We start from the raw sequence: 576716 nt of genomic DNA, 5'->3' as shown, positions 1-576716 counted from the left end.
GGAAGGAGAGGGGGACAGTAACTGCAGCCGGGCCGGCCCTTCTCCCCAGCCGCCTGCCCAGCCCCGTACCAGGGATGGTGGTGGTGGTCCAGGCACTGGATGTAGTGTCAATGCTACAGCAAGATGCACTGCGTGAGGACCTAACGACAGCACATGGAGACTTGCTGCTGAGTTGAACTCATTTCTGGAACAACACTTTTCTTACCTGTATAAAAAGCCCCATGCACAAAATTCCCCTCCACCCTCAGATCACAAGCAGCCTGAGTTGCCTGCGGCCACCCGGCATGGTAACCCACGGCACGGTAACCCATGGGCCAGTCACCCAGGGCACAGTAACCACAGCACCGTAACCCCTGCCTCCCTCCAACAGCAGCACCGGGCAGAACGCGGGCAGGACGGGAGCCAGAGGCAGCCTCGGGCTGGCAGCCAGCGCGGCGCGGTGGCACGGCTGCCCAACAGCATCCCCCGCGGTGGGATGCCGCTGCGAAGCACCCGGCCCGCAGCAGGGCTGAGCCGCGTGAAATTGCGATGAACAAGGGAAGCAGCGAATGGGCTCCACGGCATGCGCTTTTTAATTTTATAGTGACTAATGAGTTGGCCACTGACTGGGGAAAAGCCATCGTGTCCATGGATCGGGCCGCTCTGCCGGCAAACCCCAAGAAGTACAAATGTCGGGGATCTGTGAGAATCAGTCTGTTCCACGAGCGCTGGAGGTAATGGAGGGGGTTTCCTGCGACTGACTTTTATCTGAATTACACAAAGATTTTCTGCCCTTCCCACCTACACCTAAAACTTTCCCACAGTCTCCCGGCAGTGACCTGCCACAGTCGGCAGAAGCCAGTCGATGCACTCAAAGCCCTTAATGCAAACTTTTTGCCTGTTCTAACTCTAAATTCCTTTTTCTGCCCAAATGCCTACTTATATGAAACTTTAAGGAACTTAATTATCCTTGAGACTTCTACCTCTCTGTGAAATCTGGTTTAAATCAGTAAAGAAAAGAGTTCAAAGTTATTGGGCAGGACAGGCAGACAGACAAGCATACAGGGATCACAGGAACCTTGTTTTCATAGGAAACTAGATTAAAAAAATCCCACAGCAGTTACCAGCCCTTTCGGTGGCACCCCCCCGTCCCCGGTCTCGCGCAGGGCGATGCTCGGGGCAGGGGGGCCGTGGAGCAGGCACGGCAGTCCGGGTTTATGCTCTTCGTAAAAGGGGAGGGAGACGGGAACAAAACCTGGCCAGGGCTTGCTTGGGCAGTGACGGTGTGGCAGCAGCGGCTCTGCAGCCTGTCTGCTTTTCCCAGCTGGATGCAGATTCATGACATCCCTGCTTTCTTTGGCATGCAAACCTGTACCTAATTTCTTCTGAAAAGGGCCCTGAGGAAGTCAGCAGATGTTATTATTAAAGCATTGAGTATCAGCAGCTCCTGAGATATTGTCAGTCCGTTAATGAGCTGATCAAACTGGGGAAAGCAAGGGGTTTCCCAACTTCTTATTAAGGAAAATAAGACCTCCAAGGTTAAAAGACTTCTTTTAAACTGCACCAGGTTTATAGGTTGCAAAATGTTCTTTAATCAGTTTATTCTTAGAAGGCCCTAACTGTCCAGGCACAGGAGTGGGCATTATCTTAAATGGTCCCCATAAGGAAACATAGCAGCTCTAGCTTGGAAGTGTTTGCTGGCATTTTTGCTTACTAAGTAGTCTTCTTAACAAGCCAGCTCCGTGCAGTTTCTGTAATTCTTTTGTGAATACTTTGTGCATCGCTGCCAGCAGCTCTGTCCCAAGACTCCTGCTGATTAGTGAATTATTATGTTTTGCTGTTTGAAAGTTAAACCGGTTTTCCTATCAATATATTTGTATTCTCAGTTTGGCAAACCTTAAATCTCAGCTCTTTCCCAAGGCTGCAGGAGACACAAGATGCACAAGTGAGCAAGAAATGACCCTGAATCCACAGCCTCCCTGCACCTTTCCTGTGCACTGCCTCACTCTGAGCCTATTTCTGTATCTGGGGATGCACTAGATACTATTCTCCTAAAAGCAATGGCTAATGGGGAACCCACTTTGTTGGTTTTTTTCTTAATCCCATACTATATGGAAGTTTCCTTGGGGTTTTTCAGCTGCAGGGATGTTTAGAATTTGCTCAACAGTGCTAATGAGATTAGAGTAAATTGGTAACAGCTAAAAGTTTAGGAAAACCATTTATTATTTCTATAGTTCAGCAGAGGAGCATGACACACCTTAATGGTGCCTTACCACTAATACCACAGGAGGCAGGTCCAAGAGCAGACTAGGATAAGCTGAGACAAACCCTTGTCTTGGGGAGCTTCATTACATCCAAAATGCAATTAGGCAAACAGCTACAGAGGAATGATCAGAAAAAGAGGATACAGAGAAGGCTCCTTTTAATCCTCTCCATCTGCTCCGTGGTGCAAGTATGAAAGAAAACAAAAAGGCAAGTCTCCACCGACGTGCTCTGTGTTCAGCAGTCCCGATCTGCCCTCGCCACGGGGGAACTCGTCTCTGCGCAGAGGGCGGGCAGCCTGCCCCGTGCCCGCAGGAGAGACTCCGTGCTCCAGATGCTCATCAACACTTCCTTCTTGCTATGGGTCACTGAGCTTCACATCCATGTCTTGATTTATTTTAGCACAGACGTATTTATACCATCTGATAAGCAGTGACTGCTATAAATATGTCTGTGCACTCCCTTTTGCTATGCACCAGTGAGGAAGGGGCATGTTGTGATAAATTGACCCTGAAATATAGTGTATGTACATGATTTTAAAGACAGAAAGGATTGGGTCAGTTTGGTGTCTCTCTGTTGTGGTTCAATTAGATATTTTTAAAGGCGTCTGCTGAACTGTGGCTTCCAGGGAACGTTTCTGACATTACCTATATTTTTAATCCTAACGTGTGTCACTTGGCGAAACTTTATGGACGCTAATAAACAAACAGGCCCTGAACTATGTCTTGGCATCAAAGCAGCACTATTCTTTTCCTGCTTTCCCAGTCCTCTGCACCTTCCCCGGTGCTGCCAGCGAAGGCAGGAATCTTTTTTGGCATCCCCTGCTCCCCGCGCCTCAGCGCAGGCTGAGCCGCCCACGTGCAGCGATGGCGGGCTTCGCAGCAGGCAGCGTCGTGGCGGCAGCGCCGCTCCTGCCCGTCCGGACTCAGCCTGCCCCGTGACGGGGACTTGACCCGAGAGGTGCAAGCAAACCGCACCGGAGCCCCCGTGCTGGCGGCGTCCCGGGCTGTGGCCTCAGCCAGTCTCCTCCCGGCTGCAGGCAGCAGGGGCAGGAGGACCAGCCCTGGCAGAAGCCCCCGCGCAAGGCACCCCAGCTCGGCCGGCAGACCCGCTCCTCTGCCCGGGAAGGGGAGAAGCCGGGTCAGCACTCGCCCTAGGGACCCGCTGCTTCCTCAGCAGGGAGAGCAGCGTCCTGCGGGCAACAAAGACCAGCGTCCACCAGCATTCCTCCATCCCCTGCTCTGAGACCTTCAAGTAACCCACAGACAGCCTTCCTAACCAAGAACATCACACACGTGTTTGTGGTCAGCAAGTGCCCTTTCTCTATCCTGGGTCATTTCTGATGGCTTCAAATGATAATGTGTAACAGAGAAATAATAAACCTGAGAAAAGTCAGTAGGAAAACAACCCCAACAATCTAGAGCTGGGCCTGCTTATGGAGGAGGACGAAGGGCACTGACACACAACGTGCCCAGGAGCCCCACTGAAGCCAGCGTGACCACACGCAGAGAGAGGGAACCAGGTGCAAGCCTGCAAAGCCAGGCTCTGACCGACAACAAAAGGAGGGACCTGAGACGGAGCTCTGCTCTGCAGGAAGGCTCTCTCCCGTTATCTCTTCCAGGTGTGGAGCTAATTAGCAGCCATTTGCAGGCTGGCTGCAGTAGAGTTGCTGCTGGCTGTATCTTCTTCCAAACTGTGAGTATCAGCTCTATTTTTTCATCTTTCAGAGGAAGTTTATAATTAGGCTGGAATTCTTCAGGAAGAGGCAAAGGCTGTGCTGGTTTGGGTTTGATTGTTTTGTTAAATCTCAAGAAAAACTGTTCTTTGTTAAAGAATGTGTGTTGGCTTCTGGAGAAATGGCTGAAGACCTTTCCTCTTTCTGCTATCCAGAGTCTTGTGCACTTCTAAACTTGAATTTCTTTTCTGTTTAAGTATTTAAAGCTTGTCCTTCCTTTTGGTTTCATAAAACTTGAACCGGACTGCAGACATGGTGTGTACTGTGGGAGCAGAAGCCAGGTCAGCTCTGGCTGTACGGGCCTTGGCTGCATGGACACCCGCAGTGTGTGCAGCCAGCAACTGTGTAGCCCAGGATGGTTTGTCAAACAAGTGTTAGGAGGAGGAGGCTGGTTTCCTGAGGAATTTTGGATGGTTGTTTGTACAGGGCAGAGCAAGAAACCTTGGTAGGTGAATTAGGCAAGGTAAAGTGAGCTTTACTGCTTCATGTGTTTGAGAAGTCGGCTGCCTTTTCCCTGCTACACAATTGTTTGTTTGGCTCATGCTTGAATTGCATTTGAGTAGTGATGCTTCTGGGTGTCTGTGGCCAAATCATTTAACTCTTCAGATGTGTATTTTCATTTTATTTTTTAAAATGTCTTGCAACTTCAGCAGTGTTCCTCCTATATTTTATCTGGGTGAAAGAGCCACACCTGGCTCTTTAAATAACGAGAAGCCAGATGAGCTGTGTGTATATGTATTTATGAGTAGCACAAGGTAGCCATTTCTATGTTGTGCTGTGCCAAACAACCTGAGGAAGGTGGTTCTTCATGTAGCCTGTCATTATACCATGAAACGTGCTACCATGGGCTGTGATCAGAGCTGGGAGGGAAGGAGTTCACTGAGGGCTGCTAGACACTGAAACCACCCGTGCCTTGGGAAACCCTTGGCCATGCAGTGTCAGAGGAGCATCCACAGGATGCACTGCTCTGCTTTGGGCACTTGCTCCTGGCCAGTGTCAGCGAGTCTTGGTTGGACAACACTTGCTTTGACCTCTTGTGGTTGCTTTTGTGGTTTCCATTAGCTGGTCACAACTTTTAGGTGGAAAGCTTTCCTGCAAACTTTGCATCACTAAAGATGCAGAGCCGGAGAGAGAAGCAGGAATATTGGTACTGCTGTGAGTACAGAAATGTCCTCCCCGTGCGTGGCTGGAGGACAGACCTGGAAACACGGTGATGCCGTCTTCCTGCCTTGGTGCTGCCCGTGCCAGGGATGCATGGTTAGAGCTGTCCATGCGGAGGCGAGAGCATCCTCGGGGCGGAAGGGGAGAGCGGGCGATGCCGCCGGAGCTGGACACGTCTGCCGGGGGCACCAGGGCAGGTGCTGCCGTGCTGGCCTGGGTTTCTGTGCCCCTTAAAATGGTGCAGTGGTGAAGGCTCCAGACATGAATTCATGATGAGGTGGTTTTTCTGCCAAAAATAAACCTGAAAGCATTAAGAGGGCAATTCTGCACTCTTCCGGTAAAACACACCACCCCATGTGTGGTTGATGGTTGCGTGTATGTTGGTTAGGTCACCAAAACCTTAGAAAACATGAAAGCACTTCATGTAACCAAAAAAGATGCTAGATACAGGCCTATTTCTGTATCCACAGAACTATTTTGGAAGAAGTAATTTTATGATTTAAAAGAAAATACATATGTATCAAGATACAGATTACTTTTTTCTTATCACAACACCAAAAGGAAACTAGTGCAACTTTTGGCAAATTAGAAACAGGCTTGAGTATTAGACCTTACATTGAAGGTACTCGGGTATTAATCCATTAAAGTAATCAAAAGAGCTTAAATAAGAATCTGAAGGCTGCAATATATATGTCAATGAACAAGCTGTAAAACTTCCTGAAAAGGTGATTTCAAAGCCATATTGCCCAAGCTTGGCAAATTGCATATTTAATTATTTTGTCAGTCCCTCTTTCTACTCTAATCTTTTGGTGAAATACCTTTAGACATATGAAATCAGTTAAGATAATTAGGGTATGATGGAATTAGGTGTTACTTGATTTTTAAGAAAGATACCATCCTCTGCCTTGGTATAAAATGTGTGCAGACCCCAAAAGCTAGACTGTATTGTAATGTTTTCTTTTCTATAAAGATCAAAGGTCTCCAGTCCCTTTCAAGATGTTTGCAGAATTTGTTTCCTAATTATCCCACATTTACTTATTTGTGTGCTGGGACATCAGAGTTAACTCTTTGATTGTAAAGATGAGATGGGACCTTCATCCAGATGACTGCAGGCCAGCAAAAGCCTTACATCTCTAAATTGTTTTTTCGATTACCTGGCTTCTCTAATTCTAAGGTTCTGGCGCAGTTTAAGGCATGGCAGATGAGGTGTTGTGTTTGCTTTATTTTAATACCCCAGTCCTCTACAGCAAAGATTTGTTTTTCCTCAGTAAGAGTTTACACCTTCATTAATATCCTTTACAAGTTTACATACTCTTCGTAAGCAATAGTAAACTATTTAGTCTTTGATTTGTCTGGGAGTTGGAACTGTTTTCGCCAAACCTTTATGATCTTTCCATGATGTGGTGCCTGAGTTTCTTCAGGAGAAATTTCTATAAAAGTTTTGAAATTAGAATTTTTTGGCTCACTTCATTGACTTTATTTTCCCCCCATCTAGAGAGATATAAAAGACTGACAGGACACACCAGAAATGTGAAAACAGGCTGTAAGGTTTGCAGTTTCAGTTGTGAAGTTACAAAAATAAAGTTGATTAGAATAGCATGAAATCTATAAAATAAAGTAAAACGTTTATAGGGGAAGTCTAATATGAAACATTTTTAAACAATGTGTTTTATTTACTTTTTATACATTTCCTTTCTCATATTCTTTTGAACTTTTTTGAATCTTCTCATATGTTTCCTAATTACATTTGCCTCTACGACTCCTGTCTCTCTTTTTCCCGTAGTACTGCGGGGGCTGATTGTTTTTCTTGGTTTGTTTTTTGGTTGTTGTTTTTTTTCTTTGAAAAATCGAGATGCTACGTCAAGCTCTTCCGAGGGAATATTTGAAACGGCAGCCACCGGGATTCAGGAATCGCCGCTCTCGGGGCAGCCACGCGAGGCGCAGGGCTGAGAGCTGCGACGGGCAAAGCCTGGGACCTGGCAGCGCCTATAAATCCTCTCTCTTTGAAGATGATCGTGCCTACTATTTGACCCCTTCAAAAAGCAGCTCGGTCAGAGCCGCAGGAAACGCGAGTTGCTGCTCTCGCCCGTCCCGCGTGGCGCGGCTGCCACCGGCCCCTCCGCCCCGCGCGGAGCCGCGCCGGGGGTTTGCGGAGCGGCCGGGGGTTTGCGGAGCGGCCGGGGGTTTGCGGAGCGGCCGGGGGTTTGCGGAGGGGCCGGGGGTTTGCGGAGCGGCCGGCGGGGCCGGGCCCCCGGGCTGTGTCGCGGCGCCTCGGCAGCCGCTCGCAGGTGCCGGCTGCCCGCTCCGCGCAGGACGGGGCCTCCGCGCAGGACGGGGCCTCCGCGCAGGACGGGGCCTCCGCGCAGGACGGGGTCCGGCGGCCCCTGCCGCAGGCGCGCACGGTGCCTGCTGGGGCTGTGCCCGTGGGGAGCGCGGTCCCTGGCGCGGTGCAGCCTGGCGGTGCCTCCAGGAGCTGCTCGGGTGGAAGGAAATGCCCGTGTGGCTGTTTCGGGGGAGAAAAGCTGCTCAGATGCTGCCCACTGACAAGCATAAGCTTTTGTCCTTTTATCATTAAGTCCTACTGGCCTATTTGTGGTTCAGTGCACCACGCTGTACCTCAGCACAGGACACGGCTCAAGCTGAGCAGGGCTCGCTCAAAGCCTGAGAGGAAGAGGAGGGCTGTGAGCTCCGCTGCTCGCCATGCCATCCTCCAGCTCCTGTCCGAGGGGGACAGGGGTCCCCGTCCGTGTCACTGTCTCTCGTTGTGCCCGGACCAAGCGCCCGCTGAGCACGACCGTGGTCCTGGGAGTCGTTCTCGCCTCTCTCCCATCCAGGCTGGGGACGGCAGGGTCCCCCCCAGCCCCCCTGCTCCACCATGCAGCCCCCACCACCCATCCTCTCCCAGGACAGGCTGGGACCACTGGCACAGGGATGTACATCTCGGCTGCCCTTTCCCCAGCCCTGTCACCGACACTGGTGGGTTTTCCTGGCTAAAAGCCCCAAAAAGCTGGCTCTTGCTGGCTGTCCCCACTTGGCCTGGCTGAGGCTGAGAGATGGGGCAGCACTGGCCCGGGTGGGATGGGAGCAGCACCCTGCATCTGTCAGGGTGTGGAGGGAGCAGCCCTCGTGCCCATCAGCACCTCACGCTCCTTCCCATGGCCCCATCCCCAGCATCACCCGCTGCAGGAGACCCCCAAAGCCTCTCGGCATCCCTGCAGCGTCCCCCGTCTGCTCTCCCCCAAGACCCCCTGTGTGCCGGGACCTCCTCCTGCCTCCGCAGCCCGGTGCAATATTTTCTAATGAGCCCTCATAGATGCCGTGCGTATAATTCATCAGCCTTCTTGGGCATGTGGTGTTCCGCAGGGGTCAGAGCCGAGGGCCTGGCTCTGGCAGAGCCCTCTGTGTGTGCACAGCCCCTTCAGGCTTAATGGGGCTGCGTACGAGTGACTTATGTGTTTAAATGCTTTCCTGATTTTTCACTGCTATTTATTTCTTTGCCATCTTAGCTCAGGTGTGAGGTTACTTATTGTTTCTTTTTTCTCTGCCTTTTAAATTCAGGGAGATTTTCTTACTTATTCACCGTTTCAGTCTTTGCTCTTAAATTTTTTTTTTTGGCTCGGTTCTTTTTTTTTCCTGCTATTTATTATTTATTCACATAGGACTCCAAATTTGTCTCTTTCACTCACTTTGATAGGAATAGTTTTCTTACAACTCAGTAATGAGTAAATTTACCTTTTTCCTCCCCAAGAAGTCAGGATTCATTTTGGTATATTTGTTTGTTGTTATTCTTAACTTCAATAACATCACAGCTGAGTTTTTACAATATGTACCCAGTTCAGGAAGGTGTCAGTGAAAAGTAAATATTTTTTTTTATTTAAGCACACACCTAAAATACTTCTCAGATTCTTACAGACTTCTGCCGAGCTTAACTTCAATCATTAATAAATATTTCAGGTGATGCTTTGGACTATGAAGCGTAATGTCCTTCTGTCTGGGCAAGTCAAAACATTTAAGTTCTTAATCCTGCATATAGTTACAGTTTGCAAAAATGCCCAAATTTGAAACAAAAAAGCATCTTAGGTGCTTTAGTGTTAGTCCTGTTAAAGGTCAAAAGGCTCTCCTACACACTTGCTAGTTAAAATAAAGTTTAACTAAACTTGCATTTTTAAGCATCACAGGAGCTTTTGAAAAAGCTTGCCCTATGTTTCACCGAGGGGTGCGTCGAGTGACTGTATCACTGCCCTTAGCAAGCTGCGCCTGGTACCCTGTGGTGAATGAAGCCCAGGCAGCTTCAGACCAAGGCATTTGATCCAATCTCGTCTCTAAGATTTCTAATCTGAGCTACTTGAGATCTCCAGAATCATTTATTTGGCTTCTAGCTGCAATTTTGCCTTGCTATCCCCTCACTGGGAAATAGTATTAGAAAGGGAAAAAAAAAAAGCCGGGGGGGAGAGGAAGGAAATATGCAGAGGTTTTACTGAAGAACTTGTGTAAGTTCTGGACTTTGTAACTAAACTTAGAAATTCCTCAAAGATACAAACTCTGTAGTATTGCCTCAAACGGTGACACAGAACACTAACTCCCTGGTTTTCTGTGAATGTCGCCTTTAGACGTGCCTGCCGCGTTCCCCTAGGGTAGGAGGGGGAGCGATTCTTTGCTCACGGGTATTGCAAGTGTCCCGACAGAACATGGAGAATTGGCAAAGCAATTGCTTGAACAACAAAGAGCTTCAGCGTACGTACGCCACGCTGCTGCTAGATGGGGATTCTCTTGAAACACAGAGTTTTCATTCCTGTTAATTACTGTGATGAGCAAAATAGCCCTCTTCAATAAGCGTCCATGGAAACCCATAGATACATCTGTGTTCAAACAGCTTTTAAAAAATAATCTCTCAAAATTAAACACTTAAGGCAAAGCTATCCTCATAGAAATATCTAAAAGTATGTTATTACTGGTAAGAATTACGTTAAACTTTCTTTATACTTAATTCTAAACAGATTAATAAAATATATTGATTCCATGAAGAGTCTTACACAGATAACTTCCGACAAAAGAAAGGAAAATCTGCCATGCATTATTTTCCCTATTCTTTAGAGTGTGTTTAATTTATTGTAATTTATGCTGCAATTTTAGCCAAAGCAGCAATAAATATATTTGAATATATATTAAATTCACCTAGCATTTATTTGTTAAGCTGGTTAAACACAACTGTAAAAATCCAAGCATTTACCTTGCTGTGCTTAGAGGCAGCAGACGCCCTAGAAGGTGAGGCTCGGAGATGTGGCTATGTGCAGCCAAGAAGCAGCCCGTGGAGGATTAGGGTGTGTGAAGTCTCCCTTCAGACAGGTGCACAAACACTTCCCCCTTTTAGGTGCTACCTGCTCTTTACTGGACGTTTATTACAAGTCAATGCAATTTCACAAAGCACCTGCATGCAATAAAAACCTATTACATGTGTGAGGCCTTAAGGAAATTAACGGTTCCTCCCTAGGGATGCATATTTTGTTAAGATGTTTATTACAGATGAAGTGGTCCTGGGGTAAAACATTAACAAGTTGTAGAGTGATAAAAGGAATTTTATCATTTCTCAGTGACATAAATAGGAAGAAACCTTTAACTAAATCTATAAAATTCCTGTTTCCTAATGAATTTGCTTTAACTATTTATTAACTGGATGAACTTGTTCAGGCCATGATTTGTTTTTCTTCTTCCTCGCCCCCTCCTCTTCCCCCCTGCCCCCCCAAAAACCCAAGCAGAAGCAGTCCAGGGTATTGTCTGTTAGCTGATGTGAGCTCTGGTACCCAGAAAAGAAACTTCATCTCAACATCAGTTTTTAAAAAAATCATTAATTTTCCCTTGCGAGTTTAAGGCAGAGCCATAAAACTCAGCTTGCTCTTGTAATACTGGTTTTAGAATTAAATACAACCTTAAAGTTCTGTATTATTATAATAATGCTAACTCATAGCACTTAAATTACATGTTATATTTTAGGGTTCAGTCCAGCAATTTATTTTTGGTTACTATTATGAATGCAAATTCTTTTTTTAACACCATATTAACCAAGTTTGCTGTGCACCATTATTAGAGATGAAAGCATAGAATACTGGCTTTGGACTAAGAATGCTCAATCTAATTGAATTATATGAATGTAGTTAAATGTCTACTTCAGAAAGGCTATATTCACTTTCAAGATTAGTTACTCCAAGAGTTAATGGGCTATTTAAACAACATAGTCCAAGAGCCAAACACAGGTGGGCTGTGTTAATAACTTTATTTAAACCGTTTTTTCCCCTTTTGAGAGGCACAAGCCATCCATTAATGCATTCATTAGAGTTTATGGCATAGTTCTGCTTTTCTCCTAATGACACTATCCAGACTCAAACTTGCTCAGCTAATTTAGCCCAGCTGCCCTTTGCCTCTCAGCAACAGGTCTCTTGTTCTTCGGTCATACATGCTGAAGTGTCATGATGATTAGTTTTTGGTCATTGCTGCTCTTTGCAATATTGTTTTGTGTATTCTCTGCATCAGAATTTACTTTTCCTTCAGATTTTTTGCTGAAAAGTTTCCATGCAGCAGCCACTGGAAAGGGCATGGCAGCACAGAGGCATCACCATGCTTGCTGCAGCCCTTGCATTCCAATGTGATTGAACATACTGGTTTATTACTTTACTCTGACCAAACAAGCTCACAGGTTTTAATATCCAGCTCTGCTGAAGGTATTTGTGGCAGTTCCTCGCAACTGCAGCATCTAAGCTTTGCCTTGACTTTTCAGTTTTAAATCCGATCCAAAAATGCCTTTTACTGATGTCATTACAGTTGTAAAATACATAACTGAGGACAGAAGTGCCTGTTTCTTCCAGTAGCTACAATGGAGGTAACCTGTATGTGTTTAGTAATGAATTCCCCAGGTACTAATGAACATCACAATGAATAAGAATGACCAATGTGTCACTCAGATATTAACAGCCAGCCTGGATTAGGCTCTGCACCGTCAGCTGCTGACATTTGCAGGGTTTATTTTGGAATATTTTATCAGTTTGGGTTTGCATGTCTGATGTTCCTGGGAGTTCTGTGTTAGCTGTTGGCTTCCACTCTGAAATACCACCTCTGCCGTGTACAAACAGTGAGAGTTGTCTTGACCATTATGAGATGCCAGACCAGCCCCGGTCCTGCTCAGGGCGGATCACAGTGCCACTGAACTCAAAAGACCACAGGGATGATTACTAACAGAGGTATTTGCAGGGAATAACAGCTTAGAACATTTCTGTACCTAGAGATAAGTTAAGTAACATAACTTTAGTGGGAGTCCAGTATGCTGCAGATAGGACATGTGTTTCTGCTTTCTCCTGTATCAACTGTATGAATAATTTCTACTGATTCCCACTGCAGAATCTCTGCACTTGCAAACCATAATGGTAAGGCATATCCTTTTATTAATCTGTAAAGTGGCATGTGTGCTTCTGACACCGTATAAATAATACTAATTATATATGTTGCCTATTAGATCACTTCGTGCAGTACCTGGTCCTGAGTGCAGCTGCTGGGTGGGTTCTGCCGGTCACTGCTGCGCTTTGCAGGTTCCGCTTGGCACCTGCAGCTGGGGCTGCGTGGGCTGGGACGCGCTGGAGGTGAACGCTGGCTGGATAGACATCTTGTTAGCCCACTCTGGCTGGATAGACATCTTGTTAGCCCACCGCCTGAGAGGCGTTAAGCTTCCTTAAGGTTCATCTGTGTCAGTGTGTATCGTTTCCCTGTGTCACAGGCAGCACACAGCTCCTTCCCAAAACAGAAGTGTCCTTGGGCTATGCAATAGTCTCCAAAGAGGAAGAGGGACAGCTTCATATACCTCGGTGACGCTGTGCTGGGCTCGGGTCTGAGCTGCCCTGGGTTGGGCAGGGCTTCACAGGATGGCAGCCACCCAAAAGGAGAAAGACTGTGAACGGGACTGGTGCCCCAAACTGGCCCAGTGCACAGACAGTCCTGGGACATGTGCGAGGTGTTTTCTAGGACCAATGCACAAGGGAAGGATGCTAACACTTGTGCTTTGGTGGATGAGGAGAGGAGGAGACTGTCCATATCTGACTTTGTTCCTGATAGCTAAAGCTAAAGGCCAATGTGGAAGAGCAGAGACCAGAGAAACATGTGCCAGGTCCCCTTGAGTCCTCTGTTTAGTGCTCGCCAACCTCTGTCCTTCTGTTGTTGCACCAAATAGCTCTTCTGAGACAGGTGAGGGCCTGAATGCCAAGCATCTCCTGCCATGAGGAAGTTTAAATAGCTGGTGGAAGGAGGCCTGCACAGAGCAGGGGAGGGCAGGAAACGTGGCATCAAAGAATATCATGAACCTCAAGAGCTGCATGCTGGTGCTCCCATCTGTGTCCACCCATTTCCAGGAAGCCTCATGCCCAGGGGTCAAGGTCTTGCCAGCTGTGCTAAAGGCAGAATGAGTGGCAGGGTATTCTATTTTTCTCATTCCTTTGACCATCCCAAGAGAGACGGAAATATTTTCACTTGTGGTGAGATGTGATCTGGGGCCAAGACCCTGCAGTGAGTCAGGGTGCTAAGGCAGGTAAGTAACCCAGCACAACGTGCTTCCCAAGAAGAGCTGCTTGGGTGGAGGCTCCATAGCCCAGCTGTTTGTGGGAGCTGAATGCTTCAGCCAGTCCTACCGTGTGGCAAAGCACGGCAGACCTCGCTCGCTCGCAGGGGCGTTTCTGCTCTGTGCCGCTGGCAGAGCGTGAGCTCCTGCACAGGGCATCCATCCCTACTGACCCCAGCGGGCCAGGACCCCCGTGCTGCTCGGGGCATCGATGGACCTCCTGCATCCAGCCAGTTATCCAGCGCTGACCACAGCTGGGCCATCGTGGAACCCGTGAGAGCCTAAAGCCCTCCTGTAAATTGTGTGCTGATTCCCAACGCGATAGAGGGTGACGCTCTGTGTGACAACGCACATCTTGGAGCTCATTAGAGGGCTGCTTCTGGGGCTGCGAAAGCAATGAAGGGAGGAGAGAGGTGAGATTTGAACGTGCATAAATCTCTTACGCGCGGCTCATATCACAACCTGTAAACCTGCTAGGGAAGGCTCAAATGAATTGAGCTTTTTCCATACATCTTTATTTTGGGTGGTCTTAGTTTTGTCTTTGATTTACCACGATTTTTACTCTTTATTCTGGAGAATTATTTTGTGCTGCTCATAACTCATTCACCATCCCTTTTCACCCTCTGCCCTGGGGCCCCGTCTGCCCGGAGGAATGCCCGCACGAGCGGCAGGTGTGTCAAGGGAAAGATCTGGGTAAAGAAAGGGCAACTTCATTTTGCCTTTCCCTAGGAACTAAGGGCAGGGGCTGAAGTTTTCCTGCTGCGCTTTTATCATCGGTTCGTGCTGGTGGCCGGCCGATGCAGTCGTGCGGGGGGGGGGGTGTTCGTGGGGGACCCCGTCCCCACGCCCGGGAGCGGTGCCGCCCTCGGGGGCAGCGCGGGGCTGGTGCCGTCCTTGCCGGGCCCTGCTCTGCCCGGGCCCACGCGTGTCCCGGAGCGCGCCGCGGGCCCGCCGCAGCGGCCGCTAGGGGTCAGGGCGGGACGGCGGGAGGGGGCGCGGGAGCCGGGGCCGGGCAGCGCCGGGCCGGGCAGCGCTGGGCCGGGCCCGGCTCCCCTCGCCCAGCGGCCGCGGCGGGGAGGCCCGGGGGGGCCCCGGCAGCGGGGGCCGCAGCTCCTGCCGAGCCCGGGGGCCAGCCCGGGCCCGCTGCCGCAGGGGAGCGGCAGGAGCTGCCCCGGGACCCGGACCCCAGCTGTGAAGCCAGGAGAGGGCAAAGCCCCCGCGGGCGCGGGCGCTGCCGGCGCCCCGAGCTCTGACGGCCGAGAGCGGCAGCCCAGGACTGCGTGGAAACGCCGCCTGGCTCCGCCGGCGTTCGGCGAGGAAACGCCCTTTCGTTTCGCCGCGCTCGCCGAAGAGCGTGTCCCCTGCTAGGAGCGGGCTGGGCCACTGGCCCCCTGCCCCGGGTGGTCCCGCGGGACAGGCGCCCTGGGAAACGCGGCCGCAGCCGGGCAGAGCCCTGCAGCCGCGCTTCTCTGGCGGGGCAGGGGCCGCGCCGAAGCTGTCCCCGTGGCCCCTGCTGAGTGCAGGGCACCCCGGGCACGGTGAGAGCGGGTCCCCTGGTGATCCGGCCCCCGCGAGTTCTTCTACAACGTGCTCTCCGTAATTTCTGCTCGGCAGAAGTTTGAGGATGTTTTCCCCTTTCAGTACGTCGGTGTGAACTGCTTTATTACTCCAAGCAGCTTGTTTGGCATGGGGAGCAGGGAGTTGCGTTGCTGATGCTGCTGTGATGCAAACCAGCTGAAAGCAATTGGAGCACAAGTCAGGTTTTGTCACCCTGCCCAGTTAATGAGTTTGTCCATGTGCTGGGATCCCTATTTCTAGCGATGAGAGAGAGACTGTGTAATTTTGCTCTCTTTCAAAACTGCTGTGAGTTGTGCCAGAACAGATGACGCTGTCAGCTGGAGGATACAGGTGAGAGGCATGAAGTGACCAAGCCATAGTGGTCAAGCCCTTAATGACAGCCCAAGCAGTTGCTTCTAAAGCTGCCTTTACGATAGCAGTGCAAGTACTCTTCAAAATCAGAAATTGTTTTATAATTAGCACCAGGGACAGATGTTCAGCTTGAATCATTGCTTTATCGGGCAGCTCTCCCTGCAGCTGGAGAGGGCAAACGAATGTCCTGTGGGACCCACTAGCTGGGGCGGCCTTTCCAAGCTGTCTGTCTTCCACTGCACTGGGCTGTGAGCATCCCTCCTTGCCAGCCGCGTCTGTCCTGCAAAGTTTAACTGTAGTCCATTGTAACACTTGCCGAAAGAACTCTAGCAGGTCAGAACCGGAAATAAAAAATAAATACTGTGGCAGGGTTGCTTATTTTCTTCAGCTGCAAGGTAGTGTGGTCTAGAGCAGAGGCTGTTGGCACTGGAGGGTCTGTTCCTCGCTATGTTCTGTTTGTAAATGTTTGTTATCCCCAGATCAAAGAGTGTATGAGGTCAAAGCATTGTTTACTATTGCCATTATGCTATTTTATTATTTAGTGTATTTACTGGCACAGCTGAATGCACGTGCTGGAGAGCTGGCCTTGCTGGAGCGCTCGGCGGTAGGAGGGAGGTCACTGCCAGCAGACAGCACCTCTCTGCTGCCCAGTGCTCCGGCTTGCTGCTGGAGAAGGGGAGGGAACGAACACAGCATGAGGCTTGGTAGGCTCACAGGTGGATTTGTGCTTTTTTTTTTTAAATGTTTATGAATGAAATTCAGTGCTGCGCTTTGCTAGACTTTCTGCAGACAGTCATGTCCTCATATTAATCAATATTCCTGAGGTCAGACGTGCTGTCTGGTATGCTTGCCTGGCAGCGGGCCTGCCTGCTCCCCCTCGCTCACACTGCTGCTCTCCTGCCTGTTGGCTTCCAGGAGGGAACAGGCAAGTTCTCCAGTGCAGGACACCAGCATTCAATGACTCTAGGAGTCTGATGAGGTTTCCAGCAGTGAGAAATGAGCAGCCCCGCAAGGTCACCTTAGAAAGCACTCATCTGCTGTCCTGCTGCTCGAAGTTACCTGTTTCCTGAGCCTCTTGCTTACTTACAGCCAGGTACCACTCTCTCCACAGCAAGAAGAAGGGGGCTTTGGGGGTGCCCTGACCGCAGAGGTCTGTGGTAGCAAGGTGGAGTAGGAGGCAGAGAGGGAGCAGCAACCCCAGGGAATAGTGCAAGGTAGCTGAATGAACGTGATGCATTTCATGTCACTTCGCCTCCTCTGCAGAGCCTCTGTGTTACTAACCTTGTGCCTAAACCAACTGCGTTCTCCACGCAGCTGTTCGGAGCAGCAAGCCACATCCCTTTTTGCATCAGACACCTCTGTCTTCACCACAAAGTAGCGAGGAACGTCGCACTCTGAAGGGTGGAGGTGGAATCACGGAAGCCCCTGTGAAGTGAATCCAAGCAGCAGAACAGAGGAACAGTATTAAGGCTTTAAAGAAAGTGAACTCTGTCCCACTGCAGCCAGGAGCACGGAACTGAGCATTCGGGGCCGGGGCTCTGCTCCAGCTTTAGCCCCGCAAATGCAGAGACGTGCCCGCTGCTGGTACAGCAGCATCATACAGGGCTGTGCTGGAGCTCGCCCTGGCAGGGCACGGGACAGGGAACGGCGGGCAGGACTGGGATTCTCTTGCTTGTGGGCATTTATCTCAGCAGCAGATGTAAAGAGAATTTAGAGTGTACCACAGGAGCCCAAGGAGTCCTGTGGCAGCACTGTTTGAGGAAAAAGCATTGAATGGCAATTATAGATGATTATATATATATATTTTTTTTTTTTTAGCCTCTGTGCAAGAATTGCATGTTGCAGGCTGAGTATCATTATGAGGGATTACCAGTAATCCCTTTCCCTTTTTCATGGCTTCTTCATTTGATGACTTTTGGCAGACTTTTTATATAGGCATGTGAGTTCCCTATGTTTTCTGCAATACTCTAATCGTTAATTAATGCTCTCAGCAGCTTTGTATGCAAAATCTCACTCTGCAGAAAAGGGAGGTGGGTCCAACAGGCACCTACAATATATCTGGATGAATTGGAGCAGGATGTTGAAATTGTAACATCTTGTGACCCTAATGCTTTCATCTGCAGTAGCAGTGAAAGAGTTAATGCATTAGTTAAAGATTTTTAGTATGGGTCTGAACTGAGGCTGACAATCCATTATTCATAACTCCTCAGAAACCTGTAGCCTAATTCTTTTCTCTTTCTTTCATGATTTACAGAATATTACAACAACTGTAAGCACTTTGCAGTTGGATTTTTATTGCATACTCCAAAGTGAAGAATTATGATCCGGGATTCACAATGAGCAAATGTGTTCTGGTGTTTGTACATCCTTTTCATCTTCTCTGCCCCCATCTATAGCTTGCTCCTGCTCAGAGCAGGGAAATTCTGCCGCCTGTAGGAGCGAGCACTGCCGAAGCGGCTTCGCCGCTGTGCTTGTGAGAGGTGAAACACCACAGGCCCATCTGCAGCGGGAGGTGTTGCCCTCCACCCGGAGCAAGCCAGCCCTGGGCGTCCTTGCCCGTCCCAGCAAGCGGGCGGCTGGGCTCGTGGGACCTCTCAGCGGTGCTGGGACGAAGGGGAAGCGCTACAACGGGTCCAGCACAGGGTTTTTGCAGTTGTACCCATTTTGCCCGTGCACTGGAGCCTGAACACCAGATCAGCCCTGAGCAGTGGTGGATGTGGGCCTCGAGTGTGGCCAGCACTTGAGTTGTTTGAGGTAAAAGTCCTGTTCTCGCCGAGGCACAGGCCACTGGGAGGAACAAATTTTGGGACTGGTTGGAGATCAAAAAGTTCCCTCTCCTGCAGCAGCCTGCACTGGGACGTGCTGCCAGCGTTCTGCCCCGTGCCGGTGTCGGACAGAGCAGCTACTCGCTTCTGCTCTGGTCAGCTCCTTGAAAATAATTGACAAGAAAGTTACTGCGGTTACAATTCAGAAACCCCTTCCTCCAAGGGGGTTTGCAGGCACGCCTGAGGACTACTGTAGCAAACGTAGTTAAGGGGTGGTCCATCCTCCAAAAAGCATTTGGGTGCCTTTGCTGCAGCTCTCCTTGGCTCTGGAAGGACAACTGTAACGAGATAATTTTTCATTATGGACAAGAGACTTATGAGGTACAAACGAGTGTGCACAAGAAGATTAATAAATTACTCGGGATTAGCTTCAGTGATGGGTAGCTCTGCTGTGTGCAGGGTTAGCCTGGCAGGACAGCCAGGATCCTGTGCAGTGTTTGTCACAGATCAGAAACACTAGCCCTTTGACAGATGCCACGTAGATCTTCATTTCCAAATTCACCCATCTGAGAAACATCTGTGTGCTTAGGCTGGCAAATCTCAAGGAATGCTCTGCCAAGCACTCTGCTTCCACTTTTATAGCTCCGTAATCCTCGCTTGGGACTCCTCCTCTGAAAAGAACAGAAGTGTGTGCAGCTCTTCAGGAAAACTGCGTAGGTCCAGGAGAAGTCTGCGAGGAAAAGATTCATGGCATGATCAAAAAGCACCCAGGCCTTTTACAGACAGGGCTCAATAGGTGCTTTAAACAGTCATAAATAACAGCAAGGAGGAGGGGAGCAGATTAAAGAGCCAACTGCTGAAGTCTGCGCTGTGCTAGACTAGGCACAGCCACGACGTTTGCTTGCTGCTCTTGCACAGCAAGATGGCCCCGGCATCTCGGCAGGGTCGCGCACAAGCAGAAGCATTGCCCAGCACCGGATGACGATGCAGGCTGCATAGCCGTCCCTGTTAGTCATGCCAAATCACAGAGGGCTTCAGGGCTCGGCTTAAGCATCTGATGTTCAGAGACTGCGGGATTTTCCCTGGAAATCCACCACAAAGCGAGCTTCCTTGCAGAATTTTCAGTGGTTTGCTGATCCTGGGTATGACACAACTGCTTTGTAAACAGAGCTGTTAGTAAGTGTCTGGCCCCCCAATTGCTAGCCTGGCCTGCAAAAGTAAACGCTCACCTGCAGTACTGAAACCATGGGGAACTCCGTCTTATGTGTGTTAAATCCTGGGTCCAGCTAGCTCAGTTTGCTCAGCCCCGTTTGTGACGTCCCAAGGCAGAACATCCCACTGTCAGGACTTTTGGAGCTCTGAGGCTCTGCTGGTGGGATACACATGCCTGTAGCCTGCTACACCATCATCTGCACTGTTTGCAAATTGCTGTTTTATTATTATTGGGAAGAAATGTCCCTGCTTCTTTTGCTGATAAGTAGAGGGACAGGTAAGGGATGGGAGAAAATGGGAGCAAAGAAACAGTGTGGGAAAGTTACACTCGCTCAGTATGCAGCTTTGGTCTGTTCAGGATATCCCCAAGGAAGGTTCATGTGGATACAGCACAGATGCTTCGCTCATTGGTTTTGTATCAGTTTGATTCAGTTTTCTTCAGCAATGCCTATGCCACTGAGAGGTTAGACTCGGACCCCCTCCTGCTGGCAGGATGACCATACAGATACGCTCTCAAAAATTTCCTGGGGGCATTAAGTGTCTAACACTGCTTTGCTCTTAATCTGTTCCTATTTTATTTCTTCTCTACGTGCCTTCCCTTTGCTGTTACACTGCACCAAGGAACCCACTTCAGCTTTGTACAGCTTCCCTCTGCGTACGACCCTGGCCTGCCAGGCAGACTCCCTAGCTGAAATCTGGTTTTCCCTGCGGCTTGGCAGAGAGCAGCGTTCTCAGCAGCAAGCACGCACCTCGACGGTGCTGGGAGCCACCAGCCTGTCTCCGAGCTGGGCTTCTCCCATCAGGCGCGAATGCGCACCCATCCCGGCAAGCGCTGCTGCTGTGGCACTCGCTGCCTGCAGAGTCTGGGACAGCAATGCAGGGGGTTCAATTATTTCTGGCTGTGCCCAGTCTCAATAATATCGTAAATGATTCAAAAAGCTAAAAGCACAGTGAGTGCCACTGCGGGCAGCCAGCAGCATTCAGGGAAAGCCAGGAGTGGTGGCAGGAGGCTTTGTCCTGAGCACACGTGCTGGGAGCAACCTTGCGCCCTTGCAGGGGGAAGAGATGTAGATGGAGGGAGGGCTTGCTCCTCCACTGCTCAAGCTGTGAGAAAAGCACAGAGACAGGCAAACACGACGGAAAGGAAGAGGAGGGCCATAGCCAGACAGACCGAGCCGAGCTGCCTCCTGACTGTTCTGGTAATGGCATTCTCCATGCAGGAGGGATTTGGAGATCTCGGCGGCCGTTTCGTTAACCCTAGAAGCACCTGTCTGTGGAGGTACTGCAGCCCCTACTGATGTGAGGGGTCTGGGGAGAGCAGCGGTCTCTGAACGCAGCTGGGTGCGGCATCAAGGAGTACACCCCTCTGTAAAGCCTGCGCCTGCTGCGCTTTTCACACAAAACTGTGCTTCCAGGCAGGAAAGCACTTGATGGGCTGGTAAATCCTTTGCCAGAAACTCTTGTTTGTCTCAAAGTTGCAGGCAAGCGAGGGGAGCGGGGCCACGGGAGATGCAATCTGCGAGGCTCCGCGGGAGGGAGGCAGCAGCACAGAGCGCGCAGCGATGCAAGGTGCACGCAGCGGTCCCCAGCAGAGCGAGTGGGGACAGCCGCGTGGGGACAGCCGAGCGGGGACTGCTGTGGCACCTGCTGTGAGCTCTGCAGTGAGCTGCTTCGCTGTGAAAGGCTGGCCTAGGTCCGCGCTCCGGCCATTAGTGCCAAGGCAGTGACCCCCCTGCCTGCCCTGCCTGCTGCAGCGCTGGGGGGCTGGAGCAAGGCAGGGCTGCCTAACAGGAGGGGAGGGGGGGACAGCTGGATGTGCAGGGAACGGAGCTCCTTTTTCCAATGCAGGGGTGATTCCCTGTGCATCCCTCCTCATGTATAATGAAATGTAGTTGCACAAACAGAGAGAGAACTGAACCCACAAGACAAGCATTGAGTTAGCTTCAAGTTTCCATCGGTGCTTTTTGTTAGAAAGGTAATTATGCAGCTCTGCAGGACGCACAAATAAAGACAAACATGTCAGCAGAACAGCTCGCAGCAGCCTGGACGTGTGTAAGTAAACCGTGTGCGCATGAGGGGCACAGGTGGGAGATGGAGGCTTCGCTGTGCTTGTCAGGGGAGTTACTTATTTAAACGCAGGCATGTTTTCCAAGCTGCCTCTAATTTTGGCATGCAGCATTTTGGGACCCCAGAAGATCTTCTTGGACCCTAATTCCCAATGATGCTAGCAGCACCGCAGCCATTGTGCGAGAGCACCGAGACAGCTGTTGGACTGGGGGCGTTTGCTGTTTCCGAAGAGCAAGGGCAGCTCTCGACATCCACCGCTCCCCGCAGCCGAGGGTCTCCGGCCCTCGGAGCGGATGCTGACCCCGTGCCTGCCCAGCTCCTCTGGCCGCGGTGCAGCCCCTCCGGCAGCGTGCTGGCGCGGCCCCTGGGAGCTGCAGGGAAGAGCTGTGAGTGAAGGTGCAGGTATCGCTCGGCGTGTGCTCTAGAGCAGGTCTGTGATCGTTCCCCACGTCCCTACTTTTCTCCCTCCCCTTCGCGGCCTGTGGGTGAATTCCCTCAATACCAAGTCTCTTCCTGCGTCTTTTTGTGTGTGTGCCTCCACCCCTTTTGGAGTCAACGGCTCCTGTGCTGGTTATAAAACAAGGCCCATTTCCCCAGGGGATTTTGAATTTGGAGCAATTCTAGGAAGTCTCTGGATTTTTCCATACACAGTCTGCAGCAGTCACTAGGGGTTTTTTAATGCTTTTGTTTTATTTTGAGAGAAACCTTTGGAGAAGTATTAATAGCCTAGGGGCTGCCCCAATTTTTTCCATTTGTGCAGGCAAAAGAATATTGATGGGGAGGGGCAGAGACACCCACAGCACCCTCAGGGCTAAAGATCTTTCATAGGAAATTGTTGTTTTCAGTCAGATGAAAGCAGATCCCTTTCATTTTTTGTAAGTGCACGCAAGGGACAAAAAAAAAAAAAAAGCTCTGTTCAGGTGTGATAATATTATCCCCTTGGATTCAGGCTCTGTCTTGGTGGACCTTGCTCTCAACTAGTCTGAAAATGAGATGTTAAAAAATAGCAGAAGCATTTTGTTTTTAAAAAAGTGGCCCCTGAAAATGGGTCCCAGCAGGTTGGCGGCACAGCAAGGCTTTCAGCTGTCCCGGCAGGGAGAGGTGAGGACACAGCAGCAGGCTACGGTGGGGTCTGGCACCCCTGACCAAGAGCGGCTGCGTGGCTCCGGTTCGCCCGGTGCAGCCGGCCAGAGCTGCAGCCTGGCTGGGGCCACGGCCCTTCTCCCACCCTCCCGCCCTGGCAGCCTTTGGCCTGGGCTGCTTTGCCGCGGTACTGGGGAAACCTCATCTAATCCCCTGCCCACATCTGTGCATCTACTGTATGTTCTTTTTTTTCCCCTCCTGCCAACAAGGAAGGCAGTGTGTTTTCTTAACATTTGAGGGCATGATTTATAAACAACCATTAATTTGCCTTTTAACCTCTTTTTTCATTGTTTAAATTTCAAATTTTTTGGATGCAAACTCCTTAAATCAGTTCAATATGCTCTGAAGGGCTTTGCTAGAATTCGAGTTGAATTGCTTCCAAATGGAAACACTTACAACACAAAAAAAAGCACATCAGTGATTTTAATTGACTCTCCACTGTGCATGTACTCTTAAATAATTAAAGTGTTTCCAATACTTATGGATGCCTCGATTTGGCAGTGATTTGGGTATAGGCATAAGAAAAGGCAGAAAATAGAAGTATTATACCTAGGGCTTCACAAGGGATTCGCTCTGGATTTAATTGGGATTCCTGTAAAGCTATGCAGGACTCTGGCAATGAAACTGGAAACCAGGTGAGCTCTTGGTGAACCTGTGTGAGTTTTGGTATGACCTGAGTGGCTTTGAGGTTTTGGATGGAAACCAGGCAAAATTCACTGATTTCACCTGATCCTTCTTTTCAGTTTTGGGGTTTATTTTTAGCTTGATAGACAACCCCAAATCTGAGGGCTCTGGATTTCCCTGTTTGGGGGCCTTTTTGAATGAGGCAGCTTGAAAAGTGGTCACTTGAGGACTGGGCTATTCCTCTCTGGAGGACCTGCGATGTTCTCTGCTGGCTCGAGCTGCCCGGGGTTGGCTTCTGCACCAAGTCACGACAGGCTGCTGATGTATTTCTTAGCTGTCATGTGCGAGCTTAGCGCAAGCTTGAGCTCTGGTTGCAAACAAGAAAAAAGTCATCAAGAGCACGGAAAATTCACACCTAAACACTGTAAAACTGCAAGATTTGCTCTCATGAAGTTTTACTGAAGTGAATTCCTCTTAATCCACCTCATATAAAATTTCATAGGTGTGATTTTTACAGTTGCAATACTACTGGAATAAGAGAGACAAGGTTATCTTGTACAAAAGCTGCTTTCTCTTGCAATAAAGGTGCCCATCTAGCGCTATCTCGGCAGGACAGGCGTCTGCTCTCCTTGTCTGGGCTGGCCAGGCTGCTGCCCCTTCCTCTCCCTTCTGCAGAGGCACCTTCCCCTGCACCCTGCGCAGAAGGACCCTGCCCCAGGGCATGGGGGGCTCTGCTGCCGCCCCTGCCCTGCCCCCCGCCCCGCTGTCGGTGGAGCACCCTCCCCACGCACGCGCAGCTCGGCCGTGCCCACGGAGAGCTGGAGGGTGTCCGGGATGGGGAGGAGACCGCCCTGCTGCCGGAGCAAGATGGGGTGCAGCAGAGGAGGTTTGGGGGGCGGATGGCTCCCCTGCTGCTCCAGGGCACGGGAGGAGAGGGCAAACCCCACGTGCCAGCTGGGAAACACCCAGCGAGGGCTTCGTGTGCCAGCTCCCTGCTTCTACATCGGCTTTTCACCCTCTTTCCATCCCGTGACGTTGACAGGCGTGGGATTGCCATCCACTGCCGAGGACTTGGAGGACCACGCTGGTGCGTGTAGAGGGTGGCAGGGCCCAGACCCCTCGGGTCGTAGGCACGCGGACAGCGGGGGGTGCTCGGTAGCGGGGGGTGCTCTGTGCTTGGAATAGAACCACTCCAGGTGACTGTTCAGCCAAAAAGCCCCATCTAACCATTTGCCATAATAAACAAAGTTGTTGGGTTTTTTAAGAGCATCGTGTTACATTCAAGTAATTTTGTGCAGAAATATAAATTTTGTCATAGGGCTTTATTACTATAAAATTTGTATTAAGAATTGATCTCTCATTTTTAAAAAGTAGAAAACTTCATTTTTCCACTCTATTTTTACTTGTTTTCTTCTTTTTGAATTCTTAGTAGGGTAAGAGAAACTTAGAAAAAGGAAGTGGAAGGAGGACTCTGTCTCATTTCTTTCCTTTTTCCCTGAGGAAAACTGGGGGGGTGGGATAATTTTTCTCTTGTTTGCTTACTTTTAAAACTTAGAGAAATAGCAGCTACTCTTGCATCTATTTTCTCTTATTTAAGGCTATTTCACTAGAGTGGAAAGGGAGAACTGTAAAAGTGAGACTGGATGCATGAAAATGCAAAACGTAAATGACTGCAGCATTTTAAGCAATGCTAGCTGTTTATTTCACTTACAGTAATGTTTTGCTAAAATCTGAACGTTTGCATCGTAACTTTAATGTAATGATACAATGTTTTAGCAACAAAGGAAAAAAAACCCAACACTAGTCAACCAAAGTTTCAACAACTTGTACCTGGCACGCAGAGCTAGCAGACCAAATACACCAAACGCACTGGAATAAGACAGAACTGGAATACAGCGTTCGTCTTTAGTAATAAGAGTAGCTAAGCTTTCCTGGGGGTAGCCAGCCACAGGGCAAACGCTGCCTTCTGTGGAGGCTGTGAGTCCGGATGAGGCACGGGTTTGCCTTAACACAAGCGTTACTCATCCAGATCACTGCAGCATTCGGCAACAGCGAAAGCTCAAGCTAGATTGTCCAAATCATCTTTTCTGAGGATAAAACATATGAAAATGTAGAGGCTGAGGGTTTCTTCTCCTCTGCACGCTAAAAATTCATGTGTCCAATTTTAACATATGAAACTTCATAGGCTTAGCATCATTGTTCATGTTTGAACCCCAACTGAAATAGTTTCAAAACCTCCACTTTCTTATAAGACAGGATGGTTTCTACCGCCCCGGTCCCTCGGCTCGCAGGAGCTGCCCTGCTGCCGTTGGGGCTGCGGCGCGGCCCCGCTCGGGGCGGGAGGGCTGGGGAGAAGGTCCGTGTTCAGCTGCGCGTCCGTGCTGGCAAAACCGGGCGCTCGCAGCGAGCTGAGGAGGGTGGCGGCAGAGCGGGCCTGGGGGGAGCGTTCGGCCTCGCGTAAGGGCAGCCACGCAGCTACCGGAGCAAATGTGCAAAACTGCGCTTTCCTGGTAGCTTAAGCATTTCGGTTCCATACCAGCAGGATGTGAAATGCATCTTGCTTTTTTTCTGCTTGCGTTTATTAGATATTCCTCTGACCTTTCTTATTTTCCCCAAAGAAGGAAGCTGTGGTTTAGTAGTACAAACACTGCGAGCGTGCTAAAGAAATGCCAAAAACATTCAAAACACATGTATGATCCCGTGTTAGTTTAGGCTCAGTTTGAAACATGTCAGGATGCTGCTCAGGGCAGTATCTGGGCCTCGGTGGAATCTTCTCGAGTTTTGCCTCTGCACGCTCAGTTCAGAGGCAAAGTTCAGAGTTCCCACTCAACCCCAGCTGAAGGTGCTGGAGTTTGCCCAAACGATGTTGCCAATTCTGTGATAATTGGCCATGTTCTCGATGCCTCATTTACCCTATCATGAGAGCAGCTAGAGCTCTTTGATCAGAGTGGGGGCATCTCCTGTGATTGAGTAAAACGGGGGACAAAGGGGTCGAGGCCCCCGCGCCCCAGGCCAGGCGGCAAAGAGGGGGCTCCCAGGGTGCGGCTCCCGCTTCGAGGTCAGCAAGGCAGCGGCCGAGCCGCTGGAGCTGCTGCGGGTGTCCCCGGCTTCCTGGGGGCTCCCAGCCCGGGGCAAGGCGCTCCCGAGGCCGCGGGACGGGCAGGACCACCACGGGCGAGGAGCGGGCGGTGGGCCGCAGCCTGTGCTGCCCGCACAGCATCCCTGGAGGCAAAGCGTGAATCTGTCCCCGTGCTGAGATCAGGTGTGAGACCTCATGGGAAGGAGTTAGCCCTTCGGGTTACGCCTGACACTGAAAAACAGCATTGAAACTACAGCGTCCAGCCTGCTTTTTCATGGGCATAGCCAAAGGTTTTCAGTATTCACAGAGGCACTGAATTACTGATGTGAAGTAGATGATCTCTGAGGATCTGACTATGCTTGTATATTTAGATGAGGAAGCAAAAGTAGTCAGAAGTTATTTTTGGGATTTTTAAAATCTTAAGGTGTGAAAGTTATCCGCAGAGTTAAGTAGTTAGTAAGGAAATGTTCCTTTCAAGCTTCATCATGAGCAAATATAGTTCTAGGCTAGACTGCAGTTTGTTACTGACAACAACGACCATGTTAGTTTTTCCTGCGATAAGAGTGGAAGCCCGAATCAGTATTAGAAGGAACCCAATAGAAAAATTTCTCATGTATTATTCCTTCATTTAAAAAGGCTGCTTTTATTTTACAGTATCTGTTCCTTTGATTTTAAAAACCTCAGATGTGAAATCCAGATTCCAGGCCAAACTGCCTGTCTCAACTATTTAATATCACATTTTTTTCAATATGTTTCTAGTATGGATAAAATAAGCAAAGTTTGGCTTCTAAAGCGTGTTTACTACACAAAACCATACAATCCTCAATGGCATAGTCATTTCCCTCTCGTCTTATTGCAACGCATCTCACAGTCTGGGTTTAGCATCCCACAACTAGACTGTACGTTCAGATTTCAAACAGATTCTCCAATGCCATCAGAACCCAAATGACCAGGCAGCAGAGGGATTTGGCCCACCATGACAGGCTAAAACATTTCTTTCTTGGATACAAAATGTGTCTGTTGTTTTGACAGTGTGTAATATCCATTTCTAAAGTATGTGTTGTCCGCATAATGGCATGCATACTACACTGCATGAAACAGAGGCATCCTGTAGCTTCTTCCATTTCTTGCTAGAAAGGAGACAACAGTAGGCTAGCTATACCACAGCAAAATGTACACATGTGTATATTTTCCAGACTGAAATCCAAAACATCACCTGCTTCTGCAGCAATTAGCTCATTAGATTTCATGGCGCATCGGCACAAGTTGTTCAATCTTTTCATGTCCGCGAACCAAACAATCAGAAAAGCGTGCGGGCAGAGAAGCTCATCCTTTGGCATGCAAACTATGCACATGGGGGAAGATGCAGAGGAAAAAGAAAATAGCTGGAATTTCCAGTGGCTGTGAGTCATGCCACCCGGAGCATGTGTCACAGGATGAGCGGTCTAATGAAGGACACAGCACGCAGCCTCACTTTCTGGGGCTCAGACAGTAACCCCGTCCTCTTGCCCAAACATCGGCTGCACGTCATCATCTGAGGCTACATCATCAGGGCGTCCAAGGCAGAGAGAACTGGGGGGTTTGCTCCTCTTATTTCCTGTTGTTCCCTGTGACTTTGTGCATTTCCTCTCTCCCCAGCCTCAAGGTCAGATCCTAACGAGGTCTAGGGTGGCTAAAGGGCACAGTTCAGTCAGGTTGGGGCAGCATCAACCAAACCAGTTAAAGATGCTAACCTCTCTGCAGTCTGGCAAGGCAAAGTGCGGACAAATAAAGACAAGCTTTCTTTCAAGCCTCAGAAGGGGATCGCATCCGAAGCCTGAGAATGTCCTGCAGGCGCGTGCGTGGCAGGAGGCTGTGTTTTTGCAAGCCTCCCACCCCCGCCGGAGGGGTCCCGGTGGTCCTGCACTGTCCCGGGCAGGGTGGAAGGCAGCAGAGGGGCAGCCCAAAGCTTTTGCTTCCCGGCTGCCAGTCATGCCCTCGGTGATTTGCCTGTTCCCTGTTATGGCCCGCTGTACTAGTAGCTTTTTCCTACAACTTAATTGCCTTCATCCTTCCTCCTGTGCCCTGAGCTTCAAGAACAGAGGAACAGTCTGAATTTGGCCAGGAATTAATAGATACTAAAGCATCTCTGCTCTAGCTGTTGACGTGTTTCTGACCTGGAATAATTAGGAAATATCAAGCATCTTGGAAAGCAGTTGACTCCCATTAGATTTCCAGCCTGATCTCTGAGCCAAAGGAATCAGATAAGATGTGGTGATGCTGGGGAATGCTTATACAAACCAGACTCGCCCTTCTTGCATGCTGTATACATCAATGCGTTACAAGCACCAACCTTTCAGTAGACATCTCAGTAAGTAGCCTCCAATATATGAAATAATTAAATCCTCTTCATCTCCCTGTTAAATCCTTCCTGTGTTTTTCTCCTTTGTGCTAGTACCTCTCTTCCTGAGCTGTCTTCCTGACACTGGTAGAATTTTTGAGTGATTACAGTCCCTCGTGCACATGCGGTAGGACCGGCTGCACACGTGTGACCGTGTCCCCAAGTCATGGCCCTGCTCTGCCTTCGCATAGGTGCTGGCTAACTCTGGGCGAGGGGCCAAGAAGTGGCAGTACGAGCTGTGACCCCAGTAGTCCCTGGCTGCTGAAAGACCCCAGGACTGTGCACTGGGTGCTGTGTCTGTGCTCTGCGTGCTGTATTCGTGCGCTGTGTCAGCCCGTGAGGCTGTGGCAGTGGCAGGAGGCTGCTAAGCTGTTGCTGAGGTCATTTGCCAGGTTCTGGATAACGCTGGTGGCCAGCGCGCACCACAGATGCGCAGCTGCAAGAAGCCCCTTGCTTGGTTCTTGTTAGATGGTGGGACCCGTTACGCAGTCTTGGTACAAGGCTGGATACTCTGAGCAGGGTGGAGGTGGGTTACGGCTGAAGCACCCCGAGCTCGGGACAGTCTCCTCTTCCTTCCTCGCGTCTGTGCAGCCCAAGACGCAGAAGTGCAGAAGCAGGTTCGGTCTCTCCCCAGGTCAGCTGCAGTGTACCTGGAGGCAGCCCATCATGGTTCTCACACCTTTCAGGTCGTGACAAGAAATACAAGTGTTTTGAGGTTTCTCTCTCTGTCACACACATAGGACATTTGCGTCATGTAATTAATTGTCCCCACGATGCAAATATCCAAGAGGAAATAAATAGTTTTAAAGGTGCATAACGTCTGGGAAGCATGCGCTGTGCTCTGATCTCTGGGGAGCAGCTTGATTTCCTGAATGCATTTTGAACCTACCACTTCTGACAGATCTCGGTGTTTTTCCAAGCCATTTGCCCATCAGTTACAGAACCCACTTCAAGCCTGAAATAAGGTTACCAATGTTTTCTAGTATTTTTTTATTAACCACCTCCACCATCTTGTAATTTAAAGCACCTGTCCATTTAAATTTTCCTTCTGACCTACTAAATAACCCTGCATGATACATACAATGAAACTAATGGCTTTTGGATGATGTTGTTGAAAACTAGCTTATGAAAAGTGAGTTGAACGAACCACACTGCAGGAAATCCTTTTCATACCCCCTGGAAAACTGAGCTGGAACACCTTTCTGGTTCAACGTACAGGGCTGAATTCTTAAACAGTTATCACTCACTTTGCACTTGAAAAATAAGGACTGTCTTGTGATTTCTCAGCGTTGCTGGTGTCACTGTACAGCCCTTCCTGTGGCATTTTGTGAGAAATGCCAGAGGCTTTGCACGCCCAGGTGCATGGCAAAACCAAGAGCAGTTGCCCACTAAAGACAGAGCCGTGCAAAGAGGCTATCCGCTGCCTTCCGCTTCACTTACTCTTATTCTTACAAAAATAGAAAGCTTTGATTTTTTTCAAGGAGTAATGAGTAGATTTTCTTCCAGCTAGAGCAAAAGCAGCTCTGTGCTTTTACTCCAATTACTGCTTTAGTATCTGTAAATCCTTAAAACACGAGTTTGGCAAGTTCACGAGAAGGGTGCAGGCAGCGCGGGGCGCCGGGTGAAATGGCACGTTGTTGTGGTGCTCCGAGTATTTTCAAAGGAGGTTTCCAGGGGGCTCCTGAAGCTGGGAATGCCAGCGCCAGCGCAGACCATGGGGGAGGCATAATTGCAGACCCGTCCGGGAGCCTCCTCGGCGGGGCTGTGTGGAGAGTGCAGACCGGCCCGAGCGGCCGGCCAGGCGTGCTGCCTGCGCCTTGGGCAGAGGTGGCTCAGACCTGGCTCCCCAGGCAGGCAGGGGTGCCGGTGCTGGCCTCGGTGAGGCCTTCAGCTTCTCAAAGCGCTCTGCTGAATGGGGCGGCCGTGTCAGCCCCGGCCGTGAGCGATGGGGCTTTGCAGGCTCGTCCTCTTGCAGGTGTCGCTGCGCAGGGGAGCGAAGCCCTGGCAGTAGCCCTTCCCAGGAGCAGCTGGGCATTGCTGAGAGTCACGAGTGCTAACGCTGCTGCGGTGGCTCCCCCGGGTGCAGCGTGGCCCGGAGCTGCTGCGGGGGCAAGTGGTGACAGCCTCACCGGTGACCAGTTTACAGGGGCAGAGTTCCCGTACAGCTATGGACAGAGGGGAAAGCCCTTGCTTTCAGAACGAAGCGTGCAAATAAACCGCTACCGAGCCAGAGCGATGCAAGCTTTTCGCTGCTGTCAGGCAGCTGCCCTCCAGGCTCTCTTGCAGCTTCCCCGCAGCAGCAGCAGCGATCAGGTCTGAGCGCCCGAGTCAGCCGAACGTGCCTCCCTGGTGGGAGCCGCGGCAGGAGCTCCGGCGGTTGTCATTTGCTCAAGGCTGCTCAGACGCTGCAGAGAGTGCTGGCTCTGGTCAACGGGAGGCAAGTACAAGCACAAAAAGGGCCTCGTTTACAGAATGCTTTCTCTTCATTTTCTGTAATTGGACATCGCCTTTGTAACAGAGCGATGTAATGCCAGAAGTGGGTTTTTTGTAATGCCAGAAGTGGGGTTTTTGCAAAAGATTTTTTTAAACTAATTTCATTACGGAAAGTGTCAGTTCTGATTGGATTGTTATGATTTCCTTTAGAAAAAAGTTCTAAAACTTTTGATGTTGTTGCATTTGGATTTAAAATGTCTTTTTAACTTGTAATTTAGTGTGAGAAAAAATAACGGGTTTAAGTTGAAATTACCCTAATTAAGATTTTCTTCTTTTTTAATTGAAAAAAATGTTTTGACTGAATTCTAGCTGATTCTAAGTGCTATCCAGGACCTTTGCTATAAAACAGCCCAGACTAGATTAAGACTTTACAGGCGAGTCATACAGATCAGATGTAATCTGACTCTTTTATTTTATACACCTTTAGAGAAACTTTCACAGGGGGATTTTTTGTTTATTCATGTTTTTCATAGGGAAAGTTGGATATGGGGAGAAGTAGAGATTTGATTCTTCCGATCCTGAGGAGTTTTACTTGGACGGGGAACCACACTGTATGCATTTCATTTAATTGGCTGCACCACATTTCACTTAATTTTCTTATTTGGCCGCCTGTCTTTGCCGCCAGCCCCTCAGCAGCGCCGCATCGAGTGAGGGTGAGCGGGAGCGAGGGAACCCCGGCGCCTGGTCAGCGCGGGCGCGATGCCTTCCCTGCCTCCCTGCGCCGTGGGAGGGGAAGCAGGAATCCCCGCGGGGACGGGCGTTGTGTGGGTGCGTGAGGGTCAGCGTGGGGCAAACCCACCTCGCTGGGTGCGCCCGCCGAGAGCAGCGCAGTCAGGAGTGGAGCTGCCCCGGGGTGGCCGTACCTACTTGGGAGAGCACGCTGCTCGTCCCGCAGCGCCTGCTGCAAGAGGCACGGGAAAAGCTGCTATATTAACTCTGAGTTGTGATTTCGAGCCTTCGGCCCGCTTCTGCCAGCATGCCGAAAGGTGACCTGGTGTGCATCACCAGCAGCCCCAGGAGGGGCTAGGCATGCGGCCTCTCGCCCGCTCTACCGCTGTGTGCTACCAGCGGCCCCAGTGAGTTCCCAGCTAGCCAGCCTCGCATTGCTTTGGGAGTCAGGGGATGCCAGTGGCTGACTTCTCTGCCAAGTCTGTCCCACGGACTTGCAGAGACAGCGGCTGGGTAACGTATGTCTGCTGCCCGCCAACGAGCCCTGTAATAATTTTGTCCGTGCGGATACCAGATAGCATCCGTTACCCCTGGATTAGCCCTCTGCAAGCTCAGGGACGGTCCCTGGCACAGTGTCAGAGCCTCATGCCACTAGAAGGGCTGTGACAGCTGGGATGGAAAGATTAGCAGTCCTTCGAGATGAGGGAGGCCCTGGAGTCTGGGGTTTGGTTATATATTTGGAAGCTATTCTTAGTAACGGTGTAGGATAACACTATCCATAGTTAGTTACAGATTGAGGTTATGTGGTGCTCTGTGGTGTTGTCTGTGGATCATTAGTGACATCCACTTTTGAATTAAATGCAGCGTGAAATACAAATAAATAAGCCAGACATTAAGGTGACCATACACAGTGCACCATGCAGGAAAACAGCTGGAAAGAGAAAAGCCTGGAAGAAAAACAATAATCACGAAAGCACAGAGACTAGCCAAAATAGACACCCCAAACAAATTCTCACAAGCAAATTCTCACATTCAAGGAGAGCTCACAGGGCTGTAAGGAACACCCTGATCAATACTGGATAACGTTTGTGGGTTTTTTCCCTTTTTAAGCAAGGTCTTCAAATCTTTGAAGGTTCCAGCATCAGCCTTCGGGTGCGTCTCGGGCTCCCCAGCTAGCCGTACGTGCTGCCCTGCGGTGCGGTAAAGCAGACCCCGACACCCCGGAGCTCAGGGAACCGAGGACAGGATCAGGCACCCGCGGATGGGCACAGCATCTGCCAGGGCCTCGCACCACAGGAGGAAGGCAGGTTTCTGTGCTGTGGTCCCAACAGAAATCTGCTCGAGCTTGGCAGAGCATGTTGTGCTCAGACGATGCCCAGTGCCGGAGATGCCTGGCAGACGCCCACATCCACAATTGCTGCCACGAAAGCAGGGAGTTTCTGGTTTTTCATGGAAAGCCACCTCTCCTGATGGCCGGTCAGGCGTCGTTAGCTACATCCTGGCAAGGGCTTGCCACAGGCCTCTGAGATTTGTCATAGTGAGTAAGAAAAAGATAGTTCAAGAGTTAGGTAATGATGTGCGCTGAGAATTGGAGGCTGCAGAGATAAAAGGCAACTAGTAGCAAAGCAAAAAGACTGACACCACTTAAAAGGGCAGGAGAAGTAAAATGGCTAGACACATCATAGCCTTAATAGGAAACACATGAGAGATGTTGATCAGAGAATGCTGGCAAACAGATGAGGTCTCTGAAAAAAAGAAAAAAAAAGGAGGAAACAGAAAACAAGATGGAAAGATAAAATTTCAAAGCAAGCCCTAAATGGGTAGCAGTTCCAGCTAATAGGAAGACCTGTAGTGATTTTGCCAAGTAGTACACAGAGAAGCTGATGATCATTAACATCTTGATAAATTTATTATCAGACAATTCGGTCCTGTCAATGTCAATTCCTTCCAAGAGACTAGAGGTGGTTTTGTAATGTGAGTAAAAGTAAGTGAATCCCTAAAACAACCAATCCTCATTGTTTACATCTTCATATACTAAACATTCAGGAATTAGTAGTACGACAGGCACGAGAGCAACCACCACCAGAGTCGGGGCCCCCAGCCATATCGCCTTCCTTCGTCTTCTCCCGGCATCTCCTGTGTCCCACCACGGGATTGCCCACCGGCTCCTGGCACGGATGGGGAGTGACAGAGCGAGTGCCCGCTCTGCGCCACAGCTTCCTACTGCTGCACAGTTTCTAGGAAAAGCTCTTTTTAACATCCACCCTGTGAAAATGGAGAAAGGCGGAGAGGCTCCAGCAGCAGGTTCAGCAGCAGTGAGCTGGAGGCACATCTGTGGACCCCGGTACCGCTGTAGGGGGACGCTGGCAGGTTCCCGCTGGGGAGACACTAGATGTGTGTGCATGCCGCTGCTGGCAGGGGTTTATGCAGTGCAAAAGCTACATCTCCGCAGGCCCAGCTCAGCAGGGAGGGGAGCCTCTCTCCACACACAGAGCCACCGAGCCCGGTGGAGAGAGGAAAACTGAATTTCAACAGTCCTGTCTGCTCCTGCCACCACCTGGAGAGCCGCTTTTTGCATTTCCCCCATCACTTTCTGAAGGATTTGCAGGCTCTAAAACTATGCTGAAGTTGTTCACGGGGCAGGGAGTCACTAACTCGCAACTCACTGCCAGTAAGACACAAAAAAAGCACAGAAATGTCAATGAGAGCTGAAGGGCTGGCCGTTGGACAGGAGGCACGCCTGCTGCACTGTGCTCTGCACGCAGGATATGTCTCAGCAAAGGCAGCGCTCCGGGGAGCATTCACTCGTTTGCTTTATGGAGCTTGATATACCTTGATTTTTTTTAAAGTTAATTATTCATGCCTCACACCATGTTTTGCAGTGAGGCTCTGCCACATTCTAAAACTAAAAATAATCTTCTTACATTTTTAATCAGGCTTCGTTATGAATGGCAGATGCTTGAAACTGAAGTGAAAATCATCATCAGTTGTATTTATTGGCTAAATTCCTGCTACACTCAAAGCTTGAGAAAAATCAAACACATTTGACAGCTGGTAGAATGAAAGGAAAGGATAAATCTTACCCTGACAACGTACACCATATTTACCATGAGCTGTTAAACTCAAAGAAGCATCAGCCTTCACCCAGAATACCATTACTGCTGTAACGGGGCCCTTCAATTACCGTGCAGTTATCCAGGGGAGGAGAGGTTTGCTCTGCAGATGTTGGGGTGCACCCGCAGTCCTTATTTGCGCGGTGCCGCTCCGTCCAGGTGCTGGGGTGCGGGAGCACGGCAGTGCCTGCTGGGGCGGCAGGATGGATGGGGTCTGTGTCTCTCGGCCTCCGGCTCCCCGGCAGAGCTGCGGCAGCCGCTGGGTGCTCTGGAGCAGCGCTCCCGGGCTCACCCGCCCGTTCCCGAGCAAGGCTGGCGACCCTGTGCCGATGGCATGGAGGTGTTGGAGACATGGAGAGATCCTGAGCTTCTCATTAGCGTCTCATTTTGCAGCAAGCTACTCTTGTTGTCTGTAGATAAATGCCTAAGAAACATAACCGCTTAGAAGGCTTCAAGACCAGAGATGTGTTGCCATGCTTGCTCCAGCTCCCACATGTGCGAGACAGAAACCGCATGACGCTTCCCGGTTGCGGAGCGCGGGCTGCAGCGGCTGAGCCGCGTGGCAGGGACGGGAGGGCGAGGGCAGCCGGGGCCGTGCCCGCGACGGCTGCAGCCCAGCAGTGCCGGGGCAGGGGACGCTGCAGCGCCCGGTCGGGGGCAGCGTCCGACCCCTGCAGCCCTTCTGTAAACAAGGGGTGATCGATATCTCTTCAATCAGGGCAGCAAGATGATTTCCCAGTAATTTAAGTACAGAAAGATAAAGTTTCAGCTAACTTGTTAACCTGATTGGTGAGCACTAACTCCAGTGTCACATTTCATCCCCAAATAATTGGGGAATTATGATTTGCATTCATTCCCTCTTCACCTGCGGGTCAGAGGTCCGCTGCATGTCCTACAGCATTTGAACAGCTGTTTTGAGGTAACGGTAATGTGTCGCGTACTTCGGAGTCGCTTGGGTAGGTTACATCATAGAGAGTGAACTTAGCAGGGCGGCCCTTTCCATCCCACCTAGAGAGCGCGGTGTAGCCTCTGTGTTTATTTCTCATCACAACTAGTTATGTGACTCTATAAAACATTTGCTAACTTTCTGTTGATACACATTTTATGGGCTTGCATTGCTTGAAGACAGTCTGTCTGTGAAATACATTCCTAAAGAGAACACTGAATAAAAAAAATATGTCTGAAATAGAAATGCATGAGTTACAGAAAAATCCCATTTTACTACCAGAGGTTTGCAGATTATTATTTGGGTCTGTTTTCACTTGATTTCACGCTATGCAGATTTATTAGGTTACAATTAAATATTGGGGTAAAATAATTCTGCAAATTAATGATGTACTGTGTTTATAACACCATGCTCTGTATCTATAGCAATTAGTATGTTACAATTTAAGTATTATATTTAGCTTTCTACTGAATGTAATCAAACCCCAATTCCAGCACCTTTCACAAAATAAAATCTGTCTACAAAGGGCAATGGAAGTGGCTAACCTTATCTAATTCAAAAATGAACTACAACTTTACAGTAACAAGAAACAACCCCAGCTTTTCAAAGTAGGAAATATTTTATTTACCCAAGCTTTAGCACTTCTGAGCTTCAGCTGGGATTAGAAGACACAACGCCACTAAAAACCGAGGAAAGTGCATAACAAAAGAGCGTTATTTAGGTTTCGAGCACGTGAGAGGCAGCGTGCCCTGATAGATAGATACACGTGCTGCGGTGTGATCCGTGTTCAGAGGACGTTATGGCAAGGATGGGCTTTCGTCTTTGATTTCCCGCCTGCGTTGTCAGTCTCGGACCGTTTCACCCTGGCCCAGTCTCCTCCCCGCCTCCCTCCTGCACCCCCAGCCCGCTGACCCGTGGCGATACCCGAGGCCCTCTGCCATGAGCCGTTTGCCCGCCTGAGCTCCAGCTGACGCTGCAGCGAGATGGTTCCCGCGCACTGTGCTGCATCTGCTTGGCCTCAGCTCTCGCTGCCATCAGCACCTTTCAGTGCCAGCTAGGAAAATACTTCCCCCTCATTCCTGATGGTGTCAGGAGCCCTTTGCTTTGCAACAGCACGTTCAGCAAAGCAGGGAGGAGAGCTGGTCCGGCAACTTCCAGCTCTGACATTTAAGTTTATAGGTCAGCAAAGGAAATTGGTCTCTGTGTCCCTACCACGACCAGCAGCACTGAGCCCAGCAGCATCCTTCTTCCCACACTTGCTTTCCTCTGGCTTAGGCCCTTTGCATCTTTGTCTTATGAATTCCCCCACCAAATTAATTTTGATCCCCCACTTCCTTCCCTCCACACTTGCACGGTGCAGAGGGAGCGACCTCCCTTCTGCGCTGACTTGCCAGCCTGCTCTGTCAGCTCCCGCATCCGCAGGGAGGGACGGGGCTCCCAGACCGGGGGCTGGGCGGGTTGTGGAGCTGAGACAGGATGCGTTATTGACTGTTCACTTAAAACCACCAGGAGAAGTTATCCGAAAACTCTGGCAGCTTTCTGAAGCCAGCGGTTTTCCCGCATCTTTGTCTTCCATATACATCTATATATTTTTCCCATGTTACTCACTCGGTTTGCTTCTCAATCATATCTGAGCCTCTACAATTACTGACGTTTTGCCGGGGTTTCCTGCTCAGATGACTCTCTTTTCTTTGTGAGGGGCAGCATAGAAATCATTTTAAAGCCTGCATTTTAACTAAGCTTTTGCTTTTACTCCCTTTGGGATACCGGTGAAGAGCCACATGAGTTAGATTGACCCTAATTAAACGTCAGTATGGGCTAAGGTAGGCTTCCTCCTCATCCTGTAACTTCTCCTCAGAGGCAGTAACTTCATGCCTGACCCTTCCCTGTCCCTGCTGCTGCTTCCCCTCCAGACCCGCGCAGCCCGAGGCCGTAGCTGGGAGAGGCAGAGGAAGCTCTTTCTGGGCAGCGTGCGGAAAAGATGCTGCCCTGCTTGCTACTAAATGCTTTCACCGGGGACTTCATCAGCACTGTGGGTGCACAAACAAACAGCCTGTGCTGGAAACGGGCTTTTGCCAGATGAAGGGAGATTAGATTGGCAGAGAGAAAAACTGTGTTTTCAAACTCCAAAGCACATTTTGCCAATTATGAAACCGATTAAAGTCAGTCGCTAGGAAGCGTACCCCAGTGGGTTTGTGGTGTGCCCTCTGCCTGTGGAGCAGGCAGGGATGCGGAGCGGTGCCGAGCGTGGGTCCACGTGGGCTGGGTGGGCCTGGAGGAGCAGCATCCCCCTGCCAGTCTCCTTTTGTTTGCAGAGTGGCGCTTTACACAGAGCCATAGCGTAGACAATGTGTAAACTGTTGGGAAAGAAGAAAATGATTTTGGGTTGAGCGCTTTGTCTGAACTTTGTCCTTTTCTCAAGCAAAAGAAAATATTATTTCACCCTTTAAAGAGCCACACATAATAAGAGGCGAAATGTCAAGACCAATGTTGATATAAACCCCCAAGGAAAACAAACATCTATGTGGCTTCTCCTAAAGGTCTCACTTCCTCACCCCTCTCCCCTAGTTTAAACAGATTTAGTAACTGAGGAGGAAGGGGGGAGGGAGGGCTTCTCCTCTGGTCGCTGCTGAAGGTCCTCTGCACGGACCCAGTTCTGCAGCGTCCTCAGTGTAAGGGTCCAGCCCTGCATGTGGCACCTGGCATGATGCATGGCTGGGGTGGTAAAATCTCCGTCTCTCCTGAGAAAAGCCGGGTGCACGAGGCAGAGAGGGGAGCACGGAGTGGGACAAAGCCACGGACCCGTTTTACCACACGGCAGCGCGGACTCTGCAACAGGAGGTGTCCTCTGCTGCTCAGGGGACGAATGCTTACCAGCGTGCACCGCTTATACGGTGCGGCAAAATGTCCTCAAATGGTATGGGAGGCCTGCCTCATCAGAGCAGATGGGCACGCTGAAATCGTCGGACTGTTGCCTGTTTGGACCTGTTGGCTTTTTCAAAGTTATGTGGGGTTACAGCTGTTGGCAACTGGCACTGAGGAATAAAAATTTGCTTATGTATAGAGTCATCGTATTCTTGTATTATCTTTAGTAAGAGGTATGGTGAAGTCTGGGGCAACTTGGAAGGCGTGCTGCATGTTTACAGAGCAAGTCGCCCTTCTGCTCCCACCACGTATCTTCACGGTTCCTGTTGGTCTCATCTTTCCCCTTGGGCTCTGCACTCCTCAGCATCCTGATGCTGCAAAGGGCCTAGTTTTAAAGGACATTTGTTCCATTGATGGAGACAGGTTCGAGCTGTTCCAAAGCCATTGAGCAGTTAGCCTGAAATATAAAATTCCCAATGACAGTGCTGTTACCAGAAAGCACAGACACAGTAATTCCCAGCCACAGCAGCAATAACTGTCACATGGTGCCACACAAAGTACAGAAATTAATAATTAAAAGCCTTGAACAGGCTTTGGAAGAGCTGTGTTATTATGTGCATCAGAAACAGGATAAATCACAAGCAATTCAGAAGTATATTCCCAGGTTCACTCATAACCATCATGGTATTTGGAGTCCCTTTGGGAGCAATAAATGACAGAGAGTCCATATTATAAAAATAAACATGAACTTAAGTGGCAAGGATTCATTTAAACCAAAAGGGAAAAGACTTTACTACTTACACTATCAGTTTTACATAAGTAGAGCAAGTTTTACCTTGGAGTATGCACCCAGTGCTAGGATGAGGGGACCACAGTGGAGGGAAATGGTTGACAATGTCTGCTTCTCCTTGAAGCTGTTTGCCCCAGTAACAACTATGTTTTTTCTAACTAAATTCTGCAAAATATGAGTCCTCAAAGTGCTGTTCCGAAGTGAAAATGAAAGGCAAAATGCAGCTGTTTGTGATCCCACTGCACTTTTATTCAGCCTTTTCTTAAATGAGTGACTATGCCCCCCCATATGCAATATTGCGGTTTTACCATAGGTGTCGTGGGATTCACTATTGCCTTTAAAGCCCCAGCTCCAGGAGCCCTCGGGCTATGTGGGACTCCTAGTGCTTACTTTCAAATGTGAGATTCTGGCCCTTGTGCTCACAGCTAAGAGCTGCCACTGTGACTCGTGGTACTCTGAGAGCAGGAGGCAAACTCAACCATTGTTTATTGATCTTAATGGTTTTAAGCCGCCTGAGTGGATTTTAAGAGCCTGATTTTGAAGCTTTTTTCTGCATAAGGATTTCAGCATTTTGCCCTCAAATGCTTGTTCACGTTTAAATGACGACAGGCTTTTCCAATCTGACATTCCTTTACTTCCTTTGGTAAAATCAAGCTTAGAACATCCTGCAGCACAGACCAACAAAATAACGATAATCAAACGATACGACTAGACCAAATGCGAAATGCTATCACCCGTCCGAGCGGTTCACGCTGGGAGGGGGACACAGCTTGGCTCGGTGGTTAGATTCTCAGCAAAATGGAGGAGGGACTCAAAGAGCCAAGAGGCAGACAGAGTGCCAGCACTTGTTGAAGCAGACCTGCATCACAGCCCGGGAAGATTACCCAGAGGCTTGAGCTAACAAGCTTCTCCCTGGCAAACCACCGCGTGACTTCCACCCATCCCATTCAGTGGGAACTCTGCCTGGGTGAGGGCTACCAGGTTTGGCCTCGTAGACACTCTTTGCTATTTCTGCCCACAAACACTGCCTTTTCTCAGATCTTAACTGCATCTTGCCTCTGATGTCGGCTCCTCCTTACAGGCTCTGTTTCAATTAGCTCCCTAAATAAATACAATTCTGATGTGTGGTCTCATGGTGGGTTTTATTGAACTGGCTCCAAAACGCTTTTCACCAAGAAGCAGCAAACTTTCCTCTGGGTTATCGTACCCTGTAATTCACTTCACACTTCTGATGTAAAAACCCCGCGGGGTAAACATACACAAGCACTTGTCTTTCGCTTGATAGCAGTTTTTTTTCTAATCTCTTGAAGAATTAACCTTAAAATTATTATTGATGGAAGACAGAGCATGTGTGGTATGTGTAGCTCAGCTCTGCAGCTATGTGCAATCTGCTGTAATATCAGTAGATGGAGCTAAGTGAGAAAAGAAAGATTTGAGTGTTGGAGTGTTTCTCCCACGGTGCAGGTTTAGCTCTTGATTTGACCCGATTAGGAAAAAATCTCTCATTTAGTTCCTGATGCTTTGAAAGTAATATAGGGAATAGTTATGTGTAGCTCTGCCAGCACGATACCCAGTGGAACACAGTGACTTTTGGAAAAGTAAAGACTTGGAGGCAGTTTAGCCTGAGGGACGAAGTGCACAGGGGAAGGGAAAGAGGATAGTTGCGTTATTTTTCTGGGAAGTGAGAGATGAGGAGAGTAATCTGTGAGTGTGGCAATAGGGTTGTGAGCACTGAAATATTCATTCCTCTTCAGTGAGCCCTGGAAAGTTACTCAGCTGTGCATTAATTATCCTCAGCATCTCAGAGGATGCACTCTCGATGTGACAAGCCTGGGAAGCAGATTCCGAGAGTAGGTGCAGCATCAGTGCCATCATCCACTCTCACAGAGCTTCCCCGGAGAAGCTATCTTCTCGACAGCGCTAGCAGGAGGAACATGGAAGGTGAAACTCACTTTCTGTAGTGGGCTTGCACAAGCTTGCTATGGGGACCTCCAGTTTGAAGAAACTGAGGTTGATGAATGGTAATGCAGTGTTGTCTAACCGTGGACCGCACGACTCTCCAGGCTGTGGAGTGCAGGCAGTGTGCTCAGCAAACCCCTGTCGCAAAAGGCACGTGAATCTGGCAGCTCTTAATACTGCTTGCATCAGTAAAGATGCTCACATGTGAACTTATACTCCAAAGTCATCCATCATTTTTGCCATATTCTGTGATGTCTGATAACCTTTTCCAACCTCATGATGGTGATTTTATTTGACTATACCTTCTCAACAGCACTGTTGTTTTCACATATTGTCCATATGAAAACATCAGACAGGAATCCAGGAGGAGCCCCTGATAAAACTGTGCAAGGCTCAATGCAGAGAACACAAGGATTAAAAAGCAGGACAAGTATGACTGAGCTCCAGGCATCGTGAAGCCTTTTCTTTTGCTTCTTTCTGCTACAATATAGCAGTAGTAGTCTGTGAGGAGAAAGGATTATAAAATCCTACTAGACACAGACTACTAGAAAAACAGAGGAAATTTGCTTTCTGCACACTGAGTAAACTGTACATCAGTACCTTTACACCAAAATGAAAGGCTATATCCACACTGACAATCAGACTACTTCATTAAGAAAGATGTTGGAACGGTAACATTTTGCTCAAGGCGTATTCTAGAGTATGTGCTATTTTGCTTACACCAAACCATCTCCATGTTTGTGGAAAAAACCCTGTAGTTACCAGGAGAAATGGAAAACCTGTGGAAAAAACCTCAAGTGCTCACAGAAGCCCGTGTTTTCGGTGCGGGACAGTTGCTAAAGCAGTTGGTGGTTTCCCAGAGTTCTGCCGCTCGGGCCTCAGCGGCAGCTCGCTGGGGAGCAGTGCTGCTCCCCGCCAGCGCAGGCTGTCCTGCCTCGCTCCGCCTGACCCGTGCTGCCGGCTCAGCCGACCCCGGGGCGCAGGGGACCGGGGCAGGTGAGCGCCCGGGTGAGAGCTCAGCAAAGCCGATGGGAGCGTTGGCCCCACCGCCCCGATGGCCTTGTGCCAGGCGGGACTTGTCTCGGCCCTTGGTCCCGGGAGCAGGAGGATGGCTGAAGAGGGCGAGGGCAGAGGAGAGGACCATCAGCACCTACGTGCCTCCGAGCAACTCACAGCAGTTTGTTTCAGGTACTGCTATTGGAGCTGAAATAGTAAAGGACAAAGGAGATAGTATTGAACCCTCCCCGCAATTCAAAGAAACTGAGAATATGTCTTTGTTTAATGTCTTTAATTATATTTAGCTCTTGCTGAATGTTGCTCTATGCAGATGCTGTTTATTTTGGAAGTTGCTGCATTCTAGTGGTCAGCAAACACATCTCTGCACGTTTGCAAGTTCTCTTGAATGTCATATGGTGCAAGGTGATAAAGAAAGGCAAGATGTAATTTAGTACGGTTCTTTCTGTTTCTGTATTTGTTTTCTTTTCAGCATCTGATGTTTAAAACCTTACCAGGAATACTTTGCATGTAAAGAATACAGAAAGAAAAATAGCTTAACATTATTCCAAGCTTCCTCTGCTATGACCTGTCTTCCTCCCTTCCTGAGGCTGCACTGGGTGCGACAAGGCCAGCGTTGCTCTGCAGGTTGGAGGTTTGAGGGCAGAGGTTGGCAGGCATGTCTTAATTCTCACACTTTTACACCTTTAGTATATCACCAATGGTACCAACAGATCTAAAAGAGATGAATCAGGTGTTTTAAGGAGGTACAGAGAGTGCACCATCTATGCAGCTTAATGAGTTATTAAAGCAGCATTTGGGCGGATACTTTGGGCCCTTCTGTTTGCAGGCATTCTGGGGGAGGAGGAGTATGGCAGCGGGAGGATGCACATGTGCTCTCTCTTCATGGATTCCCTGGGAAGGGCCGAGGCCTCCGTGCAGGCGGCTGAGAAGGGCTGGCCATGCCTGGCTCTTCCTGGTGCCTCTTCTCTGTGTGCTGAGGTCGTTGCAGAGACAGAAATGAATAAGTAAGATCTTTTCATGCAAACAGGTAAAAATTCTGAAGATATTCTATTTCTCTAAAAGTATTCAGAAGGTGAATAAAAAGAGTAGAAGGGTGGTTTTAAAAAGCCCTCTCAAACTCCAGCCTTTTTTACAGCCCATTACTGCAAACAGATTATGCCTGTAGTGCTCAAATATAAGTCAGTCAATGCAACTGACAAACAAACCAATGCTTTACAGTTGTAATTATCCAAATGTTCTACACTTAGCATATAAATATTAAATCCTCATAAATAATGTTGTCAGGTCTATTTGATTTCAACTGTATTGTATTGTCGTTAAATGAAACAAACACTATATTTAAATTTATTCCCCTCGCAGTTCCATTGTTCAGCTTTATTTTGGTTTCTTTTAAAAGACAAAGAGAAAAGCACATCCATCCTATACAGCAGGCTACGGCCAAAATAAATGCACATCAAATAAGTTTATTTAAACAGACATGCTCATAAAATGTTAACAAGACACCAAATAATTACAGGAAAAGGCTAAAGTCCAACTCTGTATGGAGTCCAAAGGTCTGAGCTGTATTTAAGACAGAGATCAAATAAAATCTGCATTGACAGTATAACACCAAGTCTTCTATCATCAGTGATGCACCCATTTTTTCAAGGCCAATAAACTTTAATGTGCTAGTGGAGTTGTATCCAAATCACATAAAATGCCCTGCCATAGAACATGTAGAATAGACTAAAATGGGGTTTACAGCTCAAAATACTATCCTATTACATTTTTTTCTTCCCACTTCCATTTTGACACAGGGGCTAAGTTGCTTACTACATTATGGTGCTTTAAATGTTAGTGTTTCTACTACAGAGAGAAACACATCCTTATTATTTGCAAAGTAATTATCTTTGTTCACCTAAATCAGCCCACAGGTTATGCCGACCACTTTAGGTCCCACACAGGATTTCTCGGCAGGCAGCTGATGGACCATTTGCTCTCTTGATGTCACCGGTGAGGGTCCCCGTTACACGGGATGCCATCCCCAGTACAAGTAGGCAGAGGGCTGAGGTCTTGAGGAGTGGGTTACTGCAGGATTTAGGCTGCCTGTGCTGCCTTTCATCCCTGTGTGTGAGCATTGCTGGTTAGCAGCGCCGGTTCGCTCTGCTGTTTTCTTGCGCATAGGGTACCCTAACATAGCTTGGTGGAAGCTGAAGGTCCCAAGAGGTCTCTGGGCCACTTAAGGTCTCTGGGCCCTAAATAAATGGCTTATTCTCTCTTTATTTCCATTTCCTGCTCATGGAAAGGGTTAAACCACTCCCCCCTTAGCGGAGTCCCCTTCAGCTGTCCTCTCCTCTGGTCTGCCAGATGCGGGTGCCATGTGGAGCCTGGCAGAGCAGAGTGTGCTCTTACCAGGTGCAGGAAGGAGAGGGCCCTGGGTCTCCCTGCCTGCGGGTGCACAGGGACGTGAGGTGCCCAAGGCTGGAAGGGGACCGGGCGTCTCTCCTGCAGCCAGGAGTGCTCTGGCTCGCGCAGGCAGAGGCTGCCCCGTGAACGCAGGTGTTCACGCTGGCTCTGGCTCCGCGGTCGGGGGTGTCCGTCTGCTCTCGGTCTGTACTGAATCCGCGTGGGATGCTGGGTGGAGAGAAGTTTGGCTTTTCCCTGGGTACAGGCACATCCCAAGCAATGCTTTGGGATTAACCTCTGAGGTTAAGGGAGCTTTTTCTTCTTCTGGCTGCAAAGAAAAGCTTACAAATGTGACCAGAAGGTGCCCTCTGCTTTAGCCACTAGGAATAAAAATCAAGGATGGGTTAAGAGCCCATGCTTTTAAACTGCTTTTATGATATTTTTAAAGCTAAATGATGGATTTTGAACACCTTGGCTTAGCGATACTGACATCAACTGCCCTCCGTTGATTATGTTGTTGTTATTACTTGAATAGAGGACGCCAGTGTTCTCCTCTCCTCCTGCTGGAGACCTGCAGGTCTCGGTTCTGTCGTGCTAGAGAAGTGCGGTTACCGTTTTAATTTTCATTCCAAATTATGGATCCGACAGATATTATTTGCACGTAGTAGTGCCTGTAAATATTCTAGGTGTATTGGGGGGACCAGCATGTATATGTTGGCAGATGCTCCTTTTCAAGTATTTCACTGTAGTGAAACCAAGGCTGAAATTCAGCCTTTTTTTTTTAAGATGCCTATATAATTCTATATCATTTTAGAATATATAAACAAGATTTTAATTGTTTTCCCTGGGCACTGACAGGATTAGAACAGCAGTTTCAGAGGTGAAAGGCCTGTAATTAATACAGCATGCCAATCAAATCCCATCAGTGAAACACATTTCATTAATATTTGTTTTTTTACTGTTAAGCCACGTTATAAACATTTTAGCAGTCCACATCTGTCTCTCATAGAACAATTGTAATTGAAATTAAAATGCTATTTTTTCCAAGGTAATTATATTTTAGAAGCATACATTCTTGCTGGTGGACGTACGATGTTTTCAGCCGCGTATCTCAGAGTGCTGAAAACTCTGTTTAGCCACCAATAACAACTGCTTTGTACGCCTTTCACCTGCCAAAAGGAAACAAAACGTTACCCTGAAAATCCCTCTTCATCTTCACCGTGTTTCGCCCTTCCTGCATCCTGCTATCTGCCTCTTCCCAGCCTTTAAGTTCAGGCGGTTTCAGCCCGCCTTTGTCCTGCCCTCCCTGCCTCTCGCAGAGCCCAGTCCTCGGCAGGGGCTGGCCCACCCCTGCCCGGGGCAGGCGGGCGCCTTCCCTGCCAGGAGCGAGGGGGTCCCGGGGGCACCGTACCTGTCCTCAGGCCATGGATCCAGAGGCGCTTGGAACTGGCAGCAGTTGCCTGAGTGAGCAGCGGCTGCTCTGGCAACAGAGACGCTTCAGGGGCTCACAACAACACGTTAACCTTTTCTCCGTCGTCTTTGGCGAACTGGGCTCGAAAATTCCAAGTCTTACAGGCTTCACAACTGTCTTTTCCCATTTCAACAGCAGCATTTTAATACCTTATCAATAACTTATATTAGTATATCTTATTAATATCTTGTTTTAATATCGTATTCTGCTAATTAGCCACACTTTTTCTTAGCATCTTCGATTGCAACTCCTTCTTCCCGCACAAAGGCAGGGAAAAGAATGTCCGGCATAAAAGGTGTCAAAAACAAAATTTCAAAGGTGCTGCACGCTGTCCAGCGTATGGTGATAGCCCGAAAGCAGCTCACTGGGGTTTCGTGCTTTCCTTGCGTTCTGCTGTGAAATTCCTCCATGTGATAAGGGGAGTCTAAATGTGTATGACCCCTAATCCTATCACTTCACCAACTTTCACAGCTGAGGAAAACAGGACGTGAGAGCCCCTTTAACGTGCTGTATTGGCCTCCTGAGTAATCTTATAACCTGTCGTATAAAAACCGGTGTAACAACACATCGACGTGCTCGGTCTTCCCCCACTTTTATGAGCAATGGGCTTATTCCTTGACACTAGTAAAAATTAAGACCCAGGCGCTCGTGTGCTGTCGGTATTTAAGAATCTGAGCCTGGGTGTCTGTCCCAGCAGATCCCGGCTCCGCAGCCGGTGCGGGGCTGAGCCCGGTGCCGCGGGCAGGGGCAGCCCGCCGGGGCTGCCGGGGGGTCCCGCACCGCCGGGCCGGGGCTGCGGCGGGGTCCCGGGGCTGCGGCGGGAGGAGGCGCGGGGCCGGGGCGGGGGGGCTCCCTCGCCTCTCCTCCTTCTCCCCGCCGGGCCGAGCGCGGCTCCGGGCCGGGCTGAGGGGCCGAGCCGTGCCGGGTCCCGAGCGGGGGCCCTGGGAGGTGCGGTGCTCGCCCGCGGCGGCGGAGCTGAGCGGCTGCGCTGGCGTAAGAGCCCGCTGACTCTACTCGTACAGCCCAAATCAGAACTGTAAATGCGCTTATCGATTAGTTTGTATGACGGGCTTCTTGGGGTTGTGTGCGTGGGGGGGGGGTGTTTTTTAAATCGGGCTTAAACAACGCTACGGGTTGAACACGAGTTTAACTCTCGCTCTGTGTGGACAAGCGACTGAACAAACCAGAATTTATGCTGTGAAGCTCGCTGCTTCAAAAGATCATCAGCGGGGGGGGGGAGGTGGCATGCTATCCCCCAAGCTTTCGGGTGACCGAGACTGCAACCGAATGCATTCACGTCTGCAGGGATCCCATTGAAAATCAGGCTTTGAAGTTCTCCCTCCACTGTTCCAGTCATCTGCTTTATAGTCCCTTTTCACCCAGGTTGAGAGGGTGCTCCGAATCTGCGGTCACGGTGACTGGTTCGGTACGCGTTTATCGGGTAACCCGGCTGCTCTCGGGGAACACCTTCCCCTGTATTGTGCAAATACTGAACTTCAGAACTACCCCGGGAACCTGCACGGGAAGAGCAAAGCCGAGGCTTGGGCTGGAAGCGGCCGAACCAGCCCCAGCGCCCCGGGACTCTTCCCCCCCGTTCTCCACGTGCGGAGCCACCAGGCACCGACACGTGCGACAGCGGCGACATCGGGCCCCGCCACCCCGGCGACAGGGACCCAGACTCCTCATCCGACCGAAAATGCAAACGCTAAAATGGTCGGAGGAGCAAATCTGTGGGGCGGGAGGAGCGTCAGCTCGGCTCGTCTGTCACCGCCCGGACGGGGCTGCGGGGGAACGTGCTTCTTGCTGGTGATAACCTCCGAGCCCCGGGGCCGGGGGGTGTCGGTCAGAAAACACCTTTAGAAGGGACCCCTCTTCAGTCCGATGCCACAGCTGAGTTTACGTAAGCCTACGTCCCGAGATAACTAGAGATCGTAAGCTTTGCGCTTGCTGATAACGAGAGAAACAATACCGGTGGAAACGATACCGGTGTGCTTCCGTGCCTGCCGGCGTCCCGGGACGGGGCAGGACTGCAGGCAGGGCGGGCAGCGGAGGGGAGCACGGCGAGGGCAGCCGGTGCTGGGCGATCGCAGCCCCTCGCGTCTCGGAGACCGCCGAGGGCTGCGCCAGGTCTCGTCTTGCCAGCGCCCAGCGTGGCAGATAAAAACGCAGACACGCGGGAGAAAGAGAGAGGACACGAAAATGCTGCCAGAAGAGCCTGCAGCTTCGTGTGCATCTTCAGAGCGATCAGTTGGCATCAGGTGAGAACATGTCATGCTGGGGAATTACATCACGCAACCACTCCGCATGACAAGCTGCCAGGCATGTGTGCTCGGGAGCTGGGGAGCAGCAGCCTGTGAGCCAGCCGGGGCTGCAGCGGAGAGCGGCCGGAGCCGCTCCCGGGCCGGGCTCTCGGCGCGGCGGGAGCTCCGCGTCCCCCCGCCCGGGCGCTCCCGCCCTTGGACCTTCCCGGGGGCTGTGGAGCGTTATTCCGCTGCTGTGCGGCGCGCACGCTGCAGCGTTTTGCTTCCCCTTGCTGTACCGCGTATGCTTAGAGTCCCGAAGCAAATATTTCCACCCCTGCATTCCTTAATGACAGTGCAATAATCACTAATACAAACCAGAAAGGAGCGCTCAGCCCGGGCGGCCAGCAGCACTGGTGCTTTGCACGGCTTCTGATATTTCCCCATTTTACGTGATCGTTCCCTGTTTACCGAGGCGGTTCAGGAGAGCCACAGCAGAAAAGCCCAATCGGATAATGCAACACAGTTACCCACCGACTGCATTTTCTGCTGACTATGAGTATCTTCACGTAAAAAGCGATACGGTCTTGCAGGCAAAGCCCTCTCCTCTTTCTCTCCAAACTCTTTGCTTTCCGTGTCTCCCTTCCAGAAGCACCGGGCGGAGCAGCCGCGCCGGGGGCAGCGGGGCTCGGTCCGCCCCAGCACCGCGCCGGGGACGGACTCCAGCTCCCGGCGGCCCGCTGGGCCCGGGGCTCCGGGGGCTGCAGGGCAGCCCTGTCCGGGGAGAGGGCTCCGCGCCGGCGGCCCCCGCCCGCCGGACCCCTCGGGAGCGGGGCGCTCGCCCCCGCTGCGCCCCGGCCTCCTGCCAGGACGGGACCGGCCGGGGCCCGGGCTCCCGCGGGAGGGGATGCCCCGGGCGGGGGGCGAAGGCTCCGGCCCGGTCTCCCCGGGACGGCGGGGCAGGACGGGCGAGCCGGAGGCAGCGCCGGTCCGGAGGAGGCTGCCCCGGTGGAGGCTGCCGGCCGAAGCCCGCCCGCGGGCAGCGCGAAGGGCCCGCCGGCGGAGCGGTGTCTGCGCGGCCCCGGGGCAGGGCCGGCCGCTTTCCACGGGCCGGGCCGCGGCCCTGCCTGGCCCGCGCACGGGCACCGGCCCCACGCGGGGCTCTGGGCGTCGGGGCCGGCCCGGGAGGGGCGAAGCGTCCCGCGGCGGCGGGCTCGGCGGGTCGGGCTCCCGGCGGAGAGCTGGGCGCGGAGGGGCCGCTACCGCCGGCCGAGGCGGCCCGGGGAGCGCGGGATGCGCGGAACCGCGGGCGGCCGACGGAGCCGGTGTCGGCGGGGCCCGGAGCCGTCTTGCCCGCGCTCCGCCGGCCCCGGCGCCGCGGGGGAGGAAGGCGAGCGGCTGGAACGGCCGCGGTCCGCGCGTCCGTCGGCACGGCGGGGGGAAACGTTAGCCGTAACCGAGAGGCTGCCCAGCCCCAGGAGGAAACGATTTCTCGTTGTTGGAATTTGGGGATTTTTTTCCCTGAAAAACGAGTTTTATTTAGATGCCTCGATTAAACGTATCGAAATGATGCCGCAGCGCGTCGGAAAAGCGGAGGAGCCGCCAGCCCCCTCCCCTCCGAGGAGCGGGCCCCCTCCGACGGACACCCGCTCCCCGCCCGGCCAGCGGCCCCGCCGCCCTCGCCGGCCCCACAGACGCTCACGCGGCCGCCCCGGCGCGACGGGCCCCAGCGCCGCTCGGCACGGGCAGCCCGCCCGCACTGAGAGCCGGGGCTGCTGCTCGGGGGGCGGCGGGACCCGCAGTCCCCGGCGGCTGCCCCCGCGGGTGCCGGGATCCTGCCGGGCAGCCTGGCGCGGCCGTCCGCACCGGCGGAGCGGGCTCCCGGCGCGGTTGCCGGCGGGGCCCCGCAGCACCGCCCGCCCGGCGGCAGCGCCGGCGCCGAGCGCTCGCCGTGCCCGTGGGGCCGGGCCGGGCCGCTACCGCCGGTGCCTCCTGCCCGGCTGGCGAGGGCCGAGGGCCCGGCCCGGCCCCGCCGTCAGCGCTGGCCCGGTGCCCCCGCCTGGGCCGCCCCACGCACCTGCCAATTCGCGGGAGAAAAAGCGGAAGGTCCGGGTCGCCTCGTCCCTTCCCGTCCCTCCGACGCACCGCCCCGTTCACGCCTGTGCGGGAGAGGCGGCTCTCCGGAGCGGGTCTCTGCGGGAGCGCGTCCCGTCGGCAGGGACAGCCCTCGGGACGGGCAGCGCCGGCAGCGCCCGGCCCGGCTGGCTGGGGCTCCCGGCCTCCGCCCGCGCCCCCGGGGCACCTGCCGTGCCGTGCCGTGCCGAGCCGTGCCGTGCCGTGCCGCGGCGCGGGGGAGGCCACCGACGCGGTCCCGGCCTCCGCCGCGCCGGCCCAGCCCGCTCCTCGGCAGCGGCGGAGCGGTGGGGCACCCCCGGGAGCTCCTCGGGGGCCCCGAGGGACCGGGCGGGAGCGCGGGGCGCTGCGGGCCCGGCCGGGCAGCACGGGTGGGGAGCGTCGCCGCCCCCTCCCGCTGCCGGCCGGCGGGGCCGGTGCGGCGGCCGCGCAGATGAAAGGCTGCGCTCGCAGGCGCGCCCCGCGCCGGCAGGTCCCGTCCTCCCCCTCCCCCCCCGCGGGTGCACATGTCAGAGTTCACAGACCTGGCTGCTGCCTTTACAACACTGAGCTGTAAAAGAGCGGATATTAAACCCGTATAATGGATCCAACTCCAAGGAGAGGTTAAATTTCCCAGTGAAACGAAGGTATTTGCCCTGAACTGGGAAAAGACCCCCCCGCAGCCCCCCGGGCTGGGAAACGCGCGGAGCCGTCAGAGCCTGGCGGTAAACTCTGCCCCCAGCCCTGCACCTGGCACCGGCCGCCGCGGGGGGACATGTGCGCGCCACGCCGCTGCCAGCCGGGGGCTCGGCCCGCCCCGGCCGCCCCGTCGGGCCCCTGCCCGCGCCTGGCGCGCAGGGAGCCCCGGGAGGGCGAGCCGGGTTGGTGGGGGAGGCGAGCCGGTCGGCAGCGAGAGCGCTCCCGTTTGGTGCGATGCACCCGCCGCCGGGAGACCCGGCCCCGGAGTCTGGCACTGCTGCCCCTGGGCCGGGCGCGACGGTAGCGCGGCCCGTGCCCGGCCGCGGGGCCGGGGGAGGCGGGTGGAGGAGGGCCGGAGGGGCCGAGCCGGGCGACCGGGCAGCGGGAGACGCGGCGCCCGGTGCGCGCCGCCCGCGCAGCCCCCTCCGCGGGCGCGGCCCTCGCGCGTCGTGCCCGGCGCCGGGCGAGCCGCTGGCCCGCGGCGAGAGGGAGGACGGCGCGGAGCCGCGCCTGTGGCCGCAGGAGGGACCGGGCGGCGGAACGGCACCGCTCCGGGGCAGCGCGGCCCCGACGGGGCCCTGGTGCCGAGGCCCGTCCCGCGGCTCCCTCGGCCCTCGGGCGGGCGAGGGGTCCGACACCTCCGGAGTCCGAGACCTCCGGTCCCCGAGGCCGCGCGGCGAGGCGCTCCGCCGGCGGAGGGGGACGCGGAGCCCGAGTCTGTCTGCCGCGCTGCCCTCAAAAATCCACTTAGGAAAGATGAAGGCGCATGCAAATGCGTGGCGCCTCCTTGCTTGTGCCTTTAATCATGGTAAATTGACTCTAGTTCCTCCAGGCCCCCCGAAAATGCACACAGCGCGCACCGCACCGCAGCAGAGCTGGAACTCCCAGCGCGCCGCGCACTCACACACGCACCCGCCGCCTTCCCCGGGGCTTTCTGGCGCTGCTCGGAGCGGCTCGGCGCTCCGTGTGATCCAGCTTTCTCAGCAATTTTCCTACCCAAAAGCTGCCGTGAAGGGAACAGCGCGCAGAGATAGCATCAGGCTGCCTATATCAAAGAGACCCTGCTTAATTAAAATACCAGCTCGGTGTTCGCCGCCTTCCGCGCGGCGCGGCCTCCGACCGCGGTCTGCCGGCCCGCTCCCCCCGGGACGGCGCGGGCGTTCCCCGGCTCCCCGGGCGGGGGTCGGGCCCTTTGAAGGGCCGCGCCGGCACCGAGCGCGGCGGGCCCGGCGCGCAGACCCCGCCGGCTCCAGCCCACCCACCCACCTCGGTGGGCTCGCTGCGGTGCGGCCGGCGCCGGCCCGGGGCGCTGGTCCGGCCCCGGCGCGGCCCGGTCACCTGCTCCACGAGGCGGCCGGGCGAGCGGGGACCCTCCCCGGGGCCGGGGCGCAGCCGGTCCGGCGAACAGGCCGGTCGCGGGGGGCGGCTGCGAGGCGCGGGGAGGCTCCGCGTGGTTCACGGCAAGCGTTTGTTTGCGCTACTGAGCAAGGGCCCCATAATTTATTGTTATTGTTATTAGTAACTACACTTTGCAGCTCGCTTACATTTATCCTTCCGAGGGAGGGGGAGCGGGCCGAATCCGTCATCGCCGAGCGCACCCGGCGGCGGCTCTTCCCGGGCTGGGGCCGTTCCGCCGAGGCTCCCGGGCCGGCGGGGACGGGCGGTGTGACTGCCCCGCACGACGGCGCGGCCCGGCCCGCTTGGGCGCTGCAGCGGCGGCGGCCCGGGGCGGAGGGCCGGCGGCGGGGAGGCACCGCGCGGCGGGCGCCGCCGCCGGGGGCTCGGTGGGAGCCGCGGGCCGCAGGGCCGCTCTGGGCAGCGCCCGGTACGCGCGGGGAGCTCCGCGGGTCGCCGGCAGCGAGGCCGCCCGAGGGGCGCCCTCCGGTCTCCGTCCCGGTGGCTGCACCGGCGGCAGGCTCGGCCCCTGGCCGCCGCGCAGCCGGGCCGGTGCCCCCGCGCTGCCGCGGGCGGGTTCCCGGGCAGCGATGCTTCGGCGGCGGCCGCTGGCGGCGGCGAAGGCCGGGGCTCCGCGGGGCAGCGGGGCGCAGAGTCCGGCTGTGGGTGGAGAAAAACAGGACAACGTGAGCTGGTGCCCCCGTGGCTGCCCCGCCGCCGGGGCGCCGCAGACGGAGTCGGGGGCCGGCGGCCGCGCACGGCGAGGCGGGAGGCCGGCCCGCCCCGTCTAGGGGCGGGCAGCGCCGCCGACTCCCCGCGGGGCAGCACCCGGGACGGCCGGCCCCGCTCCCGCCCGCCCCGCGCCGCGGCGCCGGCCCCGGGCCGCCCGGCCCCGCGGGCGCTGCTCGCCCCGGCTGACCCCGGCCCGCTCCCGGCCCCGCTCCCGGCCCGGCCCCGCCGCGCCCGCGGGAGCCCCGGCCGTGCCGCCGCGCGCCGGCAGGGGGCAGGCTGCGCCCGAGGCCCCGCCGCACCGGGCAGCCGAGCCGGGGTCGGCCGGGCCGGGCCGGGCCGGGCCGGGCCGGGCCGGGCCGAGCCGGGGTCGGCCGAGCCGGGCCGGGTCGCGCCGGGCCGTGCGCGCTGCGCAGCCACCGCCTGCCCCGGGCGGGCTGCACCCCCGCACCCGCGCATCCGGCAGCGCACCCCGCGGGGCTGCCCGCACTGCGCGGCTGGACCGCACGCCCCGCACCAGCGCAGCAAACGCCGCACCCCGCGGGGTGCGGGCACGGCGCCCAGGGCAGCACCCCCGGCACCCCGCCGGGACGCGCCCGCCGCAGCCGGCGGAGCGGGCGGTGCACGTCGGTACCGCGGGGAGCCCGCGCTGCGCCCGGCGGGGCTGCCCGCACGCAGGCAGGCAGCCGGGCACGCACACGCGCGGGCAGAGACGGGGCTGCACACGCACGCAGGCAGCCGGGATGCACAGACACCCACGCACCCCGACGGGGCCGGCACGCTTACGCAGAGAAAGCGGGGCGCTCCTCCGCCCCCCCAGCAGGCTCTCGGGCGAGCACCGGGCCAGGCCGTCCCGTCCCGCACGCACCCGCAGACCCCGGAGGAGGGGGTCTCGCCGCGCACCCTCAGCCGAGCCCCCGGCGCGCCTAGCACACGCGTGAGCGTGCCGCGGGCCGGCCAGCCGGCCGAGGGGAAGGGACCGGGGCGCCTCGTCCCGACGGCGCGCCCCGCCGCCCGCCGCGCTGGATGGTGCGCGCAGCCCGGCGGGCTCAGCCCTCCGCGCCCTGTCCCGGTGCTTCGTCCTTCCCTGCTTCGCCTGGGAAACGCGGAACGGCGACCGGCTGCGCTTCTTGCTCGACTCTCAAAATGAAAACAAAACACCTCAAAACACAACGATTTGCCTTGCAAATAAATGGAGAAGGAGCAGCAAGCCGCGGGAGGGGGGGTGCGTTAGTCTTGGTTTGGTTTTCTTTCTGTGATGGTTTTGCGCGTGGGTGTTTTAATTGTATTTTGTTTTTCGTTAAAAGCACTATATAAACCGAATGTAACACCTCATCGAATTGTTCTCGGGTAAGAGGCAGGGATAATAATTATCCGGTGCAGTGTTCGTACACACACATGGCAAGAAGCAACAAATCTTTGGTGTGATATTTGTGAGTAAAAGCCCACGGACACAGATTGAATTATTGCTGCGGGTGCGAGCTTGGGAGCGTTCCCGCTCCGCTCTCCACCGTCCCGCCGCACGGCGTGGCTTTATTTTCTTTTTCCTTCTTTTTCAATGAGAAGTTACGAAAAGTACTGCGGGAAGAGGGGCTCTAATTTTCCTCCCAATTGTAGAAGAGAATTTGACGGAAGCCCTGTGTGATGGAGAACACCGAATCCTTACGCGAAAATAGGCAGGGAACATAAAAAATTCATGTAAACGAGAAGCTTTTTCTCCACTGATTGAACTCTGAAATCTAAGCAGCTTTTATCTTGATCTCAGAATTAAATAATCATATATTATTTTTTCAGCATTAGCTGCAAAGGTTTTTCAGATTTGTACTGTCCGGAACAAAAACCAAATAATCTCTATTACTGAAAACCCTTTCCAAAATATTTAACTAAAACATAATCACGAATTTTTGTCAGCGATGTTTCTGTACGAAAACGGCATAAAAAGAAGGCTTTATCTTAAGACCCAGAAAAAGAAGCATTAAGTAATTCAAGTTAACACTTGTCCTGCTTATTAAATATCAATATTTTGGGAGCATTACAAAATAAACTCCCTTCCTTCGGCAGGGTCACAGCATACCGCAGGTCACATTAAGAAACTCCGCACGGAATCCTTGCCGGATTTTTATTGCCTCGGGTTTAGGTTTTTAACGGTATCGGCGAAAAACTAAAACGAAAGGGAAGCCCGAGACGCGGGATTTCAGGCGCTCGCCCTCCGGCACGGGGAGGCCGGCGGGTACCGCTCCTCACCCGGTCGGTTCCTAAGCCGGAACGAAGGAGCGCGGAGCGTCCCAGCGCGGCTGGTTCCGCCGCGCCCCCGCCGCCGTACGCGCCCCGCGCACGCAGCCGGAGGGAGCCGGAGCCCCTCCGCGGCCCAACGCCCTCGCCGTGCCCGCGGCTCCGCGGCACCGGCGGCGAGCGCGGCTCGGCAAGCGGAGGCGGGCCGATCGCTCCCGGGCCGCCGCCGCCGCCGCGGAGGCTCCCGCAGCCCCCGGGGCCGCTGCCGGACGCTCCCCCGGGGCCGCTCCGCCCGCCGCTGCCCGCCGACCCCGCGGCCGGGCCCTCCCGCGGGCAGCCCCGCCGCGACGGTGCGGAGCCGCCCGGCAGCGAAGGGCGGGCGCGGTGCGAGCCCCGCGCCCCGTCCCGCGGCCCCGCCGGGGCCGGTCGCGCCGCCACCGCCCGCGGGACAGACCCGCGTCCCCGCCGGCGTCGGCTGCCCCGAGGGACGGTCCCGCCGCCACCTGCTCCGCGGCCCGGCGGGGGACGCGCGCTGCTACCTACCCCGGGCAGGGCCGGAGCCCGGAGCCGCCGTCGGGCGGGGAGCGGCGCGGGGAGCGGCACGGGGAGCGGAGCGGCCGGGGCCCCGCTCCGCCGCGGTCCTCGGCGGCCGCGCTCGCTCGCTCGCTCACTCGCTCGCTCGCTCTCCCCCCCGGCCCCGGCCCCGGGCCCGGGCCCGGGCCCGGCCCGCGGGGCGCGCCCCAGGCCCGCGCCGCCCGCGCCCGCCTTGCCGCTCGCCGCCCCGGGGTGCGCGGAGCCCGCCCGCCCCGCGCCCCGGGCGCCGCCGCGCTTCGGGGGCCGCGGGGGCCCGGCGGGGCCAGGGCACTATTTGACGTCGAGGAGACGGATCACCGCGGCGCAGCGATACGGCGCGCACCAATGGAGTTCAAATGTCAGCAAGTTTGAGGAGGGGTGAGGCGCCGGGGGGTGTGTTCCTCCGCCGCGGCCCCTGCTCTAAACGGCGCGGCTCCTCGGGACGCCGCATGGCACATGGGCTGCGGAGCGCCGGGGAAGCCCCGCCGCCCCGCCCGGCCCCGCCGCGCCGCTCCGCCCGGCCCGGCCCCGGGAGGGCCCTCCGCGGAGGGCGTGGGGCTCCGGCGCTGCCGGCGAGCAGGTGACACCGCGGGCTGCCCTGCGCCGTGTGCGCGGCATGTGCGCGCCCGTGTAGCGCGGGCTGCCCCCATGGGCAGCGGCGCCGGCTCTTTCCTCTGCCCCCCGTCTCTGGAAGTCCGGGCAGGAAACGCTCCTCATGTCTCCCAGATAAAAATAAAAGCGACTCCCTCCTCCCGGCCGCAGAGTGTCCCCGAGCTCGGCCAGACGCGGGGCTGAGCCGGCCCCGCCGCCCGGCAGCGCCTCTCCCCCCGCCGCCCCGGAGCGCCGGGCCGCGCCGCCGCCCGCCCCATGGATATCGCAACAGGTCCCGAGTCCTTGGAAAGGTGCTTTACGCGGGGCCAGTCGGACTGCTCCAAGATGCTGGACGGTATTAAAATGGAAGACCACCCTCTGCGCTCGGGTCCGGCCACCTTAGGAGTGCTGCTGGGTGAGTTGCCGCTCGCTTCTCGGCTGCGCCAAAAGCCGCCGCCGCGCTCCGCTCGGTGCCCGGGGCCGCGCTCCGGCGGGGCCCGGCCGCGCTGCTGCGGGCTGCGGCCGCCTGGCCCCGGGCTGCCGGCGGGCGCGGAACTTTCTCGCCGGCGTTTGCGGGGCGCGGGCTCGGCGGCCGCCGTCGAGCTCGGTGTCGCCGGGCTGCGGGGCCGGCCGGGCTTGCGGCTGCCCGCCGGCTGCCCCGGGGCCGGGGCCGGGGGAGCGGGGCCGGGAGCGGGGCGGGTCGGGGGAGCGGGGCCGGGAGCGGGGCCGGGGCAGGCTCTTCATGCCGCTGTCTGCCGTTCGCAGGGTCGGACTGCCAGCACCAGGCCGTCTGCGAGGGCTGCCAGCGGCCCATCTCGGACCGGTTTCTGATGCGGGTGAACGAGTCCTCCTGGCATGAGGAGTGCCTGCAGTGCGCGGCGTGTCAGCAAGCCCTCACCACCAGCTGCTACTTCCGGGACCGAAAGCTCTACTGCAAGCAGGACTACCAACAGTAAGAGCGCGGCGGGGCCCGGCGCGGTGCCGCCGCCGGCGGGGGAGCCCTGGCGGGGCGGCCCGGCCCGGCGGCGCGCTGCGGGCTCGGAGCGTGTTTCCGAGCGGGCCGCCGCCCGCAGCCGGGCGGAGCGGGGAAGCGCCGCGCCGGGGCCCGCGGCTGCGCGGGTGGCGGCCCCGGCGCCGGGCGGCGCGGCGGGCTGGAGACGGGCGGCAGCGGGCGGGACTGGAGGAACTTTGAGGCGCAGCGCCCGTCCCGAGCAGGGAGCTGCCCCCGCCCCGGGCTCCGCCGCGCTCGGACCCGCCGCGGTCCGGGACCCCGCGGCGCCGTCGGAGGGGGGCGGCGGCGGCGGGGCGGCTCGGCCCGGCTCTGCGCCGCCCGGCCCGGCCCGGCCCGCCGCGGCTGTCGCCGGCCGGGCAGCGCGGGCAGCGCCGCGCTCCGAGCCGCCCCGCGGGGCCCTTCTGCCCGGGGCGAGCCCCGTCCCGCCGCCGCCCGCAGCCCCGGAGCCGCGCCGGTAGCCCCGGGGAGCGGCCCGCGGCCAGCCCCGGCCGCGCCTGGGCGCTGGCCTGCCCGCGGAGCGGGGCGGCCGATGCGGGCTGCCCGGCGGCGGGGCCGGGGCGCCCGGCCGGGGCTCGGCGGGGCCGTCGGTGCGCGCCCGCGGGCCAGCCCGGCGGAGCGAGCCCGGGCGCGGGGCCGCCGCCGCCCCGCCGAGCCGCCGTCGGGCGCGGAGGCTTGCGCGGCCGGCCGCGGCGATGCCCGCGGGGCCCGGCCGCAGGGACTGGCGCCGGCCGTGCCTCCGCGGAGCCCGGCGCTGGCTCCGTCCCTCCCGGCCCGGGCGCTGCCCGCGCTTCATTTCGTGTAGGCTTTATCCCCAAATGTCAGGCTCTGTCGGGAGGCGACCCCCGCCGCGCCGCGTCCCCGCGCGGAGACAGAGCCCCTGCCCCGCGCCGTGCTTGTCCTCCCCTGCAGAAGCCCACTTCATGCTTGTCACCGAAATTGAGGATCCTTTTTGTGCCGGGAGGGGGGCGAACACGGGCACTTCAATCACTAGGACATAATATGGCACTGCTAGAAGTCTGGCAACAAACAAAGAACAACAACTATTGGTTTGCATCAACTTTTGTCAGGCATTCAGCAGGCTTCCAGAAAGGCCTGAAGTGGCTTAGTGGCAACAATGTGCATTTCATAGCTACAGCATGAAAATCCATCTCCATGGAAACTGGTAGTAAATGCTAACATGACATGCTGAGTATAAATATTGTTAGGGTTATAACTCTTGTATAAACGGCCCAGATAAATGTCCCCCTGTTTAGGAATTACAACAAAACATGTTATTTCGTACTGCAGCCCTCACCAGCACGCTACCAGAGAGCCTTCCACGGGCCCGGGCGCTTCACAGGAAAAGAACCCGGAGCTTGCCTCCCCTGGGCCGCCGCGATCCTGCCCTCGCAGGGGCCGGGGCTTCAGCTTTCTCTGTATTTTCTCATCCCCCGGCGTAGGGAGCAGATCCACGGACTTTGTCTTTTACTTCTACGCAGAATGAAACACCTCGTGGTAGCTGCAGTTGTAGATCAGTGAAACTTCTGCCTCTGTTGGTAGTACTACCTCAGATATTTTTGTTAATTAGGAAAGAATTTAGGATAGTCTTTAGGCTACCTAAAAAAGCATTATTCGGCAATGTAAATATTTACATTAATTACAAACAAATATACCCTCCGAGTCCCATCTTTAGTTTCCGTAAAATAAAGGATCACGCTTCGCGACTTAAAAAGCAAGACCGTGGACTATTGCTTTGTAAAAACAAAAACACTTTTCTGACGGAAAATAGAAATGTCACCGCTTCAGAACTTTCCGTATTATCGAAGGTGTCCAATTGTACAGGGGGGAAACGGGGTAAGCGGGCTGATGAGCAATAAAAAGATATCAACATGTTAGCCTTTGTTGAATCCCAGCACCTAGTGTGACATTACATGGCAACCTGCTGTGTGTGCCCCTAAGGACTGACAGCAGCAGCAGCTCATGGAAAGGGGAGGGGAGACACGGTAAATCAAAATTTGTTTTCTCTGAAATTTTATTAGCTCAAAAGAGCAAACATGTGAAACTACGCTGACGTTGTTTGTGCGCTTTCCCTGTCTGCTGCCTTTTAGACTCGGAGAAATACTCTTTTATGGTAGCTGAAGGATAAAAATAGCTGTTCATACGTGCAAGCCGTTCTCACGGGCTGTGCAACGCAGATGATCGGTTTTATCAGTAAGAGTGTGGAGGGAGGAGTGAAGCCATGAGCCAGTTGTGCAAGACATCTCCAGCGTGCCGCCACAGCCGTCGACCTGTGCTGTAACGTACCGGGGTGTAAAATGCCTGTGTGCTAAGTCAGCCTGCTTTGGAGTAGCGAGGTGGAACCGTATCAGTACAGAGGAAGACCGGTATCAGTAAAATCAGATGCTTTTTGTTATCCTGAGTCCTATTTACAGATCTCTGGGGGGAAAAAAAAAAAAAGAGGGAGAATAAAGATGACTTAAATATCTTAGTTACTGAAATTGGCTTTAAATAGATTTTTCTGTACATAGTAATGTAATTTAAAGGTCAGATTTCTCCAGAACTCCCAGGACTATAATCAAGTGCTGTGTGTATATCTTTGGAAAACTGGTGTCTCGTCTTTCTAATGAAAGCAAGCTTCTGATGGGTCAGATATCAGACCTTAAACCTTTCACTGGGTCAGGAATGATTACTGCCCATCCTTGGATGAGGGCATTTCACATTAGGAGGAAGGGTGAAAACATTTTTCTTTTTCTTTTTTTTTTTTTTTTTTTTTTAATAAAAATGTTGGCTGTTTGAAGGTACCCCTATGCTTGGAATGTTAGAATAAATCCTGGGGGAGATGGATTAGTGGCCCAAGCACAGTTTGAAGTAGTCAGAGGTGCCTGATAAGTGTAATTTATCACAAAAATATCACTGGTACATCAGTGGGACCCGTGGGACAAGCTATGCATGTATTTTAGACTCTTTCTAAACCAGAGATTCAACAATTTTTTGCACAAATACATCCTGATCTTTTTGTTTAAAGCCAAGCACTTATTTTGCTAAAATGTAAGACATGGGGGCCACAGGTACATTTGATTGCAAGGTTTTTAAGGGGGAAAAAAAAACCAACAAAGTAGTACAATGGCACCACGGAGGCTGGCTCTTGCAAGCCCAAGTCGCCAGAATCTCTTTGATTTTAATGAGAGCTTTGCCAAATTGCAGGATTGTTGCACGTTTGGAACCTTACGCTTATGCTTTTTTTCTGTAAAAGAAGTTTTCTTTCTCACAAACTGAAACCTTCAGAACGAGTGTTTATCAGAAATAGGGGGGTTGCAGTGGCTATATTCCGGTTCTTTGCTTAAATGAATTTATTTATTGTGCCACTCATAACAGTGCTTCCTGCTATAAAACATTAATAATTATAAATATTACATTTATTTCCCATTTGTATATTTTCATTTTTTTGTGATTGTGCTTTTTTTGGTTTGTTTTTATCTCACTACTCAGTGTTACGTAACCATTTGCCCTAGTTATTGCTGATAATAAAAAAAGATATGCTATGAAAAATAACTGTTTCAGGTTATGTATTTCATATATAAGAAATGCATATAATTTATAGAAAGATCCATATTCCTATTCTAGCTTTGGAAATAAAGGCTGTAAAAGAGGTCATTTATTCAAGGGATAGGATAGCCAACAATCACAGCTGGTATTTCATAATTTTTCATTAATGCATTCTAAGTTTTGCTTAGGGTGGGGAAGAGAAATATTTAGATTTTTGTTAGATTCTTCAAGATATGTCAGGCATTGTTTTAGCATCATTGTTGGATGCTGTTAAAAAAGACTTGCCGTTAAAGAAGTTAAAGAAGACATTTCTTGTTAAAGAAGACATTTCTGCTATGTCTTTATGCTGTTCTTCATCTTTGAGTCCTTCCTTGTCGGTGACTGGGCTTATTTTTTATGTACAATCAGCACGGAGCAGCGTGTACCTCGCAGGAAGGAAAGAAAATGCTGCAAAGCCTCGTTGCTGTAGGGAAATGTTACCCTCTCCAGATTCTGGAAATTCTTGCACACGAGTATAATCCCAAGGCTGACGTTTCCCAGTTCAGTTGCGTTTTACATTCAAAAAAAGACAAAAGCTTCCTATTAGTAAATGTCTCTTATTTTTGTGAATGTTATTTTTCTTCCAGAGAGAGCGAGCCCATGTCTGTCGTGAGTGCAGGCTGTGGAATGTAGGCAGGATCCGTGGTACAAGAGGTGACTTGAGCTCCCAGATTCTGCTACATGCAGAATGGCTAATAACTACTTGCTAACAGGAAGATTTTATTTGTTTTCAGTTTTACTTTTTTTTTTTTTTAACTGAGGAGCACCAGACGTATCGTTATGCTCATCAGTGCAATCGTTCATCATCTGAACTCGGCAAGATTGTGCTGAGCCGTGGGATCCCCCTCCGTTTCGTTTACCTCTCGTGTCAGACTGGCACTAGTCCTTGTGTGTGTGTCATTAGGAAATAGCATAAAAACTGATGGAAACTTAGAGATGAGGAGTAGCCTAAGCACATGCCCAGGACATGGAGTAATGATTAAAGTTATGTCATCCGCTAAAAATGCTTTTAAAGGTCGCTGAAATACTCTGGCATTTTTGCTGAAAATCCAACCAGCCCCGCGCTATCAGACACATCAGCCCAATTAAAAATTCTCGGTACGGTCAGGCTTTCGTAGCACCTCGAAACAATTCCAAAAGCGGGAGCGTTGAGGAAATGTGGCTGTTATTTCTGCCGGTGACGTCAGCAGAGTCGCTGCGATCGGGCAGAGCCCCCGCGGGTCCCCCCGCGTCAGCCGGAATTCATCGCTGCAGCACGTAGGGAGGCTGCGGGGCAGATAACGGCACGGGCATTGGAGCGGCACTGGCCCGGCGTGCTGGGCCAGCCACGAGCCCAGAGCTGGCTAGGAGTTAGGCTGAGTAAATACTAGTGGGGATCTGGAATGGAACGTGTGTTGAGAATTTGGGGAGACATTTTGGTTTTCTGCTACAATCGTGGTAACCTTAGTGGACAAAATAATTGCAACGGTGATAGGTAATTTGCACTAGTCTGCGGTAGAAAATGATAGGGAGAATCTTTTTGCAATGTAGGCAATATGCAGTTAGATTAATAAGAGGATAATTTGTAATGCTTCACTACTAACCTGAGAAAAAATAACCAATAAGTATGAAATACACTGCAAAAATCTCTTCACTGAAATACGTAACAAACGGGAACGTTTTGTATTCTGTTTAGAAATCACGTCTGTCATTTTCTGGCCTAAACTTTTGAACTAGTTCAAAGGCATACATCACACCCTTTCAACTATCAATAATATATTGTGATAAAATAGCTGGATTATAATGTCTCTTCTTAGGCTAATTATGTTATTAGTGTATTTCAATTGTAAAGATACACCCCTCTTGCTTGCCTCCGTTGCGGAGCAGCCTATAAAGCACGGTACATCTCAGAACGCCTGCTACTCTGGTGAACTTGAAAGGTGGGCGCGTATTTAGTAACAACTAGGGGCTGCTTAATGCAATCAGATAGCTGGGGAGAAATATTCAGGAGAAAAAGGAGTATGCTTTTCATAATGCAGCTGTGATTTTTATTTTTCATTCCAGACAAAATGTAAATTTATACTAAATCTGCTGCTTCTTGTTGTAACAGGAATTGATTTCATTTTATTTAGTATCTCCTTCTCCTGGAACGAACAGTTCAGCAGATATAGTAAGTTGTTGGACGAGAGCTTGAGTTCCCTACGTACTCGGTGTACAAGTCAGCGGGAGGTTTCCGTGCACAAGAAAAGCGGACGGGGCCTTCCCTGGGTGTAATGAAATCCACGCGGAAAGCCACCGCGCGGGCGGCCCTGCGCCGGGGAGCGAGGGGGGTGCGTTTGGGCGCACGGGCACGCGCGCGTACACCTCCTGCCCCGGCACACGTGCGCAGAGATGCCCACGGGCGTCTGCTGACGTGCTCAGTGGGGTAATTTGGGGGGAAAGAGAGGGATTCGTAAAACGCTTCATTTTTCTTATCGTTGCTAGGCTCAGAGCAGGCGAGTGTGTTTTACGTCTGCTTGGTTTGCACGATGCTCCTTGCGCTGTTCAGGACTTGTGGCGGTTTTGGAAGAATGTGGTGTGTAAATGTAAGAGTAATATTTTGTGATAATATTAGAAAGGGATTTCCTACTGCTTGGGCTGGCTTGGACCATGTCACGAGTTGCATAAAATGCAGATTCACAAAAGCTGTGAATTTTAAACCCCAGCAAGATGGAAAAAGACCGTTACAGTATCCCCTATAAAGGCTGTACTAGGTCAAACGACATACTTGCAGAGAAAAACAGGGATAAATGCTTCTCTTTGCCTACGTTTTTTTGCCCACATGATATGTCATGTTATTGCTCAAGTGAGGTAAGAAAGCAAGCAAGTAAATAAATAAAACTGTGAAGTGGATTGTACAGTAATCTCCAGTAAAGGTAAACAAACCGGGTATTGCTCTTGGATGGTTTAGTGTGGTAGAAAGGTTTTTTTGGCATGATTTGGGGATGATTGCGTTACTCACGAGGCAAAGATTGACTCATAATGAAATGCCGGTTTCTCGTTCGTTACAAAATATAAAAACTCCACATTTGTTCTGAAACAAAGAATAAGGTTAGTTAGTTATAAGTAACAATGTGACGTGAACCGTGACAGCTGAGTCTCTAGCAGCCAAATAATGAAATTAGAGGAGTTACTTTGGATTTAGATGGGTGCAATTAAGAACAGAAATTTCCTTTCCTGAAGTGAATTGGAATAAATTTATCAAGTGGGCAGGGAATGATTATCAAATATACACCTTGAGGACTATGTAATTGTGGTATGCTATATCTAAAGCTATGAATTAAAACAGACTTTTGTTTAATAAAACAGTATTAGAATATTTTTTAGAAAGCAGAGGTGTTTTCTGAGTTAAGATATTTTTAAAAATGTAACAGGGAGATAAGGTTATTTTGCAGCAGTGGGAGCTTTAACAGCACTGATAACATTTAGGGAAGGAGACAACACTTTTCTCCATTAGTAACTAAGTAAAAAAAATACGTCAACAACTTCATATCTAATTTAAAATAGATGTTGAAAGTAAAGCTAGACTTCTGAGTTCGAGAATAGAGAACGTAAGAGGGAAAAAAATGACAATACTTGTGAGGTAAAATGAGCTGACTTGTTTGTAAATGTAATGCTCTTTGGTGTTTATAACATGCATGCTAATATAGATCTAAATCTTGCTTGCCTTGTTCAGGCAAATTATTCACTGTTTCTAGATGCCTCTTTAAATCCAACATAAAATTGAGGCAGACCTTTGACTTTTTTTTTTCCTTTTTTTTCTTTTTTTTTTTTTAAATACTAAACTTACACTTACTTTATGTTCCTGGACTTGCTTTGGCTAGACTGGTATTCCTCAGATGAAACATTGTCTTACTCTTGTTTTACTTCTTGGTATGCCTGCAGTTGCTTTGAACGTATCTTGACAAACTTGTCCAATCGCTGTGACTGATGCAGTCACTGAGCCCAGAGCCAGCCCCTGGCATCAGCGGGTGCTATGAAAAGTAAGGGCAAGTTATTGCTGCGAGAGGGATGCGAGGAGTGGACCGGGACTTCTGTTCCCTGGACCTGAACAGACTGTTCTCAAAACAGCCATTTTGCAAAACAGGCTCTGGTTGTTACCAAACAAAGTACCGGTAACAAATGTTTTCTCCCTTTACATGACCGGTGCGTGCACAGAATATATGTGTTGCCGTTGCCCTTTATTAGATGCTAAATATACCTTCTATGTAGAAAGTACCATGTGTCGTATATTATGCAATTTTAATGCAGGTTATGTAGAAGCAAAACCCTTAAAATGAAGTATCTTGTATGCAACATTAAGTATCCGCTGTCTGGAGAAGGTGAAACGTTCAGATCAGTGTTACCAGAGGAACCCAGGATCTGTTACACCAACTTTTGCGACTGGGATGGGAATCTAGCCGCCCGGCTAAACCCACCTGCGTGCTGCTCATCGCGATGCTCATACAGAACTGGGGTATTTTACTCACCTTTCACAAACTATTTGCCCGTGGGCGACTGAACAAGTAGACATTTGTGAGATTGTATTACAGTAAAGGAATCGTTAATATGATTAATTCCAGTTTGTTGTTTTGTTGGTTTTGATATTTTACAGCTATCTTCTTTATAGATACAGCAGAACTGCTATGGCACAAATTGATTAAATGCCCTTAATAGCAACATAAACAAGGAATAACGCATTTCTTGGGAACTTTATAAGGGTTTATGCTCTGATGCTCCTGTAACAAGCCAATACATTTACAGGGAACACTGGTTGTGGAGGTCATTTGCTTTGCTTCCAAAATACAATATTTTTTTAAATATGCACAAAATCTTCCTTTGCAAATGTCGACATGAACTTGTGAACATGCAATTACTGTTGACTTCAATGAGAGCCATCCTCGCTCATCAAAGGATAGAATTTGGCTCTTGATTTTACTGCAATCAGTGTATTATTTATAATGTACAAGAGTGCACGTGCACTCTCCCAGTAAGAGCTAATGGAATTTATGTGCACATGCTGAGGACCAAATCCTCCTGGTAGCTGTTAGGAAGTTTACTTTCATGCGTTTGTTCCTTTGTGTAACCTGAATCACCATTCACTGATTACACAAACAAAACAAAACCAAAAAAAGAATAATAGTCTACATCAATAGGACTTTTTTGCAGTTGCTACTTTTATAATACGTTGCTGTCATGATAGGAAGCCAGCAAATTTGAATGTGAAGAAGAAATTATTAATATTGTTTTAAAGCATTTCTAATTGCAGCCAGTGGTTACTCGTTGTTCTGTCAGACTGATAGAAACGTCATTGCTTCCTACCGTACTTTCTCCGTACAAATTGGGCAGTGCTGCATTCCTTGGGTATTAGTGAGAAAGCACATTTGTTACAGAGTGTGGATGTGGACGGTGTGACCGGGGGTAGCGTTTGCTCTCCAGAGGTGGGCCTGGGCAGAGCGCTGGGCACCGCTGCCTGCCACAGCTGGAGCTGGGGTCACTGGGAGCTCCGCGGGACTGGACCCTTGGGCTGCAGCATGATACCTGCCAAAACTCATTAGTGAGAAAGGTTACAGTTCTCATTAACATCCCCTCCACAGAACAGTTGTTTTCAACCTGTGGGATCCTATCCTTTGACATAATCAGCTTGCCTACAGCTAGCATTTTTCTGTCACCTGATAGAGCTATTCCTGCAGCTTCCCAACGGAAGCAGCTTCTCTGGTTTCTCATTTTCTCTCTTATGTCACAACTTTAATCCATTTTTTTGGGGGGGGATGTGGGTGCGCTTGCTGCGGTTCCTTTTGCTAATGCATGTGAAATGAGACAAGTATTTAATTCCGTGTCGTACAAAGAGGTTTATTAGCAAATCACAATAAAGCACTGTAGGAAATCGTGAAACTAAGACAAAAAATGCAAACCAAAACACTGAAAGGACCGCAGAAGAGGTGAGCTACCTTCGGTTCGGGGCAGGCTTTGATACAATAAGGTCCAGCTGTGCGTGACAGTGTGGTAGCCCCAGCACTGTTCATAAATATTCAGGATCTTCTGCAGACATTTCTTTGTAGTTGATGATCTGTGCTAAGCCATCTCTAGTGCAGCAGCTCCTCAGCTATTTCCTCTAGTGGTGCTGTGCCCTCGGTTCTGTGGTAGATCTTGGCAGGGAGCAGGCCAGCCTGCCCAGCTCGTGAGCCTGGTCATGAGCTTTTCGGATGGGCAGGAGCTGCGGGAGAGGTGCCAGGCGCTGCAGGGAGCTGTGCGAAGGTGGTGAGCGGGGGGGAGCGAGGGATGACCCAGCTCCCAGGGTCCCGCTGCGGCAGCACGGGCTGGAGCTGGCCGGTCACTCAGCCCCATTTCCACCTCGGTTACTTCTTCCAGCAGCTGGGGATCTAGGTTACCTGGTCTGTCCTCCCTACCAGTTGAATGACGTGTTTGGGGTATTGGAGCTGTGCTGGGGCCGCTCGTGTGCTCACATGGGTCAAAAGCCACGGGCTGGCTCCTCCTGGCTGTGGCGGGAGAGCTGGGGTTCCCTGTGTGTGTGGGATGGGATCACGCGGGTTACCTGTTCAGGTGGGTCTGCCAGGGCATCGAGAGGTTTGCATTTCTGACTTTCAGGAGAGAAAGAGCTGATCCTTCCTCCTCCTCCCTCCACTATTAATCGTGGTTTGCAGACCGAGTATCCACTCCATGAAGGTTTGTATGTACATGCAGGCTTGAGTCAGTACCTAACTGTTATAATTTTAGAGAGCAATCTTCAGATTACCGGTGCGCGCAGCGGGCTGCGAGTGCTCGCGGAGGTTGGCAGCACATTCCTCCTGCAGCAATCACCAGCGCCGGGAACACTCCCTGTGCGGAGGGGCTGACGCTGCCAGTTCATGGGCCCCGTCGGGGACCTGAGCTGGCAAATCCCTGCTCCCAGGGCTCCCATGAGTAATGCCATTGAAGCCAATTGCCCTGGCATGCAGTGGCTTGCAGTGTCATGCAAGGTCAGTTTACTTACCTGACAGCAAGTGCCTAGAGAGAACTCAAGTGGAGCCACTCACTGAAGTTTTTGGGGATGGGGCCCTTCATAGGCAAACCCCACCCTAAATAGAAGTCGCAGTTTAACATTGTGAGTTGTCTTCTCAGTTGGATCTTGGTGTGGGCTTCATCTGACGACAAGAAAAGTTTCACATGTGGAGCATAACCCTACGGGTCAGCTCCCACTCACACTAGAGTCGATGAGGAAAGTGTGGTGGGGCCCTACATGAACGTTAGTACCAGCAGTGAGGCTTTAGAAATCCCTTTTCTTCATTAAGCATTCTGACAAAGGCAAGCATGTGCTCCTCACTCTGCTGGCGGCTCTGTGGTGCTCTGCAAGCCACTTGGCTTATGACTGCACTGGGGGAATGCAAATATTGTATTTCCAGTGCTTCCCAGTCACCTTCTGATCATTAATAATTAGAGTCCAGAGTGGGAAAGGAAGAGGGAAGAGAGAGAAAGAAAGGAACAGTGAGCAAGACCTACCTCTCTGCAGAGGTCCACGCAAAGCCAGTCTGCCCTAAGCCCCAGTGAACGAGTTTTGCATATTGTGTGGAGCTCTCTTGAAATCTTAAGAGAAAACGTTTTTCTGAAGTGATTCTATTGATACTAATTTTATTACATGTCAGTCTGGTTTTTATTACATGCAAACAATCACACAGACTCAGCATCTCTACTTTGTAACAGTGACAGAGGCGATGGAGAAAGGCTCAGTGAAATCCAGGGGACTGAAGCCGTACAGAGAAAGCCCCCAAGCCATCCTGCCAGTAGAATTTGCATTTGCACCTGGGAAGGGAGAGGTGCAGAGGCTCCAGGGTTGCTGTCAGCCCTGCAGGTGAGGGTGCAGACCCTGCTGCGGTGGGCACCAGGGAACCCGGTACCATCTCGCACTGCTGGGGCTCAGCGGCAGCTGCTGTCAGACGTCCCCAGCACGTGAGAGGACTGGAGTGACCCTGCGTGTGTCTGTGGAGCTCACGTTCGACGTCCTGTGCAGCCCGTCCGTCTGACGCTGTCCCAGCCCCGTGCGGTGAGGCGGCGGCTCTAAGCTCTGCCGCCGCCATAGTGCTCTTTTCCAGCTCTCCCCTTGTGGAAAGGAGAGGATGGGAGCATGGGTGGGAGCATGGGTGGCAGCACCCGCTCTGGCGTCGCTGCGGGCAGGTGTGTGCATCTGCTGGAGGCTCAGGTTGTGCTGCCTGCCGTTGGGTGGATCCTGCCCCGCGCCCGCAGGCTCCGGCTTGGCGAGGGTCTGCCCTGCGGTCGGAGGTGCGCAGCCAACGAGCGTGGGCTCCGGTGCCTTTGCCCACTGGTGCCGAGAGCTGGCTGGGAGGCCTTGCTGCAGTGCTGGTGCCTCTGCCTGCCTGGGGCTGGGGGAGGCAGCACCGACAGCCTCAGCTGCCTGGATTTTCCTAGCCTGGTTCTCCCTGAGGTCTAGGGAGGAAGAGCTCCCACGTTCTGGGCATCGCTTTGCCCCGGGGGCGATGCTGCTCTTCTAAGGATTCCCTTTCTTGTCAGCCAAACATGCCGAAGCTTTGCAATACCTGGATACTTTCTCACTTTTATTTATTTACACACACGTATGAGGAATTATTTACTTCATTACTTCATTTACCAACATTTTCCCAAGCTGCAAGGAAGCTGTCCACATGTTTTCCCTTTGCAGGTCATGAACGGGTGACAGTAACAGTGTTGTAGCCATGTGCTGTTTGTGCTTATTGCGGCATTTGCATGAGCGCTGCTGCGCGCAGCAGATATTACAATGTCCTGTGTGTGCCTTTTGGCTTGTGTATGTGTAAAAAGAAAAGCAAAGCTCTGTTTTTTTACAGCCGGGACACAGTGATGGGAGTACAAAACCCAGGTTATCGTTAAGAGCAATTTATGAAATGTTGCAAAAGTACAAACGGAATAAAACTATTTGAGGGAATAAATGGCATGTGAAACGTTGCAGTGATACTATCTCTACTTGGTATCATTGGTTTGAACCTGCCAGGCTTGGTGGTTGGAGCTGCAACAAACAAGTGATTCAGCTGATGGGAGTAGAAAGCGTTACAGCTACTTTGTTAATGGAGGCACAGGCGGAATCCCACTGCTGGGGGGATCCCCCCCTGCAGCCACGGCACCCTGGTCGCTCCTGGCTGTCGCAGCCCTGGCAGGAGTTGCCGTGGGAGAGCGTTGCACAGAGGAGGCAGTTTGTATTTCAGCGGCAGCTTCGCATCGTGTCCTGCGCCGGGGGCTGCGGGGGCACGCGTGGCCTTTGCGGGGTCCCTGACCTCCTGGGTGGGTGTCCCGAGCCGGAGGGAGCAGGCGGTGCTCTGAGGGTGTGTAGCTCCTGCTAGCTTGGTCCTTAGAGTCGGGCTGCCTCGGCCTCGCTACCCATGCCCGGGCCAGTTCCCCAGCACGGTTTTGTGGGTGTGGAATAAATTAGCCTCGATGGCGCCTGCATTAATTTCATGTGGGAGAATCCCCAGAGATTCCAGGGCAATTACAGGGAGAGCAGCCTTGCCCAGCACGGCATCCTCCCCATCCAGCCGCGGATCCCCGGGGAGGCGATGGGAGGACTCGGTGAAGCAGTGCCGGCACTCTGGCAGCGCCCGCTCCCTGCGGCTGCCCGCCTGCAGCATCCTGCGTGGCAGAGGCCAGAGCAGGGTGGTCCGTGGTCCCGTGAGCGACCATGCTCCACGGCTGGCCCCGGGCGATGGGACTGAGTGCTGGGCGGTAGCTGAGCTTGCTGTGCTGATCCGTGTCTTACAGAAAGGTTGGAAAACCAGCCCAAGGCAAGCAAGCTGTCTTCGTTTCATACATGTCCTATGAATGTTGGTTGTCTAGTGTAATTGAAGCCTGTTCCATTTGTGGCTTTTTTCTTACTTAAAAATTCAGCTCATATTTTGGCAGGGGTTTGTCTGAGTGCGTAGCGGATACATTCAATGACAAGAGCTATAACATTCAATTTGTTGGATGCCACAATTAAACCTCAGCTTTTTCACCCAGCCATCTGAAAGCCAATTGCGAGTTGTCACTCAAGCAAGAATACATACAAACAAGGGCAGTACATAGCCCCGGATCCTAACAACGTGATTTTCATCGCCTTACCAGTCTTTGGGGAGTCTTCAGCTTCCATCTGGAAGTACCTTCAACCCTTTCCAGCTACGGATCTTGAAATAGCTAGAACAGAGAGAAAACCAAAATTACATGGAGTTTATTGCCATTTCAGAAGGAAAAAAGTGTTTGAAAAAGTTTATTCAGGAAGCCAGGGGAAGTTAAGTGGGAGACATTTGCCATTTCATCAGTCTGTTGGTGATAGCCATTCATGTCATAAATGGCTTGTGTCATTTGATGCCAAAAATAACACAATTTCCCTCCCCAAAGGCCTATAGGGTTTTTTTGCAATAAATGTTTATTTGTTAATAATATACTTTAAACAGCCCAGTCTTGACCTCAAGTCTCCAAAAGAATCCATCTTCTCTCTGAAAAATCCTACAAAGTTTGTGTAATTTTTTCTGGGAAGGTGTAATTGATGGCGCAGTGAAGGGTAGTGTGTTTGCTTTAACTACTGCAGCTGCGTGGATTAACTGTTTATAAGGGCCTACTGTGCTTTGAATGGCTACTTTCTTAGATTTCAAGCTTTAGTTGACAGCACTTCCTAATGGTTTCTTGGATTTGCTTAAGTTCTATCAGTAAAAATAAATTTCTGCACCTAGCTCACCCATTGTTCTTTCCTCATTGCTGCTTTCAAAGCTTTTAAGCATTCATTTGTAGGAGCTTGGTTTCATTGATTAGCCTATGCAGTGCAACATTTCAGATGGAGGTGACCAGGACAGCTACCTGACAGAGCGGAGCGGGGGGCTGATCTTGTTCCACATCCCATGTTGATTTTGGAAAAAATGGAAGAGAAATTTGGGTGCATAGCAAATAACCTGTATGGAAGTATTTTTGACAGGCTTTCTCGGTTGAGTAATTGGAGTCTCTAGAGTCTAACACAGAGCTGGTAGGTATGAAATATGTGTGATTAAATATTTGAAAACGTAATAAAGGATTTTATAAATATGCATAATATAGAAACTGTTGTTTTGAGAGAAAACAGTAGGTCAGGTAGTTAATTTATAATATGTTGCACTGTTTTGAAATTGCCTTCCCAAAAGCTGGAGTTAGATTTCCACTGGCAAAGCGTTTGTGGAATGCCAGTGACACGTGGTCAGCAGCCCGGTAATGTAACAATTGTCTTTCACTAAATCACCAACTACTACTGATTTAACCAATGTTAAATCACATTTTTCAGCTGCTTTCGTTCTGCCATCAACCCCTCTGATCCTTCTCTCTTATGATTTTTCATGTGCACTTTTACTAAAAAAGCAAAGTATTAAGACATTTGTCAGAATTTTTTTGTTAGTCCTTAAATGAAAACATGGTTTTCTTGAAGAACTCTAGAGGACTTATTTTCTTTAAGATCATCTGAGTTATGGGAGAGAATTACACATTTAATTTCTCAAAGCATTTCAGCTTAAAGTGCTAGTTTGTTCTCAGTCAGACAGGCACTTGGATAAAATAAGGAACAGTATGTGTAAAATGAATGGAATTCATTTTTTCTTTAAACATTTCACATTTGTGGAGCTAAATTATTTGGGCAGTATGCACGCTCAGGTACTTTGTGTAAAACTGGTTTTGCTGGGACTCCGTGGCACTAAATGGCACCAGTCGTTTACTGAGAAAATGTTTGTAGTTTATTAATTGTGACAATTATATGATGCTTTAAAAATATATATTTTGAGAAGCATAGCTTCTAGCTTGGGCTGTGATCCTGCTCATGAATAAGGTGGTTAATTTTACTCAGTCTCTTCAGTAGCTATTTACAAGGTAAAGTTACGTGCACAACCAGGTGAAGAACTGGGGGGCCACAGGGTAACTAAACCGCATGGTGAACGCTCATTTACTTCCCGGAGGCATTTGCTGGGGCAATCTGGGCCACAGTAACCTGAGCAACTCTCCTCTCCTGTACTGGCAATGCCTTGGCTAATCTTTGTGTCCATTTTGGTTTTTGCAGGACAAACTTCTTGACCTTCAATTTAGCCTTTGGATCAGTCCTGTTAAAGCAAGATCACGTCCAAGCTCTCTTTCCCAAACTGAAAATATTTGGAAAATAGCTTTAAAATTTTGCATGGCTTCCTGCTACTCTGCTGCTTCTGGCACTCCTGGGGAGTTCGAGCCAGACCAAATAGCCCTGCCGCCGCTCAGTGGCAGCTGACCCCCCCCGGTTCCCCGGCTGCGGGCAGAGCTGCCTGCGGCCGCCCGGTGTGCAGAGAGAGCGACTGCCCAGCGGTACCGGCAGCGAGGGCAGCTCATCCTCTCTTTCCTGGCCTTGACATTTTTGAGTGCCGGACTGCAGGCGTGCACACGGAGCAGAGCAGCGCAGCGCACAGACGTGCACACGCAAGGGAGTGCCCCTGCCATACAGTGAACACGTGTAAAGCGACAGCGGGTGGCACAGTGGCCTCCTTTGTCTCAGAGTGATGGCTGGGGTGTCTTGGGAAGGTTGGGGGACCACGGATGAGGACGTGAGTCCTGTGTGTGCCCGGGGGCTGTGCTTGGTGTGGCCGGGGCAGGTGCATGGCGTGGGCTGCTCCCACCGCAGCCGCGCGGCCAGGCAGGTGTCTGGCTGCAGGCTCTCCAGGGACAGCGGTGTCGGAGCCACCTCCTCTGCACCAGGGTTCGGGGTCTTCTGATTGAGCAGAGTACCCTGTCCTTCTCCTCTCTCCCCAGAAGCGAGTACTGCGCAGACCTCGCGTGTGCCCTCAAGCCTTCCTCTCGAGCATGGGAGAGCTTCTGCTCCGACACCCTGGCCTGTGTGACACAGGCTGGATCCCGACCTGCTCCCGGCCAAGCCCGCAGCGTAGCGCGCAGGTCCCGGGTGCCGCGGCGGGCACGCAGGGGATGCAGACGCTGACGCTCCCGACTCGCCCCTCCGGGCTCCGGTGAAGTTTCTCCTGATTCATTCCCAGCAGTGTGCGGTGATTCATGCTGTCAGCATCAGCTGCCTGTTTGTGAAACCAAAAAGAAACAACCTGAAATTGGCTGAAACAGGCACGTTACTAAGGCTAGTACGGATTTGCTCCCCTAAGAGGATATTAAAAGTCTCCCTTTGTCTGTTGCACAGAGACTGAGCTTTGCCATTTTTTAGTCTTTTTGTCAGCTTACTTTGGTATTAAAGCAACTGACATAACATTTAACTTTATCCTTGTGCATGAGTACTCCTGCTAATTAATTCAGTAACTCTTTTGACCTTCTGTTTAAAAGATCTCAGCTGATGCTGTTTCTGCGCAGACACCGCCATCCTTCAGGATCCTTAGCCCTTCATTTATTATGAGCATGGCTATAGGGTAGATGGCTTGCATCTTTGTGCCGTTATGTTCTTGTAATAGCTATCGTTAACAAAGTTAAATGGACAAATGCACAAGAGAAAGAGGAGAAAAGCAAAGGAGCAATTAAATGTAACTTTTCATCATGAAAAGGATTTCACTGGTTTATCTTCTAATAAGATTATGTCACCGACACAAGTACCTAGGAGCCCTTGATTGACAGCCTCCTGTACTTTTATCAGGCAGTGTGACACTAAACCTCAGGGCCTTTTGTCCGATAGAGTGAGCTCACGGAAACTTGCCATCCTAATCCCCTTATTCATGTCAAGCACAGAAAAGAAGTCCTGATCAGATGGCACCTTACAACAGTGTCACCTCCACCCCCTCGTCGCTGGATGGACGTGGGACATCTCCTGCTTTGTTCGCTGTCTGCGCTTTGCTCTGTCAGAGCCGAGCTGCTGCCTGCAGCATTGCACAGCCCGCTCCCCATTCCTGGGAGCTGGGACCATTGCGTGGGTTCCACGTATCCTGTCTTGCACTGCCCTGCATGACGTGTGTGCTGTCCTGCTTCCATCCAGGGGAAGCTGTGTATGTGGTGCAGAAGAATCCCGGGGAGATGGTAGGAGGATTCACAGGCTAACTTTTTTGTTTGGATTTTCTTTTTATTTCTCTAAAGGAAGTAAGACCTTTAAAGGAAATATTTCCTTTTGCGTCGTGTATGTGAGACTGTGTAGTGAAATGTGTCACTAAGCTTCTTCAAACCTTGTGTCCAGAAAAAGGAGTAAGTGGAACTAAAAAACCCCTATCTTTTCAGAAGCATAGGATCAATGTGAAGTGCAAAATATTGTTGTTGCTCAGTGGTAATTGTTATTGGGTGTAATACTTCCCGAAGCTCAGAAGAGAGTTTTATGCCCTCCTCAAAGCGTGGGTACCTATAGAATTCGCTCCTAAGTGTCATAGAAGTCGGCAATTCATCCCAATCGCTGGTATTATAAGTTTCATAGCTCCGGCCCTTTCTTAGTTGTAGGAATTCCTTTGTGCGTATCCCTGTGGTAACCTATTTCAACTAGCGGTTCCCTGTGGTGCTTTATTTACTTGTCCAACTGTTTGGAAGTCTGTTAGTCTAAAGATCAGATGCTCTGAAACAAATCTTATTACTTTAACCAGCTCTGCAAATTCTTCTTTCTCTATTTTTATTGACTTCTCTTCAGCTAGAACTAATACACATGCAGCAGGTGGGCAAGTATGTCTCTCAAAGTTTAGCCTCTCAGATTTAACATGAGAAACTATAAATCTTTTTGTTTTCCTTGGAAAATGTGGGAAACCACAGGTATTTGAAGAGTTGCCTCCTCGGTGGATTTGTGAAGTTTATACTGGTTGCTGTAATTTTTAAAACAGAAGTCTGGGAAATTTTAAAAGAATGCTGCATTCTGGGGGATAGACTAATTATTTTTTTCTTGTGTTAAGTATTTTTTCAAGCTGTAATCAAAAGCAAGGGAATGGGAAAGTTTTAAGGTTTTTTTTCCTTTCATCCAGCCTGGCACTACTGGTAGAGATACTGCGTAAAACTTCCTTCAGCTAATCTGCTACAAGCTGGTTCAGTCAGCACTACTTACCAGTCCTAGTTTTAGAAGGCGTGTCCAGCTCCTCTGTATTTTTCATCTCTATGCACATTTTAAAAGTAATTTTAGATGTTAAAAGTCAGTGCTAATTAAATGTTTTAAGAAATTATCTTTCAGGAATTCCCCTTTCTCCTCCCCAGCCCCCCGCCCAGTCTCCTGGCGACCTTGTGCTCCCCAGTTTGAGCACACTTCTCATCTGCGGGAGACGTCTGCATCTCTCGTGGCACTTTTCCTCCAGCAGATATCAAAGTCCTTTGCAAAGCGACCTGCCCAGGGTTCCTGCAGGCTGGGGCCTGTCCCGGGCGCGCTCATCCCTGGGACACACCGTTGCTTCCCATGTCTTCTGAGGACCGGGCTGCACCGGGAGTCGGGATGGGGAAGTTCTCATGTCTGGGGTGTGCAGAGCAGTTCGCTGCTGCTTCGCCTGGATTTCTTTTTCCACCTTAAGCACCAGTGGCAGCCGTCGTACAGTGCAAACAAGGGAACGTACACGCTGCCTTATTTAAAAATAAACCAGCAAGCGAAGGGATGTACGAGGTAGCGTCTTTCCTTTAGCAGAGCACCTTTGCTTTAAACACACAGCTCTGCACGGATCTCAGAATCAGTCATCAGGTATCAGTTTGGCAGCAGTCTCTGCAGCAAGGACAGGACTGACGTAGCGAGCTGAAAACAGTTTTAAATATCCAGCTAATCGGTGAGGCTGGTGAAGGAGTCTACAAAATGTCTGTAAACTTTTACGGTCAGTTAACTAATAGGTGAATTGCGGCAGACAGTGTGATGTCAGGTTGCGCTTGGGGATAAGGTTCAGTAAAACTGTAAATGGCCGTCAAAACATCAGACTTCTCAAAGAAAGCCTCACTGAAATGCAAGAACAGGAGTATTTTAACACATTGGAAATGTTAAACGCAAACCAAAGCGACGTGGTACGAGGCTGCGTGTATTTCGGAAAAGGTGACTTCAGAAAGCAATCTGGGATCCCATTAATCTCATGGGTTTAATGTTGTGAAACTCCGGGGCTCTTCACCGCCGCAGGTGGTGCCTACGAGGCAGTAGCTCCGTTAGCAGCGGTGCCTCTGTAGGGTGTCCTGCGGTAACAACGAACAGGTCTGTTTCAGGAGGACGTAGGCAACGCAGCACGTTCTGCATCTTCCAGAGACAACCAGGCCTGTCCTCACAGTGTGCCCTGGAGCTTCATGCAACAGCTCCTCGGTCCTCTTGGCACGTCCCGCCCTGCTCTGAGCAAGAGGGTCAGTAAGCGGGGGAAACAACCATCCACCCACAGCGAGTCCGGGGTGCTGTTTCTGTGCTAGCAGCGCTTGATGCTAAAGCGGTCTCATTGAAAGAAAATAACTTTTGTTTGGACCAAAAAAAAAAGAAAAAACCTTTGGGGATTGAATTTCAGAGCCTCCCTGCCTTCCTCTCAGCCCCCTCCGAAGGCTGAAATGATTTGTGTGCAAGGGCCTGTGACCCAGGGAGGCATCGAACAGCAGAGAAGGGAAACATTTGGAGTTCAGAGGGACAGTGGGTCTTGATGACCAGCGTAAGACAATGCAGATGTTTCAGATCATGAGGGCTCTGATGATGACGAGAAAACGCCCCCAACAGCCTACAGGCTGGGTTCTTCTCTACAGCCCTTTTTTCTTTTCCTTGGTGTAGTGATGCCGCATCTCACAGGATTAAGTTTTTTAGGATTTATCGTGGAAGAATCTCTGTGCTTATTGTATTAGGTAGCTCTGAGAAGTAGGGTGGGATTTTAATTTCTCCCTGGGGAGTCTGTGACAAGCTCTGCCCCGTGCGTGCTGGAGGTGGCAGGGGGTACCCAGACCATCTGTGTGTGCTGCAAGCCCTGGCAGTGGCCCGTGGAGGAGGGCTGTCTGCAGAGGAGCAGAGCCAGAGGAGCAATAGTTTTTGGACAAGAGTCCAACAATAACTGCGTGTCCCATTGCCTTGTCTGATATAAACAGAGATTTCCTGGAAAGAGGACAGATTCTGGGACAAGGAAAGAAAAATACTGGCAGAGGGGAGAAGGAGGAGAAATCGTTCAGGATCGTCATTCAGCAGTAGGTCTGCCGAGTGCCTGTGAGACGGACCGCTCGCCGCAGCGGCTCTCTCTGCCTGCTGCCTGCCTGTTCATCTCGGGGTCCCTGCGCTCGGGAGGAGTGGAGAGAAACCGTGGGGCAGCACCAAACCCTGCGGATGGGAGCTCTGAGACCCAGCCCCGGTGCGCGGATTTGAACCCACGTTACAGCCAGGGCAAAGCATCTCTCAGCATCATGGCTGCCGGGCCAGAGAGTCGTATGAATTTTACACCTCGGCTCTGCTGTGAAAAAGTGTACCAGCATTATGTACATAACGTATATACGAGCAACAGGAAAACGGCGTAGGCTGCGGAGCCCAAGCTGGGGAAACAACCCCTGACTGTATCTGGTTTACAGCTTAATACACGAGAAACAGCAGACAGCAGTCCTGCTGCGCTTGCGTGCGTGCTGGGGTCTCTGGCAGAGGGATACCCTGTCCGTGCCCAGGCCCCAGTGCAGGGCTCTGGTCCCCGGCACCCTGGGGCCGTGCGGGGCTCAAGGACGGCTCCTGGCCACCGTCCCACGGGGGCCATGGCCTCAGCCCTAGGCGGGAAGCGCAGCAGGAAGATGCCCAGGAGACTGCCCTGCAGCACCCAGGCAGGCGCGGGCCCTGCAAGCAGCTCGCGCCCTCGCCGGCAGTTCCCACCGCGACTGGAAGCGGCGGTGGGCACCCTTGCCTGGGGGGACTCCCCGACGTCGTGGGGGAAAGCCCTGTCCCGCACTGCTGCCAGAGCAGGGTGAGCAGTGGGGCTGGGCATGGGCTCCCTTCACCAGGTCCACCGCAGCCACTGCCGCACCAGCAAATCCCGAATTACGTGTCGGCAGGGAGGAGAGAGGAGACGATTTAAATATTGTTTGCTTAAAAAAAAAAATATTGTCTGCTGGCCTGAGGGAGTGCAGAGGCCGTGCAAGGTCTTCCCGGCAGCTCTCTCGCTGGGAGGAGGAGGATGGCTCCCCGCGTCCGCCGCGTGCTGCCGGCGGGGGTGAAGAAGGGGCTGCAGCAGAGCTGGCCGGAGCTGCCTCCTGCTGCCGCCCTGGGCGCGAGGCCTGAGCGCCCAGTCCTGCCCAGCCCCTCACCGCGGCTCCGGGCGCCGGCTGCGGAGCGCCGCGAGCGCCAGGGAGAGGCTGCGGCGGCGGGTTTGCATCTTGGCACCTCTGCGAGGGGGACTCTGGCTGGAGCGATTCCCGCGGACGCTGCCAAACTGGAGCCTGGCAGAAGAGTGAGAATTTCCTAACTGTGACAAATGCCTGCCTGAAAAAATGTGTCTTTATTTACCAGTGGTGCGTTCAATTAGCCTACGTTTTGGAAAAGCTAGCTCGTCCCTCTGACAGTCTCCCCTGCGATTTGAACCACCTCTTCTCAGAAAAAGGCTAGAAAGTGTTTTGCTTTAAAAAGATTTAGGAACCCCATATTTCTGGTGCCCCACTTTGCAGTGCCCCAGCTTTGACTTTTTCTGATGCTAACTGACACGGGAATTTTCCTTCTTGGCTGTATATGCTACCGAGAGAGCCTCATAAGCGAAGCTTTTAATTGCCTTTTATATCTGATGGTAAGTTGCTGTTTTCTTATCGGGTATAGCTAAAAAAATGAAAACCAGAACACGGTCCCCTGAGAACCTCTATCACGAGAGGTTATAATTAAGAAACCACTTCCCTGATCTGCTGTGATCTTGAAAAAAGTGACTTTGTGATTTTGAAAAAAGCGACTACCACCTCGGCATGATTTCTCACCAGTGAGACCGATACGGCTTTGCCTTTTGATTCTGGCATTCAGAGTTGGGCTTATAATGGAAACTGAGCAGGGCCTTTATTATCAGTATGGTTGAGAGAGCATTATTTAGGGGCACAACTGAAGTGTTGTAAGCTTACACTGGAACATACACTTAAAATATTAAAGAGAAGTTTTCAATAACAATTGTGTTTAGAAACAAATGATCTTGGTTTTCCATTTCGGGGCTGTTCTATGTGAAGCCAAATGATCGCTGTTCCAGGGATACCGTCTTTCCGCAGCGTTGAGTTTGGGGTTTCAGACACAAGAGAAGCGAACTGCCTACTTTAAAATGGTGCTGAGCTAGCAACAATGCTTCTGAGTCCAAAACAGCTTCACAAAGTACCATCTCTGGTAATCAGCTGATTTTTTTAGGTCATATGTAAATTAAGAACACATCTGCTTTCCATATGTCCCACATACACAGCTTACATATGTTTTTGGATGTATTATCTTAATCATATTTATTGGCCAAAGCAAAAAAATTGAAGTTTAAAATATTTTTGGATTCATAATATTATAAAACCAACAACTATAAAGCAAATGAGTCATGTACTACACTCCAGTTATAGTGTACAATTACGATGTGTATTTAAGGCTATATTTCTTAGCTGGAGCAAAATCTATAGGCAACAATGCTATCTCTCCTGTATTTTTGTCTAACAGAGATCTAAAGAAAAATTAATTACACTTCTTTGACTGATTGTTATTCTGCTGAAGTATGGTTCTAATCCTTATTAACATTCTCTAAAGTCATGCATGAAATATGACTTTTGCACCACACTCTGTGGCATATGTTTTCTCTTTCCAGCGTATTTTTCAAACTATCTTCAACCCTCACTGCTGTTCATTATTTTAAGATAGGTTTAAAGTTTGCCACAGTCTCAAAACTGATCCAGTACAGAGCGTTGCAAGGGAAAAAAATGACACATCATTCTGCTCATGAACACAAATTGCTTCTGATTATTTAGCTTTGAATGTTCTCCTCATACTGTTTTTATTAAAAGCCCCAGTATATTTACTCTTGATAGTGTCTTCAATTAAGTTAAAAAGAGTCCCTTTTCTATAGCAGTATGTAAAGAAAATAGTTGTTACAACCGCAAAATTACCGAAAAAACCTGGTTCTAGTAAAGTACTACTTCAGTTCAACAACCACAGCACGAAGTTTGCTGTTTTCTTGTAAACTTTCCAACCATTAGATAAACAGCGTCTGTATCTTCGCATCGAAAGAAGCACCCTCACTTTGTTTAAGGACAGTCGTTTTCCTGCAGCTCTCTGCAAAATGTGTACTCCATTAATCCATTTATCAACACGGAAACCTTGTCCGTTCGGATTTAGAGTGACTCTTTTTGCCCGGTGGTGAGTAGGTCTTTGCTCCGGGAACAATTTCGGTAACAAATTGCTCAACGGCTTAGGCAGAGCGCTCTGGTTCTGTTCATTTGCCTCCTTGTGAGTGCAGTTAATTTAAGCTGTGACAAGGGGAAAGAAAGTTGTTACAAGTGGGATCCTGTGACTTCAGCACACATTGCACACAGCCAGGAATGTTTTCCTTTTCCTTTTATAAAATAGTGATTTAGGAAAATGGTCTAAGTTTAGCAGTTTCTGGAGCTTCTGCTCTGTTGGCTTCACAATAACTGATTTTTCTTTTGAAAACATTGTATTTTAGCGCTGTGATGTCACAGCCTAATATTGTACAAAGGCGTAACTGGACTAAACATGTCAGGAACATGTCAGTAACTTTCCATAAATTATTCAGTCTCTTTGGGAAAACCCCTAATTATGTGTTAACTCATTTTCTACTTCAGAGAAGTTTTGTCTTGAACTTCGGAGTCCAATTGCTGGGGAGCCTTTATTTCTTTTTTTGGGTTACTGTATTTCTGCTTAGAATTCTCTGTGCATGAGCTCTGACAGAGAGCTGCAAGGATCTGGCAGAAAAGGGATGCAGAAATCAAAGACTGGACCACAGCAAGGGAATCGGCTTTAAACTCCTTTAGAAAAAAATCCTGGAAGCACGCAGGATGCGAACGGCTCTGCAGAGCGGCGCTCCTTCCTCCGCTAAGAGCAACTGCCGTGCATCCCTGAGTGAATACTTTACATGCTTCAGGCTATAAAGCTGTTTGTGCTTTGAAGGCAATGGGGTACGGAGGAAAGGACTGTTTGAAACATGTCACTTTGAACTGTGTTGGAGGGTCCCAGGGAGCTGGCCACCTCCGTCCGCCCCTGTTCTCTCAGAGGTCTGGTTCCAGTCTGCGAGCCCTGGAGCCAGCCCCATAGTCTGGTCAGGTGGCCCCACTGTGAGATGTCAGGCTGATAAGTGAAAGTAGAGACATTCGAGTGAAGATCAAGAGTTTACTGCTTGAACTGCATCTCTTGCTATGTCTAACAGTTCAATATGGTAACAAAAGGGTTTTCCTGCCTGCAGAGACAGATGCTGCCTTTTCAAAATGTTGCTTTACATGTGAAGCCTCAGCATATGCAGTAATAAAGGCCATCCTGAAACTTCAATGGATTGCATCATGAGGAAATTCGGAGAGGAAGGAGCTTTAGGTGGATCTGCAGAATCTTTTATGAACTAATACCCCACGAAAAAAACGGGACTATCAAGTAGGGGTCAGTCACGGCTCAGGATCAGTGCCGTCCTGTGTTTTAGCTACGCTAGCATTCCTGCCAAGATGACCGGATAGGGGAGCGGGGGCTGGGACGCTGCTAAAACACCCAAATTGCAGTGTTGTGGAGAAACAAAAAAACCCCAAATCTCGATCCTACATTTTCTGCCTAAAGGGTGCATCATTCCTGTTAGCTGACAGGCAGAAGTTACGTAGGGGTAGGGTAATGCCACGTTCAGCCAGTTGCTGTACCAAGAAGTGGGAAATAACTGAATCTTCCTCTCGGAGCGAATCTGTGTGCAGCTTCTGTATTGCTGGGACTCAGCAGGCAGCTGTGAGCATACTTCTTCGGCCATTCTGCTGCAGTGCATCACCTTCGCTGCAGTTTTCTCCTCTTTCTCCTCACTGTCTCTGCTCTTCTAGACAAGTCAAAGACTTGCAGCTTAAGAAAGCAAGCGACCAGAGGCAGGGACGTTATCCCGGCTCCCTCCCTGAGGGACCTTAGGGCAGCACTCACCATGTCTTCTGAGCAGGGGAGGGTGAGAAACATTTCCCTTGACTTTTTATTTTAAAGCTGCTCTTTTCGATATGCTTTTGCATATCCGTTCTGAAATGGCCTGGCAATTAAGCTTTACTTGTCCACATGTTTGTGAGAAACAAAACAAACTAACTCTTGTTTATTCTTCAAAATGAATCTCACAACGTGCATTTAGAAATGCCACGATAGTTGGGAGCAGAAGATGTCCAAAGCAATGCGTGGATGCAGTGTGCTGTGACTTATGGTGGATAATAAACAGAGTACAAGTGCTGGGGTTAGAATAGAGAAAATGTCCAAAAAGAAGATATTGAGTAATTCTGATAAGGGAAAGAGGTTACAAAGAGGGATGTTTACTCTGATTACCCATAAGGAATAAATAGAGAACCCTCTGACCTGCAGAAAGGGTGCAATCAACAGATATGCTACTTGCTTTTAGTAATTTGCTCTGTGACAATTTTGAATGGAGGAAAGGCTGTAAATTTCTGTTTGTTTTAGTACTGACAGTAGGGAGCAGTACTAAGCTGGCTGCCAGCTAGAGTCACATGGGCTGGAATGAATTCATGCTTAAAAATGCAAGAATTTTTAAAAGAAAATATTTTGTGCCTGATATTTGAGTTCAGTTTGTCTTATGCTGGGATTTTGTAGGGGTTAGATTTGTAATTTCACATTTTTACAGCCAAAATTTTGTCTCACAGCAGTGTACATCTACAACCCTTTCACTGAAGCAGGGCAAAGCCAGTGTGAAGTATATGCAACTTTATCCAGCTCAGACCTTCCAGAAAAGGGCTGTCAGATGCGCGTGAACTCTCAAGCCCCCAATAAAGATTCTGTTATTAAGTATAAATACAGAGTAGCTTTTAATAGCTATAATTAAGGTGTGTGGTTGTTTTAAATGAATAGAAACTGGTTTTGTGTTTCCATTTCGAAGGCAGAGGATTTACTTGATTCACTTGAAGAACACAAAAGGTGTGAGCGGCTGCGAGGGCCGGAGCAGGGCAGGCGCTGTGCCAGCGGCGAGGCACGGTGCTCAGGAGGAAAAGACAGTGAGACAGGGCGTGTGGGGTGATGCCGCCCCACGACCTCTCCCAGCCTCAGGGGATTTGTGACTCGGGGACTTGCAGGGCAGGGAGCGAGTCTTTAGAAACTTCAGCCTGTAAAGTGTCAACTTTTAGGTATTTATTCTAAAGGTTGGATTCACATCCCTTTTTCCATCTCATTCTCGTGAAGAATGTGCATGCAGGCAATAGTCAGGGTACGTCTGTTGCTGATATAAATAATGCAAAGAAACTGAGTGGGGTGGGTTGACCCTGGTTGGGCGCCAGGTGCCCACCAAGCCGCTCCATCGCTCCCCTCCTCAGCTGGATGGGGCAGGGGGGAGAAAATAAGATGGAAAAAACCTCATCGGTCAAGATAAAGGCAGCTTAATAAAGCAAAAGCAAAGGCCGGGCACGGAAGCAAAGGAAAACAAAAGGTTTATTCTCTACTTCCCATCAGCAGGCGACGTCCAGCCACTTCCAGGGAAGCAGGGCTTCAGGACGCGTAGCGGTTGCTCCGGAAGACAAACGTTGTAATAACGAATGCCCCCCCTCCTCCTCCTTTCTCTTCGCTTTTATTGCTGAGCACATCATATGGTATGGAATATCCCTTTGGTCAGCTTGGGTCAGCTGTACTGGCTATGTCCCCTCCCAACCTCTTGCCCACCCCCAGACTGCTGGCCTTTCTGGGGGGGCGGTTTGGAGAGACAGCCTCGATGCCGTGGAGCACTGCTCAGCAGTAGCCGAAACTGGTGCGTTGTCAACACTCTTCTAGCTACCAATACACAGCACAGCACTGCAAGGGCTGCTAGGGGAAAAGTTAACTCCATCCCAGCTGGGCCCAATACACTGAGCTTGCATCCCCGGGTGTTATTTTGTTGCTCTAGCACAGGACCGAGGGGATGGGGTGGTTTCGGCGGTGGTGATGCCGCGGGGCAGTGTGGGCTGTGCTGGTGGCACGGCACTTACCAGCCCCAGGGCAGACCGTGGTCCCTGGTCCTTTTTCTGCAGACACCCAGAACACAGTGCGTTCTGGAGGAGGCGGGGAGGCTGGGGCAATAAGGCTTGGTATTCTGTCTGCTGCTTACGGCAGGGGAGAATCTAGCAGAGCGGCTACAGCGGAGCCTCTGGTGGAGGCGGATAGTTTGGCCGAATTCAACGCCAAGCCAAAGGGGCGAAGTCGGGCTCAGAGGCAGCGTGTTCTGCAGCGTACACGTGCAAGGTGAGGGGCTGCCTCCCCTCGTGCCCGGACCCGCTGCCCGCCGGCGTAGCGCTGCGCAGGCGCTGGGGCTGCCTGTCCTCTCCAGAGGCTCTGGCTCGCACCCAGCTGACTGCGCTCCAGAAAGGAGGTGCTCCTCCGCCCGGGCCCTGCGGGGCTCGACGCGGTAGGCATGCTGAGAGCACACCGCGCACGCTGACAAGATCAGGTTTCGCACAAAATGCAGCGGCAGCCAAAACCTTCTCTTAAAGCACTGCCAGAGGAGGAGCTGGTGGTGCTTCTCCCTCTCCCCCTTCCTGCAGCGGCCTGGAGCGCTCACGGGGAGCCCTGCGCCCTGCTCCTCTTGACAGCACCCTGGAAGCAGCAGTGGGCAGCCCTGGCTGGGGACTGGCACCTGCTGGCCTTGGCCGGGTGAGTGCCCTCGCTGCTTGCCTGCCCAGATCACACCATCCCCCGGACGCTCAGCTGGTGACTCCTTCTCGGTGCGGTGGAGCGGATCTGCAGGAGGGTAGAGATGGGACCTGCCCCAGACACCTTGTATCTCGCAGGTGAGGGTGTTCTCCAGGGTGGCGAAAGGTGTGAACCCCCTCAAGGGGAGGAGAGAGTTGAACTGACATCTCCCACTTCCTTAACCCACAAACTTGCAGCCCACAATCTCATTTTTGCAGCCTTCAGGTGAAGGCCTCTCCATAGTACCGTACAGTTGAGTCCTAATTACTTTTTGCATTGTTGTAGGATAACGTATGTTAATGTGTGTCCCCCAAAGGCAGCAGCAATGTCCTGTACAGCCTCAGCACCTGCAAGAACATCTTCATGCTCCACCAGCAGAGTTGCTCTGCGTGTTTTATTCTGGGCATCTCGGCCGCTTGCAGCAAGTGAGAGCGCAGAGAGAGCGCAAGCAGTCTGTTTCCACCGTTCTCTCCTCAGGTCTGTGGTGTAACTGTCAGCGCTTGGTGCAAAGGCAGCATCATCTTGGTAGAGGAAGCATTGATTTGCTGCATGTTGTGAGATGGCACATGCACACGCCCACATGCTCGGGCATGGATGCCTGCAGTGGAGAAGTAATAGTAGCACGGTGTAAAGCTCTTCCCTTCATGAGGGCTGAGGGCACGAGGCTGTGAGGAGGTGATTAGACAGGCTGGCCTTGTGCAAGCTGGGCGGGACTCTCCACTTGCATCAACGCTTGCACTGGGGCTGCTCCCACACGTGGGCTGATGGGATGTTGCTGCTGGTGCTTCGGTCCCAGGGGAAACAACTGGTGTGCACGTGTGAGCCTGCCAGGCTGATCCCTGCACAGTACCGAGCATGAAGGCATTCCTGAGGCTTCCTTGGGACAGGTTGAGTGTCAACCAGCCTCTGTCAGCATTTCCCAAGCTGTTTTACCCCCTGTCCCACTTCCAGGTGAACTTGACTCTTACGCCCCCACTTTTCTCAGCCTGGGCACAGTGCCGTGCTGACACGGCTGTTCCGGCTCCAGGAGCTAATCCAAAGCCCCTAAGCAGTCCTGCATCCTGTCAAGAGGGAGTGCCCACAGTTTGAAAGTATTGGCACGTGTGGAAAATATCGGTGCTGTGGCCTGCAGAGCTCCTGGAAGTTGTTACTCCTGCTGATGCACGCCAGCATCGCCGGCAGCCTGTTAGGAAAGGTCCTGGTGAGGTGACCGGGGGACAGCCATCGGCCTCGTTGTTTGAACGTGTGTGCCGGTGCCTGCGAGAGCAGCGAGCAGGACCCTGGCTGTGGGCACAGGAGTTGCGTCAGTTCAGCTATCAGTTCAGCCATATCTGTGCATCCACGCAGTCCAGCTGGTGCACCCCGTTACGTCCCTGGATGCTGCTCTCTCCAGCCCCTGCTCCAGCACTCACCGCTGCAGTGGCTGAGGCTCAGGGCACATGGAGCTCTAAGGTACATAGTTCTGTCATCCTCCTGCTTTTCGTAGTTAAATGTCTCAGTATTTAGAGTCTCCAGACCCAAACATCATCTAGCTATGTGTAAGCACTATGACTAACGCCTGTCACATGCTGTTTGCTCTCCCATGTCCTTCCCACAAGGAGAGGCATGGCTGCTCTGTGTCCTCTTTCGATGAGGATCTTGGGCTACCAGCTACACATTCAAAAGAGGCAAGGCTGGGAAAAGGTGTATGACGAGAAAAAGAGGGTTCGGTTGGTCCTTTTTTCTACAGGAGATCATGACATCGGTTCACTGAGAAAGTTCTTCTTCCCTCCCTCTCGTTCATTGACATCACCACTATCTTATTCATGTATGACGTGACCTGGCTACTCACTGTCTAGGAACAGACAACATCTGAGCACTGGGTTCCTCTGGACACAACACACACAAAGTTTTTAACTTAACTGGCCTCTTTTTTTCAAGCCATCAGTTGTATTCCATATACAGAGGCAACTAATAGCTGCACGTACCACGTGCAGAAGATGTCAGAGAAGGAGCTGGGCTTTGCAGGGACTTCAAGCAAGGGATCCAGCAGTGTATCATCACTGCATCTTGGAATCATCCTGGAGACAAAGAACTAAACCATTTTATTACTCCTCCCTGAGCCTCTGCTCCTTTTCTCCCAAGAGGCGCAGGTGAGGTCTGTAGCTCCTCGTTATTAGCTTCACATGCTGCCGAGCTCTCCAGAAGCTGGAAAATGGCGACCTGTCCTCTGGGGCGTTTCCTGGTTGATGTGCTGGGCTGCAGGACTAGAGTGGCTGTAGGCACAAGAGCAGGGCTGCTCTTCAGAGTGCCCCAGGCTTCTGGGCAGATGAATGCGCTCAACTCTAAGAGCACAGAGAAGTTATTTTTGTGATCAAGTTGCAAGCATTTCTTAGGGCCTGTGGGCTAGTAGTTGTTTGGCTACTGTGGTAACAAGGTGGATCGCCTGTCCAGACAGCAACAGGCATAGAGTGTCCTCCTTACCGCTGCGTGGGCAAAGGTCAGTTCCACGGCACGACCGAGGATACGGGCAGGACCAGAGAAGGAGAAGAGCCATGGGAAGGAGCTGAACTTCAGGCTGGTGTGCAGTGAAACCTCCCAGAACGAGTCTGTGGTGTTTCAGTACGGTTGCAGAGAAGGTACCTGTGAATTTCTTGGTGAATCCTTTAGTCTCTGGTGGTCTGTAAATAAGCATAAAATGCATGTTAGTTTTGGCTCAGGTTTCTATTCTCAGATGAATGAATTTGAATGAACTTGTCTTATCTGTGGAATCTCTCTTGGAACTGATGTTTGCAGAGAAGATAAATGTGCTGCTGCCTGCCTGCTTGTCCTGACTTAATCTGTGATGCACTGAGCAGTGTCCTGGGGGGATTAGGAGAAGTAGAAGAGAGCTTGGGATGTCAGGCTGCCAGGACCTGGTGATGTGACCTGTATCCGTTCCTCCATCAATGATAAGGCCGTGGATTGCATGTTAGCAGTAGAGCGTCATGGTTGCAATGTTTTCCAACATGTTTTTTTGTAGGGAGGCATTACATGTTGGTGTCCTGTTATCGCAGCATCCAAAAGAAGATATGTACTGGCAAAAAAATCATTCGCCGTTCGTGTGTAGGGCAGGCCAGCATACCTGTCTAGTACAGCACATACCACTAGGGAAGTCTGCCTTTAGATGGTTTTGTTTTTCAAGTTAGTTTTAGCAAATGTGGAACCAGCTTGAGGTTGACTGGACTGTCTTCCCAATTCCCTGCGCAAAGTTTTGTTTCCAAGAGCTTGTGAAAATCCTAAGTGAGAGCATGCTGTACACTGCAAATGTCAGTAAGTTACATTTGTAAAATGTAAACCACAAAGATCTTACTGAAACTGTCTCATAATAGGGGTCCTTAATGTATGGATTCAAACTTAGTATCAGTGTTCTTAGAAGGATGCAACATGAGCAACATGGTCTCAAAATTTCATTGTCCTATAAATGAAGTATTTTACCAGAGAATTGCTTAAGCATCTTTTAGACTAAGGATTCATTCAAGGTGGAAATAAAATGAACTGAAAATGACTGAGGGGTGAGCAATGAGCAGTCCCCATAGGCCAAATCTCAGTAGGAGAAAACACTTAAAGTTTCTTTAGTGCTGGCAGGTTCAAAAGTCAGGGCTGGTTTCAATTAGCCTGGGAGAGTCTCAGTGATAAACAATTCCTGTGGTCTTGAAGCAAAGGGGCTAGCTGCATGCAGCCGTTCTAACTACTTGAGCTGGCCCTATTCCCTCTGCTCTGGGAGTAACTGTCTCTTTGAATGAAGTATTTGTCATCATTTGTATATGAATTCTTCTGAGTTTTTGAGAGCAAGGAAAATACAAAGTTTTCTGGTTAAGGCATTTTTGGTCTGAAAATCCCCCAGGGTATCAGCTTAAAATATGCATGACGTTCATGCAATTTATTTTCTTTAAGGGGCTGGAAAATGTGAGTGTGTGCAGATGTGTTTGTGTGCACATGTGTGTGCGGCTGCGTGATCCCCCAAGTTCTGCCTGAAGGATAAGCCCATGGGAGTGCCTGCTCTGCAGTTGGGCAGCGCAGACCCGCAGGTGGAGGAGGGCTGCCGCTGCCTGTGACACACCGTCCCGCAGACGGGCTGGCCTCTTGATCGTACCCCGGGCTGGAAACCTTGTTCGCTTCTGCCCATGTTATTTCAAGAGAGGGGACAGGAATTTCAGGTCATTCCAGCTGTGTGTGTGGCATAGGAGCCTATTCAACGCTCCTGGAGCATCTCCACGTTTTGTGGTTGCGCGCCCTGACAAAGCCCATTGTTACAGTTCTTCTGGCAGACATGCTAAAGCATTGCAGTGCCGGGACGCATCGTTTCACTGGTGCTCACAGTTCGTAAACTGTTGAGAAAATACTTTTACGTCTTGTATGTGTTATATAGGGGTAAAGTGAGAAGCTGGGATTAGAAATATATACCTCTCATTCAAAAAGATCACATCCTCAGTGCGCGGTGCTACCTAGGCAAGGTAGTAAGGTGATAGTTCATCCGATCGGTGCCTTGAGCCTCACTCAGAACTCTTGCCAGTCACTTTTTTCCAGGCTTGCCAAGCCTATGGTGACTGGATGTGCCTTTGCACTTGGAATTTATTTTCAGGTGACCAGAACAGCCCTCTGAAAAAATAAAACTAAAATCAATCAACAATATTTCTGCATTCAAATAATCTTAAAATAAGCTCCTGGTACCCAACTCTGTGTCTACCCAACTCTCAGAAAGCATGAGGCTGAATATATTTTTCTGGAATCACTGTTACAGCATTTCAATTTTAAGAGCATTAAATAGTCAAATCCAGCAAAGAACAGAAATAATAGCCTGTAGTCTCTTGTTGGGTTTTTTTTTTTAGCATGTTTGGAGATAGCTGTTTTGCTTGTAGACTTGAAAAGTCTGAAGTCACACAAAATACTACTTCTTCATGATCCTGGATACCTCTATTCAGACTTATTTACAGTTAAAGATTTATGGTAACATGCTTAGGGATAGGTTGGAGGATTATGTATAATAATTACAGACCACCATATGCTCTTGGTCTGTAAAACTTTTATTTCTAGCCAAAACGCTAAGAAGCATAAGCTTGCCTTTTCCATTTGAAAAGGAGATGCTAGTATTTTCCCATAATACGGCCAGTACAGCAGAACCTATTCAAATGAATCTTGGTGAAAGAAAGCCATTTTTGACAAATACGATTTCTGTGCAACAAAACAAACTGCACAGGATAGTTCAATAAGCCCCCTTAAATCATGCACAGTACAAATCCTTTAGAGCAGGAGGATCTATTTTTATCATGAGAGTTTCCATAGCAAAAGCTGATTTAACTCCTTAGGGTGAAGTTCACGCCCGTGCATGTCTCTGTGAAAGATCAAACTCCCTTTAACACATGGATGAGGGACCTGCAGAAATCTTGCATTCGGAGTGGAGAGCAGATGTCCATACACAAACATCCAAACGTGCACTGAGAAACTTCTTTATAACTATGATATGGTTCCTTCACCAGCAGTGACGAGATTTCAGAAAACTGTGCTGAGCAAATGCTACGGTAGTTCAGCTGCGAGCAAAAAAAATCTTTCCCCTGGGGTTTTTGGAGCAGGAGGCCTTGCATGAGACAGCTTAGAAACTTTATTCTGGGTGGGGAAAAAATTACACAAATTTCACAGTTCAGGACAGTCTTTGAACTGCGTGAGGATGCAGTTGTCACAGGAGGAAAACATTTAACGGGCAGAAAACTCCGTGCTTTGCCGGTCAGTTGAGCATAGCCTTCTCTGCGCTAGGCAGCGCGAGCAGCGGACAGCCTCCGGTGAGCAGCGAGCATCTGGTGCCATTCACAGGTGCTGTGGTACAGACCTCTCGGGTATGCCACAGTCTGGCATCCCATAGCAGGCTGGACTGGCCCGACTTCCTCTAAAACGGCCTTTTCCTCTTCAGGAGAAGAAGTCCACGGCCACGGGACCCAGCTCTGTTCCCAGTCAGGCGTGTCCAATCTCCGTGTGCGCAGAGCAGCGTCCTGTGTACTTTCTGCTTTACAGCAATTTGCATTTCAGGAAGGCTTTCTGCGTAGCTGAGGACATGGTCTGTCTCCACGGCAATGAAGGTGATGCCACAGGTGCAACGTCGTGTTTTCCCGGCTGCAGCAGATGGGTTGGGAGAAAACAAGCTCATCAGGGTTAACTGAAAAGAGTCCTTGCAGCAAGCAGCTGTAAAAAATGGTTTAGCGTAGGACTTGTGTGCCATCCCCAATAAATGATGGATGTGTTGACCTGGGACTTGCGATACCCGAGTCTTGTTGCCAAATCCATCACAGACTTGGGCTGCGTGCAAGGGAGTGGCAGGATTATTTCACCGGCAGGTATGATTTACAGGGTGCAAACTGAAGCAATTAGGTTCACATGGGTGTAAACCAGCCAGGATTTGTCCTGCTCTGATCCATCACTGACTTTCCTCAGCGGGTACGGCTGGTAGCGAGCAGATTCGTGCGGGAGGGCAGCGCGACAGCCGCGGGGCTGCGGCCCCGGCCCGGCCCGGCTGAGGTGGGGGCGGACGGAGGCAGCGCCCGCGGCCTGGCCCTGCCGCTGCCGGCCCGGCTGCCGTGCGGGGCGGCCTGGGGGTGCGCTGGGCCGGGCCCGGAGCTGCGAGCCGGGCTGGGGCCCGGGGGGGGTTCCCGGAGCTCCGAGCCGGGCTCGGGCCCCGCGGCGGCCCGCGGCAGCCCCAGCCGAGCGGCGGGAGGCCCGGCGGCAGGGCCGGCTGGGGCGGCCCCGCAGCCCCTGGCTGGGGGTGGCTGAGCCGCTGGAGAGGGAGGTCAGTTTTTGAGGAGTTCTGGAGCAAATTCCTTCCCGGCAGAGCTGGAAGGATCTTCAGTGGTTATTCCAGGACTGGATTTTGCACGCTGCAATTTTTCCTATGAGCTGTAGCAGCCAAATAGATTCTTTGAATCACAACACAATTCCTTTTTTTTTTTTTTTTAAGTAAGCTTCTTGGTGAAGGCTTCCTGCAGCACTAACGTACGCACGTAAGGGTGAGCGGGGGCACTGTCACGGTACCTGAGTTTCTAGAGGATGATTGGTAAAAGAATCTGACCCAGAAAGTCTTGTTTCAGGTGTCGTATTCTCTCCTTCACAGTTTTAGCACACGTGCTGCCAATTCACACTAAAAAAATAGATACTTGGATTTAAAATATTTGCCTGAACTCAAAAACTTGAAAAATAAGAAAAAAGCTGTGTGGCTTTGTCAACAAATTCAGATCAAAGTTTGTTGTTGGATAAATACTATAGCAATATAGAAATTAAAAGATAATACCTCCACACTGATTCTTGCATCTCTCGCTGAAGTAGGGTTTGGTTCTAAACTTCTTTCATGTTGAACTTCTACTGAAGATTCTCCTTGGTCTGAAGGAATTCTTTGGGGAGTTCTGCTTAAAAACCCTAGAATACAAACTGTTTTTAAAAAGGAGTTGAGTTCCGTGATCTGTAATCAAGCAGAATTTCCACTGAATTCAGTGTAGGCTATATTCATTTTAAAATGCACAGAATTAATTCCAACTTCAGAAATTTGACTTGTCATGTGTAGATAAGAATTCAAAGCAGTATGCAAGCTCTGCTGTTAAAATGGCTCGGGGTGTCAGTGTTGAGTTGTTGAGAGTGTATAAATCATATGTATGTGTGATTCTCGGGCTAGTACCTGGGGATTTGCTTGATATGATTATACACGCTGCTCTGCTCACTTAGTTCATTTCACGTCTGCCTCAGGAGCGACCTCAGGAGGCGTTTACATTGATTATTTCCCTCACAACAGCCAACACAGTTCAAATAAAGCAGACTATGCATAATTAAAGGCATCATTGCTTTCTCACTCAAAATAGTAATGGGGCAGTGGATCTAATTTCCTGCTTAACACGGGAAGGCTGTGCTTATTAACTATTCCTATGATTATTGTTTACTAAACTCATTTGAATAATGGCCTTTTTTTTTTTTTCTTGGAAGACCCAAGCTGCTCTGCATATCCTGTAAGAGCATGACGGGGCAAACAGCTGATCTAGAGAGGAGTTATGCACAAGGTCTCAGACATCCGTGCAGGTTCTCAGCTGAAGATTTTATACTGCAGGCTTATATTGATGCTGTGCTGCAAGATACGCACCAATAAAACCTGCTGCATACAGAAGAGTCAAAAAGCAGTGTGTGCGTGGGGGGGAAGTTCCTATGTTAGAAGCACCCAGGGAGGCCATTCCGCACCTCACCTTTAGGAAGGCAAACAGGAAAGCTCGCTCTGGCACAGCTCGACTTGGTGCCCAGGATGTGCTGTGCCCTGTTGTTTCTCCTCACGAGTGCTGGTCTGCGAGGCCGTCGGCACGGAGCAAGGATAAGCCCGAGGAGCTGCTCCTTGTTGCAGGGGAGCACCCTGGGCACGCTGCATTGTGGGCACTGTGCTGTCAGCACGCCCCAACGCAATTACATTTGAGCTTGCTCATGTGGTGGACAGCTGTGGTTTTCTGACAATGCGGTGGTTAGTGTAGAAGACGCCCACTTTCAAAGCCAGCCTTGTATCTGTTTTTCCTGTGGGAGAAGTTTTTAGCACTGCCCCTAGACTCTGGCTTGCATGCTTCAGAGGGCTGTTGTGTTCTTATTTCATTAGCATAATAAAATCTGCACCTCCCAGTTCATTCCCCTGAGAACTGAAGCAAAAGAAAAAAAAAAAGCAGCTCATACACTGACAACACTTGTGCCACTGAAAGAGAAAGTTGGCTGATGAGGAATGGTTGAAGGATTGTGCTGATGGCATGGAGAAGCAGCTGATCCAGCCTGATGTCAGGCAGAAGCGTGTCGGCTGCGAGCCTTGATCCAGACACCGTGCCCTCGCAGCAGGAAACGATTACACCACGCAGGGTTCCTGCTCAGGCAAGACTTGCACGTGGTGTCAGGCCCTAAATTATCAGCTCTCCAGAAATAAATTTAGAAAGTTTTGTAAACTGGTCTTCTCATCATCTGGTGGAATTGCTAAGCCCAGGGATCCTTTGTTAAGCTAAAAATCCAGGGAAGTTTGGGGCTAAATTCTCTGTGAATTTAGCCGGAGGTGGTAGGCAGCAAGCTGAGCTTAGGGACTTGTACCGCAAAAATGTTCATGCAGGCATTGTCTCATCTTCAGCTCTTACTGATCCTTTCCAACGCTGCATCTTGTTGCTCTGAGGCTGGGCTGGTTTGCTTTTGCAGTGCTCACCCTGGTGGGGACACAAATAACAGAGTATCTTTATGGTGACTTGCACCTGCTCTCACACGTTTAAATTGTTCATATTTTGTGGGAAAGATAGACATCCACCCAAGCAATGTCTTACCTCTGATGAGTAGGGGAGCCTATAGCTCATAATCCTCGAGAAAAATCCGTCAAACCTCATTACTCTCAGTGAATGAGCACCGGCAGCTTTCCTGGTTCATACATCTCTACCAAAGTTAATAACATCTCCCATGAAACGAGGACACTGCCAGATGCTCGTTCCCCTCCTGTCTTGTGGCCAGTCCTACCACCCTTGTCCACCTAAGTCCACACCAGAGCTGGCGTGCTGCACCTCCCGGCGCTGTTGGAGGGCCAGGCCAGTGCCTCGGACGGGCCAGCCTGGTGCCTTCTCCTGCCTTTGCTCCGGAGAACGGTCCACCAGGCATCCCCCTGCCTCTGAACTGACCCTTGGGACACTTCCAAAGCGTTCCCAGGAGGGCCACCGAGGCTGACCTTCCCCAGCTGCATTCGCACCATGGGACGCACCGTGGCCAGGCTGCACCCCATCCCTGCGTGGGGCTGGGTGGCCCAGAGGGGCCAGGCTGGTGGCCCTGCTGCGGGCACCCCAGTGCCCAGACGTGTGTCGGCAGCCTCTGCCCTTAAGGCTCAGGGGTCGTTTTGTCCAGAGCCGAGTCCTCGAGGCGATCGCCTGGCTCTGGCACTGCTCCGGTGCGGTTTGTCAGCCTGCGCCGGGAGGTGTTCGGTCCTCAGCCCTCTGCAAGCACAGAGCAGGAATGGGCTCTGAGCTTCTCTGAATACAAATGAAATGGAACACTTTGTATAAATTGACCAAAAATAAAAAGCCCCATATCAGTTAGCCTCACATTTTTTCTTAACTTAAGCAAACTGAGTTAAAAGCTAGCGATTGTAAGAAACAACTGAACAAACCTCTGTGAAACAAGTCACAAACCCAGTTCACTCCATGGGCTGTTAAATATCTGACAAACTTCTGGTTAACTTTAGCAAAGACCAACGACAAGTGGGTTATTGCCATTGTAAATTGTATCTAACAGTTTAATAGTTGTAATACCTGGTATGTTCTCTTTAATAATATGTGTCTGGAGTGTTGCAGAACAGAGAAAGCATCTGGATCTATAGCAGCTGAAGTAGAAAGTTGTTTTTCTGTTTACAATATGACCGTCTGCTTATAATAATGTTCTTTAAGTGCGTGGTAAGTGTGCATCTTGTGTGTGCGTAGACTATATATTTAGTGTGCGAAAAAGGTATATTTTTGTGTCTGAAAGTTGAAATTCTAGTGGATTTTTTTAAGATTGGAAATGAGAAAACAAACACAGTGAGCAAACCCATGTTGTTTCAACTGGAAAAGGTCCTGCCTTTTCCAGTTGAAAAGATGACTGTCTGTGTTACGCTAAAGCGAGAGGCGAGGGCTGTCTGGCAGGGCTGTGTCACATCCACGCAGACCGGCCTTGGTGAATCCAAGCTGCAGCAGCCTGAAGGGTTTCCACTCCACAAATGCCCTGCAGAGAGGGCTCCGGTAACTTTAACTTTCCCAGGCTGCAAGTATGCCTATTTAGACTCTCTTAATTGAGTACTTTGTGTGCATGTATCAGTGTGTATAGCTGAGTGGAAAGGGGTTGTAGATAGGGCCATATCATTCCTGAATTTTGTTTAGAGACTCACCCTGACAGCTTCTTTTACAGGCAGGAAATATTAGCTGTAACTGATAGGTAATTGGGAGGTAATAAATGGGACTTTGCAGAGCTCTGTGTCATGGTTCTGCTGCTTCTCTGTGTGAGATCAGTTTTGGAATAGGTGGAAAGCATTCTGCTTGGCTTATTCTGATGAAAAGCAAAAGCCATGGGGTTTAAAGGGAGGGATGGTGCTTTTCAACACAGCCTGAGCAAGCCGGGGTGGACCTGCAGGACATGTCAGACAAGGCACTGAGGCAGATCAAAAAGAATCAGCTAAAAAATGAGCTATCGATGAAATAAACTAAAACTTATTTAATACCTACAGTATACTCCGCCTTAGATGTGGTTTTAGTTCAGCAATGCAGAGCCCAGCCCCAGCACGCAGCTTTCCTGCAGAAGACACCGCACTCGGGAGTTCAGCAGTGCCCGCTGATGTCCCGTGGGGAGGCGGCTCAGCCTGAGGTCCCCAAGTGTCCCTGCGTGCCCCTCACCTCGGGACAGCCTCAGGGCACGGCTCTCACCGCACTTCTTTGCGCTTCCCTCTCCAGGGTGGAGGGAGGAGGACTTGCTGCAGACCTTCCCCTTGTGAATCCCTTGGTTGTCGCAAATCCCCCTTCTACCCACCCCTATGCGTGGTGCAGAGCTGAGAGCAAAAACGTTAAAACGGGGCTGTTCTGAGACGGAAACAAAGTGAAATAATTTCTGTGTTGGGGTTGCTTTGCTTCCCTCCCTCCTTCATGTGCAGGTTTTCAAAAGTATCCTGCTTCCAAAATGCGGATCTCTGTTAGGATCAGGAGGACCAAACCTGTTCTCTCTCGCCTGTTGCCCGTACAAGAAGCTGGTTTGGGGCATGGTTCTGGGCAGGGTTTCCAGGGCTGGCAGAGTCCCGCGTGCAGGGTACGCTCCGTTACTGCAGAAGACGTTACTGCAGAAGACGTGGGCGCTGCGTAGGTGGCCCGGGACCGCAGCCCCCAGGCAGGCGTCTGTGCCCAGCAGCCCTGTGCAGGGCAGACCGGTACGGTCCTATAAAGAAAAAGTCAGAGCTGAGAGACCCTCTTAGTCCCTGAGAAACTGTGTTAGAGGCTTCCAGTAGTTGTCCTGTAAGTGAGATATTTGGGGAGCAGACGTGGCAACGGATGTTTTGGTGAAAACTGGAAACACTGGAGGATTTATCAAAGCAAGTTGCCTCCTTTAGCCCAACTTTATCCCAGCCAGCTGCCGGTGTTCAATCTCACCAGATTTCTTCCTCTTGCTTCAAAAGGGAATGGGCTAGAAGTATTTTTAATCACAAACAAATGTTTGAGAAATTTACGGGGCGGGGGAGAAAAGCCCCTGTGTCATCTCTCTTCCTGTGGATAGATAGGAGGGAGTCAGTGAGCCCCAGTTCCAGACTGGGATAACTTTTTTTCCGTTATTATATGCGAGCCACTTGACAATTAGACTCCAGTAAAGGGCCTGGATAGGTGGTTACATGAACGCTGACACCTGCACTTATGATTTAATGCAATTAATTCAAGCTAAAAATATTGTGATTGGAAAGGAGAAGAGGTCTGTGGCTGTCACCCTTTTGGCCTCTTTACAGGGATGGAGCTATGTCGACCGATTTTGCCAGGATACGCACAGGAGATGCAGCTCGCACAGGGGCTGCGGACCAGCGATGTGTTAGGTCAGTGGGATTGTCCACAGCCATTTCAGGCTGTTGTTCTTCTGTGTCCCCTCACCGGGAAAGGCTGATACACCTTTCTGAAGTGGTTCACGGCAGTACTGCACGCTTGCTTTGCTGTGGGCTGTTGGTTTTCTAGCTGGTAAGCTAGTTGTGGCATACTTTTCTCTTTTGATAGGGAGTATTTCTTCCAGCCCAGTGGGAAGCAGTACCTTGTTTTACTGATCATCAGATGTGGCTTGGGATCCTCTCACAGTGTTCACACAGTTGAGGTGCAGAGAGACCTCAGCTGACTTTTAAAAGCACATTTATTGGACAAAGTTTAAGATGTGTTCTGTCACTCAATCCTTGCGCTGCCTTTCACTATACAGAACTGACCAGAGTATGTTATTTGTCTAAAATTTTAGGACAAACAGTATCAGCAGTATCTAACCTCAGGGAACTGCTCATATAGAGTAAGATGTAGTTATTGAGTCTGTGATCTGCTCAGTCCTGAAATTATTCCTGGGATCAAACAAGTGGAATTGACTCATAATAATAAGGGTCCCAGTAGACCTAAATAGAAATTGGTTTTCTCAGATTCTTGGTTTGTGTTGGTGTTAAATACAATCACTGACACATCATTTGTGTCTGCAGATGTTGACACAGTACTTGTGAAGACCTGAAATGTGGGTAGTCTGCTGCTCTGTTTGCAGCCACGCTGCTTTGTGCTATCCTACTTCTCCAGCTCACAAAAGAAAAAATAACTGAGATTTGTCTTGTCTTGGGCTGACAGTATAGCCAAGTGATTGCCAGTCCAATTTGGCAGTTTTTAATCATTTTATCTCTGTTCTCTTCTCTCTGGGGAGACAGTCAGTGTTTAGCAGTCTGCTCAGAAAGACCTTGGGGCTAGTTTCAGCGGCAGTGGCTCAGAGCTCCGATTATTAGCTCTGCTCTTAGGAGCACACTGCGATCTTTCCCAAGGGAGTGGTGTGAAAAATTAACACAGGCTTAGAGCAGCAGTGCAGCAGCAAGCTATGTAACTGTAATTACTCCATTGATATTCCTCACACAATAACACTGTCATCAGTCATTTACATAAACTTTTTCTCCATGAAGAGGGAATGGCTGCTTATAACCCTATTGGGTGCTTCCAGAGCATGCATTATACATTTTATTTGTTCTAATTTCAGACTCAAGGCCTGTAGGAACAGCGAGAGGAAACGCGCAGTCTTTTCGTTGTTGTCGTTTTTTCTGTTGCAGCAGTAAGTGTGCCACTCTGCACGCACGATCGTGCAAGCAGGCTAAAATGTAACTTGACAGGATATTGGGAACCATTTCCAGGGTTTGAAACATTCAATGTAATTTGAAGAAATATGCCAGTATATTTGAAATATTTTAAACAGTTTGGTACCCAAACTCTGTCCCAAGTCTCAGTCTCTCACCCTTTCGGTCAGGCCAGGTCCACGAGCAGCAAGTATTGTTCTGCTTGTGGAACTCCTCCGGACGTACTGGCTTTTCTTAGATTTCTTTTTCTTCTACAAGCACATGGCATGGCTCTGTGCCCTCTGCCTGTACCAGGCTCTCCTGTGGCTCCATTTATCTCGCCGCGACCAGAAAGAATGGCTGCGTAAGCCGCAGACACGCTCTTCCTGGCAGCAGGTAATCCAAGAGAGTAACAAGAAATAAGTGGTCAATAAAACGCAAAATCAGCACCATTCTGCCGTCTGCCGGGGATGCTCGCTCCCTCTGTGTCCCTCTTACGGTGTAAAAGCCAGAGCTACCTAAAGCAAGCCGCCCTCCCCGCAGGCCAGAGCCACGTGGAGGTCAGCAGCCCGGGGCCCGAGCCAGCCGGCTCCTCCTGGCCGGTGCAGAGCCGCGCAGGGCACGGCGTGCTCTGCGGCTCCCTGCTCCCAGCTGCCGATGGGCGTTGGTCGCCTGGAGCCGCTCGACGGTCTCCGTTCTCAGGGTGGCAGGATCACGCATCGCTGCGTCACCCCACCCAGCAGAAGGAGGGAGAGAGAGGAGGCAGCGTAGTGCCCGGCGCCCTAGCAGAGCGCCTCGTTAGGGATGAGATGTCCCTATCCTCACAGAAGTGTTAAACTTTCGTAGATATTACACTTCCTCTAATTAAAGTCTTTGGAGCCAGATATTCCTGGGGCCAAGGCTAATAATGTATTCAGAAGAATAATAACCCTGTCTGAGCTGCAGCATGTTTATTGATGGCGCCGGTACCTGACGGCGCTGACCGCGTCCTGCCGCCGCTCGGTGCTGCGCAGGCCTGCAGGGCACAGCGTCCCATATTGCTGTCACAGTAAAAATTCTGAGCGCTGCAGCAGGACACATCTAGTGGGGGAAAAAAGGCGCATGATAGTCAAATTTCAGTTGCTGAATATTTAATGAAGCCTGCAGTGTTTATTTGGTTAGCCTGTCGATTTTTATCGTTCTGTCAATAGCTTCTCATATGTGGCACGGTGATGATCTTTAGCAGCCTGTCCCCTGGGAGCCAAAGCGCTAAATGCAATTATGGATTTTATACCGCAATGTGTTTGATATTTCCACTGATCTAATTTGCAGTCTGGTAGTTTATTGTTTGGCATTTTAATGGCGTTCAAATGCTATGGAAAATTTGATTTCTCTTTATAATTCAGCCTAACATCATTAATGCTGGTGGCCGAATGGCATGGATTTTAGAGGGCTAAATATATAGGAAAATCATTTTTTTAATATGGACCAAAACAATCAGAGTTTTAACTAAAAGGAAAACCATGTTCTATTTTTTTCACACTTCCTCTTTGTCACTTTTCATTAAACATTAAGATTACTTTGAGGAAATGGTAAAATAAATGCTAGGCCTTGCCAAACGAAATACAAATGCAATATGTCTTCTGATGGAGGCTTCACTGTAGAGCTCAAAGATCCTCAGGAGTCTTTTGAGAGAGAAACAGAATGAGAACCATCTATTAAAAAGTCTTATCGGGCTGTTTCTCTCTTCTGTTCCAGACCACTTTTGCCTGATAATTAATCCTCTGTATATTTTTTTTTTCCCTCTGATGTAGCTGGCAGAAGCCCTGAGCCAACCGCTTCATCAGATGCATCTATTTCACTAAAAAAACCCAACCCAAACCAAAACAAAACCCCAAACCCAAAAACAACAACAAAAAAACCCCAACCCCAAGCCACAGTTTGGTAGAAGTTCTTGAATTTTGGACTGGGGCCGTTGGCACAAAGAAGGGGCACACAGGGTTGCATGGGGCTGGGTGGCTTGGGGGAGTTAATCGTGGTGTTATTTTACACATCTACAACACTTTTATTGTGCAGTAACTCATGAGTTATGGGTCCTCTGCAATTGCAAAATAAATCCTTTAATTAACCACCTAGTCAGAAACAATTTAACCTCCTCAGTGTATCTCATAAACTACATTAGCCCCAGATTTATTTAGAATAGTGTTGTGCAAGCATGATCTATTTACATTAAGAAGTATATGCCCTTTGTTTTGTCGAGTGTACTGGGACAAGGAAACACAAATCTGTTTTATATGGTTTCATCCATGGCTTTTAATGATTTTACTGAGTGTTTCCCAAATAGAAGCAAATGCGCTTTTCCACTGAGTGTTACATGAAAGCAGGCAGGATGATAACTGTTTCACACATACAGGTAGCTTCATGTTTCTGTATTCATTGCTTCTTGTTAAGGACTATTTCACAGACAGCGGTGTTGGAGAGAAACCTTACTCTCCTCGTATGTCCAGTGAAGTCAAACTGTGCAGTGGCATGTTGACAAGCAACGATTCTCTTTCTCAAATGCTGAAGAGTTTGTTTCTGTCTTTCAACAGAGGTGTGAACACAAGGCCAGTCAGTGTAATAAATCTTACAGGCTGCCAGAAATAGAACGTGCTTTGTGGTTTATGAGTTTAAGAACATTAAAGAGGTTCAAGAGAGTTCCTCTTTTAATGTAACCAAGTAGAAAAGCCGACAAAAATAAGAAGTCATAAAGGAGGCTGAACGAGGTGCCAAAAGCACTAATGAATGGATATAGAACAATCAGGGTTGTGTTTCACAAAACGCTTCAGCAGTCGTGTTGGACTGATGGACCAGTTTGCTTTTTGGATGAGATTTGTACCGACCCGCAGATTCTCAGTGCCTCTCCACAGCGTGGTGGTATGGATGCTCCTACCGCTTGCACTGTACCTGGCAACAGCAACAGACATCAATTACATTTATAATTCATCCCAATTCTTTCCCCCAAATGTATTTTCCTTAAAAAAAAATATTTTTTCTGAACTTTTTAGGTGGCAAGAGCAATAGCGATCATGTAGAGGAGAAACTGTCAACTGCCACACTTCCTTCCATGGGGCCAAAGTCTTTCTCAGGGTCCTCGTTTTCTCCCGTACTGATACTCTGCGCCGTTGGGTCACGGCAACATTGGGCACTTGGTTTGCCAGTGCCACCAGAGTTGGTATGGAGGTCACCTGGAGTCAGGGAAATCCTCTGCCAGACCCTTCTGGAAAACCACTTTTCAGGAAGACCAGTCGAGGATCGGACAGGATTTCATCACCGGCAGCGATTATTCTTTGGGCATCTTCAGCCAATCCAAGGTGCAGGCGAGAGCAGCTGCCGGACCTCAGCGGGGTGTTGGGGATCGGGACTGCTGAGCACGCTGAGCTGCCCGGGGCTTGCTCTGCTGCAGCCCCCCGTGATGCGGTGCCTGGGGCTCGGCGGTGTGTTTGGTCTTGGTTCGTTATTCCTCTGTCTGAGCCGGTGCCCATCCTCCGTTTGGGCCCCAAAGTGACCCTTCTTACTTTAAGATCTGCCAGCCTGAGGCTCAGACAGAAGAATCACAGGCTCAACTGGGAGCCCATTTTCTTCCACAGGAGGGGCCAGAGTGGACTGGGACGGGAGCGATCAGTCCTGCCGCTGTGAAAAAATAAGCAAAGCATTTGGAGAATACTCAGCAATACACAGACTGTGCAGTGGCAACGCTCGCTGGAAATAGGCCAAAACATCACACAACTGTGTTATCTCCAGCAAATATATCCAAAAACCTGCTGTATTATTCAAGCTCTGGCCTATGGTGTTTTCATTTGATGTTTTTGTTTGTAGGAACGAAAGCTAACAGGCTGTCACAAAATTGTTGAGAAACCTAGTTAGCAGGAATTAAAAAAAAAAAAAAGCCACCAAGTTGTGGAGCGCGGCAGGCTAATGACACAGGGCCTGGCTCTCCAAGTGATCTGTTAGCAGATGATGGATGAATGTGCACCTCACTCGGCAGCGCCACCAGCCTTGCTCCATTCTTGAATATCTGTCAAGATGTTAAGTGGACGACTGCAATCAGCAGTGAAATAAGACCTGTGTAATCTGATGTTCCACTTAGAAAAGAAAACAAAATTCCTACCACCTAATATGAGACTACACCAGTCAACACACAAAGGCCTTTCAAGCAGGCTAGGTATCTGATAAAAATCTTTACACCTCATTATCATTTGTAATTTAGAGATATGGGTACAGCTGTATCTACAAACAGTGCATGATGACATTTCCAGGGATTTTTATCTGTGACTGTTTCCAGGGAACAGCTCTTCATTCATATGTGTACTTTTATATTGCTTTAATGTGTTCTTTTATTCAAACTTTATCTCACTGAGAAGGATAGGCTGCCTGTTAAAAATATCCCTTCAGTAAGAACTGACGTAGATTAGCAAAAAAGGCAGCTTTCTAGTTCTCTGCAATGGAAGTTCAGACTTGGTTAATTCCATTTAGTCAAGTTGTTTTCTAGAAGGTGACAAGAAATGGAGAATTTGCTGTCTTTAGGTGCAGAAAAGTTCTACCTCTTAGGGAGAAAAACAATATGAATGTTAAGTGAAGTGCAGTTTTGAGTAAATATCTAGGACAGGACAGCCCAGAAACAACACCAAGCTTTGTTGCGGTTTAATCTGAGCCTTCCTGATTGCTTTCACCCACATAGTTTGAATTACAGAGGATATTAACAGATGCAATTGAATGCACAGCAGTTTGCTGTGAGAAGGCAATCAGCTGTGTAAGCACCTTGGCTTCCTCAGCATTATAATAGAGGTTTGCAGGATGGATGTTGAGGCCGGAGAAAGTGCACCTAGAGGATTAACTCAATGCTTCAGCAGAAAACACTGTGAAGTAGAAATGTTCATACAGCTCAGTCCTGACCAGAACATACCCTTGATGACTTGATGGTGCCAGGCCAGCTTCCACGCTTGGTTACTCCTGTGCAGACTTTACGTGGGACACTGTGGAGGGGAAGCCCTCGACACGTGCAGGAGCGAGTCCCTGGGTGCACCCTCACCGTGTGGCAAGGGTTGGTGGTGCCCTGCCTGGAGCAACCAGGCTGCATCTCCTCTTTTGTGTCTGGGCTCCTTTCCAAGGGAGATCAGGGTGCAGAGAAGGATGCTTTATTTCCAGGTCTTATCCCAGAAAGCAGCTGGGAGACAGTCAAGGCACAGCCTTAGGGAGGCCGGGTGGAGCTCACCGTCCCATCGCGTGGGCACAGCTTCCGTGAGCAGTGCTCTCCTTTGTGCTCTCAGCATGGTGCTGGGTACCGTGCCTGGCGTTTTACACAGATCAGCAGTTCACTGATGCTGTGACATGGTTCCTCCTGCTCCTCTACTGCCCCAGAGCACGGACATTTCTCTGGTTCTCTGGGACGCACACAAATGGATACTCTTCTTTTTTGAGTGTATGTCTGGGGAAAACAGGCAGGAGTCACAGAAGTCCTGCTCTGCTCTCCTCCCAGCCTCCCCTCGGTCTGTATTCTGTGCTGTCGGACCCAAGCTTTGACCTTCTCCCACAGATGTTGCTCCACGTGAGCGCTGGGAGCCTCCGGGAGCAAGGAGGCATGGCTCTGGGAGGAGGTAGTGAATGGCTGGCACAAGGTCAGCGAGGAGTCTGGGAAACGGATCCAGACCTCCAGGTCATTCCTGTTTCCATGGCTCCCCATCAGTGGCAGGGGTAGCATCAGAATACATGTTATCCACAAAATTAGAGAGATACTTTTGTGCTAAGGGTGTCTCAGCATGGGTGTCAGGCAGGGCGGGCTCCTGGAGACCCCAGCAGTGTCTGCGTGATGGTGAAGTTCATGAAGTGACTGCCCACGCAGCAGCCACGTGGCTGCGACCGTTGCGTGCTCAGCAGAGAGGTCCTTCTCTCTCTTGCTGTAAATCCAAAGGGATGTATCCTGCGGTTACTAGGCAGGTCCCCCTGCAGCTGAAGTCAGTCTGAATTCAGCTACCACGGAGGGCACGGGACAGATCCCTTAGCAGCATGTGCAAAGGGTGCTGAGCACCTTGGTTGGGCTTTATTTTGGGGATTTGTTTTGAAAAACTACATGTAGTTTGATCTATGAGGTTTAATATAATTGAGAAATATTCGAGTGACAAATATATAACCATAATTTCTAATAATAGTAATGAAATTTTAAGTGGGAGAGAACTCCCTGTAATAGATGAGAGCTCTCCTTTTTTCAAGCTGTCTTTACAGCGTTTTGCTCCTTTACTCTGCCGATGTGAGCTGACTGTGATGTTAGGATTATAGTTGTAAATAAAAAGGAGAGATTGCAGAACATTTTATGGAATTCTTCCTTGCCAAAGACATTGATTCCAACCTGATTCAAATACTGGAAATCAAGCAGCAATAAAAATTATTATTACTGTTGTTACTGTTAGAAAAGTTACGTGATTCTAAAAGGCAAGATCTTAAGGAATAACGACGCCAACAGCCATGCAGTATTCCTCATCTCCCTTCAAGCTGCAGATACTCCCAAGTCCTCCTCCATGTCCCGTATGAAGAGGCTCAGCCAGGTGCAGTGCAGTTCCTATGCATCGACGTGACCCTTCGTGGTACGCCGTTCAGTGCCGTCCAGGTGCGTTGTGCGAATTGTATCATGTCACTTGCTACTCTCGAGTCTTGTGTTTTTAAAACGCCATGACTGATGTGGTCCGGTTTGTTTCTTGAAAGCCAAAAGTGCTGCTTATGGCATACAGGTGATGTATCATCTAGCCCTTTTGTAACGTTTTCTTTTTCCCTGTGTCCTAGCTTTTTTCTGAAAATGAATGTGACCAGCCTGTACAGCCCCTCTCACTGGGGACATGCCAATAACTTGCTGCTTTCCTTGTGTAACTGGGACAAGTAGAGATCTAACTTTAACTGAAAATAGTGATTGAAATACATATATTGTATTTGTTATACAAAAAGAGAGTTCTTGACCCCATATTCTATTTATTCTTATTTCTTATTTATTCTATTTATTATTATTATCTCTGTTATTATTATTTGTTCTATTTATTATTATCTCTGGACAATTTCACTGAGAAAAAGAATAGGCAGGAAGACTGTTTAAAGAGAAAAGGTAAGAAGGAAGAAAGAAGGAAAAGGATGAAGGGTTGGAGCAAGGAGAGAGTCCAGGTTAGATAGGCATAGGAATTGATTAATAAAGGCGTAGACTCTTTCTCAGGCACTGATGCAGCAGCTCGCTGAAAGGCTGGAGCAGGACTCCTGATGGGGCTGCGGTCCTGGCAAGGAGGATCAGTTCTGTTCCACTAGAGAGCTTCTGGTGGGTAGCCGCTGTTCTGTTGCTAGTCTCCCTGCCTAGCACGATGTTTAAAGCCTCAAATCCTTCAGCTTTCTGGGCTGAAAATAGCCTGTATGCCATTTCAGGCAACACAGTACAATGTACCATGAAACTGCTTAATGCTGTAGAAAATTGCTAATGCAACAAAACAGAGCCCCTTGAAAAATCAGCTAACGCTTCGCGATGTCTTCCTGGGTCCCTTTGGACTCCGTTCACAAGAGCATCACTTCCCACAGAACAGTTGCAGCTCAGAGGCGCTGCTTGGATGTCTGCTGTGGTTGCCTCCCCAGCCCCTCCCTGGTACTGGGTGGTTTTGCAGCAGGAAGGAATGCTAAAAAGCTTCTCTTGCAGTCACTCAACCAAATGCTGCATCGGGTATTGCAACTCTGCAGCAAAGCTCAGTCTAGTGTCCTGGTGAGGGGGAACCCAGAGGAAAAAGACTGAGGGATCTCCAATGTTGCTTTTGTTGGACCCTTGCCGGCTCCTCTGCAGGGGCTGCTGCTGCTGAGGGAGGAATGCACGGGGGTTGAGAGAGGGCCATCAACAGATGCTGGCATCAGCATGTTCTCTGTGCAGGCGTTATTTGGCCATTTAGTCGGTGCTAAGGGAGTCACCTGAGCTACAGCAAAGAGAAGAATCTGTAGCTGAAGCAGTAATACCCTTCATCTTATGGTAGATGGTGTAGTTTTATGTTGCATTAGCAAAAACACTGTCCTTTGGACTGGGCGCTGACCTGCAGTATCACGCTAACTGGGAGCCAGGCTCCAGTCATTAAGCAGTGAAGTACATGTTACGAAGCAAAAGGAAAGCCAGTTTCTACCACTCTTCCCATTATTTGTATTATGGCAGTTTCTGAGGGCCCTGTCTAGATCATGGTTAGGTGCTGTCCTGATGATAAAAGCTTAGGCATGGACCCTTAAACACCTGGTGGCTCCTGAGTCTCTCTGCTTTTAGTAAAATGCAGACAAAACCCCTCCATATATAAGGTCTCCCTGATTTAGGAGTGAGAAAGAATATGATAGTATGCACATCACATAGCTCATCAGGCCATAAAAATTAGGTTAACGAAGATTACTGAGTAAAGGAACTGTATATTTAAATGCAAAAAAAAAAAAAAAAAAAAGCATGGTCAGTATGTGCATGGATATGTTCCAGGCAAAAAATATAGGGACTCCTATAGGAAAAGACGATTACAGAATTTCATACTTTTTGGGAGAATAAAAGTTCATTGAGACATGTCAGCCTTTCTCAGGGGGACGGGAAAGTTAGAGCAGCAGAAACAACTGCTATGGTGATTCCATATATATTTTTATCTGTCTGATAAACTACCTAAGCAGGAATACCTGGGTGATCATAGATAACCTAGGGAAACAGAGATGAGGGAGAGGAGGTAAGATGCATGGCTGCAGTTCCCATTGCTGCTTTAGCTACAGAAGGAGCGTAAAAATACTCACGTTTGAAAGGAGCATAAAAATACTCAAAGCCAGCATGACATTACATGCATTTCTAGAGAAGTGTAAAGGGGCTCCACATCATTGAAAGTCAGGCAACATAAAAGGTGCTTGGGCCTTTCTGAAGGGAGGGGGGGAGCCTGTGGTTGTGTTGATAGACTTAAGCCCCTTCCAGCCTCTCTGCAGCTGGGTAAATCTCCCTAGGATTGGGCTGGCTAACAGAAATATTGGCATTCCTCAGTGCTGGGTGAGTGAGTACAACTGATTCATTTCTTTGCTCTGCAGAGTAATTCTAAGCAGCTTCTTTTTAACTGAAAGGATCAAAGTCCCCAAATGAGAATGTGGTGAACTTGATACTTCTCCACAAGCCCAATAGGCATGGACAATATACATTCTGTAACCGAAACCTTTTGGGGTTTGTGTAATACAATACCCTTTCTGTAACCCCCACCCTTTTCTCCATCCGCGTGACCCTGCTGCAGCTAAGGGACCGGACAGTAGAAAAACATGTCAAGCATGAAAAGCAGCAACTTGAGGGCAAACATGACCCCTCCACTGCTAGTTACTGAACTTCTGAAAGTACGTCAAGCAAGCAGAATCAGCTAAAAAGGGAGGCCAGGGACACCTCATGTTGTGCGAGATGGGAGGTTAGGTCTTTGCTCTTTAGAACTAAAGTGTTTTGTTTTAATCATGGGGAGAGCTGCTGGCTTGGCACTGTGTGAAATAGATTTAGAAATCCTGAGGAAGGAGGAATTTCTCAAAACAGTAAGGAAAACAAAAGTCAGCAACAGGGAAGAATTGGCCAGCATTTTTACAACAGGAAATGTGGAGGATACTGAAAAGAGAAAATTAATGACACTGGGAGTATGATCCTGTTAGCTGTTATTGTTGACACCTCATCATTTCCAGACTAAAATGCCAGCTAAGGCCATGTTTCACTTGACACTAACTCGGGTCATCTTTGCCTTGCCCAGAGAAAAAGGAACATCAAGCAGGAGATCGAAACTCTATAATAAAAACGGAGCACATCACGAGAAACTCCCCTGCGCTGGGAATCGGATCGGCAGCCGCAACATGGATGCTGCAAAAACTCTTTGTGTTGATTGCACCAAATATTTTGCTGCATTTTATTTTCTGAGGTAGAATAAATGTTCCATTTTGAGCAGTGGAAAATGCTAGCTATACCTATTTTAAACACAAGTGTAATGTTTTATAGCCCATAGAGGGATAATTACAAAGTACAAAATCACAGATTTTATAGCAGATTTTCCCAGGAGTGCAGTTAGGAAAACCGTATGTGTCATGTAGCCAATTTAGATAATGATTCTGATAAAGATAAACTGAATTGTTTATAATAAGTAATTGGGTCTGCAAAGGCCCAAATGACACAGACGAGTACACAAGCTTAGAGGCACAGGAACGGCAGCCCTGGATCATGTGCGTTAGCTCCTGCTTCCCAACTGCGATGCCTCTGCCCAGATTGTGTTTGGCTTGGATCTGATGCTGGGGCTGGTCTTTGCAATGCAGTTAACTTTCTCAGGAATAGCACAGATTAAAAACAGTTCAAAAGTTTTCCGTTGCTGAGATTCCAAGGTGGTGGCTCTTGCGAGGGTCTGTGCTGGGAGGAGCTGTGCTTAGGGGGGGCGAAGCAGCCGATTCCCGTTTGGCAGTTGAACTGGGAGAGACACCCAAAAGCCTGAAAACGGGAGGGAAAAGCCCCAGCTTCCTTGCTCCTTAGGAAGTCCTAGGGCTCGTTCAGAGCTGAACCATGAAGGATACTGGCCTGGTAAATATACAGCGGCACTTTACCACGGGCAGGAGATTACTTGTTGAGTAGATTATCTCTCTTGAGATAAGACAAAATCCTTCAGACTCGAGTGGAGTATCTTGCCTAGCCTATTAGTAGATGACAAGATGCAGTTTGGGCCCAGTAAGCCTCTATCAATCACAAGATGAAGTAAAGCCCTAATTATCATTTAATTGCTGCCTTCAGCTTGAGCTGCCCTTCTTCACAGCTTTCTGCATCCATTTGAGATTAGGTTGCACTAAAATGAGAACTGTAAAGGGCCTGGCAAAGGTGTGAAATTCCCTGGGTAACTGAATTAATGGCAGTGTGTTCCTGCTGCTGGGGGGTTTCTGTTCTCTATGAAGACAGAATGAGTGAGGGCAAAGGGACATAATGGGGAATTGGCAGCGATAGCTCTCAGCCATTTGTTCACAAAAAGAATGACATAGAACATGCTGGTTTGGCCAAACTCGAAGGGAACAAAGGAAATACCACTCACAAACATTTGATTTTACACTAATTTTGTGGAATTATGTTGTGAACTATTCTGTTGAATAAGAAAAAGTAGTAATACGTCCACATAGGCCTGTGCAGTTGAGTACGAACTGCAGAATATGAGCCTGGGTAACTGTAGTTTTGCTTTTCTACGTTATTCTTCTAGGGCATTTTGAAATTGATTGACATACAGGTTTGGGGTATTTGGGATTTGGTTTGGCTTAGTTTTTAAGTAAGGCTTGTTGATGATCTGTTTTCATATGCTCTGCATGGCAGGTGTGTTTTCTAAGTAAATTGCAGAAGCAAAACAGTGTTTCTCATGATGAAACTCTAACAGCAGCCCTGACACTGACATGCATCATTAAGACACTTGTCTACACTATGTAACTTTGCAACATCAAATCTAGTTTCAAAGATAATTACAGGCCATTAGTGTCTGACACATGGAGTTTAATAACAGAGTAAATATTGTGGTGATCTTTGGAAATGCATAAATAAATAGATAAATACACAAAATAGAGTTGTCTGGCTTTAAAAATGACCTCTTAAAACTGGTATTGCCTGAGAAACAGGCATAGTTGGAACTGGTCACTTAACCTCCTTAGATGAAAGACATAGTTCTATGAATCCATCATTTTACTAGTCTGCCTGGCAAGCAAATGCTACTCTTCCTAAACAGGTATTGCACAGGACATGTTTGCAGTGCCCTGTAACAAGGTGAGCCGTGCAAACTTAATACCTGGGAGCACAGGGCCAGCCCTTCCATGGTGGTTGGGTTTCAGGAGTTAAATATTAGGAAGTCTTATGAGTATTTCCAGAAAATAAGCATTAATGGCTTGACAGATTTTTAAAGCATACCTCTTTTCATTTAAAATAAAAAACCTGAGTGTTCCCAACAATGTAGCTGGAATTCCTTTGTCCTGACACTTCTTCATTTTAATTCCTTTAAAACCCTTCATAGTGACAGTGCTCAATGCCTTTTACACGCATTCGTTTATCCGCTTAACGTCAAGGAGTTGAGAGTCCTCCTTGTCCCTGCCTAAAGACTCCACTACTTGTACCCATGCGGTTCACAAGCCTATCCTTGGCGATCCCAAACCAGTTGCAGGTAGGGCAGATTTTTCACTTTAAGAGCCCGTGCTCAGAGATGAGCAGATTTCTTTGAAGCAGCAGTATCTGGATTGAAGGCCAGGAGCGTTGCTGGTCAGGCGGTCCAGGGAAGTCCCATGCCTTTGCTGATACCGAAGCAGCCCCGGAGGCTCTGGACAGCCCGTGGTGGGGCGGCGAGCCAGGAAACAGCGGTGCATCCCCTGAGATTATCCTTCACTTATGGCCTTGCTTCAGCAGATCAAATACTTCTCTTAGAACTGACTTCAGGCCACGAAATCTAAGGATTAGGAGACTTTTGTCAGGTAGATGAGCGTGCACATCGCAGCCCGTGCAGGACACCTCTGGGCACTGGGGTAGCCAGCTCTTAGAGCACATGGAGGTCAAATCTGCCTACCTGCAGAAGCTTTGAGACTAAAACTGCCGCTCTTGCATAGGGCCATTAAGTACAGTTTAACACATTAAGACAGGAGAAGGAAGACTTGCCTAGAAAGACATTTTTCTGTAGAAACAAAATAAACTTGGTGTTAGAAACAGAGCTGAAAGGATGTCTGAATCCTCTTTTTGGGGGGGGGGAATATTCATTTTATCTAGCCATTGTCAAAGTAACTGTAAAAGGCAAAGGATGGAACTGAAGCAATCGTTATCTGCCAGAGACTTTGCTACAGCTGTTTTTTTCTTTTCAAAATGTCCAGTTTAAGCTAACAGAGCTTGTTATGGCTGTCTTGCTGTATTTCTCAGATGCTTGAGAAAGTTTCCATGCTGAGACTTTGTATAGACAGATTTAAGCCAATAATAATTTTTGCAGCCCAGTTATAAATCGTATAAAATTAAGGTTCATAACAGAAGAGCTGCCGTTGCCTTATCCGTAACACTGCAGTGGTCTGTTAAGCCGTTCCTTTAGTCAAGGAATTACAGTAAACAACACCTTAGCTGCTACTGCTGTACAATACGTGCTTATAAATTATAACAATGCTCCTTCATCACATCCTACTGTAGGATCTACAGTGCTTGACAGCAGGATCAGGAAGAGCATAAGAGCAGGGCAGGCATGTAATGAAGTGAGTACAACATGGAATAATGTCTCCGTTTCAGTAAATATGTGGCCCAGGGACCTCCTGATCCAGGTGTCTTACCAATATATTTTAAGAGCGTGTTCTTCTCTCTTTTTACACTTGGCAAATCCAAGCAAAGTACCAGGAGTTTTCAGGGTGCTCCAATATCAAAACATAAAGTACTGTTCCTTCCAGTAGCATACTAATTGAGATGGTGTTGTCTTAGCAATGTCAAGCATAAACAGGACACTGGATGGCTCCAGTTTATTCAGTCCAGCGCTCCCTCTGCAGCCATCAGGGTTTTTAAGTGTCTTGTTGCATTGAGTTTGACTGCACCAAGCTGGTTTGTGGCTTGACAGAACATCCTTGGAAAGGGCAGTGATCTGAATGCTGTGTGCCGAGCACTGGAGAGACTCGCAAATTATGATCAAAGCAAGAAATAAGACTTATGTAGTGACTCTGGCAGGTAAAAATACCAGAATACTGATGATTATTTAACTTTTAATAGATCACACAAAATTCTGCTTGCTCCTGGGAAAGCAAAGATTGGTCAGCAGTTTTCAGACTGGGGCACGCAGTCTGCACAGGTCATGCAGGGAGTTTGTGTCCTCTGAGCCTCTACGTGCCCACAGTGTCACCACACAAAAGCAGGAATTTAGATCTCCCCAGTATGCTTTAAGGCCTCCCAGTACATCTCTGTTCTGCGGCAGAAAAGTTTTGCTGTAATGAATCAGAAGTATATTGCCTCAGCTTTCTAGTCTCGCATCCTCTGATGCCTGCAAGCTTTGAAAGCTGATGGCTTATTACCTCAGAGCATTCGCTGCGGGCACAGCACAACCCCTGTCGTGTCTTTGAGCTGCAGCTCGTGTTTAGCCCTTTTATCTCTCTCACCTTGCCTCAGACTTGGGGAAGCAGGGCTGTTGCCCTCAAAATCCTTCTCTGGGGAATCATTTTATCCACGCAGCAAAAGGCCCTTGGACAAGTGAGAAACCCTTGACCGAGCGAAGTCAAGCCTTCTCTGGGACGCATAGCAGAAGCTGTGAATCCAAGTGAAACACCCAAAGCTGCCCGTATGTACGCAGCTTCTCCTGCTCCCTGCCCTGTGGGACGAGCTGGTACAGGCATGCCCTCCGAGCAGGGCGAAGGCTCGACCTGCCTGCACGCAAGCGCAGCGGACGGGGTGGGCTGCTGCACGGTGGCTTGGCTCGCAGGGAAGCACCTTCCCTCCAGAGCAGGCAACCTGCGTGGCCCGCGGATGCTGGTACACCAGCTCGCTTTAAAGCATCAGGCTCGGCTGAACACTCATTGGGGTTTTCCTGATGCCATTTGACTTTCTGGAAGTTGCCTTCCACCCTGCCTTCCTTAGCTTTCCCCCTTGCAGACTTCACTGCCAAACGTGCCTCTGCCCGTGTGCCTGGTGGGCTGCGAGGGGCAGAACTCTTGTTTGCAGGGGCTGGTGCTCTGGAATTCTGTTCAGCTAGAGCTTTCTGTGGATAGGCGTAGATAGAGATCCACAAGTTATAAATAAGGGATTAGGAGTTTGCCCTTTTTGGACTAAGCTATTTTGCTAGACTTAGGAGTTGTGTAAGTTTTTGGTAGACAGACTGGATTGATATTTTAGGAATATTTAGGAGAATTTTAGGTCTGTTTAGGACTTCAGTTAAAAAAGGGATTTATTCTAGCTTTAGCTGCAGCATCTCAAGAACTTATATAACATGTTGTCTTTTTTAATGAACATAAACCATGTGGCATAGGTCCTCATTATTAATTCAGAAGATATTTCTCTTTCAAATGCCCGTTTTATTTTAATAACCAACACTCCTTGAAAGATCTTAACGTAGAATTTAAAAATAATCATAAAGGGAAAGTAAGAGAGAAGTTGTGAAAGAAGGCCATTCTACATGCTGGTACACGGGCGTTTCAGGGCCTAACGTAGCGGTGGGCGAACCTCCTGCAGTCTGATCGCCGGGAGATGCAGGGCTCTGCAGACCGCGGGGAGCTGATTCACCGCAGCCCAGGTACTGACGGTGCAAAGATGCATTTGAATCTGTTTAGGTGTGAAACAAAGGGTTTGGGTCTAGTGTGAAAACCAAAGAATAACAAACATGACTAGCTAATTGACTGACTTTTGGGGTAGGCTTTGTACTCATATATTCACTTTGCTAGCTCTGGTGGGGAAAATAGCACTTAGAAGAGCAAAATGTGGTTAGGAATGTAGATCTGTGTTTGTTTTGCAGCTACTATGATGTAAAACTGAAAAACATTTTTTATCTATCTATCCGTCCATCCCTTGTGCTATTTTTTCCACTCCAGCTCCTTGAATTTTTTTAATAATTGTTAATTTCTCAAGAATTCTGGTGGAAATTTTTCTTAACTCACAGAATTTTTTCATTTCATCAAAAGTAATTTCTTTCACTCAGAGCCTGATTTGCTTACAACAGCAACAATAATTTCTCATACTTTTCCTAAATAACAAAATAAATAGACCATAATGGTGAATGAGGAGTTTACATTTGCAATGGAAAGAATACATCTGCAGAGATGAGTTTCATTAAACTGTTAACTGAAACAGTGACTTTTAAAATTGATTCCGACTTTAGCCAGTGTAGTCAGTGCTCTCCTGAAGACTGTATTTATGAAGCATTCTTTGTTTAAGATAAGCAAAAAACATAAAAGGAGGCCTCCTCACTCTCTTTTGCTGTCTCTGGGTCAACATCTCAACCTCTTGATTAGATTTGGAACCTACTAATTAGATATAATTCATTACCTGCAAAAATGAGATCAGAAATCAAGAGCTGCTTTTCAGAATAAGGCGATCTTTCCCCTCATCCATCATGGCTATAAGTAACCAATTTAAAGTCAGACAAATGCATAACCAGCATTATTACCTTGTCATAACTAGTTAGGGAGAAAGACCTGGAATAAGCTGGCATTATAAATGGTTTTTATCACATTATTTTGCAGTTATTTGTCAGCCACTTTGCTTAAGATAAATGTAGAACAATAATCAGATTCTAAAACTGAACCGTGGACAAGATTTTGTTAATTGCAAAACCACTTCTGCAGACAGAACTCTCCGTAGTGGGGCACAGTTTATAAATTTCCTTATGGAGAAATAGTATTGAGCATATCTCCACGTTTGGACTTGAAGGTCTGATAGGCCAAAAAATAGGAAAGGGGGTTCCCTCCTTGGGAAACACTGTGAAGTCTCACAGCAGTCGGGCACTGCTCGTGTCCCAGCAGGACCGCCGAGCCAAGTGACCAGGGAGGAGTTCTTCAACTCTTGCTGGTTGTTAGCGTACTGATCTTAATGCAATATCCTCTGTAGTTCATGGAAAGGAGTCTTACAGCAAGATGGAAGAGATGCTCCTGCTGTGGGAGGCTTCTTGGAAGTGCAAACAGGTGCCTAAGGTTGGATTTTTGGTAATCACAAATGTCAGTGCTGTGCTTTCTCTGATAGAAAGAAGCACATGATTAAATCCTAATTGGAGCGAGATTTTATTGTGACAACAGCTTCAGAGAGTGACCGGTGTCCGCAGCTCTCGCCGCAGTACGTTTCTGCAGGACCACGTTCCCATCCTCCCTGCGGTGGAGGTGGTGGAGGGTGCGAGCCCAGGGAGCACTCCGGGAGCTGCGATGCCACCCTCTCCTGAGTAGCTGTGATTTTACCTATGACTTCAGTAAACCAGGATTTAAATTTGTGTTTTAAAGAGGCTGACTGAAGGGAATATAAGGGCGAGGTTCTAGCAATGTAAATCCCAAACAACTCTCTCAGCTCTACTTACATTTAGACAAGGAGTGACTTCAAATTTAAAATCCTGCTATGGAGAACAGGATCAGGCCATGAATTATGCAAATGTTTTAATGACCATTGGAAACCATTCTTAAAATTTGGAGACTTCAAATGTGGAGGAAGGTTTCTTCAAGCTTGCCAAGTGGGGCCAGACCACCCAAAGCGATGGGCCGTCTTTCCATGGGGTGAGATGGAGAGCTCGGGAGTGGGGAGCTTGCATTAAGGACTAGTGTTCCCCCTTGTTAGGGGGAAAAACGTCTTCACGCATCTTTTCTTCTGATAATAAAAATATTCTGTTTTGTATTCAATTGAAGTGTAAAAGGAACAGAATGACTACAGTGTGGTTGTGATGAAGGAGAACACCTATTCTGGTGCCTAAGGATGCAGTTACTCAACTATGCTGCAGTACTAAAACGCACACAGAAGTCACAAAGTCGGCAGATCTGATTAACTGTAAAGCCAGGTTTTTATTACGCTGCTTTCCCCCTGCCCCTCCCCGGTAGGTAAGGACAATAGCTTAATTTTGATCTCAGCTGCAGCTCAAGTAAGATTTCAGCAGAAGATATTTACTGCATTATTTATCTTATACAGCACTTTCACTGAAAAACAATTATGTGTTTTATGTACCATTAGCAGAGTGCCATGTAGGTGCATCTTACTACAGAAAAAAAAAACACCTTAAGGAATATTTACTGTCTGGGTTTCCTTTCAGTTTTCATAAAGCCACGTCTAATTGCAAGTGTTAATATAATTGCAACTTAAAGGAAAGTGTAGCAGGAATAGGGACACTTGCAAATGACAAGCCTTTAGAACTTGAATTATTCTTCCATCATCTCAAAGCTTAAGCCATCACTAGGCAAGATGTAGAGGGCTTATTTTCCTTTTTTTTTTTTTTTTTTTTTTTAATTTCAATGAAAATTTTGTGCCTTCTGTCAGCCCGTGAGTATCAGCTCACTAGTTATGCTGATTGAATCTGCAGTAGAGGTGACTGTCAACGTCCGGGCTGCCATCCTGCTGCAGCCTTTAGGAACACAACAAAAGCAGTGGTGATTCTAATCAGATCCTGCTCTGCGCAGTGTTGTGTTCCTGCTTCTGCCTGCAGTGCTGCTCAGCATACATTCGTGTTCCAAATAAATACATTATGAAAGGCAAAGAAATAGTTCCACCTGATTTTTGCATTCCAGGTTCACTTTAAAGGGCTGATCAAATAGCAGGCTTTAGACAAGTTTTCCTTTTTTTTTTCTGGTTAATGCAGTTTAGGTGGCTGTAGCATGAAAAGACTTGACAAACTGTTAGCATTAATGTACTGAGCATAATGAACACCAAGCATACAGCACATGGTGCTTGTCTGCTTATTGGTGAATTTAACTCACTTTAATTGCAGTGTTACTTACGTGATGGAGATGTAGCCCTCAGAGGGATCATTTGAGGGACAAATAATGTATTTGTGTAAAATTAAAAAAACCCAAACAACTAGCAGATAGTACTACTAGCTGTAGTAAATTATAGTTTAATAATTATTATCTAGATAGTACTTGGCTTAAGGTTAAAAAAGAGGCACTTCTGGAAAATAGGATAAAAGCTTGCCTGGAGCACAGCCATGGGGACTGTCTTTTGCAAGCTATACTGGTGGCGAGACATTCACTAGAGCACCTGGGAATAAATTGAGTCTGCTGGGAGGAGAAAGTATCTACCCTCGGGGCACGTCAGTGGAAATAGAAGGTGACAATGAGCCCAAGGCCTGCTTGGCCATATCACATGGGTCTCCTGATTCTATTGAAGGTATTGCACAGCAACCTGCCCTCTGAGCAAATCTGACACCTGGGAGGTTTTCTGTGCAAGTGGGAGGTGTAGGACCTTTACCCTCTAGCACAGAGCTGGTGCCGTAGGCGGTGGGACGCTGGTGGTGTTAGAACCTCCTTATGTCTGTCATTTGTACCCTGAACATTGAATATCTTCCTCATTATTCATCCTACCACACTAGAAACAGCTGGTCTTCAAGGGAAATTACCTAATGAATCAACAATAAGGCTATTGTGTAGGCGTGACATTTCTGATAATAAATTATTGCTTTCAGGAGGTTGACCACACTTGTCAGGGTTTTGTGAGTTACAAATTCAGCTGCCTTGTCTTATGCTGTTTTACATAACTGACAGTGTAAAACCTTGGCATTTGACTGTAAGTTATTCCCTCAACTTCTAGATCTAGACCATAAAATTTCTTTCTTCATTTGTTCAGAATAATCTTTGGGCATTTCCAACCCATACTTTGAAATGGTATTCATTTGTTTTGAATTTATTTTCTTTATTGTGTCATATCTATCTTGGAATTAAATATGAATTTAAATATTTTTTTTTACTAGAAATGTAAACAGGCTATAAATGTAAGGACTACATTTTTTATTTAACTTAGATAAATGATGTGTTTGCATATTTCTTGTATGCTTATACTTGAAGGAGTAGCTTTTCAGAAACCCATGGCATGGAGAAAGACCTACATATTCCCTTTCTAGCTTTCAAAAAATATCTGGATGTAACTAATTAATTTAAAAGTGCTTGGCCCGTATGAAATATGCTTCAAGGATTATTACTTTAAAGCACGCTTCTTTTTTCACATGTACGTGTTATTTGCCTTTTACTTTGTGTATACAGGCATGTGACTAGTTAGTGATTAAAAACAAAAGTCTTTGCTCCCTCTTAGCTGAATGCAAATGATACTGAAATTCAGTCAGTATCTGCAACAAATTGTATGCTTTATCTCTGTGGAATTCTGTGGAACCAGTTCTTTAGCTTTTAATACTGTAAGTCTTTTCATAAGTAGCCAACAACTAGAAAAGGACAGCACTTTCGTTTTCTGCCAGATTTCTCGGGGGCAAAATGCATACTTGCAAATATGAATGAAGGAGGCTAAGGTAAGTCAAGCTGGAAAGGAAGTCGGTATTCTTATGCAAGTAGTTGTGGAAGTTAAAAATGAGATCTAAGGCAGGGAATGCATGTTCTAGCAGGTATACTGGGTTTCAAGCACTCTCGGTGACCATTGTTACACTCGCTTCTTTTCACAGGTAGTTGGTATCTAATGTCTGGACAGTGCTGCTGCTTCTACCTCGAACAGAATATGCTCTTAATTTAATGCAGTAGGGCATTTTCAGGTGTTATATAAGGCTCACTCTCACTCAAGCACCAGTGTATTTTTTTTTTTTAAATAACAATTCAGATTTTCAACAGGAAGAAAACTAACCGAACCCCAGCGTGTCTAGGAAGTATCTTCGGACACTCTCGGGGAACTAGGAAACTGGCGTCGCTCCGTGTTACCAGGGCGCTCTGACCTGGCCTCGTGTCTGACATGGTGCCAGGGTCCCTCTGTCCAGGGTTTTCGAGGAAGGCCAGTTGTTAGTGGAGCCAAACTAATAATTGTTGCCCTCAACCCACCCCCCAAGCCCCCAAAACCAGAAAGTCCCCGGGGAACCTGTGAAGTAAAATGTCCTCCAGGAGGATTGCACAAAATCTTGAACACTCTTCAGAGCGGTGCCTGGAGGCAGGATCCTCTGCCTCTGGCAACACAAGCACAGCGGACGGCGTGCTGCCTTGGTCCCCTGCTGACCCCCGGCCCTGGAGGGGTTTCTGAATCCTGCCTTTTCAAGTCTTCCATAATTGTTGTTTCCTTTATACGTTGCACCCCATGTGAGGCGCTGCCGGGCACCCTGAGCACCGCTCCTCACCGGCTGTAAGGGCAGTCATAGGTACCAGTGTCAGCAGCCATGGCCTCCCCACGGAGGAATCCAAACCAGTGGAAAATCGACAGCCTCTGCCTTTACTTGACTGCCTCCTCGTTTTCCAGCGTGCATGAGGTGACCTCCCCTGTGGCTGCAGGGCCCGAGCTGCATGTCCTCTGGGGAAGGAGGGCCTGCAGCCCCAGCGCCGGTGGCTCTGCCGCCGGCCACCACAGACCTCAGGCACACCGAGGGGGATATGTTTTCACAGGGAAAATAGTCTTTTTTTTTTTTTTATAATCCTCAGCAGAGCGCTGGCCTCCTTGGCACAGTGCCCCTTGCCGGGGCCGGCGGGTGGCTGGCGGGAGACACAGCACCTTTCTCCTGGGCGCTGGCCTGACGCCAGCCGGTGCCCCCTGCCCGCCTCTCCCTCCCGCTGCCTGCGCGGCCCCGTGCGCGGCAGCACCGGCCGCCCCAGCCCTCGCCGGAGAGGTTCCCCGGGTGCCCCGCAGCCAGCGTGCCCCGCTGGGCGCTCCCTCCGGGAAGCGGCGTCCTGCCGGGCCCCGGCTGGAGCGAGCAGGAGACCTTGCCTGGCCACGGCCTCTGCCTGGCGCGGCTCTTCGCGCGGAGGATCGTGGCAGTGCGGGTCTGTGGCCTCAGAATTGGTCTTGCCCCCAGGAGCAGCGGTTTGCAAGCAGGCTCCCCAGTCATAAAACCTGTGATCAGTCCTGCCGGGCTGCTTGGTAAGCAAAGGCTAAGCGGTATAGAGAAAGCTGTGAGAGATTGTGACCTTTACACGTAATATCTTGGCATCAGTTAATTAATTGTGTATTTTAAATGTGCTGATGGTGATGAGTTAGTGGTGGACTAACTGGTTAATTGTGGACATGTTCTGTTTATAAAACAATACCTGTAACCAGGGCCGGGTACGCTGGGCAGCCAAAGGCGGACGCACGTTGGCAGGAGCAGCTCTGCGGCCCCAGCCTGTTGTCCTGCTATCGCTGTCCCTCGAGAGGGTCTTTCTCACCTCCTCTTGCCTTTGCTGCGCTGCCTTTCTCTTCTGTTCCCTCCTGCCCTGCAGGAGGACTCGTCTCCCGTCCCTTCTGGGGACGTTCCAGCTGCTCGTGGCACGCGGGGGCGGGTGCGTGGGGGTACCCCCGAGAGGCTGCGGCGGCCGCCCGCGCCTGCTGCCAGCAGCAGAGCAAAGCACCGTTTGGAGGGCCTGAGGACGTGGAGCTGTAACGGCCCGAGCGTGGCCCCCAGGAGTACTGAAAACAGCTCTAGCGTGCTCTCCAAATGGCTGCTTTGGTTTGGTTGAAGATCATCGCGGACTCATCGGGGCCCAGTGATTCACGTGAGCGCTGCTCAGTTACGATGCAGAGATGAGATGACTGAAAAAAGAAGTGGAAAAGGAATTTAAAAACACATAGCCAAAGACTGACCCTACACAATTTTTGAGTGGGACCATATTAGCCCAGAAAATTTAGCTGGATGTTAGTGATAATCTAAGTCCTCTGGAACCTTGAAATTTTTCTCTAAATTGATGTAATTTCTGGGGGTCCGTTACTGAAAGCAAGTGCCTGCTGTGCTCTTTCCTTTTTCAGATAATGGAAATTCAGCTGAAACAAACAAAGGTGTCGTAATGGTGTCAGATTTTCATTTAACTTTCCCCACCAGCCTTCTGATAAAGACACGTTGTATTCAGCAGCATACAGACATAACAGCAGTTCTGTCTCCAAAATCTGGCTTTCCAGGGTAAGGCCTGTTGAGTTTCCATGGCAATGGCCACAAATTCCTCCCCAGCTCTTCAAAGTGAAAGACATATTTGTTTTGCTCGCGCAACTTTGTAGCACAAAAGCTCTCTCTCTTTTTTCACGTAACACCTGCTAATCTGCACTTGGTCCCTTTGAAGCCTCCTGCTGATCAGAAATTCAAATACATTTTTGCATGCTAATCTTAGTGGTAATCTAGAGCTTGTGTCTTTCATGTTCTGTCTGTGAAAACAGTTTTCATTATAAATCACCAAAAATGTTGGCCCTGGTCGCTCTCCATGGGAGGATGAGCCGATAGGGAAATCACGCTGTTGACAGCTTGGATGTCGATTCTCTCAAGGTGCAGCGCAGCTTGGACGAAGCTATCAGATCAGGGCTTTTTAACTATCCATCCGCTCTTTGTGAAAAGAAGGAGAAAGGAGAGAGAGGGAAAAAGAGGGGGAAGGGCTTTCATTAGCTCCTGGTGAACACAGCCGTGCGCGCCTGCCCGGCCGCGCAGTGCGAGGGCTCACGAGGGGCCGAGCGGCGCTTGCAGCCTGGGCGCCGTCAGCTGTCATTTTACGCCCCGTTCCTGTGCGTGTTGGCTCAACAAAGGAGCAAGCGTGGGTGCAAAGCCAAGGAAATGAGCGTTTGCTGCAGTGCTTTTCTGGTCATCTGATGAATAACCACGCAGCCGCAGCACTGGATTCGCAGCCTGTGCTTTCCTCCACAGCCGGGGCTGCTGCATCCATGCTGCTGCGGTCCTGGGTGGACGTTGCACCAAACGTGGGTGTGGGTACCGTGCAGGGTCCCCCCTGCCCGTCAGGTGCAGGTGTGAGACCTGTGAGACGTGGCCGCCCACGCTGCCCTTCCTCCCCCCCGCAGAGCCCCTTTCCTGGGCGCTGGAGCAGGCACAGGGAACCCGCCTGGCCAGGGCAGTGGGTCCCGAAACTGCCAAGGGTCCTGATGCTGCCTGTGCCGTGGGGTGATTTGCCTGTCAGAGAGGCTGTGAAGGTCCGATGTCCTGTTGGCCTGTAGCTGGAGACGTAGCTGCCGTGCTTCATGGACGCTCAGCGGTATCTTTGTTTACATCAGTAGGAAAGGGTTCAAATGGTTTGCCCTCGGGGTACTGCTGTGTGTCCACGATCTATCCGTGTCTGCCAAAGCACACTGAAACGCCATGTCCCACGTATATTCCAGCCCCAAACCCGCTCTCAGTTCACTTCCCGGTGGCACTGTGTCCAGCGAGCGCCTGTGCTGGCAGTCCAGCGTTCAGCTGCCGACGTGCTCGCGGTCTGCGCTGTGTTGCTGCGGTGCTCCTTTGTGCTTCAGAGTTTTGAAACAGAAGGGTTTGAGTTTCACTGCAGCTTGGGCATAGGTAAACCTCTGTAGCGTGGTTATTTTAAATGAGCCGGTCATCACAGAGCTTTACCTTGTTTAAAATTACCAGGCTTTTTCCACTACTTAAAGGAAAAAGAAAGCTTCATGGTTAATTTCTTAACTAATAATTCAGTGAATATATACAATTTTCCTCTTGGAGGAGACAAACAGTTTACCCACTTTTACAAGGCATGCTACATGTTCGGTACTTGCTGAGTAGTGCGGGAAGCCATCCGGTCAAGCCGTCCCTCTCCCGAAGCCTGAGCAGTCTGCTGGAGCCGCACACGGAGCCCCTCCAACTGCAGAGCTGGATCAGGCGCCCCGGGAGCGCTCTGCGCGGTGCCGGGGATTTCTGTCTGTGAGCTGAGCCGTGCTGCTCTTCCTCCGTCCTCTGAACTTTATAAAATCTTAACTTTCAGAAAAATCTTCATTTATGAAAGCTCATAGTGCATTTCAGGGAGGAATGCATACTTGCCACTTCATACAGGATCACCAGCAAAATATCTGAAAGAGGTTTTTCTGTTCATTGTCTGCTGCATCTTGCTGCTATTCAGACTCTATTCTATTCAAATTCTCTTCCTTTCTTCAGGGAGAAGAGTCTGAGTGCACAAGGGGGCTATGGTTTCTGCAAGCAGATAATGTAACCATGTAATATAAACATGGCAATAATTTCCTTAGGCCCTGTGATCCGTCAGGCATGTTGAGAACAGTTGGCAAAGGTCTGGGGAAGTTCCCAGTGCTACACAGCAGCTACAGATAAGATGCCTTTCTGCCTTGCTCAGCTGCGGGATCCACACCCCCGGCACTGGAAAGGTCCATCCTGTCGTCTTTCCTGGCAGGGTAAACCTCTGCCTTTGAAGTCATATGCCCACAGCTTGCAGAGTTGACTAATACATCAACATCAGTAATTTACCAAAAGGGGGGTGGGGGGGAGTGAAAGAAAGCTGCAGCATAAATCTCAGTCTGGCTTTATTCTTTTACTTTAGGTTATATGTCTTTAAAGGAAAAATGCTGACAACGTGCTTGCTCACAAAAAGCCTTTTGAGCCAATGCCAAGAGTTTGCTCAAAACTGGTAAAAAGTCAGACCTGGGATCTGAGAGCAGCACAGAATTTTCCTCTACTTCCTTGCTTTACTTGAATTTTCCAGTAGCTGAGGAGATGTTCAGTATGCCTGCTGCCTTTTGCTTTAGGCGTGGGTCAGAGCGTGCTTTTGTCTTTTGAAACGGGTGGTCACTGGTGTCTGACTGGTGAGGATCCGCTGGAGTTTGTGTGTTTGCTTTCTCTGTATCTGTTACTCTTCAGTCTGGCGAGTGTGACTTTAAAACAATATTATTTGGACTGAAATAGTGCAGCCAGGCAACAAGGGGCCTTGTGCCTCTGGGAAGGGCTTTGCCCCTCTGCAGCGAGCAGCTTCATGAATGGTAACATCTGCAGACCAACATGCCTGCAAAGCTCCCCGTCCCCTCGCAGGCAGGGCCAGGTTCATGCCATAGTAACCAGTGCAACCAAAGCAACGGCCGCCTCACCTTAAACATCCTTCTACGTGGCAGAAATCTTTTGGTTTCTGTGCACTCTCATCTAATGATGGGATGTTGCTGCAGTAATACTGTTGGGCTTGTTTAGTGTTCAAGACATGAGGTCCTGGCGGCTAGCTCTGGGTCATCATCAAGCTTTCAAGCCTAATAAATCACAGGAGTAATTTTTTGATGAGGATTGTGCCTGGCTAAGGGGAGCTGACCCCATATGTTTTTCTCCTCCCTAGCAATCTTAGTGCCTCCTCTAATACACTGGACAAGCAGCTATTCATGATTTTGGTAGAGGTCCTCCTAAAAGGAAATGTAGTCCAGTAACTGTGTGTATTGGAGTGTCTTTCCACCTGAATGCTTGCCCAGAGGAGCACTGTTGGAAGGGTAGATGGAGGGACCGCTTCTGCGCCCTCCAGGGCCCCAGAAAATACATCGGTATCTCTGTGTTTGCACATGGTGACTGAAGCACCTGTGTTGTTGTACAAAGTAGGAACGGCAGCTTACTGACCTTTACAAACCTTTCCTAAGAGTGACCACCCTCCCCTTGAAGTGCAGAGAGCTCAGAGCCTTGAATTATTGAGGAGTTTAAGATGTGAATCCCAGGGAATCTCCTGCCAGAATCTCCTCCCTCCGTGAGCCAGGGGAGGCCCGACAGTAAATGCGCTGTGTTCTCAGAGATGCTCGTGTCCTGCTGCAGAACTGTATTCCTTGCTTTCTCCTGCATCAATTGCCCCTCCAGCTTCTGCTTCCAGCTACCTTACTTGTATCTAGAAGATGCAATGTATTCTTTTCCACTGAAGCTGATGGGTCCAGAGTCTCATGTCCAAATCTTGATGCTTGAATTTAAAAAACATGTAAAAAAAAATTATATTCCTAACCTTTTTTGTAATAAAAAGTTGATCTACATGGAATGACTGGATCCCCACAACTATAGTAGTGATAACAACATGCCTCTTACTGCTTCTTGTGCTGTATCATGCACTAGTGTTATAGCCATGCTCCCCAAGAGAATGCAGTAAAAGTTCTTCTTAAACCTCAGGGGCTTTTGTGATCTTCTCACTTGCTATTTATAGCTGATTAAGGTTCAATCATGTGATATAACGATAGTTCCCCCCTGCTATATTGATCCCAGTGGGAACGAAGGGCATTCAGCACTTCACATGATCAGACCCTTCACATCCGTGTCTCGCTGCTCATTACAGAATATGAGCGGTAAGACTGAGCGCTCCTAGATTTTCTTATTCAGACTCATTTCGAGCTCCGGCTCAGACTGGAGATTTGCTGAGTAAATAGTCTCAACAATAATCTCAGCCTGATTCCAACTAATTAAATCCTGTACAAACATCCCTCTCTGGGCCAATATAGCGAAAGACAACGAAAACACAGAAAACCAGACATAGCTTTCCTCCAGATTTTGCTCGGCCCTTTAATCCTGTATCTTTTGAAAGATAGTAACGTCCATAAGATGAGGGGTCAGCCTTCCTGCCCTCAGCATCAAGCAGTGGAATTTTTCAATAATGAACAGCTGGGTCACCAGCGACACAAAAGCTGCTGTAATATCCTGTAGGCTTACGGGGCACAACAGAAATCCCAAAGCAAATCATGATGTACACAGAAAGGGACCGTCCTTTTCTATTAAGGAGGCCACTTCAAACCAGTCTCGACACCACCTTTTCTCCAGCTTTTCGGAGGTGAGATTATCCCCTGCGTATATTTAATCACACATTGGGGGGTGGCTTTGATTGCCTTTTTAGAGTCAGAGAAGTTAGAGAACATAGTTTGAAGGCTCTTATTATCAGGGCTCCACCCGTGTGCTCTCAGCCAAGATGTGTTTACAAACAAGCGCTGAGATCGCGGAGAACAGTAATGCTGCACTGGGCCCAGGGCTGGGCTTTGCACCAGTTTGACAGAATTGGTTGTATGAACCCAGACTCTGAGTAAGTGTGGTGAGAGCTTGTGGGAGGGGGAGGCGGGGGGTGTTGCATTTGTGTTTTAATTTTTATGAAACCCCATGGAATTCATGGCCTTTTCCAGAGAAAGAAAGAGTTACCTTGTCGGGTTTTTCCTAAGTACCCAGTAAAGCAAAAGTAAACCAGGGTAACATGACCAAAAAATAAATACTATAAAAACTTTTTAATGTATCACAAAAGTCAGTCTGAGATGTATGCAAGATATGTTGGAGATTCCTGATTAAAAGCAGTTTGTGTCAAGGAAGTTACCACTTGCAACATGTAGAACATCTGACAGTGATTAAATGGAGCTAGCTATTAGATTTTCCTAAAGAAACAATAGTTAAACATATCTCCACAAGTATGAAACACTTTATGTACTGTATCTGGTACACCTCATTTAAATTGACTTAGATGGAACAGACACACTAAGTCTAACTAGTAGGTTATTAAGAATATAAACCTGGTGCCCAAGAATTTACAATCAGTTATATGGGAGGTATCCTGACTTTCCTCCTTTTCCCAGGGCTTTCATTTACTAAGCATATGCTGTAAAGATGTCACATTTACAGCAAGGGACATGTTTAGGATGTTTCTTACAAACAGTTTTAAGTTACATACCTGTAGCAAATGCATCTTGCTATGCTGTAACGTGCTGTATAGAAAGTCTGCCATGGGCTCAAGAAAATGTGTGTTAAAGGAAGAATGTACGTGTTGGGAAGAACACAGTCATAATTTTTTTTTTCAGTTTGCTTATTAGAGCTTGTGAATTTTTGATAGAAAAATGACATAAAATTGTTTTCTACAGGGTGACAAGCTTTTCAGCTCTGTTAAACCACTTAGAGGTTTGAGAAATATGGTTTAAATTAAGCATATCATACTTCTAATTCTGGTGGGTAACAAAAAGAAGAGCTTGGAGATTCATCCAGCCTGTAGTGTTTGGTAGTTGCAAATAAACTGTGTGCTGTAAGTAATAATAATTTTAAGAGTTCCCTAAGAAATACCTTTTTGTTTCTTTTGCTTTTGGATCGAGGCGTATTTAGATGGTTATTGCAGGGCTGTACTTGCACTTAGGTGCTCTAATTCATGTTTGTACATTGCAGGGGAGAAACAGGCAAGTCAGACGACTTTGAGTTCAGCATTTCAATCTGCCTTTAATTACGGATTTCCCTATTATTTTGTGAGATGAGTGGGCAGAATTGCTGAAGTCAACCGCTACAGTGCTGTAAGCCCAATCAAAATCACTGTTTCAGAGTATGGAAATCATATAAATAGTGTTCATACCTCTTTTCTGTATGTCACCTACATTGAAAGGCTTTTAAAAATAATTATGCTTCCATCAACAGCCGAAGGAGGTCTGCTTTCCAGGCTGGCTTTTAAAGCCCTAACCTATCTCACTCTCTCTATCTGTACAGGGTCAAGTCAGGAATTGCATTCAGCTCCTCCAGAGCAGAAGAATGCTGAGGGTCAGTGTTTAGTAGGTGGGAAATCATGTGAGCAGTCCTCTGGGGGGCTGAGAGCTAATTTATGGTTAAGTCCAAACTTCTCTAATTTGCATAATGCCAAGTCTAATAAAATATTCATGGCTAGCTTATATCACTTTCAGATAATTTAAGATAGACAAAAATGAAATTGGAAAATATTGCTTCAAAAATATGAGAGAAAAATTGAAGACAATGTCTTGAGCGCAGGAGATGTGTTTTGCTACTTTTATTTAATTATCCTTTTCAGATTTACAAAATTGTTTGCTGAGTTACTGCCAGGTAAAAGTCTGCCTTATGCACAAAACTGTCCAGAGTTTGGTCTTTTTAATGGGAATCACAAAACCACTGGAATTTCGTGGGCTGATGTGGGTCAGCTAGAGGATGGACTTAGAGGATGTGGCACGTATGCTTCATGGGGTGGCGGTAATGCTCATGCTATAAGAAATGACAGCTTTAAAGGTACTTGTTTTCTTGCAGTTGGATTCGGTTGAAATGATTAGGGCTTGAAGCTTTGCCAAGAGTTCGCTCTTAACCAAGAGATCGTTACTGCAATTAGGTGATAGTTTTGACCGATACATTCTGTGAAATGTCAAATACTGAAGCGTGCGTGGGAGCAAAAGAAACCACAGGGCTAAATGAGACTTCTGGGCTTGGAGTTCAGCTCCGTGTACATTTATCCTATTCTGTTTCTGCCATTTGGCAGCTGAAGACCAAAGTCGGCTTATATAATAAGCGAGAAAAACATCGGAGCCGTAACCCTGCTGTCTGTGTAACTGTCAGCGGGGCACAACTGCAGACCCGGGAGAAGCGAGGCTGCCCCTGGCAGGGGGAAGCCAGCGGGGCCGGCTCCTGCACAGCTGCTCCTCCAGCCCTTCCCTGGCTCCGAGCGCTGCTCTGGGACAGAAGGGCAGCAGTCCTGCTTCCTCAGCCTTGGCTTTCCCATCCTAACCCCTGGGTTCGACCAGTGCTGTCAGTCACGGCTATTACAAAAGTCCTCCTGGCTTGCTGGGCTTGGCACTGTACAGCACAGGGAAGCAGAAAGCTGCTGTCATGAAGAACTTAGAGTACGCACAGAAAAGCCGGGCAAAGGCAAGGAGCGTGCAGTGAACGAGAGGTAAACGCTGCGTCAGAGTCACAGTGCCTTACGGGGCGGAGCACAGCTAGAAAGGAAAACGAGAGGGGACGCAACGTGGGATGAGAAAGTATGATGTGGCAATAAGGAGTTAAAGGTTTTTTCTGGATAGAGTTAAACAGCAGAAACTCGACAAGTCACACCTTTACCCTTGTGCCTGCCTGGGGTGTGGCAGGTGATCCTTAAATAAAGGGCAGTAAAGAAACGTGACGTCTTCTGTGAGCAATTAATGAGAGAGGTGCAGGACCGGGATGATCCCTGCTCCCTAACAGCGGGCTCGCAGAGCAGCCTGCCCTGGTGAGCCCGCGGGCGCCGCTGCAGAATGGCCTGAGGCTTGGCAGGGTGCTGCGGGCCAGGGAGCTCCCTGCGGCGGGGGTTCTGTGCCGTGACCATCACGGGGCTCAGAAAGGGCATTGCAACCGAGATGTGCATACACGCGTAAATACCTCAAAGTTTATAGATCTGTGCAGTCTCCAGAAGTGCACAATGAAGCACACTATGGATGTGTATCTCTGAAACCTATATAGGTAGCGTAATATTGGATACAATACAAAGGTCTGTCTCTTGTTTCTCCTCCTGAACTGACCAAAATTTCACTTCCCTATTTATTCCTTATTAATATTTCTAGGCTGAGACCCTGCCCCTTCCTAATGTTGGAGTGTAAGTCACTGCTGTATAGGTGCTCTCTCTCCATGCAGTTTAACTTTAATGTCAGCTATCACCACCTCGGCAGGGCACTCTGAAAGGTTCTCCTGCAGTATCTCATCTGTGTTGGTGTTCTCTGACACAGAAAAACAGAACCTATCCCCTTCTTCCTTCTACCTCCCTCCCTTCAACAAATACAGTAAGGCATCATTTCTTTACAAACGAACAGAACAGCGGCACATCAAGTCTCTGCAGTCTCCCAGAGAGGCAAAACAGAAGAAAAACACACACTCACCTCCCACCAACCACCCACCCACCCAACCAAAAAAGCCCAAACCACTCCACACACACTTTTTTCCTCTGTTTTGTGATCTCCCCTTTCTTGGTGCAATGTAAACATAGCATGGCAGAAATGTACCAGTTTTCATGTACGTAGAGGCTGCACAGCTCGGCACTGGGGCCATCTCCCTGCTCCAGAGCACATATTTAATGTCAGGATGCAGAACACCATCAGCTGTGCGAGATTCACTTCTGCATCCCTGTGTTACTACAGAAACCACTCTAACTGCTTTGCATCTTTTTGCATTTATAGGTTAATCCTAGTCTTTTCTATAAGATGATTTAATAAAATCAGGAGCAGAGTCTTACCAAGAAAGGCTAGGGCTTTTGTTGAAAGTTACTGATGAGCTTTTACTAACTTTTCATGAACTGACAAGTGATAGAGACTTAAGGCAGATTGTTATCTGGTGTGCACCAGCTTTTGAGTGCAAATGCAGACTTGCACCGAGTTGCTTGCATCTTCATGATATCTGAATCAGGTGGTCCCCTTTATGTTTCTGCTAGTGTCATCCCAAGACTTCTCTGTATGTATGATTGCTGATGGGATCGTTGGTAGCTTTCATGATATTCTTCTCCTAAATTCAGTAACGATTGTCAATAAGGGCTCATTTGGAAAGGCGCCCTGTTAATCTGTTCATCCTGTACTTATTCACAAAGGGATGTGAACTTTTCTTAACCAACCCAGGAGTTCCTGTACAGGTGACTATTGCACACAATCTGGGTATTTCAACTTCTTTACAGAGCCTTGTGTTGGGAAAATGCTGATTTCTGCTCTGCTATTAACTACCAAACCTGCACAGTCTTTCTCCCAGTTCTGACAGAATTTGGAAATAGAAGTGCATGTATATTTTCCAAATGAGATTGCAACTCTCGTGGTTCAACAGGTCTGTCATCTCCCTTAGATATGTGTGTCAAAGAGTGTGGAAGAGTGGCTGATTGGGCTTGTTCTTAGCATTTTCATGCCAAATTATTTTGATTGTATCAATTTACTCATATGAAAGCTATGGATTTTATTAAAGCTCATAAATTTAGTCAATGGTAAAATTTAGTCATTTGCATTAGCAAACATAGGTTTTCATAGCATACAACTACGAGACAATGTCCTCCTGGCCAAAAGAATTTGCACCTTTTCAGAAAATGCAAATGTTCCTTGGAAATGCCTGTATTTTACTGTGAAATGTCCTCAAGATGAGCACAGGAGGTTCCCTCAACACGTTCAGGCATTCAAAGCGGGAAGCAATGCCATCAGTAGCTGCTCTGTCTTCAAGCAAAGTAAACGCTCAGGAATCCTTAAATCATCAGCCTCACTCATCCTCACGCAGATAATCTACAAGTTGCCAATAACTGTTTTCTTGTGTAGCCCCACCTCGGCTCCTCACCAGGTGACAACCGTCTCCTCCCATGTCCCTGTCTGATCTTCACTGCTTTTTGTGTCTGTCTATGCAGAGGTGGCTCATACACCAGGAATGCTGGGGCAATCCCCACCAGAAGTTTATAAGCCTTTCTCTGGGTTTTATCTCCCTCCCCTGTTGAGCACAGACGGTGCACGGGCCAGAACAGCAGATGTAGAAGATCACCACCCGCTCAGAGGCATTAAAGGTGCCACTGTCCAGATGAGGGGAGACCCAGTGGCAGTACACAGAGCTCTCACTGGAGAAGACAGCCAGCTCAAAGCCAGCCCTGACCTATCCGTTTCCTTGCTGCTGTCAAGTTTCATTTATTTATTGGTAAAAAAACACGAGCTAGAGTTTCTGCAGGTGTAGGATCTGTCTCACCTGCTAGCTGGACGCAGCAGTGCCCGATGGCTGCAGCAGGCACACGCCTGGAAACTGCTCTTCAAAGCCCCTCCAGACCCCTGGGAAATACGATTGTCCCCAAGTGGTGGGTGAAACAGGTTTTGTCACTGGCAGCCCACAGTGGTGGGTGGAATGGGAGTGAAGCAAAGCTGTGCGAGGACTTTTGGGCTCCCACAAGACTTCACAGGTGCTGTCTGGAAGTGATTAAAAAAGTGTGCTGTGAAGAAATAAATTCTGTGCCCATTTTTGAATATGTAGATTAGCATGGACAAGGCTGTGCAGTTTTTTAGTGAACCAGATGGGTGCAGGAAGGAGGGCGTGGTGAAAAATTGAAGTCTGTGGCACTGCTGTCCAATTTCTGATCTCGGTCTTTTGCAGATATGTTTTTCCCAATACCTGAACTCTTAAAAGACCATTAGGATCCAAACACTGTTTTTTTCATGTTATTGTTATTATTTGGGTTTGGCAACTTCTGAATGTGCTTCCAAGTTATTAGAGAGCCCTTTGCCTGGGTCAGCAGAGTTGGTTCTGGACTGACATTTTGATCTGTTGAGAGTCTAATTTTCAAACAAAAAACCCCATGTGTAGCCTTTTTTTTTTTTTTTTCTATTGAGCAACCAGTAAGTCCAGCTTTCTTATGAGACAAAGGATGGTGTGAGCTTTCAACAAGCAATGGTTGGATATTCTTTATCCAAAAGAAACTGTATTACACTTTGCCTGTATAAAACACACTCCCGCCAAGGAGACATTAAACAAAAGCACTCATTTGGGGAGGCGGAGGGGGAGGCTGAAGCTGCCAGCCACAATCAGATGACAGATATTCTTGTTAGGAAATAATACGTTTCTCTGATTTCCTGAGAGGTTGAATATAAAGCATAAAACAAGGGACAGTGATGAAATCCAGAAGAATTACCTCTGTGTATTCTGCTGGAAGAGAGTAAACAAGTACCTATATGCCACCCAGGTACAACAGGCACTGTTTGGACAGCTGCATTGCCCATTGAAAGGTGCTGCTTGATAGTGGCTTGGTGATAATAATGCTGGTTTCATATAAGGTTCATATAAAATTGTACATCTCTATAGAGATAGCAGTGTTAATAAACCCTACCCAGCAGAGAAGCTGGATTTTCTGATGCATACCAACTACTAATGTAAAACATGCCCCAGTGAGAATTCCTTGAAAAACTGCATTTACTGCTGCAATAATAGTAAAAGGTCACCTTGGATCACATTTGCAAAAGGTCAGACGCTGGTGGAGATAACAGCCTGTGCACACAGAGCAAAAGTTGGTAGGTTCGTCGTCGTTCCATCTGCAGCTGCAACTGAAAACCAATCAGGATTAGACATGGAAAAAAGTTTCTTCCATTTTGACTGACTCTGTGGTGGGAGAGGGATTATTTATATAGTAAGGTATGTCTCTGGGCCTGGTAAAAACTGTCAAAAAAGGCAGAAGTATTTTTAAATGCACCGTTGTGCTGAGCTCCTCTTGTATTTCTATGTTCTTGAGATGCATTGGGATGAATGCGTGTCTCCAAAATGGTTATGCTAGCACAGTTTCATAGAATAGCTTGTTTAATGTGACATGGCACAAGGTATGTAATGCAAAATGTATGCATGCATGCTTTCCAGCTTGACATCTGTGGTATAAATCTCATAGGCATAGGTAATTGTTATCCTCAGTCTGGTGGGAAGTTTTCGGCATTAAACGGTTGGAGTTCAGTTGTTTGCTGCAGTGGCTTCTGCATTCTCTAAAGTCAGTTCTGCGGGAGTTTGAGAAACGCCTCACTCACGAGTTGCTGCTCTCCTCTCCAGCCCCCCTGGAGCCCCACCAATAGCTGACAAACCTCAAGCACACAGATAAAGAAGTTTGTACTGAATACTGCCTCTCCAGCTGTTCTCAACCAGATGTGCTGAAAATGTTGCAAGCTTATTCTCAACATTGAGGCTTTTTGCTTTAAAGAAAATATATTCCTGGAGAGGTCCCCATAATTGAAATGGTCCCAGGAGGAATTAGCATTTCTGTGCACATAAGCTGTCTCTCCATCGGGCCCAGCACAGGCAGTGAGGAGAGGGGTTGTGGGACCGAGGATCCCGTCTAAGAAACTCTACGTCATCTTCACCATCTCGGAGTTCAGCCTCCCTAGTTCTTATATAAATTATCTGTGGTCTACTCCAGGGTAGTTCAGGGGAAGTTAATTCAGTTGCGATGGATTTACGTTGTTTTGAATGATGCTGCTGGCAATGTTTATTTGTGACAGGGCACGGTCCAGAGATGCCCAGTGAAGTTTGTAATGCTTGTCCCTGAGCAGTGGGTAAATGGAGGTCTTCACCTAATGAATTTTATATTCCGTTACAAGCAAAGTGCACCTTCTTTCTCCAAATGATCTGGTATCAGTTAAGAGACACAAGAAATGCCACTTATCTTTGAAAATGAAATGTTAGGACACGTCACAGGCTCCCAAATGCTTCACTGAAAGAAGGCAGCATATATTCGTGGCTAGCGTCTGCCCTTAAATGTGATCACATTCTCTGTCGGCCCCTAATTCCATCACTGTGACCCTCGCGGTATAAGGTGTAATATAAAGCAGCAACTGACAGTAGTTACTGCAGCTGCCGAAGACCTGACAGGGTTTTACTGAGTACACAGGAGCATTTGGTACCGTTTATTGCGAGTCTCTGAAGGATGCAGAGTGATCAGCGTTCTTGGAAATGAATGGTCTTTTCATGTTGTTGATTTCATTTCTGGGGATGGACACAGCGCTCCCGAAAGCGAGGGATTAATAGTCCTGGCTGGATGCGAGGGGAGCGCAGCCAGCACTTCACACTCCGAGGCTTGAATCAGACACTGAAAATAAAGTGTGGGACTCGGAAGGGGGTTTCCAAATATTTGACAGAGAACCACCAGTGAAACTCTGTGCTATTGCTATTTCTAGGCTGCCAGCGCTATCTAGTAAATTCTCCCGGAGAATGGCTGCTGTCCACGACATGGCTCCGGCACGGCTCTCTCTGAACCCCCTTGTTCTGCTCAAGATTTACCTTTGCCTCGGGGCAGTGTCACGTTGCTAAGCAGAGGAGAGTAGCCGTGTCTGCGGCATGCTTGGGGCACCCGCGCTGCTAGGCAGACACTTGAAACAAGCCTCGGGGGCTGAAATGCCGGCCGGGGCTGCTACCTCCGGCACCAGTTAATTTTTTTGTACAAAATGCAGCAGAGGCTCCAAGGAGGCATCGCCAAACAGCGAGCGCTGGCGTTAAGAGAGCCAGAGAGGGGCTCTTTGTCTGCGCACCAGGGCGAGCTGCGAGGGGGCCAGGCGCCTGAAGCAGAGGCCCCGGGGCTGGGAGGCTGCCGGTGAGGGCCGGGAGCCAGAGCGGCCCCCGGAGCTGCGGCCCCCGGAGCTGCGGCCCCCGGAGCTGCGGCCCCCGGAGCTGCGGCCCCCGGAGCTGCGGCCCCCGGAGCTGCGGCCCCCGGAGCTGCGGCCCCCGGAGCTGCGGCCCCCGGAGCTGCGGCCCCCGGAGCTGCGGCCCGGCCCAGGCCGCGGGCTCCGGCCGGCGCAGGGCGGCCCGGCCGCCAGCGCCAGCCCCGCGCTCCCCGCGCCCGCCGCCGCGCCGCTCTCCCCGGCTCCGCCCCGCCGCCGCCGGCGGGACCCGGCGGAGGGGCCGAGGCCGGGCCCAGGCCCGCGGGCGCTGCCCCCCGCGTGTCCGGCACGGAGCGCGGCCTCAGCGCCGCCGGGTCCCAGGGCCGCGCCGCGGCCCCGCGGCGTCCGTGCCTCACCTTGCGCTGGGGCGGCGGCGGGTGGCGGCGGGGACCGGCTTCACCGCCTCAGCCTCAGCCTCGCGCGGTGTCTAGAGGGAATATTGATGGACGTGGGCCTCGGAGTGACTAATTAGCATGCAGGACTGCTCCAAAGGGTTAACGCGGGATCTTTTTAATTGTCAAAAGAGTTTCAGGCTATTAGTGTTGGCATATTCTTCAATAATCTGTTTTATTTTTACCTGCTGGGAGCTTAATTAAAAAACAAAGAGGCTCAATTTAAAGCCCATTACTATGCTAATTTTGTAAGAACTGGGCGGTGATTAAGAAGCTTTAAAAAGAGGAGTTTAGTTTGCTCTAGGGAATGGGTTGGAGGCAGGTTTTATTTCGTTTCATTAGCTAGCTACAATTATTTATAAACTAAATGGAAATGATATTAAAGAGTAATGAAAAAAACAGCATCTATGTATTATTGAACAGCACAACTTTTTTTAATTTAGCATCGAAGTGTGCAGAGCCTTTATTACTGCAACTTGCAGTTAACGCAGCTAAATGCAGTTGTTAAATATAAGAGGCTTTTTAAACATGCCCATAAATACAGAGCTGTCTGGGTTGCTTTTCCTATAGATCACTAGAGTAAGTTTATAAAGATATCAATGTGACAATAAAGATGAACTACTGTCTCTTTTAAAAAAGATTTTATGAGGTTTTATGCAGGAAAATTTCTTAACAGAATACACTGTGAAGACTTAGTTTTTTATGCTGTGTATGTAACATTGTATAATCTGACAGCACCACAAACTTTCCACTGTCCTTTGCCTGTCACGCAAGCCCAAAATAATCCGCACAACTCCAGCAGCGTGAGGTGCACCTGGGAGGAGCGGCTGCATCGGATGGACGTTCAGAAGTGAACGCCAGGCAGGCACCAGCGCAGCAAGGGCTGGAGATGTTTCTGTGGATGCGGTCTGTGAAAGGCTGGGAGAGAGCAGTGGCGGCGGCAGGGAAGCCTGGCCCTTGGTTTGGCCCCGTGAGTGGGCAGTGGGAGGATGGTGCTGTGGGCACAGACGTGGCCAGGGACAGGGAGCGGCTGTGAGGTTGGCAAGAGCCCAGGAGAGGGTTCCAAGCCCAGGCGGCAATCTTGAACTGAATCCCCAAAACAAGGGTATCTGTTTGTGGTATCTGTGAGGATGTGGGCAGGGAGATGCGCCCGGTATCTGCCAGAGGAACTGGTAAAACTGGTGTGTATCTTCCCAGCCATGGGAGGAGGAGGAGGGGCTGAGCCTGTGCCTGGAGGAGCCACATCTCTGGTGGCACCAGGGCCTTCTACAGAAATAACACTTTCCTATAAAATATGTAGCTATTCCAGCTCGTGTGGCATAAACGAGATCTGGTTAGCCTGGCCCACCTAGTAGCTAAGTTAATTTAGCATTTGAATTCACGCTGAAACAGTCGCTCTGGTCTTCTAAAGCAGCATAAACTCTGCGACCCAATGACCGGCGCTGCCGTTCAGTGCTGAAACCCTTTGTGCTGCTGCTCATTTTGGGAAGGCTCTCTTGCTGTGCCGGGGATGGGGAGTGGGAGGAAGCCTGGACCAACTGTCGGACATCAGCGTCCACCAGGCAGAGGGTCCGATGAGGAGGAAGGGCGGCCGGAGGGCCAGCAGCTGATGCCAGCCCACCCTCGTGGGCTGTCCAGAGCAGCTGGCATTTAACCTCTGTAAGGGTCCGTGTCAGTGTGGCTGCAGCACGAAGCTCCAGGCACGCGTGGCCAAGCTTCCCCGGAGTGTCTTTGCTCCCATGACGAGGGAACATCTGCATCCATGCGTCTGGTCTTCAGAAAGCCTGTTCTCTCCAGCACGCCACAGAACAGGCGCTCTGCTTTCCTTCCACCTGCAGGAGACCAGCGGTGGGGCTTAGGACTGGCCTGGGGCCTCTGTATTTCTTGGCTCTGGGAGCCAAGTCTTGGCCGTGAGACTGGCATGTGTGCAGGTGTGGGCCGTGGGCTGGGTCTCTTACAACTGTGCAGGCTGCAAATGTTTACGTAGCTCCTGCAGGGAGGAGTCGCAGGAGCACTGGGAGGCTGCAGGCAGCCACACGAGACAAGCAGGGTTGCAAACAGAGCCACATCAGGGGCCTTGGAGAGTGTTGCAGGGATGCAGAAGTGAGGCACCAACTGCCTGAAGCGCCGTCTGCCCCAGCTATGCCCCGCCACGGTGCCAAGAGCGCAGAGCTGAGCAGCAGCCCTGCAACGGGTGTGCTGGGTTTGTCCGTGCTCCAGAGTTCCCCCAGGTTTGGAGTCCTGCAGGAGACCAACCCCCAGGGCTGTCCTCACCCTGCAGATCCCTCCCCAGGTGTCACCTCTGTCAGCGATGCTCTCTTATGCCCTTCCACAGCCTCACCTGCACATTTTTTCAGTCCTTTATTCCCTGCTGGAATGGGATGTGCTTCTCATACATGGTGCCTTGCTGAGGAGGTTGAGCCTGAAACGTGACACAGGTTTACAGATAGTTTCAGCAGTGGACTGGGGATGGTGTGGGAGAGAACTGTCTCTTTCTCCTTAAATGTTATAAAAAGGTCCTTTGGGAGTGTAAGAGGGAGTTTTCCATTATGGGGGCCTCAGGTTGGCCTCAGTATTTAATTCCACGTACATTGGAATTACCGAGCTGAGTCCTAGACAGCGACACGAGCTGTGCGAGGCTCACCCCAGGCTACCCTGAAGCCAGCGGCGGGGCTGCGGGCGCTGTGTCCCCTCTCCACGCGCTGGCTGTCACTGGCGAGTGCCAGTTCCCGCGTCCTGGGGAGCAGTGAATGCCTTTGCACTCTGCATTTCTGCGTGTTTTAGACCAGCATTTTTTGGGTAAATGCTACTGCTGTGAGGTTGTGTTAATATGTGGGGCCAGGAAGGTGGCTGTGCACCAGACGGGTATTGCTGTTGCTGCTGGGGATGGCGATCTGCAGGGTACGGCTGGGAGGATGCCTGGAGGCAGCAGCCACCTCAGCTGCTGCAGCCACGAGGTGGGGTCCCGCAGGAGCCTCCGTCCCCACGGCTCGCCCCGCGCCCAGGGCGTGGAGGAGGCCATGCCAGCACCTGAAGCTAGCCCCGGTGTCAGGCAGCACGATACCTCTTCACTGCCCCCTCCATTAGCCTATTTTATTTCTCTGTATCAGGGAATGGTGTGAACGGAGACAGTGTGAACTTCCTTATGGGGAATCTGTAAGAAGTGGGCTTTTTTTTCCCCACTTGTGTTGAACTTTGCAATTGAGAAATCAGGGGCCCATCGACAACGGAGCCATTTCACCTCTCAAACCACGACCATTTCTCTCTTAAATTTACATTTCTGGGGCCAGTATTTGTATGTTTTCTGTGTTGAGAACGTGTTTAGTGTAGGTACTGCTGTCCAAACAAAGACATTAAAGTGTCATGTGAACAAGCAGGGATATGTAAGAAACCCACACCATTTGTGCATTTATTTGCTTGAGACCTAATCTGACTCTTGATGACAGCAGTAACTGGACTAGCCCACTCCAGGAAACACGAAAGAGCTGGCACTTTCAGAGTGAACTGTATGACAAAAATAGGACTATTTTGCTTTCTTCAGATGACTATGAACCCCTTCCAAGTCCACATCCAAGAGCGACTGTTTTCCAAACAGAATCTGTGAATTGTCCTGAGGTTTGAGCTGTTTGCTGGTATGTATCTGATTACAGGAGGATTTATAACTGTAGAAACACATTTCATGACAGACCGATTGCTGTTGATTCTCAAACTTACTTTTAATTAAATTTTTGATCTTCTTGCCATTTCATCTTTAATTCTGTAACAACTTTATATTCTCACACCAAAATGGTTGGTGGGGCACCTCTAGCTTAAATAGTTGTTGCAGCCAGTAAAGTGGTTCCTGATGAAAGAAATAAGTTACCAGAAGGGTGAATACAAGAGTTAAAATTACTTAGAGTGCCCTACACATCTGTGACTCAAATATCTGTAGAAACCAGCAGGACTTCTGCTGTCAAAGTCTTCTGTGTGGATCCTGAGTTTGTCATGAGGTGCAGCATCCTGGAGCCATTTAGGCTCTGTCAAATCAAAGCTCGCCGTGTTGCTTCCACAGTCACGCTGGGGAGAAAAGCCTAACACCGCAAGTCTGCTGTTCCTGTGGGTAGCTCGGGGCTGAGCCTAGCCACAGAGCTGCCTCCTGAGATAAAGGTCATACAGCAGAATAGCCTAAAATCCGCTTTTGGTTCTAAAGGCAAACCGGGCTATCCAGGATCCCTGAGGTCTTAAATGTCCCTTGGCCTTCTTTTGACCCTGTATACACCTTACATTCTTCCTTTAATGATTGACACTCAGTGGGTATGTGCCTTCGGGCATACTGAAGTTGTAGCTACTTCTTCATCAAAGCAACTGTTTACAGCTGGTTTGAGTTGGATGCCAATAAACAGTATTCTTTTTGTCTCAAAATAAAAAGCAGCTTAAGTCCCTAATGATAAGGATTTTGTGCTTTGTAGAGGAAAAATTCAGCTAGGTTGGGACAGCCAGCCACTCAGCTTAGCAAGTCAGAGTACTTTATACTTCCAGCTAAACCGCTTTTATCTCCTCAAGTGAGCGGGCTATAGATTCTTATCATTGTGGCAGAAGTGATGAGGGTAACATCTTTAGTTGGAAATCATTGGCAACATGTGGAGAAAGCTTAAGATGTTGTCACACTTTAACTTGGTCGTAATCTGTTCAAAGGCACTTCATACTTTCTAACTGCGCCAGCAGGTAGTGAGAGAGAGTCAAAGACCATCAGGGTAAAATAGCTCATGCTTTTCTTTGGAGAGTTTATGACTTTCATAAAGCGGGTACAAAGAAACTGCAGCGGTAACTGTTATTGTCTAAATGAAGAGCTTATGTTCACCCAACCATATTTCATTAACTTGTACACCCAAGCTTCTACATTTCCTGCCTGCTTGGTGCAGTGCTAGAAGCAAATCTTGAATATTTTAATGCCTATTGTCAGTGAAATGAGAACAAGAGACATGTGCAGGTCAGCCGTGCCCCTTACGTGACCATCTGACGTGTCCCTCGCGGCCAGCACGTACAGGCGTGTGCTGGAGTGTCGCCTATGGCGTTCGCAAAACTTCTAGTGCAAGCTGTTTTGTGAATTGTGAGGTGTGTTGATGTGAGATACAAAAAAGGAATCGTTTTCCTTCCAACACCAATTTGAGACACAGCTAACAACACTTTAATGTCAAAGCTGGGGATTCTGTGAGGGAGTAGTAGAAAATAGGTTTAGGACCGAACTCTCAATGGAGCTAAGCCTTCCTAAAGTCTTCCTACCTGTGAATGAGGGCCCAATCCTGTTCCTGACGGTGTCCAAGGAGTTCTTCATTTTGCTTACTTGAAGGAAAAACTGACACAGCTTCTGTTCCTTTATTTATCTTTAGCAGATTATCTTAAGAACCTCAGAATTACTGGTGAGCAAACCATTCTATTTCAGCAAATATTCTGTAAAAAAAAAAAAAGTGCTTTGTCAACCTTGCAGAAAGGACAGTACAGTCAGAGCGGGATTTTTTTTCAGCCAGATATTCAACAAAGCACCTAATTTTTTGAAACATTTATGGAACCCTCAGGAATACCATGGGATATTTCTGTGCTTTTATAGAACAATTCCAAGCCGTACAAATTTTCTTGCCAAAAGAAAGGAATGCCGTACTGATATGATGTGGTGGGGATTTTGTACACTTTCTCTCTAACAGGCATCTCTATTTATTCTCTCTGTATGCGTGTGTGTGTGCATGTCTGTGTATAACATATATACACACACATAACCAAAAGTTAAGTAGTATTTTCCAGCTTTGACCTACTTACAAGTTTTCATTTAATTAAAAAAAAATTCTGAAAAAGTTAATAAAATGTTTAGACAAACCTTTCAGTCTTGTGAGCTTAAGGGAATAATCCTCTTTGCATGCCTAATAATGTTGTCGGTGTCTAATGGGATTTCATTTTCACACATGTGGAAGTGTCCTGTGTGATACACGTTTAACTGCTGGAATAACTTCAAACCTGTGCTAATGTTGCAGGCAAAAGGACGGTCTGGGCACGCTATAGGGCCTTGCTTATTGATCAGTCTTTTTGTCTGGGTTTAGAGAGTCTGGTTTACCAAAGCCTGAATACAAACACAGATGCTGATAGCTGTCTTTAGGACTCTATCAGAGTCCTAAAGACTTGGCCTTACAGAAGCTAGGAGATTTTGGTAGTTCCGTGCTCATCTAAAAATTCAGTTTATAGAGCAACTATAGTAATCGTCCATACTAGAATAACTAGGCTAGTCTGTTCATTAACTTAAAAAAGATGAATCAGATGTCTGTTCATTAACGTAAAAAAGATTAATCAGATGTTTGGAGTCTTCAAAAAAGCCTGTATTAAGAGAGCTATTTATTTTCCATCGTAATAGCAATAATAAGTAATTGACATGATGTTAATAAGAGTGACTCCACATTACAAGAATAAATTATCATTCCTAGACGTTGCAGGACACACCTTTAGTTGCCTGAGTTTTTGGGGTTTGGTGTTTTTTAGTGTTCCTTTTCCTTTTTCAGTGGTCCTTTTTACAGAGTTTGTCCCAAAGCTCTGTGCCTCTGATAAGACTCTTCTGTTTTATCAGAAGAACAAAGTTTGTGAAAGAATGACAGCAAAGAGAAACTATGTGAGATGATTGGGGGAAAAAAATTTCATCCATTAAAGGTCAGGCTAATAGAGCATGATTTAGAGCAGAATATAGTGGGGACTTTTGTAAGACAAACAGCAACTTTTCATGCTCAGATGGGGATTCTTGGGTTAAATTGCTATCTTTGAGTTCTGAACTTGGAAAGGTATTAAAGTGGAATTAAACCTTTACACAATCTGGCTCTTGTGTCATTCAGGATTTTTTTGGGTTCTGTTTAATTGTACATCACAGCGGGGTTCTGAGTGACTGGTGCTCTAAAGAAATGAGGGGTAGGGTTAAGTCTGCAGCCCACTGCTCTCTGCTAATCCTCCTTGTTCCTTGAAGAAGGATTTACTTTTGCTGCCAGCTTGTGAAAGACTTTCCTCCTCCCGAAGAGATTGTTGTGGCTTTCCTGGGGAGGTGTGGTTGCTATAGCAGGGAGTCACGCCTGGGTATTCTCTCAAACCCTACTGAGAATGGGCCAAAAAAGAGCCGAAGAAGAGTAAAACTGGGGATTAAAAAATGGAACAATGGGAGACAGGAAGATAGGAGTGGGAACAAATGGGAATTACAGCACCAAAAATAATGCAAAGTGACAAAAAGAGGAAATAGAAAAATAATAGCTGACAGTCGGACTGAAAAGAGAAACACTACAAAGAACAATTTATTTTCAACAGGCAAAGAAAATAAAAGGGCATCTGGGAAATAAGACACAGGCCTATGTTGAGGGCTTTTTTGGTTCTTACTGTATTGCAAACATATATGCACCAAGTATACAAAACTTTCTCCATACCCCCTTCTCAGTTCCACCTTTGCTACAATCTGTTTATTCAAAACAAAATCGTCTTGGGTTTTAAACTGTGTGTTTACTTACTTGCTGTTAAATGGTATTTCTAATTGTGTCTGTTCCTAGGGACTAAGAGTAGGGTAATTCTGGGCTTTTCATGTAAAATATTGACATGTAGATCAGTAACAGAAGAAAAGATCCAACTCTGCTCAAATTCTGTTCTTGAATGCTTTCCAAAGAAATAACTGCCTCCAGGAAAATGCCAGTGGGCACTTGGTTTTGCTGCTGCTTACTGGAGACAAATTCTTCAGCTCTTACCATGGCAATGCCCCTGACATAAGTACCTGGTCCTGCCTCTGCCTGGGTACCGTGCTCAGCGGCCGCGGGAGCGGAGGCTGCGCCTCCCTCCTCACCCCTCCACAGCTGCATCCTTACGTTGTGTTGACCGGCTCATCGCGTATCATAAAGAGCTTACCTTCGGGATTTTTAGATGCTGTATTTTCCTCTTTATGATACCATTGCCGTATCATAAAGAGCTTACCTTCAGGATTTTTAGATGCTGTATTTTGCTCCTGAAACCCTTTGCTCTACGAATAAATGCAGCCTAATTTTGCAAAGATCCAAACATTTTCATCTCCGTGAAAGAAGCAGAAATTTTAATTCAGCTTAAAGTTTGTCACATTACAAATAAAATTTAAAAAGAAGCCAGTCCTGTATCTAACAGCAAATCTCTCTGAATGCCTTTCCTGCACCCTACTGCTTTATATATAGGAGAGGCAGAGAGATGTAACAGATGAAACATTTTGTTTATGAAGTGTCTATGTTTTGTTTTATTTCACATGTTTTTGCAATATAGATAACAGATTACACCACAGAGCTTTCATTGCCTTGTGCTATAAAGATACTATAAAGCCTTTCTGGGTATTAATAATAGATTGTGTTGATGAGTTTGGAGAAGCTGGCAATAGACCCCCCACTGAAAAGACATTAACACCACAGGACTAAGGTATCTTTCCCTTGCAAATCAGTTGCTAAATTGGCTGTGCTGATGGGTTTGGGCACAAGCTCTCGTACAGCATCAGTGCAGCAGGCACAGGAAGTTATTTTGTTTTATACTGGCAAATAACGTTTCTTCCTCTTAATGTTCTTAGTTGAGAGGAAAGGCTCTATGTAAATTCTTTCCCTAAGTCATTCTTGCCAGCCAAGAAATAACTTAGAAATTACATTTGAATTGCTTTGACACATGATTATTTTTTTCTGTAAAAGTGAAGGCCGGGGCAGTGAATCACCAACAGTACAATTTCCCTGCTTATAGGGCCTTTAGGGTGAATTTTCATATAAAAATTATATTAGAAGAATTTCCCTGTGTTGTCGGTGATGTAAATTCAAAGGCAACTGTAAATTCAGTATGCCACTTAGTGAACAAGAAGGATAAGACGTCTCATCAGACTAGTGAATAGTCGGCACGCTGGAGACAGGCGGCCCTGGCACAGAGCTGGGCTATGAAATAAGGCCCCCTCTCCATGCAGAGCGCGAGCCCTTTCGCCCACTGGAGATCAGTGAGGTTGTACAGGTAGGAAATAAAGATGGATTTAGTTTAATATGTGTAAATAAGTGAATAAAAGTCCAAAGGAAGAAAAATGAAAAAAACATTGGTTTTCGGTAATGACCTAGCTCAGCAGAGTTGCAGCAGAAGTACAAACTCCCCAGCACGTACTGTGCTTTTATAGCACTTCAGTAAAATGTGAAGCAATACAAAAAGCACAACAGCAGAAGCTGGTTTAGCCTTTTTTAAACTCGTAGACAAAAATAACATTATTTCCCAAATGTTTGCACTGCCTAAAAATATAATTCTAACAAAATCATCCTATTTTGTTAATCCATTAGGCTTCTTAATTGCAGCCCTGGCTTTATCAATTCAATTGGCGCCCCTAACTTTTATAACAGTTTCTATTCTACAGAACAGATTAGGAGAAAATTGCAGCCATAATCTGTACAGTGCAATTGCCGTGCTATAAAGAGGAATGGGAGTAGCTGAGAAGAGCAATTGGATTCCCAAAGGTGGAGCACAGTAGAGCAATATCAGTGACTTTGTAAATGAAAAATTGTTTTAATTCCCTTCTAACAGCAATAATTCGATTCTTCATAAATTTTTCCATCAAAGTGTTGTAAGGAAAAATGCTATAAAATAGAACGGCATGGCAGTGATGGAAGTTGAACAAAGTGGTCAATTAAGGGATGAAAATTAAGCAAAGAGAAGAATCCATTCTGTCACATTCTGCTTGAAGCAAGAAACTCGTCTGCACTTTACATTTTGTGTTTTACTTTATAGTTAAGAAAGAGGTAACTTTTTAGGTCATTCAGGCCCCACTTGAGCAAGTTACGTTAGGATGGCTGCTTTGAGTTCTGCGTGTCTTTATGCATTTTAGTGAATCCATTCGTTGGGTCTTTTCCATTTGTCTCAGCATCATGGTTCCGACCCCGGAACTGCCAGTGCACAGAGCTTTGGTGTGGCCAGCGAATGCTGGGCCCGCCCGTGGAAGGGATTTTGAGATGCCTCAGGTGCAGGAGCTGGGGCTGGGTACCGGGTGGCTGGGGAGTCCTGTGCCCAGTGGCCTGAGGAGCTCTCAAGAAGGTGACGAGCAGTCGCCTGTCACCACGTGAGGGGGCGGCTGTCCCAGTCCGTTCCCCTGCCAAACACCCGCCCCATCAGAGCAGGTGGCAGCCGAGAGCTGTCTTGGCGTGTTGGGAGGGAGCTGGGAGCGGCTGGTCCACACGAAGGTCCCTCTGGATAGGCCCTCGCTGGTGGAGTGGCTGCGGGGATCCTGCGGGGTCCTGAGCTCTGCTCAAGAGGGGATGTCAGTTTGCTGTCCGCAGATAACTTTTTTCCTTTGTTGAAACTATGTAAAGAGAGAAAATTAATGCAGAGCAGGAGGCTTTTTGGCAGTTGTCATTGCTGCTGCAGTAGAGGCCAGTGATGGTGGTCCGGCTGGGACTGCCACGTGGCACAGAGGTGCACGCAGCGTTGCTGTCCCTGCCGCTAATAGGAAGCAGAGTTTGAAAATGAACCAAATCCTGCTCCTATTGAGGCAAATGGGACTTCTTCCTCTTATTCCAGTGGGAAGGAAATCAAACAAAGGGTAATATTTTTGTGGATATGGCTGTGACACAAGCCATCGTCTGGGTATGGCCATGCTGTGATGCTGCCTGGGGCCTGTCTTTGGTGGACAGAGCGGTTACGTGAGCTTGTGGCTCTGACAATGTCCATGGTCAAACTCCCACCAGCTTCAGAGCAAGATTTCACTTAGCATGGGATAACGTGTGGTCCCTATCGTTCTTTTATCCATTATGTTGCCTTTGCATGGCAGTACAGCACTTCTCATGAAAATACAGGTAAAATGTTCACAGGAGGAAAAAGTAACTCAGTACCCAGATATGCTACATTTTAACCTGTGAATCCAAATCCACATTGTGAAGTCCAGCTTTAAACGCAAGCTTTCACCCGTGGTTGATGTTCTTACTACAGCACCTGTGGACAGAGGGTTAATAAATATTTTCTTCAGTTCTCCCTGAAGAAGAAAAAGGTTTCTTTGTTTTAGTTTCTCTCTAAATATTACTTTTTTTTTCTAGAAACTTTTAATTTTGGGGCATGTTTTATTACTACTCGGTGAAAGGGAATTAGCTTTCTTTTACTGAAATTTCAGCTATGAAATTGGCTTTAATAAACTATGTAATTATTTTTTCTGCAGGGAAAATATTTAAAATGGATTGTTTCTTTTTTTAGGGTTTCTTTTTTTTCAGATAATAAAATTATAATATTTCTGTTTTGCTTTAGTGCATTTGAGATGTTTTGAATGTTCAGAATTCAGTGTAACCAAGCAACAGTTTTTCTTTTTTATAAGCACCCATGAGCTGTAAGACGCTACAAAAATGTTCAAGTCCTATGCTGGAAAAAACCCCCATGCACAGTGTTTTCCCCCTTCTATGTCATCTAAAGAAGACGGAAGTATCAAAATTTCTCCCAAAGAACAAGTAACAGATGTCATTCATTAGTAATTTAATTTCTTCTCTTAATAAAACTCAGTTGTGTGAAAAGCATAATATATTTTACTTCAGCTCTAGCATATTTCGTACTGTACGAGTGCCAAGCGAACTCCCAGCTGGCTATATAGGCACGGTAGGGACGCCATATAGAGGCTATTATCAGAAAGAAAAGTGCCAGAGCTAGAGACTATACCTACAATATTGACAGAAGCTTGTGACCGCCACCTTTGCATATTTATTAAATAAAGCAAAGCCAGGTATCTGCTATGGTTTCATGCGACACATAATGTCAGAATAACATAGAAACTAAAATGATTTAACGTCTCTGATAGGTAGACAGCAGCATCTGTCCTCTTGCATATATCAAACACGGCTTAATAACTTCCTATTTACTGCTTCATGGCAGAGGTCCAGTAAATAAACAACCTGACTGAATTAGTCTATTTTTATACCTCTGTCCTGTATAACAAACCTCTTGAACCACACTTAATATGAACAGCAAATTTCACACTGCACATGGAGATCTCTCAGCACAGATTAAATTAGTTATAATAAAACAATTAAAATCTATCTGCCCACAGACAGGAGGAAATGAAGGACCTGGGTGAGCAATAGAAAGGTAAAGGGTGGGTTGTCAGGACATCAGAAGAGTAAACAGCAGAACCGTGATTCTCAGGAGCATAGCAGGGTCAAACTTACTGCAAGATAACTACGCGAGAGATAATAAATCAGTAGTACGTATTAAACACCAGATGGTCGTGCCCATGCAGGAAGGCACCATGGATCATGTAACTGTGGTTGTTTCTAAGGATTACTGATTCAGCCTGACTTCACAGGGATATCCCAACAAATAAAATCTTTATGGCCTCTTCCGCTGGTGAACGTTTTCATCTACTGTTTAAAGACAGGACCACATGTCTTAGCGTTTTCATTGCCCCTAATATATATGCAAAATTAATTTAAGTTCACCCAGTTTTAGCTGGTGAAGATTTTTTGACTATCTAGTACTGTAAAGTTGCTCTGCAGCAATGATTGCAAACGCTCGGATGGACAGACAGGCCATTGTTCCAAGCTTTAGCTCAGCTGAATCCCCCAAGTGTTTCAGGCATAGAGGCAAACACACTTAAAAACTCCTAAACCTATTGAGTTGTCTTTCAAAATTGTCCAGGCAACAGAATTTATTTATAAAACTCTTGCAATCGTTGATTCAAAACAAGGTTTTCTTGTTCTGCTTTTCTCCTTTGTCCTCTTTGAACAATTTTCTTTGGAATGTTTTCGTTGTGCTTAGGAGTTGGAGATTTCCTGGGGCTTCTAATAAAGGCATTTGATTTCCACTCTCCACATACTTTAACAAGTCCAAGGATTTTGAGGTTTGACATTAACTTAAGAGAGCTGGAGATAATCAGCCATGGGGGTAAAAAGTTGGAGTTATGCAAATTATTTGTAAAATGTATAGAAAGCAAAAGAAAGATTTCTTTAAATGTGGTTGGTATGGGACAGAGTCTTTGTCTCAGCACAGAATATCTGCACGCTCCCCTTCAAATTTATGGCTTTGATTGAAACCTGTAAAGGGGTGATCTGTAAAGTATTCCTGCTATCCTACACTTCTCAACAGGTTTATTACCATTCGTTTATAAAATGAACAGTCTAATGAGCAGTGGTTTAGATCACAGATATCAAAGTCTGGTCATTTGTCAAGATTAGTTTCCTGTTGTGAGATTGCCTTGTGCAAAAAAAGTGCATAACCTTGGGTTACTCTCTGGAAGCTGAAAAAATACCTATAAACACTTTATAAGATAGATTTAATGAAGATTTTCTAATGTCAGTATTAAATCCAACAGAGTGCAGTATGCGTGTGTGTATTTGTGTGAGTGCACGTTATAATGCAAAGAGTACCCGAGTACGGAGTACGGAATTTTCGTATGTTGACAGCGGACAAATTAAAGATACGAAGTCCGTGCAGTATTGTCAGGCCAATTTAATGTTAATTGGAGTGAGTTAATACTACATTGATGACCATGTAATTCATTATAACCGAAAGGCTGCCTTTAGAAACATTGCTGTGAAAGCACCATCTTTGTGGCAATAGTCAATTGCCGATAAATAACGCAAAATATTTTCTATTTGTGTTAGACATCTTTTATTTTGAAGAAAAGGAAGAAAACCCCAAACACTCAGTAAAGCAGTCTGACAGCGAAGGTGCTACCCAGGTGCCCAATGCGCCCCATGGCACAAGGCGAAGCAGAAAGCGGATTCATTTTATGTCCCGGTTAGAAGAAGCGCGAAGGGGGCATATGCTTTCCTACTCAAGAGGATTTGTAAACCCTGCTACACTCGTGTTTTCGCTGTCTCCGGGCGGTGGCACAGCTCGTGGCCGCCGCAGGCAGCCCGGCCTTTCCCGTGGCCGTGGCCGGTCACCGCGGCGTCCGGCCCGCTCCTTTCGGGCCCCGGGCGCGCCCGCGCCGCCCGCTGCAGCTGCCCCCGGCGCCAGCCCCGGCCCAGGCAAAGGCTCCGGGGGGGGTGGGAAGCTGCCTGCCCGCTGCCTGCGGCTGCCCTCCGCCCCGGCCGGCGGGAGCGGGTGCTGCGGCGGCAGGAGCCGGGCGCGCTCTGCTGGGGCCGGCCCCTCCGCCAGTGTCCCCTTCGGCGGAGAAAGAAGCCCTTATGCTTCCTTCGGTGCTGCCGGAGCCCGGCTCCTGCCGTCTGCCTGCGAAGGGGCCGGCGGAGCAGGCACCCTGCGCTCGCTCCGTCTGCGGAAAACCGCCCTGCGCAGCCTTTCCCGGGACCCGCGCGCCTCCGGGCGGAGCCGCCCCCCCGCCCGGCGCCAGCCTCGGCAGCAGCGCGCCCGCGGTGCCGGGGCTCATCCCCGTTACCGCAGCGGCAGGGCGACGGCTCGCAGGCGAGACCGCCGGGCCGGCGGGGCGGGCTCGCCGCCCCTGCCTGCAGGCTCTTTCTTGGCGTTTCTCAGACCGGCAGCGCTGCCGTGAAACGCAGACGAAGCCCGGAGCCTGGAGGCTGCAGGCGCGGCACCAGCAGCCGCGTTTCCCGGCCCGGCCGGTCCGCCTGCGGCCGTCGGAGCTGGGCCCGTCCCATCCCCGCCGGCGGCAGCGACCGGACGCTCCGGAGCGCGCACGGGTCAGCTGTCACCGCCGTGCCCGCGACCCCGTGCCCGTTCGGGGAGCCGGATGCCTTCACGCCGCATCTGCTGATCTTCGGAGTCTTTAAGTGTGCTCCATCGTAGCAACAGTCTTCAGACAAAAGAGACAAGCTTAATTAAACGGAGTCAAATAGGTTTAAGCAGTTAAATAGAAACAACTTTTTAAAGTGCTTAAAATCCGTTTGCTCTTTTTTTCCCTTTGGGTTTACTCCTTTCAGATCTGTTACCGTGTATAGATAAAAATATTTCCTGCTTATGAATTTGCTAGCTAAAGCATTGTCATATTTTTGTGATGTTCACCAGTCAGAACCTAAAATCCTATTTCTCTCTTTCTGTTAAAGTTTGCGTCTAACAGAAGAAAAACCTTGCAGACAAACCCAATAGGCTGTATGAAATAAGATGGCCTGTTTACCAGCAGTGGCTGTGGGTCCTGCGTGGCATCAGTTTCCCTTTCATAGATTTAATTAAACGCGTACCCAAAAAAGAGCCACTCGGGCCACCCCGCGCGGCTGGTACAATGCGCAGCCGTTACCTCGTGGCTGTGGTTGTGCAAAGGTACGCACCCAGCCAGCAAGGTTAATAGTGTAGATCTCTCTTATTAGATCGAAAGATACAGATGGGGGAAACCCACAAGTTGTTGGGCGCTCAGCCTTTCTTTGGATGGCGTATGCAAATGTATTTACATTTTCTTTTTCCTCCTGCCCATTCTGTGACTCCATCGTTTTGCTGAGGAGCTAGTGACTGCCATTTTGCTGTACTTCTCAGCTCAGACAAAATGGAGGCTTTGGAGGAATCAGTAACTACTACAGCCTGTGCCTTCTAAAATTGAAGATAGTCGCCTTTTATAAAAAAGGGGATAATTTTGAGGGTGAAAAAAAATAAAATCAGCGTACCCCATCCTAAAAGGCGGAATCTCCTTTTTTCCTGCGAGCACATGGGTGCAGTTGTGTTAATTTCATTGCCGAAATGTAAATATTAATGCACCTTGCACTTTGATGTATTGCCATAAAAGACACTGAATTTCAAATCACCAAGCCCGCTGTCTGATACAGGGACGTAACTTAGCTATTCATCTTTATTTGAAGCAGCCCTCTTCCTAAAAGCTCACTTAGGGAGATTCCCAGTTGCCATTAGAAAAGCAAAATAAAATTAATCTAAATCATTCTAACTTTATCTTAGAAAATTAATGATGGATGAAAGAGGGGGTTTATAAAGGTTTAATAAGAACTAGTCTGGAATACAGTGTATATTCTAGAGCCTGTGATTATAGTGGTAATTTAGCAGATTGTATCACTGCCTATCTCTGCCAAAGGATGTTTCACACCATTTAAAATGCACAGTACTCCCTTCAGAGACAGGTTGTTCTGGAATAACTCAACATCCAAAGAAAAGCCGTGTTATTTTACTCCTCTCTTTATCAATTGCATGTGTGCGATTGCGTGTGTGTGTGTGTCGTCTTCTCCTCAGCAATAGCACTAAGTTTTCATGCTTGTTTCTGTGTTCATTTATCAGCCTCCTCAGAGACAGACAATACCAAAAATGGAAAGTCATGAAATCTATTCAGAATAGGGTTTACGTGCTGAAACCAGAGAGCCTGTATAAAACAAAGCGTGAATTGGCCCCTTCCTCTAAAAGGTGAATTAAAATACATTTGGTTTTGAACAAGTGATCCAAACTCTGAGAGCTCCTTTTTGTTTCTCTTTTTGAAGAGGAACAAAACAGTGAGATAAGGACAAGTCTTAGTGGCTTTTTTATCCAGCAAAGGTGATTTGGGGAATCTCTAGACCAAAGGGATTGAGATTTGAATAAATTGCATGCCTGTGATGTTTCCAAGACTAAGGATGCAAGTCTCCCAGTGTGCAGAAGCATGAGCCAAGCTGATCTGTAGTTAAATTAAAGAATTTGCTGTATTTAAATTCATGCAGCGTATGATCTGACATTCCCTTTGACTTCCCTGCCTCTCTTTCTTACAGGCTGTTTGCGGCTAAGTGCAGTGGCTGCATGGAAAAGATCGCCCCAACAGAATTCGTGATGAGAGCCCTGGAGTGCGTTTACCACTTAAGCTGCTTCTGCTGCTGCGTTTGCGAACGACAGCTGAGGAAAGGGGACGAATTTGTTCTTAAGGAAGGGCAGTTGCTCTGCAAAAGTGACTATGAAAAAGAGAAAGACTTGTTGAGCTCGGTCAGCCCAGACGACTCAGACTCAGGTGAGCTTTTCCCACACCTGCTCTGAGTGGAAAAGCCGCAAGGGTTTGTAGAGCTTTCTTATAGAAAAGTATATCCATTTACACATCCACTTATCTATATGCACATGCCACCCATGCAAATTAGCAGGCACAGCTGAAAAAAATCCCTCCTTGCAGTCTGTTTTCCCTAACTTGACTCCCTTCCTTAACTGGCTGCTTAGTAAAGGACAAAAAAATTATTGTTTTCATCAGGGTGTTTTTCTGTAAGATCACAAACTGTGAATTAGACTGACTTCAGTTACCTGCAGCCTCATTCAAAGTGTGCTGTTTTCCATAGGCATTCTTCCATCCACTTAACATATTTTTCAGGGGATCTTCTGCACACACACTTTCAGCACTGAGCTAGGAAAATGGGCAAAGTAGTAATACGATTTTCAAGAGTATTCTCTCTGCCAATCAAACAGTAACTTCAAGAAAAGCTACAACACAGAAGTACTGACAAGAATCTGAAAGAAACCAATACATGGGTTTGTGCTGCAGCAACAGCACGTGCAGTGCAGGAAGCCAGGGTGTCCACTCCCGTTACAGCAGGCAAGGGGGCTCACACAAAAAGAAAAACAAAAAGCAGTAACTTGAATGAGGAGTTTAGGGGAGTCTGTCCCTGGATGCTTTCAGGCCAGGTACAATGCTTGGCTCTCCTGACTTCCATCCAGACTTCTCCCTGCCAGTATGTCTTTTCTGTGCTACTAAGGCTCTAGTTTCTGATCATCTCTGTTGCCTGCCTGCTGTTTCGTGTCTGAGCCCCATTCTGGTGTCAACCTAGAAGATCATCTATGTGTTGTCCCAAGGATAGCTCCGCTACGGTTTGTACGCTGCATATAGTACAGAAGCGAGACTTGCAAACTTTGCCTGTTACAGATCTCCCAGGGTGTCCTTGAGGTCCTGTGCTGTTCCTGATGAATGCAAACTGTTTAGGATCAAGGGACAACAGGCTTGATATCTTACTAAAATGCACTACTACTAATCTGCAGTGTGACCTCTCTCTTCAGGGGGACCTGGCGTTTGAACAGTATGACTGCAAGAGTCTGCACCACTTGGCCTGGGAGTTAAGGCAGAAGGTCACCATACTGTGACCAGAGCCTTTGCCTTCTCCTGAAGAAGACAGTGAGGCCCTCACACCTGATAGCAGCTGATGGGTGTCTTCCCTGAGTTCTTCACAGTGATGGAGAGACAGATACTTCCTTTCTGCCACTCATTTCCTAGGGAAGGTTTTAAAAGAGAGTGAGCAAAAGCCACTTGCTGTCTGTCCAGGGCTGGAAACATAGTACTGCCCAGGACAAATAGTTCACACGCTGGATTTGGGTTCTCCAGTCCAAAACCCAGGGGACCTAGCAGTGGTTACAGTGAGGACTGGCTTTCAGGCTCACAGGCGGTTCCAGGAGAGACGGGCTGCCTCCTTCCTGTGCCATGTGCACTCAAGGAGACTGGAAACCTCCTGCTGCCAGTGTGCCCTGGCTGATCCCAAGACTAGAGACAGCATGTACACAAATTGCTGCCAGCCATCATAATTGTGCACTTGTTTCCCAAGAAAACGTCTAAGAAAATCAACAATTACCGTTCCATTAAGTGTACAAATGACATGAATGTTTGCCTCTGGTTTATGGGAAAATGCAATATTCCAATTCTGCTAGGAGCAGTAATTATCCTTAATCTCTAATCTGAGAGCCATATTCTCCACATTGCTGAAATGTATATTTTCACGTCAGGAATGCTGCAAGACAAAGGTCACTGCTGACTCAGCAGAACGTGTGGGACCGGGCCTTTCTTGGAGCAGCATGTTATTTATTGCCATACTGTATCTGCAGGACCTTGAGTGCTCTGCTCTGTAAATCTCATGTCGCAGGGTTCGGGCTCTTTGTGAATTTGCCCGAGGCATGCGAGCTTCCTTCTTGCCCTTCAGCGTGTCATTCTCTCATTGCCAACTTCAGCATCCTGCTCTCCACCTGTCTGTGTCCAGACAAAGCCCCTTAGAAAAGCTGCCTGTGCGGGGCCGTCCCCGCACTGCGGCGATGGCCACGAGGATCCTCCTCCCCTGCCTTCCCCACTCACCACGCGGGCACTGGTGGCTGCTGTTTGCAGCCGGCTGCGTTTCAGATCTGCTTTGGGCATGGGTGGGCTTTCCTTCAGGACCAGATTTTGTATTTGGTGATCAGCAGTAAGCTACCACAGCGGCACAAAACAACCTTGGTTTCAATTTCATTTCCCCTTGGCACAAGGGGTGGTTTCTTACTCCTGGAGATGCTTTTTTTTCCTCATTATTCTCTGTTAGCCAAACCCAAACCTGAAAAACAAGTTGACAAATTAAATGGGATGTTTTCTCTCCCATTGTCTAATACATTGAAAACACAGATCTCCCAGATGCCTGTGTGAGAGCAAATGATTTCATGTAGCCCTGGCTGAGAATGTGTCCTTCTCCAATCAAATATTTATCCACTGGACACAAAAGTAACTCTCCAATGAGCAATATTAATCCTCACAAACCTTTCCTTAGAAATGGCATGCTGGAAAGTTAATAATGTCATGGTTATTAAAATGACTGAACTTCTCTTTAATCATTAGGCAAAAGATGCTTATTAAAGTAAAAGGTGATTAGATTGCTAGGTGCATAATAATCAGACCCTAAAATGAATTAAAGTCTAATTTGTTAATTCCCCAAACATAATCTTTGAGTATATAAAAATTGCAGTGTGTTTCTTCATGTTGAAGTCCCTATAATAGTATATTGATTTCTGGAAGAAAAATCAGTAGTCTGGTGAAATAAAATATGCTGAGTTGAAAAGTTGTTTTTCACCAAAAAATTTGTACTTACTCTTCAACCTTTGCCACTGTGATTGAGATTTCCCGGTACAATATACTAACACACGTCATATCACCAGATTATTACCACCAGATTATATATCACCGAATATTCAGAATTTAACTATAGAAAATACAAATAATCTATTTGGTCTACACAAGCACATATATACTTGTATGTATTTAGCAAGAAAGAGACATTTTTGCACGCACGTATAGACACATTGACATACACAGAGAAAGGATACTGATGTTTTCTGTGGGATGCAGAAATGAGATGGCAAAGATGATATTTAATATTATCTCTAGAGCTTCAAAATATTCAGAACAGTAACTGGAATCTACACTATATTTAGCTAAACAGACTTTGAGATGTTTTTGTGATATTTGCATTTACACTGTTTTGCTGCCCTCGCGGTGCGGCAGTAGTACCTGTCTGCAGTTCACGCGTCAGGAGAAGATGCCGCTCTGCTGTGAAGGGAAAAGCATGTGTCAGTTGGTGTGGTTGCAGCAGGTCAGCACACAGCGGACCAAGCGATGCTGGAAGGGCACAAAGTCTCTCTCTCCCGATTCCTGGAAATATTGAAGCATATGCTGAATTTCCATCCCCTGATCAGTCCCATGCCCTCAATTAAAAGTTAAACACATTTTTATGCTTTTGTGGCATTTGATTTAGGAAGTGCACACAAATCTAAGACAGTCTCTTCCTGCCTGTAGTTACCTTAGGTATTCAAATAAACACGGGATAATAGTTGAACCTGTTGACTAGCTTGGCAGCTGAAGAGCAGTTCTCGAACACCCTGTTGTCTTGGTGGTACAAGTACAATTTTATATCCTGTTTATTTTTCACCAGTTAAAAGTGATGATGAAGACGGAGATGTTAAGCCCACCAAAGGACAAGTAACCCAAGGAAAAGGAAGTGACGATGGGAAGGACCCAAGAAGACCTAAACGACCAAGGACAATACTTACGACGCAGCAGAGACGAGCGTTCAAAGCATCCTTTGAAGTGTCTTCCAAGCCCTGTAGGAAGGTAGGTGCTTCATCAGGGACCTGAAGTCAGCACTGACACCAGGCCATGGGGGTGGCAGGGTCAGGCCACAGCTCCAGATAGCCCCCTGCCCCTTCCCGGACAGCAGCAGGTGCCTTGGAGTGAATACAGAAACCAGGCCAGCGTATGGCGATGCTCACCCAAGTAGCGTCTCAGCCTGGAGCGATCAGCAGCTTAGGACCAGCTCATTGTTATTTCTGGATATTCGCAGTAGGTAGAGCAGCTCCATGACTGATTCCTGCTGAACAAAAATATTTGGTTCTTATAAACCATGGAGTAGTCTTTGACTGCCAGAGCCCAGGTAAACAAGTGGCTTTTGCCCTTCTCCTTCCCACCACAGAGGGGGTCACTATCTAGTGAGACGGGTGCTCGGCTTTGGTCCCACTACTTGTCCTTCCAGTCTTGCTTTTCTATGAAACTTAACCTTGCTGTTGATCTTGTTTATAAGCAGCTAGGGAAAGATAGAACGTATTGCTTCACTGATGAAGCTGGTGAAAATCAAATCTTTGTGAAAAGCAACCCAGGTAACTGTTTCCTCCTAAGTTTGATTGGAAAAAAATGGAGTTGCATCCTGAAAGCTGTCATTTTTGCAAAAAGTGACATTCTCCTGCTGACGTACAAAGTGCGTCTTTTGGGACAGTGCAATGTGCCTTTTTGCCATTTTAAAGTATGAAATTGTACCTCGACAATATAAAAAGTGTTCACAGCCAAAGTTGTATCTTTTTGCACAGAACTGTTTTATGGGTAAAATAAAAATAATGAAATTACTTAGTGTCATTTTATGCAGCTCAGACTATTTGTTCAGTACTTATGAAACTGGTAGCAAAATGAAGGGCAGAACTTGAACTAACTATGCAAAAATACGAGTAATTTTTAAAAGTAATTCTCTATATGCAGTTTTTATTGCAAGTACAGACATATTCCGCCTAACATAACTGGTTAGTTTTTTAAAATATATAAAAAATTACATCATTAAACATTTCCTCCTGTAGGTCAGAGAAACACTAGCCGCTGAAACAGGACTCAGTGTGCGAGTAGTCCAAGTCTGGTTTCAAAACCAAAGAGCAAAGGTAGGTTGTTTGTCAAGTTCTCAAAAGTAAAACGCAAATTGTCCTCCAACACAGATTTCCCCCTCCCCCTAGACGTAGTACGTGCCACAGAGATCCCAGGGACTGAACTCTACAGATTGTGCATGTGCTGCTGTCTACATCCATACAAGAAAGGCAACTTTCAAACACAGACATTAAGTTCATGTGCTCAAAGCAACATGAGGTTGGGAGTAAATTGTGCATGCAAATATGAACTGGAAACTGAAATGCTTAAGCTTAGAAATGAAATTGAACCCACAGTGGTGTGTGCGTGAATATAAATGGTCTGTATTCATTGATTCGGTGTTTGCAGAGAGTTTTGTAAGGAAACAAAATTGTTGCATTCAGAGCAATGAGATTCTTCTGTTCTTCCTCTTTTATTCAGATGAAAAAACTAGCACGAAGGCATCAGCAGCAGCAGGAGCAACAAAACTCGCAGCGACTAGGGCAAGGTAGGGGATTTGTGATGAAGGCAAAGCAAGGGGAAAAGAATCTGCAAGGTTTCTTGAAGTGCCATTCCCACATAATGTCTTCAGTACAGCCATACAGGGCATGCACAAGACTGTGGATAATGTGTGCGGTCCTCGGTGGAAACACACAGAGGTGCTGTGTCTGAGTGCCCAGCCCAGGCTATCCCAGAGTTCTCCCATGGGGCCAGACCCTGGAGGTGCTTACACAGAAGCTGTTACCTCCTTTCTAGAAGAAGCGTGCAGTACAGAGGCACTTTCACTGGAGGAAATCTCCAGGAGGCCCACTCCTCCTAAAGAAAGGGGGACCATGCTCAGCTCGGCACCTGCAGGCTGCTTGCAAGGGCGTGCCTTGCCACAGCCAAGGCACAGGGAGCCCCTCCTGTGCCCCAGCAGCTGGGGCAGGAGCTGCCCAGAGGCACCAGGGCTTGCCCTCCTGCTCCGTGGATGCTCTTGAGTTCTCCAGCTCCCAAGACCTTGCAGCCTCAAATCCTTCTCTTTACGCAGAGCCAGAAAAACTGGTACCAACAGAAGTTAGAGAATAATAGGGCTATGCCACACACAGGACAGACTTTGGGAAGATACGGTCCAGCACCCAGGAGCTCCAGAAATTACCTAGTCAGAAATTACAAGTCTTTCAACTTACTGCTCAGGGTTGTACTCTCAGACAAAATTTGGAAGGCTCCTCTGAATGACAGGACACACCTAGCTGTGTTCACTCTGCGCTCGGGTTCAGTATTGCCACCGATGCTACTGTCTCCTGCCTCTTTGTTCCTAAGCAGTGACTGTGCCCTCCTGTTTGCTTTGCAGAAGTAATGTCCAACCGAATGGAAGGGATGATGACATCTTACACACCACTTGCACCACCACAGCAGCAGATTGTAGCAATGGATCAAAGCAGTTATGGCACAGACCCATTTCAGCAGGGTCTTACCCCTCCACAAATGCCAGGCGACCACATGAACCCTTATGGTAAGGCATGCATCATTCTGCCGCATCAGAAATAGCAGGGTTCGTATGCTAGTTCACACACCAAAGGTTCAGTAGAGTTACTTGCTTTTATAATGTATTTTCTGGGATTTGTACCAGGGACTTTGTACCAGTCAGTTTTGTGCGTATATTTTCATGTACACATAAGGGGGTAGAAGAGAGCTCATCCGAGGCTCTGGTCACCCTGCAGAACTATTTCACAGTATAATTCTGATAAATGATAAACCAAGCAACATCAGCTCTCCAGCTCCACTTTTTTAAACCACTATCCAAGATATTGAAAAATAAACAGTACCAAATTCTAGCTCCCTCACAAGTTTTTCCTTTTTCTTAGAAGCTTTGGGAAAAAAGTGCCTTGAAAAGTGGTCTAATAAAGAGAAGTAATCTATTCATTCCAAAATGAGTAAGCACCTCTCTAAGATCCCTCAGATTGGATGCATGGATTTGTTAAAGAACAGTTCTTGAGCTACTAAGAGGTGTGTCACCACAGGACATTTCTCCTGCACAATTTTATTCTCTGCCCAAAATCAAGATGATGGTTTGCTTTCATGATTTCCTGACCACATACCATCAAGTGGATAGGTACACCAAACGCATCACAAGCATTAAATGCCTAATAATTGATTCTGGACAATTGCAGTGTGGCATTTAAATAAAATATAAGAGGATTTCTCAGACTGTGATTATTGGCCTTGCTGTAGCCCACAAGGGCCTGTTACGTCAGACTCATTTCTGCTGACTGGGAGCACTTCGTTGTAGAGGTCCATGTGCACGTTACTTTCCTGAGCACGGCTTGCACAGGCCAACAAGAAATCTGTTTTGGGTCTGTGTTATTACTTTTCCCACTGAGACAAGTCCAGGTACACACCGGGCAATTTGGTGAATCCTGTAAGGAGCTGAGGACCTCTGAAGTGCCAATGAGCATTAGATGGCTTGTGATTTTGTTGCTAACAATTTGCTTGGCTTTCTAAGCAAAACTCCTTGAGAGGCAGGTTCTGTGCTCCAAAACCAGTGCAGGAGATAGCACAAGGCTGTTTCAAATGAGTGCATGAGGAACAAGAGCTGGACTAACACTTTCTTAGTGCTCACAGGACTTGAGCTAGAGCTCTTTCTGGTACCTTAAGAGTTGAAGTAAGCTGAAATCTTAGTTGCTAAGGGAAATAAAAAGTGCTGTTCCAAACCAGCCCAAAAAGAGTGGAGTTTTCTGAAATGAAAGCACGTTTACAACTGTTGCTCACTTGAGGCCAGGGAAGCTGAGTCTCCTCCTGGGTCCCATCGCATTCGTAGATCTGTCTTTTACCTCCTGTGTAAATGAAGACCATTACTGGTTATGGCTCTTAGACCGCTTTTCCCTGTCACGGGCACTTGGTGTCTGGTCCCACCTTCCTCGGTGGCGCCGGAGCGGCCATGAATGCCGGATCCCAGCCCATGGAGAGCCGGGGACCTGCTCCTCCCCGGCACCATTTGCTCCCGTCGTCAGCCAAGACTCTTTTGTGCTGCTGACTGAAGTATAAATTAAATCCTGGCAGATTTGAGTGGCACTGCTGCCAGTTGAACTCTGCAGATTGGTTGCTAGCCTTCCTCTTTGTAGGGCAGACCCTTAGAGCGAAATTATGTTAACATGTAAAAACAAAACCAGGAGCGCTCCCTTTTGCTGCAGTGCGCAACATAGGAGCATCCATGTGTACTGTGTCCTCCTCTGGCTGCACAGAATCCAGCTTAACATATACGTTTCATTTGCAGGAAACGACTCCATTTTTCATGATATCGACAGTGATACCTCTTTAACTAGCTTGAGCGACTGTTTTCTTGCCTCTTCCGAAGTTAACTCCATGCAGGCTAGAGTAGGAAACCCCATTGACAGGCTGTACTCTATGCAGAGCTCCTATTTCGCCTCATGAAAATAAAAGAAAACAAACAGCCGGCGTATATTTAGCCAGTGACTTTTTCCAGTGCAGACTCTACAGCCATATGTTGCCCAGCTCTTCCTTCACAGTGACTCCTGCTGCCTCTGGACTGCAAAGAGCATTTTTAGGAAGACTGTATCTGTGTGCATATATGTGTATGTATGTATATATATATTAACACCTACCTACATACATACATATATATAGAAACAAAACGCATCCACCAGTCCCATACCCTTGATTCCCAGCTTGCACCAGACCACGAGACAAGCACGGAAGGAACAGAAGACCCTGCTCGTCAGCAGCCTTTGGTTTGGTTTGGTTTGAGCTCATCGTTGTAAAGGAAATGGATTTTGCGGAAAGCTAGACCTTTTCCTCCTTTCTCTCTTCCTTTCTTTTGGATGTTTAAACTTTTTTTTTTAAAGCCACTGATACTGACATCAGTCGACCATATGACAAATAAATCAAAGAAACTGGAGATTCCTCCCTTTTCTTACTGCATGATTCATACTATGTTGTGGATAAATTGCCATTTGAACTGTGAGAAGTTAATGTAAATGTGACGTTCAACATTTGTTTCCTTTCTACACTTTTTCTACATAACCTAGATCTGCTCATTAGTTTATAGCCCTTATGCATATGATACTGAGGAAACTGGTTAACAGTAATATTTGTGGAGAAAGCCAGTGATTTCATAATAAGAAAGGTCTATGACCCTGGAGAGGAGATGCATGTTAGGGACAGAGGCATTTAGGTTAGTATTGATCTTAAATAATTAAAACTAAAGGTGCTTACAAGACAGAGTTTTATTTAATCTTTTTTGAAGTGTGAGAATAAAACATTTACATTTGTTTGTAAGTATTGCAGTGCCAAATTTCAAGTCTAGACCATGATTGTCAAACATGTGTTGTTCATTCTGTTCTATTTATTTATGTTTTGCATGAGGCATAAATGTGCTATGCTCCATTGTCCATCTGGAATAATTAAGCACTCCTTTAGTTAATTATCTCGCCTCAGCAAGAATCTATGATATACAGTTCTAGCCTGAACCATCAGAAGTCCTGAAACGTGCACCAACTGGGGAAAAGAGTATGAAAGAGATCACCGTGGGAGGTTTAGATATGTTGAGCTGGAGTCCAACCCAAGTCCTGCAGGTTTCACACTGACAGGACTCCTGTATTTACAGTAAATACTCCAACTAACCTATTAGTGCAAATGTAAGAAAACAAGTACACAAATTGAAGGGAATGTCCCAGCTGAAGTCTGAACGTCTCAGATGCTGAAGCTTGAGCGTATGTCATATAGGTTTTCGTAGGGCATAAAATATCATAAATAATAATAGTATAGTTATAAATATTGCCTGGTGATAATTATAATGTGGAGAGGCAGACAAGTACGGTCATGGCTCTTAGTGGAGAAAACTTCATGGGGAAAATTTGCCAGGGTAATATCAGTAATTATAGGGTGTGTTCAAAATAGAGCTCATGGGGAAAGACTGGCAGGATAGGCACTTTCTTAAATAAATACCTTTAATATATTGACCATAATAGCTGAAAACAAGTCCAAAGCGTTGGTTAATCTGACTCCTCCAGGCTGAGGACTGGTACTAGGCCAGCGCTGCAGAGTCTCCCGTGGGGCTCAGCACCTTCTGCAGGACCGCGGGGCTCTCGGGGACTCCCGTTGTGGCGGGGGCCAGCGCGGGCCCCCCACAGCCTCAGCACCCGGGGAGAGGGCAGCGCTGCCGAGTGCCGGGGGTACCATGGCTGCAGCGGAGGGGGTCCTGCTGGGGAGCCCCGTGGACAGCTGCCCACCCCTTCGCTGACGGAGAAAGGTCCTCCTCGTGTCCCGGAGGGGTGGATGGCAAGGATGAGATGATAGGTCCAAGGGAAAAAATAAGATCACATTCCTCCCCAGCGTGGAAATGTGGACCCAGCGTGTTAGAGGATTCTTGAGAAAGCAAAGTTTTACCTGCAAGATAAGCGTGTGCATTTTCACTCTGTGGAGGCCAGGAAAGCACTGGGGGAGAAGACGATGTGTGTGCAGTGCAGGAGAGCAAAGCGCAGACCCAAGGCAAACCCTTCCCGCTGCTGCGCGGTGGCAGACCCACCGTCTGCCGCACACACAGCCCTTCACAAGCGAAGGGACCGCTGTCTCTGCGAGGGTGCCGGCGTGATGCTCCGCTCCCTGCAGATTCCCATCTCCTCCCTCCGCGGTGGCAGCCCCAACTGCTGGCTGCCACGCCCAGGGAGATGGGTCCGTCACACCCATATGCTTTTGCTAGCGACCATTCTCTCACTTTCTGACAGGGATGTGGATTTTCAGTTGAAGGTTGTGAGCCTCTGGATATGTTTTGAAATTGGAAGAATTTTCTTTTCTTACCCATCCCCTTCAATTATTTTTCCCTTTCTTTGTGTATCAAAATAAATAACAATTTCCTTTCTCTCTGCATGATAGCAAACATCTATAAAGAACTCAGGTGATCCTCACTGTTTGCAGGGCAGAAGGCAAGCAGATTTCATATGGCACATTATAAACATTTGTCACCACCGATCTCAATGGATTCATCAAGTTTTCCTCCCCACCCTTCTGCTGTGCTACTTTAGAGTCATAGAAAAGCATCTTCAACATCTCAGACATACTGGGTTTATAGACTCTACACGTAGGCACAACCTTGCTTCATCCCTCATTACTGGCAGGATCAAAATGGCATTCTTAGTGTTTACAGGGACTTATATGAGAACTATAATGTGACCTACAGTTTGGAGAACTGCCTTGTCCCAACTCTACCTCTGCTTCTGGGCTGGATGTTGAAAAAACAATCCAATTCCAAGGAAATAATCAGATATCCCATTTTATAGCTGAAGTAACCATAATCTTTTGCTGATTTTTTGGATGACTGTTTGCCACTTTTTTTTTTTCCTTTTCATTGCCTGTACATACCATCTCCTCTTCCTTTGGTGTGTTGTATGATGATGCCTTAGCTGTTTGTTCCCCCATATTCTACCATCTCTGGTGCCACGTGCGCAACACAGTCAAGCCCTCTGGCATGCGTAACGTTTCCCATGCCACTGTGGGTTGCTGCTGGTCAAGGGAAGGAATGCATAGCCAATGATTTCCAGTGGACCCGTTATATCTGGCAAAGGCCAAAGTTCATTAAAGCAAAATAAATGTCACTTTTTTTTGTGGAATGAATTACCCTGCCGGAGTGTGATCATTGTGGTTTTAACCTGGGACCTGCAGTAAAAGATTATATAGCAACCTCTGACCTTTTTGATTTTTGCTTTACTCTTCTATTGTCAAGGGAATGTCACCGATCAGGTGAAAGTAAAATGTTTAATGGGCCGTACCACAGTAATATCTTCCACTGAGTCAAATTGATAAACTCTTGCCAAAAATTCTTAGCATCTGGCACTTCCACGGAAACCACAAACAATGATTGCACATATGGGAGCTTGAAGGCTAGAGGTCATGACAGCAGTTTATTACATGCACCTTACAGTGATCATTTTCCCTAGGAAATTAACCTCTCTCTAATATAAATGCATCAAGTGAGCTCTTCACCATGTTTCAATCATGTTGTTTTGGCTAAGCAAGGAATACATGTTAAGCTAAAGTGGTGACAAGATGCAATTAAGTAAAAGATGATTGATTAGGTTTCAGTGTTTGCTCAATAACGTTTAAAAAAGATGACTGTGAGATCAGAATGACTATGCTAGGTACTAGCTTCCTCAGAGGTCTTTATTGTGCAGTTACCAGATCTGTAACGGTGGCACATAGAGATTTCCCGGCATTCAGAAATGGTTATGGAGCAGTGTGGCCCTCGATCCTGCTGCTGGGCTCTCGGCTGGGCAGCAGCACGTTTCCATTGCACGGTTGACTGTCGAGGGGACGATTTCTACCATGCACTGCTGTTCTCAGCCCCCATTTACCACAGCACTATGGATTAAACCCCGTATCGTAAGCAGTTAGGGGCTGGTGGTAAATGTGTTTCACAGCCACGACATGGAAGACAATTATGTTGCTGTAAGTGAAGTGTGGTGGTTGCAATCACTAAGATTGAAACACCATCCTAGGCATTTTGATCTCCTTTCCTTCTTTAAACTCTGTCATCAAAAACATCCAGATCACTTGGCTTAGTTGCTGCTAACCGTGCCTGAGATGTGACTCACGTGAGTCTCATGATGGCTGCTGAGTGGATTTTTCAGACCCACGCTGCACAAGTTGGATGAGTATTACCAGGTCCTTGAAGGGGTCATTGCCGCTCTGTCAGCAGCAACTCAGCCACCTCGCTGCACCGTCATTGCATGGGGAAGGTCCTTCATGCCGGCAAACCTTCCAGGGATGATGTGAACCCACTTACCTCTTCCTACTGTGCTCAGGACTCTCTTCCAGTTTCCTTAAGGATCCGAAGTATGTCCCAAGCCACTGCCCCAGGGACCCGGCTCTGTGATGCTGCTAGGGATGCTGCAAGCTGAGGTTTGCGAGAGCACCTCCTTGAACCGTGTCATAATAATTTTGTTTGTCCCCAAAAGTCACTAGACTTTATTAAAAATTAACAGCAGAATCCAGCAGGAAGGGAAGGGTTCTTACAAGCCTGGAGCTTGGTCACAGCAGTGAAAGGAGAGAGGCTACTAAAGCACATCAAAGCCATGGGAGCTGGAGCCACAGTACCTAAAGTCTCAAGTGCTCAGGATAGTGCTTTACACAATCCCGTGCCCAAACTACGCCATGCGTTTCTGAACAGCAGACGGTCTCTGTGCATCTCCAACCCGTCCCCCTCACCCTGGTGGCACGGGGCAGCCGACCACCGCACCCACAGCAGCGTGGCCAGGGCTTCAGGCGTCTGTTCTCTCTGGTTAGGGAGGTACTGGGGCACTTGCTTACCTCTTGGCAGGTACCTGAACTCTTTTGGCTTTGGTGGGATTTAAGCATGGTCTTGCTCATTTGAGGCCTATCTGAATAAACTGACAACCGTTTGCCCTCCTCAAGGATGCAGCCCGGGTCCCCTTGGTTCTGCACACCCTGTTTCTGCTCAGCAGTGACTGTGAAGGGACTGCCAGATACTTTGCATTGGGAACTCTGTTTTTAAGTGAACACCCTATTTTTTAGCTGTGTATGGCTGTATTACTTGTATATTTATATATTCTGTATTTATGTTATCGAAATGTAGTATTTTGTAGCTGTCTGTTACAATTTGTTTAACTTGTAAAAAAATATGACTATGCTCTCTCATACTTAACCAGCTGCCTCTCACCGTAGATTCTCTGCTCCTTTCCCTCTGTGTTGGTAACAAACCACCATAATGTATGTAGATCGGATATTTTTTTTTTTAATTTAATTACTTGTCATTGTTAAATTATTTATTAGTGTTTTTAAATTTCATTTCACTGCATTTTTTTTTCCTGCCACCATTGCCTGGCAGCTAAGATACATGAGTTTCTCATACATTATGCTCCTTCCCATGTGCACGTGCGTGCACACACACACACACACACACACACAAAACAAAAACAGAAAAAGGAAAAAAAAAAGAGAGAGATTACACTTCAGTATATTTGTAAATAAAAACAACCTGTAAACAAAGCAGGATTTTCTTTCAGTGTGCAGTTCTTTCTTTGCTTTTGCAGACTGAAAGCACGTTCTCTGTATACTGGGGATGGCACCACTGTTCTCTCAGGCAGCAAAACCAGGGGACTGTGGCAGCTGAGCACTGCATTAATATTTTTAGTGGTGTGGAACAGTAGCCCAGGCTGCTCAGTGGGTGTCCTTCTTTCTTCCAAGGGGAGACATAGCAAGGGCCATGGCAGGGTCTCCCTTCACACCGTTCTTTGGCCTCTGCAGGTTGAGAGCTCCTCTGTAGGGATGGGAACACTTTTACACATCATCATGGCCCTCAGCCATTTTTGCATGGACTAGTTTAGGACAGGAGAAGTCTCTAGGAATTAAAGATGGTGCAACCGGACCAGCCACTCAGACGAAGCTCTGTCAGGACCAAGATGTGTGTGGGGCAGGACCTTCTTGTTCCTGGCAGTGCCAGGAAGGCTTACTCTGAAGCACATGGTTATGACTAGTCAACTGCAATAAGCCTGGTAGCATTTTGGGCATACTGGGGGTCATGACAAGCCTGGGTGCACCACTCCTCTGCCACTGGCCACAGGCACAGAAGAAACCAGGGAAATACCTGTTCATTACAGCAAGCAGCTTACACCATGAACACAGCAACTCACTGGCTCTCTGCTTCATCCATTATGTAGCAGAGGTCTGGAGGACGAGCAGTGTTTTGGATGGTGCATGAACTGCTTCAGGGGAAGACTTCAGTACTCATTGCTACCATCTGCTGTGGAGATGTCCAAGAGCCAGATAAGCTTGCGGAGGTAAGGGCTATTTGGTGCTCTGGGTGCAGCCTCCAGCATTCCTGCTGGTTGCCGGGGCCCAGCGGTCTGGCCAGGGAAGGCTGAGGGGCTGCACCCGCTGCGCCCGTGCCCTCAGCAGCCCCCGCTGGCGCAGCCAGAGGCGGGAGCCTCCCCCGGAGAGACACGGCCTGGTCCTGTCGGTCCAGTGTCGTCGTAAGGCAAGTTAGTCTCTGGTAATAGGCTCCCTTGAAAGTTTGCCATTAAAACTATTTTTAAGCTGAGAATTATGATTTCCAGCTAAAAGCGCTTTTTCACCTACAAAAAGCATATGCTTTGTTTTCCAGAGGAAAATTTCATTTTTTAAAATAGAAATAAAATGTCTCAAATGGAAAATTTCTGACCAAAACCTGCTAGGTTTTCAACAGACACTGTGAGAAAAGAACACTTTCTGAAAGAGATACTCTTTAAAGGGAAGCAAAGCAGAGCAAATGCAGGTGTGGAACGTGAACCAGCTCCAGAACTAGGCAGCCAGATAAGCTGGGCCAAGGTTTTTAGCCACTTTTTCTCTGCTTAAGTGACAGAGAAGTGGCCATGTGGTTATTATTTTATTATCTTAACCAATGCCATTTATCCTTAAGTGAAAAGCCGGTGGTATTGCTGACTTGGAGAAGCCGCACAAGAAGAGAGGCGCAGCGCTGCAGGGGAATGCGGAAAGCCCGACCGTCCACCTCGCTGCTGCCCGGCGCTCTGGGCCTCTCCTGAGCAGGGCCTGCTCCTCAGGCTGGCTGTGTGTGGGGACCGGGAGCCAACCCAAACAGCCTGCCTTGGCAGAGGAACTGTGCTGCTCTGCTGGTCCCCGCCACAGAGGGTTCATACTGGAAAACAGAGTGCTAGTATCCTCGGTGTTTGGGCTCAGAAAGTCCTCTCTGCTGCCAGTTGTTGCTGTACAGGCAGGACACAGGGACCAAGCTAGCATTACAGCCCTGTCCAAGGACCGCGTCCCTGCGGGTCCCCAGGACTCCCGGGCTGCCCCGCATGGTCAGCAGGTCTGTGCCGTCGGGGGGCTCGCCAGGACGGACGGCAGGAGCGCAGCCAGCAGCCCCAGAGAGTCAGCTCCGTTGTCCGGAGGCACATGTTGTATTTGCATGCCTCAGAAACTATCCTCTCCTCATGTGCTGCTGCACAGGTTCCTGCTGAAGCTGCACTTGGTATTTCCAGCGACTGAACCACAGCAGATCTGCCTGGAGTGAGAAGCGGGGCCCTACGCTGGAGCTGAGGTGGCTGGTCTGCCTGTCTGGCCAGGCGAGGGTTGCGGGCGGCAGACGCATGCTGCAGGCAGGCAGGCCAGCCCAGGCGCTTGCCGGGCACCGTGTGTAGGGCACAGACTGGCACAGACGGCTGTTGGGCCCTGGTGCAAGCCCGGAGCGTCTGCTGTGCCCAAACCACCACCAGCACTGCCCTGACATGGGCTGATGTGGTAGAAGCCCTGGCAAAACGGCGTGTGGCGGCTGTGGTGATTTTGGAGAGATCTAACAGGATCTTTTCCTGGGGCAAAATGCATGCAAGGGGAGCCGCATGCTGAAATAGATTAATGTGCATAGGTATTACCAATGGATTATAAAGTATTCGTCTACTAATGGCAAATTTGAGACCAATATAAAATGATAGATACATGCTGGTGTCTCTTGGGCCATGTAAACATGAACATGAACTTCAGCTGAGGTTTGATCTGTTCACATCTGATTACTCATTGCCATTCCCCAGGTCCAGAGACACTACATTTCTTTTCTATGCCTCAGGCATAAAGTCACAATTTCTATTTTTTATTAACAATCAAAACATACAGTTTTACAGCCAACATCATATCACCAAAAGGGGCAGCCCCGTTTCCACCTCCCCGCTGCCAGTCACAGCATTTCAGCACGTCCTTTGCAGCCCTTGTGCAGCAGCGTGAGTTCATCTGGCTTGAAAAACAGTCCATTGAGGACCAAAATGACAGCGTTTTCCCCTGGAACAGCTGCTTAATCTGACTTGCACTGTAAGCACAGGGCTGCAAGAATCAACGAGAGAAAGGGAAAGCATGGGGGAACTGGGCTGAAGGAACCCCAACCGCCCTTTCCCACGGCAATCCACAGTTTTACCAGTGGGGATGTGGTGCAGCCCGGGTGGAGGATCTCAAGAGAACCACCTGGTCTTTCCCACTGCAGTTTGCACAGCATGCGTGCAACATCACGCAGCGCACAATACATCAAGAGGTGGTAGCTCAATGACATAATAAAAATCGGTCATAAGTGTTTAAAACTTTTTTTTCCATTATTTAGTTCCTAAAGATATGCACATAACTGCTGAGCGTGAATCTCTCTGCTAAAACTCTCTCCAAGGTAAGGGAGGATACATAGCCCTGAGTTCGACCTGAAGGCCTGATCAATAAAGCATCTTTGCTCCCAGTCAGCACCTTCTTTCCCTTTTGCTTTCCAGGTTCAAATTGCATCATCCTGTCCCCCTCATGCTTGTTATTGGTGGAATGTCACCAAGGAAAAATGAATTGCCATTAGCAATTGGTTTCACCTAAGTCAGAGTTAGCTACTCAAATATTCATGCTCTGCGTGCATCTAATATTTATGAAGGAAGAATTACTGAGTTGCCCATAGCCATTTCTGAATCTCCCAAAAAAGATAGGTGAAAGGGATCAGCAAAAAAGAAAAAAAAAAAAGATGATTAATACATTTGGGGCTTGGTGTTCTGCATTGTTTGTGCTGTGTTTCTCTTTGGTGTCAGTGAGACAGAATGAAGACTGATTTATATGCCACAGCTGTAGCAAACAAAAGAAGAAGCGGCCAGGGAAATGGCTAGAGGTAAAAATGCCGGTGCAAAGGGCTAAAGGCCTGCACCTGGGTACTGCTTCCCATGCAGTCTACCCCCCTTGGAGCACCTTGTAAAATCAGATTATCTGCTGGACACGGGAGTTCAAACAGCCCTTCAAAAGATTTGTCTTAATAATTGCTGCCTTATCTTAACTTCTGTTTTTTTATCAGCCAAACTGCTGCTGGGAGGCAGATCCTGAGGATAAGGTGCTGTCACTCTTAATTATTATTACCTCTTATAATGAAAACACATTTGTTCATCCTTCTGTGCACTTGGAAATGGTGTAACTAATGAATATCTAGTGTTTTATCAATATTTTCAATAACATAAAAGAAACATTATGAGTATGGCCCCACTATATAAAATTATTGTACATTAAATGCTATTAAATAAATAGCATACTTGCTTCTCATTTATTTGTATTCAAATATAAACCAATTACTCAGTAAGAATGAAACACATTTTTACATTCTCAGAAAACCATTCTTTCCTGAAAACCAAATTTTGCAGTTAAGATGCTGTGGGGCTATTTTCCATCACAGAAGGAACATGGTAATTAGCACCAGAACCAGCAGGTACATTCTGAAATGAGAGAGATGATAGAGAATGCTATTTCTTTGTTTACTTATGATGGGAAAACAAAACAATTCTCTTTGAAAGCCCACTAATGAATTTGGCTTGTAGTATTTATCAAAGCAACAGCCACCATTTGCATTCTCAAACTGTTCTTTCTCATACTTGGAGAACTAAATATGAATTACTTGGATGAGTGAAAGCACACCGTCAGTTGTACCTGTGGAAGACCTTAAATTCAGAAATGATCTGCATGTACCCATCTCCTCGACTCACAGGTCCTCACTTGGGTCTGACAGTTCCCACCGGTGGTGGCTGGGGTTGGACTCGCTCGTCATTGCCAGCTCGTCGGTGCACTGCGCTGAGCCCCGGGTTTTGGCGTCACTGCCTCTGCAGATCACAGGCTCTTTGAGTATCACACGGTGAGCGAGACATGATATTGGACATGACCAGAGCTGCACCCCAAGCTACAGAGGAAAGAAAATAATACTGAGCAGAAAATTATGTAAAACACAACATGAATTAGAGCAATGCACATTTTACTGGCTCTTGATAGAGTATTTGCTCTTCTCTACCCTCTGGATTTACATTAACTGATAATCTTTTGACCTTTAGTTAATAAGAAGGGCATCGCATTCTCTCTTCTTTAGCCCAAAAGAGGAAACGGAGTGATATTTTTGTATGCCTTTGGGATGGTGTGTCCACAAGGAACTATGCAGGGGACTAACACAGCACCTGCTCGCTCAGAAACCTTCCTGCTCACCACTTGTGCCAGCTGGTCACCGATTAACTGGTAGCAAATACGAGAACCATTCCTAACAGCAGCAGATAATGAGGGTTTGATTAGACCCTGGCATAGTCAGATGATGTCCGAAGGAAAAAGGATTTTGGAAGACAGGCAGATAAAAGCAATGCTTTTATGACAAGCATTTAATAGCTGCCACCAAGAGTGACAGGCTGGAGCTGTGAGCAGAGCCCAGAAGCCTGGCTGCAGTGCTCAAACCACTCAAGTCCTCTGTCAGCGACATACAGATTTTTCTCATTGTCTTGTGCTTGTGTCCTTCCGCTTCCGAGAAAATCTTTCCATATGCTGCGATATTTTACTTCTAAAAAGGCTTATTCAGAATTCAAGTGGTTTTGTCAGAGTTGAGCCATTTTCCCATACAAATTACTGTAGAAAAGGGTAAGGCGCTGAAGGATTTCTTACAGCTTTCTACCTGAAATACTATTTCCTGCATACCAAATCAACCTCCTTTTGGAGTATCAGGACTATGACAGCCTCAACACGTTTCTTCCCAAAAATACTTTTAGCTCTTCTGCTGCTTCAGTTCAGTGTTCGAGACATTGTTTTGGGAACTGTGAAGAGGCAGAGGCGACAAAATGAAGTTGAGAAGCTAGGTGATGGTAGTGGCCGAAAGACAAGGAGTCACAAGGAAGATGACGGTGACCAGGACGATGGAGACCTACAGTTATTTTCCTCACGCAGTGAGGATGCCTTCTGGTCCTCTGAGACAGGCCTGAGGAGAGAGTGGCTTCAAGGACCTTGTGTCAGAAATGCCCATTAGCTTTGTGTGATTGCTGAAGAGACCGCGCACGGAGTCCGGTCACCCTTTCTCCATCCAGCGAGGCCTCGGTGGGGCGGCAGCCTCCCTTCAGGCTCCCAGCAGAGGCCCAGACCCGCCGGCAGCGGCTGCTCTGGACAACAGCAGGGGTGGAGGAGGGCCCGGGCAGCTGCCTGCGGGGCAGGCCCAGGGCAGGAGTTGCACCTTGCGCCGCTCGCGGGCCCGATGTGCTGCCTCCTCCCCTCAGGCGGTGGGGCCCGGGGCACCTGAAGGGCCCCGTGGGAGCCGGGGTGAGGATGAGGAGGGTGATGGAGAGAGGGCCTGCAGAGGAGCAGACTCTACACCGCATTGGTGTCCGCTTCTGTACGAGGCCTTCCGGGGAGTGCCTTGGGAAGAACGCCCCTCTGCCTTGTTACCCTGGCTCCAGTGCCCAGGGTTACTGACCCTTGTGGCCGTGAACTTCCCTAACCCAGCCCTGGGGACAGCGCTGCTCACCAGGTGGGACGGGGCCTTTCCCCAGGTACAGCGGGAAAGCGCACGCTGCTGCGCTGGCTCGGTGAGGACATGGGGCACAGCACTTAATGCTTTTCTAAGGAAGGTGTTTCACAACGCAGCAGTCTGTATTATTAAAATGAGGAACATGGGATATGAAATGCCTTTTCCTTCTAAACAGCCATTCTATAATTATCATGCCCTCTCCCCCCGAGGGAGCGTGTCTGTGGGTGTTGTGCAATGGTTATTAGCTGCACACCCACCGACAGCCAAGACACGCAGCTCTCTCCACCACACCTCCCTTGTTACCAACACTGCTTAATCAGGCTTGCTTAATTTTTTCCTTTGTTCAACTGGTAACAAGTAAACTGGTGTCCAGCAGAACACAATGAGTTACTCCTGGGCAGATTACCAGTGATCGGTCCCAGCTGGGGCATTCCCTCACACCTGTGTTGTCAGATTAACGTCGATAAGGAAGGAGCTGCTGATAAGCGTTGCACAGCAGTGCTCCCAGTGAACCGCGTGCATTCCCTTGATCTTTCTTTACACCTTAGCACTATGCGAAAACCTTTTGCTTTAGGACTGAGAGGAGGAACCAGGTAATTACACTGCTGGTGGCAATAGTCTTTCATGCAGGACACAGCAATGGAAACCTGCTGCTTACTGAAGCAGGCAAAATACATGTGACCAAAAAAAATTAATCACAAAGACCTGGATAACCTAGTCTCTTTTTTTCACTACTATAAAGAGGGAGAAGCCCCAAGATCTGTACACTGGGTAGAAAGAAACAAAAGTGTGTTTGAAGGCAGGTTGCTAATAGCCTGGCAGCTCCAGGGATGCGCCAGGGATGCCGCTTCACACTGTGACGCAGCCTGTATCTGAAACCATGACCCGAACAGGGCCATTTCTGCTTGGTTCTCTTGGCTCTCTGCATCGGCTGATTGAAGCGGAAAGCTGGAACCAATACCCCAGTTGTAGTTCATCTGCCTAACTTCCAGCGGCAAGTCAAAGAATGAGTCTCAACAGCTGTGCTTCACGAGCACTTCTTCCTTCGGTTTGCAGCTCTTCTCCTGAGAACACCAGGAAGCATAGCCTGTGTCTGTGTCCCAGTTCACTCCAGACATTTTTGTATGTGATGAGTTGTTGCAATTACATGTCCCATTCTTAAAAATAGTCCTTTTCTCACTGATACATCATTAGTTAGTGTGCAAATTGCTTAGAAAATGAAAATGCTAGGCAAGTATGAAATACGACCATTTTTAGAAGGACTGAAACAGCAGTGACCTTCCGTATGCCGCTGGTACGCTCTGCTGCTGCAGCTCTGACAGAAAGAGACCGCATCTGCAGCCAAGAACAGCCAGACACAGAGTAATTTTAAATTGCTGCAATGATGCAATCTGCAGCTCATAAGATTGCAACTTGGCACAGGGAGGACCAACTGCCTCAAGTTCCTGGTAAATCTGCATTTGAACCGCATTTCTGTGAGACTAATGCATTTTAATGCCATTTGTGGCAGAAATTGCCTGTGCCTCACTTTCTTAGTCTCTGAAACTTTCGCGAGGTCTTTCAAGCATGGAAGATTCCTGTAAGACAACTAGAACATGCATGAAAAAGAACAGGCTTTTGAAATCTAATCTTCTCCAGCTTAAAATAGAGGTAGTGCTAGGCTGTTGACAGTAGGTCTCTGAAGACTTTCAATATACTTTTTATTCCATGGCTCTGGCACCACATAGGAAATTAATTCAGCGACAATATTTTCATTAGATTATAACCCAAGTTCTCAATCTTAGGCACATTTGTATGCTTGTAATACATTCTAATTACTTGTAAAGAATAAGTCTGTGTGCTGGTTGGTTTATTGAATATATTAAATTAATGAATAAATAAATTTGTCTCCATGCTGGGAATGCCACTCGACGTCAAAGCTTGCCACAGAAAGAACCAGAAATGCACTCATTTGTGGTTTTGGTAAACGATACGATTTGTATTGTAGGTGGACTTTTCTGCCTCACAAGAGCGACGATTGAGAAAAGTACTTTTTTTCCCTAAATAACAGAAATCAACTGTGTGAAGAGCCTTTTTTCTTTTTGCTTTCTTTTTTATTCTTTTTTTTTTTTTTAATGATTGCTCATTATGAATTTAGTCATGAGAATTACTCTTTCTGTTTGAGCTCAGCACCTCACATGGTTTCTCTACGATGGAGCTCTCAGGACATTCACCCACTCTTCTACTTTCATGTATTTCTAAGTTATGCAGAGTAGGAAGGAAATAGCAGATACATTAATTAAAATGGTGATATTGGTGGAAAAAAGTGTCAGATTTTAGTTTCGTGTAGTTTCTGCCCATATTATGGGGTTTTCTGTTTATCTTGTCATATTTCAGTTAAAAAATATTATTTTTAGCCTAGAATAAAGTCATCAGAAGTGAGAATTTTTCTCAAAAGATGGGAAATTCACTATTTTTTTAAGAGATTAAAATTAAATTTCCATGGTAGAAGGGGCAAGTCTCTCCGTTCCCTCAAATGCAGAACTATCAGAGGCTCATCTTACCCCCTTCTTCATTGAGTTGTTCAGTAATGTGTTGCCTACAGAGTTTTCCTTTCATGGAATGATTTTCTTCTCTGGCCTATAAGAGAAAAAAGTGCAGGTCTTAGCATGCAAGGAAGCCGACCTGGTATTCTGGCACCAGCACCGTTCCCTGGAGCAGTAGCTCTGAGAACGCTTTGGTTTACAGGGAAATGCTCCTCGTTTCTCAGAACCATTGCATCCCCTTCAAGTGCCAAATTTTCTGATAAAGTGCCTTCCAAACTCCAAAGTGCTGCTGGTTCAGGATCCCTTCCTGACAGTGGGATCCCATGATATCAAGAACGACGACTTCAAAAGTGCTTACCAAGAACACAGGAAAGAGCACAAGGGACTTCACACAGGAAAGATCATTCCTATTGCCTCTCAAAGAAAATGTAAGCGAGGTTCACGAGGTAAAAGAAAACAGGCTTCTGGTGCTGGAAAGCTGTTATATCAGGCAAGGGGCTTGACGGTAAGACCAGGGCAAAGAAAGAATGAAAATTTCTCTTACAGCCTGTTGAAATAAGAATCAGTGGAACAAGACGATGTGGTTTTTTGTGTTGTTAGGGCTGCAATGCTTTGTTAGAGAACTGTTCACCCATGTGAAAATGCATAACCCTGTCAACCTGCCAAGTGAAACTTTGGGTGATCGGCTGCGTAAGTGCTGGTAGCACAGGATAAAGCTGCCTTTGGCTACTTTCAATTACACGCCCAATTCTTTTAAGACTTCTGAATATTTGGGAAAGGAGAATATGCAGAACTTGTTTGTTTACATCAGATTGTGCTGTGTTTTCAGGTTTCTCAACTGCTTTCAGAGCATGTGAGCACAGCCCTAGCCCTTCCCCTTCCACATACCTGGCAACTTTGTCAATACAGCAAATGAATCCTCTCCTGGAGAAAGGAGCCGTGTCAGGCTGATGTTGTGCAGGGTTTCGTCATTTCAACAAAGTGGGAACTGGAGCAGAGACAGGCATTAAACAGTGAATGCTTTGCAAAGCAAAGTGTCAGATACTGGTGCTGCAGCGATGATTCAGGCAGCCCCAGGGGACATTACTGATGTCTATGCTGGGCTGGGTTGGAGGAAAGTGTTGTAACCAAGGGCAGATCTTAGCCTTTCATCTTTCAGGTACTGCTGGAAGCATGGCCAAGCACTGCTGGGCTTGGGTGCTGGGCAGAACAGATGAGACGTGAACTCGGTTTCTCTCTGCCTCCGTTGTGACAAGACAGCCATCCCAGGGTTCGCAAGGCTCTCGGTTGTCCACTGGGCAGCAGTTCTCCTACTGTCGGGCTTGTCAGCAGCCTACGTACCCTGCAACCATCACTAGGGAGTTTTGGCAGGAAGCTCTAAACATCTCACCTTCTTCAGAACTCAAATATTTTTTTGTGGATCTGGATGCTTTCAGGATGGCCTGCCTGTGCAAGTAGCTTTTTTCCATGGGTGATTGCGAGTGAGGTCTTTTGGATGAGGAACTCATTGAAGTTGACAGCTTAGTTCCTTTGAATTACTGTACAGCTTTCTGTTCTGCACCAGGGTGGTGCTGAGCCTGCCCTAATTAGCCCAAATTACCATACCTACAAAAAGCACAAATTCATTCTCATGGTACCTTGCTTATCTCTACACAGAGCTACTGCAAAGACATGCCCCTGAGGGCATCACAGTAAATTTCTGGACCTCAATTCACATGTTCAAACTATTATTCAAACTTGCACACCAAACCTATCACAGCTTTCAGCAATTTTCAGCTTCCATTAAAGAACGCTGTTCCTTCCTCTTTTCTAATCTGCTCAAAACATGCAGCAGCATTCAGATGTTTGAAGGGGCACACTGAAGAGCCAGGCCATCAAAACCCACCTCCAGATGGCCAGGAATTAACAGTTCAGACTTGTGTGCCCTGTGACAAACCCGTCCAGATTCGCCAGTCCTTGCTTTTACCGGATACTGCTTTTCCTTACATTATTCTACTTACCCGCTCCAAAAGGAACCATTCCACAGGGGTAAGGAAGACTGTGCTGCTCCTACTAGTACTACTAATGAAGCAACACCTCAATTAGCTGTCAGATGATGGGAGTTTCTGAAAGCTGGAGCTGGTATCTGCAAGTCTGGAATATTTGTGTTTCTGTACCAAAAGCAACAATTACACCACAGGAAGAAAAACAAACCTCCACAGACTAAGTAGGTAAAAACGAGCAGGTTTAATCAAAGCAATGGAATAATATTTTATCAGTCATCATTATTTTGCTTTGCCAAACTTTACCTTATAACACTGGAGGAAAATGGATTTTTTTATTCTAGTGAGAAATCTGGCAGACTGGAATGAAAAGCTAACTTTCTGAAGGTTGGGAAAAAAGTCTTTCTTAAATAGTTAGTTTTGAACCCAATGCATATATGAATGACTAAAGCTTTTACTAGTGAAAATACAATGGTAACATTAATATGTTAATATAATTGAAAATTAAATAAAAAGCTTACCTGACATGACATTTCTATGTAATCATTATTTTATTATTTCTGAAATAAAATTAAGAATATCTGAATAAGTCCAGTTTTCCCCCAAAACTGCTCTTGCAAAACTATGGTGTGTTCCAGATACCTGTCCTGATTTTCCTGTCTCTTTTCTGCCTCGCAGCCATATAAAAAGCAGTCTTCTTCCTTCACTCTGAGGATTTCTTACACCTTATTTCCTCTAAAATAGAAGATATCCATCTCTTATTTTGCCAAATCAAAGTCTGACCTAGATCCTTATCTGGGGCAGAATGGAGGCTGGAGCTAGTGTATAGCTTCCCACTAAATAGTAAGAGGCAGCTTTTCCGTACCCATTTGGCTTTTCAGGACCCGCTGGTGACAGACTGATACCGCAACGGTGGGCTCTAACGCGATGCCCCGGTGGCATTTGTACCCGGGCTTTCCCTTGGCGCCAGGCGCGTGGAGCCGGGTGGTTCAGACAGTGACGGCCCAGTGCAGCGGGCGCTGAGCGCGGGGCGGGGGGCCACCCTCCCTGTGCCCTGCCCGGGCTTCTGCTCTGGGGAGTGGAAGCCAGCTCAGGACCAGGAGAGGAGCAGAGCGGAGTCACACAGCCCCAGGCAAACAGGACAGCACCCTAAAATGGGCCCTAAAAATAGGAGCTGTGAACAACCCCTCTAATACACTGCACAACAATCTGAGAATAACATGCAAGTATTTAGAGTGCCATTGTATTTCTATTAGGTATAGAAAGAATTAGAGAAAAATACCTTTAGTACATTCTCCTTCAGACTCTGTAAGGAGTTAAGTCCTGCAGCGACTTTCAGAGAAGTCATGTCTGCCCACTGCATGATGGGCTCCCATCAGAGAAGGCATTTACAGGCACTACAATTCAGGGAATAGCATTTATTTTCCGAATGGCTGCCAAAGAGCATAGATGGTTATTCCAATCAGATAGAAAGGGCAGGGAAATGTTTCATGAATTAAAAATATTCTTTTGTTGAAAAGAACTGTATATGTAAGGACGGTATGGGTGGCTAGGGGGAAAAGAATGAAAGCACCAGTTTAAAAAGAAAACAGCATGTTTTGTCTTTCTGAGCCTGGCATGGCTGTGACATGAACAATGTCTTATACATGTGAAAATCAAAAGGTGTTCGTGGCGTTTCTTTTCCAATTTTGCAGGAGAATCAAACAATCTTCCCCTCTATACTTGAGTCTTCACATCATTTACCTTTCAGACTTGTTATGGCTGCTAAGAGCATGAAAAATGAAACATGAAGGAAAGCACAAGGTTATGTTAAGTGATGAGTATCGTCACTGAGGTGTGCAGAGTTTACTAGCCCATCCCCTCTGACAGCAGCATGCTGAGAAGAACCTGGCTTTGAACAATGCAGAATACAGTTGGTTATGAATTGAGGATACACACTGCGATCAACGAAAAGATGAGTGAGATAAAATAGATGCACAGTGTATGCGCATGTTCATACAGTGTGGAACAGTTTTCCAGGTAAGGCATACTTGAAAAAAGTGCCCCGTGTGCTCCACCTGTAGGATATCACGAAACCAGCATTTCCACGGTTACGCAGCATATACGAGAAAATGCCTGTGGTGGAGGAAAGGCCGGCAGCATTAACATCAGAATCCTGTGTGTCCCTCTGGAAGAAAAACTTCCTACTATTTTTGTCAGATGCCCAAGTTACATGCTGTATGGCAAGAAGCTGTTGCTCACAGACTGGCATTGACATGGCAGATAACAACACAGCCACTGCTCTTGGCAGCATTTCAGAGCAAGATTTTCACAAGGATTAAGTGTTCTTCAACAATTTCTCCAATATATGAGGTACAAATATTCTTTTCTTCCCAATCAGACATGCAGGTCTTTCTTGTGCAAACACTGTGGCAAGCAAAAGGAAAATCTTGCCCTCCAGTTATGCAAAACGCCTTTGATGACGCTGTGGTCGAATCTATGGGTGCTGATGGAGGCCAGGGCTGCAGCCTTCTCTCCAGCACTTTGACCCTGCAAAAGTAAAAATCATTGGCACGTTCCTGTGCTTGCACAGCTTGGCTTTTGTGTGAGTTCATTCTCCAGGTAACTAGCTTGGAAGAATTCAGGGCAAGTCCTTTCCTTCCTGATGCAGGAATAAGAAAGAATATTTGTGGCAGCAAGCAGGCTCCGTCTCCAGCAAGCATGGCCCCTCCAGTCAAGACCCACTTACCGAAGTAACCACAGAGGAGCAATGGTGGGTGAATTTGTAGGGATGGTTTTGTTCAACATGGAAAACAGAATTTAGAGAGCCAAGCTGGTACTAGAGACACCACTGCTGGACTGAACTAGCTCACTTTCGCATGGTGACTTCTGGTATCACTCTCTTCAGCCTGTGAACATCCTTTGCCTTTCTTCAATGGCTCTTTCCCCTTCCCTCTCACACTGTTCTTTAGCTTTCCTTTCATGTGTCTCCTGGGAGAAGGGGGTATTACTGACCTGCTCTTCTGCTCACTTGCAGCCTACAGTTCAGCAGTTCTTGGCCTAACAGCTCTGTCATCCTTACTGATGCTGGCAAACTCAAATTAGGGCAAATGCTTTTTGCAGGTAATTTCAGACAGTAACTCTTGCCTCTTCTCCATATCATGAAGAAACCAAAGGGTTTGGACTTGGGTCCTCCCTCAGCATACCTGCACTCAAGAAGTAAATCTGTACCAGAGATCTTGTCCTTCTCTAAGGAACCAGCAGCCATAACTGAATGGGTCCCAGGCTCACAATCCATGTTGGTGATGCTCTGTCAGGAAACCAACTGACATTTCTTGCCTCTTTGTTAAAAAGGCTCATGTTGTCATCTGTGGTGACAAGTAAAGGAGATGGCAACTCCCAGACCAGCAGTCTAGTCTGGAACAGGAATTCACAAGTGTCATAATTTCTATAATTCCTACTTCCAAGTATGGTAGTGCTTAGTTTTTTGTCATTAACACCTCAATTTTGCATCAGACCTTTGTCCCTGGCTTGTGCGTCCAAGAATGTATATAAACATCACATATGCACTCCTTTCTATCAGAGATTTTTATGAATAGCTGCCATAATAAGCTGATATGAATCTCTAAATTTTTCTTGTAATTTGATTTCATGTTGATGTGGGTATCAAAGCTCTAACACATCAAAGCAAATACAGGTAAGCCTGGCTCTTGTTCAAACATCAGAAAACAGCATGTCTCCAGGATAACTCATCTTGGGGCATCAGGCTCATGCCTCAAAATGGATGTTCTGACTTGCTGTATGATCTGGCCATTAAGTTCTCAACATACTTAGCAACATCTGATGAAGTTGCTCATACTAGTACTGCAATGCTGTTGGTAAGAAAGCAGCCTTGGGCTTCTCTGTGCTGCTGGATGGAGTACCTCTGGCAAAGGGTGGCTTACAAAATCCCACCCTGATCAGACCGTATCTGAGCTATGTTCTTCACACAACTCCTCCGCTACTGCATTAGTTTTTGATCTCAGATCAGAAATGCAGGTGCATGTACCATGTAAGATGGTTGATTGTTGCTGTTCCAGGATCCGTTGTATTCACTATCAGTCAATCAATATGCATCTTGCCTTAGAAACTGCTGCCTGTGATGTCTCTAGAAATGCAGTTCTGATGAAAAAGGTTGTTGTTCAACCATATCAAGCACATCGTACCCATTTCAAACATCCTGTGTCACTCAGAGCCATGAATAAAATTTCGGTGTTTCCATGTACTCAGTTTCCATGAGTAAAACTGGGGGGGGGGGGGGAATGTCCATTTCTAAGTGTCCACATGGTTTGCACGAAGTTCCCACCTAAATATTTGTATTTTCTGCTGTGCTGCAGTGTTTGTGGTCTATTTTTTGGTGTAACCAAGTCTAGAAATGTTAGATTTATTCATTCTAAACAGGTACAGAAAGAAACTGGTGTAGAGACTAAACCTAATACACGCTAACCGCCCATCCTTTTCACGTACGCTAAGAACAAGATAACTCTCTCTACTATTAAAGTAGGTTATTTTCTGTTTCCTTCAAACTTTGGATCATTAAAATGTGATGCAGCTGAGGCCAAAGCATATAAAAATCTGAGAAGAGACTGGGTATTTGTGCAGATGTCAGGAATACTCTCAGCTGCAATTTGTGCAGTGAGCCCTTTTTGAAAACAAGTAAAATATTTGTTCATCTCCAGTCCTCCACTATCATAACTCTTAACGCGTTTCTTCCCAAAGTCTTGATGGATTACAGAACGTGTAGCAGTAAGGTAAACTGCTATACCTGCTAATGGCATAATTTTTGTTCTTGGATGGTGCCTGTGGAGCGCCCGCAGCCATGCTCGTGGGCTGACTCACCAGGCTGTGCTGATGCTCAGGAGTCCCACGTGCTTTGGAACGCACTCAGGACTTGCATCCTCCAGGCCAGAAGGAGGCTGGGCATGTCACACGCAAGAACACATTGTTCCAAGGAGCTGGCTGAGGTGATCCCTCGCTTCAACCCTTTGCCCTTCCCAGGTCAGGGATATACCTGACCCCTCATGATACCTCTGTTGCCATCTGGGAGCTTTGACTCCATCTCCTGTGTGTTACCATAGTGTCGTACTGCGACATCAAGAATGCTTTTTTTGTGTGTATTGTAATAGCATGTAGGAGTCTCTTGGCACTTTAAGGATACAATAGAAAGACTCACATTATATCGTTAGTGATTTAATCTGTGATGACTGCTCCTAGATGAACAATTCACATTAAAAATGACGTACCATGGGAAGTACCTGATTTTTCAAGAAGCATCGGGCTAGCATCTAAACTGCCATGTGGATATTCTCCCCCATCACTTGCATCTGCAAATATGACACTTTTTTATTCTGTCTCTTTGATTTGTTATCAGTTGTTTGCCTGCCTAGGTCACCTGTGGATATGTGTGTGTCAGCAGTGCCTGTGGCTCTGTGTGGACTGCAATGCCCTTTATGAAGCTGGGTATTAAATGAGTAGTTGGGCTGTGCCTTATTCCACTCAGCAGTGGCTCTGCTGCCAGCAGCACCTGAGCCCATGACACTGAGCCAGGTGGCTTCTCCAAAGCCTTACAAAGCTGAAGGGAAACGGTAGAGACAGTGGAGCATCCCTGAGGAAGTAAGAGCAATGGTCCCTATCCTGCAACGTTTCACATGGAGCTTAACAGGGCCGAACCCGTGAACTGCTGCTATTCTAAAGTGAAATTTTGTGTAAGAAAGACAAACAAGCTGGGAAGGCAGGGTGAAGATGTGTTGTCCTGCCACTTCAGCATGGACACAAAAAATTGATGCTGAGACAGTATCAGCATATGTGGTCTTTGATCTCTGTTGATGTATTATTGCACTTGAGAAAGATGGTGCTATTTCACATGCCACTGAGATAGTAAACAAGCAATTCAGTGGTTTAATAGAGTCTAAACTTCAAAAATGTTGACTACAAAATAAAAAGGTGCAGTAGCATGTATATAGTATATAGTTAAAATATCTATTTGAAATATTAATTTGCAAAAATCTCTCATTAAGATTCTATTTCGAGTGGTTTAATAACTTCCTATTAAAGAGCAATTTATTCTTTAATAACTTTCTATGAAGAAGTGTATATAATCCACTAGTAATAAACTGTTACCAGATGATGCCATAGACAGTAGTTGTAATTTCTCTTTCAAAAGTGTCTTTTGAATACAGTTTTAAGTTGCAATAAAAAACTATAAAGCACTGTGTTATAATCAATCACAGTGAATTTTTTATGCATGTATGGAATTCTAATAAAGAATGATACCATTGTATTAATTACATCCTGCTCTTGTGGGTGATCTCACTTGGAAGCTAAACAGGATAAAGAGCTCAAAAACACTTGCCATGTGCCTGGCAAACAAACAGGGGACAACACATAGGTAAGGAGCTGAGCCACGGGAACATCTTGCATCTGAAAAAATATAATGTTCCATTGAACCTGAAAAAAATGAAACTTCTAAATGTGGCACTTAGCAGAGCTTGCCGTGAAACCCAACACAATTTTTTTCTCCCATACGGAAAATATTTTCCTGTCTTCTAATACTTCATGGACTAACTCTTTCTTCCCTGGATTCTGGTGAAACTTTGAATGGCTTTCAGTCAGTTTTCAGCCCTAGTTATTTGTGAATTCAGTGCAAAGCTAGGGGAGAACTAACATTCAGACAATGAGAGACCGCACATTAAGAAGAGGTTGGTTCTTAAAATAAGTGCATGTTCAGTGCTTCAGTGAAAACTGAGATTACAGCCACAAACCCCATCTCGAAACCTCCCCTCTCTGGCCACTCTCAGAACTCTCAGAGCAGAACCATAAAAGAAACCCCCCATGGGAAAAAAATTGCCCGTGGCCTGACATGTTCCTTTTTCTGCTCTCAACCTGAGCATCCATGCAGTGTGAGCTGGCCAGGCACAGAGGCACAAGGCCTTCCTCTGGATCTAGTTACCCTCTGTACGTCAGGGATGCCACTGAATTTTTCAGTCTGTCCAGTCGGCCCAGTTACTAGTGGTTCATACTTTGGTTGCTATAGCAATGTTGTCTGTTATGATCAAAGTCTATAGGATTTTTAATGTAATCGCCATCCAAAAGCTGAAAGAAATGCTTTGGGAAGGATTAGTTGCGTTTCAGGGAATTTAATCAGAAACACAATTTTAACTGACATTCAGTAATATTTTGGCACCTAGATCCTAGAAGCCCTCTGGAAATCCTAGACCAGGCCACTGGGTGATCCACCATTTCAGGACTGTGCTCAGTAATTTTATCCTCAAACAATTTTAGTTAGGGACACTCCCAACATCTATCTCACAAATTACCTATGGAGTCACATCCCCTGCAGCACTGGTAGGATATTGTATCATGCATCTTTTTTAGCTTATGACTGGAAAAGATAAGATCTGAAAAGAATTTGGTGGTGAGGTAGGTGATGAAATTTTGCTGCTGTGTTTGAATACATCAGGCAAGAATTGTTTTGAGTCCTGAATATGTATTCAATTTCCACAGGCTTCTAGGTGAGCATCTTTCGCGGAGGGAGTACAAGCATTGATATGCAGATAGAACACAATAACTATCAATAATCCAATGACACCTGAAAAATCAGGAAATACATTATTCCAAACTAGTAAATGGACTAAGAGCCATTCATGTCTTTAACATTAGATGCCAGAAAATGTGATGTTGCTTGTGTTGTCTCAAGGTTTATTTGTGTGCATAGGTAAATACAACTTAAATGATCTCTTTAAAGATGCTTATCAGCCTCCGCTACTTTTTGCACTGAAGGAATGAAAACAGTTATTCAGCAGCAGGGAGAAGGGGGAAGGAGACCACTGCAGTTTTGACCTTTCTCCAGCTCCTTGGGTATGATCTGGAAGAGCGTACATTTGTATTTAACCCACAGCACTAGGCATTGTCTCTTCGGTGTTCAGTGCAGATGTGAACACAGACGGCTTCTTCGATTGATATGCAGAATAAATGGAATTTAGCCAGCACATATGATAAACTGTGGGAAAGGTAGCTAGGTGCTGGGATGCTCTTGGTAGCAGTATGCTTTATGGAAATGAGGATGCTGTGCGGTGATTTCCTATAAGGCCCAGCAGGTCAAAATGTGGGGAATCAGGTAACAAGGTTAGGTCCTAATGAGACAGGCATAGCTTGCACAGCTAGCTCTATCTCTTGCTGAGGCACAAGTGGGTAGAAAAATGGACGTGCTAGGATCTGCCTGCTGGCTCCCAAGCTGGGAGAAAGGTAACCACAAAAATACAGAAACAGTGGAAAAAATTATCCTGTACTTTTAATGCACCTACATCAAACACATTGGGGAAGCAAAGTTCCAACACCGGAAAATGGAGAGCACTATTTTCTGATCATCATTTTCTGATGGCTTGTCTGCTTGCAGCTGAGTCAGACCTGCCTGTTCACTCTTGCATGGAGAGCTACCTGCCAGAGGCCAGGAGGAACTGGCAGATTATCTTGACATCTTATACCGGGGCAGCCTGTTATCTGAACGTGGACCAGGGCTTTGCTTTGTGGAAAGGATCCTGCCTGAGGAAATCTTGCAGTGGGGCAGCACAGCTGCCATAACAGCTCCCCTCCCGTACCGGCCCCCGAAAGGAGTGTGGATTCAGGTCTCGTATCTGAAATGTTCCTTTCTCGTCCCTTTTATGTCACCACGCATCTATATTTCTAAGCAGGGGCATTATCCCTTCTTCCGTTTTACCTTTCAATAAAGCAAACCAAACAAAGAGGTATCAAGCCCCTGAACATCAATGGGGAGAATACACGCATATTCTTGGGCTGTCCAAACTATAGACCTGACAGCCCGAGATGCAGCAAACACAGCTTCCCTATTGTCCGGGCTACCCCAGCTGAGCTGAAAGGAATGGCCCAGGGGCGGGGGAGAGGAGCATCAGCTGTGGGCCTGATCCCAGCTGCATCCAACCAGCTTTGTTACAGGCAACAAAGAGCAGAAGAAAAGACTTTTGTCCTTTATTGCAAGAGCGACCAACCTCCGTCTCATTGGCAGGGGTGACGATTAACCGGAGAGGATTCATTTATTGTTTGGCACTCGAGATCTCCCAGCAGTAGTCCACTCCAGCGTGCTAAAATAATGGGCGGTGCCTTGTTTTTGTAAATGACTCAGTCTGGCTTTGTCTCTTTCTGTGCCAGACTGCACAGCCTGGAAGAGCTGGTTGGCAGTGGTGGAGAGATCTCACTGAGAGATGGCTATGGAAAAAAGATAGAGAAAATGTGTGAAAAAAATTGCCACGACAGGCTGAAGAGTGAAGCGAGGTCTCCTTCCAGTGAACCTGGAATAAGCAAACAGTGCTGGGTTGACAAGCGTTTCACGAGGGCTCCAGCACCCCATCTATAAAATCCCTTCTGGGAGGACAGGCAACATAGGCTACTTATGCTAGGACCTATAGCCTGGAGTGAGTTTTATGGAAGAACTCTTGACCCCTGCAAAAGGGCATAACATGAGAGCAAAAACAACACCACTGCAGCGGTCTGAGCACTTTCCTGTTAAGAGCAAGAACTTCCTACCAGCTCAGCTGGGGAAGAATGAATCCCATTCAGGGACAGAGGCTCGTACCATGGAGGCCTGCCACCAGACACCCCTTCCTGATGCTAATCCTATTCTTCTGCTGCGGATCAAGTAATTTTTGTGTGAGTATTTTTCCTTGGCTAAAGAAAAAAGATATTTAACCACAACAAACCTGCTGCCAGCAAATGTCAATCTTAGCTTCTTGGGTCTATATTATAAGCACCAGCTACCAGTTTCTGACTGTCATTTACTTTTTACTGCAGAGGTACCTCACACATTGACACAGATCTCCTGGCAGTGCCGGAGCTTTGCCATCCTCCTGAAAGCAAGCATGTGCAGTCCTCCAAGACATGAAAGAAACTTAATTAGGTTTAGTGCTAGAAGGCACCAACAGCAATGCTTTAAATATTCTCTTGCCACACTTGTTTGGGAGTGCAGGAAAATTCTCCTCCCAAAGAAATACTTTCATTATTTTGGAGAGTAGAGAAATACAGCCTTGTAAGATTTAAACCTTGCTTGGTTACCAGCCTGCCCCTACTCTGAACACCTAAAAAACCCTCCTCCACATTCAGGTGAAAAAAACCCTCCTCAATCATTCTAACAGAGGCTGGAGAGGGACAGCATCCTCATTTCATCCTGTTAAACCAGTGAAGAAAGGCAAGAGTGCCGTGCATCCTTATTAAGCAAAGCATTGAAATACGCTTTTAAAAATCTTTTTGCAACACTTCCAGCAAACCAAATGTTTTATGTTTTTTTATTCATTTTTCTTAAATTAAGTGGAGGCTAGTAAAAACTGTCTGACCCATGGCCTGGACCTGACCTTCCATAGCAGTAGACAACAGCCCCAAATGTGGATTTATTGCCCTGATATCAACCCCTCAGCTACCACCACCCACCACTGAGTCCCCATGCTCAGCTTCAGACAGCAACATAGGAGTTGGCAATTTCTGAGGTGCTTGACCTTGACCAGCACAGCCCAGCAGCTTCCACCATGGCTGTTCGAGTGGAAGGGGATGCTCCTGCGACGCAGGTTGGCACTGCGCAGGGGCAGGGAATCTGAGTGGCTCCAACTCATTGCAAGCTCCCACAATGACCTGCATCTGATCAGACACATGTCTGATCATTATCAGTTTGATTGAAGCACTGCTGAGAAGTGCAATCACTGTTGCTTATCCTTGAAAATGTCATTGTTTGTTCCATCATCCATTTCCTCCACAATTCTGCTTTGAATTTTTTCATGAAAATTTTTCATTTTTCAATAGCTCTTTGATCCCTAACCTCCTACTTAGTAGCTTATAGTTTGAAAATACTATACCGAAGCAAAACTCATCACGAAAAAATAAAAATACAGCCCTAATACTAAAATAGAAAAAAGATACCCTGACATTTTCACCGCTCTTGCACTGTTCAGTGATGCCAATAACTCAGAAACAGCAGAAAGCTGTGAGTTAATTTTGCTAAACAAGAAGAGGGCAAAAGTTATAAGACCTAATAATATAAACAATAATTTATCAGAAAAGAGTGTCATCTCCAAATTGCCATTTATGACTTAAAGCACCCATTTGCACATTGCAAATACTAAGACAGCCCACAGTCTGGAAGCCGCTATTGCTTGTCCTGCTGAAAAGAGCTTGTTACTGCCACACACTCTTTATAAGGCTCTCGCTGCTTCTGCCTGTTTCTGGTAATGATCTAGAAAAGATAAAGAGCAAGGTAGTTCCAGTCAGCTTAAATTAAGTTGCGAGCACTGAAAACAATGAGGACACCGAACAGAAGTAGGACCCAAGGGGTTAGGAGTAGAGCTTCTGGAAGCCTGTCCCTGTAAAAGGGCTCCCTTGTCTTTGTTGTCTTGTTGGGGGCACCCTGGGAGCTCAGCCCAGCCTGATGGTAGAGGAATGACTTGAAACAGCACTGACTGAAGAACAATTTAAATAAGCATACCACAATCATGGCAGAAAAGCAAGCAACGTGAGTCTGGGAAAGCTTCTACCACAAAAACCTGGTTATCACCTTCTGTTCTGGAGAAAAAAAGTTCTTTGCAGCTCAGTTTAATTCCCAGGGCTCTTGAATTTGAGTTTATTTTACAGAACTTTCTTTCTTGGCTTCTCTCCCTTCACCTTGTTACCGTTGGGCGGCTTTTCTTTTTGATAATGAAACTTCATCTTAGCCCAAAATTCCCTGTGAGATACTCCAGGATTTCTCTCTGTATTCCTATTTCTATTCCTCATTGCCTGTTGAACTTACTCTCTTGTATAGAGTGGGTGGAAGCAGCATTGACGGTAGAGACAGAAAAGTAGGAATGGGGAGGTGGGGGGGAGCAAGGAACAAAGTTTATTTTTGGAACAGTTCGGCTGATTACAGTCTCTATTCTGACCTTGCAAGCTCCAGGCAGCCAGGTCTCCTTTCAACACCTGCATGCCCTGGACAGCCCCTGATTTCAGTAAGATGCTTTTTGAGGGTGACAGCAAAAGAGAAAAAATTTAAAATGGGCTTTGAAAGAGGTGGCTGAGTGAATAGTAACTCTGATTCAGGGGTCCTGATGCTGTGTGACTTTTGGTAATTACCTCTTCTTCACCTCGTAGATGCACTTCAAATCAGCATTGTGATTAGAGGTTATGCTGTCCTCACACAAGAGTTGTTATTGTTAATTGGATTATTACATTCCAAATTTGCCATTGTTTCTGCAGTAGAGATTCCCATCTACATTAAGACTTGTTCACCTGGTAGCATTACTAAATTTAAGAAATCAGTGTTACTGTCTGTATTAGTTATACATTAATTGAAATAATGCATTAGAAAACCTTTCAGTTATCGGCTGAACAGAGTGGGAAATGGAGCCCAGGGGTAGCGCATCCCCATGCAATGCGTGACACGTAGCTGGCAGTGTGCTCCTCCGGCACTGAGCTGAGGTGGGCTTTGCGCACGTATTGGTCCCACTCCCACGAGTGGGTCTCAGTTTTCCTGGGCGCTCGCCCGCTGATGCCCATCCGCTGGCGATGGGAGGATGGTTCCCTTGCTCACCAGGCACGTCCCCGTGGCAGTCCATGCTCCTTCCTGTTGCCAAGAAAAACAGTGTTTCACCAGCTTTCTGAATTTTGTTTTATTTTTGCTCTGAGTGTCCTCAGCACACTCATTAGTTCGAGCCTTAGAATGAGCTGAGAATGAGTTACAGATGGGCACTGAGCGCAACAGAATGCTACTATTTGTTCAAGACTCTTGTCTTTCATGTCTCTCACCCGAAATGCAAAGCATAGCAAAAGCTGGCAAGAGAGAGCCAGTCTCCACTGCTCAATTAAAAAATAGAATTAAAAATACATTAATAGAATTAGATACAAATATTTGTATCTGATTTTTAGAAAACCAGTCTTGAAAGGGAAGATGGCAAGTGCAGAAACAAATCAACAGGCAGAGAGGCGAGGCTGGGTTTGCTGCTGTGTCAGCTGAGCAGCCAGCACACGCTGCAACATTAAACAGTCTGTCTCAATAACGTGTCCTTCTTGCTTTCCTCAGCCCAGCCCCTCAAATCCCTGCCGCACCATGCATCTCACAGTGATATCCAAAGGGAGTGGTGAATCGTGTCTCATTGTGCTTCAGCGCTACGAGGACCTGTGCCACCATGACCTGGATATCATCACCTCCCTCTAGAAACTTGATTCCTGGGTTCCAGCAGTGGCATGGCATTACCAGTGCTAGCAGCAGGGCACTCATACATGTGGATGCAGTGACATGACTGTGGGAGATGAAGGATTTCCCCCAGGAATCAGATAGCCGTCACAGTTGCCTTTCACTGATTAGGCATGGTGATAGTTTCTAGACATCACCAACAACATTGTGCATAACAGAGTCTGGAGGCCACAGCCCCCACAAAAGCCCTGGCACCACATGCAGCCCTCATGGCTAGTTGGGAAATCTGTCACCTGTCCCCTTAGCACAGTGTTACACACAGCGGCATAGTCCAGTGCAGTGCAGGCAGAGAGAAAGTCCTCTTCTAAGAAGAGAATGGAATGGAATGGAATGGAATGGAATGGAATGGAATAGGATAGAATAGAATAGAATAGAATAGAATAGAACTATTTCAGTTGGAAGGGACCTACAATGATCATCTGCTCCAACTGCCTGACCAAAAGTTAAAGCATGGTGTTCAGGGCATTGTCCAAATGCCTCAAACACTGCCAGGCTTGGGGCACCGACCACCTCTCCAGGAAGCCTGTTCCAGGGTTTGGCCACCCTCTGGGTAAAGAACTGCTTCCTCATGTCCAGTCTAAACCTCCCCTGGCGCAGCTTTGAGCCATTCCCAGGCGTCCTGTCCCTGGATGCCCAGGAGAAGAGCTCAGCACCTCCCTCTCCACGTCCCCTCCTCAGGAAGCTGCAGAGAGCAATGAGGTCGCCCCTCAGTGAAGTTTGGTACCTTCCTTTGGAACAGATAGCCAAAAAAATCATATAGGAAGTCAAAAGGAGAATTAAATGACATAACCTAGGATTCTATTGCAAGTGCAGTTTACAGCCTTGAGGCCTGGCATAAGTGAAATCACGTTTTTAACCAGGTATCATAGATGTTTTATGCATTTTCTCTGAAGCAAGGCAGGGGCAAACCAACACAGACACCTGTTACACGTCAGGAGGAGTAGAAAATGGTTGCTGTCTGTTCTCCTGCAGGAGTCAATCATTTTGTATATTTCTACTTTCAGTACCGATGCTTTCTTCCCTCTAAGCCTTGTGCTGTGACAAGACAAAACGAGAGTTTTGACCTAGTCCAGAAGGATGCTCTAAAAATAACAGTTGTGGATTCCATTGCCCATTCAAATATAAACGTTAGAGCATCCGTCGCTGTGACAGGCCTGAACGTTATACGCAGAGTCAGTGAACATAACTGTTACAAGAAGGCATCTCCTAGAGATGCTTCTTCTGACAGTCCAGTCATGTCCCAGTGTCTGAACTGGCATTTGAAGAATTCAAGGGGTTTTCTTCCTTCTGTAGCCACGTCTTGCTCACAAGGTCTCTTCTAAAGGTATTGGCAAGAATAATTTGTTGCTGTTATCAAAGGATGGACGTGACCAAATATTTTGCTACCCAACATATTTTTAACAGTTGATATCAGAATTTAAAGAACTGTAACCAAGACCAGAATCTGGGTGAAGCACATGAACTTGGGTAAATTCATGTGGCAGTCCTGTGTGTATAGAGTATGCAGTAAATAGACAGGATTCTGTTTCATGCAGCTGCAGACAGTAAAGTGTAGATAGCAGCCCAGCAAATAGATTTTGCAGCTTGTCTTTTCCATGACACTTTGTTAAATACATTATTGCTTCATCATCGCTTGTGGTTTATTTTGGCAAGCCCACACATTGCATTTCTCAAAGTCTTCTGTACCTTAATAAATCCAAGCACATTTGGAACAGAGAAGGGAAGAAACTAGATGCATTGTGCACAACTGGTAACAGTTTCCTGCCACGCCTGATTAATGAAGTAAAAACAAAACTCAGCTTCTGTTGGAAGAGGTCCCATCCAAGGTATAGGTTGTGTAAATTGCCCTTAAGGAAAAGAGGAAAAAGGACGCTTGCTCTGGGGAATTGTTGTGGGGTTTTTTTAACGTTTGTGTTTTGGTTTTTGTTTTTTGTTTGTTTTTTTTTTTTAACAAACAGTTTGATTTTACTATGAGGGAGGAGAGGAGGGAGTCCTGCCAAGCAGGACTGGGACACTGGTTCTGCTACTACATTTGCTGCCAGCACAACTCTTCTGCAAGCAGAAGTGAATATCCTAGTGCACGTCCTGTACATCCTTCTGTGCAGAGTCCATGGACTGCACAGGGTTCGCACTCATGTGGTGCAGTGGTACAAAGGATGGGTGGTAATACATGGTATTTAGAGATGGGGGAACTACCTCTTTACCAGTCTAAACATGACTCCAGACAGGAAAAAATCCCACCTCCTACCCCCTTTCATTTCATCATGCTTGGTTAAATGATGTCATGAAACCCAGGCACACAATTGTGCCCATTTACGTGCCAACCACTGCCTCTGCTCTACACATGTATTTCAAAGAAAAACAATTTGCATTAAAGTAGCCAATTCTCTGTTGTTCCCTTTTTTTTTAGAGCAGAGGAAAAAAACATTTTTATTTGTGCAGCAGGTTACTTTCCGTTCATTCTGGCAGATACTCCTTGCTACAATGCTCTTAAAATAGTACATTGGAAAACATTAAGTCTTGCAGTGTTAATGATAGCAATTGGCAACTGTGTCATTTGGCACAAGGTTGTCATCCTCTCTCATTAGTATCTGTAAATATTTCCTTGCCTACCAAGGCAGCTTCAATTTGCCACCACTATCAGAGCCAAAGACAGCCAGAAGAAATGGTACTTCCATGTACATTTGTGACTGTTCTTTTGAATCCAGTTATAAGATGCACTTGAAAATCCAAGAAATTAAGTGGCTTCCTATAGATTTCCTTTGCTATAGTCTGTCTTCTGTTCCTGTAGCTCTTAATTCTTAGCTGCTGAACTGTTTTAAGATGCTTGCAGAAATTGCTGCTGTGCTCACGGATGTGTAAGGTTTCTTCCTCCAGCTGTCATTCAGCAAGCAAACACTACGCCTGTATGTTCACCAGCACAGTTGTCCCATTTCAAGTACCACTCTGGACTGCACCTAAACCTTGAGAAACTTGTGAAGATGAATAGTTAGTGACACATACAAATGCTCTACCAGGTCTTTGCTTTATTATCTTTATAGGAAATGTATGGGAATTTGGAGTTTCCTAAAACTAGGTGCTAGATGCTTCCTGGACACTCCTAGAAGACACGCTCAGCTCACTGGCAGAGGAACCTGTCTTGGTGTTATAGGTGGGAAGGGGTTGCAAACTGTGTTCCAGAGGGGGAGACGTAGAACATGGAATGTTAGTATACCAATAATGAAAGAAAAGAAGGAAAGAAGAACGCTGCTTTGTTTCTAGCCATGATGGACATATAATAACCTTATGCTATTTCCATAGCACTCTGACAGATTTCCTTATTGCCCTTCTCATGGCACATTTCAGAATATAGCTGGAATCTGGCAGTATGAAGCAGGACAGTTAGAGACATTCCCACAGATTGTTTCAGCTTGGGAAGATACTGCTTTGTGATCTGGAAGTATCAGGAGCTGAACTGTGGCAGGGAGAACAGTGTTGTAGTTACATGCATAAAGTATAAAGTTTTATAAAGTCTTCAATGTATGTGCCTTGTCAGAATTTACAATAATTTAAGGTGCCTATTATTCCTCCAGGCATGGAACTCATAAATATTACTCAGTGCTATTTGTCATTGGCTTCTCTGTCATGCATAAAGTAAAATTAAATACTTATCTCTATATCGTTAACGTATTAAACATTAGGATTTATGGGGTTTGAGATCTTACTTGCTCTGAGAACATTAACTTCCTGATGAAAGATCTAAATGCAAATAGAAGGAACGCCAAAATACCCTGGAACGTAATTAAGGATACTGAGGTGCGAAGAAGCCCCAGGCATAGGAATGTGCAGTTTTCTTATTTCCACTTTCACGGTGGGCTAGTTTTCTTTATTCCACATTTCTATCCACTGCCCCAATGTGCCACCTTGTTTCTTTGTAACTAGTCATCAGGTGAAGAAAATGTAAGTGCATTCTTATATGGACTATCAGAGAAAAAGTGTTCCTGGTTTAAAACATATCCTTGCTATCTGTACTGGGAAACAGCAATTCAGCGGTGTCTAGAAGATTAAAAAAAATCATATATGACTCTTTCCATATGAAGAAAAATTCTCTTGGTAGCTTTACTTAATCTGTTGCTACTGTTGCTGCTCAGGGGTTCCTGCAAGCATGCATTGAACTTTTAAACAAATCTGTATTTCTGCAGCATGACAGAAATGCTTTCTGTGCTGTTGTATAGCTCTAACTAAATCTACATGCTATTTTGTCCAGCCAGTGCAGAATAATCACCAGGTACTATCTAAATTTTAAAACAATAATCAGGACAGTTTTGTTTCTTAAAAAATTGCCATTGTTATTGTGGTTTCAGTTTAATTTTTTTTCTCAGTGGTGACATATGCAAATAAAAAAAAAAACCAAACATGTTTTTTCCTGTTGATGAACCATGCTAGAAGGCACCGTAAGGACTCTGCAGTTTTCATTTGCTCTCGCAATCCATTTTCTGAGAATAAAGCCACCTAGCCAACAACCCTTTTAAAAATCCACTTTTGTTAAAGATTTTTCACGTCAAACTTGATTTCAGTATCAAAGGCTCCCCACCTAAACACACTTCTGTTGTTCCTTTCTTCCCTGTATGTGCTAGCATTTTCTGTAATGCACACATACATACAGGCAAACAAACACATTTGACTTTTGCAAGCATAGCCTTAAATGGTGCTGAAAGTCTTGCTATCTAAAACCCATAAGGAATTACTAAAAGTAATGTTTAACTTTTTCCATTTCTCCACTTTCCTGAATTTGATTAAGTTAATGGCTTTATGTAAGCATTGATTTTGATCCTATTATTTTAAGCAAGGGTGGGAGGGGGGTCAGACAATATTGTGCATATACATGATTTTATTCAGTGAATTAATCCTCTTGTGAGAACAAGGTCTGTAAAATGCATCTTGGTTTCCCATAGTGTCTGTCACTTTTCTGACAGAAGCCACAGGGTGAATTTAAGTCTACGCTATTGATGCTCACCAAAGCTGTCCCTGTATAGCATTGTGCAGTCATCTGCCCGAGGTTTTTACGGACCAGGACTAAGAGACTGGCCTCAGAAGGAGGCTATGCACATAATGGTGACAGAAAATGGCGTTTAACACAATGAAAGTGCCAATGTCCATCTTGAATAGCATGAGTGCAACATAATGCAGGTGTGACTAATTCTTAACTAGAGATTCGCAGACGGATGCTGCATTGTGTCATGTCCCAGGCTAACTTTAGGCATCAGGAGAGACATGTTTCTTGGATAAAGTTGAGGGTAGAGAACAGATCTGGCACTGCTCCCATGCTCTCACTGTAAGTAAACATTGCAGAAAACTAAAATTAGCTACGACACCCCCAGGCATGAGACCTGAGGATGCTAGCCTTCAGGGCAACCCAGGCAGATCCAGCTGGTGCCACTCCTTAGCCTCCACTCAAATCAGGTACTTTCTTCTGTAAATTTCTCCCTGAAGGCCCTATTTATGCAGCCAAAAAAACTTTGCACCCTGGTGATGCCTCTCTACACACATAAATTTGCTGCTTCACCACAGGAGGCCTTCACCGTCTCATAAGAGGTTTCAGGAGCAGGCTTTGTCATACCTTGCCTGCGTACGCCTGACAGCCCTGAAGCCACTCTTTTTGTCCTCTTTACAGTTGAGGCCAAGCTATGTCCCAACAGCAAAGTTGGTGGCCTATTCTAAAACATAGATTGAACTTATTGGCACTGTAACATCTTGTATCTCATCCCAAAGGACTAAGATAGGTATTTTTTTCAGAAGACATTTTCTACTCTACCTCGTTCTAGTTGATTTAAGTGTCCTCAGTGATGTACTCCGCCCTTTGCTTATGAGACTTTCTCACAGCCCAGCAGAGTTCACTGCCAGCCCAAGGTTTGCCATTATTCATTCCTTCCATCATTCCTGCTTTTACGATCCTAAGTAATTCCTCTCCCACTTATGTGTAGGCTGTAATGTCTCATCTCTGAGGCCAGCTAGCTTCTGCCACTTTTCTCATCTCCCTTGTGGCCCATTTTTATTACGTTTTGATTCTTGCTAATATTTGTAACTCTTTCCATTTGAGTACAATTAAATAATTGTATTAATCACTCTATGAAAAAAAATAAAGTTAATGAGTTCAACCTTCACATCATTGTTGAAAACCTGAGCTGATCCTCCCCACTGCTAATGAGAAGCAGAGAACAGTGGTGAAGGTACCACTGCCACTGTTCACCTACTGTACCGCTTTTTCTCATGCCATAAGGCTGTTTCCACTTCTGTTCATCTACATTTACTTGTCGGTATTGCATTCAGTCAGCACTAGGCCTCTTTAACTAAAACATGCCAGGTACCGGAGTCGCATCATGCCATTTGAACATCAGCTTCCTCCACGGCCCACATACACCACTCAGGAAAAGTGGGCAGACGCTGTCACTTGCTTTCTCTCAAAGCAGTTAGGAGGGAGGACTTCCATAATTTCATGGTAAGATAAATACCAAAATAGACTTGCTAGATCTGTGCAAAGCACTAGCAAAACTTTGTGCTGTCCTCCATGAGTGAGCAGCAACCAGCTATCACCCAGCATAAACCACTCTACAGATGGATACACTTCTCATTGTTTGTCTTGACAAAAGTACCTTTCACAGGGGTTACTACGTGGTGTTAGGAACAGGTCTATCAGACTGCCAGAGAGGCTCAAAAACTTTTCCCGTTTATGGATTTAAAGTATGCTAGCTCTGACTTCAAAATAGTGATTGTTCCCACATAGCTCATCTCTCTCAACTTTCTCCATTGCCATTGCGTTTGGGACAATCTCTTTAATCAACCCAGCCTCTGCACTGAGGTGCCTCCGGAGAGCGCTGTCCACGCGGGACGCCCAGACCATACTGTGCTGCCACTGCGAGCCCGACCTGTGACAGGAGTTTCCCAAGGCTGCATTGGCCTCCTTGTGATCAGCAAGATGCCTCTCTGAGAACCTCACTCTAATCTGCGGAGTTTATGCAGATCAATTTATTGACAAGTCAAATTGTCCTCCTGATCCCGGCTTTTGTTGTACGTGCATGTGATGAGGACTGATTTTTGAGTAAAACAGGACATATCTGGCAGCTGACTTCAGCTCTGGCTGGTCTCTGTCTTATTTTCTAGGTTTAGGGAAAACAGCCACCTTTTCTCTGGTGACTTGTGCTGTGCAAGTTATTATATATTAATAACTAAAAGAACAGTGGCATATTCAGATGACCAGAGTCACAGATTTTTTTGAAAACTAAAGAATTTTGAAAAATTGAAGAACCTTGAAAAATTAAAGAACCCGTTATTTGTTTGGAGATTACCTTATAAAATCCAAAAAGAGTACTAAAATGCCAGCAATGTGATTTTCAGTATACCAGTCTTCTCTTTTAAGGAGGTCTTTTCTCATTCCGTGCATTACAGATGTTTAATTGAAAGGTTACACACAGGGTCATCAACAAGGCTACAATGCCTCTAGCCTTACAATACACTTCACTTCAAAGGGATTGGCTGCATTCCTGAGCCTTGTACCAATAAGCACTAATAACACTGAAAAATGAAAACTGAAACAGATGTCTCCAATAGCATTGATTCTTATTAGCTGTTCACAGCTATTCTTACACCTCTAGGCATAACGAAGCAAAGCCTGCGTGCTGGGTGTGCGGCCGCAGAGGGCCTTGGTAATGCCGTTGGAATGCTCCCTTTTGCTGCTGCTCGCTGCATTCTTGACAGACTGTCTCCATTATAATCTTAAGAAAACTTCTTTAAAATGCCATTTAAAAATGCATCAAATATGTAAACTCTTACTTAATAAGGACAGGATTTGACAGTAACATGTATTTCTTAAAATTAACTGTGAAAAAAAGTCATCGAAAGACTGAACTGAAGTGCACATTTATCTGTGCCTTGCTGCAGATCCTAGATGTGTTATGACTACCCAGAAAGAGCTTAGGGCAGCTCTGTGGCAAGATAATGGAAGAATGGCAATCAATAGGTAAAAAAAAAGTGTTGTCCATACTACTATGCTGTAAATACCCCAAGCAGACAAGTAATAGACATCAATTCTTTGTGCAATCTATTCAGTGAACAAACGTGGAACTAATTTGGTATAACCCACAAGCGCCATGAGTATCTGTACCCTTGCACACAAAAACAAAGCCTAAAATACATACTTATTTGTGTTTGCAGAGCTTCCTTGTCTGCCTGGTTTTCTAACACATTTTGCTCTTGGACATCATCTTTCTACTTAGAAAGAAGGGCAGCCATGACACACATGTAACAACCTAGAGGGAACAGATTTTAACCTCATTTAACACATGGACAATGGAAGCTGCTCCTGCTGAAGAAGGAGATAATATTTTTATTCTGAATGTTGGTAGTGTGAGAACAACATTCGAAGTGGACCAGCAATCTGTGCGACAACAGGAAAGGGAGAGCTAATGCAGAGATGCTAAGAGAGGGATGATATGAGCAAAGCAGTGGGCTGTGCCAAGGTTCACAGTCCCCCTTGTGCACTCACACAGGAGCCAGGAATTTACACCTTTCCGTTGTTGGCAGAGTTCCGTATATTCGCCACTGAGTTTAAGTTTGAACATCTGGCATTGTAGTATACTGCATATTCAGGCCCAAGTGTCCACTTTCCATGCAGAAGAGGCAATACAAGGGAAGACTGTATATTGCTGTGGATCTCTTAGGAACTAGTTCCACTCTCAAAATGATCAGTGAAAAGATATTGCTTGATACTATATGAAGCATCCTCCCTTTCCTGCATCTCTCTTCCCTGAAGACCTCCACGTATCTCTGAAGACCATTTTATACCTTTGAAATATTAAGTCCGACTTAATGCTGCATCTGAAGGTAATCCTGAGAATCACCCTCAGCCCTCAAAGTAACAGAGCCAAACTGGAAAATAAAGGAAACGATGTCTGTCCTGTGCAACTGAGAATGAAAATGCAGTGCTGTGCTAAAAGAATCATCCATGTCACGTTCTAGATTCTGTAAAAATCATATGCGTTAGTCACACCATGGAAGAAAAGCAGAATTCTGGTGTGATATGCCTGTGGGAACTTTATCTGTGCTGAGAAGGTTTCCAGACAAGGTGGAGCTCCTGACTGTCCATCTTGGCCATTGCATCATCTTCAAGGTACGCCTCTGCTCACTGTCCAGTTCAGCACGTTAATTTAGGGCACTGATCAAACCCAGCAGCTCTTCTCCATGCATATTCTGACATTAGGGCATTCAGTGCAATCAGATCAAGATGCTGTGCTCTGCCAGTGATGGAGGCTTTTTCCATACCTGCGCTGTCTGACCACTCAGCAGTGCATTCTTCCCTCAGATGAAGAATGTTATCACACAGCATACCATGTAACCAGACCAATTGTAAAAGTCACTTCTGGAATATTAAGAATGGGTCTGTGATGCCTGCACAGGTCTGCAGGGATTGCTCAGCTTGCTTGAGGGGAGGAGCTCATGGCATTTATTGTACGCTGCACCACACAGAACACATAATTTGACTTTTCAGAGAATACCCCTGAAGGGAAACATCACTCAAATGGCAGAAAAGGGAGGGGACCTTTTCCATGGAGGTTGTGTACCAACGACAGGCTCAGATACATCAAAACGATCAAAAACACCGCTGCAAGAGTTTTCCTACTGCTCGATACTCACTGTTGTGAGGATAAAGGAAAAGGACATCCATCTGCAGCTACAAATACAGGTTTTGTTTTGGTAGATGTCCATAGAAATGTGATCTCATTGTTCTTGCAGGTTTTACCAGTGGCTTCCAGCTCCATACACAGAAACATTTCTGCCTCCCAAGTGAGTCCAAGTGAGAATTCACTGCTCAGAGATGTAGAAAAACAGCGTTCTGCCTGAGCTGGGGTCAAAAAGGAACTCCAGTATCTGGCATGGCCACCAGCTCCCCTCTGCTTCGGATCAGCTTAGTGCAGTTGTTAAGGACAATCCAACAGGCTGGAGCATGCTGAACACTACCAGCCAATTCTCTCTGTTTCCTTTTAGCTGCCAGTCCAAAATATTTTCTGTCAGTAAAGGCTATACAATGAGGTGGATCCAGATGCTTCATCCAGATGATGCATAAAATTCAGGAAATTCAAATACACATCTGGTTACTAAAAAAGCAGTAATAAAAGCAGAATTTCTTATTAATAAATAAAGAATCATTTTTCCTTGGTTAATATAAAGGTTGCTGGTGCAGGTAGCATCAAGATCCTTGATATTAGAGTGACCCACTCCCCACAGTACAGACTGAAATCCATAAGCCCCGGTCCTGCTATTGCTGCTTCCAAAGCAATGCCGTGATAAAACTTAAATCAGCAGAAGAGAGTGCCGTGTCAGCTGAACTGGCGAGGACGTTAGAGCTCTCGGCTGATTATCAAGAATGACAATAGAAATATTATCTTACATTTTGATAAAATCGATCCAGAGGAAAATGGCAGCAGCCTGTACCCACTAGTTAGTGAGACAAGAACCATGCCCCATTAACCCTGCTGTTAGCCCTGTCCCCCACTGCCGCAGTGATACCAGAAAGTCACACGGAGGTCTGGTGCTTCCTGAGCGCATCCCTCCATTTAACTTGACACTAACCATTTAACTGGGCAGCATAAAGTTGCGCTTGCGATCTGTGGAAACAGCAAGAGGTTGTAGCATTCAGGGCAGGCTGGTACACCCATACCCTGGACACTTCTGATGTAGAGGGCAAGGTGTAAGAGTTTGCCAATGCATTAAAAACAAGTTAGAAAGAGCCAGGCAGAAAGAGTGTTGCAGCACAAATGGACCTTTCCCTTTGGGGAGGAGGGAGGGGAGAGGCTGTCCCAGATGTAAGTCCCAGGTTGGAGGGCAATGTGTCCACCGCCCTGTCACTCCTCCCTGCAGAAAGTCCAGCTGGCCTCGCCGGGGGAATTGCTGCGCTCTGAGCTGTCTGAAATCAGCCAGCCTTGGTCCTCACTCAGCAGACAGCTACACCAGCAACCACCCACCCATGTGCAGCTTGCCTGCTGCTCAGAAATGTGGTGTAGTACATGTAAAATACACTGTGAACATAGTGGTGAATTCTGGCTTAGATCAACAGGCAGGAAAAGGCAGTGAATGCATTTTGAATACATACTGGATCAGCAGTATAGATGATTTTGATCAGACTGCTAAAATAATTACTACTGGAAACATACTCAAGTCAACTGCTTCATGGCTGTCTAGACATCTGAAGTACTGATAACTGAATGCTCTTCTGTTCGTGGCATGGAAAAGGTAGATAATGGCTGCACCTCTCTGAGCTGCCATGCTGCCGCTTCTTACCTGCACAATGCCACTCACAGTAAAATTACCACAGGAAGGAAAATACCATAAATCTTGCCTGCTGTTGAGCTCACCTACTTGCTGCCATTCTTGCATCTTGACAGTCCAGCCTGTTCATGGGTAGAAAAGCTTAAGATATGGGCCATAGCCAGGGAACAAAGCTCACTCAGACATAGCTAACATGGAAAAATAATGGATGCAAATTATGCTGGAAGCAGAAAGACTGTCAACAAACTTTCAGAGCTCCTGCTGGAGCTGATGGAGTACTTTAGTACTCAAGTAAAATAGAGAGGGATTTTAATGTTCTAAAGATTATTAGTGCCATAGAGACAAGTGTCTACAGACTGGTGAATGTAAACGGAGACTGGAGAAGGGTCTGTTTGCAGTCACACCTCCATAGAGGAATACACCCAGGAAGCAGCACAATCGGGGAGCATTTGTACAGGGATTTGCAAAAACCCAATAAAACAGGCTGGAGAGAAGCCTTGAAAGAGTGAGGAAATTGACCCTCTTTGATTCCACTGTCCTTAGAAAAAAAGAACTATGCACTAATTCTTAAAAAAGAAGATTGAATTTAAATATTTTCATTGACTCTGAATATTCCCTTTGAGTAGATGCGACCTGCACATTCCCAAATAGTGGCTCAGTGGGTCACAGTATGTTGAAGTTGCTTTCCACAGTGCTCACAAAGGTGGTCTGAACCAGATCTTTAATCTTTCAAGACTCAAACTTTTCTTCTTTCCAGCTATATTCCCCACTACCATTAAACTATTTAAATGTAACTCAGGAGAAGAGGTTCACAATTACACCATGACATTTGCAGTGGTTCTGCCACCTGTGTGTCAGACCCTTTCCCCCTCACCCCAAGGGACGTGATTATTTCCCTCTACTTAGCATTGGTGAGACAGCCTGGAGTCTGGAGTGCTGTGCCCCGTTTTGGGTTCCGCAGTACAAGAAACATAAACATACTGAAGCAAGTCCACTAAAGGGCCGGAAGATGATTAAGGGACTGGAGCATCCAACTTATGAGGAGAGGCTGAGAGAGCTGGGACTGTTTACCCTGAAAAGAGAAGTCTCAGGTGGATCTTATACACATTTGTATGAACACATGGGAAGGTGCAATTAAGATGGAGCCAGATTCTTCTCAGTGGCATCCAGTGAAAGGATAAGAGACAATGGGTTCAAATTGAAATACAGGAAATTCCATTTAAACGTAAGAAAACACTTTTATGGTGAGGCTGGCTGAGCACTGGAAGGGGCTGCCCAGAGAGGCTGCAGTCTCCATCCTTGGAGATAATAAAAACCCAGTTAGACACAGTCCTGGACAACCTGCTCTAGCTGGTCTTGCTTGAGCAGAGGGGTTGGACTGGATGATCTCCAGAGGTGCCTTCTAGCCTCAGTCCTGTGTGATTCTGTGATTCCTGCTATCACTTTCTGTATTTAGACAGTAAACCCTTTGGAGACAGAGCCAAAGAAGTACTGTGCAGGCTCTTTACCAGTTGACCATTAAGTATTCTCAGAATAAGTCTAAACCAAAAAAGGAAAACAGGCAATGCAATTAATAACAAAAGGAAGACCAGACAAGCAAAGCAAAAAAGTTAAAAACTCTTTCATAGAGCAGTCATCCATGTGGACATCATGGGCAAAGGTGTGAGATCTTCTGCTTCAAGGGAAATTCATATGTTACTCTGCTTTTCCCTTTTCTTCTGTCAGCTAATGCCAGAGTTATTCTAAAGGCTCTGTGGTGGTGAAAAGCACAGTAAAGGAAGAAACAAAGATGACTGCATCAACCATGGGAAGTTTCAGAGAACAGATATTGATTGGGTCCATTTGGATCCATTTGTAAGTAACAAGTGGAGTATCACTCAATTAATTGGATGGAGCTCAAGGTAGACGGACAGATTTAGGACTTAACTAGAAGTAAGAAAAGTTGCAATGACTTGTAAAGCATGTCTGTTGGTTCTTGGCTTCAGCCATCCCCACTTCTGTCTGTAAAATCCATTCCACAAGCTCTGTATTGGGTTATATCCCAAATGAGATTGTTTTACACACAACTATATTTAATTTGCAGTGAGGGGAACACCTTGGTTTGTTTTATGTCCACATGCCTGTTTAATTATGCTTCTTATTATTTAATGTCACTGCTGCAGAGGTAGCTTTTATGAGGCACAAAAGAAAATTTAATGAAAATTATTCACAAGCCCAACTTCTGACTAGTAAAACCAAGAGTTTAATGTAAGAGGCAAAGTCCCCATCTGGTACTTCTCTTTGAAAAGAACAGCTCACATGAAGGATTTATTGTGACATTACAATGCTTGATGTCAAATAATCTAGCCAGAGGAACAATATTGCCCTAAAGAGAGCCATCAGGCCCTGTGTGACATGGGTATTTGAAAGGATTAACTACACTTAAATCAATATGGGCAATGAAAACAGAAATAACCAATCTCTTAGCCGCTCAATTATTTAAGAGTGTCTTTAGTCCCCACAGAATGGAATTAAACGCTTGTTTAAGAGGACTGACAATTAAATCTATTTCTTTAATGTCAAGATAAGGACGTGGGATCCTTGACTGTGGTACGGCATGAAGGAGTGACATTTCACAGAGAGGAACACAGGGAAGGAGCCGTAGGGTCCTTGACTGGCAAAGGGCTTTCCCATGGGTGGATCTGGCCGCTCCGCGGCAGGCGCGGCTGTGTGCACTGTGCCCACACCTTCTGTGCCAGACGGCACCACACCTGCTTCCCCAGGTTGCCGGTGCTCCGCAGCTGCGGGCCCGTCGGGCTGTGGCTGCCAGCCTGCGCCCTGGGCGACTGTTGTGGCAGCGCCCGGGCTGGGGGGATGGCAGCAGGTCCTGTAGCCGCACCGGCCAGGATGGGACCAGCAGCAGCCAGCCACCCCCTCATCTCCAAACCCATCGGGCACACACGGTGAGGTCTTCATGAAAGACTGCATCCAGATACAGCTTTTTAGCTGTCCCTTTTCTTTCTTAGTGCTATGTTTTAAGAGCATAAAATGCAGGCTTTAAAATTCACAGAATACTAATAACTAAGTGTTATTTCAGGTGATAATGTAAATGTAAGATCATTTAATTGAAATGGGCTGACAATTTCCCAGTTATTTGAGTTTTTAAAAGTTTATCATCTGACATCCCAATATTTTTAAAATAAATTTTTTTTAAGATGTTTTACTAGAGCAACCACTCTGACCTTTCATGATGATACTATTTCTCCTGAGGTGTTTGTTCATCTCAAATGCAATGAAGAAATTCCTGGTGTGGAAAATTTTAATAAGAAGTTCTATTTTCAGATGATAAAAAGGAGGTAACAGAAGCAGGATGTATGCAAAGCATTGAATGTTTCATCCATCATACTGCAAATACCCTAGGCGACAGGAAAATATCAGATGCCTGCATGCCTTCAGTTAGAGTTCCTGGCCAGAAAAGCTGAAAGATGTTCTTAAATTAGAGACAACCCAATGCACTGAGAATTCATGAAAAAGCAGAAGTTCTAGTGGCAGTTGTCCATCATGAATTTCAGTTTTTCAAAGGCTTCTGTGAGTTGCAAGACAGTTAAAAAGTCTGATTCTTGATTTTTAGGCTACTTCACAACATGGCAAATGAATGCAGAAGCCCTTCTTCTCTGGTTTGTAACTAAAGTCAAAGTCATTCTCAATGTGCCGTACTGACTTCTTGCTGCTGTTGAGCTCCGAGTCACTATAGACAAGATCTTCTTCCTGGATCTTCCGTCCCTCTTTTGCATTTTATATCTGTCCATTGAAATATCACTGTGGTTCAATAGATTCGTTTCTTCCAGCTAGAAAAAAAGTGCAATCCAGAAAAGCCGATATTTTTCTAAGTATTTTTTTAAAACAATTTGTGAAAAAGTATTGCAGAAAATCATTACTCAGGATTTTGTCTTGACACTTATAAGCCTAATAGCTTGGAGGTATTGTTGATTAATGATTGCTAGTTCCTCTGATGTTCTTGTACTAACTTGTCCACATTTCAGAGTCATAGAGTAAGGTGCAAAAAAAAAAAAAAAAAAGACAATTGTCACTTTGTAACCAGAGAGTGCAGATTTTATGGCTTATATGTGCCCTGACAGCTTTGCATGCAATTCTCAACTTCAACACTCTTACTATTGATCAAATGGCTGGGATGCTGCTATGTTGAGCCTCACCCCCTGCACATGTCTGGTTTTGTGGTCACCCTGCTGGTTATTTTCATGCCATTATTTTGCTGATCATCACCAAATGATTTATTTCTTCATCTCCTGCATCAGTATTACACAGCTGTTCATTCTTCTTCAGAGCATTTAAATCGCTTTCTTTGCCCTTCTTGCCCTATTACCCCTTATACATTTCACAACAGTTTCACCGTTGCTTTGGCACACATCTTTCAGCCACGCATGAACCCATCTAAACTGCAGCTTTACTGATGTTGCCATCATTATTATCTACCCAGAAGAGCTGACAGTCTAGGTATAAGATGATTCACAACAGGTAAAGATCAGAAAGATCTGCAGAACATAAGGTAACAATGAGACGATGCTAGTCCACATGGTCAGATGTAGTCACAGCACATCTGCAGCCTAAGCACTGTCGATACTTTTATAGCTACAGACGCATACTTGACATAGTAGTCTGTGCCTGTAATTGCACATGTGCATGGGGAGAGTGTGCAAAGAGTTGCCCTGCAGACAGCTGGGCACGCTCCTCCAGCCGTGGGGAAGGTGCAGCGTTAGTACTTCACCAGATGAAGGGGGAAGCTCTTGTATGCCCACACCCAGCCTCAGGCCTGTTTTGCACTAGCAAGTGCAGGTGGCTGGGTGAGAGCTTCTGTGTCCCTTTTCCAATCCTTTGGAATGAAATTGTTAAACAAACGCCATTGTTTCACGGGCTGTTCTTTATCACATAATTTCAAGGTACTGATTTTCATGCTTGGTAAAATTTGCATTAAACTGTATATATGTTTATACAGGTTAGAGACAGAAAAGGCAGATTTTATGTGTTTGCAGATTTCAGAACTAAGGTAGAATTCCATAGGAGAGGAATTTTTTTTCCAGCATGGAATTAATTCTGTGAATCCAAATCTGGAGCATTCATTCCTCACCAGCTTACTTCTGCAGCACCTGAAGGATACAGATCTTGAATAATTGTGACACTGCTGGCATGCTGTTAGAGTCTGTGAAGCTGGGACCCAACTATTCCAGACAATAATCTTAGTGCAATAAGCAGGACTAAAAATCCAGGCATACCATCACTGAGCTGTCCACAATCATGGGGACTTAGAGGGGCTGGGTAGCACAAGCACAAGCCCTGTGGATAGTCAGCCTCTCTGTAGTGCTCCCATGCTATCTGCTGTACCCACATCTGTTGTTAGCAGAACTCTTGGGAACTGAAAACTACAAGGGAATCTCTCACTCCTTCCCCCATCTTTTATTCTGGCTTCAGCTGCTGATGGACTTGAAGGCTGGATTTCAGATACATTGACACTGTGCCACAGGCAAAGGGAGCTCTCTTTTTCTCATCATATTTTACTTTCCATCCTCTTTTACTCTACAAGAATTACTGTTACTGCACATTGCATGTAAACACTGTTCCAAACTGGTGGCTGCAACCTAGGAAATACTTGTTCAAAGCTGGTGCCAACCTCCTCTCCTTCCCCCTTTTAGACCTGAAAGCATTTTCTGATTCTCGTGGTAGAAAGATACAAGTCTCAGCAGGAGAGCTTCAGCTAAGCCACAGAGGAAGCATGCTGTTTGCTTTCAGGACTGACTTCTGTTGGCTTTGCCCCACTTGTTTTGACCCAGTCACCTGTGGCTGCTCTTTGACGGGGCTAGTTTATGCCTGCCTCTTGCCACTCAGTAAGTGGGAGAACTTGCCTCACTCAGACTGCGCTGTCACTTTTTTTTGCTTGACAGCGGACTGGTCTGACATCGTTCTTGTCACTCAAATGGTGTAGAGCACAGATCCCTTTAATCCATCTAACAAGAAGTTCTCTTGTCTTCTCTCATCACCAAAGCTAATTACGCAGCAAACCACAAGCGTGTGGTTTCATGCGGGGATATAAGGAAAGAAAAGACAATGTTTGCATGAGGGTATACAGGATACCATCAGACATAAAGTCTGTCACATTTTGCTTCCTTTCAGCCCATTTCTCACACCTGAGAAAAGCCAGGGCACAGTTTAACTCAAGCTCAAGAGTTAGATCCCCAGCTAGCCTCATCTCTCCTAATGTCAAACCCTTTGCTCTTTGCGGCAAGCTAATGCTGTAACTCCTGATACAGGCTTTCTTCCCCAGGCTTTGTTGCAAGCTGCAGCAAATTATACCCTTTGGCTCTGTGTCCACCTCATTCATGAAATGGCTCAAATCATGGACCACCCTTCAGAGGAACCACTGATGGTCACCTACAATCACAGCTGCAGACACTTCCCACTATGACCACTATGCCTGTGCCAACCTGAAGCTATGGTCTTCAGTTCTCCATGCCAGGTTTCTGCTCTTATTTTTAAAGTTTCACTAGAAGAGAGGTTCAGTCTTTTACAGATGAGAAAATAGGGATGTTTGCCCCATGTTAATTATTTTTACTGTTCTCTAGTGTCACAACACACCTGGAGCATTACACTTTAATCTACCTCTTTGCCCAATTGCTAACTGATGGATAGGAAAATAAAATTATGCAAGACAAGAATTCATCCAATGCTAGTGCTTGTTGCTTGTCTCGGTAATTGAAGATCTGTGTTAAATAAATGGAAGTAGAGTCAGCTGTGCTTAAGTAGGAAGACGAGGAATGAGCAAGAAGTAAAATAAGAAGTCTAATCTCCCTAATAGGAAGACCATTAACATTCACGGCATGGGGTGCACTGAGGGAATTTTAGAGTAACTCATTAGACTTCCCAGCCCAGGGAACAAGGGGTCGCAGCAGCCGGGAAGGAAGGAGCTGTTAGAACAGTAAGGCTATTCTCTTGTGAAGGAATCTGACTTGGACGGTATGTTTTGGAAGGAGTGTGCTGGATAGGCTTGAAATCAGCATTTTACTTTGTGACTAAACTCTTAGTATAAACTATTAGCATAAATATAACTAGATGCACAAGAGCATAGGATTTGAATACTGCCTCTAGCCTTCGCAGATATCTACTACAAAAGAAATCATTTCTGTCTATGAGTTACAGAAACGGAAAGGAAAGGATGTCAAAGAACAAGCTGTAAAATCTGAGTCTAGATCTAAGCTCTGTTTCAAAAAGTAGTAGGACCTTTCTGTCCCTGTATTCCTCTTAGTTTAGGAAGTCAATCAACTAATCACAATGGTATTAATACTTGCCCACTGTTCTCCTGTAAAGAAAATTCTGGACAGGACAACTATCAGCCATGGGAGTAATATGGGGTTGTTTTGTGGTTGGTTCAGACCAGGTTTTTAAATGCACAGTCAGCAATGGTCATGAGGCATGAATTGTGCTTTCAAACTGGTTTAACTGCTTGCCACTTGTGTACAGCAAAGCGGTGTTTAACAGGGAATGGAAAGGTATAACTTTCAAGAAGGTGAAGATTTAACATTTCTCTGCACTCATGAATGCCTGCACCTGGCACACTGCAATGCAACTGCTTCTCAGGTGGATGAGCAGAACCAGGTCCTGTACAGCACATAATCTTTAATGTACATTTTTGAATATCTAAAATGAAATGCTTCAGGCCTTTCTGCTTTGGTGAAGAATGCCTTTCCCTAGCTGGCAGGTATCACTGCTGGTGCTGCCTGCACGGGCAGGCAGGGCAGCCTGTCCCCATGTGGAGTCGCTGGTGCCCGGTCACCTGCGCTGGCGGGGAAGGGGAGCCCTGTGGCCGGAAGGCTCTCAGGGGGCTGAACATTCCTCCTGCAAACCTTCAATTCACCTGTTTCTAAGCTGTGCCCCTGCTCCTCCCCCTCGCCAGCGCACCCTTTAATCTTATTTATTAGGCAAAATGGTGGGGATAGGTTTAATCAGCGGAGAGGTGGGATGCTGATAGCCGCGGGGCTGCCCCAGCTGTGTGATGGAGTCTGCACCGCAGGGGGAGAGGATGGCTGATGAGCTTTTCAGCTTGAATCTCTGTAGGCTTCGTGTTCACGTGGGGAAGCCCATCTTAGATCTGAGAGATTGCTCAGCACAGGCCTGCTAGGCAGCTCTGCTGCTTACAAAATGCTTGTTACTTGATTAATTTGTTGGAACATAACATAGCCAGGAATACTTCAGAAATCTCCCCAGATGTCCCCCTCTGTGTCTCTTCTACATTAATGTGAACAAAATCGATGGAGTCTGAAGTAAGATGCTCTTTATAAATAAAAGATACAGCACGTCAAAGGCAGCAGTAACTTAGCACTTCCCAGTCTGTTTGAAAGCGGAGGCAGTTTTGAATGTAGCAAAGAAGCAAAGTGTGTTTGTGCATGTACCGTGAGAGAGAAAGAGAGAGGCATACTGGCCTATTTTACTTAAAAGTGGTGGAAAGCACATACAGTACCTGGCAACATACTCCTGAATGCATGTTGGGGGATGGGCAGGTTCAAACTAATTCTTATTAGTAGGAGCCAATAATTCTGCTTATTCCTATATAAAACACAGGGAGTAACTTGAAATTTGATCCTTTTTCAAAATGCACTTTAACTGTAATAAAGCAACATTTCTGAAGTAATGTTTCTTATGTCTGTCACTATGGCAACCTGCTAGGTGCCAGTATGACAGGAAACCTGCATTATGAGGCTGCATCCCAAGTGGTTGTATCAGAAGGCGAAGGCAGTATCATATATGCCAAAGAAACAAACACAGTTTAAAAGCTTCTTTTATTGTTTTAAGGCAGTTCACAAAGGTGTTGAGCAGGACTTTTCAGCAAACTCAGAAAACAAACTGAAGATTGTCAAACAGCTAACTCTAAAATTACCTTTCAGAAAGCCTTGCAGACTGTATTGCTTCCTCCAGCCATTTGTTACTGTGACACCGAAGTGACGGCTAGCATCTGTGCTTTCACAACCAATTCTAAGAATTGCTTCTTGCATGTTTGTTCATAAAACCAGTAAGAACTTCTTAATATTGAAATATTTAATATTAAATAGCAAATAAAGCAAAACACATTTTCAAGAGAGAATTTCTCAGACAAAAGGCTTTAGTGATGATCAGAGGCACAGAACTGAGAAATCACATTCTGCCTTTCTATTATATTTTTAAGGAAATACAGGAGAACGATTACATAGTCTCAAGACAGATGTTGGTAAACATTTGTGTAAGCAGCCCTGACTTGTTGGGAAAGCACCAGTTTCGTTTTGCCACTTCTGACCAAAAATATTTTTCTTAGAACATCTACATTGGAAAGTCTATTTCAAGTTGAGAAGGGGAAAGAAAAAATACTTTCAAAAGAAGTCCTTTTTTTGTGTGATCTTTGAGGATATTTACAAATTATTAAGTATTTTGCTTTTGTATTACAGAAATTAAAATCCATTAAGAAACAAGTTCAGGCATTTTGCTGGAAACAAATGTCCTGACCTGCAAATTAATGCCAGTTCTGTAGCCAGAGTTCTCAGAAGGATAAACATTTCTTGCATACTTATCGAGAAGGATCTGCCACTCATCCAGGGCCTGCTCCGGAGCCCACTGAAGCAGATAATAGTCTTTCCATTAACCCCCACAAGGTGAAGACCTGACCCATATGCAGCCAACTGTAAAGACTGGTCCTGCAGTCGCTAACGTCACTGCTAAAACTTTCATCACCTTCCACCAGGCTCAGGAGCAGAGCTGTACCACTTGGCATCCAGAAAGGTCCGGGTGTGAGCAGAATAGTACTCTGAGACCCTGACCCTGTGCCCTTTACTAAGCCAAGACTCCCACTCAGAGCCATTAATGAATAAGGTAGGCAAGATCTGATCTTCCCTGTAAAAATGCCTACCTCTTCCCAGAACAGCTGATGTTTGGAAATACGCTGATTTTTACTTTCCCACTGAGTAGCAAGGTTTTCACATAGCTGGGACACACCACTTCTTTCCCAGGTGGCTGAAAATGTCAAAGGTAAAAACCCAAACCAGTACACAACTGCGCTACAGTTACGGAGACAAGGAGTGTTCCATGTCTTTGGTGCAACATCAACCATACGTGGCTGTTTCTCTGCTTTCCCGGGACAGGAGCTGTTGTATAATAAACACATCATGGAAAAACAGCATGCAATAATGGTACCACAACAGAGGCTCTACACCTTCCGTGGCACAGATGGGTAAAAGAAAGCAGTACTGCTCCCAGATGAAAGCACATCATGTTTTTTTATTCCTTTTTACCCAAGAACAAGAGAATCACTTTGGATATGGTTTCTTTTTTCTAGTTGTTTGAATTCCACTGGACAAGGCTTCAAAAAACAGGGTATCACTTTATTATAAGGCCTCATTTAACATCATATCTACTTTGCAATTGGACAGTGAATGCAATATAAATCCAGAAGAATTGCATGTTCCTGGAAACTGCCTGTACTCAGGATCACCAAACAATTCAGGAACTAATGCCATGAGCATTATATTCTTTTCACCTCATCATAACACACAGCACATTAAGCAGGTATTTAATGTTTTCTCATTGGCTTGAACTCTGATCAAGAAACCTTCTGGGCTTTGCCTGAGTAAGGGGTTATCACAAAGCTCACACTCCTTAGCGGCACAAAACGTCATACTCTTTTAGCCGAGCAGTCGCTATCCACCCAATCACTCGCTCACTCCCCCCTGGTGGGATGGGAGAGAGAATTGGAAGAGTAAAAGTGAGAGAACTCGTGGGTTGAGATAAAGACAGTTTAATAGGGAAAGCAAAAGCCGCACACACAAGCAAAGCAAAGCAAGGAATTCCTTCACTACTTCCCATGGGCAGGCAGGTGTGCAGCCATCTCCAGGTAAGCAGGGCTCCATCACGCATAATGGTTACTTGGGAAGACAAACGCCATCGCTCCGAACGTCCCCCCCTTCCTTCTTCTTCCCCAGCTTTACATACTGAGCATGACGCCATATGGTATGGAATAGCCCTTTGGCCAGCGTGGGTCAGCTGTCCTGGCTGTGCCCCCTCCCAACTTCTTCTGCACCTGGCAGAGCATGGGAAGCTGAAAAGTCCTTGACTAGTGCAAACATTACTTAGCAACAACTGAAACATCGGTGTGGTATCAGCATTATTCTCATCCTAAATCCAAAACACAGCACTATACTAGCTACTAGGAAGAAAATTAACTCTATCTATCTCAGCCGAAACCAGGACACCATGCTAGGTACGGAAACAAGCTGCTTTCTGCAAAGCTATTTCCCCCAGTGCTCTGATCAGGTTTTTCCAGTAATTAGTGCATATGTAAGGCTCAAAAGATACAAAGAAGCAGCGAGGGGAAATCCAACATCACCATTTCTACAATGCTGATTGCAGCCAGCAATGTTTTCTGAAGGAAGTGTTAGATGAATTCAGGGAGTTCCAAGACGAATGAGGTGTTGGTTAGATTGGGAAATCCATTTGATCGGTTTTGATAGCAGCCTAAGCTACCGAAGTCTGAATACTCTTATTGGTTCAGATTAGAACAAGATGCCCAATTAAAACAACATTTTACGAAGTTTGTGTTTTCAGTTAGAAATGAAAGCGTCTTCATACCAGTTAGACAAATCTGTAACTATTAGATTCTCAGTTAGCTTTCGCATACAGGAGCCCATATGAACTCTGCCAGCTCATCTGAGCATCCCTGATGTGGCAGCCAGTAGGAAGGATATCGCAGTGACTCTCACTTTGCTTATCAAAGTAACAGGGGTGTGGCCCACGAGCGTGAGGCAGTGAAGATAAGAAGACAGGTTACTCAAGAACTGCCAGTGAAGCATGTAGCTCCCCTATAAACATCCTGTAAGAAGTAGAACATCCAGAAATTTCTAGGAGTTTACACACCACTACCATCTTTTCAGCAAAAGCGGTGCTGTACTACGGATATACAGGTGTATGGTCAGGGTAGTAATGAGGCAAAACACCTGGAAAAGGAACTCATGCCTGTCCCTTTTTGCTTGCAGGTAATTGACTTGGTAGCAATGCAGAAGGAAATTCCCCTGGAAAAAGAGACTTCTATCAATAAATTAATTTTAAAACCTATAAAGAGATACACAGAAAAAAAGAAAGGCAGAAAAGCTGTTGGGGACACCTTGCTCCTCCTGACACAGGGATGATACGGACTCTAATTCTGTACTGTACTTGTTGCATCTCAGTTTCTGAACTGATATTCCTGACGAGCCATGGTAGGTCCTTATTTCTTTTCTGTATCAATACTGTAAACCTGTAACACAAAATGGATCTGCTATATCTATCTTATTGATCTGGCCTCAAAAGCTTCTTTCCTGAAAACACTGCAACATAGAACTGTAATTTAATTATGCATGGTAGTCCTCAGTAATGTCAGAGACATGAGCACAGCATCTGATGATGATGATGATGATGACAGCATTATTAAATTGCTCAGGATAGACTTCTTAGATGATAAGTTTATAAAGATTTTGGACCTGGTCCTGTGAGACCACTAACCTTACTGAGGATCCTCACAAGATGGAGCTTAATATCCCAGACACACACCTTCAGTAGAGACTACAAACATATTGGAGGGCTCCTTTCCCACACTTAATGGAGGTTACTTTTCTTTCTGTGGTCATTAGACACCTGCATAGGTAACAGGATTGATCTCCCAACCCCAGCCACCGCAGGAAGCTGGAAAATGCTCCAGCGCAACACGACGCTTGAATTTCCACTCTACAAAAGGCTGGTATAGAGGTGGTACCTCCAACACGAGAGGCTCGATCCAAGATTGAATCCTCGTTTAACTTTCTTTTTTTAATCATCTCAGAAAAGTCTCCATTGATTTTTAATGACAGTTTTGGTCAGCTTAGACTCCTCCTCTTCCCAGGAAATTGTGTCTGCATAAGCCTGTTAGAGAACTTTAATCTTTCAGGTTTCGTATGCTCACTTCTAGCTTCCCCCACATATTCTTACATTCAGACTTCTTTTTTAAAACACAGAGGCATAAAAAATGCTGCACAACTATATACCTATGTGTAAGGAATAACTCAGTTAATTTGCCATGACTTATAAAAGGAGCAGAAATAAGTCCACATCTCCCGTAAGATATGGGAGACAAAGGCATCCTGCTTTTCTCATTCAAGCACTCATCAGAAGTTGGAAAAGAAACATTGAAAGTAGAAAATAAATCATATTTAAGATTAATACCTACATATTGTTTTGAGGTTGCAGTTACTTGGTTTATGGCTACAAGGAACTAACTAGCTCTATGAATGCAGGGGTTTCGGCTGGGCAATTTTCTCTCTGCCACCACTGACCCAAATGCACCAGGTACCCCTAAGCTTCGTTATCAGCCAGCGTTTGCTGCAGGGTTTGAAACGAGTGGGTAGTGGCAGTCCAGTTACCCAGAATAAGAGGCCATCTTGCAGGCTCGTGTAGCCCTTTGGATCACAAGCTTTCCTCCTGGTGGAAACAAAGTAAAAGTGGTTTTCTGGAAAAAAAACGCTTCCCTTGAGTTTCAGATGACCAACACCAGACCCAGTTCTAAGTCTTGTTCTGGCCTTTTCCCACAAATGAGGTTAAGCCTACTAGGTTTTATGCTCAGGAATGTTGATACACAGCAAATGTTGAAGTATTCTTTGCAGCATCTTTGGAAACCCAATTTTAAATTTCTACTGGGAGAACATTTGCAGCAATGTTGTTTGGAGAGCTTATTCCGATTTTCTGACAGGAGGATACTGTGCCTAACCAATGCATTTCACTGTGCTAGTGGAGAAGGGCAAGACAGTTGGTCAATTACATTTGAATGTTTTTAAAATTCACGGAAGAAAACAATAATATGGTTTCTAAAAAGTGGAATAAGGTCATAATTTGCTTGTGGGTATTCCACAAACAGGAAAGAGGCCAAATTCATTTAATAAATGATTCACCATGAATTACACACCCAATATAGACAAAGTTCATTCACACAGCCACGACCCAGCCTTGATGGTTTCAGCTGTTGCTTTCTCTGTGAAGTGGTATTTCATTAACAAAAATCAATGAGAAGATATTAGGTGCTTTCTTATTATCCCTATGACTACAGCAATACCATCTGCTTAGATCAAGGACCAGGAGGCAAGAAAGAAGGACCTCAAATGTAGGCTAGGAAATTTCAGTGCACAGAGGTGAGGCAGGGATGCAAATAAACTAAAAATCATTCTTATACTGAAATTGGGTCTAATAATAATAGTGGACAAATACTGTTGTTTAGCCAATACTACAGAATGGGTAACAAGCTTACTATAGAATTATTGGGACTATTAATGGATTACTTTGTCTCTGAGATGCTCAATAGAAGCTAACATATTATTAATGTTCCAGTTATAATAGCCACACTTTGTTTAAAAGCAGGTCATTTGAACCTCACTTTGCTGATCACTCTTTAAGCCCAGTTGTGGAATAAAACAGGTTGTCAGTAGGGTGAATTTGTGGTGTAAATTACTTTGGAAAGAGCACTGTGGAATAATTGAAACAGGAGGATATTAGCATCTGCGGACACAGAGCTTGGGGCTTGCCCAGAATTCTTGCACAACTGATGGACATTAACTTGCACAATTAAGGTACAAGATCAGTTCTTGAAGCATATCTGTGCTCTGGATTTATAGAGGATGCATTTTCATTAAAGATGGCTGAGTATTAAGATGAAGACAAAGACAGTGATGGTGAACAAAAAGAACTGTGTATTTATCAAAAGGTTTGGCATAAATATGGTGCTGGTAGAGGGTTTCAGCTGTTTTATGTCTCAGCAACAGTTTAAACAATAACATTCATATCACAGAATGGTGTAGATAATATCTGCAATAAAACTGGGTCTTTTATGTTCAGAAGCAGACAAAGCCAAGAAAGCACATTGATAAATGAAGCTGAACCTTTGTATTTCGTTGTGGTGGAGCTCCCTCTAGCTTATGGCATTAACCCTGTATCTGTAAATCATATTTGCTTAAACTCATCCCTCCATTTTCAGGGCAGAAAAGGCTTCCGATTCTATATTCTTGGAAGCAGTTATGACATTTATAATTCATCTGAAAAAAGAAAAAAAACCCTAAAACCCAGCTGCTAGTTGAATGACATTAACAGGTCTGATGATAGTAAATTTCATACTTCTAAAAAGAACAGTATAGGGAAAAAATTTCTGACATCTGGGGATGAGACTGTCATAAGCAGCACTTTCTGCCTCTTCCAGCTTTATTCTATTTTAATTTTATATATATATAAAACAGATATCTTCACTCACTTGGTTGAGAGAATTAGCCGTTCCAAAACGGCAATGAGCAAGTTAAGTAGATTCTGCAAGGTAAATTTATTTGCTAAATGAATAATACTGCATTAAATAAATTGGTCTGAATAATCCAAATTCCTCAAAAATTATCTAATCACCTTAGTTTATTGACAAGAACAAATCATAAAAAGTGATTAAGAAGTATTTTAGTCTGATTAAACATAGGAAAGTAATCACCATGACTTCTCTTGTTCGGAATAAGAATATTAATTTGATTTAGTTGCAGAATTCATACAGGTTCCCCTCTTTAGGATTCCCCTGCTTTTCAAGGCTGAATTAATGGTTGTAAATGCTAACTGTACCTTTAAAAAAAAGTAGAATGAGTGGTGCATTATGGAAACGTTGTTTTGCTGAAATGCTAATTTGAGGAGATTAAGAAGACATTTCTGAAGAACAATATCCAAAATCTGATGTGAAGCGTAAATAACTACTGAAATGATAAGCAGGCAGAGCTACAGGAGAAGAGTTAATTAAAAATCTCCAAGGCAACTTATATTCCTTTGTCACAAAATAAATGCTATGCTACTGATACTGTACCTGTAAACTGAAAAATCACCAGGTGCTGTAGCTAACCAGAGAATAGAAAAGGATTTACTTGTTAGCAATGTCCTAAATATTCTGCATTTTAAATGCATTTGGCCACATTTCTTCATAAATATTGCTCCCTGGGTTTTCTATTTAGTTTCACAAATACTTATCATAAGCTCCTTTGTACACTGAAAAATTAAGTTCACCCATGTTAAAATTAACAAAGAATCAGCTTATTACAGACTTTGAAGAATCTGATTCAATAGGAATGAATATTAAATTCAGATTGAAGACTGAGAGACAAAATAGGCGCTTTATATACCTTGTTTGAGAAACTAAAGCATAATGAAAAACGCAGCTGTAAAAATCTTTAGGGCTGAAACTGTGTCTTATATTATTGCTCTCCCCAGCCCCAATAAATTAATACATGAGATTTTTTATTTTTAGAAATTAAATACGCTATTTAGATGTTTTAGAATGCTGAGATTTTAGAAACTGAATGCTCTGAAATTGTCTAATCAGAATGCTAATTTATCTGCTAAACTACAGCATTAATAAAGAGATGAAATTGTACAAATACATTATCTGCTGAAGTTTACTCTTTATTAGCTAATGGAAAGTAATCCACCACAGAATCTGCTTTAATTCAAATTACATTTGAATGTGTCTTAAAGAGATGAGTGAAAAGAAAAAAAAAATATTTTGAAGGGAAGAATAGCATATTTAGTTCCATTGTTTTTCTTTTTAACTATTACTGCTCTTCTCAAAGTGTTTTTTGTTTGTAGAGTGTTTTAGAAAACACAAGTTTAATCAAATTCATCTTCTCAGAGCTTAAAATCTTCTCTGAATAAATGCAGTGTAATTTAAGATGAGTCATACAGGTAGAAGCACACAATCACAGCTGATTAGTGATGAAAAGTTAAAAGAAAGAAGGGTTATTTAAAAAGCATTTTTGCTGTACCATGCAGTGTGAGTGTTCCTGTTTGGAGTATCAGCATGACAAGAAACTGTGACAAAATCCCTTGATTTACCACCCTAATTTTATATTAAGAATTATTGCTCTTGAATGACTAGGTGTCAAAATTGCACATCCGGTTTCATAGGCTTTTTGAATTAATTTTCCCAGATGCATTCCCATTACATGCTGAAATCACCCTCTATCGTCTAAGTTTGCAGGGGGGCAGAGGGCAAGAGTTTGACACTTGTTATCCCTAATAATTTAGGGGGATTGTCTAATTTAGGAGCATTTAGTCTGCATTTGATCTAACAAGATTCTTGTCACCTTCTTGTTTTAAAATGCATCATACATCAAACTTAAAACTGAGTGCAGCTTACTATGAAGACCAGTAAATACAAATTACTTTGAAATGTGTATTAGACTTGAAAGTAAAATCTTAAGTGCAAATAGATTTGATAGTCGTGCACAGGAAGAATCCAGAGGCTCTTTTTATTAAACATGCTAATAATAGGACTTACGTTCCTTAAATCACACTCAATACAATTAGTATGGATTAGATTTATAGCAAATTCCTAACTGCTAGCCTTTTTTAATGATCTGTATTATAACTGAAATTGCTCTTATGATTTCAAGAATGAAAATTAGTTGTTGGAAGCCTTAAATTTTTTCATAAAATATAAATATCATCATACACTGAAGTACTTTAAAAAGTGAAAAGCAGAATACAGAAGTCCAACAAAGATAAGTGAAATTACACTATGGCAGTGCTATACAGTACAATACTCTGCTTCCATGAAAAGACCCTATTTTTGAATTATCACTGCAATAAGAATGCTTTGCAGTTGATCTGATTAGGCAAAAAAATGTATTTACTTTGCAGCCTATGTAGAGGCTTATATAAAAAAACTTTTTATACGCATGCTTACATTCAGCTTTAGTTAACTGTGAGCTAACAGTAATCAATACATCAGAAAATTAGAAAAAAACCCATGAAAACAACAGACAAAATGTTGCAGCTTAAAATCAAGTGACTTGGATTGAAACAATTTGGCACCATTCAAGTGTGTTTATTTTTTAAGGTTTTTTTCACTCAACATTTTCAGACTACGTACAACAATTTTTATTTTTTTCTTTAAAGACTTTATCTGTATTTACATGTGCAAGTGACTTTATATACAAAATGTAAGACACAGTTGTGAAAGTCTTTCCCAAATTTATATTTTAGAAGACAATTGTTCTTACACAAACTAATATTATCTGTTCTGTATGTTCATTATAAGGATTTATTTTTATTTTCAAAATTCTGTTAACACTAAACCTACAACTTTCTGCTTCTTGCCATGTATTTCATCACTAAAATTATGGTGTTCCTGTGGCTGAGAAACCTGTGGAGAAATGCTCATTTTCTCTTACTTGCTGTATTTCACTTACTTGCTACAATTATTTTGCAACTTCCACAGTGAATTTCTAAGCTATCCGTAACACTGAGATATTTACCCAAGAGATGACACAAATCAGGGCAAGATACAGCCTCTGAGGAAAGAAAGCATACACACATACATCCCATCAAGTGTATTACTCATACATCAAATCAAAGACACAGTAAACCTGCGTATAAACAAGAACGTGGAAACCCAAGGAGAAAAAAAAGAGAGAGAATGAACGGGCCAGCAGGAAAGGCAGTCCCACCGCTCCCCGGGCAGGGAGGGCTCTGGGACGGTTAACCACCAGTTCCTGCAGATCGTCTGCTGCAGACGGGGGCTTTGTAACTGAAGAAGATAACTAACACGAATTTTTCCTCAGCTCCCCAAATAACTTGCCTGACTATTGAGTTTTGAGGTGCTTGCCATAGGTAGATAAAAATGACCAGATCAGTGGGATCGGCAGTTGCTCCCTTCAGTGGCTCTCTGGCCATCACAGCCAGCACGGAGAAGCCCCCACCACTGTCCTGCAGAGAAGCCTCTTCCCAGCTCCCAGCAGACAGTCTGGCACATGGCCCGGGGGAGGTCTGCATCTCCTCTTGTGTTCTGCATGTCCTCGTTATCCACACACCTTTCAGATCTTCCTCTGACTCCTGAAATATCCTCAGCCCCAGGACCTTCTGGTGGCACTGAGTTCATGGGTTAATAATAGAGCTTTTTAAAAGGGTTCAATTTTACTCAAAGTTCTTGCCTTTAACTTCACTGAATCTGAACTTGCGCAAAAGGTAAAGGTATTTCTCTCTCCCACAGGCTAAACAGCCCCAGTGATCCCTGTCTCTTCTCCTGCCTCTGATCAATCCCGCTGCCCACCCCTGGCTCCCGGTATCGCCGCTCTGTCTGCTGACAGTCAGGATGAGGCTTCCTACAGGGCAAAGCACAGGCTTCTCTTTGCATCTACACAGACTTCACTCCTACACCTCACACGTGTATCTGGGAAAAGACAAGGCGAGAAGAATCATGCTGAATATTTAACTCTCTGCACTTCTCCATGAGCTTACCCACAGGGCAGATGCAGCGATCGTGCTACAGATCCCACCAGGACCCTGGAGCTGAGCCCAACAGGTAGAGCACTCCTGGCTGCAACAGCACCGGGGCAAATCCAGTGTTCCCTCCATCCCCCGCCCCACACACCTGAGAGCATTTCCCTTGTGATAGGGGAATTATCTTCTTTAAAATGGTGCTTCTTTTCAGGTTTTGTACAGCAATTTTTTTTAATGCAAACATTTAATGCCTGACACAGCTGGGATGTAAAAACTTAGCTCATTAGACTAATCCACTCTCTTGGTGAGTTTCTTCATGCTGGTTCATGGTACTTCTTTTATTTACAAGTTACCTTGCCAGCTGTAAATGAGATTCTCCAGAACAGGAGTTTCTCCAGAAGGAGGGTTAGAAACAGCAAACGATACTGTGGGCTGGTACAGCTGAGGAGCCTGCCTGTAACTCCACAGTGCGAAAGGCTCGGTGTAATGTTGCGCTGCTTGTGGATGGAGGAACTATTTGTGCTGCAGCCTGATTAGAAATATTGGCAGAAACTACTGAGCATTACCCAAGATGTGACTCGCAGGGAAACGCCTCCAGACAAGCACAGCGCCGCACAGCACGCTGCTGGCGAGGGTTTTTTGTGAGGCAAGGACCTGGCTGTTTAGTAAATCAGTTCAAGAGCCCCAACAGCTCTGTTGGGGAAATTTACTCTGGTTTTGAAACTGGAATTATCTGTATGCCACAGAGAGTAACAGTTCTTGGGCTTTTGCCTCAAATGTTTTGCTGTGTTCTTTGGAAGTGAGAAAACATTTAATCCTGGAAAAAGTTAACCCTTCTGGGTGCAACACATGTAAATGGGCAGGTTTTGCACAGGGAAAATTAGAGGTTTTCATCTTGTGGGGAATTAGAAAAAACTGCCCTGAAACAGAAAAACAGATTTGACACCTCAGTTTTTCAGGCATTCCCATTAACTGGATGAAAATCAGTGACTTGATCCATGCTGTTCTGTAAGAGCGATAATTTTATTTCTTGGGCTTCTCTAACTCTGGCATACAGTGGGAGTTAAATTGTTTGAACAACCAAAGCACTACCACGTTTTCTTTAAAACACATTTTTTAATACTTAAAAGCTAGAAAGGTCTATAGCAGATAGTTGCAAGAAGTATGAGGGGGAAATAGAGCCATAATGATACAGTGAGCAAAGGCCAGTGGCCAGAGATACTGGGATATTTTATTGACTGATTTCTGGGAAGCACTATTTGTGCATGTGTTTTCTGTTTGTATTTTGTGTGACCAATATGGTTCCTTTTTCTCATTCTAAATTTGCTCTTTTGAATTAGACATTCAGCTGCTGCATTTTAACATTCAACAGCATTTTGCAGGTTGGAATATTCAGAAGAGTATTCCTAAAAGGCAAGCATCAAAACCATATTCCATGCCTTAAATAAGAGACCCACTTTTCTGCTCACAAATTTTGACATCATCTACGTGCATCACTAACTTACCTTTTCTGTGAAAACACATTTTTATGCCATATGCAGGTGTCATACATTCAGCAAAACTAGCAGGACTGTTACAGATTACATAATTCGCATCACTCATGGATAATGCTTCTGGGACCTCCGGGGAATCTTTGCTCTTGGCTGGGCTCTCGCCCCACTTCGTTCTCAGCTGCTTTGCTCACTGAACTATCCTGTATATCAGTTATCCCAGCTGGCTAAGCACAAGTTAAATCCTGCCCCTTTACATACTCAGTGGCCCACCCCTCAGTATCTAAAAGCATGTTCAGTCAATTTGTCCGACTATAGTTTGTCACTTGGTTTATCCATAAAATTCAGGAAAGTCTGAGATGGTGACCAGCCCACAACGCAAGCAGTCAGGCACATCTGGGCCCAGCCCAGAACAGACGGACCAGAGAGAAGCTGTCAGGGTGAGCAGGGAAGGCAATCACAAAAGACTCCGTATTTTCACATGCATTTACATCCCAATCTTAACAGGTTGAAGCAGTAATAGGCAGGTCATACCTGAGCAACATACTTCTCTGCAAACATTTGCCTTCAGGCAAGCAGACCAATTTTTCTTGCATCCTCTGAAATGGGATCTGTTGCCACACAAAGCTGTACTCGAGTTTATGAGAAAGAGGCTTGGTTTAAAATAGAATTATTCACAGGCAAATGCAACTTTAGAAAAAAAATGGTTTACTACACAATTATTATAGGATGTAGGAAAAAGAGATGCAAGATACACTGACCTACCCAGACTGAAAATCCCAGCAGATGAAGGCCAACTCTTGAAGCCAGCCAGCGTAAAATGACTTGCTTCAACTGTTCTTTATTAACTCCCTTTGAGGGTAAAAAAGCATCTTTTTCCTAGTCAGCTAAGAGGCATTTAAAAAACGGATAAGCTAATGGAGGAACAAGACTGTCTTGTTAAAAAACAAATTGTGTCCACAGAAGGAGCTAATCTTATGTGGGGAATTTGAAGTGCACTACTTTATATGCATTAATATTCCAACATAGTTCAGCAAAAGGAAGAGGTAAAAATTGTCCTCAAACTTTGTGCGACAGCTCTTCTTTCCCAGAACATCAACAGGCTGCAGCAGGCTATTCCTTGCTGCCCCGCCAGTGCTGCCCCAAGCGTAGCCAGCTGACAGCAGGGAGAGCCCCTGGGGTACCGGCCCGTGGGACACAGAGCAGAGTCACGTCACAGCTGCACCCTCGCACCCTCTGTGAAAAGGCAACCTCAAAAGCAGAGGCTTACCTGTGACCTTTGAGGATTATGACGAGCTTAGCAACTGTAAACCGCTTCCCAGCAGTACGCCCTCAGTGATGCTCTGGATGGGTTAAAAGGCAGCGGCGGGTGAGTGGAAGCATCTTTCCTTTCATTCCATAAATTCATATGCAATCCTCTGTCCGTGGCTTAGGCACGGATGTGATAATTGCTTAACTGAAAGATTACTGCTGGGAGCAAGGTAAGGACTGTCATTTCCCTAATGCCACTGATTTTTTAAAAAGTTTATTAGCATGTGTAGTATCATCTCTTTGGGTTATTTTTCTTTTGTTATTAAATTCCACATAAGCTAACAACTGAAATGTAAATTAATTTATGCTGCAAATTTGGCTTTGGCTGTATTAGGCTGTTTTCTACTCAGTGACAGAGAGCACTGACGTTTTACTCAGTGAGCGAGTGACCTCTGGTAACGGGTGTGCTAAGCAGAGTCGCTGCTCCGTTTTAAGCAAACTGATGTCCTTATTGCTCTGTGTCAAAGTCTGCCGTGTGCTTAACTACAATGTGCCTAAGGTAACAAGGAGTCAGAGTTCTGCTGTGTTAGGTGCTGTATGTTATATCTTTTACAGTATAATATAAGTGAAGCGTGGGTTTAAGAAATCGAGTATTGGGAAACCAGTGAATGGAAAGTCTTTTTCCCACTGACAGGCAGATTAGCCCGAACAGACTAAAACAGTGTGATGGTGGGGCCAAGTGGAAGAGCAGGAAAATTGTCCCTTTGGAAAACGATGACTCTTAACAAGGGGCAAAAGGGAAAGCGCTCCAGTTTTCATACAGCTTTACTTTTCCTTAGGGAAATAATAACCATTCAGCTCTCTTCAGAGAAACACACGGGATTTTGTGAGGAGTTTTTTACATTCAGCAATCAGGACGCAAAGCGGCAGGGAGCCCGCTCCCGCAGGGGCGAGCCTGGCACCCCCCGGCCTCCGGCCTCTGCTTGGCAGAAGGAAGGGGCTGCCTCCCCGCTGCCAGCGCGGTGCCCAGCGAGCGCGGGCTGGGGCCCAGCACGGCTGCGCCCACGACCAGCGCCGCTTGCCAGCCTGAGCGCCGGAGGGAGGGGGCGGCTGCAAAGCATCCCGAGAACCAAAGCCAGCGCTTAATGCCCAGTCAGTGGTCCCGGGGGTGAGCGATGGAGAGGAGACACCCCGCGGGACTGCGGGGGCAAGCTGGGGCACCCCTGGTGCCCGGGCTGCCACCGCCGCTGGGACACCCTGGGGACAGGACTAACAGGCCCGCAGGACTGGGGCTTGGCTCAGCGCACCCCTCGGACCAACCTGAAAAATGTCCCAGGCAGGTGTCTCACTGCTGGCACAAGCGGGCTGGGGCACGCGCCGGCAGGTTCCTGGAGAGACCGTATCCCTGGAAGAAGCAGCAAGCGACAGAGTAAGCCATGCACGCTTGTGCGACATTTTTTGTTTGGCGTAGGTTAGTATGGTAGAGGTCTAAAGTCCTTGTGCATAGGTTCACATCAGCCACTGCCAAAATGCAGCCACAGCTCAGACGGCTTTTAGCAGCTCCTTACTAGCTGCAGCGTTACGGCAGATACCTCCCCTCTCTGCCGCTAAACTGGGTATTACCAACACCATATCTCTTAAACATCTGTCAGAAGGCCGAGCTTTTAAAAATAAACAATAACTTCTCAAAAATGTAATTAAAATTAATAATTTCTATTCAAAATTTTGTTTCAGATTTGTTTCAAATCTGGGTGAAAGTTTAATACTAGATGCAACCTAACCTGACCAATCAGGGCATTTTTCTGTTAAAAATATCCTTCAGTATAAAGTTCAAAATGACTGTATTGTTATTATAAATAATGTCATGTTTATTAATGTGTGAAATATGATATTAATAAATTTTGATATATCATTATTCAATAAGTTGCCAGCACATTCTGGATGAAATTTCCTAAAAAACCCAAACGAAGCCCAAGGTGAAAACACAGACACTGAGCTGGAAAGGTTAGGAAGTGGATTTAATCTCTCTTTTCCCTAGCAGTTCTGCTTAAGCAGGGTGATGAACAGGAAAAAGACCCTTTAAAGACTCCCATGACCTCTCTGTGCCTTACACATGGGAAAAGACAGCTGACCTGTGCTGGAAAGTGCTGTGGCTTTGCAGAAGGATGAGAATTCTTTGATACAACCTTAAAATCATACCTCAATGTTAATTTCTAAAGAATAAAGTCAAGAAGAATCAATATAAATTCAGAGACAGTTTAGTGTGACTGAAGCTAAGAGATACTCTGATGTGTGATTTAAAGAGCTCATAAAAAGCAGACAGCTGGCTTTAGAATCTATGGAAAGCAATAAAGCAGTTAAAAATTCTCCCAGTTGTAAGGCCTATAGATTTCCTTATCTTAAATTCTTTGGCTAAACCCCTGGAGCAAATTGCGGGGCGCATGATGGGAGTTTTGTCTTTCAGCCTGGGGGCTCCAGGGGCAGTTTCCCGGCCCCTCTCTCTGACCCCCCTCGGTGCACGGTGTCTCCACTATAGGGGAGCTTGTCTTGGCGGCAGTGTCTAGACATTCCCAGCTACTATCCTTCCTGACAGTCTCATGCCAGTGGTAATTTAAAAATTGTTTGGGATAGGCTGTGCCTCATAGACACAGGGAGCCAATAATAACCCCCAGCTCGGTGACCCTGGTCGGAGCATCAAAAAGACGGTACAGGCAACCTCAGTTCAGCACTGGGTCAGGAATCGTGACCTCCTCTGACCTTTCTTGTAGATTTAAAATTGTTTTGAGAAAGAGAAGAATAAAAAAAGATACAACTCCAGGCAGTTCTGAAAAGCACTCCAGCTTCCTGTACTGTACACATGCATATAAGTAACATGTTTAAACAGATGCAGCTCTGGCAGGCCTGAAAAATTAGGATTTAGATACTTTGTACATTTTTTTCTAATGGAGTGCACATTGTGTGTTTGTACTTTGAAAAATTTGAAGTGAGAAGACAGTGTATGAAAACATCATTTTCACTATATTTAATAGAAAAGACAAAAAAGAAGGGCAAGTAAGAATATTTTTTAAAAAATGGAGAATGGGCTAAGCAAAAAAAAAAAAAAAAAAAAAAAAAAAAAATCACCTTATGTGGATTTTTCAGATGTATTACAGAAAACATGGTCCGGTGGATCAGCTGCGTGTACCAGATGAAAAAAATTAACACTGAGATTACTAGACAAATTGCCTTGTAAGACTAAAATGCATACAATTGTAGGCTGGTTGGTTTTCAAAGGTTTCCTTTGTGTACACAGTATTTGCAGTCACAACCAATAAAACAAAATATACTAGCACTTTATTTGTGGTTTTGGTTTTGGAATTGCATAATGGTGACTAATATTTTCTCAAAACCTACTTTATAGTGTTTACTTAGCAGAATTTTCATGCACTGTACCTGGAAAGTATGAAATGTACTTTGTGTGCTTCCAAAGGTTGTGAAGGAACCTCAGGAAGAGGTTTACCAGTTTATGGAAAGAGAGCAGAGAGTGTTTCTCCTCTCTGGGTTTTTTATACAGGCTGGTACAGATCAGAAACACGTTAGCCAGGAGAGGGAAGGGAAGAGTAAAGTAACAGGAGCTCTCAAAGAAACATAAAAGTATAGAGCGGGCAGATGAACTGCAAGCTCCAGAAGAACTACATACAGATTTTACAGAGGCAAACTCAGTTTAACAAGACCAAGGACATCAATGCTGTTGCTGTTTACAAAAGAAAAACATATACATTCCTGTTACAGAAACAAGACTGTCAGCAAAGCTCAGCACTAACATGTCACGGTAGGGCCCTGGGCTCTGTGCCGTTCCCAGACATAGTAGCATGTTCCCAGCATTCCCACTAAGGAGGCAGCGTGATCAATTAGCTCCCGATCGCGTCCAAGCCATCAGCACTCTTCTCACTGGCTGTGCACAGCTCCATCCTAGAAAGACACAGGTAGCCTCTGTGAGCTGTTGGTCTTGAACTAAACACTCCTTGGACATATGTCAGGAGTTCTTGCTATGTCAAAGTTATTGCTTAAGACTCTCCTCAAACCCAGGCAGCTGTCTCTATACTTTGAGACAGCTGATTATATGCCATTTATATTCTAAAATTGTCTCCTAAAGCTTTAGAGATACACATTGATTCCATTTTTTGTATTGAAAGGTCTGTAACTTTCCTAATATAACCTGATCTAATCACGGGAGCACAGGAGGCAGAGGCCCTACAGTCGCATCTGTAATTTCCTAATCCAGTCCTGGCAAGACTAAGCTTTTGCAGCATATACCATTCTTAGAGGGCTATTCTTCACTGCATTCCTTTATTTAACTAGAGATAAGTTTGTCGGCGTTCTCACTGTGAGGAACTACTGGCCTAGAGTTTAAGCAAATTCTGTAAAAGCCAGCTCTTAGGTAAAATTCCTGAAGACTTCCTATTCCCATAGACCAGGACAAGAAAGGGGTTGCAAGGTCTGATGTCATCTCTGAGTGAGCTGAGACACGGTATTTGCCAGAAGCCATTCATATTGCAGATGCTCTATAATTTTTTTCTTCTCCAGCCTTCTCTGGCAGCAGCACTCGCTGTAGAAAAGCAACTGGAAGAAGCAGGCAATTCTGATAACCTTCCTTTCTTAGCACAAAACCTGCCATGGGCCTGGATCTGCTCAGCTCTTAACGATGCAGAACTCACCCAGCATAGACTTTTGGTATCTCTTTGTAATCAGTAATGGCAATTTAAAACAATAGCTGTATGGTTTTTTTCCACCCCGTTTGAAGTATCACAGCACTAGCCTGCTCTTTGATGCCAGAGTATGTGCTCACTAGGGTGTGCAATGTCAGTAAACTGATCCAAACATCACCACTCACAAGGACTGAATACAACAAAAAGCTCTGGTTCCCATGGATTCCTTGAAGCTGCAAATTATTAAAGATTACCTGAAATTACTGTTCTCTATGCACCCAGTTATAAAGTCATATTGCCTGTCTGAGACAAGTACCATAGGAACAGCGGTCCCCAGCACTTTTATTACAAAGGTGCTTTCCTTCCCTTGTGACCTGTAGATATTGCCATTCTTAAATGGGAGTAAGAGGAGAAAATAACAGAATTCTACAGGCTAAAGTGATCACTGAATCATGACAAGGAACTCGTAAAGGGCCTGTGTCAGGCTACAGTCCACATGATGGCCAGTGCTTCCCCAGAAAAGGAGCAAGAATCTGAAAACCATCAGTAAAAGGAGGAAAAACAGTCCTGAGTCATACGTCTCCAAATATGAGGCCGTAGCACTGTGTGCTAAACGGAGGTTGCAGGGGGCTGGGAAGCAATTATGACTAGCGTCTGCAAATGCCAGAAATGTGATTCAGTGTAATAGAGCCAAGCAGGCACTGGTGCGCCGGGCCCCTGGCTGAGAGGCACATTCCTGCGCAGGATTCATGAGCCTCACTCGTCCCCGAAGGTCGCACCCAGGCCTCTCTGGGTTCACATCTCCCGTATTATGCTGAAAGTTTCCCTCCATGGCTGCATCAGTAGATGACTGAAACAGGAATCCAATTAGTCTTTTGAGCAAACAAACAATAATAACAACAATAGGAGTAACAATAGGAGTTATGATGGCTCTGGTAACTACAGTGCTACTGGTGCTAGTATTTAGTTGCTGTAATTTTAATATAGTATTAGTAGTGTAAATAATTAAATCTGCCTGAGAACATCCAGCAGGAAACCCAGGCAACCAAAAGAAAATCACTTCTAAAACTTAACGTCAGATTGATTAACTTTTAAGGCTTGAATTTCTGCTTCCCATGGGGGCTGATATGGGAGAGAGAGAGGTTAGACCCAACTGGATGCTATTGTGTTTCTATGACAACGCAGTGTTTCAAGTAGCCTCTGCCATTACCTATGATTGGTAAAATCACTAGACAGTGTATAAAGCGGCCAAGAGAAGCAGCAGCCAATAAATGCAGAAAATCCTTAAATCAAAGAGACACAGAAATAAGAGATGGAAACAACCTGTTAGATCATCTTGCTCGTTCCCTGAGGCCCTGTGCAGTATTATTAACAGTCTCAAGAACCTTGAAAAATCCTAAAAATTCCATCCAAGACACTTGTAAAAACTTACTGAAGGGGAGAGCAATTTCTCAGGAAGTTATAAAAAAATCTTCCTAATCCGCCTTCAGTAAGTGCGTGCGCACGGTACTGAGTATGCTTAGGCATCATGTTTTCCAGCATTTGAGAAACAGGATGCATGGGAGAGGTTTCAGGGTATTACTTACCCTAACACAAGTACTTTTGCCAAAGATAAGACCTCCTTCAGTGTCACACATATTCCACTGAATTCCCCCCTCCCCACCCCGGAACAGCTTTCTGTACCCGGAAAGCAGAAGTATTTTGAAGATCCTGCAAGAGCCTTTGCTACTTTGCCTATTTAAGCTTGTAGGTTCCGGGTGTCACACTGATGAGCTGCAGAATAAATTTCAAATAGAAAGAAGACATTTTAGACAAGTATTTGTGTTACAGTTATAACTCCATGTCCGCTTTTTTAGTGAAAGGGAAGAGGGGGATTAGACTACCTCGAAACTTGTGAGTCATGTGCTTGTCCTTTGTTTAGCCAGGATGCAGCAGCACCTTCTCAAAGCAAATGAAAGCCATGTCTGATAGCTTCTGACTGCCTCAGAAGTACTGCTGGAGAGTACAGATACTATGTTAATCTATAAAAGGAAGCGTGAAGTGCACGGTATCAGTTTGAATCTTTAATTGGGTAAGGGCCACCTTACCCAAATGCAGGGGTGGGAAAAACCCCTGGGGTCTTGGCCTCCATTGAGCACACGTGAGCACACAAACAGAAATAAACATTAAATGTGGTTATCATGAAGCCCACAGTAACACATGTTCATCTCTGTCTGTATGTCACTCGTACTATATCCCAGGCCATCAGAATATAGCATACAAGATAGAGTCGGTTTCAGAGCCCAAACAATTTTATCTCACCCATAATGTGAAATAAAAGCCTAGAAGGTGGCTTCCCAGCATCTCAGAGAATTCAGTAACCGTAATTAATAGGTTGTTTCCACGCAAGACTGTATGTGTCTCGCAGGAGAGCCCCATAGCTGGACTAGTTTTACAAGGAGCCAAATGGGCCTGACGAAACAGAAATAGCCCACTTCATCGAGGGGATGCTTTCTCTGCTCAGAGGCAGCCCTCTCCTCTCCATCCCAGCCTACTTTCCTCCTGAGGACGGCTTTTGACATGCTCCCTCGGGGCCATGGTTTACACTTGATGAATGAGACCCCAAGGAAACATTAAAAGCTTGAGTAATTTTGGAGATTTTTGGTAAACCTGAGAGCTGGCTTTGATGTGTCACAATACTCCAAATCTCTCTTACAGTCATATGAAAAAATTCTATGTGAGACAGGCAAAATGTTCACAATCAACTGCATCGAACAAAGAAATACAAGTCATTTTAATTGCAGAAATTATCTGCTTTGACTTTCTGGGGCAAATATGAAAATCTGACAAGCTGTTTACATTGCCCACAATTTCTATGTACTTCAGCTTCTGTCTGCCATGTATTTGAAAAAGCCTCAATATATCCTTGGATTACTTCAAAAAAAATTAAAACAAAAAAGAGGTCAGGGCACTCTTCGAAAAAAGTCAACCAATTATTAAATAGTACAGAATAAGAACCAGATCAACATAGCCAGTGATTTCAAGCAGCCAGCAAGAAAAGAACTTCCTTGAATGTACCACAGAGAATTATGATAAGGATCCTGTCTGTATGAGAGATCAATGCACTGATGCCATGCCAGACTTTACTTCTGTCCTGTGACCCATCAGCTGCAAGAAGAGAGTCAGGAGAAGATTACTAATGGGAAATAAGGGGAAAAAGAATTAAAAAGAAAAAAAAAAAGAGGGGAAAACTACATCTGCATTTTTCCACTTGTTTTTTTACTCTTATTGCTTGTTCTAGTTCTGACTTTGCTGTGTTACCAAAAGGTAGTCACCAATTAACTAGGTTTAAGTAACATGCTGGTACTAACTTGGAGTTTTACAACAGTACACAGTGGTGGAGCTTGCTCTGCTAATTTTAGGTTTCTATATATGGAATTGCCTTGGTACACAGGAAGCCATAGGGAATGCCCACATCTTGCAAGTGCCAAAGTATTGCAGTGTGCTGGACCCTGCAAAAGCACACACATTCCACTCTCAATAAAACTTAAAAAAAATTCAAATGTGTCATTCAGGTGGTATAAGACTGGAGAAATTTACTTGGTTTTGTTCCCATTATTGCAAAGCATTTGAAGACTTGATGGTGGAAGCTTGTGCCCTTCTACCAAGAGTGATTTAGACCTACCAGGCCAAATACTGCTCTTACATAAAACTATGTCACTCCAGAGTAATTCGCTAAAGCCAATGGGGTTAAGAGATGTTTGCTCAGGTTAAGGGAAGATATGTCTCCTCCATAGGCATTATATGCTGTCTTCATGCAGAGCTATGACTGCAAGAGAGATTTCAGCAGCAGCACATACATATCCTAAAGGAGTGCTACTTTGTCTTGGCATTAGATTATTACTGTGCTACATAACACAGTTACCCAGGTAGCCACATTTCCTATGTCTATAGCTATGTATCTACAGTAATGGGTTAGGTGTCACAAAACATTTGAGAACAGGCTGAATATCGGCGACCTGAGGTAGAGGCAGGACTGTGTCTCCTGGCCACGCTCTCTGCCTCCCCCAGCCTCTCCCTGACTGCAGGAGCTCAGCGATGTGCCAGGGCAGCACAAGGCTCACTCCTTTTGCCAGCGCTCTGCACCTCCTGAGTCTCAGCTAGGCTGCCTGGCTGCATCTCATTCCTTCCCAGTCTGACCAGGGCTGGCAAGGAAGAGGCCACACGTCTCCACGCAGGAAGCTGCCAGGAGGACAGTTCTTCTGTAGCTGCTGATCCAAGCTATTACATCTATCAATAACTGGGCGAGCAGGAATAATGCTCAGCAGCTGACACAGAAGTGCTGGCATCTCTGCACATACTTTGTTTTCTTGAAACCATCTATTGATCACACCTGGCCCCTCAAGAAAAGAAAATATGACATTTCATCCCATATTTTTATTGCCATATTTTACCCCATCTGCTGTTCTCTCCAAGTTTGGGACCCTGATTATGTTCATGTTCAGGACTGACTCCTCTTCTGATAAAGAAATGTGGACTTTGAAGCTAGCCCAGGCTGGGATCACGTTACCAGGCCAGTTGCATTCCCAGTGGAAATGAATCTTCTTTTATTTACAGTTAAAAAATAAAAAAGTAGTATCATCTATTATCCCAAGGGCATTGTTTACATTAATTTAGCAACTGCTTCCAAGGAGCTACAGAGTTCAAGAGCATTGCTAAACAGTGAGAGCCCATCCTGGATTGAGTTACTGACAGAATTACAGCTGACACTAAGAACTGCTTGAAATGTCTTGAGGGGAACTGCAGACAATGGGCTGTATTATTTAGCAGAATAAAGGTGAAGTTACAGGGGATACTTGAGACCAAGAAAGGCAGAGTCAGTGAGTCTACCATAAGCATCAGCTGTGGTTATACTAACAGCTAGCAGGGATCCCAGATCAAGGAAAAGACGAGTTAAACTCGAAGTCAAGCAAGTCAATTTGCTGAAACTTCAGCGATTTTTATTCTTTCTTCTCCCAAGATGCAGCCACACGTTGGACCGTCAGACATGTTCTTTGCATACTGTTCTATCAATACCTTCCTTTCGCATAAATAAAGAAGTTTCCACTGCAGAGAATCTGCTCCACTCTGAAGCTGAGTATCTTTCCCCAAAGTCTGAGACTCTAGATAGCCTCAACAATCTTTACACCAGTCCTGCCAAAAGATAGCAGAGGGTACAAACTGATGGCCTCCTCTGGGAAATGGCAAAGCCTGCTATTAACACCATTCGAAAGAAAATGGTCAGTCTGCACAGCATTACTATACTAAACAGCATTTTGAAGACACCATTTTATCCTCAGGTAACAAGGGCTGAGTACTCTGAGATCAGACAGCATTGACACAGATTTTGCCAGAAGTTCATCGCAAGCTTCTTAGCAAGGTGCCAGCTCATCACCGCTCCCGCAAGCCTGACACGCTCCATCGTGGAGAAGTGCAGGGCTGCTGACACTTGTGCTGAGAAGAGTGGGGAACCCACTCTAAAGCCATCCTTCCATCTTCTAAGTTCATGTGCCACAGGCACATTCATTCCCCTTTTGAATTCAACATGCAATAAACAGTCAAACCAGCAAGAAAGTTTCTGGTGAGGGAACTCCAAACTACGTGGAAGTGAACTTCCATGCTCATATGCTACAAGTCTTTGCACCAGATTTCTTAACTCAATCTCTATGAGAAAGAAAATTTAAAAGCACCACAGAAGCTGTCTGACCACTCCCTGTTAAGCAGCATAGCTTGAATTTCAAATATTTATAATCATTAGTGCAAAAGATGGAAAAGCATTTGAGTTAGTCTTTAAAAAACACAATACTTCCATGGTATTTCACAGGCAGAAAATGAGAATAAATTTGTCAAAGAAATTATTTGCTGGGAATTATTCTCTAGAGTCCTCATATTAGCTAAAGAAACCAGGCACAAAATGCAAAAAAGAAATGAGAATGTTTAGTTCAGGTTCTGATACCAATGTTTATTTACCATGGGGATACTTTCTAATTCTCCCATTTCAGTGGATGTGGCGAAATTCCTTTCCAAGACAGGTGCGATATTTTCTTGACAAGTATCAAGTGGAGGTAGTAATATGTTATCAATACTGTTGAATGAATCTCCTGTCTGTAATTAGCTATTAAAGCATAAAAGTCTTGTGCTCTGCTAGTGGGAGAGGTTTATTGCATTGTGGGTAGGGACAGTGGTCAGATTTTTCCCATTTCACACATACGTGTAGCTCTCAGCTAGATATATCTGCACTTGGCCATTTTGTGGAGCACTATATGAAATTTAGTCAGATGAGTTTCTTTTACTGGCCCCATGTCAGGGCAGTTCTCAGCCTCTTAAGAAAATCTACAGAGAGCAGTAAAGCCCGATTGTCCAACCAAGCTCAGCAATTGTGTCAAAGCACTACCAGGGGGTTCAAAATAATTTTTCACTCAGTGTTTCTTATGAGTAGTTACTATCTACTTTAAAACTCTTCTTCTCCTTTACTGCATATATGCACCATTACTATTCTAGCACTGCTCAAGACTTCTGAGCAGAAGACAAGAATTACCTAAATGATAATTCTGTTGCTTACTCCAGCTGGGGCATGAGCTACAATTAGCAAGAGCTAGCAGCCTGTCAGGAGTAAGTACGTGTCCCACAGCACTTCTCAGCAGAAAGAGAGCGCAATAGCAGGTAACGCGATCCCATTACAAATTACTTCATTCTCTGCTTAACTGGCCTGATAAGGAAGCCTCAAAAAAGTCTCAAAATTGCAATTTTTTTCTTTTGCACAAAAGAGCATTTCCAAAAAATGCAGAGCTGGAGCTGCAGGTTGAATTCCAGAACTGCCAGAACCAAGTAGGAAGCTGTCTGCTGTGGCTAGATTATAGGCAGGCCTGTGTGTAAAAAGCTGTCTGTTCATACAGCTTTTTACAGTAAACCACAAAAGAATAAATTTGCACTAATAACCTTAAGGGTTCAATTTCCATCTGCATATGTCATGACACTTATAGCTAACGCTGCTAGTTTCTTTTAACTTCCTGGCCATAAACCTCTATCTGTAATAAAGCAAACCCCAGGCCAAATGGAGCAGGCTAAGGATAGATGGGTAAGACTGAAGGAACCTCCAAATCCATGCAGTCTGCTCCAAGCCTGACTTCCCACCTCACTGGAATGTCTCTGTTAACAGCAATTTCCATATTAAAGTCTTAGCTGAATGGTGACCTTCCCATATTCACAAGCATAAACTGTATTTGCTGCTCCTCTGTGCTGTGGCTTCAGCTACTTTAGCACTACCTCAGCCTCATCCATCGGATGAACAGATACCATGGTTTTCCATACAGATTTTGTGAATTTGCACTGTGGTGCCCGAAATTCAGGGGTTGGGCTCCAGCAGACGGGTACTGGTAAACACAAAATCTTCTATTTTGAACCTAATTTCTATGTGATTTTTAATCTGAAACTTCACAGTCCTGGTCCCCATCTTGTTCTGTACTATGTTCTTCATCTATGTAACTGTTGCAAGTATCCCAAAATACATGACAGGCCTTTGTAAGTAAAAGTGGCTCTGTCCCAGGGGTCTTGCTGTCAAGTAACCTTTACTGCCAGCCAGAAGCCACGCACCGGAGCAGCCCCTCTTAGGAATACACTGCGCTTGTGCTTTGTACAGGTGCTGGATCCTGGGCTGAGGCCCCTCCTGTTCAGTGGTACATGAGGGAGGCATGCTCCTGGTAGTCTTTTTCAGGAACCTCAGGTTGAATTTTATTTTCTTCTTGGAGGCCATGGAAAACATGGGCCAATTTTCTTCTGGTTCCTGCACAAAATACCGATAGGAGATAGCAATAGGGAGAGTATGCCCTGATGACACCTGACTGCAGCCTCTGGTGACGGAATTGGGCTGTGAACCTGCACCACCTGCTCTCCCTATTGCACGACCACGTAAGCATACGTGGCACAACTGACTACTGGCACAACTCCCCTGCCGGCCTCGCCTGCCAGCATCCATGAAGGGGCAAAAAGCTGCGCTTTCAGATACGTAGGCAACAGTCAGAAAGGCCATCCTCAGCCACAACAGCGGGGAAGAAGGTGTGATAATTGTCAGCAGCAACTAAACCATTACCCTCCTAACTGCTGGAAACCCAGCCTTTTGGGAGCTGGGAGCGGGACGATTCCCTTCAGAAACACTTCCTCTGTAGCTGCGCTTCAGCAGCAGCAGTGTTTCTCTTTGCAGATCACCACCCCTCCATTTGATTCCTCCCTGCCCTTCCTCTTCTCTCCTGCCTTTTCCTTCCCCACCTTCCCACAGCAGGACCCGGCTCTGACAGGACTCTGCAGGAAGGCAAGAAGGAATCCCTCCTGCCCTCCATGAGCAATGGGAGATCATTCCTCACGTATTTTATTCCATATTATTTTGACATTCTTAAGTTAAAACAAGATCACTTGGCACTTGGGCCAGCAGAGCAGCATCTCCCTTTGATCGCAGGTCGCTGCACAGCTCCTGCTGTGCTGCCTCGCAGTTTGTGCCCAGTAGCTGTGCTGGGAGCGTACCGAACACAGTGCAGACGGTCCTTTGCAGAAGTCACACACAGCAACGAAAATCAAAGAGAAACAACAACAACGACAAAATCTCTGAGCCACACAGAGTGAAAGGCTGCTGAGATTGACTTTATATTTCTGCAGCAAAACAAAGCAAAAGCCCCAGAATAATTTGCCTTGCCGAAAACCCTCAAATCTAATATTGCTGCCTTGCCCAGCCCAACACTGTCCAACTGTAATATTTTTACAGAGACTGACAAAACAGCAACTGGTGTGAACTCATACACATCATATCTGTTACAAAATTCTGATTTGTGTATGCCGATGAGTTTTCCCTCTACCTTCTAGTAATTCAAAGCAGTATTTGACATTTTTGTATGGAAATCATGTGCTGGACATTCAGCAAGATTCAGAATTGGGCAAAACATTTGGGAGAGCTGGCAAGCACCCTGCACTGCAGCCCAGGCAGGATGGGCAGTTGCTCTTCTGCAGAAACGCAGTTATCTCTACAGCACGAACTGCTGCGTGCAAGCTCGGGCCCAGCAGCCTGGGCCACCGGAGGGGCGAGAGTTTGGTCAAAGGCTCCCTCAGCCTTCCTGCCAGACCGCAGGGCAACACGAGCAGCGGGGGAAACACGCGCAAGACCTGAGCTGCCGTGGCTGCTGAAGCGTCTTGGAAAACACTCGGAGGCCCGTGATGGTGTAAAACCGTCACAGAGCTTGTGGCCTGACCCGGCCTGGAGTTCCCTGCCCAAAGGCACCTCCCTGAAACAGCCATTGACACTGAAGAGCAGCAGCCGCCAGCCTCCCGTGCCTCTCCTGGGTGCTGGGAGGCAGCAAGTCCTGCGCCGTCCATCGCAGCACGGCCAAGAGCCGCTGGAGCACACGACTCCTGTGCTGTCCCACCAGCCCACTCCAGTCCCGCTCTGGGAGGCCCCAGGTTTTTTTGGTAAAATGAGAAGGTATTTTACTCCCCCTGTTTATTTACACGCAATTATTTGACTAGGCCAACCCGCTGAGATCAATCTCTCATTTACTGGGATGACCTATCTATTCAGTGCATAGGTCTCATGGAAGAGAGCAGGGCTGGCCACTGCAAATCTATGCTGCTATTGTGGTGCAGACTACCCCCTACCATACCCGCAGAAAACCTTCCAGATTTAGCACACGTGTTCTGGCATGCCATCTGATCCAAATTAGAGTAGGCCTGTGCTGGGTTCCCTTGCTCAGCACTGAATTCCAGCTGCGGTAAGCCACTAACGCTGTTACACCTAGTCTCTAATTTGAATGCATTTTACATTTCAATATATTATGTCTGAACGTTAAAAATTTCCACAAGAGGTGGATTTTTTCCTACTCCATCAAGTCAACCTGCAGCGCAGTCAGCCTACAGAAAGCCAAGATTTGATATAAATTGTCTCCTCTCCTGCCAAGGCCTACAGAAGCAGAAGACACGCTGGAGGGGAGGGCGGCCGCAAACACAGGGCCCTTCTCTGCCAGCAGGAACACAAGCCCCTTCAATGATGCTTCTTAGAAAAACTTTTATTATAACAAGGCTTTTTGTCAAAAAGGCTATTCTAATGAACCTTAATTTTTCTGTCAAGGTTTTTCAACTCCAAGGATGAAAACTTCCACAGAAAAACTTTCATTTTAGAACTTTTTCAGGTTTGAACATTTTAAAAATTCCTTTTCAATGTTTTATAGAGCCCGCTTCATTTTTCTGTTATGTGCATTATTTTTTTTTTTACATATTTCATAGCATGTTAGTAGAAGTAATGTGCAACAAACTACCATCTGCGGCGCCTATAATGAGCCAATTTGGCAATCAACCTAATCTTGGAAAAAAAAGTTATTGTTTTAATTAGAAGTAAATAGCAACTGTCTTTAATGGCTTTAAAAATAATTAAAAGGTTCATCTACTTCATTATCACATCCTCAGAAACAATCAAACAAAAACAACAGGGGGAGACAGCGAGAACACCTGGGTGACATCTCAGAGAAGCTGGCCCAGGCCTGAGGCTTTGCGGGGCTTGATGGACACGCAGGAGACCGCGGACATCCCTGTCCCATTCAGACCAGTTTTCTGTAAAGATTCTGTAAAGTAGTATCTCTGGAGCTGGATCTCCGAGAGTCAGGCACTGATGTCACCTTTCTCCAACATGCCGAGGATGGCATTAAGATTACTTAACCAGGCAAAGGCTTCCTTGCCCCTTTCAAGGCATTTGTGGCCCACTGGACAGAGACTAGAATTCAAGTATTCTCGTGCCCTGGGAAGTTTTGTTTGCCATGGCCATGTAGCTTTCTCTCTTACCATCTTCCCTTCTGGACACTTACCTTTCAACAAGCCCATGCCTTTCAGTGCGGGTTCATTGGCGTTAGGCAGCCTTTGGGAAGTTTCCTGGCCCGCTGGCCGCAGCAGCTCCTCCCCGCTAGAGCTCTCTGTGCTATTTTGCCTCGCTACCCCCCAGCGCCGGCACCCCCAGGCACTCAGCAGGTCATTCCTGGGACCCGCAGGACCTAGGGACGTCGTGGGCAGAAACTCTTCTCGCTTCCTCCCCCTCCAACCCACCAAGACGTGGTTGTTCACAAGTCAAAGACTCTGCAACTTGTGCCAGCCCTTTGAATTGTGAAAAGGCTGAAAGCACTGAGGAAACACCTGGGTTGCCTGATTTACAGGTGCAACCTGATTGCCTATGTGACCTTAGAAACAGATTCCACACACCCGGTACCTACACTTGGTCTGACAGCCGCAGGTTAGATTTTAATAACCAAATACCCATGCACTGCTCCGTGGAAAGCTCTAGACACAAAGCCTAGGTAAGATACTCAGAGCTTAACTAGCACACACACACTGCCAAATTTATCTGCAGGCTGTACGGGAGGAGTGGCACCACCAGCATTCTCCTGTGCCTGCCTCTCCTCCCTGCCCAGGGCACACAGCTGGTATGGGCTCTGCAGTGCAGGTTAGCTTCTATATGAATAGCTCTACAAGGTGCCTACAGCACCAAATGAAATCAAGATGGAAAAGCAGTCTGCACAAGGTCAGCTTTTCACTCGGGCCAAAGAAATATTAACGAGGAAGAAAGGTTAAAAACAAGGTAAGTAACAGGAGAAATAAATGCCCATCTTCACAGAAGCTAAGGGCAATTTCAACTTACAAATTTCAGAACTTGTCTTGGATGACAATTAGGCTTAACAAAAGAAAACAATGAACTTCAAAGGAACACAAGCCAGATGTTAATTGCACTGTGCTTATCTAAAAGTAGTTTGTTTTCCTTTCAGCTGCCCCCTGTGCCCTCTTTTAGTAGAAAGCTGGTACTCCAGACAAGGGAAATGTCTGTTGAGTTGAATCTCTCCCTATCCACAGCAAGGAGCTCTGCCCTGGCTCCGGTTAGATCTGGAGCTGGACTGCTGAGAGTAACACTGACAGCAAACTCAGAGTCCTCCTGTCCCAGCACCTTTCTTGTCTCACTTGGCATCCGGGTGGATTCACATCCTCCCGTTAAAGACGTGCAGTAACAACGCAACTGCTTCTGTCTTTGGAGCGTGCTATTGCCCCAGAGAATGTTCCTGTTCACCTGCAGATGAAGTAACATGCAGCTAGCTATTTTGGAAAAGGTTCAAGAAAGAAAATCCTACACTAATGACTACAGCTTTTGTTTGGGGTTTGGTGTTTGGTTTTTTTTAATGTTTGACACAGCCTAAAAGTTCATCTCCAAATATGACATGCAAGAAAGGACGCAAGTGCAAACCACATTCCCAAGTGTTGTTTCCACCCTAGTCAGGGAACAAAGGGACAGTCTCACCAGGGTGCTGAGGTACAGCAGCCACTCACCATAGCATCAGCACAGCAAAGTTCCTGGGGCAAAAGCTGAGTTAGGATTCCCAGGAAACCCTGAAATAGAAGGAACAAGTGGCACACGGAAACATCAAATTTAGTTTTTGAAAGTTCAGAGGAGCTTGTTCAAAAATATCCCTGCAGACTTAGAGTCAGAGGTAGTATCAGCTACACACAGCTGATTACACAGCATGCATATTTTAGAGACAACATGATGCAGATTAGAAATGTGGCAGGTGTCAAGAAGTAGCAAAGGCCAGCTGCTTGCTAAGGGATGGGAGCCAAGCGTGACGGCATGGCTGGCAGAGACTTTTTTAGCCAGGGCCTGGTCCTGGGGTACCTGAGCAAGGTGGGCAGAGCAGGACAAGCCCAGCAATGCCAGCCGGTGTCAGCAAAGAGTATGCATCATCAGGCAAGCCTGTGGCGATGAGGCAGGCCCAGGGTCAAGCCACAAAGTCAATCCACAGGTCACGGTCAGGTCCAGTGAAGGTAACTAGCACCATAGACATACTTTCATCTGCATCTGCAAATTTCCTGGTGCAAGATACTTTCCGCATTACCTTAATTTTGGGAACCTAAAAAAAGGGAAAAAAGAAATCACACCCAAAATGAACAGGTTGTATTTTAAAAAATTAAACATAGGATAAATAAATAATAAAGAATAAGTAAAACACATGCTGATCACTGCCCACTCAGCCCTCACGCAACTCCAGTCAGGGTGAGGGTCAGGAGAATGGCTGGCATGCAGTGCACGTAAAATGCTGAGACTACGGCCAGATCCTGCAATGCTTGGAGGGACAAGTACAGGGATAAAAGCGATGGCACCTCAGAGAGAATACTTCTTCCTACTCCTCCTCACCCATGCCTGTAGGTACCGGCTTTGCCAGAGCTGGGGGGGCTGAAATGACTCATTTCCAGCATGAGGACTTTCCTGAGCGCTGTGGCTCGGCACAGTGCTGAGCCTGCTGTGTGTGTGCCTGGCCAGCCCGATGCAAACTCAGGCCGTCTTCCCAGTCCCTAGAGCAGCGTGCTGCCCACCACCCGCAGACGCACCAGGGGCACGTCCTCCCTCCCTGGGCAGCTCCTGCACAAAGCCCATGCAAAAGCCCCTGGTCTGCTGACTGAGAAGGGGTGAGGTGAGCACAGGAGCTGCCCATTCAGCCAGATACCTTCTCCAATAACCTGCTAAGTGGAGAAAGCACCAGTCTCCAATGCCAGCTTCTTTGAGTTTGCAGGTGATTGGATCTCTATTTCAAAAAGAAAATGACAGCTGTTTTGTTCTCTCACTCCAGCTGAATGCTGCAGCTTTATGCTCAGCAGACATGCAGGAGGGAAAGTAATTTCCCCTGAAAGCAAGGCCAGAAGAACTGCAGAAAATCTCTCTTACTAAGCAGCTTACTGGTTAAACCTGAGCAGAGTCTCCAGGGGAGTGAGGCCAGCACGGGGTGGGTAGTTCACTGAGGCAGGGAGAAGACGGTGGCAGCAGGAGCTGCTTCTGCTGGCACCGAGATGAGACTCACTGTGTCGGGATGGCAGGTGCTATAACGGCAATTGCCAGGACAGCGAGTGATGCAAGTGTAAGAAATAAGGGGATAGGACAAATATGAGGTTCTGGTTTCTGTAATTGCAGGTAAGCAAACTATAAAAATAATAGTAATTTTGAATGTTTCAAGAGATTGAATCAAAGAGGCAATATTTAAATCATAAAAATGTAACTGTTGAAATGTTACTTGAAAACAATAATGAAATCTCTGTGACCAGTAGCTTTTGTTGTATGTTTGCCAATTATTCACATTGATCTGCTAATAATAGGATATGGAATGCTTTTCATCATCAGAGAAGCTGTAGTTATTAGTCAACCTTGGGGTTGTTGGTTCAGTTCATTATTCTCAATTATGCTAACGGAAAAGCTGATGTGCAGAAATGAGGCTGTTGATTTTGCTGGGATTGCTGGAACCCAGGAGTACCAAGCACCTTCCCAGGTCTTTGCTCTGACCAGCTGCTCTTGCCGTGCTGGGCAGAATGTCCTGGATCCATGGACAGGAAACAGGGGGTGCTTGTTTTCTCAAAAAGGTAAAATAAGATCTAAACCAAGCCAGGCCCAAATATCTGGAACAGTACCCCTGCCCCACCTGCCGTTTTTCTAAGCTATACAGTGGAGTTTATCTAGGAAGCAGCGGAAACAAAAATAGCTAAGTCAGGGAACATTTGTTTCCTTAAAACCTTCCCTGGTTGCAGCCAAAATTCTTTCAACTGAGCCAGCTGTTCAGGTGCCCTGGTGGGACCGGGATTAAAGGAGTGATCAGGTGGTCGGCAGCTCTGAATTTCATTCCACTGCTGGTCACTAGCAAACGTTCAGTATTTGGCTTCTTTACCTCATCCCATGAGCTGAGCCTCAGAACAAAGCAAACAATGCCAGCTGTCTACAGATGATGCGCAAGAAGACATCACATTGAACTGTGTGGGTTGCTCGCAACTAGAGAGATTACATCATGAGCTTGATTTGGTCTACTGAATAATATCTGCATCCTGTCACCACTGGGCAAGGGGGCAGACAATAACAAAATGAAAACTGGTCAATAAGAAATAGAGGTAAAGACGTAATTTTATTGTGTGGTATTCCTATCAGCAGGTTACAAGGCAAGTCACTTAAAACAGGGCAGGTAAATTGGCAAACCCAAAATAATACAGACAAACACATAAGCTTAGGCAATGATGCAGAAGAGAGCATGCTTTGGGGTGTAAAATGACTCTCTGTGGGTCAGAGACACACCCTCCTGGATGTCGGGTTTGTGCACTTGGCATAAATTGCAGTGGGAAAGGTTAGGCGTAAGATATACACACTGGGCAAGTGCCCTGGTAAGCGCGATGGTAAACCTAACAGGGCAACACTTCTTCCAGGTCTGGCAGAGAGTGTCATAACTGAGCTCAAGTCAAGAAGCTACTCTTCTCTACCAACCATTTCAACAGCCAAAATCTCTTTCATTAAAAGTATATATATATTTCACTTATTCCCACATTAGAACTTAATCTTCCCCTACAGATTCTTTCTTAGAGCTGTTCCTATTTGCATAATTAAAATGATGAGGATAGTCGAGTCTTTTGTGTGCCTTTTTTTTTTTTTTTTTTAATAAAAGGCAGGGGCACCACCTAACGGTGAGTGAGAACTCTTGGCTTTTTCCTTCTGCAGTTGGTTAGCTATTATACCAACACCGACACTACAGATAGCAGAGACAAAATCAAACTGTTCAACTGAGTTTGAACTATCGATTACTAATCCTGAACGAGATTGATCAGGGTACCTTATATTACACTCAAACGCACAATCCCCACCCTCAGCCCCTGCACATAACTGATCTTAAGAAAGAAAATAAAGCAAAGAGGGTTTTATGCCAACTGTATGTTAAATTAAACTTAATTTCTTAGAAACTAAGTTATTCTAGTGCAGGAGGGAAAAAAAAAAGCCCTGACTATAGTCCAGGATTTGTAGTGGCATTCCAACCTCTCCCTGCTGAGCAATATTTCAACTGGAGACCTGCAAAGGGGACAGGCACAGGTCCTCTGGTAAGTCATATTAAAAAATTTAAATTAACTTCAAAGCGTGTGTTTACCTTGATAAATTATTTTTTCTCACGGGCTCCTAAGTTTAGCCCAAGGATTTTGCTTTCTGATGTCACAATGAAAAAAAAGAGGAAAAAAAAACAAATTAAAGGAAAAATTGCTCAGTTAGTGAAATCAGTGTGTCACTTCTCACTGCATAAAATTGAACTTTCTGCTTTCTAAGGCCGCTAGGAAATTAAAAATATACAGTCACCAGTCCTGAGGGCCCTACAGGTGTAGAGATTGCATGGGAGCGGCACTTTTGGGAACTCTAGTGTATTTAGGATTGCTGATTCCAGTTCACAGTGAGATTAAAGTACCTTCTAGATGAACATTCCTCACACTGATAAATTCAGCAGAGGAAAACCCTTAACAGCTCACTAGTTTCATTTCTGTACATGTAAAAGGTTGGGGGATGCGCAGGTAGCTAAAGCGTCTACCACCCAGGGAAAGGATCTGCCAGGAGAAGCCTTACTAGGGCAGCCTTGACTGTGCAAAAGGGGCACAGGAAAGGCAAATTCAGAAGGTTTATATCCTGCACTTATCATATATAGTCAGGAAAGGACCACAGCAGACTGCCTATCTAGGACAGCAGCCCTACTAAGCAAACGTTACAAAATTTGCACAGTCTGGGCAACAGCCACCCGCTTTCACTCACGGGGCTCACACAGGCAGTGTTGTGCTGAGCACAGAGCAGTGCTGTTATTTGTCCATGCTATAATCCTGTGATTGCAAAGTCCACTGTTAGCTCCACGGTGGGAGGAATGAGAAATTGAGGACAGGAGCAAAAAACTTAGAAGCATCCTTAGAAGTTGACCGAACAAAACAGCAAAGTTGTCGCTGGTTGGCCAAAGAAACGTGAACGCCCTACTTACCTCAAAGCCAGTACAAGCAAAACAGAAATGCAACATGTTTTCTAGAAAGAGAAAAAAAAAAAAAAATTGCTGCCAAAGCTGGTTTGTGAAATAAATCTTCTCTGCATAATAGCTGCCACCCACAACCCTAGCTTCTCAATGCCCACTTCATCGGATGCACGTGGAGAGAGGGAAAGGGGACCTAAACTCTGTATTATGCTGTCACCAGTGAAGACAGGCTGTGAAGTTGGACAAAGGCAATATTTTAAAAATAAATATTGGATTTATTATTTAAATAAAACTTAATTTGAAAAATACTTCTCAGTAAATCTGACAATTATTTAATATTTTTAATTCAACTGTAATAATGGTGTTTATATTATATCCTATGTTTTTTAGAATCTACTAAAGCTATATACTTGAAAAAAAAAAATCTCAACTATGTATGATAGCTGTGACAATTTTAATCAAATAATCAATCTGATGGAAGTTAGCAGAAGCCTCTTATACATGCTGTGCTTCCCTAAGATTGCAGGAATTGTTGGGTTAAAAAAATCATAATATTCTGTCCTAAATGCAGCTGCATTTCAAACTATGAATGAAACACGTGTGCATGCAAGTGTCTATGATATTTACATTTAGGTTAGGTGCAAACCCAGTCTGGAAGAGTGAGGGAACACAGGCGTTTCAAACTCAGACTGTGTAACAGCATCAGACATCGTTGAAGAGAGGGAAATATTAGCCATCAGCTCAGGTTTTGGTGGTCCATAACAGAGTACCTGTATTTGAAGTCACTGAGTATCAAAGGACAGCGTATGCCTATTACATTATGAGAGATCTTGCACATTAACTGTACAAATCTCAGAGTTAAAGAAAGAGCTTCACTTTACAAAATGCCTAAGGACAAAATGTGGAACTCTAACCCGAGCTGATTAATGGTCTGTAGAAGCCACAAGTTTAGAAGAAAAGTCATTGTTTTGTGTCTGTAAGCAATACCGTGGGGTCACGAGTTCCTGTTCCTTCCATCAGAACTGGTGTGGCACTGCAGAAATTTGTATTTCATCATTTTCCTCAATACATAGCCTACAACAGAATAAACCGATTTAAAAGCTTGCTTTTAGCAAGGTGCAGTCCTCACAAGTGTCAAAGCCCATTTACACCCACACAGAACGACATGTGGTTAAGTAGCTGTTACAGGTCAGGCAGGATCAGGCGGGCTCCTCTTGCCAAACGCTGTATGCATGCATAGTGAGCTCCTGTTCTTGCCCCAAGGAACTTTAAATTGGAAGTAAGCATCCAGACTCCGAAAAGTATCCTAACTGCTTTAGTATGGAAATCAAGCTTCCTGACATTTCATCCTTTTTCAAGGTAAACCTAATCCATTAGGGTGACCTCTCACAGGAAATGTTACCAAGTCCTGTGTTTCTCTGTACCTGACTTGTGTTAAGAAACTGGCACCTTCACTGTACCATCACGTAAGCAGCTAAGGGAGCTTCAGGAGCTAATCCAGTCTAACGCCATACGCTGCCTTGCCTCCCTGGGTAATGGCACCTGATTGCGTCTGTCACAAACCAGGAGACTGCTCTGTCTCTCAGGGCTGGGCTAGCACAGCAACCTGAGAAGCTCTGACAGTAGCTGCCTGTCATGGTTTCTCCTGTGAATAGAAAGCACTCTGTCCCAAACACTTCCAGTCCTTCTGCTTTTGTGGTTGGGCTTACTTGTAACATCCTGAGCAGCGTAGATCAAGAACTCCCTAGTCCTTATTATTGTTCGCAGTGTTAGCGATCTCCCTTGCAGATAGTGCACAGCGAGGATGAGAAGCAGGGGGAAGAGCATTTATTGTACTTTTCTGAAATCCAAATACCTGTAGATTATGTGTTCGGAGGACTTGCAAAACTATAACTGAGTAAGTATAATGCAGATCGATATTTAGCAGCAGAGTCTGTTTCAAACACAGAGAAAGTGTGGAGCAGGGAGAGACAGACACTCTAAAGAGCATGTTCTTCTAACTTATCTAGGAAGGAATTTATTCTGTGCACTCTTCCCTTCAGCTTTAGATGAACCACTGTTTTATAGCATGCTCATGGGAAATCCGGAGATTACTCCATTTTCTATGGAAGTTGCAAGGCACAATTCATTTCATACGGCTTTGCCAGCTTACTATACACAACTTTACAGGACAGTTTGTTCCACTTTGGAGTGCCTCTCTTTGGGAACTACAGGGAAACTTATACAACTAACCTAACTATTACATCAGTAAAATCACATGAAAAAAAGGGGGCCTTTAGGTTTTTGCATGAAAGGCTTTGGGTCACAGTTTAGAATTGGGGAACTTCGTTTCTTAATAGTTTCTCACAAGTACTCATCAAAACTTTGAAAAGAAATACCTCTTCTCCTTACGCTAACTGGGCAAGTCTAACTCTGGACAAACTTTCAACATGTGTAAATCTCACTAGTACAGCTGTGGTGGATTATTCACTTGTACCAAGATGCTTCTTACACAATAGCCTTTTGCCACCCATATGCCTAGACCTGCTTTAGCTTGTCATCTTTTCATAGACGTTACTCTGCAATTAACTTCTCCCTGTTGTGTGTGAGGTGTGGACAGCTTCTATCAGGATTGGTAACTCCTGCACAAATCTCTGTAAACATTTGTTCAGTTTCTAACAATTTCAGTGGCTCTCTGAAAAGCAATCGCCCCATCAACCTCATTTATTTAGCATGATGTGCCAAGGAAGTGCTTTCATTTTAACGTAGCCTGAAATTCATAACAAAACTTTAAATTTTCTTTTTCTATAAATATGGCACAGACTATTTCATCTATGAGTATTACACTGACAAAAACAGCTGGGAAGTTCCTGTTGCTTTCTTCTTTGGCTTCAGAGATCTACTTGTCAACCAAAAGTAAAAAAATGCTGTAACTACCTATTATTGCAGGAAGCAAGTGCTTCTGGAGTATAGAGCTAGTGCCACTGTTACTGCCACTAAGCGTATGCAATCAGCTTGTTTTCTCACAAAACCTCCTTGATAGCCAGGTTAAGATGATTACTGCCTGCTCTGACTGCTAGAAGTACGGTGTACCTCTACTAGCCTTTGAAAAATGCCTGGCTTTGCTTGTTATGTTTGCCAGACAGGGACCTAGCCTGATTTCAGCCTTAATAAAGCAGAGGTGTGGGCAGCTTGCTCTCTTTTTGGAAGAGGATGTAGGCACTCTTGACCTGATATGACCTTCACTTTAATGCTTTTTTATAGCTTTATATTGCAAAACCAGTTTGGACTTAATGAATTGTTTTTACTACCAACAGGGTGTAAAATCTGCATGTGACCTGCCTGCACTGCAGCAGCAGGCAATGCTCTTCACTGCTGCAATAGTCAACTCAAGTTAGGTCACAGCAGGTCAGCAAATAATCTCCAAAGCATTGAATAATTTAAAGGGTAATTCAGTGGTCAACGAATGTCAGACCTTTATAATTCCATAAATCATCTCTCCAAATGATCTGCAAATTGCATGAAACAATGAATTTTACAGTTTCCTCATTGACTGTCTGTCCTACATAAGTATGGATTTGAGGCAGGTAATTGTACATGTTCCAATTGTTCTGATGATTTATATGACAAGGAAGCCAAGCTGACTATTGTCACTTGCATCCAAAACAATGTGTCCTACCAAAAGATAATTCAGTAGGACACCATCTCATGAACACAGAGGCTCACAGAGTTTGGGGCTGCTGTGTCCTTAGGGTTCATTGGGAACACTTTGTACTAGACGAGCTTCATTTTTGTTTCTTGATTTGCTTTGAAAAAAATAAAAAAGTCTTACAAGCATTAAAATCATGAGCTGCATGAGTTCTATAGACTGTACAATGGGTTCTGTTAACTGCTCATTTAATTCTGAGCTGAATCTGAATTTTAAAAGTATTTTCATCTAAATACACTGTCATTATTTTGATTTCCTAATAAGTTTTTACTGAGCATGCCCAATGTTATGTAAAAGTTTCTTTTAAATAATCTTTATGTTGCTTCTTTAAACATCTGAAGTGATCATGTTCTTTTTCTGTGCTTTCTTCCAAGTAAATCAGTCTCCAATAAGTTACTGTGCAAAGGCAGGGATACTGGGATACAGACAATGAATGGGCAAACCCTGGAAAGAGAAACTCGGTGATACCATTTCCACCTCAAGCAGAGTGAGGTGCCAGCCTCAGTGTCTCCTGTGGCCCTAGGCTAAGCACATGCTATTTCAGTCTAACAGTTAACAACTCTGCTAGCCAGTTACATCTGAGCAAGGCAGACACGACATCCCTAGAGCAGAGTTTCCTTACCCCAGAAATGCCTACTATCTCACTGGGCAGCACAGAGTCACTTTATGGGTGATAAAGATCCTTTCTTCTGAGGCTCATTAATAGACTCCACAAAGCGTAGCAGACAGTTCTTGGTTCTTTTTTGTGGTGCTGATCTTATGTTCCCATTGCTATTACAGAACAATGAAATCTAGAGGAAACTAATATATCAATTTATTTAACCTAGAAAACTGATGAGCAGATTATCCAAGGTTACTGTACCTGCTTCAGAGATTAAACATCATTTGGAAGTCAAAGGGCAACTATTTATCGGCTGCAATGTATTTGATTCAGAGCCTTGAGCAGGGTTATATTTCTCATGGGTATTTTTGCTAATTTCAAAGGCTAGACTGACAGACAGTGTCTGAAAACAGAAGTATAGAGGGATGGATTTAAACAGAATGTTTTTCTTTCCAGAATCCAAAGTGGCCATATTTTTCAGTTGCTGGACTGAAAAATACTTCCACGTCTTTGAAGGATCAAGGGCTATCAAAACAGACAAAAGGAAGATCTGTGGTTTAGTGGCATCACAGTTCACATGGTTTGTATTTCTACTAAGCTCACTGTGCTGTTTCACAGACCATGTGGCTTGGGACTGCTTTCAGACACAAAACTATGCACGGAAGTACAGATTTAGATACAACCCAAGATACATCCACAGATATTTGGTGCTTCTGAACAATCTGTATTGAATCAGGCCTGCTTATATTAAAGTATTAAGTACATGTTGTCTTTAGAAATTTTCAAAGGCATCTTTGGGAAGTTGTTATGTGGAAAATTTAAGTAATAGCTTTAGACCAAAAGGACAGTGTGCCATCTGAACAAACAGAGTCTGCATAGTATGTTTTAGGGTGAAGGACTACTTCACTTGTAACTACCACAGCACTATTGCTGGATCTTATTATTCTAGCACATGCTGTAAACAAAACACATTTTTCAGTTTCTTCTTCATTAAAACAACAATTTTTGCATTCATTCAGAGCTCCGAATGCAGCGTTGAGGAAAAAACAATCTGAAAGAAAGGTCTGAGATAACTTTGGGAGTAGGAGAAAGTGGAGAGTAACTCTTGAATCCTGAGAGAGGACTGCAGTTTTTACCTGACAAATGATATGAGGTGAGTTGAAAGTCTCAGTTGATGTGTCATATAAATATTGTGGGTTAACCCTGGTAGGCAGCTCAGCCCCACACAACCATTCACTCACTCTCCTCCAGTGGGATGGGGAAGAGAAGAGAATTAGGAGGGTAAAAGTGCCCTTTATCTCAACTCATAGGTTGAGATGAAGACAGTTTAATAGGTAAAGCAAAAGCTGCACACGCAAGCAAAGCAAAACAAGGAATCCATTCACTCCTTCCCATGGGCAGGCAGGTGTTCAGCCATCTCCAGGAAAGCAGGGCTCGGTCATGCGTGCCGGTTCCTTGGAAAGACAAACACCATAATTCCAAACGTCTCCCCCTTCCTCCTTCTTCCCCCAACTTTTATTGCTGAGCACGATGTCATATGGTATGGGATACTCCTTGGTCAGTTGGGATCAGCTGTCCCAGCCGTGTCCCCTCCCAGCCCCCTGTGCCCCTCCAGCCCACTCGCTGGTGGGGTGGGGTGAGAGGCAGAAAAGGCCTTGACTCCGTGTAAGCACTGCTCAGCAGGAACTGAAACATCAATGTGTTATCAAGGCTGTTTTGGCCACAAATCCAAAACACAACACCATACCAGCTACTATGAAGAAAAGTAACTCTATCCCAGCCAAAACCAGTACAATAAAGTAGTTGTAAAATTTGTTGGACAATCATAGACAGTCATAGAGGATGCTAGGAGTAAACAGGGATTTCTAGGTGAAAATAGTAAGCAATTTGAAACTAAGCACCTCCTCCTTGAGAACCTGCAGTAAACGAGAAGATCCAGCTCTTAGCCTTGCAACACATACCTAAGATGGAAGCATTATGAAAGCTTTGGCTAGATTTGAGTCATTCTTCTAAGCAATAATAATCAGCACTGTGGGCACTGCTTGTAAATTAATGACTAGCTAAAAGAGTTGGCTTGGGACATGAATTGTAGCAAGTTATTAACTCTGTAAGTCCCTGAGCCAATGTCATGACTACTATGACCCTTTCAAGGTTTCCATTCTGTTTAGGAGTAAGTCTGCACAGCTCTCTTCTGCAGTCCCACCTGACAGCAAAGGCAAAGCTGATGGATGTGTGCATTACTGACACAGGCATCCTTCCCAGTTCATTCCTCCAGGTCATGCCCATTCCAAAAACTCTTTTGCACAATCTCTGACCTGATCCACTGCCAAAATCCTGGTCAGGGAGAGCTTGTGTCATTCTTCCTTACAATACTCATTACTTAGAGAGAAGTAACACTACAGCAGCGGGCCAAACAGAGTGTATAGCAATATAGTGCTCCAGCACTTCCATGTGTCTTTTTGTCTAGACTGTGAGCTCCTTGGAGCCCACATCCTCAGCAAAAGTGGAGGAGACAGGATTCAGGCACTTGAGTTACTAAGGTTTTAGCTCCATAGCTAAAAAAGTCTTCTTTGGTGTTTTTCAGTCTTTTGCAAATTTCAGAATTCCCAAATCTGGGTCACAAACAGTTTAAAAGGCAGAGAACTGAGTCTGGACTCCTTTTGTTTTGCACAAGAACTGCTAATGGCAAGTGCCTAGTCAAAGCCAAAGAGCCGATCTACGCCGATCCTGGTTCTGGGTGCTGGGGTGGAAGGTTTCTTCTTCCAAAGAGCTCTGATCACAGTTACAGAATTTAAGATGCATTGTAGGATGCTAGACCACACACTACTCAGGTTTGAGCTCCACCAGCATCACCCTAGATCTGCCCTCTGTTCTCCACAGTGGACTGCTAGCTGTCACAAGGGTGTGCCATGTACAGCCACACACCTGCAACCTGCACAATGTAAAGACAAAGCAACAGGGAATGGAATTTTTCAGTGTAACACACGGAACAGCACTCTTCAAGAAGCAGGCTGTTGTAGGGTTTCTTCACAGTACCTGCAGAGCGCCCGCTCCTTGTTTCCCTGACTACAGTGTCAGCCATCTCAAGAGAATCCCCTGCAACGCATTCTTACCAGCACTTCTGAAATGATGTGTCTGGAGAACTGCAAACTGGTTCAGATCACTCTAAAGCCCCCTTAGTGGTTAGTGCTGTGGGACATTAGTTCTGGATGACTAATTATTTGGTTTAAAAACAGGTCTTTTGTTTCTTGGGCTATAAAGACAACATGACCACTTTCTGTACTTTTGACCCCAGGGAAAGAAAAGCCACAGATAATAGAATTAAACCCTCATTTCACTTGAGATAATATTTGTGTAAGCTCCCTTAGTAAAATGTCATGTACACTGCCAAGTCTGCAGGTTATCACTTCCACAGTTTGAGTGTTTGGAGACAGGGCTTGGAAGTAGGGGGTATTTGGGGGAAAGCTCTGAGAATTATAAGAGCTGTAACCGTAGAACTTTTTTCCTACTCAGCCCAACATTTCCTTCAAGACTTGAGCTCAGACAAAATAACGGTTAGGATATTTTTTATTGGCCCAACACAGAAACATTATATAAGGTTTCAAGGCCACACGGATGATTTTCCCCCTTTTAGTAAGGCTCTCTGTAGACTTTGCAGGGAGAAGAATCAACACATTCAACTGTGACTCCAATTGTGCTCTTCTTTCAAGGGATTATTTTAAAATTCTAAGCACCATGAAGCAAGAGTGCAAGTCCTCCCCATCAGCACGCAGAGCTTTTTCCTTATAACTCTGAAATCACACCAACAATAATAAAGCTTCTTGGCCAAGGGTTAGTTTGAGACATGTCATTCCATTCCAGGAAAGAAATGAGCTCTCCCTCCCTTTTCCTGCTGCAGTCCTGTTGTGTTTGGATGCCCATGTGGTTTCAGGTAACCAAGATCAGACTCTTCCATAACTTGGGAGCCAATCCTTCCATTGCCTTCTCCCTTCCCCATCATGTTATCTTTCTTAAAACAGTATTGCTTTGGAAATTGCAGTACACATTCTGCAAAAAACACTAGTAAAGAGAGAATTTCAAACTCTCTTTGACATAGGTAGCACTCTGAGCAAGTTGGGCAATCTGGTAATGCAGAGCTTTTTAGGATGGTTTGACTTCTCCATAAGGAACTGGGAGTTAAGAAACTTAGCTTCCAAAAGTACAAGTCCATTCTTTAAATATTCATGATATCATTGGTACTTCTTAACTGCAGAACACAGCTCCAGCCCTTCCTGTGAAGGAATTGAAACTACCAGTTCTCTATTATGCCTGTCCTCTATCAAATCTGAACACACTTTTTTAAGAGTGCACATGTTCATTCAGTAAATATACCACAGTATAATGTCTTCCTTAATTCACAGCTCCCCACTGTTTCTGCTTTTTTTTTTATCTCCATGCAGGAATTACAGAGGCAAGCCACTGGACTGCTGTGTCTTCACATACAAAGCTGGCTTTTGTGGGTAGGCCAGAGAAGGCTGCTGGAGCCAGCAGAAGGAAAACAAGAGACAAAGAAAATATTAGCTCTGCTTTGTGCCATATGCTTTGGTGTCTTGTTACAGAATAGTCAGTCTACAGTGGAAATCAGAGTCCCCAAGCGATGCCACAACTGAGACATGACACAGTATGCAGGTGGTGTTTAGCTAGGGCATATGCATATATGGATCCTCTTTCATTCAGCATCCCCCTCACAGGTCGCTGTCTGCTTTGAGCAGCTCCAGAATGTTTGTTTGAAATACTTGTCCAAAAACACTGAGAAAGCTGAGCTGTAAATAAGCTCTGGGAACAAAATGGACAAGGGTGTGATGAAGAAAATTTGGAGAAAGGAATTAAAGCAACCTATATTGTTGTGACTAAGCTCCAGCATTCTGGGATTGGAGCAACATGAAAAATATTGGAAGTGGAAAGGTCCTGAAGTAATGCTGGTTGTGTCCTCTTGGAGTTTATTATGCTTCTGGCGGTGGCCAGTTCAGTATTACCGGCCAAGAAGCAATATGACCTCGCATACAGGAGACTGGCTTTGCTGCTCATGGCCAAGTCACAATCGGAAGCACAGCCCAACAGTGACCAGGAACTAAGTTTTATTCATTTCCACAGGAGACGGACACTTGTCAGTCGAGACAGGCAGAGCCCCAGCTCTTGGGCAGTGGCAGCTGGAGCCTTCACTTTCCTTTGGTCTAGAATGCTTGTGCTTCTAACCATCATGAGGACCATGTACTCCATTTCTGCAGTCACTTGGTGCATATATACATAAATATATAGATATATATACATACAAAGATGTTTCTGACATTATCTTGGGAATTTGGATAGAGGTTAACTGGAATTATAGGCTGTGCATCACTTCTATTACTCAAATTTAAACCTGGCACACAACTCAGCACTGCACCCCAAAAGTAATCACTAGATAGAAGAGTCTGTAATCTGGAAGGACAGATGTACAATAGACCGCTTTTAAGGACATAAGAAGGCTTCTGTGGTTACTTAGTGTATACTATGCTATAATAACAAGCAATACAATAATCTTTTACTAAAAAGGAAAAGACTGAGGATTGTTTGAACAGAAATCCTGAAAAAAACCCTATAAAACTTTCCACAGCAGTTTAAACAGATTATTTTAAAAATCATACTGTTAGTAAAGCCTTTAAAATTCCATGTGAGGAAGATTATTCAGCCAAAATCCCAGAGAGCAGTTGTAGATAATTTCTAGTTGTCTTACTGTTCAAGCAGAGTTCTTTCCAAGGATTTCCACTACTCCTCCTGTTTCCACCCTGCCAACAGAAAAATAAATGAACGATGGGTCTTCAGGTTTTGTTTATATTCCAGATACTTAATATTGAGCGATATGCAGGATCCAGAAAAAAGAAATCTTCCAAGTCTTCTTTTTCTGCCTTAAAAATGCTACAGAGGATACAAACACTATTTCTTCTCTTTTGCAGGTCACTTGAAATAGACAAGCTGCTTGTGATGCATTCCATGCTGGGACCAGCTATAAGCCATGCATCTGCTGAATTTAGGAATAAAGAGCTAGTCCATAAAACGTGGAATCAGAGGAGTGGCCTCAGGGGCATAATGGTGCATTACTTCAGTGAGATCAGAGTGTTTCACTAAAAGATATATATTGTTACAGGAAAAGGGCTTCCATGCTTTTTGATTCTGTCATTATTTATTGTTTGCATTGCTCGTTCTGCTATGCTAGATCACACAGCAGAGGTAACCTGAGAGAATGCTCTGCATCTTGCTCTGGAGCTCACATTATTTGCCACTGCAAAGGAAACTTTTGCTATTAGAGTAAGTTGTGTGCGAGAACACTTAAGCTGTTGCTCATGTAAGATCCTTGGGCCTCCCGATGAGTGTGAAAAATACTCAGTTTAGGAATAACCTTGCTCACAATAATATTTCCTCTGTGTCCTTTTCTCTTTTCCTTCTCACTAGAGAGACATTCATGTAAGCAAGGCCTCTGCAAGTAGCACTGTTGTTAACTATCCTAGAAAATCTCTTTTACAAAGAAGAGGATTTCAAACAGTTTTTCTCACTGTAGTTACAATGACCACAGTCTGTAATTAATTACTTATATCATTACTTTCCTAGCTGAAAAAATAATTTGAAGCAGGGGGTCTACCCAGAACTAGAAAGACTAAAGTGATTTATTTTTTAACAAGGACATTTACCAATGAAGATCACTATTTCTTCAGTGTCAGAAGTGCCACAAACACTTGCTTTGCATGGTTAAGATGACTATGATGACAGGAGATGGCAGCTGCAAGAGACAGTGAAAGATGGGGAATACCTGAACAAGTCAATACCTGAACAATTTATTGTAAAACAAATAAATTGTTTTACAATTTATTTAATTGTAAAACATCAGGGTAATCCTCTCCGTGGACAAAAAAGCCTGCCCTGCAGTGGGACTCTGCTGCTGTGGAGCTCTGTGGGAGGAGGACCTGGCCCTGAGGCTGTGCCCCCAGGGGGCTGCCAAGCAAGAGGCAAACCTGCTGGGCAGGCAAGGCACCAAGAGGATTGCACTGGTGTGCAAAAGTTCAAGACACACTTTTCAGAATACTTCCATACCTCAGTGATTTTCTCTGTTGCTCTTTCACATAACCACTCTTCGAAGTAGGACACCAGAATAAGGTACCCAGCCTCAGCTACAATGCCAAACACAAGGAAAATAAAAACTCTCCATTTCCACTCCAGATTCCACATTTAATATCTGCCATGTTGTGCATGCTTATGACATCCTGCTTTCCTGAACAAAACAGCAGACAGTACCAAACCAGATGACATACCTGAGGCTGTTCTGCCCGCATTGTGACCCTACCCACACAGATTGCAACAGCTGTGCCAGCATGGTCAGGGCTCCTTCTGTTCTGTCGTCCCCTGCCCAGCCACAGTCACTAGCAAATGCTCAGGAGAAATATATAGACCAGCCTTTGCCAGGATAAATTCCCATTTCACATCAACCCTCAATTATGGATTTCCATGTTTTCTCGTAATAAAAAAACCATCTCAAATAGTTGACAAATGTTTTTTGTAACCCAGGTGATCAGCACCAATAACAACTTTGTCTTTTGCCTCCTTATTGACTGAATCTTGTATCAGCTGATGCAGATCATTCCTGTGACTGTTGCCAGGTTGCCAGGCCTAGCTAATCCCACTGATTTATTACTTTCCCTGTTAGTATAGAGCTTACTAGCTTCTACCTTCAGGTACTTCCCTACAGAGCCTATTGTGGCTATTCAATCAGGGCTGGCTGCAGCCTTCTTGCTTTGCTTCCTGATAAGTTCACAGACAGGCATTGCTCCTTTCTACCTCTTTATTAAACCATTTGATGGAGGCAGACAGGAAGAAGAGAGAGGAAGGATAAGTAGGACACTGAGTGACCTTGCGATACAGACAACCTGATTTAACGTTAGTCCCAGACACAGTTCCAGCTCTCACCCTTTTTAATATCAACAAAGGGCAAATATCCATTCCATTCTGCTCAGGCCTTAACTACTAGAAGTCCCCAAGCCCTGGGAGGAACTACTAACCAGCTGACTGTTATCAGCCTTAATTATTTACTAGATACACCTGAAAACTGTGACATTTATAAAGCAAGAGCCAGTAACTGCTTCCCTTCCCTATGTGATTAGCTGTGGATAGATTTCCTAAGCTTTTTCTTCTGTAAGGTTTTCTCCGTAGTATAAGTTCATAAGCATATCACTCCTTAGGTTTGTCAGGTAAAAAAATATGGATTAGAAGCAGCTTGAGTTAATTATTAATTAAACCATCTCATGGGATTTATGCCCAGGAATAGAAATATGTCTCTTTAGATTCAGGTGTCAGTACACATTCCTGCAGCATGATTTGCAGCTTACTGCTAAGTGCCATTTGGTCTTTCACATGCTCTTTGAATTGGTATGGTACCTGCCCTTTCTGAAGCTGGCTCTGATAGTCAGGCTGGGCAATATGTTTTTGCTTAATAACTTCACACATACAAGCAGCCTTGTCCAAAAAGGCAGACCAGCACTGAGTGACAAGCAGGGATGGATTCCGCATGTTGGGGGGTGTCACTTTTACTAGGTAAATCAAGACCACATTTCCCTTCTTATCTTGAAAGCTATGGGAGGACAAATTACATTAGCATGGATCTCTGCTTTGGCTCCTGCCATGCTCCTGCAGAACAGCAGGCTGCAGTTTTACAAACCTTTGCCCTGATACGCTGTCAGTCAGCTATCGGAAAGGCTGTGGCAGGCTTGAACATGCTCAGCTACAACATGTTTGGGGTATTTTTTGTGGTTAAAATACAGAGGCAGTGGCTGCATGCCCACTGGGGAGCCAGCTGTGGATCCTACTGCTGGTAAGTGATCTCTGTTGGTTTCAGCTGGCCGATGACAGATAAGATCAGTCTCACCTGAAGCTGACATGACCAGAAGCACCATCAACACTAACTCTGCTCTACCTCTGCTATTTTTTGGCTCCTCAGAAAGTCCACTCATAGGTCAAGGGGGAATTTCTGAGTATGAATTCATAGCTTATCTCACTGCCCAGAGATGATTCTGGGAGTTGCAAACTATGCCAGAAAAAATTGGCAGAAAATATACAGAATAGGATTACTAGATAATAGCTAAACCTAATACACTGGTTTCTTTTGTCCCTTTTCAGTATACTGGCTGAATTCTCCCAATTTAAATGTTTCTATCAGGAGAAACCCTGCCATGTATTCCCTGTATTCTACCCTGTATTCCCATTCTACCTTGTATTCCAAGTCCTTAGAAGACAGAGGTGTCAGTACTGTTTGTTCCCAGACTTTTACAGAGATTAGATTGGACTCAGTTATGCCTCTTAAAGCCTGGCAAAGCTAGGATTGTCATTGAAAAAGAAGATGCCTTACTGAGATGGTGGTTCTGGAGGCACTGAGCTTGCGGAGACGGGCAGCAGTGGAAGTACGATCACCACTATCAGTACTGCATACCTGCAGCTGCTGCCCAGCACACAAGCGAGGTGGTGCGTACCTTCCACCTTCATTGGGTACAGTACTGAGTGCTGCCCGAAAAAGCAGCAGATAGGCAGGAGGATCTGCAGACTACGTAAAATGCCCAGTAGAGTGCATACTGGGTGGTTTTGTGCTATGGATCTCACTTGTAAAGATGATACTTTCTGTATAGAAAGACTTGTCACTATCACACAAGGTATCCTTTATTTCTTCTGAGCAGTTCTTGGCATCTACAAATGGAGTTTCTAGATAAGATGCCAAAATGAGCTTCGTCTCTGTAATCCCAGATCAAGTGAGGGCATCCAGAAGATTAACTTAGGAATTTTCTCTACAGGGCTGCTCCTGGAGAGACCCAAAACACACCGTGTAACTCTGGTTTGCTCTCTTCATTTAGGTCCCCCATTTTTATTGTGGGGCAGGCTGTGAGGAACAAGTAAAGAGGGTAAGTAAGTGACTTAGCACCACAGTACAAGTTCAGTCCGCTGTGCTGGACTGGCAGTAGCGTCTCTCTGTTTGATTGGTTGATTGGAAGATTGGTTGATCAAGGGCTCTCAGTGGTGCCAGATATGAAACCAAGCAAGGGCCCATTTGGTTTGGCATAGCCATGCTAGGCAGGAGCATCCATCTCAGACAGGGAGGCCACATGTGCATCCATAAAACACCAGTGACAATGGCACCGAGGACAGCTGGCACAGAGCCACCAGTGTCTGTACTATTCATCTCAGTCTGCAGAAGCACTGGCCACATGGAAAACGCATAGTGGGAATGGTTCCCAAATTGGGTTAACTTCCAAACCACGCCTGCGAATTGACTGGAGAACACTAGCTGGACGAAGTCAGAACTGGGCCAAGGACCACGCTAACAGTTCAGCGGTAGGTATGAATGAATTCCAGCACCCTGAAGTGTTCAAATACCAGCATAAATGTAGCCTGTATTGGCACTTTCCATCCCCTGTCGTTCTTTCCCCTGGGAAAGGGGGACTCGGCAGCATCCCCCCCGCAAGGCAGCCATGGGTGCCTCCTGCAAGCGTGCACTGCACTCCATCTGTGGCACAGCTCTCGGGCACAGCACAGCTGACGTAGCTGTGTCTAGTAATGTCTTCGATGAAGGATCTTTGCCTTCAGTGAGTATAAAAGATGAGTGTGATTTTTGGAGGCTGTGGGAGTGTCATGGGACAGAACTGTTTCAGACTAAAAATTATTATTGGAGACTGTATGTAGGGTTAGAGGTTAAACATGAGTTTGTATTTTATAAAACAGCTTCTCCTGCACTGACTCGTCAAATATTGACCTCAGGGTCCTATATTTCCCATATTAGATTGATGATCTCAAATATTCTGCTAAAATAAGATTTCAAAAGCTGGTTTAGGTGCCTGTGATGTCACCAGGAAAAATATGGAAAATCCTAACCCCAAGTCCTGGCTGAAATAGTAAACAGGATATGGTCTTTAAGTCTTTCTTTTAAGATGCATTTACCTTACATGCCTGCTGGATAAACAACATCTGAGAATTTATAGTGCATCAGGATTCTTTGTGTGTTTTTTGATAAAAGTTTGTGAGCCACATTGGAAGGTATTGGTTTTTCCTCCAAAAACAAATATGGATGCCTGAATATACCACTAGAGCTTTCACTGAGGCAATTCATTAATATTATGAGAAGAAAACAGGTTAGTCAATGGCTTCTTTAATACAAATGCCATATAAGAGGATATAAGACATAAAACCTGCATATATATGCTTGATATTAAGTTGGACACTCAGCAAACTAGTCAGAAAATGTAATTGCAGCAGGGTGAAATGCAGAAAAGCGGTCTGTACAGCCACAGCCTCATCACCCATGGGAACATATCATGTCTGCCAGCCCTAATCCACTCCAAAAATCAGTGCTGAAAAGGCCAAGTCCCTTCTGGGCTTTAAACAAAGAAATTAGATGCAGAAAGAGAACTACGTCCATTTTGCAAGGATGAGTACTGGGTCATGGGTCTTTATATTTTTTTGTAAAGAAAACGTTCCCGAGATGGTTATTCTCAGGAACAGCCAAAACAGACGTCCTTCTGACAATATAATTTGAAACTCCAGAAACATAGTTCAGGATCAATCCCCTGTTCACATACAATTTTTTATTTACTTTGGTTTTCAGGGGGGGGGGTGGGTTTGGTTTGGTTTTTTTTTTTCTGTTAAGTTTTTTTCTTAGCTCGAATTTTACAGCACTACAAGAAAAAAAATAACTCAGTATTGATCCTTTAAGGTTAAGAACTTGGTGCACTTAAATTATTCTAACCCAGAGAGTTTGAAATTTATAGTCCCTCTTGAACCTCCCTGCCTCACCAGCTTCCTTGGGAGGACCCTGCTGCAGGCTGCACGCCAACTGCAGTAAAATTTAAAGAGGTGAGAGAGAAACTTCCCAGAAAATATAAACATTTCATGGAAATGAAATAAGTCTTCCCTTATAGGAACTCACCTCAGCAAGCTTTAGATAAATGGAAAGGTATTCAGAATTGTAAGTGGATATAAAGTGTGGTGTTTTAGATACATTTGTTTATGAGCAATGCAGAAATGCGTATTGTCTTAAGACGGTGGAGTCAGACAGCAAAGGGCTGCCAGTCCCCCTCCCCTGTCCTGAGGTCAGCAGCGAGCAGGACGGCCCCGGCTGCGGCGTCGCTGGCTCTGCTTCATGCCTCGCTCCAGGACGGGCGGCAGCCGCACACACCTTCACCCCCCGGAACAAATCCCCGCTCACTGCAGCCACAGCGCTTGAACTCGTGACATCAATACACCCTGCGAGGGATCTGAAATATTCCCCGGAATATTCGGAGATGGGAAATGCAGAATAATAGCAACGAACAAGGCACTGGAAAGTACTCCCCTTCTGTGTCCGAGGTCTCTGGCTGACACAACGCAGAAGGCTCTCAGGGCTGCACAATAACAACAACTGTGGAGAGAAATAAAGTGTGAGCATTAGAAGGGCTGTAAATTCCTCAGCCCCGCTCGCTGGGCACCGGCTCCAGAGGCCTACTCCTCTTGCGGCTTTCCGTGACCCGCGTTTCCTCAGAAATCTCACCATGTCCGTGGAGGGTCTGGGAAGCTGCTGAGAAAATGACATGCTGGAAGCAAGAACGGGGATTTCAGAAGGGAACTTTTTGCGCAGGAAGATGCTGGATAATTCAGGTCCAGTGGTGGCTCAGAAATGTGAGGGGTTTGATGCACATCCAGAGCTGCTCTCTTTCTGAAGGTCTCTGACATGACCTTAGAAGAAACCTGCCAAACAGATCTAAACGTTGCTTTTCTGGCCATCCTTCTCACACAGCCAGTCATCCATTCGACTTAAGATCATGGGTGAATATAAGGTAGGTGTGTGCAGGCCCAGCCTCACGGGCTCGCTGCCCAGCGGCAGGGTGTTCGCTCACACCGCACTCTACCCTGATCAGCAGCTTTTCCTTGTAAATGGTTAACTGACCCCTAAGTGTACCCACAAGAAACCGGATGTTCCCTTTGTACGTGCACAGAAATCACAGATAAAATCATGCCTTTATCAGGCTTGTCACATTTAATAGGAAATATAGGAAGGGAAAGCTGATGCACAAGGTAAATAATGCGGTTTTACCAACGGTTCCCAAGTTTTAAAAACATTTAGCAAACTCTCTGCAGTCTAATCCTTCTAAGGTTTCCTGTGTCACTCAGTGAATTTTAACTCTATGCTACCGCTCCAGACATTGCTTAGGTGGATGTATTTCTGTGAGAATGAACATCAGCAAAAGCAGAGAAGTGATGCTGCACTCCAAAATGCCATCGAGTGTCACAGGACAGGTGCTCGGCACATTTCGACTGCATAAAGCAAGGTAATTGCTGCCCTTCAAGCACCAAACAGGGATATCAGCTAAGGAAGAAAGAAGGCAGAAGCTTCTGAAATGCAGATCAAGCCAATGAGCCATGCAGTTTGGAGACGCCTGCTACTGCGATTTTGGAAGTTTCTGTCTAGGAAGGCAGCATGGGAGAGTCTGTCTTTGAAATCAAGCTGGAAATTTTCTCCCTGTTTCTTCCACAGTTGGAAGAGCTCTAACTATTTTCCAGTAAACATACATACACATGCATACACCATGGCTGATTCCGTGGTAAAAGCACTGAACTGGGGAGACAACTGTGAGTTCTGCTGTGGGGCCAGTAGCAACCCCTCCATAGTACTGGGTTGATTACTTCAGGTGTCATTCAAATTCAAAAGAAATTGTCTGGATTTGGCCTTGATAGCAGCTGCCTTTGTCTCAAGCCCTTAATCTCTGTGATCCTTGGCTCCTGTTCAGTCAAGCAACACCAGCTGTACTCTCACTCCTTGTCTTACCTATTCAGCTGTGCACCTCAGGACAAGGGACTGCCTTTTCTTCCTGTGTCACAAATAGCCAAGGACCCCTTCATCTTGGTCAGGACCCCTGAATTCTGTTTTTATTATGATTGTCACTTGTGCATTATGAGAGCTGATTAGGCCATGAATCCCATGTTAACCATGTAAAATAAAAAGAAGCAAGAAGTCACAAAGCCTGGCATTTCCACACGTTGTAACTGACTGGAATGGTTTCTGAGGTTGGGTGTTCCTTCCCCAGTTGTTTCTACAGAAATGTAAAAACTCGATTCATTTAGAAACTTAAACCCATGCAATATTTGTGCATAGGAAATACATTCTGTGAGTATTCAACTCAGATTTTTTTCTAGAGGTTCTTTTTTTTTTCCTTTTTGAGTGTTTGTTTCTTACATACCAGCCAACCTCAGACAAGTCCTTGCTCAGCAATTGAAAGCTGGCTTCATGTTTACTGACATCACTAAAAGTTTTCAGAAAGTTCTTTTTAAAGGTGTTTTAAGAGACAATAAGCAGCAAGCTTGAAGAAAAAGTTGTCAAAACATACATATGGAATGGAGACAGTGTCACCCCACTCCTTCTGCATGAAATTTTGGGGAATGACCCTAGGGAGAAGCATCACAGGCCATAAATCTTCATTTTAATCTTTTAGCCAAAAGCCATATCTTTCTAGTCAGCTAATGGCATTTTGACAGGGTGTGCAGCTGAATTTCTGTAAAAGTGAAGTAAGGGATACTGCAGGAAGATTCAATTAGTTTAGGGGCAAAATTCTTCACACCAGTGCCTTTGAAATGGGAGCACTGGTGGTGTAAGTCTGCTCTCTCAGAAAAGCTTTATTGTCTACAATTTATTTTAGAAGTTTTATGAGTGAAGTTACAGATCAAACAAGGATGTCATTGCTTTAGCCAAAAGCAGACAGGGTATGGACAGAGCGGTTTGCAATGCCCCCATGTCTTCCCCATTCCTCGTACTTTAAAATTTAAACCTGCAGTCTCTTTGCAATCACAGCGCTGTCCCCAGCCTCCACTGGGGCTCTTTCACAGCCCTCCCATCAGTCCTCACCATACCATTAGCTTGCATCCCAGGCCGCCTCTGGTTCTGCCATTCCCCACACCCTGGACCACTACCTCCCAGTGGCGGCACAGCCCACGCACACAGGTCTCCAGAAGAGACAGGCATGTTACTTTCATGGCTTGAATAACCTGTGCCTGTGTTGGCAAAACCCAGCCTGAGACCTGTGTTGGATGTCTGACAGCCCTCCACCCCACTGGTGTGACCTTCCCTGGACAAAGGAGCTCTTCACCGCCAGGAGCGACAGAGAAGGGTGAGGACGCCAGTGCCGGCAGATGGGTACGTGGACTCCCAAACACATGGCTATCAGGGGTCTGTTAAAGAACAGCAGCCTCAGCGCCTGGGCTGCCCACAGATTCCTGGCCAGAGCAGCACTTTTCCCCACAGCCACAGTCAGCCTGGTCAAGTACACTATTTCTCTTGGCCTTTAGTCCATGCTTATGCTTGTGTTTGCTCATTTTCCTCACCTTTCTGCTAATGAGATGGAGTAACTGGTTACCTTTGTGGGCCTTGCTGTACCCCCAGAGGGGTTTCCTGCGAGCACAGAGGACTAGACATGTATGGGTTCTCAGGAACATGTTTTAGCATTTCTGAGAAGTCATCACTTACCAATTCTACTGCGAAGGCATAGGCAACCCCTGAGTGTGAGCAGTGCATGAGAGGGGAAAGAAGCCAGAGCTTGCTGTCACTGTTTAGTGTATCTGCAGTATCCTGAAGGCGTGCATGGAGGAGGCAGAGGGATAGCAGCAATGCTGCAGCTTCCCTCTTTTTTGTGACATATTTCATCCAGAAGAGAAAGAATTGCCTTGTAGGGAGCATAAATCAGGGGCTGCTTTCAGCTTTTAAAATACGATAAAGTTTGTATGAATATAATTATAGCCTCTGATGCAAATAAAACAAGATGTGACAGATACAGAAGGCTGCCACTACTAAGCTAATGCTATAAAACTTCAGTAAGTGACTAGCAGTTGGCAGGAAGTTCAAAGAAGAGTTTACTCTCCCCTGACATTGATATTGTGTCTACGATATCTCTTTTTAAAGCTTTTTGTTTCATTTTATATACTTTTTAAAACAATGATTAGTTAGGATTGCCCTGAGCTGCATCATTTAAGCCAAATTTGTTGATTCCAAAGTACCAAATAACTTTCTTCAGTCACCAAAAAGCAATGGTATGCTCTTTGTGATATTTGTTTCTTGACAGTGATGTTATATTTTCATACTATGAACATATATTCTATTTTCCAAATTCAGACTATTTGAGGTTATTATTTAACTTTTCTCTAAAGTCAGTCGTACTGCATCTCTCTGAAAGACTACTGCACTCTACGTGTCCCACAGACAAATACATGGAGTTTTTATACATACACACAAACATGTATGTTCACCCAGCAGCAATGAAGAGTTCAGTTCCTCCGCACCCCGAACAGCTTCTGGTGGCTACAGGGACCCTGAGACAAGAGGAGCTGTCCTGATCCTCCCTCAGTTTAGGATGTCCCCAGACCACTATCTTTAGAGTCTGAGAAGGTACACCTTGGGAAGAACTGCTATTTGCATGTTCTGGTCTTACGGTCTTCCCTCAACATCCACGACAGCCACTGTCAGAAACAGGACCACAAACTTTTGGTGTGATCCAGTATGGCTGGGCAGCCCAGTGGTCGATAGTGCTTGGCTTCTAGGCAACTGCTCTGACCAGTAGCCTTTATTTCTCTTCCATTAGCAAGAAAGGGTTTCACATGTCTTTTCATGAAAGAACTCATCTATAACAAGGCATTTCAGAATCTGCAGCTTTAAATTCCAAAGTGTCCTCCAGTTTGGTTTTTGGGTTTTTTTAATAGACTGCCTTCCTTATGTGTGTAGCAGAGAAGGGTTCAAATATGTGGGCAATGTTCTCTATAAGGTGTGCAGGTTTCATAAATAGATATAGTAGCATTATTTATATGCCAGGTAAAGCGGTTGGATCAGGTATACAATATCTAGAGGACTGTCCTGGCAGGAATTTGCAGGATTTAGGGATTCTGCTTCCCTCTCTGTTAGAAGTTACCCAACTGTTCCCCATTTGACTGCTCAGATACTCACCAAGTAATCAATCACCATGACTCCTTGCAAAGATAACGTTTTGAGCAAGAGTAAATTATAATGATGAAGTCTCCAAGGGAGTATTTAAGCAAACTATAATTACAAAAGGTTACTATCTATGACACTTTCAACTGCATATTCCTTATCACCAAGTCTCTTACAATTTGTAACCTTAATTTATAGCCTCCTGGGCTACATTTGTCTTATAAGTTGCCAAATTTCTCTGGTCTGGCCCCTAAAATGCTCAGAAATTAGGTTGCCTGATATACATTCTATGTTTTGTAAGGCCAGACGCTGTAAGGATCATGATCACCACTGCCATAGTAGTGGTTTAATAAGCAGGGATGCATAATTCACGTAGAGGTGTGCAGCCCTGGCTTGCATTGCTTTTACTTCAATAAAGATTTATGTTGTCGGCACACATTTTCCCCTTGCAAATAGAGCATGGTGCTGGCTGCACTGGTCTGCAGTAGTATCTCTGTGCCTCTCTGTGACAGCCTCCTCTCTGTGTATTAGGTGACCTTTACATCTCAGGGAAGTTACACACCAGTGTGCCATGCCATGTGATGCCATCTCGGAAAGGTTGCTTGTAAGCACAGCTATTCCCTGTCCACGCCATGCCATCTGCATGCTCAGAGCAACATAGAACAAAGCACCAGTTTTTGCTCCCTGAGTAGGGGAGTTCTTACTCTTCATCCTGGGACAAGGTGTTCTATGATGAGCTAATTCCAAAAAGAAACCTTCCTTTTGTCACCTGGATGCAGCAATTCCCCACGGCACTAAAGCAGATCTTTGCATACAGTGTCATGCACATACTTTAGCATCAGTTCTGCTCTAGCAAATTTCTCTGACCCATTAGAATGGGCCCTCAGAGCTACACAGACACAGAGAGCGCCTGCACAAAGCTATTCCCCCCACACCCCCCGAGGGGAATTAGCGTCTTGATGCCACTCAAAGCAAATGTCAGCTTTTGCGCTGCCAGACTAGGAAGGGGGTGGCTATAAATCTCTGATCAGAGACAGCTAGAACCAAAAACTGGAAGATCCTGCAGAAACCCATCCAGGCACCCACAGGCTTGAAGTTCCTGCTCCATTGCCTTTACTAGTGTTAACCCTAAAGCCAAACCCCAGAAGGCAGGTGTCTCATCTCAAGCTGCACAGCACAGTGGATGCAGGGAAGGGCAGGAAAAAACAGCTTGCCTGGGCCAACATGATGTTTTAAATCTCAGGTGTAATAGGAGCTGTATTGTTATTGTTTGTCTTCCTTAGGTCATTGCATCAAAAGCAAGGGGAACATTACCATGTGCAAAATGGGGTACACGACAAAAGAGATGGTCATACCAGCCCCTGCTGTTCTCCTTTATCTCTCACTATTGCAGGCCGTTTAGTCTTCACCTCCACTGCAATTGTGAGAGCTATCTAAATCATAGCTGCTTTCACTCTGAGCAATATGAGTTTCACCGAGTCATTTGCTGTTTTGAGCGTAAAGTTTTGCAAAATGCCTGTTTTTACAACTCCACTGAATAAGACTATCCAGTAACCTAATACCAGTCAGTGCCAATGAGCAGGCAGTCTTCAGCACTGCCTGCTAAACATCCCTCCCCAAGCCCCAGCACCTCTTCTGGTTTGTCTGACATCACAGATCTCCTGAAGGAATTAGAAACTGAGTCAAAGAGTGACAATGGCAGCAGAGAACAGCCTTGGGCAAAGGAAAACAAGAAGATTCAATGCACCTAGAGCATGACAGCGGGCAACAACTTGCCCCGTTGACGCTGCCACAGCAGCAGCTCTGGGCCAGTGCTAGGAAGGCCATGTAGCACCTGTGGTTCACATTGTTCAGTGAAACAATTAATGCAATCAATTACTTTCCAAGAATTTCTTGTCTAATGAATCACTGGGCCATTAACCTGAACAGTCATAATGTATATTCCCAATGTCAGTATTGCTTGAATAATCCCCACATGAATAATTAGAAGTGTATCACATGGAGGAATATGTAATGCATTACTGGATCCTAATAAGTACAATGACTCCCTAGCATACTGTCAGTGATTTAGAAAGGAGTCAGTGGATGGAAGACAAAGAGGAAGAGAGAGTGGCAAGATGTATGGGTAGCTGATGTTAACACCTTGCTATGACTTTAGAGAAGTTGTGTATCTCTTTAATGACATTAAGACTGAAGATGTGAAGCAGAGAAGGAAGGAAGTTATTTAAATTCAATGGTCAGATTGTTTCTAGATATGGGATTTAGTCCACCCTGTGTCTAGCCTACCAGTCTGACTTGCTTCCTATTTATTGTAGACCCTGGTGTCTACATAACCCATACTTCAGTCATGATACTCCATACTTATTTCTAGTTAGCCAGTTAGTTCCATCCTTGAAGCAACCCAAGCAGAGCTGGCTGAGTAATTCACACAAGGAATGCCCAACTCCAGCCAGCAATTATGCATGAGAAGAGGCAAATTTCCCTGCCTCTGTTGAGGACAGGCTTCTAACACTACCCCAAAAGCCTCCATCCACCTTTGTGCCACGCCATAAGGCACAGAACATTCATCCTCTATGCAATGTTTTAAAAACAATCTATCCCCCCACACCTTTCTGTAATACTGTAATACTATGGAAATTACAACTAAGTGTTTTGGGAGTATAGGGCATCCAGAGGAGACATGACCGACTTCTCCAGAGTATGGATGGGCATGCTCTTCCCAAAGGATGCTAGCCATGAACAACACAGAGATGAGCCAGTTGACATCATCTGGGCTGGATGCCAGGGTCCTCTTTCTGGCATGGCCCAGCAAATAGATAGAGAGATGGATGTAATATAGCTATAGACATAGCAGAGTGGTGCCTTAATCTGTCTCAGTTTCTCATCCTTATAAGCTATTAATTATGGCTATTAATATTTGTATAGGTCAATATTAGGGACCAAGCTAAACGCTGTTACAGTCTGTATCCCTACACAATAAGAGCTGGTAGGCACAGTAGGATAGAGATAGGGGCAGCATGGGAGAAGATATGTTTATTTGAAAGCTTATTTGAAAATGGGAAAATGTGGACAGTGACTTGCAAAACGGATTGACTGGAGATAGATTCCCACCTAATAGCAAGTGGGTTATGGCAGCAAGATGCTATAAACTGTGATGGACCATGGAGAGAAGTCAGGTAGCACACATTTGAGGCAGTGAAGAGAGCCAGTGGAAGGATGAATAGAGACCTCAGGTGAAAATTATCTTTGCAGTTTGGGCAGGGGGACAGGGAGAGGAAGTCTAGAGAAGCAGGCTGCAATATTGGAGCAGAAAATGATGACAATTTCAGTAAGAATTTTTAAATACTAAATCAAGTTGAAACTAATTCAAAAAACAAGTGAATTCCTGCTATCTTTCCAGGTACCTACAAGTCTGTCTGTTAAGGCAGCATCTTGTAGCTGCTTTTTTACAGTATAAGGTAAATCATTTTCCGTCATCCCATTTATATTAATTATGAGCCAGATGTAAAAAGTGCTGATCCCATGCCTGTCAAATTCACCAAACTATTCAGCAAACTCAGGGCTACAGCCTGTGTGCATCGAGAAAACAAACTCAATATTGGGGTACTGTTCTTGTCTTTCAAATGTTCTGTGAATTGTGCACACCTGCTTTGTTTTCAAATGGTGATAGCAAAGTTCATTGCTGCTGAATGTCGGTACACAGCTGGATAACCAGCAGCCTAGTGAAGATGCCTTATCCCACCTCCTTCTCTGTGCCCCCCCAATATTTACTTAATTTCAGATCAAATAAATCAATATGATGCTTGAGTCAAAGCTTTAGGGGAAGCACCTGGCTCTGATCCTCCTGGTCGTCTATATAAGCAGGATCTTAGGGGTTACTGTAGGTTGACATAAAGCTAAATCTCAGAGGAAGTTCCAGCCCTAAAGGGCCTTTACCAGAGTTCATAGGATGGGGAACTGATACTAGCTGAATGTCCAGGGCACATGAAAGGCTCTCCTATCAATGTTACCGGGGTGGGAAAAAAAAAAAGAAAAAAAGCCAAAAACAGGGAAAGAGAAAAAAATGACATTTGTCAGCTGCTGAACTTTCACCACCACGTCTAGAGGAAAAGACATGTCCTGCCCTGCTCCATCAGACTTGCTCTGCAGTCTCCTGACTGCTTCTCTCAAGATGATCAGAAATGTGGAGAGATGCTGCTCTGGAACAACGAACACAGCTTTTCCTTGGAGCAGAAGGCCGCGTCCGCACAGGGCCTGCGTGATGCCGCGCTGGCAGGGCCTCAAGAACTCCACGGGGGCCGGCGTTGCCAGCCTGGCGCTGGGCAGGGGCAGGCGGACGCTGTGGTGCCCCAGCACGGCACAGCAACAGGGGCCACGCAGGGGCTGGAGGGTCGGCGTGTCCATGGCACCGGGAGTCAGCTGTTACAAAATTAGGCCAAGCTGGCTCCTCATACAACCCCTTTGGTGGAAAAGCTCCCTTTACACACCTAAGACGGTGAGAAGACATAAATAATTCACTGTCCTGTATCTTTCTTACTGCAGAAAAGTTTTCAGGTAATACTGATGTTATAAGAACATAAAAACAGAGATATACATCCACCATCCACATTTTTTTCCTCATAAGGATGAAGAGTACATTAAGTGACCTTCCTTTCCAATAGGATAAGAAATCTAATGCCAGCTTAAGAAACTTAAAAGTTGTTAGCAGTTATATATTACTGGCAACATATTTTACACTAGGCAGCTATGAAAAAAAGTAATAAAAAATGCAATTAAATGTCTGAACTGTTGCTATTTTGGAAATTAAAACAACACACAGTATCCTTGCTGCAGCTTATATTACTTACTTATGACTTGTGCACAGTTATTTTCACCAGTTTAACCATGCTTCTTTTCCATAAAAGTCTGTTGTTAATAGGTCCTTTGGGAACCCTGAAAATAACAAGATCTGTAATAAAAAAATTAATAACACTGAGAGAAAACTCAAGTTAGAAAGGCTTTTTAGAGCACATTAAAGGTTCTATTTAAAAAAAAAAAAAAAGAATAAGAAATATTTGCAGAGAAACCCCCCAGTGCTCTGTAGCAGGTAAATCCAAACTACCATTGCCAGGAAGTAAAAGAAGGCAAGTCAAGTCTTCAAGAGAGTGTCATGACTTTACTAACGCACATGACTTCATGGTTATTGAGAATACTACTAGACTCTCTGATGTCGCGTTAAAGAATCTTGTTCTCTTGATAAAATAATACACAGTAATATGGGGTGCCAATTAACATCAGTCATGTTTACATTATTTCTAGATATAAATCCTTCCTATACATGAAAAAGTCTAAAGGTAGCACTGCCCAATTCACTAAGCAGAAGGTAGAAATCAGATTCATTGAAGGTTACAAATATTCCAGCCGGAGAGTGTAAGCTAAGGGAGAGAAGGAAAGAGAACTATACAAACAAAACACGTTACTGAATATTGCCAGTAGAATGCTGGTAGAATGCTGAATTCTGAACTTCTGTGGTTTCAAAAGATAATGGTTTGCTGTTCCCTGTTGCTCAGAATTTGTCATGTATTTGTCTAATTGGGACACTGATGGGGGGTTTGTATATAGCAGGACTACAAATAGTTCTAAAGATTTTCCTGTTTCCAATGGAAATGGTAAACTGTCCGATAAGGCAGAAAAGGCAGTGTTCAGCATATATTTCTATCCCAAATGTGAGAAAAATTCACCAAAAATGGTTATATTGATGGAAGGTGTTGAAAGAAATTTCATCAGAGTGAGTCTGAAGGTTACTAAAGAGCAATAATTAAAGTCAGATATTTTTAAATCAGCAAATCCAAATCATTTGCATCCAAGCATTCAAGAAGAAATAAGTAAAGATTGACATGAACTTTCAATGCTAATTCTTTCAAGAGGCCTTTGAACATTTGGAAATCTGGAAGAAAATTAATTTTTATTCAGAAAGAGTATATGAAGTAGTCCAAGGGTTTGTAAGCCAGTAAAATCAGTCTTCAGTTTCACGATTATTTTGACAATGGTTGAAAGGTAGACTTAGAATCAGTGCCAGCAAAGTTAAATTTATGAAGAATAGTTGTGACAGTAAATCCATCTTTTTTCCTTATGGATTGCTAAGATTGATACAAGTGCTGCTGAAAGAGGCAATAGCTACAATAGCTACAATAGCTGACGTTATAAGACAAAATTTTAATTTAGAAACCAAAAAAACCTGGAAACAAAAGATTATGCAACATGCAAAGTGGATTGAAAATGGCTAATGGATAATGTCAAAATGTGTTTGTTAATAGGAAATCATTGCTTAGTAGGCGTGGCTCTAGAAAGGAGCTGAAACTGTGTAAATTAAGGCTAAAATTAAGTCAGTGTTGGTTTTTGGACTGTTTTTTTTTTTCCTTTTACTGTGAGGAAAGCTAAGTAACTTATTGAGAGTTGTAGTGGACTTTCCCTAACAGCACTTTTTTTCTATAGAGATTATGTGTTCTTACTAAAATGAACCCTTCAGTTCCAATGTCATGACTTTCAGGAAGTCCCATGTCTTATGTTCTGTGGGGGGTTGGCGCAGTTGATTACCATGGTCCCCTACAGTCTTTATAAATCGGTGACCAAGACACATGATTCACCTGACCAGCAACGCTGCTAGCTGTGTTTCCTTTGCTCTGCAAAGGAAAGTGCACGGCAGTGCAAACAGCAAGGACATACTCAAACTTGTCGTTCATGTCACAAGAGTCCAAAACATTCACACAATGGTGGTGTCAAAATACTAGCTTCTGAGAATAAATCTGCACATTGCAGCTTCCCTGCCATGGAGTTTGCTTGAGAGGTTGCTCACATACTCTCACTTATGGTCCACCCTTGCTGCATCCTCACTTGTTCCAATATAATTGCCTGTGAGACTGCACTGTAAACTGAATCTTTGGAGTGACCTGGGATAAAAATAACTCTCTTCAAAAAACATGTATAAAACAAATCCTTTATCAGTAAATAGAGCTAAATTAAGATTGCAATTGAATTGGGTAATTCCAACTCAGGGGCTACCCAAAAGCTGCAGTGTTACTTCCACCCCTTTTATCCTGACACAAACTGCTCCTAGCACCGGAGTTAGCTAAGGAGTAGCAATCTAACAACTGCTGCATTTGGGAAAAGAGACAGAGGTGAACAGTCTTCTGTTTCACACTACTAACAAGCTTGGCTGGCATTTCTCTGGGAGACTGTGGTAGCTCTGGGATATTAACAATGACTTTCCCACACCCCATTAATGCTTCATTCATCTACCTCTTTGCTGCTGATTCTAACCTAAGATTTCTGGATCTTCCTGGGGGTGTGGCAGGGGTTGATGCAAGCAAGCTGAATTATTTTGGCTGGTAATAAAAATTCTAACATTTGTACAACATGTCTGGAACGATCACAAATCCTTATCTGCATAGTAGATGCAGGAGAAAATTGAGCGACCCTTGATGGGTCTTCTAGTGTTGGACTTCATGGCTATTCCTACTGCAGATATTGTTGCTGCCTTTCTCAGGACAGAAAATGTGAGCAGGATATGAGGCAGGAGCAAAGCTGGGAAGTGTCAGTCAGTAGGTCTCTCAGTATGCCCAGAGGAACCAGGGAGAGAATGAGATGCACTTAGAGAAGTGCTGGAAGCAAAATCCACTTCAGGAATAAATCAGTGGCCATTACAAAATGAATAATAGTCTAACTCCTTTCCCACCTCTCAAATGTTGTGGGAAACATGAGGCAGCTGTGGATGCATTACACATACTTCTTGTGTTTGAAGATTATGAGGATTTGTTACCACATCCTCCATTAGCCACTGAAGCTAACAGCACTGAAAGCGTACGGGGAAACCCCTGCTCTTGGTGGAGCGATGAAGGTGCAGCACCATAAAAAAACTCTCCTGTCTCATACAAGGGTGTGCAAGCCCTCTTCATCCAGCCATCCTAGGGGAAAGGATCCCTCAGACCCTTGAAAAACATGAAAAACCCACCGTACAAAGGATGGTGTAACCTGTTTGGAAATAGGTGATCTTCAGTGGCGGGGTGGCAAGAGGAGCACCTCAGGGCATGTGTCTCCTCTTCCCCAAAATGCCAAGTGCTCATCCTGTCTTTTTTTGAAGCCAGAAGCAAACCAAGGAAAACTCACATTCATGCTGGATCCTTTGGCTGCAGTCTGTGGTCAGGGCTGTTAAGCCTAGACAGACTCTATGTTTTATCCTTCCCTTTCTTTTTTCCTTTTTTTTTTCTTTTCAGTCCTAGACCTTGTTTTTAATCCAACATAACTACTCAAGTGATTAAAAATAATTACATGAACTGATCACACCCAAAAGAGGTCACCATCAGAAGCCAGTTTTGTTTATTCTTGCGTCATCCAGACTTTGCAATGTAAGACAGTAACGGAAGAGCACTTTTGTAAAAGCACAGGCAAACTCCTTGATGTGATGGAAACAACTCTGAAGACAAGTTGTAAAAGCCCAGATGTGTGAGAAGTCTTACTCTGCAGCCTTTTAAGCTGCAGACTTTGGTGTGAGATATATTTTAATAACTAAAACATCCTCTGCAAAGATGAACAAAGACTAATGGACTACGGCATACTATATTGCCATTAGAGCTGCTATTGTTATTATTCATTATCCCAGCACCCAAAATGTGTCAGGCAACAAACAAATGTGAAAGAAAGTATTAACATACAGTTTACCTGAGGGAGAAAATTTAAGGATTGCCATACTAATCCTGTTACGCAAGAAACTTTATATGATTTGAACTTTATGACAGTAGGCAATCGGAAGTACTTACTAAATACTAATTGCACATGAGGTGGCCAAAGATCTGGGTTTATAGTTTATAACCAAACATTGCTGGCAATGCTTATATAGTCCTGCAGCAGTTGCATCCAAGACCTAGATCTCCGAGAGCTGTTGTCAGCTGCTATGGACTCAGAGCAAAATGCTGGTACCGACAAAATCACAAGATTAAATGATCATGCATTATTGAAACTTTCTCTTGCTTGCTCTCTCTAAAGCACGTTTTGTGTAGCTGAGAACTACCTTGCTACACAGAGAAGCAAAATGGTTAACTAGTGAACTGACATCTGGTGCTCTGAAAGAGCCAAGAATGTTACTGCAGAGGTCACAAGGTGAGTTGCATAGTCCCCAAATAAAATGAATCAGGAGATTTCATGTACAGAGTATCACATTTCTGAGCATATTCTTGACATCTTATCATGTACACATCACCACTGTTATAAATGGGTCATAATAGCAGTTCCCTTTGAATGCGGTGCTTAAACATACGCTGTATGTTGCTGTATGTTGTATTCTTCCAACAAATTCCCTGGTTTTGAAGAGATCTGAAAGCCATACATTTTTAAAGCAATATGCTCAATATGAATGAATGAATCCCTGCAAGATGTGGACAATGACTAACCAATGGAGACAAAGACATTTATACAATTTCTCCCACCTTTTTATTTAATTCTTCTATTCATCTACACATCTACCTGGCAAAATTGGCAGCAAAACAGAAGCATTATCTATGGAAACTATTTTTGAAAATATGAGGATGTAAAAGGTTCTTTGAGCTCTTAATGGTGTTTAAACAGGAGAAATACACTCCATGTGCTGCAGAGCAAAACCAGCACGTTGCAGCAAGCCAAGAGAGAACAGACATGGCTTGGTGTGAAGGCCTTGGCTGAGAAACGCAGCTGCCAATGATGGTCACTGTCTGCCGCCCTTTGCCTGCCCTGTGCCTCCTCCCCATGCTCCGTGGGTGTCTCCGTCTGTCCGACAGCAATGGCTGTGCCCCCGTTAATACCCCAGTACTGGAGTAAAACCAGCAGTAATGCCATAAATGCAAGGTGAAACACCTTCGTTTTTTCTCACGGGGGAAATTTAAAGTAATATATTTGGGTTTGCATTTGCAATGCACTGAGTGCAGAGAGTCAGATGTGCTGGTTCTGCTGATATATATTAATTACCTAAACTGTGATAATGTAATCATGTGACTGAGCAGTTTGTCCTATTTAATGCAGGTGTATAAATACTAGGCTGTTTATAACCTAGCTGCTGGATACAGTCCTTGAATATCATCTAATCCCACCTTTCCTGTTGTGACTAATTGCTGTGCAGTCACAGCTGGCATTCATGAAGAAAAGACAAGAGTATAAAAACCCCTTTCTACACAGCTGATGAGGTGGCTGAAAAAACTTCCATTGTGTGGCAAGGAGGAAGAGAAGAGAGCACTCTTCTCTGGACAGAACAGTGAAAGCAAAGCCAAGACTTATAATGGAAGATTATATTTTTCATTATATCAGCTGATACAATGGGGTCAGACAAGCTTCTGGGTACACAGACCTTCTTAACGTCTGAAATAGCAGCATATGAGAGACAACAGAAGAGAGAAATTCAAATTGGAGAGGAGAGGCAAGGTGAGGCGAAACCTTTTCCTCCATATGATTCTGGCAGGCAGATGTTCCATATATCTCATCTGACTTCCCTCTCCAGTACCAGTTTCTTCCTAAACACTGCTCAGTGCTTGTGCTACCAGAAACAACAGTTTTTAGTATCTCTAAAGATGTGAAAGAAACTGTGGATGTTATTTCTTTCACTGTTTAAAATCTGCTAAGCACCTGCTAAGCATCCCGTGAATTCCACAGGTTGACCAGGGAGAAAAGCCTTTCCTGTCCTCAGCTGCATTTGTTCTTACACTATGAGAACGGGTAAATGTGAGAGCATGATTTTCTGTGGACTTTTTTGAATTCTCGTTATTTCATTCTCTCTTTTTCACATCTTCTCTCAACAAAACCAAGTTATTTACAGTAAAATTGAACCCTTTTTGTTGCGTGCCTCTGGACTCACTGATCTCTGTACTGTATCATTTTAAGAATGAGGAAGGAAGTGGACAGAGTAGCCCTAGAGCTTGGACCTGAGTAGTGCAATTATAACAGGTTTTAGTTTGTTTGCCTAATTTTTACTTACCACTTTTCTTTGACTAAGGGCTGCACTTTCTCTGCAGAATTTGCTCTCCCAAACCATCTGTTCTCCTTCTTGCCAGCAGCCAAAATGTTCTAACTCCTCTGTAAGTCTGAGGGCACTCAGGCATCCTACATCCACACTATCTGCACTTCCAGAGATTTTACTTTGCACTGACTCTGTAGGCTTACTCGAATGCCACTAGCACCTGGTGAGCACTCCAGGAGTGCAATCCTGCTCTGAACAACATCATCTCTCTGTTGTGCTTTTGCATGTATTTCCTTCACTGTAAGCCTTCTGCCACCAGCAGCAACAATGCCAAAGGCACCTTATCACCAAAGTGAAGTTGTATTTTCTTAAAAAGTATGGCAGTAGAATACTTCAAAGCCACATTTATTATGAAATTCCTACTTGATCCCAGATAGCGTCCCTTAGGAAGTTCATGTGTATTTGTTCCAAATTGTCTTTTTAGTTCAGTTGCTCTGTAACACTTTCTCTGGCAATCTGACAACATCTACCGACCAGCAGTGACACCACAAATCCGACAAGTTATTGATGGTTTTATGAGTTGTAGCTAAGAGACATCAATTCAGCTAAGGTGTAAATAGCCTTCATGAGCCTCATAAAGCCACCTGTAACATCTGCTCTGCTTAATGCAAAAGGCTGCGGGGAAGCATTGCAGTTCCAAGCCTCTGTCACAGAGACAGGACTGGGGTACTAGCCGGCAATGACTGCAATACGATAGATACTCATTTGCATATGCCAACGACTACCCTGAGTGCTGAATAAATGCTGGAAGACATGACAGGGCCATTTCAGTAGAATGCCAGGGATCAGTTTTAAATTGTAACATGACTACTTTTCAGGCTTACGATAAGGGAGACTAGCTAGAATTTTACTCTGTTAAACATAACCTTTCCTCCCTGTGATACCAACAATGAACCACTGAAGTTAAACTACACAGGGCAGCCTCCTTACAACAGGTCTGAGGCAAGAGTGACCAAGACTCCGCGTTTTGTGAGAAAGCAATGAGGATTACAGATCTGACTCTTTCACAGTGCATCCATTCACCACTGGCATAACCAATGTTTAGCAAAGCCTTTTTTTTTCAAGCTTAATAGCTCTTTCATTCTTGCAAAAACATTTCCAATTCAGTAACAGCCTATACAGAAAAAAATATGCTATATGGTTAAAACAAGAGCCATGCACGAAAAGCTATTTTTCCAGCTGCATTGTGGCAAAGTCCTGTTGGTCATATCTGTAGTTTTACCCAAGGTGAAACGATTGGTTAAGGAGGCTGGGTGCCTGTTTTTTCCACCACAGTACAGTCCATTTCCAATCCACTCTGTGCTAAGATCTGAGGGTGCAGATCCCTCCCAGTGTTTTGGGTTTGTACTGGTAGCTGGCTCTTCATCACCACTTTTTGAATATCTATTGTCAACACTGACAAATGTGCAAGTCTGCCTTCAAACAAGAACTGGAAATATTACTGGGATTATCTTGCATGTCAATGTCACCATCCAGTCACTTAACAATCACTCAAAGAAATGATATAAAATATCACTTTTTTACATAGATGAATAATAGAGTGTTTGTCAGTCACTTCTAGGCTGACTGAGCCCCTTTAACTCTCTGAAACTAGAGTCCTTTTTTTTTCTAAACCTCCCGAGAAAATGTTGACAAATCAGGCAATTTTCTGTAATTTCTCTGCGAGCTTCTGTCAGCATGAGAGGCAGTCAGAGCCCGCGCATTTCAGATAACACCACGGGGCAACCTTTGACATCCACCCCCTCGCTGCCTTTGGAGGCTCCTCTAAGTGCAACAGTTGTGTCTTTCAGGTTGCAGGATGCAGGCCCACAATTTGGGCTCTTGTTCGCTGAAGGCAGCCTTTGTTTCCCAGCTGACTAAGAAGCTCTTATAAAAGGGATAAGAAATGTAGCTAATAGCTTGAGAGTGGCCTAATCATCGGCTGCTATTACCCCTCCAATATTAGGGAGGATGACAGACCTATCAATAACAGAGCCCCAGGTGAGGTATGGGAGCTGATAAAGTGAACTTTGGCTTGATCTTTGCTCTGCAGAGCACAGCACTTATTTGAAAGAGAAGCCAGCATCTATTTTTTTCTTCATATTGTGCCAAAAATCATTCAGCTGAGCAGCTTTTGTTGTGTTTTTCTATCTTAAACCACAGTGATTTGACCAATTTCATTTATAAGCAGAGATGAAAACTTAAGAACTCTCCTACCAGACCACGTAAGCTGGAGATATGCACCTGTGTGCTGGTGTCCACTTACGAGATAGTAAAATGAGGCAAAATGAGAAAGCAGGTCTCCATGTGCTACTCGTCTTCATACGCACGTGAGTGCAGTCACTTACGTACACAGATCTGCACACACAACATACAAAAGCTAAAGATACAGCAAATGCATCATAATACCATCTTACGGTCATGACAAACTAAAACACAAGCAAAAGCTACAGACTAGTGCAACTAGATATACTCTTGCTTGAAAACAAGGTTTGGGCACACTGTACAAGAGTCTCTTTTAGTACCACATAATCTCAGAAGTTATTAGCCTGGACCCAGTCTCCATACACCCCAGTGGCCAGCACCACCTGTTTCAGAGCATGTGTAGGACCTCTGCATTAAGAGACAGGAGAGACATCATATCTTTCTCGAGCCATATTAAATCACATGCTACCCACTATTTAAAGGTATGTCTTCCACAAGCACCTTTATCAACAATATATATACAGCTCTTGTTAAAATCTGGATATGAAGAGCTTCCCATGTTGCTGAGCTCCATACCCCTGTGTGTGTTCCAGTCACGGTGAAGGTCTTCCTGTTCTGGTGTTACAAGACAAGAAAGCCACATCCCCATCCAGATTTTTGTCTCAGCTCCATGTTCTCATCCCATTCTTGGAAAGCACAGATCACATTGCTGGACTATCAGTAAGTAACCCTCAAAACCAGGTCTTACTAGTGCTCAGGGTACACTGCACCAAGGCTGGAAATGGGACCTCTACCCTGGCATCAGAGCGGAGAAAGTATGTTTCAGTGTACCTTTTCAGTGCTGCCTGGAGAAAGCACCTTTATTACGCTGGTTTTCCACTGACTGCTTTTCTCCTGGAGGCTGACAGTCAGTCAGGGACCTGCCCTCTGTTCCACCCACACGTAAAGGAGGTTATGAAGGGCTGTCAGCTTCACGAGCTCCATTTCCTTGGTAGGGGGAAAAGGAAGAACGTCTTTGCTTCTTCCACCCCAGGCTAGGAAAAGAGGGAGGAAATCTGATTTTAGTCCTGGCTGGGGCACCTCCCTAAGAGAGAGGGGGACTGGTAGCAGTGGGAGCGGGTGCTTAAGGTCCAGGGCTGATGAGAGGATAAGGGAACCAGGGCAGAGTGGTGGACGTGATGATTCTCCTGCCCCCAGTGCGTTCTCTGCCCCCAGTCTAGAGGGGAAATTAGGATAGGCCGTGGTCACCACAGGCTTAGTTCCAGCCCTGTGGAGATTGGTGGGAGTCCTTCCACTGGTTGCAGTGTGCCTGGGGTCTGGGGCTGTAAGGAACTGTTGCTCAAGTAGCTGGTTCTGGGACTAATTCACCCTTCGTCATGACACTGAGAAACCCAGGATGCAAACCGCAGAGTCCTTAGCAGGCAGCTGCATACTCCCATTATGTCACACTGAATTAAGCTTAGTATTTAAAAGAGATCATAGCTAAGCAGGTTTTCTTTATTGTCAAACTATGTTTAGTTTGGTTTGTTTAAAAAAAAAAAAGATTTCTCTTTAATCCTTTTCTTTTGAAATAAGGGAACGTTTAATATAGCCAAAGTGGATGCTGTTTTTAAATAGATCCAGTCTTTTGAGAATGGCTTTGTTTTCATCAGGTATTTAACTGGAGTTTTGTTACTAATGCTGGCCTTATAGTAGCTAAAGCCAATATAATACTTTCCCGAAATATTACTCAGAACTGCTTAGGCTAATATTTCCAAAGCCAGAATTCTTTAAAAAGCTAAGGGCACAATCTCAAATGGCTCAGAGCCACATACCACAAAGTCTGTTGCTAAAACTTTTTTTACTCTAGGCGAGTTCTGTGTTCTTAAACTATTGCGGCAATTCTTGCATCAACTTCTGCTATGGCAGCCTTTTCCTAAGCGTTCGTCATGGCAGTCTGAAAAGCATAAGAATTTATAATCCTAACACTCAAGAGAGGATACAGTGAACAGATTGGGATCTAAACCCAAGGAAATGTGAGCCCAGGAAGGAATAATCCCTTTGAATGCCAGCAGCATGCAAAGGTGAAGGAACCACCCCAGCTGCACTCAGGGGCCCTCTGCAATTTCCTGGCTCAGAAGATCAAGCAGTTCTCTGCAGAGACTGCTTCATCCAGCTACTGCTGCCTTGGTCCAGGAGCAAAGAGCAGTTTTGATCTGAAAGATGCAGCGGTTCCAGATGTTAAGTCCTGCTAGCAGCCGGGCCCTGTGCGCGGAGCGCCCCGACAGTCACAGCACTCGCTGGGCATGGGAGTCCCGTCTTGGCAGAGCTAGCCCCTGCCTCAGGTCCAGGCACCAGTGCCTCAGCAGGGTGCCAGGCACTGGCCGATGTTCAGCTGTAATCCAGGCTGAAACCCTGACAGGCCAGAAAGGCTCAATACGCGTGCCTGCAGCAACGCCTGCCGCACCACAGCAGCCGGGATGTCCCAGTCCCTTGATGCTGTCCTTGGGAATGGCAGTGGGCCTGCAGTCTTGCCGTGTACACGGCACAGCAATATGCAAACAAGGTCTGGGGAAGGGCACTGGTTTTCTAGAACCAAGGACGAGCAAGATGCTGACTGATTTGGCTGTGCTTTTCACAGGCAGTTCAATCAGCACGCATCCTGGCAGCTGCCACATCTCGTCCAGCCTAGGAAGTGCATTTGGAACATCCTCCTTTGTCTGCTAAACTCAGTCAGTTTTCTGTGGGTGAGGCAGGCTGGATGTTTCCATTGTGCTGCAGCAATGCCGTTAGTTATATTAACTACCCTCCACCCAGAAATGACAATCCAGCATATCTCCAAATTAGCCTTTTTATTGAAATCAATAAAGGAGAAAACACATGACACTAAACTATTTGGTGGCAGCTTTGTTATAAACTCATTACTGGATAAACAGCAATTGGACAGACCTTTAACCACTGTCATTGATTCCAGCACAGCAAGAGTGATCTATTGAGTTAATCAGTGAAGTTACTGCGGTTAGCAATGTCTGTACACTACCCTGCATAGGACTCAGACAGATGTCTAGAAAAACTCCCCACATACAGCATAGTTGTAGGCCAGGTACAAGTCTCACAAAAGCAAAAATTACACCACCACCACTCCCCAAACACACTGGTTTTAAAGGCAGTATTTCACATTCTAGAGAAACTAAAAAAAAAAAGCCTTTGCACAGCCCATAAGGTCCAGGAACACAGCGCACAGACATACAAAGCAGGCCCTGCATACTCCGCAGTCTGCGTGGTTCTGCAGAGATGTGCTTTTAAGAATCGAGAAGAAGTTTCAAAGGATACATTCATATAGGTGATTTTTGCAGGACTGACCCTTTCTGTCCCTCACTGCCAGTGCCATGCCAAAAGCTTCAGCCCCTTGAACACTGGTAATTCTCAGGGCTACGTATCTAAGGAAAGATTAACATTGCTTTTTTTTCCTCCAGTGACCAGACTTTTAAGTTCCATTTGTGTTCCTCAGAATTCCTTTTTCATCAAGGTTGCTGAAAGAAAAGAGACGGTGTCAGTATTAATACAATGCTCTATGTCTCATTCCTGGCCTCATGACAGAATTTAGACAGTAAAACACTTAAAATAAGATTTGTTTCACAAGAAAGAAGGAATTGAATTTTTGCAGGTGTCCAGTATCTAAGAGCTTTAAAGAGTCAGCATCTGATAACAAATTATTCTTGCAGGAGCCTGGTATCAGTTTATTCCTAAATACATATTTACTTGCAGGCATTTGGCATCAAGCTGCTTCTTGATAATACCAGGATATGGCATGTGATGCCAAATTGTTTTTTAACATTCTTTTTGGCCATGGTGCCCCCAGATAAGCATCTTCTCATAAGCACCTGTGCAGTTTAAAAAAAACAACAAAAAAAATTCAGACATAAAGCAGACCCATTGTATAAAGAAGAAATGTCTGAGAATAAGACACATTTTTTGAGACACGTGACACAGAATTTTCTTTTTCCCCCCTCAGAAAATCTCTGTAACAACAACCACAATTTAGAACTTAATTTCAAAGTGCTTCCAGCCACATTTACAGTTTACGTGCAGCTGCCTTTCACGTGCTACTGGAACGGGGTGGGACAGGAGAGCCTATCTCCCCTCAGCTTCTCTGCCTGCCCTTTGGCATCCCGCAGGCTCACACGGCAGTTGGGTCTGCTGCCTGCCCGAGACACGAGTTCTGTCCATCACCAGTGACAGGCAAGGCAATGATATATTTGCCAAAGACACCATCCTGACAACAAAGATGCATGCTCCCCCAATTGCTGTATTAAAGCCGAGCTAAAATGTTTTTCTTCTTTATAGATCTTTTTAATGGATTTTCCCATACAGACACTAACTTATTTTTACAGAATTTTGTGAGGATACTCAAATTCACCCTAGGAGAATTTATTCTATTTACTCAAATGAAAACCAACTATTTCCCTTGGGAACTTTCTGCAGGTTTCTCCCTAGGATGAAATTCACTATTTTGATGTGAAAACAAAGTTAACTGTTGCCAAAGTTGTTGGGTTTGTTTGTATTTTACAAAATAACTATTTTACATGACAGTAATAAATAGCATTTTTTCCAAGAAAAACAGCAAGCAAATTGAAGCAAATGTGAGAATATATACTTGTAAAATTTTCTAGAGACCTAAAGCACTTCAGCTTTCTTATATAGGAATAAATGAATATAACCTCAGAATGCTCCTCTCAGAATGCTCTTTGCAGAGGTACGGAAACTAAAGCGAGACAATTAATTAGACCAAAATTTTCCAGGAAGATTTCATCTATTTCATGGACTAACAAGGCACAGCCCAACATCATAATACCATTTTTTTTCCCCTGTAACAAAAAAATGAGTGTCAACAGCCTCCTGGGCAAGACTAAAGGTTTTTCACAGAAAACACAGAAAATCACTACCACACGGTTGAAATTTCTTACCCATTTGAAAACAAACTAAACTACACCAGTTGTTTTGGCAAGCCAATGCTCAAAACCAAAGTTACAGGTATTCATGCAGCCACACAAAATTGCCTCCAAAAAGAGACTGAAATTGATATCGGTAGAATAGGAAAACAGGCAAATCTAGAAGCAACAGTGTAGTGATTTTCAACTTCAGTTCTTTGAGCTAGTAGAAGTGCATGTGCAAGAGCCCAGCTGTTGAACAAAATGAGCTTCCTCAGCTCATCAAGCTGCACTGCCACGCTCGGGGAAACCTGATCAGCACAGCAGTGCTACGGGCAGCTGCACACCTGCGGAAGGTCAGCCGTAATTTCATTTCCACAAAGGCAACACTCACCAGGCTGGCAAGTAGTTCTAGGACCTGTTTCTGGATAGGCTTCAAAGAAGCGCATTCAGAATAGCCACCATTTATGAGAGGGCTTTGTAGACTCATTCTGTGTGAGCATCTGAGCTGCCTCAGCTTCCCCATGGTAGAAGACTATGGCAGCAGGAGTCCATCATGAAAACTGAACAAGTTTTCAGCTTTTCAGTACTGTTCCTGGAGCCAAACTTTCAGCATTCGTTCCAAGAATTCAGTCCAAAGGAGGGAGTGCCAGACTCCAAGTGCTCCACTAAAAACCGTTCACATATTTTTTCACATAACCTTTTAATGTGAAACCTATACCTGGACAACAACAGCTCTGCCACAAACTGAAAGAGAGCTGCTCCCCCTTAGCTGCATCTTAGCGCTCTCATTCCTGCGCTCCATGCTAAACAGGGCACCTGCCAGTCTCCAGGAGAGCACCCTGGAGCACTGCGGGTGAGAACTGCCCGGTGCCCTGGCCCCCTGCACTCTCCATGGGCCCCGGGGAAGACACGAGCTCTGATGGATCCCATTCCAAAATGCCAAACAAGTGCTGACTTGGTAGTACCTTAAAATTCTGTTTCCCTGGTTAAATTAATCTGATTTTTTTCATGTTTCAGATTGCAAACATCTGGATTTCCAAGGCTTCTGCTTATCCTACCGAGTAGCATCTTTCTGCCACGTAAGATGTGCATGATATTTTTCCTCTACAAAATTCAAACTTTAATGGCCTTTATAAACAAAATTTGGATTAAAAGACGAGTCAGGATTTTCAGCACTCTAGATAGCAACAAGTTTATGACTCACGGTCAGGTCGTATTATGACTGAAGGGCTTTTCAGCTCCTGGTGCAAGAAAATCTTGCTCCCAGGCCATTCCATACTTTATTGCGACAGAGATAGAGGTACTGGAGTTTTCTGGTAGCAACAGCAACAGATAGTCTTTTACTCTCATGCCCTGTGCCAAGATCATCTTTTTTTTTTTCTCAGCCTTCTGTGCCTTATACTGCTCCTTCTTCAAATTTTCTCCTTTCCTTTCCCCTGGCATTCAAAACTTTCAGTGGGATTATTGTTTCTTCTTGACTCTGTGTCCTGAAATGTTATTAATTTAATAGGTTGATTCTCTACATCCTCAGTTCCCAGTGATCAAAGTTGCAATAACTTAGGTCCAACCTGCATCGGACTTTTAAACTGTGAAGTGCTTTGGGATCCTACAGAATCAGAGCAGATGGACCATAACTGATAATATCAGGTCCTGAATGTCCTTTCCTCATGCAAAACTACAAAACTTACAATGGAAAATAACTTTTTCTTCCTACTGTTTCCTTGAACTGTTAAACTGACCTTGTTGCTGAACATCAGTATTTGGCAGATAGGAGGTCAAATAATTTTTTCAGAGCTTTATTTCACACCTGAAAGGATGTGACAAGCAACTAGTCATATATTGGTCCAGTATTCCCGTGGATATCTGGAGAATTTGGGAAAGACTCAGAGGGTTCCCAAGGTTAGAAACACAGCCAACAGCAGTGTACTGTACATCTGTCGAAAAGTTCCTAAGTTACACATTTTGCTTTAAAATTATATCCCGATTTTCAAGTTCCAGGATAGTGGCTTCCCTGGAGACAGTTTGGGGGTGTTATGCTTTGATCCCTCATTCAGTTCAGAGGAAAGGAAACAAAAGGCAAGGAAAGGATTTTGTTAAATGGCCAAGTCCCCCTTACTCCCATTATATTGCAGAGTCCACTAGATCCCATTTCAAAGTGAAAGGAAGGAGATACTGCTGTAAAGTGCACAGACTCAAACCCTGATTTAATATTGGAACAAGCTAATCTACTTATCGTGGGCAATATATAAATACAAAGCTTAAAATAGCTCATACAGTGCACTGTAATGTGAAATGTGTTCAGATATAAATATAAAAAAAATGTTTTGAAAATACAAATGAGGAGAAACATACAGATACTGTGTATTCCAAAACTTCTAAATTTTGGTCATTGCATGATTTTTTATCATCGATCCCATATCCAGCAAAATTAGATTTACTGTCCTTGCTTCTTATGAAATTACACAGAGGCTGCTGCTTTATTCCTCTCCAGGACAGTAAAAAGCAATAAAATTCTTGCAGATTTCGACAGCAGGCAATTCAATAAAAGGCTATGTATATTTTATAAGTACAATAAAGACAAGTCTATAGCTGAATCATAAATGGGTTTTTGTTTGGTTGGTTTGTTTTCTGTAAGCATCCTTGTTGGAATCTGTTTTCAACGCAGGTTGGTCTTCTCAACACACAGCCTTCCCTTTTTGGGGAGAAGCAGAATGAAATTTCTATCTTTATAATGTATTATTTAAGTTTTGCTCAAGGGATTTTGCAGTGTGTGTCTGTTTAAAATTTAAAGGTGTTGTGGAACTCAATACTTTCCTGTTCTTGATTAGTGCTATAAAATTTTACATATAATTTCTTGTTACATTGTAAAATGTATCTATCTTATCATTGTGGCATTCCCTTTTTTATGAGCAAACAATAAATATTTGATACGTACATAATTATTTCCTAGACTTGCATCAATGCTCAGATTTTTTTTTAATTCTGCAATAATATAAGATAACATGGAGATTAATGGATTGGTGTATTTCTGAACAATAGTGCTACAACGGATTTAGTGACAGTGCCTGTCTGCTGAAATACAAAGTTTTATACAAAAGTAAAACACAAACCTAACAACATGCAAATGAACTGCTCTGCATAATTACAGATGTGTAAATTTTTTCTTCTCACTTGAAGAAAGAAATTTAAAAACTATGAAGAAGCTGGACTCAGATTAAAGAAAAAATATGCTCCCTATTTCCAGTCTCTAGGACAAGTTCTCCAGCACTGAAGATCAGTAGGAGGTTTATCTGAGCAGGGAGTGTGGCATTCAAAACCCAAGTTTCCTGGAGAAGGAAACTTTTCTGTGCATCTACATAGAATCCACAGGTACCAGAGGTTGCCCTTCTGCGTAGGCTGCTAGTTAAAGTCTGACTCATACATTAAGACACTAACTATTGTCATTTTATTAGATTAAATGAGGATACAAACTTTCAGAGCATCTGAACACTATGGGACAGATCTAAATACATTTTTTCACCATCATTGTGCAGCTAAAGCTGTTGCTGTGCTTACTGTAAGAATTATAAATAAAGGTGTTTTCTTTACCACGAGAAGGTGATGCAGAATATCTCTGTCTCAAAATCAAAATAAGTATGCTTTGGAAAGACACCTATGTCAGCCCATCAAATGTCAAGGAAGAATTCCCTTTCAGTTGACTTATTAGAACATTGTATTTCTCGTTATAACAGAAAAAGTGTGAAACCCACCACCTTAAAAATAAATTATTTAAATAAGTCACAGCAGGGAGTATAGAGGAGGAAAACCCCACACTATTATAAAAAAAACATTCAAGAGATAAAAATGGTGGTCTCTAAGCTTAGAATGATCAAGATGTGAGTGGGGAAAAAAATAAAAGAATGAGAGCTATGGGCTCATCTCAGATTTCTGTTTCCAAATTGTTGGTGGTTTGAAACCTACTCCTAGATACAATCCATATCAGACCTGGTACTTACAGCTTGGCATGTAACTGCTAAACCTTTCCTCAAATAATTGCAAACTTCTGCTTTCTGCCAAAACCTAATGATGAAATTCTCCTTTCGCATTGTCATTTTGCTATTTCAAGACGTGTAATCCGGTGACTGTATATTTCTATATGTTTGTGACTTCAGTGGTTAAATATTAGACGTTTTATATCAGAAGCATTAGACATAATTGCTTTTCTCCTTTCCAAATCATTTTTATCTGTTCAAAGCAGATATACCACTGAAAAAACATTGAGTCACACTGGGTCTATACATGTACTGGCACTTACATACCCTGCAGGACAGCAGTGATTCAGGCCCAGATCCGGGAGTGTGGGCCTTGCCAGAATGTCTCACTAGCTTGCCTGAAGAAGCAAATAAACAGAGCAAACGAACCTACACCTTGATAATTGGAAGACTTTTTACAACTTAATTAAATTTTAAAAGCATAATAACTGATAAATGGCATTTCAGCCCACAGCTGATGCACTGGGGAAAAAAAGAGGACCTGTAAAAGAATGGCAAGTGCTTTGAAATTGCCGTCTTAAACATAGTGCTGGGCACTGGGATGCATCACACACCATCTCTCCAGGGCAAGGGGAGCTTGGGAGTTCGGTTTCCTCCCAAGGATATGGTTCTTCGGCTCTCCTCCAAGAGAGAACGGACTGACTGCTGGCGCAGGGACTGGAATGCTATAGAATAGGCCTGGCTACAGTCATACACCATACGCCCTCAAGTACCATTGCAGACTGTTTTATACAAGTTACAAAAGTCCTGCAGACATAAGAGCTTCTGTCTTTTCAATTGTGCTAGGGCAAACTCACCTTTCCCGAAGATTTTTCCACTAGAGATGTCATGGTATACCAAATGCAGGATGTGGCTGCTTGAGACACCGCTGTTTCTATTCCCTTTTCAGGTAAAATTTCCTCAGAAGAGCAAAACTTGACTTTTTCTGGAAGGCTGGTATAGAACTGGACTCAAAGCTCTCAGCTTCCCCGTGACCGAGCAGTGGAACGAAGGAGCTTCCTGCAGCATCTGGGGAGCACAGCATCCAGCTTCCCAAAGCTCTCTGCCCAACCCCTGAAACACTGGTGCCCACGTCAAAGGTTTTCTATGGCGTACAAAAGGTATAGTATAAGATTTCCTTAGCTAGCAGGCCTGGCTAACCGGGGAGGTCCCAATTGACTGGAGGTTAGCAAATGTGATGCCCACCTACAAGAAGGGCCGAAAGGAAGATCTGGGGAACGACAGGCCCGTCAGACTGACCTCGGTGCCGGGGAAGGTTATGGAGCAGATCATCTTGAGTGCTGTCATGCAGCACGTACAGGACAACCTGTGATGGGGTCAACAACAACCTGTGATGGGGACAACAGGTGATGGGGCCTAGTCAGCATGGGTTTATGAAAGGCAGGTCCTGCTTGACCAACCTGATCTCCTTCTATGGCAAGGTGACCTGCTTAGTGGATGAGGGAAAGGATGTTGTCTGCCTAGACTTCAGTAAAGCCTTTGACGCGGTTTCCCACAGCATTCTCCTGGAGAAACCGGCTGCTCATGGCTTGGACGGGTGTACTCTTCGCTGGATAAAGAACTGGCTGGATGGCCGGGCCCAAAGAGTGGTGGTGAATGGAGTTAAATCCAGCTGGCGGCCGGTCACAAGGGGTGTTCCCCAGAGCTCGGTACTGGGGCCAGTTCTGTTTAACATCTTTATCGATGATCTGGACAAGGAGATCAAGTGCACCCTCAGTCAGTTTGCAGATGACACCAAGTTGTGCGGGAGTGTTGATCTGCTTGAGGGTAGGAAGGCTCTGCAGAGGGACCTGGACAGGCTGGATCGATGGGCCAAGGCCAATTGTATGGGGTTCAACAAGGCTCAGTGCTGGGTCCTGCACTTGGGCCACAACAACCCCATGCAACGCTACAGGCTTGGGGAAGAGTGGCTGGAAAGCTGCCTGGCAGAGAAGGACCTGGGAGTGTTGGTCGACAGCCGGCTGAATATGAGCCAGCAATGTGCCCAGGTGGCCAAGAAAGCCAATGGCATCCTGGCTTGTATCAGGAACAGTGTGGCCAGCAGGACTGGGGCAGTGATCATCCCCTGTACTTGGCACTGGTGAGGCCGCACCTCGAATGCTGTGTTCAGTGTTGGGCCCCTCACTCCAAGAGAGACATGGAGGGGCTGGAGCGTGTCCAGAGAAGGGCAACAGAGCTGGGGAAGGGTCTGGAGCACAAGGCTGATGGGGAGCGGCTGAGGGACCTGGGGTTGTTCAGCCTGGAGAAAAGGAGGCTGAGGGGAGACCTCATCGCTCTCTACAACTGCCTGAAAGGAGGGTGTAGAGAGGTGGGGGTCGGTCTCTTCTCCCAAGTAACAAGCAATAGGACAAGAGGAAATGGCTTCAAGTTGCGGCAGGGGAGGTTTAGATTGGATATTAGGAAGAATTTCTTCACCGAAAGGGTTGTCAAGCATTGGAACAGGCTGCCCAGGGAAGTGGTGGAGTCGCCATGCCCTGGAGGTATTCAAAAGACGTGTAGATGTGGTGCTTAGGGAATGGTTTAGGGGTGGACTTGGCAGTGCTGGGTTAACGGTTGGACTTGATGATCTTAAAGGTCTTTTCCAACCTAAACTATTCTATGATTCTGTAGTGTTTTCAGCAGAGGATTTTTAGGCCACAGAAATGCCCCACGTAATGCCCGAACTCCCACCTCATAGAACTGCAACTGCCATAAACCTTGCCCAGTCTGCTAGTGAGCATCTAGCAGAGGCATCATCTGAGCTGGGGAGAGTTGTGTAGATTTGCAGCAGTTCTAAAGTTACTCATTTTCACTGGACCAGCTCTTACAATGATTGGTTCAAATTCATTCAGGGTTTTTATAACCTCTTACAAGGGCACATTTCCAATACTCAGACATGGATATGGAAAAAAGTTGATGCTGGCAGTGTTACACTGAATTTCTCCTCATCATCAAATTTACCTTGGTTGCCTGTAGAGTACGCCACTACATTAAACAACTTGTATTCAGCGCACTTTAAAAAGCCAGACACAAAAGGAGCAGTTCTGAATAGGTAGAGCCAATAAAGCCATGTTGTAGCAAGAAAAGGAGGAGAAAATGGGGAAAAAAAGCAAATAAAAATTCCTCTTCTATTAGCAACCACCAAGACCATCAGGAGGTATTGTATATAAGCCATGAAATTATTTTCTTCAGGGCACTGGTGAAAATGTGGCAACATAGATCCAGCCTGCCAGCTCAATACACCTGCCCCGATACAAATGAAACCTTCCATGCCTCTAAAGAAGTGCAATAGTATATGGCCTTCCTCTTTTCATTTTGTAATTGTACATGAATTGCCTGTCTCAGCTTGAAAAGAAATGGATCGTATGAGACGAAGAACTGTCTGTAATGACTGACACTTCGCACCAAAGGACACAGCTTCACAGAAGCACATGATTTTTCCCTACCTGGAGTTCAGCCATGGGTCTAAATTCCATTAGCGAAAGATGGAGGTAACAGTGATTTTTAGCACCAGTATTCTCTCTCAGCAGTGTAAAATAACATCAGTGCAACTGCATGCCAGGACACGAAGCCCTAACTCATAACTCCCAGAGAGTCCAACTTAGTCCAGCAATTTATGCCAAGCAACTAGGAGTTTTAAATCAGACTTCCCTTCTGGGAAAATTAATTCGGGGTGGGGGTGTCTTTTTTTTTTAATTAGTTTTAAGAAACACTTATAAAGGATTTGATTCCACAATAAAATAATTTAATGAGTATTTCCTTTAAATAGCTAAGCAGTTGGCAGTACTATTACACAAAAGGAGTATTTCAAGTATTTGGCTTTGGACATCACAAGCATCACACTTCAAAATAATTTCTTTTGTACAGATATGGTGTTTCTATTTTCCAGCAGTAAAAGGAAATCCTTTACATTATTTTTGGGTGGTTTAAAAGTAGGCAAAAGCAAAAATTTCCAACCGTTCAATTCAATGTCAAGAGTGGCCAGATAGTGCCACGTGGGAACAAAATAAGGGTCCCCTCAACAGCACAAGCTTCTGGGATGGTGCAGCCAAAGCTCTGGGAATTACACCATCTGTGGTTTCCTGCTGACCTCAGTGGGCCCTAGAGAACCAGGATGTGACCATCAGGACTCAGCACATGAGCAGCGACCAGGCAACATCCCCAAAGGCTGCAACAGCAGGAACAGCCAACAGGCAAACATTCTTTTAAATTAAGCGCATTCATTCTTAAAAAAACATGAAGAGAGATAAGCTTATGAACCACCTGCAGCCTCCATGCAATTAGTATCCAAGGAATAATCAGTCTGTAAGTTGGCCAGTTATTTTATGTCTGCAGAAGATTCTTGGTAAGAGAAAGAGGCCAGCTGAGTTGCCAACCAGCTTTTTAGTCAGTGTTCTGCTTCTTGCCTTCTCAGTGCTTTCATTTAGTAAGCACCAGAGAAAACAAAACCAGCTACCAAATACATCCACAATAAAACCAACCTGGATGGGAATCTGACATATTTATCAAACATCCAACTTCTGAAAGATATGAACAGTATTAGCACCACATCTGCCAAAATCAGGAGAAAGGAGGGAGGCCAAATATGTGCTGTCAAATATGCAAGCTCCAGTGCCCCTACCTATGAGAAAACCTCTTTAGCTGGACCTCTTAAGACAAACGTCTCACTAATTTAAGCTGCATTTTTGTGTAATACTTTACAATTCTATTATTCCCATTTTAAGGCTGGTTATAACAACCACTGGTTATAACAACCACTAGCCTTAGGGCCCTTGTTTGTGCTGCAATTAAAATGCAAAGTACACTTGGACATGCTAGTAATAGACAATAAAATTCTACCGTTTGGTTCGGTATCCATGAGGCTTTTAGATTTTTGTCATGGCCACAGAGCCCAAACTGCAGCTTCACTATTTACAGGTGTCTGGAAACACCGGTAAGTGCCAAATATGGTAATATAGTTGCTTATATTAATGAGTTTGATCCAAAATTTTATAACCTCAGGAAAAAATAAAACATACAAAAAATAGTTAATGCTGTTTCCGTGTGCTTCCTTTGTAAAACATAAATTTTGATTTAATAAAATAGCCTTGACCCTGCAGCTCTGATCCCAGAGTCAGTGCGATTACATGGTAACTGCAGAACTGGCCACATGAAGGAAATCCAAAATGCTTTTCACGCCACGCTCATGGTTAATCATAACTGGCATTGCAGGCAGATTTTACCTTTAAAAACATGATTTTCTTCTGCAGAAAATGCAGGAGCAGGAAACCAGAAGAAGCTAGCAAAAGTAGCTGTTAATTCCCAAGATCCTGCGAAGTAAATCATTACAGGAGTTCACAGCACAACAGGTCTGATGCTAACACGAGAAGTGAGTGCTGTCTGTCTATTAACTATATAGAATGATTTTGTCTGTATTTCAAATCATAATCATATATTCCTCATACCACAATGCCCTTCCCCCACTTATTCCATCCACTGAGTGTGCTGCAGCCAGCTGCCATGTCTTGCATCCCTTTTTCAACAAATATTTGGGCAGGAACATCCTTTGTTTATTCATTACTCAGCACTATGGGATCCTGAATCTAACAGGGAGTGCCAGTGCTAATTCAGTGTAAATGTTGAGCCAATACAATATTCCAGATCTTTCGTTGACAGTGTTATGCAAAAGAGCAATGTAGTATACATTTCTTAAAGAAAATGCAAGACTTTCTGACTGGCAAAGAATCAAGTGGGACAGAAGATAATGCTTTTTTTTTTTGAATCGTGTTTAAGATTCTGTATCGCATAAATGTAGAAAGAGAGATTTAAAAAATCCATCTAAAAAAAAGAGTTTAGTAGCTTCCAAAATTATGAGGGAGAAAAAAAGGGTTTTATTTGATATTCTTCACCATGATGTCAAAATTCTACTCCTTAGTTCAGAGCTACATCAGACATGGATTCCATTCCAGCTGGCTTCTATTAGAAAATGCAGAGTCAGAGCCCATTTCAAGGAAGGGATGGGAGAGGAGTCTGGCAGGTGAATAGTCATCGGCACCTGGCTAATTTAGCAGACAAAGTACCAGGAGCTTTTAAGAATCTCCCTGAGGCCCCAGTTTGCAGTATGAACCTGGCATTAGTCAGGATATCTTCTGAACTGTGAGATTTGCTGGTGTGGGCTTCCTGCTGGGGAATTATGGTGCTGTTGTAACCAGAGGATGGAGCTTGTTGAGTCAGGTACCAACTGCATTTGTGTTGTTGACTCTTTACAGAAATCTGTCATTTAAAAAGTGGAGTACACAGTTGTTTTCCTATCCAAATGCTTAGCAAAGCTACCTGGCAGGCCATGTAAGGTGCAGAATTAATACTATGGTAATCTAGAGAGAAATTCCAAAATACATCCCTACAAAAGTGGTTTGTGCAATCAGTTACAGTGGAAATTAGATTACCCTTGTAATAACACTCTGAGGCTGTACCTGAATAGCTTGTCTACCAGTAGGGAGTACTTGACTCCCATACCAGGAGCAAACTGAATCCTCTCTCCTCTTGTCTGTGTGCTGAACATGCAACAAGGACTGCCCGGGCAGCCAAGGAAGCCTCTACTGCTGTTTGTGCTACTGAAGGTTGGGCTGAGTTCTCTTCTGTTGTGAATTTCTGTCTCGTCCCACTCGGTGGGTTGCAAGAGGGGTGAATCTTTTCGATTCCCTGACGGTTTGTGTACTGACAAAAGCCGATCTCTGCTCGGCAGAGCCGCGTGGTTGGTAGAGTCACGACAATGACTCAGAGGAACAGGCTGGCCAGCAACTTTATTAACTGGCGAATTCCACAAACGGACAAACTTAACGAACTGGCAAGCTCAATGAACGAACAGAGGTGATTGGGCAATGGAGCTATTTTCCGGGCAACTCGTCACAATTTATCCCAAACTTGCATATATTGGAAAAGTAGAGGAAGAGAGAAGCGAGAAAAGGAAAGGAGAAGAGAGGAGGAAAGAGAAAGAAAAAGCATCACCACCCTTGGATCCCGCGATGACAATGACAGACGCGGCAATCCTCCAGTGGTGGGCGCGCACGCGCTTCCCTGGGGGCGTCTTTTATAAGCTAATCCCCGCCTCCAGGTACGCCCCTTCAGGACTTACATGGTTCTTGTTCTAGAAAGTTCTCAATCTTCTGCGCAGGCGCTGGGGAGGGGAGTGGTCACGAGGGGTCTCTCCGGTGGTCGCGAGCCCCTTCCTCAGATCAACCCTGTGTGACCTCTGGCCATACATGGTAAGGTCCGGCGGAACCCGGAACCGCGCATCCTCCGACGCGCGCTGCGCGTCCCGCTCCTGCTCTCCCCCACCCCGTGCTTGCCGTGCAAATAGCACCTCGCATCGCCACAATGTTTGAGACATTAACTCTTTCAGTCTCTTACAGTTTCTTTCACATCTGCTCTGTGCATCATTATTCACTTTTTGCAACACTTTTCACTTCTGACTGTGGGATCATACTGTCCTCTGCACAGGCCAAAACACAGGCTTCAGTTAGCTGTTTGCCGTTTCATCTCTCAACTACAGTTTATTTGTCACATAAAAAAAAAAAAGGAAGGTGGTGTAAACTTGCTCTTTCACAAATTGTTTTCTGCTTGTAAATAAGGAAAGAAGGTTTTGCTTCTGTCATCCTGACTGAAAGCAAATTGTATCAAAAGAATTCTTGATGGGTGGTGTGAGCAGCAGAACAGTACCTGGCACTGCTTGTTTCAGAAGCACATATAAAAAGACTTTCCAATAAACTACTCCTTTTTTTTCTTTTTGGTCTTTGACTCAGAGCTGAAAGTGTTGGCATCTACAGCCAACATCTGGAACTTGGTCCAGCTGATTCACTACCTGTTCTGCAAAACCCTAAGACATGATGTCTTGAGATATTAATCCCCATTAGTTTGATCAGAAAGAATTTTTGGTCAAGCAAACAGTAGAGCAGATAACAAAGACAACTTTCAGAAGAGACCACAAGGAAAGATAGGAACTTCACTTAAAAACCACTTACAATGTTATCAATAGCCTGATAGCCTGTCAAAGGTGGAAGAACCTTTTTCTAATCACACAAGGTCCTGCTTTCTTGATGTGAATTTTCTCTCTGACATACAAAATGTTAAGCAAAACCTGTTAATCTGGTCTGTCAAAAGCACATGCAGCAACACTCTGCCCTGGCCCCAAGCCTCCCATCTGCTGTTAGCATGAAGATTCGGTCCATGAGACTGCCCACCAGCAGCAAGGAGCAGTACAGACCTAGCAATTGTCAGCTGTGTGCTGCAAAAATTAAAAAAAAAAAAGAAAGGGGGGGGATGACACACACAGGCATTATACATACTTATGATCTGTTTTGGGCATCAGCTGATGGACACACTGTATAAACTTGAAGGCTTTTAAGGCTTCTTCGTATTTACTTTCTGATTTTTAGAAATACTGTAAATCCCACATAAATTGGAAGGGAACTGTAAGATTCCCCATGGACCAACCTTGTGTTAGACAAATCCAATGACAATAAAACTCCAAGTATAGTGGTAGGGTCACAGCATCTTAGCCTTGTGTCTTTAGTGGTTTAAGTGCCAAGTTAGGAAAAATGTCCATCTAGCTGGTAACTCTTCAGAGTTTAACTTTGATCTAAGAACTCCTTTTTGAGCAAGTTCTATGATATTAGCATTAGATAAGGCTAACTACGAAAGTCTGACATAGTGAGGATCTTGTATTTGCCTGCTGTCTATTTCTAAACTGTGGGTTGAACACAGCCCTCTGCCACCAAGAGACATGATTAGATTATCAGGGTTTAGAGCCTGCCCTGAGACTGCCAGGAAAAGAATTGTCATAGCTCTCAAAAACACTGTATGTAGGCATATGTTCTCAGCCAGCCGAACCCCAGTAAGTTTCTGTTCACAGGAGCTGGTTCTCAATAAAGGACAATCAGCTTTTAGAAGAAAAAGCAACTGATGGAATGAAATAGGAATGCAAGAGGTGTATAGTTTACAGAGGTTTCCCACCTACAAACACACTGCTAGAAAACGCTGAAGTGAATGACATTACTTCTATACCTTCTGAAAAAATAGAATATATTGCCTCTTTATCAATGAATATTAGGAAGACAATGAAGATGGAAGATGAACTGCAAATACTTGCAAAAGTAGTTCTTTATAATAGAGAATTTTAGTTTTGCTATGCTTTTTTAATACCCTTCTACTGTTCTCTTCTCTGCTATCAATTATGTTTGAAATCCCTTTCCAGTCCTCATGCATAAAATGTCCTTCTGGAAACCCCTTCTCAAAACCCTCCTGGTGAAGACAGCATTTGAGTATATGCCTCCTCATTTCAGTAGCGAGAGGGCTGTTTCTCATTTTACAAGTTAGAAACTGAAGCTCAGAGAGGCTACATGGCTTGCTCAGGGCAATCTGGTAGAGCAGGGACTTGTTCAGCTCTGCTCGAGCTGTGCCTGCTTAATTTCCTGCTTAATTTCTCTAAGAGTTTTTGGTGAGGGAGCTTGACAGATGTTTTTTGGAAATCCAAGACTGTATTGGACTCGTGCTCAATGACTTTCTTCAGAGAACATGAACAGTTTTGTGAGGCAAAAGATACACTGATTTTTTCACTGAGACATATTTTTCTGTGTGTATAATAACGATTTTTGTTATTGTTTCCACCAGTTTTCCAAATATGGATCTCAGATATATGGGTCTTTAGCTCTCCAGATTTCTCCTAAACTGCCTAAAAATTGGTATCACATTTCCCATTTCTATTCTTCTGATACTGAAGCTGTTTCATGAAACAGGTTGCAACTGCAGTCAGTAAAGAATGGATTTCATGTTCAAATTCCTTTAGAATTCTTGATTAAAAGTTATCTGGTTTTGGCAATTTTTTATTTTTAATCTTATTTATCTGTTCCATAGCTCTTTCTAGGACTATAGGCATTTCCGGTTGAGAGAGATTTTTTTCAGTACATCCCTTATAAAACATGAGTTTAATGTGGCAACCTCCCTGATCTTCATGAAAAAATGTAGATGGAAAAAATTAATCTAATTCTCTGCATGCTCTTGATCATTCATTGACACTGCAAGATCTATCAGCCTTCCTGCTCCTAGTGTATTTAAAAAGGGTTTATTGCACCTTCTTTCCTCAATGTCTTTTATTTTGACCTGTCTTATTGTACTTTGAGATCTAATTGACCTGAGTTTATGATCTTTTCTATTTTCATCATTTGGACATGACTTCAACTTTTTGAAATTATGTCTTTACTAACAGCCTCCTTTAGTCTGCTGGGCAGCCCTGCTAGCTCTCTTCTGGTCCAATAGGGCATCTTTAATAACATTCATGCCACCTGGAAACATTTTACCCTTTCGAGAGTTGATTTTAGTTTCTCTGTAACAAGGATTTGGGGCGGTTATATATTATTTAAAAGAAAAAATCTTCCTGTTACAGAATTTTTTGGTTTTAAGGTTCCTGCAAAAATGTGAAACACAAATACATTTTGGTTTGTGTTACAGACTGGCTCATTGATAATAATATTCTGACCCAGGTCATATACACTGCTCATTGCCAAGTCAAGAGGTGCATCTCCTCTAGTGGAATCATGGCTGGCTGCTCCACAAAGCAGTAGACAAACTTAGCAAAATGTAGCAATGGCCCCATATCCTAAGGTGCCATTTACTCAATCTACATGGTGGTAGGAGGAATCACGGATTGTTTCCTGCTTCTCTCAGCCAAATTTCCACCAGCATGTCGCCATCACTGTCACCATCCTAATCACCCAGTGAGTAGTACAGTCCTGATGCTAGATTTTTCCTATTTAGATCTCAAATTTCAATATAGGGATTTTATATTGTGTGTTGAGACAGCTTAGTTCATCTGATTTGATCCTAAGCTATTTTTGATATATTCTGCACTCATCTGTAAGTTGAACAGTTTTCCAAAACACTGTACAATGGCAGTGTACAATGGTTCTCTGATAATTTTTTTTTCAACCAGATTTCTAACACAAATGCTCTAGGGTCTCTCCTATGCCTTGTTTCACTTGTCCCTGGTTTTATCTGCCCTTCTTTAGTACTGAGGCCTTCTCTTTCCCCTACCTGGCCGTTGTAAGCGTTAGAGGTTCTTCTTCTGCAGCAGCTGAGATACCATGTAATTGTTTCCTCTTCAAATTTCATCGGAAAATAGGTCTTTCCTCATTCAAAACTTCCTTGCCCTACTGCTTATCATTCTCATATATTGCTTAATTTGCTAACATATTCTGATAATGACTACAAAAGACAACTAGGTAATTGTGTTGTATTAAATACCAGCTTTCCCTTTCCTCATGTTTGTATCAAAGTTCTTACTAGGGTTCCTATAAATGTAGGCAGGATATGGACTTAAAATCTGTGAATGTGCACTATTAGACTCGAAAATACATGCACAGACCAAACTTTGTTCAGATGTAGTACTTGATGAAACAGCTATGGTTTCTGTCGCAAAGAAGTCGTTTAGCCCCTGTGGAACAGCACGTGCTCGCTCTTCCCTTCTGTGTTTTAACATGCTTTCCTGCTCCAGCTAAGCCAGAGAACATCTCTATTGTTTTAGCGTGGGTGAAATTTTAAGGAGACATGGGATGAGCCTTCCACAGCCCGTGGGTGATGCACATCGGTGCGGTGCTGCTGAGCCCCAGCTCCCGGCCGTGCCCCGCCGGGGCTGCCCGGCCCTGCCGGTAACGCCAGCTGCTGGCTTAGAGCTGTGGCCACGAAGGCGGGAGGCCGGGGCGGGCCCCGCGCGGGGTGGGAGCGGCGCCGTGCACACACCCCGGATGTAACGCACGCGTGCTGTCCGCATGTGACGTCTCCCCAGGTTGCTGCATTTCGGTCATAAGTCGGATCCAGCTGACGTCTTTGTGATGAATTTAACAATCCAGAAATGGTCGTCTGGTCTCTTTAAAAAAAGGTTAAAGATTAAACGCAATAAATGTGAAGCTTTAGAAGTTTTATTCCGAGGGAAAACCCCCGCCCCTCCGGGGCTCCCGGCGCTCCTCGGCGAACGGGCGCCCCGGCCTCGGGCGCCACCTGCTGGCCCGGGCGGGACGGGCAGCGCCCCGCCCCCGGGGCCTTCGGAGAGACCGGGGCGGGCGGCCGCGGCGGGGCGGGAGTGCCGGGGTCCGGCCTGCACCGGTCAGAACCGGCAGAACGACCCCAGAAGTACCGCCTGCCCGGGGGTTCCTGAAGCAATCGAGGTCCTACCCCAAATTCCCGGCCCTTCCCCCTTTAAGCTACTGAAACGTTACCCCTGAAAGGTATTTGGTGACCAGCAACGGAAACTTCAACAAATTAAGCTCCCTGACACACATCAACACACGTCAACAATTAAGCTCCCTATAGCTTTATCAATGCGTATAATTGCAATTTATTTTCCCTGAAGACCATTTTGTAAGGAACACCAAGTACTATGTGTGCAGCTAAAAGTAAAATCATCATTATTTCCAGCTAAACTCAGAGAATCTGAACAGGGCAAGACTGGGAAGTGTAGAGAATCGGTGCTTACGCCAGATATCTCCAAGACTGAAAATTATTTTGCTGGATTTCCACTTGTCAAGAAGACTCCATCCTGTTTTCTTTCCAATAAAGTTGAACTGAATGAGAAACTTCTGAAACAAAAATAAAGTGGCACCACCCTTGCTTAGCTCACCAGTTTCTTACAGAGAAGCAAGAGAGAAGTCTTTTGCTGCATCCTTAACAACTGCAAGAACATGCCCTACCGTCTAGCAGGAACAGAGGCTATACTGGAACTCCCTTTCTTAGAGCAAGAGTTTCAGTAGTTTACTTTCCCCAAAATGCCTAGTATTCAGTTGCCTCTCTTACTATCTTAAGATAGTGTCCAAAACTGTGTTAACTTTTTGTTTGGAGGCTTGATTCCCGATAGAAAAAGAACAACTAGCTGTAGAGTTATGAATTCCCTTAATATGCTGGCACAATCATGACACTATCATGATGACCACAGGTTTGTTTGGAGAGTTCAAAGTAAGTCTTTGATCTATCTTCATCCTACAAACCGTTCTTCTGGAAGCTCATCTTCATCTTGAAAAGGTCATGTATGCGCTCGTTGCACGGCCAGTTGAGTGGTCTGGCTGTAGAACGGTTCTTGCCCCGCAGCAGATCAGGTATCTGTCCGTAGCATGTGAGGAACACAAGTGACAGCCAGAGCCCTGTCCGGACAGCAGAGTCAAGGACTGCTCTCTGGTGGGCCCCTCCTAGTAGCACCTACAGCGGTGTTGAAAACATCAGGGGAACAAAGAAAAAGAAGGACTCTTCAGGGAAAGTTTGTTCTGACAATACTCTTCCTGACTGCTTATATGAGAAAATACATCAACTCCCAAATCAAACCATAGAAAGAAAGTAATCTGTCAAACAATTATCACAATCCCTGAGTGGCAAATGCACCTCTTCAGTATACTACATGTGATGTTGGTGACTTTCCTGCTACTTCTTTATTGTCCTGTGCTCGATTTTGCATTAAATTTGCTTTCTGAGGTAGGTGCAGCTAGAAGTGAACTGCAGAAACTGAGACCCCCGATCATTGTCATTAAGGCCAGTTTTCATCCAGGATTCAGTAGATACACTCTGGGTAATATAAGAAATTACACACTGTACGTTGTGTGGGTATTCTTTAAATTCTAGCTTAATACATTCTGGCTTGTCATCACTAAATCAGCCTCTCAATTCTGACAATATAGACAGAACAATGCTTGTCTAAATGTATACAATATACCTTAATACCCAGACAAAAAGAGCAGTACTATTGGAGGATGGAGTTATTGCCCTTTGTGTTTCTTCAACCATCATACACAAACTTTGCGTGAAGACTCCAAAAGGAAGGTATCTGTTCTTCCTCATATGTTAAGTTTGGGAAATGATTTGGGAATGCACATTTGCAGTTAAACTTCAGTTTAAAAAGGAAGAAAAGAAAAAAGTCCATTAACAATCAAATGAAATGTATAATTCTGAGTTAAATTAGAGCTCCTTCTTCATCATGCGTGAGAGTACTTTTCCTTCATCCTGCTACTTGGGATAAAGCTACGCGAGTCTGCTTTCCCCTACTTGCTAAAGCTCTGAGATGAACGTTCACTGAAACTGATGGCAGAAGTTACGTTCTTGACCAGGCTATCACTTTGACTCGCTATCTCCCCCAATACAGCACTCAGTTACACACACAATATTGGTTCAAACCCCAATTTTCCCAAGACGCAAAAGCAATCACATCTTTAAACTAATGTCACCACTCAGATTGTTGACAGCTTGTTCTGAGAATCCCAGAATGCGGTCCCTGGGCAAACAATGCAACACACCTTCCTTACGCCTCCTACACACATTCACGATGCTGCTGGCACAACACAGGCGTCTGCAAAGCTAACACACACAAAACATGCCGTCCCTCTTCTCATTTTGGCTTGACTCCTACATGCTTCCTATCTTGCCTTCTAACTTGCAGACACTTTCTCCCTTTCTCTTCTTCATATACTTACCAGAAGCCTCAGCCTTGTGAAATAATGCTGGGGTGCCTGGTATTTTGCGCAAAAGAGGATTCAGGATGAGCAGAGCAGCTGCCCCTACAACCCTCTGAGACCACGTCCACAGCTTCTGTCTGCCTTGCTGGAGACTTGAAGTTTGACTCAGCTCTAAGACTTCATTCTCATGGCCAGTATAGCAACAATGCACTGGACCTCAGGAGAAGTTCCTGAACCGTCTGTTTCCTTAATTCAACTATTTCATCTTTAAAAGAATTCTAAAAATAATATTGATCTAAACCTCACATTGAAATAGTTTAGAAAGGAAGGAAAAACTTGAAAAAGGATGCACTGTACCAGCATGTGTCATATCTGCCCATCCTTATGTATCTCACACATACCAGTAGATCGAGGGCAGGCCAAAAAAGATATTACTCCTCTGCCAATATGCAGATGGCACCTCCAGTGTATATAGCGTAACATCACTCTCTTTTACACAGAACAAATTATTAACAGGGATTTTATGAGAGAGGAGCTTACTAGACATTCGTCTTGTGCTGCATTTCTACACATGGAGTTCTTGCTGAATGATTCTTGGTTCTAGATCATCAATAAATCAGAAAGGCGAATGCCACATTAATCCAAAGAAACGGACTTGAAGAATGTGAAAATCATGTATTTAGAATGTAGGGAGAAGACAGCAGGGATTCAGTCTCTCCTTATATATATGCGTTAACTCCCACTCAGAAAATTACAAGAAGTACTACAAGAGTTGTAAGAAGTCGTAACTTTAAAATAAAGACATGTATTTTAATAAATAGAAAAATAATGCCTCAAGGCATACTAAGACAACTAGTAATGTGGTAAAAGTAAACTTAAACATAAAATTTTCTTGTGGATAAATTCCTACAAAATTGCATATTATAAATTGTTACCCTTTCCCGCAAAGCACATTAACTTGCCAAGGAAAAAAAAAAGGGAAGCTGGACTGGGGAAGATCATTGTTCTGCTCCAAAATGTATCATCTCCTTTGTTCCTTTTCAAGGCATTAGATTGCATTTGTTCTGTGAAATGTGTAAAGTAACCTGCTTTTGATGGCTTGCTGGATTGTGCCTCTTTTCTTATGTAACACAAACAACTTGTTTTAGAGATCTGGTGCTCATTAGAGTTAATGCTTTCCATATTGTTCGTAAGAAATTATAGTGCATATATTAGTCTCAGCCTTGTAACAATATTTTTCAACAATGGAGAAATTTTGATGAAATGATATGCTCTCTTTAGTTGCTGCTACCAAATGTTAGTTTAGATTTAGTTTTGCAAAACTAATTTACTCTGTGGCAGCAGTGCCGTTTGGCAGGGCAGACTGCATGCCCCTCACCAGACAGTCTGCTTCCAGGTCTTCTGTGTGGCCATCAGACAGGCGTCCAAAAATCACCGACTGTATTCGGAGACCAGCTGAAGACGTGATGCCATAGTAACTATGTATCATCATTTATTTCTCCTCCAGGGGATTCCAAGAATATTCAGTTCCTCCTGGATTTCTCAGCAGCACTTACACTCCATCTTTAGGATGGTGCTCTTGCTCTCTTTTTACTGCTGTCTGTAGCCATACCTGGTTTTGCCCCTTGACCGTTACCTTTTAGGCTAGTTCAAACTTCGCTACGAAATTCCGGGCGCCCGGCGTTTCGGGTCTCTCGCCCCTCAGCGGGCGACTCCGGCGACCGTCGCCGTCCCCGCAGCCTTTTCAGAGGCACCTTGGGAACAGGACGCGCGCGGGGCGCCAGGCTCGCCGCGAAGGCCCGGCGCAGGGCGGGGCCGCGACAGCTCTCTGAGCAGAGGGGCCTTTTGCCAGGCGCGGCCGCGGCGCGGCTGCCCGCCGGCGGGCCGGGCGCAGGGCTGCGGGAGGCCGGCGGGCAGCGCGCCAGGCGCCGCCGCACGGACGCGAGAGAAGCGCGGACGCCTCGCGGCCTCCTGCGGGCGCGGGGAGCCGGGAGCAGGGGGCCGGGGCGCCGCCGCCGCTGCAGCCGCCCGCGCGGCAGCAAGGGGGCGCGCCGGGGCCCCGCCAGGTCCCGGCCCGCGGGCGGCAGCGCCGCCCGAGGCCGCCCGCTCCGCGGCCCTCCCCGCGCCTCGGCGCCTCCGAGCGGCGCCGCTGGGGGAGGCTGGGCCAGCAGGGGGCGCCGCCGCCGCCCCGGGCAAGAGCCGCGCGCGGGCGCTCTGCCACCGCGGGGCGGCCACCGCGGGGCGGCCCCGGCGGGGCCGGGGGGCGGGGCGGGCCCTCACGGCCCCGCCCCCTCGCGGCCCCGCCCCCTCTCGCCACCTCGCGGGCAGGAAGCGGGAGGGCTGGCCCGGGCCCGTCATGTGACGGGGATGCGGAAGCTCCCCGCGGGAAGGGGGGAGGGGGCTGCTTCCGGCGTCGGCCGGGTTGGGACGCGGAGGCGGTGCTGGGCGCACCGAGCGCTGGGGCCGGGGTCGCATCCCGCTATGCGAGAGACTCTGAGGCCCGCAGGTGAGGCGCTGCCCGCTCACGGCCCGCGGGAGGCCGCGCTGCCGCCGGGCCTGGTTCCGTGGGCCCGCTCGGGGGCGGGGCGGCGAGTGAGGCCTTCCCTCTCCCCGCCGCGCCTGAGGGCTCCCGCGCTGCTTCCCGGCCGGGGCCGCTCTCCGCGGCAGGCCAGGGAGCCGCGGGAGGCCATGTGGAGGCGGGTGCTGGACCCGGGCCCGCTCCGCTCCTGGTTCTGTTCCAGGCAGAGCCCATTGGCGGGTCCGCCTGCCGCTCGGCCGCGGGGGGGGGGGGGGGGGCGGCACCGGGGCCTGGCCGGGCCTGCGGCCGCGGTCTGTAACGCCTTCCGGACAGGGCCCCGCCGCTGCGGCAGCTGGTGCTGTAGCACTGCGACGTGCTGCCATGGCAGATGTAAGAGATTAATTTCTTCAAAAGCTCTGTGCACGGAGAACGGAAGTGACTACCCACTAGCGCTTTTTAAAGTAGTTTTATTTTTAAGCAAGTGAAATGTGCCTTGTATGTTTCACTCAGTGTGGCAGCATGGAGACTAATTTCATTAATTAAAATAGAAGGACTTTGTTCGTAATGAGTTGGGATAAAGAAAATGCAGAAACCATGGATCGTAAAAGGAGGAAGTGAAACCTCTTTGGAAAAACAAAGTTTTCTTGATGTGTATGGCTTTACTGATAGAAAATGTTTTACTTACGTTTTGATGGCTTTGGTTTTCATGGGAACTTAAAATCTATAAAAGTCTGCTCCCACCTGGAATTGTTTCTGTGGTGGCATGCTGAGTCCTTGCTGAAAGGTGGCATTTTAGACTAGCAGTAATTATATAAGGTCTGTAGACACGTCTCTCTAAATTTCAGTTGAACGTATCCTGAAGGCTTGTCTTTTTCATAGGCAAGTATTGAAAAATAGAGTCTTAAATCTGAGAATATTCCAAAAGGAGGTAAAGAACTGCTTCTGCATTAAAAAATCTGATTGTTCAAAAAAAGTAGATATCTTGTATCTAGCGTACATTATAAAATAACTGTTTGAAATACTTAAATAATGTTGTCAAGTTGTTTTAAACAAAGTGGAAAGAAAAAGTAACGATTGAACTGGCAGGCATATTATTGTGTTTCTCTCTGGAAAAACATCAGTAGCCGATTTGGTCTCCTGAAGTGGATTTGGTTGTGTGGCAGGAGTGATGCTTTGAGGAAAAAAACTGAGGAGTGCTGAAAACAGTAAATTTAAAGGTGGTCTTCTGTTATTATGTAGGTGACAACTTGAAGAAGATCAGCTGAACTGCAAGCTTTTCGGAGATTCCTTTTCTAAGGAAGTAACGTAAAAATCTGCTGTTTCTAATATTGCGTTGGATTTACTGAATTAAAAACCATTCAGACTACTGAACAGTTTATATTGACAATCATTCAGAGTGTTCTTGGACTAGCTAAAAGTACTTACATGACAGCTAGGTCAATCCAAACTCCACATTTACACTTGAGGTATGACAGTTTGTGGTAATTCACTTCTGGTGAGTTGGTTACTGTCCTGTTCTGGTTTCGGCTGGGGTAGAGTTAATGTTCTTCCTAGTAGCTGTTATAGTACTGTGTTTTGAATTTAGTGTGAGAATAATGTGATAACACACTAATGTTTTAGTTGTTGCTAAGTAATGTTTACACTAGTCAAGGACTTTTCAGCTTCCCATGCTCTGCCAGGTGCACAAGAAGCTGGGAGGGGGCACAGCCAAACTGGCCAAAGGGCTATTCCATACCATATGGCATCATGCTCAGTATAGAAACTGAGGGAGTTGGCCGGGGGGCAGCAATCGCTGCTGCTCGGGGACTGACTGGGCGTTGGTCGGTGGGTCGTGAGCAGTTGCATCATTCCCCCCCCCACCCCCAGCTTTGTTCCCCCCCCCCCCCCCCTTGTTATTTTCCTTTTCATTACAATCTATTAGTGTTATTTTATTTAAATTATTAAACTGTTCTTATCTCAGCCCACAAGTTTTCTTACTCTTCAGATTTTCTCCCCCATCCCACCGGGGGGGGAGGGTGAGCGAGCGGCTGTGTGGTGCTTAGTTGCCAGCTGAAGCTAAACCACAACAGCTAAAAACTAGACTTTTTATTTCACTTGAAAGGTGGGGAAATGGTGCTATTTTCTGTTTTGCACCTTCATGTGAAAATTTCCATATACTTTTGGGAATACATCTCAAGAAGCTTGTTCAAGGATATGCATAATCATTTTTAGCTTGTCACATACTTAAAGCAATCTGTGAGGGCTGAAGGTGAGGACTCTCTGGGGAGTAATGCTTTGTGATGTAAAGGGTCTTCCTCTTTCATAACACTGTTAGTCAAAGCACTTGAAAGTAGTAGTGTGCTAGATTTGCACATTTTAGGCTGTTTCCTCAGTTGATGCATCTTGGTTACTGTCTCAACAGAATGTAACTGCTCACCCATGATTTATATGAGGCAGTATTTGTAGGAAAACTGCCTTGTGGCACCAAGTGTTTTTAAAAAAAAAAAAAAAAAATTATGACTGATTCTCACCTTAAATCTGAGGATTCCAAGGCAGTTAGTAAACACCTCTTAAGTTAAACAACTGTTTCAACCAGTAAAACAGTAGTGATTTATGAAAATGGAAAAGTGAATGTGACTGTATACAGCAACTTATGGTGCTCAACTGCAAAATTTTTAGTCATTTGACTGTCCTCCAATGGTAGCTTTATTCAGTCCTTTCAGTTCCTCCTGCTACCCAGCATTGAAAATTAGTGTAAGATTTGAAGAAAGAAGGAAACTGTGGTCAAAAAAGGTACCTTTTTTCTTTTGACACTGTTGCTGTGATTATTTATGGTTACAAATGGGTTTCATAAATAACAGGTTATTCTTCCCAGCCTGTTTTCTTCAGAGACCTTTTATAAGAGAGTCAGATTGATACCATGCTTCCAGTGAAAAATGAAAAGGAAATTTAAAAGCATAATCTTCACAGTTCTGCCGAAGATGCCAGTTTCAATGTTTGCAAGGAGTTTGAGCCTGTATTTATTGAAAAGTCTTGATGGCTTTCTGACTCCCGTGCTCTCTTCTCTATGGAAGTCCTAGTCACCTTTATGTAAGATAACAGTGAATAATCTGTGTTCACCTATGCTCCATATGCTTGTCAGCCTTTTCTAGCTCTGAAACTTTGGAGGTGGAACACTGAGGTTTTTTGGGGAGTGGGGGAGAGTTGTCAAGAATATGCGTTGGAAAACAGATTAAAATGGTAAGGAGGGGATTATGTAACTATGAGCTGTTGATTAAACATTGAGTGATTTACATAATCACTCCTGTATAGTCTGCATTTTGTAAGCAAACACTGCTGCTTTTTCTGCACCTAGCAGTCATACATTTGTGCCGATGTGTCGGCATTTTAACACAGGGCACCAAATGAACAGTTTTCTATTGATGGTTACATAACTGTATGGAAAGTGCTATGGTTATTGTACAGGCTCTCTGTAGCAGGGATTCATAATCATATTTGCTCAATTCCATATTTCCACAGAAGTACTTTCAGAGTCCTCCATTTGTAACGCAAATTCTAATTTTGCACGATATTAACAAAGTGCTTTAAATTCTGTATGCATATGCTATCTGCTAATTTACTAAGTATTCTCTCTCAGGTGTGCAGCCCCATCTGTTAAAACTTTGACACTTTCCCACTTACGAGAAACAGAACTTGACAGAGGAAGAACGCTTGCTACTCCATGGCTCTTCTGGAATTCCATTGTATTCAATTTACGCATTATCGAATTGAAAAATTGCACAAGTTTCACTTTTTCAGGTAGTTAATGTTGGTCTTTTGTAGTTGCATTTAAATTTCCATCATTATTTCTAATGATAGTAATATGCAAATTTATCTCAAATTCAATTTAAAATCTAAAGTAGACATTTTAAAGAATTGTATGCCTGATTAAAAGACTGTTAACTTTGAAATAAGACACCTTGATCATGTGGGAATACAAACATTAAAATCTGTGAGCTCTTAGCTGAGCTTCTAGCATATAATTGTTGTGTTGTTACAAATATACAAGGTACATGCAGAAAAAATTCTGTACAGCAGAGGTATCACTCTCCTGATTAACACTTTAAATTCTGTAAGGTTTTTCTTAAAGTAAGGAATGTTATAATAACATCTGGAGAAGCTCAGAATTAAAAGATTGGATTATAGTCCTGCAACTGTACAAGATTTTGCTATTCCACTTTTCAGTTAATAAAATGACAGGGAAATATCACTAGAAGAGTCATAAGGCTCATTCTCACTAGGGTTCTATCTGTGCTGCCTTTGCCATTGTATGAATCAATATGTTGGCTTTCGAAAACTTCATTTAAAGTGGGATATTTCGTAAGAGTACAGTCAGTCTCTATTGGGGGATCAATGAGATGATTTAGTTGGCAGTTGAAATGCAGAATCTTTCATATACTGTTATAAACTCTGGGACATCCTGGAGTTAGAACTCTATTGCTATAATTTCATCAAATAACTGGTTTTGTTATCCTAAACTCATGCTTGAAATGCTTAATCTATCTCAACTGGGTAACATGCTGTTTGTAGCTCCTGCTGTAGCTCTTGGATGAGTCCTCTTGGATGGAAGAAACACAACAAAATGTGCTGGCATAGCAATTTGTGGCCTCAGTACAACTTTCAGAAAAGAGGGAAATGAGGTGGGGTAGGAGAAATAAAAGTACAGCAGTGACATAGGTTCCAGAAAATGTTGGGCTGAGTTCCATATGAGTCTGCTTAAGCGTTGTTTGTTAAAGAAAAAAGAAAAAGAAGGAAATGGAAAGATCAGTACTTTACTAAGCAGAATTTCTGATTATTTTTTTTTTCCTTGCAGCACAACACTAAATTTGTAATGAAATGGAGTCTGGGTCAAGCTCTTTTCGAGTGGAATTTCCAGATTTTTCTAGCACCATTTTGCAGAAGTTAAACCAGCAGCGCCAGCAAGGACAATTATGTGATGTGTCCATTGTAGTTCAGGGCCATCTCTTCAGAGCCCATAAAGCTGTTCTTGCAGCTAGCTCACCTTACTTCTGTGATCAGGTTCTCCTAAAAAACAGTAGGCGAATAGTCCTGCCTGATGTGATGAATCCCAGAGTATTTGAAAACATTCTTCTGTCTACCTACACAGGTCGGCTCGTAATGCCTGCTCCAGAAATTGTTAGTTATTTGACAGCAGCAAGTTTCCTTCAGATGTGGCATGTAGTGGATAAATGCACCGAAGTGCTAGAGGGGAACCCAACAGTTCTGTGTCAGAAGATGAACCATGGCAGTGATCATCAGTCCCCAAGCAGTAGTAGTTACAATGGCCTTGTTGAAACCTTTGAACTTGGCTCTGGAGGACAGACGGAATTCCACAAAGTGCAGGAACTAAGGGACGGTGAAAATGAAGAAGAGAGCTCTAAAGATGAACTGTCGTGTCAATTGACAGAACATGAGTACCTTCCCAGTAATTCTTCAACAGAACATGATAGACTTAGCACTGGAATGACGAGTCAGGATGGTGAAGAAGGAACTAGTGATAGTGCAGAGTATCAGTATACCAGACCTATGTATAGCAAACCCAGCATCATGTCTCACAAGCGGTGGATCCATGTGAAACCAGAAAGATTTGAACAAGACTGTGAAGGTGTTGATAATCCATATGATGAACACCAAGTTTCTGAATCCATGAATGCCATTCAGGCAGATCATTCAATCCAGTCTTCGGGTGTTGAAGACTTTCATATAGGTGACAAAAAGATGGAAGCAGAATTTGACGAACAGGCAGATGAAAGTAATTATGATGAACAAGTTGACTTCTATGGCTCTTCTATGGAAGAATTTTCTGGTGAAAGGGCAGATGGAAATTTAAGTGCTCACAGACAGGATCTTATGATAGCAGCAGGCTACGGTGAAGGCATTGAAATGGCTACGGGAATTAAAGAAGAAACGTCCCTCACTGGATTCTCACATGCTGATAAGCTGTATCCTTGTCAGTGTGGTAAAAGCTTTACACACAAAAGTCAGAGAGATCGGCATATGAGTATGCACCTTGGTCTTCGACCTTATGGCTGTGGTGTCTGTGGTAAGAAATTCAAAATGAAACACCATCTTGTAGGCCATATGAAAATTCATACAGGCATAAAACCATATGAGTGTAACATCTGTGGGAAAAGATTTATGTGGCGGGACAGTTTTCATCGGCATGTGACCTCTTGTACAAAGTCCTATCAAGCTTCTAAAGCTGAGCAGAGTACTACTGAGATGAACTAAGACATTAGTGCTTACCTTTGTTTAGTAGAGTAAGCAAAATAAACTAAATATGCAAATAATGTCTGGTACTTGCTATTGTAAATTCTCGAAAAAAACAAGTTTTAATGATTATGCTGGTGTAAGCAGACCAAACTTTTATTTTATTTTCCACTGTATTACTCCAAGTGGTCAATGTGCGAAGTGCAAATGGTTAATCTGAAAGGTGCTTGCAAAATGAGGTCTGTAAGGTCTTCATGACATTGACTGTAATCACAGCAGTATTTAGAAGCCCTGTTGTTTTTCTAAGTCTTCTAAATTCACAGTAAAACCCAGCTCTAAATTGACCCAAATCCTGCAAATACTTACATGAAGCAGGAATTCAAGTAGCCCTACTTAATGAGAAAGAGAACTGGGATGATCAAACCAGGTTATATGATTCACATTTTAATGACAAAAATTAGAATTCCACCTCAAACTGGAGACTGCCAACGTACTTAACATGCATCATTAGATAGTCTACATCGTTAAATAGCCTTTGCTGTATTGCTTAATGAAAGGCTGTGTTAAAGATGGTTTGGCTTTCTTCTATCTGTCTTCCATTTTTTATCAATCTTCAGTAAAACAAATGTCTAATTTTGTGCCAATTTCTATTTAGAGTCTGTAAAGCACTTAAATATAGTTGAGCACTGTATAAACTCCAGTCTGCATTAAGTATAATTTGTCTTTGCTCCTCTAGGGTCTAATGCTGTATGACTCTTGGCTTGACTTGATTTTGATTGCTACATTGTGAGAGCTTCTAGAAGTGTGTGTAGTAAGTACGTCTTGTCAAAAAAAAAAAAAGTAACATTTGGAAGTTATCCAAAATAATCAAACATTTAAACTGTAGTTTTCTGCTCAGATTTTTGTGGCTTACTACAGTAGCAAGTACCAAACTGTGGATTCACAAATTGACTTTTTATTGGTACAAAAACTTGTTTGAGAACTTCTATCTAGTTTTAGAAACCTGCTTTAGGAAGACGATTTAGTCATTGATAGGTATTTATACTTTTAATTCTTTACTCTTTGAATAGTAAGAACTATAATACAGATTCTTGGTACTGAACTACTGTGACTGGTTACATGTGATCACAAGCAGCCAGAGTTGTTTACCTCTTCAAATGAAGTCGCTTGTGGAAAAAAGTAGGAAGTATGGTATTTGGATCTATTAATGGTATTGCAGAACATGGTACCATGCTCATGTCTGAAGGCTGGATTTTTGCTGGGAAAGTGGCACTTCTGCTTCGTTAGGATGAGGATCTATATGCTGGGCTCTCATTCTTGGAGATAGATGGAGGAGTGTTTGTAGTTCTGAGAGATGCTGCCAGCTCTGCAGGTAGAGTGAATGCATCAGTTGTAAAGGTGGCAACAGGATTTTGGGGTTGCAAGCTTAATGCAGTCCTATACAAAAGCAATTAACCCTTCTTTGTACTTTACTGAAACATATTATAAAAAGGAAAGGGCCTTTAGAGCATACACGGACATCACCTCTTCCTATTATAGTCTAGGTCCAGTGCTGGTAGCATGGGGAAAAAGGTTAACCAGCATTGAAGGCCTAAGCCTGTCTGGCCCCAATTTATGTATTAGATACTGCAATATGCAGGATAACGTACTTAAACAGATGACCCCGTATGGTGAAGCAAAACCACACAAAGATAATTACTATTCAGATGCTTTTTTGAACTCCCAGTTACAAATTGTCTTAAGATACAACTGAACTGTATCCTGAACATGAATGTCTGGTACAAGCTGGGGGTTTACTACTCAGTGGGCTGTAATTACTGTAACTTATTTTCTGGCATTCTACTTACAAACTTTAATTTTTTTTTAAGAGGCTCTTAATTCTTAATCTTCTAATGCTTCAGATATTTTTCATATGGAATTTTGTTAAAACAGATATTCCCAAATATGATGAACCCATTGCTGGCAATGGGCATGGTCGGTCAGCACCACAGAGTTCCTATTCTTAGCACTTAATTGAACTCTACAGCATACCATGGTGGCCATATATAACCCTTGTAATCAAGGTAACTAAACAGGGATTTGCTCACTAACACTGTAACCTGCTTAATGTATAGAAGCACTTTGTATTTAAAAAAAAAAAAAAAAACCCATAAAACTTTATAAGTATGTTTTTTAAACTTAGAAATTTTATTCCCTTTATGGTTTGTTTCCACACTGCTAACACTGTCTTTTTTAATATTAAAAAAAAAAAAAAATTGTAATGCTTGCCTGTTTACATGAGTGTAGAGGAAAGGGTTCTTGCACTCAGTGGCCCTATTTTTCCATTCTTCAAGGCCTTACTACATACAGGGTGTCATTTCTGCAAGTACCATCACATTTGAGGGAAGGCATTCTCATACTCATTTCAAGAGTGATCTTGTATATTACATTAGTTCTCAACCCCTTTCAAATTGTCACTTCAGTGTTGCATAGAAAGGTTAAGGGTGCCTCTTCCCATTTAACCATAAAAAAGGCTGGTCAGAAACACCAGGCTGAAAACCGTGGTCAAGCAAAAAATTATTTCTGTTAAATCCAGACCATCCTACAGAGCTGCCAGCAAAACTGTTTCTTTTACCAGCTTGGAATGACTTTTATATGGGACATTTCAAAGTTAAACATTACTCCTGTTTGCAGTTAGATTACTTTGAAATAAAGCTTTAAAATAAAATGTACTGCGAGAGACACTTTAAAGGTTTTATAACAGGTCCAGTAGATCATATTATAGAACCATGTCCTTTTTTAATGACTTAGCATGAATAGTAACTTTTTAATATTTGCCTATTACTGTTTTACCCTATATTATGACATTGTCTTGAAAGTCCAACAAATGTTGCTCCACTGATTTTGTAGCACTTGGCTTTCTGATGTTAACTTACATGAAACCAACTGATTGCAGGAAAATACTGATATGATTGTTATGAGATCCAGTTGAGAGGATTGATGATTTAAGGGAAGCTTGAGATACATGTCTAAAATCCTTACTTTTGCTTATCACAGGCAAAACAGTTGACTTGTGGTGTTCTTGTGAATTTAATTTATTGCCCTTTGACAAACTTCTAATCACTGATTCGGGTATTGGGGGAAAAGATAACAAAAAATTACTTAAGGAAACATCTTTCCTCCCACTTCCTCAGGCTCAACTTAAGTCTAATGCCTCTCCTCCCTGCCTTTGTAGCCTGTTTCCCTTGTTTTAACTGAGAGTTGCACTGAGTCTGTGCCAGCTCTTTTAGCGAGATGACAGATCATGCGAGAGGTTGGGCTCATATGCATTCTGGCTTGTCTGATGCTCTTCATTTCTTAGTGGATGCCCTCTGCTGCTCTGGTCTGGTCAGTGTCACTGTTCATGGTGACACAGGGCCATAGTCCGTTCAGGGATGTGCCTGTTCCAGCTTGGGTCTCCTGTGGGCCTCAGTTACTTCAGAGGTGTACCTGCTCTGGCGTGGCTTACCTATAGGCCAAAGTCCCCTCAGAAGTGAATCTCCTCTGGCATGGAGTGTGTCCTTCTGTGGGTCCATCTCTATACATGTCCTCAGTGTCTTCTCCATGTGTTTTCCCAAGAGCAGCTCTTCAGTTTCTCTGCATGTGTTTCTTCCCCAGGAGTATCTTCTCCTTATGTGTCTCCCGGCACCTCTTGCTAGCAGCTGCCACTCTTTCTTAAATATGTTTAGGCGGAGGCACTGTGCGCACCTCTGGTTGAAGTTTTGGCATGCAGTGGATCATTTACATCAGTTTCAGTGCAGGCTAGAACCTGTATTGACTAGCACAGGGCAGTGTGCAACCTTGTGCCCCAAGTAACCCTTGCAGCCCCCTGCTCCCTAAACCCTGCAATTTATGGCCAATACAGTTGTACATAGCAAACCAATATACGCATATGCAGCTTCTGTCAAGCTCTTAATCTTTGCTAATGGAGTGGTCTTGTTCAAGATACAGGAAATTATTTCTTGTTTGTGGGGAGGAGGGAAGCGATCCATATATATATATATATAATATGAATGCATATGTATGTGATAAATTTGATTGATCTTCCCTTAAGCTTCATCACCTTTAATGATACGGCTTAGAAACTTTTGTGTGTTTTTATATTGCTCGCTGTTGGCTGTAGTAAAGTGAATGTCTTCTGAAAACCGGAATCATTGTACACACAGGAGGCTTTCAGTATTTCCTGCTACTGTGACACCATTCATAGTCCTATCAGTGGTAAGAACACTTAATGATGCTACAGCTAAGTTCCTTTTCATTCTATTTTGTAACTAAGATGTTAATTACCATGGAATCTGTGTAACTGCCATTCTGAAAAATTCAGCTATTAGCAGGGTTAAGATCTCTGATTAAGTGTATATCTGACCCTTTTGAGGGAGGAAGTTCCTATTTCACATGCCACTGTTGGGGGTTTTTTATTGTTTTGTTTTTTAAACATTACCTTATTCGTTTTATGGGTGAGCAGGTAGTCTCTAGAAGGTACTGTCAGTACAATTTTGGGTCTTAGCTTTTTTTTCATTTGAGGTGTTTCTGGGGTTGAGAAACTTCGTCCTGTACCAAAAGCAAGGTGGATGATCAAAGGCTGATGTATTGGGTTTCTCATCATAAAAAGCACACTTGATGTCCCTGTGTTATTGAGCCTGAAAGAATGGAGGCACATCAGGTCTTGTAATCTCAACACTTTTGCGTTGGTGCCAGAAAGGTGACCTGTCTCTGAATTATGAGAGCCTACAGCAGTATATTGAGTATTTTGCTTTAACAGAATTAGAACCTTTCTCAAAACAACAAAGGAAAGCTGGTTTTTTTGTCATTTAAATGCTTCATTGGATAGCTAGCCTTCTTTAGCTATAAACTGTAATCTGTCAGTGCCCTAGGGGAAGATGCTGGAAAACAAAATGGTATATTTTTAATGTGATTAAATTGTAAGTTCTGATTTTTGCTTGAAGCCTGTGTCTGTCGATTGCTGCTCCTTTTTTTTATTATTCATGGGATTCCATATTTCTTCCAGAAATGTAACTGTTTATGCAAGTCAAGTGAATCTTCCTTAATGAGCTATAAGTTTTTATTCTAAACAAGTCATTTATAATAGTAAATTTGCCTATCTTGATATTTTGTGAGATGTTATGCCTGTATTGCAGAGGTTGGATAGTTTTGTCTATAAATATTGCTGTCCTAATTGTACAGCATGGTTTTAATTTAATGTTACTGTTCAATATTTTCTTCTTATAGAAGAGTCCCATGCCCCTTTTTTGTATAACATGTTTTAATAAATGTTATCTGTCAACTTTGTAAATGTTTTCTTAAGCTTGAATGAAAGGAATGCATGTCTAGTACTAGTATTTAATATTTCACTTCTGCCAAAATGATAAGTGCTCAAACAAAAGTACAAATCCTAAAGTTGTTGATATATAACTTTATTAAATATATAAAGAAAAAGTGCATCTAGTAATGTGTCTTCTTGAAATAGTGAGAACATGCCAGCCTAGCCTAAGAAAACACTGAACTAAAAACTGATTTTTATAATGCAGTAGGTTGATGAATTTGTGGAATTGGGCCCATTTCTTTGGTGCTTAGGTAATTAGTTCCTGTGTTAGTCCAAATTTATCAAACATGTTCTATTATAACTGTTTCTTGCAGAATGGTGATCTCTAAAAGTTACAATACAGAATGTACAGGCTGATAAGAAAATTCCAGAACACTCACTTCATAGTAGCAGCAACTGCATGTCCAAAAAGCCTACAGGTAAATTTGAAGTAGGTACAGATAACGTGTAGATTTTTTCTTGTCTGAGTATGAAAGAAATTTCATACTGTGAAAAAGTATTCAAGATTAAGTTTCCATTATCTTCCTGTGAGGATTCTTCCTCTCCCTGACTAAATTTAGGTACTCTTAAGGAACAATATACTTTGTCCAGCCTCCATCTATTCAGTCCTCATGGAACTGTCATAGGTGATGCTTCATACTCAGCAGCTTAATGCTTGCTATCTAAACAAAAAATGAGCTCACTCACTGAAAGCATATTCGGCTAATTCCCGGATAAATCAATATTTGTGTACCATGTTCCTCAGTCTTCAGCAGCTTTAAATGGAATATGGTACAAGCAAATTCATTTGCTATTGCTGTTGGTTACACTTACTGAATGCACGGAAGAACAAGCCCAAAGTAGTCTGTTCAGAATTAGTACTTTGATTTTCTTTTATATTGTCGCAGATGGAGTGATGCACTTCATTCGTAAGAGAGAAGCAAAAATATACTTTATTGATACAAAACAGTGAGTTAACAAGGTTCAATAGTAAATGCAACAGTGGTTTAACAAGATTCGATGGCAAGGTACACTTCATTATTTACTGCACAGAGGACAGGATGAAACTGTCAGGGAGACCCTCCCGTTGAGTCATGAGGTTCAGAAAGGACCCCCTTGCTTTCTAAACTCCTTCTCAGAGGGGAGTCTAGGTGTGGCTGGATACAATCCTAGCCCCAGACTTGGTCAACGGTTTATGTCTAAAGGATTATATATGTGCAATTAATCCTTTATATCACTTAGCTAAGATTTCAAAGTTTAGCATGCTATTAGTCCCTTACTGAGGATCTGTTGCGGCAAGGAGTCTCTCAGCCTGGAGGAGTAACCTTGAGAGGCGTTGCTGCTCAAGGGGAGATCTGCTGTGCAGCCCGCTGCTGTGCAGGAGAGCTCCAAGGGCTCTTGGGCTGCTCGCTATTTATGGGGGGTAAGATGATTGACTCACAGTCATATTTGCCTACCGACCACAGATTTTAGTTTTTTCACTGTGGTTAGGTGGGCCCGTTGCACCATAGCTCTTGGCTATTGTGTTGTTATCTGTCTCCCGATTCCACTTTGAGCTGGATGCAGCCATTACGACCAGATGCACCCACTACAACCACCACTGGTGGTTATCAGTGGCTATCGCTTGAGCAGGGTTACAGGAGATAGAGGTCAGGCTGGGGGGGGAGCACACAGTCACATATATGGGTGAACAAATACCATCTGTGTGTCTCTCTTATTTGTTATTTATGCCCTGGTCAGGATGCTCCCTCAGGCTGCTACTTTATCTGATTACCATTCAACGCCTCATTTCTGAAGACTGCCTTCCATATGTTTTACAGGGAGAGAAAGACATACCTTCAGAAGACCAAGTGTGATGTCCAAAGTTAGACCACGTGGATATCCCAGCAGGACCCACTGGCACCACTCGCTCTGACTTCTATCAAGCGGTACATGAAGTGTCTGGTAAAGCAGTGAATCGGTGCCCCGCAGAAACTACAAGCATATGCAGGATAAGCTCAAAACATATGCGCATGCTTGCTGAAGCAATTTGTGTGAGTTATAAGGACAGTGTAAGACAGGTGAACTTCTTGATTCCTCACTTAGGCTGCTTAGTAGAGGTGGTAGTTCACAGCCGGGGGTTCCTCTCCCAAAAGCTTCTGTACTGCATCCCTGCGCCGGGACGGGTGTGCCACCTGACGTGTGCCTGAAACCTGGGGAAAAAGAAGTCGGTCTCTCAAAATGCAGGAGATCGTGCCGTTCCAGAAATGAATACTTCTGATGTAATTCTAAGCTGTTCATAGTCCTCTCAACGCGTGTTTTCATTTTTTGAAACTCTCCACTGCTGGTACATTTCTGAATGCATGTTGCGTTATGAAGCTAAACGCTGTGAGAATCTAGGAAGGGACGTGTCTGTGTGCGCACCGACTTCCGTCAAAGCCCAGCCAAACTCACGTAACCCTTCGCCGGGGAGCCGTGCTGCGAGGGAGACTTCAGCCTTCCCCGGCCGCCGCACGGGCCGCAGGTTCAGCGCCGCGGAGGACGCGGCCGCCGGGAGCGCGTCTGGCCCTGCGGGCTCCGCACCGTGAGCCCCAGCCGCAGGGGCGGGCAGGCGCTGAGCCGCGCGGCGGCCCCAGGGCGAGGGCTCGGCTCTGCCGGGTTCGGCTCTGCCCGCCGCTGCCGGTACGCGGGGAGCCGCCCGGCCTTCGCCCTGGGCGGGGCGGCGGCTCCGCCCGCTGCCGCGGCGCGCCACCAGGAAGCGGAAACGCTGCCTGCGGAATCAGTTCCGGGTACGAGTAGCTGTGGGAGCGGGCGGGAAGCGGCGGTGGGAGCGGGCAGGAGACGGGCCGGGCCGGGCCGGGCCGGTGACCCGCCATGTGAGAGACCCCGACAGCTCCAGGTGAGCAGCGGGCGGGCCGGCGCGCCGCAGCGGGCGCCTGGCCCGAGGGCCGACGCGGCGCTCCCGTGCGGGACGGAGGCCGATCTCTGGGAAGGGGGTCCTGGCGCCCCGACAGGCCCCGCAGGGGCGGCGGCCGCGGGACGGGCGGCCCGGACGCCGCGCGGGGCTCGGCCGCGGTCCCGCGTCAGCGGGCGAGGGCTCGGAGCTGCGACCGCCCGGCTGTCGTGGGGGCGAGCCGCGACGCGGGCCGCCTGGAAGCGGCGACAGCGGCTCTGCTGCCGCGACCGGTCCCGGCTCGCCGGGGTTGCTCTGCTCCCGGCCTCGTCTGGCCAGAAGCTGTCGCCGCGTAACCTGAGTCTGTGTCTCGGGCGTAGTTTCGGCTTGCTAGTAGGGAGGGCGAATGCGTGTGTGTCTTGGTCTTCTGATAACCCGAACGAGCCCTGAAATAACTGGCACAGCGGGCTCGGCTGGCCGAAGCGGGTTGAGGCCGGTACTGGTTGTAGTGCTGTGGCCGGAAGTTGGCGGACCCTTCAGCTGCTGCTGTCCCGTTAGAGGAGTTGGAAGTTCTAGTCAAGCCCCAGTGTCTGTAATTGCGAAGGCCCTTCAAAATCCCTGCAGGTGTGCATAGCATACAGAATTGGGTTTATTTTAGAATAAACCGAAGTTGAGAGCGAATTTGGAAGAAGCCTGAACAGCTTCAGAAACACTGATATGGGAGAGCCTGGTTGCCAGAAAAAAAAGGTGGCGTAGGATTAGCTGCACTACAGTTGTCACATGTTACAGAATTCTCAACACCTGGAATCAGGATGTGCCCGTGCTTCATTGCCTGTTCAATGAGAGCTGCAAAATGTTCGGTCTATCAGAAGTAACAGACTGGGAAAATACTATGAAAATGTGTTCTTCAGAGCTACTTTAAATCTGCTGCAAAAAATGTTGCTGATATCTAGAGAATATAGCTACTTCGTTGCTTAAAAGAAACATTGGAGCCAAAAAGTTACTATTTGATGAAGAGTGACTAAGGTTTAAAAAAAAAAAGTAGATGGATGAAAATGCACAATACTAACCAAGTATTACCTTGGTAGCAAATCATTTATTCTTGTAATAATAGAAGGTACAAAAGCTCTCTTCCCCTCCTCCCCTTCCCCACTTCTTAAAGTTCTGGGTGTATATATATTGCAAGTCTCATGCTATCATTTGGGGTTTTTTTATACTGATAGTTGCTTCTCAAAGCTGTCAGATATTCAGAAAATATGGACAGTAACTATTTAGGATTACATAATGGGTATATTATGAAATTTGTGCACAAAATAAAAGTTTGTGATCATTACTTGTAAGATCTTGGTGATTTAAAGTGTATGTATCATAAATATGCCCCTCTGTTTTATTTGTCTGACACAATACTTTTGCTGACCTTGGCTATCTGCAGTTTGCCTTCTAGTAACTTTTTTTTTTCTGTATTAAGAAATAGATACGTACCTGTAACTGTTTTTGTAGTAACTTGACTTCTAGAGCCCAAATTTAGAGATTATTTGTATTGAGGTTTCTAATTGTTGCGTGACACTTTATGCATCAATAGTTGTTTTATTTTTACTCTTTTAATCACTTCCATACAGGCAAGCAATTGTGAGGAAGACAATTTGAGAATAAGGGATGAAGGTGGCCCTTGGACTTCAGTTTCACAACTGCTGTCTGTGGATATTTGCTCAAATAAGAGGCTCCTGTTTTTTGGTTTTTTTTCCTATGAAATGCTAAATATGCAGTTCCAGTAATTTCCCTGCTGCAACACACTAAGCATTGAGAATAGGTTTGTGCGTATGTATGCGTGTGTGTGTATATATATATACATACATATAAATTAATTGTTTTTAATTTTGATGTTACAATCATCCACTCCTTCAAGTGGCTTTCTATTCATCATGTTGTGAATGTTGGTCAGGTAAAGATAAATCCTTTTCAATTTTTGTTAGACAAAAGTCTGAATTAGTAAAAAATTTTCTGCAAAAAGTGTAGGGGTTTAATGTATTACTCACCCATGTAAATGATGGCATTGTGTTCTGCGACACTTCAGGAGTGCTCGCCTGACAGACGTGAGTTTTACTCTTGATTTCACTGTGGATATTTAGTACTTTGTGTAGAATGTTGCCTCTCTGTCTGCAGAGGAGGAACAATAACATTGACTTTCACTGTAGTGTTCTGATACCTACTGATGAAAGTGTGCGAGAAGTAAGTTTTCTAGTAACTACATTTCAGCCTGTACTGACTGCCTTCAGCTTCTGAGGAAACTGGGGTTTTCCTGCATTTTTATGAAGTAACATAATTAAGTTTTAAATTGTTGTGTAGTCTCCACTACTATAACAGATTCTGTATTTTAGTCTAAAATAGAAGTGAAGCAGACTCATTTTCAAAGCTGTTTTCCAAAGAATAATAAGATGTACGCACCTTTTATTGTATGCTTTACTACAGATAATTCACTATTTCAAGTTTTGACCAAACTGTCTATATTTCCTTTTATTCCAATGGGCACTTTTTTAGCTTAGTTCAAACTTTCCCAAAACTTAACACACCTTGTGAATTAGATCTGTAGAGTGATTTGTGAATGGTTAACATTTGGAGGAATGAGGATTTGAAATCCTGTTTTGCTAAGAAAGGAATTAATTGCTTCCATAGCCATTTATTTTTGAGAGACGTGGTTGTTTCCATAACTTTTGCATTACCCTCTTATTAGACTGCTAGAAAGGTAGCTTAGTTCTCATTTAGGGTTGGGTTTTTTATGGCTTTTGAACCGGGAATCAACTATACTGTAGACTGTTCAAAATGGTACTGAGCTTAACAAAAGTATGGACAGGGAGTTTATATGTAAACATAGGCTTGTGCTAGCTGTTTTTAATCATACTGGCAGTTTTATTTACCTGTTAGAGGTGAATCTAACAGAATGATGTGTTGAACTGAGCTGGAAAGGGTTTGGAGATCACTGTAGATGTAAAAGATGCCATAAATAAAGTGCATTTTATCCTATTGGAGAAGCTGCAAACAAAATGAAACTTCATGCTGCAACAGAAAAATTCTGTTAGAATTTTCTGTTGTGCTGTAGCATCTCTTAGGATCTGCATATCAACTCTTTGTTAAACTGCCATCTGAGTCCATGACAGTCACTTATTTATTCTGAGATATCAAAATCTCATGTTTATATGTAGCAGTCTCTCTAGTTGTACTCTCCAGTGTGTCTAAGTTTAAATATATTTGAGTTTAAAAACAAAGAATACAAATCAACCTCAGCAAAGATTGTTGTCTGATTTATTCTTCTGTCAATAATAATGCTTCTAGAATTCAGCTTTGTAATTCTCTGGAAACCAAGAGTTCACAAAAGAAGAGTATAAATAAGAGTGATTTAGGAAATGCTCTTGTTTGACATGACAAAGACTTGAGCAGTAAGTCCATACTTGTTTAATGTTCCATTCAAGGGAAGCTTTGAAAGAAAATGGATTAAACTATCACGTTATGTGGTCAAGCAGATACCTGCAATTTTACCACCAATCTTAAAGCCTATTGTTTTCTCCATTAATTTCTTTGGGTTTAGTTAACAGTCATGTGCTTGTGAATTCCTGCTGCGAGAGAACATCTAGGTCCCCAAATTCAGAAAGAGTAAAGTTTTCAACAATTTTTTGCTTACTGTAGTGCTATGATTTACGTGATAAATGTTATGTTAAAGAGCTTTTAAATGTTAGTTCTATGTAGCGCAGTCAAAGTTTAGAAAAATCTAGTTAGTACACAAAGATTGATTTTATATATCCCTTCCGCTAAGCTCCGTGTGTTCCCTTAAGTACCAAGTGGAAACATTCCCCCAATCATCCTTTCTATGGTTTAAAGGAGTTGTTTTAAATTTATAAATATACATGCCTATATATGTCTATGATTTTAATGCATAAATTACATGGAGAAGTGTGTCATTAGGTATATTTTTTGTCACCAGGAGGATGCCTCTGGCAATGTGTTGTATAGACCACAAAATAGACTGCATGGATGAGCTGAAAATACACAAGGCTCTATTTTTATTATTTATTGTGTGTGTTTTTGGAAAAACCTTTAGTACAATTGATTTTTAAATCTACAAAAAACAGTAGTATCTGATTATCTCACTTGAGATAAATATAAAATAATTTAGTCTCCTTCATGATCTTTAAAGGCTGAAGAGTTCTTAAGAAAATGGCTGCTTGAATTTAGAAAGAATTGATGCAAAAAACAATGCTACATATGTACATATTACTGCTTATATTATTATAAGTGTGTTGTAGTTCTGCACAAAATTATCTCAATTGTTGTGAGTGTAGCTTTTTTTCCTTCTTCTTTTGTTCCTGTTTTTAAATGACTGCGATACTGAAATCTGTTTTCTAGCTGTAGGAAAGCTTACCGTACTCAGGGGCCGGATTTTCAGTGAAGCAGCAGTGCTGTGTGTCACGCTACATAAGGCCATCCAAGGGCACTATATGCTGACTTTTAAAAGAGAATATAATACTTTACTGTTATGAGAGGTATAAACTGGTAAAAGATTATATGATCAGTTTCTTCCCTGTTTTCAAAGATTATTTAAAGAGGACTGTCTGGGAAATGCCCCTAGACTGTGATATATCTGATGGCAGTTTTTCTTTGGTATAGCTAGCATTAATTATCGTGGCTGCTGTATTCTGGACACTAAGGCAAATGCAAACCGAAAGGAGTGAGCATGATGAAGATTTTTGCCTTAAAACTTCCATGATCACAGCTGACAGGGTTACATTCCTAGGTTAAAATTCTCTTGCATGATGATACCATTTTGCAATGGTGTCTGAAGTTCTCACAGATGGTGTAGTAAATACTGAATCCTACAAAATGCAAGGGAGGATTGCACTGATTTATACAAATACCTGCTTCTTTTCCTGCTTTTTCTCTATATTCTGAGCAGTAATGTATGGAGTATCCATTCTTGGTGTCATGGAGCACTTTTTTTGTTTTAGTCTTGGTTTTCATTATGATCCTCCTACTTTTCTATGTATTTCTGTTTTCAGACACATGCTACAACAGTAATGATTTGTAATGTGTGGATTTTTTCCCACGGAATCCATGTTGCTGAGCTAACTAAAGAAAATGCAAGGGAACTTTTCTCACCTTTGTGTGAGTTAAAATGACCATAATTTGTATCATTCACCTGTCTATGAGAATGGCGAATCAGTGAGTGAATGAAATTAAACAGGTGCAGACTTAGAAGCAGAAACTAATACGACGCTGGCAGACACGCAGCTTTGTGTTGTAGTTATATGATGCTTCCCTGCTGCTACTGTATGATGTCAGTAAAATTAAATACCGAATGTGTTTTGTCACCATCTATTCTTGTTTTTTTAAGTGAAAGAAGAGCTTTCATAGAACATAATTTTTAAAGTAAGTTTCTTTTGCAATCTAATGAGAAATGTTAAATGCATATCACTCTCATGTTCACAGGTTACTTCAATGAACGCTTTTGTTTGAAGACATAGGGCAGTGATACACTACTAGTAAATTCGTACTATGGTCTATATTTGCTGTATAAGACCCTGATTAATAAATGTAATGCAGATGCAAAGAGAATTGGTATGATTCTTTTGAGTGTGACTGGATCATCTCCTACAGAAATAGACAGGAGACTCAACACAGAGCGCTGCTAAGACTTAGTGAACTTAGTGTCCAGTTCTGGCCTATGTTTTAAGACTAGAAAGCCTTCAGCCAACTTCTTGGGTACATATATCTATGAAAACCTTAAACACTTTGATCTACTTATGCAGGAAGGTTAAGAGAGGACCTATTCATAGACAGGTGCCCAGAGGTAGACTTAAATTTTACAAGACTTTAACCTAACATTGTGCTATCCCACAGTCAGGGGGGGAAGCTAAAGCAAGACAAAATGCATTACTTTTTAACAATGGGAGTACCTAACATTGCTATGAGTTGTCGTAGTTCTCACTAGTCCCCAGATGCTTGAGTTTGTATAATACAAATAAAATTGTCTTCATTCTGAACTACTATACTGTGGTCTTGGACCTAAAGAACACAAGTTACCTCCGTATGTGCTGAAATATCATGGAAGGTACTGGACATGAGTTCTGACTACACATTATTTTTTTTTCTTCACTTCTGCTAATTCTATAAAGAATTGTTATGTGAATTAAAGTATTTACATTCTCACTGCTTTGGGAAGCAAAGCTTCCTTATGACTGTCTGGTTAACTGTAAAGATAATTTTTTTCTTTAGAGCGTACAGTGGATATGTCCAAAGTTAATTTGCATTTTAGAGTACCTTTCTGCTTCAGTTTAATGCTACTTGCCTCACCCCAAAAGACAAGAGGTTAGGGAGACATTTCAACTTGGAGGGAGCTATTAAAAAATTGGGGGTTTCTTACTAGCCTTTTCCAACTGTAGTGATTTTCCAGGACTGTTTCAGAAATACTTCAACCATAAATCATATTGTCTTGAAAGAGCTACTGGCCTTCCAGCACTGATGAATAATTGAGTATTGTTATGGCACAGAACCCTGCTGAACAATATTTTGGTTAATTCTACTGGAATTTGATTATGGAACTGCTAACTTCACTCAGTATACAAATAACATAAAACCTTCTTGTGTTTGGGAATATAATCTAAAGATTATTTTTTAGATAGTTCATTGGGGATTTACGTGAATAAATAAAATCATTCTTCTAACCATTATTCATCAATAAAACATTGCTAGTGGTGCCTGCTTCTCTGACGTGTGTAATGCCCAGATTTTTCAACGGGTCTTGCCTTCCTAAATCAATGCAAGAAAGTTGGGGTTCCCTGGTACTAACCCCAGCAAAATTACTGCAGTCTCAGTGCTGTTCCTGCTACAGTCCTGCCTGCTCCTGAATGTGGTGTTCGTTGGCAACCTCGTCGGTTCCAGGACCTCTTCAACTAGAGATTTCAGAGTTTGGCTGAAAGCGAAAGAAGGGTTCCCTTCTGTCAACTGCTGCTGTTGTTCAGAATTCTTGTTATTTAACCCCAGCTTTCTACAGATGTTTTCAAGATCACAGGAAGCATGCGTCTTCAAAGGAAGAAACTAAGGTGGAAAAGTAGTCACAAAAAGTGCGTGCTGTAGCTTGTTCTCTTTCTTTTTTAAGAGCAGATGGGTGGAGAAACTTGTTGTCCACTGCTTTTTGGGCTGTGTTTTGTGTACTTGATCTGTTTGCTTTCAAAGCAATACTGTATGCTCCCTTGATCCCTGTTTCTGGCTTTTACTGCTTATCTGCTACACTGACAGCCAGACTTACAGGCCTTTAACTCCATAATCCTCTCCACTCACTACCAGGATTTGTGCTGTTTACTCCTAACATTTTAAGGAAAATAAACTTCTTTGTTTCCCAAAAGAAAGATGAAAGAACTCTGAGAAGAAGGATGTAGAATTGCTTATAGATATATATGCCTATGGAGATAATTACATGTTCTAACAGTTGTGATGTGCAAGGATTGCTGAGGATCCCTTTCCTCTTGGTGTCCCTCTCTTCCTGGTTCTCATGCTTTCTCTGGTATGTGTTCACTGTCCATTTTCAATGTGTGGCCATGTCCTAGGGAGTGTGAATTAATCTAGAGGTGCTAAGATGCCATGATCAAAAGAACATACTTTTTTTTCCTCCATGATAAGGCATAAAATGTCCATCTTCTTTCTGGTCAGGTGCCTATCCTTAATTCATTCCTTCTGTCTGGACTAGTGCTAGTGGTGACAGTTTGTTTTTTAATATTTTGTCTAGGACTAAGTTGTTCTCCATTTCGCTGAGTGAGAGCCCTTAAGGAAGTATGGGGCAAGGAGGAAGGCCACTTTCTATATATGACAAACTTTCTGTACATTCTAGACATAGAAAAAAAGAGTAATTTCTGATGGGATTTGAGTGAGGCTTGATCAAGATCTGGTTCCTTAGCTCAAGGATCCAAAATGATGCAGGAATGACAAATTATCGCTGCTGGGACTGGTTTTGTAGTTTGTACAGTCCTCAACCTAGGTAACTTGTCAATTCATGTCACTTGAGGCCAACAAAAGCTCTTCCTCCACTTAGCAAAGAGAAGCTTAATCAGGAATGTCCTGATATTGCATCTGTGCATAGCTCATAAGCCCCACAAATTAAAGGTATTGACCTGTGTTGGGTTTTTAAGGAAGCCTGCTGCCCTGTCGAATAAGAGGGAAGTTGACAAACATGTATCCTAACTGCTGAGACTTCTGTCTTCCCCATGGAGTGGATGCATTTGCTAGGGACTTGCACAGTGGTTTTCTGCACAACAGGCAGGGATGCTCAGAATAACAAGGTTAATCTTGCCGTTTAAGTACTCCACTGTTAGATTGGGTTTTGTTTGTTTGTTGAAATGTTTGATTTCTGACCTATGTCTGACTTGCATCAGCTCACAAGCTCTGAATCGTTTTGTAGCTTTGTTCGTTGAATAAAAGAACTGTCCTGCCAAAGCTATCTTTGTATAGATGGCTGCGATCATATAACTTCTGTTAACCACCTTTTAGTCCTTATTTCCCTCAGCAGATATAAGAGCATATAAAACAGTTTTTTCCCCTGCTTTTATATAACAACTGTAAAAACTCCCATGAAGTCTGGTTTACTTGTTTTAATCTATGACATGTTGGTAACACAGAGCATGTTTAGCAACTCTGATAACCTAATTTTGAATGCTCTGTGAGAGTTTTTGACAGTTTTCTAAATCAGACATAATGTTAGTCAAGTCAGGAAGCTGGCTGTCTTGTTTCTCTGCTGGAAAGAAGTTCCATTCGTGAAGATATGTTAGTTTTAAGTGACAGCTGATATAGCTCCAGTTCTTCCTTGTAGGCTTTTTATCATATTCCTACCTGTTGATTTTGTTTTTAGAGTGCCTGAATTTTCATAATTTGATTTAAATTGTTCATATGTCCCATTACAGCATGTAACGTAAGACATAAATAGAAAAAAAAAATCCACTAGTATGTTGTGATACATTGGACATTCTTCCTGCATCAGAAGTCAATGGATGATGTTGAGATCTGTTTGTTCAATTGGAAAAGCAGGTATGGTGGCAATATTATGTGTTTAGACTTCTACATTAATAAGAACAAGAGTAGCAATAAAAGTCGGAAGATCCTTGGGCACTTGATTAGGAGCCCAGTCTTGGAAATGTAAGGTGATGTCTGCTACAGATAGACACTCACAAGGGGACAAGTGTGTGTGTGCTTTTTATGATAATACTCCATGAAAAATTGGTAAAGTGCTTTTCTTTAGATCTTGTTTTGAAATGTATACATTTCTCTAAAGCCTCTTGGAACATCCTTTCCCAGTGTATAAGGGAAGTTTGAGTACCCATGGCTTTTGAGTTAGGTTAGAATTTAAATGTCAGATCATTCTAGCTAGGAAATCACTTCTGTGTCATATGAGCTTCATACTTCACATCATGGTTTATTTAAAAAAAAAAAAAATCACAAAAGGAAATTCAAAAAATTGAAAGTCCATGGGTGGCTCAAACACTTTTCCTTCAAATGCTGCCTCTCATATTGACACAAATTCACTATTATCTAGGAACCTCTGACACATGGGGTAAATAGTTTGGAATTGAGTCCACACTTAAATGTTTCCTTTCACTAGGATTTCCTTGGTTTGTGATGTTAATATTGAAAGATTGACTTTTACTTTTTTTAAATAATTACTGAGATTATTTTCTAAGAAGGTAAATGTTTAAACAGAAATGTCACTGGGGTAGTATATTCATCTCCTCTGAAATGAATTTGACATATCTAGACCTAAGGAATGTTTTTTTAAAAATATTTTTGTGTGTGTTTATGCATGCACACACACCCATATGTGCTTGTGGCTTTTCTTCAGCAGGTTTTTCAAACTTCATGAAGTACCTTGCAAAAATCATTCTTGGGCAATTTAACAGTGCAGTTCCCTGCAGGTATCAATGTAGTGTCTGGCTTGAAGACCTGCTAATGGTTCTGAAGTTAACTTGCCTAGTGACTATAAAATTAATATTCTTTTGGGAGGGTGGGGGTATTGTTCTGCAGCTCTTACCAGGGAGTGAAATTGCGAAGTTCCTTCTAGGACATAGACTGTCCCAGGGAGCCTGTGATGTATTATGAGCAATTGAATTGTGAATGTTGTAGAGGGATAATTCAAATTATTGAAATGCAAGAAATGGGTAGATTGAGACTCTACTTTTTGTATTATATCAAGTATTTATACCAACACACAGGTGTTGATATTCGTGTATAAATGTGTGTCAGGTGTGTTGTAACACACCTGAAACAGATCAATGTGGTGATTTAACTTCAACATGTGCAAGCATTTATTTTTGAAATGGAAAACTCTGTATTCATTCTCAGTTGTAAATCTTCTCATTTTTCTTTCAGATTACTCTTTACATCAGTAGAAATGGACAGCAGCAGTTTCATTCAGTTTGATGTGCCCGAGTACAGCAACACTGTTCTGAGCCAGTTAAATGAACTCCGCTTGCAAGGAAAGCTATGTGACATAATTGTGCATATTCAGGGTCAGCCATTTCGAGCCCATAAAGCTGTCTTAGCTGCCAGTTCTCCGTATTTCCGTGACCATTCAGCATTAAGCACCATGAGTGGCTTATCAATATCAGTTATTAAAAATCCTAATGTTTTTGAACAGTTGCTTTCTTTTTGTTACACTGGAAGGATGTCCTTACAGCTGAAGGATGTTGTTAGTTTTCTAACTGCAGCTAGCTTTCTACAGATGCAGTGCGTCATTGATAAATGCACACAGATACTGGAGAGTATTCATTCAAAGATCAGTGTTGGTGATGTTGACTCTGTCACTGTTGGTGCTGAAGAAAATTCAGAAAATCGCAATGGAGTTAAAGACAGCAGCTACTTTGCCAATCCTATTGAGATATCTCCCCCTTATTGCTCTCAGGTGCGACAGTCAACAGCAGGCAGCGATCTTAGGATGGAAACTACTCCAGGCAAAACTCTACGTAGTCGTCTGCAAGAAGAAGGGCATTCAGATCGAGGAAGCAGTGGGAGTATCTCTGAATATGAGATTCAGATTGAAGGTGATCATGAGCAAGGAGACCTGATAGTAAGGGAGAGTCAGATTGCAGAGGTGAAAGTTAAAATGGAAAAGTCTGACAGGCCAAGCTGCTCTGATAGCTCTTCCCTTGGTGATGATGGATATCATACTGAAATGGTGGACGGAGAGCAAGTGGTGGCAGTAAATGTTGGTTCATATGGGTCTGTCTTACAACATGTTTATTCGTTTACCCATGCCTCATCACAGGCTACAGGTGTGTCTGAAACCTTCGGAAGCCTGAGCAATATGAGTCCTTCAAGGTCAATGCTGAGCTGTTTCAGAGGGGGTCGTGCACGCCAAAAACGGGTATCCACTGGTCACTTGCATAGTGATGTTCAGGGCTTGGTGCAAGGGGCTGACAGTGAATCCATGGTGAGTAACCCAGGATATGAAAATAGTCCACGGGAAAGAAATACAAGAGGTCATTGGTATCCATACAGTGAGAGGCTAATTTGTATTTACTGTGGAAAGTCTTTCAACCAGAAAGGGAGCCTTGATCGACACATGCGATTGCACATGGGAATAACTCCTTTCGTGTGCAAGTTTTGTGGGAAGAAATATACCCGCAAGGACCAACTTGAGTATCATATTCGTGGTCACACAGATGACAAGCCCTTTCGCTGCGAGATCTGTGGAAAATGTTTTCCTTTCCAGGGTACACTAAACCAGCATTTGCGAAAAAATCACCCTGGGGTAACAGAAGTAAGAAACAGGGTAGAGTCTCCAGACAGAACAGAAGCATTTGTGGAACAGAAAGTAGATAATGACGCTTCAGCTTCTGAAGCTATGGATTCTAGTATGGAAATTCATGCAATGTCTAACACGTCTGATTAAAATATTACATTCTAAGTGCAACACAAACAAGCACATTACTAATGTATTTTTGAAATCTTTTATTCTTTTAGTAATCTTCAGTACAAGTATAACAGCCTTCTAATTTTCCTGACCTTCTGGAAATCAGTTTGAAATGGTTTCTGGAGAATACTACATAAGTATTCTTTGTTTTTGAAGGAGGCTGGGTTGTTTGGGTTTTTTTACTTTCAAAGATGCTCAAAATATAAACGACAGTGTGCTGGGGAAAGGATAGGAAGAGTCTGCTAAAGCGTCCCTACTGGTTGATCTGGCAAGACACAAATTCCAGTGGAGAAAGATATTAGAATAAGATTGGCAGCTCTGCTGGATACACCAAGAGGCTGTAATCTTCCTTATTTTATTTCCTAAATCCTGTTGCTGGTAATGAGTTACACAGCAGTGGGGAGAGAGATTATTATAGCTTTGATTCTTCCTGTGTGTCATGATGAAATCTATTTGCTTTTACTAACTGTTTTTGGTAGTTAGTCTGTTTATATATATATATAAATTTGTTTTATATATATAAAATGCTTTCACTTTTCCTATTCTGGTTGAGGTGAATGTAAAAGTATGTCAAGGTTTATACCATGTACCGTTCTTTCAATTGCTAGGTCTCCTCTCTGCTTAGGATTTAGGACTTCAGACTTTGGGAGGATGGTTTTGGTTTTAAATGAATGTTGTTGGGTTTTCATTTTATTATACTATTACTTTGTGTGCAAAAGTGAGCAAAGTGAGTTACCTTGTTTTAATAGCTTTGCTTTTTAACATATGTAAACCAAATGCCATAAATCTATTAAATTATGGTTAAATTGTTGAGGGGTTTTCTTAGTTGTCTAGAACACAAGCTGGACAACCTGTGGTGCTGACCTTTTTATATATAGAGAGATAGATATATCTATATATATATATATATATATAAAAAAAAAAAAAACACACACACACACACAAAAATTAGCAAACCTAAAAGTAGCATTGTGGTTTTAAATGTGTTTTTACTGGCCTCAGAATCTACCTTCATTTCGTACTGTAGAACCATACCAGGTAATTAAATTTAACTTCATCACTCTTCATGGTTGGTTAAAACCTGAGAGAGATGTTGTAGTTTAAACTACAGTATTTCCAAGCAGTGTTTTAATAGCTCTCTTCACAGAGAGCTGTTTTCAGGTGCACATTGACTTCCTACTTAAAGCTCCAAGTGATATGTCAGCACTTGGAATTTATACCTTTTTTTGTATTAAAAAAACAATTACTCTATGGGAATTTCAAGCAATATGTCTGTTATTTCATGTGTGAGTATTACAGAGTTGCTATGGCTTCCCTACGATTTTCAGTGGTTGTTTTCTGCATAAAGGAACTACCAACAACTTTAAAAATACTCTAAATCTTTTTGTTTCACCAAATGTTTTTTTTAATATGGTGCTAACTTCATCATTTAGGTCAGTATAATATATAAAATGTGAAACCTAATGGTAACAGTTAAGCAAAAGAAAACAAACACACACACACAAAAAAAACAGCCAAACAAACAAACAAAAACCCACCCCAAACAAACCAACCACAACAAAAAAACCCAATAGCATGAGACCTCAAAAGCATGAACTGGCAAACACTACCGTGTAAAATTCAACCTGATGAAGATAATTAAATTAATCACATGCTTCTTTAAAATACAGGTTTTATATAATTGGGCCGTATGTTTGTTTAGCAAATATTGAAAAAAATACATCTGTGAACATGCTGTTTAACTCCTGAAATTTAGAAAATAAAAGCTCATTCCTAAATTACGGGAAAGCAAAAAGGTAGGTTTGCTATCTTGTAAAGCTTTTTTGGCTCCTGTGAAGTTGGGGCATATTTGTGCAGTAGCTTTATTAAATACACTAGTTCTTGATATTGTGACAGTCTGCAATAAGAATTAATTTCACTAAATATAGATTTACAGTATAAACCCCACCTGCTCTATTGGAGCAGTTTCAGTTAAATTGAGTACATTTTTTGCCTCTTTGTCCTAAAATTGCCTAAATAAAGAGGCAGAGGGTGGGGAGATGTTTCTCTCCTTGAAGCAACAATAGAACTTTTGTTTCCAGTAAGGGAAAGTATATGTCTGTGTCTAGGGAAGGTAGTCTATATGTTTACCCACTTAAAAACATGTTGGTGTTTCTGATACTGTTTTTTTCCTAAATGTTTGTTTTAAGTAATTAAATGCAAAAAAACTGTGTTTGATAAATTAAGTTTGAGACATGCAAAATCCAAGAAATGTACAGTTATTTTTAACCCTTTATCTTGGACTTGTGCTGTGGTGCCTTTGGTGTGATTTTTTTCCATGGAAGTATGAGTTGAGGATAGCAGGATATGGGTACTAATTTTATATTTCTTGAATTTCTCTGTGTCACAATCTTAACATTATTTAAATCTAGTTCTTTGTATTTGTAAATGTATTAAAATGGTTTGAGTTTACCAAAGAGTGACTTATCCAAAATTGTCTCTGACAAAAACAAACAAAAAACCAACATCACTTTGATTGTACAGGTTCAGGTTCAAAACATTGTAACAGGACTGTTAAGGGGCAGGAAATGATCACTTTTTCTACAAAATCATGATTCAGCAGTTTGCAAGTTCTACTTGCTCCTATTCGTGTTGATACGCCATTTACCCTTTCCACTGCTAGCAGTGTTAATAATTATCAAGCCATAACACAGTACTGTAAAGTTCAGCAGTGCTTCAAAGGATGCATACATAGGCAAGCATAAAACATCATCGAGCATTACATTTACACTTACAAGTGTGTGACTCTGGTAGAAAACGAACTTCAAACCTGGCAACAGCAATTAAATTGTGCCTTGTCACATAATGGTATGCCAGGATTAACATTGCCATGAAACATGAAGCATTATCTGCTTGAAGTTCATTTCACAAACCACCAAAACAGATTATGCTGTGTTATTTTAAGCAAGTTATGGAAGTACTGTACAGTGTCTTGTGTCTGTACAGTTTTAAGTTAGCATAGAGCTGTTACACATTTCATTTTCAATAAATGCAGAAGTCAATAAAATATGTGAAAAAATATTTGACAGCAAAATAAATCATGAAATTATATAGGCTGGTTCATAATTGAGTCTCTTCTTAATCTACCTTTTTAATTATAAACAAATGTGAAAACAGTGACAGTGTCCTTTCCTCTAGATGTTTAATCTACTATGACAAACTGTGAAAATAAAGGATTTTATATCTTTGCTAATGTTTGTGGTTTTAAACAGTTATTTTAGTTTTCCTAATCAGTTATCTTCCGTATTATTTCTTCTAAACTTGTAAATACATTTAGAAAATAGCTTTGTAAATACTTACAGTATATTAAAAGTTCAGTTTGGTCAATAAGGCCTCAAGATTGGCTCTGCTTTTTTAGTGTGAAATCTTTCAATAGCATAAAGGATACTGTCAATTCACTGTTCAGCAGAATATACTGTAGGCCTAAATTGATAGTTCTTAATGCAGTCTTCCCAAGCATAAATTCATGTTTTATGCTGCAGCCTTTGGTTTACTTCTAGACAAAACAATGAGGCCTCTTCATATGTTTAGGCTAAATTCTGGGAAGAACAGCAGGAATAAAATCAAGGGCTGGGAAAAGATTGAATGAGCTTTACCTTTAAATATATATATATATATCTTATTTGAATTTTTGTATTAGTTTACTGTGATTCTTTTATTGTCATTTTTCTAAACAGGTTTCACATGAAACCATTGAAAGGGACTCAAATATGCAACACCTAATCTATTTTCCAAGGGAATTTTACCCTTGAATGGTGCTTTTTGACTGGTCAGGGTTATTTATTAAATTTTATATTTGAAAGTATTTGGGGAATTATGTAAATTCTTTATATGAATCTGTTTATTTCATGAATTGTAAATTTCATAATACTCAGTGATTGAATTGGAAGTTTAGTAAAGTCATTCAAAATGTTCAAAGTTTATAATCTGTGTGCATTTTGCATATATTTTAACAAGTGCCAGAATAGTTGTATTTAATATTGTAGATTTAATACTACTTGCACATCCCTGTGACAGCATTAACTTAAGTTACACAAGTTTACATTTTAAAAAAAAAAAGCTAAACAAACAAGTAAGCCTGGGACATGTGTTCCTGTGTATTTCTTCAGGGGATGTGAAGCTAAGTATCAGTAACCGAGCAGGTTTGCTTCTAGTTTATGTAAGTAATTCCTGCTACGGTAGATTCAATAAACTGCTGTCTCTCCCATGTCCGTATGCTATGAATTCAGCCTTTGGACTTGTATTGCAAGCCTCTGGTTGTCTATCTGATTAGAGGTAGAGCTCTTGCACGATTTTAACAGTGTTTGTTTCTGACTGAAAAATTGTATTTTTAAATAACTTTTATTTGTATGGTTGTTTTTCATGATAAATAATTGAACAGTTTGAATGACTTGACTCGGTGTCATTATCTTGCAATATAAACCGGTAACCTCACAACTCCACACTTCATCACCATATGAAGTAAATGAAGCTAGCTAAGCTGATGCTGTAACAATTAATAACTTGCCATTAAGGATTATTTTATAGCATGAATTTTAAAATATTTATTCAAATGATATTTTACTCTTGTATTCACTTTGTTTTTAGATTTGTGACATGAATATTTCAGTGCTGCTTTATTTTGTTCTGATGAATTTGTTTCTTGCTTGTAAATTGCTTTTTTTATGGTATAAAGTCAATGGGAATTGCTGTTTGTAAATTAAAATGCTTCTAGAGCAAATCTATGGTGTCAGTGTCTACATTTAGAGATTTAATTACTAAGGGGCTTGCATTTGAGATGCTTTTCCTGGAGTGTTATAAAAAGTCGCAGTTTAATACTCGTGTGCCAACTAGGGATCAAAAATCTTTAGAGACAAACTACTCTTGAGGTTTCTCTTTTTTGCCAGCATCGCTTGTTTAGTTCTGCACAGATGCTCATTTCAGTTTTGCTCTCCAAAACCTTTCCCAACTCTCAAAGCAAAACAAAAAACCCAGCCGGGTGGTGGCAGTCTGTCTGACACCAAGCCAGAGGCAAGTCAGTTGGGTAGGGAGGTCATGTTTAATTTCCACAGCCGCATTTGCATTTTATGTCATGCCCTATGTAACAGCAGAGCTGATACTGTTCTCAGCAAGTGTAGGACACAGCTCCTCCTAGCCCACAAGCTTGAATTTAACACGAGTAGCCAGCGACTGCTTAGTTACTTTCAGCTGGTAGCACAGCCTTAACTTGTTTCATGGCAGCTGGCTGTTGACAACTCTTTTAAGTGCCTTTGTAACTAGCAGATTCTTGGGGGAGTTAATACATCCTCGACCAAGTTCTATACTGTCACTGATTTGCTGAGACAGACTTATCCTTCCTGGGACAACTGGAATTTTGCAGAAAGAATTTTTGCTTTATATTCATTAAAATACAGCTGATACTATTAAATTTGGTTAAAATTTACCAACATTGTTGCCAGTTTTTCATTGTGTATGAGATGTATGCTAGCAAAGACTTCTATAATAAAGCTGAATTAAATTTAAATGAGTTTTAAACTCGCATGGCAGCAAAGGGTGTGTTTATACAATGCTAATGCAGCTGAAGGATACAGTTATCTTGACTGGCTCTGGGGTTTTGGGTTTGGGGGGATGGAGGTTGGTTGGTTGGTCCGCTGAGACCCTATGGTCAGATTTGGAATGACTAACTATTTTAGCAAAACATCTGTTAAAATCCCCTTGCTTATAAGGCCTGAAAACTGAAGTAGGGCAGAATGAGGTAGACAAGACATGACTGTTAGGAGAGGAATGAATGTGATGTTGCTTTTACCTGAAGAGCAGAGAGACAGAACATAGCATACTTCTTGTATCCCCCTCCACACCTTTTGCTTTGTTTTGTTTTGAGATGGTAGAATTGTTTCATCTTGTCAGGTAGCCATAGAGGTTAGAAATAAGATGCAGCAAGGTTATGCCCATGAAACTTCATGCAGTTAACTTTTAGCGCCAAGCTGTTCACCAATTCCTGCAGAAAATGATTGCTGTGTGTCCTTCATTCTAAGTTTCTATCCACAGATCAGTGATACAAGCATCTTTAGCTGTTTCCTGTGCAGACTTGTGAGTTGGGAAGAGTGTGAGCTGACGTGATCCTCAACAGTCGCATTATAACCGTCATAGATTTGTTTACAGCAGATAGTCTGTGCACTGGATGCTGGCACAGATGTTACATACCACTGGGCACCTTGTGGAAATTGCTTTTAGTATGCAAGTATGCAGAAGGGGCTACACTGCAGCATCAGTCACAGGCCCCAGTATCTCTTAGTTATTCCTGTTTGAAGGCAAGTGTAAAGTTTCGTCCTTGATATGGCTGGCTGCTTTTCACTGGCTTTAGTCAAGCAAAACAAACCTGCTGTGTTTTGTTTACAGTGCTATGCAAGTACAATCTAGTTATGGAGTTCTAGATAAATTTACCCTTTAGAACAGATACTGTTCCTAAGGGCACCAAACTTTTCCTCCATCGCTCCCAAAGGGAAAGTAACTAGGAAATTCTTTCACATAGAAGTGGTACATGTCTGGTGCTTCTAGAAAGGTGGTTTTCAGTAAGAATGGGATGGATGTCTTTGCACCATCAGAGCAATGTACATGCATAATGTGTGCAACAGCAGCTGGATAGCGTGCCCTATAGCACAAGTGGTACTGTGAATTATAGAAGTAACTTATTGTTAATGAAATAAAACACTCTTTCCTTTAAATTGCATTTTTGGGTACATTTTAAAATTGTATTCTTTTGAAAAGCACAAAATTATAGCACTAGCAAAATGTAAATATGCCACTATGGGTAGCGGTAAACTACTGGTCTTGGTCACCTGTGCCTGGTGTAGTGGAGTTTGGTCAAGGGCATTAGAGAAAAGTTGTACTTTTATGAAGGCTCGTACTTCTATGTCCACCATGCAAACTGAGCTTTTTTTCTAGTTACATAAGAACTATGTGTATAGGAGCTAATAATGCTGAGTGGACACAAGAGATCTCCCTGTCTGCCAAACATCTTAAGTTCTGGCACCAGAAAAAAAGGGTAAAATAGTATCAGGGAAGAGATTCTTCTGTGTGATGGAGTGTAACAGAAGGCTTACAAAGGCAGTACAGAGCTCTGAGAAAGTGTCTGTCTGTGCTGCTGTGGTACTATAAATCAGACTCATGTTTAAGAAAGACATGTTCTATATGACTTTCCCATAAGTCTTGTACTGCGTAAAACAAAAGACAACAGATGTAGACAGGAGAGGAAAAGATAAAAGGGTTTTGGTCAGAGGGGCAAGTTGCAGTCACCCACAGTGGACTTTTTCTGGCATTGAAACAAAGGAGGGTTTTGAAGGATGATTTTTTGTGGCAATTTTGCAAGGTTGATGGAGAATTCATCAGTATGAGGCAGTATCAGAGAAAGTACAAAGGTGCTTGAAAGCATAGTAAGCAGGCAAGGACAATGACCCTGGCTAGATATAAGTGAAATGGGATGATAAGAAAATAGATATATTGAGGATTAATGGAAGAGCCCTTAGAAGTGAAGATACACGATTGCTTTTGGAAGAGAAAACTTGGGAAAACAATGAAGGGATATGACCAAAGCAACCAGATTAGAAAACTGTCTTTGTAGGTTTAATAAGTCCAAACTTGTCAAGCTAGTCAAATAAAGCTGAAATGATGATGTTACGACCAAATTTTCACACCGTGTAAAACACAGCAGTGTCTGTCACTTCAAGAGCCATTCATAATACATCAGAAGACTTCACAGGATCTGAGTAGTCTTTCTTAAGATTGGTTTCTCTCCTTTTATAGAGAGGAAAAATCTTCTGATACAAAGGGAGTTCCAGTGTGCTCAGATATGAGATGACATAGGTAATTGCCTGTGTAAACTGGCTGGTAGCTTCAAAGGACCCCTTCTTTGCCTGTTTTGTCCACATGAGAATGTGGAAATAAGAGAAATTGTGGTGGTATATATCAGCTTATTTTAAGATTTAAAAAATGGCTCTAGGCTATCAGAATAATTCTGCTGTTCTTTGCACTTAACACTTAGAAATTATTCAGGTTTTTCTTTAACTCCCTTTTTTTCTAGCTAACCTTGCGCTACATTTTTGCTGCATAGGATTCTAACTTCATCTAGTTCTATCTAGGGATACACCATTGACCTTGGGTAGTTCATATTTGTTTAAAGTTGCAATCCATGGCAATAATTACAGTGCCATAGAACAGTATGTGTGGTTAAACTTCAACTTATCTGCTTGTTTAGAGTTTGTCCCTAATAACTTGGAAAATACTTTAGGCTATTTCAGCAGAGATATCCAATAAAATAATTGTATTGCATAAACTAAAGTAACTTATTTCCAAAGCATTAATTTGGTAAAGCCTGAAAAAGGTTTTCTCTAAATCAGTTTCAAGCAATGCTGACGGGCAAATGCACACACAAAACAGTGTGGTTATTGAAACTACTTAATAGTTCATCATTTTAAATACAAACAGAACTTCTTGATCCAAGATAACACTAAGCCTGAACTGCTTATCAGAACTACTTTCATTTGGTTCATTTTTCCTACTTTCTTACATAGTATAATTTGCTTCCCTAAACCGTGCCTGTAATTTCAGTAGAATAAATATTATAGGCAGGGACTTAACTTTTGTTTTATGGGTATCCACCATATCTATCCATCCACCACTCATCCTGAGTGCCATCACACAGCATGTAGAGGATAACCAAGGGATCAAGCCCAGCCAGCATGGGTTTAGGAAAGGCAGGTCCTGCTTGACCAACCTGATCTCCTTCTACGACAAGGCGACCTGCCTAATGGATGAGGGGAAGGCTGTGGATGTTGTCTGCCTAGACTTCAGTAAAGCCTTTGGCACAGTTTCCCACAGCATTCTCCTGGAGAAACCGGCTGCTCATGGCTTGGACGGGTGTACCCTTCGCTGGATAAAGAACTGGCTGGATGGCCGGGCCCAAAGAGTGGTGGTGAATGGAGTTAAATCCAGTTGGCGGCCAGTCACAAGTGGTGTTCCCCAGGGCTCTGTGTTGGGGCCAGTTCTGTTTAACATCTTTATCAACGATCTGGAGAAGGAGATCAAGTGCACCCTCAGTCACTTTGCAGATGACACCAAGTTGTGCAGGAGTGTTGACTGCTTGAGGGTAGGAAGGCTCTGCAGAGGGACCTGGACAGGCTGGATCGATGGGCCAAGGCCAATTGTATGGGGTTCAACAAGGCTCAGTGCTGGGTCCTGCACTTGGGCCACAACAACCCCATGCAACGCTACAGGCTTGGGGAAGAGTGGCTGGAAAGCTGCCTGGCAGAGAAGGACCTGGGAGTGTTGGTCGACAGCCGGCTGAATATGAGCCAGCAGTGTGCCCAGGTGGCCAAGAAGGCCAATGGCATCCTGGCTTGTATCAGGAACAGTGTGGCCAGCAGGACTGGGGCAGTGATCGTGCCCCTGTACTTGGCACTGGTGAGGCCGCACCTCGAATGCTGTGTTCAGTGTTGGGCCCCTCACTCCAAGAGAGACATGGAGGGGCTGGAGCGTGTCCAGAGAAGGGCAACAGAGCTGGGGAAGGGTCTGGAGCACAAGGCTGATGGGGAGCGGCTGAGGGACCTGGGGTTGTTCAGCCTGGAGAAAAGGAGGCTGAGGGGAGACCTTATCGCTCTCTACAACTGCCTGACAGGAGGGTGTAGAGAGGTGGGGGTCGGTCTCTTCTCCCAGGTCACAAGTGATAGGACGAGAGGAAAAGGCCTCAAGTTGCACCCGGGGAGGTTTAGACTGGATATTAGGAAATTTTACTTCACTGAAAGGGTTATCAAGCTTTGGAACAGGCTGCTCAGGGAAGGGGTTGAGTCGCCATCCCTGGAAGTATTTAAAGGACGTTTGGATGAGGTGCGTAGGGACATGGTATAGCGGTGGTCTTGGTAGTGTTAGGTTTACGGTTGGACTCAATGATCTTAAAGGTCTCTTCCAACCTATACGATTCTGTGTGATTCTGTGATTCTGTGATACTAAATCTACTCTAGCTATTGTGTATAGATGTTCTTTTAATAAAAGGATTTACAGGCTGTTGCTTGGCACTGCTATGTATCTCCTTCGCTGGAAATTACCATTTATGTAGCAGAGTCAGCAGAAGGAAAGATGTGGCCATTCCCACACAAAGGCTTATGTCGGGATGGGATAAATATCAGAGGATAGCAGAATTAAAAAGCAACAGTAGAAATTTTGACAGAGGTTCTCTCAAAACCCTTTGAGAGATGCAAAGTTCTGTTACTCTAAATTGAATATTAATTCTGAATTTAATTACTGACAATTTCAGTATCAATTTGTACTTATTTGCCCAGTGCTAGTATATCTGTGATGCATTTTGATGGTTTGCTATTTATAATGCTATTTTTAATGCTATTTATAATAATTTATAATCCCCAGTATTGGTACAGATTGGGGGATGAAGGGATTGAGAGCAGCCCTGCAGAGGAAGACTTGGGGGTACTGGTGGATGACAAGCTGGACATGAGCCGAGAATGTGTACTCGCGGCCCAGAAAGCCAACCATACCCTGGGCTGCGTCAAAGCAGCGTGGCCAGCAGGTCGAGGGAGGTGATCCTGCCCCTCTGCTCCGCTCTGGTGAGACCTCAACTGGAGCACTGCATCCAGCTCTGGGGTCCTCAGCACAGGAAAGACATGGAGCTGTTGGAGCGGGTCCAGAGGAGGGCACAAAAATGATCCAAGGGCTGGAGCACCTCTGCTGTGAGGAAAGGCTGAGGGATTTGGGGCTGTTCAGCCTGGAGAAGAGAAGGCTCCGGGGAGACCTTATAGCAGCCTTGCAGTACTCAAAGGGGGCTTATAAGAAAGATGGGGACAGACTTTTTACCAAGGCCTGTAGTGACAAGACAAGGGGCAATGGTTTCAAACTAAAAGAGGGTAGATTCAGATTGGACATAAGGAAGAAATGTTTGACGCCGAGGGTGGTGAAACACTGGCCCAGGTTGCCCAGAGAGGTGGTAGATGCCCCATCCCTGGAAACATTCAAGGTCAGGTTGGACGGGGCTCTCAGCAACCTGATCTAGTTGAAGATGTCCCTGCTTATAGCAGGGGGGTTGGACTAGACGACCTTTTAACATCCCTTCCAACCCAAACCATTCTGATTCTATGATTCTATGAATGCTCTGAAATAACTTTTCTCATTTTAGCTGGCACATCTGAATTCAGCATCAAGGGAAAAACAGACTCCGAGATTGAACATTTGTTTAAAAGGTGCTATAAAACACCACTTTTAGCAAAGCGGGAGATTTTGTAAAGAAGGTATGTTAAGAAGGCTAAGGAAAAAAATTGCTTTAAAAAAAACCAGCTCTCTTCAACTGATCTTAGTGTATGTGAAGACACACTCCACATTGTTTAACTTTTCATAATGCAAACTTCTTGAAAGCAGCTTGAGGGGAAGCTAGAATAGCCAAGGAACATGACATATTATAGAATTTATTTTCTTTCAGCAATAATAATGCAGGAAAAATGGAGCCTACATTTCATTAACTATATGAAACAGCATATTACAACTGTATTGTGCATGGATTTAGTAAAAATTTAAATCGAATATTCAATCGAATGTCAGTTGAACTATAGACAGAAACATTTCATTAAAATTTTGGGGAATTATACGGCTAATGGCATTGTCTAAAGTGACATTATTTGGCTATGCATTTTGCCAACCTTTTCAAATAACTTGGTACATTACAACCCTAAATCTCGTCTATGCATTTTTTTCCACCAGAGGGTGCTGGCCAATTTTTTTAAATATATGTTATGTAGGGATAATTTAAGGTGCTGTACATAGCAGAAACCTGAAACATGAACTAAAAAATAAATTTCCAATCTTTGTTTATTATGATACCGTCAGGAGGAGCAGCTGCTGAGTAATCCCATTCTTAGCAGAGCAGTGTTCATATCCAGGATGTCAGAGGGTGCCCTGTTGTGAGGCACAAGACCTATTAGGCAGCGGACATTATCACTTTGCAGTACTTAAAGCATCAGTTTGGAAACCTGACTTAGAATCTCATAATTATTAGGAAAAGAAGTAACTAGCTTTCAGGTTGTTTTTTCTGAATCCTTGTAGAAATACCAGTGGCTGTATTTTATTTTTTTTTTCCCCAGAGGACTGTAGCCCATGAACTGCTGTTTTAATGTCCTGGCATAGTGATGTAAGACGGAGTGGAAAACATTTTGCCAGAGAATCCTGTACTCTTGCTTTAGTGGGAGCTGATGCTCGAAGTTTTAGAGGAAAGTGTATGTAGCTTAGCAGTACCCATAGGATAAACTCTAAGAAGTAGAGAATAGTCTATGCTTATGAAATGATTGGGGAGTCACATTAAATTAATTCTTCAGCCATTCTGAGGGAGGGGAAACATAGGGAAAATACCTTTCCATATCGTGCATTTGGCTTTGATGTGGATATTGGAGTTGTGAGCATCAGTATTCACGACCAGATCCCAAATCTATGTTTAAAGTTATTTTTATAGTTTATTCTCAAAATGGATCTTTCTGCTTTGAAAAAAAAGCTCATACATGTTTAATTGGGATGTCTGAAGATGTTTAAACTGCTCTGGATTTGATAGTCATTGAAAACCTTTAGTAACTAGGAGATTGGAAAGAAAACTTCTAACTGTATTCTGGCTGTCACACAGTCCCTCAAAACTGCCTCTGAGCACCCTCATTAGCCTGCTCTTCTCTCATGGACAAAACTTCAGTTCAGTCTGATGGACTGGAAAGCAATCCTGCACGTAGCTACCAACTCAGAGCACACGTTTTCCCGACGGTGATGCTTGCAGGCTACCTACCCGCTGAATATTGCTTCTAGAGAAGCTGCAACTCAGCAAAAGATGCACCTTCCTTTGCCATGTGGCTTCGAGCACTGAAGGTTACTGTACCACTTCTCAAAGAGTTGAAGCATTTAGTGGGTGGCAAATTTGACCCTACACAGTTTGGCGGAAATGTTCTCACTTTCAGGTATCTTCACGGAGCCCCCAAGCCCTGTTTAATTGCCTTGGAAGAACACGTTGCTGTCACTGTCAGACGACTACAGCACTAGTGCTTGTCCGGGAACCCAACCCAGGTTTGGCCTGGGGCTGTGGGATGCTCTCTGGTACACCGGGGAGGGCGAGTCCCGGTCCGCGCTGCAGCAGGCGATGAGCCGATAAGACAACTGATCTGTCGTCTCTGCGCACAGACTTGGTCGCGTCTCCTCGGGGAGCGCTCGGACCGGCCGCTCGGCGGCAGGGGGGAAGCACAGGCGCGTTGCGCTGCGGCGACGGCCCCGGCCTTCCCGGGAGCCCGGGCTGAGGCCCGCCGGGGCCGTCCCGCTCCGGGGCCGCCGCGGCGCCCTGACCCCGCGGCCCACCCCGTCGCAGGGAGCCGCTGGCCGCGCCGCGCCGCCGCCCTGACCGGGCCGGGAGGCGCCTCCGAGCCCGCGGCCACCGGCGTGGCGGGCAGGCAGGGCGGCGAGGGCGGGGCGGCGCGGCGCAGCGCACCTGCGGGCGGCGGCGGCTCCTGCGCAGTGGCTGCGCGCTCGCGCGCTCCCGCCCCGCGCCGATTGGCGAGCTCTCCCGTGCGGAGCAGCGGTTGGCCGGCGGGCCCGTCAGTCCGGCGCGCCCCGTCCCCGCCCCTCGATCCCCCCTCGGCCGGCCTGGGCCTCGCCTCGGCGGCTGCGGCGGGCGGGGGGCTCGGTCCGGCGGTGGGCGGCCGGCCTGCGGCGCGGAGGGCGCCCCCCTGCCCCGGTGCCGGCGGGGTCCCCGCGCCGGGAGGGCTCGTGAGCGACGCTGGGGGCGGCCGTCCCCGGACAGGTGAGACGTGGACGAGCCCTGCGCGCCCGGCGGGACAGGTGGGACCCGCCCCCCCGCCGCTGGCGCGGGGCGGCTGCGCGCGCCCCGCCGGGCCGCGGGCCCCTCCGCCGCAGCCCCCTGCCCGCCGCCGTCCCCGTCCCCGCTTCGGGCGTGTGCTGCGGGCGGAGCTCTGCGGCGACGGGCCCGGCCGGGAGCCCACCCTCCGGGGGCGCGCCGCTGGCGGGAAGCCCGCCGCTCCCGGCCCTCCGGAGGGGCGGCGAGCGCGGCGCGGGGCGCAGCCCGTCTCTGCCGGCGGCGGTGGCGCGGGCCCGGCGCGGCCTCCGGCGCGGCCCGCGGGCAGGTGCGCGGCGGGGGCGGACCGCGCTGCTCCCCGCGTCCTCCGCTGCGAGGCCCCTCCCTGTGGGTGCCGTTGCGGGCTCGGGCTCCACCGGGCTCCGGCTGCGGGCAGCGGGCGGGTGCCCGCGCTGCGGGCGCCCGCCTGGCCGCCGCGCGGCCTTCCGGCGGCGGGGCCGGGGCGGCAGCCCCTCGGGAGCGGGCTCTTGGCCCGTCGCCGCCGGGCGATGCGCGGACAGCCGTGTCACGTTCTCGTGTTGGGCCAAAGCCCCGCAGGCTCCGGTGCCGTCGCCTCTGCTGCGCGCTGCCCGCGCCGTTTGCCCGCCGCCCCTCCGCGCCCGGGGGCCGGCCGGCCCGTCAGCCCGGATACTTAGGGCGCGGGAGCAGCCGCCCTCTGTGGGCGCTGGCCGTGCAGGTGTTTCATCGGTTGGCTGGATTTCCAGGGCTTGAAGGGCGTGAGGAAATGGGGTGGTTGCTTTTTTGGGCACGTGGGTTTGGAGGGCACTGTGCCTTTTGAGGCTCGGTGGGCAATGAGAGTGGTCTTTGTAAGGGGCGTATTTGTGGTGTAGGGTAACGGGGGGAGCAGAGGATGTGGCCAAACCTTCTGGGTTTGGCCACATCCTCCACTGGACTTTTGGAACAAATCTGAAAACTATTTGCATGTCACGTGAATGATACTGTGCAGATGCTGTTAAGGAACCTTGGTTGGCTGAGATCTGTTCTCACATCACTTCAGATAATTCTTGGGGTGGCTTCAGCAGGCTTCAGTATGTCAAAGGTTTTGGCATGTAGTGGAGAAGGAGCTGTTGTTGAAATTCTCAGTTGTAGAACCACAGCATGCCTTTTGTCTGTAGTCTGTTGTTCTGAACCCAAGAAAATGGAACATATGTGGTCTTTTGTCTTATTTATTATTGAAAAAAAATTTAAATCTGGGTTGTTCCCTCTTATGATGTGGAAAGATATTCCTTGCCCTAAGGACCTTATAGTTGAATGTAGCAATCTGTGCCTTTTACGTCCAACAGATGCTTTTAAAGTCAGAATTGTTCTTGCATTGAACATGCATGCTGTGCCTAGTAGTTATTCTTCATGTGTGACAAGGACTGGAAGAGTGTGCAGTAAGGACAGAGCTATGTGTGCTTGCTTGTTCGTTTTCTGTATGTTGTCCGTCCTGCATGGTGTAGCACCAGTTCAAAGAAAAATATTAGAAAACTCTTATTTTAACCAAGTTATTTTATTCATTTTTCTTTTTATTTACCTTCTTTTTGTAAAGGGGTGACAGCTAGAAATCAAGACGGGCAGTAGTTACGAGCTTTGCTTTTTTTTCCATGTAAATGTTATTTCCAGGCTCTTAGCACACTTTGTAATCAAACTTTACATGTGGATATGATAGTATATTTAAAAGCATTACTAATGAGCACTTCAGAAAATGAAAGATATTTTAATTTATTGTGTATACAAATGTAAAATATCTTTAAAGCAAACTTACATAGGAAGCACAGCCTTTCTCAGACTATGAGGCTGAGAAACTTATTCTTTAAAAGTCTTTAAGTGACCATTTTGCTATATTTTCTATCCCACTCAGTGTTTTCTGCGACTAACAATGGTGAAGTTGAATTGTGTTTATTTTCAGTTTTTCAGTCTCTTTGGTTAAAGTAATACATTGTATTGACAGTCAGCAAAAGCTTATCTTTCTCAACTGCCAAAAACTATGGGTGTTTTAATTGCATTTCAATTTTCAACAACATTTCTCCATCTAAAACTTTTATTCTGCAAAGTTTTGCTCCCATTTTTCATCATACTTGGGGTATTAGCCCATATGGAAGGGGGAGGGGGGAATTCAACAGAGAGATTGTCCCATTTAAAAATCATGCATTCCATTCCTGTGATACTTGAGAAGAGGAATACTTTTCATCAGCAGCTCAAACTGACTTAATTTCAAAATGGAGGTGTTTAGATGCAAAAACGAATATATAAAAACAGGAGTAGGGGAACTAGGTAGCAATTGTATAAATTGGAATTTTTGAAGTACCATAGATGACAAAGTAACCAAAGATTTTGGAGCCAGTTGTACTTACTAGAGCTCAGGACAGCCAGGAAGAATTGGTATGTATTCTGGAGGAAGCCTAGTGATATGTTTGTCTATTGCTAGGCAAATTTGGGAAAACCATTAATGTCTGTATAATAGATTTTTTTTTTTTTTTTTCCTCTGGTAAGAAACAGGATGTCATATCAGGTAAGAACTATGAAATACTTTCCGGTTAATAAATGTCAGACAGTCCTGAGGATAAACAATTTAAAAGTCTGAGAACCAGATTTCTTCTTAAATTGCTAGATAGAAGTTGAGAACTCTGGCCTGCCAGTCCTGATTTTGAAGACTGAGAGTTCTAGTGTTGAGCTAACGAAAGGCAAGTGCTCCATGAAGCTTATTCCTTGATGTTACCTTGGTTATCCATATTAAACAAAATAATAGGGGAAAATAGGATGGGCTTTATTAAATAATATGTTGAAGAACAGAAATATTGGGGTAGTTAGGCAACATGGTTCTGTGAGAAACTTGTCTTGCTAACCAAACTTAACTTCGTTCTTGTATGCAATTGGAGGTTGAATTGACCAAGGTAACTAGGTAAAAACTATAAATATGTTTACTTAATCAAGCACACTAACACTGTGTGATACTCAGGTTTAAAAAATAACAACGTATTATCCTTTTAGTAACAAACTCAGTAAACAGACAGTTTACTGTCTGGCCGATATATCAGTGCTAGCTGCTGATGAAAGAACCATTTTTTAATAAGAATACATCTACAGGGAGTTGCACTCGGTCTGACGGTGCACAACTTCATCAGTGATCTGGCAGTAAATTTGTGAATGCCATGGTTAACATTTGTAAATTGTTAAAAACGTGAACAGTTAAGACAGTCAATCTGAACAGGGTGAAGTAGACCATTGGGCATGCTATATATTTCAATAGAGTTTGTGTTAAGGTCACACAAATTTTTGTATTGAAGAAGAGGAACTGTAGCCTTCATTTAAAGTACAAGGGAACGTGTTTTGAGGAGCAGACATTCTGCAAATGATGCAGGCAGTCAGAATAGGTTAGCAATGCAACAAGAACTCCCAGCAATGTTACAGGAAAAAAGAATTAATTCTATCTCTAAATAAATAGACAAGGAAGTAGTGAATAGAATTAGGAAGAAGATTTTAAGTTCTACAGCATTTGGTGAAAATGATACTGGATAATAATGCACGTTTTTGATATCCTCATTTTAAAAAGGAAGGTAAAAGTTCTGAGTGCCCCAAAATTAGCAGTAAAAATGTTTTAAGAATTTGTGATGAGAGACTTAAAGAGCAAGATCAGCCTAATAGATTAAATGCAGGATCAAGGAGGGTCTTGAACACAAGAGAGAAATGTTTGCTGCAGTCAGCCTCTTCATGACAGGCAAGAGAGACACCTATGAGAACATCAAAGTGATCAGAAAAGTGTTAGTGGTAGGGATTTATATGAGAAATAACAAAGAACAAGTATACAGTGGGTGTATATCTTCTGTCCACACTGTTCTATCTTGAACAGTGTGTGGTGTTCTTCAAAAGGGTGTGAGGAAATTAGAGAAGCTACAAAGAGGGGCAGTGGGGTTGAAGTGAAGGATGTGGTTGATTTACAAGGAGTAAACTGTAACTTGACTACCCTCAGCCTAGAAGAGATGTCTGAGGGAGGGTATGGTATCTTTCTAGCATCATGAATTGTGAAGGTGAGCAGGAAAGATTGTTTTTTTACTTGTCATCTTTAATGCAAGAACCAAAGGGCTTGAAATAAGACTAACAAAAGCTAGCTTCAGGAGCAGACATTTTTCACAAAAACATTAATTTTCTCACAAGCTGCAGAACTTCTCATTAGAGGATGTTGTAGATGCTCCAAGATTTGCAAAAAAAGTTTGTATAGTTGCAAAGCAACTGGATAAATTCGTCAGAGGGAAGTCTTGAAGGGAGTATTAGGTGCGAAGATTTTTATCTGTGACTTAGGAAGTCCCTGAACTGCAAATCATGATAGACTGGAAAAAATATCTTGAGGAAGTTATGCTACATGGTTTCCCTCATCTTCTCTTTTTCAGTATGTTCTGCCTATGAACCAGTGTGGAGTTTGGAAGCTGTGCTGCACGGAGGATTAGGTTCTCCTGGTACAGCTGCTGTCATGTTCAGAGTACAAACAAATGAAACTGAAGCCAAAACTCTTCACATAAGAAATTAGGATGTAGTTCTGGAGCAAGAAAACAGGAGACTTTAGATCTCTCCCTTCTGTTTCAGGAAAAACATCCTATGTTCATTTTGAGATAAATTTTTGAGGCCAACACACAAACAACTGGGTGAAATTTAAAAACCTGTCACTAAAAACTGAAGATCAGACTAAGTGATTTTAATGATCTCTTACAGCTTAAATTGCTGTGAGTAGAAGTTTAGACATAATAGTGATGTAACAGAATCGTAGAATATCCCGAGTTGGAAGGGACCCATGAGGATCATCGAGTCCAACTCCTGGCTCCGCACAGGGCAACCCGAAAGTTAAACCATATTTCTAAGCGTTGTCCAAACACTTCTTGAATGACTATGCAAAACTTAATCTGAGACGTTTAGGGTGGGATATGGAACAGTACGCTTAGGTATTCACAGACTCTAGCTTGGACTTAAATGATGTAGAGGAAGACACGCAGCTTTTAGAATAAGGAATTACTCTACTCATAGAATAATGTAAGTTGGGAGGAATCTCCAAAGATAATCTAGTCCAAATCCCTGCTCAAAGCAGGGCCAGTTTAGAGGAGGTTGCTCAGCGTCTTCCTGAATTTTGAGATTCCATAACATCTCTGGGCAACTTGTTCTGATGCCTAGGCGTTTTCATTGTGAATATTTTTTTCCTAATGTATGATTGGGATTTACCTTCCTGTGACTTGTCTCTTTTGCCTCTTGTCTTTTCATTGCTTGCTTTGGAGAAAAGTCGGGTTCCGTCTTCTCTGTAATTTCCCATTAGGCAGTTAAAGCCAGCAACAAGATCAGTCCTTAGCATAGCCCTTTTAAGATTGACAAATCCAGTTCTCTCAGCCTCTCCTCTGGCATCTGAGTTGTCTGTCTTATTTTTTGTCAATGAAAGCCTAACTTTCAGTTGGGCTTTGTCGTATATATTCTGTTTCCTGAGCAATATGCTAGATACAGTCTTCAGCCAGATTTGTTTTACAAAACTACATTAGGATGGCTTTCAAGAAAATTATCTTATTTCAACAGACTAAAGCTTGGTTTAATATTACTTTAATATCTTTAGGTTTATCTTACAAATGCCATCTTCAAGTGAAAGAAAATGAATAGCGGAAAGGTTTAGGTATTTTTTTTTAATACCAATTAGTGTTTTCAGATTTTAAATGTTGAATAAAAAATCCTGCAACTGGTATGTGAATGTAGACTCCACTTTTGTGTTTTATAAAAGCATAGCTGATCCTTTACCAAAGGAAAGACGACTGCTTAAATAACACAGTTAAATTGTGCTGCTTTCAATGATTTTCTTTTATGACTACTTTTCTGTTATGACTACATAAGCAGTCAGAAATAGATATTAAGAAGTATCACATCTCTTAAGTAAGTACAAGTATTTTTAAGTAAGAAAGTAAACTAGTTTAAGTGTTTAAAAAAAAGTGTGTATTTTCTCATGTTTGGATCTGAAAGCAATTTCCTATTTTGCAGAAATGTCTCCAAAATAAACATGTAGATACTCCCTTATGGAACACATTGCACCAAAGAAATTGAGGAATATGGAAGTTAATGGAAGCTTTAATAGTTCCTTTAGCAAGTAATATGAAACATAAAGATTTAGCACTATTTTACAGTTACCTAAGACGTGGTTTGGGATTTGGGATTATCTAATTTTTGTAGGTTTTTTTCTGATTCCTGTCATTCCTTCATATACGTAGTCCTAAATATTTTCCTTGGCTCAAAGCTTTTCATCAACTATAGTGGATAACTGGATTATAGTAAAAATATTTTTTTACAGGGTTCATTGTGTGAAACACATGCTTCAACTTGAATGAGTCTGTCTCATTGCAAGTTGTTCAGTTAATTTGTGGTGAGGTGCAGAGGTCTTCTTTAATGCAGGATTCCAAATATTGATGATTTTTTTCCAACAAGAGGCTCTTTTCTTCCCTGTTTGTTAACGTTTTCATGGATGTCTGTTTGCTGACATCAGGTGGCATGTATATCTGTTCCTGATAAATTCCGTCTGCCTAATTGATGTCTGTCTTCGATACCAAATGACCTTTGGCTATTAACAGCATGGGGGAGGTGGAGAAACAGGAAGAATTAATGCTGCCTAATTGAAAAGTTCAGGTACGCTGGAAACTGCCAGCACAGAGTTTGCAAAGGCAATTTTTTCAGATGTATCAAAATTTTACTTGGAAGGTTAGTTTTCAGAGCTATTCAGAGTGAAAGAAGTAGACAGAGCACACACACACAAAACAAAAACTTAATTGCCAGGGAACAAATCTGATTGACAAAGCTGCGATGGGATGTGAACATACGTTATGTCTGTAATTTTGGTTGAAATACTTAAGTGGATGCTAACTCATTCATAACTTGTCATTTGGATTCTTTTATGAACTAGGATCGTTTGCTCATGCAGGGAGTGCCTGCTGTTTGTATATTCGGAGTTTGGATGAGTTTTGAGTGTATGAAGAGAATGGTACTTTTCCAGCAAAAGATAGCTTTCTTTGATGCCAGTAGGAATTACATGTATTTAAAGACTAGAAGATACACATTTTTGTAAGTGGAGGTTCCTTAACAATAGAAGGAGAATAGAGACTGTAGTAGAGGCACAGTAGTAACCCCATGTGATCTGCAGTGATTTTTAACTTTATCAAAGCAACATGGGCTTTTATGGGATTTTCATGTCAGTTTCCACATGAAAGTATCTATCTTTGAGATGATTTTCTTCTCATTTGATGTATAATTTTCTTAAATACTAGCTGTTATAAAAGTTGGTATAAGGCAAAAGAGGAGAAAAGGGAAGGACTATGTCTAAATATCACCAAAGTGAGTTACCCAAACAGTATTTTCTCAGGTTTGTTGCTGATAATGTTTGGTGGAAGAGCTGTGGCTTAATTTGCTGGTACAAAGAAGAATGGTTGTATTTGGGTTTGTGTCCATTCTGGTTTGTTTAGTTAAGTCTTGAGGAAAACAAAGTGAGAATGAGTAGCATTTACCATTCATAAAAGCACCTTGAAAGAAGTGATTAAAGGCAATAGGCAAACCCCTATCAGCTTGGACTATGTATTGATAGACAGAGTGAGGAAAAGTTACAGGTACATATTTGGAGAATATTTAGTTATGAAATTCCTAATATGTTGCTTTTCCCTCTGTGATGTATTCTTTAGTTCTTTTGAGTTTTGGAATTTGTCACATACCAATGAAACTAGAATGGGGAACTAGCCATCAAAGCTGGGAGGGAGAGCTAAGAATAAAAATACCAGACTGCATGTTTCAGGTAAGGAATGCACAATTTGAGAAGAACTGAGTTATATAATAAATGTCACCATAATCCTGTTTCCTGTTCATTTACAGGAATGTCATGCTTTTAAACAAGAGAGAAACCTGCTGAATAGCCAGAGCTAGACCCAACAATGGACTGATGGAGGTGTGCAGCAAAATGGGTTAAGTGAGTGCAGAACTACCTTATTCCACTGTAAGTATGCAACTGTAATTAAAGGAGCAGGTATTTTCCTATTTTCACTTATGTTTGATACCAGAGATTACAGAAGTGTCTCAGTTCTCTTCTGTTTAGGGAACCTAGAGTCGTGTTAGTCATGATAGTATTATACTGTAATACAGTAGATATAGATCTCTTTTCCTGTGAAAAGATTCCCCTAAAGTATATTTATTGAGATTCCCCTAAAGTATAACTCTCCTAAACATGTATCTTGTCCTCCTAACCTATGCAAATCAGCAGACTTGCTTGAAGGGTAATGCCTTTTGAGAGAGGACGTCTGCTGGAGAGGGCTGCAGCTCTGTCTTGATGTGGATCAAGATGGTACTGGGTTCTTAACTTGTGGTTTTTTTATTATTTGTTCTTTGTTAAGGAAAAGTATTGCTTTTGTAGTTACTGTTGCTAACCTAGAAATATTTTTCACTTTGTTCACTTTGACATTATGCAGCAGTGCTTTCTGCCTTTTTTCCTCATTTAATATAGTAATCTTTCAGTTTCTTAGAATTTGCTAAGGTGGAGTTTGTGTTCATGTTTCATTTATGTGAAGTAATTGCCAGTTCACATAGGGTATCTATGTTTACATGGTTATAAAGGTTGATTATTTTTTTTTTTTTCAGGTGCCAACAGGCAACCTCCATGAGCTGCTTTTGTAAGGGTGACTCGTGCAGAATATCAACTGCATGTAGTCTGGATTAGGATAAAGTAATGTAATGCATCACAGCAAAACTCCCCAGCTGCATTATGGGAAAGAAGCAGCCACTGAAATAACAATATAGTGTTCTTTCACTGTTCCAGGAAAGTAAGACCGGCAGTTCAAGGACATTACTTCTAAAAGTGGGAGACTAGATTGGAGAAACTAGTCTGACAGCCTGCTTGAATTGATGTGTGTAATACAGTCAAGATGTCTTCACACAATCGTCTGTTGGAATGAGGATTGCTTCCAGACCAATTCATTTTAAATAGGTCTTCTGAGATGCATGGGGTAGATCTCTATGCTAGATTTACTGTCAAAGTCTAGAGGAAGCCTGAGACAATTGAAACCGGTAGTCTGATGCTCTTGAGAAGTGTTTTAGCTAACTGAATAATCAGCTCTGGGACCTGTACGCATAAAGCATTCAGATTCTTGCACCCAGTACTTTAAAAATTTGGAATGTGCATTCCTGTGTTATATCTACATTGGATTCGTTTTCAGTTTAGCACATTGATAGCTGATGCCTTAATCTTGCTTTCAAACTCGATGGTATGACTATCAAGGCGTTAAAGGATTTCTTTATCCAAAAGCTTAACATAGGATATTTTCTTATAACCTCAGCAGGGTCCAAGACACGACTCTGTTATGCCAATATTCCCTCCCTCCTATAAACACACATCTTCGTAGCTCTGGGGAGATGGCTTTTTTTCCCTCCCGTATCTGCTACTGCCCTGAAAAGCTGCTAGTACTACATACCTGCTAGTGCACCTGAAAGCCAGTTTGGAGAGGTTAGAGCTTTTCTCAAGTTGATGCATACTCTCTGGATAGTATATAGAGATATATATCTCTCTCTCTATGTGGCTCGTAAGTGGCCAGCCGTATTGCATTCAATGAACTATAGGGATTCTATCATATGGAATATAAATGATCTGCTAAAATAGTTGCTCTGGCATCTAGGAGTATTTGGAACTTAATTAAGAAAATGAAGCAGATTGAATTATTGGTCTAGAGTGTTGGGAAGTTATTTAGCTACCTAGATTACCAGCTCTAGTATCTATACTGTTCAAAGCATTCACTGCTGAGTTTACTACAGTGGATGTGGTGATTTCCACTTCTTTATAGTCACTTCCATTAACAGTGCTGTAATTCCACACTTTTCTTCTTGCTCTTTTTTTTTTTTTTTTTTAAAGGACAGACTTTTATAATTCTGGGCTGTGTAATGCTTATTCTTCATCTTGGAACCATTCCCACAGCATGCAGTTATTTACATGACAAAAGAATTATTTAATCTTTGTATTTAATATCTGTTGCAGACTTCATGTCAGGCTGGCTTTGGAGTATTCTTATTTTCTTTTTATTTTCTAATTTCTACTATGTAAGTTTGTGGGTTTTTTTCACTAGTCAGGGTTTTTTGCCCCCCATTTCCCTGTCAACTTTTTACTCCTAGTATCATTTTTGAGATGGTTATTTATCTCAGTGGATCTTGAGCAGCATCACTGACTTGTTTGTTTTTGTTTGGATTGAAAATTCCAGATAGCTTCTGTAAAAATTCTAAACCTCTAGTGCATTGGAACTTTGGCATTCAGTCCATCCAACCTCCCTGACTCTGTTCTGCTGAGGCTAATTTCCTTTTCTTACTTTCTGGCTATCCCATCATTAGAGGGCTCCTTGTTCTACAGCAGAGGCAGACCGATTCATCTTTTTTTTTTTCATTGGTATGCTGTCACTTCCTCTGCTTTTTTTACATGGTCATATTCTCACATAAGTGATTTTCTTGCTGATTTTTCTGTCCTTCAGGATCTGTTTTTGGCAGGTTTCTACAAACTTTGAGTTTTCTATATAAATTCTTTCCCTTCTCATGTGTCTTTCTTAATCCCCATCTGTACATATCCCTGGCTCATTTTCCTGACTTCGGATCCTCTCATGCCTAAGAAAGTACACATACAAATAACTTTTGTCACATACCTACTTGAGTAAATGTTTTGCAGTTTCTGTTGTGTAGTTCTGGTTTTCCGTCCTCATTCTGTCTCTTCAGTAGGTGGTTCCTTCCTAGGTCCTAGGATTTAAAGACGAATACAGGAATGTTCAACTCATTCCTATAAACTTGCAGACAAGGAACATAATCATCCATCCTTTGTTTGCTAGACTGTAGTGTCTCTGTCAGCTTTTTTTTGGTACAGACTGTCTGTTACACCTTCTTGGAAGCAGAACCCACTCTTGCAGTGACTGCAAACCCTGTAACCAGTAATGATCTCTGAGCTGCTCCTGTATGCATATCTTTCTCCTAAGTTCTCTGCAGGAGCGTCAGATTGACAGTTGGCTTCTGGAACATGTTAAGTAGACATTAAGTAGACATGAGATAAGTAGACATTTACACTGTGTAAAGTCTTTATTGTGCTTAAATACTCTCAATAATAAACATCTCTGTGCCTCAGTTTCTACATAATTTGTGATCTTTGTTGACATTTACATTGGGACTTCTTTCCTGTGCAGCAAATGTACTGATTCTGCTCGCTCACTCTTACCTCCCCCCCCCTCCCCGCCCCCCAAGAGAGTGAGAGTTCCTTTAACTGAAAGGCAGTCCTCTTTGTCAAGGATATTCAGAATAGGCCTCATCGAGTACTCAAAAGTCCATCACCCAGCAATTTTCTAGTTACCAACCTAAAGGATTCAGATCCGAAGAACTGGTTGGTTCTGGATTGCAACTATTATTTCGTTCACTTAAATGAATAGTCATCAAAACTTTTGTTTTAGTTTCCCAATTTACTGCTGCCTGTTATTCCTAAGAAATAAAGCTCCAGTATTTTTTCAAAACTCAGAAGTGCTTGCGTCACACTGTAATCCTCCTCTGTTCTCTTATATTCCTGTAGTCTGTCAGTCTATCCATTTCTTGTTTTATGCTGTTTGCCCGTGTCCTGATAGCTCTATATAACTTCTTGTTTTATTTGTTGTTGTACTGTGCCTCACACAAAGACTCTTGTTCCTTCGTCAGTGATGAAGGGTCCTAGGACTATTGTAGATCGACCTCTGCCACCACAGTGCTCAGCATTAGTTCAATGAAAAACTGGGAAGGGAAGGAGAAAGGAATTTGTTTCATCCATTTGCCTTCAATTAAGGCACTCTTCACTTTTGTCTTGCCTTTTTTCCCCTCCTTACTGGTTATTTGTTGGCTGCTGTGATACTGTGGAAAAGCATGCTGGGCTGCACCAGGAAGAGCATGGCTAGCAGGTTGTGGGATGTGATCCATCCTCTTTACTCGGTACTGATGAGGCTATGTCTGGAGTGCTGTGTCCAGCTCTGGGCTCCCTAGTTCAAGAAAGTTACGGACTTACTGGAATGAGTCCAACAAAGACCCACGAAGATGATTAAGGGACTGGAGCATCTTTCATATGAGGAGAGGCTGAGAGAGCTGAGGCTGCATAGCCTGGAAAAGAGAAGGCTCAGGGGTGGTGTCACCAATGTATAGAAGTACCTGATGAGAGGATGTAAAGGGGATGGACCCAGAATCTTTTCAGTGGTACCCAGTGAATGGAAGAGGCAATGGGCACAAATTAAAATAGGATAGAACAGAGTGCATGGAGAACACATGGAATTCCACCTAAACACAAGAAAACACTTACTTACTGTGAGAATTAATCACGCACTGGGACAGGTTGCACAGAGAAGTTGTATTGTCCATGGAGATAATCAAAACCCAACTGGATGTGGTCCTGGGAAACCTGTCCTGCTTGAGCAGAGGCATTGGACTATATAATCTCAAGAGAGCCCTTCTGGCCTCAGTGATTCTGTGAAAAGATAGTAATTAAGATTATGGGTATTACAGAGTCTTGAGAGAGAGACAGCAGGCTTTCTAAACTAACTTTATGTGGGTGAAGCTGTGAAGGAACATGGCAATAGTTGTGGTGAATAACTCTAAAGAGTATGCTAAAGAGGGAATATTTATCACAGTCTTACATGAACATCTTGATCATTGAAGTACAAGTTAAATCAGGGGCAAGGTGGTAATGGTAATCACTACCTCCTATGCTTTGCAAATCTTTTCAAAAAATTTGCTTTTCCAGCCAAAATGATTTGGCAAAATTAGTAGAAGTATGGAAGTAGTTTGGAATGATGGAAGCTGTGAGGGATAAATTATTGTCTAGCCCTGAGTAAATTCTGTTCTTCAGGACTTAGGACAGTACAGTGCAATCTAGTGTTGTCTTCTAAATGACTTCATGTCAACCAAGTTGTGATACTTTCTCTGTATTTATTTCCATTATTTTTCTAAGGGATGCTGTAAAATCGGTTCTCAGAGTAATTGTGTGACAAACCTAAAACCTAGAAAGAACTTTCTTCCATTTTCATTTCTTAATCTATCAAAGACAAGTACATATTCATTTCTGAGTTATGGTTACATATGAAACAAAAGATTTAAGACATTTTGAAAACAGGCCTGTAATAAGTTAAGAGTCACTGCCACCTAGTGGAACGCTGAAAACTTCGAAGTGTTCTAAAACTTGATTAAATAAGATTTGGAGAGGAGAGTCCACAGGTTTTTATGGTCAACACAGAATGAGAGATTTCAAGTGGCAGCAAAGAATATTAGATTTCTTTTTTTGGAGTAGCTTTTAGTCGTTATTCTTCATTTAAGAAATGCAACTTTTTTTTTTTTCTTTCCCATTTATAGTAGAACATGTGAGATACTCTCGCTGGCTTCTAACATTTGAACACAAAACCAGCTTATTATTAATGGAACACTCAGAAGCCATAAAGGCTGTTATGCTTTGTGGCAAATATTGCAAATACTAGTCCTTACTAGTTCCTCTCTATAATGTATTGTTTCTATACCTTTTCAAAATATGTTAATGATGTTTAGTGTGATAGGCAGGGTGTCTTCTAATCTTGAGACTGGTACTAAATATGAAACTTCAACTAGTTTTGCTGAGAAATTTAAATCAGAATGCAATGCTTAACTAGAAATTACTGCTTTATTTGAGAGGCATTTTTGTCAGTTCCACAATGAAGATGGAAAGCTTGGTTTGCAGAAGCAGAAAATACCTTCCAGATGCCAGTAACTTACCGTAATGCAGCTTTTATCTAACTTGGGAAGGAGTATCTGCAGCACTGTGGTATGGGAGTGTCACATCAGTCAAGCTAAAGGAGAGCTTAAGTTGCCTTGCTGTTTCCCAGCAAATCCATGTTTGTATGACAAATTAACAAACTGTTTACTGGTTCCCACTTTTCTTCTGGCTATTTGCTGCAGAGTCTGGGCTTTGCAGTGACGATTTCATTTTGTCAGTGCTGGTGGAACTTGCCAAGTATAGTTGTGTACTATTCTTAGCGGTTTCTGTTGCTCAAGAAGGTGATTTTCAGCATTAAAGCTTTTGTTGATATGTATCCTGTATTAATTAATAGATCATGAAAACAAGAGAGGACTCTGGTGATAATCACTGGTGTCTTCTATATGTCAGAAAACGTCTTCAAATTCTCATCCAGTCTTGTAGGGGGTTGTTTTGCGGTTTTATTTAAATAAATAAATAAATTCAACCTTGATGTAAAGATTTCCAGGCATGGGTAAAATTCCACCATCTATGCAAAGTTCTTCAAGCAGTTTCTAATTATTAGAAACTTGCACTGTATTTCTTGTCTTAATTTGTTTAGGTATGCAGCCTGAGATCTTTCTTAGTAGAATGTCACTTTATTATGTTTCTTTTGCTTACACGAGTAGTGTTGATCATATGGTTACTTTACTTCTTGACGCATTAATGATGGTAGAGATAGCGGAGTGGAGAGAGGAGAAGAGAACACTTAATAGTTAACTTGTAAATATAATAAATGGTCATTAGAGTGAACTCAGTTATCAGTGGATATAATAAAGATGTGGGGCATAATTAGGATAAAAAATAGCATCACACATTCAAACCTGCATTGTCAGCCTCCTGCTCTTCCATGGTTTTAGCAACTAAGGATCCTGTGAGATATTTAATAATTTTGAAATAAATTTTGACAGTTTAGGAGCATTATGAAGAGCCTTTTCGTTATGAGATTGTGTGTACAGCTCTTACACTATAAGACTGAGACTTTGCGTTTATTATAATTTTGAAAAATAGTAAGATCTTATTTTTATTCAACTTGTAGAATGTCAGCTTACCTTTTTTGGTGTAGTGATTGCCACAGATTTCTTTGTATCCAGGTTGCCCTATGACAGTAAGTTGTTCTGAAAATCCAGGATTTAGACTGTCGTAGGGCAACCTGGCTATGACAAAGGAATCTGTGGCAGTCTAGTGTAACATGGGACTAGTCAAGTGGAGCATATCATAAAAGTGTGACCTCAGCTTCAGATGATGTTTTTAGCCTACTGTTAGGTATAATTCAAATCAGCTGAGTATTCATAAAACCCAAAGGGTTTGGGACCTGGATTTTGAAGTTGTTTCTTAAGCTGATCACAGCAGCTGTTTCTCTCCTCATGATAGAACTCATTTGAGTGTACATGCACTAAAGGGGTGGAAGTAGGAGAGTTGAGACAATTTTAGTATGAGAAATCAACTTTGAATCTGCTTTTTCATGAGTTAGGCTTGATTCATTGGCAGCTATTGGGAGGTGCTGCAAGAATCAGTTTTTCAGCCTGTTTGCTCAGGAATGATGCATGTTATTGAAGAATATTTACTTACATTGCTGATTTCAGTTTGTGGTCAGCTAAATCAGTGGGGTTAACACATAGTTAATCCACAGACCCTTAATAATGTTTATAGTGGTTTTGGTTAAAATCCTATTTCAATCTGTTGAAGATTGACAGGTCTAGTGATCCTAAATCTAGTGATCCTAAATTTGCTAGTTCTGCTCAACTTCTGTGCTGGTAGCATAGCGGTGACTGGTATAAGTTGCTGCACTAAACTTTGGAGTGCTGTTTGCCTTCAAAAGGTGTGTCGTCATTGCGTCTTGTCACAGCCCAATATAGGGATTTATGTACTAAATTATAAATATTATTTCCATTACATTTTAATTGCTATTCATTAACTGTAATAAGTTTCTCAGAAAAGGATGTACATGAAGCTACTAAAGTGTTCATGGCATATTTTATCTATAGGTGGTACTGTTGCCTAAAGCATAATGAAATATATTAGGGACTTTCTGGTGAAACAGATACTGAAAATACGCAAGACAGTTTTTGCTTAGGAGGATCTTTAGTCATATAAATGTAATGGCTTTTTAATCTTCTATAGCCTAATTGCTTTTTTCTTACTAAACTGTTAGTAGGCAATTATTATTTAAATCCAGGCTTTTGAATATTTCAGCATTTTTCATGTTGTACAAAATGGCCACCAAGGTCTAATGTTGAATTGTGTCAAAAAGACTTTTGAAATGAAAAGAGCTTTTTCGTATAAAGCATTCTGACTATTTAGACAGCTCAACTGTCCAGTCTCATATGTGCGTTTGTGCATGCATTGTATGTCATGAAAGGGCTCAGAACGGCACAAAAAAGATTGCTGTTTTCTGAAGGAAGTGGGGTTCACATGGATCACTTCTGCCTTTACTATAGGAGATGTGGTCCTTTTCCTTCCCACTTTGCAGAAATCATATGTGAGGGGATGAGAAATGGGGTTTGAGAGGTGATACTTGACTGGACAGGGACACTCAGGAAAGTAAAGATACGATGTAGTGTTTCAATGTGCTAAACTTTTGGGAGGGGATGCTGTCAGTCAGGAATAAAATGGTTTTACACCAGTGTTGCTCAGTGCTTGTGAGGTTTGTGCATTAACCTTTCTCTAGGTTAGCAAGTATCCACACAGCACTCAGCAGCTGCTTCTTTGAAAGATTTAAAGAAATTCTCCTCTAGAAATCCTTCCAGGCTGGCTTGCTCTGTCACTGCAATGACAAAACAGCTGTAAATTGCTCAGACTCGGAAGGATTTTTAAAATTTACTTTTTTCTGGTTTTGATGTTAAAATGATGATACTAAACAAAAGAAACTTAGCAGGGGGGAAAAAAGATATGTAAATATCTAGAGATGGAGAACAAGCAACACATGGTTTTAGATACCTTGATGCTAATTGCCTTTTTCTCTTTATTTAGCAATAACACAAAAAGATGGGACTCCCCCCCCCCCCCGCTCCCCCCCCCCTTACAAGCCTCTGGACTGAAGCTGGATGTGATGTAGATGGTGATATAAGTTTCACATCAGTGGCTGAATGCAAGCACAGGGGCACAAGTATAACCACATTATTGTTTCATCCTGTTTTCATAATACAGTCCCATTTTCCTCTTCCAGTATGTTAACTGTGCTAACATATTCTCATTTGTACACTACGCCCACAGCATCTGAATATGACTTTGTTCATGGCTCATCAAGGAAAGAAACATTCTAATGGTGAACATCTGGAGGAATAGTTTTGTAATGAAGAAAGAGGAAAATGTGTGCAATGATGAAAAACAATTCAGAATTGAATAAGGAGCTCTATATGGTCTATTGTAAATGTGTCCTTAGGTTGTGGCAATTGACAATGAAGTGGAATAGTATATTGTTGATCTTGCTGGAGGTAGAAAGCAAGATTGTTTCAGTAGCCTTCATTCCCTTATCTTGGTCGATGACAGCTAACCATTCTGATGTTTGAGACCAAATTCTGGAAGGCATGTCCTCTGAGGAGTGGCTGAGGGCTCTGGGTTTGTCTTGTTTGGAGAAGAGGAGGCTGAGGGGCGATCTCATTGCTCTCTGCAGCTTCCTGAGGAGGGGACGTGGAGAGGAAGGTGCTGAGCTCTTCTCCTGGGCATCCAGGGACAGGACGCCTGGGAATGGCTCAAAGCTGCGCCAGGGGAGGTTTAGACTGGACATGAGGAAGCAGTTCTTTACCCAGAGGGTGGCCAAACCCTGGAACAGGCTTCCTGGAGAGGTGGTCGGTGCCCCAAGCCTGGCAGTGTTTGAGGCATTTGGACAATGCCCTGAACACCATGCTTTAGCTTTTGGTCAGGCAGTTGGAGCAGATGATCATTGTAGGTCCCTTCCAACTGGAGCTATTCTATTCTAAATGTATTTAAAAACAAACCAAACCAAACCCCAACACCCCCCCACCCCCCCCCCAACAAACAAACAAAACACCACCACCACCACCCCCAACTGGTAACTTTTGTTGGTTCCACCCAAGTTTATCAGTGCCTGAACAGGGCCCTAGTGCTCTTTAATTGTCTTCACTGAACCAGTTGTGCAGCTAGCTTACACTTAAGAAAGAACACTTATCTTTTGGTAGAATACCGAAGTATGTTTTCTTAAAAGCATGCTGCAGCTGTCAGCTCATAGCTCGGTGACATTAAGAAACCCATAATGAACTAATGAAAGTAGTAAACAAATGGGGTTTGAAATCAGCTATGATAGTTAACTTTTGGAGCCTAGAATGGCCGTACCAGCTCTGATCAAAAGCCTGTCTAGCTCAGTATTTTTTCCTCCAACAAGAAAATCAGTAAGAACAATGGTTATCAGTGGTTGCGTGCATGGTTATTCCCATATTTGCTGAGAGCAGTGTGAACGGTTAGTACCTTCCTTGGATTGCTCTGCTAGCGTTCAGAAATTAGGGCACAGGGACTTCCTTGGCCAGGGTGGTATCTGTGCTTAAGAGTCTTTTAGTGACTTTCCTGTGGGTTGGATAACTAGTAATGAGAATGAATTTATGGTCATTGTAATTGGATTACATGCCTATTACTAACAGAAATGTAAAGTTTGCATTTCTGCTTTCAGAGAATGTCACTTCTGTGCCATAGATGACAAAATTTAACAAATGCTGGTAAAATAATGGCTATAGGGGTTACTTTTGTGCTCAGTTTTGATGGTGGCATTTTTGGTTTTGTTTTTTTCCAGTTTAGTTGTTCTTGCACTGTCTTCACTTTTGCTTCAGAGAGAACTACATATCTAAATGGGTTTGTGAAGTTGGCAAAGAAGAACAGACAACCTCTGGTGGTATGTATGTTTGCATCCTGATTTATCCACTTTGCTTCTGGCAATCTGTGAATGAGATCTACTGCAATGTACCTGTGAACCTTACATACAAACAGATAAGGTGTTTTCTTTGTTTTGGTTTTTTTTAGCACTGTTTTGTATAATGCATCATTTTAATGATTAACCTGAGCAAGTTGAAAGAATTTTTTGGAAGCAAAAGCTATGAAAATAAATCATATGTCACTTTAGTAACTTTTTACCTTTTATTGCCAACATATTGGACCTTTGATAATTTTCAGAATTTCAAAAATTTCTTTTTAATCTTGTTGGAGTGAAATATTGCAAGTATGGGGGAGCAGCTTTTATATTAATTATTTTTAATATCTTTCTGTATGTAGTCTGACAGCCTTTTGTTACAGTAGGCTTGCTAGTAGTTCCAGTGTTACTTCATTTGCAGAGTAATACCTTTTGTGATAGCAGGTGTGGAAATACTTCAAATCACCAGGTGATTTCATAAGAATAAAAACTCTTTCTTGGATTTGACATAAAAGGATAATTGTTCCTTATGACTTTCCTCAAGGCAGCAAAACAAGTGGGTGTGTATTTTTTTTTCAGAGGAGGTGTGAATGTTGGAGAAACCTATGCACATAGGAAAAAAACCAGTGCATTTTTAATGCTTGTGTTATATTTGAAACATTTTTGGAGAAGAAAAAACTTATTTTGGTCCTTTTTAGAATGAAAGTATCTAACCTTGCAAGCTTTTTCTATGTACTGAATGTTGAAAGGCAAAAGTATGTTAGTGCTTTTGGTTTCAGATACTAAAGCACTTTTGTCTCTTTTTGGTTTAGCGAACATTAAAACTTGGAGTAAAACTTAGTTTGGACAGGATACAAGATCACATATGGGATTTTTCTTTCCCCTTTCAGAGCATTTTTGAGCCCCCGCACACTGGAAAGCCTAGTCAGAAAGGCGGAGAAGGAGGAGACGAGAATATTTTTGTGGCCTTGATGTAAATGCCACGTTTTAAAGAAATTACGTGATGAAAATTGCTTTCCACTTCAGTATCTCTAAGGACTATGAACAGGAGCAACTCCAGACCTAGAAATACTTTGCAGTCTGTTGGTGCTCAAAATATGAGTCAATTTTATCAGGACACGAGATTAAGTAGATTGCTTCTTGACTAGTTTAACTGAGGAGATTCTGGCATTATTTGAACCACAGTTACTGATTTGTTTCATGCATGCCCATGAGGTCGTGGGGAGAGTTGTTGGTGTTTGTCATGTAAGGCCTTGTAGGGATGACAGGTGGGGTGAAGACCTCATCTTTCTCAAGGAAGTAAAATAAGAGGTTATTTTTATTCTCAGCTGCTTGCTTTTCCAGCATTTTCCCATTTGTGTGATCAGAGTGTTGTGGGAAAGGGTGAGGATGCAAAGGGAGATGCGGCAGTTGCATATTTGAGCAACTGCAGATTCTGCCAAAAGAGTACCGGCACAGGAGTCTGTGGCAGGGGTTGCCATGGGGTCATCTGTGTGTGCTGTGGGGAATGATGAAACAACCATGCTGTTTGTTTTCTCGATTTAAAGTGAACCAGAGCTTGAGCTGACTTGGTAATTCTGTAAGCAGTTCTTGGTTTTTGTGTGTGCACATGCTTATACATGTGCAGAGGCACACATGAGTAGTTGTGGTCTTAGTATGTATGTGCGTGCTGTATCTGAAAAATTTTTACTAGATGTCTGCTAGCAGCATGCTTAAAGTGTGTGTAAACTTTCTGCAACATTGCCAGTTCTTCATACAGTGAAACAGGGCTATATGGTGCTGTATTTTAACCTGTCCCTAGCAGCCTATTTAGGTTTAATAATTAGAAATAGTCAGGTAGTTCAGTTTTCACCCCATGGGCATAATACTGATTATTTAATTTGGGAGGAAAAGTTCTTCTTTCTTTTGATGAGACAGGTGTTTGGATTCAGCAGTCTCTTCTGCACAATCCTGCGGGCCTGAACTGTGTTAGCTTTTTTTATGCCCATCTTAACAAGCTTCCACTTAAGGTTCCATTTGGATTCTCAGGTCTGAATCTTGCAGAGCATCGCTTACCTGACACAGTGAGAGGCAGATCCTGTACTAAGGCCTTCTTTATAAAGAATGTTAGCAATGGATCGTGTTGAACACTGTAACCTCAGTAGGGCTTGTAAACATCCACAGCCGTCCCCTTGCTCACTTAATCAGCCATTTCATTGTACTCCTAAGAGTCTGTTAATGTATTCCTATAAGATTGTTTATGATGTAGGAGTAGTCTTGGATTTGAGATTACGTGGACTCTGATTCATGATTCAATGAACATAAACTTCAAATATATCATTATGATGTATTAGCTGACAAAATTTTCAGTGGTTAAGGTACGAGCATAAAGTGTTATGTTGAACATTTAACTGAAGGACTTTGGCAGGTACTGTGTCATTGTGCTAATTGTTGTTGGACCATTAATGAACGGGCAGCTTTAACCTGTTAAGCTAGTAGTTAGTATGGATACCCACAATGCACCAAATACAGTATCTATGTGAAGCCTGTTTTTTTGCTGTGTTTGAGAGTAGAATTTGAATTTTGGTTCTGGCTTTTACTTCATTTCAGATAAATAGAGAGAATCCTTGTCTCCAAACAGTATCTTCTGTAGGAACAATGAATTAATTCTTAAGTTTTGCAGCAGTAATCAGAGGTCCAGTGTGAGGGAGGGACCAGACATATCCATTGGTGACAGTTTTTTCAGTGACATGAAAAAGCCTTCAGAGCGATTTTCTGAGTTAGCTGGCTAACTCAGAAATGAGTCAATGGTCAAATTTTTTTTGCTGTGTAGATTTGAGAGTAAAATTGCTTAGGATTCCCTTCGCTTCCCCTTACATAAAATTTTGACCAAAAGGAATGTTTTTGTGCCTGGAAGTATCTGTTGTTGTCATTGGGTAAGTTACTTTATTTAAAAATGTGTGTGCAATTCTTTTGAGTACCCTTGTTATCTGAATTAAGTCTATAATCATGTCAGTTGTCCTCATTTTAGTTGTGCCTATTCATATACAAATTTTATTTTTTTCTGAATGAGATGCAACTTAATTAGATTTGTGGAATTAAATATCCACCTATGTCCATATGGTGCATATCCTTTAGTGTATAATAATTGACATATATCCAAGAAGATGAAATCTGATTTCCTGATATCAGGGGGATAAATATTTATAAATACTTAATACTTACCTTTGTTCAATACTCAGGAATATGCTGTCTCGTAATTATTTGTGCTTTATTTCAAGATTGATGGTTCTTTTAGATACAAGTATTACTGTTGTGATCAATAGCTTTGTAAATTCAGAACCTCAATATGGGGGGAGGGGGTGTTTCGTTTTCATTAAACACTTTGTGTTTCTGGAACAGATTATTTGATCCAAGTGGGTAGAGGCAGCTTCTTCATGGTACCACATACTCAGATTTTTTTGCAGTTCAGTCTTTTGGTTTCTGGAGGAAGCTTAAGGTATATTACATATGTGAAGTCCTAAGCCAATTTGGAACTGCATCTGTCTGCTTAATCCAGTTTGGAAAAAGTCTCACTTCAGACAGTGCTGTTGCTGGATTAGCTGAGATCCTTGAGATTCATCCTTGCAGCTAAGAACGATGATGTTGTCCGGTTCTCTTCTCTGGAAAACTTCTGTTCTTTGGGGCCTGACATAAAATGCTTTCAGGCGCACATGTCTGTATAGATATTAGTGGTGGCCTAAGCAGCTGCAAATAGGATTTGCACATTAGAAAGATACAGTGGGACTTAAATCATCAGTTATGAGACTAATTCAAGTTATGAACAGGGAAAAGTGAGGAAGCACCATTTTTTCAGTCAGTTAATAGCTTGGATTTCTTATTTTAAAATACATTATGGTAACCTGCAGTTTCTGGATGAATACTGCCTAGCATGGACTTCATATAAAACCTAATTCAACATAAATGACAAATAATACACCATTGTTTTTTTTCCCCCCCTTACATTTCTTGAGTTGATTGGAAGTGGGGATAAGGACTAGGCCTGGCTTTAGTGATACTCAGTTATGCTCCTTCACAGTTGGTACCTGAAAGAGAAAAGAGAATCTAGCTCCCAAGATCATCTTGTTTCTGAAGTTCTTTTCTCTCACAAAGAACAATGAAATCTCTTGTATTGTTGGTGGTTTTAAATTTTATTTATTAATTTGCACAAATATATTTGCTTTGCAGGAATTCTGTTTTCATCATGTTGTCTCACCAGTGCTGGGTAAGCTGAAACTTCCTGCGTCTTGAGGAGAGCATGTATAAAAGGAATGACCTCATGGCCAATGTGATGGTCACCTCCGCCACTCCAGAGGTACAGTTCCTTGTTTTTTGTTAGCTCCTGTATAAAAATGGAAATTTTTGCTTGTTTCAACTTTGACAGAAGCCCTTTCCACTACCAGTCAGGTCAGTCCTTTTTCTTATGAATGGTGTAGTATTTGACAACAGAGTAATTTTAGAACACTCCATAGTTCTGAGTGTTCACAACCTATTTTTTTTTATTGTTGATGATGATTACTCATTTAGATTAGTTTTAAATAGCATTTTTGACCTGTAACTCCATAACTTACAGCAGCCATTTATTATTAATGAGTTAAGAGCAATGTAAATACCATCTAAATGGAGCCAGTCAGAAATATTCCAGTTGAATTTTTTTTTAATTTACTAGTCTGCTAGTAAGAAAATGCTCTGTAAGATTTTGTTCATTTTAACCCTTTGTATCCTTTGGAGACCAGGCAGCTCTGTCGTGCTGTTTCCAGAAACTACTTAGTTCTGTGTTGAGCTGCTGTGCACAGCTAACAGCCTGTCTTTGTAGGTCCAGGACAGCCAACTGAGGACTGCTTGGGAATCAGTTACCTTACTACTGAGTTTTTCTGGGTTTTTACTTTCATGTAGTATTATGATGAAGTATTATAAATCAGCTACAGTAAAGCTTGCCCCAGTAAAGCACACATTTTAAATGTATGATTGGAGGTACTTTTTGCTTTTTAAAAAGGTAACATTTTGATGAAAATCTTCCCTGGTTGAAAAATTCTACTTCATCTCTTAAGACAGCTGAAGAGTGTGTGAAGCAAGTGTTGCCATTGTAGTGGTGCCTTTTGCACACACAACTTGATCCTGTCAAAGCAGTTGTCCTGATTTTCATGAAACAAATCAGCTGTGAGCTGATCTTTAAAAATCTTATAACAAGAGAAAAATACATAATACAGTTGTGCCCTGCAGAAGATAGTTTTCTCAAACGTAGGATAAATGCCCTCAGACTAACAAAAATAGTTTCTCATTCTCTCAAGATGAGGGATGTTTTGAATCAGGTGTGTAAACACACAACTTTGAAACTTCTCTTCAAAATAATTAAAAACAAAAACAAACTTGCATGCCGTTTTCTCAGAACAGAAATATCTGTCATAGGTCAGAGCACAAGAAGTCTCCACGGTAAAAATAAAGATTATTCTAATCCATTATTCTGCCTCTGATAGTGGCCAACAGCAAACACCTGAAGAAGGGCACAAGAGCAGTGCAAACACAGGAAACGTCCTGCTGGTACCATCCTGGCCACTGCTGTTTGCAGCCCAGGGACTTCTTGAAGGGAAGGTCCTGTTTACTGTCTCTCAATATAAATTTCTCTCTCATGAATTCACCTGGTCGCCTGTTTGAATCTGTGTAATCTTTTTTTAGTTTATACAGAATCCCATAACAAGCTGTTTTTCAGCTTAACTGTATTCTCTGTGAAGACCTTTATCCTCTTATTCATTTAAAATCCATCTCTAATTTTAACTGATAACCCCTTCTCCTGGTGTTAGATGAAGCAAAGAGAGACCATTCCTATCTTTCCCCTCGCTTACTTTGTTGGTTATTGTACTTCCTCCCCACAACCCACTGCCTCTTTTCCAGGTTGAAGATTTCTAGCATAGCCAGTCTTTCTTTGTAAAGAAGCCATTCCATACCTGTGATCATCCTTGCCTTGTCCTGAAACTTTTCCGGTTCTTGATATCCCTTTTAAGATGGAGACTAGTACTGTACATGTACTCCAAGTTTGGGTGCACCATGGATTTATAAAGGAGCATGTTCATGCTCTGTTACATATTTTCTCTTTTCCAGACTTACCAAATCTTGTGAAGTCCCTTTTCAGTTTTTCATTGCCTGGTTTTGGGGTTTTTTTTACCACCTTGTATAAATAAAATGAAGATCCATAGTCATCAACAAATTGTCACCTCACTGTTCACTGTCTTTTCCAGGTTGTTGAATATATAGTAATCATCACTTATCCATGCATACTTCTCTGCTGATTCACATATTCTCAGTGGTTGTAACTACTGTCTTGTAACTAATTATGTATCATTGCAAGGACAGTCTCTATGCTAGGGCTGCATAGTTTCCTTAATGTCTTTGGAGTGAGGAACCACGTCAAAAATCTTTTGGAAGTCCAACAAGACTGTATTAATCATGTTCCTGTACCCACATGTCTGTACATACTGAGGCAGTGCTTCTCTTTCTAAATACTAAGTTGGCAATTTCCTGACACAGCATACCTTTCTGTGTTTCTACCAACTCCCCTTTATTCTCTTCTTGGGTCTGCCCAGTACAAATGTCAGGCTTCCTAATCAGTAGTTCCGCAGATACTTTGTAGGGAAAAAAAAAAAAAATCAGCATCTCACTTACCACCTTGTAGTTCTTTGCTACCAAGTCTGTTTCAAGTGAGAATTGGATGTCACAGTGAGTTAAGATGCCAAAACATCTTGTTTTGACAACAGTGTTCTTCTAACAAACAAATAACCTCAGTGAGGTAAGGGCTTAAGATTTGACATGCATATATTTTTATTCAGTATGTAGTTTTAAGATAAGAAATAGAAAAATAATAATATTATTAAGTCACATTATTCCTGAAGAAAAGAAAATGAGCCTTAAGTGCCTGCATCTGAGCCCGAGGACAGAAACTTCAGAAGGAAGGCAAGGCATCAGTTTTTAAGGCAAGACACAGTACTATTCTAAAGTACCCTGGAGCTAACATTGGGTTAAATTTCGGGCCGTGTCAGTTTTTCCTTTTTTATAATGTTACAGATAGAGCAGCATGATTTGGATCTACCCACTCTTTACCTTGCATATTAATTTAAAAATTTCTATTGAATATGAATCTTCAAAATCTAAACATGTTTCCTTTTGTGTGACAGCTCTTATCTAGTCTATAATTTTAAAAATGGCTTTCTAAAGCTGGAAATTTCATAGAGCTAAAATTGTATGTCACTATAGTTTTTGCAGAGGAAAGTTAGTTGGAAACATTTGTGAACGTGCTAAACTAAATTTTATAATTCAGTGTCTGAAGCTTTTTGAAGTTCATACATTTTCTTGTCATTTCTTAATATTTTTACACATTTATTTTCTGAATTTGACATGAAATTTCATCATTCTGCAGATAAGCCTACTATTTTTTCTTTGTAGGGTAGTAGCAGCTCAGATTCTCTGGAAGGGCGAAGTTCAGATTATGCCAATAAAAGCTACGATGCAGTTGTATTTGATGTGTTGAAAGTAACTCCTGAGGAGTTTGCTGTAAGTAGAAATGTTATTTTTACATTTAAGCTTGTATACTATTCAGAGCTTGCAGGATTTTAAAAAAAATACATAAAACTTTTTTCTTAAAATGAAATCTTTTAAATGAACTTCCAGTGTTCTTGAAAACAAATTTCTGATTATATAAACTTTAACAAAATAAACATGTCTTGGGATTTAATCATTCAGTACTGACCTGACACAGCATATTTGTTTTTCTGTGTAAAGCCATTTGAATTTTTTTCTAGTGTTTTAGAAGACCCTAGCATAGGTTTAAAGATGTTAGTTATCCACAGTCTGATTCATTTGGGTTTTTTAATTGAAACCACAAATACTCATATTTTCTGCTGAAACATCAGTTTCTCAGAAAAATCAGTTTCTTAAAAGCAGGAAAGAAGCTTGTAGAGAGGAAACAATTTGCATTCCTTAACAACAAGTTTTCAGTACTAAACTGAAAGCAGAACTGCATTTTGGCAAAAGTCCAATACAGTTCTTGGGCTTGGCCCCTTGTTTTTAATTTGTATGTTAACTTGCTGGGGAGCAGGCAAGAGTGAGGATGAAAACTATTGAGCCTAGTTCAATGTTTTCATTAATATTCTGGGCATCAAAATGATGTTTCCCTCATTTGATGTAAGATCGTTTAATACTAGTTCACAAAAAAAGTCCTGGAGATATGCCTACGTTATTCCTATAAGTTCGCCACTTTGAAACAAATTCTGATGAGTCTCTTTTTAACACCAGTACAGAGTACACAGATGAGAGCTGCTGTTAGGTAAAAATATAAAAATACTTGGTTGGCAAATGTGAATCAACTCAGTTAAAAAATGGCCTGATGCTTTTGCTCTTATTCATCCAAGTTCAGATAATCCATGGCCAGGGACTACGTTCAGAAATGAACAGAGCCACAATTTAGACAGGCCTGTAAAATCACACAAAATAGAGATTTCATCAGAGGAGACTGAGTATTAAGTCCAAAGACAGCCCAGAACATAGTGTGTAGTCTACACCAGCAAAAATGAATTTGTGGTGATCTCAGAGCTGTATTTATAAAACGATCAAGTCAAGGTACGGTTGCTTGTAACTTTCAACTCATCAGTCTTCTGTTATGTTCATAATTCCTACTGCTGTTGGTTTGAGAGGGAAGCTTGTTGATGAGAGTCTTGACTTAATGGTACACTTTAAAAACACACACACATACGCGCACACACCCCCTGCCTTATGTCATTGTAACTTACCTTTTAACTCTGAAGTCCAAATGTCTGTAAGTTGCTTTTCTCTCTCCAGTTCCACTCGTAGCCATGAACAAAACAAAGAAACAAAAACCCCACCAACCCCCAAAGAAACCAAAAGTTGAAATGTGTGTCTGTAGGACTTGCTGTAGGCAGTGAGGTGTGAAAAAGATAATATGTAAACCCTAGTGGTAGGGCTGTTTGTTTGGGCTTAGTTTGTTTGTTGATGTTGATTTTAACGTGGTCACACAAACTTTTAACACCAAGGCTTTCTTAGCCAGAGTAGCTATTTCCCTTGTGCCACATTAAAACCTTTTCATTGGTTTACCCTGATCATCTTTTTTTTTTTATTAACAGCTCAGGTAATGTTTACTGCTTCTGTTCCATCCAGAGAAGCAAATAATTTTGTTTTTCAGTAAATAATAGCAACCAGTAAATTACACATACCATTTCTTGTTACTCAAGACTGTGGTAGTCTGTTTCAAATAACTTGAAACAGTTCAGTTGGGGAGAATTAAAAAAACCCACAGGTCTGGGTTTACTGTAGTTAGTACAATTTGGTTATTGGACATCAGGGCAGAGTTCTATAGAAGATGGGATTGCTGTATTGAATATAAATATTTAGAGAAAGGGAATGGAGCCAAGTTAAGGTCACTTCCAAATTTAGTGTGTTGTGTTCCTTTTTCAAATTCAGAAGCAGCAGAGGAGAAATTCCCTGGTGGTAATGGCATATATAACGGAAAGACCAGCGGCTTGTCAACACAACTGAATTTTGTTTTAACCATTTTGGTGATTTTGATGGAACCCGTGTCTTGTTGAAACGATTACTAATTCTCGCTGAAAACTTCTTTATTAATCTCACATAATATGGCTTATAATCAGCTTTTTGGAGCCTCTGCTGTGCATCTTACTAGGAGACGGTCAAGAAGGTGCAAACAGGCTGCAGTTTTTCTAGGAGCAGAGCGAGATCTTAATGACATCTGAGTTTGTAAATACCCAAACATTACTCAGAAGTATAAATCACAAAATTGAGTGCTGCTAAGAGTGTTCGGCTAGGGCTTTGTGGCAAAATCTTTGACTTAGCATAATATAAAAGCAAGAGATAATTAGAGAGTATAAATTAACCATTTATGGAAGGAAATTTTTTTCATGTCTATCAAATTTTATGGGCCTCATTAACTTTTCTAGGCTCATATCTGAGGAATCATACTAATAATAGAGACCTTATTAAAATTATGTTTAAATAGATAGTTACCATTCTTAATCTGTGGAATCAAATGAGCACTTTGAGAGGGGATTAGCAAGTTTTTGCTGTTTTGGGTTTGGTGTAACAAAATGGCCAACAGAGAAGGTTTGCTGGGGGAAGATCCAAAGAGGGGTTCTCTGACACTTTCTTTTACACATTAAATCATGTAAATTACAAAGTTCAAAGCTCTGTAGATTTATACACTCACAGTATAATTGAAGTACCTATTGGTTAAACATAATTTACGTAACTTCCAAATATATAATGTCATTCGATCACTGAAACAATTCAAGTATCTTATCACTCAGATGCTAAAAATGTTCTATAAATACTTTTTCTCAAAATCATTGGCTTTGAAACAGCGTTACAATGTCTTATCAGGACATACTCATCAGTGACTGAAAATCTGTGTACGACCCCTTTAAAGCATATTTCAATCATAACTAATTAACACACCATAATGCTTCATTGCCTTTCAACCCAGTGAATGTAAAATGTATACTGCTTTCTGTGTGAAAGGCAAATAATTCTTCCTGCCACTTCTGTTACGTCAATAAAGGGCCCAAAGAGTAAGACTCTAAAACACAGGTTTTTCCTATTAGACTGCTGCAGGTACTGAAAACCTCCACTTAGTTACAGCCAGTAAATGTAAGAGAATATAATGACATGTTGCCACTCAGGATGGTGGAGTTTCTGCTTGTGGTGTGTCAGCCTGGACAGGGGAGGCCAAATTCAGGACTGGTCAGTTCTGGTCTATGGAGAAAATGTGACTGTATGGTTTGTAGTTACTAAAGGGCAGATGTAAATACATGATTGTTAGCTCTTCGTATTACATTATTTAAAATTTTATCTTTATTGCAGAGCCAGATTACGTTGATGGATATGCCAGTATTTAAAGCTATACAGCCTGAGGTAGGTTTTCTTAAACTATCTGTTTACATCTTTGGAATTCAGTGCCTGAGGAAATGTAACCATTTAAATAATGTGCTTTTGTTAAAAAATGCTCAACTTCTTGCATTACGCTAATATTCTTCTAGGCTTATTCCTTGTTAGCACTGTGAATCTGTAACCCAGCCTGATTTACTTTGATTTGTCATTTATTGCCAAAAGAGATTACTATGCTTTTCTGGAAGTCTTCCTGTCCTGCTTTGTGTTGAGTGTTTCTTCAGGATAAATTTATCAAATGTCAAAATTCTCTACTCTCCCTTCTGCTCCTGTTTTTCAGTTCACATCTGATTTCAGAGTTTGACTTATGCCTCTAGTCATAACATGTATTTTAGGCTGCATCAGCTGCTTGGTAAACTTTTTAATTTGTACTGTCATGTTTAAGAATCAACTCTGAGGGAATAAATCAGCCCAAACCCTTAAAAGTTAAAGTATTAGTATCCTTTTATTTTTTAACCTTTTAAGAAAGATACAGAAAGAAACTTGAGGCCTGTTGAGAAAAAGCAATTAAAGTTAACAGACATTTGAAAATCAGAAATAAGAACTTCAAAAATAAAGAAAGAAGGTAGTTATCAGAAAATGTTAAATTTGCATAGAAGTGATATGTTATCTCAGTGTTTTGATGAAATAAATTTATTTTCTGCAAAAGGTACAAGAATTGCGCGTTTCCAGCTTCAAGTTCTTTCATATAAGAACATGTCCTTAGATCTGTTATGGTTTATTCTCTTCTTGTGCCTAGGTGGAATATCATGAATACATAAAGGAGAAAACCCCCCTGTAATATTAGCAGAACTGAATTTTTGACAACATCAGAAAGGGCAGTCCCGTTTAGAAAGTTCTTAGTAGAAGTTCAATCCATCTAATTTGGTCACTGACAAAACAACTCATATATTACAGTGGTTCAGAGAGATTAACAGCCTTCTATTTTGAGAAAGTATAGGAAGGAAAAGAAAAATTAATCTATCTGGTGTCTGGCCTTCCTGTCAGATAAAATAATTTTGTTTCAAGAACACCAAGGCGGTTTTGTAGCTGAAGACACTTTCATGCTTCTGAAATTACACGTGTCCTCCAGGCAGCCAGGGAGTCTTTTCTTTACTGTTCTATACTCTTTACTTTTCTTTCAACAGCAATACCTGTTGAAAAATCTGTTAACACAAAAATGTCAGTATTTACAAATAGATACATAGATACTTTTCAATGAGAAAATTTTGCTAAGAAAAATATCAGTTAGAACAAAATGGAACCCGGGGAACTACAGGCCTGTCAGCCTGACCTCGGTACCGGGAAAGCTGATGGAGCAGATAATCCTGAGTGCCATCACACGGCATGTAGAGGATAACCAAGGGATCAAGCCCAGCCAGCATGGGTTTAGGAAAGGCAGGTCCTGCTTGACCAACCTGATCTCCTTCTACGACAAGGCGACCTGCCTAATGGATGAGGGGAAGGCTGTGGATGTTGTCTGCCTAGACTTCAGTAAAGCCTTTGGCACAGTTTCCCACAGCATTCTCCTGGAGAAACCGGCTGCTCATGGCTTGGACGGGTGTACCCTTCGCTGGATAAAGAACTGGCTGGATGGCCGGGCCCAAAGAGTGGTGGTGAATGGAGTTAAATCCAGTTGGCGGCCAGTCACAAGTGGTGTTCCCCAGGGCTCTGTGTTGGGGCCAGTTCTGTTTAACATCTTTATCAACGATCTGGAGAAGGAGATCAAGTGCACCCTCAGTCAGTTTGCAGATGACACCAAGTTGTGCAGGAGTGTTGACTGCTTGAGGGTAGGAAGGCTCTGCAGAGGGACCTGGACAGGCTGGATCGATGGGCCAAGGCCAATTGTATGGGGTTCAACAAGGCTCAGTGCTGGGTCCTGCACTTGGGCCACAACAACCCCATGCAACGCTACAGGCTTGGGGAAGAGTGGCTGGAAAGCTGCCTGGCAGAGAAGGACCTGGGGGTGTTGGTCGACAGCCGGCTGAATATGAGCCAGCAGTGTGCCCAGGTGGCCAAGAAGGCCAATGGCATCCTGGCTTGTATCAGGAACAGTGTGGCCAGCAGGACTGGGGCAGTGATCGTGCCCCTGTACTCGGCACTGGTGAGGCCGCACCTCGAATGGTGTGTTCAGTGTTGGGCCCCTCACTCCAAGAGAGACATGGAGGGGCTGGAGCGTGTCCAGAGAAGGGCAACGAAGCTGGGGAAGGGTCTGGAGCACAAGGCTGATGGGGAGCGGCTGAGGGACCTGGGGTTGTTCAGCCTGGAGAAAAGGAGGCTGAGGGGAGACCTTATCGCTCTCTACAACTGCCTGACAGGAGGGTGTAGAGAGGTGGGGGTCGGTCTCTTCTCCCAGGTCACAAGTGATAGGACGAGAGGAAAAGGCCTCAAGTTGCACCCGGGGAGGTTTAGACTGGATATTAGGAAATTTTACTTCACTGAAAGGGTTATCAAGCTTTGGAACAGGCTGCTCAGGGAAGGGGTTGAGTCGCCATCCCTGGAAGTATTTAAAGGACGTTTGGATGAGGTGCGTAGGGACATGGTATAGCGGTGGTCTTGGTAGTGTTAGGTTTACGGTTGGACTCGATGATCTTAAAGGTCTTTTCCAACCTATACAATTCTGTGATTCTGAGGTTTCACCAAAAGCAGAGGTAATGTGATACTCTGAGGAGATGAGTAAATACAAAATAAAATACAAAACTGTAGATGTCCATATTTAAAGTGAATTTTGCATTTACTTTAATTGCTATGAAATATCTGTGCCATAGAATTTTATGGCAGTACAAAATACTGATTTGCTGTTCTTCTTTTCCTTTGTCATTGTTTCATTTCGCCTTTTGGAAATGAAATTTCCTGAAGTGCTACTCGGATTGATTGGCAGAGAGATGTAACTTAGTGAGAAATGCTCAGAAAAAAACTAAAGTCTTATTTGCATCTTCTGCTAGAATACAGGTCTGTGTATAAGTAGCAGCTGCCATAAAGTATTAATTTTTAATTGTATTTTCTGACTTCAATCTTACCGGAGTTACCAATATAATTTAATTGTTTGTTTGCCAAAAATAAACTACTGTTTCTATCCTGAAATTCTGCCAGCTGTAGGACTAGGTTTTAAAGCAAGATATAGTCTGTGTAGTTGTCATCTACCTGCCTCATGTTATTAGGTAAGTTATTAGACTAAAAAGGTTGACATTTTCTGGTCAGATCAAATATTAATGTATAGTCTGTAACTGTCTGCATTTGTTTGAGGCCTGGTAGCCTTTTAAATTAAGTTGGTGTATTTGTTCTTCTGTGTCCGTAAGCTTGGATACTCTTTGATAAACTACTCCTTTGAGGCCTGCAGGGTTTCACATAGATGACTGACTCTTGCATTGTTGATGGGCAGGTGGTTGTCTGCCATTTTACAGCAGAACTCTACCTTGTCAGAGTCTTCCTTTGGTGTCCTTGTGTTGCATGGAAGAAGGAAAGGCCAATATTCTGGTTGAAACCTGTGTTTGATGATGTACTTGTTTTATTATGTCACTGGGTATGATGAAGGCAGAGTTATGGTCCCTACTTCTCCTTTCATACTTGCTTGTGCAAGGTGGTCACAATTGCTCTGCAGAATCAGGTTTTGTGTGCAGGAAGTGGTGGTAAGTACACTGCTATGTGAATAAGAGTGAATACTTCTAGTTTCCTGTGCTAGAAAGGGGGCATGAAAAAAGCATGGAGCGGTTGAAATGGTTTGCTAGATGTCACATAGCGAAGTTCCAGGGCAGAACTGTGCACAGAGGAGATTTCCTTAGTCAGCAACCATTGGGCTGGCTGCTTTAGTGAGTTATCTGCTGTTGAATTTTGTGTTTGGGGGAAGAGCGTTACATTATTTTTTCTTCAGGTTTTAGTCTTTAACATGAGCTTATGCACGGATGGAAAGACTTAAGATTTTAGAGTTCTGGTTGCCAAGTCTTACCTCAAACACGCAAACATCCTTTAAACCTAGCACTTGCTGAGGCTTCTTTTTGCTTTTCGATTGGACTATTACTAAAAACCACATCTGCATGTTACTTTGCAAGAGTTCAGTAAGAGGACGCCTGATTAACAATTCTTTGTTCTCCAGCAGAAATAACTATGCTTACATTCTAGATTTCTATGTAACTTTATTTAGGTTTTTGGGTTTGTTTTGTTTTGTTTTTTTTCCAAAGTCCTGGAAATTGGCAATCTCCACAAATTTCAGGGTTTTCTTGCACACTTGATTAGAAAGTTTCTTGTGACTGTGCATTGAGGAAATTGCCAGCATCCTTCCATACAAAAAGATGAAGCGTACTACTAGAACACAGCACATTTAGCAGTATAAAAAAAATTCAACAGGGGCATGTTGGATCACTTACTCTTATCAACCTTCCTATTCAGTCCAGATTTTAAACTTAGTCAAACGATTTTACCATGCATGGGATTTTCCATTGTTGCTCACTAGCCCTCTGGCAACTGCTTAATATCCTTAAGTTGCTGACCTCTTCTGCTTTTCTGACAAATGTAAATTTTGCTGTCCCTAGTAGACTGACTGAGATTTTTCCACATAAACCTATAATTTCCAGACTCTTAATACCAGATGTGCACCGATCATGTGGAGAATCTGTGCAAATTGGCATCTTTATCTGCAGAAGGCTTAAATGCTGGAAGGTTGGGATACAAAATATGTTTGGAACTGGAAATGCTTTTCCTGGTGCTCACACAGGAACATGCAAACCTCCACATCTCGAGAGTGTGTTCCATTTATCAGAACATACTAAGTGCTTTTCAGAGGCAGAATTCTCTTTAGCTCTCTGCCTTTTCATGTGAAGGTGTCTAAAGTTAATACCGTACATTTGGAAAGTTGAACAACATTTTGATTGAAACTGAAATTTGTGGTTCTAAAACCAGAAGAGTGATTTAGAACCGGTGTTATGGAGAACTCATTCCCAGTGTGTATGCATCTACCGCTTGTCAGATATGAATATAAAGACTGTATAGATATGTGGTAACTTGAATCTGTAGTTAAAAAGAGCCGGACTGTCTAAACACATTTGGAACTGCCTGAAATAACTATTGAAAAATGGACACTTTTGTGCTGGCCAAATCAAATTTGTATTTATAATTTCAAATTTCTTTCGATGCATAATTTGATACAGTTTATTTAAGGAGAAAATCCTTAATCTGCTTTTTAGCTCTTCTGTTTACTTTATACTTCCCACAGCAATTTCTACTATTTATTTTGCAGTTTAGGTGAAAGATTATTTTTTGCCATAGAGCACTGGGATTTTATTATGCATTGAAATTGATTAGTTGTGGTTACGGGTATACTACAGAATTTGTGATTTTTCTTATTATTTTGAACTGGGTTGACTTTGAAGTAGTCACTGTAATGAAAGAGCATGCAAAAATTTGTTTCATATACTGTGGCTGAACTGTGCAGCCTACTGGCAATATTTTGCTTTATTAGCACCAAACTACTAATGTATATCTTTAAGTACATGCCACACTTCAGTCAGGTCTGGCTAAACTCTTATGGCTTAAAAAAAAGCCAAAAAAAACAAACAAACCCCAAAATAAAACAAAGAGTTCTAACGCCAACCTTCTGACCAGAAGACCTTCAGACTTAAGAATGTTACTGCCCAGCCTTTTTCAAATGGTAGGTTCTCTTGGTCTGAGTATCATGTACAGAGATTTCAGTTTTTTTAAAATTAGTTTGTAACTACTGTAAACAATAATATTACACTTCCAAAATTGTGTTTTTCAAATGCTTTAGATCTCACATTTTAATTAAAAAAAAAATTAGAGATTGAATATGCTAAACTGTGGTGTATTCATGGAAGTTTTACTTGTAATAATGGGGATGACATTCAGGAATACTAGCTAGGTTACCACCTCTAGTTGCACAGCTGAATTTTTTACTCTTTAACTACTTCTAATATTGCTTATTGATATGTTTAGCTTTGGCTTTGGTTTTGAACCAGATAAGATTATATACTAGCAAAGTCTTTACTCCTGTATCTGCTGACTTGCTCATATGAGGGAACCCTGGACTGAAATAATCAATGCAGAATGAAACTTCAGAGACATTAGTTGTGGCTGATTGCTTAGTCTCTCTGTTTCTGAATATTAATAATGATGTCTGTTTTTTCTAATATTAGGAGAATATACAGATCATATAACTTATGTACATCAGGAAAACACAGAAGTGTTTGGTTAGACTAGTTGTCATTGAATCGGTGCCTTGGATTGGTTTTAGCAGTTATCTGATAGATGCTTCTGTCATGTATCAGTTTTTACACTTTTAAATGTTTTTAAAGATTACTGATTTTTAAGGCAATTTTTAAATGTATTTCTTAGGAACTAGCCAGCTGTGGATGGAATAAGAAAGAAAAACATATCCTCGCTCCAAATGTTGTTGCCTTTACTAGGAGGTTTAACCAGGTAAATGATTTGGTTACTGTGATGGACAGGTACTGTTTGACGGTTCTCTGACTATAAAGTTAGATAGAACTACTCCTATGAATTAAAACTGAAGAATATTTTTCTAAACGAAGATTAAGATTTTAAAATGGCAGTTTGTGTTTTCAGTTGCTTTGTCCACATTTTTGTGTTGTTCCTCTAGACCATTGGTTCCTAATAATTAGTTCCTAATAATTTTTGCTGATGTGTCATGGTACAACATTAGCAATTCTTTTCCTTCTCTTCTATGTTTCACCTGATCATTCAGTTACCTTAGTGTTGCCTCACTTCTCTACCCACTTCTTATATCCAGTGGTAATGCTTTTGGGTAATTGCAGCTATACAGATAAGAGTTCATGGGATCAGAACTCTTCTCTTTCCTTACCCTGTTTTCTCCCTGGAGCATCAGGAAAATTTACAAATATTTCATCTAATAAAGTCCTTTTTTGTAAATAAATTAAGTTATATGTGTTTACTTTGTAGGTCAGTTTTTGGGTTGTACGAGAAATACTAACAGCACAGACCTTAAAAATAAGAGCAGAAATATTGAGCCATTTTGTGAAAATAGCTAAAGTAAGTGCAAATTTCTTGTACTATCATTCAAAATCTTATTTCCTTTTTGTTTGTTTTTGTACTACTCCTATGAACGTTGTTGGATTACAGAGGCTAACGTTCTTTTTTTTTTAGCATATCTGCTATATTGTATCACATGAATAAGATAAAGGTATGATTTTTTTTTACTTGGTTAAATAAAACTACCCAGTTCAGTGCGAGTCGTCTTGTACCTTTGCCTAACAAGTTTAAAGTGGTTTGTCTTGTTGATGGCCAGCTACGTGTTGCCAACACTGAACATGGTTGTAAACGGTTCCAGTTTTTTGTCTCCCCCCATTCAAACTTATCTTTTATGAAAAGAAATCTCTTGCTTCTAAAACAGCTGTCGTGAGACTTGTATTCCTACTTGTAACACGTAGTTGCTGGTATAAAGTACCACTGTTAAAGCTCAGTTATTTTAATGAGTTTGAGCACTGCATTTTACAAGTCATTCTTAACTTTTTAAAAAATATATTTATTTTAAAAAATATTTTTCTGCTTCATGACCTGTGGTCATTCTGTTTTGTATGACCCTGTGTGACACTAATATTAGTAAGAAGACAGCACTTGGATCAAAGGCCTGCGTACTAATCTTGTACATGTGAAATTGTGTGTGTGTGTAGGTAATTAGAATAATATTTTCCATGTAATACAAAATACTTTTGTGTTATGAATATTTCCAATCAGTTTACTTAGCAGTTTTGTGCTTATGCAGAAGAGAATGTATCTGAGCAAGTTCCTGGCACAAATGCATAGTCCACGTACTAGGAGAATGGTCAACTTGGAGGTGCTAGGTTGTTCTTAGAAATAAGAGGGTTGGTTTTTTCTTTTTCCCCTGCAAAAAGGAAAACACTGCCCTCTTTTTATATTTTCTTTTTTTTTCCCCCCCTTTCCTTTTCCCTCAATAAAATACAGATCTTGCTCAAATGCTCCTGAGCAATGAGTAAATTGATCACTCAAGGACAAATCCAGCCTCTTCTTAAGATTTACAAAGAAGCTACATGACAGCAGTTCTCATTTTTCTATCTTTCTGGAACTACATTGTAGGAAACTTTATTGTCTAAGACAGCTTTTATCTCTTTTGAGATCAATGTGTTTTGAGTAATTGTGAACACAGAGTGAATTTAAAGTACGTTGAAGTGAGGAAAACTTGTCCTGTAAAACAGATTACAAAATAAAAAGTTGTATTAATTCTGAAAGGGTTGTTAGCATCTTCGGTTGATGTTTTTGGTTTGATTAAATTTTTAGTTTCCAAAATTATACTCATTTTCAAGAACAATGCATGAAATAATTTTTTCATGTTTTCTGTTCCTGAAGGAACAGCCTTAGAAAATAACAACTTCAAAGTAAATACAGTTTGTATTCTCACAACTGAAATACCTATTGTTTTGAGGGGTATATTTGGAAAATTTGCAACTTTTAAAGTGGTCTTAAGAATTTTGCACATTGACAGCATTGGATAATGTTGTCTGCAGTCATTGATGAAAACTTTGTATTTTATTAATGAAAAACAATCTGTGTTTTATTAATGCAACTGTGATTAATCCTGCTTCCCTTTTCGATGTGCTAACAGTTATTATCCCCTTTTTTCAGAAGCTTCTAGAACTGAATAACCTCCATTCTCTTATGTCTGTGGTGTCAGCGCTGCAAAGTGCACCTATCTTCAGACTGACCAAAACCTGGGCTGTAAGTTATTCCTTGACCATTGTCTTTTCTGTCTTGTTTGAATTCTGAGGTTTTCTGAACTCTTCTGAATTGTCAAATTGCATGCTCTGGAAGAAGATTCTTTATATTCTTGTTTTTGTGGTACCATCATAGCAGAAGTAGTGATCTGTTACATGTTTTGTGAAAGTAGAGTTTAAATGGCTGCATATTCTTAAATAATCTTTTTTTCTGTAAGAGTTTCCTGTTTTCCTGTCTGTTCTAGAAGCCACTGATTATATGCTCAAGAGGACTTTAGTTGATAAGTAATCTTAGAAGACCTTCATATGGAATGTGAATCAGTATGCCATTATCCAAATCATTGTGTGTGTCATTATTACATTGCCTAAAAGGAAAGGAAGAAAAAAGACTTATTACAGATATAGAAGCATTAATTTTGTGATTATTGTACAATGAATTTCAGTTTTAATTTATTTTAGATTTATTTAGATTTATTTTAATTTATTTATTAAAAACATTGATAATTCTGTTTTCAGAAATTCGGTCTCTTGAGGGCAGAATTTCTCATTTAAATTTACTGTAAGTTTTGCTATTTCTTTGAAGTGGAATACACAATTATAGTGTAGTCCTGCTGTATGTAATCTTTAAATATACAAAGGATTAGGCAATTCTCATTAATTTAGTATTCCACCCAACGTGGATCACATTAACTGTTCAGAACTGATACATAAAGATGGCTATACTTAACTCCTTTACCTAAGTTTATTATGTCTTTAAAGTGCCTGTAACTTTTTTATGGTTTGATTGCTCAGAATTAGGCTACAGTCAAATAAAAATGTAAATGCCTGCTGTTTTGAGCAGCCTGATGAAGTTGGAACTTAAGTAGGGAAAATCGCTCACGTGTGAAACTAAGTGTGTGAATAATTCATTACAGGACTTAGACTTAAAGAGGTGTAAGGCGCTTTGTAGGCATGGTAGTTCAAAAATACAATGCAGTGCAGAGTTAGGGCCTCAAGGAATTCTCAGTGCTGTTTAGAAAGAAGACAGCAAAATTATTCTGAAATCTTTTCACTCTTGTACCTTTTATGTTACTTTTTTTTAAGAGCTGTTATTTAACTATGATGTGGTGCACTCTGTTCCAGAGTTGCAGAGGGCCTCAGGGCTCCCATTTGCAATGCCCCTTTACTGATGACTCCTGTCAAGCCCATCCTGTTCTGAGCAAGACCAAACGAAGCAGTTAACTCCTGCATATCCGTTGCAGTATTTTTTTATAACAATGGGCAGTCTCGCAGTTCTCTAGAAACAGAGCAGCTAGGCTTATGAGCTCTGTAGTACAAGAGCTGGAATTTTACAGAGGAAGAGGTGTATTAAGAAATGTGCTACGGAACAGCTGTCTGTTGTCAGAAAGTACAACTGCAAGAAGCCAGTGTACAGTGCCGTATTTCTCCACTCGTTCTGACTCAATTGGCTTTTAAACTCATCTTAAAAATATTGCTGGTGTTTCTAAAAACAGCTGAAATAGGGAATGTGTTTTTATAGCTACAGTTGTATATTTTGTGTTTACTTCTCAATCTTCTGTCACTCAAGGATCTTTTGCATTGCTAAATATTTTTCTGATTTTCTGTAGTAAGTCCAGTAATAGAAAACAGATTTAAGTATCATAGTGATTTACTTTCCTCATACTTTTTTCCGAAAAGTTTTGTCATACTTTTAATAAGGCACTGTTGAAATGGCACGATTTGCATTTATTTAGAGCATTATCCATTGCTATTTCTACTTTCAAATTCAAGAGGATTTTAAGCAGTTCTGATAAACTCTGAGAATGTTCGTGACTGTATAATAACATATATTTTTCCTCTAAAAATTTAATATTGTTGAGGTTATTAAAAACTCTGAGGATATAATGATCATATTTGTTCATAGCTTAAGACTTATGCCGAATTGCTTTTTTTTTTTTTTTTTTTTTTTTTTTCTCCTTAACAGGCAGCACGTTTTCAAACATTGTGCTGGTTTGGATGATGATGATGAATTTAATCGTAACTTGACTATGCTTTCCTTTACTGTGGGTGACTCAACAAATTATTGTTTGTTGTTGTCTTTGTGCAGATTCATCTTTTAAAATGTTATGATCTCCTTCATTTTTTTTCTGTGCAGCTTTTGAATCGCAAAGACAAGACCACCTTTGAGAAGTTAGACTATTTACTGTCTAAGGAAGATAATTATAAAAGGACACGAGAGTACATCAGAAGCTTAAAAATGGTTCCTACTATTCCATATTTAGGTGAGTGTGAACAATTACCTTATTTATCTGTAGCTCATTTTGACTGACAAGCACTAATGTAGCATGTTGTGCACCTGCAGAACACTATATATAGAAGGTATGGTTCACTTCATTTGATATTTAGAATAATTAGATCTGGTGGAGATTTTTAAGCTATACACTGTCTAGGATCTCTGACTTGTAGAAGTTTTGTGCATTACTGACTGTGCATCTGAAGAGGATGTCTTTGTTTACTGTCCTTTTGATGTCTTCAGAATTTACAAGGGCATTGGGTTTCAGAAGTGTTTTTGAGTACAGCATGATTTAAGACCTCGTTCCTGTAGCTTTCATTTTTGCTGCACTGTTTTTTCAAATACCTCATAACTTGGTATCTCTAAAGGGAAGTTGTTGGTTTGTGTCAGTTTCTTGTAAATACTTTGAAAAGTGATACAAACTGAATAGTCAATTCAGTTGATTGACTTGTCTTTTCAGTATTCCCTTGTATTATTCATGTAGGCGTTATTTCCCCAACGGCTCTTTCACTCACAATTCCTGCCTGTTAGTGGACTGTGCTAGCATTCCTGAGGAACACTGCAAAAACCACATTCCTGTTAAACAAGGCCATTCAGACACTAGAATGTCTTTCTAGTGATGGGTTTTTTAAAAGAAAGTTAATCTAAGGAGTATTTAACGATGTTTTCTGTGAGCAATATAATAGAAACAATAAGGTAATTTATTGTAATTATTTTCTAGTGCCCAAGAAAAGATGAATACAGTGCTTTTTCTATAGCAGTCCACATATGCAAAGCATGGTCCTTGTGAAGGAATTGTTTTGAACATTCTGTAAATATGACTTCCAGAAAAAATGTATTCTAAAAAAATCAAACCAAGTCTGAAATTTCCATCACAGATATTCAGCACAAGTCACTAATGTTTGACAAAGTTATAAGCAACAGAATACAGTATAAAGAGGTGTCTTAAACATTTTAAAGTATTTGTATAACTACAAACTTCACTTCTAATGCAAATTTTTTCCTCATCTAACATAATTCTGCCTTGTGCGTCAGCCACATGAACTCCACAAAATCAGATGTGAAATACGCCTTTACCTAAAAGGTAGTGGGAACGGCTGTTATTCCTGACATAGGAATTCGAGTTAATGATCTACAATTACAGCCACACATATGAGAAGAAAATGTAAGTATTCTAGGAATGATACATAACAGTTCTTAGGGAACCGTCTTGTATTCCTAGAAGGCTTCTCATCATTGTGGTACTTCTTACTTAGCATGAGCAAACCTGACATATTCATAGAATTTAAAAAAGATATATGAAGAAAACTTTCCTTTTTGCATAGGCTTTTTAGCACCACAAGCTTGTTTGTGGTCCTAAAGTATTCAAGGGACTACAAAAAAACCCAAGGGACTACAAAAAAGCAAGGGGTATAGATCCATGAAGGTAAGATCCTTTCCAAATTGTCATTTGCAGAACTACTTTCGTTCTTTACCGAGAGACCGTTGGAGAGGAAAAGAGGTGCGCCAGGTCTTGTTGAGAAATACATTGTCATGGACAGCCTGATTTAAAAGCTGAAAAGGCAGTTTATTAGGTTAGGATGTAGAGGATATGAACAATTGCTGGGAATATTTTACTTACTGTATTTGTAGGTATGAAGTGGAAGACTGGCATAAATTCAGGAGTGTAAAATTGTCATGCATTTGTGTACTATTTGTATACAGCTGTCCTGCCAGTTAGTCTATTAAGCTGTCTTCATCCTTCTTTGAAGGAATGAACTTTGAATTCAGGCTTGGTTTGATTCTGGTCAAGGTTAAAATCATAAAATGCTGTATCTTTTCTGCTAAACTTCTCTTCAAGGTTGTTTGCATAGGTCCAAAAAGGCTATGTCTACATGACATACCAGAGCTCACCTCCATTTATTTCAAGCATGTTCAAAATTGTCATCTGGACAGACTTCTCATATCATGCAACCTCTTTGCATTAAGCCTTTCTGTGTGACAGCAGTTTCGTTAGTGCTTACAGCTGATGGTTGCTTTTGTATTGGTTTTGTGTTTATCGTACTTTTTGTCTGGGTTTTTTTTAGTTGAAGAATAGAAGTCTTGGTAGCTTTAATGATCACTGAAAGCAGAATTTTTTTTCTTCCCTGTGAGGCTTTCTCATTAGATGTGCATAAAATATACCTTATCCTTTATTTGCATCTGTAATGAACAATGCATAAGTCGGTGGAGTATCTCTAGCTGGAAGTTTGAGGGGAAACAAGGTCCTAGTTTTTCTGATGATCCTTAATGAATTTATATAGTGATAGGGACCATATGTTTTGCATGGATGAGATACATTCCTGATAAGAATTGTCCCAGGTACCTCCCTATGTTCTTGTACTCCAGCATCAGCTGTAGTGCTGCTATGAACATTCTCATAGTCTCTTAGGTGTGACTTGTTTTCTGTTTATGTTGTGCAGTTGAGGTACATCGACAAGGCCTGTAAGGTTCTTGGATCCCTGAGGATTCCAGGACCCAGATTAGGTGGTGCTGTGGCCTGAGGGAAGATACTAGAAAACTTTAATGGTAGCTAAGCTAGCAACATGAACATGCAGTGGGAGAATTTTAAACACTTTTCCTGCAGAAAGTTGGAATGATTGCTTAAAATGTGTGCTTAGTCTGCAAGAAATATATAAGAGTAAAAAAAAAAAAGTATTTGTTTGATAAAGTAAAAAAATTGGGTCTATTTGCTTTCTTTCAGTCTCAGAAACAGTTTTTGGTGATAGTAGTAAGTGTGAGACGTGTGAAGACTGTACTGAATTCTAGAGAAAAATTATTTTGAAGACTTTCGCATGTGGCCACAACAAAACCAGAATTCTGAATAAGAGACCATGTCTTCACAGGCATGTAGGTGTTTAACAGCCTTCAGAAAGTATCTAAGAGTAAGACAGATACATATTTCTGAGAACCTGCCTAAATGATGCTTTTACTCATACTTGTTCTTCTCTACTGTCCTGAAGCATTAGATTATCTATGAGATCAAGAAAGTGTGCAAATCATGTTTAAAAGTAAGACTATTAACAAAGACAAAAAATGAGGTTCTGTCATTGGTATAACTTGCAGATTTTGAAAAATCTGTCCAATTTGCATTACCAAACAGACCTTTTAGAAAAATAAAAAACAGGAAAGGGTATCCATGAACGCTTGTTTTGTACACAAGAGAAGATGTGTATGTAGTTTTGGAATGAGTATTTCTCTCGGGTGTTAAATAAATATATGTGTAGTTCAAATTGAAGATGTATTAAAAGAGAGACCTACAGTTAAAACACTGTCCAGTGTTGATAGTCTCCTTTTCTTCTGTGACATATACAAAGTAGCCATTTGACAAACTGTGTTTTTTGTTAGTATTTCACCTGGGAATATTTCTGCACACAGGTGGTTGTTAGTGAATGCAGTCCAAGTGGTTTTGAGACTTTGTGCGCTCTCTGGCTTGCTTAGTCTCCACAGGCAGCACCAGACCTACTCTCCTGTCAGAGCGAGGCATTTGTGACTTTAAGGTTTACCATTGGGAAAACTGAGGTTTTGTTTCTGTTAAATCCTTCACTTTGCTACTAAGATGGTAAACGAAGAACTCTAGAAGTAGCAAAATCTTTTCAAATACGAGACCCAAAAGGGCATCCACAGATTACATACACTTGCTACACTGCATTTTTCTTTTATCACGGAAGTTCTGACTCAGATTCAATTTGAATTCAGAAAAAAAATCGGGGGAAAAAAAAAATCAGAATTCAGAAAACATTAAAAAAAGCAGAAGAGTTCAGGAAGTTTTTGGTTTATTTTGTGAAGAAACTGTGTTACATATTCATATAACAAATATTTTCTGGCTTTATTAGTAATTTAGGATGATGCTAAGCTGGAGCTAAAAAGCGTAAATGTTTTTAAATCACTGAACCTGGGTAACTAGAGCTCAAGAATTCTGCATAGGCTTCCTGGGCCAGAATTGCTGTCTTTGTATTAGTGACCCTCAATGCCTCAATGGATTTCTCTTTCATGAACTCATGCACTCTCTCTTTAAACATACGTAAACTCCTTGCGTCCACAGCACCCAGCTGGGAAGGATTTCCTCAGCTCTGTCCAGTACCACATTCTTTTGCTTGATTTGAACATGGCATTTTCTGTCTTCACTAGATAAACCCTACCTTGTTCTTTATGCGACTTCTTGAGGCTACTCCTGACATTATGGACTTTAGCCATTACCTCTGTTGTCTTCACTCTAAATCTTCAGTTACCCCTCTTCTAAAAGGAAGAGTCCTTGGATTACTTGATCATGCCTTGTACAGATGTCACTTGGCGTCCTTGAGAACTTTCTGTGGCAGCGTTTCAGTTCTGTATCCTTTTTTAGGGGAAGAGAGTGCACATGGACTGCACACAATATTCAAGGTAAAAGTGCATGTTAGATTTATCTAGTGACTTCAGAAAGTTTTTTGTTTTCTGCTTAATAATTCCTAGCATTCTGTTAGTTCAAAGTGTAGCAGCAATCAAAAAAGCAAGTTGTTTTCAGACACTGTTTATTGTAATCCCAAGATCTTGCCTTTATTGGCAATTATTTGCTCATTTCATTTTATATGGAAAGTCGGGACTTTTTTTTCCCCTGTATGTATCACTGTCTATAGATTTTTTTTTTCATCTTCTGTCTTACTGTCCAAGCAGTCTGTCTCATAAATCCTTCTGCAGTTCCTCTCAGTCAGCCCTTTTCTTTGCTCCCCTCAGTTAGTTAATATCATCAACAGATTTTTTGCTCCATTGTTCACTCCCATTTTCAGGGCACTTATGAATATATTGAACAGCATGAGTCCCAGCGCAAATTCCTGTGGATAAGTCAGCACTGCTTAAGTAAAATATTTCTTATTTAATAAATTTGATGGCCATCGCTAATGGCCATACTTAAAAAAATGTGTTGAAAAATTGGTATGAGTTATTGAAACTTCTTTGAAAATAATTTCAGGTTTGCAGGAATGTTTAGCTTATCAAAAGAGAATATTCAAAGGGGACTTGTTTCAGTGAATAATATCTTCTCGGGGGAGACAATATTAGGTATGGAAAAGCTTCTTTAATCTGTCTGCTTAAATTAACAGGTAGACTGGTAGATCTATGTTAGGAGTAAATAGTGAACTTACACCACTGAATGAGAGTGGTGAAGTTTCTGAAGATTTGCAGAGTTTCCCATTTTGCTGGGCTCCTGTTTCATGCTGTAGAGCCTCTTGTCTGTCCCTGCATGACAGTTACTTGGTTATGGAATATCAGTTCTCATTCCGTCTGGGGCAGTCTGAGATTATGGCTGAGATGCGCTGGAGAACGTGCTGGGGAGTTAAACAACTGCTTAAGTTGACAAAATACTCTGGTTTATAGAATTGGCTCACAGCCTTGGGTAAGAAGTGCTTTAGTACTATCCAGTTATTGGGACATCACTCCAAGCCAGTCTTAATTAAATTTAAAATGAAAATATTTCTGAGATGGACAAAAGTATTACAAGCCTAATAAAAGACATAGGTAATGAAAGTGAAAGGAAAAAATCAGCATGTTACTGAGTTACAGGGTTCAATCTGAAATTCCTGCTGGTGTCTAGCCAACCTCCTTTAGACTTCCTGTCCTCCTGCGTATGTTGTACCTCAGGTTTCGTACATCACAGAGAGCCTCTCCCTGGTGATTGCAAAGGCTAAGCAGTGTTGCTGCTTTTTTAAAGTAAGGTTGTCCCTGCTTCGAAGAGGTGTGGTTGAACCTTTGTGTAACCAGATGTATAGAGGAGACAACAACTGGTATGTTTAGAACCTCAAGCTATAATATGAGAGATTAATATATTCCATACTATATTTAAAACTACTATGTTAAAACATTCAACAGTTGTTTTGTTTTCAGCTAGATACTCCGAGTTTAAAAAAAAAAAAAAAGAGTGAGAGAAAGAAAAAATCATGAAATTGGCAAGGCTGTGGTCTGGACTGTTGGAGGCAGTGAGCCACAGTGTGATCTAGGAAAAAAATAGCAGTCACGTTGTTTGGAAAATTCGTGGGTGCAGTAACTAGTTACAGCTTTTTCCTGTCTTCACTGCAGGTGATCTTTTAGGTTGTATCTGTATGTTATAGAAAGGACAAAGATGGGTATGTTCTGTTACAATCTACAGATTCACTGAGTTGTGGTGTTTTGTTTTGTTGGTTTTCAGTTTCAGGAAAGAACTCATATGAAATATGTGTACAAGAGAATAACGACTTGTCTTCTGAAGTAACTTAAATCTTGAGGTAGCCTTTTGTCTAAATGCTATCGGTGGAGCCCCACTGTTTAGTTCCTGATACACAGATCAGGTACTAGTTAACAGCATTTTCTTTACTGTTCTGAAAAAGGCAGAGATATTTCAAAAAGTCAGAGGAGCAACCTAAGTTTTTAGGAGGTTTGCAGTTACAGGACTGTTTCTACAGTACTTTTTGAAATGAAAAAGGAGTACAGGAGAACTGAAGCTGTTAGAACTCTTTTCCATTGTGCTGCAGTTCTCTCTTTCTGTATAAACTCAGGCGATGTGCTTTTGTGAATGATAGGAGAATGTTTTGTATGTGATTTTTGGGCAGCGTAGTGTTGCCAGGGATGTACTTTGGGGAGTGATGAAACAAGAATGTAATTGAAAGAATTGGAAATAATTAGAGAAACGGGACAAACTAAGACCTTTCACAGTTTGTAGTAGTGAAATGGTGGATCTAGTGCAAACTGAGTTCTGTTGTGTGAATTTGGGGGGGGGGGGGGGGAGCATAGTGAAATTTTGCAAATCTGTGATTCTGCCAATATACTTGCTAATAACTTACTTCACTGTATAAGTTCCAAATTCCCTATGTTTAATTGTTTTTGATGTGCCAGCCTCTGGGTTTGTTTAAAATTATTTTATGGAATTTTTATGCAAAAAATGCCATGTTAAACATTGGGATGCGGGGTTTGGGTTTTGGGTTTTTTTTGCTGTTTTGTTTTTTTTTTTCCATTTTCGAGAGGGCTTATCTGACCAAGCCATAGCTAAATTATGAAATAATGATATGGTCCTTATTGTTGTCCTACTTCGATGATCCACACTGACCCAAGCAAAATTCCAATTGGTAAATACCTTTCGTGAATAGAATCTGTCCAGTAACATAGACCGCTTTTTCCAATGCCTTTAACTTCAGTAAATCTGTATGTTTAAAGCATTGCCCTACAACACTTCTGCAAAGTGTCTTATTATGATGTAAATATGACTTTTAAAATATGATAGGAACGAACTTGTTAGGTACAACTGGATGTATATTCTTGTTCATTTGGACCTCGTTTTCTGCATCCTTTCCTCTCCCTCCTTCCCACCCCCAGTTGGTTTGAATGTGTCAGATATCCTCAGTTCTTCTTTGTCAGCCAGCTGAGCTATGGTTCTTGTGAATGTCACTCTTGGATAATGATAGAACAGCACAATCTTTTTTTTTTTTTCTCTCCCCCCTTTTCTAAACTACTCTGTTCTCCAACTTTTTTTTTGATAGTGAATTTGTTAAATCTAAGTGTAGATACACCAAGCTTTCTTGTTCTACCTACACTGCCCTATCACCCAAAATCCTGGTTCTTTCCTCTATTGTAAGGCTTTTGACATTGTTTCCCACAATCCTCAGTGACAAACTTGTGGTTTGGTATGGACTAGATAAGTGGATAGCAAGGTGGACTGAAAACTGGCTGAACTGTTGGGCTCAAAGGATTGTAACAAGCAGCATGAAGTCCCGCTGGATACCATTGGCCAGCAGTGTGCCTCAGGGCTCAGTACTGAGTCTGATATTGTTTAATATCTTCATTAATGACCTGGACAATGGAACATAGTGTGCCCTCAGCAAATTTGCAGATTATACAAAACTGAAAGGAGAGGTTGATAGACTAGACAATTTTTCTGCCATTCAAGAGGACTTGAACAGGCTGGAGAAATGGGTGGACAGGAACCTCAGGAAGTTCACTAAAGGGAATTGCCAAGTCCTGCATCTAGGGAGGGGTAACACTATGTACCAGTATAGGCTGGGGGCTGAGTGGCTGGAAAGCAAGCAGGTCAGAAAAGGACCTGGTGGGTGTCAAGCTAAGGTGGCCGACATCATCCTGGCTTGTATTAGGAAGAGTGTAGCTATGAGGTCAAGAGAAGGTGATTCTTCCCTCTACTCAGCACCAGTGAGGCCACATCTAGAATACTGTGTCCAGTTCTGAGCTTTCCAGTACAAGACATGAACAAACTGGAGTGAGCCCAGCAAAAGACCACAGAGATGCTTAAGGGACTGGAGCATCTGTCATGAGGAGAGTCTGAGGGATCTGAGATTGTTTAGCCTAAAGAAGAGAGGGCTTAGGGGGAAAATAATATCAATGTCTATAAAAATCTGATAGGCAGCTGTAAAGAAGATGGAACTAGACTGTTCTCAGTGGTATCTAGTGAATGGGCAAGAGGCAATGAGCACAAACTGAAATACAAGAAATTCCATTTAAACTTAAGGAAAAAAACATTTTTGTGGTGAAGGTGGTCAGACACTAGAACAGGTTGCCCAGAGAGGTTGTGAAGTCTCCGTCCTTGGAGATACTAAAACCTTCACTGGATAATGCCCTGAGCAACCTGCCCTTGATGAGTATGCTTTGCGCAGGGAGTTGGACTAGATGATCTCCAGAGGTCCCTTCCATCCTCAACTATTGTGTGTGACAAGTACTGCATGTCAGTCAAATGTTGTATTCTGGAACTTCCAGACTACAAACTGCAAAGAATCTCAGGATACTTCTTAGGTAGATCATTCAGCCTCTTCAGATCCAGGCAACTTCAGCACTCTCAGTCTGTTTCTCTGTATCTCATTTCTCTTCCTTTGAAAAGAGAAAGAGGCATCTTGAGCTTATGAGAGAAGTGACTTCTTTTAGATTAAGACTCTAAATTAAAATCTCTTTGTAAAGTAGACCAGAGATTTTTTTGTTATGTTGGTTTGGGTCCACCCTACAGGTATGTCTGTCCTTCACCCATCTTTAGATGAGAATTTGATGGCTTCTTACGATGCTAGTTGCAGTTTTCCTCTAGCTATCGATTGTGATTCTCAGTGGTATTTTAATCTGATGCTTATTTTCCTTACAGGTTAACTATTTGAGCCCACCATTATTATATGGTCTGTCCTTCACCTTTCATTGAAAATAGCATCTGTGAGTGCTATCATGTTAGCTGAAAGTGTGGGGGAGAGTGAAGTCCCTATGACCAAACATTCTTTAAAAGGCTTTTTCTTCCTCATATTCTTTTCCAGGGAGGAGGGGTGTAGCACAGCTAATCTCATTTAAGAATTTAGCTTGCCTAAGTTCCTTTCTCAGATGTGGTATCTCCAGGGTTAAAACAGGTCTTTATACACTGACTTTTGTGCACTACCTTTTTTTAATTACATGGACGAGACTCTAGGTAAATCACTCTCCTTTTAGGTAGAAAGGTTAAGGAATATGGTTATTTTAACAAAAGACTGTCAGCCTGGACATGAGTTTAAAGCCTGTCATGAGTGTATGCTATGGAGATGTATCTGTAGCCATATCTCCTGCTACAGAAAAACACCTGTAATAGCTTTTCTGGCAAATGCCCCGTTCTTAAGATCTGCACAATGGATACCTGAAGTTCTCTGCATTCCTTCACCAAGCCAAGCATGAAATAGCACTTGGAAGAGTATCTTGAATTTGCTATCTTCATAAAGCTTCTGATAGTCCTTTTCATGCAACGTGTAAGTATAGGGAGGTAATGTTCATAGTGACCCGTGTTTAAAAGTGGGGAAACACTCCAGAGTAGTTAGTTACCAGTCGCATGAAGTTCTTCCAAATACACATATAGCTAATGCATGGTTTGTTTTTCTGCCCCTGTATCTTAATCCATGGGTTATGTGTTGGGCTCTACCTGGATATGCTGTGGTAGCGTGTTACCAAAGGAGCGCAAGAAGGTGGGGTATGAACGTGACCTAAGGATATTGCTATGCTGAAGTATTTTCAGGACATTTTTATTATTTAGTTATAGACACATAGTAAGTTGAATGTGTATACACACCACGCACATTGGAGAACTCGTAAGTGACTCTTCTAAGGTAGGCATCAGTCTACTGTGTGTGTTTTCTTCTGACAAAACTAGTGGTTAGTTGTAGATGTTAGCAGGAATTTTACTGCCTTAATGCTACAATCCTAATTGTTAGAGCACTGTGGCCAGGCTGTAGAGCCAGTAGATGCATTTAATATTTCTTGCCTAAAACATAATTGTTTTCCAGAGTCCAGTAGATAAACCAGTGGAAGATAAAGCTTGAATACTGTTTGAAAATTTGGGGGTTTTCATATAACCTACAAAAAGTTCTTCCTGCTTGGGATGTGTGGAAATGTAGTATTTTTCTCAGGTTAAAATTGCTTTGCTTTTAGTGTTGCAATATTTAGACATTTCACACACATTAATAGTAGTTGTGTATCAGAGTTGATTTGAGTCATGAGGCAGAGTGGTGTGAAATTAAGTAATTATCTGTTCTTTGCTATGAGTAATCTGAACTAAACCAGGATGAAATCTGAACATGTCAAAATAACATTTGTTGCTTTATTAAAAGATTACAATATTACAGGGGTAATCTAATATATTAAAAACCCTACTTTCAGTTATATACAACACATGCTACATGACACGTCAGTTTAATGCACATCATACTGTTGTAAAGAAGTGATGAGGTAATAAGGGAAAAAGTGTGCAAGCACACACACAAACGCACAGTAAATATCTCACAGGCTTACTGAAAAATATATTGAACTTCTAGCGGCTTTTGCTCTCCTTCTTATATGCATTCTTTAACTTACATTTTTCGTAGTAGTTGCTGTTTTGAAATGAGTGTTATAACAATCTGTTCTAGAAACCTACCTTAGAAGAGTATTAGAATTATCCCAGTCAGTATTTCATAGTTGTGACTGACCTCTAAATATAGATGAGTAAATCTATTTAATAATTTGACAGTAATATGTTATAATTGTGAAATACAGTAAATATAACTTCTCTTGGCTACAGGTAACTTCTTTATATAATTTTCATCTACTGGCTAAGGATATTAAATAGCTTATGTATTGGTATCCATCATTTGCCTGCAAAGTTGGATAGTCCCTTTAATTTTTATCCAGCCATTCTGATTACAGAGGCTACACAGCAGGTAATGACCGAAGTCAGGTACAAAATACTGTGACAGTTGTTGTGTAGTATAACATGTTGGCTATACAGCACATTATATCTGTTGTAAATCTGGATTAATTTCCATATGCAGGTAGCTACTTCATTTTGGTAAGAAAAATCATGGGTGTTTTTAATCTAAAATATTTGAATCAAATGTGAATTCTAATTTATAGGAGCAGATTATTAAAATGCTTGAAGTGAAGGGGAAAGACTGGATTTATCATGACAGTAATGGTTTGAGTATCTGCTCTCAAAATCAAATTATATAGTACTAACTTTATTCATGGCAGTTAACAAAGATTAAATTAGAATAATCACACTAATGTACATATACCAGCTACACAGTTCAAAGGATATGATTTCCTGTGTCAAATGATTGCTCATAATAATAATAATAATAATAATAATAATAATAAAACTCTTGCTGTACAGTTTGTAATATTTCCTGTATTTGAGAATATTTATACATAATATAACATACAAAAATATTTAAATGTCGTGGCAGTATTTTTACCATCCAGACTTAATTTACAGGGAATAAAAACCAGAAAGTTTATCTACAGACCATCTAAACTGCCAGTTCTAAAAGGCTTAATATAACTACTTTTAGTACCAAGAGGTGTTCTGAATGTTATGTCATTTCAGTTCCTTTTTTTCTTCAGCTTTTTTTCCCTGGAGTGATTCTTGAAAATACAATATACAAGCCCTCACATCTTAGCAATAAATGTACAATATCTTACATTCCTCGTTTCTGAAAAGATAATTCCAGATAATAACATCATAGCTTTACGTGATTTTTGGAACAAGAAAGCAAACCAAGAGAAGAATTATTTCAGTGGAATGTGTTGGGGTTAGGTCTTATCATCATAACAACTTTCTTTAGTGAATACGATCCCCCCCGGAATTCAGCCCAGTAAACACCATCCTGATATCGACTGCGGTAGTGTCCTCCACGATACCAGACTCCATTGAGATTTGAATGAGCACAAGCATTGTACCACCATCCTCCCTTCTGGTAATGAGCACAATTACCTGCAAAAGAAAGCTCCAATTCAATCTTAGGAGCAAATGAAAAAATCTTACAGCAAGCAAGCAAGCTAAGCACAAAACAATTATTTTTTTTTAACAGTGTGTTTAACATGTAGGTACCATGTGGCACAAGGTAAACTTAGGCTTCTTCAGGAACCAGCTCTGTAGTTAGGTTCTACAGATAGACTCATTAGTGTTACTCTCCCTTGCTGGAAAATTTGTTTGCATTACTGTCTCAAATAACATCCCATAGCATATTTTACAGACCCTTGTTTAGTGTCAATGATAAATATTTCAATGAGACTTTTTGTTTTGTTGTTAGTACATTATAAGTGTTGACACATCAGTTTGTACTTCATAAGTTACCAACTGACAAATCTCTAAAAATGTAATTTCTTGTGTGTGTGTGTATCACCGTAAGTATTTTTCCTTTCTAAAAAAAAGAAGGAAAAAAAAGGGGGGGGGGAGGGGCAGGCAAAAAAGGCAAGGCAACTGAAAGGGACTTTGTACCTGTGTATACATCATGGTCCCGGTCCAGCGTGGTGAACTGTTTACCATTGTGCCAAGTAAAAGAATCTCCTGCGTTGCCATTGTAGCGTCCCAATCTCAACTTGTAATACTCGCTTTCTGGCTCCAGCCTGAAGCTGGCATACTCAGCAAAGACTTTTCGACCTGACCAGTCTTCCATTGTTATGAGCAGTTTGTAGTTGCCTTGATTTGTTAACCAATAAATATTTTCTAATCCAAGCCAATATTCTCCATCTATATTGCCAAATCCTTGCTGTAAAGGAAGCAAGAGAAACATGTTAATATTGTGCATCTGTTTTAGTGGTAAATCTGAGTGTATTCTTAAGTAGCAAACCACAGTAACTTATTTTATAGAGACTTCCTCTTCTGGCAGGGTAAACACCCAAGTTCCTTTTCATGTAAGCTCTTGGCCAGACTCTAAAATCACCCTTTAAATTAACTTTACCAATAATTTTTAGCAGGTAGAAAACATTAAACTGCTCCCTTGTCCTAACCTTGTATGTCTCCCAGTTCCTGAAAAAGTTGACAGACCCATCCAGCCGTCTCTGAATGACTGTCCAGCCACCAGGGTCATGCCGTTGGTCACACCAGACCTGCATAAGCCGGTTTGTGTTTTCTGGTTTTACAAGATAGATGGAGCTTGTATCATGGCCATCTTCTAATGCTTGTAGACAGTCTCTCCAGGGCCCTGTGTCAAAACAGAAGGACTCTGCATCAAAATGCAGTTGAGCATATCTTTAATGCAAGGCAGTATTTGAATTGGTAGCATTTTACAGTAGATTTGCTTCTGCTGAGTAGTGTGTTTTTCCTCTTATTGAAGGTACGGTGTCTGCTAAGTGTTTTCAAACAGATTCATTTGTTGTAACCTTATTTCTGGAATGTTTCACAATGAATTGCTGATAAAGGTAGATTTTTTTTTTTCATTATTATTTATTTTATTTAGGCAACTGCACTTATAACATTGATTATATCTTCAAAGAAACTAAATATGAATGACTCCATAGATAAGTATTAATAATTTCCTTTAGAAAACAAAATGGTAAGTTTGACTTTGTTTCTGTCTTTGAGAAATTCAGCTTTTTAGATCCCCAGAAATGTCGTTGGCACGGACCTTAACAATGGAACCGGCAACATAAATTAAGACTGTAGGTGTTACTGCTGTTACTGGTGTTACACCTCAATGAATGATAACACAAAATAGAAATTACGATTTGTAACATGGAGTGCCCACTTATATAGTGAGAGAAATTGTAGATAAATGAGAAGACCTTTAAAATACTTTGCATTCACAGAAATTACAGATGGTGCTCTCCTATTTTCAGAAGGAGAATGCATTTTTTTTTCCTTGAGTTTAGTAGAGTCCATAAAGAGCTTACTCTCTTTTAAAGTTTCTTACATTCATGATTTTTAAAGAAATTTTCTCCAATGGGAAGATAGATTCCATTTTAATGAGTCTGAGAAATTTAGATATGAATGATTTAGGAGTCTCTGTTGATACCTGCAGATAGACTCCCCCAGCTGCTTTGCTGCTATCCTCATGTCACCCAAGTGGAAGAGTGAACTCAACAAGAATCCTCAGGATTAGAGACCCTTGATTGATTTTGTTTGTGTGTCGCCCCCCCCTGCCCCGAAGGAGGAAGGCTTCTCAGATCTTGTGAGGAGTCTTACTGAGGCATATGTTGCTATCAAGAGTAATTTCTCCTTTAAATTATTTCAGTTCATCTACCCTTTTTCCTAATTCACTGTCCAACACTGGTAATGGTAGTGCTACCCTTATACTCAGTAAATGAGTTAGAAATAAATTAGTTTTATAGAAGCAACCTCAGTGTTTTGGGGGGTTGGGGTTTTTTTGGTCTTTTTAACTAGTTAACCAAAAAGTCAGTGTACCAGGAGGCAATCCAAGTTTTTGGTCTGCAGCCGTGCTGTGGTGTTCTTGTTTCCTTAGTCATGTTCACAGACTGTACCTAGAGTGCTGCTTCTAAGCCCCTTCTCCATTTCTGTTGTGGCTAACTGTTCAGATTTCTGGCAATTTAGATGTAGATGCAGTATTCTGTGACACAGTTGCATGGCTTATTATGAGAGGTGGAAGAAGACACGTGTTATGAATGCTGGTAATTTAAATTCCTCTTGTTTATTTTATCACAATGTGTATGTAGTGGCACTTACTAAAACCAAAAAAGAACAAGTTGGTTCAAAGTCATTATTGAAGAAACTCCTAAAATGGTCAACCACAGATCTTTGATCTTGTCTTCATAAAAATAAACATATAGCAGTATACGATGTAGTATTTACAGCTTTCTAATCTTGCAGTTTCTTTCTAGGCCATGTGGCAACAGTGCTCTACTGCACGTGATTCTTTTCTCTGAAAGTGCTTTAAGATGAAGATAAACTATTGTAAATACTTCAAAGCAGGGTTTGCTACTACTTTTCCATGACAGGTGGTATTTTGTCAGATACTAACTTTCCAAAATTTTGACTAAGGTGTGTAGCCTGAGATTTGTCATCTGGCATCAGAAATGAAAGTGAACGTACTGAACACAACTGGCCTCAGCACAGATCTCTGTAAGGCATGATGGTGAACTCTGCCTAATGAAAATAATACTTAATAATTAAGGGATTTTTATGATTTATTTATGTGAGGTTCTTTCTTTGTACTTTGTAGCAGCTTAATTTAAACACCTTTAGTAAGAAACCTGTTCAGTGCTTTCTGGAAATACATATGGACTGTACATCAACCAGAACTCGGTCTGCATAGGCACTGAGCCCTTCAAATATATCTAAAAGTGATACGTAATTGGTATTACAAAAACCAAATTGATTCTTATTCAAGGTGATTGGATGATGATACGTGATTCAGATTTCTTTACTGCTTGTTCCACTGTTCTTAGCATATTGTCTATCAATGAGTGGAATTTTTTTTTTTTTTGCAGTGTCACATTTGCCACCTTTCATTCCTCACATACTAAGGCAATTTTTGGTGAGATATTACACAGTAGTTAATTGTTTCATATTCAGTTTCCTTTAGAACTCTTGGGGACTGTGCTTTACTCTGTGCAGTTTGTTAGTATTCCCTTCTTTCACTGGCTTTATAACCTCCTCTACCAACATTTCAGTTTGAGATAAATCCTGCAGAGTATCCTCCTTGCCACTAACCTAGTCAACACAGGAACCTCAGAGCATCCCCTCAGTGAATACTCATATCAAAATTAATTTAGATTTTCTACTGTTGCCTTAATTTCTCTTGAGTATATCTTTTTATCTTTACCTATAAACTTTTAGTCAGGCTTCCTGTTCCTGATGTGTTAGAAATCAAATTTATTATGCCTCTTTTTTCTTTTGCAAGTAGTTCTTAAGATTTTAATGTGTCTTTATATTTAACGTGACAGAGAGTATGTTCTTTTCCTATTTCCTCATTTGGAGATTACTTTAGTGCTTTGAATGGTGTTGTCTTTCTTGCAATACTGGTCTTTTACCAAGCTGCTTAACCATGACAAGATTTCCTGGTCCTCTCAAAGTAATTTTTTTTCGGATGGATGGATAGTTCTGAATTTCCAATAGGTTATCTTTAGATAGTCTCTGTGGTACTTGAAAACATTCTACCTTTTCAGTTAACGCTTTTAGTTTATGCATTGGTGTTATAATACTCTGCTATTCTGTGTTGTTTGTGTCTCCGAGTTTCTGATAGGCTATTATATCAAATCTTGCTAAACCCCCAACTTTCTAGTTCTTGTATCTTTTTCTTTTTTTTGTTTAAGTGGTAATATTTATTTAGAAGCATATATATGTTTGAATTGGCCTTGCATATATATATTGGCCTAACATTTCTGTGCCCTGTTTAAACAGTCTGTTTTTCAGATTACATTTCAGCATTTCTTCCTTGAATTTTGTCCACTGCTCCTATCCAAAGATTTTACTTGATGGTACAAAATCTGCATTGCTTCACCTAAAGGATATATCAGTTTAAACCATCTGATTCATTAAGTCATAATTATCAGTATGAATTTATATTGCCTGTCTTATGTTATCACCTATGTTTATTTTTGTACACTACTAATGCCTTTTTTGAAAGTATGTGACCATATAAAATTAGTTAATATTGCATTAACCTTAGCTTTACTGTTTGCTGTTTATTATTTAACTATTTAACTTTATTTTTTATAATGCAGCATGAGGTTAAAATGTTTACCTGCAAGTTTTATCTGGTAGAGTATAATAAACTGTTTGTGTGCATGTTTTTCTAGGAATAAAGTCTTCTATAGCAACTGCACAAGAAAACATACGTTTCATAATTGGTATAACTGGCTACTAAATGTTCTGTTCCCAGAGAAAGATTTGTTGATTTTTTTGGGTAAAGATGATGAATCAAATTAATTCAGTTTTCAAGTTCAGCTTTCATTTGTCTTGAGTCTAGTCATCTTCCAGTGTTGCACTAGCAAATTTATACAAAGCAGAGTATTTTGATAAGCTATTCATGCAAGTCTGTTTTATTCAGAAAATGTAGCAGTGCTTCACATAATAGTGTTTGTGCTGTTTTGTGTAGAATTCTACAGTCTAATAAATTATTGTTTCAGATCTACCTGAATTATTGACCCTGTGGGCTAAACTTTTTGATATTGTAAACTAAAACCCATTGTAGATAAACCACATCTGCTTTTTGCATTGGCATATTAAAGCTTGTAGTTGTTAAGCATTAATGCATCCAAAGTTGTTGGGGTTTGGCGTGTCATAGCCCTGCATCCCACCCCGAACCTCTGGGTCGTAACTCCCAAGAAAGGAGTTGCTGTTAGTGTCACAGCTAAACCATTTCATTCTGAAGTCTTTTATTAGGCTTTTAGCTCTTTCAAGCAAGTCTAAGGAACAGTGTTCCTAGATAGGACTACAGAAATTTTACTTGGAATTCATCTTTTGCTTAGTAGAATGGAGTAAAATACAGTTGTAGTTATTTTGAACTATCTCTGGTGTTAACATTAGGTGACTTACTAACTATTTACTGATTTTTTTTTTTAAATTCTTTTTTATTTTTCTGTAGAATTTCAGTGTTGTGTACATGTTCAGTATTTTGCAGGCAGAATTAAACTTACCCAGCTTATTCTTTTGGGCATGAGTGGGAAACAAGAATGCACAAATAAGAATTTGAAGGAAACGATTTATGGATAAAATTGCAAATTCTTCTACTTTGAATCAAAACCAAGTATTTTTTACATTTTCCTTTATTTTTGCAAAGAACCAGCAACAGAAACATTGGGGCGTTTTCTATGCTTTATAAAATAAGACTTTCTGGGAAATGCATGGATAAAAGCATGACACTAGTCCTTGCAGAGAAATTAGCTTGTCTATTATAAAGTGTGTATCTCTAAAATTACTTTGTATCCAGTGATGATGCCCACATTTTACAGTGCATTCTTTCAGTTTATTTCCTCTAGAACATTTTACTATGAGACTGGGGTTCTTTAATTTATCTACATGTTTTTATGATTTACTGCCAATGTTGTTGTTATGCAGTCATCAGCTTTTATCATCTTAGAGGCAATAGACTATGGTGTCTCTGTTACAACGCTTCAAATATTCCCAATAAATTTTTAACAAGATGCTATTCTTCGATGTCTTGCCTCTCAAATCTGGCACATTATTTTTTGTCATTTGGCTAGTCATTTTGGCTTACCTTTGTGAATATGGAGAAAATATTCAGTTGTACGTTTAAATCACGCTACACAGTAAATCTATAATAGCAGGTAGGGAAAGACACTTCAAACGTGAGAGAAATACTTCTAAATGACTGTCTTGTTTTAGATAATAGTCATAATAATGTTTTGTTCTGAAGTACCTTCCTCTGAGTGTAGGCATAGGGGTCTAGTATCCTAGTACTGTATAAAGTCATTACAGAAAGGGTCGGTGCTCTGCAGATTTTAAATTATAAGTAACTTATGAAGTAGGTTGTTTCAAAAATATTCATGTAGAAAAAAGATGAGCACTTTATGATAAGTAATGTGTATAGAACTCTCTGTAAGTTGGTTAAATTAGTTTCTGTGGTAGTTCTTATGCTCTCCAATTCAGATTCCTGGTTTTTGACTGAGGTAAATGTGACTGTGCCAGTCATGTTATTGGTTGGCCAGCAATAACAGATATTGCAAAAAAACCTGGGCAGTAATTGTGTAAATTTCCTCTATAGCGTATGTGCTGCTGTTAGGAGAAAAGGACAGTTCTTTTACTAGATCTGTCTGGTAATTAGTGTTTTTATAATAATAAAATGTAAATCTTCCTTCTGAAGTACTAGAATACTTTACAAACAAGGGTCATCTTACCTTCCCCTGAAAAAGTGAGAGCATCCTTACTTTCAGATAGGTAGTTTTGATAAAATCACCTCTAGGCAGTCGAGCAGGCTTTTGAGGAGTAGTACCTTTGTAATCTGAACAGTGCCTGTTCACTGGCACAAACACATTTAACTACAAAAATATTTTTGTAGTATTGGATGTATAGGATGGAGACACAGCTGTATAATGAGGAGACCACACATTTATGTTACATAAAGACCAGAATAGGTTTTGATAACTGATTGTGTGAGATGTATTGTATTGCTTTGGACTTGCACCCATCTGTGCCAAGTTGAAGAATGTGAAATAAGTTTTTTAAATTGCATCTGTAATTTTGCTAACCCAAACCACATGATTACTTTTCCCAACCCTGTATTTTTGTCTTGCATCTTCTTAATTTCTGTCTTCCACAGTCATTAATTCTGTTTGGATTCTTAAAAAATTTGTCTAAGCATATTTTATTTCTTGACCTTAACTTGAACAATTAAGTTGTACTAAACAAAATATTTTCTGAATTTTTTTTTTTTAACATGTAATTTAAAAAGGGGGGGAGGGGAAGGGGCTAGGTTTGGGTTGGAAGGGATGTTAAAAGGTCGCCTAGTCCAACCCCCCTGCCATAAGCAGGGACATCTTCAACTAGATCAGGTTGCTGAGAGCCCCGTCCAACCTGACCTTGAATGTTTCCAGGGATGGGGCATCTACCACCTCTCTGGGCAACCTGGGCCAGTGTTTCACCACCCTCAGCGTAAAACATTTCTTCCTTATACCTAGTCTGAATGTACACTCTTTTAGTTCAAAACCATAACCCCTTGTCCTATCACTATGGGCCCTATTAAAAAGTCTGTCCTATTAAAAAGAAAGTCTCTCTTTCTTATAAGCCCCCTTTAAGTATTGGAAGGCCGCAGTAAGGTCTCCCCGGAGCCTTCTCTTCTCCAGGCTGAACAGCCCCAACTCCCTCAGCCTTTCTTCACAGCAGAGGTGTTCCAGCCCTTCGATGATTTTTGTGGCCTCCTCTGGACCCACTCCAACAGGTTCATGTAATTGGTCTTACGAATTAGAGATTAACCTAATTCTGCTTTGCACTGATATTTTCACACTGCATAATGTTTTACAGAAATGAGATGTCATTTCAAGCTCTTACATATGTCTTTTATGGATTTGGTGAGACTCAGTAATCATACATAGTGCTTCATGGGGAACTGGAAGCTTGGATCCACATAGCTTTTAATTAATTTAAAATCATGAATACAAATGAAAGGGAAATATGAGATTTGTTTTTAAAAAGTTGAAGTAACTTAAGTCTCACGTTCTACGCAGTTTATGTGCATAATTAACTTAAATGTTGTTTGGTTTTTGACACTGGTTGCCTGCCTCTTCCAGTGAGTTACCAGCTTCCAACTATCTATCTGTTGGGAGAAGAATACAGTAGATAAAAAATATATAGCAAGTTTTTGGAATTTGTTAGAGATAGGTTTTTCATAGATACCTAAAATAGAGAAAGCAAAAAAATACGGGATGTATTAAATTTGAACCTAGTAAGTAGGGAAGTATGGATTGAAAATGTAAAGTGGAAAGCAGCGTAGGTGATCTTGATCATGAAATAATGGAGGCCACAATTCTTAGGAAAGTAAAAAGCAAAACAAGTAAAATGAACTTAAATATAACAGACTTCAGCAAATTCAGGGAGCGTGCAGAGAAAATGTTTTCGACAATTAGTTCAAGCGAAGAATTTATAAGTTTGTTAAAGAGTCTCTGAGGACATTGCAATGGATTTTGCTATTGTAGGAGGTGGCTAGGGAAAACAGTAAGAAACTGACCTGGCTAAATCATGACCTTTCCAGTAGCTTTGAAAACATGAAGAAAGCTCAGACAAAGTCGATGCTAGCTCAGAGTATTAGGCATGGCTGGTTGCTTGTGGGTTTTGTTTGTTTTTAACAAAACAACAACCAAAAAAAACCCCAAAAAACAACACTGTGTACAAAATGAAATAAAGCTACTCAGAGTAGTAAGACTGTAGTAAGTCTATGATGAAGGGAAAATATTGGTCTGCTACTTTGTGAAGAAGGAGGGCTGTCAACAGATTAAACTGAGAAGGCATTTAATATTTTTCTTCCATTTTGCTTCACTTTTCATTGCACAGGTTGGTTATGATCAGATGGTTAGTACAGCCAGGAGCTTTGCCAAAGGTTGAGAACTCAAGACACAGTACAGAAAAGATTGGATAAAATATAGGTGGATTTTTTTCCAGTGGCTGGGCAGTAGTGGTGGTGGTGGGTTTTGTTTGTTTTGTGGGGTGTTGGTTGTGGGTATGCGGGGGAGTGTTTTTGTGGGCTTTTCCTAGTTCATTCCAGACACCTGGCTGAAGCATCATTTACAGCATTAATTGGGGGGGGCGGGCAGATTTTGTTGGAGATGTGCTTTGTGAGTGGAGAACCTCCTGGAGGATGAGGAAAAGGTATTAAATGTTCCTCGCCCAAAAAGAAAGTTGGGGAGAGGGGAGGAGGACATCCTGGAAATGAAAGGTTAAATAGCTTAACTTCAGTTGTTGGAAATTTGCTTGAACAAATCAAACTGCTGCAAACGAGAAAGTAAAGAGAGAAATGAAGATTATAATGGATTTGTGCAGGAGAAATGTGAAACTTCGTTTTCTGATAAGCTAGGTAGATAAGGGAGAAGTAGCAGATGTCAAGTCTTATCTTAGAATCATGGACTTTGGAAGGGACCTCTGGAGATCAACATGAAAAATAGCTGGATAAGCAGCACTTCCTCAGGTGAGCATCTAGGGCTTCTACAGGGTTGCAAGTTGGTCATGAGTCAATGTTTTACTTTGCAGAAAAGGAAAATGCTTTATGAGGATAGATCAACAAAAGTACTATGCATGTGAAGTAGCTTTTCTATTCCGCTGCGTGATGGTGAAGCCTCAGCTCCAGTTTGGGTACTTAAAAGCACAAGGAGGATGTGGACCCATGAACGAGTTTTCAGAGGAGTGTAACAAGAAGGGGAAAGGTCTTAAAAGAACACTTGAAAGATATTTCACTTACAGAAAGATAGGGAAATACTGTAGTAAGCTTAAGCCTACTTTGAGATCAAAGTCAAAATGTAATTATAGATAAGCTATCCTGTAGTGTATTGCTCCAAAGAAATTGTAATAGACCTGATTTTCTCCTGTTTGATTTTTGGGATATTTTGGGGAGGATTTTTGGTTGGGTTTTTTTTTTTTTTTTTTTTACACAGAACATTAGAATCATGATATTTTTGGCTGAGGTTCTGCATGCCACAATGCAAGCTTTGCTGAGTTCATGTCTGGCAATATTGTGAAATAACTGCTTTGTAGCAAGGTGTGTTAAAGCGCAGTCTCTAGACTGAAACACCTGCTCAAGTTTCTTTCATTGTGGATATTTCCATGGAGAAATAAGTCTTTTTTTTTTTTTTAATGTGGCAGTTGCATTATTTGATAATTCTAAAAGAGTTTGACAATGTCATTTGGAATATACTGCAAATAGCCTTGAAATATATTCTGAGTGCAGTTCATGTGCCTTACTCTGTTTCAAGTCTTAGTTTCAGATGTCTGTGGGTCCCCTGTGTTTTTTCTGAAGCAAGTACATGTTGCCCACACACTGAAGAACAAAATTCTCTTGTATGGGACATGTAATACTTGAACTATGTTTTTGAAGTATGTGGGACCATAGGTGAAACTGGATTCTTTACCTGTTACTTCTTTATCATATAGATCAATTGATCTCTCCTGTGATTTCAGATGCCTCTAATCTTGCTTATGGCAGAACTCCTAAGCCTCTTAATGAGGGCTGTATAATATCCCTTACTATTCCACCACTTGCTTCCCTTTGCTCCTGTCTTAGAGTGCAAGTGCCCTGTGTGAGGTACAGGGCAGACACGTATTCCTTTTTGAGTTACACAAGCACAAAAATTTTTACATGCTAGATCAACAAACTTGTAATAACTTCCTTAAATGTGTACACAAAGAGTGTCAAACCCCTTCAGATGTCATGAATTATAGCAGTTCGGTCATGGGCACAGGTAAATAAAATTTAGGTGATTGACTGCTGATTAATAAGATTTTTCTGCAGCTCTTTATCTTGTACATCTCATAAATGGTGGGTTTGTCTTGGCAAAGCAACATGAGAAAAATTTGTGGGGCTAGTGTTTCTGAATCTGTTAGACATTCAGAATCAATTTTTTTGCTTTCATTCTGTGCTTGTACTACAACATGTATATTAAAAATACACAAGATAGATACACAAAGTCAGATCTAAGAAGTCTCAATTAGTTCAAAATAATTCATTTGCATTTATTTTGCTAAATAAATGAATTCTGTCTGCATTTTTGATATTACAATTAAAATGTTGCCCCCTGCATGTTAGCATAAACTAACGTAGACATATCAGTAATATTACTTACCAGATGGTTTATCAGTTGAAGTCGGAATACTAGTAACTGCAGGCATGGTTGGTAAGGTAGGTGGCAGAACCTTTAAGTTCTGATCACTCTGAATCTCATTAGTAGATATCTGGTTAATAATGCGATTGTAAGTAGGAGGCTGGTACACTTTATTTGGTGGCTGTGGAGTTTGTGGCAGTGGCTTTATGGATGGCATTCTTTGACAGTGTTCTTCCAGTTGGGCAATAATTATTGACTGATTATTGGCAATTGACATCAAATGTTGGTACTTGTGCTCTAAGTCTTTGTATTTGTTTGCAAGCTGCAACATATCTGCAGTTTGGTTCAAAATCTTATTCTCAAGTTGAGAAAGTTCTAAGGCGTTGTCACGTTTTCGGATAATTTCATGTAGTAACTGCATATAGAGTTGCGTGACACGAGAATTCATATTTCTGCTCTCTTTTCTTAAGAGTTTAACCTCATTAACAATCCCACCATCCACCTCTACCAGTTGCTGGAGAGTTTCTATTTGTCTCTTTTGTTTAAGAAGTTCATTGTTAAGTAACTGTAATTCTTGTTTATTTACCCTGTTTTCAAGTAGAACTTCAGGCTCCTTAGAATTAACACAAATGGCACCTGTCACTCTCTGTTGAGGTACAATAAAGGTGTAAGTGCATTTGTCCTGTGTGTCACTGGAACGCTTATATCTGTTCATATAAATGAATTCTTGTTCTGTTTCCTCGCTATTGCCTTCAAATTCCTGTGTTTTGCTTGCAGTAGCTCCCGCAACAGCTATTAGCATTAAACAGATGAATCTTGTTGTCATCATGATCCTCTAGTTCTGGTCAAATATTCTTCTGCAAAGAACTTTTTAAAATCTGTTTTAAAATAAATTTAACAGTAAGTAACAAATAGGAAGTCAATGCAAACTTAACAACTGATAATGTCTTCTAAAACTTACAAAATATTACATAGTAACTAGTATGTCTGTGTACAAATGAGATATTTTTCTTGTCCAGCATGAACTTACGTTGGCTAAAGGGGACATCATGGGCAATAGTTCTATCATTCTGTGGCCAGAACTGTAGTTACTAGTCACTAGTTTAAAGCCTGCCAAGAACCATAAGAAACTAAGTAATAAATACCAGGATTTGAAGAGTCCTTTCTTCCAGGCAAGTACCACAAAAGTTTCCAAGATTGGTGTTTTAATTTAAATATGAATTACATTTTCATTTTGTACAGTTACAAATATAACCTTTAAATGTAAACAGAATATAAGTTAATATGGGCTGTTAAAAGTTCTAAAAATATCAGATAGTTCATTTGCAGTATTTTATAACTGCATGTATATTGCAGGAGGTATAGCTTAGATGAAATGTAACAATTTTACTTTAGTTAGCAGTATTGAACCTCATAGTTTAAAAAAAAAAAAGGAAAAATTTACTCTACTTTAGTCCTTAATAATTATAAATTAATAACTCTACTGCCCAAATACCATAGGCAGTAAAATCTGTTGTTTTTCCAGACTAGTAGAATTTACAACTAAAGTATTTATTGTGACTCTCGCTGGAGGCATTGTCTTTGCACTCAGCCTGGTTATTTCACTTGATAGTCCCTTCTCGGAAGGGGAAAAATCACATGCGTGTGTGCATGGTGGACAAAGATGACCCCCAGCCATTAAAATTAGCTACTAGTGTTTATTGACATACTGCAACAGTACCCTTCTGGTGAAATTATGCTAACTTAGTTCTCAGAGCAGATTCATATTCAAGGTGGAACTTTGAGGCCATCACAATCTCATAAAAAATAAGTCGATACCAGAACTTTATAGGCAACAGTAGTCTTGGAAACATGAGCTTAGCATTGTCACTACTGCCAGGAATGTCCTTGTCACAAATCACTCTCTTATCAGCTGTCTGAACAGCACTTTGATATCATGTATTTCTAACAGCTTTTTGTTGAATTTTAATAGGCATGTGTATATATAACCTAGTTTTCTTAAAACAAATAAAATGGGAGGAAAAAATGCATTATGGAGCTTTTTCAGTGTATAAAGCCTGCTTGATACTTTTTAAAACCAAGGTGGTGTTACCATCATATTTTTCTTTGCTTGTAAAGCATTTCACATGGAATAACCATTCAGTGTTTAAATAACTGTCACCTTACTGCTTGGTCATCTTTAGTACAATGAGATTTTTTTTAATTACATTAAATTATGGGAATAACAGCTGTGAGAAACTGGAATGAGTCCAGCCAAGCGCAACCAACATGGATAGCTAGAGGGCTGTCAGACATGATGTATGAGGAACAGCAGAAAGAGCTAGGTTTGTTTAGCCTCCAGAAGAGAAAGTGAAGGAGACATCTTACTGCTGTCTTCAACTATTTAATGGGTGTTTGTAGAGAAGTTGGATTCTTTTTGGAAGTGCACAGTGAAAGTGTAATCATCAATGGATACAGATTGCCTCAAGAAAAATTAATTTTGGGTTTTAGAAAAAAAGGATTTCACAATGAGGGTGACCAAGGACTGAAGCAGTCACCCAAAGAGGTAGTGGAATCTCCATTCCTGGAAATATGTAAAGTTTTGATTTAGGCAAGGCTTGAGCAGCCTGATTTAATGTTGAAATTAGCCTTGCTTTGTAAGACGAAGGTGATTCTATGATTGTAGGCAGCTGATGACTTTTAAGAAGGTTTTTTTTAGTGTCAAGATAATGATGGATATGCATGCTTAAATTATGCATACTGAGAAGAGATATGGTTGTCAGTCATTCACATTTTTCTGTTGTTTTGAAATAAACCATAGAAGTTTCTGTAGATGCTTCTGTAAATGATTAAAATGAAAGTGACCAGGACTTGATCCTTCTTAAACTTTTTGGATATACATTTTTGCCTCAGTTTTTTATTTGGAATAAACTCATTTTCATTTTGCAAACAGAAAGGAATTGTGCTTTGCAGAACTTGTCAAGAATCTTGAAAACTTGTCAGATAAAAGTTTGGAGTTTGACATGGTTTCTGTAAGTAAAGGAATGTTATTTGGAGCCCTGGAAAACAGGGAACATAAATTCACCCCAGACAGCTTTAACTTGCATAATCAGCATTTGCACAGCAGGTCACACTTGGAAACCCTGGCAGTTTTCCAGGCCTCTAATTTCTGCACAGATGGACTGTTTTTGCAAATGTCTCTCACATATAGGTGTAAAATGGGTTTTATTTCACTGTTTCAATTGAAATATCTTCCCCCTCCCCTCAAAAACTGTAATTATTGTGACCACTGAAAAGAAACTAATTTTTTCCTCAGAGTTCACTTGTGTCTTTGTTACAGCATCTCATGTCTTTAATTGAGCACAAGATTTGGGGTGCGCATTCTTTCCCAGGCTGGATAAATACAGAGCAACATATAACAGTTTGATTTCTTTTCTCCAATTTTTTTAAGAACTGTTTAAGAAAAAAATGGAACACAGTTCATCAGCCTCATCTTAACATATCAGTTCAAACATCTTTCAAAATAGAATAGAATAGACTATTTCAGTTGGAAGGGACCTCCAACGATCATCTGCTCCAACTGCCTGACCACTTCAGGGCTGACCAAAAGTTAAAGCATGGTATTAAGGGCATTGTCCAAATGCCTCTTAAACACTGACAGGCATTGACGACCTCTCCAGGAAGCCTGTTCCAGGGTTTGACCACTGTTTGCAGAAGGTAAGCCATCAGTGAATGACATCAGCATGATTAGACCGTGCTGAAATGCTTCTCTCTCATGATCTTGCCTGCACATCACCTTTTCTAAGATGTTCTTCCTATAAGAAAAAACACTGGAAGGAAACGTACATTGGTAGGAGAATGCTCCTGTACACATAGAAACAAGAACCATACTGTCTTCAGGTGTCCTTCTTCCTGCAGAGTCTGTTTATGAAGTGATCTCTTAGGTCTTTTATTGTCTGTACTTGTTCAGTTAAAAAAAAAGTGTTCAGAATGAGGCCTAACTTGCATATTGTGATGGACTACATAACATAAATGGCATTTCTTCTTTTCTGCAGTTGGATTCAAATGGAATTCATAACCAACACGTTTGTTTGAACAACTCTCAATGATTAATCTTTCAGGGAGAAAAAAAGCTTGCTGGAGGAGGTGTGGGGGGGAAGCCAGAGAAACAATTTCAAGGAAGGATTTAATGCTTTTGAATATCTTTCCTCTTCTTTTTGAGTAGCAGAATGTCAGATTCTTAGGACATGAGAATTCCTTCCCATGGGAGAGGAAGATCTTATTTATTTGACGTCTAGCACACTAGCTTTCAGTTTTCTTCTGTTTGCACTTTTGCCAAGTAATTGCTCATAGTCTTTGTACTTAGCTAGGGCCATTGCCTGCTGATCACTCAGTTCTTCCTGTTTCTCTGGCTCGGCCCCCCTCTTTTCTCTCCCTCTCCCAGTAGCTCTTCTGCAGTGGACTGGGAGGGAGCTATATTACTGGGGCCGTATTTGTCCCCAGTGCAAAATTCCCCTTAGGTAGCTGTGGACTTTTCAACCTCGCCATTGCACAAAACTACATTATATAAAAGCATGCTTGCAGGTTTGGTGCAAATTTTCTTAATTACTGGAAATAAGGCATGTCTGTCTTTTATCCTTGTGCACATTGACAAAACTTCAACAAACAAGCATACAAACAAAAAACAGGAGAATTGAAAGAAGCACACTTAAAAAGAAAGATATGTGTAATTTTAATTAAAAATCAAATAGAACTTCTAATTAGAAAGACTATGGAAGTTTGAAGTAATTTAATTTCCAGATTCTGGCTGTTCAAGACTTGTGTACTCATAAAAGCACTTTTCATGGGAGTTGAGTTGGTACAAACTTGCCCTAGTGCAGATGCACCTAAACCAACTTTTGCATACATTTACCCTGCTTGGCAGTATATATTACTTTATTCCAGCAAAATAATATTATTTTCTGTTTGTCTTTTGCCAGTATAACTGCATCTGTATGAAAACTTTTGGCGGCATTGTTGTGCGGGTTATAGTCATAGCATTTTTCATATTCCTAGCCAGCATAAGCGCTTTGGTTAAAACTTCAGTTTGTAGACCAAATGCTGGCCTATCTATGTATATAACTGGAAGTAGGTAATAAGTTGGTTTGTTTGCTCATTCGTTGTTTGCCCAGCTGAGGATGTTCCCATGATCTGGTGAAAAAAGAGGAAATAAACTTTCTGAAAGGGATATCAGATGTTTCAGCATTTGATTGTTTTTTCCTGTCCCTTAAAGGGAAAAAGTAAATAAAATCTTTCTTTGGCTTTGCTTTGAAATATTTTTCTGTCCGGTACTCTGTCATGCTTATATGGGACTTTTTATGGGAATTTTACCATCTAAAATTATACAGGTGTTTCACATCCTATAGTTTAATCACTGTTATGATTCTGAAATGATAAAAGGTAAAAATATTTCTATGTGCAAAGTATTACTGTTTGGCAAATGTTCACTTTTATTTTTTAATTAGCTTAGCTTAAGAGGAAGCATCAAAGGTAGCAATGTCAGCACTGTGGCTTTTTTTTAAGCTACTTATAGCAAAATACACATTTCATTGTGGGTATTCCAACATGTATACCTTTTTTCATTACTTGTTCGTTCTGATGCCATCCTTCAGAAGATCTCATTTTTACAAAATAGACTGGTTAACTATCTCAGGCTTTATGAAATATTTTACCTATCCTTGGGATTTTTGTGTACAAAAGAGAACAAAGGTATGTTTCCATCAGATGAAAAATGTGACTTGTAATAACATAATAAAGTATCACTAAGCTTATTTGAAAATGCTACCAGTAGCCATTGAATGCTATGGCTGTTTTTGTTGGATGAAATTTGTTCATAAAATAGACATTTGCAGTATTACTCTGGAAAAAAAGGTGTTTATGAAAGCCTGAGTAGATATTGTCAACACTGTTGCATCTAGATCTAAAGTTTTGCAATGTTGAGTCTTCCAGCCATTGAGAGATTGGCATCTTGTCTCTGGGAGTTTATACTGTGTTCTTTCTACACCTACACTTTTCAGTATTCTGCAAAAAAAGAGCTGAGACCATAGGAAAACCACTGGATGGTGGCTGAGCACTGAACTTTATTATTCTTTACTTTGGATTACAAGTCAGTTCAAGGAGGCAATGTTTTGCCATTTAAGGAAGACATCACCTGTACTATAGCATTTTGGAGAAATACAAAAGCAAAATAATGATCTCTGTATATCTTGTGTGGAAAACCTTAAGGACAAATGTGGAAAATAACTGCTTGAATTTCTTACCAGAATATAAATTTTGTGTCTTAAATTGCATTGCTATGGGTTACTCCTACAGGTACGGAACATAAAAGAACCCAGTAGGTAAAAGCAGAATTGCTTCTTGCTGTTGCTCGTTTTTCTATATATAGTAAACTGTTACTAAGCCAGAGGACTGTAGGTATGAAAGTGATGCACTGAGCTATATAAATGCAGCTTTTGTACAAGTGATATGTGACGCTGTCTACCCTTGGAGACTGGTTTAGAGAGAAGGCAATTTTCTGTGCTAAACCTAGGATGTTACACAAGGGGATTTCTGGGGACTTCAGTAACTATTTGAATTGCAGCATAGTTGAATTTATTGCAAAGATAATCTAATTAAGAAAAAACACTACCAATTTGGTTTGAGGTGCTAATACATCAGAACCTGGTATATGATGACGATAGCAGCAATTCTCACTTCAGAAAGTTAGAAGAGATTTTTAGTGGCTTGTATGTCCCAGCTCAGGAACTAAGGAGGCATTTTGAGTTTATCAGGCTTCAGTTATGATAATCATTGTAAACAAGGTGAAGGAGTAGGTTTCCTATGTGTGTTTTTACACCTAAACAGGAGTTCTCAATAAGCTGGCAAAATAAAATCGGATTCTCCATTTAAGTCATTGTATCTTTGGGATAACAACTGTTGTTTTTACAACAAACTGCTACCATTTTCTATCATTGTCAGTCAACCTCCCTAAAAAGGCTCCCAGAGTATTACATCCCTTAGAAAGTTAATTCCAGAATTTGGGGGGTTCTTTTTTATTATTTCATTCTTTTTTCTGTGTATGGTTTTATTTATGTGTCATTTTCATTTTTTTGGTTAATAGGTGGCTTTCATTTCATTAAAGAGGGGATAGGCAAGGTCCAACACTCAATTTTTTTCCCATCCTTGTAAATTGCTCTGACTCGAGGTCTTACAGCCTAGAGGCTGAATCCTTAAGAGTGTGTGCAGGTCTAACATGCCAGAATTGAATGCACCATAATTAAACCAATACTTCAGAGCCTTTTAGAAATACCCACATACATAAGAGGGATGAGATATGCGCTTTTTGCCCAACACTGATATTTTCTGGCATTTCCCTGTACCATTCTTTTGACTTAGAAGAAGAAGAAGGTAGCAATGATATCCTACATACAGATGAGTTCGTTCTGCTATGCTAAATCGGTTAGAAAATTCAGTTCTGTGGGTTAATACGTTCTTGTGTATTGGTCATATTTAATATAGTAAGGCTAGCAGTCATTTGATGGGCTGGCTTTTCCTACATACCTTACATGCTATGGTACCTTTTGTGCCGATTCCTCAAGCATTTAGACATATAAATGAAGGTACGTTCACAGAAGGCATAGTGTTAGCTATTACAGCATTTATTCTTGAAAAGATAAACTATTCCATTTGATTGTGAATTCACACATAGTTTGATAATTGTTCATTCTAAAGAAGAAACATGAAAAACTAGCTACAAACCTTCACTGTTTCTTTAATACTTTTGTCTTTGATATTAAAAGGGGTTTTTAGATTAGTGCAGTTTTACATTTTAATTGGATTGTAAAAGCAAATGGAGCAAGGGTGTTGAAAATGTAAAATCCTACTATAAAAAGATAAGAGGGTTTGGGTTTGTTTTTGTTAACAAACATTAGTTTTTGCTTCTGCAGAGTCCTGCGATAGTCAGTGTTCGTGGACTTACAGTTAGCTGGCATGTTCCAGGCACCAGGCCAGTAATATGATCTGGATTTCACAACACCGTTGTGATAAGATAGATAAGCATGAATTTTCTGAATCTGCTTTCTTTCTTACTCCCTGCCCCTTTTCTCAGAGCTCGTGCTCTGTTCTTACTCATTCTCCCAAACATTCTCTTGCATGGAATGATATTAATCCATCCTCTCAATTTTTCAGGTAGTCTTCATATTTAATGTAATTTATTAATTTTTGCTCTTTTCTAAGGAGAGGGACTTCCACTGGTACAGGTTTTTGTTTAGAATTAACTCCTGTAGTTTGATTTTTAGATGAAGAGTGCTGCTGTGAAAAACCTCAACGCTGATTTTTTTTCTGTTTTGTAAAAGGAAACAGCAATTCACAGTGAAAATACAGCACAGTAGTATGCATGCCACATGTGTTAGGAAAAGCTTTACAGTTTTATTTGAAGCTTTAAAGTAAATATAATAGGGGATGGGGAAGGGCTGACACATTAATAGCATGCAGTTTCAGTTATGAAAACATGAAGTAAAACTAAGTTGGAAAATTTAACTCCAAACTTATGGGGGGACTGATTTTCGCTTCTTTGCCACTAGGTACTTGATTCCATTGTAAGCAGTGCCACACTGACAGAAACCAATTAATTGGTTTAGATATTTTTATTATAATGCATTCTGTACTCAGCTTTTCTGTCCGCTTAAAATTGTGGTGAAATTTTGGTTCAAGCACCAGTTCATTCTTCTTAAAAGGAAATACTCTTTTCCCTGAGGGGAATGGATGACTAAAGCAACCCTTCAGAATGAGAGTATCTTAATTAGTTATTGGAGAACTTTTGTTTTGAAATACTATCAAGTGCTGCAAGAAGCTTCAAAAGATTATGTATCTTTTGCTGCCATGTAACTTTTTTTCAAGTTTTGGCAAAAGATGGCTTTTGTAGTTACAATAAGTACAAATTTTCTTTTTGGATTACCAAGAACTTAAGTCGTGTTGTTTGTGGATTGTTCTTTGTGCTTTAGTAAAGTTCTGTCATAGATGTGGAATGTAATTATTGAAAGAGAGCACTGCTTTTGTTATTACTTCCCTTAACAGCGGCCTCACCTTATTTTCACTTAATCCAATCACTACCAAAACACGCTGACACTGTGTGTGCTTATATGCATCTGTGCACGTTGTACATAATAGCCCTTAAAACAGATTCACATTTTAATAAATGTGACTAATTTTGTCCATGAAAAATAGTAGTTGGATCATATAGTAAATATTTAATGCTTACACAAAGGTACTCATAAATGCTAGGTGGTTCTTTAAATGAAATTTTTGCAGAATCTTTCAAATGTTTATTTTATAGACTGTATTATAAAGTTCCAGGAACTTTCATATCTCTTTGATCAGACATGACTGTAAGAAAGACTGAATGGAGATTTCAGAATTTTTAATACAGGTAGTCCTTTAGAAAAGTTATCATTGAAAGTAGGATGTCCTAGGAAGTTTGTTGAAAGGCATATGCATTTTCAGCAAGCTTGAGGAAACATGAAGCCCAAAGTTACATGCAGAGTTAAAAAAGATTAAAAAAAAAAAAGTTTCATATTCTAGAAAATAATGGCAAGAAGGCTTTTCACTATCAAGATGTCTCAACTATCTTTACAACTATATTTTAATATGATTTAAAAAAAAAAAAAAGGAAAAGCAGGCTTGCTGCTTTATATTGGGGAGCAGTAATATCTTTGACAAGCTTACATTCCACTTGTATGATAGTCCAGCTGGCTGGCTTTGCAAACCAGTCTTTGGACCCTGGATGTACAAAAAGAGCTGCACACTTCAAACACAATCCATCTGTACTATCCATTCTTACCCTGTCTCCTCTGGCTTCTCTCTTCAGTCCTTAGCGTGCTTTCATCACAGGTTTTCGGAGCAGCTCGTCCACAGGAGTTGTGACATCTCACTTAGCTGGTGGTATCAAAAGCGTAGCTCTTCGGTGACCTGAAGGCTACGGCTGAGTAGCTTTGTATGCTATACTGGAGTTAGACAAGGAAATAACTAGGTGATCTACAAAATTCTTTCTTTTCTTTTTCTCCGTTGTTGTTCTTCAAGATCTTTCACAGCTTGGCTACCCAGGCTAAGCCCCGCATCCGCGCCGTGCTACTGTGGAGGCACGGAGAGACTTGCTCTTGGGGAAAGGGGAGAACTCAGCGTTCCGCTTTCAAAGTGTGGAATCCATCATTTCATGCGCGGCTAAAGCAGCCCGGTTTGAACTTCAGCTCTTTGTGGCAGACTTGCGTCCCGCTAGGGGAAAAAAAAGGGGGAGGGGGGGGGAAGGCAAGCCTGCAACAAGCTGACTAGTTCTGGTTGGATAAGCTTGCTTCCTCCTCCCACAAGCCCCGGGGATCCACCAGCGACGGACGCCCTCGGGCCCCCTGCCGCCGGCAGCGGGGCCGGCTGGGCCCGCCTGCGCGCCGTCACCTCAGGGCTGGCGGCGCCGGGCGGACGCGGCGCAGGCGGGTGGGTGGGTGGGTGCCGCGGGGTGGGCGGAGCGCTCTGCTCGGAAAGGAGCCGGGTCTGACTCTCGACGTTTCCTAACGCGCTGACCGTACGGAGGTGCGGCGTTGTGCGTGGGTTTCTTTAACGGAAACCTCTGTTGTGAGCCTTGAGCTCTCGTTCGTGGTACTACAAACGTGTAAAAACTAGACCCGGGGGGAAGAGTTGTGCTGCTGTAGATTCAGTAACGGGCGGTAGTCCGCAGTGAAAGCCGTTTATCCGTTATGTGTGAAAAGGTTCCTTTCTAGAGTTCGGAGGAAATTCTGGAGACTGTTTGAGGCGCGCGGGTGTGGTCTGTTCGGTCAACCGAGGCGCTGGGCCGTGTAACCACGGAGGATTCACCCCCAGCTGCCTGGGGGCGGCGGGGCCGCTCCCTACCCCCCTGCCCTGCGCGGCGCGGCGCGCTTGCTGACGCGGGAGGCGGAGTGCTCTGCGTCACGGACGCTCGAGCGGTCCCTGCGAGTTTTTGCCGACTGGTCCTCTTTAATGTTAAACGAGAGAAATACAGCTAGGCTGCTTTATTTAGAGTAGCGCTGATACTCTCCGTTTCTACCACTTCCTAGGTCATTTCTATCGGGAAACAGCATGGTCCCAGAAATAAAGGAAAATAAAATTGTCTAAATTCAAGCCAGCTGTTAAAATAATCGAATGCAGATTGAGAATCCATAATTTGGCTGAACACCAGCGCATTTTTTAATGTTTGCTTGCTGCTTCTGTTAGTAATCTAAAGCATGTTTCTCACTTGATTACTGTGAATTCTTGCTATTTCCCTAGAACCCTTCTAAAAACTTGCTGTTACAGAACTTCCTGTGCATAGAATACTTTTGGTTATGAGCTATCACCTCTGGTTTTAAAGAAGATTTTTTGAATTAATGTAAAACTTGGCTTTAAGATGTATTTGTAACTTGCTGGGAATCTTGCAAAGAAATTATCAAAATTAAAAGTCAAACTTCACAATACGAAAATGTTCATATTTTAGCTCCTTTTTCTCAACAGTTCAGCAAACCAAACTGTTATTTCACTGTTATTGTATATCATAGCCATCTTTAGAAAGCAATACCGTATTGAAATAATGTTTTTGTTCATAGTTTTTCAAGCAGTTTTTAAGATATTTGGGTTTTGAAAAAACGGAGGAAAGCAATATGAGAACACTTAGATTAATCAAAGGACAAATAAAGAGGTGTAAAGATACTGGATTAAAACAAACCATTTCTGTTCAAGTTAAAATGTGGAGAAATAGTGGCTATTCTAATAATAGATTCTTTCCGTCATAAAAGTGAATGTCTACTATGTCGGAAAAAAACATGTCTAAATATATACACTAGTAATTCAGTATGTCTTAGGCTTTTTAAGTTTCTTGTACCTTTACTGTATGGCCTGGGATTCCTGCAGGGAATATTAGCGCCTCTTTATTAGTTACTGTTGTTATGTTATCATTATTTTCTCATTTAACTCAAAAGCTTATTCCTTGCTGTATCTAAAGAGAGAGGACAGAAAACCAGGGGCTGAAGTGGTCATTTCAGTGCTATTAAGTAGCATAGTCTGGATACTTAGGGTTAAAGCAGTCCAAAGCTTTTTCAATGCACTAGTTTTATACTGAAAAAGCTGGTTTAATTGAACTAGACTGTGGTCATTCTATTCATTTTTGACAGATTTAGCTGTAGGCCCATTAAATTTTCTTCCAACTTGCACGTGATTCACACTCCTTCACTTCCAAGGTGCCTTTTCAGCCTACAGTACAGAGAGCTGCTCACGGGAGGGAAGCGGGGAGCAGGAGGACTGCAGGGAGCAGGTTGCCACGAGTGTTTGCCAAGATGCTGAGGTGGCTGTTTCCGGTGCTGAGCAATTTCTCAAATTCCTGACTACTTACAGAGCTGTGAAGGCGATTCCCTACCTACGTTACGACTTGAGTATTTAATTTTCATTTAAAAATGAACATTTTCAGATTCTTTGCTTTTGTAGAAGAATACAGGTTTCTAACTTGCTGTTACACCCCAGAGCACCAAGGTTCTTGGAAATACAAGATTTCCCAAGGATAAAGTTCTTTATTTAGGACCATATTTATAAATCATCCATAACCATTTTTAAGCTCTTTAACGTATACTTAAGCTCTATTGATTTTAGGGCATTTAAATAAGTGCAGTTAAATGCCTAAAAATTTTACCTGATGAAGGAGACTAAATAGAGACTTCTCTTGTGGTGTGGTTTTTAGGCATTAATGTTCTCTTGCAGATAATCATGTTATAAATAAAAATATTTGAAAGATCAAAAATAGCCAAACCCTATTTCTTTGATTGTCCTCTTTTCTGAATAAGAAACAGCATATTATTACACAGATCAATCTTCCGATTAAGCGCTGAGTGCTTTTTTGTCTTTTTAAAGCTGTCTAAATAGCCTGTTCCTGGAAAGTTTTGTATATGGGTCATTCCAAATTGTGTATGACAAAGCCACCTTATTTCTTCAGTCTGTTGCAGTTTTGTCTATTGAGAAAAATAAAGTTGTGCCAACTTTGTAGGTGACAGGGAGCTTTTATTTGGATGTGCCAGGTGTTCGTAGGATATCTGAATTGTTTGGATAACACTAGGTGTTTGCCCTTTGGGAAGGACTGAAGAGAAAGCTGGGATTAGCCTTCGTGTGGGCATTCTGCTTGGACCAAATGGGAATGCCTTTTCCTTGGATTTGTAATACTATGAAGTGGAGTTCATTGCTTTCGTTAAAGGCTTTAGGCTGAATGACGTGATTTTCAAAACATTTCATAGTTGTTCCATTTGCTTTTTATACTGAGAATCTCAGAGATCAGCTTACATTTAAATCCATGATTGGAGAATAACAGATCCTACAAAGAGTAGGATACTAATAGCCAGTTATTTCTGGCTGTGAAAGCTGACAGTTGTCTTCACCAGAGTAATTCTATCAGGAAGGAGCAGTCTAATGTTAGACTTGGCTTTGAGAACTAGTGAAAATACTGTAAAACAGGTGGTCATAGAAGTGATCAGAAGCTCAGGGTAAACAAAATAGATAAGAATGTGCCAATCTTAAAAAGGCAAACTTTGAGAAATCAAACTGATTAGTTTTTCAGACAGCGTGCAGTTCAATTGCTGAATTCATTTGCTACAAGATCTTTTGAAACCAAAAATTTTTTTTAAAAAAAAGTGCGTGTGGAGGAATAGCAGGACAAAGAAAAAGTGAACAGACAGATTCAGAGAAGAAACATAAAGAAGAAATACCACCCAGACTTAAACACAAAAGTGTTTATACAAGATCTGTCTCAGGAAGTCCCTAAACCACAGCTCACTGCTGACAGGAAGCTACATCTGGAAAACAACTATTGTACCTTTGCCTTTTTCCTGTATTCTTTTCCGAAGCATTCTCTGCTTTCTGACACTGGATAACATAGATTTAAAAATGTTGAAATGAATCACTATTACAATATTTAATCTTTTGTAATATATGTTTCCTGATTCATGGGAAAAGAATTAGGAAATAGTTGGGTTTTGGGGAAAAATGAAAAAAAAAATAATAATTGGCAGTACTCTTGAGAAAATCTGATTTGTTCAGAGGGAAAGCTTTGCTAGGAAGCTCCAGACAGCTTCAGAATTTTTTAGACTGTTCCAGTGGGTAAGAGAATGATTTGCACTGGTCGGAGGTGATTTTGGGCATAAATCCCTGAACATAATTCCAGCTGAATTACTGGTAACTTTGTCTTTCACACACTGGTATCTTATTTTGAAAGTTGCTTGGTTTATGCTGCACTTATTTGTCTGTTTTTTCTATATTGGGCTTCCTTGCTACAGTGACAAGGGTGGAATGATTAATTCCAGTGATCCATTAGGGTGCAGGTATTGAGGAAACAACATGGGATTGTTTCCTTCTTTTAGTTTTGGGATGGCTAAGTACAAACCAATAATAATATTTTATTTCCTTCATTAAATATAGATGAGAGGAATGGCTGAAAGTGCATTAGTTGAGTTAAACACGTTTCTTTGGTGTTCCAGGTGACAGTGACTTTCTGGGAAGTCTCAAATGTTTACAGACACTCTTGAGTGGCCGTTGGGATTAGCAGCCCTGCTTCTAAAATTTTCTTTTGAGGTTGCCAGTGTGCTTGAGTGAAGAGCAGCAAAACTTTCTATAGATCAGCGACAGTCTTTGCATGAAACACTACCTACATGGTGGTAGGCTGCTCAGTTGAGGATTTGATATAGCAAAAGGTGAGAAAGAATGCCTTTTAGAATTTTTTTTTTCTCTGAAGAGCTTTAAATCAGCTGTCAAACTGAAAAGTCAGTTCACTGAAATTGTATTGCTTTCATTTCCTTTAAAACTTGTGAATTTTTCACCATGCTGAAATGTCACTGTAGAAACACTGGTATTTCCAGCTGTCTCTGCCAAGCACTAGTAGAAAATGCTTGTCATATTGGGTCACTATTACATTCTTTGTATTCCTAACAGGACTGATGTTACCCATTAGTTTAGTTTAAAGTCTCTTTGGAGAACAGGACCCTTTACAAATAAATGCTGTCATGGTAGACCTGAGAAACCATGGGAAGGTTAATGGAGTTTGAAAAGGCTAGTCTATATTTGTAACACTCATAGAAGTAATACCACTGCAATTAAAAGCATTGGTACTTTTGTTAGTGATGTATCTTCTTTCACAGAAAGACTATTTCTTTTCCTTTATTTCTAGAAAAAAAATCAAAACTGTATAGAACAATGTTAAATATGAAAAATTAAGTGCAATTTAATGGTTTAAGTTAGCAGAGTACTCTGCCTGTTTCAGTGTTGAGCTTTTGATTAAAGAAGTAAATTACAATTAATCTATGGATTAGCAAATGAAGCTCAGGAAAAAAAAAACTTCCATCCAAAACTACTCAGTGAATTAAACTCAATTCACAAATGGTCTGGGGAAGACTAAAACCACATTTTTTACTAATTTATTATTTGGTGAAAAATAATTAACTCCAGGCTTACTCTTTCTTATTTAATGGTTGTTAATATGTAAAAGAATTGAAGAATTAGATTCAATGGTTTGAGACACATGTACTTATGTTGTGCTTTGGCTTTGTTTTTAATCTTTGTTCTTATGACTCAGGACACAAAAAAGATATGACTGAGAAAGAAAATACGTAAGCATTGTACAATCACATTTGTGGATAGAGCTATAATAAGGAACAGCCCATTGTCACGCACTTGGACCAGGGAAAAGACTGATTCTTTCTAAACTCATCCAAGAACTAGAATACTCACAGCTTCCAGTTTACCAGCTTTTTCAGAGAAAACTTCAGTGAAAAAAAGTAAATTTTTTCTGTTTTATGCATCCAGTGAATCTTCAGTAACCTGCCTTATATTTATTTTCTCTTCTTCTGTTTATTTATTGTAATATTTCACTTTTAACATATCATAACACTGCAGTGTAGTGTCTTGTATAAGATACTTTGTAGTGTCTCAAAATAATTAAAGATTTGCATTTCAGAATGTACAAGTGTATGCAGATTGTTAGGGTAGAGTGAACAAGCAAAAATATTTAGTAGAAAGGAAGCAAGCTATTATATGGCCTGAAAAGGATTTTTGTGTTTTAACTGTGAATCTTTAGTTAATAGAATTTTCTAAAGACTGATGGACTTATTAAAAATACTTAATTGTAGAGGTAATAAGAGACAAGAAAACAGCTCTTCTTGTACTAATGCCTGTATGAACCAGATGCGGGCTTCAGGCTTAAATATCAGGTGGCTGTATGAATATTTCCTAATTTCTTTCCGCTCTCATTAATGGGACAGTTCTAACTCAGGAACTAAGTCAAGTCTAGATACATGGTACACTTTGTGTGGCCATAGTAAGACCAGAAACAATTTGATGAACCACCCAAGTGAGTAGCTCGAGGAAGCTGTCTTGGTAAAATGTATTATTATTGATTTGATACATCTTTTTTGTTTAAGTCTCTGTTAAATGTTGGTTTTCATTGATACTGATTACAGCTTTTCTGTAACAAAGCATATGCACTTTATTACAGGATGCACATTTCTTATTCTTTGACTCTGAAAATTGAGAGGGAAGTTTAGTGTGGGATTGGATTTTTACTAACCTAGGCCTCTAGAGCGAAAGAGGTAGACTAGTATTTAATTTCCTACTTAGATTCTTTTTAGTGCTGTTCCTGTAAATTTTGTGAAAATAATTTTGATTGCTTTTTGATGCACACTTCAAAAGTAAAATTAATTTCACTGTGTTAAGAAAGAATATGTTCTTGTACTGCGCAGCTATTTTGTTTGCGTATGCTGAAGTGATTCCTCACAGCATACTTATGTTTTACCTAAATATATATTCTACAAATAACATTTTCACCTTCGTATTACTGTAAAAAGTACGGTATTTAGTAAGGTCACAATCTGCTAAAATGTCTGTCACAATTGGTATTCTCTATCTAGGTTTCTGTCAGTATGCATATAGTGCAGTACGCAGGCTGGTTCCATAGCCACATCAGCAAGTTACAAGGGATGGGAAAAAATCACATAGAAAACGGGGCCTCTGGAGGTCATCTGGTTCAGCCTCCTGCTCGGTGCAGGCTAACCTAAGAACCGGATTAGGTGACTCAAGACCTTGTCCAGCTGAGTTTTGTAAACCTCCAGAGATGGGGATTCACAGCCTTTCTGGGCAGTGGTGCAGTGCTTGACCCTTAAAGTGATTTTTGGAGGGTGGTTTGGAGGTTTTTTTTCTTTTCCCTATTCTAATTGGAATTTCCATTGCTGCAGCTTGTGTCAGTTGCTTCTTGTCCTGTCACAGTGCATCTCTGAGAAAAATCTGTCTCTGTTCTCTGCAACTTCCCCACACGCTCCTTTTTGTTAGGGAAATAACCACAGTTACGTTCTGTGCCTCTGGCCCCATCTCTTCTCCAGGCCACACAAGCCCCATTCTTTAGGCCTGTCCTCATCTGTCAAGTGCTCCTGCTCCCAGCCGTTTTAGTGGTCCTGTGCTGGCTTCTCTCCAGTTTAACGTCCATCCTGTACAGAAATTGCCACCTCTGTGCACGTGGTAACATCGCATTTTATAAGAAGGCATGCTACTAAGCAACATTGCCTGCAAACTGCATGTTCTGATCTACCTTAAAAATAAAGTTAAATTTATAATGTCGCTTTCTTAAAAGTCATAGATGGCTAGAGAGTTACTTTTCTCCTTGTAGGGTCAGATCAGGAATATCTAAACAATTGATGTATTCACGGTAGCAGCTGAGGCTTAAATAGGTGTTGCGGCTTCTGAGAAGGCAGTATGATCTGAACCCTTTTTCTGGAGCTGGTGATCATTATTTCTTTTTTCAGGTATAGAAGGAGCCAAAAGAAACAGGGCAGTATAGGAGATGCTCTTGGCAGAGGGTGGAATTAAAAGTTGTATCAGTGTTGGAATTGTGTTTTGATTTTTGTTGGATGAATGCTTGATTTTAAAGATGCTCATGCCTTTCAAGGGACTTACTTAAGAATAACATAGTTGCTCGTTATATCCCATTGTTGAAGCTATTGCTTGTGAGTGGAATTGCTTTTGTCCTCATGCCCATACCGTAATAATGGCAGCGTAGTTTCCATTACTATTGTTATCCATTTTTAAAAAATGTATTTGCCATTACTGTAAGGTTGATTAGAACAAATCTTTTAATACTTTATGGAAGTATTGTCTTTTTTAAAATATGAACTGATTTTAGATTGTGTTCTGACAGAGGTAACAGACTACAACTATTTTTACTTTTTTTTTACTGATTATACATAATACCATTTGTTCTTTGCAATTACATCTTCTTGTTTGCCATGAAGTAAAATAATGTTCAGAACGGTCACTCCAGTTACTGAATTATTCGGGGTTTTGTGTTTGATTAATGGAGGTAGAGCTGTATACTAGAGTTAGGCTATGCATAGGTGTTACACTGACACAGTTTTTGAACCCATGAAGTACATTTGCCTGAATGATCCCCAAGTTTTATTCAGGTGAATGCTGTCTACGCTGAAAACTTGCTGAAGCAGTTATTCCAGTGAATGTCTCAATTTGGATGTGATCATTCTTGAGGAATGCTGGGCCTGTGAATGCTGGGCCTGTAATAGACTATCTGTTCCAGAGTAAATATTCCAAAATAGTTTGTCTATGCTTTCCAGGTATAAACAAGCCCAGAGTGGTAATGTGGCTCTCCAGTACTGTTTTTTGGTTCTGAAACCAGAAGAAATTGCTGTCTGTATAGTAAGCATATGCATGATAATTGGTATGAGAAGAAGTTAGTTTGATTCAATTAAGAAATTACATATAATCTTGAAAACAGCCCGCTACAGAACATCTTTGGGGTTTTGGTTGATATATTGCTATTTCAAGTTAAAAAATACTGCAGGCTTGCATGCTATGCATACTGTGCTTTTTTGCTCAGCATAAGATGTAACACTGTTTCAGATACAATGTTGGAGTTGATTATCTCTAATTAAAATAGCTATTAACGCATTCTTGCTTATTCACCAGACTGGTTTTACAACATATTTAAATGTGTATCCTACCAACATCAAATTTTAATTTTGTTAGTTGATGTTGCTGAGGTTGACTGAGCCAAAATAAGGTGCTCTCTCTAGCTGTACATTTTTATAAGGTCAGTTTTGCTGATGTCATGATAAGAGATTGCTTGAAGTACTTGCTTTATTAGCATTTAAAATCAGTGTCAGTTGTCTGCTCGTACATGCATAGCCTTGCTACAACAAATTAGTCCATATAACTGCTGTACTCTAAACTGTCCTACAATAATAGATGTGTAGGCATAGGCTAGCACATTTGTCACATTTATCATAGAATAATAGAGTCATGGCTAGAAGGGACCCTTGGAGATCATCTGGTCCAACCTTCTGTTGAAAGCAGGGCCATAGGTTAGGTTATCCAGGGTCCTGTCGAATCAAATCTTGAATATTTCCAGCAAGGGAAGTTGCACTCCTCCTCTGGGGAACCTATTCCAATATTTAATTGTTCTCACAGTGAAGAATTTTTGCTTATATGCAGACAGAATTTCCCCCATCGCCTCTTGTCCCGTTGCTGTTTATCACTCTGAAGAGAGTATTTCCATCTTCTCTATAACTGCCTTTTAGGTTCTGGAAGACTGGTTAGATCCCCTTCCTGCACCATCACTTCTCTAGGCTGAACAAACCCAATTCCTTTAACCTTTCTTCCCATGTTTCCGAGTTTTCCAACCCTGTAGTCATCTTGATGGCCATCCATGGCACCATCTCATCATTGTTTAATGTCTCTCTTCAGACACTTTATCATTAATACACTTCTGTGTGCTAACAGAAACAATAAATAAGATACTCACTTCAGTAGTTATTTTGATTTAGTTGAATCCATGTTTTAGTGTTTGTAGTATTAGTGTGGATTTTGCCAAGCAGCTTTGCTTTTTTAACAAGAAAATGTAGATAGAGCCTATACTCTAAATCCTTTCCAGTGAAGCCACACCAGGAAACAGTTTTGAGATTCTGATTTACATACACATATGCAAATCTGCATCTGCCTCCCTGTTGAAAGTGTAAATAATAAGCAGAGGTTCTCAAGCCTATCAAGAGCTGAAAAGTTAATTAATTGTATAGTTTACAGTTTCAACATGAAAACAGTTGTGGTCCATATTTTCATGGCAAGCTATTTCTGGCAACTTTCCTTGTAGCAACCATCCTTAAAATGCTTTAAAGCAATTTAAATAATTATTTAAAGCTCTAATTAATATATTTGTAACTTAGTTAAGGCATCTATTTTTAAAGTTTCCCTTTTACTTATATGAGGATTTGTATAAGGATAATTATCTTCTTGATACGTTTTTAAGATGCTTCTCATTACTCTCTTTGAAAGACAGAAGTCATGGGGTTTGAAGCCATAATTGTTTTCCCTTCCATGTAGATGCATGTTCACAAAACAACCACCACCACAACAAAAAGACTGGCAAATACAGAAAATGCATCTTTCAATTCATCCTTGTGTTGAAGAAATTATGATCCAGAAAGCGATTAAATTAGCTCCTTCCCCTCTTAGTAACTTACTAGCAACATCATTCCAGGCATTGCTTTTACCTGTGTTTTTGGAAAAAAGCTTTTGTGGTGTTGCAAGTATTCACACTGTCCTTAGACTGATGATATGCAAGGGAAGATGCCAGAGAATGGCAAGAATGGCTGTTTTGGAATTTGGAACTGTATAAGTAAAAATTATATAAATCTTCTTAATTGAGCAAGTTTTTTGTCTTTCTGACTCGGCCTCGTTACAGTTCTGCGTTTGTGCGTGTGTATGATACTGATGTTCTGGCTAACTGGCATCAGAGAGAAGTGATAAACCTGGTTGTAATCCCACCTTTACTTTCCTGTGAGTGATCCCTTCGCTTGGCCGCTGTGCCGGCAATATGTATTACAAATCACATGTTGTTGCCTTGGCAAAGATTTGTCTTCAGTTGTTTTTAGAGTACTCCAAGTCCTACCAAGGTTAACCAGTATATATATTTGGTTTTGTAGAAAAATTTTCCAGCCCTTAGTCCATGGAAAATATCCAGTCTTCTTGAAACCAATGATACCGCAAAACTGTTGGCTTTTCTGACTATGAGCTAATCTCCTAAGAATGGTGTCTTTGGTTTCACAGACTGCTGACTGTAGTGATTTGGACTTTCTACCACTTAGCTAATTGATAAGTTGCTTTCTCTCTGTCCTCTGCTTTATTTAGTATGATACAACCACACTACTGTATGTGGCAAAAGGCTTTCATAAATATAGCTGACTGCAAATTGGAAACATATTTTTGTCTCTTCTGGTTTTCCTATCAAACCAGTGTCATTATTCAACTTTTGGGGAGAAAAAAGGGAAAATAATTACTTTCCATAGGTTCCCTTCTGTTATGCGTGCCAGTTACTGCGTGTCTTGTGGACACTGCTTCCTGTAGTAAAAAATGCTCTGTACCCAGACATCCATGTTACACTGCAGCATATGCGTATTCAGGGGCTTCTGGGTTGTGAATATCTTTAGAAAGTGTACGTGATGATAAGTAGGGAACTAAATTTGTTCATTAAAACATTTAACTTTTTTTTTTCTCCTCTTGTAGCATGTGTTTGTGGTTTTCACAGTAACAGTACAATTTTCCAAACAAATGTGGAAGATTATTATAGTACTTGATCAAAATGTTAAGTAAGAATAACAAATTTAAGTCCCCAGGCTAATCTGAAGTACTTCCCCATCGGCTAATTATTATTTGTTGCAAAGCAGTGAATGTCTGACTAACAAAAATACCATACAATAGCTATTTCCTAACTTGTTTGCATTTGCAGAATTGCACAGACCCTTAGCAGAGCACTATGCACTGAAGTATATGTCCAGTATGCAGTAGTGGTGTGCTTTAACCACTTAATTTTGGGTTTGTTAGCCCTAGTGTTTCACAGGATAGTTTTATATTCATTATTTAAAAAAGTAGAAAAAAAAAACAAAGAGAAAGAAGATACAATTGAGAATTATGCAAGTTTTCAATCTTTATCTGAACTGGGGGTTTTTTATGATCAGTTTTGCAACAGTGTGTATTTGTGAGATGATTTTGGGTACTGTATGTTTTGGATTACACCTTGTGCCTGCAAATTGTCGTAAACCCCCAAAAGATATTTGAAATTCTGAATTGTTAAGAATAAATGGTGCTGCTACTTTTATAGGCTGCACGTCGTTACATATTTTCTATAAGGAATTTAAACCCCACTTTTGTTAAGTCTTCCTGGTCATAGTGTTTACTTTCATGAGGTCTTTCTGACAGGGAAATGCTACTTTCACTGAACTTGTGGAAAATAGAGGATAACAATAACTTGCCCAGGTCAAAGAAATCTGTGACAGAACAGAAAATTTGAACCCAGATTTTCTGACTTCCAGGCAAATGCCTTAAAAAACAGATTTCTGTTTGTTTCTGCTACTGCAGTTTAAAGTAATACCATCCCAGCTTTTCTCATTGGTATAACTTTGTACAAGTGATTTATTGGACTGCAAGTATTTTGTCTTTTGTAGCATGTTATGTCAGTCTTTCTTAATGAGGAACAAATCACACACCGTAGCTGTTCATGAAAATTTTAAAGCTTCTCTGCTTGAGCTGAGGTTCGTCAGAATTGGGTGAAGCTGAATAACCACTGATTTCAGAAGGCTTGGGATTATTTTTCTTAAGGGTATGTTGTTAATACCCATCAACTCCAAAGTATGCTTATTTATTATCTGCCTCAGTGCTATTTTCTCTTTCTCAGAAGCCTTTAGTATTGAATAAGGAAATAATAGGAGAAGCTTAACTGTGAATCAAGACAGAAATATACAGACTTAGGTTTGCACCCTGCTGAACACTGCAGTTCTCCATAAATACTTTTTCAATAAAATTTAGCCTTGGAAGTTGTTGTCTGGTGGATGGAGCACTCAAAATGGATGATCTGGGTGGCATTGACTACTACATTTCAAGGTCACTTTTTTGTTGTACTTCAGTTTTCCTGTCTTTAAACTATCGGTAATATTACTGCTTTGTTTGAGCTCTGCAATAAAAATTTAAGAGCTGGGTATTATAGTTCTTTTTGCCAATTTAAAAATGATTGGTCCCCTTTACACAGTGTGATTTCCATTGGTAAATTTAGTTCTGGATTATTTGGCCATGCTTTTCCTTGGTCTGTGTTATTATTTCCATGGTACCATAAACTAATGAATACTGTGTTGTCCGCATACAATATCCAGCTGCAAAATTAGTTCTAGTAACAATGGAGAAAAGTCAGTATCACTGGAAAATGTTTTGCCTGTGGAAGCAGCTTCCCATGAGCTCACCCTTTGGAAAATATCCTGATGGCTTCACATCTTAGAAAGCTTTTTTCAGTGCACAGTAGCACAAATGTAAGCCAAGGTTTGAAAAGCTAGTGTTGTGTGTTTTCTTTGGCATATGGCAACCCTGAGCCTTTCCTTTGAGAAGCAGGTCTTAAAGTCTTTTGCTGAAGGGAATAATTTTGTGATTCCTCTAAGCAAAATAACCGATTCTCATCTATTCCTATTATCATGTCATATATATAGAAGAGTTCAAAATGCCACTGCCCAGGTGAAGGCTGGTAACGCTAATAAAACCCCATAAAAAAATAATCAGCCTTCTTGCTTTAAAAGGAGGTGGGGAGAGGAACACCGTTGAAAAGGTGTAGCTTGATATGTATTTACAAAGAGTATGCTCTGTTACATTCCGGCATGTTACATACAGTTTAATTTTTTATTGGCATCCATCAGTTTGGTTTCTTTCTTCCTGCACCCCACTACCCACAAAAAGCCCATTTCCTTACACTTTTATTTGGAATTTACAGGACCTGTGCTAACTCCCGCTCATCCTTTTTGTTGCTCATGTGTCTCGTTGGTCCTCATCTGTATATTGTCCTGGAAAATTTACTGTTTGTCCTGCAGAAATGCTTACAACTACTGATACAGATTGAGAGGGTGTTTATACCCTTGATATCATTGAGAATAGCTGCAAACTTGCTCAAAATAGCTAGAAAGTAGCCTTGAACCAGGCTGCCATAAGGCATGTTGCAGTGTAGAGGCTCTGAGCAAATAGAATTTTTACAGCTTTTGACTATGTTTTCATGTGCCACTTGACAAGAGGGGACAGTGAAGAGCTGCTGTATGGAATCTGAATCTAGGCAGGATCTCCTAGGTCATGGAGAAATCTTGGTGACGCAATCTGGTTTTACTCAGCATGGGGCTGCTACAGAGCCATTCCAATAGTGGGGAAATTGGGGTTCTTTCCTTCATTCTGATGTGTTAAGGTGCCTGGTCCATGTTGGCAGTGTGTAAATATTAGTAACTCTCATGTGTTGGATGATGGCTGAAGCAGCTCCCAGTATGGTTGGACCCCTTGTAATAGGTAAGTTCAGAAGAACTTAAAATAGGAATTGGGGCTTAGGAGGTTGTTTTTTTCCCCCCTAAAATGTAAATAAGACTGGGATATGGAAACAAAGCAGGTATAAGCAGGACCAAGGTGCTGTTTATGTTTATCTAGTTTATGTTTCTCTAGTATTACATGTGACATCTAATATGAGATGTGAAATCTGAGAGATGTGAAATCTACTATGAGATGTAATAAACTGGTACATGTACCCGTAACTTTCACAAGAGCGAGAAAGGTGTTGCTGATCTTGACAAACCTGTAGGAAATTGTCTTCTAAACAGATTAAGTCTTTTTTTTTTTTTTTTCTTTTTTTTTTCCCCTCTGCTTTTCTATGTACTTTGTTAATCCAAAGACCAGTCAAATCCAAACCAAGAAACCAGAAAGGAGAGTGACAGAATGGAATGAGCATTCAGAAGAGGGACAAGCTGTGTTCAGGCCACACTGGGGAAAACCTTGCGCCCAAAGGAGAGATTATTTCTTCTGGGTTATTTTTTTAACAGTCATGCTCAGGTCATTCGATAGGTTACTTATGGAGTAAATGTACATGCAGTTCACTGACTTACTTGGCAGAGACTTCTAGTCTTCCTGCGAAGCTGAGGAACTATGGGGATGTGGAAGCTAGGCAACATGTAAGGAGCGATAAATGGAAAGAATAATGCTGTAGGATTTTAACATAAAGGTGGCAGCAAGCACCAGCAACCATCAGAAATAACTCTTGTTATAGTTATAAGTAAGCAATCTATTGGGGAATTAACTGTGATCTCTTAGATTTAAAATACTGTCTACGATAATGTATAAATGGACAAAACTAACCATGCTCACCTTTTCAGCTAATATTCGTAAGTGAAAATCTAATTTTCTGCGGTTTCCAAGCATGTGGACACAGAGACAAAAATATACTGCGGTGGGTAAGTTAACAGAGCTGTACTCAAAGCATACAGGGAAAGCAAACTCAATCACTCCCTCTTCCTTTAAATGTCACTCGTCTTTTGGCTTGGGATATTATTGTAGTTGAGAGAAGTAGAAGCATATCAGCATACTTAATCCATAGGGCCAGAACCCCAAACTACTAATACAGATTACAAAAATGGAGGCTATTTTTGTTAGAAAATAAAACAAATAAAACAGTTACTGAAAACATACATAACTTTTAATGATACATAGTTCTGTCTGTCTAGAGATAGAAATGTGTAGAGATGGAAGTGAAGACAAATTCAGAATGGTTTTTAGAAGGTACTTTTTGTGAGAAAGCAATAAATGCTCCAGGTTGCTCTTAAGCTAAAAGCGTTCTGGGTCATATGAACCTCTCCTTTACAAACTAAATGCATATCTATGAGATACATCACTTCTTCAAGAGAGAGCATTTTTAACATGGGAAGAAAATTTTTGAAGGCCTGGTCTGGGCCAGTGAAGGAAGTTAAACTAGACTGTAAACTTGACCTGATTTCTAAGCATCTTTTTTCTTTGTTTTCACTCCAGTGTGACTGGAAATTCTAGTTGGCTTTTATGTTGCTGTTAATCCAACTCTATTCCACTCATTTATAAGGACTAAACATCCTTTTTTGTTTTGGTGGGGTTATCAAATTACCTTTGGCCACTGGAGCACTCTCTTATCTATCATGTCAGTGGGTCTGACAGGGATATGGTTCTTTCTTAGACCAAATTCACAGATTGGTGGGGGCTTGAGAGACAGGTTAGTTGTGGCCTTATGGTTTCATAGCAAAGCATTAACAGTTCATAACGAACTGAGTTTGTTCTTGGTTATCGCTGCCTCTGTGTCTGTTTCTTCATTTTTCAATGACAGTTCATAGAGTTTCTTCACCCATTCCTCCCTAAGCAGTGGAAGGATTTTCCAGAATGTGTGAATGAATAGGCTGAAAACTAAAGAAATTAAGTAGGCACTTGCAGCCTGGCTAATGCTAGACATAAACCAGTGTGATCCAATGAGCCACTTATTTGTTAAGGTGGCAGAGATCTGAAGAAACAGGTATGTAACAAGCACAGCACTAGTGAGAAAAAGTCTTGCAAGGGATTTCCATAAAGTATTTCTAAGTCTCAGAGCAGAAACATTAATGGAGACCTTTCAGACAGCACTTGAGATATGCAAAATTCCATGGCAAGACTGAATCTGAGCTATAAAACTATGTAATAGTGAAGTATGGGGTGTACTCAACATGTGAATGAGATTTTGCTCGTGCAGATACTCAGTACTTACTAAAATCTAACAAAATTGCCAGGTCTGTCTTTTTTTTCATAAGCTGTAAAGAAGAAAACCTTAGTAAGCCACATGGCTTTCCTTAAATTTCCTGGACTATTGCTGGTCGTCTATAACTTACAGCTCTACATGATAGTAATGAGACATTAGTAGACAACATGTGAGAACATTTTAATTTCAGGAAAGAATTTATATTTTCCCAGATGAAAATCTTATTTCCAGGGTTTGGGTTTTTTTTTTATCTGAGTAAGTTTGAAGGCATACTAACTACCAGGAGATTACATGAAAATAATTTGTTTTTACTGCACAAACTTAATACACTTTCAAAGATCTGATTATTACCAGTAATTAATGCAAGCATACTGAAATTCTCTCAGGAGTGTGTTGCTTAGGTGTACTCCATGCATTTCATTGTAGTGGCTTTCCTTCCCTTTTAAAAAATTGTGCTTGACTAGCATGGTTGCATTTCCTGTTGTTTTAATAGCTGGAATTTATCGAGAAAATTTAATGTTCTAAAGCCAGAAGAGTGAAAATGAGCCAGCTAGCTATTTTCCTGAAACTAGGAGTGCTCTTTTCAAGGCACGGCAAGAGAACGTGGGGCGGAGGGGGAGTCATTAATTATAAACATGCTCAAAAAACAGTATGGAAAATCTAATGTGGAAATATGGTAGATTTTTATGCTGCACAAGTTATTTTCCTGCTCAAAAAAAAAATGTTCCTTTCTTTGTTATGCAACAAAGAGGCACTAACTTCCCTGCACAGCTCATAGAGTAGTTTAGGAATATATTAAATTAAAGTCTGCCTTTTAGCTGACCCTAAATGTTTGAGCAATCCTTTAAAGAAAAATTGGACTGAGATAATGCTTTTGACACACTGTAGCAATAGCTGCAGTGATCCCTGAGTGGAGCACATACAGTAATTTCTACTCAGTCTATTTGAATACAGTGTTCACAGCAGACTCGGTACATTTTATACAGCATTTTCTCCCTGCATTCATAAAGGGTTTCCCTTCCAGGACCGCTGAGGTCAGTAAGAGTTTTGTGAATGACATGTGAGACAAGGAGATTATGCTGTTTGTCTTTTTAACTAAATTACGGAGCCAAAAATTAGCAGCACTTAACCAGGCAAAGGCACCTGTGATGCTTGTTTTTTCTACTGCATGTCATCTTATAGCAGATTTCTGAATACTGACTTAAGAAAAATACTTAATCTGTATATCATTCATGCTTTTGAAAGATACTGCATTTACTAACCCTCCTTCTCAGGCTTTGGAAATACGAATTCTCTCTTTCAAGGAAAAAAAATTGGGATTTATATATGAGGAGCTTCAGGCTGGCTTCAACAGAGGTGGAAGAGCAAATAGCACAGGAATACCAAGTCTCTGAGACCTCTTGGCAATCAGGTACTGGGAATGTGAGTCCCAAGACTTGGACAATCTATAATAACTTGCAGTCTGAGCAAAATACGCTTACACAAAAATCTTTTCTCTAATGGGTATTTTATTTTGGGCTGCTTGCTAACTTAAGAGGAACTAAAAACATCTTTTGTATGTATTTTCTGAACTGGAATAACAACTATAAACTTGCAATGCTTTTGTACTCAGCACTTATATAAATGGTAAAAACATGGTCCTGAAAAGCTACGGTTGGTTCTGGAAAGGGTAAAATGCATCAGGTTCCATCCTCCCTGCAGAGCTTCACAGGCAGAGTCTGTGCCTGAGGCCGTCCTGCACGTCTGTGAGATGCAGTGAAATGCTATGCTGTTGCTACAGATTAAAACACAGTTCTACAGAACTGAAATTTTATCATGTGTTCCTGAGGAAGTTCTCAGCTGAGTTTGATGGGTGGAATGGAGAACAACAGTAAACAATCAGGAAGATACCGGTAGTGCTTTTACTTATGCCAGAGAATTTTGATAGTAGGTTGCTTACGTTCACCTGATAACGGATTTGCTGAAAAGCCAGAAATGTTAGCATATGTCAGGTTCTCAGGCTGACTTACCTTTTTCTTCTTGAAAAGGTTTCATGAAGCTGTTTTAATGTTCTATTTTATGTTGTTGTTTAGAACATGCAATTTTTCTGTTCTTACTCAGTTTTTTAAACTGGTAATTTTAATGCTGTAGAAGAACCTGTGTCAGGTTCTAGATTTCATGCATTAATCAGATGAGAAATTTTTGTTTTGTGCATGAGAATGTGTTAGTGCATTTACTTATGTGCAATAGAATTTCCCGTTTGTTAGTCTCCTAATTTTATTTGGTAGCAAAATGAAGGACAGTTCTCCAGCCCTGTGGGTCAAATTCATTATTTTTACTACACATTTTGTTGTTGGCAGTTTATAAAGAAGACAGGCCATATTCTTCTCAGAGGTGCACAGTAAAAGGACAAGAGGCAATAGTCACAAGTTGTAGCATGGGAAATTACAACTGCGTAGAAACAAAAAGAAAAAATACTATTAGAATGGTTAAGGAGCACTGGATTAAGGTGATCAGAGAGTCTTCACCCCTAAACTTGTAAGGCTCTTAGCAACCTTTTCCAACTTTGTAGCCCTGCTTTGAGCAGGAGATTGGACTAGATGGACCTCTGGATGTCCCTTCTGACCTAAGTTATCCTATGATTATTCGTGCCAGCACAAAGCGTGCATAAAATGCCACCAGACTGGAATTCCAAGATCTAATTCTCTAAAAAAATACCATTGTACTGCTATAAAAAGGTCTTAGAGATGTGGTATGCTTTTACAAACATTTATCTCATCGTTCTTCTTTTCTGGGTTTTAATTCCACCCATCTTCTTTGCAGACTGAGATCAGAAAAGGAATTACGTATGTGAATTAATAATAGCATGAAAAAAAAAATGTTATTGGGATAGAACTTTAACTTGGGGAATTCTGGGAATGTTTTTCAAAATCATTATATCTGAAGATAGAGCGAAATTATCACTCACAGGAAATACTGATTTTTATCTGAAACAATTAATATCTGTGAAATATTTAGCTAATAATAAATCAGTATCTTCCACAGATCTCTTAGTAACTCCTAGTACATAAGGCGGTGTGCAAACACATAGAGCAGACTTCTTAACTGAGTCCCTAACACATACATAGAGGATTAATACAGTCTTTTGTTTCTTTAATCTACTTCTTTTCTTCTACCAGTTGAATTTGTACCCAAAAAACTCTATAAATCCAAGACTTATGTCAGGTTAGCTTTCTGGGATTGCAGTACTGTGTTTGGACTTTTAGAGCTTTTAGTTTGGTTTTGATTTCCTCTGTGATTTGGAGGAAGGTGTTTTGGGGGATATTTTGGGAGGATGTGGATGTTGAGTCAGACTTCTGTGACACTATTCATAGCTATTCTAATATTTTAGTTAATGTTTGTGTTCTGTGGTGTTTTAAGCCATTTTTCCATAGTTCACAGGAATTGAAAAGTATAAATCTTGGTTTATTGTGGCAAGTGTCGGAAAGCATATTCTGACCCTGCTGTTGCTGAACCATTAGAAGAATACGTAAATTGAATGGTAAAGTGAAATGCTGAAAAGCTGCAGTTTACCAAGCTGTCTCAAGGGCTCATGCATTACAATTGCCATGTGCTATTGTTTCCAGTGGATTCTGCCTCAATAGAAACTTTTTACAGTGTAGTTTCAGAATGATTCTATTTCAGATCTAACAGAAGATTAGAATATTTCTACTTAGCTTGTTTTTAAATAAAATTGTTCTTGGTGGAACATGATCTGTTGCTAACTAATGTTCGACATCGATAGCCATGAGATTTCAAGATACGCAGAGAAAGGAGCCGGTAAGAGTGGATTTTAATAGAGCCTTGTCTTGAAACAGGTAAATAATATGTAGCTATAAAATATAGTTTGACCATGTTTGTATCAACTGAAAAAAATTGATTCATGTGTCCCCACCTTTAGCTAGCAGTTGTCTTCATGTGATGTGCGAAATTCAGATAAAGGACTACTGCTTTGAGCTGCCTCCATTGGTCCATTGCCTCCATTGTGCACAGGTTTTTTGGGTGGTTTTTTTTTTTAATTCATACAGAGTCATTAAGTTTTGAGATGCAAAAAGATTGATTTAGTCCTGCTAGAACTTAGTTATATTTTGCTCTAAGTTCACTGTGTAAACTGTGGTTTCCTCTTTGAAATGCACATCCAGCAGAATCTGATCTGCACTTCGTTTTATCAGTAGAAGTAAGAATATTGAAAACTGTATATAAAAGATTTCTACAGTAAGTGGTATTACAGTATTTGGGTTGCAGCCACTTCATTATTATTATCACTACTGGCAATGGCTTTGTGTTTGTGTAAATTTTGTATAAATTGCTTGTAAACCTGAGTTCGAAGTTATATGATTACAAATTTAAGCACTTTGTATTTCCTGCAGACTGAGCGTGTGGTTATGGGATTTTTTTAATAAAAAAAAGTAAAACCTATGTTAAGAATGGATGAAGCTGCACTTTCTTTCTTGTATTGTCTAGTTTGGGTATGTCTGGCTGTCGCATGGCTCCATGAAGAGGCAAAAGAGCAGCAAGTCTCCTTTATACGGTGATTGCCCTCACTTATTTCAGGAGGTCTTAGTCACAGAGTGCCCACGTGGCCAAGGACACGCTGGAGATGACGAAGTGTATTGTTATAACTCTGCCTCAGCAGACTAACTATTCCACTTCCCGAAGAGATGAAAATTGTGACTTTGTTCCTTCCTATGATCTGTACCCAAGGCCTGATCAACAGAGAGCGTAGCTAGAAGTCCTAAAATAAATTAATTTTACACATAGAGTCAGAGCCTCTGTACTCCTTCCCTGCATTCATACAATTGAAATACTAAAACTGATTAAATAACCTCACAAAAGGCAAGAGTGTTACTCTTCCTCATCTTCATTTAAATGCATTCGGTTAGTTACTGAAGTAAATAGATGAGCCTTGCATTATGCTTTCATAGTAGCTTTCATGAGTTTTGCAAGACTGTGTTACAGAATTACCTTTCAGTTTTCCAGAGTTAGAAACTAAAACTTTCTAGCCAATCTCAGCGATGATTCAGTTTTCTCAAACTTGGATGATTGTATATTGTATGTATTTCCCTGTCAGTACTTTTCCCTTTGTTTGTGATTGCTTTCTAACCATTCTAGAGCTGTAAAAGAAGCCTGCTACAAATCATAATGGTATGTGTGAAACTGAATGGCATGTGTTGATAAAAAGCAGTTGGGTACCATGCAAGAAATGTTATGCTGTATCATGAATTCATTTCAGCCTTTTACTTTCTTATATAATTTGTAAAGGTAAAAGTACCGTACAACAGAGACTAACTCTGCAAAATATCTGCCTACCAAACATGGGATATAGGTATATTTTTGATGATGAAGATAGCTCACATCTTGCCACACACGACTTCTGTATATAATATGCTTCTTTACCAATAAAAAATGACATTTTGTCTAGTCAGCCAGTGCTTTGGCAAAGTGCAATACAAATAAGAACAGTCAGCATTTTTGGCAACTACAGTAATCACCATCTTTCTGTATTTACCGAGAAATCCGGGCCAAGGCAAATGACTGTGCCATTTTTTTAAATTAAGAAATTAATAAATAAAAACCTTTCCTTTATGCTTTTTTAAATCATTACATAATCAAAACCCAAATATCATCTCCTGTTGTCTTCTAACAAAAGCAGCCTGGAGCCTCAGCCAAAACATGCAGTAATATCTGAATGCAGTAAGTCGTGGCAGAGCCAGAAGGCCCTACAGCGCCGTGCCGAACTCCGTCCGTTGTGGCCGGAGGCCGCAGTGCTTGCTGTCAGCTCCACACAGACTGCCTGTACCCTCGTCAGCGGTTCGTGGCAGCTGTCGCTCTTTCTTTTTTTTGTGTCCTTGTTACAGTCCTGCAAATTGTCATAGTAGACATTAGCCTATATAAGTGCACGTGAGCAAAATCTTTTCTGTCCTTTTTTAAGAGGTGTCATAGAACTCAAGTGCTAATTACGAGATTTTTCAACATGCACATCCCAAGCTCTCCTTTGTTTAATGGGCCCAGACCACAGTGGAGGTAAATAGTTGCTGGCTGTTATATTCGTTAGAAATTATGCAACTATTTCTGTTTGAAACACTAGATCAATTGGTTGATTGATTTGTTTGTTTCAGGAATTTATCTCTTGGATTTAATCTACATTGATTCTGCATATCCCGCTTCAGGCAGCATTATGGAGAATGAACAAAGATCCAATCAAATGAACAATATTCTGCGAATAATAGCTGATCTGCAAGTCTCCTGTAACTATGGTTGGTAAATTTTGTTATACCTATTAAGCCTTAACTAAAATTTCTTTAGTACAACATTGTGAAAGCGGGTTTCGGCCCTGTGTAAAGGCAACACAAGAGGCTAATGGTAGAGCTGGACACTAGTAAGTCAAGTAGCTTCCACTTCTGTGCAGTTTCAGTCTTGCCGGTAAGTTAGGCAAATAAGCACATCTTCTAAATTGTAAGAGCTATAACAGAAGTTGTGCAGAGTTTACTGCTACACGTGGACTACAAATGACATACTTTCAAGTACAGGTATTACATTTGGGCTATATTGTGTTTCCACCAGAGGCAGTCAGAGAGAATTATCTTAATACCTCTCCTTTCCTTTGCAGTAGATACGATGTCTTTGGAGTGTAAAATTGTTGATTTCGTTATCATTCTATTGGTAGTATCCTGATGATATGTTTACAAAGTGAAATACAAAGTATTTCCATCTATGCAACAGTTGTTTAATTGTGTGTTAAGCTTTTCCACATACCTTGCTTGTTGATGTAGTGAGGAACATGAGGGGGCTGCTTCTTTTTGTTAACAAGATTTTACTCTAAAATTAATTTCTGCAATTCTAGCCTGTTAGTGAAGCTTTATGTCAAGAAATATCCTGGTTTTGGGGTCTTGACAAATACTCAGCATCCTGTTGGTGACTTAGCGTGACTTTTCATTGCTTAAATGTGAAACAAGCTGGAAAACCTTGAGAGCAGCTGTACAATTAAATAAATTGAGAACATTTAAATGCTACAGTTTTGGAGAGTTTTGAATAGAAAAAAATTAAATGTTAGATTGTGAGAAAATGAGGTGAGAAATTACTTGTGTATGGTTAAGTATCCAGCCCTTGTCCTTTGTTGTCAACTTCAGTATTATGAAGTATTTAAGGGTAGGGACTAGGCATAATAATGTATGATTCTGAATAGCTAGATTATTTAGCTGTCATGTTCTTATTGTGAGTTTCAATTTGTCTTTGAATACTTTGAATGACAAAGAAACCTCGTTATTTCACTGACCCTTTCCTTTTTACGGGTTTGGTTGCTTCCTGCATTGCTATGCATTAATTTTGAGTGCTTTTGTTCAAATCAGAATGAAAATTAAAATATGGCCTTGAAGAAGCAATATTCTGGAATAATGGGTGCCTTTAAAACAGTTGTCTTTACAAGAGCAGAAAAGTTAAGCTAGATACTACAATACATGTTCCTGTCCATGCACCATGCATCAAAGGATTTTTCTGTCACTCTGAACTTAGTGTTTTTCTTTCTTGGTATTCAGCATTGTAATTTTTAAGTCTCTTCACTTCATGTTCATATAAGAATCACTAGCAGCCATGGCTGCAGGCTTTAATTTCCCCCAGAACAGTGAGCACAAAATTCAAGCAGGGTTTGCAGCAAATAACTCTTTTCCACTTGTGAGATAGCATATAATAAAATCCACTAGCTTTCACGATGATGAAATGCATCTGTGTTTTCTTTAACAACTAAGCATAACTTTTGCTCAATCAAATCTTTAACATCTTCTTAAAGTAATATTTGTGCCTAATTTCTTCTTTAGGAAGGTTCAAATTCTCTGTTTCCATTAAGATAACCATAAGAACCAGAAAAAAACCCTGAAAGAATAATTAATTTTGGATGACTTGAATGTTCATCTTTTTTTGTTTGTTTGAACAAAATCTTACAGATCATCTTACAACACTGCCCCATGTGCAAAAGTATTTGAAGTCTGTCCGTTACATTGAAGAACTTCAGAAATTTGTAGAAGATGACAATTATAAGTAAGTACTATTCTTTTCTTCAGGTTTTGGAGAATTTAATGGAAAGATAACTTGGCTGTTGGTTTGCTTAAGAGTTGAACAAAAAGCCATTGGCTGAAGATGTTTTGGGGTTTGTCTGGTGTTCTTAATATTTCATTAATGGAACTGATAATACTAGGATGCCTGAGTAAAATCCAGAATGACAGTCTTCCTTTATGACTCTAACCAGATTTCCAAAATTAAATATCTTTGTAAAAGTTGAAAGCAGATGAAAATCAAGTCTTTATTCTATTACATGATGGTTGTATTCTGGGAATCTTGTTCAGGAACCCTGAAGCCATCTCCAAGATGCCCAGAATTGACTCTATGCTATTGTAAATAATACATTAAAAACATCTTCCAATTTCAAATTACTATTTTTAATAAGCTGGTACTTAAGATACAAACCTGAAAATTTTGAGGGTTTAAGCATGTTAAAGCAATGCTTACAAAAGAGGTGGAGAAGAACTAACCCACACAATGGTGTGAAACAGACACCATAGAGCACATTGGTCAATATGTGAATGTACTCCAGTTAAAGGAGGTGATAATCCCTGGCCAATAATTCTGAAAGAACTAGCACATTAAATCATAGGTTTAGTGGCCTAGTTTTTAAATAACTCAACCAAGGTAGATGCAATGCTTTATAATTAGCTATTGACAAATATAGTAGCTCTGTTTAGGTGAACAGAATTAAAAGTATTCAAAGCAACCAGATGTTAAGTATTATGATGGTGGTATGAAAGATTTTGGAATATGTTTTGGAGAGCAAGGTTGCTAATGAACTTCTTTAAAACCAGTTTTAATAAATGTCGCCAGTTTTAATAAATACTTCCATTACAAACTTTGTCTCAGAATTTGTGTGTACTTACACCATATGCTAACAAAAAAGTGTTGGAAGGGTTCACCTAAGTAGAAGATTATTTGGATATCACAAAGGAAGAATCAGATGGCCTGATGACTAAAATGATAGTGACACAAAAATCAAAATGTTATATATTTATTCTAACAATAATTTATGGTGTTGATCAGTAGATGTCTGTCAGAAGTGAGATACAGCCATGAAAAGAGAAATTCATCTCTACTTCCTATCAAATATTGTGTTTCTGTAAAAAATTAAATTGTTAATACTGCTTCAAAAGGAGCTGGTGAGACCTTATGTGGAGTACTGTATGCAATTCCAGCCATCCATGCTTAGAGTGGGTTTAAAAAAATGCTGGTGCAATCAGGTGAATAAAGTCTGTCTTGTAACACCAGACTTAAAGAACTAGGCTTGGCTTTACCCTAGAAAAGGAGAAGTTTAGGTAATAGAATCACTATGTATAAACACAATTGGGAGAAAATAGGGAGGGTAAAGAGCAATTTAAACTAAATTGTAATGGTAGCACAAGGATAAATGAATACAAATATTTAGAAGCTGAATGTTGAAATATGGTTCCTAACCGTCAGAGTAATGGAATTCTGGAACGGCTTCTTAATCGGAGTAGTAAGACAGATAATTAAATAATTTTAAGTTGAAACTTGATCAGTTAATGAATTGAAGGCTACCAGTTAGTGTTTGTGGAAAAAAAAAAGAGCAGATTCAGTGAATCAGAAGACTGTGTATTACCAGTGTGAGGTCATGTACATAGGAGCATAAAGAATGACCTACCCTAACTATTCTACATTTCTCTGCAATTATAGCTGATATTGCTGGCGTACAGATGCAAAATCCTACTGAGACAGTTCAGGGAAAAAAGGTGTCACCATAACAGAGACAAAAAACCACATGTTTGAGCATACCGCAAGTCAAGCAATTTGTCTTTTCAATTTTGAACATAACTGCAGTTGGTGATAACTCCAGCTGCCAAAGCTGTTCCATTTAGCTCTGGTTCAGGCCACTGTGCATACAGCACTATTCCTCAGCCAAATCTGTCCATATGGATTCTTGTGATAAATGTGTGTGGGACTTTGCTTTTCCTGAGAGAATAATTGTAAAAGTAAAACCATTCAGACAAGGTATTCTTTTGGAACTTCTCCAAGTATTATCAGGACATACTTCAAATAGAGAAAAAATGTCCAAAATTTGTCCCCTTGCTTAGGATAAACATCAGCAAAAGAAGCTGAACCAGCATTGGGTAGTTCACTGCAGAAGATCATACTTGGCTATGGTTTGACAGGTTTGTGCTTTTGTATCTGGTTGATCACAAGTACTAAGAATAGTGATGTTTCTGTAGGAAAATTACTTGGGAAAAAAAGAATGTGTTTGTATGATGTTTTTGTAGCAAAATTTATCTGCTTCGTGGAATTAGAATTCCTAATATCAGCCAGAGTAAAGATGATAGAATGCATGCGTTCTTCCTTTTCGCAGTCTCATGACATTGTATGTGTTTCACAAAGAGAGACGCATTGTGCGACAGATGCGCATTGAACATTAGCATTGCGCGCAGCCTTTTGTAAAGGTCAGGCAGTCCAAGACTTGTGTTAAGGGTAGTCTGAGATTTAAATATCAGTGTTAAAATTTAACAAATGGTCATTATTTACTAATTTTGCCACATACTTCCTTACTTCATTAAAGTTGCGAACATAGAGCAAAATTAAACTGAGTAGTAATTGGTAAAGGTGAAGAACTGTAGTTAGTATAGGCTTTACAGCCCCTGGATTGGATTCAAGAAACTGGTCATGTTGCTTGATTTGATTTTTAGATGGAGTTTCCTGATGATGCATCAATGTTAACATTATATATCCAATAGCTTTCATGAACTGTAATATCTTAGGAAAAATAGATTAAACAAATGGTTTCTGTAAGTATATGATACTATAACATACTACTTGGAGAAACTACAAGTCATGACTAATTCCAGTTTAAATTTGAAAACCATTTTAACTTCAGCAGCAGCCTTGCTGATAATGCTGGAAGGTATTTGATATATCTTAAAGATAATTTAGTACTTTTTCTTTTGATTTAGTTATTTGTGAGAATATTTCAATCAAATTTAGCAGTTTTCTTTCTAGGCTTTACTATGGCAAGGAAAAACTGGACTGAAGTCACAAGAGGTATTAAAAAGAGGGAAAGATTTCATTCTTAGCGTAGTAAAGTTGCTGCCTTTTATATACATTGGAGAACTTTGGACCTTTTTTGGTCCATGTTTGTTTCATCTGAATAAAGCTTTAAATTGAAGTCTGTATTCATCAAAACACATCACAACTACCCTTAAAGAGAACTCTCATTCCTCTTCCATCTTTGTATTTGATAAGAAATTTTTTTATTTTATTTTGAATATTTGATTTCACATTTTCCTCTCAGTTTTCCCTAATGGATCTTCAGTTTCATAGCATTTTCTGGTCCCATGCCAGAAGCCTTAAAAAGGCAAAGAGTGCTAAGTTTTTATAGTGGGAAAGAATCTCCTCTCTCTTTCTCTTTCCAGTGACTGCTTTTTTTGAGCCAGGGACAGCATTAGTGTGCTCTGAAGAAATGTATGCTTGAGCTTTGGCAGGGAGAACAGAACTATCTCAGTACCAGGCTGTCAGGGAGAGAAGCTTAGATAGTTGCCCTAAAATGTATTGGCAGGATCCCAACACATGTTTCGCCAAATGAGAACCTCAATTACACTGAAACGGAAAATTTGGCAGCCACTTTATGTAAACAAAGCTTTTCTCTACAATTTTTTGTGCCAGTCCAATTGCTTGCTTTAGGTTCGTGCTTGTCAGCAAGGAGGAACACTCCAGAAAACCCCTGACAATGATGTCATATCCTAAAAATAATAGATCTTTCTTGCTCAGCCCATATACTGTTCTCTGCAGAAGCTGAGAAATTATAACATTTGCTAGTTACAAGACTAAGGGGGCAAAAATAGGACCTAAAGCATCGGGATTCCTTCCAGTTATACGCAAAATGTATTGCTAATCATTGTTATCTCAGGGCATCACTGGCAGCCGATGGGCTTCAGAGATACCATGATGCAGCTGCTGCAGGATTTTCTTCCTCCTTCAGGAGGGTAAGAAGTGATCTGAGGAGAGTGCTTGTCTCCAGGGATGCAGTTTTTCCCTGAGCCAGACTGTGCTATCCAAACACTGCGGCACCATGCCACATCCTTTCCCAACCTGCTGTGCCTTGCAGCAGTTCCAAAACAATTTTTTTTGCTGATCTTTTGGTATCATTAGGTCAGGCCTGGTATTCTCCACAGTTCTTTGAGTAAAGCCAGTTTGAAAACTATTATTTGTATTACAATGTTATCTAGACAGGACAATCAGGATTGGAATCCTATTCTGTAGGCTGCTATCTATACATATAATTCAGTTCTTTAGAGCCTATTAGGCAAGACACTGATTTTCCAATACACCAGTAAGATGATTTACAGAAAAATCAGTTCAAATTTAGATTCAGATAGGCAGGATGCTATGGGAAAGCATCCAAGAGAAATTAGTAGACAATAAAACATTATACTGACTCCTAACAATAATGGCGCTATAGAAGTACGAGCTGCACCATATTGTTTTTAGTCTTATGGTAACAGGAATTGTATGGCAGGTGCTTAAAATATTAGTGCTTATGACAGTGAACTTTGGCCACAGTGCATCTTAAACAGGCCTCCCAGGCAGTTATATTCCCTGGAGCTTTTCCACCAAGAATTGTTGTCAAAGGCAGGGGTACGGGGAAACCTTTACTAATAGTCTGAGAGTTCTAGTGATCCAGTGGCCATATGGATCAATAGCTATAGTTGTGACTCGGCTGCCTCTTCTACAGGCCATTTTCGGGGACAGTGAAGTTTCCAGAAATGGTTGGACCTACTGTTTAAGTGCTACACAGGCAGCCCAAAATGTTCCAGATGTGTCAGACCCATTTTGCTTCGTACACAAATATGGGTCAGAAATGCCCTGAGTAACAGCTTTGAGGACTGCTCTGCTTTATTGCAACTTAGATCTTCCTTGTCTCAAGAAAGACGAATAAGTTTTGTTCAACCTCCTCATGGAGCAGCTAAATTTCTTGTTCATGTAAGGCTATTCTCTGTCTTCATTCACTTAATATTAAAATGGAGTAAAAGTAGCTTTACCGTCCTCGGAGTAGTTTCATCCTGTACTGGAGAGCATACTCCCATGAAACGGAACTATGTTCAAGACTGGCTACCTATTTTATTTTCTGCATTATGTTAGGTTCCTATTTTCCTGCTTATTGGGAAGGTTATTCTTAAATGAGCTATATGATGGCACTCAGTAGCAGAGTGTTATTTAAGACTAGGTTGGGATAGAGGTCCAGCTTACTTTACAGAGCATACCCACCCTAACACGTTCCAGAAAATATTTTGAGTATCAGGCTTAAGAAAAAAGAAATAGTCATCTTTTTACGGTCCAAGAACAAAGCCTTCGCATACTCTCCCTCTGCCTTGTTCTTTAAAAAGCTTTGTCTTAATTCCCAAAGGTAAATTGGTGATTTGTTAATTCAGTAAATCTCTATGCTGATTTTTTTCCTAGAGATTTTACTCCTAGCTTTTGTTTCACCTTAGATTGTTAATAGTTACTCCTCAGTTCTGTAATTTCAGTTTCTAATGGGCAGTTTCTGAGGTCGATATCTAGGATTTATCCTGACATGTCTCTTAGCTGAACTCTTGCTGTATAATTTTGGAATGTTGAAATTTCATACATCAGCAGTTAGACCTTGCACTAAGACTAGGCTTCCTCACCATGATAGAGCAAAGATTTTTGGTTTTGAAAAGAATTCCTGGGAAAAATAATTCTAACAGTGCTGTGATATTGGATGAATATAGCGACTTGTAAGATGAATTTCTGATCATATACAGGTGCAAACACAAAAAAGATAATGTCTTTTTGAGTTATGAGTGGTTTGTTAGGCATGCTGGAACAAAGGTAGTTTTTTACTTGTAGTAATACTAGTGAATATCATTGAGGACAGTGAGCAGTGAGAATATAATTTGGTATGTGATGGATATGAATGATGAATATTGGTAAGCACATCAGGTGTCAAAGTCTGCAGAGACCTGTTGGCAGTATCACACTAAGCCTCTGAGGGGCCCAAGATTCTGACGCTGTGAGTGCTATTTGGGAGACATTGCTCATGCTGCTGGCATAACTGTATGCACATGTAGCGAGGTGAGAGCAGCTGAGCCTGCTTGTGCACGCGTGTAACCTGTGCTTCTCAGTGGAAAATGCAGCATCAGAGGAATTGCAAAAATCCATTTGGGTGGTGACAAACAAGCCAAGACTGGTTGAAACTGTACTGACTGTCAGTATCTCTTCTTTGAAATAAAAATGGTTTTGATTGTTTCCAGCCTTCTGGGGGAGCAAGGGAAGAGGAGAAAAGGCGGTCCAGGAATTATATCTCATTGTCAGAATATATTCCCTTTTCTCACAGTTTATTTTAAATATTTTGTTAAACATGTCAGCATGAGTATTTTATATTTACCAAAACTTAAATTTAGGCTCATATTTATTTGTTGTTCTTTTAATACGTCCTGTATTTTCCTAAGTTGAATAGCTAAATTGCATTTTTGTTATTTTGAAAACATTGCAGAATTCTGGCATTGTTGAAGTCAATGACCAAACTATCAGAGACTTAGCAAGGGCTAAGATTTCAGAGTGTACTTTAACATAACCAAAGAGAAAAACATTACCTAACTTTACATTTTCTAGACAGATGACCAGTGGAGAGTGATCTAATCTCATTTTATAGCACTGAAGACTCACTTGTTGCTCTGTCAGTGAACTTTTAAGCGCAGCACACACCACAGGTGCTTTCTAGATTGTATAATGATACCCTGCCTCTTTCTAAAACCTTGTTAAAAGGTGTTAGGTCTTACTTTCTGCTGTTATATTTCCCTTTTCTTCTTTACAAGAATATTTTTAAACAGAAAGAGAGAAATAGTATAATACAAGTAGTTGCATGGAAGTTGCTCTTAATTGCTTTTGTCAGATGTTCTGGTCACTAAAGAAGATATAAGAATGCTCTTGCCTTAAAACAGATAGCAGGTCATGGCACTTCCCCTTAGGTACAGATTCATAGGCAGTATTTCACCTGTGCTGTTTTTCAAACTTGTAAGAGTTGTACTGGGTCTTGGAGCTTGATACATAGTAAGCTAATTAAGTTGATTAAAAAATGTAAAGTTGGACAAATGATTTGTGGCCTCCTCCGGTATGTGAGGTAGTCCTGCCACAATTGCTCTGAAAGATACACAGTTGCTCTGAAGAATGAGTTCTGTAAGTAGTTATCTGAAATGATAGTCTGGACCTGCTTAATGAGCCTGATTCAGTTCAGCACACTTAAGAGTCTAGTCTGTAATCCTTACATATAGATTTAAATTCCTTGTAGTCTAACAAAGCAAGAAATTTTCAGGAAGAATGCATCATAAATCACATCGTTGTAAAAGGGAGAAACTGTTTCAGTTTACATGGACTGAATTGCAGTCGTATCTTTTTGCAATGGGCTTATTAGACAAATCTTTCCACAGCGACCAAATAAATTGTGGCTGTTGCCACAGGGGATTAATAAAACTGAGTAATTTATTTGATAACAGGATAAGGAAAGAGCATCAGAGATGAGTTCCTCAAAGCTGGCAGAAACTAAAACGTGCAGTTACCACATGTGGGGAAGGATAGGTAACAGCTCCCTTGTACAGACAGAAATAGAAGAAAGAAATTAACAATTGTGGAACAGTGATGGGTTAGCAGGAGAAGGGTGCTCTGCTTCTCTTTGGAGAACAACTATTATGTGAAACAAGTTGAAATGATTGTTCTGTTTTGCATAAGGACTTTGGCTCATCAAATATGAGCTAACCCAGTATAATGAGCTTAATAATCACATTTCTCAGTATCTGTAAATAGCACAGTTCTGCAGGAGATTCGTAAAACCAAAATTTTTTTAAAAAAGCTTTCTGTAAAAATCAAGCTCACAGCATGGGAACAATAAACCTTTAATATAGTGAGGAACAGATCAGCCTTAGAAGTGAACAAAGGAGTAACTAACTGTGCAAGGGATGCAACTGGAACATTTCTACAGGCATGGAAGATAAGTTCACACAGTAGGGTCCTATTTACAGGGAAAGACTTCATTAAGGTTTTTTTGCCATTTTTCCATGCTGAAAGGAATTCCTATATGATTAACATTTGAATCGTGCACTGAGTTATATTATTGTAACTTTCTCATTGTTGGCTTCTAGGAGAGGCATTTTTCCACTTCCTGGGCACAGAAATCATGTTGACAGAAAGAAAAGATAGTCTGGAAAGGAATGATTCATTACCTACTTGAAGTACATTACTTTGGACAGTTAAAAGAATCTAGTACTATCAGAAGAACAGAAATTCTACAACATGAAAAGGGACCATAGGTTTGTTAACTAACTTCACACTGTTCACATAGTTGACGATATTTGAATACTGTGGAGAATGGACTGGAAGATACTCCCCATAAAACTCTGTGCGCATGAAAGACAAGGTAGCAAGGAAAGTGATAGTTAAGCCATACATGATATTTTGAAATGCTGTCATAGGTTCCTCCCCCCCTGCCCCTTTGCATGTTTTTATCTAAAGTTGAAAAGACTTTCACTGGTGTTTGTATACAGCGGAATACTGCAGTCTGTGGCTTGAAACCATCGCAGCTTTTTTGCGTGTTTAATGCTGTGCAATGACAGCAGTTATTTCCTTTGGTTTTATGCCTATTCCAGGAAAATTTACTTAACATTGTAGTCCTCCAGACTTTTTTGTCAAACTGGTACAGAACAAAGGACTCATGAATGTCAAGTTAAGAGTGCATAAACTTGAGAGGTTGCAGAAGTCATATGCACTGGAAGATCAAGACGTGTTGGAGTGCTGAGATAAGGCAACAGTGAGTGCATCATGAAACACATGGAGTGAGGCAGAGGGGTATATAATACTGTAACTTTCTTCTAATTATCTTCTTCTGCTATTAAGTGTTGGTCACTTTACCCGCTTATGCTCCTTTTCTATGTCATAGTAACTAATATTTCTAAATAGCTATTTCTGAGTGTACATTTCCACATGGTAACAGAATAAATTCGCTTTTCATGCACAGAGGGAATAAAAAGTTTGCTATTAGGTTTGTGTCTAAATTTACTAACTTTTGGAGATTTTTTTTTCAGGTGAAAGTGAAAAAAAAGTGAAAATGAACTTACATTTTTACACTGATAGGGAGTATAAAGTATCAATTTCCATTTCTGTTTTCATAGACTTCCCTCACAGTTTCCTTCTTGAATCTAACGGGTAGTGATTTACTTAAAAAAAAAAAAAAAAAAAAAAAAAAAAAGTATTGTTTTGTTACATTAAAAAATAAATAACTACGTTTCCAACAAAGTAAAATTCCTGCTTACCACTGACAAAATGATTACTTTCTTGAGTTTCTTTCAACTTTTATTGAGAACATTTTTTTGTTAATTTCTCTAAAAACTTGTTTTTCCAGATTATCATTAAGAATTGAGCCAGGTAACAGCTCTCCTCGACTGGTTTCCTCCAAAGAAGATCTTGCAGGTATAAAACTTCATTTGACAATTGGAGTAAGGAAATAATTTTAGTTACAGAAATCCTCCACTGAAGTATATGGGAAAACCCATTTTGTATCAGAGGGTTTTTGGAGGAATTAATCAGTTTCACATATGGGCTTTTGTTGCAATTACAGAATTATCTTGTAAGGGCTGTCAGAGAATCGATCCCTTTCCATGCATATGCCCAGTATCAGAACATCCTTGGTCCAGAACACCACTCCTCCGATAGTTGTAAAAGATCTGATTTTTATTGCAAATTTCTACATAGCCAGCTTGTACTTGGGTTAGCACTGTCCTTGTCTTAAATAATTTTCTTCCTTTATGATATTCACTCTCGGAGCTTCTTACAGTAACAAATTATATCCCACATATCAAGATGGATTTCACACATATCGACATTCATTTGACTAGGCAAAACAAATCCATTGCTTTTAAATGAATGAAAACAATTTCATTTCAGAAGTAAGACTTAATTTGCAGAGATTGTAAAGGAGGGATGTACTTCTATTTGCCTTTCTGGAGAACAGGTTTACCTGGATGGCAGAGAGGAGCATTTCTAAGATGATTTATTAGTAGGTTTCACATTTTTAATAGATAGCATAAAACCTATTAGACTTTCCTCTGCTGAGATTAAAAGCCCAGCTACAGCATGGTATGTGTAAAATTAATCCCTGGAATTGACCAGTGCAAATTGCCAAGGTCGTCAGTGTCGATACCAAGTCTTCCACTAACCTTGTTACCATGTCAGAGTCTACTGAGGGACCATGATTCCCAGCAGTATTACTGTGGGCTGCTTTGTCCAGAAGCCAGACCTGGTAATTCAGAGGTATTATCAGTAGCATGAGTCATCAGTAAAGATTGCTGACTTGTATATAAACAGCTGCAGTTTGAGGGATAACACAGGGTGTTTGTTAGCATTGGAACAGAAATTAGATTGTGTGGGGTTTTTTTACAAACGCCTCCATTTTCATCAGTATTTAATAAGTGAAGAAGAAAGAGCGCTCTTTCAATACAAGCGAATTAATACAGTGAATAACATAGGAAATCCTCCTTTCAGGTTTCTGTGTGAACTAACATATAAATTCAGAGACAATTTCATTGTGTAAAGTGGGAGGACAAAAGATTTGTAATACCTTTTAGCAACATCTAAAAAACTACACTACTATCTGTAAGTTGACCAAAACAGATCTACCTTACCAACACAGTTTATTTCTATAAGCAGACTTAATAAACATCAGACTATGTGAAATGTACTTGCTACTATAGGAGCCATTATATCAAAAGCTGTTCTGTTTCAATCTCTTAAACCTGAATGGCCAATTTTCTGTCTTACTATGTTAAAGGATGTGTGAACATAAAAAAACCCAAGGGGTCCAGACCACATCTGACAAGCCATTTCATTTGGCATTCATTTGTCTTTTCTTCTCACCAAATGAGAGAGAGACAAAGTGAATGAAAGCGAGAAAGAAAAAGGAAGATGCTCAATATGAAAGGAGACAAATAAATACGGGTGTTTTTCCTCCACCTCCCAGCTCTTCATGTTAGTTGCTGTAAAACCCTTCTTAAGTGTCAAATGGCCAGTCGTTTATAGGGAACCTCTTGTTTGTCTCAGGATCGTGAATGCTATTCCCAAAGTCAGGTAAACATTTGACCTGGTCTTCAGTCCATACAGTTCTAAGGAAAAAGGAATAAAATCTATAGAAATAATAATTTGGAAGAAAATATTTCTTCAGGAACGCTCTCTGCCCCTCCCCCCTCAGTGCTCAGTATTATTAATTGCTGTGTAAAATACAAGGAAATAGTTCACAGGAGGAATTTGTTTGTTTTTTTTTTTAACTAGGTAAGTTCAAAAGGAGTTCTTAATTAACACTTTCTTTGTACAGACATGTGTATTGGGCCTGGCTGGGATGGAGTTAACTTTTCCCCTAGCAGCCCTTGCAGTGCTGTGCTGTGTATTGGTAGCTAGAAGAGTGTTGACAACGCACCAGTGTTTCGGCTACTGCTGAGCAGTGCTCCACGGCATCGAGGCTGTCTCTCCAAACCGCCCCCCCAGAAAGGCCAGCAGTCTGGGGGTGGGCAAGAGGTTGGGAGGGGACATAGCCAGGACAGCTGACCCAAGCTGACCAAAGGGATATTCCATACCATATGATGTGCTCAGCAATAAAAGCGAAGAGAAAGGAGGAGGAGGGGGGGCATTCGTTATTACAACGTTTGTCTTCCGGAGCAACCACTGCGAGTGCTGAGGCCTTTCTTCCTAGGCAGTGACTGGACATCACCTGCTGATGGGAAGTAGAGGATAAATTCTTTTTTGTTTTCCTTTGCTTCCGCACGCAGCCTTTGCTTTTCTTTATTAAACTGCCTTTATCTTGACCCACGAGGTTTTTTTAATCTTATTCCCCGCAGAGGAGGGGAGTGATAGAGCGGCTTGCTAGGCACCCAACATCATGTAATATTTAATTTTGCTTTTGTGAGTATTTGTTTTTTCATACTTGAAACTTAAAACTAAGCCATTGCCTCTCATATCATTATATCTTACATACGTAAAGCAGGCATACGAGTGAACTTTTTTGTTTTCTGGCTTTCACTTTGTATTGCTCATGTTTAAATGCTTTACATGGGTTTTGATGTTAACATTTCATTAGGATGATTGTGGAAGTTCTAACTTCGGTCCTAGCAGCATAGTATGTGATCATCACCAAGACTCTGTAATTCTTAATCGAGGGCTTAGGCTTTCAGAGCTGTAATGGAAGGCAATTAAAAATTCAGTTCCAAAGTTAGAAACAAGAACTTTGAACTCTCCTGAGCCAGGCAAGTAATATGGCTTTATACTGCAGTGAGCTCAGCTGAAGTCCACAGATACTGACTGGGACAATGTTCAGTAGTAGCTACTGAACTGCATGTGTGATCGTACGGTACCTGGCAGTATTAGGAGAGGGTGAGCTTTCCTCTCTGGATCTGCAGTGCCCCTATATGGTCTGTAAGGTTGCTTTATTCAGAGTGAGAATTAATATGATGACTAGAAACCAGGTCTTGAGTCATTCCTATTGCTCCATTCTTCTGTTAGTATTTCCTTCGAAAGCTTGACACACTTGTGGACTGCTGTATTTCTTGCTCAGCTAGGGAGTTCTCACTTACTGCCAGTTAGACCATGAATGCCACCAGAAATCATGAATTTTTCAGTGACCTGCATGTATGTGACTGCAAAAATGCTACCAAAGGGAATCCAGTGTACTTTATTGAACAAACAAATTAATTCCTGGAGAAGGTTAGTTAAGTAAGTTAGCATGAATTCAAATTGAAATTTAACTAAGCATGAAGGCAATAATTTATTGTTTATTTCACAACATTAATAAATATAAATATAGCCATATGTTAGTCTTGAATAATTCCAAGCTAAAATACCGAAATATCGGTAATGAGATATTTGACCATGGAGAACTAAAAATAGCACATTTGAAGGTATTCAAGTCAACTTTATTTGGATTCAGGTTATAGTTTGAGATTATTTCCACTTCAGCCATTATGTGCCAGGAGTAAATCCTTTGCAGTCAGCAAGCTATAATGATAAGGGATGATCTCAAAATAGTTTAGGCAGCAGTTTAATGTTCCAGTCAATAGTTGAAGGCATAGGAGTCTGAATATAGTGATTTTAAGGTAAAATAAAGGTTCTTGGCCCATAAGGGCAGTCATCAGTTCAGTTCTCCTGATAGTCAAGAAGTTGACATGTTACTAATAGCAATAAGTCTAGTTGAGTTCTGCATGTGACATACTGCCTTCTTATAGGTTGCCATGTGTTTCCAAATATGGAGAAAAAGCTCAGTATCGTGGTAATAATTCTGAAGTCTATAATGGACTTAAGTGCAGGGAATGGTGTCTTCATGTCCTAAAGTATAATTACTTGTGTTGATGATGGAAACGGATTTTCCTTCCCAGCATTGTGACTTTATCTTCTACCCAACTTCAGTTTTCTCTCTTTTAAAAGAAGATTAACAGTTTACTCTAGCCAGGGACATTGTGGGTTTCTTTTTTTCCCCTTAAAGTATCTTTATGAGTGTGAGGCTCAATAAAAACAGTTAAATCCTTCAGTATTTCTGTTTGCAAAGTACTGGAGAAAACCATGTGTCCATTTTCCACTTTGGTTGCCAACTGGTTTTCCAGTAAATTCGGAACAGGAGGTAGACGTCTGATTAAAGTGAATGTCTCACAACAAGCTATGTTTTGTATATTAGTGGCTAAGATGGTCTCATTTAATTACCAAATGCATATATAATTGTGAATAGTGCTTTCACAGGAAGATTTCATGCCTTCCATAATGCTGCAGAGATTTCTTGTATCTTGCAAGTAGCATTTAAAAAGGAGCTTTAAACAGTTTAATTGTATGCTTTCAGGAACTGTGTGATTCACACAACTTCCTTGGCAGCAACTTATCTGTTCATTCTGCCTTGCTATGGTGAGAGAGAGAGAGATAGAGAATGTAGCTGGAGACCGTAGAGTATGCTAACTGTTCACAGTTTCCAGTTGAATTAGCTGTAAAAGACATCTGTGTTCCTGCAGTGTTGGCTAGGAGGTGCCCAGCATTTATGGTACAGCTATTAGATTGTTTTGGAAGGTATAACTCAATACATTTTCCCAGAACAAAAGAAAAGATTGAAGGTAATATATGGTAAATAAGTTAGCCTTCTAAGCAACTGAAGTTCCTTAGAATTTGCACACCAAGGGTAGCTCAGTATAGAAAAATGTATGCATGTTCTTTACCATCTTAATGTTATTTTGAAAAATCCAGGGTGCAGTGCTAATCAGGATATAGAAAATGGTTACTCATTCTCTGAAATATACCATGTTTATCCTGTCTTGGAAAAAAATATAAAAAGATAAAATAATGTTAAAATAATTACCATATGCAGAAAATTATACCTAATACTAAGTGACTCAAAGACTGGTCTTCATGATTCTGTGATTTTTCACGAACCCCCTCATTAAAGTTAGCATTTAGAAGTCCTTTTCAGCAACAGCCAGGCCTCAGCTGTGGGCAGCCCTTATTTTGGGGTTTTCATTATGCAATAGTCAGGGATGGATGCTCACCCCCTCCTTTTTTTTTTTCTTTTTTTTCCAACTAGGTCTTGGTATAATTCTTGAGAGGAGAATAAATAGACCAGAGGTTTTATGTTACCACCCTACCAGGAATCTGGAGTAATTAATCTGAATACACCTGAAACAGGTGTATTCTCTTTTTTGTTATTGGGTTAAAATTCAGCCCATTGTGCTGTGTCCATTCAGCTTTGAAAGTTGCTAAAGAACTTCTAATATTTATTTTAATTAGTTAGAAGCAGTAGATTTATCAGGTGTAAAGTATGTGATATGTAGGAGCTAAAAATGTAGAAACAAAAGGAAGAAAGACTGGGATGTTTGCACATTTGTAAGCCTCTGAAAGTAGGTATACTACACTAGTGACGTCTGTACAGCAGTTGCAGCATTTTAGAATAAAAAAACCCCACACCATCATTTTCCATGTAAACACTGAGTTTGACATTTAGTTTTGCCATTTGTTTTACTGGTTGCTTTGGCAACTAGTAAATAGTTTGTGCTAAGTGCTTTAGCAGCCAGTCGTTCTGTGGAAATGAGGATTGTCTAATCCTCCTGCAAGTGCTTGGTTATTGCTTCATGTGCACAGTGTCTGCTTTTCTTACGCTGTACTTTAAGGTAGAAATGGAAGAACTAAGTTTTCTTCACAAAAGTTTACAGACCTTCCAGAAAACTTTGCTCTTTAGTTTCAGACTTACACTCATTTCCAATCTCTTCCTCTGTGATACTTTCCCTACAAATTTTTACCACTCATTTGAGTATTTTTGAAAGAAATTGATACCAGACAAATGCGTGGGATTCTCATGTTGTTATCAACCACTAAATCGAGCCAGAATTAGCGTGCTGGGTTTTTTTTCTTAACGGGCCAAAGCTTCACAAAAATTGTAGAAGCATATTCTGTCAAAGCAAATATGAAGTTATCAGGGAGAGAATAATCATGCTCGGTTTTTAACTTTATCACTTTCTGTTACTTTCTGTGACTTCCTTACCAAACAAGTCTCTTTAATGTCCCAGTTTACTGATGCTTATTTTAACTACCAAGCTATTACTCCATAGGAATGTTAAGAACATCTAAAACAGCCAGAGGACAAGGAGCTTATCTGTTCTGGGGTTTTTTTTGTCTCTTTCTTCAGAGCAGTCACCTGAAATAATTTCTGCAAAAAGTTTTTTTTTTTTTGATGGATTGGTTAATGTATTTTGTTGAACCCAAACTTTTGAGTTTCCCTGCAGCTATGTGCTCACAATGGGTATGTCTTCACTGCCAATATGGATGTCATCCAAGCTCATGCACTATCCTGCAGATCCAGCTGCAAGAAATTCAACATTTTTGCTGAAGTGTAATTCAGGGTTTTGCACATTCCACTGGTGCAGTATAAGTAACACAAATGCTGACAATTAGTGATTCCATAAAAGTAACACCTGAAATTGAAAGTATCGCTCCTATTCAGGAAGCATTTGAAGGAAATACACTCAAGTGTGCTTACTGTGCAGTCAGAAGTACATTAGAAATGTGGTTAGTTGTGCTTGACCTTGATAGAGTGGCACAGACAAAAGCGCCCCAGGTTTCAGGTGCACTTGTCTGGTTTGCTGTTGCTGTTGTCCTTGCTAACTATATTAAACTTGTGATCTTGCCTATACTGTAATTTAATCTTTCACTACATTATTAACAGATTTCTACAGTCCTACTCTTGGAGATACTGTATTGAGTACTACTGGGCAAACTCCTCTAGGGTCCATTTTGTACATTTTGACACTTCATACGTTAACATCAACAAACTCCCTTCTGTGTCCACATCACTTAATTGGTCCCTTTCTGGCAATTATAGCAAAAAAAATAAACCAGAATTGAATGGTCCAAGAAGATTGAACTGCTTCCTCAGACATGCATGCAGGTTTTTCGTAACAGCAATGGAGACAGGGTGAACGGAGCTGTGCCTGCCTAAGCTGTACTTGCCCATTAAGAGACATTAGTATCCTGAGATAACAACCCAGCATGATTCACTGTTATACTTAAATTTATGGGAAGAAAAAGTATAAGTTAATATACCTATGTGATTGAAAGTTCTCTTTTTCATAATTGTTGTTATTGATAGACGTTACAAGAGATTTACATACATGTCAGTATTTACTCCCTCGCTGCAAACCATGCTTTTAGAATTAACCTTTAAATTAGTGGATTTTGTTAATGCAAATTTGAACATAAAGCAAAGACTACATTGAAGGACGACCACACTGTGTATCTATTCCAAGCATTGTTGGCACTTTTTGTTTGTAAAAACAAAAAAAAAACACCCCTGGGCCAAACTATTCTTGTTACAGGTTTGAGGAGATACATAGGAGACAGTAAGGGCTACGAAGAAACATCTTCTAATAAATTGCCTGATAAGTGTATTGTGGAGTCCTGTAAACATAAAATAGGTTCTAAAAAATAGAACCTGGAAGTAAAGTGAAGCAAAAGAATACCACGTACTCCAGGTCTCTCTCTCTCTCTCAATCTCTCATTTTTTGTTTTCTTGTTTAAGAAATTTGGGATGGGAGGTTACTTGTGCAAAGCAAATCAGTTGAGTTTGAGGGAGGAAGGAAATGTCCATATCATGACTTTTTTGGATTACTAAATGAAGAAGTTTGTTGTTAAGACTTCTTTAAGCTGTTTTCTGATTATGTAGGAAAGCAGACCTGCACATTTCACCTGAAAAATCCACTAAAGGCTGTAATAAAGGAAGGATCATTGAGAAGTAGAAGGGAATCAAGAAAAAAGAACAAGCTGTAGCTGGATAAGTGGAACCTAGAAATTAAAGAAACTGAGAATGATTTGAAGAAAAATGTAAACAGATAGCAGAATGTTCTTTACACATATTAGAACTAGAAGGCACTTGAGAAAATTGTGGTTCATCTGGACTGTCAGTGAAGGAAAAACACTTAGAGAAGGAAAGGACAGTACAGCAAAGCCAGACAGTTTATTTGCGGCAATCTGAGTCATGATTTCTACTGAATGTTTCCCTAGACTTAACATATTCTTCTTAAATGCAAAAAATGAAGAGAGAATGAAGATTTGTGGGAGATTAAAAATATAAAATCTGGAATGAAACAGTGAATTAATCTTTTTCTTCCTATGATATTTCTAGAATTAGGAATTCTTGATTGCCAAAGTAGACAGACTAATATTCTATACCAATTATTGTCCTTAGGGTAAAAAAAAAAAAAAAAAGCACTGCAGAATAAGGTTTCCAAATTACTTTTTATAAATGTATCTGTATCTTTTGCTGTTACGTAGAGTGGAGGTAGAAATTAGAATAGGACACTAATTACAGTGACAGGGATGATGTGGCAGAAATACAAAATCCTACATATGTTCCCTTTACTCCCAGGGCATGGTATTGGAAATAGTTCATAGTCCTTTTGAAAAAAAGAATACTTTCATTCAATAACCAAAGTCATCTTCCTGACCTCCGCAGCAACAGACCTTTGCATACTGTTTCCAAAGACAGCAGGCAGACCTCAATTTGTCTGACCAAAATACACTCTTTTTTTTTTTTTCTTGGGGGGTGGGGGGGAGCACGGAGAGGTGCAGCTAAAGACTCTGATTCTTATTCTTAGTTTGCTCTTGTCTGAGAAGCAGCCGTAACATACATCTCTTGCATGTTGTATGCATTAATAGGCTTTAGTTGAATTGTAAAGCAATACTCTGAAAATTAGAACTATGCTTTTACAATAGCCATCATTCTAGATTAAATTTTTTTGCGTCATTCTTGATTCAGTGCACAAAATTCTTCTTAAGTTCTTTATTGTGTGTTTTGTAAGTAGGTCTTTCTATTTGAAAGTTTTAATTATCACCCACTGACTTTGGTTACAATGGCAACAGAACAGTAAAAATTTAGAGCGAAGATTGAACTAGAGAGTCTGTGGCTTGGAATGTCTTTATGAAGCTTTAGAAACAGAGCTGGTAAGTATCAGTTTTATGTCGTAGCTGCTCACCAAGAAATAGTGAATAATTGAGACTGTTTTACCTTCCTGAAAAATCACTCTGTTTTTCAGCATATAATGTGCAACTCATTTTCGGTTTTGTGTTTGGGTGCCTAGTATTGGTTTATTGATAGATTTTTAGTGGAGAAAAATTGTGAACTGTAACTCCTTCACCCTGTTGCTTTTTTTAAAAGCTCTGGAGACTGTAAATGTTCACATGTTCTACTGAAGGATTGCAAAAGTAACATTCATTTATAACATTTGAAGGATTATTCATGGAAAAATTATGCAAAGGAAAAAACAGTGAGATCCTTTGGGATATGTGTAAACTTTTCCAAATGTTCTTGCCACAGATCTCTGAACAGCACTCAGCTCACTCTGATGAAGTTGCCTCACGTTCCCTAACGCAAACAAATTTTTAATAATGTTTTAATATTTTTATACATTATTTTTGTGCATGTCAGCATAGTCTTGAAAATGATGCTGAGAAATAATGAAAACCAAACTAACCCTTGTTCATGCCAGCTGACTGGAAAATCCTACTAAGAGTGCTTTGTCTCCATGAAAGGCAAAATAACAGAATAGCAATCATGGTAACAGTATGCACTAGGAGTGGAGCCAGGAGAGTAAAGAGGAGAGTTAGCAGTAGCAGATGACTTCACTTATTGGAAAAAAGGGGGCAAAATAACTCAATCTCAAATGAATTTAAATATTGGAATTTTGTTATCAGCAGTATCAGGCATAGCTTCCCCAGCTAATTGCTCAGCAGTCTGGTATGTCCATAAACATCCCTTGGTCTGTGCAGTTTTCATCAGTATCTCACCACTTACCCTCTTTGGCATCCATCTTGGCACAGGCTCTCTTGTCTCTTACCCCTTTACAGAAATGAGGTCATCTCCCCTGTGCCCCATAACTCATGCTGACACCCTCTGCACCCCAGACTTCTTGCTGAACTGAGTGTCCCCTGCAGCACAGGTCCTGTCTAACGAGAACTCTGAACTTCACAGTTCTTCTTCATAGACGTTTGATAGCAGAGCAGATGCAAAGACTTTGTAAAGGTTTTTAAGCTCAGCTTCTTTTTACCTTAGCACAGGGTTAACAGAGCCAAACTGTATATATTTCCTTCTCTTGGCTTGGAGATGAGGAAGATGCAGAACTACATAGAAAATGGCCACTCCAGGCAGAGTAATACCAGCACAGCTGATACTTCTGTCTTCATCTTATCCCACAAAGCATTCTGTTTTCTGTCATCAGGATCTTCACTAAAGACACCTAATGAGGAATTAGAGTAAGTCCATTACCTTCTTTCACAGGACTGATGAAAGCAGTTGTGATTTCCATGTATGATAGCAAGGAAGCCAGGCTGGAACTGTTGGCTTAAGTTGTAAGGCTCCTATACCTATTTCCACAAATTCTGTCACCCTTGACACATCTCACCTTAGGCAGTATTTTAACCTGAACTGAAGTCTGATTCTATAATCTTGTTTTCAATCTGAAATATGCAGTCCTTTTAGACACATTATGTCATTTGTTTCTGGGGGTTTTTTTAACAAAATTCCTCTGTTCTGAAGCTGTCCAGGTAATAAAAGCTCTTGCTAAAATCAAGTTATAATGATCAATCTTTAAATATTTTTGTGTTGTATTCATATTAGTGCAAATTTCACTCCATCCTTCCTAAACGGGGGTCTAATTTCTAACAAAAGGGAGTGTAGAGTGAAAACTCTCAAATAACTATTTTTGTTGGTAGATAACATCTCTTATTTTTTGTAGGTTTTGGTAGTGATAACATTTGCACCTATAAATACTTTAAAATACCTGGAGTCAAATCCAGCTGACTTCGATTTTGTAATGGCTTGATTGTGTCAGCACAAGACTTGTTATTTTGCTGTTCTTCCTCTAGATAAAGTAGTTTTGGTGCAGTCTCCATGCTTTGTTTCAATGAACATTGTCTTAGAATCAAATTAACCAAACAGTCTTACTGCCTTCAGCTCTGTGACTCTCCATGGTGAGAAACTTAAACCTTTAAACTCTTATGTATTAGAAAATTTAACAGTTATTTTGATATGTGGCATAGTGTCTGGTGAAAAAGCACTACACCATAGTGGTACTCATTTAGGGCTGTGCCTTGAGGTTGTTACTCTTTCACAGGCTGTAGTTTCAACAGTTTGTTAAACGTAATGCTTCAGTAGCTCTCAGTGAACTATAATGTCATCCACTGAAAAGAACTTAATGTAAATCAGGATTTAGAACTGGCACCAGAGAGCAAGAGCTGACTGACGCAACAGGAAGCAGTAGAAAACTGAACCAATCCTGCAGCCAGATTAAGGGACTAGTAGTGACTTAATGCATTACAAGGTGTGATGGTAGCCTCAGAGTGCCCACATTAACACTGAAGTTTCACATTAACGCTGAGTTTCAGACTAAACTGTTGCTAGTACATGCTCATAATTTTCAGGAAAATTCTCTTTCTGCTGCCCCTATCTTCATACTGGGTCTCAGTTCCAATATATTTTAAGCTGCTTAGCAAGTGGTAAACACCTCAGTAGTCTGAAGTATTTTACTGTTCACAAATTGAAAAATATCTGATGGAAAGGCATTACAAACAAAGCATGTAGAGACAACTCCTTTTTGTGAACCTAGTTTGTCAGAAGGGCTGGAGGTTTTCAAATAAAAGAACTTGTAATCATTTCTGAAACTTCTGAATGCATTTGGTTTGTCTCTGTGTAAATTTTAAGAATTCGTAACGAAAACTTGTGGTAAAAGACTTTAGTGAAATATATGTTTTTGCTAGTAATGTCACAGACAAGATTTTCAGACCGAATGGTGAAATACAAATTCAAGCAGTTTTTACACTAAACTAGTCACCACCTAATTGTGCTTGGATTCATACTTTCTATATTCTAACTTGTGCTTAGCCTCCACAGCAGAAGAGGAAGATGAACCCTATTGTCTTTAGGGAAGAAGCTTCCGATGTCATCTTACAGCCCAAATGCAACAAAAGTTTAATTGAAAATGCAGCAGAACATTGTACTCAGCCCTCTTCCAGCCTCCCGGGCGGATGGTTCTGGTTGAATCTCTGGATCAAGTAATGATTAAAAGTGCATTTTTTAAAAGCTGCATGTGGCCTTTAAGCATAAGACCTTCTCTGAACCACATATGCCAGTGACTCATGCTACTGGTGTCATGTTTAACAAATTCTCAATTGTGTGATGGTAGCAAAGACAGGCAGGTAAAAATGCTGTCCTGTATAAGATGGTGTATAGGAATAAGGTAGAAAACAAGAGTATAAACTGTTTTCTCTTTTTGTTCTTCCACTAAATTTATAATCTGATGAATGATAATTACTGAAGGTTCCTCTAATGAACTTCTTTCCCCTCTCTCTGTTGCTAGAAGCACTTTCCTCTTTCTGCTTGTCTTGAGGCTCCTTTCATTGTTAAACAGCACAATGAACAATTTGCTCAAATGTGCAGAACACTGTGTGGAGGAGATTTTTCCCCTTACTGCTAGGGAATAACCTTTGCAATTCTTCATAGTAATGACCCAGTTCATAGTGAAGTTCCTGAGTCTAGGCTATGGGGAAATAAAAATACAAGTAATTTGGAATGAATTCCTGTATTTCATACAACTTGATATAAGTCTATATTGCAGAGTGGGTATGGACAGTAAAGCATCTTGCATCTATTTGTATTATTTTTTGCCTCTTACTAGGACAAACTCATTACTGGTTCTTCTGTTTCTTCTTGTGTCTCATGAATCCTCAGTTGAAGGCAGAGGAAACTGATGACTAAGTCCTGTGCTTGAGGAGAGATGGAGTAGCCTATATAACAGGGAATCACAGAGTATCTCAGGTTGGAAGGAACCCATAAGGATCATCGAGTCCGCTCCCTGCTCCTCGCAGGACTACCTAAAACTAAATTATATTACTAAGAGCGTTGTCCAGACACTCCTTGTACTCTGACAGGCTTGGTGCCATGACCACTTTCCTGGGGAGCCTGTTCCAGTGACCAACCACCCTCTCAGAACCATTTCTCTTACAAGTGTACCTTCACATCCTGTTGTCAAACTGTGCCCTGGAATGTTGGGGTTTTGTTTGGCTGTTGTTTTGTTGGGTTTTTTTTTCTATTTCTGTTTATCACTAATTTGAGGCCAGACACTTCTGTAAGGATTCTGATGATAGTAGTGGTTTTTCACATCACAAAGTTTCTGTCTTTGTCGACCTCTTAACAGGTGGCTAGCAGCTGACTAAGCTAAGGTTGCTGGAGCCTCCAAGAAGTGGTTCCTGTAATGTAGGGGAAAGTCTGTTCCGCTGCTACCTGAGCGGTACGAAGTCTGGAGATAGATGTGGGGCAGGTGGCTACTTTCATGACCACTATTCCCACTTCTGTCACAAGCTCCATGTCACAACTAAATGTTTAAAAATGAAATCTGAACTGTTTATTGTGAAGCCAAGAATAGCCTTGCATTCACTGAGGATGATGATAGGGCATGTTGTTCTCCGCTGTATTGCGAAGTTCACTGCCAGCCTTTTGTGAGCAGCAACAAGAAACTGGAACAAGAACAGCTTGTCCATGTTTTCCGTGAGGCCTCATAAAATCTGTAAAATGAGAGGAAGAATAATTGCAGTGAGACATCTCTGGAGCTCATAGATGACTGAGAAGTAATGCATCTGTCTGGCCATTAGGTACATGAAAAGCCCTTGCTTTCTCTGACATGCTCAAGCTGTGAGTCAGTATGAGCAGACTGTTTACAGTTTATTCACAACATGGAGTTGTGAACAAAATTCAAAACATGTGTGAGCATTCCTGCTCACACCCTAAGTACAAACTGACTTTATGGCTCTGCATATTACACTTTGGCACATCCAACTGTTGTAAGGGTGCCAAGACTTTTTGTAGGAGTTCATTGTTAAAAGTATGTGCAAAGCTGTTTTAAAAATTACTTCCAGACAGTTCAAGAATATAGAGATTAATCATAACAGAAATACATAGTGTAACCCTGATGCACAAGAAACAGTTCTTCAGAAATGGTGTCTTTTGGTTATCTGTAACAATTCATTTTAATCAGTGGCTAAACACACTGGCCCATGAAATTTCTGGGTTGTGCATCAGTTTAATGTTAAATGATCTCTGTCTTTTAGGTCCATCTGACGTATCAGCAATTATGAAATTCAGCAGGAGACCCACATGTCCTGATGCCTCAGTAGCAGCAAGTCTACCTACACCTCCTGTACCAAGGCACAGGAAGAGTCACAGCCTGGGAAACAAGTGGGTACTCCAAGCTGCCTCATACTCAGGCCATTTCATGCATCACAAAGGTTTAAGGTAGCGGCAGAACACTGGTATTTGAGAACGCTCTGGTATTTGTCCCTTCCATTTCTTGTATTGCAAGACTGCGTCAGGCTTTACTGTGTGTTCTCTAGGTTTTCTCTTGACACTTTGTTATTTTTGCTGACTCTATTCTCCACTAGTGCCGGACGTTGGCAGTACTTGAAAGCTGTGTATCCCATTTGGTCTGTGGATTCCTGGTGTGCGTAACTGATTTTTTTCTTTTCTTTTGTTTTTTAAACATCTTGCTAATACATCTAAGGAAACTTCCTAGCTGCTTGGCACACCTTGTCATTCAGGAAGATTGTTACCTTTTGCACTGTTTTACCTGGGTAATACGGATTAGAAACATTTTTCTCTACCATTTACCCAGCTAAGTGAGAGCACCTGCTCCCCAGTTAAGGTTTCAGCATCTACCAAATTTCACAGTTAACAGGTTAGGGAAAAAGAAGTTCACGTGATTTGTCCAAGGTCATAGAGTGTTGATGTGTTAGTTCAGCTTAGTGAAGGACCACTAAGCAGCGGCTTAGCTGGGGTCTGCTTTTTCTGTTTCTTTACCTTTCCCTCCACCCAGGGTGTTCAGGTTTTGTACGGAGAAAAAAACCTTAAAACTCCCCATCTGCAGAAATTTAATAATCGTTACTTACAAAGACCACTCAAATCTGAAACTTGCTTTGGTAGTCAAGGAGCATATGTACAGCAGAGGGAAAGTGTGAGCAGTACTGTTTAATTGCCTGCTACTTAATAACCTATTGATAAGGCAGAGTCTGAGTGGAAATATCAGAAGCCAAGGGCTGCTGTTAGATGATATAAGAGGGGTTTTGCGTTCTTCTCTTTCCAATTTTCCAGCATGATGTGCCAGCTCAGTGTAGTGGAGAGCAAAAGCGCTACCTTCCCAACGGAGAAGCCGCGCCACCTCCTGGATGACAGCGTCCTGGAGTCGCACAGCCCAGCCCGCAGCCACGCGCTGAACTCGCTGTTCACCAATGGCCTCTCCATAGGTAGGGTCTGTGTGGGGAACTGACGTTCCTGCTTTTCTGTCCCAGTGCTCTGGAAACTCACAGAGGTACCCAAAAGTAGGGGATTCGGAAGATCGTTAGCTCCTGTGCAAAGGCTGGTCCCTCTCATGGAAGAAAGTAGATCAGAACTGCTGCTCAGCTACCTAGTCAACTTCCTCTGAGCTTTCCTCAGTTACCTACTGATGGTTTCGGTAAAAGTGGCATGAAGGAAGACTGTCTTTGTATGTGCTCTGTATGTAACACAGAGTGTTTGTCAGCTTTCACCAGGAAAAAAAAAATGCTACTGAAAAGTGGATATATATTTTGAAAGCTACCTTTTCACAAAGAAAACTTTAGTTTTAACAATAGATTTTAGAAGATGGCAGAATAGTTTAGCTGTGCTCTCTGAGACTTCGAAAGAAACATAAAATGAACTTGTGAAAGAGGATGATTACAATTACATTATGGTATTATAATTAATAAAATAATTATTCTAATAAAAACAAAGTGATCGAGAATCTGTGTTGTAAGCAAGAGAAAGCCACCTTTTAAGTGACTCAGGCTATTTCTAGAACAGGAAATAGACTGTGAAGGATGGCAGGTTACTTGACCAATAAAAGTTTAGCACTGAGATTATCTCTGAACTTCTGAAAATACAGGCACAGCTTACTGTGTTATACTGAGCATTAGAAGATCAGTCCTGGGCAAATTAAAACTGTGAGCTAAATAGCTGTGCCAGGGAAGGAGGGAAAAATCGGTCATGGGCTTGGAGGAGAACTAGGGACTATCATTGTGAATACCATCATATTGTTTTGTTATGGCTCCTAGCAGCAGCAGCATATAGCTGGCATATCCTCTGTTATAGGTGTGCTTGCTTGTTGAAAACAAACAATTATATCATGTCTAATAACTTTAATTGACTTACAGATGTTGTGGTAGAAATATTGTCTTACAAAGTAACTGGATTTTGTGTTCCTGAAGTGCTCAGCTTTTGAAGGAAAAGCAGCATAATGAAAATTAAAGTAACATGTAGATGTCTGGTATTTAAACACAGCAGTAACAATGACTTTGTTCATCAGTGAGATATTATAAACGGGAAGGCTCATGTAAGCCTCTCCCAATTTTAGATTTTACCGTGAACTCTAAAGACCTCAACTTTGAAACAGGATTTGAGTAAGCAACTTCCATGGTACTATATAAAGATTATTCTGGTGATCCATACACATTGGCTTTGTATTTTCCCTTGGGTGGTTTTCTTACTCCTTCTCTGTACTACTCTTTTTCTAGATAGCAGTGAAAGCTCAGAATTTAGTGAGGAGCTGCCGTCAGGGCTTGAAAGGTGAGTTAGTCTTCATGTATGCTCACTACAGAAGCTACACTAAGTACTCTACAGACTTAGCTAAGAAATTAATGAATGATCCCTAACATAGGTAAGCCCTAAATCAGTAGTTATTTTTATCTAATTATTGATTAGTTAGGAAAAAATGGCAAACTTTTTGAAATAAGCACTGTAAAGTTATTGCGTTTTTCTTCCCGTGGACCTGAAAAGATTGGGAACTATCTCTGTCATGTTTGCCAAACCCTAACTGTTGAAGTCTCAGACTAGAATTTCCCTCATCAGATATTTGCATTCACAAACAGGGGTCGTTTATATGCCACGCTGGGGCCTAACTGGAGGGTACCAATCCGGAATTCTCCTAGGAGTCGAAGCTGTGTCTACAGGTACAGTTCAGGGTCTGCTTTGCTCAGTGTATGGTGCTAAACTTTCATTTGGGTCTCTACGCTTTCCTAGCGTAATGTATTTTGTGTTCAAAAGTACCCTTATATGACCATATCAACTCATGGGAGTCTTCCCCTCCTGCTTGTAAAAATTCCTGTTAATGCTAAAGCAGGGGTATGGCCCATAGAGATTTCAGTTTAGCTATTGATTTCACTAATTATATCTGGCTTCCATATTGCAGAAAACTGGTGTTTACTTTGGGGTTTATGACATTACAGAAGCAGGTTTGTCATGAAGGCTATGTTTGCCTTCTGTGACAAATAATCATGTTAGAAGGATACCTTCTTGACTCTTTCTCACAGTTTATTTCCTGATTTGCAGGACAGCTACCTATAACATCTGGTTGTGTCAGAGAGCTATAGTATGATGTGTTGATTTTGTACAGTAAAAAGAGAGAGGGACTCCCCGAGTAAGAAGGGGAACATCTGCAAGGCCATGTGTAGCAGGCACTCCCAATGTTGCTAGTCACTAAGACATGGACTTTTCAGAAACAGGTAATCCATTTACAGCCCAAAGAGAGGTGACGTGGAAAATTGTATATAGTTAGAGGGATAAAAATCATTCATTGCATCCATACCTGATCTGGACTTGATAAATTCTGTGGTAGTGGGAAGTGAAGAAGTATATATGAACAGGAAAGAAAATAGGGCCCTGAAACAGTATTTTGCAAATACTGAGATTTAGTTGGAGTTCAAATCCAGTTAGTTTTTATTCTGTATAAATTAGTTTGCTTCAGCTGTTGTAGAAATGTTGATATAATGTGTAAATGTACGTACAGCCATTTTACTTGAGCTAATAACATCTGATAGCAGCACAAGTTAGAAGACGTTAGACAGGAATAAAAATGCATACATTATAATTAAGTAAATTAATAAATTTTGGAACAATATTTCAGCTATTATACCTGCTTCTGGAAAATACTCTCTTAACATGTCCATGGTAGATTTGTTTCAAAAATGTATACAAGCTACAGATATAAAATATAAGACGATAAAAATGTGAAAAGCCTATTAAATCCGCAAAGAAGAATTATTCCCTAAAATACATTTCTTACGTTTATCCACCGTCAAGTAATTCTAATGCTTGCATTCATTCTTCCTTTTCTGGAATCTTCTATTGCTGCTATCAGAAAACTAGAATTGGCGAGAATACCCATGAGCACAGACGAGGCAATTCCATTTAATCGAAGAAGATGCATCTGCCAGTTTGAAGTGCTGTTCTTGCATAGGTGGTGTTGCTGTGTATATCACTTTCACCAGCATGTGTTTATATGACGCTGTCATACTTGTTCATAGACAGAATAGCGTTCCTTTCACAACTGAATGGTAGATCATACACATGTCCTTTTCCTTGTATTCTTTATTAGATGTGATTTAGTTGGCTCTGGTAAACTTAATTGGCCCTTACATTTATAAGAATATCAGGACTGTGATCACATGGCAATGAAGAGAGGTTAGCAGCAGGTAATTCTAACAGATCCTCACCTACCAATCAGTCTTTGGTTGTTATGTTCTTAATGGCTGTTTACATTTCTAACTTAGCCTGTACTTGGGTTCTTTCAGCTGTAGCACTTTTTCACTGTTGTATGTGGGAAGCTCTATGGTCGTCTTGGGAAAGGAAAAAATATTTTAATCACTGTACAATAAATTATTTGGCATTGTTATGTAGTTTTCCCAACTTTTTTCCAATTAGCCAAGGTAATTTCATACATTCTTTTTTGATAGCTAAAGTTTATTTTAAGATAAAATTACATTTGTGGGAGCTCTTATTGCCAAAATTTTAAGCCATAAGTTTCCAGAAATCCAGATAATTTCTGTAATTTACCAGAATAAAATAGAAAATTGCCTGTTTTCCCTTTGACTTTGGGCCTCAATATTTATTCTGTTTAGTTTTATTTTTTCATGTCTAAGCCCCCAGAATAGAACCTTTTGTTAATTTGCTATTTTTCAAAGATCCTGGTTCCTATTTGATATCTAGGTCTGGAAAAGACATAGTATAGAGTCAAGTGTCAGATGATACTATATATATAAAAGGCAATGCAGGAGAAATATATTTTGAGCTAAATTATGTTGCTTGCTTCTTGTCCTTATTTGTCTGCTCAAATACATATGGCAACGTTTTGTCTCTCCAGCCCAACAGGGGCCTGCAGCTGCACATCAGGTAGTTCCACGGGAGTCATTACCATGGAAGGGCCATTAAGAAGAAAAACATTGCTCAAAGAAGGCAAGAAACCTACTGTAAGTGATTCTAATTCTAATTCTTCCTGTGATTCTAATTCAGTAGTGGCTGTTTCAATTTCCAGGATTAGATTAAACCTGCAGCTTGATACCACACAAAACAATGTTCCTTGTTATTATCAATTGTAAAATCATTTTCTGTTCGAAGTTTTAACTGGGTTATAACAAGGTTGTAAGCTTTGTATGTCATTTGATCTACAGCAGTTTTACTTCTCCCTGCATTTGCAAGTAATGTCTCTAGGTTGTGACAGCAGAGCAAGAGTAAAGCAGCTCTATAAATTGGCATGCATTTCTGTGAGGGCAGAAATTTAGTATTGCGGTAAAATGGGAAGGCTGCAGGGCACCCACCCGTAGCACCAAAGTAATGGTAATTCATACTTAACCTAAATTCACAGGTTTCACATGGTTCTGATCCTACGCATTTGGTAATTTTTTGTTTTCTGTAGAGTTCATTTATGTACAACCCTACTGTTCGGTGCTAAAAGATTTCAAGAATTGCAGAGATGTCATCTCAATAAATTTTATTAATCAAATGCAGAAGTCTGAGATCTGTCCAGCAGAAGGCAGCACGCTATTTTGCTGTGAAGCAATCAGTCCTGATATTTTTATGAGATACCCAAGTAAGATGGATTGTATTCACAGCCATCCATCCAAATTTAGGTAGCTGGGCTGATTTACACCAGGAGACACTCTTTATCTAACTCTCCATTCCTTGCTTCTGAAATTAACTTTGGTAGCACTTGGACTTGCTTGTGAATAGATTTTTGAGATGTCGGAGATATGCAGAGTTTTTCCTAATTTTTCTCCTTTCTGATTCAGCTCTCCTCATGGACTAGATACTGGGTTATGCTTTCAGGATCAACTCTTCTGTACTTTGGAGCAAAATCTTTAAGAGGCACTGAAAGAAAACATGTAAGCTTTAAATATGTTTTAAAAACAAAAATTGCGTATTCATAAGCAGATCTGGAAGGGGGTTTGAAGTGTACTTGCTGTTCCAGGCTAAGCCATATGTCTGCACAACTTTTACAGTCAAAAGTTAATCCCTCGTACAGTCTCAGTTGTGACTGACTTGTCTGTCTCTTCCAGTATAAATCTACACCTGGTAAAAAAGTCTCCATTGTGGGCTGGATGGTGGCACTGCCTGACGACCCTGAGCATCCTGATATTTTCCAGCTAAATAACCCTGACAAAGGTAGATGTTGCAGGATGGACATTGTCCGCATTATATTTCTGTGACAGGAAGTAGGTTAATCTCTATTAATGAGTTTGTAGATTACAGAGCTTGCAGTGGCACTCATTTAAAAGACTGAAGAGGGAGATTTTCAATATAGACTTTTCAAGGGAGGGTACAAATGAAATTGAACATATTTCTACAATATGCTGTGGTGCTTCTATGGTGCCTACAAAGGTATTGCTGTATCTTGACAGTTAGTGTAAGTTTTGCAGAAATTGCCCAACCAATATGAGATTGCTGCATGTCCATGTGCCCGCATACCCTGCTCTCCAAGTTTCTGAATAGCTTTCTTAAAATTGGTCGATATCAAATCTTGACTTAGATTTTTATATTGGCCAATTAAAATATTATGGAAATTCTTCAGTCATCAAACCATTTACCAAAAAAAGCCTTTTAAGTAATTATTAATTACTTTTTAATAATTAATTTTGAAGTGCCATAACTCTTCCACCTTGATTAAACTTCAAAAACTTCAGAAGATCAGAAAGCCCCTGGAGTTATTTTGCACTTTGAGTGGTTGCATAAAGATTTTTGAGGCTTCCTTCACTTTACACGTTTTCAACTTTGGTGCTGGATGTGGATTTGCGTCTACTGTACGAAGTGCATCTCTTGGATGTTGACTAAAGTGCACAAAGTATTTGATTGCAAGAAACAATTTACAAAATAACAAGGCATAGAGAAAACTCGCAATAGGACATTGAAGAAAACTAAGTTCACAAATATCAAAAACATTCATAAGAAGTTTTGCAGTAACCACAACAGTCTTAATGAGAAGAAAGCCAGGAGTAAATTAGATGTGACCTAAGTGGTCTTTTCTGTGGCTGTAACTTGGCCTTTCTGCCTATACAGTCCTCTTAGTTTTGCAGGCCACATGTTCTCATACTCGCTTCACCCAAGGACTGTAGGATAGCATGTCTCACATGGTCTCTGTTATGTGAGCAACATCCTGTTAGAGTATTTGAGGTGCAAATCAATTTAACATTTTACTTCAGGACTTTGGCTTCTGCACAGAAATTACAGTCCCTTGAAACTACATGTCTGTCTGCAAATTTAGAGCCTTTGATTTCCTTATTTTTGTAGGCAATGTTTACAAGTTCCAGACTGGTTCAAGGTTTCATGCAATATTGTGGCATAAGCATTTGGATGATGCATGCAAAAGCAACAAGCCTCAGGTAAGGTTGTGAAACTTATTTCTACCCACTTTTCGTATTTTCCAGAAAATCCTTACTAGAAGAGATATCTCTTTTCAATCTGTGTACACGCACAGTCCTGTGGGGACAGACATAATTCCTCATTTTGTACATTGATCCAGTTTTTCAATAGGAGGAATAAAAATTATTTAAAACTACAGAATTCCCACCAAATCAGGATTTGTGTGGGTCTAGCTATAGGTTTGGTTACCTTAACAGCAGATAACCTCTACACTTACTGCTTCAAGTGAGATAACCCCATCTCTGCTTCAGAAGGGGCTTTCTCATGGACAAAGAAAGCAAACATGCTAGCATTTACTCCAGTGAGTGGGTCTGTAAGTGCTATTGAAGAGACTGTCCTATAAAATGCTGTTTGTCCTTTATATAGCAGCCTCATTCTTCTCTTGAGGAAAATGTTCATTCTTAAAAGGATTTCCAAAGGTTATATTAATAGGATGCTGATCCATATAGGACCTAAAACATGATGTAGCTCAAGAATCTTCTTTACACACACACATCCCCCCCCATGCATACCGATGACTTCTTAGAATACTTTGGCTGGGTTTGGTCCATGAATAGAAAAATCATTTGAGTCTCTATCTTTCCTTTCAGTTATGGGGTTGGGCCTGTTTGGGACTGATTACACTTTTCACATTGGATAATAAACGATTAGCCCACTCTGTTTTGTAACCTTGCGGTTTCCCAATGCCGTAATAGGCTCAGGAGTATTATACTGCTGAATAATTCACGTTCTCTTCCAGGTACCTGCTAATCTAATGTCATTCGAATAATTTGCTCTCCTACCTGGTGCGACTTCAAGTGCCAAACTGAATAAACAGGCTATTGTTCTCTAAGGAGGAAGAGGAGAATGGTTTTCCTGACATGAGCCAGCCACAAATATTTCAGCACTTTCCTGTGTAACTTGAAAGTGATTCTGACACAGCTTTTAAAAGCAGAAAGTGAATGTTGTCCTTAGGACCAGATACAGTCTCATGCACTGAGTGAAAGCAGACAAGTCAGATGGACAGAAGATTAATCCTGACTCCTGCAGGATTCTAGAGCCCTCAATTTTTTGTGGTCAGAGACTGCCATGAACTGATGTTTGACCACAAACTGAGCATCATATCGTCTGCCTATTCTTTTTTAAACAGTTCTTTTTATTGTTAAGCTGCTTTGTGTGACTGAAGAATATTTGGCCCATGTTGGGTTTCAATTCTTTCTAATGCACAGAATGATTGACAGTGTTAACTTGCTGCAGAGTGTCAATTAGAATAGAAAATTGTGGAACAACATTTTTATAATCTAAGTGCACTGAGTTGCTTGGCAATGTGGCTGCCTCAGATTTTGTATCAAATCTCTGGACAATTCTGCTGTTCACATTTGAGCTATTTGGGAAAAATGTATTTTTGGCACAGGACAGTTGGTTTTCTTTTCATTCAGTTATGTTACTCAGGAATGCCCTGACAATAGATTTAAGGCTGTTTAAATTTATGTTGTGCTAAAGGTCATCTTTCATTCTCTTACTAGTGGCATAGTTGCTTTCAAGTTTGTTTTTTTCTTCAGTCTGAATGTTGTTCATCTTAAATCCCTTGGTACAGGGAAGCAGGTAATCAGGTGTTAGGTATCATGTGGCCCTGGCTCCTCAGAATGATTCCATATCATTGTTTCTGTTCTGTCGTTCTGTGGATGACTCTGCTCCACTCAATTCCAGTACATGATGCACCATTATGACATATAGTACTGGCGCATGGTACTGCTGTTATGAATCATGATGGCAGTGAAAGCTAGGCAAGACTGTCTGACAGTGGAGCAAGTACAAAGAAGCCTCCACACCAGTGTCCAGAGATTTAAAAAAAAAAAAAAAATAGTAACTGAGCCTTCTCCTCTGAAAGAACTCTCTCTGTATCCATAGCTGTATCCCAGCTGTGCCCTAGCACTCCTGTGGTCAGAGGTTTTTTCTGTTCCCATGCTAAGTTCAGCACTTTTTCTCTTTGAAACTCTTTTGCCATAAGGCATCAATATTCAGACTTCATGAATCACCGGAAAACCTCTTCTGAGTTTCCTAAGATTGCATAGAGGAGAAATTTGCAAGCCAATCTCTAGCTTACAAACCATGAAAAAAATGGAAGTCAGTTTAATTGAACAGAGCCTATATTAGAACAAGTTTCCTGGCATTAGGAGTATTTATTCTGTGGACTCGCATGATTTTCTAAATTTTGATTTTGATACTTCTCTAACAACGACAACAATAAAATACCTGTATTGTTAAATGTAGGTCAACTGTAACTTTTGTGTTATTTTAAGTGTTCATGTTCCAATCCTGAGAATGAAGCCTAATACATACCAGCTTTTCAAGAAAACCAGTTCCTGGCAACAACTGCATTTAGATCCCGGGACATGTGAAAGTGTATGTAAAGTTGACAAAGTTTCTTTGATAGCTCAGGAGCTGTGTGAAAAGAGTGGTAATGCAAAATATATTTATACCTTTTTTCTCCCTTTTTGCTAAATTAAGACAACTTTGAACTAGGAAAAACATCAGTAGCTGCGAGGGCAGAGTGTCCAATGCCATTAAAGACAGTGTAGAAGCTTTTGAACGGGGTAAAATCCTGTCACCAGTAAATGACTTCAGACTGTTAGAATATGATATAATCTGAATTACTCTGCACCTGTGGACTTTTGCGATTATTTATCACTGAGATTATTCCTGAAGATGCAAGTGTTACGTGGACTGCCATTTTAATGAATGTGCCACCTATGACCATGTGTATTGTTTTTAGCATTTGTAGGGTTTGAACCATGTGCAGAATGGTGACCAAAATGATGACACGCTAACCAAAAGAGAACTGTTCAAGTTAAGGGTTTTTTTTAAAGTTACTTTATTAGTAGTCCTTTCCCCTTAAAAGGGAGTAACCTGATCTGTCTTGCATGTAAGCTAAATTTAAAATGGAACACTTACTGGCATGAAATGTACGTACATTAGAAGCATGCAAATACCTACTCATTTCTCACGTGATGTAGCGGAAGTGAACACCAATGAGGACTAGTAACATTTTTTCTAGCATATTGCAATGGAGATAAACTAATGGAGGAACAACTTTCAATTATGTTTAACAAGCCTCCCTTGGAAAGACCAAGAACTGCTGACTGATACAGTAGCAATAGAATGAGCCTGTACACACTCAGAATTTAATAGCTTTTAAATTTAAGGGTGTCTCAAGTGTTATATATGTTTTTGTATGTACAAGAGGTGGAGTGTTCTAGCCTTCAAAAATATACTTTTACTCAAGATTACGAGCCATAGAGCCTGTTGGAGAACTTACAAAAGGGTTCATTTTCACTTGCTTGTAAAACAGATTCCCAACTAGAAAGGAAGCATCTTTGCCAGAAACCATGATGGGCCCCAAAACAGTGTGGCATGAACGAAAGGCAATATTTATGAATGGTTCTTATACCCAGTCAGTTGTCACTGACAGAAGATTAATCTGTGGAGAAATTAAACTAAACCCTTCAATCCTACTCAATCCTCAAACTCAAATCCTACTCAAAACCTTGAAATTGGGAAATATGTCAAAAGGAACTTGAGTTCCCTCACACTATCATTTGAATGTAAAAAAGCATTATACAGAAGAAAGATGAACATAGCAAATAATAGTTTTACACAATAGTCAGGTAAACATCTTTTCAGTATAGCACAATTGTGAAATTACAGCACAATATAAAAAAATTCAGAATTATGGCAGTGTAAGAATATTATTAAAATATCTTAAACCAATTTTAAATGAGTTTTTAAGTATTAAACAGTTTGTAGCTGCTGATCTGAGTTTTTATGCTGTCATTTGGTACCATTTGCTGTCATCTAGTACTTTTAAGGCGAATTGAAAGCTGCTACTGAAATACAACATATTGCATATCAGTACTGATTAATATAGCATTTTCACAAAACTATCACAAACCGTACAAGTTTTCATCCATCAAAGACAATAACTGCGATAGTTGTGTAAAAATAAACATTATCTAAGAATTACTATTTTCAGAATTGTGAAAATATAAAAACACATGTAGGCAATATTATTAATTTATTAATGTGCAATTTTGATGTAATGCAGTGCCAAAATGCATGTTTTTCCAAATAGCACTAAAATGAGGCAAAGAAAGTAGTTTTCAAATTGCGACTTATTTGTCACATTATAATGTAACCCAGTTTCAACATTTGGGGGTTTTTTGTGTGAAAACTGTTGCACTATTTCTGGCTGTATTTTCCAGCAGTCCACTGCATGCCATTTGTGTAAGGATTCTTTCTATAATTCTTGTGAACTGTCTCACTCATAATAACCCTGGTGTTGGAATCTAGGTTTTTGGCAACGTACTTTGTTACCTCAGTCTTGTTTCAAGTTGCTGTATTTTTCAGTTTGTTACATTGATAATGATTGTTTCACTAATTAAATACTTTAATGTAAAAAAAAAGTTTGTTTACTTCAACAGCAATTGCATTTGGTTGTAAATTTAAAAATGTGCAGAGTATGTATGCTGTTAACAATAAAGTATTCTGAAAAAGAATAGTAGAGGTATAGAAGGAACATTTTAACTCAAAGGCAGCAAGCATGGTTTATTTGTGAATAAATGGTAATACAGTTGAACAGACTTTATAGTGCACACTGTGTAGCCATTTAATAGTAAAAATACAGGAGGATCCAAATTTCTAACAGAAAATTGACAACTCCTCCAAATTTGCAGTTCTTTCAAGTGGGATTTGGAAAGTCCAAAGAAGTAGAGATGAACCCATCCTGTTGTTTTCCTAAGAAATGTATTTTATCACTACAAAACTTGCATGTTGACTTGGATAGCAAGGTAAATTTCTTTGCACTTACAATTAAACTTCATTTACACACTTGGATTCTCAACTCCAGCCACTGAAATCAACAGGAAAAAATATTTCATCCACTAATAAAATGATCTGCCCTGCATTACACAGTATATCAGTGTAGATATGTGTAATAATGTCTTCTGGTATTCAAATCTGAAATTTCCTTTCTGATTTCAGTGATGAAATCAAGGTTCAGTCAGAACCTTGAAACGCTGAGCACAGCTGACAGGGATAGCCTAGCAATCAGATGTTCAGTAGAACTTTCTCTTGGAAAAGATGGATGTGGAAGTGTTTGACCAGTGTCCATCTTCTTTGGTAACTTCTCTTCTTATATGTATAATTTTTCTTTCAATCCCCATGTGTAAGAAATCAGGAAAGGAAAGCAAGAGACCGGCATGGGTGAGTCAAACCTGCTGGTCAAACTAAAGGGCAAGAAGGAAATGCACAGGCCGTGGAAGCAGGGACAAGGATCCTGGGAGGATTATAGGGACATTGCCCAATTTTGTATAGGGATGGGGTCAGGAAGGCCAAGGCACAGCTGGAGCTGAACTTGGCAAGGGACACAAAGAATAATAAGAAGGGCTTCTATAGGTATATCAGCCAGAAAAGGAAGGTCAAGGAAACTGTACCCCCCAATGAACGCAACTGGCAAACTGGTAACAACAGGTGAGGAGAAGGCTGAGGTACTCAACTCTTTTTTTGCCTCAGACTTCACTGGCAACCTTTCTTCCCACACCTCTCTAGTGGATGAACTGCAAGGCAGGGACTGGAGGAGCAAAGTCCCTCCCACTGTAAAAGAAGATCAGGTTTGAGACCACCTGAGGAACCTGAACATAGTTTATGGGACATGATGAGATGCAGCCCCGAGTCCTGAGGGAATTGGCTGATGTAGTTGCCACGCCACTCTCCATGATATTTAAAAAGTCATGGCAGTCAGGTGAAGTCCCCAGAGACTGCAAAAAAGGAAACATTGCACCCATTTGCAAAAAGGGTAGAAAGGAGGACCCTGGGAACCTCCGACCTGTCAGCCTCACCTCTGTGCCTGGGAAGATCATGGAACAGATCCCCCTAGAAGCTATGTTAGAGCACATGGAGGGCAGGGAGGTGATTTGAGACAGCCAGCATGGCTTAACCAAGGGCAAATCTTGCCTTATCAACCTAGTGGCCGCCTATGATGGAGTGACCACATCCATGGACAAGGGAAGGGCTACAGATGTCATCTATCTGGTCGTCTTTAAGGGCTTTGACATGGTCCCCCACAACATCCTTCTCTCTAAATTGGAGAGGTATGGATTTGATGGGTGGACTATTCAGTGGATAAGGAGGTAGCTGGATGGTCACATCCAGAGAGTAGTGGTCAACGGCTCAAAGTCCAGATGGAGATCAGTGACAAGTGGTGCCCTCAGGGGTCCGTACTGGGACCAGTACTGTTTAATATCTTCATCAGTGACATAGACAGTGGGGTCGAGTGCACCTTCAGCAAATTTGCAGATGACATCAAGCTGAGTGGTGCGGTTGACACGCCTGAGGGACGGGATGTCATCCAGAGGGACCTGGACAAGCTTGAGAAGTGGACCCATGTGAACCTCATGAGGTTCAACAAGGCCAAGTGCAAGGTCCTGCACCTGGGTCGAGGCAACCCCCCATATCAATACAGGCAGGGGGATGAAGGGATTGAGAGCAGCCCTGCAGAGGAAGACTTGGGGGTACTGGTGGATGACAAGCTGGACATGAGCCGAGAATGTGTACTCGCGGCCCAGAAAGCCAACCATACCCTGGGCTGCGTCAAAGCAGCGTGGCCAGCAGGTCGAGGGAGGTGATCCTGCCCCTCTGCTCCGCTCTGGTGAGACCTCAACTGGAGCACTGCATCCAGCTCTGGGGTCCTCAGCACAGGAAAGACATGGAGCTGTTGGAGCGGGTCCAGAGGAGGGCACAAAAATGATCCAAGGGCTGGAGCACCTCTGCTGTGAGGAAAGGCTGAGGGATTTGGGGCTGTTCAGCCTGGAGAAGAGAAGGCTCCGGGGAGACCTTATAGCAGCCTTGCAGTACTCAAAGGGGGCTTATAAGAAAGATGGGGACAGACTTTTTACCAAGGCCTGTAGTGACAAGACAAGGGGCAATGGTTTCAAACTAAAAGAGGGTAGATTCAGATTGGACATAAGGAAGAAATGTTTGACGCCGAGGGTGGTGAAACACTGGCCCAGGTTGCCCAGAGAGGTGGTAGATGCCCCATCCCTGGAAACATTCAAGGTCAGGTTGGACGGGGCTCTCAGCAACCTGATCTAGTTGAAGATGTCCCTGCTTATAGCAGGGGGGTTGGACTAGACGACCTTTTAACGTCCCTTTCAACCCAAACCATTCTATAATTCTATGATTCCCCATTCAAGATAAATAAGCTCCACATTATGACTGGCAAAGAAGGTGCTTTAATTTCTGCAGAAACATAATTTCATGAGCAGTTGCCTGAGAGAGAAATTAGATGTTACCTAATGTGAAGGTGAGAGCAAAAGAAGCTCGTGTAAAATGGCTATTTTTAGAACTGAAAAAGAAAGCACATATCCCTTTCCTGAAATGGACTCCTTTTCCTGTTATCCCCAGAAACAGGAAGACTGCTGCAAGACTTTTTTTATTACTTTGTAGTCTTGGAAATCACTTGGATCTATACAGTTTTCCTCCAGGGTTGTATCCAGTGTTTCATTGTAAATATTTTATAAAGGAAGCATCAGTAAGTGTCTCTTACATCTACCAAATGGTTCTTTTCACTGATAGCATCAGTTTAAATGGGAAAATTGATTGGAATTCCTCTCCTCCCCATAGGCAACAGGATAGAAAATAAACAAAGTGAGCACATTAGGAAGGAAAATTATTGTTATAGAGGCAAATTGCAGAGGTGAAAGAGGACTACTTCCTGCATTGCAGTATTTCACTATAAGGTAACATGCTTTTCTGATACAACACCAAAGATGAGTACCAAAGAGCTCATTAAATGCTCATTATGTCCAAGCCTCTTTTTTTTGTAACCTGGGAGAAAAAAAACAAAATGAAACCTTTAATAAGCTTGTTCCTACTTTAGATGTTAGGCTGTACTAGGTATGTAAGTGATGGCACTGGTAAATTGCATTAATTTTTCTTCTGAAATCAGTAATGGTTGTTCGTGGTATTTCCACAGCTCTGATCTATTACTATGAACATTTGTTTATCAAATTCTGAAAATATACCAGACCTTTCCTTAGGGGGAGTGTAAAGAAAAGAGAAAAGAAGTCAAAGTTTACATGTCTCAGTAGACCTCAGATATGAGAGCAAGTCAGATAAGCATCTTGGGAAGGATGAAAACACCCATTTTGCGTCAACTAAAACACAGCTGTGCATAAGAAAGTGCAGATAGTAATGAATTTGAGGAAGTAGCCTTTATATTTCTGGACTTTTTCTGTAGCCATGCTCTTACTGCCAGAAATCAGCTTTTCAGCTTTAAGGAAGAGTAGATGGCGTTCCAAGTGATTACTTGCTTCAGATGATCCATGCTTTGAGTTGTAAGCATGATGTAACTGAATATAAAGCAAGCAAGGTCAGAAAGCAAAGATTTGTTCTGGTATATGTATAGAGAAAAGTCTATCCAAGTCTGCAAAATAAAAAAGTAAACAACCAGCTAGGTAAATTATTTTACATATTATTTGCTAATTGATACCACTATCTTAATAAAGTTATAAATGTAATTTTTGAACACATAGGAACACCCTAGAACTCTGAAAACACTGGAAGTTAGTTGTAGCAAAATGGTCACCATTTCTTGTAATAATACAAAACTATTGATGTGAACCTGTTTGACACAAACATAATGAATGTATGCCTTGTCTTTTAGAGGGTAATGTCATACTCTCATAGGGCAAAGAGACAAAAAAATGGAAAGCAAGGCAAGGAGCAACTAGCTGGTGCAGAAACGAATAGATGAAGATTCAAAACAACAACAACAAACAAACCACTTCCTTTTAGATTACAAGATGTTCTTTGCTGCTTTCAAAGGCAGCATACTTGGAGGTCCAACTAGTGCTGTCTGCATTGTTTAGCAGTGTAATTGTTTTAATTCTTCCGACGATTGGGAGGGGGGAGGGAATAGCTTTTATTTCACCTATCAGGCTCAAAGAGGGTATGTTTGTAACTGCTGACAAGACTTGATCTTCAGATCCTGAGGGTGAGTGCAGGTGGCAGAGTAAAAGCCTGTTTTAGCCCAGCTACTGAGTCATAAAAGTTATTTAGCCATTAAAATCACCATTTTTGCAGCCATTTTTTAGATCCCCATGTGAAGCTGACCACCTTCTGTATTGTATCTGAGAGTTAATACAGCATACTGTTTTGCATAGATTGTTTGTTTTCTACAGAAGCATCACAGGTACTTAACCCCTTCACAACCAGAGAGAGGTTCCTAAGTCCTAGAGCAACACAAATAAGGATGTTCACATTATAGTTCAAATTTGTAAATAATTTTTAAAGCACTAACATGAGATGACAAAGACAGTAAGGTAACACACAATTAAATTCCTCTTTCAGTAATTAAGTTTCATGGAGCAGTCTCCAGCTACAAGAGGACAGTGGTTACTCACCTCTAACAAAGTAGGTTGAGCAGATTCATATAGTTGTTCTGAATTTGTATCACAGGAACAATGCAGTTGTCCTCCCCCAGAAATGAGAGGTAGGAGCTTGCTAGTGTTAATAAAAGCCCTACAGGTAGCAGAGAGACTGTTCTCAGCATCGCATAGCCTGACCTGAGGCTGCCCTCAGCACTCCTCTTGTCTTAATACATAGCCTGATTCCATGCTCCTGTAATCTCTTATGGCATGCTCCATCTCCAGAGGTGCAAAAGACTGTGAATCCAATGGGATAATTACATTCAATTAGCAGTAAAATGGGAAATGTTAAGAGGAGATCTAGCAATTCCCAAGCAGTGAATGTGCTGATTAACCATTAGGGGAAGCATCCGTGGAGCATATGTGGCTATCCAGTTCCTTAGACATCTTTTGAGATCAAGCTGCCTCTGTCTTGCTGCTCTCTGTGTGCTCTGAGGGGGCAAAGAAAGGGGGAGATCTTTTAATGTCAGATCTACCAACTTCATACCAACCCCTGACTCATGGCTACTGGATGGCAGGAGCACATTTGTTGCAGTCAAATGTTTCACTTTGGAGTGAGGACAACATAGCACACCGTGACATCATAGAAGGTAGGAAACAAAAAAAGGATTGATGCTAAGGTGGGGTATGTATGACCCAAGGTGAACTCAGATGATGGTTGATTAAGCCAAGGCTGACAATACTTAAAATCACTCTATAAAACTGGGATCAGCCTAATGGTGGTTGAAACCAGCATGCTGATGTCTTGCAATTTCCCCTGCAGCTATGTAAGCTTGCTGAGCTTCCGTTTCAGTGATGAATTGTTTTAGGACAGATCTACCTTCACTGTAACCCCTTAGCACTATGATATACAGGCAGTCTAGATGAAGGTGTTTACAAACTGTTTTTTTTTTTCTAATTTTTCTGTGTCTGAAATGCTTCAGCAGTTAGAGAAGATTGGGTTTGGGCTTGTGTGAATTTTTTTCTATTAAATGCTTGTGATTTTATTCATGTCTCTTGAGATTTATTTAATTTTTGCTGTTACTTAGATTTCTGATGGTGGCTGGTTCCCTAGACAGCTTTGTTTCTGTTTAATCTTTACAATGTAGAGAGACTGGTATTTGTACTTCTTTATTTTTTTATTTTTCTTTTCCTGACTTATTTTGTTTTCTTATAGAGGTGAAGGTAAAAAAAAAATTTGCTCTTCTCTGTTTCTTTTCCTTACCATTCAAGGAGTGTTGTGCTGCATAGATTGAGCTTTATTATTGGATGAGGATTTTTTACCCAAAACTCTGGAGCAAAAGTATGGCAAAGTGGTAGCACAGTCCTTGACTTACTAAATCTTGGGAACCTGATTGAGTTTTCAGCTGGTGATAACTACATGTGGAAGATCACAGAAATCCTGTTCTGGTTCTTCAAAAAGAAAAAAATTTCAGCAAGTCCTGTAGTCATTGTCAGAATGTGGAAAATAACAGTGTCTGGGTGAAAAGCAAGCTTGGTGTTGTCTGATAGCCCATCTTCATTAGTGACTGGGCTCAGCTGCCTTCTAAGCAGCAGCAAGAAATCCTGTACCTGCCATTAGGCACTATTCAAACTGCAAGATAATTCCTGTTCTGTTATCTGGCGCCCATCTGAAGATTTGCAGGAGAGTGAAGAGGTTTTTTAATAATTTATCTTTGTTACGTAAATTATTAATGAAAGTGTATCTTAATCTCAAAGGTATATTGTGGTCAAGCATTCTGTACATTTTTGTAATGGTAGCAGGAGTTTTAGATAATGTTTAGCAGCATTCCAAGGTGGTTCAGGTGTTATATCAAAAAACTGATAGACAAAAACAAACCAGAAACAGCAAGGCAAAACAAGAAATGAGGCAAGATTGTACTGTATAAGCAAAGCATTTGTGGGTATGTGCATGGCTTTTAGTCAGGTTTCTTTGCTTGACCTTTCTATTCCTTAGCATCCATATATCCACTCATACTTAAAAGTGTAAGGAACATATGTATACTGCGAGACAAGCCCATGGCTCAGCTCTGGGCCCTCAGCCCCTGTCTGAGCTATGCTGTAGGAGGCTCGGGCGCATGCCCGCAGACCCTGTGGATCCAGCCCGACTTGCAGGCTGCCTTCCTGCCTTGGCTTTGGTCCTGCCTTGTTCCTGTGGACCCGCCCGGCGGCCACCGGACCGGACCGGGCCTGACCCGTGGGTTGGCTTCCCAGCCTGGCCTCAGACCTGCCTCCTCCCACGGACTCGCCGGGCGGTCTGGATGGGGGGGCTGACCCTGGCCGTGCCCGGCCCTGCGCGCCCCACTCCGGTGGGGCATGTGTGTTTCCCACTAGCAAAAATACTAAACATTTTTAGAACTGCACAGTCGCATAGGAGGATTTTGCAAGAACAGATGGGGAGATAGGATGAGGAAAGAGTGGGCTGTTGTTATGTACAGGAAGAGAAAACAATGACAGAATGGTGCTAAGAGGTTGCTTAACTATCTGAAACAGGTTGTTTAGCAAGAAAAATCACACTTTTTTTGTTTAAATAAAAGGCAAAAAGAATACCAGAGAAAAAGATGAGAACGAAGCTGCAGCCCAGCTGTGTTACTTCATTCATCTTGATAATTTTGTACAATACAAGTGTAAACTAACTTCACTTTTGTTTCTGCCAGGGTTTCCTCTCTAGTTCATATTTATTGGTTGCAGTCACCAAAGAATGTGCCACTAGTGTTATAAATTCCATTGTCATTATTACCTAAAGAACTTTCAGTACAATTAAATAAAACACACAAGAAGTGCAAGATGGTACAAAACACAACAGAGTGGATAAGATAGTGCCAAGTATTTGATTTCCTTTTGAATTATGGAAATGCAAATTATTAGTGTAGGGAAATTACTAAAATTTGATTATTAGGAAAACACAGTTGGCAAACAAATTTAATTGACAAAATTCTGTCAGCTCTGCTGGCCAAAGGTGGCTCCTAAGAACTCTTACACACTCGATCGATTGCTACACGACGGTTGCTGTGGCATTTCTTATCAGCAAGGGAGAAGTTTCTCCCTTACACAGAGTCATTCTGTTTCTGGTGTTCCTGCTCCCAGACAGCTTAACCTGTTCAGCGGTTAGGCCTTCTTGCCCTCCATGCCAGATCATTCCGTAGTCATGAATTACCATTGTTGAGTAGTTACAATTTGAATTTCCCCTTCAAAACACTTCAGCTGTAATCAAGCCACCTCTGCAATTTCCCTTTTCCCCTCTAAGACAGCTGAAGATGTGTGTCTTTCCATAGAAATAAAAGCCATTTAAAATAAACATTGCGAGCACCACACTCCTTTGAAAAGGGAGAGGTTTTATCTCTAAATAGCTAATAAAGCAGGCAAATCCAGTTTGCCCCCCCAAAATAAATAGTTCTATTATTTTGCATGTCTCCCCACCCAGTCTACTCCTCCCATTTAAGTTTGTGTTTCTGTTACCTATTAATACAGCTCCACTGGCCAAGCGAGTGTTGACTCAAGTTATATCCACCTACTGTTTCAGACACCTGCTGTGGTAGATTAAAGGTTGACGTGTTTAAATACTAAGTTTTATTTTCTGGTCTCACAACTGTGCACACAATTGCTGTGTTGATTTTGTGTCATTATAAAGCGAAAGAGATGATAATTTTAACAGAGAACTAAGGTTACCTGAAAGCTCCTCTGAAAAACACAGTGGGCTATTTAAGATTAGACTGTTGAAACACATTAGGTTACAGTTGATCTAATGGGAAGTATTTAAATCCTGATCTTGATAGATCTCCAAGAACATACACACAGACACCATAAAATAGAGGAAAATGATCATCTATCTTTCTCCCAGTTCACAAATATGACTGTTGAGAGGCTGAGATGGTATAAACATCAACTGAAGAGTGTACCATTCAATTAAGTCAAAGTTGTTTAGCTGAAAAAATGACAGAACCAAAAGCAAACTGATTTGCTGTACAGGAAGCTAACCAAGTCACAGGATTTCCTACAGATGGTCAAAAGCACTAGTACAGGAAGCAGATGCTGGGGAACAAGCAAGGTTGCAAGGTCTCTCATTTGAGTGGGAGCATAAGGCAGAATTGGAGCACTGGAAAGCATGAAGTGCTAGACCAAGAGGCTTGAAACTGTGAGTAAATACACTATCATTTGATTCCTCTTACGTTCAGGAGCGCGTGATTTTGCACGTTCTGGTGAAATAGCAAGACTGCACGTAACAAACATGGACTCCATTATTTTCTCTTTTCGTAACAACTGAAAAATGCTGAGGTGTTGTCTAACTATTCCAGGCAAAAGGGGTGACAGTGTTTTATAAAGCATCACTAAAACAGTTATTAAAGGCAAGACTCTTACTGTTTTGTGTGAGTAAGTTTCTTGAACCTTGTTGATATAACATACTTTGCAGTAAAATGTCGTCTTCCCATTTCTTCTCGGTACTTCAAGTGGTATTAACCTAAACAGGCAGAGAAGGTCTAGAGTTGCTAACATATTTTAAAACTCCTTTTTTAAAGAGGAGGGATATTTTTTCCATTTCAGAGCACAAGAAATATTTACTTCAGTAAGACTATAGTGATATCAGACACGGTGAAACAGTGGCCATTTTCTCAACATGGAATGTCATCTTATATGAAGTGAGGCTTTGCCAACATACGTTTATTTAAACAGAGGACAGTACAAAGCAGTACAATAAGTATCTCTTAATAACTCCACATGTATAATCCTTTTTCAGAATGACATTGGCTATTTCTGGTCAGAAATTATTGCTCTGACAATAGTTGAGATGCTGCGGTTTTTTTTAACAATTCCATCCCAGCTAGAAAAAGAGAAACTTACTTAGCATTTTTAGTCACCTAGTTCAGTGGACATCAGCTAATGGCTGCAGCCTGTGGATTCCAAAAGAAGTGGCACAAACTTGAACCCAAAATCATATTTCATATTTAGGAACTGATGTCATCCCTTTCTTGAAAAATTCGTGTATCAACTAATCTCCCTTTGAGCAGGTCAAAGACAGAAATGGCATGAAGGTTAGCAACCACTGGAGGTTTCCAGAAATGCAACAATTTTTTGAGGAGAAAACAGTAGGATATTTAAACAGACTATCTAGATCTCTATGTGTCTCTATATTTTTTTATAGACTTCTTTATGTAAAAGGGACTTACTTGTTTCTTTATTGTCCCTGTCTGTAAAGTTTTACTCACAGTCACCATTCATGCCCTAGGAGGCTTCTAGTTTCTAATAAGAATGCTAGTTTACTTTTTTCCAGATTAAGTGGTTAATAATGCTTTTGGCATGCTAAAACTACTCATTGTTAGTCTAAAAATAAGCTATTAGGATGAATTTGCATTGCCCAAATTGGGTAATGTATTGTATACAAAATTTGTGAAGAGAAACGGTATCAAAAGTTTGTTTGCACGTAGCTGAAAAAGGACAACAGATTGTTTCACCTAGAAGACGTGAAATGCAAGGGAACATTTGAGTGACCTTCCTGCTTTGTGTAACTTGCACATAAAACGCAGATGGAGACTTCTGTGCAGAGGGATATACAGGAATTGCTCTCTTTTTACACTGGCTAGAAGGTAGCAGTGTTCCAAAAGGAAGAGGGGGTAAATGAGGGTACTTGCCATGAGTGGATTTTAACATTAGGTCTTTATTGCAGGAAGAGACTATGAGTTTTCTAATATTTCTTAAATATTAAAAATGCAATTTTCATGTAAATTTCCCAAGCCTAATTTAACAGGAAATTTTTAAGGCGTGTTGCTGTCTGGTGTAAGACTGACAGTTGAAAACATATTTCACCAGAACAGTGCAATGATTTTTGCACTTAGCATCTGTATTAAAAAAAAAACCCTGGACCCTGTATTTCTATAAATAAACATGACAGACATTAATGAGAAGGAACTTTATTAGTGCTTTGTTTCATCTCACCCTTTAGTAAATTTGTCCCATCTCTTATGCAGTAAATCATCCTCCCCAGAAAAGTTTATATCGGGACTCTCTGATTTTCTCTACCTTCCTCAGTCACTTTGCTGTTCTCTTGGTGGGCAGATTGGACCCATAAACTACTCTACTTTTACAACTTCATTGAAGCTCCTGGCTTCTGTCTTTGTTACATGCCTGTCGATCTTCAGACCTACTCCCATCTCTGCGAAGAATTTTGTTGATTTCTTCCAAGAGAACACTGACAGCTAAATCCCACCTCCAAAGTGGGGAGGGAGGAAAAAAAAAGGAACATAAAAGCAATTGAGGATAAAACCCAAGAACTAGAACTTGAACTGACTATTTTTCCCTGTTGTCGTTGGCTTCTTTTTCTTTTTTTTTTTTTTTTTTCCCCCCTGAAGTTTTCTGTAAGGATTTTTCAATCCCACTTCCCAATTAATACTCTTGAGAAGAAAAACCACTTCACTATAAAATATTATTTCTCTTAGTTTTCTAATAGACAGCATGTTAGTAATTGTAAATGGTTTCCAATCCAAAAAAAAGGAATAACAATAAGTATTTGAAGAACTTTGGTGCAAGCTGATAAATGATGATGCAGCCCCACTTTTATATATATTGTCATCTTTTCTATGCAAATACCACTTGCAAGGTCCTGCTTAGCTGGTAGTGAGCTAATGACAAAATGCGTATTTGAATTTTATTGGTTAATTGAGGAGGCAATATTAGAAATATTTAAAGCAGATGAGGAGACATCTTCTACAGAACTGAGTAACTAAATTTTGTGAGCATATTAGAAAAACTATTCTGCACATGCAGTGTCATCTTAAAATTGGTGAATTGGCTTATCCATGGCCACATGCTTTGAGGTGCTCCAGCATGACCTCATGAGCAGCCACTGATGCTGAAAGGTGTACCTGCTGCAGCATGGACTTATCCACAGCCATAGATGCTTTGAGGTGTACCTTCTCCAGCGTGGACTTATCCTTGGGCCACAATCCCTTCAGAGGTATACCTGCTGTAGCACAGATGCTTCGGGGTGTCCTGCTCCCATGTGGACTCATCCCTAGGTCACAGTCCCTTCAACTTGAGTTCACACTGGAGTTCCAGCCTGTCCAGTACAGCAGCACAGAAACAGCAGCGATGCCCTGGCCATCTGCCAGCCCAGGCACATCTCCATTGCTGTTACCGAAGTGTTCCCAGGCAGAGCAGAGTAAGACTATCAGCAGTACAGCAAGCAGCAAAAGCAAAAAAGCAGCCACTAACGAGCACTAGAGTCTAAAATACGGTAAGGCAAGCAAGTCCCATGGTAAGCACAGGAGTCTGCCGATTAATAGCTAAACAGCAGTAACAGCTATAAATTTGATCTAGCACATTCCAATCAAATCTGTCATTATCTCGAACCCTTCGAGCCCCACGTTGGGCGCCAAAAAGGACTGTCGTGGTTTAGCCCCAGCCGGCAACTAAGCACCACCCAGCCGCTCACTCACTCCCCCCGGTGAGATGGGGGAGAGAATCGTAAGAGTAAAAGTGAGAAAACTCGTGGGTTGAGATAAAGACAGTTTATTAGAGAAAGCAAAAGCCACACACGCAAGCAAAGCAAGACAAGGAATTCATTCACTAATCCCCATGGGCAGGCAGGAGTTCAGCCATCTCCAGGAAAGCAGGGCTCCATCACATGTAACAGTGACTTGGGAAGACAAATGCTATCACTCCAAACATCCCCCCCTTCCTTCTTCTTCCCCTAGCTTTATATACTGAGCATGATGCCATATGGTATGGAATAGCCCTTTGGCCAGTGTGGGTCAGCTGTCCCAGCTGTGCCCCCTCCCAGCTTCTTGTGCACCTGGCAGAGCATGGGAAGCTGAAAAGCCCTTGAGTAGTGTAAACATTACTTAGCAACAACTGAAACATCGGTGTGGTATCAGCATTATTCTCATACTAAATCCAAAACACAACACTGTACCAGCTACTAGGAAGAAAATTAACTCTATCCCAGCCGAAACCAGCACACAATACTTGCATGAAAAGGGAAGATGTACAGCTTACATGACAATTTGCAGAAAGCAACACAAGATTTTAACTTTAGAGAATGGGTCATTATACATTGTTGAAAGTAACTTCTTACATTTTTTGAGGCCAAAAAATGAAAAAGAAGAGTTGAACAACATCTTGGATTTGCAAATTACACCAGGCAGCAGTGCTTTCATCATGTTCTTCAAACGTAGTACTCTGAAGTCAGAATAGAGCTCTAACTATAGTGGCAATTTTGTGCATAATTAGAAAGCGGTTGTTATTCAGCTGGGATTGAGTGTATACAAAAGAGGACAGAACACCTACAAATGATACAGACAATGGTTCATTGTTCTGATATGTTGTTGTGATGTGTCACATTATATCACACCCTCATGGCCGCTCACAGAATAAAGCAAGGTTTGGTTTAGTTTGGTTTTGTTTTAATTTGCCTTCATCTGCTTGATGGTTTAAGCATGTGTAAATACCGAGCTGTGATTGTGTACTGAAAATCTTCACTTTGTAGTCTGATTTGGTAACATCTTGGAGAACTTGAAGTTTCCATGGCAAGGTTAAAAAGTTCAGTAGTGCATGTGTCCCAATGAAAGGTCACAATATTCACACAAAGTCCTACTGAAATCAGCTGCCAATTTAGAACTGTGGTCTGAGACTTGGAGTCTTTAGTGGCAAAAGCAATTTACACTTAAGGCAATCTCAGCCACCTGAACAAGTGAAAAGGTCATTCTTTTCAAACCTCTTTTCCTCTTTAATGTTGAATACCACAGGATCCCACTAGGCTCTGAAAACACACGAGGCTCTGAAAACATTTTCTTTGTGACTTGGGAATCAGGACACTGAGAGACTGTGACAGGATAACTCCTATCCAATGCAAAAGAATGCTTGTGTTCACAGCACCATTTTTTAGGAAAAAGAGGGGAAAGGATAACTCTATAGTTTTACAAGCTTCCCAGAATACCAAAAGATAAAGAATCTGGGTTTTTCACTAACATAAAATTTCTTCCAGGCCTCGAAGTGATTCAAATTACACTATATTACCATTACTGTATACCAAACCAGCTGAAACTGTTGCACTGGGCCCAATTGTAGAGTAAAATATAATAAAGTTTGGAATGAGGAGGTGTAAGAATCTCTCGATTTTTTCCAAACCTGCATGCAAAGTCAGGTCTTCATACTAAAGTTTGAAGTATCAAAACAGTAACTATTGTGTTTAAGAGAATACAGTTCAATACAAAACATTACCTCTTTTTGGCAAATCACTGAAAGAGTGCTTTTTTGTGTGTTTGTTTTGTTTTAGAGAAAGTGAATAGAAGACTGAGTGTAAAGGTCCGTTAATTTCAAAATTGTGAAATTCAGCAATGATACACTGTGGAAAAAAACATATTTGTGCTGTTGTTGCATGTATACTTATTTCTGCAAGCATTTTAATCTGCTCCTGGAAAGATCCTCAGCTACAGAATAACATAACCAGAAAAATCTTCCCCCAGGAAACAATTGCCAGTCCAGCAGGTCAGCTTTGCAGGGGAAAACCTGCTCAAAATGTAATAACACCATTAAAAGATAACAGAACTTTTATTATATCCCCATACTTTGATGACAGAGAAAGCAAAGTCACTCGTGTGATTGGGATTGTTCACCACGAAGATGTAAAACAGCTATACTGCTGGTTCTGCTGTCAGCCCAATGGAAAAATATATGTATCAAAAGCAAACATTGATGTTCACTCAGACAGATTTGGATTCCCTTATGGTGCAGCAGATATAGTTTGTCTGGAACCCAAAAACTGCGATCCAACACATGTAGCAATTCATCAGTCTCCCCATGGAAATATTGACCAGCTGCCAAGGTTTGAAATTAAAAACCGCAAGGCTGAGACCTTCTCTGTTGACTTCACCATATGCATCTCTGCCATGTTTGGAAATTACAACAATGTCTTGCAGTTTATACAGAGTATGGAGATGTACAAGATTCTTGGGGTACAGAAAGTGGTGATCTATAAGAACAACTGCAGCCATCTGATGGAGAAAGTCTTGAAGTTTTATATGGAAGAAGGAACTGTAGAGATAATTCCCTGGCCAATAAACTCACACCTCAAGGTATCTTCTAAATGGCACTTTTCTATGGATGCAAAAGACATTGGCTACTATGGACAAATCACAGCTCTAAATGACTGTATATACCGTAACATGCAGAGGAGCAAGTTTGTGGTTCTTAATGATGCTGATGAAATAATTCTTCCCCTTAAGCACCCAGACTGGAAAACAATGATGAGCAGCCTTCAGGAGCAAAACCCAGGGACTGGCATTTTCCTCTTTGAGAACCATATCTTCCCAGAAGACGTATCTACTCACATGTTCAACATTTCATCTTGGAATACTGTGCCGGGTGTTAACATATTACAGCATGTTCACAGAGAGCCTGACAGGAAGGATGTTTTCAATCCCAGGAAAATGATAATTGATCCACGAAAGGTGATTCAGACTTCAGTCCACTCTGTCCTACGTGCTTATGGGAACAGCGTGAATGTTCCCATGGATGTTGCCCTCATTTATCACTGTCGCGTGCCCCTTCAAGGAAACCTTCCCAGAGAATCCCTCATCAGGGATACAACACTGTGGAGATATAACTCATCATTAATCATGAATGTTAACAAGGTGCTATATCAAACTGTACTGTAAGCTCAAGAGTGAAACCTTGGTTATAAGGAGGGAAAGCAGAGAGCTACCCGTATTGTGGGGAGGCAGAGGATATCATTTAAAGATCATATTAAAATCACTTCCACATGAGTTCACATCTTACAGCGATTTAGGAGAACAGCCCTTTTTTGTACTGTACAAAGGTAAATGCATTTGATTTGTGAACTGAATGAAGGTATCCAGGGAAGAGATTTTTCAAAACTGAAAAAATTATTTGATCCAAGAAGGGTGGTTGTGGCCTCAGTCCACTGTTTTCTAGAGCTGTTTGCACATGGTTGGGAAGAGCCTGATGATGTTGTCTATGCAGGAAACTGGTATGACATACCTCTTATTAGGGATACATCCCTTTGGAGATACATTATACATCTTTGGCGCTGTAAAGTTAATGGTGTTGGATATGCTACAATTGTAATTGCAGTAATGAAATTTAAAGGTGTTGCAATAGACGTTTAACACTATGTTCTCCCCAACAATAAATGCACTGTATGTTTAAGATAATCTATTACTCACAGGAGCAAAGGTCTGTAATTTATGGCCTTCACCACTAGAGAAAATCCCACCATAGAACTTGCACAAATGTCAACATTGTATTTTGTTGTATGAATGATTCAGCTAGCAGTTGCTGTCTGTAAAAAGTAAAAGTACTGGTGTAAACGACTGGATTTTATCATTATGTAATTATCACATTTCCCTTTACTTTTTTAAAATTGATTTGCATTTTGAAAACATAATGGCTTGCTCGTGCTTCTCCATTTTACACAAGTTAACTAATTAGACGAACTGACAGTTAAACGTTGGGGTCGAGTCCAGAGGCCTCCTCCAGCGAGGTGCAGCACTACTGCGGTCTCCGGTGCCGCCTGTGCCGTTCGTTCCCGGGACGTCGCGCGCGGGAAGGGCTCCCTGGGGCTCGGCGCCCGGGTGCGCGGTGCTCCCGGGGCCGCTGCGGCCGGGCCAGGCGCGGGATGGGCCGGCCCCGCCGCGCAAACGGCCCTGCGGGTGCGCCGGGATTCCAGCCCCGGGAGAGCAGCGCGTGGGTGGGCGCCAACGGCTCCACCCGGATGGGCGCGCGGGGGAGGCAGCGGCCCTTCCGGACGCCGGGCCTGGGCGGGGGCCGCGGAGTCTCCGCGCGCCGCCCCCTCTCCCGCCCGCAGCTGCCACCGCCTTTCCGGGCGGCAGGTGAGAGGATGGAGCCGTCCCCGCCTTGCCCCGGGCCGCAGGAGCGGAGGGGCAGTCCCCGCGCGGAGCCGGCGAGGGGGCCCGAGGGCTGCGGTAGCCCCGGCCCAGCTTCGCGCCGCCCCGCTGTCGCACCGTGCCTGCCCGGGGCTCCGGCGGCGGAAGCGTCGCTTCCCGCTGCCCTCCCCCCGGCGAACCCGCGGGCGGAGGGCAGGGGGGCGGGCGCGCCGTTGTGGGCGTCTTCGTCTAGTCAGGCTGCTGGGCCCGAGGAGAGTGTCGGGCTGCGGCTCCTGTAACTGGCATCACTTGCAGCAGAGGCTCGGGAGTTTATTTCCACTCAAGAAATAGCAGATAAGACGGTGGTCAGCTGTAGCATTATTTTTCGGTAATGGTGCTAACCACTTAACGGTAAGTTAAAGGTATATATTGATTGTACAACCCATTTTTTCGAAGTCCCCATCTGAATACACTCCAAGCCTGGAGTTTAATTTTAGATTTAAAGAATGCATGACTCCTTGAAAGGGGTGGTTTCAGCGTGTGTTGTGGGTTAACCCTGGTAGGCAGTGCAGCCCCACCCAGCCGCTCGCTCACTCCCCCCCGCAGTGGGATGGGGAAGAGAATTGGAAGGGCAAAAGTGAGAAAACTCGTGGGTTGAGATAAAGACAGTTTAAGGGGTAAAGCAAAGCTGTGTGCGCAAGGAAAGCAAACCAAGGAATTCATTCACTCCTTCGCATCGGCAGGCAGGTGTTCAGCCGTCTCCAGGACAGCAGGGCTCCATCATGTGTAACGGTGACTTGGGAAGACAAACACCATAATACCACGTCTCCCCCCTCCTCCTTCCCCCAGCTTTTATTGCTGAGCATGATGTCATATGGTGTGGGATATCCCTTTGGTCAGTTGGGGTCAGCTGTCCCGGCTGTCTCCCCTGCAAACTTCTTGTGCCGCCCCATTCCTGGGACAGGGAGACGGGGACCAGCATGAGAAACGGAGCAGGCCTTGATGCTGTGTAAGCATTGTTCAACGATAGCTAAAACATCAGTGTGTTTTAAACACTGTTTTGGTCACAAATCTAAAACACAGCACCTTACAAGCTACTATGAAGAAAATTAACTCTGTCCCAGCTAAAACAAGTACAGCGTGAAAGACAAAAATTTGAAATAACGATCTTTTAAATGTTGTTATGCAATTTTTATTTTGCCTGATCTATTTCTTTTCAAAGGGCGCAAAGTCTGTTTACAATAGGAGAAATTTGGCGTAGGGATGTACAGCAGGTTATAATGGAGAAGCTTATGAGTGTACAGGGAAACATGTGGTTTGTCAGTGCTAATGGCACAAATTAAGTCTATGGCAACATTATATTGGTCTGGCTTACCTTCTTTCTATTTAGAATAGAAATGCCCAGCTTAACTTTTTTAGAGCAATATTTTATGAATAGCGGAATAATACTGCCCTCGGTTTAATCCTTTAAACAATATGCTTCCGACTTTGGATCGTGTAAGAGAGGAAGGACACTGGTGTTTCAGAGTCTTTCTGAAAAAGATAAACTATCAAAAGATTAGCAGCAGACAATCTAGATAAAGATGGTAAATGACTGTTAGTCTTTGGAATTTTTATTTTTATTTAAGCACCAGTTGTTGTTACTTTTGGTGAAAACCATGAGGCAGAGGATAGAGAATAACTTTTTCCAAAAATAATAAATTAATAAGGCTATTTTTTAGTGGTGGTTTTTAGTCAGACCCTGGATGAACGAAGGATTAGGCTGTTTATTGTTCCTATACTACTGAATCTAGGGCTGCATATTAGCAACTGAAACTTTGCAGTCACCTCTTGTCAATTGCCCCCTAGATCGGGAGATAAAGTAATAAGCTGAGAGCTACCAAAAATTAAAGTCAACGTAGACATTGTGAAGATACTGAAATGAGCAGCATAAAAGGTCTTCAGCTGCCAATGCAAAGAAAACAAATTACAAAGGAAGGCCACAATGCAGAGAACATGTCGGGGAGATTAATAACAACCTAGGAATGGCTCTTGAACTAAATTAACACTTTGTTCCACCTTTAGTAAGGACAGTACTAATTGTGGAGGGTTAGAGAAAGATGACGGAAAAGAAGGTCTGAAAAGAGAAGTACAGCAAAGGTAAAAACAACATTCCAGTTGAAGGTGATACTGAATAATTTCCATTCCAAAATTCTAAGAAGACAGACAAGCTATTGAAGAACCTGTAATGGGTGTTTAATAAATGTGTCATGAGCATAGTGGTACAATGTGGCAAAAGAAAGCATGAGCGGTTCCTTGGTTTAGGAAGGAAAAAAAAGATGATTTAAGTATACGCAAGTTAGTAAGTGCAATCTTGGTCACATACAAGGTTTTAGAGTAGACTTTTAAAAGGACTATGACAAAAGAAATAAGGAGAAATGTGATTAATTTGAGCAACCTGATCTAGTGAAAGATGTTCCTGTCCACAGCAGGGGGATTGGAACCGGATGATCTTTAAAGGCCCTGTCACAGAATCACAGAATCGTATAGGTTGGAAGAGACCTTTAAGATCATCGAGTCCAACTGTAAACCTAACACTACCAAGACCACCACTATACCATGTCCCTACGCACCTCATCCAAACGTCCTTTAAATACTTCCAGGGATGGCAACTCAACCCCTTCCCTGGGCAGCCTGTTCCAAAGCTTGATAACCCTTTCAGTGAAGTAAAATTTCCTAATATCCAGTCTAAACCTCCCCTGGCGCAACGTGAGGCCATTTCCTCTCGTCCTATCACTTGTGACCTGGGAGAAGAGACCGACCTCCAAAACCAAGTCCAACCCAAACCAAGTGATTCTGTGATTCTAACTGGGACAAGAGGTCTTTATTATGACCGTGCTGCAGAAGAAAACACATTGTGTAACTGTGCTTGGCTGAAAGACGGTGTAGATATATTAATCTTCGGCTGATGACAAGCTCGGATGTATCTGTGCAATGTGATGCATCTGCAAAAAATATAATCCTAGCGTATGTTAAGAAAGAAAATTTCCAACAATGACGAGGGCTTTCTTATGTGTGATGGTATTAGAACAGCCTGCTTTGTTTAATGAAAAAGTAGTAAATACAAAGACTACGAGGTGATATGACTGCAGTCCATAAATGCAATAGGGAGGAAGAAAGGCTCTTTACTGTTAAGGGGAATACTGAAAAAGAACAAACCGGTGCAAAGTAGCCACTGGTACCATTAGCTAAATTTAGTATTAAAGCAAATCTGCATCATTTGTATCATGTTCTACTTGAACAGTAATTGGAATTAAAAGACACAAAACCAGAATGAATTGTTGTTATTGTTATCATAAAATAAACTCTTTTAAATATGCTGGAAGCATAGTTTTGAAGTTAAAATTTGCGAAGTACTCTCTATAGTGAGGAAATATAAGTGTAATGTTCCTAATTAAGCTGACTTTATATATTTTCTGACTACATATCTATGCTGTTAATTTCAGGGGATGAAAATTCATGAGTCACGTGTTGGGAAAACCATGAATTTCACTCCTTAAATAATTACATAGCTCTTTTCTTTAAGATTCTGTGTTCTGGTATGTCTTGAGTTCTATATTATGCTCTTTTTCTCTGCTTCTAGAACCTGCTGTTGTTTCAGATCTCTCTCACACTTCCTCATCAGAATCTGTATTTATCTGTTTTAATTAGGCCTATTGTATGTTACTAAAAAATGATTGCCCAAGAAATACAGATATGTAGTATATTTTTCTAGTTCTCTTTAAGTATGTGTGTGAACTGCGGATATAGCAACATGCAGGATTGATTTCCAGAAGGAAACTTAAGTAGTCTTAAAAAAATCACCCAAGCACCTAGGTTTGACTTGCTTCAACAGCTCCACACTCAAGTTTGTAATTTAAATTAAGTTATTGGGAGGCAACTGTATGCTTTGCTCAAGAGAAGGAAAACTTGTTTTTCTGGTAGGTGTGGCTGCTGTTACGGACATGAAAGAACGCCAACCATCTGAAATCAAATGTGTCGGCAAGCGTCTTAGGTATAGTACCAGCATTTTTTTCATCAGTATTGTTCTGTATCAAACAATTCTTGCAATTTATCTTAAATATTTTTAAGTTTTTATCTGGTTAGAATAAACAATTTGTAGATTATACCTTAGCATAAAATAAATGGAGGACTGAACAGAGCTTCACTCAGCTATCTGCTTTAAAAGGTACTTTTTCCTTTCCGATGTTCACTGTTCAAAACACAGTTGAAAAGATTTTTTTTTTTACTGTTCATTATTCATAGCTAGCAAAAGCAGAAGAAATAACAGGTAATAAATTAACTGTATTATTTAATGTTGACATTTTGATATTTCTTTAGTAAAAACTATTTATTCTATAAGACTGAATAATATTTTAAGTCATAAATAGATAAAACCGAGGAAAAGATGTTAAATGTGACCTACTCTATGTTGTAAGAATGCTAAAATATGTAACAACCTGGGAATAACAATGCTCAGGGGAAACTTTGTCTGACTTTAGAATGTTTAATAAAAAGACTTACAAAATTTGAGTTGTTCTCAGTCACAAATCTTCAGCAGAAGGTTGTATGACAGTAGCAGGCTCTTACCATGTATTTGCAGTTCTGCTCTAAATTGTAAGGACTTTGGGGGGGACTCTCCATTCCAGGGACAGAAGAGTCAGTGCTGTCTACTGCTGCTGTTCTACTTTGTGTCTAGTGTGATGTGGTGAGATTTCTGGTGCCCTATGACTGTTCTGGTCTGTAAAGCAGTTTCTTGGTGGCTAGGAAAGACTGCTATAAATCGTACCAGCCTTGGCAAATGGTGCACTTTAAGGGGTATGTTTTGACCATAGTTCTCCTTACTTTGCTTTTTCAGGAAAGAGCAATTTTGAAAATGTTGCACATTATTCTGAAGGCATGGGCAATTATTTTTTGCCTAAACTCAGTTGAGATTCAGAAGCTAGATTGCTGTATTCAGAAGCTAGATTTTACTGGTTGGAAAATACTGTGTTTAAGCAGAAAACCAGACCTTAGGGGAATTTTTCAAGCCAAGCAGTGAAGTCGCCAGTGAATTTAGGCACTTCCAAAGTTATGAAGCTGCTGAGTATGGTATCTGGATCAAAACTCTGGATTTAGGTTCTTTCTAGTTTTGTATCTTTCTTACTTTTCTTTGAGAATGCTAGTTTTCTGTTCCATCACAAAAGAATATTGAGATAGAGGCTCTCAAAATAGCTTTACACAGTGTGTGAAATGTGAAAAAAAAGTATGAAATATTAGATTTAATTACTATTTTAGAATAGACTGAGTGATACGCTTTGGAAGAAATATTGTTAGGTATTTAGCGTGTGCATACTCTTGAAGATACTTAGATTGCTAAGTACTTAAGCAAGTGATTTTATTAAGAGTCTTGAGAAGTAAATGGAAGGACAAGAAATATGAGAATCTTCCAGTATCTACTACACCTATGACATCGCTACCTGTTTTCCTATAAAATATATACCTAGAAATCTGGGTCTTTTAATGGTATGATTTTTTGTCTCAGCAGCTGGCTTTATGCAGCAATGACATGCCTACTAGAAACATTTTCTTCATCTTGTGCAATAGAATCAGTTTATTCCATCTTGGCATTTTACCCCACACTTCTTGCTGGCAGTGGGGGATACTCTCTTCTACCAGTCCAGTTTTCTGATCTAACATGAATTTGATTAATCTGGGGCACTTTTCTTCCAAGAATCTCTGTGGTACAAGCAGGCCTTTGAAGATACTTGCTGTCACCTTACTGTTTATGGATCATATCTGGATGCCTAAAGATGAATTTGTAGAGGAAACTTTAATCTGAGCTCCACTTGCAGAAATTACTGCTTCAGAGTGCCGTGAGCTCCCTGTCAGGCATTAACACTTGCTAGCACGAGTGCTGCTGAAGACTGTGGCCATCCAGGTACTCAGGGATGCCTATCTGTTCCTGCAGCAGCAAGAATTTAAGACCTGACCCCCAAACCATTCCAGCATTAATGCAGTGTGAGGAGGCCCAGATTTCTAGCAAGCATAATATGAGGCAACCTTCCCTGCAAGCCCTGCCTTGTACAGCACTAAGTAGGGTAGAGCTGCTAACTGAGAATAAGTTTTATACCCCCATAGATTTCACCTGTCTTCTGCTGAATTGTATGAATCCTCTGTATGCATTGTCTCATCTGTGGTGAACTAGAAGTTGGGAATTTATACATTAGGGATTGTATCTGAACCATCATGTGCAATCCCCATGTGCCATGTTTTTTATGAACTTGATTAATTCTGTAATACATTTACTTTATATATCTGCCCCTAACTTGTCTGTGAGAAGTCCGGTTGAGGTTTTTTTTGTGTATGATTTACAGATACACTGTGTAGGGGAAAAAAAAAAAGCTTTTGTTTTGCTTAAAAATTACTGCCTAATTATTTAATTGGATATTCTAAAATTTGGATTATGGAAAATAAAGAACAATGGCTCCTTGTTCTCCTGTATCTAGACCTCTATCATATTCTCTCACAGAACCCTCCATGTACAGAAACTGTTCCACGCATCCAACATATGGAGACATTCAGAGTGTCGCATACAGTATTGTCCATCCTATTAAAGGTGTGTTCTCTGATTGATTTTTCATAAAAGCACAGTAGCTGGGTCTCTGATTAAGTCAGTGCACCGTGATAGAGATTGGCCTCCCATCTTGTTTGTGAAATTCTTGAGCAATGATCATGAGTCAATATTATCTCATACTACATATTTTCTTTTCTGCAGATGCGGCAGCATAAAGTGCAAGGACAAAGAAATTTGCATCCACATTTAAATACGCTCAGAATGTTCTGTGGTGGGAAAAAATCTTACTTTGCTGCTGTTGTGTGCATTATTACTCTAACTTCAATGGTCACACTTTCTTACCTTAGGTTACAGAGACTTTCTCACCTGCCAAAAATAATGCAAGAAGGTAGCAGATGTAGAGGGAAAATTACCAATAGCACAATAACACCATTAAAAGATAACAGAACTTTTATTATATCCCCATACTTTGATGACAGAGAAAGCAAAGTCACTCGTGTGATTGGGATTGTTCACCACAAAGATGTAAAACAGCTATACTGCTGGTTCTGCTGTCAGCCCAATGGAAAAATATATGTATCAAAAGCAAACATTGATGTTCACTCAGACAGATTTGGATTCCCTTATGGTGCAGCAGATATAGTTTGTCTTGAACCCAAAAACTGCGATCCAACACATGTAGCAATTCATCAGTCTCCCCATGGAAATATTGACCAGCTGCCAAGGTTTGAAATTAAAAACCGCAAGGCTGAGACCTTCTCTGTTGACTTCACCATATGCATCTCTGCCATGTTTGGAAATTACAACAATGTCTTGCAGTTTATACAGAGTATGGAGATGTACAAGATTCTTGGGGTACAGAAAGTGGTGATCTATAAGAACAACTGCAGCCATCTGATGGAGAAAGTCTTGAAGTTTTATATGGAAGAAGGAACTGTAGAGATAATTCCCTGGCCAATAAACTCACACCTCAAGGTATCTTCTAAATGGCAGTTCATGCAAGATGGAACACACATTGGCTACTATGGACAAATCACAGCTCTAAATGACTGTATATACCGTAACATGCAGAGGAGCAAGTTTGTGGTTCTTAATGATGCTGATGAAATAATTCTTCCCCTTAAGCACCCAGACTGGAAAACAATGATGAGCAGCCTTCAGGAGCAAAACCCAGGGACTGGCATTTTCCTCTTTGAGAACCATATCTTCCCAGAAGACGTATCTACTCACATGTTCAACATTTCATCTTGGAATACTGTGCCGGGTGTTAACATATTACAGCATGTTCACAGAGAGCCTGACAGGAAAGATGTAATCAATCCCAGGAAAATGATAATTGATCCACGAAAGGTGATTCAGACTTCAGTCCACTCTGTCCTACGTGCTTATGGGAACAGCGTGAATGTTCCCATGGATGTTGCCCTCATTTATCACTGTCGCGTGCCCCTTCAAGGAAACCTTCCCAGAGAATCCCTCATCAGGGATACAACACTGTGGAGATATAACTCATCATTAATCATGAATGTTAACAAGGTGCTATATCAAACTGTACTGTAAGCTCAAGAGTGAAACCTTGGTTATAAGGAGGGAAAGCAGAGAGCTACTCGTATTGTGGGGAGGCAGAGTATATCATTTAAAGATCATATTAAAATCACTTCCACATGAGTTCACATCTTACAGCGATTTAGGAGAACAGCCCTTTTTTGTACTGTACAAAGGTAAATGCATTTGATTTGTGAACTGAGACATGGTACTTTGTAAGAGTCCACAGTGATTGAGTGCTGGTTAAGAATTGGATTCCTTAGGTAAAGTCTCTACTGCAGCTTTGTAAGATGTGAGAGCTGAGGCATAGTGAGAAGATAGCTCTTTTACATGCTTGTAACTATGAAAGGGCATTATTCAAGGCCTAGGAAGTGACCATGCAGAAATTAGAAAGTTAATGTACCAATTTCCAGCTTTCTCCCTTTTTGTTTTCCCATCTTCATTTATGTTTTAGCTAGTACAATGAACTTGTAAACTACCTGAAGAAGGAATGAATTGATTTTTGGTTATTTGTATCTGTGGAGTACTTGGTGGATAAAAAAATACAGCTGTGCTTAGTGGTGCCTATTAAAAGATGGCTTGGGACAGCATCTCCCAGATGAAGAGCTGCATTGGCATTAACACTGTAACTCACTATAATCACAGAGGCAGGATAAGAAAACACACCAGCTGTAGCACTGGAACTGTCACTTGTTAAGAGGTATTTCTTCTTAAGGGAAATGGGAATTTGTAGCAGAGCCATGAGTCATTTAATGATACCAAGGATCAGTGCAGATGGTATTACTACTTCTGGAAAATGTAAAATGAGCTTGTTTTCAATTAAAAAAAAATAAATCAGTATTTCTCAACCGATTTAAATAATGCAAAGGCTATAGACGGTTTTCAACCTATGTACAAAAAATACAACTACAGTTAGTATTAAAGGTAACATTGCTTAATTCTTGCAGTTTGTATGTCACTGTTTGGGTACAAAATTTGTATGTACGAAGTTGAGTAAAAGGTAAACAAATACACTGTGAAAATAATTGAGCAAAATCTACCAGTTTCATTTGTAAAAAAATTAACCCCTTATATTCTTGGAAATAGTGTTTGTTAAAGTGGTGATGTATTGTAACACTAAACATAGCTGTTGGAGTTTTGCTGATCCAAATGACTGTTCAACTGGGTTTTTGAGACATGCAAGTTTAAGAAGAAGGGTGATCCCTCTTTTGTTACCCACAGCTGTTCTGAAGTACTTAAGCAGTAAGTGCCAAGTCATGTTGGAAAGCTTTAAAAGAGAGGCAAGGGATACAGATTGACGTCAAAGAAAAAGAGACTATTGTGAACTGAAAAGGTGGCTATTTCCAGGTGGAAAGATGGATGGACAAACAACTACTTACGATACATAATAGGCTTTTTTTTCTGGGACCTTGAAGCCTCATAACAAACTGTTTCTTCATTCACGAAAATTAGACATCAGGTGGATTTTAGTCCTTTATGTGATGGGTAAGTTGAATTATGTTGCTTCCTTATGTAGGTGTAAGGGTACAGAAGCTGCATCTTTTCCAACCTCTATCTAAAAATAGTGCCAAGTAGTTATTAACTTCTGCTGAAGGGCCAGATGGAAAGCAAAGCAAACAAAAAAACATTTGCTCACTAGTTTCACAGTTTCAGTCATATTTTTTCTGTTTGCTAAGCCCGCAGAGCTATGTGCATTGTACAGATGTGGCAATGTATTAGAACTTTCCTATGAAGGGACGTCTGGCGGCAGTGATAGTCTGACACTTCAGTGAGTGACAGAAATAATTGTGTGTGTGTGCTTTTTTAAATTTCTACACCAGAGTCGTGTTTTCATTCCTTCATCTGTTTTGTGGTGGCACATACCTATGCCCTTAAGGAGCTCTGTCATTAGTGGATTAGTACCATTAGCTAGCAAATGTCCAGGTGGAACTTTAACTTGGAAGTCTTCAAGAGACAGTCTGTAAATAACTGTTTGCTAATTGTGTTTATAATAATCATTAGCTGCTATGTAACAGGCTAAAACATCATTTATAAAACTAAAAGGATAGAAGAGCAGTGTAGTGTGTATTGGATGCTTCTCATCATGCTTTTCTGCTTGCATACTCTGGGACAATGCAGAAAAGGAGAATTTAGAGTTCTTAATTTGTTTAAAATTTTCTGCAACTTGTGAAATACTTGTGGCAGAATCCCTTTCCAACTACCACTTCACAGCTTTTAACAAACGGTAGTATTTGCTTCACAGTGGCAGCAGCATCTCCCAAAGTCTGTATCAACAAACTCTGGCAGCTGTATTAACATCAAAGGTGTTATGCAGTGGTACTATCTTGCTTGGCAAGAGGTCCAATTGAAAGCAATGGGGAACTCAACATTGGACTCAGATGTGGCGTTGAGCGTGGAACAGAGTTGAAGAATCCCTTCCCTTGAACTCTTGGTGATGTACTTGTTAGTACAGCTCAGTATACAGTTGGCCTTCTTTGTCACAAGGGCATATTGCTGAATGCTGTTCAATTTGCTGTGCAACAGCATTCCCAGGCCCTTTCCTGTAAAGCTGCTTTCCATCTAGTTGGCTCCAACCTGCCTGTTGTGTGGGTGATTGTATCTCGGGTGCAGGATGGTGCATTTGCTTTGGTTAAACTTCATGAGATTTCTGTCAGCCCACTTGCCCGGTTTGTTGAGGACCCTCAGAGTAGCATTCCCTGTTCTCTTGCATATTGGCTGCTTCCCCTTCCCATGGTTTCTCCTTCCCCTCCAGATTAATATTGTTAGAAAATTGCTGAGAGTGGACTCTGCATCATAAAGTTCACTAATAAAGTAGCTAAGCAGTTCTAGCCCCTGAAGAACACTTCTAGTAACGGGTTACCAGTTAGATTTCGTATCACTGATGACCACTCTTTGAGCTGCGGAGGCCAGCCCATTTTCCACTCATCTTGCAGTCCAAATATTCACTCCATGTTTCACTGATTTGGGTACAAGGACATTTCTGGCATGTTCCCGTCTAAACTCCTGCTGTGAAGTAATGTTTCAAAGCTAATGCAATGTTTTATAGGTGGTCCATCATCACGTGGCTCCTTTAGAGTAAGCTGAGTTACTGTACACATCATACACAGTATAGTTACTCCCACATTAAGAATGATGAGAACTGGGTTTCAAGACAAGTTATTGAAAGCTTTCCGTTTCATGTAAGTTTCCTTCACTTTTGAATGAGACAACAAAAGCTCTAAGAGATCATAATTTATGCCCCAGTCAGTGTGGTTCGAATTGAGAGCTGTGAATTTGGCTTCCAATTGATAAAATCCTTGACTACACATTTTCAAAGTAAGTTTGTGTGAATAAAGGTGGAAAACCAAGTACTTAAGACTCTAGCCTTGTATTCAGGAAACACTGCTCCACTGTGACTTCATGCAGTTCCTACCATATCACTCAAATACTGATTCTTGCATGTGAAAACTCCCCTTCCATTGGTGTAATTCATACTGCATACATTTGGGAACCTTGGCCTTCATTCCGTGCTAAGTATGAAATTAGTTCTCCTCGGATAGTGGGAAGAAAAAAAAAAAAATCATACTAACAATAGTAATGCCAGGCAATTTTATCTTTTCAAGGACGTGAGCCAATCTTCATGAAAACTCACATTTTCAAGTTGTGTAAAAAAAAAAAAAAAAAAAGACATTAAGGGGAGATTTTATTGTAAGGGAGAGAAAACCAACCTAAAGCATTTCTAAAGCATGTGATGTCATAGATACAGTTCCTAAGTACATGTCAAATACCACAGAAGTATGTGGATAGGTATTTGCTACTCAATAGTTAACTCGTGTACATCAGGTCTCCTATGATGATCAAAGCAAAAGACCTTTTTCTACTCCTATGCTTTTCTTCAGACTTTTGATATTTTTTTTCCCCAGAGATGTGGCATTCTCACTGTTATTTGCTCCTGCTTTCTAAATCTAGATGTAGCAACTACTTCAAGTGCATGATTATATTAACTGCAACTTTTGGAAAAAGTGAATGGCTGCTAGACACCATTTAATGTAAGAGAGTGACTCTTGCTGTAGAGATTGAACATCATCTTCCCATTCATTATATTTCTACCTACCTGTGAACTAAGTTACATTCTCACACAAACTATAGGAAATATGGACTATAAAATACTGATCAAGCCATTCTGAGTTACCATCAGCAAATATGATGAATACTGGCAGAGGTTCTCTAAGGTTAATTGCGATGGCAAGCTCTATCAGATAGATGAAAAGTTGGCTCATTCTCACAGAGCAGAGTTCATATGGACATGTTCCCAAACTTAAACAAATTATTATTGTTAGCCTCTGATCCTAGTTAAAGGACTCATTTGATTCCTCTATTTCAAAGGCTAAGTATTTAAAGCTATCATAAGGAAAAAACATTTTGAAGAGAAGGATACTGGAGAGAGAAAGGGTTTGCTATCTTCTCATTCGAGTTAAGCAGCCATGCACTGTAACCAGTATTTGCTGTTACGTATACAAAAGCCTATGGTTCTAAAATAGTAGCTTCACGTTCTGTTTCAACAACAAAAAAATAGGTCAGAAGTCAGGTCAAGCACTACTTCATTTCAGACTTGATGGTGGATTTGAATGGTTTAAACTTTACAAGCTATGTTTCAGAGCCCAAACAGGTATGCTTAAAGATGAGTACAGACAAAATTTTGTGGTGAATACTGTTAGCATGCTGTATTGCATTATGTCCGAAACAACCCATTCCCAAATGCCCAAGTAAAAGTAAATGATTGTGCATTGCATGATGATACCATTAGGTGTGCAACTTTGGTTCATGCAAAGTCTCATTTTATGGACACACTGCTGATAGTCCATATATTCCTGAAGATTCTGCATATGTGAGCTTTTCAGCCATGTTCTTTCCATAACACCAAATGGATACTATGGTCTGGCATACTGGTGGCAAAAACCAAGCCCATATCATTTTGGCCATTTAGTCCGTTTAACCAAGACATTTCACCAGCCAAAAAGCTTGAACCTCTCTTTGACTTTCTATACTCTGGTAGAGGCCAGCGGCTTATCAGTTTTTCTGTCCTCAAGTCCATTATATACAGGTATCTGTTATCAAACAGTAGAGCAAATATCTCTCCAAAGCCCAGCAAGGACACATTTGAGAAGTCAGGAGGTTTGATAACCCTAGAAGACAAGACAACATTGTTAGAAACTGTCACGATGTAGTCATGAACCTGCATTACTAAAACAAATCCTTATGTGTCTATAGAAAATGTGTCTAAACTCATCATTCTGAAAGGATTTAGAAAGAACTGGATGCAAATTTTTCAAATTAAGCAACTGAACATTTTGTTGCAGTCAGGCCTGTGGTTTCAGTTCTGGCTTTGGCATTCAGGACAGACCCTTCTGAACATAAGTAAAGGTTAGGGTTTGAAAGGGATTCTGCACAGCACAAGGAAAAAAAAAGTCTTGTTTCCAGATACACACAAAAGAGAAAATGTACTCGTGTTTTACAGTAAATTTCCATAGGGATTTCATGCCTCAATATCTTTAAATTAAGAGGTAAAACCTCTTACTATTCTTTTGACAGCTCTTTTAAAAGCTGGAAATAAACCACAGAAATGCCTTCTTGTGATAAGAAGGTAAGATAAATCAGTCAAGATTGGTCCTTAACAGAATGCTGTTTTACTGACGCTTAGCATAAGTTAAGCATTTTCATCTTAGGGAGAAATAAAAGTATTTGTTAGTTCCCCTACACCTTTAGGATATTTTTGCCTTAATAAATAAAACTTGGAACAGAAACTGAAGAGAGTAAGTTTTCCACAACTGACTGAGCATTTGATAATAGCATTACATAAAGCACAGAACTGAGGCACGAAAATGTATGGACATGAAAATCTGTTCTCAGCAGTAAGAGAACATCTTTCTCTTTTGAAACATGGGAGGGTAAACTAAGAGGTGAAATTACTCAGTTATTCTAACTGATAAGAAGCACTTCTTTTGGAGTAAATCTTCCTATGGTAGATAACTCTACAAATATTCGGGCTATTTCAATTAAGAGTGCTAACAGTTCTAAAATGCAATTTTTTTCTTTAATAAGTTACAATCTTTGATGCCACCATTTCTAACAGATACAGACTTAGATGGAAACAGACTAAGATCCTGTTTGATCCCTTACTGCAGACGGATAGATTTCACTATCATTCCACAGCATTATCGAGAATGACAGATCAGTAGTGCTATAAGGAAAAAGAGTCTTTTTAATTTCTTGCCTCATCAAAGGACCCCCAGAAATGGCCGCCTGGTTCTCTGTAGAGCAGTGTCCATGGCAACATTAACTTCTAGTCACTACAGTTTCACATTCACAACTACAGCACTGCAGTCTGATTTAAGTCTATATTGAAACTCTTCAGCTTATGGAATGAAAATATGAAAGAGGACTAGCCTGTGGCCAGAAACCAAAACAGCAATCAAATGATTCGTATTAACGGATGATAAATCAGAATTAAACCTGGCAATATGTGTAAAGTAAGACGTTTACAGAATTTTTATCAAGATTCTTTTGGCCTATGTCTAAAATAAGTTATTAAGACTAATATATTCTACTTCTGATTTATTTAAAGAAGACTAAGTCTTAAACTGAAAGAGTTACCTGAGAATATCATAGCTGGCAAAGTCCCACTGGTATAATCCTAGTGCTGAACTGCACACTATATATTTACCATCAAAGTGCAGTCTGGGCTGTAGGGAGATGCTGCGATCTTCAGAAACAGACAGTGTTTTTAAGCACTTGCAGTTTATTTCCCTTCCAATAGGCCAAATCTACAATTAAAACACAGTTTAAGACCATGAAACATTCATGTTATAAACTGTTACACAAATAGAGCAAGCCTCAGGGTCTCTCTATAAGCATCGGGTAAATGTGTGCATGTTTTTTCAGAAATATTTATTTCCTTTAGGTAGGAACATCAATTCTGTAAGTGACTTGTCGTACAGTACTGTTGCAGTGTGTGTTGGTTTTAGCCTAAAAAATCCCAGTGAAAACGGGTGCTTTAAAGAATGGCAAATAAACCCAACTATCCAATTGGACAGAAATGTAACAACGTTTCAGTTATGAAGCACTTCCATAGCTATTTACAGCGCTCTCCAACCCAAAAGTCCTCAACAGTAACAGTACTTGCAGGGAAGTGCTTCACTGTCAAGTTAGCCCATTAGGCATGCACTGAAAGCACTTATTTTTTGCATTACCATTGATGTAGAGCTACCATTTAAATCTAAACATGAAGGAAAGCATTGAAAAGTTAGCTTCCAAAGAGTTGCATGACTTGTATGCAACTTTACAAGCAGGGGATATGGGAGAAAATAAAGTCATGTTATTTGTAAACTTCAGCGAAGCACTCAAACATTTTATTTCCCTGGGTACCAAAATTATATGATATATGGTACAATACCTTGATTTCATACTTATCTGCACTTAGAAGAATATAATCCCCGGGACTATGCATAAGAGATTTGACTTTGCACTTCTGCAAAACTACCTGTAATTGAAGGATGTAATGATTTATGTTGATGCTGTTAAATAACCAAACTTTCATTTGCATTTTTCACTTCATTGACAACCTGCATAGTGTAGTCTTGTACAAAGGCAATACAAATACTTTTTGCAACTGAAGGTAAACTACAGTTTACACTTTTCTTGTTCCTACTAGTGACAACTTACTGTATTAATAAGCGAAGATATGTACTTCACGTCTAGAATCACCCCCCCACCTTCCAAGTTCTGAAATACTCAGAAGAAAAATACTGTTTCTTGACTTCAGAACACTCTCCATGCTCAGATTTTAGTTATCAAGATCATTAGATTTTCTACATAATTTTAAAAGTAGCTTTCTTTCAGAACCATTGTTTTTATTCAGTCTTCAAATCAAACACTGATTCCTAGTATTATTCCAGCTACTTTGAAATAGAAATATCTTCAGTGATCTGAAAGGTTTAATTATAGCTTCTTTAAGTATTTTTTCTGCTGAAATGTTATTTTGCAGTATTTCCTGATGTTCTTCAGATTCTACACCTAGGTGCAGGGTTAGGATTAGGAAACAGAAATTTAGAACAGTTTATAAACTTATTGCAAGTAAGCGTTTTGCAAGATTAATTAAAAATCAGTATTCCCACCTTAGTGACCCATTCTGTGTGTCCAGTAAGGGTATTCAGGCACGTTCCTGTTGATAAGGCCCATACTTTCACAGTGAAGTCTGCAGAGCCGCTGACCAGAATATCAAGTTCATCATTGTAATCCACACTAAAAACTACAAGCAAAGAGGCTACTAAATAAGGAATACCAGTCTCTATGCACACGTTTTTCTGTAAGTGAGACACCAACTAGGTCATATAGCCTTTAAATTAATATGCTGCTACAGCTTTAACTGTTGTTCTTGAACTGTATACGTGAATTGTTGCTCTGGATTCCTAAGCTTGCATTGCAAAATTACTGATTTTTGTCCAAATTAAGAGCATGCACATCAGCGGTTCCTTTATGGTTTGATTATGGCAAAGCGTAACTTCAGCTAGTTCCTATTTTAAGAGTTCTAGTAAGTCAATTCCAGCAGGATTAGTACATTTGATACATCTTATTACTCACAGGGGAACAGACCTACAGCTGAGTTGAGGATATTTTGCAGTAGAGGACAGAAAAATTAATTATGAGGGAAATGCAAATACAGATTCCCAGGTCCTATTGTGCTCTTTGCTGGAAGCTCATCTCCAGTGTGGGGATATAAAGAACTGCTACTGCCATGGGCTCTCTGCTACCTAGGGTTTGCATCTTTTTGGTAGACTCTAATAACCATGGCATTTAGTATTATTTCCATGCAAATGCAAAACACTACATGGCTAAGCTTTGGCATTATTCAAGGGCAGACAGATCTAGATCTGTTCTGGCTGCTTCCCTTTCCACCCGAAAAGGTGACTTGGGACACAGCCTAAAAAAAAAAAAAAAGCTATTGAGCTATCGTGCAAAGAGCTAACTTAAATTATAAATTGTTTGATGATGATATATATTACTTCACTGGTGAAATTACAAATTGAAAAGTTCAACACACCTGCACCAGTATGTCCTCTAAAATGCTGTGTCTTTGCTCCAGAGCTCCATTCCCAACAGGCTACTGTGTTATCAAAAGATCCTGTTACAAGCTTTTGTTCATCAAACTTCACTGCAGCACAAGTGTGTGTCTGGATACCATATATGCACTGGCCTGTACTTACATCCCACAGTTTTGCAGACAAGTCATCTGATCCTAGAATATAAAAGAACAGGGTAATTGGAAGCAAAGAGTAAATAATATTTCCAATCCTATACTCGTCTTCCATGTTTGTCTTAAATATAGTATTTTCATGGAATCACAGAATGGTTATGGTTGGAAGGGACCTCTGGAGGTCAACTCTTCCAACTCCCATACTCAAGCAGGGCCATGTAGAGCCAGTTGCCCAGGACCATGACGAGATGGCTTCTGAATATGTCCAAGGATGGACGCTCCACAATCTCCTTGGGCAACCTGTGCTCAATCATTCCTACAGTAAAAAAATGTTTAGAGGGAACCTCCTGTGTTTCAGTTTGTTTCCACTGCCTCTTGTCCCACCACTGGGCACCACTGAAAAGAGCCTGGCTCTATCTTCTTTGCACCCTCACTTCAGGTATTTATGTACATTGATAAGATCCTCCCTGAGCCCTCTCTTATTTAGGATAAGAAGTCCCAGCTCGCTCAGCCTTTCTTCATATGAAAGATGCTCCAGTCCCTTCATCATCTTCATGGCCCTTCGTTGGACTCTCCAGTGTGTCCATGTCTCTCTTTTACTGAGGAGCCCAGAACTGGATAGAGTACTCCAGGTGTGGCCTCACCAGTGCTGAGTGGAAGGGAAGGAGCATCTCCCTCAACCTACTGGCAACACTCCTCCTAAAGCAGCCCAGGATATCGTTAGCCTTCTTTGCAGCAAGGGCACACTGGTGGCTCTTGTTCAACCTGGTGTCCACCAGGATGCCTGGGTCCTTTTCTGCCAAGCTGCTTTCCAGCTGGGTGGCCCCCATATACTGGTGCCATGGAGTTGTTCCTCCTCAGGTGCAGGGCTTTGCATTTCCCCTTGTTGAACTTTTTCTCATTAAATAGTACTTTCAAGCTGCTCGAATGGGGAATAAGCCTTAGTTTTAAGTTTCAGCACTACAGCAAAGCCTCTTGCTTTTATGTTAATTAAGCTACTAGATGTCTGGCCTTCCAGTTTCCTCATACCCTTTTAGCACCTTCCATAGGTTCCAGCACTGCCTCTGATTGACAGAGTCTACTGAAAAAGACGTGCGGAAGTTTTACAAGATTTACTCTCAGCTTTGCAGAGCCACTGACTATACTGCAAGCTTTAGCTGGTTTCGCGTAGGAAAGGAGTCAACCAAATCTCGAAAGACAGCACATGAATACCAGGGCCCATCACCTGCCAGTTTCCCTTCTCTCCTCAAAGTTTCTTTTTTTTTTTTTTTTAAACTCACAACAGTAAGTCCAGACTGCTGGCTTTGGAGAGCAGAATAAAACCCTGGACCCTTACACCTGTTGTTTCTCCTAGTGGTTCCATCACAACAGTGTGACACTTTTCAGAAAGTTTTGACAATGCTGGTTCCTGTGTACTTACATTCCCTGCTGAATAGGGAAGTGAAAGACTGGCTAGAGTCTAGTTGTTGGTTTCTAGTAACCATCTTAACGTACCAACAAATGTGGGAGTACTTAGTCAGTATTCCCAGCTTATTCTATAGCATTGTCATCTCAAGTGATTGCGAAATCCTTGGAATATGCTCTGACAGCAGTTCATTGTAACTTGGTTACTATTCTTTCATACTTAAGGTTTCATATTTGTTCTGGCTGTATTTTTAAGTTCAAACTGAAATCTTGAAGTCTGCAGTCCTCAGGGAGGAAGCTGAAATTATCATTACAATGTGCAAGTCAGACTAGTAGCAAGGTTAAATCTAGTTTACAGGTCTTCATACAAGCACTTATATTAAGAACTGAAAGTGCTTACAGACAGTATCAGAGAAATTGTCTTGTTTCAAGGAAGAAGACAGACTTTTCCTGCCACACCTTGGGAGACTGCAGTGGTCACATAGGTCCCTTTAACTGGAAGTTATCCTCTAAGAGGTTAACTAACACATCTGTACTTCTCAAATGGGCTTACTAATCTGAAGCATGATACCTGCTGTTACTGTTTTTTTAACAAACAAAGAAATCGGTCTCCTTGTTTTCCTATTAAAGTGACTAATGATTTTATTAGTGTGCCAGGTGTTTTCAGAAATTGAAAAAAAAAGTAATTTTCAATAATTTGAAAAAAAAGTAATTTTTAATCATCATAACTGCGTTAGTGCTATTAAAATAATCTGTGTGGTACAGGAAAAGCAAGTTGTCATTAAGTGGGGGGGAGGGGGGAAACCAAAGAATTATGACTCCAAGTTTTCTGTCCTTCCTACCTGTACACAGAAGTCCATCTTTATAGTAAAGTGCATATACTCTGGCACTGTGTCCAATTAAAGAGGATGTCTCAAAGGCTTCGTGGTCTTTCAGTTGCTTCATCCTTAAAATAGCCTTTAGGTAAACCTTCTTCCAATGTAGAGGATCCTGAACAGAGTCATCTATTTGCCAACCCAAGTTCTTACATGCAGTCTGCCACACCTCTGTACAGGCACTTATAACCTTATTCCACTGCTTAGAGACGAGGCAACATGTGAGTAGGGTCTGAGGATCAAGCCATTTTAACAGATAAAAACTAAGTTCCAATGGAAGAAGTTTGAGGAAGTCCCTCTTGAGGAGAATCTCTAGATTATTGGAGAGGTGCCTGAGCTGGACTGCTCCACTCAAGCTAATCAGGTGATCCAGAGTTTCATTTTTCTGCAAGTCCGTCAGAGAAAGAAATGTAATAGAAATGTTATCAAGCCATGCTTCAAAGTCCTTTTTCTCCATAAGGTTATGGAAAAATTTACCTGTGATACATCAAAATACTGTATTAGTTCCGTTCAGAAAAAAATGTAAGCATCACATCTTTATCACTGGTACATCAGTATTCCAAATGGCATGTTAACACCTAGACTGAAGTGACCAAACGCATTTTAAAATATTTGTTAGGTTAGGACTAAGCATTTGCATGCACTTTGAACTATCATTTGTCCTGCATCAGACTTAGAAGTGAATTGTATGGAGCTAGTGAATGTTAGCATTCATTATGAATGTTAACATCTTTCTTGTTCTATGTTAACACTTTCAAATTCTGAATCCAATAAGGTAAGGGTTAGTTTAAGTTTTAAACCTATTATAGCAAATAAACACTGTCTTACAGTTTACTCATGGATTACACTGATAAAGGGAAGAAACCCTTTATCCTTAAAGGGAAGAAAGCAGAGTGATAAGCTAGTTACTGACAGAACTTATTCATACCTTTGTCCTGAACTATTTTAAACACAAAGCAGGTTACTATAGTTTTTTTTAAAGAAGATGGAAATGTCTGAAAAATTGTGTTGAAGGACATGTTAGCTTTCTTTCTATTTGGCTCATGTAAAGACTGTAGATTGTGCTGGCCTAGCATCAGTTTTGACATGTTTGCACTGCTTTGACCGAAACACTTTTTTTTAACTGTGAAATTAACTGTGAAATTGAAGGTTTGAAATGCTACCTCCTGAACTGAGTGATCTGTGTGCATTTATACTATCCTGTGGCATCTCAAGTTCCTACAGTAAGCTTGGACAAGTGATTAACAAGATAAACATCGGGCAACCAGTTAAAAAGCCATAATTATTTATTTTCTCTGGAAGATCTAATTCCATTCATTAGACAACTGGCTGAATTTAATTCATAGAAGCTCCCAAACCCAAAGAATTGAGGAATCTGAGTGGGAGTCAGTAACATGTTTATTTCTATACAGCCATTTTACCTTCATAGAATAAGATCTTAGAGTACACCTCTTAACATGGCATAGTAGTACAGAAAGTACAGTCTCCACTACAAAAGGCTGCACATGGCATGCAACTGTTGATAAGAACACAAGAAGGTACTGGGTGTCAAATGCACAGAAACAGCTGCTCCTATCAAGTCACAAGTTCACATACAGTAACTTTCACTGCTGACAGCACTTACCAGCTTTCCTCAGCACATATAGTTGAGAATATATTTGCTGTTCTAACAGGCATGTGTTCTCTTTAAAAGAAACAAAAATTTCTAACAGGCTCCCTATGAATAAAAAATAGGTGAGCTCTAAGGCGTTTGTTGTATTCGGTACATGAAGCTAATACTGAAATCAAGGGCTGCTGTGAGGCCCCGAAACCGGTGCTCAGAGCTACGTGCAGGCGGCTCTTTCCTAGGCGTCACCCAGCCAGCCCCACCGCTCCCCCCGCCCACTCCCATGTACCTCCGCACGCAAAAAGCACGGCGAGGGCTGGAGACTCGCAGCGCCGCTCTGCCGACAGCTGCCGGCGCCGCCCGCCCGAGTCCCGCGGCGCTCACCTCAGGTAGCGGCCAGGCGCGGAGCGTCCTTCGGCAGGCAGCCGCCACGGCTCGCGCGGCTCCCCAGAGCCCGGCACGGGCTGGAGCTTCCCTGCGGCCATCGCTCCCACAGCAGGACAGGTTCTCGGCACTTCCGCGGCCCAGCACCGCAACCCGCGGGTACCCGCGGCAGGAGGTCGCCCTCGGACGGGACCGGGCGCCTCAGCCACGCCCGGCGCAGGGGCCGCGGCGCGGGCCTCGCCCCGCCCCTCCCGCGCCGGGCGAACCGGCCGGCACCAGGAGGGAAGCCGCTCCCCAGAAGCCGCTGCCCTCCGTAGTCAGGCAGCTTCCGGCGCGCCCCCTAGGCGTCATCACTCCCCGCTGCCACACTCCCGCCGTTTCCGTCTGAGTCTTAGGGCGCCGCGGCGGGCACCGCGGTTCGGGGTCCGGCCTGCAGCGGTGCCCCGCTACCGCTTCCCGCGCGCCTCGTAGCGGCTGCCCGTGGAGAATTGGCTGGGGCGGGCCGCGCTGAGGCGCTGCCCGCAGGCGAGGCATGGCTGCAGAGGAGTCTCGCTGCCTGCTGGGTTACCCTGTTTCGGACTCTTACCCGAGGTGAGTGCGGGCGCCGCGACTCGCCGCTCTGGCGGGCTCAGGGACGGCGTTGACTGCCTTGGAGCTCGGCCGCGGCCGAGGCGAGCTCTCGGTCGAGCCCTCTACCAGGCTCGCCCGAGCATTACCGGCCCTCGTAAGGGGCCGGAGCCGGGCCCGGACGCGGGAGGTGGGGGCGGCGTGATCTTTGTCGGTCTCTTCTGCCGCAGAGTGCAGAACAAGAAGCTGTACCTGGCCGCGTTCGCTGCTGTCCTGGGACCGCTTAGCTTTGGCTTTGTGCTAGGCTATAGCTCACCTGTTATTCCAGAGTTGAGGAAAATCAGCGATCCTAAATTAAGATTGGACAGCAATCAAGCCTCGTGGTTTGGGGTAAGTCTCTGTATGATGCGTTACCATTATGTGATTTCACTTGAAAGCATAGGTCGAGAAGGTGCTGCTTATAGAGTGGGGTCTTACTCCTCTTAAGAATGAGAGTATATGCAGATCTTAATAACGAAATCAATTTTTTTTTTCTAAACTCAGCGACTGATTCAGATTTTTCCTGAGTAACAATGCTGTTATGCTCTGATAACTCTCAGTATATATTAATAAATGCCCCTATTGTTTGAACTTATTTTTGGTGCTAAAGTGTCTTCTTACCATTCTCATGTTTCTCAGTTGAACCTGTTAAGGGACCAGAGAAAATAAACTTTTTAATAAATCAGTGCAATCCATCAACATGGGGAATATTTGCTTTTTGGATACAGGCGGGACTTCAAGTTAGTCAAGATAACAAATTCTTGAGGGCTTTAAAACAGTTTGAAAGGCCTCTTTGTGAGTGGAAAGCTTTGTAGACAGATTAAGACACAGTTACTGCTGCTTTTTTTTTCCCCTCATTGAAAGAGCTTTGTATGTAATATGAAAATTACTTGCTGTTCAGTTGTGGTGAGTAATGCTTCTTGACTATGTTTTGATTAAGAAGTTAATGTTTATTTTGATTTTCAATACACCTGCATACTCTTGCCCATTTTTTTAGAAGCTGTTATTTACTTTTCAGGATTTTAAAAGAAATTGCTGTCTGCTATTTATTTTTATATTTATTTATATATATGTATAATTTTTCTTTTTACTTGTTTTTCAAAGTCAGTAGTAACATTAGGAGCTGCTGTTGGAGGAATACTAGGAGGCTATCTTGTGGATAAAGTTGGGAGAAAGCTGAGTCTAATGCTGTGCTCAATACCATATGTTTTTGGATATATAGTTATTATATCTGCTCAGAACGTTTGGATGCTTTATTTTGGACGAATGCTGACAGGCTTAGCCAGTGGAATTACTTCACTTGTTGTTCCGGTAAGTAAGACGTTTTTCTGGGTGGGTGTGCATGTGTGGTTGCTTTTTTTGTTTGTTTGTGGGTTTCTTGTTTCTTTTTCCATAGCAGTATTATAGGTGGCTTGGGTGAAGTAACTGAATAACTGTAGCCAAGGCAGTTTGTGGATTTAGAAGAAACAGATTTTTATAGAATTTTGTTTGTTTTTAATCATGAAGAAAATATAAATAAAACAAATTTTGCTGCTTCTAGTGGCACTTCTGTACTATGCATTCCTGATGCAGTGATGTCCTCTTTCAGATTGAGTCCTTTATTTGATTGCTTCTATTTATGTTCTACTATAGTAATATTTATCTCTTAAAATTCCTCATATAAAACATTAGGGGGGGTTTGGTGTTGGGTTTTTTTTTTTTTCAATTACCAGCTACTTCTAATAGTCTTATATTTCATGAAACTTCTTGGTTTTGCAAGAAAACTATGGCTGCTCAGTCATCCTGGAGTAATGCCTAATAGTGCCTTCTGATTTAATTTAACTGTTTTCTTCTGAATATTAACTTTTCCCATGCATTCAGGAATATATGTGCAGTAGGGAAATGGAGATAATTCATTCTGTTGTTGTCTGTCTTCTGTGGTATTGTTTGACCTTTTGGATCTAGCTGAATAGGTAGTAGTGTGAAATAAACCGTTTAGAATTCAAGTTTGTTTCTTTTCTGGTGGTTCTAGCATTTCTAGCTTTTGAAGTGAGATGCAAACTAAAAATTAAAGGATAAGAAGTACTCATAATGAAGTATGGAATAAATGCTCATTCTTTATCAATTTAGATGGTTATAAAAATAAAATCTAAAAAAGATTCAGGGTGGTAGGGTCTAAATGATAATCTTGTGCAACTTTGTTGTTGGAATCTTGGTTGCTTAGTCTGTTGTGTTGATGTCTTTGGAGGAATTCTGTCTGCTTTACAAATGACTGCTTTCTCTTTGTTTCATGGAGCTGAGCTCAAAGGCCTTAACCCACAGCCAACAGTAAAAGATCTGTGTGACTGCAGTGATGAGGGAGGAGAGTGTCACATGTAATACCAAGTTTTTGTAGCTCTAAATTATTCTTGAAATAAGGATTACTTATTTTCCTTCCAGAAAAAGTAAGAACTATGACTTTAGAAAGAACTGTATGTATAAATATGAGGGATTTCTCTTATGTATACAGCTAAACTGTAGCTGTTGGCTTGGGGTCAGTATATTAAAAAATAGCTGAAAAGCTTAAGGTGATCCCAAATATTGGATGAGATGTGATGCTGTTCATATAGTCTGTGTTAAGATGAGCTGTCAATTTTGAACTTCATGGAGAATGAAATAATTTGCATTCTTTACATTGACTTAAAAATTTAAAACTTTTATTGCAAACAGTTTTATATGTGGCTTGGGCTACATGTTTATGCAAAGACTGTTCCAAGCTCTAGACTGCTTTGCGATGATGTATTTCTTGTTGAATGTGTCTAACAAAAGAAGCTCTTGCTAATGTGAGTTTACTCATCTTTGGGATACTGATACTGCATCAACATTCTTCTGGCTTAAGTCCTCCCTTTTTTCCAGGGTTTTTCATAATGCCAATATACATTTCTGAGACAGCACTTTTCTACTCACTCCATTTTATTGAGGCTTTTTTTAAGGAGGGGAGTTACTAGGAAATAAGTCTGTGGTTTTTGGTGGTGTGTTTTTGTTTTTTTTTTTCCTTCAGAAATTGATTACTTATCAAGTCCTCGATCCCAAATTGGATAGAAGTAATTATTAGATGTTTTCTCCCTACATTTTAGGTGTATATATCTGAAGTATCTCATCCTAAAGTCCGTGGTATGCTTGGCTCTTGTGTTCAGTTGATGGTGGTGACTGGCATACTGGGAGCCTACATTGCAGGTATTGGGGTTAGGGCTCTAGGTTACAAAAAAGAATTTGTACATGTAATGAAAGAACTACACGGAAGAATTGAAAGTAAATGTTAATTAGTTTGTACAACTAATTGATGTTCATAGTCCTCTTTCTTTCCTTTTTGTTACTCAGGAATAACACTAAAATGGCGCTGGCTGGCAGTGTTGTGTTCTTTTCCATCCTGTATAATGCTATTGTTCATGTCCTTCATGCCTGAAACACCGAGATTTCTGCTGAATCGGAACAAACGCTCAGAAGCCATAGCTTCTTTGCGCTTTCTGCGGGGACCACATGCGGACCATGAATGGGAATGTAGGCAGATTGAAGCTAGTGTTCAGGAAGAGGTGATGAGAATCTGATTTACTCCTAAAAAAATTCTTGTATGGAGATAACATCTGAAAGCATATAGTGTAATTAAAAGGGGTTTACCCAAAGCTTAGTTAATAGCCTTTTCTACAAACGGCGGTCCAAACCTGTTCCCTCATACAAATGATACTCAAGAAGCAAGTGAGATTCTTTGAATCTTTTTCCTCTACCTTTCAGCTGCAACTGCTGTCACTGTTGGCTGCCATCAGTGTACATGAGTAGCAGTTGGGCTCGTGATCTTGTTAATTATGTGACAGCTATCTAGTTTTTTGCTTTATTTAGCAATTTTGTAGGATTGTTCAACACCTCTAACACTAATTTCCTATTGTTTGTGTTGTATGAGTGCATTTTCTCTTGTGTCTCTAAAAGCATTATTTAGCTTCTTGTGAGATGTGTGCTTAAATAGGCAGGCCTAATCATTGAAGTTCGGTTTCTGCAAACCGTCGATTCATTTGTGTTAACTTTCTCTACAAAGTACTGTCAATTTCTGTCTCTAGAACCTGGGAAAAATGCTTTTCTGGAGTTCTCAGATACTTCAAATATAAACATTTTTACTGCTAAGGCACTAAGTTTTGCTAAGTTTTGCTTACTATGTTTGAACAGATTGAAATGTTCTGAGGAGGTTTTTTGTTGTTGTTGATTTTGTTCTTTGATTTAAAAGATAAAATTTTTCACCAAATCATTGCTTAATCTTTTTAACAGGGACTGAATCTCTCTGAATTTAAGAACCCGTCAATCTACAGGCCACTTCTTATTGGTGTGGCTCTAATGTTCTTCCAGCAAGTAACAGGCATTAATGCAGTTATGTTTTATGCAGAAACTATCTTTGAAGATGCAAACTTCAAGGTAATTGGGGTGTATTTCCAAACTGACAAATGTCTGTAACAGTTTGAGCTTAGTCAGTGCTATAAGAAGTCTAAAACACATAACAAACTGACTTGATAATGATCCTGCCTGTGTCATAAATAACAGGGTTTGGCTTTTGGTGGGCTTTTTTGGCTTGGATTCTAGATACCCTCTTGACTGTTACTCTGGCATACCTGCATGTTCTGGGTTTTTTTGGGGGAAGGATGTTGTGTTTTGCTGGTCTGAAACTTCGATACTGATAGAAATTCCTATTATAGTCATCTTCCTAAATAATTTTTTTTTTTTTTGTAGAGTTGCAAATGCAATGTTTCAGAGAAAGTGAAACTCTCGGAAGAAGCTGTGGCTTATTTTAAAGTTTATTAAGAGACCAGTATGTTGTGTTAGTTGGTGATGTCTTTTTCTTTTTTTTTTTTCCCTCCCCTCCCCTGTTGTCTCCCCCCTCCCCCCCATTAGTTTCTGTGGCATAGTTTGTCTTCTTTCAGATTCAAGAAATAAATGCATTTGTAATGGTTGATAAGTGAGCCTCTTATCAGCCTGAAAGAGCAAATTCTCCCTACTTCTTACTTTATTTCAGGACAGCAGAATGGCTTCTGTTGTTGTGGGTTCCATACAAGTATGTTTCACTGCTGTGGCTGCACTTATCATAGATAAAACTGGACGAAAAGTGCTGCTTTACATATCTGGTAAAACATGTTACTGGATTTTGTTCAGTAAGAAAAATTACTATATATAATACCAAAAAGTGTCTTAACTTTTGGGGGAATTAAATATTGCAATTTATGCATTTTTAACTGTTTTGCTTTATATTTATAATTTGGTATAACTATAGACTTAAACTTGTAAGAGGAAACTGCCATGTTATATGTACGTTGTAGGTAGAACCCCTTGAAACTACATATGGCTATCTTTTTGTCTTCTTACCAGGCCAGTTTTTATTTTGAAATAGCTATGTCACTGAGACAGTTCTTACTACTGTGATAATTTTTCTGCTCTTATACCTAAGTTGTCAACAAATGGCTATTTCAAAGTAATTTCTCTATGGCTGCTGCTGATTTCATGGCGCATTGTGGTGTTTAGTTATACAAGACTATAGTTAAAAATTCTAACTTTACAAGTAAAGTGCTAAAGAAAACTGATATAGTTGTTGTGCCACACACTCAATAGTAATGACTGCTGTCAAGACTATATTGTTTGGCTAGTGTTTAGAATGCTTGTCTAGCATCTTTCACTCCTGTCAAGGCCAGTGTTTATTTCCAATAACAGTATCTTTTAAGAAACACTTATGTGAGGGCCAGCATATCTCATAGTTGGCTGACCAACTATGTTCTGTCTCTCAGGAGAATACCCAAGTGGCAACCAGTGACAACTTGGTTATTGCTTACTTTTCAGGGATAATCATGGCACTCAGTACTGCATTGTTTGGGCTTTACTTTAAAATGGTCCTTCCAAATCGAAACAACTCATCAAATCCTGATGTATGGTTCACTCTAAATTCAGCATCCCCAGGAGCAGAAAGCAGCATATCTTGGCTTGCAGTAGTGAGCCTAGGGCTCTTTGTTGCTGGTAAGTGGAACAGGCTTTTAAGTAGCCATTACACAAAACTCAAACTTTCTGATGAATGTGACAATTTTGTTCCATTTTGTCACATTACTGATGAATGGAAATGAGTGATGTCTTTGACAGACTTTTTCAGTGTATAATGCAAAGTTGGGCTGAGCATTCGCAACCCTGGTGATAGAGCTAGCAGCTTAGTTAAGCCAATTCCCTGGAAAATGAATTTATACCTCCTTGTGCTCAGGTTAAACTGCTTTACAGTTGTTAATGGAAAAACCAGTCTTTGTTAGTGTCTGAGCCGCACTGAATTCTGTGACGGTACAAGGCAGCAGCAGTTAGAAACAAGGTCAGTTTTTAAGCTTACCACTTCAGAGACTTCATGGCAAGAAGTTCTGCTTGTTAAGAATATTCTTGTAATTAATTTGATGTAAAATGCACTAGCGTTTATCATGCTGCCCTAAAATAACTTACTCTCTCTCCTTCTGGTAGAGGTACTGTTTTACTGGAATCATCCAAGAATCTAGTGAAAACTGCATCCCCTTTACTTGACTAACTTGGGCATCATTCAGTCTTCCCTCTAATATGTACTTAACTTGCATTTATTCTCTTCTGTTTTGTAATTGCAGGTTTTGCCCTTGGCTGGGGTCCTATTCCATGGCTGGTGATATCTGAAATCTTCCCGCTTAAAGCTAGAGGCATATCAAGTGGTGCTTGTGTGTTAACAAACTGGGTTATGGCCTTCTTGGTAACCAAAGAATTTAATGATTTTATAGTAAGCATCGTAAATTACAATCTGAAGTTTCTTTTCATAGGGAAATTTATTAAAGATGCTCCTGGGAGAGCCTTGAGCCACAGTCTTCTTTGGCAATAGAGAACTGTAGTTGTACAGTAGTGACCTGTAATAATGTGGTTTTTGTTTTACCTCCCTCAGGGTTTCTTAACATCCTATGGCACATTCTGGCTCTTCTCTGCCTTCTGCTGCCTCAATGTAACTTTTACAGCTTTTTATGTTCCTGAAACAAAAGGACAGACCCTGGAACAAATTGAGACCTACTTCAGAAGATCTTAAGCCTAAAGCTTTTTATATTGGTATGAAACCTTCATATCCTGAATTATGGTGCTATGGTTGAAACTAACTGCATCTCAGTTACTAAACTTGCTATCAAATTGTTTTAATGAATTTTGTAAAACCTGAATTCTGCTTTTTTTTTTAAATTATCTATGGGGATCTGCATACAGTTCTGCATACTCCCTGTAGTAAATCTCCCTTGTGTGAGTCTTGGACATTTGATTTGATTCCTGTGGTCTTTTCTTTAATGGCCAAGTAAAAATGTTAAATGTATTGGCCAGTATCTTTTTTCTAAGATGTAAATTAACCTCTAATTTTGTAAATAAATAAATAAAATTTCCTTGCTCCACTTTACCTTTCCCTTATGGCACGTTGTTACAGTAAAGAAATGAATGATGTAGCCTGGCTAATGTTACTGCAGTACTTTACTTTTGTGTTGCTGCTACTATTTCTGGGATGCCTGACCATGGAATAAGTCGTGGTCCCACCTGGAGATGAATGCTTGGCTTTTATGGGTGTTAGTGTTAAGTTGGCATTATTTTTCCTATTCCTGTCAGGTTGGCTAGGAATGCATTTAAATCACAAGAAGAAGGGTTGTAGCTCTTAGGAGAATGCACTTTAGAATTCAGGAAAGAGTATTGCTTTTTCAAAAGGAATTACAAGGTCTTGGAGCCAGTGAGAATATACTCTTAGCCAGAAAAGGAGAAAAACTGTCTTTTGTAGTGTTAATTTAAAGGGTAAATTGGAGAGACCTGGAGCAGGTCTCTGTAAGTCTAAAAGATGCCTGGAAACACAAACCAATGCTGGATTATAGTTCTTGTCAAAGATGGGTAATGCTTAAGACACAAACACCAATGTCACGGGTATGATATAGCACTTAAATGACTGACATCTCTGAAACAATTTCTAGAGAACTCAAATGGAAACAGTAATCTAGAGCTGTCTGCAATAGTGTACTACCTCCTGTCTTTTTAATTTCTTGTCTGATGAACCAAATTTGGAAAAGCCATTAGTTCTGCATGTGTGAAAGAAAGAAGTGAGGTCAAATTTATGGTTTGTTTATTTATGAAGGAATAAATCATCTGTTACTCCTTCACAAAGGTGATAAATGGCACTTAAAACAGTTCCAGCTGTGATAGGACTGTTTCTATTTAGATGTCACATCTAAAACACAAACCATACACACTATCACATGACATTAAAAACAATGGTAATACATTGGCATTTAAGACAAGTGGTAGATAAAGAGTTTTTGATCACAAACTTAGCAACAGTCTTAACAATATGCTATTATTAAATTACAAAGCAGTCTGCTAACATTCAAAGACTTAGTTAAAACTGACATTCCAGGTTGATAACACTTTTTGCATAAACCTTTAGAGACATAACATTTTCCATTCAACCAGATAAATACCTAATAGAACTATAAATAAATATGCAGAAAATAATCTCTTAAATTTTCTCTTCAAATCATGTGCTAATAACATGATTTCCAATAGCAAACAGGAGTCAGTCAGTTGCAGGTCAGCAACAAAGTGAAGCAGCTAGGGAGTATACAGGCTGGTGAAGTTGCTGTGCTCAACTAGTAAGAGTAAAAATACTTTCTAACCTGCATGCAAGTAGAGATGTTTGCTGCCTACTGTCCTATGCGCTGTCCTGTATTGTTAAGAGTAGGTTCTCAGGGTATAATTTATTCCTCCACAAAATCAGACTAAATGTATCTGAGAAAAAACTGCTTTAACAGAATTAGTAAGCACTGTGCATATGAACCATGACATCAAATTGTTAATAATGACAATAGCATGGTAGTCATTTTCATACACAGAAGGCAACAAAAATGATTCTGAAATACCTTATCACTTGCAGATGGGATTCCCCCCCCCATAAGACCATATTACTTTAGATTCCTATATATGCTTAGGACTTTTAATCCCTTAAAACTTGTGGTAGAAATTACAAATATATACACATATATGTATATACATACATACATATGTATATATATTAATGTATTGCAAATGCAGACTAAGCCAACAGCTCTGGGAAAGCTGTTCCATCTGCAAGCAGTGGAAGTTACACATCCACACCTTTAGGAAAACACACATGAGCTTGAATCTGTGGGTCAAATACACGTAGAACAGCAAAAAGTGTCAGGAGCAGCAACCTTGACCATATGTAACGGTTATGTAATAGTGTTACGCTTCATGTGGGTGCTACCTGTCCCCTGCCCTATTAAGAACTGTTCAAATATTTATTCAGTTGACTGGCCTAGTACTAAAAAAAACCCCAAACCCATATATTTTAATTTTAATCTGCCAAGCAATTACAAATGCTTGCACGTGTATAGAAATAGTCACATGAAGGCAGATAGCAAACCTGCTATTCATTCTGGGTGCTACTTGCATGCTGTATGTTATGCATCGCAAAAACCAAGCAAACAACAAAAAATACCACCCCCAACCCCCAAGAAACCAAACCAAACCAAACCCACCACAGCCCCAAACCAGGAAAGAATTGTAATCAGAACAGGCCCTACTTGTTCCTTGCAAATCAGGAAACTGAAGGTATCCATACATATAGCACCTAGCCCTTTCAAATTGCATGTGGGCCTTTAGCTCTCCTTAGAAGGAAGCATTTTGTTTCTTTCATTTATAAAGTTTACAGGTACTGCATTGCCACTAGAAGAAAGAGCTGGACAAAAACGATCATCAGTTTGCAACAGTTCCTAAAGCCCAAACTGTACAGACCTTGGGAAGGGCTCATCAAAACCTCAGCCTTAAGAGCTGCACGTTATGTCTGTGTGTGTGACAGAATTAATTAACTTAGCTCATGTGTCTCGGGGCTCTTGAGTCCTAGTCACACTTCACAGCTGTGGTGATGGTTTATATGCATGCTGTAATGCAAATGCAGGACAAAGATGATGAGTAGGTCAAAATGCTGGACCTCATTTTGAATAGACTCAAAATGCAACAATGTGGCACTGAACAGCCTGACACTGATGCTGCTTTGAATGGAGGTGCATGGATGTGGGTACTGGACTAGATGATCTGCAGTGGTCCCTTCCAACCTCAACTATTCTGTGATTCCATGCGTCATTACCCATGCTGGTGAGGATGCACAAGTACATTCTAAATTAACTGTCTGTACAGTATAATGCTTGCACCAAAGTAAATGACAGTCCTATAATTCAGTCAGACTAAGGCACAGCGCTGAAGTGATGACAAAACCATTACCCAGAAGGGGTTAAGAGAGCCCTGCCTCCTCCAACAAATCCAGCATGTTGGGATAGAAAACATTTCTTGCAGAAACTTATCTGTTATGAATCCAGAATGGGCCTTCAGTTGAGCTTAGCTTGATAGCAAGTGTTCAACTTGGTAACAACTCTTCCTTCATGGAAAGAATTTCTTCCATCCCTCTGTAGCAAGTTTTTTCAGTATTCCTCTCTATTAGAACAACATCCATCTTACATAGCTGTAGATTCAAAGATTTATCTTTTCTCTCATCCATGGGATGGTTAGCCAACACCAAGAATGCAGGCTAAAGGCAGCTTTAACGTAAGATGTGAAAGCAGGAAGCCTTGTGCTTAGGGTGGACATGGCTACAATTTGCGCCCAAGACTACTTTCTAAGTTTTAATGAATAGATGCATGCAAATGCTGGAAAAGCAGAAGGGAAACAACATGGCTTTAAGGGTGGAGTGAATGACAATATAGCTGTCCATCCCAGCAGCCTTCCACCAAGGCTTGTCATCTGACACTGGTCTGAAGTAGGAGAGGTTGCACAGATATATAAAAACCTTGCCCTTTATAAATTATGCACAATAGCTTATATATCAATACCACCAGTTGGCTTTTGTTTTGATTTTAATTAGCAGTCTGAATGGTATGGATCTAAGACAATATTTTGAGAGAAACAATGGCTAGAAGCTAGTTCAAAGGATGCCAACTCATCACACTAAGAGGCATGTAACTCATGGCGGTCTGATAAGACTGTTAAGAGCCCACAGACACCACATCCTGGTACAGTGGATATTTGTCCAGTTGTGCCAGCAGTTTCACATTATTGTGTGATATTTTGTCTTTTGATACAATAAATGTGATAAAGACCTTCACAGAATTTGGTTCTTGTGGCTTGTGTCAAACAAAACTGCAAGATTATTACCATGTTCTCTGCCTTCTACCTATACTCTGGGCTGCTCTCGTACTTACTGTAGGTAGTAAACTACATATACATGACCCTAAAGCCTCAGCTACCATCTCGAGGTGTCATATAAACCAAACTAATGTTGCCTGATCCCTCCCAACTTCTTTTGCTAGGTCTAATATTATCCCTACAGCCCTGCAAGACACGCTGATTAATTACAGAAGCAAAAACTCAAGAAGTGGCAGCCTTGTTAAGGCACTTACTTGCACACATTAGGAATTAAGACAGGTAATTTTTTTCCAGGGTTCAGACCCTTCCTGTCCTATATGAGTAATAGTCTGTTAGGTCTGGTAGTTCCCATTGTGACCTGCATTAACAGCTTGCACCTAACCCGTAAAGTCAAGCTATAGCATAAAATTCAGGTGGGAGGTGGGGCGGAGGCAGTTGCTGGGCTTCCCTCTTCAAACTATACCAACATCCTGTTCCAGATAAGCACCATGAAACTAGTCTGATCTGGTTTTGTCTAGCTTAAGCAATCAAATTTAATTTGTACTCCTTACAGTCTTTTTGCTGTTTGTTAGTATTTGCTAAATGTCATCAATGCTGTGATTACAGGCAGACCTTCAAAGGTTCTCACGCACATTCTCTCTTACTTTATGGCAATACTTTATAGCCACTGCTGTGGCTCTGGTTAAAGAAAGTAACTCTTGCTTTATGGCCCCTCTTTCTGTAATCATGTCTTGGTTATGATACAAATGCCACATCTATATGCATCCTGACTACCATCATAGCCAGTGGTCAAGCTTTCTGTCAAGCTTTCCTCATTCTTCTTGATCTCCCCTAGTGCTCCATCGCTAAGGCTTGTCTTTCAGGATACCTAAATATGTGTTTGTTCAGGGTCTTCAAAACAAGTTTTAAAATCTTCATATATTGCTTCAACTGCTATCGATCTATGGTTTAGTCGTGTTAAATCATGCTAGAATAGCACAGGTGAACATCTGCAATATATTTAAAATCTGATATCCTAACGGTGCAAAGCAAAGTTAAAATAGTCTTTTAACTAAAGCCCCAGTTTTGCAACACACTGGTACAGTCTTCAAAACCACCCACATAACAGAAATGAAATAGTACATCAAGAAATCTGTTTATGGAAAAAGGTGGTGCTTTTGCTTTCTAAAAATACCTAAGTGCAAGCAGTGCTCCCTAAAATGGATTCAGTAAGTCCACAGAAGTGTTTACAACTTCCAGGACAATAATCACCACATGATACTTGCAGATTGATTTTTTTAAACCTTAGCTGCCCAGATAAATAGGACAGGGTAAACTAACACAATCTCTGGAAATAACATTCTCAAAAGGAATTACAAGCTCTTGCAAAGACTTTGAGCTGGCACTTCCTTTTAGATGCTTATTAAGGTTCACCCCACACATCTATAGGTGCAAAAATACTAAAATAATAGTAGCCACTGGTTAATACTGCTTCTGCTCCTAGAGTAATTACTGTTGAAAATATTGCTTCTTTCCGTGATTGGCCACTCCAGTTGAGAGTAAGAAATGATCCTTTCAGATAAGGCCTTGCATATTTTCTTAGGTGGAGCAATTAAGCCATTATATACGATAAACTGGGCAAAAAATACTTTGCAAAAACAGTTTTACATTCAGACAGACCGAAGCAAAAGGCACACATGTCCAGATGGTCATGCTTGGACAGAAAGTGAAATCATGACATGTGAATGGTATTACGAAATAAAATCAAGGATACAGAAGTATTTCTATATATAAAACAAGAAATACTTACTAATAAAGCTCAACTCTTAATATATAAAAGGCCTGGAAGCATCACGCTTTCATGGAAAAAAAACCCAACCCAACCCAAACCAAACCAGAAAACACCCCCAAAAACCAACACCCTTTCAAAATACTGTTTAAAGACGATTTTTGTCATAGGGGAAAGGGTTAAAAAATAATCAAGTTTAAACATGAAACCCTGTCCTTTAACATAACAGAAGATCTAAGATGACTATTTCATCATAGAAAACTAGCTTCTTAGCAGTGAAATTTCAGTCTGGATCCAGTTAGAAAAATATGATTATCTGGAATAATGACTTATACTGTTGGTGCAAGAGCAGACAACAGCTAATGCTGATGCCTGCATAGGAGTCTTTGTGTAGCCAGAAAGAAAATTGGGGGTTGGCTCTTCTGCCTGTAATGGGAAAGACTGTAGGTGCACTACAATAACAGTTTTCCAGTAGATGGAGAAATACTGTTGGTTTGGGGTTTTTTTGTTTGTTTGTTTGGTTGGTTTTTTTAACTTCAAATTCTTAAGGAATATTTTGAAAGTTTGTGTTTTCTATAAAAAGTCTCTCTGCTCAAGGATTCTTAATGCCAAAACAGTTTTCAAGTTTCTCTAAAAAATGTGCATGGACAGGCCAGAGCAAAGCAAGTGGCATCTTCATATCTTAATTGATCTTTATAGCACATCCTTGATTCTTCAGTGAGCATACCACAGCTGCATCATTTCAATGACAGACTGCACTGTTTGGAAAGACCTTGCCAAAAAAGGCTTGCAAGCCTTTTGTTGTTGTTGTTGTTTTGTTTGGTTTTTTTAAAGACTGAAAAACCAAAAGGAGCGATTTATGTTATAAAATTCTCTTCCCACATGGCATACGCTGTTGTAAAACAACTCCTGATAGGAATGACAGTGATTAACTTAGCTGAACGTCATTCAGGTACTTCAAATTATAAGAAGCTCAGAACAAGTAATACTTTTTATTTACTTCAGTTTCAGTCTGAGTCTCTCATTGATTACCTACTGTTATAGAATGCCACAAAAAGTAATGGTTCATTAACTGAGAAAAGAAAACATACCTATGTCAAAGATATAAGCGTCACCAAATCAGGCTGAGCTAGTCAGAACAACATGGGTTCTATAAAGATTAATCACCAATACTTCCAGCCACATTTTACCACTAGAAGCAGTGTTTGTGACATTCCCATAGAGCTCACAGATTTGTAAGAAAATGTGAAGTAAGGAAGAAAGGTTTTAAGACTGTCTTCACTTCAAGTCAATGATGTCTTCATCATATAAAGAAATCAGCTGAAATGGATAGCTAGATGGTGAGCTCTCCTCCCTGTTTGCTAAAGTATCGGGATCTGAACTAGTGGAAAGATGACGTCCTTCAGAATAGCTTTCAAAAGAGCTTGAGATTATCCTGCAAAGAGGAAGACAAAAGTTACTAAAGAAAATACACAGATCAGGGCAAGTAGGATCAATGGCTATTTCTAGATTCAATCAAGTTATCCTAAAGACAGAGACAGACCATTAAAACCGAGTTTCTCTCTGAAAATCAAAAGGCATGTTTTACTCTACTGAAAATCAAAAGGCATGTTAATGAAGCCCCCCGCCCAAATAATTTCCAAATAGTGAAATAAATCAAATATGGTTTTACATTGCAGCAGATTTTTTTGTTTGTTTTGTTAATGTTGGTCTACCCTATCTTGGCTGAATTCTGCCACTACTCTACACAAACGTAGGTTATGAAAACAGTGAAAACAAGAGAATGGCAGTGGGGTCAGGTAAGCAGAGCCGAACAGACAAATGCTATGGTGTTTCTTCACAAAATTTATTCTGGAAATAGCAACACAAGAGCATACGAAGAAAGCGGCAAGTGAGCCTGCACAGTGCAGATCTAGTAGTCCAAATCCTAATGACAGGCTCAACTGCAGCAGGTCCTCACAAAATCCCATGTAGTCTTGCTTTGCTCATTAACATGTCTTTAGCAAAAAGTATAATCGTTTCAGTACTTATAGTATTCAGATACTCTAACAAACACATTAGCATGAAATTCACATTGCTATACAAAGGTCTCAGTCAGTCCCTTGCCAACTGAGATAAGCATGAACAGGCTGAAAACCAATCCATTCTGAAAACATTTACAGTCTAACTTAGGTTCTTTTCTAAAGCCAGTATATTTACCTGTCACTACTAGTTGATCTTACTGCTCCCTGTTTGGGGTCTGACTGTCTTCGAGGAACCTTTTTTTGCTTCTGTGCACTGTCTGTCTTGGGTATAGGCTCATCCAAGAGGCCTCAATAAAGGAATAAAAGACTTAATACTCTCAACAGAAAATAAAGCATTCATAAAAATGTTAAGGTATCTGTCACTGGTCTCCATTATTATCTAAAAAGTTTCTACCTGGCTTAGAATATGGTCACGTTAAATGTGATCAGATGCTGGCTGGACTATTTGCAAACAATGTTTTCTCACAGTTTCATTTGTTTGTTTATACTACTTATTTATGAATACTGGTTGCATGTTACAAACCTGACCACAATGGTCCAAAGATTAGAAATCATGTACTTGGCAATTGATATGTACACTGAAGAATGAGGAGAGTTTACCCAGCAATTCTTTACGTGTTCTGCTTGCAATTTCTTTAATTTCCATACGAGATAAGGATAGTGAGTGAGTAACTGGAAGAGAGGCAATCCCACTGGATGTTGTAGTAGTGATGACCTTGGGAGCCAAAGGTGACTTCAGAGGTCGTTCAATGCTTCGCCCAACCAGATTACTGAGAGGAATTTTGTACAGGTTTTTGCATGGAACTTCACCTGAAACACAGAAGGAAAAAAGAATGTGACACTTTCACAATAGAATCAGTTCTTAATACTTCCAGATGAAAAGTTATACTGAAAATTTATACTCGTTGTGCTGGGTGCTTTTTAACCCAAATAACAAAGATCTTTCTTGCCCCACAGATCTTTCAATATAAACAGGCTAGGAGGAGGAAGAAATACAACCACATTGTGCAGACTTGCAATTTGACTTAGAGAGAAAAAGAAGATTGACTCTTGGCGATGTGATGAATCAGCAGTGGGACCAGGAAGTAAATTTACATGTCCTGAGGCTGGTATTCTGACTATTACACCATGACTGTACACTCTGTGCAATATTCCCCATGTATTTTATTATGTTGCAAGTATAGTGGAGCCTGGATCCCAAGTGGTTTAAATTATGGCTCCTCTTCTTAGGTGACATAAAATACCACGTTTTCCTAACTCCTAGGAGAAAAAAACAAAAACAAAAACAAACTTACCATCAAATAGCACTGCCTTTTAAAAACTGAAATTGTGATTCCTTTCTCCTTTTCCCTTCTGCCCACAGTGGAGCAGCAGATTTAAGTGAGGAAGATATACATACATCTTGCATTATCTAGTTGATGTTCCCTTGTTTCTCCATTATTGTTCCCCTATAGACTGATTGTTAACAGATCACATTACACTAAATTGACTGTGCAAACCCTTTCGAGGCTAGAACTTGTTCTTACTTCCACTTTGCAAAAGAGCTTTAACCATTCAGTGGTAGCTTAGCTTTTCTTAAATGAAAGGAACGGCGCACGTGAAATCTCAAGTTTTCCCATCATTTTATATCTCTTTTTGCATTATTAGTCTTGGCCATATTGCCCAAGAGTCATCAAGCTACTGAAGCTTAATTCCTCCTCTCCTAGAGAAATTATTTCTTCAAAACAGTGCTACCATGCATTCAGAAGAGCTACTATGGGGCAAAAGCTCAGCCAGTTGCTTCATATCTGTGGATAATTAGAAAATCTCTATCTTCCAGACTCTCAGCTAGGAACTCAAAATCTTCACCTGATCAATTTCATCTTACTAAAGATCCGCTGCACTGGGATGTGATAGCTGTTGGAATGATCAGAGATCGTTATTCAAGCTGCCTGGAAACCATGTTACCTTCTAGAGAAGAAAGAGGACATTCTGGCATTTCATAAGCTGTCGGTGTTTGAGGAGAACTCCTTGAACTCATTTCCTTAGAGCTGCTGTCAGATGATCCACTTACTGCAGCAGTAGCTTTAAAATAAATATCTGACTGAAATGACAAATAACTCATCATTAGTACAGTGAGACTTTCTTAACCATCTTCTGAATAAGAGCTCAAATGTTTGTCCACTATGTTCTATTACCACTATTGCTGTACAGCTGCTAGGGTTGGTCATGGAAAGGTTATCCCACTGTAAGTGGAGGGAACATTTGTGATGCTGAAGATAGCATTTGCCCCATAAACAGTCAAGTATCTCAGATCTGCATTACTGTGAGCAATAAAGGACAGTGAGATCAATTCTGATTCTCTTTGTACCTGATATAAACTAAAAGCACACAGGTGAACAGTTACCACAGATCAAGTAGCACATGTTTCAGTATTGGCTGGTTTGGTTTTTGGCTGCAGCAACTTTTTATGTCAATTAGATTCCAACATATCACAGACATAGTCAAACATGATTTTCCTGTGTCTTACCCTTGATGCTACAAGTTGAAGCTCAGGCACCACTGCTGTGTGAACTAAGTTCCCATTCACCACTAATCGGATCTCAATGGAATCAGTAGTGAAGGCAAGGATATAAGGGAAAGCACAGACTGCAATGAAACAAAAATTATTTGGCAAGGAAAAATGGTTAATGTAAATGTTTCTGGGATGCTCCATGAAAACTGTTCTTGAGTATCTGACCTCTTCTGGAATCTCCCTTTCCTATGAAAAGGCTTGGCTAACATACTGATGGACATTGAGCTACATCAAGCCTGAAGAAAACTTCACTCTCCATGCCTGGCAGAATGTAGACTGAATGGAAAATGAAAAACAGAAAAAAGAGAAAGGAAAAAAAGTTCAGCAAAGGAAGAACTTGGCACCAAGGCTCCAGTTTTTAAAATTATCATATGCAGAAACTTAGCTAAAGCGGCATCATGAATGTAACATGCTATTCCTACCACGTATACTGTAATTCCACTAACAGCCAAGTGCAAGTCTAAATGGTAATGAAAAAACAGCCATCTAGTAAAAAGAGATATTTTCTTACCAACAGCATAAGGAACTTGATTCCAGCTGAAGTGGAAGTCATAAGCTGATGGCTGGATCAGTGGAGAACCTCCATTGAAAGGATATACTTTTCTGTATTGGCAAACATCTGTAACAAAAAAAGAAAAAAGAAGCATCCATCACCTTACACTGCAAGTGACAAATACCAACTTTATAGGCAGATTTTGCAGAAGTGTGGGCATTATATAAATAATCAAACAGTTATGCAGAAGTCTCTCCATATCTAAACAGACAAGGGAGGTGTACTTCTTCCGTGAACCCAGCATGTGAAAGATCAAAACAAAAGACCTACATTTTAATAAGTTGTCATATTTCACAAAGTAAGTATTACTCTGTTTCAACAGTTACCATTTCCTTACCTTGTCTGTGGATAGAGGAACAGGCAAGAAAAATTCAGAAAGCAGTGTCAGCAGAACTGTATCTCTCTGCCCTTCAAGCAGCCATACGCTAGCACAGTTTACCTTCTTTGAAGACTGTTATTATACACATAGGATATTACAGACACCAAAGTTTCATCAATCATATGACTTGTGAACCTACTTCTTAGCTGCTGTAAGTCCACTGATTCTGAAATTAAGTCTTTCTACAAGTCAGACATGAATGCTGGCTTATACAGCTTCTTACTGGCAATGCAATTCTGAATTTTTAATTTGATAGATCGAGATAATGGGGAACTTAAACTTCCATACCAACAGATTTTTCTTTAAACACATGCACTAGTGCTGATCAAACATCTATTAAAGTTCAGGACTTGAGAAGTCATATCAGCAAACAATAAGAAAGCTTAAAAACAAGATGCAATTGCAATCATCTTTTTTTCTTGACAAGCTCATATGAGTGTACTGAGGCCTGCAGGTAAACATCTGTGACCCTCTCAAATACGTGCTGCTTCCAGCTCTTTTCTGTTTTTTCAGCAAAATTCTATTTTTTTCCTGTAATGGATGTCCTTAGACTGAATCAAAGCTTATATCCAGAAATGTATTAGAGGTCTTTTTCTAAATACAAACTTAAGACACTGCCAAATCCTGTGTTTTCATATTTGTTCTATGATGATACTTTCAGAATTATAAAACTCTCTACAGAACAAATGTAGGTTTCCCTGTGACACTGTCCTAGAAATAGGAATTCAAGTTGCTGCAAGCCTGCACAGCACCCTTATTGTAACTTCAAGATCAGCTAAGTTTGTTAGCTTTGGCTAAGCGATGGATCGACTAGAGGGGAACTGATTCTGTGGAGAAATATAGGTGGGAATTCACTATGCTCTGTCAGATAGCTTTTTAGTTCTGAAGCAGTGCTAAGTGAACCAGAACCAGGTAGGATCCGGCAAGCTACCAGAACCAATAAGGCCTCACAAAGCATAGAAAGATATAGTTTAGAGACACTTAAAACTTGCTCCATGGTACCAATCTGATAGCCAGTGCTGGAACGTAGGTGTATCTATCCTGTCTCCACCAATGTTCCCTTTGGAGATGCAAATAGGACACGCCTTCTGCAACACAGAAAGCCATGCCTTGTCCTTCAGCGTTGCCTCATAAAGGCTGCTTCATGCTAAGAGCTTCTATTTTCATGAGGATCAGAAGAAAAAGTACCTGTGTACTGCAGAGAAGAGGATATGCATGTTATATCCAAGGCCGTTTTATAAAAGGAGATTGAGAGAATTACAATGAAATAATGCAACTGTGCCAAGAAGTAGGCGGGGAAAAAAAGCACAAAGACAGAATGGGGCAGCACAAGAGGAAAAAGGGGTGGAATGCTAAATTGTACATGTCTTGAAAACACCTAGTAAGCATGTAACTACCTAAAGAATGAGCTAGATCTGAAGAAATAGGACTTTTGTAAGGTGGTAACATCTATAAATATATAGATACACATCTATATGGCTGAAATGAAAACCTAACAGCTAGTATGTCCAAATTCAACACACCCTGCAATAAAATCATACTTCAATTTCTAGTCTCTCTAATATGCATTTAAATTCAAAAGAACCTATATTGAAAAACTTTCCATGAAACACTGAAATTTATTTTAAAATACAGATCTAGACTCCAATGAAAAAATAATTACATATGCAGATTGAATATTACCATTTTCAGTCTTCCCTAAATACTTACAGTTATAACACAACAGTAGACCAGCTTCACCATCTTCATATACATCAATAGCTGCCACAAAATTAACCTGCAATGATAAGGGTAATGAACAAGCAGAGGATACTGAGGTATTACAGCCAGGTTTTGACTAACAAGCAATACAATCAGTTGGGAGAGTGCACAACTACAGATAAAAGAAAAAAAAGGAAAAAAAAGTCATTTTTGAAATGCAGCCTCTTTTGTGATTAATTTTCAGGATGCTCTCAGGATAGAAATCAATTTCTTTTGTATTAATTTCTGTACAGTACCGAACATTCAACACCACACCCACAGTATAAAGCAATAAAAACTTACTAATATAACTTATTTGGCAATACAAATTTTGGGAAATGGGGTGATTTCAGGACAGCTGTGAATCAACATGATATGCTAAAAATAACAATTCTTTTCAAAAAGTGAAATCCAAAAAGCTCCATTACACCTCATGACTAGCAGAAAGATCAGACACACCAATTACTGGTTCAAAACCACTAATACTTACAGAGGTCGATAGGGATGTACTTAAGGATTACTGAATAGGCTGAATTTAGACACTGAGAACCAATGCTGGATAAACCACAGTATTTTTTACACAGCTGTGCTGGTTTTGGCTGGGATGGAGTTAATTTTCTTTATAGTAGCTAGTATGGGGCTATGTTTTGGATTTGTGCTGAAAACAGTGTTTATAACACACTGATGTTTTAGTTGTTGCTGCACTAGTCAAGGACTTCTCAGCTTCCCATGCTCTGCCAGGTGCACAAGAAGTTGGGAGGGGGCACAGCCAGGACAGTTGATCCAAACTGGCCAAAGGGCTATTCCATACCATATGATGTCATGCTCAGTATATAAAGATGGGGAAGAAGAAGGAAGGGGGGGACGTTTGGAGTGATGGTGTTTGTCTTCCCAAGTAACCGTTACGTGTGATGGAGCCCTGCTTTCCTGGAGATCTCAACCCACGAGTTTTCTCACTTTTACTCTTCTGATTCTCTCCCTCATCCGACCGGGGGGAGTGAGTCAGCGGCTGGGTGATGCTCAGTTGCTGGCTGGGGTTAAACCACGACAATAGCATAGGCTACATAATTCTCATATTTTGACTCTTTATTTGCCTTTTACAGTTAGATTAAAAAACCCAAAACAGCCATAAAAAAGTAGGGTATCTGTTCAAGAAATTAGACCTTATTAGTGAAATACATAAGATAACATTAGACAAATGCTTCCCAGACCACAACATTTACTACAGGGCAGGGAGAGGGGTTGGAGACCAATTCCATGAACAGCAGTTCTTTGACTTCCCTTTGTACAGTAAGCTAGATGTTCACCTCTGGATTTAAGATTACTATATAGGTCAAGAACTGTTAAAGAGACCTGGAAGTTTATCTATCTATACCAAACTCATTTTGACCCATCCTTTGTAGTGACTGAAAGCCATTTCTGCTCTGTTACCCGTGGACGTAATTTGGTGTTCCATTTCAACATCACAAAAATCACTGGCTCAGCTCGTATTAATTGTCTGCTTTGCTTGTGTTCTCAAAGGAAATAAGGATTCCTGGGGAGAAGAGGAACGGGGGGGGAGGAGGGTGGTGGTGGTGGTAGTGTACTTCTCCATCCCCATTCTTTACTTGTAGTTCCTCCTTGTCCAGATTAAGACAGATTTCCAGTGCTGTGGAGAAGCTTAGACTGTATCGCCCATGCTACGAGTACCAAACCTCTTCATCATCAGATCTGAATAAAAATACAGATGATTTAAAAACAAAATAACCTATCAACAAGAACCATCAAATGAAAAGAGTGGTCCCTTATCTCATTATGAGGAAAAGAGTCAGTTAAAAACAGCAAAAAAAGATTAACTGTGCAAAATCTTCCTTTTTTTTGGTCTAAAGCTATACATCCACATCCATATTTGGAAACAATTAAAGTTATCTGATTATCAGAGATGCTGAAGATCATTATCTTCCCCAGCAGCAGGAAATACCGGAGCTCTTTTCTGAAAATCAGGACATTTGCTTAAATCCCAACCCTATGTCCTAGTTATAAAGATTCAGTTAATTTACTAGTTGACTGGGCAGCAGTTTCTTTATTAGAACTAAAAGCTACGTGTAAAAATTTTAGCCTTAGCACACGCAAATAGGCAAATATGAATGAGATACTGGTGGCCAACAACTGAAGTTATTTTGCTGCAATTTCTTAAACAATAAAACACTGAGACCACAAAGAAAAAGCAAAAAGCAAACTATTAACTAACAATGGAGAAAAATGAATTCATGCTGACAGTGATATTCCAGAGCCTGAAACACAGGCTCTTTCCTAACATGTCATACCTTATAACTACCCTCTTGGGAGTGATTATTATCACGTATCCCAAAAGGAACAAGTATCTGAGAGTGCCCTAAAGCAGAGGCTACAGAATTGAAAAGTAAGAGACATGAGGTTCTCCAAAAGTTATGCTCTCAGGAGGTCAGCAAAGGATGCACTGAGTCTGCAAGAAATTATGTTCAGTGTGGTTCTGCAGGAAAATAGTTTCAATGATGAAAACTTACTTTGTTTGTTTCGACATGATGCAATCTATAGGACTCCCCAGTACTCTCATTAACTAAATCAAACTGATGCCGATACGCTACACAGATCATATTGTCGCTGTCTCCAGTAGGTCCATCCACCAGCGTCATAACCACTGGAGGGTCAGAAAGGCATATTTCCTATAATGCAAATAATATAATTATTCTCTTTTTCAAGCTCCTACTGTGGGTGCTACAGGTACTCCATGAATTTAAAGGGATGTGCTCTAAGCACAGAAACATGATAAAGAACAAGCAGAAACTTAATTAAAAAAATCTGAAAGATTTCTTTGGCATATATATGATGGAACTCCATCATATGGCTTCTCACTTTTATTTGAAGGTTCAGGAAGATAAAAATGCATGCTCTTTGTCTTCCCCCCCCACTAGCTGTGTGCTGCCCAGTCTGTTAAGGTAATGAGTGATGAGACTACACATACCCGGATGTACTGGAACTCCTCTACTGGAGATTCAGATGACGATAGCAGAGAGCTGCTGGTTAAACTGTTGCGTGGATTATATTTCTTTGTGACGAGAAGTAGTTTGTTCCGAATAGCCACAACAATCCTCAGTTCACTGCCATGGTGAGTATTAATGGCATACAAGTGGCAGCCTGAGGAAATAATGCTCTAGATTGTAAGTGTTTGGGGTAGGGTCTGCTTTTTTGGTTCTGTATTTGTATGATGATTAGTACAATGGGGCTCTGATGCATGACTTAGCAACACAGAATTATAAACCTCCCAATAGGATAACATTAACTTCTAGAAAAAGACAAAAGGCTATGATGCTTTTAAAATCTGTTTTTCCCCTTACTCCTTTTGGAAGTAAAGACTAAATACATGGATTTTCACTATTCTGCAGGTTCCAGCTTTCCAAAGCAGCTAGCTTCTGAAGACCAGAAAACGTTCATGTCTACTAAAATAATCGGCAACACGCAAACTAATCTAAGCACTACCATTTAACGGAGATTTCTCAGTGTTCCTCTACCTTAAAATGCCCTTTATTTCAGTCTCACATTCCTGCATAATTCTTTTCATACCACTTAATCTTGAAAGCAACGTATCTATTTTTCTCTAGAGCTTTTAATCAGCAGTGATTGCCAAATAACACTGTATTTTTACAAAGTTCTAAAATGTCATGCTGGACTATACCAGACTTATTTTCGCATATAAGCTTAACAAAGTTTGAATTGACTGTCCAGAGAAACAACTAAAGGGGAACACCTACAACTGCCTCAAGGGAGCTAATAAGCTCCTAGCAACTACAGGCATCCTACCACAGTGGATGTTTTTAATACAGGATAATAAAATCACCTTTTGTTCTCTCCAGTTTATTTTCTCTGCAGTCGTACTTGCTTCTTATCATTTGCTTTGTTTCTATATCTTTTTGGACTGCACTGAGTCTGAAGACAAGGAGACGAGAGTCTTTCCCTGAAGGATGAAGAGAGCCGGGAAACAAGAAGTTAAAAAAAGATGGTGGTAGTTTGAAATTAATACTTCCAAAGAGAAGCAGCACCTAACAAACAGAGCAAAGACAAACAAAGCATAGTGCTTTGGGGATGAGCCGCAACATCATACAAGACTGCTGATGAGCTCTCTAGGCTTTACAGTTCTAGCAACCAACCCCTTCAGTTCAGTAGCTGAGTTTTGCATCAGGTGGTGCTGCAGCAAATAATTATATAAGAGCTTCAAAACAGTGAAACGTATGCTATTTCGCAAATATACAAAATTTTGCAAGATAGCGAAAATAATACATATGAACTACAGGGCAAGAGTAAAAGGGTTAACTTTAAAAGTTGGAACCATCCAGCTGAGCAGCTGACAACTGGATCCTTAACAGAGTTTGAAACTCTTCAGGATGCAGACTGGTTTTGCTTATCAGTTCTTCAAAGGTAGGCAAGTTAGGTTCAAGGCATATTCCAACTGCAAAAATAATACAGTATCTACTTCCATGGCTAAATCTGCTTCCCACGAAGATAGATATGAGTGAAATCTACAACCCCTAAATTTAAAACAAATAAATAAATGATGCACTACTACTTGCAATTGGGAAATAAGCAACTTAAGAGCAGCTTCTTATCTAAGAAACTAAGTTTCTTAAAATGCAAGCAAGGCAAGATTTTCTGGCAAAAGTGGACTCTTTTACTAGACTAGCTGGTATGGCTGGAAAAATTAAGCATGCTTTCTTAAAATATAGTTGGTGTGGATCCCACCGTAAAGGCAAAAGCAAAATCATGGGTGCTGCCTTAAATTCTGAGAGAACAGCAACATGAATCAGGACATCTGGCCCCTGCATGACCTTCTTTTCCCACAGCAAGTGTAAGAGAAGAGAAGATGCAACGCTTCCTTAAGTCTGCCACAACTTGAAACATTGAGTAATCCGACTCAGAGAGCAAATTCTTACCGTCAACACTGACAAAAGGAAAATAAAATATATGCAATCCCTCTCTTTTCACGAAGGTCTGCACACAAGAATCTGTGCTTCCATGAACTCCTTCATGGAAGAAGAATGGCAAGCAACATTGTGCTGGTTTTGGCTGGGATACAGTTAATTTTCTTCGTAGAAGCTAGTATGAGGCTATGTTTTGGATTTGTCCTGAAACCAGTGTTGATAACACAGGGATGTTTTCGTTCCTGCTGAGCAGTGCTTACACAGCAACAAGGCCTTTTCTGCTCCTCACCCCATCCCACCAGCACGTAGGCGGGGGATGCACAAGGGGTTGGGGCAGAATCACAGAATCGTATAGGTTGGAAAAGACCTTTAAGATCATCGAGTCCAACCGTAAACCTAACACTACCAAGACCACCGCTATACCATGTCCCTACGCACCTCATCCAAACGTCCTTTAAATACTTCCAGGGATGGCGACTCAACCCCTTCCCTGGGCAGCCTGTTCCAAAGCTTGATAACCCTTTCAGTGAAGTCAAATTTCCTAATATCCAGTCTAAACCTCCCCTGGCGCAACTTGAGGCCATTTCCTCTCGTCCTATCACTTGTGACCTGGGAGAAGAGACCGACCCCCACCTCTCTACAACCTCCTTTCAGGCAGTTGTAGAGAGCGATAAGGTCTCCCCTCAGCCTCCTTTTCTCCAGGCTGAACAACCCCAGTTCCCTCAGCCGCTCCTCATCAGCCTTGTGCTCCAGACCCTTCCCCAGCTTCGTTGCCCTTCTCTGGACACGCTCCAGCCCCTCCATGTCTCTCGGAGTGAGGAGCCCAACACTGAACACAGCATTCGAGGTGCGGCCTCACCAGTGCCGAGTACAGGGGCACGATCACTGTCCCAGTCCTGCTGGCCACACTGTTCCTGATACAAGCCAGGATGCCATTGGCTTTCTTGGCCACCTGGGCACACTGCTGGCTCATATGCAGCCGGCTGTCAAGCAACACTGCCAGGTCCTTTTCTGCTGGGCAGCTTTCCAGCCACTCTTCCCCAAGCCTGTAGCGTTTCATGGGGTTGCTGTGGCCCAAGTGCAGGACCCAGCACTGAGCCTTGTTGAACCCCATACAATTGGCCCCGGCCCATCGATCCAGCCTGTCCAGGTCCCTCTGCAGAGCTTTCCTACCCTCAAGCAGATCAACACTCCCACACAACCTGGTGTCATCTGCAAACTTACCGAGGGTGCACTCGTTCCCTTCGTCCAGATCATTGATAAAGATATTAAACAGAACTGGCCCCAACACAGAGCCCTGGGGAACACCGCTTGTGACCGGACGGGACACAGCTGGGACAGCTGACCCCAACTGACCAAACGGCTATTCCACACCATATGGCGTCATGCTCAACATATAAAGCCGGGAGAAGAAGAAGGAAGGGGGGGATGTTTGGAGTGATGGCATTTATCTTCCCAAGTCACTGTTATGCTTGATGAAGCCCTGCTTTCCTGGAGATGGCTGAACACCTGCCTGCCCATGGGGAGTAGTGAATGAATTCCTTGGTTTGCTTTGCTTGCATGTGTGGCTTTTATTTCCCTATTAAACTGTCTTTATCTCGGCCCACGAGTTTTCTCACTTTTACTCTTCTGATTCTGTCCCCCATCCCACCGGGGGGAGTGAGCGAGCGGCTGGGTGGGGCTTAGTTGCCGGCTGGGGTTAAACCATGACAAACATTCACACCCTTTTGGAGGGAAGGCCAAAAAACATGAGCTAAGTCAAATGTTCAAGGACAGTGTTACTGCTCTCATCAATTCAGTCTCTCTTTGGACTTACTCCTGCCTTTGGTGTTCAGTCAGTTATTCCAAACACAACAACCTGAAGAATCCGGCATCAGAATCCAGTGAATTCCTCAAACAAGCAAAGATCGTAAATATAGTTTTCTGTGGTGCGGATAAATCTTATTAGTGAGATAAACATCAAGGCATAGAAAACACACATCTTATGTTTGTAATGTCAAACAAGTTGCCAAAAGATAAACTACACTGTAGATCTACAGCGAGTTAACTGGTCCATGCTTTAAGTCCTGATAATACCAGGCTGCTCTTTTCTAAAGCCTTTCTCCTTTTGATGAGTAAGGCTGCCTATAAGGTGTTTCCCACTCTATCTGAGAATCTCCTTGACTTCTCTGAAACCACCCTTGCCCATGGCACTTGACCAGCCAACATCTTCCATGCTAGATGCAATAATTTTGGACCTCGCTAGTGATGATCATCTGATAGTGACATGGCAAAAATCTGAGCTAGATAACTGCAGAGGCAACTGAGTGGGCCTCTGTAGCAACTTGTAATCCAAAATTTTCTCAGTAAACAAGAGTGACTTTTGATAGCATCACACAGGACTAGGGAAATCAACACAAAAACATATAGGAGGCTCTGATTTCACTTCAGAAAAGGCATAAGGCAGAGTCAGTATTAGAAATACGATATTCGGTGAACATTGCATCATGAGAGTTTTCTGTTAACTGAGTACTAGCCCTGTCATCAACCTTTGCAATAACTGCTTATGATTATGCGGTATCTGCTCAGAAAGTCTCACAGCTTGTTGCAAACTCTTGGAAAGTGCAAATTATAATCCCACGCCCAAAACTGGATGGCTGTAGTTGCTGCTTAGCAACTAATGGATCGATTTTGTCAATCTAAAGTCCCTAACAAGTTTGTGGCATCTTTATTCAGGAAAGGAATCAAGAGTGGCTCTCAAATTCATGGAACATTTTAATGCTATGAAATGAGAAATGTAATCAAGGACTTGCACGTTAACCCACTGTTTTACAACTACTGCACAATTCTTGGCACTGCATCTGAGTGTTTTCAAACACCATCACATATGTAAAAACCTACACATGACCAAACACCTTAAAATGCTCTTCCATTTCTACCAACTTTGATTTTAAGCTAAAGCAGCTATTGACACAACCTGAAGGAAGGCCATCTTTCCTGATCTAGAATCAGCTGTAATTCTTATGACTACATCACCTGCACTGAGATCGGAGATGGTTTTGAGTGCAGCCATTAAAGACTGAAAAAAGTTTATTTTAAACGTATTACCATTTTCTCCTAGATTCTGCCTCTGATTAAGTAGTTCCTCCTCCAGTGATAACTGTAGTGTTCAGTCTTCGTACCTGAGTTATTTCAGCTAGATATTTTACAAACATTCTTGGTGATGCAGACAATTCCGAAACGCTACAACTGTGTACCCACAGCAAAACTCAAGAACTTTTTCTGGCCAATATGAATGTCTGCATTCTTCAAATCAATAAATGGTTGCAAACAGGCAGACATAGGGGAGAGCAAGTATTACCACCTAAATTAAGCACTGTTATTTTTGGAGGTTATGCCAAACTTCAGAAGACCTTTTACGCTTCCATCAAACATGCCATATTTACCTCTGTGAAGATCCTATGTGTGTGCAGCAAAGAATAACACATATGGTAACTTCTTTCCCAGGCAGGCATTTCACTATAAAGGCAGAACAATGACCACTGCCTTCACTGACATTGGTTTGATATGCTTTTAAAAAGGAATTGGGGTTTAAATCCCCATAGGCCCTGAGATGTGCACCCCACAGGTTGACAGTAAGCCTGCCTTTCAGCAGACATAAATCTTCCCCTTTCCCTGTTGTTTAAAATAGCTCTGGCTCTTTGACTGGTGTGTCCTCTAGGATGCATCACTCCTCTTTCACAATACTAGTTCTTTTGCAGATGTTCCAAACAACCCCACTGTAGTGTTAGATTTATCTGTGGCTGCCTATAAAAGTGACTATCATCCAAGCTTTTTTAGTTTTTCTTCACCTCCTACGGACTTGATTCTTCCAAGCGAAGCAGCTCTTCCTCATCCCCCCTCACCCTCGTGTCTAGGCATTTCACAAAATGACGCTGGAACAAAAAAATAAGTGTTTGGAGGACAAAACAGATCCATTTCTGTGCTCTGCCTCTCATTACTAGGACAAATATAACCAGCAGATGTCCCGAACAACCCCACTGTAGTGTTAGATTTAACTGTGTCTGCATTAGAACAGAGGCCATTGCTACCAAAGCAATTTGTGCTGCTGTCATTGATACCTGCTGTATTAGTGCCTTCTTCAACACCTTCTCTTGGAATATTGACCTGAATAAGCTCTTGCTGATAGTTAAGCTTAAAAGGTTAACCCTGTAGCATATAACATTTTACCCTAAAAGCCCACAAAGCCTTTGAACCCAGTTTATGAGCCCAGTATGAGCATGCTGTTGCTCATCTAACTAATTATTTTTCTCATTTTTCCTGCTGAGGTGTAATCTGAAAATGAAAGGCAAGTATGATTTTTCTTCCATCCCAGATCTTAATTTCAATATGGTATGCAAATACAAAATAGGAGGCCAGAATTCTAGCGAGTATGAAAGAACTTTCCCCTAAATGCTTCAGAAAGCGTCCATATCAAGAGTTAAAAATGTCTGCAATTTTTTACATGAATAAGACTTTATCAGACTATGTTTGAAGTGTCATGAATTGGTGACAGTAATACCTTGTTCTGTTACCTCAAAACGTCTGCTTACATCTCTCTCTTCAGGCTTAACCAAATAGTACAATGTTTTGACAATTAAATGTAATCATCTTTTCTAGAAGCTTCACAAATTAAGCTTCAGATATGACCTCGCTTTTCAGATCTTCAGAAACGTCACCCACCCTCCAGGTGTCTTGAAAGAGAACTGCAAATGTCTCTCAGATAGTTTGAGCCAGTTCTGTAAGGTCCCAGGGTGAGTTTCATCAGGTGCAGCCAAATTGGGCGACTCCCAATGATACAAAAGGAACCATGTTTTTTTTACCCTAAGTTTGGGTAAATGTAACTTCAGTCAATACTGAGCAAACAGACATAATGTGGTAAAAAATAGTAAAACAATCATATTTATAATTCTTTTCTTTGTGTTACACATAAAGATCCTGTTCTTGCTTTGTGTATGTTCACTTTGTGAAATTCAAATCACAGACTACTGGATAAAAAGTACCTCATTGAAGAAGTGCACATTTTATGCACATTTAATGCTTCCAAATGAGGCTAAAAAGGAAACATTGTCAGTCCAAACAACATTTAAGTTATTTTATACCAGAACCTTCAAGAAAATACATTCTATATAGCATTAGGATGTGGTGACAGTTAACAGAATAAATACCAATAGAACACATTTGGTAAAACAGTGACAGCGTAAGTAATTTCCCCCACATTTTTGTGCAACTGAATAAACATAGTCATAAATTCAGTCAAGGAGATTTCCAAAGAGTGTCAAGTTCCTATAGTGGTTGAAGAAAGACCACGTGACCAGTTTCAGGCTTGCCTTGAAGGAAGCATGAATGAGCATTTAGGGATTTCCCCCCCGCCCAGCTTTCTAGAAAATAACTGCAGTTGCTGTATGTGCTCCCTTATTCTAAATGACGTATCTAATATACTTGCCACTGATACACTGATAAACACGACTACCTCATGAGACATACATACCCAGCACCAGCCACATTCATATGAGAATCAAAGAACAGGGACCTCTCCTACCTTTGTCTGTTCGGGCAATCAAAAGATCCAGAGTTTCCAACACATGCATCTGCTTTATTTGGAGAGTTTTATCAAATACTTGCACTGATGGTTGACCGTCTAAAAAAGAAACACATGAATTTATTCAAAATCCTGCTAAAATTTGCTAGTCACTGGTTTTGACCTATTTCTTTCTTGTAATAAAAGCCTTGTTTTTTTCTTACGAAAACGAAAAAACCTGCACAAAGCTGCTGCATATACCACAGCATCATAGTCAATACTTGCTCACGGGAGAGTTTTATCATTGCCATGGATCAGATTACGCAACTGAAGCCTAAAAGGGACCTTCCTTTGGAAAGTTTGAGAATTATCACTGAGAACTAACTTCATTCCCTCAGTCTCACTGGCCTTATGTGGCACACAGAAGATAAGGGGTCAAACTAACAATATTGTTGCTATGGAAGAAGCAGGCTTTCCTTGTCACATAAGCCTCTGGCTTCATGCACACTATCATCAAGGGCTAAGAAATCCAGACAAGCCATTTAAACACTCCTTGAGCTTGGATGTGACTTCATAAGTCTTTTCATATGGTCAAGAAAACAACATCTGAAATACAAAACATGCAGAAATCTGCATTAACATTGGCTCCCCAATATGGCTTGATTCTCATGCAGAGAGAATTTTTACAATTAGGTTCCATAAATGTAATAAATTCACTTGGATTGGTAGCTATCCCTGTAGGTGAAGACCTACCGACACCTGAACAGAGCTTATTAACGTATTTTTTCAAGAAAATGGTCAGATACGTAAACATTGACACAAAACCACTGGATCATTTACTAACCGTCTACTAACAAGATGCCAGCATCTGTAGAAACCAGCAAGGACTGGCCCCAAGAATCTGCACAGACAACCTCATGAGGAAAATTACTGCAGAAAGATTGAGATTCCCAAGGCTATGAAGTAACATAAGGGATACATATTAAGTACACCAAGAAAAACAGATCATACAGACGCAGAATGGGATGGACAATGGCAAGTAATAACATGCAAGTGCTTTTGGCAGGATACATTTCCAAACAGTATATTTTTTTAATTTTAAGTATCAAAATTTAGTTAATTTTCTTGCAGAGGAAATACCCTCTGTATTAATTGGGTTTGGAGACTAATAAGTGTAAGACACATTCCTGAAACACTGGAATTAAAACACATGCAGTTGATACTCAGTGCAACGCTGGAAATACTCAACATGTATTTTATTTAAAAAAACCCTATAGACTTGAAACGTATGTATCACTATGCATATGCAATTTGCTTACATTTTATGGCTCAGTTTGTGATGTTTAGTCACTAGCACATGGTACAGTTAAAACTGCCTTTCTGCCAAATTGTTCTTCCGTCATGTGTTCTCTGGTACTTACCTCCCAGAGCCTGCCCCTCCTCCCCCAATTTAAATACTAGCTGAAGTCTCTGAAATTCGAGAAGCACTTCTGAAGCTTCTGTATATAAGATGCATGCAGAAGAGTGTGGTTTGCATCTTTCACTCCCTAATGCCCTTGAACAAAATCTGGTACTACAGGAAATAAAAACACAAGGGAATTTTGTTTTAAACTCGATGCAGAAGTTAAAATAAAAGATGATTGCATATGGAAAATGGCATTTTCATCAAGTATTCTCAGATATAAAAATATCCACACTTGCTTTAACTTGAGAAGTGCTTCTGCCTCCAGGCTCATCCTTTAACAATTTGATATTGGCTGCAGAATCACTTTGACACTATACATTTCATCTTTGCTGCTACAGCATCTAATTATAAAAGTAAATAAACAGTATGCAGAACTGATACGCAATGCCATACTCAATAGCATTTAATTTTTTCATAACTCTCCTCAGACAGATGGGTTCACTCACCTCCTTTTTACAAAAGCTTGTGGTTGCCAAGTTAGCTGTGGCATCCCCTTTCACAGTGGTTTTCAATTTCAATGCCTAATACAAACAGATGTTTTATTTAAATTGAGTTTTTGTCAGCAATACCCAAGCTAAAGACTATAAAGAAAGCACAATTTAGAACTACAAAGTAACTCCAGTTTGGAATTTCTATCACATTTTAAGTAATTAGGAAAGAAGAGGAATTCTGTATATCCTGAACAAAGTCTGCACGAATCACTACAGGGCTGCTAGGTATCTTCTCAGCCAAAACATATGTTGGTTGGGTTTTTTCGGGGATTTTTTTGTTTGTTTGTTTTTAAAATGGAAATTCAAAATCAGAAAAGAAGTGTCAAACGTAATAACAGAGAAAAGCCTCCACCTCAAAGCATACAAGCTAGTCAGCTACACAATTCATTCTATAAGCTAGCTGGATAGAGGATCCTTTTATCATCTATAAAAGCTGGCCTTTCACTTGCAAAACTTCGTAACAAACCACTAAGTCAAACTATATATATACATTGCCAGGGGTGCCAAGGACACACGGTCACAGTATCACAAATTCTTCAACTAGAAGCGAGGCAATTCTGAAAGGGCTAAGAACTGTAGAGAAATACGGTATAAACATAGCTTCAGTGAGATACACAATAAGTCTCTTTAAAGTATCCTATATACCTTCATTGCTAACCTTTACAGTGGTGTTCCTATAAAGTGATGACACGTGGCATTGTCACAGCATTCTTTAACGCGAAGTTTAGAAATTACCTAAATCAATTTTACTGCCCTAAAGTTTGCCTACCATCATGCATGGTCTCTGTGAAGTGGCAGTAATCAGCTGCATGCACCATTTGCACATTTGCATTAAAGCATGGCTGTCAGCTTACAGAGATGCACGAAATACTTCATTGCATTAACATTTTAATTTCATCCCACCAGTCAGCAGAGATCACCTTGACAATAAATAAATGATTTAAATATACTGCTGAGCCAGTCATCAGTGAGTTTTGTTTACCATCTAAAAACTCAGCTGACGATAACTACGGGACAGACACATTCACAGAGTTTGGCAAGAATTTTTAAGAGCTACTGGAAGGCATGTTGTGAAATGTCTTCAATGTCTGCAAGCCTCCAGCTTGTAACTTAGAGGAGAGTTCTTTTAGGGAAGGAAAGATTTAAATGTGAGAAGAACCTCCAAGAAAAACACAAACAAACAGGTATCTATGAATTTTTAACCCATACATTAGGTTTCCCTTTGATGAAGGCCAGGCCAGGGATGGAAGTCTTGTTTAAGAAATGGGTCCCAACTAGATTTGTTACTTGAGTATCTTATCAGCGTTTAACTTGGGGGAGGTGGAGGGGATCAAGCTTACAGGTTTGACAAGCTATATCAAACTTTCAGTAACCATGTTTTTCTTTAACTTCTGTAAAGTAGTTAGTAAACTTGGGGAATAAATCATTGGTTACTTCTGTCTGAATATTACAAACATATTCACTTTTTTTTTTTTACACCTGCCTAGAGTGACTAGCTATTTCACGGTGGTTGGGGAAAGGGTAGGCAAAGCACAGAGAAGTAGACTTTGCGGCCTTCCAATGCAAGCTTCAGCAGCCCCGAGATTCTTTTACACCCAGCTCTCAACCACTTCGCACCATTCTCTACCTTTAACTGGATCTGGAACTTCTCAGACTCTTCTACTCTTTAGCTTACTAACTCAGATAGAAAAATGGGAGGGAAGGGAGGAGGCCTGGGTTTTGTTGGTGGTGTGGTTTTTTTTGTTTGTTTCATTTTTTTTTGTTTTGGTTTCCTGCTCTGTTAACTCCTGCTGAGTTAGATCAGCTCAGAAAAGAGGTATTCTTAAGATAAGCAGCAGAACCATGTCACCAGTCCAGGATCAAGAAGAGACAAACAGGAAGGGACAGGGGAACTGGTGAGCATAAACACTGTCTTTTTTTTCTGCTGCAATGTAATGTCAGATCAACTGTCTAAATCATTGGGAAGTTTTACTCCTCACTGAATCAAAATGTCATAGAAGATCTGAGTCAGCATCTGGTATGTTCAAAGATGTGTGGCAACCTCTGATTTAGCAGAAAGACTGTCGAAACTTCTTCCTGGCTAAAGTAGGGTAAATAATTTCTAAGAAATTCAATCTTAATAAAACATATAGAGGAAATCCACGAAAGATTATGTTTCTCCAAAGCACAGAAAAAAACAGAGCACTCTTCTGCTTGGAGGCAGAAAGCATCTGCTGCACAAAGCAGGGAAAGACTTTTTAGGTTTGCTCCTAAGATGTGATTTTTCCAACCTTCCTTTAGCTTATGTATTCTATAAATATTTGTAATTGTGTTGTGTACTTCAGGTGTGGCAGATAAATACTTCTGTTCATATTCTACCTTAACGTAGCTGAAACTAATGCAATACTACAAAACTATTTCTGACCACAGAGAACTGCCTTAAGTCCTGACATAACTCTGCAAGCTAATCAAATTCTAACAAAAGGGGTGATGCAGTCTTGGTAAACGTAGGCGCATACCTCCTAAATTGATCCTACCTGACCGAGTCGGACAAACTCTGCTTGCCGAGCTTCCTCTCTTTTCCGTGTTGATTTTGGGGACTCTGGTAACACATCACTGAAGGACCTTCTATTGAGCATGTTCTAAAACAGAAAACATTTATTTTTTAAACTGTACCAAAAGTTTTCATAATATTTTCATCTGAGTTAACTTAATGTGATATAATTTAAACATTGTCTTTTTTTTTTATATTTTCCTGTAGTGATGAATCTAACTGTATAGCTTCTCAGAGAACAGAAATTGCAACTCTTCCAATCCTTGAGTGCTTTACTTTCCCACTTGTCATAGTTTATCACTGTCATGTTCTATACAACCATAACAAAGACCGCAGACATGAATATAACGGACAAAAAAGTTGAAGCAGATCTATTTAGCTAAGAGAAATAAACAGTAGGAAAAAAAATAGCACCTTGCTAATTTTAGAAGTATTGAACTTCTTTTTAGTTAGTTAAGAATCACCTTAAGAATAAGTCTTCATCATCTCAAATGAAGTTATCTCATTGTTACCCAAGGGTAAAAATGATCCAAATTTACACATAATGGAATGAGTAAGTGCAGTTTTTATGTTGACGAGACTAATGCCTGCATTTGCAGAGCCTAAATTTCCTATTCCCTTGCTGCAGGTAAGCTTATCAAAGTATGACATTGTTATGCTTCTCCTCACACCTGGTTTAAACAAATGCATGAAGAGTCCTATCCTGAAAGGACTGTCTGTCAACTTTCATATAACTGTAAAACAAGTTATATGACAACTGGTATTTAGCCTAGTGTATACAATTCAGTGCTTATTAGGACTACAGTCTTTTAAAGCAACAGAACATTCAACCTACTAGTGAGAACGGGAGAGTACATGTGAGGGATGGAGAGACTTCTGACTTACATTTACCTTGTGTAGATCAGGCATCAGGTCTTGGTATAAAGAGCGTATCAGCATGTCTAGAGTGCGCTGACGTTTCTGAGAAAATGTTGGAGTTTCCAAGGTGGCTTTTTCCCCATTTATTACTAAAATATTATGGAAAAGAAGATACATTACCTAAATGAACTTCGACAACTTCCACTGACTCTAGTTTGCCTCTGTACAAAAATACCTGCGTTCTCCCCTTAGTCATTTAGAGTTGCCTCCTTTTTGCATGTTTTTTAGTGAATAATGATCCCTTAAGCTTAAAAGAGAAAAATTAGTAATAGAGAATTCTACAAGGCATCCCAATAACCTCCTAACTAATAAAAAAATTAAAGACATACTGCTAATCAATTTAAGTACTAAACCAACTTAAATATGTGAAATGAGTTATTAGTCAGGTTCCTGTCAGGTAAGTATCTAATTGTAATCATCACGATCAGTTCTCAAAGATTTTTTTCTCGCTGATTTAGAAGGGCAAGTAAGGGTCAATGAAAACTGGAACTGAACCACTACAGAATTAAAAAGTTCTTAAAGGTGCTGAAAGGCACCTATGCAGCATGCATTCAGAAAAGCTTGTATTTTCAGGTTTTCATACCTAATACCTTCTACTACTAAATATTGAACAGCATTATAAATTGTTTCAGATCTCCAAGTCCTTTAAGAAAATGCAAAACTAAATATGGCTGCACATTCTGCAAATGTAAAAGTCAGTTTGTATTTAGTAGCCTGAGAAGCATAATTGCATAGAAATTCAGTTTTTTGTTAATCTGACTGGAACAGTTTGATGGAGCTGACATCCCACCTATGCTACAGATTTGACAAAAAGTTCTATACAGAACAGCAGCATACACAAGAAAATGTGTTTACATTTTAAGCATCATTAATTTCAATTTATTAAAGCACTTATTAAAAAAGTTTTTCTAGCAAAAGAAAAACTGACTTACATTTCACTAACACAAAATCCCTGAATTCTTGGTGATTTGTAAACACAGGTGGGGATGGAAGGGGAGGCCCAAAGAGAGGAACACTTTCTTCTGAAAATATTTTCAGCCTATTGAAAGAACAAATCTTTATCTATATTGAAAGTCACATTCAAAACCCACCATTTTTATAGACACTATTCAAAACAGAAAAAAGAACTGGAAACTGTTATCTGGTTATGTCTTAGGTAAGAATTACCACGGGTCTAACAGAAAACATTCACTTGGAATTATTCACTACAGCAAAATTCTGCTTCCTTTACACAAGTTAACACTTGGACACTAACAATTACAACAGAACTTTGCAGTACTATTCATAGAACAATGCTTTTAGTGGCACTAGGAAAATCTAGTCCTTTTCAAAAAAGCTGTAAAAGAACAGTGCTTCGCCTACAGAATATGTTCTCCTTATAGATTTCCACCTTACCCATGCCTTCACCACACGCATGAAATATTTGATTCTTTCTGAATAACAATGGCTTACTACAGCTGAATCTGTATCTTGGGAATAGCAAATTCATTTTCACTGAGGAAGAGAGAGTGAGAAAGACTTCCATGACAGCTGGACCTGCTGAGTTCTTTTGATCCATAAGGAATCTGGCATAGCAAGAATGAAGGGCAGGTACCAAAACTGTGCATGTAACATGCTCAGCAAGCCATAGCTTCTTTAAGGCAAGTAATTGTTCCTTGGTATTTCAAATGACAGTCTGGTATTTCAAATTTTCTTCACTGTAAGATAGCAGTCAGACAAAGATCTTCCAAGCAGCATGTGGAGCTGACACGGGTCGCAGCAAGTTAAGTGGTGAAATTCTAGATTTAACCCATCTCTACTGTTATACAAACCAGTCAGAATCTGCTTGCTCAGAAAACCAGCAGTGATTGACTGGTATTGAGTCAACTGGATTCTAATGGATTCATCCAGTCTTTTTTCATGAAAGCTTAGAAACTGCACATACAATCTGAAATGCAGTATTACATTTGCGTGAATACTGATCATTCTAATACCAGTTTCACAGATTTGAGACACAATTTCAGAGATGTCCTACGTATCTTATTCAATACAGGTAAAAAAATAATCATTTATCACTACACAGGGTGTGAAATGTTCCTGGCCACCAGAGCAGAATGAGTTAAGACGGGGAAAACCACAACAAACCCAACCGAAACAACAGACTTCTTGAGTGACATAAAAGATAAAGTCATTCTAAGCAGAAATCCAGTGTCAGACCTCACAGTGGCATTGCATATGAAACAAGGAAAATTAGTCTCAAAAGCCTATAGTATCCCCTGTTTCTTCTGACTGAAGTTTTGGCCACTTGGAAGACCACCTTCACAAGAAAATAACAGAAGGAACAAGAGTCCCATGCAGGCCTAAGGTGAAGGGACAGAAAGAAACGTAATTAGGCCAAGCTGAAATATACATCAATTAAGCCTGTCATATAGCGTAAAAATACTCCATGGTATGCACTGTGTGAAGATGTGTTAAGACTGGCAGAACGAAGCAGCTACATAATAAGATGGACTGATCTAGTAAAAGCAGTCAGTTATTCAGAGCGAGAGACACAAATTTATCTTATTTACTGCTACTCATTTTTTTCCCAAATAAATAGCAATTTAAAAGCATTTACCACGGCTAGCCCATCTATTGACTATTAGCTTATGATTAGGAAAACATTCACTTCTTAAAGGCTAATGAGGGATGTATGCCCATGTTTCTGTCCCAAAACAAGAAGAAAAGAAGGAAAGAAGTAACTGAGCTTTCCCTGCACATTGGAATCATGAACATGTTTTGTGCTTCTCACAAACTTGTGAATGCTGAAAAGCAGAATCTATGAGGACAATCAATTGAAAAAAAATGCAAGAAGGTGCTCACAAAATCTTAGAGCAAAATAAAACTACTCATTTTTTAACTGCACAACAGACATTTTCCAAAACAAACCTTAGCTATAAATAGGAAGGGGAAAAAAAACCCCCACATATGCAAACTGAAGTATCATGCTGTTGGATTCTTCTCTGGAGCTAGATTTAATGGCATGCTGGAGAAACACAGTAATATAGATTTCTCTCATCTTATTGAATCAAGATTTAAGTTTCTTAGCTATATAGAAAGTTACTTCTAGTGAAAAATTCTTTTGAGATGTACTTGTCCATATATATATCCCCCCTGTGGACATACATGCACCTCAAGCACCCAAGTTTGTAGACTTTCAACTCCTGCACCTGTTTGGCATATACATGCTTTGTCTCATCTCATGCTCCACATCAACAGCAACAAGGATGGTGTGAACATTCTCCTCCAGCATGCTCCAAAATAAAGACACCCAAGTATTAAGGGACTCAAAGAAAAAGGTAAGATAGGAGAAAGCACACATATTTATCAGCAAGCCCTCCTGAAGAAATCTAGTTAATACTAATCCATTTTCTTCTCGCCTTCACATTCTTGTGCATTTCCATGTTTGCACTGCAGATGATTTGAAGTAACATTAATAAAGGAGTAGGTAGAGTTGCAGTCGCACAAAAAGCACCAAACTCTTACTGCTAACAATCAAGTTTTGGAGGTAGGCAAGAAAGCTTAGTCAATCCTGTATCTTTGAGATACAAAAAGTTCCAGTAACCTATATTTCAGCAAGAAGAACAGATTCTTAGATGACCATGAAGATTGCTCAGCCTATGAAGTATAAAAAACTTCCAAAGCAAGCCAGAATTTACACACGTTGGAATGGTTGGAACCATGTGATTGGATGTGAGCAGCAGCTTCTGAAACCACGGACCATGGCTGGTATCAGTGGTCTGTATTGTGCATTGACGGAGAGGGTAAAAAAATGCTTTCTATACTTGTACTATATTTTTCAGCTGTCAAAGTGATATGAGTTGTTCAAATAAAAAAGCACTAGTGCCAGGTGGTCAGTTCTAGGGATATTGCTGGTCTCTTTCAAAATCTGCCTGAGTCCTCAGAGTTATGGAACTGTCAAGGAAGGAGGAAGCAAAACTAATCTACCTAAGGACCCTGTATTCCTGGAAGCCATTTCCAAGTTCAGTTTCTTTCTTTCCACTGCAAGCTAACTAGTAGTTCACCTCAAAGGAGCAGACCCAATGCTGTCAACCTTCAGCTTCATCCTGCAAAAGTGGGGTAGAATGATTTGAAAACAGTTTAAAATTTTGAGGCATAATTTCAGTTTCATGCCCTGAAATTTCCTTTCTAGTGTTGGATAGACCAAACATTTTGGTTTCCTAATATAAATTCTTTAGCCATGAGACTTCAGCATCTGAGCTGGCAGTGATTTCAAACCTAACCAAGTCTCTCCTCAGGCACATGTCCAAAAGGGAACGCAATTCTCCCATTTCTTCTTGACCTAATCTAAGTAGTAAATGACTTAGCATACTTTCAATAGAAGAGGGATCACTACAGACATTGCTAGTACTTTGTTAAGGAGAAATAACTGTGGCAAGTCTACGTCCTATACCGAGAACTGCAGCACACACTGTTAGCTAAAGGGTGGCTCTTTCATTTCTCTTTACTGCTTATTTGGTTCAAGCCCAAGGTGAAACCCTCCCATGGGCTCAGAAAATGACGTTTCACTGCCACTCCACTTTTTCAAGACTGACAGATATTTCTGGCATGTCACCATTAATCTCAAGACAATAGCTGGGATTAACTATTTGCCTAAAGCCACTTTGTTCATTAAAGACTAGGCACAAGGCTGCAGAAATGCTTGCTTTTCAGATTCTGGTGAGACCTAACAGACTCAGACTTGGACAGCATACGCCCCCAAGTGTGAGGGTCCCAAGGCTAACTGAAAAACAGATGAAGAACACATTATTTACCAGCAAAATTCCACTAGATTTAAACTACGTGACGTCCAACTGTACAAGCACTCTATTAAGATCCCTAAAAATGAACTGGTTGTTGCTTAGCTACAACCGAACCCAGACCTGTAAGGATTCACAGTCCATGGCTGTCACAACATCACATCTAATTAACTTTCATCATACATGTAGTTCACTACGTCATTGACCTCACCAGGTCAGAATGTTCCAGGCATATCTTCCATCATTTTGTTACATTTCATCTAAAAAGTAGTTTTGTTTTGTCCCCTTAGCTTATGCCTGTTCCAGAATTTCATTTTTCTGATGGTTAGAAACACGCAACTTATTCACAGCCAGTTTACAGCCAGCTGCATCCAGGTCCGTATTGCTCTTCAATTTTGTAAGTTCATTTGGCTTCCTGGCATACAGACAGATGGACAATACAAAAATGTTTTCCCATTATCTCTAAACCATCAGAAATTCAGTGTGAAGTTATTTGTTACAACCAGCACCTACCTGTAACTATCATTCTGCTTGTTATATCTCACTAAGGCAAAAATATCTGCCATACAGTTAAGGAAGTTCATCCAGTACTAATGAAGCTCACATGTATTTTAATACACTTTTTTTTTCCTGCAGCAGATCACAGATTTAATAAAGGTAAAATATATTAATCAATGTAAATATATAAAATATTCTAGACTATACACATTTTACTGTTTATAAAGGAGGTCTCATACAAAACTTTATTGCATTTGACCAACAATTTTAAAAATAGAGCTAGTACCACAAATACAGACTTCTTGCCGTTATATGAAGCATAAAACATGCTATATAGTTTTGTGTGTGTTTGATAGACCTGTGATTAAAAATTCTTTTCGTTGATAAAAAAGTACTGATTCTGAACTTCACTTATACCAAAACTTCCATTGAAGAAAAGATTCCAATTATATAATTTAGCTAACAGAATTATAAGAAAATAGAGAGGAAGATTTAAAGTGCAAGTACACAAAAATGTATTACCAGTCTTGGTTCATAACTCTGGGCAAATCTGGGGGGAACAAAAAAAAAAAAAAAATCAGAGAAATCCTTATGGTTGCCTTGCGAGATATTTTTATGGAATCAGTTAGAGGCTTCTTGCTTTGACAGATTTCCTCAACACCGCCTCTAAGTTTTCAGTCCTTATAAACAGTGTCAAAGGAAGTGTAAGTCTGAATAACTTCATTGGCTGTATGGGTTTGTTCCAGATAGAATGAAGAGACCTTGGCCAATAGCTGTGATCAGCACTATCTGAGACTGCACAATAAAAAAGACTTATGATGGGATTCAATTATTTTAACATAAGCATCCAGTGCTATTTAAGATGCTTGAGAGTATACGGCCTAGCCTCCAGCTGCTATTCCAAAAGGGGCACAGATCTCCTGTAGGCCCTGAGCCCTATCTGCCAGACCTGTGTAGACGTTTCAGATTATGTTGGGACATCTAAATTAGTGCTGGACGCCTTTATTTGGGTAACTCAATCCTACCCCACAGATGACACATGGCCAGCCTGTACAGCAGCTATCATTGCTGTATAGGACAGCACAGTGGGGTATCTGTATGCTTATTTTTCCCATTGTAGAAGTAACAAAAAAAGGGGTGCTATAGTATGTAAGAAAGTGAGTACGAAGCACTAGTACAGATTCAATGAGCTTTGAGATTTACCACATCTGACACAGATCAGTGTCAACCCCCAGTTTTCTTGTGGACACCTTTATCCCTGGCTACTGTCAACTGAAAACATCAGGAAGGTGATATGACTCCATTGACCAGCTGTGGATTACTTAAAATGACCTAAATGATAAAACGTCCTTATGGATTTAGGACACAACTGCCCCTCCAACTCATTATGACACCAAGGACAGTTGAACCTCAAAATGTTTGTCAAAAATCGAAGAGTGGGGTGTATCAATTACGTCATAACAAGTTCTCCCAACAGCAATAAGGGAAGAATTATTCCTTTTTTTACTAATGCTGACACTCTGATGAAGAGGTACATTGAGTTGGTGAACATTTCTTATTAACAATATTTAGGTTCCTCAGATATCTAAAGAGTTGGGTTTTTTTTAATTGCGGAATTGTTTTTGTTCTAGTCACTTCTTCTATTTAGAGTAAAAGAGGTTAATATTAAGAGCTTACATCTAAAAAGTAAGACCAGCCATGGACAAAACTAGCAAGAAAGTTCTAACAACAGTTAGTCAGCCTGAGAACCAGGTTTAGAAGTCGCAAGCTTTGTGATCATTTTTAAAATCTCAGCAATAGCACATGGATAGAAATAAGAGTTTTCTTCTTTCCATCCATTTTTCTTCATTCCATTCCACCCAGCCTAAGAGATGCCAGACTAGGATCTATGGACCACTAGTGTGACCCCATGATAATCCCAAGCAATTGGCAGCTGGTTTTTGGAATCATGTCGTCTTCACAGTGTTTTCAACCAAAAGTTTTAAAGACACAGGCTGCCAAAAATCTGGAGAATATCTGGTTTATGGTCTGAATGACTTTAGAAACACTGATCTAAAATACATAAATACCTAAAATAAACAGCATTTAAACATTAAAAGGCAATATTCAGTAGTTAATGCCAAATGAATTCACATCGCTAACAAATATTTTTATGAATTTATATTTTATGAAAACGTATGAAATTTAATTTGTGAAGTGATCCAAATAAATGCCTTCAATAAAAACACGATTTAAAAACCACATTCTTGCTTTGATCTTATTTTCTAAGTGGTTCAACATAAAAAATTGTTTTATGAGGCAGACTTAGAGACTCCTAGTCAAGCAGTTGAAAGTAAAGAATACAAGAATGCAACTGTCTTTCTAAAATAGTTTTCACTTCCATAAACAGCATGCAGGAAGGACTTAGCATCAAAAGTAATATTTATCTTTTAAACAAAAAACACCACCACCACACACCCACCCCCCCCCCCCCAAATCACTAGAAAATGTAAGGAAAAAGATACGTGTAAAATGAGAGCGAATCATGGATGGCTTGAATGCTGGAGAAGACTCTTCGCCTTCCTGAAATACGATAGTGACAATGTCATTTCCAATATGTCGCTTCCTTTCTACCTAGAAAAAAAAAAAAAAGGAAAAGAAAAAAAGGGGAAAAAAAAGGGGGGTGGGGGTGGAAAGACAGACACAATGACTTAAAAGACATAAATAAATACCTTAACAATTCTGTGAGAGAATGGTAAAACAATACTCCTAAACTGCAAACAGAAAAATTACAGTCAATATGATTTAAGCCAATATAAAATTATTACTTAACTGTAAGCAAGTAAACCTAGCAATGACACAGTGCACACACAAGGCAGCTGCTAAAACAGCAGCTATTGCATATTTTTAAGTGAGCAAAGCACTCATGATTTCCATAATTTCCATAATTAATATTCACAAATTGGGCATGGAGCACCTAGAATTCCAAAAATCCAAATCCACCACTTGAAATAAAAGGGAAAAAAACCTCAAGTGGAGTTATTCTTTAAAAACAATAAATGTCCTGATTGGCCTCTCGTTTCTGCTGTGATCTTGTCATTAACCCAAGACAAAAGCATGAGAAAACTGACTTGGAAATAAAAAAAGGACAATATAATTATATCATCTGATTATATTATTATAATAATACATAATATATAATTATTGCTTAAATAAGAAAATAGTAAAACAAGTGATTTGCAAGTAATTTTAGGTAAATCATTATGGATGTGTGATGTATAGGTAAATGCATATGCTTATAAAGTAATTTTTTCATCAGATAATACATAGAAAGGTTCAAGCAATGGATGACAGCACATTTGAACAAGTACCCAAGAACCCAGCTAGTTAATCTATGACAAGGCAGCAGCAGCGCTTTAGAGCAAATGCACAAAGCTTGCCATTAACATGCTCACAAGGAGAATTTCTTTCAAGCTACACGAATTGCTACCTGAGTATGAGTTGTGCTACATATCTGAGTATTCTGACAATTCACACACAAGTCTAATTTCCAGCCTTCCTAAATTATTTCAGGTAACGATAATTGCAGCAGTGAAGTTCTACAAGTCATCTGAATAACAGAACACTCAATCACTTCTCAGTCAATCAATTTTGACCTTCTTCGCAAGTGTCTTTTGTACCTTAATAGAGATGATATGATGCATTGTCTTCTAACAAACATAATGAAATTTTCAGCATTAGGTATAATATTGAGGAAAAAACTATAGCAAAAGTCTTAAGACTTACATTTCTAAAACATTAACAGGCAAGAAATCTCTTATTTTCTTTTAAAGTTTTGGAATTTGTGATTTAATAAATAAATAAAATAAAAACATTAAAAAATAGAGAGAGAACCATGTACCTGCTGCTTGTTCTCTCTAGAATATGGTAGCATGGTTGAAACATGGAACATAATTTCATGCCCTTGAAAAACTGTATAGATGGAACAGGTTCCTGTTGTATCATCTGCAAGGGAAGACAACATTCTCAGCAGAATATGTCTGTTAAGTTTTCTAATGATCAAAAGATATTTCAGGTCCTTCTACCAAACCTTCTTTAGTCATCCTTTTTTCTGATCCATTTTAGAAAATGTCCACGCTGCATATTTTACGTGGGTCCAAACTCGAGTTTGCAACCTAATCTGCATATTCACACACTTAAAACCTATGATGTCCTTCACCTAGCCTCCTGAAATTACGCACGGTTCTTCAAGCCATGATGCCCTACTATCATGAAGCAAGTAACATGTCAGGTTATTCTTTGCCCCATTCCAATATAAAATGAAACTGTTCACCTTGAAAATATAGGTATATAAATACTTTTCTTCAACTGCGTTCCATATCAGTGATTTAAGTCAACCTGACTTTTTCCTGGTGAAGCAGAGCATTTAGCATGCACATGAGGAAGTCCGTTTTGGGATTGTATTATTTCTACAATATATACAATATGCGCATGCAATAAGCAAAAACATTTATACTGCAGCCCCCCACGCTTTTTTGCTTCAAATGAGTTCTTACTTTTAGTGTCCAGTCCTCCTCTGTAGCCTGTCCAGCCTTTCAAAGTAATTGTGTCACCCAAGAGATGCAAAAATCTTTGAAAGCTTTCACTTCCGGTTTCTACATGTGGAAGGGAGAAACGTTACAACAGAAAAGCACATGTAATAATAGAACACCTATAAAAAAATAAGCAAAATACAGAACAGGTCCTGCTTCCAGGACACGAGGACCAAGGTTTCAGCTGTATTAGTTTCTCCTCATGTCATCCAAGCCTTCCACCTTTACAGAAACAGCATCCCAGCCTTGCAGAATAGGCATCATCATGTGACATTAAACAGTGACCTGTTCTGCTACCTCCAAGACACTGTTCAATTGCATAGAAGAATGTGATCATGCTGCAAAAACATAAGAGCGAAAGAACTAGAAACAACAGTGACTTTTTGCAGGTAACATGAGTCACCTCCTTCAACCGCTTCCTTTTTCTAAATCTTACGTTGTATAGTCTATTTCTAGAAAAGCAATTTCAGTATCTTCCAAGTTGTAATAGTAGGTTTCCTACAGCAACCTTTTATAGAAATAGAAGATTCTACGCTACAATTTTTCACCCAACATGAACATGAAAACCTAACAAAACTACTGTTCACATAACCATCGCCTTCCCTCTGGCTTTCACGTGTACGCACTCTCCTACTTTTTTTTACTCGGATGAATAAAACAATTAAGAAAAAGGTGAAAAAACTCACCATTGCTAAACATTTCATCATCTGTAAGCTGCCCATCCTTAGCATAAAGGACTCCAAATTTAAAATTCACAGATCCCTGAGAAATAAAACCAAATATTATATGATAAACAGGCAATCAAACAAAAGACTTAAAATAATGTTTTCTCTAAGGACTTGTATATACGTAACTTTGTATACATCCTACACATGGAAATATACATTTCATACCAACTCCATTACATGCTCAAGTAGTGTATACTTAATAATTTACCTTTGATCATAGATTATGAATTTTATGATATACTAAGTTGGTGATGTATTAATATGGTATATTAAGGTGGTGCTTAAAATAATTTTTGATCTCATATGTTGCACAGAAATACTACATTTTTTTACTGCAATAAGCAATTGAGTTCCAAGTTGTCACAAGCATGTCAGTGCAAATATTTTGAATACAAAGCTGTACTCATTGAACAGGTCTGTGAGCTAGGAGTGGTAAGCTTACATTTACCTCTTGCTCTTCAAGAACCAATAAATCCTGTAAACAAAACAATATCTTTAGCACACTGGTATTAAAGATAACACAAACAAAACTGTAACATCCTTGTATATTTAAGTTTTGTTTTGAAGTGGCCAGTTCAACCGATAAAGACAGTTTACTTTGTAGTATCATGTAACCCTACTCATCATTATTATCCTGCTACTGAAAGAAACAAACTAGTAGCATTTATACTTAATGACTTATTTTTCCAGAAAATAATAAAGGAAAACAACCAAACAAAAAAAAGCAGTCACTTCCTACCTTTTGTATCTCAGGATGAAAAATTTCTCTTGGGCTCTTCTCAAATTTGTCAAGACTCATAGCACTGAAATGCAAATTAAATGCTGCTTTATAGAAGGGCAAGTATACATGTCAATATTAAACCACTAACTGGTTGCAGTTAGAACTGGTTACAAAAGGAATTGTTCAAAAAGCCTCTCTTACATGGAATGTTTTGTGGAATAGTCCTTTCTTTCCCACAATACTAACCTCCAAGACTTCCTAAACTTCTTTTGGATTTTAAAAACAGAAATTAGTAAGACCCTGCATGGAGATCAGGTTTAAATTTACTGTATTTACTTATAAACCACAGAGCTTTATTCCATCACCCTTCACTTTGGTTTTACACATAATCATTGTGAGCATTTTAGGAGGACTCAATAACCTATTCTATTCTGTAAGCTCTTCTTCTCTCTCTTCTAAAATAATTCAAGGCAAGTAAAATGAAAAATGAGCAGCTCAGCATCAAATTCACACGCCAAAGATACACAAACAGAACAGAACAAAGTATTTAAATAAGAAGCAAGATCAACTGCCTCAATAAACAGAAATATCTAATTTATAGCATTTTTTCCTAACTTGTGTTTCTGCATTTACTATTATTTTTGCCCATTTTTTTTCCCCAGCATTAATTCATAGAACTGCACAGCATGTCACGGAGTGCCGAATACAGTCTGTCTGGGGCACAGTGAACTAACAGGGAGGTCAAATCTGACGCACCTTTCCATCATTGCTTATGCTAGATCACAATGCAGACAGGATTTGCTTTAGTTCTTTTTGAAAGGGATTAAAATGTTCCAATTAATTTAGAAAAAACAGGTTTACTAATGTAACCAAAATTCTTTGAGACAGTCTGTACCTAGATTCACACTGGCTGTGAACAGGGTGAAATGTCAAAGGAATATCAATCAGGCCTGAGGGAAGGCTCAAGGACCGTAAAAGCAAAATAGTCAGGGAAGAGATTTTAGTCCAAGCCCAAGTGGGCAAAAGGAGATGACATTTACCCAGCTGATCACAAGTGGCACAGACCCCGGGAGAAGTGGGGAACAAGGTCTGAAACAAGCCTGCATTTTCCTCTGTAAAATACTGGAGCATCACAGGACAGAACATATGAGGGTGTTTCAGCAAAAGAGTTATGACCCTAGCTAACAGAAGACAATTCTTCTCCACTCTGGGATGCCTGACCAAAAACGTATATGTGGGTGAGAGTGGAGGGAGAGGCTGGGTTAGAAAGGGATGTTAGGAAGAGATATTTCAGTGATTGGTGGGCGACATGGAAGATCAGGTGCTTATGCAGGTACAGCATGCAGTACTGACAATGAGGAACACTATTCAAGCCAGTGCTGTAGGACTTAGAAGAGGGGACTTAGCTCATCTTGATGAAGAAGATGAAAGAGATCTGAAGTGTTTTCAACTCACCATCTCGACACTCCAAACCAGAGCCACAGCCCAGGAAATCAGAATTAAGAAGTGAGGTCCAATGGCCTGCTAGCCTCTCTGGCAAATTCAGCGGTCTGGAACCTCTCAGAAATCTTGTGCAGTTGTAGGAAAATCCAGATGTGGTGGTATTGACTTCATGTTACAACACATGCCCTGTTCCCAGAATTCTCCTCTCACATCAACACTGGCAGTGTTATCCAGTGGACCGGCTTCAACCAAGCAAGAGACATTTGCTCATACTCTATACAGATCAAAGGTTTTGAAGACCTGCAGACTGCCCATTTATCTGGTACACACCACCGGTTCAGTAAATGAAGGTGCTTTTTATGGGTTTCTGGAGAAGGTAAAATCCTTACAGAAGATGCATTTGAAGACGTTGTCAGTGAGGGATTTGAGAAAACACACCACGTGATTAGATCATAAAAACTGCAGATTAAATTTGAATGAACACTTTGCAAACAGGTGCTCTGACATTTCAGCTGATTATAATGTTGAAAGAAATAGAAATGGTGTTGGGCTTGCTCACTTTATATTCTCTTCTGCCACAAAAGAGGCAGGACAGAGTACGAGCATGCCCATACAGACTCTGGCTGGGGGAAGGAATTTTCTTGGCTTCACTGTCAGTGTGCATAACACACCCATAGTGAGACTTACATGGAGAGAATCAACTGAAGAAATAATTCTTGGTTTCTTGCCTGTTTGCTTCCTCCTGCTAGGGCCACATAATAACCACCTCTCTAGTCAAAGTCTGCTGTTCCTTAGGTCTGTTTACTGCCTATCTAATTTAAAAAGATATTTCTTCTCAACCACTGCAGTTCCACTTACCATCTGTTTTCCAATTATCTTGAAAATAGTCCCTCTGCTGAAGAAGGAGTGCTAAGAATTTTTCTCCATTTTAAGTTGTCACTTTGTCCATTCCAGAACAGGCTTTAAAACCACTTTTTGCTGCCTTCAATTATTAAGATTTGTAAACCTGTTTTTACTGTTTTTATAAATCTATCATGAATACCATGCAACACAAGCTCTGAATTACAGGAAAAGGCATACAGACAAATATTTTAACTGATAACTTATTTGTAAATACATACCTTAATATAGATTTCACTGATAATGTTTTTGTAGGACTATAAGGGAGACATATTTTCTGAGTACCCTATAAAGAAAAAAAGCTAGGAGATATTACAGGACATACTGACTTTTTCTGTATATTCAAATAGGAATATTAATAAAAACAAATAAGTAAAAAAACAAAGAACAAAACTGTGCTAGTTTTACTTAGCCATATTTACTACTGGTTTGGAAAAGAAAAAAAAAAAAGGAAGAAAAAATGAATGTGAAAAGTCATGGATGGTGCAAAAATTTTTTTACTTTGTTTTGACTGCCTTGGCATGTGGTATGAGGGCTGCTGAAACTAGCAGACATTACAAACTATTTCTCTTTCTTAAAAAAAAAAAAGAAAGAAAAAAAGAAAAAGTGAACCATGCATGCATACAGGAGAGTTTTAAATCAATTGCTTGGATAAAAGGCTCTTATGGAACTTTAAGTGAAAAAAAATTTCATTAAACAATATTAGTGAAACTAGTATCACACCTGCCTATTTTCTTAACGTTGTATAATAAAATCCTACAAGCAGTATAAAGTAATTGCCTAAATTGTTCTTGATTATGCCCTGCAACATTTCTAAAAATAACAGAGTTGCAGGTAAGAACAATTTAAAAATATCTGGCATGACAGATTTCTGTCAGAAAGTTTAGTATAATGTTATCTACAAAGCTAGTTTAGTTTTATCTAATATGGTAGAATTATATGTTCTTATTGTATAAAATGAAAAATATGTATTAAATACTGAAATTCTGAAGAAAGCAAAAAAGTGTGTGATAAACATATCCAAAACAAACAAGGAAACAAAAAAAAAGTCAGAGCAGCAATTAAATATTTGTTTCTTACTGTTTTTCTCCAAAGTATTGAATGGTATTGAGGAACGCGCTGATTATTTTGGTCAGACAGTACAACAGACAGAAAGAAAGGGTTCTTCTCTGCATCTGTACCTATATAATTTTGATGAACTGTTAGGGAAGAACAAGAAGCATTATCAACCATAAAGACAACACACACACCGGCTCGCGCGCACACACAGACACACACGCACGCGCACAGAGAGTTGTGTATAAATATGTAAATATATGCATTCATATGTAAAAATATATACTTATCTACATAAATAACTACGTGTTGATATACAGATGTGTAAAAAAAAATGAGAGATAGGTACAGCCTTCAAGAAGGGTTTCAAAATCCCTTTTTGGTAGCAGGGGTTCTGCTGCTTACAGAAACCCATCCTCTGTCTTCAGGTTAAAAATACATGAAACAAGAACTTGTTTTCTGTACAGGACAGAAAATGTATTAATTAATGGATACCATACTTTTTTCCATATTTAAATAATAGCAATTCAAAGCTACATTGCATTTTCCTTGATCAAAACTTCAGTCCATTCACAAAAAGATAATTACCTTTCCCTAAAAAATATTTGAAGTACCATCTTGTATGATACTCTGGGTTTTCCAAATGCACATCTGTTCTGTGCCATGTACCCGGAGTGTAGTCGGTATTCTGAAATAGAATTGGGAGACTGTTAAATCAAATGCTGGGGGGGGGGAGGAAGGCAAAAGCCAACCAAGAGTGGCTGATTCCACCAAAAGAGTTTTCGCCATATACTGTTTTTTACAAAGCAAAGAATTATTCTGAAGGCAGTTGTTGTGCAGCTGAAATGAAAATTTCTCCCTCTCTTTTCCTCTTTTCTGTCTCAGTAACTACAGTCCTTTCCTATTGTACCACCGCTACGGATAATAGCTTAGTATTCCACTGAAAAGAAGATATTTCAATGTGGAATTTGAAGACCAGTGTTTTTAAAACTTAAAAATAAATAAATTAATAAACAGAATTCTGCCTCCAGGTTTCATTTTTTTAGTTCTTCCCAAAATAATCCTCAAGGACTCCTCTGGAAGTTCTTCAGTGCTGTTTCTGGATTGGCTGGTTAAGGTAAATTCCCAAGGATCCCTCAAGTCCTTTTCCACTAAGAATTAACATATGCAGAGAAAAAGCCATTCTCCATATCCATTCACCATGTGGCCATTCACTACCCACTCAGAGAATCTTTCTGTGATGCAAGCTAATCAGCTTTCCAACTGCATGAAACTGAACTAAAAAGACAGCGTACAGAACATGACTCCACAGAGAACCAATGCAAAACAGATTGCTTTAAACTCTGCACCCAGTGCTGATGCAAACAGATGATCAGTAATAGTTTACTATTAACATTAGGTCAATACAAGCTTACCAAGACCTTACATATATTTCAAGAATATGAGGTCTTCTTTCTTTCAATATTAAGATGATATTTACAGCTGAAAAAGTTTTGTAAAGGCAGATAAAAAATGAAGATAAGTAGAAACCTAAGTGTCACTGGAGTGGTTGCAGGGACATACTGCGAGTTTAACAGCCCAGGAATCTGGAGGGAATGACTCTCTCAGGCTCCACTCAGCTTCTTTATCTCTTATTTAAAGATAAACATAGCTGCCAAAAGACAACTAAGGGGGAAAAAAATGAAGCTATAACTTCATCACACCAAAGAATAAACTTCAAAGCACAGAGGTCAGCTTGAACGTAGTAGTATCACCAGGACACCAATATAAAGTGATGAACTAGAGACTGAGAAGTGTTATTCGGAGGATAAGACAGGTATTTTTCTCCTAACATGATCAGGTGAGCAAAATGTAAATGAAATACCAGCTTTTCCCTTAAAAAATTAAATCGTCGAGATTAGCTTAGCTCTTCTTTCAAGAGTACGCAGACTTTGGGGAAAAAACCCACCATCTCCCTCCTCTTAGATTCTTATATTCTGATATTATTTACCATTTTTCAAGTCCTCTTCCTTAGTAATTGACTGCAAATACATTTTAAGTGGTGAAGAATAACTGAAGCTGAATTATTTTTTCATCTTTCTATGAGCATCTTTAGCCACTTACCTCACCAGAGGAGCCGTTTTCCACACGGAACCGTCCAGCTCTTTGAATAGCTCCATCAGCATCACTAGATATAAGCTATAAGAGAGTTTAAAATAGAGGTTCTAGTTCCAAAAATAGCTATATGATCAGCAATCAAAGCTTACTACATTTTTTTCTTCTCCCAGGCATCATATAACTACCCACAGAGAAGGAACTGGCACAGCTATTACTAATTTGACCACAGATTTGGAATGACCCAATTGTAACTCTAAGGAAGCATGAGCAGGAGAGCCATGCACTCTTTTGGTAGATCCCAGTACTAATCAGAAATTCTCCTGTCTCAGATTTTGGCTGTACCAACACACAGAATGCCTGCGGAGGGACTTGTCTGCTTTCCAGATACTGACCTTGAAGCTTGCTCCTTTCAAAACAATGGGTCTTACAGACATGATGGTTCTTGTCCTCTCAGCCTTGCTAAGCCTAAAATTCTACTTGTTGGCAGTATTGCTGGGACTAGCAGTCTTTTAGTGCATTTTATTTATTGATGTGTTCAGGAAACACAGAGCAGCAAGAATCTCCAAACATAATACTCAGTGATGATACTGAACAACATAAGGTACAGGAGATGTCCTGGTCTGCTTCCAGCATTAATATCAGAAAATACAGCTTGTTTCCAGCTGAAGACTTCACCAGTTTCATAAATACTCTGGAAATACTGCCTGGTCTTTTTATAAGGGAATCCAGGGATTCCCAGAACACTGAAACTCTCTTTGTTATTAAAAAAAGCTCTTGAGAAGTCAGTAAAACATAGGATAACACAACTATTCTGATGTGTTCAGCAACACTGCTTAGGATCCCTACAAGAGGAGGAGAATGCTGCCAATGATATTGCATGTTACTCCTCTCAAAACTTTAAAAAAATGAGATTGTCACGTATCATACCAAACTTATGAAATGGGATCTGAAGAACAATAATGCAATGGTATATAATTCCTTGCTTCCCTCTAGCAATCCATGTTATTTTAGGATAATACTTTCTCCCTTTACTTGGTGGAAGACTTATCAGAACATTTTGAAGTTCTCTTTGCTCCTTGCTTTGAAGTGATCTGAGGCTATGTCAGGAATAAACTGACATGGCAAAAACTCCAACACATCCTGGTGCCTTGTATAAACTGTAAGAGAAATTATATGGATAACTGGTTGTATTACACCAGTGGGAAAGACATAGGAAAAAATGTTTAGGGCAGAGACAAAATAATTGCATTGTAATAAATAAAAGGTGGAAATAATTGAGCAATTGAGATGCTGCTGTGGAAAATATTAAGCAAGAAAGGTTCAATATTAAACATTTAGAAATTTGAAAGGGCAACAAGCACCTTTCTATGTTTGTACTCCAAAAGAGAAAAAGACACACTTTCATAAAATACTAGCAGAATTTTTAAGAAAACCAATCAAAAGAGAAGACCATTTGTGTGACCTTACTGTGAATTTATAATTACCAATACATTTTTCTTTTCCAGCAAAAGAATCTAAATACTAGTAATGAAAGAGCCTCTTAGCAGAAAGCAGTTCACTTGCTTTTTTGATTAAAACAACACATCTAATATGTGGAATGTATGGAAAGAAAAGAAAGATATCTGGTGTTCTTGCAATACAACTTCCAGCAACTAAGCCACCGATTTACACCCAATTTACATACATATTAATAAATATACTATCCAAGAACTTTAAATTACAACTATAGTTAGTAGAAAATTAGTGATTTCTTCCCACAGTAAGAGAGCTGAAGTTCAGTTTCTTTACCCCTCCCCACTTCGGTTTTCCTATAGTAAGTTTATGGAATTTCATTACGGACTTGTATACAGAGTGATGTTATTTTAACTGCTGACATACTGCTATTTTCACAGATGAGAAGAAATTTATATATGAGAAGAATGAAGTGCCAACCTCATCTTTCAATTTGAAGAAAATGCAGAATAACTGACAGATTTTAGGGAACAGTTTTCAATATCCTTAATCTGCCTAGTTTTTTAAATTTTAAACCCTCTCCCACTACTCTGAGGCATGTACACATAAAATCACATACACACATATGTACGTACACACATGAGCACGCACACAGTTTTAACTCACATAATTGCAAGTACCTCATCAAATACTACCCTAGTATTTTGCATTCTTCAGCTTATAAGAGGAAAAAAGGCTCAGTTTCCATCTGGGGGTAAACAACACTATTTATATAACACTTCCTGTCCTGTTATGATGAAATATTCATAAATAAGGCAGTAAAAAGATTTCCTAGCACAGGTCTAATATATCTGTTCTGAGGCCTCTTTTTATTACCCTATAACTTTCAAGTCCAGCTTAGAAAGCACATTTTCCAAACTAGATCCAATTTTTCACCTGGAAATGAAACGGATTTGAGCTCTGCATTATAAGCTGCTAAAATCAAAGGACAGGCTATGTAAACTTACAAGCTCCACAGATCCGTAATGCTTTCTGCTAAACTCTCCACGTCTGCAACCCAGATCTTCAGAGACAGAGCTGGAACAGAAATGCTTCATCAGTGCACACAAGTCAACTAGCCTTAGATCTCCTGCAATGCTATACTCTGCCATTAACAAATACCATTCCTGCTGAACAAGGTTGCAGTGCATAAACTCATTACTGCAGGGAACGCTCCTTACAATGTGCACAATCTCTAGCAGCCATTGCAGTCTGGCCTTCATATTACCCCCAAAGGAAAAGAAATGTCTGTGTCCTGACTGGAAGTAAAAGCTATGTTTAAATTAAATATTTAGTCATTATGTGATCAGAGTCCCAAAGCGGGTGGTGGCTTATAACCACGTTTGAAATCTGCGTTTAATCTAAGGGAAGAAAAACCTGCAGTACACTTAATGCCTCGAACAGGACAACTACACTATGCTCAATAAGCTCACGCTTAGTATGTTGCTACTGTTTTTTTTTTTTCAGAGAGTCTTTTTTTAGCCTACACACAAAGAGAAACCAACCAATTACTTTAACTCAAAAGCATAAGGAAAGAACAGCATAGGTTTCCCCCCACCAACCTTAACAAAGATAAAATTTTCAAGTGAGCAAAAGTAATCCCAGAATGCAAAGTTCAAAATCTACATGCATTATCACATATAATATCATACCATCATGTCATATTAAGGACATCACTAC

At 42.7% G+C, this 576716-nt stretch overlaps 10 protein-coding genes and 1 long non-coding RNA gene across 42 annotated transcripts; 7 read left to right on the top strand and 4 right to left on the bottom strand.

The window, feature by feature from the left end:
• Positions 1-56977: 56977 nt before the first annotated feature.
• Positions 56978-167519, top strand: LMX1B (LIM homeobox transcription factor 1 beta). 2 transcript variants are annotated; one of them, XM_072883251.1, is made up of 9 exons: positions 56978-57626; positions 57977-58163; positions 152945-153067; positions 153406-153638; positions 157327-157505; positions 158516-158593; positions 158997-159063; positions 159889-160050; positions 161812-167519. In XM_072883251.1, exons 1-9 carry the CDS (start codon positions 57488-57490, stop codon positions 161967-161969), a joined length of 1326 nt encoding a protein of 441 aa, XP_072739352.1. In that variant the 5' UTR covers positions 56978-57487; the 3' UTR covers positions 161970-167519. The 2 variants fall into 2 exon arrangements, with proteins under 2 accessions (XP_072739352.1, XP_072739353.1); XM_072883252.1 differs by lacking the exon at positions 152945-153067 and having other exon boundaries at positions 56985-57626.
• Positions 167520-306654: 139135 nt separating this feature from the next.
• ZBTB43 (zinc finger and BTB domain containing 43) lies at positions 306655-320832 on the top strand. 13 transcript variants are annotated; one of them, XR_012045698.1, is made up of 8 exons: positions 306665-306808; positions 308060-308315; positions 309661-310039; positions 310437-310597; positions 311652-312881; positions 313785-313859; positions 318704-318808; positions 320189-320832. XR_012045698.1 is itself a non-coding variant. In XM_072883157.1 (6 exons), the coding sequence occupies exons 5-6, from the start codon at positions 311675-311677 to the stop codon at positions 320281-320283; spliced, it is 1302 nt and encodes a 433-aa protein (XP_072739258.1). In that variant the 5' UTR covers positions 306665-306808; positions 308060-308315; positions 309661-310039; positions 310437-310597; positions 311652-311674; the 3' UTR covers positions 320284-320832. The 13 variants fall into 13 exon arrangements, 9 of the variants coding, with proteins under 9 accessions (XP_072739253.1, XP_072739258.1, XP_072739260.1 ...); XR_012045699.1 differs by lacking the exon at positions 313785-313859; XM_072883157.1 differs by lacking the exons at positions 313785-313859; positions 318704-318808.
• A 256-nt stretch (positions 320833-321088) lies between these two features.
• ZBTB34 (zinc finger and BTB domain containing 34) lies at positions 321089-337915 on the top strand. 5 transcript variants are annotated; one of them, XM_072883146.1, is made up of 4 exons: positions 321130-323050; positions 326719-328352; positions 330183-330306; positions 331642-337915. In XM_072883146.1, the coding sequence occupies exons 3-4, from the start codon at positions 330266-330268 to the stop codon at positions 333161-333163; spliced, it is 1563 nt and encodes a 520-aa protein (XP_072739247.1). In that variant the 5' UTR covers positions 321130-323050; positions 326719-328352; positions 330183-330265; the 3' UTR covers positions 333164-337915. The 5 variants fall into 5 exon arrangements, with proteins under 5 accessions (XP_072739250.1, XP_072739247.1, XP_072739246.1 ...); XM_072883147.1 differs by having other exon boundaries at positions 321150-321246; positions 322860-328352; XM_072883145.1 differs by having other exon boundaries at positions 321130-328352.
• Positions 337916-346863: 8948 nt separating this feature from the next.
• On the top strand, positions 346864-481685 carry RALGPS1 (Ral GEF with PH domain and SH3 binding motif 1). 6 transcript variants are annotated; one of them, XM_072882757.1, is made up of 23 exons: positions 346864-347027; positions 354954-355074; positions 365612-365710; positions 369932-370058; positions 373186-373288; positions 376625-376675; positions 383033-383116; positions 383618-383707; positions 385319-385411; positions 387542-387668; positions 443888-444025; positions 445709-445802; positions 455227-455294; positions 469491-469617; positions 470527-470678; positions 471963-472014; positions 472317-472397; positions 473585-473683; positions 474587-474692; positions 475512-475604; positions 475779-475884; positions 477007-477098; positions 477878-481685. In XM_072882757.1, the coding sequence occupies exons 6-23, from the start codon at positions 376640-376642 to the stop codon at positions 477905-477907; spliced, it is 1668 nt and encodes a 555-aa protein (XP_072738858.1). In that variant the 5' UTR covers positions 346864-347027; positions 354954-355074; positions 365612-365710; positions 369932-370058; positions 373186-373288; positions 376625-376639; the 3' UTR covers positions 477908-481685. The 6 variants fall into 6 exon arrangements, with proteins under 6 accessions (XP_072738858.1, XP_072738854.1, XP_072738855.1 ...); XM_072882753.1 differs by having other exon boundaries at positions 373181-373288; XM_072882754.1 differs by having other exon boundaries at positions 346864-347065; positions 373181-373288.
• Positions 398227-421632, bottom strand: ANGPTL2 (angiopoietin like 2). 2 transcript variants are annotated; one of them, XM_072882760.1, is made up of 5 exons: positions 420966-421632; positions 411152-412008; positions 400916-401130; positions 400404-400674; positions 398227-399896 (listed from the first exon to the last, which is right to left on the bottom strand). In XM_072882760.1, exons 2-5 carry the CDS (start codon positions 411957-411959, stop codon positions 399697-399699), a joined length of 1494 nt encoding a protein of 497 aa, XP_072738861.1. In that variant the 5' UTR covers positions 411960-412008; positions 420966-421632; the 3' UTR covers positions 398227-399696. The 2 variants fall into 2 exon arrangements, with proteins under 2 accessions (XP_072738861.1, XP_072738862.1); XM_072882761.1 differs by having other exon boundaries at positions 400916-401109; positions 420966-421588.
• An 8933-nt stretch (positions 481686-490618) lies between the features above and the next one.
• LOC140661093 (uncharacterized) lies at positions 490619-497513 on the top strand. The gene is made up of 2 exons (XM_072882696.1): positions 490619-490716; positions 495850-497513. Exon 2 carries the CDS (start codon positions 495911-495913, stop codon positions 497228-497230), a length of 1320 nt encoding a protein of 439 aa, XP_072738797.1. The 5' UTR covers positions 490619-490716; positions 495850-495910; the 3' UTR covers positions 497231-497513.
• LOC140661094 (uncharacterized) lies at positions 497033-498570 on the bottom strand. Its single transcript, XR_012045603.1, has 3 exons — positions 498034-498570; positions 497759-497874; positions 497033-497164 (listed from the first exon to the last, which is right to left on the bottom strand). It is a non-coding gene; the product is annotated as an uncharacterized lncRNA (long non-coding RNA).
• On the top strand, positions 498250-507828 carry LOC140661092 (uncharacterized). 3 transcript variants are annotated; one of them, XM_072882693.1, is made up of 3 exons: positions 498251-498829; positions 502382-502451; positions 505194-507828. In XM_072882693.1, exon 3 carries the CDS (start codon positions 505194-505196, stop codon positions 506547-506549), a length of 1356 nt encoding a protein of 451 aa, XP_072738794.1. In that variant the 5' UTR covers positions 498251-498829; positions 502382-502451; the 3' UTR covers positions 506550-507828. The 3 variants fall into 3 exon arrangements, with proteins under 3 accessions (XP_072738795.1, XP_072738794.1, XP_072738796.1); XM_072882694.1 differs by lacking the exon at positions 502382-502451 and having other exon boundaries at positions 498250-498829; XM_072882695.1 differs by lacking the exons at positions 498251-498829; positions 502382-502451 and adding an exon at positions 505002-505034.
• A 2279-nt stretch (positions 507829-510107) lies between these two features.
• On the bottom strand, positions 510108-520176 carry FBXW2 (F-box and WD repeat domain containing 2). Of its 5 annotated transcripts, none has more exons than XM_072882687.1 (7): positions 520036-520176; positions 518013-518522; positions 515614-515808; positions 514688-514821; positions 513967-514053; positions 513168-513337; positions 510108-511699 (listed from the first exon to the last, which is right to left on the bottom strand). In XM_072882687.1, the coding sequence occupies exons 2-7, from the start codon at positions 518500-518502 to the stop codon at positions 511411-511413; spliced, it is 1365 nt and encodes a 454-aa protein (XP_072738788.1). In that variant the 5' UTR covers positions 518503-518522; positions 520036-520176; the 3' UTR covers positions 510108-511410. The 5 variants fall into 5 exon arrangements, with proteins under 5 accessions (XP_072738788.1, XP_072738791.1, XP_072738789.1 ...); XM_072882690.1 differs by having other exon boundaries at positions 518013-518430; positions 520036-520167; XM_072882688.1 differs by having other exon boundaries at positions 519941-520064.
• A 166-nt stretch (positions 520177-520342) lies between these two features.
• On the top strand, positions 520343-528053 carry SLC2A8 (solute carrier family 2 member 8). 3 transcript variants are annotated; one of them, XM_072882685.1, is made up of 10 exons: positions 520343-520626; positions 520833-520992; positions 521746-521952; positions 523737-523836; positions 523981-524192; positions 524917-525060; positions 525656-525764; positions 526471-526644; positions 527262-527407; positions 527567-528053. In XM_072882685.1, the coding sequence occupies exons 1-10, from the start codon at positions 520568-520570 to the stop codon at positions 527702-527704; spliced, it is 1449 nt and encodes a 482-aa protein (XP_072738786.1). In that variant the 5' UTR covers positions 520343-520567; the 3' UTR covers positions 527705-528053. The 3 variants fall into 3 exon arrangements, with proteins under 3 accessions (XP_072738786.1, XP_072738785.1, XP_072738787.1); XM_072882684.1 differs by having other exon boundaries at positions 525656-525791; XM_072882686.1 differs by lacking the exon at positions 520343-520626 and having other exon boundaries at positions 520868-520992; positions 521750-521952; positions 525656-525791.
• A 693-nt stretch (positions 528054-528746) lies between these two features.
• GARNL3 (GTPase activating Rap/RanGAP domain like 3) lies at positions 528747-576259 on the bottom strand. The gene is made up of 28 exons (XM_072883464.1): positions 576005-576259; positions 573552-573626; positions 572037-572136; positions 571473-571591; positions 570614-570678; positions 568068-568131; positions 567771-567803; positions 567287-567362; positions 566565-566663; positions 565910-566013; positions 564534-564642; positions 562045-562090; positions 557686-557792; positions 556727-556842; positions 555819-555923; positions 553258-553332; positions 552191-552302; positions 551368-551466; positions 544730-544846; positions 543857-544029; positions 543399-543557; positions 540844-540910; positions 538713-538820; positions 538157-538275; positions 537595-537730; positions 536248-536457; positions 535823-535934; positions 528747-535058 (listed from the first exon to the last, which is right to left on the bottom strand). Exons 1-28 carry the CDS (start codon positions 576257-576259, stop codon positions 534902-534904), a joined length of 3117 nt encoding a protein of 1038 aa, XP_072739565.1. The 3' UTR covers positions 528747-534901.
• Positions 576260-576716: the final 457 nt, after the last annotated feature.

Source organism: Ciconia boyciana, chromosome 18 (assembly GCF_034638445.1).
Source record: "Ciconia boyciana chromosome 18, ASM3463844v1, whole genome shotgun sequence".
Lineage (NCBI taxonomy): Eukaryota > Metazoa > Chordata > Aves > Ciconiiformes > Ciconiidae > Ciconia > Ciconia boyciana.
Note: the sequence above shows the minus strand (reverse complement) of the source record. Positions and strands in the feature narration are given on the sequence as shown.

Bases quoted from the DNA above. Each gene is read 5' to 3' on its own strand.
- LOC140661092 (XM_072882694.1), top strand. From the start codon at position 505,194: ATGCGGCAGCATAAAGTGCAAGGACAAAGAAATTTGCATCCACATTTA.
- FBXW2 (XM_072882687.1), bottom strand. From the start codon at position 518,502: ATGGAGAAAAAGGACTTTGAAGCATGGCTTGATAACATTTCTATTACA. The intron at 515,809-518,012 runs GTAGGAAGGACA...TTTATATTCTAG, and splicing joins AGATGGACTTCTGTGTACAG to GATCAGATGACTTGTCTGCA. The intron at 511,700-513,167 runs GTAACTCTTTCA...CTTGTCTTCTAG, and splicing joins GCCAGCTATGATATTCTCAG to GGTTATCAAACCTCCTGACT.
- LMX1B (XM_072883251.1), top strand. From the start codon at position 57,488: ATGGATATCGCAACAGGTCCCGAGTCCTTGGAAAGGTGCTTTACGCGG. The intron at 153,639-157,326 runs GTGAGCTTTTCC...ATTTTTCACCAG, and splicing joins CCCAGACGACTCAGACTCAG to TTAAAAGTGATGATGAAGAC. The intron at 158,594-158,996 runs GTAGGTTGTTTG...TCTTTTATTCAG, and splicing joins TTCAAAACCAAAGAGCAAAG to ATGAAAAAACTAGCACGAAG.
- SLC2A8 (XM_072882684.1), top strand. From the start codon at position 520,568: ATGGCTGCAGAGGAGTCTCGCTGCCTGCTGGGTTACCCTGTTTCGGAC. The intron at 520,993-521,745 runs GTAAGTCTCTGT...TGTTTTTCAAAG, and splicing joins ATCAAGCCTCGTGGTTTGGG to TCAGTAGTAACATTAGGAGC. The intron at 523,837-523,980 runs GTATTGGGGTTA...TTTGTTACTCAG, and splicing joins ACTGGGAGCCTACATTGCAG to GAATAACACTAAAATGGCGC.
- ZBTB43 (XM_072883156.1), top strand. From the start codon at position 311,675: ATGGAGTCTGGGTCAAGCTCTTTTCGAGTGGAATTTCCAGATTTTTCT.
- LOC140661093 (XM_072882696.1), top strand. From the start codon at position 495,911: ATGATACACTGTGGAAAAAAACATATTTGTGCTGTTGTTGCATGTATA.
- ANGPTL2 (XM_072882760.1), bottom strand. From the start codon at position 411,959: ATGATGACAACAAGATTCATCTGTTTAATGCTAATAGCTGTTGCGGGA. The intron at 400,675-400,915 runs GTTAGGACAAGG...CTTCCTTTACAG, and splicing joins GGAACTGGGAGACATACAAG to CAAGGATTTGGCAATATAGA. The intron at 399,897-400,403 runs GTACAAAGTCCC...TTTCTTTTGCAG, and splicing joins GGACCATGATGTATACACAG to GTAATTGTGCTCATTACCAG.
- ZBTB34 (XM_072883146.1), top strand. From the start codon at position 330,266: ATGGATGATGTTGAGATCTGTTTGTTCAATTGGAAAAGCAG. The intron at 330,307-331,641 runs GTATGGTGGCAA...TTTTTCTTTCAG, and splicing joins TTGTTCAATTGGAAAAGCAG to ATTACTCTTTACATCAGTAG.
- GARNL3 (XM_072883464.1), bottom strand. From the start codon at position 576,259: ATGAAGGCCAGACTGCAATGGCTGCTAGAGATTGTGCACATTGTAAGG. The intron at 544,030-544,729 runs GTGATTTTATTA...TTATTTCCTCAG, and splicing joins TAAACTGGAGAGAACAAAAG to GCTGCCACTTGTATGCCATT. The intron at 540,911-543,398 runs GTAAGTTTTCAT...TTATCATTGCAG, and splicing joins ATCATGTCGAAACAAACAAA to GTTAATTTTGTGGCAGCTAT.
- RALGPS1 (XM_072882753.1), top strand. From the start codon at position 370,002: ATGTATAAAAGGAATGACCTCATGGCCAATGTGATGGTCACCTCCGCC. The intron at 445,803-455,226 runs GTAAGTACTATT...TTGTTTTTCCAG, and splicing joins GTAGAAGATGACAATTATAA to ATTATCATTAAGAATTGAGC. The intron at 475,605-475,778 runs GTAAGCTTTAAA...TGTCTCTTCCAG, and splicing joins GAGGCACTGAAAGAAAACAT to TATAAATCTACACCTGGTAA.